The 458,205-nt window shown below is 38.6% G+C and overlaps 27 protein-coding genes and 3 long non-coding RNA genes across 67 annotated transcripts; 16 read left to right on the forward strand and 14 right to left on the reverse strand.

Moving 5' to 3' along the window:
* Window positions 1-3,236: 3,236 nt before the first annotated feature.
* Window positions 3,237-22,387, reverse strand: LOC107223684 (purine nucleoside phosphorylase). 3 transcript variants are annotated; one of them, XM_046738060.1, is made up of 6 exons: window positions 22,369-22,387; window positions 10,411-10,505; window positions 9,068-9,246; window positions 7,629-7,804; window positions 4,874-5,064; window positions 3,919-4,282 (listed from the first exon to the last, which is right to left on the reverse strand). In XM_046738060.1, coding segments are annotated over exons 1-6 (867 nt in total). In that variant the 5' UTR covers window positions 22,371-22,387; the 3' UTR covers window positions 3,919-4,058. The 3 variants fall into 3 exon arrangements, with proteins under 3 accessions (XP_046594015.1, XP_046594016.1, XP_015518934.1); XM_015663448.2 differs by lacking the exon at window positions 22,369-22,387 and adding an exon at window positions 14,947-15,187; XM_046738059.1 differs by lacking the exons at window positions 4,874-5,064; window positions 22,369-22,387 and adding an exon at window positions 14,947-15,190 and having other exon boundaries at window positions 3,237-4,282.
* LOC124294120 lies at window positions 15,505-21,394 on the forward strand. The gene is made up of 3 exons (XR_006903983.1): window positions 15,505-15,598; window positions 18,090-18,464; window positions 18,570-21,394. It is a non-coding gene; the product is annotated as an uncharacterized LOC124294120 (long non-coding RNA).
* A 285-nt stretch (window positions 22,388-22,672) lies between the features above and the next one.
* LOC107223686 (sialin) lies at window positions 22,673-36,472 on the forward strand. Of its 7 annotated transcripts, XM_046738058.1 has the most exons (11): window positions 22,673-22,730; window positions 27,329-27,408; window positions 28,214-28,269; window positions 29,127-29,310; window positions 32,836-33,069; window positions 33,822-34,124; window positions 34,742-34,865; window positions 35,214-35,347; window positions 35,425-35,567; window positions 35,685-35,805; window positions 35,972-36,472. In XM_046738058.1, the coding sequence occupies exons 3-11, from the start codon at window positions 28,220-28,222 to the stop codon at window positions 36,146-36,148; spliced, it is 1,470 nt and encodes a 489-aa protein (XP_046594014.1). In that variant the 5' UTR covers window positions 22,673-22,730; window positions 27,329-27,408; window positions 28,214-28,219; the 3' UTR covers window positions 36,149-36,472. The 7 variants fall into 7 exon arrangements, with proteins under 7 accessions (XP_046594014.1, XP_046594012.1, XP_015518940.1 ...); XM_046738056.1 differs by lacking the exons at window positions 22,673-22,730; window positions 27,329-27,408 and adding an exon at window positions 22,959-23,092; XM_015663454.2 differs by lacking the exons at window positions 22,673-22,730; window positions 27,329-27,408 and adding an exon at window positions 24,847-25,318.
* LOC107223680 (NPC intracellular cholesterol transporter 1 homolog 1b) lies at window positions 36,440-43,464 on the reverse strand. The gene is made up of 24 exons (XM_015663443.2): window positions 43,286-43,464; window positions 42,969-43,186; window positions 42,638-42,861; window positions 42,163-42,293; window positions 41,363-41,501; window positions 41,079-41,271; window positions 40,921-41,010; window positions 40,608-40,825; window positions 40,428-40,526; window positions 40,137-40,339; window positions 39,818-40,018; window positions 39,507-39,708; window positions 39,309-39,425; window positions 39,055-39,235; window positions 38,848-38,975; window positions 38,487-38,741; window positions 38,235-38,398; window positions 37,987-38,102; window positions 37,726-37,874; window positions 37,474-37,670; window positions 37,105-37,336; window positions 36,922-37,035; window positions 36,625-36,787; window positions 36,440-36,550 (listed from the first exon to the last, which is right to left on the reverse strand). The coding sequence occupies exons 2-24, from the start codon at window positions 43,183-43,185 to the stop codon at window positions 36,531-36,533; spliced, it is 3,753 nt and encodes a 1,250-aa protein (XP_015518929.1). The 5' UTR covers window position 43,186; window positions 43,286-43,464; the 3' UTR covers window positions 36,440-36,530.
* A 4,282-nt stretch (window positions 43,465-47,746) lies between these two features.
* On the reverse strand, window positions 47,747-70,976 carry LOC107223685 (protein still life, isoforms C/SIF type 2). Of its 7 annotated transcripts, none has more exons than XM_046738045.1 (30): window positions 70,898-70,976; window positions 67,350-67,965; window positions 65,153-65,337; window positions 64,938-65,056; window positions 64,652-64,859; window positions 64,256-64,512; window positions 63,614-64,181; window positions 62,395-62,751; window positions 62,199-62,255; window positions 61,894-62,065; window positions 61,078-61,302; window positions 59,873-60,005; window positions 56,835-56,980; window positions 56,464-56,731; window positions 56,206-56,349; window positions 55,925-56,107; window positions 55,594-55,848; window positions 55,358-55,528; window positions 55,088-55,274; window positions 54,749-55,015; window positions 54,385-54,665; window positions 54,113-54,307; window positions 53,916-54,024; window positions 53,664-53,843; window positions 53,465-53,583; window positions 53,218-53,394; window positions 52,963-53,150; window positions 52,415-52,791; window positions 52,047-52,295; window positions 47,747-50,707 (listed from the first exon to the last, which is right to left on the reverse strand). In XM_046738045.1, exons 2-30 carry the CDS (start codon window positions 67,514-67,516, stop codon window positions 50,529-50,531), a joined length of 6,123 nt encoding a protein of 2,040 aa, XP_046594001.1. In that variant the 5' UTR covers window positions 67,517-67,965; window positions 70,898-70,976; the 3' UTR covers window positions 47,747-50,528. The 7 variants fall into 7 exon arrangements, with proteins under 7 accessions (XP_046594001.1, XP_046594005.1, XP_015518936.1 ...); XM_046738049.1 differs by lacking the exon at window positions 70,898-70,976 and adding an exon at window positions 70,057-70,868 and having other exon boundaries at window positions 52,047-52,268; window positions 67,377-67,965; XM_015663450.2 differs by lacking the exon at window positions 70,898-70,976 and adding an exon at window positions 70,057-70,868 and having other exon boundaries at window positions 52,047-52,268.
* LOC124294121 lies at window positions 55,188-57,766 on the forward strand. The gene is made up of 4 exons (XR_006903984.1): window positions 55,188-55,314; window positions 56,807-57,040; window positions 57,200-57,423; window positions 57,480-57,766. It is a non-coding gene; the product is annotated as an uncharacterized LOC124294121 (long non-coding RNA).
* LOC124294119 lies at window positions 59,969-61,259 on the forward strand. 2 transcript variants are annotated; one of them, XR_006903982.1, is made up of 4 exons: window positions 59,969-60,051; window positions 60,258-60,384; window positions 60,449-60,869; window positions 61,128-61,259. It is a non-coding gene; the product is annotated as an uncharacterized LOC124294119 (long non-coding RNA). The 2 variants fall into 2 exon arrangements; XR_006903981.1 differs by having other exon boundaries at window positions 59,998-60,384.
* A 4,000-nt stretch (window positions 70,977-74,976) lies between the features above and the next one.
* Window positions 74,977-79,883, forward strand: LOC107223692 (pyridoxal kinase). The gene is made up of 7 exons (XM_015663462.2): window positions 74,977-75,339; window positions 75,860-75,959; window positions 76,253-76,396; window positions 76,484-76,604; window positions 76,715-76,857; window positions 76,955-77,134; window positions 77,226-79,883. The coding sequence occupies exons 1-7, from the start codon at window positions 75,247-75,249 to the stop codon at window positions 77,333-77,335; spliced, it is 891 nt and encodes a 296-aa protein (XP_015518948.1). The 5' UTR covers window positions 74,977-75,246; the 3' UTR covers window positions 77,336-79,883.
* Window positions 79,884-102,986: 23,103 nt separating this feature from the next.
* Window positions 102,987-129,907, forward strand: LOC107223690 (PR domain zinc finger protein 1). 5 transcript variants are annotated; one of them, XM_015663459.2, is made up of 8 exons: window positions 102,987-103,631; window positions 120,823-120,993; window positions 122,931-123,050; window positions 124,131-124,256; window positions 124,460-124,586; window positions 124,711-126,333; window positions 126,625-126,966; window positions 127,529-129,907. In XM_015663459.2, exons 2-8 carry the CDS (start codon window positions 120,829-120,831, stop codon window positions 127,747-127,749), a joined length of 2,724 nt encoding a protein of 907 aa, XP_015518945.1. In that variant the 5' UTR covers window positions 102,987-103,631; window positions 120,823-120,828; the 3' UTR covers window positions 127,750-129,907. The 5 variants fall into 5 exon arrangements, with proteins under 5 accessions (XP_015518945.1, XP_046594723.1, XP_046594722.1 ...); XM_046738767.1 differs by lacking the exon at window positions 102,987-103,631 and adding an exon at window positions 104,317-104,337; XM_046738766.1 differs by lacking the exon at window positions 102,987-103,631 and adding an exon at window positions 118,871-119,045.
* A 2,160-nt stretch (window positions 129,908-132,067) lies between these two features.
* Window positions 132,068-136,254, reverse strand: LOC107223691 (protein FAM76A). 2 transcript variants are annotated; one of them, XM_015663460.2, is made up of 7 exons: window positions 135,783-136,254; window positions 135,293-135,357; window positions 134,929-135,142; window positions 134,604-134,740; window positions 134,250-134,511; window positions 133,412-133,649; window positions 132,068-132,972 (listed from the first exon to the last, which is right to left on the reverse strand). In XM_015663460.2, exons 1-6 carry the CDS (start codon window positions 135,876-135,878, stop codon window positions 133,416-133,418), a joined length of 1,008 nt encoding a protein of 335 aa, XP_015518946.1. In that variant the 5' UTR covers window positions 135,879-136,254; the 3' UTR covers window positions 132,068-132,972; window positions 133,412-133,415. The 2 variants fall into 2 exon arrangements, with proteins under 2 accessions (XP_015518946.1, XP_015518947.1); XM_015663461.2 differs by having other exon boundaries at window positions 134,250-134,496; window positions 135,783-136,245.
* Window positions 136,255-149,802: 13,548 nt separating this feature from the next.
* LOC107223689 (DNA repair endonuclease XPF) lies at window positions 149,803-154,330 on the forward strand. 4 transcript variants are annotated; one of them, XM_015663456.2, is made up of 17 exons: window positions 149,803-149,941; window positions 150,013-150,181; window positions 150,257-150,436; window positions 150,540-150,720; window positions 150,788-150,940; window positions 151,007-151,120; window positions 151,190-151,338; window positions 151,419-151,573; window positions 151,679-151,913; window positions 152,035-152,194; window positions 152,266-152,433; window positions 152,597-152,734; window positions 152,847-153,074; window positions 153,184-153,357; window positions 153,467-153,607; window positions 153,712-153,906; window positions 154,030-154,330. In XM_015663456.2, the coding sequence occupies exons 2-17, from the start codon at window positions 150,114-150,116 to the stop codon at window positions 154,186-154,188; spliced, it is 2,598 nt and encodes an 865-aa protein (XP_015518942.1). In that variant the 5' UTR covers window positions 149,803-149,941; window positions 150,013-150,113; the 3' UTR covers window positions 154,189-154,330. The 4 variants fall into 4 exon arrangements, with proteins under 4 accessions (XP_015518942.1, XP_046594724.1, XP_046594726.1 ...); XM_046738768.1 differs by lacking the exon at window positions 154,030-154,330 and having other exon boundaries at window positions 153,672-153,762; XM_046738770.1 differs by lacking the exon at window positions 154,030-154,330 and having other exon boundaries at window positions 153,484-153,607; window positions 153,672-153,762.
* On the reverse strand, window positions 154,291-156,825 carry LOC107223677. The gene is made up of 10 exons (XM_015663441.2): window positions 156,646-156,825; window positions 156,357-156,545; window positions 156,202-156,264; window positions 155,997-156,144; window positions 155,749-155,941; window positions 155,530-155,680; window positions 155,246-155,447; window positions 154,946-155,157; window positions 154,723-154,877; window positions 154,291-154,638 (listed from the first exon to the last, which is right to left on the reverse strand). Exons 1-10 carry the CDS (start codon window positions 156,688-156,690, stop codon window positions 154,482-154,484), a joined length of 1,515 nt encoding a protein of 504 aa, XP_015518927.2. The 5' UTR covers window positions 156,691-156,825; the 3' UTR covers window positions 154,291-154,481.
* An 896-nt stretch (window positions 156,826-157,721) lies between these two features.
* On the forward strand, window positions 157,722-163,573 carry LOC107223688 (ubiquitin carboxyl-terminal hydrolase 10). Its single transcript, XM_015663455.2, has 9 exons — window positions 157,722-158,308; window positions 158,643-158,829; window positions 159,630-161,204; window positions 161,309-161,510; window positions 161,612-161,861; window positions 161,949-162,038; window positions 162,175-162,339; window positions 162,430-162,658; window positions 162,746-163,573. The coding sequence occupies exons 1-9, from the start codon at window positions 158,291-158,293 to the stop codon at window positions 163,030-163,032; spliced, it is 3,003 nt and encodes a 1,000-aa protein (XP_015518941.1). The 5' UTR covers window positions 157,722-158,290; the 3' UTR covers window positions 163,033-163,573.
* Window positions 163,574-163,604: 31 nt separating this feature from the next.
* On the reverse strand, window positions 163,605-165,214 carry LOC107223682 (anamorsin homolog). Its single transcript, XM_015663446.2, has 5 exons — window positions 164,934-165,214; window positions 164,522-164,853; window positions 164,267-164,411; window positions 163,983-164,095; window positions 163,605-163,895 (listed from the first exon to the last, which is right to left on the reverse strand). Exons 1-5 carry the CDS (start codon window positions 165,085-165,087, stop codon window positions 163,800-163,802), a joined length of 840 nt encoding a protein of 279 aa, XP_015518932.2. The 5' UTR covers window positions 165,088-165,214; the 3' UTR covers window positions 163,605-163,799.
* A 14,761-nt stretch (window positions 165,215-179,975) lies between these two features.
* Window positions 179,976-181,267, forward strand: LOC107219253 (programmed cell death protein 5). Its single transcript, XM_015657420.2, has 4 exons — window positions 179,976-180,206; window positions 180,503-180,611; window positions 180,708-180,871; window positions 181,019-181,267. The coding sequence occupies exons 1-4, from the start codon at window positions 180,141-180,143 to the stop codon at window positions 181,070-181,072; spliced, it is 393 nt and encodes a 130-aa protein (XP_015512906.1). The 5' UTR covers window positions 179,976-180,140; the 3' UTR covers window positions 181,073-181,267.
* A 255-nt stretch (window positions 181,268-181,522) lies between these two features.
* LOC107219252 (protein disulfide-isomerase TMX3) lies at window positions 181,523-184,263 on the reverse strand. Of its 2 annotated transcripts, XM_015657419.2 has the most exons (10): window positions 183,934-184,263; window positions 183,633-183,681; window positions 183,489-183,528; window positions 183,133-183,296; window positions 182,854-183,037; window positions 182,622-182,766; window positions 182,299-182,539; window positions 182,025-182,217; window positions 181,728-181,923; window positions 181,523-181,655 (listed from the first exon to the last, which is right to left on the reverse strand). In XM_015657419.2, the coding sequence occupies exons 1-10, from the start codon at window positions 183,974-183,976 to the stop codon at window positions 181,630-181,632; spliced, it is 1,281 nt and encodes a 426-aa protein (XP_015512905.2). In that variant the 5' UTR covers window positions 183,977-184,263; the 3' UTR covers window positions 181,523-181,629. The 2 variants fall into 2 exon arrangements, with proteins under 2 accessions (XP_015512905.2, XP_046592924.1); XM_046736968.1 differs by lacking the exons at window positions 183,489-183,528; window positions 183,633-183,681.
* A 266-nt stretch (window positions 184,264-184,529) lies between these two features.
* LOC107219255 (chitooligosaccharidolytic beta-N-acetylglucosaminidase) lies at window positions 184,530-189,344 on the reverse strand. The gene is made up of 7 exons (XM_015657423.2): window positions 189,173-189,344; window positions 187,265-187,679; window positions 186,550-186,993; window positions 185,952-186,460; window positions 185,724-185,857; window positions 185,259-185,540; window positions 184,530-184,781 (listed from the first exon to the last, which is right to left on the reverse strand). The coding sequence occupies exons 1-6, from the start codon at window positions 189,265-189,267 to the stop codon at window positions 185,308-185,310; spliced, it is 1,830 nt and encodes a 609-aa protein (XP_015512909.2). The 5' UTR covers window positions 189,268-189,344; the 3' UTR covers window positions 184,530-184,781; window positions 185,259-185,307.
* A 2,864-nt stretch (window positions 189,345-192,208) lies between these two features.
* Window positions 192,209-195,037, forward strand: LOC107219256 (autophagy-related protein 101). Its single transcript, XM_015657424.2, has 2 exons — window positions 192,209-193,241; window positions 193,455-195,037. Exon 2 carries the CDS (start codon window positions 193,468-193,470, stop codon window positions 194,122-194,124), a length of 657 nt encoding a protein of 218 aa, XP_015512910.1. The 5' UTR covers window positions 192,209-193,241; window positions 193,455-193,467; the 3' UTR covers window positions 194,125-195,037.
* Window positions 195,038-196,569: 1,532 nt separating this feature from the next.
* On the forward strand, window positions 196,570-199,273 carry LOC107219257 (60S ribosomal protein L5). Its single transcript, XM_015657425.2, has 6 exons — window positions 196,570-196,694; window positions 197,137-197,322; window positions 197,565-197,699; window positions 197,920-198,122; window positions 198,500-198,677; window positions 198,944-199,273. The coding sequence occupies exons 1-6, from the start codon at window positions 196,692-196,694 to the stop codon at window positions 199,130-199,132; spliced, it is 894 nt and encodes a 297-aa protein (XP_015512911.1). The 5' UTR covers window positions 196,570-196,691; the 3' UTR covers window positions 199,133-199,273.
* Window positions 199,274-199,948: 675 nt separating this feature from the next.
* On the reverse strand, window positions 199,949-204,141 carry LOC107219249 (mitochondrial-processing peptidase subunit alpha). Of its 2 annotated transcripts, none has more exons than XM_015657415.2 (11): window positions 203,963-204,141; window positions 203,545-203,795; window positions 203,392-203,471; window positions 203,126-203,311; window positions 202,930-203,022; window positions 202,486-202,658; window positions 202,277-202,391; window positions 201,996-202,204; window positions 201,736-201,901; window positions 201,526-201,658; window positions 199,949-201,445 (listed from the first exon to the last, which is right to left on the reverse strand). In XM_015657415.2, the coding sequence occupies exons 1-11, from the start codon at window positions 204,010-204,012 to the stop codon at window positions 201,267-201,269; spliced, it is 1,635 nt and encodes a 544-aa protein (XP_015512901.1). In that variant the 5' UTR covers window positions 204,013-204,141; the 3' UTR covers window positions 199,949-201,266. The 2 variants fall into 2 exon arrangements, with proteins under 2 accessions (XP_015512901.1, XP_015512900.1); XM_015657414.2 differs by having other exon boundaries at window positions 203,545-203,804.
* Window positions 204,142-204,232: 91 nt separating this feature from the next.
* Window positions 204,233-214,565, forward strand: LOC107219248 (mediator of RNA polymerase II transcription subunit 14). Of its 3 annotated transcripts, none has more exons than XM_015657413.2 (25): window positions 204,233-204,354; window positions 204,657-204,871; window positions 205,393-205,525; window positions 205,810-205,983; window positions 206,073-206,198; window positions 206,265-206,444; window positions 206,541-206,734; window positions 206,824-206,941; window positions 207,020-207,161; window positions 207,235-207,439; window positions 207,512-207,671; window positions 207,754-207,961; window positions 208,240-208,412; window positions 209,074-209,320; window positions 209,443-209,586; window positions 209,708-209,851; window positions 209,936-210,108; window positions 210,215-210,409; window positions 210,494-210,748; window positions 210,837-211,080; window positions 211,249-211,619; window positions 211,774-211,932; window positions 212,003-212,272; window positions 212,369-212,632; window positions 213,089-214,565. In XM_015657413.2, the coding sequence occupies exons 2-25, from the start codon at window positions 204,723-204,725 to the stop codon at window positions 213,251-213,253; spliced, it is 4,593 nt and encodes a 1,530-aa protein (XP_015512899.1). In that variant the 5' UTR covers window positions 204,233-204,354; window positions 204,657-204,722; the 3' UTR covers window positions 213,254-214,565. The 3 variants fall into 3 exon arrangements, with proteins under 3 accessions (XP_015512899.1, XP_046593215.1, XP_015512898.1); XM_046737259.1 differs by having other exon boundaries at window positions 204,234-204,354; window positions 208,207-208,412; XM_015657412.2 differs by having other exon boundaries at window positions 204,250-204,354; window positions 204,704-204,871; window positions 208,207-208,412.
* LOC107219254 (tetraspanin-1) lies at window positions 213,685-242,275 on the reverse strand. Of its 3 annotated transcripts, none has more exons than XM_046737263.1 (10): window positions 241,863-242,275; window positions 241,258-241,386; window positions 234,919-235,032; window positions 234,302-234,400; window positions 221,083-221,211; window positions 220,424-220,498; window positions 219,311-219,418; window positions 218,879-219,043; window positions 218,546-218,687; window positions 213,685-216,024 (listed from the first exon to the last, which is right to left on the reverse strand). In XM_046737263.1, the coding sequence occupies exons 3-10, from the start codon at window positions 234,976-234,978 to the stop codon at window positions 215,999-216,001; spliced, it is 804 nt and encodes a 267-aa protein (XP_046593219.1). In that variant the 5' UTR covers window positions 234,979-235,032; window positions 241,258-241,386; window positions 241,863-242,275; the 3' UTR covers window positions 213,685-215,998. The 3 variants fall into 3 exon arrangements, with proteins under 3 accessions (XP_046593219.1, XP_046593220.1, XP_046593218.1); XM_046737264.1 differs by having other exon boundaries at window positions 241,258-241,401; XM_046737262.1 differs by lacking the exon at window positions 241,258-241,386.
* Window positions 242,276-243,144: 869 nt separating this feature from the next.
* LOC107219244 (zinc finger protein 800) lies at window positions 243,145-249,686 on the reverse strand. Its single transcript, XM_015657406.2, has 8 exons — window positions 249,565-249,686; window positions 247,856-248,203; window positions 247,416-247,787; window positions 246,772-246,946; window positions 246,514-246,654; window positions 246,257-246,414; window positions 244,347-245,580; window positions 243,145-244,260 (listed from the first exon to the last, which is right to left on the reverse strand). The coding sequence occupies exons 2-8, from the start codon at window positions 248,198-248,200 to the stop codon at window positions 243,536-243,538; spliced, it is 3,150 nt and encodes a 1,049-aa protein (XP_015512892.2). The 5' UTR covers window positions 248,201-248,203; window positions 249,565-249,686; the 3' UTR covers window positions 243,145-243,535.
* A 25-nt stretch (window positions 249,687-249,711) lies between these two features.
* Window positions 249,712-251,516, forward strand: LOC107219250 (ubiquinol-cytochrome-c reductase complex assembly factor 1). Of its 3 annotated transcripts, XM_046737265.1 has the most exons (7): window positions 249,712-249,872; window positions 250,011-250,226; window positions 250,348-250,420; window positions 250,510-250,676; window positions 250,747-250,941; window positions 251,019-251,121; window positions 251,376-251,516. In XM_046737265.1, the coding sequence occupies exons 1-6, from the start codon at window positions 249,837-249,839 to the stop codon at window positions 251,097-251,099; spliced, it is 768 nt and encodes a 255-aa protein (XP_046593221.1). In that variant the 5' UTR covers window positions 249,712-249,836; the 3' UTR covers window positions 251,100-251,121; window positions 251,376-251,516. The 3 variants fall into 3 exon arrangements, with proteins under 3 accessions (XP_046593221.1, XP_015512902.1, XP_046593222.1); XM_015657416.2 differs by lacking the exon at window positions 251,376-251,516 and having other exon boundaries at window positions 251,019-251,249; XM_046737266.1 differs by lacking the exon at window positions 251,376-251,516 and having other exon boundaries at window positions 249,789-249,911; window positions 251,019-251,249.
* Window positions 251,250-254,477, reverse strand: LOC107219251 (sphingomyelin phosphodiesterase). Its single transcript, XM_015657417.2, has 8 exons — window positions 254,265-254,477; window positions 253,839-254,149; window positions 253,345-253,728; window positions 253,104-253,276; window positions 252,813-253,019; window positions 251,889-252,240; window positions 251,620-251,810; window positions 251,250-251,545 (listed from the first exon to the last, which is right to left on the reverse strand). Exons 1-8 carry the CDS (start codon window positions 254,347-254,349, stop codon window positions 251,410-251,412), a joined length of 1,839 nt encoding a protein of 612 aa, XP_015512903.1. The 5' UTR covers window positions 254,350-254,477; the 3' UTR covers window positions 251,250-251,409.
* A 276-nt stretch (window positions 254,478-254,753) lies between these two features.
* On the reverse strand, window positions 254,754-258,973 carry LOC107219246 (60S ribosomal export protein NMD3). Of its 2 annotated transcripts, XM_015657408.2 has the most exons (12): window positions 258,581-258,973; window positions 257,605-257,723; window positions 257,350-257,484; window positions 257,108-257,258; window positions 256,877-257,011; window positions 256,664-256,772; window positions 256,415-256,565; window positions 256,187-256,329; window positions 255,965-256,116; window positions 255,760-255,875; window positions 255,491-255,673; window positions 254,754-255,414 (listed from the first exon to the last, which is right to left on the reverse strand). In XM_015657408.2, exons 2-12 carry the CDS (start codon window positions 257,652-257,654, stop codon window positions 255,219-255,221), a joined length of 1,521 nt encoding a protein of 506 aa, XP_015512894.1. In that variant the 5' UTR covers window positions 257,655-257,723; window positions 258,581-258,973; the 3' UTR covers window positions 254,754-255,218. The 2 variants fall into 2 exon arrangements, with proteins under 2 accessions (XP_015512894.1, XP_046593217.1); XM_046737261.1 differs by lacking the exon at window positions 258,581-258,973 and having other exon boundaries at window positions 257,605-257,854.
* Window positions 258,974-259,059: 86 nt separating this feature from the next.
* LOC107219245 lies at window positions 259,060-284,390 on the forward strand. Its single transcript, XM_046737952.1, has 17 exons — window positions 259,060-259,453; window positions 260,016-260,200; window positions 260,300-260,496; window positions 260,722-268,982; window positions 271,406-271,626; window positions 271,718-272,027; window positions 272,120-272,298; window positions 272,393-272,573; window positions 272,686-272,918; window positions 272,992-273,391; window positions 273,493-273,604; window positions 273,708-274,044; window positions 274,129-274,173; window positions 274,307-274,423; window positions 275,281-276,000; window positions 279,612-279,711; window positions 279,848-284,390. The coding sequence occupies exons 1-17, from the start codon at window positions 259,309-259,311 to the stop codon at window positions 282,043-282,045; spliced, it is 13,941 nt and encodes a 4,646-aa protein (XP_046593908.1). The 5' UTR covers window positions 259,060-259,308; the 3' UTR covers window positions 282,046-284,390.
* Window positions 284,391-285,188: 798 nt separating this feature from the next.
* LOC107219247 (phosphatidylinositide phosphatase SAC2) lies at window positions 285,189-293,969 on the forward strand. Of its 2 annotated transcripts, XM_046736582.1 has the most exons (13): window positions 285,189-285,464; window positions 285,965-286,341; window positions 286,438-286,704; window positions 286,809-286,963; window positions 287,049-287,221; window positions 287,349-287,541; window positions 287,618-287,945; window positions 288,031-288,101; window positions 288,264-288,488; window positions 288,940-289,161; window positions 289,256-289,569; window positions 289,674-289,883; window positions 290,220-293,969. In XM_046736582.1, the coding sequence occupies exons 1-13, from the start codon at window positions 285,368-285,370 to the stop codon at window positions 291,251-291,253; spliced, it is 3,666 nt and encodes a 1,221-aa protein (XP_046592538.1). In that variant the 5' UTR covers window positions 285,189-285,367; the 3' UTR covers window positions 291,254-293,969. The 2 variants fall into 2 exon arrangements, with proteins under 2 accessions (XP_046592538.1, XP_015512896.1); XM_015657410.2 differs by lacking the exon at window positions 288,264-288,488.
* An 11,060-nt stretch (window positions 293,970-305,029) lies between these two features.
* On the forward strand, window positions 305,030-440,764 carry LOC124293868 (netrin-A-like). 3 transcript variants are annotated; one of them, XM_046736583.1, is made up of 7 exons: window positions 305,030-307,295; window positions 371,797-371,985; window positions 410,411-410,560; window positions 411,845-411,949; window positions 430,783-430,851; window positions 434,446-434,644; window positions 435,792-440,764. In XM_046736583.1, the coding sequence occupies exons 1-7, from the start codon at window positions 305,993-305,995 to the stop codon at window positions 435,934-435,936; spliced, it is 2,160 nt and encodes a 719-aa protein (XP_046592539.1). In that variant the 5' UTR covers window positions 305,030-305,992; the 3' UTR covers window positions 435,937-440,764. The 3 variants fall into 3 exon arrangements, with proteins under 3 accessions (XP_046592539.1, XP_046592541.1, XP_046592542.1); XM_046736585.1 differs by having other exon boundaries at window positions 411,854-411,949; XM_046736586.1 differs by lacking the exon at window positions 410,411-410,560 and having other exon boundaries at window positions 411,854-411,949.
* Window positions 440,765-451,101: 10,337 nt separating this feature from the next.
* On the reverse strand, window positions 451,102-456,874 carry LOC107217639 (solute carrier family 12 member 9). 3 transcript variants are annotated; one of them, XM_046736934.1, is made up of 10 exons: window positions 456,771-456,874; window positions 455,793-455,941; window positions 455,570-455,704; window positions 455,125-455,462; window positions 453,779-453,992; window positions 453,384-453,653; window positions 453,104-453,311; window positions 452,236-453,024; window positions 451,707-452,144; window positions 451,102-451,550 (listed from the first exon to the last, which is right to left on the reverse strand). In XM_046736934.1, exons 1-10 carry the CDS (start codon window positions 456,857-456,859, stop codon window positions 451,352-451,354), a joined length of 2,829 nt encoding a protein of 942 aa, XP_046592890.1. In that variant the 5' UTR covers window positions 456,860-456,874; the 3' UTR covers window positions 451,102-451,351. The 3 variants fall into 3 exon arrangements, with proteins under 3 accessions (XP_046592890.1, XP_015510731.1, XP_046592891.1); XM_015655245.2 differs by lacking the exon at window positions 456,771-456,874 and adding an exon at window positions 456,199-456,735 and having other exon boundaries at window positions 455,793-456,075; XM_046736935.1 differs by lacking the exon at window positions 456,771-456,874 and adding an exon at window positions 456,199-456,734.
* Between the last annotated feature and the right edge of the window lie 1,331 nt (window positions 456,875-458,205).

A 458,205-nucleotide genomic window follows, 5' to 3' on the forward strand; every position in this document is an offset into this window, starting at 1 on the left:
ACACTCACAGGCCTTTTTCACAAGAAAAAAAAAAAATAAACACACTCGGCGCTGTTAATCGCCGACTTTCACTCGTCGCCGACTTCGCGTTGTTTACCACTTGCCACTCGGCCGCGCCGATCCGTTCCTAATCCCAGTTTACAACACGCCTCGGACGAGTTCGGGCGATTCTGAGAGGCCGGTTTACTCACTACACGGGAGAATTCCACTCGAGCATCGCTCAACGCGTTTAAAGTAACCGCGACGCAAAATCGCCGCCCAAACGAATGACAACCGAACACGTTTCACCGACGCGATCAGCGCCAGACTGAGCCGGAATCTCGAGGGCGGCACGAGCTACCGGCGTTCGAATCGCTCGTTACCCGCCGGTGAACCCGACGCCGAATACCGGCGACCCTCGACGCCAGCGACCCTCGCGGATCGTATCCGCACTTGTTGCGCCGCGCTGTCTCTCTCGCACCCCCCTCCCTCTCGACACCTTCCACCTTTCGACGTCCCCCCTCCTTTGCCGCTCGCTATCGACTCGACCTAACGGCTTTTTCGAACTTCCCGCCCCCAAAATTCCACACCAGGGTTTTTACACCGGAGGTGATAGGAATGCGACTGCTCACAGTCACGGATTTAATCAAGACGTGTAATTCGTAGTTTACAGTTTTCTAATGCACGGAGAAACGAGATCGTTCCAAACTTAGCGAAATTATATCATTTTCAATTAGTAGTCGGCCAAGGAGTTCGGAAAATTCGATGAAGCGATTGATATACTTACATACATCAGATTCTCGATTACCGATTAGGCAAGATGACGGGTTACGATTTAACAAAATTTTAAATCAATTTATTATTGATCAGAAATAAGAAGAGTTTGTAATACGATTTTCTGATTTGTACGATACGGAAATTTGTCGTGAAGGCAGCTGTCCTGAAAAAAATCCGAAATACGGCTATCGACCTTTTTGCAATGTGTTCGAAAGTGCCACTGAACTAGCGATTACGGCACCTGGGGCTAACTTCAAGCTGCGCAACTCGTATTTTACAGTTTACTTCTCTTTTATAGAGTTACGAAATAATCGTTTCAAACTTCGGGAAAGTGGATTGTTTACAATTGTACTTCAGTGTCGTCGCTGAAAGAAATTCAGAAAATTAATCAAAAGATCGAGTGTACTTATGTCAAATTTTCACTCTATACTTTGAGATTATACGCTATTGATATCTGGGTACCGTGTTTCACTATGCTTTTTTTCTTTTCGCATCAATTTTTTACCACTTTTCTCAAATACTACACAAGCAGAGTGGCAAAGACTATGATTTTCCAAAATTAGAGCGGATTTTGTGAAATTCTAAACCGAACGAATGTATAAAACACGACTTTCTCCCTTCACTGACACTCCGACAAATCTCCCAGGAACGTAATCCTGGAAAAATCCAAAATATAATTCCCAAGTTGTTTTGTGCAGTGTGGCAGCAATACCCTTGAACCGGCGACGCTCCTGTTGATATGCGACAAGATACACTTATGGACAGTCCGTTTGCCTGCGGTGAGGAAAAAACGAGTTAAGAGCGGAGAGCGGAAAAATAAAGTAATAAAAGAAAAAACGCTGTACATGCTCGGCGTAATGAACCGTGAAAGAATAATATTATTATTAGGAGTAACAGGCTGCAGGATAAAATTTTGAGTAATGGCTCGTCAAGTGTGACAGCCAGAAATGATCGATCGTGTACATAAAGCCGGCAGTCTTACGGGTTAAAGTGATGCGGATATAACGTAATTTTTCTTCCTATATACTTTATTCGCCGTTGCCTGCCCATTGTCAGCTGCAATCTAGAAATTTCTCTCTTTTTTTGTTTTTTCCTTTTTTATTCTTTCTCTATTTATTTTTCTCTCTTTGCTCAAGATCGACGCTCCGATCCATTATAAGAAAAAAATGCAAACTTCGCTACTCAGAGCGCGCCCCTGTGTAATTTTATTATGTGTTCTTATAGTCTCTGGAGCCCAAGCTTAATTACTGCTGAATAGACGCTTCGGATTAAGTTTGAACCTGAGAACGGGAATTCGTGATTCATTTCTTCCGGAAACGGAACACAAGCTTGCATATACATGTATAAATTATTTTGGGCTTAATCAATCGCTAGTTCCCCGAATTATAGAGATGTACTATTCAATTCCAGGAAAATTCCAATTAGCAGCACAATATCCCCTCAAGTGTACCCTCAAAGATTTAATTGAAATTCGGCTTTTTAATAATTTACGATCCAATATTCGATCACACGCAGTACAAAAACGCTGTCAAACAAAATTATTCAACTATTTTTACTAACAAAATGCATTTCATTGATAGTAATTTCAATTTTTTAAGTTTTGCGATCAAATTTTTCGTTCAACATTTATAAACAGTTGAAAGTATTTTATAAAAATACTTTCGAACAACGATCATTCGAAATGTAAATTTCTTTGGAAGATGTTCAGGCGTCGTATTAAGATAGAAAAAATTCTTCACGATATTGAAAAATTTGACGGTCAATCGTTTATTGAGTTGGCGCGGAATACCCCATATACGTAATATATAAAAAGATTATAACACGAGAGGGTGGTAAACTGGTCATAAAACGAGCAACGCTCATTTACCGTCAGGCGTAATTAACAAATGAGTCGGCGAGGGAATAATCCGCTTGTGCTCCATCACCTGCGATCCGCATCCTTTAAAATACGGCGGGAAAACGGCAAGCATGTTTTCTATTTTTTTTTTTTCTGTCTAACTCTCACTTTCCCCCTCTATTTTTTTTTTTTTTTTTTTTGGTTTAAGATATGAATTAAAGAAGATTACAAGCGATAAGAGTAACCCACGTGAGTTGTACATGCATGTATAACTGTATATATTTTCGCGCACATACATCATGTATATACGTACTCCTAATGCTGTTACATTTCTATCTGTACAATCAATATCTTTGAACTACTATACCTATACGTATATACAAGAAATTGAAATTAAAAAAAAATATTATCACGACCTGCAAAGCGGATTGGTTTTCATATCAGGGGGTAAAAAATAAGTGTAAAACAATATTGTCGGAAGAAAATATAAGAGGAATAGATGGAAACGAAATAGTGTATTGCACAGGAACTCTAGAATCGTGAGACTTTCTCGGGCTATAATAGCTACAAGTGTTTGGGACGTTGACGATGTTATTATAGTAGGTCGGGAAAACCAGGTCAAGAGGATTAACTTCGAACGGGCTTTCAATTATCTGCGATTTTTCTTTCGCATTGATATTTCGTTCATTTTATTTCTTCTTCCTTCGAGTTGAAGCTTGATACAATATAGCAACACAGTTATTTAAGAACTATATTTTATCGCACAGGTGAATAAAATAACAAACAAGAAGAAGTAAATGTTTTTCGTGTAGTAGAAATCGGAACGACAGTTCGGGGGGATAAAAATTGAAAAATTTCCCCAGATCCAATTGTCGCGGAATTTCATGAACACACCTCTCGACTAAGGAATAAATTAAGCTCCCAAAATGTCGCTAGTGAATTCGTTGATCTCATCCGTCACCTATCCTAATTATTACATCTACTTAATTATATCGATGAATAAATACCTAATAAATAGAAAGAGTGAAAAATACAGTATGCAAAATAAAAACAACGTAAAAATCAAACAACTGCGGGTAAAGTATTTTTCTCGAACTTTAGTATGAAACTGCAACAATGAGAGAAAATACATGATAGACTTTTAAAGATTCTGCAATCGTTGATAAAAACCTTTGAGTATTTTTCCGTTCGGTGTTTTCGAATAACGAAAATCAGGACAAATTTGCAAGCTGCTTCTCGAAACTTGACGACACAACGTGTAAATTCGCCTAGATCAAGTGGCTAAAAACAGTATCCCGGGAGAAGTGTTAAATTTTCCGCCAATATCCATCCCTGCAAAATTTTCCAGATGAGGGTGCTTCCGGCGTCTGAGATGTCACACTCGGAAGAATTAACCCTGGATATCGGCGGTCCCTTGGCACCGAACGGATGAGCATGAGGAAATCGGGAGGATGGCCTGCAGGACTCATTTGCCATCCAAGTCGAACTCCTTCGCCACGTGGACAACCATCCGCGAGACGAACTCCTGGAGGAGCGGTTGACGCGACTTTCCAACGTCTATCACCTCCTCGTGATTCGCCTCGTGGTTCTCCTCGTAGTCCGTTGGCGATTTGTTCGTTATCAGACTGAAGGCGAAGACCGTCATGTCGCAGTGCCGGGCCATTATGACCTCGTGAACCGTCGACATGCCTGAAAGGTACAAAAAAAAAATAAATAAAAATCTGTCATCACGCCAATAATCCAAACACTGATACTGAAAACATTTTCAATAGTTCTTTCGTGATTTCAAACGACAAATTCGTTTCAAGAGACTTTAGGACGTTTTAGATAGTTCGAAAAGGTTCGTGGACTTTGAATGGCTTCGTGATCATCAAAAAAATCAATCGAAACCCAAGCAGAACTTTGGATCAATTCAAACGATTCAAGTGATCGAATAACTAGACTTGATATCTTAGCTTTGCGTGACTCGAACGAACACGGCCCTAAAAATTACTGCAAGTATTTACTCATCCAAAAGAAAGAGCTTTCAAAGATGCTCCGTTAAACGCGAGTTAAACGGGAGATCGAGGATCATCGAGGAACCCGTTCGAGACTCCAAATAAGTTGAAGAAAAACAAACTCTCACGTCACTCGGTGACTTTTAGAGAAGTTCGAGTGAGTTAGAAACGACTTGTTCTCGATTGCTAGCCGAGGTGTAAGCCTGACTTGATAAACGCCTCGGTTAAACGCAGATCGATCAACCATGGCAAGTTCTCGGGGCCGAGAGTGTCGAAAACTCACCGACTGCGTCGACGCCGACCATCCTTAGCATCTTAAGCTCAGCAACGGTCTCAAAGTTCGGTCCACCAAGGCACGTGTAGACTCCCTTATGGACGATGTCGGATATCCCCATCTGCTCGGCGATGTTTTGCCCAGCTTCGAGTAGCTTCAAGTTGTAGGCCCTGTTCATCGGCGGGAAACGAGGGCCGAACCTGAAGCCAACAACATCGGAGGCAACGATTTAGATGGGTCCAAGATTTACAGCCCACTTAACGCGCTTTAGGAGTGAACTCTCCGGCGGCATAGTGCCTCCACCCCTCATTCACGCTACTTATCGATACTCAACCCGGACCCCCGGCACTTAGTCAAGATTATCCTCAATTATTCGATTCCATTTTGGATCGACATTTGTCAAGGCATTCATCCGCCGTAAATAGTTTCGATTAATCAGATCGTAATCACTGTGCAGGAATTAACGTATGCGTTCGAATGATGAAACTAATGACTAGATATTATCATCATTAGTCAAACCGAGAATCAATTAGAGGCGATATTACATTGCAGTAGTACAATGAATTTTCGGTCCATCTCCGTTTCGGGTATTGAAAACACTGGCTCGTCGTCTACGTTGGAATTGGTTCAAGGATCGGATGAATTTTTCAGTACCAGTTATTGCATTATACAGTCAGATTGCCAAGGGGCGAGGACCAATACTAATTGCCCAGAAGAAAGGGTAGCCAGGGTAAAACTGATGCTGGATAGAACAATTCAAGGGTACTTGATGCCCATCCCGGAATGAAATATCAGGGATTCGGTGTATAATGGGTTTTTTGGAAAGGGGGGATTGAAATACGTGATATGGAACCTCGAATTGTGTTTTTACAACGATTTATGTGCTGTGTAATTGAAACGATGCCGAGCAACTTCTAATAACATAAGATAAGATATCGGTAATTTGAGAAAAGGTTTTACGATTACAAGATTCAGAGCGATCAAACTTTGCTGTTGTTTTTGATCCGATTCTAACATTTTTGGGCTCGTTTTGAACGCTGATCGGATCTTCAATAACTATCATCTCCTCAGATTCTCGATACGCGGGTTTGCGTGAGTCGACCCCGCTCACGTTCATTTCTTTTACACGTCGAAGAAGTTGTTTCGTGATATTTTCCTTACTTCAGATCGAGACCGTGGGTCCCATTTACCCTCAAGCAACAGTTTAGCCAATCTGCCTAGGTGAGGTTAGCGGTGGAACTAATTCCCAGCGTTGCGTCGGCGGCACGAAGAGAAGAGGGTGGTCCATTATTATCTCTTGCCGAGTGACAAAAGTGTGGGGTGATATAAAGTGGAGAGACTCCGGGGCGAATTCTTGTTCATCCCGGGTTGAGAAAACTGTGCAAGAAAAGAGGAGAGGAGGGCTAACGAAGGACGGGGAAGGAGGATCCGGGATACCGAGAGAGGCAGAAGTGGGAGCGACCCGGAGAAAAGAGTTTTCTGAGCAAATACGCCAATCAGGTTCTTTATGCCGCTCTGCAAATAGTTCATCAATTCGATTCAGGGGATATTCCAATAAGACAAATTAATTCTTATTTTCCCTAGCCTCTTAGCTGCCTCGGGGCTGCACCAATTCGTCCCTTCTCATACCCCCGAAAACCCCGAGGAATCTCAGACCCGACCGTCTCATAACGCTCGACTGCTTTACCATTTTCAATTTACAGACTCTCCGTAACTTCTTGCGAGAGTTAGGAAGTCGGAAAACGCTGTCTAACTTTCGAGTGCTAAAATTAGGGCTGCGCAATTAACAGTCGTGGACTACTGACGATTGTCTTTCGAATCAATCGATCAACTGACAAATCAATTAGACAGTGCTGATCGATCGATCAGCTAACATCGTCCTCTTCGAAACGGGACAATTATGGTTAGGTTATAGTTTTCAATCGTTTTAAGATCAATAATCACCAAGTTTACCCCGCGTGATATTCGATATGGCGGAGGGAAATTCCGTGAAAGTCTAAATTTTACGGTTTCTAGAGTCACTAGTTGTGACTCTGACATAAAAATTGTGAAATTTTCAATACCGAACTGAGTTTCAACATCGTGTATTTCGAAAAGAAAAAAACCTGAATGCCAAGGACTTCCTGATATTATTAATATCTGAATCCAACGCTTTTTGATTAACAAAACAAAAGAGTGGATAGAGATGAAAATTTATCACGCGAAAAACGTCGCGTAATTTCTGATCGAATCGAGAGATTCGGGGGTTGATTTTGCACCCGGAGGATCAGCCCTACAAAGTTCGCTGACAATTCGACACGAGACAATTCAAAATAGAGACAAAGTGAAAACGCGAAAAGCTTAAGGATAAAAAACCGAAATACACGACCGTCAGAATTCCGACGATCTTACATTTCAATTTGATATAATTTCCAATTCATTCTCATAATTCTATAACTCGGTTTCTCCTGTCGCACACTTTTCGACCCTTCTACCTTCCGACATTCACGTACATACCTACACCTTTGAATTGCCTGTATCCCAAAATTCCACGAATTAAATTTTCAATCCTTCGTTGAACGTACCTTCGTCTCACTTTTTGACCTCCGCTTGAATCTACGGCTTTAAGGGTTCATTCCTCGCGTTTACAACTCACACACGCTAATCTCACAAAAATACCGGGGATTTCGAAACTGCGATATTTTCATCCGCGTCCCATTGCAGCGTTACGTCGAGTTTCCAAAGAAAATCCCCTTCCCCGCAACCCTCCAACCCTTTCACTCACCTGTCGTCGTTCGGTCCCTGCAGGGGGTTGTTTCCCGCGAAACCCATCATGTTTACGTGATCACGCATCATCATGATGTCCCCAATTTTGTAATTCGGATTCAGACCTCCCGCAGCGTTCGTCGCTATCAGATGGCTCGCTCCTACCAGTTTCATCACGCGAACGGGCATCGAGCACTGTGGAAACGCACACAAAATTCATCATCATTACAGGCTATACCTTTTGGTAGTTCTCGTTTCACTACCTCCGTTCATCCGTGCTGTATGTTATATTACACCGTGAGAAAAAGAAAATATAAACAGAATTTCTCCGGTAATGTAAGCTCATTAACGAGGGTAAATTTATTCGATCGATAGAAAAATTTATTTCATCGTTTCTTCTAATCAAGAAACAATTTTTTTCCAATTAGCTTTACGAAGAATATTTGTACAAACGGAACTCTCTTCGAGAAATGAAATAAATTCGATCAAATACTCACTGACTTTATTCTACCTGACTTGCGTTCGAATTTTTTTTTTTTTTTTTTTTTCTTCCCATTCGTAATTGTCGATGGTTAGCTTATTCAACTTTATTCCAATCTATGCAACTATTGATAACCTGGCGTAATTTTCTAACCCTCGGTCTATCTATGAATAATTTGAATTTGATATCGTGAAACATGTATGGGGCATTTTTTGTAAATCAACCGACGCCCATGAATCGCAGAACCGCTGCTTGTTCATGCTAATTTTAAAGGGGAGCCCGAGAATCTTAATCATTTTCATTTACATTCATTACTCTCGTGATCGTTATTATGTCTGAAGGTTTTTGCCTCCGCGGATGGGAGAACAATTATTGCCAAAGGTGAGCGTGGTTTAGGATCGGTGAAAAAGAATCAGAGAAGACGAAAACGGAAATTTAGTGCCCGACTGAGAATGTAGAGAGTAACAATTGAAGCGTGTTTCTTATCGCTTATACAAAGATTCATTCATAAACACTGCATTTTAAAACCAAACGTCGAAGCTAATCGCAGCGAATTGAAATTGCTCTCTTTCTTTCTCCGACTGTGTAAATTTGACGAACGATTTATGTTTTACGATCTCTTAAATTTGTCCAATTTACACTGTTTCATGACACGTGTTCTGAATATTACGTATACTTATATGTATATCCGTGAAAACATCTGACTACAGTAGGTATATCAATAAATCGGAATGGCACTAACTTGTCAGTGAAAAGAAGAAAACTAAAAACAACACCAGTCACTGCGTTCGCGTACTGATTTTTAATTATTTACTCGTTCCGAAATTATTCCCTGAAAGGCGCATTGAATTATTCTGTAAACAAATGCCTGGTTCTGTTGAAATTAATTAACTCATCGTAGTTCTCTGATTTTTTTTTTATGAAGAACGCTTAATCAGAGTTAAAAATTTCATGTTTCAGATGGTTAAGTACTTCACCTTCCAAAGTGGATATCCCTCGTAGTAGTGAAACCTCCCCTGCATGCACATTATCGGAACACCCCTGAGGAATCCGAAGACGAGCTGACCCATGTGACCGGGGACAGTTGACACGGGAAAATGTGGAATCGACTCGTAGGCAAAGCAAACTTTATCGGTGAGTGCATCGGCCAATGAACCTGTCACACAATTCAAAATTCCGAATGTCTTTATTCGTACATCTTTGGGTCGAGTTGTAAATTTTGAGAAAAACGTAATAGCGAAGAAAATCTGAATTTCTCCATACTCGGGACAACTTCTCTCTACTCGTTATCCAATTTTTTTATTACCAAAATAAGGTACGGTATTTTTTATTTTTGAAACTATGCGAATAAAAAATACCAACCTTTCGTTGTCAATGGCTTGAAAACAGTGACAAAATTTGCTCTTAGATTCGTTCGATTTTTGTTTAAGACGGATCATTTTATTCAGCAGATTAGTTTTTGCAATCCAACTAAAACTTTCTTTTTTTTATCATCGTTGAGTAGTTTATTCGCTAAACATTGCACCGATATATACATAGAAAAAGATCAATGTTCAATCGGTTGCTAAAAAAGTGCAAAATCCGATTCATAGAGTGGTTCGAAACAGTGCTTTGAATGAAACGAGCTTTTACTTATAAGCTCCATGGGTACAACGCGTACACGGATGTACAGTACCGAACGCGCGACTATCCATTACTTTACCAATTACAAAATTATCTCCATTCAGTCGATCAACCTCAAAACATTTATTCGTCGTCTCGATTCATCGTCCGTGTAACATCCGGGGTCAATATTACGGCGTAAATAGAAAGCCGCGTATTCAAATGTACATTACGTATTCGTCTGAGATTGATAATGCTTCGTTTCGCTTATTCAGGGTGGGTTAAAACGGTTCATGAACGATTCTGAATGGGGTTTATTTGAATTGGGTGAATTTTGAGCGAGAGTATTCAGATTAGAGCTGCGGCGACGGCGGAAGCTTTCCTCCGAGAGCTGTTTTACGGGTCTCCGAATCGAGCGAGAAATGGGTTCGTCTCTGAATGAGAAAATTCATTGGATTGAAAGTTTAATTATTTAGACGTTGGAAACAGCCGATTAAAGAGGCACCCGAGCCGCAATTAATTACGGACGGATGCCCCGGAGATCGTGTCGTAATGTTGATAATCCAATAACAGTGAAACCCCGAAAGCATCGAATCGGCACGGCGCTCGGGGATTTACAACGGTCGTCAAACCGGCTTCGCAGCCCCCGATTATTCCCGAAAGTTCCCGCGGGCCGAAGACACCGAATTTTGCATCGCGTTTCGAGTCCGTTTCTTACCCATTCCCGAACCGCAGATCACAGCGATTTTCGGCCTTATTGATGTCCGCTCCAAAAGATAATTCGCGGACTCTTCGAGAGCCTCGAAGGTGTACCTGAAACAGAGAAAGGAAGCTTCGTAAGTTTTCATCGCCCAAACAATCTCCCGGCACTTGAGATTTTGGTACTCTCTAAATTTTATTCCCAGTTATAGGCATACCGTTGGAAAAAAAGCAGTGCGTAGACTGAGAGAAATTTTTTTAACTATTTTCATTTTTTACCACAATCGAAAAATTTAGTTCTCGGTACAAAATGAAAATTAGTTTTCTAGCTTGTATTTGTAATTCCGGTATGCCATAATTTCTTATTTACAACGAGATATTCGCAGCTTTCAAATGTATAGTCAATGTATACGACTTTAAAGACCGGTGAAAAGGAAATAAAAATAAGTACAGTTCAACAATCTTGAACGTTCTGATCATGAAACCTTTTCTCATTTCAATCAGACGATAACAATGTTGTTTCGTAACCGTTCACCACTGTTGGCTATAAAATGACACTGCACTACAGATTAAAAAAAAATCTTTTTCTCTTCTTCCAACTTACGTTTCGCCGATTTCGCTCTGAAAATGCATCGCGATTTTACAGACAGTTAAATCAATTACCGACCGATCCGTCATCGATCTTATCAAGATTAGTTTCCAAGAGCGGAAAAAAAATGGCGCTACGATAAGTCATTTCACGACAGCATTGATGGTACCCATGACACTGCAGTGACAACGCGAAGGGTCGTCGAGTCTCGGTTTGGTTAGCCTTGAAAGAGAAGGACGGCATTCGTCCTATCAACGACGAGGGGGCTGGAAGGGGGGGGGTTGAATTCAGCAGATATAACTTGGAGGTAATTTCGTAATAAACCATTAACTTTACTAATTGGGTACTCAAACGAGGTAACGTTGTGTTCCGGGCGCGGGAAAGTTCGAATATTACAAATTAGTTGTACTACGAGGGTGCAGCGCGAATTGGGGGTGAGAGAGAATTCCGTTCAGGCACCCGTTTCTAACGCCGCATGCACACGTCAACTTTTGTTCATCGCGCGTGCACCGCCGTGAACCATAATAATTCACGGGTATGCGCGTAACAACGCGCGGGGCAGGATATGAAGCATGGTTTGTCTAGTTATCCGCGAAATGCAGATATTCGCTGCGCTTTGCTTTGCTCCGCGCTTTGTTTATTAACTGAAAGTTGGGGAAATTGTTGTTTCGAACCAGAATCAAGTCCTGTTGGCATTGCAAGCTCTGTGCTTTCGTATAACCACGGTATACGTAATACAAAGTAGCTAACTTTGACTTCGGGGACTTTTATTCATGCGCTCCGAAAACTCGTTACACACAGTTTCGAAATTTTTCAAAACGGTATCCTGCTGGATTTCGACGTTCACGTACGTATCTCAAAATATCTAAGTCCAAGCATAATAAAAAAAAAAGGCTACACTGGGAGAAATTTTTAGTTACGATTACCGCTCAGTCCTTAACTATTTTCATTTTTTACCACAATTGAAAAATATAGTTCTAGGTAAAAAATGCAAATTAGTTTTGTACCTGTTACCGGAAAGTCTAGTATCCGTTACTATTCTTTCTCATTATCATCACTGTTAGTATATTTTCTTGTAACTGTTGCGAAAATTTAACGCTGGTGCAACAATAAATTGACGTTGAAGCCTTGTTTAACTAAAAGAGTAGGGTAAACCGAACAAACTGATTTTGCGTTGCAATTACCAAAAAAGGATCGACAATAGCGCAAAATGTTTACGCGTGTCTCGTTTTTCGTAATTCCAACAATGTTCAAACAGTTTTTTTAACGATACCTGTTTTACTCAATTTTTCTAGTTACTGTAAGAGGTGAAATTTTTTCAAATGAAAACGTGTTGGGGTATATTTGTTCAGAACTGCATACGTACAATCACGCTTTTGAGTCTACTTTTTTTTTTGCGTTTCCGATATGTGGTATTTAGATATTTCAATACACATACGTCAACGTCCAAATCTAGTAAGGCATCCCTTCAAGCAAGCTAATTTTTACACTAAAAATTGTAGCGTTTTGAACATGTCGGTTTTTATCGACGCACATTTTTCTTTACGAAAAGTGTTAAGAGAACTTCTTTGCGAGGCCGTAGAATCACGACAGTGATAACGTTGAGTGGCAGCTATTTCCATTTCGATGGTCATGATCTGTAACTCTACCAATCTGTACATGCGTCTGAATCTGAATCTGTCACGAAACGTGACCTTCAAACGGGGTTCAAAGCTCAAATAAACTTTGTCGCGGCTCGCCGCAACTTGACCACGTTTCCGCAAGACCGCAAACTCGGAAAAACAAAACCATGGCCTCTTATCGTTTGCAAAGCATGAAGCTTCCGAGTTGCATGCTGATAAATTATAAATAACGTTTGTGTAAATTCAAGCGTTCCGTTTGTAACATCGTTAAAGTTCAAGTTCTTTACCGTTTTCTTTAATTCTCGCTTTTATTTACCGTCAACTTGAACCTTGCGAAGAAATCTCTGCGAGAGTACAGAGCGTTGATAACTATTGTAATCAATAGCGAATTACAAGTGTGATATGTAAGATTTGCGCTTGAATTTATTATATTTCCGCCTTTCAGTTACCTCTGATTAATATCGTAATATGTGCAAATTGGGAAATATCAACGACTCAGCGTCAGCTTCTATCCGCGTTTCTTCCGCAGGGACGAATTTCGGATCCGGAATGATCCGGAATTTTTTCGGACAGAAAACAAGCTGTTGATGATTGTATTTTTATCGCGGTGAATTATTATGATATTTATATCGATTGCGACGTGTTGTTCATATGGATAAAAAATAACGATCGTAATAATAAGGTTGCAAAGAAAATTTTCGTGACCTTCTCGAAGATGGACAAATCGGAGCGCATATTTCTTCATTTCATCAGAAGTCGCGCGATTTTAATCATTACATGCGTCAATGCTCGACGCCTAAAAACATAATATTGCTCATTAGTAATAATTCCGATCAGAGATAAGAATCAGAGATAAAAACATGACGCGAAACTTGTCAACTTTGACCGATTTGCGCAAGATTGAATTATTAGTCACTTTAAATTGATACCCGGTCGGAAAACGGCGCTTGAAATTAAAAACCGGCAAATTACGAATTTAGAAGTATGGTAATAAAAATTACGATTAAGTGATTTCAGTTTTACAACCGTGTACGCGTAGCGAAATTTAGATTTGAAAAATTGACAAGACAATGTATTAAAAAATACATTCCTGAGTGAATTGCTTTTTCTGAGTTTCTTTCACTCTTTGTCGTATCACGTTTCTTCTTTTCATTCCACAATCTTTTCGTTAAAATACGACGTGATTAATCGCTCCCTGTACTTTCCCCAATAAACCTTATCTCGGTCTTACATGCTAACAAAATGAAGAAAAATTATTGAGATACTGCGTAATTACTTGATCGATAGAGTCTTAAACATACTGTGAGTACGATTACAAAGAAACAAAATTTCTCAATAACACGCTGCACGATATCATTGACTTAACGTGCAAATTCAGTAAAGTAAGAACGGTAATCACAACTGATCTTTTTCGTTTGACGCGTAGAAAAAACCTCATTAAACTTTCTCAAAAAAGTTTCAAATTCCGAATGCCAAAAAAGATAAAATCGCACGAGTTGCGCCATTATTTTTCAACGAAACGAATCGATTTTTGGTATGAGCATCAAGAATGTATTAAACAGCATCTACTAATTTTGACAGTGTCAGTGAATTTGGACATATTCAACTACCGCATGAAACAATTCAATGAGTCGATACAAAGCGTGATTGAATCTGATCACGTTGGATTTTATTTTTGAACCAAAGAAAAAAAAGGAACAGGAAAACGGAAAAGGAAGGAAGTAAGTTTGAATCTGGTCTCTGGATTTTATTTTCGAATCAAACGACGTTTCCTCAAGTCAAAATGAAAACAAAAAAAAAGAAAGAAAGAAACACCTCCGACGACTTACCGGATCATCACGTTTATGGCACTGAGAAATATTTCATTTGTTACAGTAACTAGAAAAATTCAGCGAAACAGGTATCGTTAAAAAAAACTGTTTGAATATTGTTGGAATTACGAAAAACGAGGTACGCGTAACCATTTCGCGATATCGTCGATCCTTTTTTGGTAATCGCAACGCAAAATCAGTTTTTTCGGTTTACTCTACTTTTTTAGTTAAACAAAGCTTTAACATCAACTCATTGTTGCACAAGCATTAAATTTCCGCAAAAGTTACAAGAAAATATAGTAACAGCGATCGTAACGAGAAAGAATAGCAACGGATACCAGACTTTCCGGTAACAGCTACATAGCTAATTTTAATTTTTTACCTGGAACTACATTTTTCGATAGTGATAAAAAAATGAAAATAGTTACGGAACTAAAAACTTCCCTCAGCGGGCGAAGAGTCAACGAGTCCGACCGCGTCGTATAAGACGTTTTGAAAAAACATCGATTGCAAAAGTCTTTGGTGAAACTCACACGCTGTTCGCGGCGACGTCGACGAGTTCATTTTCCTGTTTCTTCAGACGTATAGCGTCGGCTGTCGAAGCAGCGGCCGTGGCGGTAGCGTGACCATTGGCGAGATGACGACGGGACATGGCGAGGAGGATGATGATCGACGAATTTTCACAGCTTTTCAAATATTCCCACGAGTCGATACGACGCCGCGAAATCCACAAGTAGAATGTCTAGCGGCCAGCTGCGCCCTTCTCGATTTATACGCGGCTCCGAACCCGGGAGCGTATTATTTTTCACCGAGGCCTGGGGGTTTTGCTTTATTTTCCTAATGCCGACGGTACGGAGCCGACGGCCAATCACCGCCGAGATTAATGCAGGGAACACAGAGGCCACGTGGTGATAACCCGTCCGCGCAAGCAAATGCTCCAATTGCCTTGTTTATACCACTCTTCACAACCGCACACTCTTGCCTACAGATTGTTTTTAACGCAACCGCACCTCCGTTCAACATTCGACATTTCGATCCTTTGATCCAAACACCGACAGTGTTCTCATCATTTTTTTCGACATTTATTAACTACCCGCTCCTTACTTTTTTTTTTTTTTATCCAAGGAAAAAGAGATGAGGGGAAGTTACTATGATCACAACGAAAATTGAGGATTCGATTTTAAGGTTTGAAAAATCACTTCCTACCATTTTCGGATCATCGCGTGCGTGTGTGTGTGTAACCAAATTTTTCTCGACGATATCTCGAGAGCGAATGTACGGATTTGAATGATCGTAGTCATAATTGACGGGGCCTTTTTCCACTTAGAAGTGATTAGATTTTGGGTCCGAACGGTCCAGCAGTTTTCAAGTTATTAGAATAAATACATCGTAAGGTAAATAAGAGTGGTAACAACTTTGAGACGGTTTGATGGAATTTTGTAAATTTGATCTCAGGAAATAATGATCTGGTGATATTTTTTCTTCTTTAATCATTTGGAGCAAAGTTGAAGCGGATAAAACGGTCTGAAACGAGTGGTTAATTTGGGTGAAGCTGATGAATTAAATTCTTTTTTGTACCGAGTTTGTCATTTAAATAACTCGAAAACCGCGCGACTGATGAAATCAAAAGTTCGGTCAATTCTAAGGTACAAAAAGCCCCAGTCGAGGTCCTTTCTCGAGACATGATCGTTTTTATTTATTTTTAGATCCTCTTATTCGAATAACTGGTTGAATTACCTGACCGACCGTATCCAAAATCTAATCAGTTCTAAGTTAAGAAAAGCCTAGACAAGTAGAACCAAAATCCTCCTAATCTGATGTAAAAACTTTACTTCAGACGTCTACGAGCAGCTGGCGTTAGAATCCTAATCGTTAGTCTGAAATTACAGGTATCATTTAGTACTGAAATAGCCTTAATTAGGAACTACCGTTGGTAAAACTTGACCCGCCTTTGATCTATACTACGTAATCACTGAAAAGCACTCATTCTACGAAAATTTTCACGCATTTTGTACAAACATTGTGACATCTACAAAGTTTGTATTCCACTTACTTATATACAAATATTTGAATACATGAATAAATGAATAAAGTATATAAGGCATTCCGCACCAAACCGACCTACTTATGACTCTCATCAGCGATGATTCTTTTTTGTTTTATAAGTATAGTATAGAGTGTAGCAAAAAAAACATCTTTCTCCGGGTTTTAGATTTTTTGCATCACGAGTTGGGTCTTTACTGCTCTGCAGGCGAAACAAGTAATTAAAAAGTGAGAAAAAGCGAATTAAATATTAATTTTAAAAATACAAATTTATATTCTATACGTTTTTCCTCACTTTTCAATCACTCGCTTCGCCTGTAGAGCAGTAAAAATTAAACCCATGGTCCGAAGAATCTAAAACTTGGTGAAAAGTGATTTTTATTTAATTCTTTTTGTACACTCTACACCATACTTAAAAATTAATTTCAATCGCCGATATTGAGAATCAGACGTAGGTCGGTTTGGGGTAGAATGCCTTGTATGTATATACCTATATTAAAAACAGCAAAATTTAATTGCATCTAACTGTTGTAGCTGTCATACGTTAACGGAAATGAGGAAAAATATGACATGATTATTTTTGAAGTCTCTGCTTGGTGGAAATGTGATGAGCAATAATTTTTTTTAACGATATTTTCCTGTCAAAGACAACTGGAAAATTATTTTTCAGCTGACTCGTTTTCGATTCGATAATACGTGAAGTGCACGTCGTAGCAGAAGTACTAAATTTTTCGAAACTCTGTTTTGCACGCATCGAAACGCTGCAGGTATGTAACACAGTGGAGCTTGTGTTCGCCGGAAGTCGACTGATTGTGGGTTGAAAAGGAAATTGGCCACTTTGTGAGTGTCGAGGTTCAGGGCCGTTTCGCTACTGGTTGGATTTTTGCGTGAAAAAAAAATGATGCTTTTGTATCGAGTAGGGAAACCAGAAACAATTATTTCCCACTTTCACTTTTTCAATCAAACGAAAATTGAAAACTCATACGACAACGCAACGTCATTATGCATGCCTGCAAACTTTATCTACAATATAGTTCAAAATCAGTGAAATTCAGCTGCTCGTAAGTTTTTTTTTTTTTTTTTTTTATAAAAAATAAAAATATGATCCGACTGTTTTTTGTCTTTTCCAAGTCCGTAACGTGGAAAAATTCTGCCTCCAAAGAAAGAGTTACGTTAACTCGATGCATGTTGCTGGCAATTTGCACTCGATAGATTTATACTACTCTACATTGTTTCAAGCGACAAGTGAAATGTGCGCGATATTGTGAGAAGATATATTTTCGTTTTCCAGTGAAAGTAAAACGATAAAGCGATAGCCTAAATTGGGTGTTTGCAGAGTGAAAAAATCCAACTTTCGCGATATTAAATCAAAGAAATACGGAATAACGAGGACGTATTTTTTATTTTTCGTTTAAACATTTTACTGCAGATTTTACAAGCGATCGAATCTCACCGATTTTGCGATACATAGAGGTACCTAATTGCTAGGATAAGCGAGATCATATTATTATAATTTTCAGTTTTCTGCGTTTGCTTAAATTTTTGTTCAATTGTTTCATCCCTTTTTGCGCACGTGTACCCATTTTTTCAATCAGATGCCAAATTTGATTCATCACGTTATGTTGTATTACAGCACCTACGAACAGCCTTCGAAAAATCTCCGATCGGCAGAGAATATCGGATTTTCCTGCGTCATTGGCACCAGCAGCTGTGCTATTATCGCCGAACTGCACGGAATATAACATCGTCCGAGCTGTAACAGCGGCATGAAATTAACACCTATTATTTTTTTGCCATTCCGCGACTACCGCATTTGGATCGCAGCTGCGAGCAAGAAACTCGTTGCATATCCTGCAAAAGCGCCTCGAGTGAATCGAACAACATTCTCGTCAGTCGTTTCGCCGTCCGGATGATGACTGGTTGTACAGATTTTTATCCATCGTGGGGTATGAAATACTAGTGGCACCGTTCCGTGTCGTTACCATGCATATATGTGCATTCCACTGTCGTACGTACGCGATACCTTAAAGACACAAGATATTTTCCTGCATGGAAAATGCTACGCTGATATTTCCAAGATCATTCAGCCGCCTTCTACACGTGTTCTTTTCAGCTTTTTCTTCGCCTCTTGACACGCCGTTCGATCATCATCCGACTGACTTCGCTTATAGCGAAATTCTAGGGCCATATGGAACGTGCCCTTCGGAACTACTGGCATAGGGACGAAGGGATGAACAATCGATCACGACGAAAAAGACCAAACGCAAATTTCGATCAAGCTGCGGGAGAGGAAAAAATCTGCAATTATTTTTCTTTAATGAAAAATTCATGGTATATGTGATGCGAATTGTTGCCGGATGAATTAACGCCTGACGATGAAAAATTATTAAATTAATCTGGTTCGATGGTCTAAAAACAAAATTTTCGAATTTTTCACGTGTATTGTAATTTGTTATACGTCTCTAGAGATAACGCAGTCTTGAATGAATATAATTTTTGACGCATTCAACTTATATTGCAGATAAACTTGAAAAATTATACGCAAAAAAGTATTCCGGCATCGAAAAATTGTAATTTGGTAGTACAATGCGAATTTACACCCAACATCTGACAGTTGTGAAAAATCGGACTATTCTCGTTTACTGGTTCGAAAATGAAAATTTTCAAATGAACAAATATAATTTTTACATGTTCAACTTGCATCTAAAGTAGAACTTCAAAAACTAGATACAAATCTTTACTCCGGAGAATATTTAAATACAACGCTTGTTCTGCAATATTGATGAAGTACGGTTGAATGAAATCATTCACTGAGAACATACGAGAATCAGTCTTCTTTTGCTGATCACTGACAAACGTATCGGTAAAAACGTGTATACAATAAATATTTTTCGTGCCATTTGTCTCGGCGGCGCGATTAAAAATATTCTTATCTCCAGTCCCCATGGGGTGACGAAAAAACTTAAAATTTTACAAATTCATTTCACGGCAGTTTCGCGCATGATGAAATTGACGACAGGAGATACGATAATGCTCTGCAGAAAGATTGCACACACGGCCGTTTATCTCTTGCGAAATCGGCGGTCATATCATTCGTGTATCGCAATTAATTGACGCAAGTAGGGAGCCTTGGGGGGTCTCGCGACGTGGGATCGAGACCCTTTGGCCTTTGCTCTAATGATAATTGTCGGTTCACATGTGAGTCGATTATCGGAAACGTAGAAAGAACGCGGCACGGACAAGCCACTCGTAGATTCGAAATTCGTTTTACAAGTTTGAGTCCCGCGCCCGAATCGCTTCTTCTCTAATCGAATTCCTTAAATTTGGAAATCGAGTCTTATCCAGTCCAGCTTTCCACGTTCAATTTTAGAGTCTCTGCGCAGCCGACGGTCTGGAGTGGGGAGCGTCGATTCCCGGCGAATTTTCGGGTTCCTACTATACGTGATTTAGCGCTCGAGATGCTCGCACAGCGTGGAACGTTTCTGCAGAATTTCCATCCTCTTGTTATCGCGAATTTTAATCATTTAAATATTTCGTCAAATATCGTTTTGTACGTGAACGTTTTCGGAGGATTTAAAAAATAATCTAGATACAGTAATTTCATTGAATGTTTGTTTATATAAATTTTGATTTTTAACAGACAAGTATTTCTGGAACGTATTTCTTTTATCATTTTACAAGCACATATTATCTACAGAAATTGAGTAGTTATAGTTTTTTTAACGATTTTTGAAATGTCAGCGAAAAATGACTTCATCTGTTTTTACGCGCACGTAAAAAAAATATTTTTCCATTTTACTGGGTTTTCTTACCAAAATATATCGCAACGGGATTTTGACTCAAACGTTTCTGAATGTAAAAAAATACCAACAAAGAAACAATTTTAAATTTAATTGTTTCGGTGTAATTTGTTATCTAACAATAACGTGAATCTCTGACTCTGATAATGTCAGTGAGTTACAAATGATTAATAGAAAGCTCGAATCAAACGATGCGGAGAAAACAGCGAGATTACAAAACTCGCTCAAGCCGTGATTATCAATTTTCACGAGGGATGTAAGAAAATTAATTTCTGAAGTGATGATTCGCTATTTTTTTTAAAATCGTGACCATTTATGTCAAATCATTCGATCGCGCAAATAACTGCGGCAATACGTGCGTGTAATTGCCTTCGAATTAATGTTTGTTTGGACACATATAGAATTGCGACATAATCAAGGCTTGAAGTATAATGATTAGTAATGAAGAAAATAATAACGCAATAAGTAACATAAATAAGATGATAATATTATTATTGGATCGCTATATATATACGTATCTGCATTTCGCGCATTATAATCAACACGCTTTTGATTCGTGAAAGTTTCTTATTACTCGATTATCGAGTTCTGTTTCCTTTGGGTCTTCTTGTATCAGCATGAAACAATTTCATTCAATTAACATTAAAAATGATAAACATGAATTTAATGACATCGGAATGATATACTGCAATTATAGGATTGCAGTTTAATTATCCTTATCATTCAATTGTCCATTTAGAAAACACCTGTTTCCTTATTCATGCTCATGCAGTGAAAGCTTATCAATTATTTCTTCCAGAAAATATTCAGCTACACTTATCACTACACTACTTCGAATAACAGTGATATTTTGTTTATTGATGTTTGGTAGTTTGAAGTATGTGGAAAAATGTAGGTGAAAACGCCTGCTGACGTACCGATGGGCAATTCGTCCGCGTATCGTGCGCCTGGTGTTTGATTACACGATTTGATTCATGCATTATGTGTTGCTTGTCTGCAAGTGACCAGGCGTTTTTGAAAGCTAATACTAAAAATACTGAACGCTGTTATTTTTAAAAGAAGAATATGCCAAAATTAGTAGTGTCTAATTTTTTCGCGAAAGATTTTCGTTATTCAAATCATTCTTGTTACCAATAAAATTTAAAAATACTATAAATACATTCTTTACGATTCCAAATATTTCCCGTCTTAGACGTTTGACTTCCGCTGACCTCATCACGCTTCGGATTCACTTCAATTTATCACAATACGAAAAAGCTTCCAGCTCTTGTCGGATTATTACAATCAATGAATGCCAAACCGTTTACCACCAACTGTTATCGATTCAAATACGTTTATTGTCACAAGATAAGACGATCTGAATAGCCTGCAATAGCTTAATCGTACAAGTCATTGCTCACAAGATTTTAATGTCAAGCGAATAATCTATCATTTATATTTTCTAATATATTTGTTTTATCTTCGCTGCTAATTCTAATTTCGTATCACCGAAAATCATTGAATCTTTCACACCATACCTAAGCAAAAATTATTAGCCAATCTATTATACGAAAAGAACATGTTTGAGTCCATTCCCTAAATTTCCGTTTCAACCATTAAGCGACATTTTCATAGTTTTAACGATTTATTTCACGATTCATCGCAATTGATCAAGTTATTCGATCTTATAGATCGCTTGCAGTAATTTGGGTGAACTGAACAGTGCCTTCATTGTTCTAAAACCACACCAAAAATTTCACAACACACTGGTAATTACACGGTAATCGATCATCGGAAAATCACGGTGGATCATTAAGGGTGTACAAACATATAGTCGAGTCAAATTAGAGCTCTCAATACAGATATATTATTCAACAAGGATTGGAAAACGCAAATGAAGTTCATCGAGTTGAATTTAGTTGAAGAAGAATAAAATTACGGAACGCTTGAATCGACAGTGCTTGAAAATATGATTTTCAGTGAACAGCGTGAATTCCGGGATTACATTTCAAAGTACGCAGACATCAGTAAAACTCTAGTTTCAGTCACAGCTTCTGAGGTTTAGTTTTCAACAACTTTGAAACGACATTGTACTGAATAGTGTTTATAATTGACAGATATTTTGCTACTTACATAATCGCAATGAGTTCTTAAAGTTTCGATGTTTAATGAGTACCTGTCTCAATTCGATTGGAAATTACGTAGAATATGTATAAAGTACATAATTCGTGACGTATTCGCTGTGGATAACTGATGTTGAACTGATACTAGTTTCGTTCTAAATGACACTAGATTTTTTTAAATAAGCGGCATACAGGCCCCCGGTTACGGACACAAATAGGTAAGAGAGAGGGTAATTTTGACTCCCATTGGTTCGCCTTTTTCCGGCGAAGAGACACTAGCGAGTTTGCTTTACACAAAAGTCTTCAGTTTTCGTTCGTGGAATTTTCTAGCTAGCTTAGCGAGGAATGCAGAGTTCTCTTTCTCCAAACATCGTAAACTGACCATACGTGGTTTTCTGCTCTTTCTCAAGTCACTCGCTGCTTTTGCCACGAAAGCGTCGAGACTTCCAAGGCGCCAGTCGGTCTGAACACGCATAATTACCATAACTGTTCCAATACCTTGTATCTCTTTCTTTTCTCATGATGTTGCACTTGCACTTGAACAAGTTTTACCTATATGACTGTAAACTGCAGTAAACGCACAGTATGCAATCTGCGGTTCATAAATCGACAACGTGCTGCACGAGTTTGTCAGATGCAATATCTCCCGAGATTGAGGATCCATCAGGCTATCCTAACAAAAGGAACGCGGTAAACGCCAACCGAGATTTGGCTCGAGGAAAACTTTAGGGCTGGTATTTAGCCTTGAAATAAACTAACACTTTAAAAAAAATACGCGACGAATCTTGTTTGCTATATTGCAACATGTGACATGACGAAAAAAATTTTGATTTGAAAAGTGATTTTCCGAATAAATTTACAAAATTGTTATGCCGGCTCGTATATTGTAACTAATTTTTTTCACTTACTTTTTATCTACTCGAGTTAATTTTTCACAGGCAAGCGTTATTTAAATAGATTCAAATTTTCTGATCTCAATGTATAACTGTATCAATCATTCGAGAGTCAAATAGATCATTTATAGGTCGATATTTGATGAAAGTACTTGATTTTTGCACCGAATTAACACTTTGCCGTCCGGCGACACCACAGTGGTGACGTGCGCCAACTGTGGGCCAACGGCCGGCGACAACACAGTGGTGTTGTGAACACAGTATCGCTCGGGGTCGGTGACAACACTATAGTGTCTTTAGCTCTCTGCTGGTGTTTGTTTCGGTAACAATAAGTTACAATATAATAAGTAACAATAAGTTACAAGTGATCAAAGAGATTAGTAAAATTTAAAAATTTATAATCTCCCGATAATGTCAAGAACGGCCGGCGACAAGTCAAGTGATCCGAATAAGCGCTGCCGGCGCCAAGCGAATAAATATTTACGAATCGTGCGGACGGCAAAGTGTTAAGACAGTCGAATAATATACGGAATAACTGACTACTCGAGCAGGATTAACTGTTGTGCTCATCAATTTGAAGAAACTTGTTTTGACCGTTGACCGTTTCACAGGTGTATCGTATTGTGTGTAGAATAGGTACGCAGATGAAATTAGTCCGTTTCGAGCTCTCTTCTCGAGCACATCGCGCTGCGCAATTTATACAACCGTGCGATTATACATTCGTGTTACTCTAGTGGTATAGTTATTAATAATCCGAATTCCGATACTACGATTCGTACATAAAATTCATGGAAACAGTTTTGGTGAATATGTAAAATAAAAGAGATTTTCCAAAATCGAGTTCTAACAAATTAACAAATGTGTTATTCCCATCCACATAAATATGTGGATTTTAGTGTTCGAACAGTGATTGTGCTTGTTGATTGGCATTGAATTCCTTAAATACAGTGCGCCTCATTTCGACCATAAAAATTATAAGGCAATATTTGCCATGTACGTTAATTTACTAACAATAAGTCGTTACTTTCAATTACAGTAATGAAATGGGGCCGGTACCTACAAAAAATTTATACAAAATTTATCACTTCGCATTCAAACGTGTTTTATGATTAAACGAAGGTTGATTTCTTGGCACGAAATGTTATTCTTCGACCAAATTTTCCAAACGTGAAACCGAAGACAACCACGATGAACTAGATTGAAAAACGTCTTGCGATATTGAGAAACAAATGGAGAAATTCCAAATTATAATTGAGGAAATCCAGTTATCAACAACTCCTGAGAAATCATATTAGCCTAGTATTTCCAAATACCAAAAGTGTGTTGATAGCCCGGATTCGAAAAATAAATGAGAGAGTGAGCGTTTCATAAATCGTTAAAAATAGATTTTTGGTAACACGAATAACCGTGCTTCAGAAAAAAAAGGCCTAGACTTATCGTTCACCACTTCTAATGTCGCTCTGTGACAAACCGTGCGTCTTTGTAACCAAGCAGCAGAAAAAAATCGTATTGAATGATCTGTCAAGAATTCATTTATATAAGAGAAAAAAAAAAAAAAATAGATACGGTTAATTAAAATTGAACAAATTTACACAAAAATTTGTCATTGAAAATATTATCAATTGTTCGTATCTCGATTTACCTCTGTACAAAACAAAAATTGCACTTTCAACAACCTTCGTTTTAAAATTTTTCGTGTCAATAATTATTTTTAACTATCGAAACTAGATCCTATTTATTACCATAGTGTGTTGTTATCGTCGTGAGCCAAATCAATTACGTTATGTACGTGGATATGCGGTACTCGGGTACCTACTACGTATTTCATTTGCGAAGGCCGCTTCAATACGGAGAATGAATAACCGGGTTATAACCGTTTCCGTACCTGCAATGTCGGTATTGTGCAACGCAGCCGTTACTACAACGCTCTTGAACGTAACTCGTGAAATAAATTCATCACGAAATCACGCAGCGTGTAATAAGAGTGACGTGCTTCCGGCAACCGTTCTCGCAAATTGCATCTCCGACCAACTCGAACGTTTCGAGCTCTCCTGTTGGCTGAGTTAGGTAAGACAGTAAAAAAAAAAATGTTAACTATTAAAAATATAGACTGTATCGTGTCTGAAATCGTTCAATACAATTAGTTATATTAAAATATTACAATCGGCAGATCGACAAACCGATCGCTGTCGAATGGTAAAACAGTACTCTGCAGTCTATACAATGCCAAGAAGATAGATTAGTTATATTCGTTTCTTCGATTCAAAGAATCGAGAAATCGGATGATGAAACAATGATTGAATGTTTCAGTTTCAGTTTTTATTATATTCGTTTCGAATTTAAATTATCTATGACTCGTCAAAATTGGGTGAATTATAGGCTTTAGGGTTTCCCATGATAGTTGTTATTTTTCCTCTGAAAAAAGCATTAATTTTATTTCCGATATGGAATTCTATTCTCGCCTGATACTGTACAAATTGACAATGTAATTCGACTCTGCGAGCTTTTCAAAGACCAGAAAAAAGGTTTTTTTATTTTTATACACGACGAAAGAATGTTTTAAAAACGTGCCATCGTCTGTAGATAGATAAAAATGTTATTTTCTAATTTTCGTAAATTCGAAAAAACACGTTTCATTCATTGCTTTGTAACAAAAAAAAAAAACGACGCATGGTATTTAACGATTAAGACCAGACTAAAATTACCAGACAACTTATGTTCGTACAATCTAACAATGAGTACAACGACGCCACTTCTGAAATCGTTATACCTCTTTACATGACGTACGTGCACAATTATTGTACAAGAAGTAGCACAGAATCGAGTGGATTAACGGTGAATTTTACACACACGCATGCATGTGTAAGCATGTATACATGTGTATTCATACAAACAGTCGCCAGCGTTCCTGAATGGGCAAGGATCGCGTTCGAAAGGCTTCTAACGTTCGATTAAAATGATTAATTTTTTTTCCGCTTGGTCTAGTTTTTCACTCTGTTTCTATAACATTATTCCGCATTGATACTTACCCGTAGATTCTATGTAAGGTTATCGGTCTTTATCACACGCACGAGTCGGATAATTTGTTTACTGCATACCTGCCGACAAAAATATGTCAAACCGAGATCGAAAACAGCTCGTTAACACGTATTGCACACTACCAATGTTACATTTGTACATGGTAAAACAAGGAATTTGGTAACTCATGTGGTGTTCAGGATCAATTCTAACTCGTTAGTTTTTCACACAATATTAACATTACGAAACTCCACCAAGGACATTCGCCGGTGTTTTAATTGAGGTTATTCAATCTAACAATGATCAACTTACTGGAATTGGAGTGTTTGTATTGAAAAAAAAATTAAAATTAATACTGCGTAATCGCAAAAAAAAAAACAAACTAGATCGAAAGAATCGTTGAAATTTTGAGAGATACACAGTAATAAGACATAAGGAAATTCATGCTCCTGTTATTGATAATTCGCACTTTTGTACAAGCTCGTCCATCGTAATCTTTGAAAATCGGTATCAATCGGTATTGCCAAAAAAAAAAAATCCCTACAGATTAGTTACATAGACCGATGAAACTCGGCAATAAATCAGTAAAGATCGTTTGGGAATCGGTAAAAAAATCGATATCGATATTTATGATGTAAAAAGTCTTTCAACGATTTCTCATCAATAATGGTCGAGAAATTTTCGTTGATACTTTTGACGACCAATGCCCTGGGTGAGAGCTAAAATAATTGCACGAGACAATCGCGTGGCAAAAGTGCGTATAGAATTTTTTCGTACGAGTATAAAATTCCGAGTTACATAGATTGTGAAATCTGTTCTCAGGAGCAGTAGCGCGATAATTTTCTACCAAACGATTAAAAAATTGTCGGGCAAGTTCGTGTCTCGTCAATATCTCGAACGATTTCTTACCGATCCCCACCGATTTCTTACCGATTCCAACCGATTTCTTACCGATTCCGCATACCTGACGTCACGTGATCTGTACTGCAATCTTGCAAAACAAGGGCGTCGAATGTAGCCGTCGTGGTTCTTTTTGAAAATAAGTTCCTTGATCGCTAGCGTGGCTGAAACTCGAGGACACGACGCTCGACCTGGAGGGAGGGGAACGCGGAAGGCGGTGCCCACCGCGAAAAGCGAAAGTACGAATAATTTCCTAGTCTTAAATGTCATCGAGCCCTGGGTGCGCAGAGTCCGAGTCTCCGCGCATTCGCCTCCGTATCGTTCACCGCAGCAGCGGCCCCCCAATTGCAATTTGTTCGTGGGAGTGAGCCACGTGTTCCTCGTGCCCCGTGCCATCTGCCAAACTTCATTATCCTGCAATTACACCGCCTCAGTCTGTGCGGTTCGAGCAACAGGTTCCGAAGTGTCGTCACGAAGTTTGCCGCGTGTGCACGGTAATCAGCAGCGTCGCGACGCCGATCAATATCAACGCGGCGGCGGCGGCGGTCATACCGTGGAAAAGTTACAGCCAGTATCGTCGGTGTTCAGTGATTTTCGAAATGCAGCTGGCGATGTGGTGATACTAAATTCCTCTTCTTTACCATCCGCGTATTTCGGGATACTGATCCAACAATTTTTCCGCAGCCTTTATCCAGACGCAAGTGAGTCCGAAATAAAAATCTCTTCGATGTCGGTTCTGCGATTTCGTTTGACAATTGTCGTTTATCGCCAGATCGACAAGCTGTCAACGGGACGCTTTTAATTGGCGGATTTTGATAAACACCTTTCGTGAATTTGTTTAAAGTCTTACGTTTCGTGTATCGATGCCAGTTTTAAATCTGGGTCATTGCTACGCCGTTCACAACTTTCGCATACCTGTGGAGTAGCCTGAAATATTTTCAGGTGTATAATTTATTCGCTGCATTCACGCGACATCTGCGATGCTGGTATCGCCTGCATTTCTTCGAATTGTCGATTAAACAGTTCGCTTATCTCGTTTCTCAGGTGATTATGGACGGGAAAATCGACGGACGAGAACCGCGAGACACCGAGTATGGAACGTGAGTGTTGTTTAATAATTTCTCAAACTTTCCATGTGTCCATTGATCGAGGATTTTTGATGCCGGTAATTTTTCAAAATAGGATTTGCAAAAACTGTAGAATTTGTGAGAAACGCTGATTTTTATCGTTATTACCAAAGACATGATTTTAATAACCCAATTGTAACGTAACTGTATCATTTTTTGACATCATTTGCCAAGCTTGCCAACTTTTCCGATGAATTTTGTGAGGCCACATATTATTCCGTCAGAAAAAAATTTCATTAATATTCATTATTCACATTGGGCAGTGTACAGAAAAAAAATTCAAGGCTGAATGGCCGATAAATGTAACATATTTTGATATGTAACGTCTAAAGCAGACCTATGACTGTACTTTGGAAGGGTTTAATACTCGCAATCAATTATCTTAAGGTTATGCCCTTGTTTTTTTTTTTTTTTTTTACGACAACATCGAATTAACATCATATTTCCTTTTAGTTCTTTCTCAAGTAAAAATTATATTATTACCATTAGTGTCGTCACTGCATTAATGATCGTCATGCGGAATAAAAAACAACAGATGCCTGACCGATTGGTCCCAATTTCCAAATATTACCGCGGTGTATTTTCAGATCAATAATTCAGAAATTGGCATCACTTGCTAAATCTATTGAGAATATGTCAATTATTATACATACATATTACCTAAAAATAAGGCTTAGTTGATGCTGTATTCAGTGCCTTATAGAAAAGTAAATGTCAAATATTTTTGCAAATATCAAATGCCGGGTTATATCCGTTTCTGATAGTTGATACAGGAAAACAGCGGATCAAAAGCAGTCGTGAATAAAACCTCAATAGTGTGAACCTTGCAGGGTGCAATATGAGGAGACCGAGCCACCCAGCTGGATGTTTTGGAAGAAGAGGCGTTACGTCCTGGCAATATTGGCCTTCTTCGGCTTTTTCACGAGCTATATTCTTCGGGTGAATTTGAGCATCGCCATCGTCGCCATGACCGCGAACAACACCAAAATCGACGATGACGGCAATACTTACTACGTAAGTATGCGAATCAGTTACAATACTATACGATGTTGAAGCCAGCGCATTTCGAAACCACTAAATAACACCACAAGAAGAATAAACGTGACGCTTAGCCGGTGAAATACTTTTAATCGTAAGTGCAAAAAGTTCACTCCGCCTTTCACCGATTTTATTCACATTTACTTGCGCTTATAATCTATATTCACATTCTGGTGGTTTTACTTTTCAAATCTGTGTACAAAGATTTCTCTGTAGCAAACTATCTAGTGTGAAGAATTTTTTTTTTCTCGCAAAGAATTTCACGATTTCTCAAACGAATCAGGCAGTTGGTTCCTTTTACAAAGAGTCCTCTCATTTTCTGAGTACCTTCGGCTTGTGCTACACTTTTTTTTTACGATTCTTCGTCGAAATTTAAAGTGATTTAACAATTTTTATGTCCATTCTTTCCCGTTCTTCCGGTTTCTTCGTGCTCTGCGAAATTTTAGATTCCTTTTTTTATAGTGTCTGGCAATTTTTCCAGATATTTATTATCAGAGCTAACGATGCCTGTTCTGTTTGATTTACTTACATGTCAAACGACACAAATAAGTTTTTTTCGGATTGAGTTACGCAATTTGGTCAAGCCAGTGAATTCTCATTGAAGGGACAATTCAACGTTTTGTCCTAAAAAATGAAAGCGCAACAACATTGAAACAAAAAGACCAGATAAAGTCATTCTTCGAATAATTCGGATCCATGGATTAATTACAGCCTAGAAGCGGATAAAATCTCACTTATATATTTGTATAAGGAAATGCCAAACGTAATTTTCTTAGAAAAATGACCCATCTTCACGATTGATATTTGCGGAATATGAACATTCACAAACCTATATCTGAAAATTCGTTATCTCGCAAATAACATAAATTAATATATTCATCGAGCTTTGAAAAATTTCGTAACATGAAAAACTATTGTATAATCCCCAATAATGAGAAGCAAAAAAGTCGCATGTTCTCTTTGAAAGGAATAATATAATTTATGAATTTCTATATAGGTTGAAGATTACTTAAGCGCCGGTCGCTAGTGCAGGATTATTAACTCCGCGAAGTACAAAGCCGTATACGATATTTAATTTTTTCATCACAATAGCGTTATCGCGATCAGTTTTACGGTGCGATTGATAAATTTTCATTATCATGAATATATACACACATGCAAGCACTCAAGCACTCACCGTTTTCTTATTAAGCCAGAGCAAAATATTCCATATTTAAACATTCTTAATGTCTTGAAATACTCACGGTAATTTATAAGTGAAACAATGAATATTGCAAATGCTATCATCTGAAAATAAATAACTGTAGTTGTACATTGCAGAAAAATTCGACAAATCAACTCGATCCATTCCGTTGAATAATCAAAAAAAATGTCTTATCACAATGATATATCATAACAAAAATAGAAACATCTTTTTATACTAAAAGTATTCAACGAATGTTAATTCTGAGGGTCCTTGAAACATATTCAATTGTTAATAATACTCATTTATTTCTACAATAAAACAAACTTATGTTAAATAAACTTATCTTCATCTTGTTAAAAGAATGTTTTTATGACCCGGTAAGGATTATTTAAATTGTAAATATATTTCTTCCCTTCATACGTATTTTTTTATTTCTAATCAACAATACGACTCTTCTACGTCGCTTAAACATCCTTTCCTTGAATGCTGTCAGACCATTCTTCACGTGATTGTTTTTCTCAATACTCTATTCTGCGGTTTCTATTCTCAACTTCTTTTCACGACTTGTTTGCTGAATTTTACGGACTGAATATCCGTGCACGCGATGTCGACTTGAAGACTACGCCGCGTGAGTAAAACTTCAGGCTTACTTGAAGGCCGTTACACATTTATAATAAAGGTGTAATCACTGTTTGGAGCACAATAAGGTAAATGTTGATGAAACAGCGTTCGGTACAGTCTACCAAGTTGATTCCCACACTGTGAAGCTGGATAACATTCGATTGCTGGCACAGAAATTGATGGATAAATTCTGACCCGAATGGTAGTTGTTACTTGTCAATCTTGTCAACGTTAAAAAAAAGAAGAATGTATTAAAAATTAAATTAAAAAAAAGAAATCAACAATAATCACCATCGATCGTAACGTAATTCGAACGATTTCTTCTTCCAACTTTTACAAATAATTTGAACCTGCAAGTCTTCCTTCAAAGTGGTAAATGCAACGGAAAAATTTTACCCTTATTACGCTTTGAAAATATGAATGCGGAGCCATCATTGACGAGATCAGTCGGGTTGGCTGTACGCGAGTATACATTTACGTACGTCTATCTCGTTATCTAGGTACAATAAAGCATTGATGGTAGTTTAGAGCTAATTCCTGCATTAGAATAAGCGGGTATGGTACGAGTTATATTTAAGGCAGTCGGTTCTTCGATGCGAGATAGCGGCACGGTGTAATAAACTTCTTTCTGCTGGAACGTATTCGTTATGTACGTGCATGTACATAAGTACGTACGACAAATTCCTATTGCGGCATATTTGATAAGCTGAATCGGCGTCCTCGTTGAACGTTTTGTAATGTCAGGGTCATTATCCACTTGTTCACGAATAATTCGCGAATGAAGGCACGGTTCGTCGAATGCATAAGTCAAAAACCTGATCCGCAAAATTTCCTGGTATCTCAAAATTTTATTACAGAATAATATGCACAGGAAAAATCACTCAGAAATATTTTTCCGTGAATTTTTGACGTTGGTTGCTTCGCTATGAATATTAATCACTACTAGATCCTTTTAAAAGTCTCGCAAACAGGTTTATGTAAGCGAAAAAGGAATTCGAGCTATGATGCTTCGTCTAATATTCTCATGAAATTAAATCTGACGAAGATGCACACGATAAAAGACCAAATCTTCATGACATTAATTATAGGAACATGGACAATTTAATATCCTTCATTCGCGTATTCATTCACTTCGACTATTCGTTCAACCACTTACCTCTCGGTTTATACATTTTTTTAACCATTTGAACACTTAATTTTTCTTCTGCTTCTACATAATTTTTCATGGACAATTAGATTTCAATGTACTGTAAACGACCTAAAGATAATTACCAGCTGTTAAACGTTCGTAGATTATTGACTACACTCTGCAAATACGAGCGAATGTTGTTTGACGAAATTTAGCGGTACAGTAAGAAATCGTGAAAATAATCTCAAGTTTCCGGTAGGAATGATAAAGAATATAAAACCTTTTTCGGATTTCAGACATCCGAAAATGAAGAAAGCTAATTCGATAGGTTTCAGAAGTTCCTTTTTTTATCTTCTTATTCAATTACAGTCAACACAGACGATCATATGATGTCTTGAAAGACAATTTTTCTTCCGAGACAGACGAAACGACCGTACACGGAAAAGAATACGGGGCCCTGATGTATCAATTTCGTTTTCCAATTTGTAGAAAACCCAACCCTGTATACAGTTTCAATCGAGCATAAATTGCCATCGTGAGGGTACAATCCCGTTTTATTTTTCAGGAGCAAGAATTCAACTGGGACTCAAAACTCCAGGGGTTGGTACTGAGCTCCTTTTTTTACGGCTACATCACGACGCAACTGTTCGGTGGATTGCTGGCATCGAAAATTGGGGGAAAAAGAGTTTTCGGTGGTGGCATAGCCGTGACGGCCCTTCTAACCGTCATCACTCCGCCCCTGGTGCGAGTAAATGTTTACATTCTCGTTGCTCTGCGAATCATCGAAGGTGTCTTCGAGGTAAGTAGAACCACCATTGGACGCTGAGTTGTTCGAAACACGGAAAAAGAATTTTTCCCGTGGTATTTTTGTACACACAAACACATGTACAGTAATGTTCGTTAATGCCTTGGACTTCCGGCTAACTTGTTTGCCGTCCGAAACCAAATGCTCTTCGCTTCTATAAGAATTATGTGACAATGACTGGCGATGCAGCCGACGTGAAAGATTGGGATTCATTGTCACATTGTTTGTATAGAACACTGAGAGAAATTTTTAGTTCCGGTTACCGCTCAGTCCTTGACTATTTTCATTTTTTATCAAATCATTTAACAAATGATTTACTCTGTTTCTCAATTGTTTTGAGGTAACGACGAATTGGAATCGAAAAGTCTTAGTCCTGGAACCCCCGATCTTATTTCGTTCCTAAAAAGTGGTTACTTTGAGCAGCCAGTTTCAATTCGTCCATATAAGACTCTTACACAACAATCTCAATTAAAAATTGAAATTAGCTACCTATAAAACATCAGAAAACTGCTTTTTATGAGAATCGAGGAACTCGTTGAACGCACCTTTCCGAATCTCAAGGATTAAAGACAGTTTTTACTTTGACCTCAAACCATAATTCCAAATTTCTGAACTACTGCGAATGATATATGATAATCTACATGGCATTTATGTGGGAGTAACGGGAAATGTTGACTTTTTCGTAACACAATTACGTGCATTCTTTAAACTTGTTCTTGTTGCTCATTGAAACCTTGAGTTTTCAGGGTGTCACATATCCATGCATTCACGCGATATGGGCGAAGTGGGCACCGCCGTTGGAAAGATCGAAACTGGGCACCCTGGCGTTTTCCGGAAGTTTCATAGGAACCGTCGTCGCGATGCCCGTCAGCGGTATCATGGCTGATCGCCTGGGATGGGCGTCGATTTTCTACTCCTTCGGAGCATTCGGCATCATCTGGTACATCGTGTGGACGATTTTCGTCACCGACGACCCGGAGGACGACCCCTACATTTCGAAAGCGGAGCTCAGACACATAAAGGGGTCGCTTAACCAGGTTGACAACGAGGTCAGTAGATCGATTTAGTTCATATTTGACTTGGTACCAAAGGAAAATGAGGTCAACCAATCGAAGACCGTTGAAACGGGTGTATTCTAAAATAAAAGTATGACTACATGTCGAACAGATGTTCACGAATGCCCGATAGATTGTCAGCTTACAGTCAATGGTGTGAGAACTAACTAGTCATCATCAAGAAACAGTCAAACACAACATCGGAGTTTCCATAATTACCAGATTTTGTTCATCCTGTTACTACATTCCTTGTGGTGAGTTCTAGAAATGATGTCTAGTTTCTGTTTTGACTTCGTTTTGATGCCAACATTTTTCAAGGACAACGAATGAATTGAACATGGGATCGATACAGCTTTGAATTCAGGCTTTTTTTGACAGTCATTATCATGTCTAAGGTGAATATTCACCGTATTATCTGACAATTTCATCAATCAAATTTTTCATCTTTCAAGACAGTGAAATGATAGTTGACATCCCGACATGTATGCTACCTGGGAAAATTTTGGAACCTATGGAGACGGAAACAGAAGAAGCAAATGATCGTTTCTGATTACGAAAACTCGGAACAATGTGTTCACGCTGAATTTATAATTATTCTTAACGTGTTGCAGAAAGTTGTTCATCCTTGGAAAGACATCATAACCTCGATGCCAGTCTGGGCAATAGTTGCAGCTCACTTCAGTGAGAATTGGGGATTTTACACGATGCTGACTCAACTGCCTACATTTTTATCGGGTAAGTGTGGGAGTCGTGAGAAATCAAGTAATTTTTCCCCATCTAAAGAAGTGAGATAGAATTATAAAGTACGTAATTGATACTGATCATCGCTCTGATAGCGGCTCGTTACCTATAACACAGTGACGAATATGGTTGAATTATTCACCGCAGAGATGAATAAAAATGATGCAATGAAATTAGATCGAATGTCTGCTGAAAATGCTTTTTAGGCAGAATGCGGTATTCAGCAGAAAGGGACGCGTTACTTCCGCCGAAAATTTATCGAGATATCTCTCTTTCCTCCGTACTAATGGAGGCCCCGTGGTAGCAATTAAGGGGTAATTAGCGTATAATTTATCGTTGCAGATACACTGGACTACAAACTTGAGAAAAGCGGATTTGTGTCTGCGTTACCCTACCTGGCAATGGCCATAATGCTTCAGGCTGGAGGATACGTTGCAGATTATTTACGAGAGCATAAGATACTGACGACAACTCAGGTAGCCATTATCTTGCGGCTTGCATGGTTATCTGCCGCAGTCTCCTGAAATTTACGACCATTCGTTTTTTCACTCAGGTCCGCAAGACCTTCAATTGTCTGGGCTTCGTCAGCCAAACGATATTCATGATGTGCGCAGCCTTCATAATGACTCCGGTCAGCGTCATCCTCTGCATCACGATCGCCATTGGCTTGGGGGGTTTATCCTGGGTTGGCTTCAGGTGAATTGGATACTTTTTCCTTGCCAAAATTAACCAGTCCAACTCGTTGTTGAAAACGGATGAAAATCCGAACTTAAATCGTTTCTTTTTCTTTATACCCTTCGATATTTCTCGCAGCGTTAATCATCTCGATATTGCACCGCAACATGCGAGCGTTCTCATGGGATTTGGAAACACCATTGCCACCGTACCTGGTATCGTCAGTCCCATCATCACCGGATACATTGTTCAAAATAAGGTGAGTAATGGTAAATCGAACGGGTGGGTACAATCTTCGTGGAATCGTCTTCACGTCAAGGTTCCCTGCTGAAACGAAGCTGAAGTCCCGAACTTCTTTCTCGTCTCGAGTTGAAGAGCTCGACGTTCAATCTTTGCTTTCGTGATAAGTTTACGTTCACTTTCAGTCTGCTGCCGAATGGAGGATAGTCTTCATCATCGCGGCGACGATCTACATAGCAGGTGCCGTAATATATGGAATATTTGCCTCCGGGGAAGTGCAGCCCTGGGCAATGAAGTCGAAGAACAGAAACGAGACGGGGTACGACAATCCGGCCCTCGAAGTGGAGACGTTCACTAAGTGAATAGGTCAGCGGTTTCAGAAACTGCGTAATTACCGCATTCGTCTTCTGTACCAGAGAGACCAGTAAATCGTAATCTTCACTCTGAAGCAGCACATTGGGAAATGTCAACGATGCGTGTCACGCTGAAGTCGAAAGACGGTGTTTTCAATGTGCGGCTGTGCACGAAGTAAACGCAAATTTCCATGATTTTCACGATTACATGTATTACGGTCGTGATTCGGACGATTGTGTAGGTATCAAATTGCAGGTTATAGTGTATACGTGTATAAATGGTGAATTAAACCTCGCAAATGACTTAAAATAAAGCACTTTATTTTTGTTACAGTTTTGAGTTTTCTTATTCCCGACGAAAATATTTACTTGTGCAAAATCTGAGTACGTTTCAACCAGCATTCTCTGGACCTAAAAGTGAGATGAATAAGCATACAATCAGACACAATCAACGAGATTTCTAACGCATTTGTCCATTCAGTTACCTATGAAGCTGAGTAGAACCGGCAAAAATATGAGACCATGCGCTGCGCCGATCAAAACTATGCCGAGGTACATCCGAAAGTAGAACACTTGGAATATTTGAGATTTGGCAAACGCCAATACCACGATACCAGCGAACTTCGTCAGCGTTATGCCGGAGAACACCTGCAAAGGTGTAAAGCACCGTTACGATCATCGCAATTAATCTCCTTCACTGCGTCGACAGGTTTTCCAAATTTATTGTCAACAGAACAAGAACAAAAGATCCGCAGCACGGCTTTAACAAATAAATTACTCACAGAGCTTCCCATTCCAGTCAAAGTCTCGGAGACTCTTTCCATCCTAGTTGAGCCTTTGTGTTTTAAATACGAATGGACGATGTGGCTGCAGAACTCGACGGATATTCCCATTGCCTGATGAGGGATAAAACGAAAGAATCAGACGAGGTCATTGCGAGTTGTTTGAGATTGGAAGAAACTTACCACAACCAGATTGACCAATGATACAGCATTCAGCGATATGCTCCACCAGTACATCACTCCTCCCAGATTTATCACGATCATGACAACGTTCAAGGCAACGACGAAGGCTGAGAAGAGGGAAAGTCCGGTCAGTATGAAGGTGGCGCAAAATATCACAACCACCGACAAACTCAGGGAGGTCAAGGCTTCTGTCCAGATCGTGAGGTACTGCTCGTAAAAGACGTAGAACACGCTGTGAAACATGAGTATTGTGCATCAGTCCATAGATCCGAAGAACATGAAGTACATCAAAACTATGATTTGGTAAAAGCGAAGTGATGCATCGAAGTAGTGTCAGAGCAAAGTAGTTCAGTGACACAAGTATCAGACCTGTAAGGGAAGACCTCGATCTCCGTATCAGTGACGCCAGCGTTGTTGATCATGGTCGTTATGTTAGCAGCAATGGATCTTGCAGCTCTCAACGACTCGTACCAGTCCGCCGAGTCTTTCAATGGCGTGTGGTAAGTGCCGAAGTAGCTGTCGCCGACATCCATTTTCCCATATTGGTCCGTGTAGTAATTTACCGCCTACATTGAAACATGTTTAGTTGCCTGGTAAATTCAATCGGCAATTGCTACTTACGTCTGCATACGAAGCTAAACCACTCTTTGCGCAATCCTCGTCGGGGATATCCGTTAAAAAGTAATCAAGGTACGTCCTGAAGCTTTCGACATCCGGTCTGATTCCCAAATCGTCAGTACCGATAGAGCACGTGCCGCAAATACTTGATACTGTGGATTTGAAATCGATTTCTCATTTGCATTTTTTCTACTTTTCTCTATGTCTGAGTCGATTCGCTTTGCGAACCTTCAGCCCGGTAGCAGTAGAAATCGATTCGCTTACCGATGGAGTGTGGACAGTAGGAACTATTACTGTAGTAATATTTGCAGCATCCGTCAATGGTTGACCAATCAAAGTAATCGTCAAGCCAGGATGACGCTGCATTTTGAATAAACGATCTGGAGAGAAATAATTTTTATGTCACGTTGTACGCACAAAAAAACCTGTCTTTGAAATGATGTTCAGAGATAAAACAGTGATGAACAACTTTAGATTTTCATAGTACAGTTTCAATAAATGTGAAAACTCACTCTGAGGACTGTTTTGACGCCGAGTATAGTTGCGTGCTCAAAGAATCAACGTTGCAGCCCTGCCCACCGCATATTATATCTTGAACACCGTCGAGGGAATAATTAAGTCCTTCTTTTACGACGAAATAAACGGGCGGACCCATCGAAAGCAATTCTTGCATGTACTATGAAACGAAAAGAAAAACCACGGTGATATCGTTATCTGTAAGTGGTTTCTTTCTCCATGCCTGAGAGAGAGAGTAATTATCTCACCTGGAAATACTTGAGGACGTATGAGTCGTCAGGCATAGCCAACTGCTGATCCAAGCCCACTTCAACGTTCGGCCATACAACAATACTGATGACAAGGAAGCAGGTGAATAAAACCAGGACAATGATCCTGACGGGTTTGAGCAAGAGACAAGGAGTGTAGTACCGTTTGAAAACCGAGTACACTAGCCCCTTGCCCGGCACTTGTTTCTCATCCGTATTGAGGGAAAAGCAACAGCAGACATCCCACCGGTTGGACTGAAAGCATGTTTGGTGAGTTAAGGAAAAGAATTTCCACTTGAAACAGTTAGTATGTTTTTCACAACCGGGACGTTCCTCATTCCCATTCGGCTATTACACTCACCTCGATTCGTTCAGCGTCCAAAGCCAGAAGGCTAACGAAGGCGGTGATTTGAAGACAGAAGTTCAACGCGATAGCGACTGAGGCGTACCAGGCGAACGTTTGCACAGCGGGCATGGTAGACAATCCACCTATAATTGACCCGTATGAAAGCCAAGATTGTAATACAGACGGCACTTTTCTGTTGTTTTAAAGCCACCATCAACTCACCGATCAGGAAGCAAAGACATTCCGAAGTGCTCGTCAATAACATGGAGGGCCCAACCGATCCAACAATGCGGCCAATATGCTCGGGCACTGACTCTCCCGGCTGCCTAGGGTTCCTCTGATAATTCTGAACCATGATAAAAATGTTGTCGACTCCGACGGCGAGCACCAAGAACGGAATTACCTGGTGGAAAGAAGCAGTTGAATTGCACGGCCAAACAAGCGAAGAAATTCGATGACGGGACAGTCTGGCTTACCTCAATAACCAACAACGACGTTGAAACTTCCAAGTACCCGAATATTCCGATGGAGCATGCGACAGAGAGCAAAACGATAATGATTCCGCTGACGCTGAGCGTTATTCTACTGTGCACCTGAAAAATCGGAGGAGCTGGATTTTTTTCCATTGGAATGAATAGCTGGAAGGATACGCCTCAAGATTTTCCCCAACTCACAAAGCAATTCATCGAAGCACTGAACTTTCCCAAGGCTAGAACAATGTACACGAACATAACACAATAGCTGATCACCACTGTCGATACTTCCGCTTCTGAGGTTCTAGCTATCTCGTCCTCAATTGACCGTTCGCTCGAATAGGCAATCTCCATCGTGTCCGGTCGTTCGTTAGCATCCCAGTTCTCCATGAAAGCTATGAACCTAGTCATTGACACAGAGTATTATGCGTGACCTCAATTTTCGAGCAACGGAAGTAACCGATGACCAACGCTTTTCGAATAAGAAGTGGAAGAAAATGCTGAATGCTTACTTTGATTCCCAAGCCAGAGCTGGTGCCAGAGATTCTTCGTCCAAATAATTGTTTACCATGTACGTGAGTGCAAGCCCAGTCGCCTTTATGTAGTCTGAGGAATCGTAGCTCTCTTGACCGTCCACAAGGAAACCACCCAAAGCTACTGCAGGAATGATCGGCCCTTTGTACGTAGATATGCAATCGGTATTATAAGCGTTCCTAGGGTCAAAAAACGATCCCGGTTAACTCATCTACAATTTGACTTATTGAACGACAATGATGATTGTCGGTTCACGACAGAGACAATAATCCGTCGAAATGAAGGGGAATATCATACTGTAGGCATTTGTAGAGATGATCGAGATAGTTGGTTTCATATCCACCGGATGTTGACGTCTCGTTGAAAGTATCAAGACTGTACTGAAAGTAACCCCAGATATTCTGGATCGTGCAGAGTGACAGTGTTACTCCACCACTGAACTCGTTTTGGACTGGAGCATAACAGATTTTTTCCAAACCTTCGTCAGTGTCCTGGCCGATCTGTGAATTTTCATCAATTAAACGCAAATGACAGATATGGGAATTTTCATCCGTTCGCCACTGTTACATTTCGTGTAGTGTTACTCACATCTATGATTTGTTGATGAAGGTCGTATATGGTCAACAAGAACTCCCTGTTGAAAACTGGACCAAATTCCAGCTCATCAGTGGTGGTGTTGTGCAATATCTATAAAATCCGATAAACATGCAAACAGTAAAGAACAAATTGGTAATTTTCAGGCCAATCTCTATGGACAAATCGCCGTACCGTGTCGAGTCCTACGGGCTTTATGAAGATCTGCTCAGTTCGGTAGAACGGTTGAAAATGCTCGTCGAAGAAGTCCTTCTCGATTCTCGACTGGCTTGTTGGCGCTGCCCAAATTTCAATGGGATTCGTGGTTATCGACAGATATTTTATGCCGTAGCACATAAGAATTATTAAATAAGTCCAGGCGCAGAGGACAAGTACCGGCTGCCTTGCGAATCCTGTTAGAAAAAGTTTCGATGAATATCTTCAAAGGTCAAGTTCATCAAATAAGTACGTCGAAGAGGGTGCCCCGTTAATGAATGTATTTTCTCACCATATCCTAAGGCCCTGAAGAGCGTTTCCAAATATCTGTTGAACGCTTCACCAGCGTTGTGGTATTTTGATCCAAAAGAAGAAGGTTTACCTAAAACAGATTATTTTGTCAAATGCAAAATCCTGATATCAACAGCGTAAAAAAGAACAAGAGCTCACCGGAAGCGGGGTATTTCCTCCTCATCAACGTCACCGTCGTGGTGGACCCCGCACTCAAGACAATGACGATTATTCCAGCGATGATACCCCATCCGCTGATGCCAAACAACAGAAAAGTGCTCGTGCTCAGATCTAGTTCGGTTACGGGACAACTATCATCGCAATCGACGCAGCTGCAGGCCAGTGAAGAGTTCTGAAAGCAGGAGATTCAAGTCTACAAACTGAGGCAATTCAGGTCAGGAAAGATTTGATAATTGTCAGACCATATGTGGTGAGTTACTCACGTCGTAAGCTTCGTCGCAGGTCTTTGTCTCGGGGTTTAAGGAACTGTTCGACGACAGAGAGTCATCGGCGTCCCATACGTAGGTCATTTGGAAAGGGACGAGACCGTCGTCGCTCGCTGTTCCCATGTACTCGTACCACCTTCGAGAATTTTAGCATCATTAACGTCAACGACATCGTGCAACAAGATAGACGATTTCGTTCAAAGGATGGTAGGAAAACATCGTTTCGATTACACATATTATCAATCACGCAATAATGACTTCTGATGAATCCCGCGAATCATACAAGTTATCAGTCAACATCGCCAGGTGGTTTCGTGATCGTCGATTAATTACTATACATTCAGAGTATCCTATTAAAGTCGAAATAATAAGTGAGAATAGTAATAATAATAATCTCGTAGCTGATTAGCGATTAACTGGAAGATTTGAGCACACGTGCATGCTAAGCTAAGTCTATCGTGGCAATCTTGCTCGGTTCAAGAAGCAGGGCAGATACTCTGTGCATAGATTGTAATAAGGCATCGAGGCATCGGTGTCAATCTCGTAGCTATCTAACCAGGGGAATTTTATGCCGTAACACCCTGTAGCTGACGAACAAATTCAGCAGGTGCCTTGTCAATCAACCCAAAACGCTTTATCGACGACAATAATGAGCTAATTAAACACCGCATGACGCTGCCGTTTACATATGCCTAATCACACGTATACACTCACGATTGTAGAAATTCGTTTTCCAATTTCGGAACAACTCGAATTAAACAGGATTTCTAATGACTCAGTAAATCTGCAAAACTCACAATTTATACGTGCATCTGCTGGCTCCGTAAGGTCCGCATGCCAAATCCATAGCCAAATTTCCACTAGCCGGGTGAAGAACACCTGAACACGAGTTGTAGGTACCTTCGGCATATTCTTCCCCTAAATAGATCTGCGAAGAGAAAGTGACAAAAACTTGAATCGCGTTCTTATTAGTGTGCAGGAACCAGAATTACTCATACAAAAAATATACTGTTCAAATTTATGATGACTCTCTAGGTATCGAGTGACAACTGATGAAAGCTCGGTATGTGCGGTTATAGATCAATGACGATGTTGATGGCAGTTGTACCAGTAATCGCTCGTGATGAAAATGCAACTGATCAATTATACTAATCTTTCTGCGAATTATTATCAATATTAGTGTTCACTGAAATTTGATTCATTCATCGATGGATTGTTATCATTATGAGCAACATTTCTACTGCATTTATAACTTAGGATTTTCTATCGCACCTGAACTTCGTTTATGTACTGGACAACTTCGTCGTCCACAGTGGCGTTCAGGATTTCAACGTTATACATGAATCTGCTCTGATCTGGAGCACAGCTGAAGTCACAAATGGATCTGAACATGTTCTTCGCACATGTAGCACACCTCCCGAAGACACCTTCAGCCATCGACATGCTCGAGTCCATGTCGATGATCTGCTGAGCATCGCAGCACACGAGAGGGGTATCTGAACATTGGTTCACAGACCATGTAATTACACCAGTATTTTTACCTGTCTTGTTTTTAGCCTGATCGATTTTCAAAATACGCTCAAAGTTTATCCCGACGACTAACCAGTTTCATTCTCAAAAAAGTGCGGACATCTGTTGTAGAGGATAGCTTCTGCCGTCGAGTTGTTGATCAGCTGACCAGTCGTCGATGATGGACAGTTGTAGGTCGATGCCCCAGACGTGTAGCACTGGCCGTACCACACGCAGGTATATTCATCGTCGCCGATTGACGAGGCGAGGATAAGTGAAACCAGAAAGACGGTGAGAGAAAAATTCTTCATTCTGAAAATGAACGCCCTTATCGAAGTTCCTGAACTTTGATTTGTAAAGTAAAGGCAGACGGATTGCCGCCGGTTGACTATTTTCAGATTAAATTCTCACCTCGAGTATTTGGTGTTTGCCTTGTCCGTTCTCAGATTAAACGAGATCACCGTTCACCTAACGGTTCGGCAAAATTTTAATGATTTTTGACGGATCTGACACCTTACTGACTCATCATACACACCCGAACTTGTAACGGGATTGAGGTCGGCTGAATCCCGGCGAAGACTGGCCAGCCAAATCGAAGCCGGTGTGAAATCCCGGTAAAAATCTTGATTCTTTATCGTCCAAACCTTTTCATCTTATCGCGCAGCTGAGAGACTTGTTTCTGATCACCAGATAGATTATCTATTTTCTATACACGTACTTACATTGTTGAGCGATTTTTCAATCCAATCCGTTTACTCATGCAGCTGGCCCGTTTAACCACCTATTACAGGTGTTTGTATAGAGAGTAAAGTGTCGATTTTCTTATCAATAACGGTTTGTCTAAAGTACGGTAACTACTTTTTTTTTTTTTTAATTGTTTTTTTCCTCGAACGTTACAACCGAGACACCTGCAAGGTGTGACATTGACATATATAACTCATACACATCTGTGCAGAGTGCAGATAAGCGTCCGATGACAGTTTTAATTGTGAATAATTGTTGCTCTGTATCAGTCACGCTTTCGAAATAGGAAAAGACCTAAAAGTCTCGTTTTCAGTTACGTCGCAATCACTTCTTCAAAGAAACCCATTTTTCATCGAATCAAAGATACGATCAGTTGTATAAGAGAATTAGCTTAACACCTTCTGAAACTAATCACAGTTTCAAAATCAATGAAATCCGTAATTTGATTTTTACCAGAGGTATTCACGAAGAAAATGAAATTGTTTATGAGCTTGGTGAACTGAACTTATTTGAAAAAACCTCGAATATAGGTTCGTACCGTTATTTTATTTTCTTTCCTCCACCTGACAATTTGAGTGTTTCGGAACACATTAACGAGAAGTATCTGTAATGTTATTATATTTTCTAACTTTTCTTACTCGTGGAATTGCTAGGTTCCAGAATTAATTCCGGTTAATTTTTAAACGATTTGTCCTTTAACTTCCGTAAGCACGCGCCGACGCTTCCTCGTTTTATAAATGATAGTGAAAGCAGTGTGATTTCTGAGGTACTGGTGAGAGGAAAGAAATAGGATTGAACACACATCGGATATTTTCGTAATGATTAATCATATTTTAATGACACAATGATCGTACAAATGATTCTTTTACAAATGAACAATTGTCTCGTCGCAGGATGAGAATTAAAATGATAGGATAATATTAATCATAATAATACAAATAATATAAATCATAACAATGATAATGATAATATCGACAGTAAAAACAATAACAACAATAATAATAATAATAACAATAACAGCAACAACAAATAAATATTATTACATCTTCTATGAATAATAATATATGTATAGTATATTATAATATATAATTAGAGTAATAATAGCAACCATACAATGGAAAGGGGCGTCTTAACAACAGAAATTAAAGTTCTTACGATTTGATTACAATGTAAACGGAAGATATTGGAAAGACATTATTTCCTCTTATCATACATTCTTATATATGTCTCTATGTTCGTACGTGTGTGTATTTGAAGACTTGGAAACGTAAAAATTCGTACTGGGTTCATAACATTTATGAGCGAAAACCATTTACGCCCTGACGAATTTTTGCGTGTCAATTAGCCCTGTCAAGTATGTCTTTCGCATGTTTGTAGGCATGTGTTACATACATACATTATATATGTATAGTTCTCAGTTCAGCTGATAATACAAGATAAATAATTAAACTCGTATCATTTCACTCGGAAACGTACCTGTATAGTTATGTACGTGAGATAAAAGTTATATGCAGATGAAATAAGGATTTTAAAAGAAGAACAAGGAAGAATAAATAACCGTGAGACAACCTACTAAAAGAAGGAATGAAAAAACCTGAAATAAATATATATATAATATATATATATATATATGTACGCCCTTATCTCAAATACTTCGTGTGTACGTATTGCATTTATAATGTATGTTCGTATTCGTCGATAATACACATAATTCAACTTTAGCGATAAATTTTCACTATGAAACGGCACAATAATTAATAATAATTCGATAAGGATAATAATAATAAGAATAATAATAATAACAACAATAATAATAGCAATGAAAATTTATGTATATTTATATCTATATATTTTCTATATATTTATATACATTCGAAAAATCTTTATGGTCGAATAGATAATAATACGCAATCGACGGGGGGGATTCAAAAGATGATTGATTTTTAATCGTAACTAGGCCAACTATTTGGACCGTCTTTGCTCGAAAGTCTTTTCCTTCTTTCTTTCTTGATTTGTTGTTTTTCTCTATTTATTAAATAATTTTTATTTTTACTTTATTCTCTTTTTTCGCTCGTATTCTTTGGTCTCTTTTCATAAATTTCGGTTCATCCATCCGTTCATTTCGTCAATATACCCACATGTACAACAATAATTTACACACTAATTATCTATTCAATGTATCTGTGCTGAAGGAGATTGAGGATTTCGTTCTTGATACACGTTAAAGTTTCGTAATAATTATCACGTCATACTAAGGAATTTAATGCTGAATTTATACGCACCTGTATAATTATTATAAACTCTGCGACGACGCGAATCTTGTACACCTCTACTACAATATAATGCACCTGTTCTGGATTTATTTAATCAAAGTATAATCGCTCCGCTTCGTATTTAATCAGATTGTAAATAAGGATTAACGTCAATAATCAAGATACCCGGCTGATTAAGTAATGTCTTTGCCACAAAATTGCTCGATAATATTATAACCTACGTGAAATAGTTGTATCCCCATGTACATATATGTATACGGAACGGGACATTTTTCATATACCTAATAGGTGAATATAATATCGGTTCAAAATTTTAACCAACGTATTGTGGAATAATGAAAAGTCAAGATGAAAGACTCTCGATCAAATACGATCTTGCCGAAAAAAATTTCCCTCTTTTTTTATTCTATATTTTCATTATTTTATCTCTTTCTCTCTCACTCTCTTCTTTGTGACAATAAAATCTATAACAGATAATAATCGTAACAACAACGGTAATAATAATAATAAGAATAATAATAAGAAGAATAAGAATAATAATAATAATAATAATAATAATAAGAATAATGATAATAATAATAACAATAATAATATTAGTCGTGATAATATCTTAATCGTTATAGTTTTCTTCTCTTTTTTTTTTTGTTTTTTTCATCACTTTTAGCAACAAAAAGTTTTCGCAATATTTTTATTTATATTATATCGTGTATATATATATATAATTGTATATTGTATATTTATTGTTTAATGGAGCGTAGGGGGATCGGGTTGAAGATACATATTAGGGTATAATATTATTCTTCGCTGTCAGATCTCAGTAATCGATATATATATATATATATATATATATATATATATATATATATTCATACGTATGTTGTATATTTTCTTCAATATTTTAATCTCGTTATTTTATTTTAATAATTTATTGAATTATTTTTTATCTTTAATCTCCTACTCATCAAGCTTTGCATCGTGAGAATTATGTAGGTGCGTGTGTATGTATACATACAGACATATTGTATACATATATACAGATATACATGTATATGTATACATATGTATGTATTTACTTATTACATATAATTATGTACATATTTAGGTATTCTCGTTCCGAGGTGCTCAATACCCTTGTAATTTAATATCGAGTCGATTACCTGCGAAATATATATGTATATGTATATCGGGTGTAATGTATATACAGACACACACACACACACACGGATGCACGCATGTTCTTTGCCAACGAGTGAAGAAAATACGTATTTCATCGTCGGACTTGGATATTTCGCTATATAACTATCATCGTTTAACTTATTTATGCATGTATAATATATATAGGAAACAGCAATTGATTTATACGGAAAAATCACCTCTTCCGATTTATCGGGATACCTAATATAACGATTTAATTCGTCATTGCGAAAACTGCAGTAATAAATTTCCCGCTACTTTTTGCCACGCACGACTCCCTCGCTGCATACATGCAATATGCAAACCTTGAAATTTATTTTAACCCTCACATTTTTTGTACTTTCACTTCTTACCATGCTCTCAATCGATTAATTATCGTTCCCGGTTCAATAATTTGCATCCCTTGTAAATATAAATTGTAAAATGGAAAACTTACTAATAAAACTGGTCGATTGACGCATGAAGTTTCGAGTTGAGTTGCAAAGTGTATTAATGATTCTTAATTATCATTCAGTGACACGTTCGTTTATCTCCGGCAAGATTCAAAGTATGCACGTTGTTATGGCAATACAGCGTCGTAGACGGTGATCAGCTGATCATTTTGGCTAAATATTATGGTTATAAAATCACCGAACTCTTCACGCAAGCTGTCAGACTTTCATTTCGTTGGATTCTGTTTGCACAGAGCAGAACATACGTCGGAAGAATTAGTTTTTTTTTTTTTTTTTTAATTTAAATACGACCCAGTAGCCACCAAACGCCATCTTTTGTTACTTTGAATCCCAAACGTCGAAGTGCACGAATGCTCGGATTTAATGAAATTGACCATTGCCAGAGAAAAACGATTGAAGATTTAATATTTACAAAAAGCGCATTGTTTTCAAAAAGGGAGCATGGAAATCTCTTTCATACAATTGTCGTAACAACTACCAATGCCAGTCTCATTGTCGTACGTGTCCAAAGAAGACCAATTAATATTTTCAATCCATTTTTCTTATTTTCGTTTTAATTTTTGAGAGTATATATTTTGGTATTTTTCTACATACATATATATATACATACTTATTTATATATTCAATCTGATGGTGTGATTTTACTAATTGTAAATCATCCTTTGAATATTTATGCCATAAATATAAGTATATATATGTATGGCTGTGTATATTTATATATTTGGATACTTTCTGTTTTCTAATTTACACGAATTAATTAATATCCTTCAATATCGATCATATTACATATTACTATATTTAAGTTATCGTATATAATAATCTCATATCAATTGTGTAACGTATTCAATCGAACACACCACGTTTGTTCCTGTGTCGATTCAATATTTAAACTACTTAGCTTATACATACATAATATATCCTTCGTGTGATTCCCATTGATTCTATGTACTTTGTTGTTTTTCTTTTCTAACTTTTTCAGTTCTTAAAGTTTGAACTTGCATCTACGACTAGTTTTTTTTTTTTATCGTTTAGTTACTTTTGATACGAAGAGCACGTTCTCTCTTTCGCTTATCTCCTTTTCCGTCAAATTCTCTTCTCGCGCTTTCACCAATTCCCATACGTCAGATCAGTTTAAACATTTTCGAGGTCGTACATTAAGTAATGTCGAAAATAAAATAGCTATGTTGAAAATGTTCATCTCAGCGCAAGATTTTCGAAATTATTTTTCGTCAACTGTTACAGGTTACGCGGTAGAAAAGACCGAAGGAAGAGAAAACGGATTGATTTAAAAATCGAAAGAAATAACGGGCGGAAAAATAAAGTAATTTAGACTGGGGCTAAGAAAAAAAAAAAAAAACAAGGCGGTTATTCAATAATATTCATATAGTCTAGTGATTACTTAATTTCTTCTTTTTTTTCATTTGAATTTCACTTACGATTCTTAACTAATATTAATCGCTACGTTTATATCATAATCGTTACGATTAAGCTTTCACGTCAATTTCAATTACCTCTTTTCTTGTCATTGTCATTTTTTTACGCATTTTTTTTTTTGCATCATTAGGTTTTTGGTTTTCGTAAATTTTTTTTTTCATTTTGCCCCTCTTCTTCCTTTATCGTAGTAATAAATACGGTCGTGTATTACATCATGTGTATGCACAGAATTGAGATTACTTTTTGCTATCGGCACATATGTATATACCAAATAAATTGCTGACCGAGGAAAATTATCTAATTATAAAACATGACGAATAATCAAACGTTTGAAAGAAATTAACCGAACAAAAGAATGATAAATATTGTGTATTTTACATGACGTATATACACATTGAACATATAATTGTAAAATGAGAAAAGAAGAAACATTGAGTAAAACGGAATAAAAAAAAAATTACGTCATTTTATGAAGAATGGATAATTTGTTTCTAATATACGAACGTCTCTGAGCGAAAAAACGCCATTTTCTTTAATCGCGGCCAATCGTCGTCGAGTATACAGAACTATATTTCTTCGCGAGGAAAAATTCGCCTATACATAATTGTATATAATCATACCTACCAAATATTAGGACCCTGTATTGTAAAAACCCGTAACTCGTTGCACCCTCCGAAAGCGAAGTTTGCATACCTAATTATCTATCATAAGACGCCGTGTACTTTTTCCGGGAGATGATGTGTCAAATCAACTATCACAAACAACAAACAAAATTTTCGAAATCGATGGAATCTAACTGCAAAAAAATGTGCATACTATAGAATAGCAGTTATTGTATCCTGATTATAAATTGCGTTACATCGTTTTTCTATGTCGGCAAGAAATTAATATTCCGAATAAAGTCACGTGGATTAAAATTAAGAACCAGTATAAAAAAACTCGATAAATAAATTATATTAGTATTTTCATCACTCAAATTACCAATCTGCAGCTTTCCTATTCTTTTTCTCTGTTCTTTATTTGTTTGTTTTTTTTTTTTCTTTTCTCTTCTTTATTAAGATTCATGTATTATTTCTCTCTTTTCCTCTCTCTTTCATTTTCTAAATTTATTTACTATTCTTGTTCTTTTTCTCTCGGTCAGCAACGGTATAATAATAACATTGGCTAAAAATTAATCAGTGTATTATGAGTATTTGAATACGGTAATATTATTAATTTTAATGATCTCGATACTAATACCTAATATATCTTATCTTTACTACAGTTTACTAAACGATATATATGTACATATATATATTTATATGCATTCATGTATATATATATACATATGTATATATAATGTATATGTACGTGGTGTATGCGCAGGCATGTATATTATTGTTATTATTGATGTTGTTTTTGTTGTTGTTGTTGTTGTTATCATCATCATCGTTATTATTAAAATTATCATTATTATTATTATTATTATTATTATACGTATGCATCATGTATGTATGTATAATATATAATTTATAATGTATAATATAATATATACGTAATTTTAATTGTGTATATAACTTAAACGTGATTATTAAAGTTAGATTGTTGAGCACAATTATTGATTTCTACTAAAGATTTGCGGGACGCGCTGTGAGCGGAGGAGATTTCCGCGAACTCTCCAGCCGACTTACCCTTCCGTGGCAAAGTGGTGGCTTCGCCCATCGACGGCAGCTCTCTCGGCTTCCATATCGGCGAACCTATTTCAAACTCATTTTAGGTTAATCCCGACTAATTTCACTCGATTCCCAATTAGGTATTAATACCGCGGATATTAGGTCCTATCGGGCCGAACATATACAATTTACCCACCATCTTTACACCCGCGAATCTCTTATACCTACATTCCGCTTCTTCGAGAGCGAACATGTGAACAATTATTTTCAATTCCGAGAGATGAGAAAAAAAAAAAGTTGCACAAAACACCATTTCTCAAAAACATTGTGCACCAGCTGATATTTTTATATGTGTATAATCGTATCGATACACAAAAGTTGGTTGTTTTTTTATTTTTTTCATTGCCAGCCTGCAAATTTTATTTTTTCATCTACTTGACTTAAAATTCTATTCGGTATTCTAGTCTCCATTCAATACATCGGAGAAGAGAGCAGTAAGAAACGGATCATGGAGACTGTGATTTGTCACACGCATTACAAACTGATCGCTTTTCTTGCACAAATCCAATATTAACACCGTACGTATATGATATCGTTATTTATACCGTGTAACGATTCAATGTGCAAATCTTTTTTAGTTTAATTCTATATAATTACATTGCAGTGGTAATGAAGATATTTCTGTGAACTGAGATTCTAGGTTTCTGAAGACTTTCTTCATCTTCCAGCTAAACGGTTTTATTTAGTTTTATTCTATTTTTTTCAACGATATCTAGATTTTGAAAATGGTCTATTTTGTCCAAATACGGTCGTATACAATATGCTCGAGTATGATGTTCCCGAATATTTCCCGAATATTCGAAATAGATCAATGTTCCAGTAACAACAAATATTTAATTTTCCAGGACAACGCGATGAGTCAACAAATTCAAAACTTGGAGCCACAAGATCTCAGAAAAACCTTCATCTTTTTGTTCCTAGTACCGGGCATATTTTTCATTTTACCAAGTGTGAGGAAGACATATTGAAGAATCAAAAACGCAAAACATAATTGAAAACGTGTCAGGATGTTCCGAGGAAAGAAAGTCATGTACGTAACTATTCTTTATCCAATGTTTTTCCTAATAGATAAGAAAATGTTTTTACAAAACTGAAATTTAAACCGTTCGTTCTTTTCCTTGTAAATCAGAATCGGAGGGCCGGTCTTGGAACAGAAAACACGAATCAAACAGGCGCAGAGCGAGACCACAAGAAGAAAGTGTCGAAGATATCGGTAAGAATTAATATGCTTCTCCTTGAAACACCCTGACCCAGGATCCTAGTGAAAAAACCTCGTCCAGAAGGTATGTTTATAGGACATAAGCATTAGAATACTAGAATCTGTTGTCAGTGTGACGAGACTTCGATCGAATACGATTCTTACCGAGTTCCTTGACGGTAATCGGCTGGTAGTTCTCGGGCTGATGAGAGGACTGAATCAGTCTTGCTTGACTGCCGGTGCTACCCGCTGAAATTGTCGACGTTGTGCTCAAAGTCAAGTGGTTCGGGGTTCGACCTAGCGTTGTTTTCTTCTCCCCTATGAAAGCCTGGGAGTCCTCTTCCCCCTCTGACTTTGTTCCCGAATCCATGTCCACCTTAACTTCACCTGCAATCAAGACAATCCCCGCTACTCCTGCATCGACGAATCGACAGGCGCATTACAGACGAGTGAAAGTAGCGACGATGAATGAGTAATGGAGTGAACGACAGAGAAATTCTGTGCCAGTGAGCTTTGTGTAATGATAGACTCACCCGAGCTGTCGCTGATGGTTTTGCTCCTCGATCGGAATGTCGTTGGGTTCGCTGACGGTTCCTCAAACTCCTTGTCCTCCGAGCTTTCGTGGTCAACGGTGTGCTTAGACTGGCTGTACTTCCGCTTGACGTTGTGCTGGTTGGCCAGCATCTGTTGCTTGGCGCTCTTCTTCGATACGGTGCCATTCCCATTTTGAACCTGACCTTGGCTCACTGGCTTCTCGAACTTCTCAACGTGGCCCGTTGACATACGAGGCGATATCGATATCGACGGTTGGGACATGTTCTGCTTCGTCGACGGAATGCTCATGTTTCTCACCGACTCACGGATTATCTGACGTATCGTCTTCAGGAACGCATTGCGGAAGTCGGTCGTGCTGCGCAGGGAAAAGAATAGTTTGAAAAGTGCGTCAATAATTTGCAATCATTTTAGATCGCAACCAAAAGTCGCCTTACGTGAAATCATTTAAAGTTTTTCAGGGTCAAATTCACTCCATTCTTGAATAACTGATACCTGAAGAGATGGAAAACAGATAGAAATGACACACCTGTTCGACAGTACGTAAACTTTCTCAGAGCGTCGCTGAAGTTGGCTTCTTAGGTGGATCAATTCCCACAGGAAGTGTGATTCCATGTCTTTTGCTGAGCTTGCTCGAACCTGGACCTCGGTGACAGGGATGAGCACTTGGTAACGAATGATTTCCACCTCGCTGGAGTTCGCCTTCGTCGATACGCCCTAGACAATGGTGTTTGAAGTGTGTTTGAAGGTATTTTTAAAAGTGTTTTACAACATAACGACTTACCATTAGCTTTTTCTTCTGTCTCAGTCTCTCCTTGCACAGGAAGACCACCGCTGATTTAAACACAAAGCACATCGCGTGCAGCTCTAAGCCTTTTTTTATTTTTCCCAAAAAGTCCGAGATATTGAGCCACTCCACGCCACCATAGTACAGGAGGTCTCCTGGACTCAGGTCGATTGGCTGAAAAGAGGATAATTGCAGCTCGAGGTCTTTTGGACAGTTTCAAGGGTGCTAAAAAGAGTACACTCACTTGTTTGCAAGACTTTTGATGCTGTCTGAATAGGTGATCGAATATTGCTCCGTACTCCTCGTGAATTCGTTGCATTTCGTTAATGTGTTCAGCTACCTTTTCCATTCCCTTGAGAGCCTCTGGAATTAAAAGTGTTTTGATAGTGAAATGTGACTGATACAGAAATGGTTCGAGGAGTCGGATTTAAACTGTTACGAACCGATCAAGTGCTCGTGTTCCTCACTGTGCTCGTCGGTCAAGTTTCTCAACTGCTGAAGCAGGAGAGGATATTTGAGAATTCTCTGGATTGGTTTGATCAGGTAAGACTCAAGGGTCGACGAGTGTTGTTGGCGTGGATTTCTCGCGGATAGAAATTCTTGCAGCGCTTGATTGCCTTCGTCTGCAATTTCGATAAAAGGAACGTGGTCAGAATTGGAATTCAGCCACGTTCATTTCAACACACTTTACTTACTGGGGTGTAAAACCTTCTGAGCCTTTGAATGACTAGCGCAAAATGAACTGTACAATTTGAAGTGGTTTACATAATACAAAAAGGCACTTCCGATGGAAAACAGGACCCCCTAAACAAAGAAGTTGAAATTAGCATTTGTATTCCTATGGAATGACGATTTTTGAGTACAAAATTAAGGGGTTGATGGTGATTCGAACCTTGAATTGACTCGGGTGATCGAAATTGTTGAAATCCGATTCCATTTCGATGGCGTGATCCAAATTTTGCAAAAATTGCCGTTGAAACGTGACGATTTCTTGTATGTTTCCAAACAGCGCGTTTATTTCTGCATTCGATAAAAATGTTTCACGCTTTAGGGGTTCTAGATAGTTTTCCAGCAAATTATTTAAATTCTGTAAAGCAAAACGAACAGATATAATATTCATCATCTGCTGCGTTGCTGTAATATCATTGAAATTAATTCCCACACCTTTACATAAGTCCGTTCAGTTTCTATCAATTCCAATATGACTTTTTTTAGTTTCTCAGCATCGCTGAGTTGCCTGCTAGGCGTGTGTGCCTGAGAATGTGAGCTTATTACGCTTCCGGTGGGACTGGACTTCCTGGTCTCTCCAGGCGATCGGCAAAACCCGGTGACTTGCTCGGCTGTTTTCAACAGATTTTCTATCTCGAATGAATTCGTTCTTGACGTCTGTTTTCCGTTCTCCATGTGAGACATAGAGGAGCATTCCTGTAGCATACCTTCTTTACCTGTGATAGACGAAAATTGCGAATAATCAAATTATTTTCTAGACACACGGAAGTGGGAAACTCTTGCTCATGATTCTACTCACTCCATCCCGGCGCGGGGACAATCAGACCAGTTATCATCTCCTCGCTGATGACTGGTGGATCCGAAGGTGGTGGCGGGCAGACCAAACTCTCGATTATGTCATCGGTCACTCGCATGATCCCCGATAAATCCGGAGGTTCCGTCCTCGATGACCTCATCATCATGCACAAGGCTAATTCCTCTTGCAAAACACTCTCCAGGTACATCATATCCAAGTCACTGACGATCGCCCCATTTATCACCATTATCTCGTCGCTTTTAATTATACCTGAAACCATATTTGTCGAGGTTTTGTTGGAGCTACTGCATTACGATCCTCACAGGACAGCAGGCTAATTACCGTTCTGCATAGCGACACTCTTATCTTCGACCCGGCTGACGTAACAGCAGAGCTCATCCTGCCTGTCCGAATTTTCGATCAGCTCAGCCTCAACGGAGAAGCCCCACATTTGGTCTAAGGTGTTCCGCTGCAGCTCGACTTGGTATAAAATCTTGGCGCACACTTCAACGATCTCGTGCGTGTGGAGCTGCAGAGAAAGGATAATTTTCACCAATTCACTGAACCATGTGAGTATCACCCCAATACCAAAATGGTTTACAGTTTACTCACGTAAGTCTCTATCAGGTCAGTTCTGTGCGGTACGAAGTAGTTGTGATCTTCCATGTCGCGCCGTTTCTTCACTCTAACAAAGTGCTCCATGGGGTTCAAACTCTTGCGGCTGCAAGCGCTGGCCAGAAATTCTTCAACCGACATGGCGTCGCGCAAGAAAACCGAGACCAGCTGTGTAACATTGGGAGTAAATTACGAGTGTCAATGGTTCACCGTTGGAAGACTATTTTAATCACCTGGTTCTCCGGCACCGAAACCTTGACGGTCTTTTCCTCGTCCCTGGAGGATATCTGCAGGGATCGTTTGCTCGAGCCACTATTAGACCTGGACAGTAATGGTGGCCTTCTCTTTGTCGCCCCGCGACCGGCGAGTAAATTGTTCAGGAGCGATGGACTCCGGGCGCAAATGAACGCGTGAAACGAAGAGACGGTGAACACTCCCAGTTTGTTGAGGGTCTGCTTGGTTGCTCGAGATACATGCGTCAGGAGACTCTGCAAAAGAAGCGATTAGTACACATTCCTGAAGTAATTGTGCTGTAACTGTCCAGATTCCAAGCCATTGGTTTACCTTTGGATTTGGCAACTCCCCGCTCTGCAAGCTCGCCATGTAGCACCTCAACCGAAACTGTTCGCAATGAAGACGCTCGAGGTTCTCCTCCCACTGTACGATCTGGTTGTTTATTTGCTGCTTCGTCTCGGCGTCGGAAACCACGGATTGCTGTAAATCCGCCATGTGTTTTAACTTGTGATCCTGCGGTGAAAATGCCCCGTTCAGAAGTCACTTTCCTCACATTTTAGCGCAACGATGTAAGAACAAAATGAGCTTTCGGATTACAAGCTGAAACTCACCGACTCGATCGCCTTCTCCAGCCGGAATATTTCCTCCTGAAGAAGATGAAGTGTTCCAGTCTTTCCGCGATGGCGCGCGAATGCCGCTGCGCATGCCGAGTGAATACTGTTCACCCAGTTTTCCAACTCCACTTGACACGGAGCCTGAAATAGGGATGGCATATTTATAGCTACCTATTCACACGGCCCGCTGATTCGGACCTCACCCGATAGAATACGGTGTTCAAGAGGTTCGAAAGAAACGAAACGAAAAATAACCTGGAATAGATAAGCGTCGCCGAAAGCCGTGCTCAGGCAGAAGATGTAATCCCTCTTCGGATGTTCTGGTATCGGTTGCATTATCGCACCGTCGACGATAATCAGATGCTTCGGTGCCGCCTCGACGGACCTGCTTTCATGGGAGTCACAGGGGTAGAAAAGAAGAGTCGTACCCTTGAGGCAAACCCAGTATCCCTTCCAGCCGCGTTTCCTGGCCAGCTCGATCTGGTGCTTTTTGCGCAGCAGCCATTTTTTTACGCTTAGAAACCTAGTTGTAGATCGTGACAGGTAAAAGCATGACGTGATGAAACTGGTCGGAATTCTAACCCAAAAACTGTTTTAGGGTAGGCTCATCGGCCGGAAATATTTACCCCGCTTTTCGGACAGCACCGGTGCAATTAAACGACGCTGCAGCTGTGCCCGTCTGCTTGCCTCGGTATGGTGAATTTATCACACTCTCACCATCGTCATCGTCGCTCACTGCTGTCGTCAGTGACATCCGGTCGTCGTCGGACATCTGAAATGAAAAACATATCATCACTACGGAAAATAGGGGAGTTTTTGAGAGAAGAGTGTGGTGAGTCAAACTTATAGGAAGATTTATAGAAATTATATATCGACTAAGAAGCTGAGCGACATGTGAGGAACTCGTTACAAAGCCAGGACGAAGTTCTCTTTGTCACAAGTGCCCGAATTTTGTCAAGATGTTAATTGGCGTGGAAACTAAAATCGATAGCTACCCTCGTCGGATTTTTCCTACTTTGTGGAAGAAGTCGCTTTCAACACTGGACGCTCAACTTCCTTCCATTAATCACCCCGCCTCACGATCGACACGACATTCCGTGACAAGCTTCTGAACTCGATCACGCGAGATAGGGAGAAAGGCAACCCACTCAGACAGCTAACTTCAGCGAAGCTTGCGCTAATCAGAGGGACGTTGCTCTTCGTCCCTTTGATCTGGTGAGTACTCAACACTCTGGCAACTTACAACTCGTTTCAAAAATGCCGCATTGCAGGAGTCCGCCGTCGTGTGGGGATGGTAGTGGCAGTAGCAGCCCTCCTTCAGCAGCTTCATGTTCCTTTTGGCCGTACCGTTTATCTTGAACATGATTTCCTCCTTGGCGAATTTCAGCCCGTCGATGTACCTGTGTGCCCACGTGTTTAACGCCCCGTTTATGATCTTAAGAAGCTTGTAATAATACCCCTCGCCGAGACCGGGGTTAATCTTCTCTTCGACGCTCTTGCAGTTGAACCAATACAACTTTTTCGTCTCATTTATGCAGATCACGCTCACCGTGTGACGTTTACACAGGCAAAAATACTTCTTGCAATGCTTTTTGTGCAGGGTGCGCAGGTCCGTGTAACTGCTACTAGGATTCAGTAATTCGAGGGAACTATTGCGTTGCAGCGGTGGCCATGTTGGTTCTACCATTATTTTTATCAGTATGGTACTTCGTTTAAGACATTTGATTAATGCAGCTGCAGAATGCGCGAACGACAAATGTCCCCATGTTGATGACCGTTTTCAGTTAATCACACTTCAGTTCACCACTCAGTGCTTCCAGCACTTATGTTTAAATGGGTGTAATCATCATCCTCTACACTTTTGCTCTCACTTATAACATTCAATGATAGTCATTGATTCCACGTTTGAGGATACTGCCAAATGCTACAATGATCAACAGCAGTTGTTAGTGTTCCGTTTATCTGAATCCAATTGAGGGTTTGAGAAAGCCAGTGTAAACGGGAACAGCGAGTTTAAATATCACTTTCAAGGTGGATATTATTATCGTGCAGGTAAAGTAAAATAAGAACATCTTACCAGCTCTACTCATCTTTCGTAGGAACTGGCATTTAGTTCAGATCGTCTTTGCACATCTTGTTTAAAAAGTTATAATTCCACAGAAAGTGGGTCAGCATGAACTGGAGGAAGCTTGAAGTTTGAAGTTTCCAAGGTCGTGAAACCATCGAGCTTGATCGAGTGATGTTACATCTTTTCTGACTGTGACTCTCGACACTTTCGAGTTTAACCAAATACCACGCAATTTTGAGGACCAGGTGACGTGGTCAAGGCTCTCCATCCATCGCCTTCCATCACTCCTCATTAACCGTCGATTCAGCGTAGCAAACGCGACAGAGGTCAGTGCGTAAGTGGTCATGAACGTATTGGCGTATTTTTCAACCCCCACCACATCGGCCGAGAGATTCGCGGTAAGGGAAACGCATTATCCGAGACGATTACGGTCGTAATAGCCACATCTTATCCCGCACTGTCAACCACGCACGACGGGGGAATGCAGGGGCTTTTAATCGCTTCTGCACCTTGCAGCTCGAGCCGCGCGCGAGCTTTGCTCAAGACTGTTGGCGAGCGGGGAAGAGTCTTCCGCGTTGAATCAATACCTGGTCCCTGTAGGGATCGGGCTTTTGCGGGGGTGCTAGGGGGTGGAAGAGTTACCAACAAGGGTGGGGAAGACCTCTGGGGACAAGGATATGCGTTTGCGCATGCACCTGTTGGTGCCCGCCAACTACTTCCCAGCAAAACAAAACAAAACAAAACAACAACTATCTCTCCCATTCCGCTTTCGTCAAATGATCCCCGGCTAAATGCACCCCCGGGCAATGTAACACTTCCGAATGTTTTCAACATCTCTGTACTGACCTAACCCCCTCTATGAAAATCAACAACAGCAACATTGTTGAGGTGCTTTCATACGCTCCGACATTTTAAGGCAACTTCTAGGCATTACAAACCTACTATTGTTTTCTTGTTCTCAACAATTATGACAAGTGTTCGTGGTAATCCGCCTCATACTCTACAGAGTGTCCATAAAATTCCACGCTTGAAATGAACGTGGAAACGTTTTCAGGTAAACGTTTTTAGAGTCAGAGTGTAGAAGTGCTAAAGTTCAATCGAGACTTTCTGTATTTTTCAGAATCTCAAGAAACTTTACGATTATACATTCCACCACTCAGCTCACCTCAAGCTCACCCTAATGACTTTAGGAATTGATCGCGCACAGCATTTTCCATGCTCAGAAACAATCCCACATGATATGTAAATTTCCAAACAATCAAACCATTCGTTTTCAAATTACATGAGAATAGGTGCCGAACACGGAACACGAGCTTTGTAGGCATTCTCGCGAGCTACGGCGCTGCTAGGAAGTAAAACCATTTACAGTATTCGCACCCCTCGAGGTTCCGCATTGTTCTCCACCCTAGACGAGCCCATTGAACCACCTGCACCAGTGAATAGAGGTTGCACTTGCTTGTACACTCCTTTTCATCGTGAACTCTGCAGTTGTTGAAAACCCGGAGGTACCAAGATGCGAGCTGACGCGTCAGAAGTACTAGCTACACAGGTGTCGAAATCCAGCCAAACGAAGGCGCTAAGCAAGGTTTCACTCACCTCGGAGGACGTGAGGTAGCACAGTCTCGAATCGGTGCTCTCAACGGATGCCTGTTGAACGATGCCTCCGTATCTTCCGTCCCTGTCCGACATGTAGTCCGACCTCACGCTGTCCTGTCTGTCGAAGGTCCCCCTAAAATAGCAACGAAGTCATAGTAGGCGGGTGAAACATTGATCAGGTAACTTGGCCTCCCTTATCCGCGGGCGCGGGGAGGCCTCATGTCAAGAATACAGAGCTGATATCGAGTGTCTGGTATTCTACACATAACAGGTATAGGTCAGAGAGGGTGAAGTAGACGCTTGACTCCCGACCCAAAGGGCGACCCTTGTGTCTGATCCGTATTGACTGATATACTTATTTCATGACTCGATGTACATTTTGCAGGGATTACTTTCCACAAGACCACAGAGAGCAATGGGGTAGACAGTAACTTTTATAAGTTTATCTTACAACACTGTGTAAGACTATTTTTGCGAAAGTAACTGCATCTCTCTTCAATGCATGTCAAACGGTAAATTAAACAAAATATTATGAAATTTGAGTTTCTGCTGTTATTTCATTCAAGCTGTTTTCAGTACCGAGAAAATAATAACGATGAAGTTTCTCAAGATTGTTCGACTGCTGGAGGAAAAAAGGAGTACAGAAAGATGGAGAAGAGACGATGCTGAGAGAGGGAGGTTCGGCGCACAATGGGAGTTGAAAGACAATGAAAACAATGGCCGAGGATGAATGACGAAGGTGGAGTTTTCTCGAAGTTAAAAACGCTGGAAGAAATAACAGCAAGGCTTGAACTCAAGTGTCTATTGTGGACGCAAAAGACAGTGCTAGATCCTGCGACGAAGCCCACAGGAGAGGTACAGGGATTCAGAAGATGTGGAAAAAATCTTGGAAGTTTATTGAATTCTTCAGAAGATTATCAGAGGAATGTTTCAGTATGCGACGAAAGTGAATAAGAGCTTAGAAGGATCCTTAAAAGTTGTCAAAATTCAAAACAAGGTACCTATAAAAACGTCTTACAAGAATTCAAATGCTGTCGAAAAAAAAAACTGCGAAAGCATGGTCTGTGCCAGAGTCTAAAAAAATCTATAGGTTGCCTAAAGTACCTTCAAGTTTCCAATTCCACAATCAAGCATTTTTTCATTGTCGTGAAAGTGTTTTTACTGCCAGGGCGAGGCCTGGATGAGACATTTTCCATCGAACTTACCTCTGTTCCATGGAATCAGTCCTGTTGGATTTGTACCCGCTATCATTTAGGCTTCCCTCATGTCTCAGCGATGGCAATGAATCCCACGGCGACCTTTTGTGCCCTGTGTACGAAGGATTTCCCGAATTCGAAGCTGCGGAACCCAAAGTTGAACTTCCCGATTGCCAACCATCCGAATGACGGAACCAGTGAGCCCGTGCTGACTCATCGATGCAGGTAGAGCATCTGAAACATAGCAGTAATTTCACCAGTTGAGAATTTTGGTGCTGATTGATGTTAAGATATTCTTTGCAAAACAATAATTTGAAATTTCTTTTAACTGGATACGTGAATCGTTTTTGCACAATGATCGTATGACTCAGCTTATAATTTTAAATTTAGACTGTAGCCTGAGAATCTTATTTTGCCTAGTTCCGTTGTCGAAAAAATAAATACTTCGTGCTTGATAGAAATCAATGACCAATTACGGATGATACTTTGATACTTTTTGCAGAGTTGTACAATAATATTCTAGATCTATTTCCAACAGATTCAGAATTGCAGTGCATTTAATTGAATATTGAACGTCACATCAAAGCTTATTAATTAAGTATGGATGCGAGCTGTGAAACATCAAGCCAAATAGTACTTGTCACGAGAAAATAATTGTACTCGGTACTTCGAGGCATGTGAGAGAAGTATTTTCAAAAAACCAACATTCGAATAGTTGGTCACCATTCAAGTGAACATTCAGGTTCCACGATTTCAACTAGAACAAAAACAGGAACAGACAGTACGTGGAGATTCATTAGCTACTGGCCTGAAGCAAAAAATCACCTTGAATTATAATCGCTGAGATTGCCTCGGTCCCTGTCAGCATCCCGTTCTCTTTTTTCTCTTATAATTTCGTTCCTGTCACTGTAATATCCGTCGCGGTCTTTGCTGTTCTGACGCTCGTTGCAGTATCGGTATGACAGAGGGAGGGTAGAAGACTTGTTCGAGTTCGATCCTGGAATTTCGAAAGAAGCTCAATATACTGTCAACAAATAACGTTTCTGTTACAGAAAAGTGGCTTTTTCACTTGGGGGAGTGACCAGCCACCAGCCTTAATAAATAAAAGAGGTGAAAATTCATTTACTTACGTCTCCTGGAAATGTGCGGTGTGCGTTGAACGTTCAGCGGTATATTTTCAGCGAATTCTGAAATTTCGGTAGAAATAACACTAAGGTTAATTGCGACGTCTATGACCAGAAGAACAGAGCATCCTGAGTTATTCATGACCCTCAGCCTAGCCGCTGCGTGAATAGAAAAGCGCCTACTACCGGCAATGATGATTACCTAAATTTTCCATGCTCTGGGTGAGAAGGGCCTCGAAGGTGTGGAGGCTGTAGCTCTCGGCGTCCATGCCCTTGGCGAGAGTGTTCCTCAGGTGCATTTCGTACTCCAAAAGCAATCGGCTGGTCGGACTCCCCGGCGTTGATACGGAAGTCATGTTCTGCTGCTGATATGTTTGACCCCCGTTACACCGCCTCGAGTTGCAGTGGTTCGGCTGCTGTTCCATGTCAGAATTGCCATTTGACGAACTTGGTGTGGTCGCGTAGCACTGGTTGTCAAATATGACATTGTCCGAGGGCGGCGATATGTCACCTGCGCACCGATTATGTTCCAAATCTAAGTACATCCTCTCTCTGCCGCCTATATGGGACAGACAGGATGCGTGCTTTTCAGGTACTAACAGATACTAGTTGTACGCAATGCACGGCAAACAAATTCCATGATGTTTGATCTGCAACGCTGCTGTAATACCGTCCAGTAGTTCACTATGTTTAGTCACAAGTGTGGCACTCCTGGTCGTTTAACGTCACAGAGAATCACACTTTTCAGGTATTCGCATCGTGTCAACAACTGACACCGAGCAACCCTGTATCCGACTTCAAACAGGGTGAACTACAGAAGAATCACTTTTTACCATCTCTGTGAATAAATAAAATGCCACTACTTAAGTGGTGTTCAATTAAACAAAGCATTTTTTTTTTTTGTAGTGAGAGCCTGAAACGATGTCGTGCGCTGAAGTGCAATCCTGAATAATTGCGCTAGTCGCCATTGCATGGGAACTAAGAATCGACTAGCGAAAGTTCAAGTAAAGAAAGAAAACAAAGAATTCTAAATCCTATAGAGGGTATGCATAACACTTCTTATGGACTCCGAACTATCTGCAACTATTGAAAGCACTACGGTATGTGGCCACTGATAAAAATCGTCAAAATGATGCTTGAAGAAATTTTCACGCAGTCTATCTAACGGTAAGTAATGAGCATGTGGTACGTTTTTGACGGAGTAATTTACTCTCTTCGAAATACCGTTCGTGCTGATGAATAACATGTTCGCTAATTGAAATATTTAGTAATGATGCAAAATGTTTTTCAATTTTTGAAATGTGGCACAGGAGATGGAATTCATGAATATTTCACGAGTAATCGTGTAATATGTGAAATCCCATAAAACAGTTGGAATCTTTTCGTAACCATGATCTATGTACCCTTCCTTTCAAACTTACCGGTATACTGTCTGCACATATCGTGAGAACTCCTAGATCCTTGAAACTTGTTATTGTGAGAGCTCCTGTATGGATTCGAGTAGTTTTCATTCTCCGCTTCGGACATTGAGTACTTTTGGTTGTTGTTATTAGGATGATAATGATAACTGTGATGGTTGTGCCTCTTCCTGGTCATCTCGGGTGAGGTTACAGGGCTGTCGATGCTGGACATGGGTTTGAGCATTCTCTTCAGGGTGTTCGAATCAAGACTAATGCCACCGTTGTGAGCATTTTCAATCCGCATGTCGTCGGTGCTTTTGCTCTTAGAGTGTCGGGAGCCATGGTTGTTATTGTTGACATTGTTGAACATGTTACCATTGTGCATCTCGAGCTCCGTATAGTCGGCTGACTTCGTATGGTGGAGCTGCTCCTTGCGCATTGATTTATTCTGAAGAGTACCACCCGCCTGAGTTCCCTCGGACTTGAGAGTTTCTCGCTCAGTCTCATTCGGCTGCGTCGACGTCTCCTGGCTCTGTTTGGACGCCTTTTTCGGCGATACCAAGGAACACTTCTCCTCGGGGCTTCCGATCTGTGAAAGCATAACAAACCCGATCAGCACAGTCCAGGCTGTTAGCGACCCTGAAAACTGGCCTAGCATCTCACCTGAGATCCAACGTTAGCCGTTCCCGTGGCAACGTTCGCTGTCTTCGGTGTCGTTTGACAAGTCTCGTTATGCTGCTGCTTTTCCTTCAGCTTGATCGAGTCCCCGGACTTCGGCGTTTTCCCTGGTGTGCTATTCGTGTTGTTCACGTTGTCGTAGAGCGACGCACTTGACGTCGCCGCCGCTATTTTGTCTCCTCGCCCTTGGATCATTTCCATCTCTGTTGACCTCCCTAAGGTTCTCGGCAACGTGGACGCCCCTGAAATTGGAAGACAGAAATTTTGATAAGCGCCACAAGTGAGGCAATCGGATGAACGAGGTTAAAAACATGTAAAAGCACCACACCCAACTGCAAAGAAGTTTCAAGACGAAGCATGGGCTTGACTTGTATTCCTCACCGCAAATGTTTCTGTATCTCGGATCTTGGGTTCTGAGTCTGGCGAACTGTTCGGGCGTCATGCATGTGCATTGTGGTTCTCGTGACCGGCTTGGCGACGCAGGTGTGGAGAGTGGCTTTCTCCGGGTTTTTATCTTCTGTTTATTCGGTGGTTCTAGTTTCAGCGAATACGAGGATGAAGCTTTTCTCGAGAATTTAAAAGAAGGTGACTGCAAGAACAAACAAGCATTATTGCACACGGTTCACCGAAGTCTAGGAAAGTCGATAAACCAGAAAAATATACTCACGCAGCACTCTCGGAATTGTTTGGCATCTATTGGTGAGGTGAAGTTCAGACCCCAAGTATCGTTGGTCATGGTATCCTTCCAGTAAACGAAGCATTCGGACGCCTGGCCGATCCTCGTACCTTTAAAATTGATCAGGTGTGTCAGTCGTTAAGAGGAGATTGTCCAAGACGTCAAAAATCACCGTGCTAGGTAAGTTCAATCATTCATCTCCATACCTGGCTGAACGAGCCGCACATCGAGGATCTTGTCGACCTGGCTGTTGTAAGCAGTGATATGAAAAATGCACTCGGGAGAGTCCTGGACACAGGTGATGTTAACGGGAACGAGATCCTCGGAGACCTGCTGCCACTTGACAGTGCCGGCACCGCTTGCGCTGACGTGGAAGACCTCTGCCCAGAGCCTGAAACCACTCGTAATTACTTTTAGTGCACCCAGTTGGTTCTCCTGGACCCAAATATAGCCAGCGTGTATTCGTCAGAAGCTGGAGAGCTGCAGCGGAACAAAAGCTATAATCGCGTTCAGTTGAACTGATGTCTCGAGGTACAAGTAGAGTGAATTCCTCGTGATACTTTCGAGGAATTCATCATACTTCCTCGATGGTGTACCAAGCTTGTTGATTTTCAGCCTCGGTTCGCTAGGTATATGTATATTGACACTTTGAAAGCGGCGGAGCGTGTTTTTACCGTTGTATTAATATAGTCTAAGATGCATGCGAAGCATAGATGCCATGATGGAATGAGAGAGAAGAGAGAGGGAGAGCTATAGAGAGAGATAGAAAGAAAACGAGTAATCTGTAAAATTTGTGAGAATGAATCGGGGAGAGGTAATTCAACGAGTGTGCATCGTAACGTTCCGAAATCCCATTTGGATGTGTAAAAAATTACTCTCTGATTTCTGAATATTTATTTTAATATTGACCGTAACGTCGCGTCGAGGAGTGTGAATTTCTTTAGCACTGAGAGGTTGGTTGCATATTTTCTCCGTTGTTAGTCAAGTCTTTTCATATTCATATGCCCGAATCGTTTACAAATAAAACACGACCATGGTATGAATAAACGTCAAGTAGTAACAGACGTGTACAATGTAAACAAATGAAATAATAACGCATTACCACATTTCAAACGTGAGAGTTAAGGAAGGTACAGTAATTAACAGAGTAGGTTGATACGCACACGTTGAAAGGGAGCATTTTTCAAGTACTGGCCTGTGTCTAAAGAAAATTTTACACTTTTTCCTCTATCTTTTTTTTCCCCTTTCTTTTTCATTACCTTACCAGTTTTCCGCTCTTTTGAGGTTTAATCAGGTTACAGTCACACCAGCTTTCATGCCTAGTTTATTAGTCAAAGTAAAAGAGTCTCTTGCAAAAGACATCGTACGATGCCTTGAATTCTTCGTCAAATCAAAGGTTTTTCACACTCGCTGATATTCTTTTAATACAATTTTTAATTTTCGCCTGCTAGTCTTAGAAATTTATTATTCAAAATATCTACTTAGTTCCCGAAGAAGAAATCGATGTCTCTCGGTAGCTTCATTCTTAGTGAGTTAAGATCAAATTCAACTAGACTGACTTGAGGTTTACCTTTTAGAAGTTGATCTCAACTTTGCTATTTTCCTTTGAGGTTTTTTCGACCATACCATATCCATGACTTGACGACGCGCAAAAATGACTCACTCATGAAGACAAATATATGCAGAGTCGAATTAAAATCCCGAACCTACGAAGAAAGTACCCGAGGTGTACTTCACCAATTCAACTTGTTCTGTGATGTGTTTTAGTACATCAAAAAATATCATACCCGTCTTTTTTTAACATGGGAATTCGGCCGTTTATAATGTTAAAACCACTACTAAACTTCATCCCCAAAATTAAATTTTTCAGCCCATTATTCCCTATCATCGGCCAGTAATAAGCACAGTGTGTTTACCTTCAGGAGTTTTATCCTTTATTTTTCAGAAGTAAGCTCCGGGGTTAGTTTTCACCACTTAAACGGCAGAATTAAGGCGTAAACTAATATACGTCAAACATTTTTTTCTTGTGCTACAACATGTCACAGAATGAAGAATATCGGTGACGTTACACCTCGGATACGGTCCTGGTGAGTTCGGAGGAAGTCTGGCACAATGTAACGTTGGCCATAAAGACTGTGGGTAATACAAGCATATTATTAAACCTAATTAGCCAAATTAGAGAACGAGAGTAATGAAAAAATTTCCGACACGCCAATCATCGAAAGACACACCGTCCCAACTAGAGATGTATAATATGCCCCGTAAAAAAAAAAGTGCGAACGAAAAGTATAGTACAGTATATCGTCAAAAAGGCACAACTAAAGAGGGATACAAGATATCGTTAAAGACCATAAATGAGAGAGAGAGTATGGTTGTTATGAAATGGTTTTATGGTATGCGCACCTCTTCCTCTCTCTTAAGCTTCCGCACCTGAGCAAGTGACCAGTGTCCGCCCTTCGTCCTCCCCCGGTGCCAACTCCACCCCTGGCTCCAGCCTGCCACGGGGAGTCCTCGTACCGGTAAGCCTTCCTTATTAAGGGCGCGCAACTGCACGATAGCTTGTTGCCCATTTTATCACCTTATACTTTCCTTTACCCTTTACGTTTACCCCCCTTTTCTATTCGTCTTTCTTGCACCGAATCGGGTCGTTTTGCTCAGGTTGTGTTTATTACTTCCTCTTATCAACGATTATAATTCTCTGTATATTGCAATTTTATTTTTACATACTGTTGTTCCTTCGGTTATCAGTTTTGTTCTCTGTTTCTTCTTATTAATTTGGCACCAGTTTTATCACCACTCTCGGTTTCTCTCTTTCTATGTTATTTTCTTGTTTTTTTTTTTCTCTTCTGTTATTTCCTTTTCTCTAGCTTCGTGTTTCTCTTTGCGTATTTAAGTTATACAGGAAGCACAATACCAGGGATCCAAGAATATCCCCGGATCGAAATGTAGAAGAAGATATATTTTTTATTGTCACATCATTGCTGGTTTCCGGTTTATCAGCTTCTACCTGGCATGATCACTGAAACAATGAAAATTGAACACGTTTTAGTACTTGAACACTATTCTGAAACATTTTTTTCAGTCTATCGTCAAAAAAGTTAGCACAATCTGTATGATCTTCGTTACAGTATAATAAAACCGTATTTATCTGCATCTAAACATGTTGTCGACAGAGAATAATTCAACAACTTTTTCAACCCGCTAAACTTTCTTCTTCGTCGAACAAATTATCGGTCAAATCGATTTAAAAATTAATGGCAATCTGGGAGGACGGAAAGTTAAATTGGATCAAAACTGGAAGATGAGTTACTTATTAAGTATTCTGGATGCGCTAATTATTTCGTTGACTGAACCCAAGATGTAATTGAATTAAATAGGAATTGATCAATCCGAATAAATGAATTAGTCCCAGCCTAACCTTGAACAAACGAATAAACGATATCAGTTCACCTGAATTTACTGCAAGCTGTGTCTAATCGCATGGATATTGTTTGAACTGGAAAGTGAAATCCATCCGAACTGAATTGATTATAAGGAATATAACAAAATGTTGATGAGCAAATTTCTGGCGAGGACATTTAGATTTTGGTAATAAGATAAGATACGTAAGTAAAGCATTATTAAAATTTCTTCCATCCCTGCGACGCAGGAATTTTTTTTCCGAATTGAACAGTACTGCCTAACGTGTTTTTTTTTCTTTTTTTTTTTTGAAAACGCTGAGTTATAAGAAAATGTTAAATATGGTCGACAGCTACATGATGCGAACGTGAATGATTGCGTTGAACATGAACACGTTACTCGCTGCGTTACGTTGCCGTTATAATGACGCTTAATTTGACACATCACGGTCTTCACTGCTGACTGTCCTCTTGTTATAGGGTAGGTATATGTAGGTAGGCCTGGTGTGCGATTGGTATTCGATACACCTTTCCACGTCGGTTTGTGGCTAATTGCATTAACGACATTGCTCGACCCCGGAGGTTGTCACTGGCAGTTTCTTGGCCGCGCACACCGTATTCCCAGGATTAAATCGAGGCCTCTTGGGTTTGTCGCCTTACGAAAAATGTCCCGTTGTAGTATCCCGAAAACTGGGGATGTGCCATGCCCCCGAACCGTCAGCGCTGCACCTCGTATCGTCGCACCCAATCGGCCAGGTCGATGACCCGTGCCAGATTTCAATCCCAGAGTCCCAATAACTCAATTTTCTCCTTAAATTCGACGTTGCGCGTTTCTCGCGGACGGCAATATCAGCTCAGGGTTGAAAACAAACTCCAACCCCCTTACGCCCCGGAATTAACGACGTCAGTTCACCCGTTGCACCGATCGTTGCAGCTCTTCTGCCTCCGGCGACTCTCCGATATTCTCTTCACGGCTCCTCGACCACAGATATCGCAAATTCACTGACGAGCAATTCCGTGCTTCATCCTCCGGATCTATCCCCAATTTAGTCCCGGGGCACGGGAAAGGGCGGCGGCGGGCGGGGATGAATGAAGGCGAACAGCAGGAGGGTGGCTCTGATTACAGGCAGGTATAGATGACGGGTGCGGGGCCAAGTACGCAAAAGGTGATCTTGCGATTTTCCAACGGCATGGGCGTCTGCGGGGTTAAAAATGTGTCACAGCTTCCCTAAACACCATATCGATTTCGGGGGCACGCCGGTTACCTATCACCTTATACACCGCAGCTGAAGCCGAAAATTGCGCCTCTATCGGGTGGCCGACGCGTATTTCAACGGACAAACTACACGGGCAAATAAAAAATAACGCTACTCGATGGTTTGTTCGAATCTTTTTTTTTTTTTAATTTTTATCTACTCCAATTCGTTTTTGATTACTGACTTTCGTATACGGGGCTAATTGCCGTCAATTGTGCAAACGACATTTCGTCTTGTTTCATAAATGACAGAAAACACCGAAGTGACAACAGCGATGATGTTTCCGAAACTGAATCGTTACACCCATTCCATGCAACTGGTAACTGAAATACTGTAGAGGAAAATGCGGACCTGAATTGTTGGAACTATGTACTGTTTCAAGGAGATTTATAACGACGGATTTTGATTAGTGGGGGAAGGGGTGGCTGAAAATTGATCTCGGGGACGAAGACTTACTTTGGATATCCGTAAGTGGACATTTGTGGAAGTACAATCAGCCGTGGTCCATATCACTGACCGAGCGATGCACAATAACAGAACAACACCCTTGGGGGTTCCACCCTTCGCGACAATCACAACATTACCCGGCACCCCTCGAGAGGAAAATGTATACGTATAGAGAGAGAGAGAGAGAGAGAGAGAGAAAGAGAGAGATATAGACTAAGAAAAAAATATGAAAAATGACAGCGATCACTAATTGGCGTACATCTCGAAGGAAGAATAACTGCAGGTGTAGGAACAAACTCGATGAATTCTCCACCCCAGTAGTTGGCACAAGTAAAATAAATACTTCATCACGGTTCACCCCGCGCTGTTTTACACTGCATTTTACTTTAATTATACGTCTACCCGTTTAATTTACAGACTCGGTTTATCGCTAGCTGGCTTGTTGAATTTGGCTTGTTTTCTATTCTTTATTTATTCATTTTATTTTATTTTTTTTCGTTTTTAATCTCGTGTTTATTTATCCTAAATGAAAATCCTTTTGGTGCTCGCGGAGAAAGACGCGGCCTGCACGGATGCTGCAGATCGGTGAAGGATCAGAGAGGGCCTCGCCTGCGGAGTGCGCCGCTCGCCGAAAATGTCGATAAGGGTGCTGCGCCCCGCTGCGCTTATGCAGGCAGCCCAGTCGCGACGGGTGCCGTTCCGGAGTAGCGTTATAACGCGGTGCGAAGAGGCCCGCCTCCTCAGGGTACCGATGCGGTACCCTCTAATTACCCCGCAAACCGAGCCGAGTATTATTTGGAATGGGATTTTTTTAATGCGGGGAAAAAGATATCTACGTCTTTTGACTTACCGTCAGGCAGATGGGGTGGTCTTCCTATATTCCAGCCGTTGCCATGGCGATCATCGGTCGATTCTGGGCTTGCGCTCTCCCGCCTTATACCCGCCACCCGCCCTCCTCAGAGCTTTCACCCCACCGTCTGCTGCATAAGCGCCGACGTCGCTCCTGGCCTGCCGCCCCTGACGCTGCTGCCGATGGTTCCGCTGCCTCCTACGGTTTTCCTACGGTTGCCCCTGATCGTCTCTGGGCAAATCCGCCCATACGACTCCCCTCCCACACACACACACACCCCACACCCCCACGGAACCTCGGCGTACCTAAGAACTTTGACAAATTTTTGAAATTATCTCATTTATTTATAGTGTATAAGATGCGGATTCTACGCTGCAAAACGCACCTCGTAGTGCAGTCTGTTGCGCAAAAATTATGGTCACGTATTCTTTTTCAACTTCAGTATACAAGAACGTAACAAACAAAATTCAAACAAAATTTCGCGTCCATTTAACGCATGCGCATTGGGTTCGAAACTTTATTAAATTAAAATCTGATGAATAACAGACTCTGAATCATGTTTTTCGATCGAATAAACGAAATTATTAAGTCAATTGAACTGTCAGTAATTTAAAGATAACTTCAGTTCAAGGAAATGAAAATTTTATTTGAAAATAATACATTGCTCAACGGTAAAACAAAGCATACTGATTGTGAGTGAAGTTCTGATTAAATTTTAGGAACTGATTCAAAGAATAGAGCAACGCACCTTCTACCTTCTCTTACCGCGAGAATGTACGACGCTCAGTGACATCTAGCGGTTGGTCGTCATACCAATCGCAAATTATGTTGTGTACTAATATATCAGTGGAATGACAGAAGATCGACATTTTTCACTGTAATGGAGTCAAGATCTACAGATTTCCCACGATTTCACTGTTTTACACAACAGCAATTTAATAAATTCACACGCGCACATACAGAGCGTACGAAATCAGCTCCGAATACTTGTCGATTTCTAAACACTAAATCTTTTTACGTCTGCACAAATAGGTTTCAGTAGCGGAACAAGTTTTAAATTTGATGCAACTGCATCTTTATACGTTTCTCGTCGATCCCACGTCTCCCGATGTTCTGAACGCGTCTTTGATTTCTTTCGACCACTCATTTCTCTATTCGCAATTGCGCAAATTCAAGTTCGTAAACACTTTCTATGTTTGTAAACAATGCTCGGACGTTCACAAGAACAATAATATGCCGAAAAATTGGCATCGGGCATTGCGAATTTTAAATTACAACAACAATCGGCCAGTTTAAGAGCAACTGAAAAAATTGCAACAGAAACAACTTTTGAATTATCCTTTTATTTCTTATCTTTTATATTCACTCAATTTTAATACCACTATTTCCACAGTAACGATTTACGGTTGGCTCTGCCAGTGATTAAGATCCTCTGCATCCATCGGGGTTAATATTTTGTAACAGTTTGTTCAATCGTTGATCCATCTAATTTTGAGTTTAGTAATTTCTTTTCTTTTCTTCTTATCACCGATACCATGAAACGTTATTTATTTACTTAATTCTTTTCTAAACAGCTGGGCAAACTGAATTCGCGGTTGATTTGTAGTCGAGAACATGCGGCCTCGTTGATTGGATAGACTCCGACTCTGAGAGCAGCTTGGAGTTGGGCAAGAGTAACTTTGGATCGATTTATTTTTGGCCCCGTGACGAGCCGCTTCTATTTCCACAATCTGAAAATGATCTATCCGGAGAATAGAGCGTCCGAGTGGTTAGACAGATTATCGCGATCATGTGCAGGGCAATGTGGAGAATGGGAATCCGTGAACCATGCCCTTCGTTCTACAGGAAGGCAAGTGCAGCTCAGCAGTTTCTACCGCGTTTCAAATATGCTATTTTTATATTTAACGACCGTTATACGTGCGTGGCGACAATAGAAATGCTTCAAGCTCCATTCATAGTTGATGTTAACCCAATCTCATCCCCCCCTTCGTCCATTAGCCACGGAGAAAAATTTCTTTTCATATTTTCTTCTTTTTTGATGTCGCTGGAGTGAAAGAAGAGTCTTTAAGTGTGACCATCCGATTGTGCGCACACTTACAGTACCCATACTTGAGTAAGCTTGGCGTGTGTAATATACTTGCAATCAACTTATGTACCCTACGAGGAGTATATATATCTTTGATAGTGTGTTTTACGAATCGTTATATACACAGGGTAGAATCAATAAGCTCATACGTAGAGCCGGTTGAGAACCTCTAAGACTCGACTGAATTGAGAACACCTGATACCGTGATATCAGTAATGGAGAATGTGCGACGCGCTAAAAGGTAATCCAGGATCCATTGCTGAGACTGATTTTTTCAAATGCCTTCAATATAGGTATAAGCCACAAAGTTGAGGACAAGAGAAGAGTTCTGTATCGGTCTACAAAAATCGTCTTGCCTGATTGTTGTTCTGAATAGTTTTTTAGTGACTGAATTAACGTGAAATAATAACTGATCAACTCCAACAGCTAAGTTGGTATTGAGAAGGAACTTAATATTATAACAAACAGTCCAATATAAAGGTAAAACTCTGCCTGGTAGTACTGACCATCACAGAAGTTCGCTCGCGTTTTCTACATACGATGTTACGCAGAAAGTACCCGAAAATGGATTACGATGTACAGTAAAAAAAAGCTGTTGTTAATGTCTTTTCTCCGTCCAGAGCAAATCAAAACAGACGGCAAAGCGCCTAAGCGCAAGCAATTTGATACACGTAGAATTGAAGCTTCGACCAACCGAAAGTACATGAATTTGGAGTATAGACTTTTGATCCCAGGTATGAAATAAGTCAAAATGATTTATTTGTTGCGTACTTCTTATTTTGTAACGAGTAATCAAATTCATGCTGCACAATAAGTAGTTCGTGAATCCTATAAACTATGGCTGAAAACATTTAGAGGTTTGCAACTCCTGCGCCTAACACAGTACCTGACGATCCGCATAAGCGTTGACTGAATGTTATGAGTGAACCCGGTTTGAACACCACCTATTAGGACACCAGCATTATTGGACGGCAATATTTATTCGAGGCAGCCCGATTGGATACCAAGAATAGAAACGATTTCAAAAAATTCGGTTGCACACCAGAAATTGAACACCAGCGACTTTGAACGCAGCTCGATTAAACACCAAATACTAAATAAGCACCGACGGACGAAGAAATTAAATAAATTTCGAGCACTGGATTGAAACCAAATTTGTCAGATGTGGAAAAGTAATGCCACTCCACCTGGAATTACACATCCCACCTTCTTCAATTTGACCGCGTACTGCCGTATAAATATACATACTGAATCATCTTCCGTTTGCCGTAATCGTTCTGGAAATGGGACTTCAGCATTACTTTTCCACACTTGACATATTTTGGTTTCAATCACGTGCTCGAATACTTATTTAATTTCTTAATCTGTCCAAGTTTATTTAATGTTCGGTGTCCAATCGGGTTGTGTGCAAAATCGCTGGTGTAGAATCAAGTTTCTTGAAATCGTTTCAAATAAATCTTGGTGTCCAATCGGGCTGTGTCCTATAAATCTCTACGTCGAATGGCTCTGTGTCCAATTTATCTCATGTCTAGTACAGCTTGCGATCTTTTTGGTACCCAATAATCTTGATGTCTTACCAGGTAGTGTCGAAACGGGGCTTTCCGTTACCCATGATCCACCATCGTTACGAAATTTCAGACACAACAAACATACTTTCCCACATCTAACTTGCCAACTGCAACGGCGTTGATATACAAACTTCCGAACTCCAGCTCAATCGGGTATCGATTTACCAATAGTGTTCAAGCTCTTGCACCAATAGCATGTTGTCATAAAAACTTTAACATATTGCAACACACATGTCTGAACGTATCATTCGCCGTAATATGGTACATTCCGGTTGATAAACGAGACGTAGACCGCCTAGTGAGCAGGCAACTGGACATACTTTCGTGTAATCATTTTACTCCTCCGTGGTACCGACAACCTGTGTTGAACATTTGACATTTACAGATAAGCTGCGCATGCGCGAAAGTCGTGCACATGTGCTGACCAGGACAAGATGAGAATTAACCTCATACTGATTAGATAACCTACCGTAACCTGCGTCCTACGCTGAGACCTGAGTCAAAGTGGATCGAATCTCAGCGTATTGGATGCACGGAGTAGATAAGAAGTGGATAAAATAAACGAGGTGCATTTGATAACTGGCTAGTCAATTGCTCCGTACACGAGATAAACAACGCTCGATTCGCGAGTAACCCACGAAGAAAGCATCATTTTCAGTTCGATACGACAGAGCGTTCGGTTAGTTTGTGCAAAAATGAATGTTAAACAACCACCCCACGTTCTATCCGTTCAAAGCCACGTTGTTTCGGGATACGTCGGTAACAAAAGTGCAACTTTTCCACTACAGGTATGTACGAATCTGCACTTTTTTAATTTCTCACATCAGTTTTTACGTCGCGTCAACAATTGTTCCAATGTCGTACCTTCACTGTAAAAGTTTCGCAAACTCTACGAAATATTCGATGGCACAATTTTCTGGTGCATCGTTAACTGATAGTTCTAAATGTCATCGACGCTATCTGTCTAATATTTACTCACCTGAAGTCGGTGCCACTAATAAAACACAGCTCATGACAGCTCCTCGTACGATTAATAAGCATCGGAGAAAAGAATCATCCTTAATAACTACCATGTAATTTGGAAAAAATTACCCCACTTTGTATCTTCGATCGAATCAACGTTATATACATATATTTTTTTCTTTGTTATCGCAGTGCATAACGACCTGACTCAAATTGAAGGAACGAAGGAAAATCAGGCAATTGTTAGGGGAATTGTCAAATAAAAATTCAAGTTGCATGAATCAATTTATGTGTAATGTACAATTGTCTTGAACTATACATATTTGTGTCATTTTTCTGTTACAGTTACTGGGCTTTGAAGTTGATCCGATCAATTCTGTCCAGTTGACCAATCATACCGGATACAAATGTGTCAAGGGTCAAGTATTGGACTCAAACGATTTAGGTTTGTTAATGTCACGTACATTTGGAACGAATAATTTGTACTGTTCGAAGTTTATTTGTCGGCAAGTAAATGAGATTTTTTTAGTTTACATTAAAAAGATTATTTTTGAAAGACTAGCACTGTATAAAAACATTAAACTACCATAAAATTTCTGCCCAAATCATTAAGTCTAAGAATATGTGTATAATTATACATGTAGGAGTCTATAAGATTTACATACTTTGTATTCTCTGTGAATTTTTAATATATTTTCAATCAGTATCGAGCAACTTCCTAATTCAATCAACTTTCAGGTGAGTTGATGGTTGGCCTGAGAGAGAATGACCTAGACCATTACAGTCATTTGCTGACAGGCTATGCAGGCTCTGCATCTTTTCTAAAAACAATAGCAAAACTCGTAACAGATTTGAAAAAGAAGAACCCAAGCCTGATATACGGTGAGAAAAACTAAGAGAAGCACAGTTACTTCAATTATCTTTGAATAATTCCTAACACAACAATTCTTTTCTTATCATTGTCAACAGTTTGCGATCCTGTTATGGGCGACAATGGCAAAATGTATGTGCCTAACGAATTGCTGGAAATTTACAGGGACGACATTATTCCGCTTGCTGATATTGTCACGCCGAATCAGTTTGAATTAGAGTTAGTTGATGAGACTGTAAAAAGGCTCAGTTTTGATCTCACTTAATTCACCCATGTCCCAAGCCTCGCTGTCTTTTGCTGATCTATACCACAATAATTCTCTATTTCAGACTTTTGACAGGAAGAAAAGTTAATAACATAACGAATGTTCAAGAGGCGATAAAAGAATTGCACGCAAAGGGACCTCAAACTGTTGTCATTTCTTCTACAGAAATTGATAAGAATTTAACCACCGTTGCCAGCACACTGAAAGGTGACTAAACTTCTCCAAGGGCTTGATTATACTTATTGAAATAAAAGTGTTCGTTCAATTGGTACTTAATACTAATTGAAATTCTTTGCGATTCCAGATGGAGTCATGATAAAGCTGGAAATTCCACGACTACCGGCAGCTTTTACTGGGTCCGGTGATTTATTCGCTGCGCTTTTCCTGGCCCATTCTCATCTTCAAGGCAGTATCAAGCCAGCCTTAGAAAAGACAGTCAATACTTTGTACGAGGTGTTGAAGAAAACTCACGAATATTCCAAAGGTAGAGAATAATTTGCCATCAGTACTCAGGTGTCGATTATGAATTTTTTTACCTGATTCAACGTTCGATTATTACCGGGATTTTTATTCAGGTCCACACGAGGATTCAGCGCAATCTGCTAAGAAGATTGAACTGCGCTTGATCGAGAGTAAAAAAGTCATTGAAAATCCAGGTACCGAGTTAGTGGCTGAGATTTTATGAGCACCCGAAAATTGAATTAGGTAGAATTATGCAAGCCGTATTACAACTATGGTAAGCGCATCAACGTGTTTGGCATTACTTAATTTCCAGCTACTTTGAATATTTAAATCATGGTCGTTGCAAAGCGTTTTAACGAATTTCATGTCAAATTTTTCCGACTTCTACCCCCTCGAAACAATCCAAGATTTTCAAATCCAATATAATCGTCAATAATAATGTTGATAAAATCGTTGTGTTTGCGCATTGTAATCACCGCGTGTAGGTAGAACCGTAGTAGCCTTTAATGTTTATTATATCTTATCGTGACTGTTTGTCGCTCAAGTCATTATTAGGTGATTTCATTTGCCGTAGGAACGCACGTAATAAAGACTCATTAAAGATAGTAAAAATTGATGTTTAACAAAGAGAAAACGCTGAGTGAACAAACAGATAATTAATTCAGAGTTTATCAGGTTGAAAAAAAAATTAACAAACACGCTGCAGAGATTTACATCTTACGTATTTTATGGAGATAGTAGAACAAGGGTAGGGGTATTATCAGTAGTAGTAGCCTAAGTATTGGTGTTCTTTAAGGTCTTAGAAAAAAATTGTATTTCATTGTTATATACATACGCTATCGATCTGAACAATGACCAACGTACCAGTCTTCCATTCGCGAGAGATAAATCGCTTCTTTGCAACTAGCTACGGGGCACAAAAAAATTATTTTTTATTACTTAATGAAGTACATATTTGTGTGAAGGACAATACATTACAATTTCAGAAGCGTTTCAACTTTCTATAAGGGTCCATAATACCTTAATTAAAATATACATATCTATACATATGTGTATATATATATAGATATAGATTATAAATATATGTATATTCGGGCGGGTTTTTCCCAACTTGTTTCGAATGACGTCATTCGATTCTTGGTATAGGTTCTATTTATTATTGTTAGCAAATGACGTTGATATTGATATTTTTATCTTTATTTTTTTTTTGTCCAGATTATATATATTTATATTTCGTTAAGTTTTAACGACTGATAAATTTTACGGTGTAAAAATCCAATCGGAGGAGACAATGGATCTTTTAAAACAGTCCTTCACTCTATTCACAGGTAGAGTAATTCCCGGTGAGATGGTCCACGGTACAGTCCAATACGGTAAAGTACAAAAGAAACTATACTGTGAACCATATCTTGGCTATGGCCATTTCACCTTGAATTACCCTACCTAAAAGAAGAAAATAAAAATTGAAGAACTTATTTCACAGAACGCATTGTGATGGCAGAAGTATAAAAGATGTAAAACACCGAATAACGATTGTTTATTCGCATTAACTTGCCGAAACCACTCAAAGTGTACACATTTTCCGTGTCTTTAAGAGAATATAGAATGTATAATATATCGTCTCCTAGGAGGAAGGTCACAAATAAATGGATGAAGTGAAAATTTATAGTATAATTCCAAAAATGTTTGTCAATTTTCGGAAATAACGTACATAAATGACAAAATCGAAAGCCGAGGACAGGCAGCTATACGAATACTACTTATATCGTGCGATACGCGTCGTCCGACCTCTCATTCGGAAAACAAAAGTATGTACACGAAACGCTGAAAGGTCGGTCGAGAGTCTAAACGTGATCTGAGTGTAAAATTATGTTGAGAGCAACAGAAAGACAGAGAGAGAGAGAGAGAGAGAGAGAAGTAAATGAATAAAATGATGAAAAAAGGCTTGTGCGCGGTATTACCGTTATATATATATATAAGTACGTATATGTGTATATATATATATATGTACATACCCACCTACCTATGTATCTACTGTATATATCTGTATTATACGCGCGGGGCTCTGTTTTTTCTTTCGAGTAACTGTGAATACTGTAAACCGCATATAGCACAACGCCGCGGTGCGTTTAAAGAGCAATAAACTTCAACCCCGTTCCTCTAATAATTTCTTAGTGACCGCGTGTTCCGGGAAATTCTCAAGGATATTCTAGTATGTCCCGTAAGTTCAGTTAATCGATCGGTTTTTTAATTTCTACGTTCGGGAAGTTTCCGCATAACCACGAAATATGCATTTCTGTCAATGTAATAAACACTTTCAAATTCGATTTTGTTTCAATTTTTTACAAATATTAATTTACAGGGGTCCTTATAGATCGAAATTATATCAAATTTATCTTGATCGAAATTCCCCTTCTTCGATTTTATTTTCTTATTTCTCGATAAGGAAACAATATTCGCAAATCCGTTTTTCGTACAATTTTTGGCGTTGGACCGAAAGAAGGTATTAACAGACCGATTATAAGTACGCAAGGAATTAATCGACAACGCTATAATTAGAAGACATTTTTCTTTATATTTCCAGTCATTCCAGATGTTTTACGGGTCCGAAACGATAAACTTGTTCTTTATCACGAAGATCATTGTTGTTATTGAAAATGCTTTTCCGATCATTAACCCTTTCAGTCATGCATTTTTCATCTGCACCGATTTCGATGAAAATTGATACTCGGGGATTTTCGGAGCCGCTGATTACGAATCCGGCATTAGATTTTCGAAATTCAAAATGGCGGATCCGATATGGTGAACGTCAAGTTTTATATCTTATATCTTTCTGCTCAATATTTTGGCCCGAATTTAGTCATTTGGGGGATTTTGGAACGGCTGATCACGAATCTGAAGTCATAACTTAATAATTTCTAAATCTAAGATGGCAAATGCCATCTTATCTTTCTTTGTCTATATTCGTGCCTCTCTCTTAGCCCTACCCGGAACTAACGATGAGGACGAGGAGAGCATCTAGTTCCACTTTTTTGTTTGTTTTTTTTTTGTGTTTTTTGTGTTTTTTCTTTTATTTTTCGTGTTTTTTTTCTTTTCATTGTTTTTTTCTTCTACTTGTTTTTTTTTTCAATATCCCTATTATGACGCACGCACGCACATATACATATCAATGATAATGATAAGGAACCACGGATTTTAATTATCTCAAATTTCATCTCAAATTAACTGAAATTATTTATTTCTAATGTATATTTGAATGAATATTCCTGATAAAGTAAGATTTTACGTGATTGAAATTTTTATTGTCACATTGCCCAATTGGATCGACTATAGCGAATGCACCATTTTTAATGTTCAAAATCTGACCTCATATTCGTGATCAGCGACTCAAAAAACCCCTAGATACGTATTTTCAGAGGTCTTGGTTCAATACTAGAGCTCTGAGGTGATTTTTTAAAAGGTGGGACCGTAGCGGTCCCACTATGACTGAAAGGGTTAAGTAACGAAACGAGTGGTGTACGTTGTTAGTCATCGAATTCGAATACGATTTTAAGATTTAAAAACCGCTCCAATAATTTGATCCCCCACGAATTGTCAATAATTGGGCATTACTCATTGAACATGATGATTAAAATTTGTTTTTTTAATGAGTTTTGAGAATTTTATTTAATAGAATTCAGCACGTTTGACTACAGATGCACCATAATTATTAATTTAAATTTTCGTTTCATCGTTTATTGTTTCCCTCTTTTTTTTTTATACAAGAGAATAACGGCAACAGTACTTAGTTAGTAGAAGAACTCCGAGTAGTTCTGATTACCACAAATTTATCAAAATTTTGATCTGATTCGGGAACCAAAACGTATTTTCACAAAAAAAAAAAAATATCCGTACCTTATTTTATGAGTGCGCGAAAAGTGGTCGAATCAAATCGAATCGTATCTTCGGTATTACTAACGGAATTTTATTACTTTTCATTACCTTTGCTGATATAAGAAAGTTATTGGTTTCGGTCGAAAATTACTTTTTCTAATTTCTAGAATCTGAAACATGGATTTGTCGAAAATGTCAATCTGTCGGTCTGAACAAACTCCCGCGATGATTTCGGAAACGGCTCGATGAAAAATTTTTAAACTTACTGAATTTTACAATAAAATAATGGGCATAAAAAATTGCCACGTCCAGTTCAATTTGAACTTCCGGTTCGACCGAAAATACATCGATTTTCAATGTTGCACCGATAAACCTATACTTCGTCCTCCTTATTACTTTTTCAAATAAACAATTATGTTTTTCCCAGTTCGTATATTTATTTTACAAAAATTTTATTAGTTTTTTGTTCTTCAGGTTTTTCTTTTTTAAAAACTTTTTCATTTGTCTGCCAAGTCCTATCAGTTTCAAATTTTTCCCTCAGCCATTTTTGAAATCATGGTGGAGGTTTGTCGAACAGACCAAACGACTCTCCCCTTTTCATGGTGATGAAAAATATCGTAAAAAAAGTAAACTGTTTTACGGGCTTTTTTTCTTTTATCATCAAGTCAAAGCTTCTCGCCTCTTATTTTGAATACTGTAGAAAAAATGTTTGCAAATTTTTCCAAGCGGCCTCATTGTCGAGGTTGGTCGGCTAAAATTGATACTTCTTATTAATTTTATTACGAAATAGTACATTTAAGCCCCCACGGTATCCCTGTATCGTTTAAGGCACAACCCAAATTTTATCCTAAAACATCTTTGAATCGCAGGAAGAGCGAAACCTGGCATCCCTCGCTAAAAAAATTTATCGGTAGTGGGGACTCAAAAGCCAAGAAACGACCAAGTCCGGTAATTTGTTGGTAAATAGTAGAGAGTGCAAATTGATTGCGTGCCCTGAAAGACTCAGGAGTTTGGCGGCGTTAGTGTTTTGCAGCAGTAAGTAAATTTTATTCGTTCCATTTTTTGGACTACTTTCAAGTCTGTTGCAATAATATGAAGATTTCTCGACTTACTTATATAAATACGGTGTCATTTATGAACATTTACTTCGAAATGTGAGGTACGGCAGAAAGGAGCGCAAAGGAAGTACGTTATTATTTACGTGAACTAGAGCCTCAAAACTTTGGTAAGGCTTCTAAAAGTGAAGAGGACGGGATGGAAGTTGAAGAGTATATTTCCGAGAGTCAGGATCCCGATAAAGATTACCCCATCTTCAAATTTTCAAATAAATACACATTTTTGAGCCGTAGCAAATAAGACTAGATTTTCCTCGAAGGTGAAACGTCTTTATCTGAAGTTTTAAAACCCTACAGTATTTTTACTTAATATTTATTTACTGCAGACATAAACTTTTTTAACGGATTTCAATTTTTTTGCCAATTATTGTGTAAATTCCGACTATTATTGCAAAAATCTTAATACATTTGATTCTAAAAACGGTTGGAGCATGCAGTAGAGACCCTAGGAATTATCCATGAATTTTTTCAGATTTTAAAAAGTCTATGACAAGAAAAACAAACGGGACATAACAAACCCAGGGATTTCGCGAAAGCAGTAAAAAAACGGGTTCCACGAAGAGTTAAATTATTATATTCCCAAGTTCCAAATATTTCTTTCAAAATAGTAAAATAGAAAATGCCGGATTTATAAACAGAAGCTCAGACATAAATGCTTCATTTCAAGTGTCTTAAAAATGACTAAAACCCCAATAGAATCGTTAGATTTCACTCGACGATGTCTCTTTATCTTCAGAAGCCTATATTTTTGCAAATTTACCGAAGCACATTTTCTTTTTTTTTTTTTCTCAAAGCCAAATTCAATATTGACTGTAATTTTGTTAATCACAATCAGTATCGGTGTAGCGTTATCAAACTGATTATTTAACGATGCCAGCATGATAATAAAAATTATTTCAATGAATTTACAAAAAACAGGGTGTGGAATAAAATGAGCTATCATAGAGAGAAATTGAGCGAATCTATCGTGAGATTCTTAAGAATTTATAAACGATTTGAAACCATTTATCGATATACAAACTTATTTATAATTCCAGTATTTTATATTCTTTTATTTTCAAACAGTTCTTCTGGAAAATATAAGGACTAAACTGATAAAATGTAGGACTATCTCGTGATATAGTTGATAAAAGGCATCGATGTTGTCCGATCCGTCTCCTTGAAAAGCTTCGTCATCCGCGAAGTGTCTTGCTCTTACAATTCATTCGGTTAAAAATGAAAGAAATAAAAATTCAATCTAAGCAGACGAAAAGGTGTCTCCAATCAAGTAGCTTCTTCGAACGTGGCACAATGATTTTAGATTTACACGCAGACTCCTCAAAATCCCTCTTAAAACTAATCAATCAGCATTTTTCATTAAACTTTGTTTCGTATTTTCGAAAACTTCGTCGTCATATCGAGCGAAGCTGTGTGAAATCCTCCTTATACAAAAACTTTTGTGAAAATTCAAACATCGCGATATGTTCGATTCGTTTTAAATTAACTTCCACAGCTCCGTTTCACGTTGCGAATATTTCGCATTTCGCCACTACACTTGCGAGTGCCGTACCGAAATTAGGGGAGGGGGAAGGAGGAGGATTCTCATCGTTACGTCATAAGAACCCGGGGTCGATCCCCTCGCGCGCTACATCGCGGTCATGCCAACGCAGCTTCGTCAAGGGGGACAGACCCGAGTCCACGACCGTGACGTCATTCTCACCCGTGACCGACTTAGGCTTATCGTTCAAGGGCTCGGGAGAATCCAAAGTCGTATAGTATGTACGTGCATGCGTGTATGCATATATACACATGCAGTAGTAGCCGGAAGAGGGAGGGGGGGGGGGGGACTCGTCCGCTCACTTGCACTGCCTCGTATGTCGTCCTCGATACCGGTCGGTTATGCCTGCGTGTTTTGGACGATGAACTTTTGCGCCTATGCACAACGAGAGAATGCGAAACGTGTAGCTGTATTATAGGAGGATTCCCTCCCATTTTGAAGGATTTGAAAAAATTATTGACAATCGCGAACGAGGAGAAGATGGGGGAAATTATACACTGAGAGAAATTTTTAGTTACGGTTACCGCTCGGTCCTTGACTATTTTCATTTCTTACCACAATCGAAAAATGTAGTTCTAGGTAGAAAATGAAAATTAGTTTTTTAACTGTTACCAGAAAGTCTGGTATACGTTACTGTTCTTTCTCATTACGATTCTCATTGCGAAAATTTAATGCTCGTGCAACAATAAATTGATGTTGAAGCCTTGTTTAGCTAAAAAAAGTTGAGTGAACCTAACAAAGTGATTTTTCGTTGCAATTACCAAAAAAGGATCGACAATAGCGCAAAATGGTTAGGCGTACCTCGTTTTTCGTAATTCCAAAAATATTCAAACTGTTTTTTTAACGATATCTCTTGCACTGATTTTTTTCTAGTTACCGTAACAAATGAAATTCTTCTCAGTGTACAGGGGAAATAACACAAGCCTCTCACTCAGATTTGTACGAAAAGCAACTGGTCGACTTTTACGAAATTTATTTAAATGGTTATTCTATAATTACTCGACCAACCGTACGAAACAATTACTGACTAAATTTGATGCGATACACTGGAAGAAAACAAAATAATTGACGCCTTGGAGCCTTCGAAAATAGAGATCAGTGCAATCATCACATTTTGAATAGAATTTTTACTTTGAAATTATCATCGAAAGAGGAGATGAATATATTAGTCTGTAAGACTTGAGATACGCAAAAATTGAAATGTCAATACCAGTTTCTAACTAATTTTTCAATGTTTTTATTTTCATGGAGTGAGTCAGTCACGTTGTAACTTCCTTAAGCGAAATCATTAAATGTCAAGGATTTTTGTTGGATGTCAAAAAGTCACGGAATTTCATGTAGTGAATAAAACGTAATGTCTTATACCTGAAATTTTACATGATTTAATTTTGCATCTCGGATTATTCTTGAGTCAATATCATCAATGTCAGTACCCTTTTTCACTTCGGTCTAAAGAAAAGCGATTATACTTATGACTAGGAAAAGGAAAAAAGTCATGGAATTTCGAAATCATAATTGATGAGGCATTTTCGCTGAACAACTAAAAATTTTGTTGAATCATTAGGTCTTCAATTTTTATATGAGATACATCTAATTTTAGGCGACTATATATCGCTAATTTATTTTCATTCCGAATCCATAGTTTCTTAAATTAATCATCATACCTCGAATCATAAACTTTTTAATGAATCAAACTTATCTTGTATTTAATCAAGCATATTAGGCAAGCTAAAGAATTCGAGGCAAGAAAAAACCAGGCTGATTCAAATCGAAATTACTTCGTGGACTTGAATTGATTGAAATTTTGTTCTAAATTAATTCATCGAGTTAATTTGAGCTTCTCTCGATTTGCATTCGTGTTATTGAATGAAACGTTGATTCAACGGTTATTTCATTGGTTTAAGGTTTTATCTATTTATCAATTTATTTTTGTTTCCTTTCCCTTTTCACAGTATAGTAAAATAGACAAGAACGACCCTACAAATTCTGCGACTGTTAGGCTTCACCTATTACCAGAGAAAAGAACAGCAAGCCCCGGTTTTACCTTTCCTTTCCCTTCCTTTCTTGTCCTATCCAGCGGTTTATGACCAGGTTTGAAAAGCGTATAAATCTTCGGTCCGTTAACCCGAAACCCTCGTGGAAGCTGTTTACTCGAGGTATACCTACAACAAACGGCGAATTACCGGTATCGTAAATTCATAATTTTCACTGGGGATCAGACTTGGTGAACAGGTTTTGACTAAAATAACCACCTGTATAACTTACTGTAAACCGAAATTTCCAGTAAATTCATGACTTTCTGCAGTCATAAATCTCCCTAATTGTTTAAAAGGTTATACTTGAGATTTTCAGTGTCTATAACAATCAAAGAATTTTATGGCTAAGAAAACTTTGCAAACCGAATCCAGCCATGGCCAATTTGACATTTCAGGAATGTAAAATATTATCGATCTTCATGAAAGTATAAATAACGAGAAATATGAAAACCTAAGATCTTAGGAATTGTGAAACATTAAACTCCCCTAATTTATTTTACAATTACCGATCAATTCTTACCGTTATTTCATTCAAAAGATATTGGAATTCCGATTCCTGAAAACAGTTTGCGAGGTCAATAAATTTCAAATTTTTGTTTCGACTTCCAAATACTGGTTGATCGGTTGCCGCCTGGTGCTAAATTCTCTCGTCATAGGGAAACGCTGCAGTCTGGCTAAAAATAACTTGGTCAAAAGGCGGCGGTTCGTCGTTACGGGATTTCTGGAACATATACAGAGGCTTTCGTTCAACTAACGGAATCAATGCGGGCCATAAACCTACGAGTTTGAAGGAACGCAAGTTGCGGTAGAACGGATATTTGCGAAACGAATTTAGGTACGCGGTCGTTTTTTCGACAGAAGGAGAGGGGATGAGAAAAAGAAAAGTATCCGTACAAAAGTAAGCGCACTTTTTTTCCTTTCCTTTTTTTCCCTCCACGCTACAATTACACACTTCGCGTTTCAGTTACGGTATTTGGGGAAAAAAAATTTGGCGTTCAATCGCCGCAGCTAATGAGGCGAATATTGTTAATTTTATATCAATTTCTTCAGCCACCTTGTCCGTACAATCTTGGTAAGAATCGTATCTTTTCAAACCGAACTATCGCGCATTACTTATCAATTGAATGGAAAACGTATATATAAGATTGACTATTTCCAGTGCACTCGTCGATTCGTATGAGAAATAGAATCAATTTAAGAATATTCCCAAAGAAATGTACAGTAAGAAACATTAGAACGAAACGAGTGAAATGATTATTTTTATTAGTTATTTTTATTTATTTATTTTTTTTTTTCTACAAAAAGCTGAAATAATTCCTCCGTTAAGATTTTAATCCGTAACGTGTGCAGGTCAGAATATGTACAGGTATAAGGTGAGCGATGTGAGCCACCTATTTCTAAAATTTCTTCAGTGGATACACCAACACAGAAGCGGATCGCCGATGCGGTGTAACCTGGATGATCTAAAAAGGGGCAACGGTAACTTCCCATTGTATATCGTTTTGTAACAGAGAGCAGCTCGTCGCCGGTTGAGTAAAAGGAGTACATGCATGTATATGTATGCGCACGCATATCGTAACGATGAGACGAGGGCGCCACCGGCGTCAGGAGGCTTCTATACCGCTTCGGTCGCAGCGATGCGCACGCACACTTCGGTGATCAAAGTAACGTAGCGTCGCGACGCGACGACGGACTTCAAGAGTGCCTTGACCCTGAGACACCGCCGGCGAGCAAAGGACGAGCGAGTATCCGTCGGCTATCCGGGTTGCCGCTGGGTAGTCGGTGGAATAATTTCCACAATCTTTCATGCGAAATTAAGGATATCGAAAAAATTGTCGCCCCCTCCCCGGTAGAGAGATTCAGTCGTTGGCAAAAGTTTTGGGAATTTATATCTCGACGAGCAATCGTTCGATTCGATTGGAGTTTTTTTGACTCCAAAGTATGTAGATCGAACTTTGATTACCCATTTTTTTTTTATTATAATGAATACGTAAGAAGTATCGTTATCGATAATAACATCAACCATTTCGCTCGATTACATGTTTTGCCGTACCCACGGTATCTCAAAAACGGCTCAACCGATTTACGTCAAATTTGTAGACAGTATTTTCGGATAGTTTATCCTCCCTGCCACGATTTGAAATATTTTTTTCTTCTCTTACAACTAAGTGCGACCGTTCGATGTTGACAATCGATTTTTTAGTCCCAAATATACGACTTTTTATATTTAACCGACTAATAAATAGGTTAATTTGAAGGAAAATGAGATCGTGTCAAATAAGCTGAAGTATCCAAGAATACTAGCTCCAAATTTTAAGTTAATTGGTTGAACCGTTTTTGTGATGTCCTAGGTACCGTAAAACGCGTCGCCAAGGGAATGGTTGACCTGATTATTAATAACTGTGTTTGCAATAAGTTAATTCCAATTAAATGAATACGTACACAAGGGTCGGTCTACGTAATTCTGAATTGAATGATTGACTGTCGAGATATAAATTCTCAAAAACTTGTCCACTTTTTCAACCCCGTACCCGTACATAGCTCCTCTGGAAAAAATGGAGTCGATTCGCGAACAAACGCTGATCGTGAGGGCGAACTCGTAGGCAATTCGGAGACACCGAGGAACGCGAGACGGTAAAGAGAAGCGAGAAGGATTAAAAAAGTATCGCGGTGTACAGGAACGGGGTGGGGGAGGATTATGGGAGGAAGAACTGAACTCCGAAGCGAGCCAAGTCGAACGAACGAACGAACGAACGAAGATGCGCGACTTCGTGGCGAGTCGGTGAAAGATGTGGGACATTGACCTGAGGTAACCTTCCATCAAGGATGGACTCCATGAGCTCCCAGCAGCAAGCGGCAACTGCCGTCAGAGAACATCGTCCCCAATCACTGTTACAGGCCTGAATTTTCCCGCGACGGGATATCGTGACTCCTGCAAGTCCCATCATAACGCATTTCATCCAGATTTTCCCACTTCCATTCGCTTTACCGTTGTACCGGGTACACCTGATGTACAAATTTCGAGTGGAACGAACCACGAACAAACCTGACGGAATTAATACTCCTAATCCCTAAGCTCTTTCTAGCACACACAATGATCGCGAATCGCTGCGGTCGAGAGTGACACTTTGCAGTTTCCTTATTTCCGGTGAAAGAGAGAGGGGGAAACGGCGGTGCGGCCACTTCTAAAATAACTGAATCGTGACGTCAGAGAGAGCTAATCGCAACTCGGCCCTGTTGCTAGAATTCAAATGCGTAAGAATAATCTAGAGTTCTGACATCCTACGTACGTAGATGTGTTTGCATGTGTGTCCATGTATGTTTCCACCGACTTGTTTACAACCAGCTTTACACTCGGTATATTCGTGCACACTAGCCGCTGGCATGCGTGTGCGTGTTTTTCTGTGTACGTGTAGTTGGCTTACGGTACCCTGGGCTTCACTTAACGCGGTCAACTATGAAAAGTGAATTCCTCCGCGAGGACACTGTATAGTAGCTGAATCGATTTACCCGTGCCGCTTTTTAGAGTGATAAGAAATGTGGATTACGAATATTACCGAATATTATCAAGTATAACTAAACGGAATTTCATCATTTCAGGATCGCTTGTATATATATATACATATATATACTCTTGTAGAACACCGAAGTAGATAAAAACCCAAAGGAAAAACTTATGTAAGGAACCATTGGCTTGAAATCTGGTTTGCAGAGTTGTTGAACTAGAAATGAACAAAGTTTGGACTTCGTTAAACGCCAAATAAGATTTAAGGGTGATTTTTTCATATTTCCGAACGAAATTATGATGTCTGGAAAGTAATTTTCTATTTATGTGATTGAACATAACGTTTGAATTTGAGAAACCTTAGCTACAGTCTAATCTGATATTTCAATTTTGGATGCGCGCTTTTAACCGTGCATCCAATATTTTATTGCGTTTGAAGGAATGCCAAGCGAACTTGCATGACCAAATTGAAAGAGGAGAAAATTTCGCAACAAAACCGAACAGCTACTCCGAATTCTAGATTCCCGTGCAAGATATGGACAGCGTTAATGGATACCGAGAAAAGAGAATCTCGGATGGAGACCTCTTCACTGAATGAGAACGATCGGCTTTTTTCCAACATCCGTTCTGCCACGAGGTCAAAGAACCCACAACTAGACTATGACGTTTCTCAAATCCCAGTGTGCGGCAACTACTATTCTGCAATTGCGACAATGCAAAACGAGACGGTAACGATGCTCAGCTCGTATAGAGGAAGCAAACAAACAAGGAGACCGTTAGGTGTCCGGATTCGATTTTCCTGACCTACTCCCGAGGAGAATCGTTATCAGTTAAATGAACGCGCATAGTATACACTCTCTAGAAGGAGAGTATAAACGTGTTGCCGCTACCCACGGCCACGGAGCGTACGCAACACGGTACGAGACTCAAGACAGACTTTTCTGGTTCCTCTCGCGTCACTTAAGGTTCTAGGCACGTCAAGGTCACGTGTTCACACCCAACTGTCCCGTTTCTCAAATATAGGACAGCGAAGTTGACGCATCCACGATTGGTGGTCCGAAGTCTAGACTATTCCGGAACCTCGAAGGGTATAACAAGGTCCAGCTGCAGTGAAAACTGTCGTGCACTTCTACATCAAGTATATCAAAAATCCACATCATTATCGGAAAGATCAACGATTACAAGGAACTCGGCTACTGGTCCTTGGAATGGTAATTCCTGAACTCATAACCGAACGGCCTCGCGACCCAGAGGATTTATCATCATTCCAAGAAGTGATCCGAGACTAGTTGCTTTGCGGGCGTTCGTCGGGCGGAATGAGGATAGGAGGATAGAAGGACAGAACGGTCCTTACGAGTTACGGACGAGTTTGGACTCTGGAGAGGATCCGGCACCGACACGGGGTGGCAGACTCTCGTGTTGGACCAAGGGCCCTTGCACACAAACGAATAGGCTCGACGACCGAAGTCACGCCACGTAACTCCGGCTTAACCCAGTGTCCAGCAAGCGGTTCGTTCGGGTCTAGGTCTGCCCAGGGCGTTCACCCTGATTGCGTTCTTATAACACACTTACCATACCAGACGTAGTACCCAAGAGGGCATCCTCTCGGGCCTTGTGAAAGAGAGAGAGAGAGAGAGAGAAATACTAGTTGTGGCCTTTCGTCGATGGGCCTGTGTGCACCACGATGCTCCCTTCTCGGTATTTCCGCTCTTTGTCCGGACGAAGGATTTCGAACCCACGGCGGATGGTGGCAAAGAGAAAAGGATAATAAGAGTCAGGTTGAAAAGCGCACACCGCAAAACAGTGCGTCACTGCATCAACTGCTGCCGATTGACTTGCTACCTGCCGCAACGTCACGGCTTTACAAGAAAGTATCACGGTAAACAGTTTTGTTGTTCTCTTCAACCCGGGTTCAACGATCGCCGACACGCGGAAATATTATTCACAGCCACGATGCAGCTAGGTCATGGGCTTCGAAGTGTGCTCGCTGCCATCCCCGTGGGTGTGTACTACGAGCGGTCCCAAACTCGCTTCGGTTATTCAGCTTCCGAGACTACTCGCCCTTTCTTTCTTTCTTTCTTTCTTTCTCTCGTTCTTCCATTCTCCGCGGTGACGTCTCGAACCTTCTTCCCTGTAGCCCTCGTTTCGGATCCGTATATAGATAAACGAACGTCGAGTATACGGCTCGAGAAGTGGAAACCGGCGTCCTGGTTAGTTAGTACAAGGAGTAATTAAGTCTAGGCGTGTATTACATACAGCATAGTTTCTCACGGCGAGCAATTACAGGCATAAGACTCGGATGTGTCGATGAATCGCAAACATAACTGTTCTCAATCGAACCGCGGCGTTCTCTGTATACTCTTACTCGCGTTTCATCGTCGAGAAGAAGTTTCAGTGCTGCGGCTGAAGAATCCTGGATCCTAGAAGCTCGTACCTCACGTATGAAGCTCGTCAATATACTCGTATATACAGAAGAGGTAGAAAGAAACCGTAACTAGGTGTTCTCAACTTGCGATCGTCGGAACCGTCCGCCGAAGTGAAACCGAAAAACTTTACGGAAACTCGGGGGCCTTCGGACCCCCGGTAAAATAGGATTCCGATTATTCGGCGGGTCCGCCATTGTGATGGTAACGGTCAACGTAAGAAGAACCAGCGAGGCCACGTGTGCACCAGCATAAGTTGCGTATGCGCGTTGCATGCAGGAACCGCGTGACCTAGTCCCGCGTTACACGGTGTACGTCTCGAGTTGAAACTAGGCTAAGTCCGCGCATCGCTGGAATAGAAGACCCATCGTGCACCGATGACTATGGCGACTCCTCCCGCGAGCCGTTCGCCGTCGACGAAATTACACCTCGGATTTTGCTCCCGCGGGAGGGGAAAATCGAACCAATATCGTATCGTCGTGGACCGATTCCCTTCGTTCAACCAATCGCTCCGTCATTCCGGAACTCGGTTGAGGACCAGGAACGCCGTCGACGTCGGAGTACCGATAAGCAGAGCGGTCGATGCCCCCTGAAAATACTCTCACACTCTTACACTTCGTGCCACTTCGGACGTCGCAGAGGCTGTCCCGAGGTCTTCTTAGGCTCTTGCTGGTGACTGACTCGCCGAGTGAGAGGGGCAGCGTTTCATTTCCCCCTCGGGGGCACCGGCCCACCAACGAGGGCGAGCGAGGGCCCTGAGTACCCGAGTCCAAACCCGTAACCATGGCCCCCAGTAATAAGCACTGAAGTGTCTGTCACGGGGGATAGAACCGCGCTCTGCGCCTACTTTTCGACCGGCTAACAGTACCTACTCGACACTATGAGCGCCTTCCGCCTGCCGACAAAACTCAGACGCCGAGCCTGGACCAGCCCGAATTTCGTCCAACTAGCCGGCACTGAACACTCGTGATTCAAATTCGATTTTCAGTGTCACTTTTTCACGGTCGCACTGACACCTCACGACGACGTGAGATCGGTGATGGGCTGGAAGAGAATGCAAACGAATACACCGTTGAAATGAGTCAAAATTTACCGAAATGAACCGCTGTGGAAGTATTTTTGTGATCGATTCAGAAATTCAACATTGAATAGTTTTTGATTGATTCCAAATTATAATCGATAAAAGTACGTGACGCATTTTTCTTACAGTCTGGCGAAACGATACGTTCAAACCGCAAGTGATACGATTCGCTTGATATTTTGCAGTTCCCAAATATGACCATATAGGTAATACAGAATATTGTCGGGACACTTGATAGGAAAGTTGTATAAAATGGTACGAGTTCCTAGATCGGATTGAACACCGAGTTTCATTTTGAAATGCTTATAAAATCGTAAAAAGATTGTCACTGTTTCTACTGAGGCAAAGAAAACTAAAGTGCACTTTGAATCTAATGTTGTTGAAATTTGAAAAGCTTTGCGACAGAAGTGATCCGAATAACTCGATAGAACATTTCAGAAATTGATGACGACTTTGAAACAAGAATTTTGTGTGACTGTGGAATCGAATCGTTAGAATTCACAAACGTCCTTTACTTTCAACTCGGCCATTTGAAACGTTTTCAAGAATACAAAGTACCCAATACTCTTCCAAGTTTTGGATGAAATTTGGGAAAGGCGGAGAAATTTTGATAACGAAAGTTGGTAACAATCTCGATGTTACGCGCGCATACCGTTAAAAATGTAACGTGTAAGACCGAGGAAGGCCGGTGGACGCGTTGCACCTACCAGATCAAGCACCTCATCTCACACTCCTCGGGTCCCCCGTTTTTCTTACCTACTTTTCTCCTCAGACTCTACACGCCCGACTACTTGCCTGAATAAACTCTAATGACCTTAAGCTAAGCGAGGTATTAAACTTTACGACGTGGGTATAGGTATACGATCAGCCGTTCTCAGTTTCTGTGGTGGATCAAAAACGATCCAAGGAGACGTAACGATCCTCGCGTCCACGATCATTTTCAAATCAGCATTTAAATATTGTAAAAAAGCGACGAGCGGATGTTCGGAATTTTTCTTTCCCGAACAAGTCTTACGTTCAATTTTTTCTGCATTTTCGAATTCAACTTTTAAGTCTCCGGCAAGTCTCGAAAAACTTTTGAGATCTCTGAAATCTTTATGGAAATCCGGAGAGTACCAAAAATTGACGAGTACAGTGAAAAGTGGTTAGTAAAATACAGTACGATTAAAAAGTTTACCCGACACTTTCGATGCGTGTTAGAAAATTGATTTCTCATCCTGCTACCGTCAAGCACCGCGCAAGTTTTAACCATTATCATGGTATCGCGAATCGTATCGACGCAGGACGATTCCAATAATTCAAGGGAAGGTGCTGGAGTCCAGATCTGGGAGGTGGACAAGAGCTGGTTCCACATAGACAAGTTGATAATTGCACACACTTATTGGCGGTGCTTTCCCATCACTGTCTCGCGATTTCCCGCCCGGTTTTGCTTGGCTATAGCCAACTGGGTACAACTCGCGTGAGTTTATACCACGTGACGTACACCTAGCTAAGCGTCGGGGGCCGATTAGCAGGTAAGTAAACTAGTGCAGGCAAGAGTTTGCGTTTTCAGAGGTGAACGTACTTCGCAGGATATGCGAGCTACCACGCGCATAAACCAGCCGTGTATATACACGTGTACGTAACCGCTTCGGGTTCATCATGGAAGACGAGGAGCTCCTTTTGCTACTTCGCTGTCACATCTCATCCGGCAATAGTTCAGCCACTTCTGAAAACCATGGACTCAAGCTACAAGCGTCGATGTGCTTTCTTACGGATGAATCGTGGTGACTGCCGAAATTAGAGTATGAATTTGATTAAATTACCGAGCATCTTGTTTATTCATTCATTTATTTGTTCAATTGTTTTTAATCCTTATCCTAATTGTGCAAACAGAATAATGAAATTATTAAAAAATCAAAACAGCACAAGGAAAATACATTTTCATAAATATTGTCTAATTTTCATCATTTATCGATGTAGTTTCTCAGAAGTATAGGTATGGAATCATTTCTGCAATATGTCTGGGCAGAATCCAACAACTTGAAATATTTTGAGAAAAGTTCTGTTCTGTCCAACGACTTTCATACTCGTCCCTAAATTTAGTGGGTTTTCGATTTTTTTATTCTTCGACTCTGAAACTATTCGATTTGCCAAAAATTTATGTAACAGAAAGCATTTTTCTTTTTTATTTTCCAGGCAGGCTGTTCCAGATTATCAGCCATGTCTTTTTTACCTATTAAAATTACCACAGTTTGAAATCTAGGCTTTGAAAGCCTATCAGGAAAGTTTCTTCATAGTTACGAATTTTATTTTACGAATTGAATTGCGCACTGCAACCTAGAATGCCTTACGCTGATGGAACTCTTTCTGTGGTAGAAATTGGCCAAAATACATATCCGAAATGGTGATCTGGAAAAAGAGGAAAAAACTGAAAACTGTAAACTTCTGCATAAAGTCTTCAGTGAGTACAATATTTTTCAAGAAATTTAAAAACATTCTCAAGTGCAAACTGATTAAATCGCTTGTACTTTCTGACAATTTATGGACTTGCTTTTATTCTCGATCATTCTTCGTAAACGTATACGCGAAAAGAAATCATAAGATTAGAATAAAAATCGACCCAACTTAGTCAAGATTAATTTTATGTTATCTATCTCTTTCCGACTTTGTATCTCGATGAGGAATGATAATCTAGTTAAAAATCGTGTCGTATTACTATAATTATTGTTCCTTTCTTGGAACGTAGCGCGAAGAAGAGACTCGTAAAATTCCGCGAAGCAAATTCAAACCCACAAAGCGACAGCTAAATAAGCGGCAAAAGAATGATCTAGTGGGAAATGACATCTTTCCATTACCGTCGTGCTCCTTAACTCTCTGCGCACAGTTCCGTTCAACGGGTGCTATTTTATTCTCATATAGCACAAACGCACCGATCTGCATGAGGATCCGGGTGTCGCGGACCATTCCTCGTCATCTCGCAGCACTGCCTGCGAGACTAACGATAAGGGGTTGAGAGGTTGTCTCCGCAACATCGTCAGTCACCGCTTTTCATTTACCCATCGCGAAGGCTAAGGTCGTCTAGCAGCGGCGGCCCGCTCTCGCTCGTAATTTAATCACAATATGCATAAATGTGCAACGCGACAGATGGCTCGAACGGTGCCTGCACGATAGATAAAATATCCGACTTGACAGCGTCACGCAGCAACGATGCAAGCGAATTTACACTCGCTCCCATCAAGCGAACACGTGTTTCGAATTATACTCGTACTTCCTTACAGGCGAAATATCTTTTATACAAGCTCCCCTAATTGATGTGAAAATTTTGTCAAATAAGGAGCATTTCCAATTGTCAACGGTGAAGCGGAGCCGCTGAGGCTCCAATTTACACCATGAAAGACATTCCAGATGGCGCAGATTATTGCATAGTTGAATAACTGGCGAGAGGCTATAAACTAACCGGAGGTTTGAGAGTGTGTGGGAATAGCTGTTGCGGTAAGTAGTGCGAATGGATGAGGCGCCTTAGTGGAGAGTGCGAGCCGGCTTCTGGAGGTCAGTAACCACGGTTGGCCAATCGTTCGCTCGTTTCTCTACGTTCCTCTTTATTCGTCTTCCTAGTTTGCACGCGCGTCATCCCCCTCCGTTCCGTTTCGTTCCGTTCCGTTCCGTTCCGCTTCTCTTCGCAGCCAATCGCGAATCCTCGTGCCATGCTCTTGCCTCTGTGATCGCAACTGCAGCCTGCAGCGGTTGTACGGTAATCGAAGAGCGGGAAAACTACCAGCGATAGTTCGAAACTCTACGTTTCAGTAGCTCCGGTGCCTACTGCTCATAAATTTATATCGGCGACGAATTATGTGCCAAGAATGATCATTGTTTTACCGGTCCTCGACGACCCGATCAGTCGTCTGGAACCGAATACAGTTGGTTGACGATAACCAGGGTCGATGATTTTCCATCGCTCTGCAAGGCGGGAAATATAGGAGGAACGCATCGTAACTGCACATGGTAATATTTTCACCGAGTAGTATGATCTGCACTCCGCGTTTCGCTCAAAGACTTCCAAAGCACATATTCCGTTAATATCCGCTTAGAATATGTAACGGTAGTCCTTTGCTATTCATCCGTTGTACACCTAACTTCTATTATATTATATGTTTCTGCGTGCGTGTGCAGATTATTATATGCAGTGTAGCACGGTATATAATAATCGTTATACCCGCGTGCCTCGTGTAAATGTACAACGACTATCTTCGCCTTATCTATAAAGTACATGAGCACAAGCAGCACACCGCTGAACGATTCAATATACCATAAATTATACGCTCGATTGGAAATGGAAAGGGAAATATTCCTGATACACGCACGCGTTATTCAGATAGATCTATAGTAATGTAATAAAGAGAAGGTTAGCGAGCTACCTATAATAGTGTTACTTTTCGCCCACGCAAAATACGCCTGTATCTACATCTAGATAAGCATTGTATACGACATGTGTGTACGCGTTACATGTAACGGATAGTGTAACTCCGCTGATCGCGGATATATTTGCGGAAATTTCAACGCCGGCATAAGTGGGATGTCGCATAGTTGCGCAGAATTAGGTCCGAGCGGTTCCGCGTATCATGTACCCAATACCTACAATGCAATTTTTCCACTCTGTACGGTAGAAATGTGACAGTCGTTTTCTAGACTTTTGTTTAACCCCAAACCAATCCAATTTTCACAGAACTTCATCCGTTACAAAAGGTCCGAACCTTTTTGAAGCTTGTCTCGTACTTTATGTATTTCAGAATGATACATACACAATCGATTGGTACACCTTCTTCTATAATTTACAAATAAATAAATTCGTGAACGTAAAATACATTTGTACGTAGATATAATGTAACACATTGTTCGCATCCCTTATAAAATTACCATCGTGCATTATATTATACTTCCATACAATTGTACGTTACATGTAACATCGAATAGAATTAAGTCAGTCCCGCAATGGATGATGTATCACATCGTTATACAAGCTACGTTACATGTGTGTATTGCATGTAGATACTTGACCCGCGGTTAAAAGTTCACGTGTGTGGTGCGGGCACGTAGCGAGGAAAAAGAGTGAAACCCAAGCCTCCGGTGAAGAATGAAAAAAGAGTCTAGGATATATTCCACACAGTTCTATGAACGCCTTCACTTTGAATAACCCATCCCCCTGAAAAAAAAAACAATACAATAATAAATAGAGAAGAACGTAATACACTGTGTGTACCTGTACCACAAAGTGACTCTCTTCCACTGCAGTTTTCGTGTTCCGTTACACTTTTCAGGGTTGTGCAAAAAAAAAAAAAAAAAAAAAGGATGAATAGGTACGTAACAGATCAGTTGGGTGTATACATATATATACGTACATATTTACTGAGGAGAATCGCAACCCCGTGGTGCTGCCGAACCACCGTTAAAAAGTGTCGTATATTTTCCCCGAACCCGTTGTAAATAACTACGTTTTTTCATCTTCCTCTGCGAAAAACACCTTACCGGAAAAACACTCGGCGGGTAATACAAGAACGGAAAAACCAGTTTACTTGATCCGGCTCGCAAGTTATACCAAATTATATCCACTCAAGTTCTCAAAATTATTACAATTCGCTGTTCAAATTGAATATAATTTTATGAGAAATTTATTTCAATCGATCATAATTAGAAATTTTTTTTAATCGACATAAATTACAAACATTATTATGCACTCAAATGCAGGTATAGGGGGTATTTTGCCGATACGTACACCGAACAGGAAAACGAAATAGAAAACGAACAATTATGTAAAATCGATTAATCGATGACTCGAGAAATTGGTAATATCGCTGATTAAGACTGACCCAGACCCGAAACAGCGTCATAATGTTATCGCGAATCATGCCGATCACCTCAGTCCTAGTTTTGCACGGAAATTTCTGGTGCTATGACGCACTGGATTCGCGGAGTCCGTGCAGCGAAAGCTGATTCTGGCGTCTAGGAAGTCGGAGTAACAAAATATCCGCACATTTCGCATATATGCGTATATTGCATCCATATAATACACCGGAAGAGAAAGAGGAAGAGCGACTCGACAGTCTCGAAGAAAATATGAGTCAGAGTGTTTCCGAAAAATTGCACATATTCATCCGTGTCCGACACAATCCGTGCCATGAGCATAACTCGTGTGTGTAATATTCCTCGCACGACGTCTTCTACGCATGACTCGCGCTTACCCTAAATTTCTTTCGCGCGCATTGGATACGTATTGGTAGGCTCTCTATACGTTCCACCTATACATACCTATACGAGCAGTTCTTTCAACCCAAACACTACGCGTCGCGCTGGCGCGGGAAGCCCGTAACGAGCGTATGAGCGCACAGCTCGCGCCTAGGCTTCGATCGTATTTCTATTCGGAGATTTGAACGCGTGGCTGCTGCTGCAGGACAGCACCAGAGAACGCTGACGATAAGACAAGATGGCCGGGTCTGGATATTACGGCGTTTATTTTGTCTATTTACGCGTGATACAAAAGCTGGTGATGCTACGGCGATGACCAAGATGAGCAAATTCGATCGTTTTATTTATACATTCAAATCTGACGTGATTTAAGTCGCATAAATGGTAACTTGCAGCCGGGACTCGCGCGGCGGGTATAAATTAGAATGATAATTTGACGGCAAACAATGCCAATTTCGTACGTCAAACGCGAGCCCACGTATGATGTAGATGTCATAACAATATATATGTGACTACGACGAATGTGATTTTCGGTATCGGAATAATTGGTTGGTAACCTGCAATGAATCCTTTTGTGCTGGCTAGATGTGAGCATCGAACGGCGAATCGAAGCGTCGAAATAAAACCAATATGGCCGCCGACCGTGACACGCTTGCAATTTCGTTTCGGTCCTGGAATAATTTTCACAGCTCGCCGATCGTCGAAAGCCCTTTCTCAGCGCGAATAAGAATGGCAAGAATCGTCCAGACATGATCTCATCGTCGACGAAAGCCCGAAAGCTACGAATTCGACGAAACCAATGCAATGACACAATCGAAACGATCGCATCCGCGCAGCAGACGACTACACCTGTACTTATGCCCAAGAAGAAAAGAGAATCGCCGAATTAACTGCAACGGTTACGCTTCTCAGCTCGGCTTACGCCGATGCAAATCGTGTGTGAGAAAAGCCGCGCCGGGGTTCGACGAGCAGCTTATAGTTCTCATCGTCAGCGAGAAATTATCGGCAGGCATCCATGTATACCATAATAGTTAGTATCAGCTGCGAGCTGTCGGACAACCGGACGGTTGGCGGTGCCTCTGCGGTGTTGGCGAACCTTGTAAAAGTATTTTCGAAGGTGACTGACCGTCGCGGCTTGTGTATACATGTATACGTATAACCAATGCTAGACGAATGGGAATGCAGATTATTTTCCACCACGACTAATCTCAGCCACGAATCTCAATATTCATTTCTCTATTTTTCTTCTTTTTTTCTTTCAGTACACACGTTTACAATTTTTTTTTTTTTTTTTTTCTCCTTGCCATCTCTGCACGGGTTTTGTTTTCTGCCTCGTACCGTCATTTTCGTTTCTTTTTTTTTTTTTTTTCTTTCCTTACCTTTTGCGCTTTTTTTTCGAGAGTCCGCCCGAAGAGCGAGCTGCGTCTGTACATTTTGCACACCTACGATCATACTCGCGGCGTATATTACGTTATTATAGGTGTAGGTATAATCTACGCGAGGACCTTAATAAGAGGAGGCAGACTGCGGACCTTGAGATTTCGGTTCACGTTTGGCGAACCCGGAAGCCCAACTTCCATGGCCATATAATCGCAGCTCCAGCTGCCAGTCGGCGTGGTGTAACAGCCGGATTATTACTCTCTGTGTCTGCGCATAAGTCTCAAAAAGTCGCCTTGATCTTGACTGTTGGCGATTATGACTTCATCGGTAGGTATAATCCCGACACGAGGTGCTAAACTTTGACGATATTTATAGAGGAATCATCAAAACACACCTCTGCCTCTGCGGAGGTTATTTTTACGTATATGTATACACATTTTTGTATACATCTATATACCTACGTGCGGATACATTGGTATAAATGACACAAATGTCAAGTTCAAGGTTCCATTCTTTCAACCGTCAGATTATACGACTCTGTTTTGCCCATTTTAAACACACACCGTACGTTCGTGACTTCTGGGTTTTCTATCTCTTAATTTTTTTCACATAGATTCAAATTTCTTCAAGTCTTTTTTTTTTTGTCACTTTTACTTTTCTGAGATTCACGCAAGGGTATATGCAAATTATGTATGTGTATAATGGACAGGTTTTCGACCATTGCTTATTTTTTTATTTTTTTCATTCTCCTATAACATCATCCACGCCGCCTTTTCGACCTTCCAAATCCATCGTCTTCGCAGGATTAAACGCAGCGAACAATCTATTCGGAGATATTTTGCTTGTCCATTCGGTATTATGTCTGAATCAATTGATATTTTATTCGTTAATAAATAAAACGCATTGTCGTATAGAATTATAAAAGTATATAAGTAGGTATACAATTTCATTACATCCATTTATTCCGTCCGACAGTTTTATTATTTTCACATACAGTATACCCAAAAATCAAATGGCAACCGTGACGTAATCTAAATACAGATCATTCGGCTAATATCTTTCCGAAAATCAATGTTACCCTGCTATCATATTATTCTAGTTCCTCGATCAGGACGCATATGATTAAAATTAATAGAATTGATACCCGCATAGTAACAAACCACGACATTCCACTCAGCGTGCGATGTAGTATTAGATAAACGCAAGTCATGACCTATGCTCATTTCGTTGAGATTAGTTTGTGATTGATTTGACACACGTTATATCCCACAGCTGAAGCTAAAGCTAACCTAGGTATGCACTAATCAAATTCTATCGTAGATCCGACTATCCTCAGTCGTAAAATCGACCAAATAAAAATCGCTCCAGAAAATTATTCATACAAAACATTCAAGATCAAGAGTACTTGACAGTTATAGTTCTAGAAATAAGATATCGGTCTTTAGGTATTATTATTACGTTTCTCATTCGTTCCGTATTTTCGTTGTTCCTGAGACTCCTTCATTTCCGTTTCTCTTCTTTATTCCGGATTTCCGAACGACCTAGCCTACCGAAGCAGATCGTCGCTTCCTTGAAGCTCAAGGTTGACCATTACTTTGCCACGGCATGGTACCGTTGCAGCAACGCGCCATGCAAGGTTCGTCCAACTCTCTTTGCACTTCACTTATCCTCATTCTTCCCTCTTTACGCAAGCTTGTAACCGTGAATTGACGATCGCCAATATCAAATGATGGAGGATTAATCCGACTGGTCGACAAATCCAGACAAAAAGTTAAAGAGAGAAGAAACATCAAACAGAGTGAAATGGAAAAAGCAAAGAACATCGAGAATTATGGATAATTATCAGGTGTAAAAAACAAAATCCGTATCTTCGGTGTATAAATTACACCGTATTCTCATCCTTCGATCTGAAACCAAGAACAACAAACAAGAAAAGTTACCGATCATGTCAAATTATCGTACACGATCCTACAGTTGTAATTTCTCGAGGAAATTTCTACGCGTCTACCTTGTACAAGCATTATATTATAACATGGCCATAGTGTATAAGGTACAGGATGTTATAAATTCGGTTGAATTTCGATTGAAACAGATTTCATCCATTCCCCTCCAAGGATTCGAGATCTAACATCTCTCTGTACGTATTCTCCCCCAAAATCCTAGCCCCCTTTGAAAATGCAGCCCCACTCCGAACGAACATGACTCTTTGAAGGTCGAAGAGGCTGGAGGAAAGGGCGGAGGGGGAGGCGAGAAGGAAACGAGGAGAGAAGGAAGCAAAGAGGGAGGTGGAGGGGGGGGTGGTGGTGGACGTGGGAAGGGTGAAGCATTACACGTATTTTCGGAGGTCAGTAACCAGAGAGGCTAGAGAGAGACGGAGTGTACGGAGTACCGTTGCTTTTGTCGATGCAGGAGAATGTTGAACCGAACCGAGGAACCGAACCGACCGCCACGCGAGAAGAGAACAGAAAAGAAGAGAGGAGAAGAAGAGCGAAGAGGAGCGCAGAGGAGAGGAGAGGAGAGGAGAGGACGAGAAGAAGAGCGGAGAGGAGAGAGGCTGCTGGAACCAGCCGACGTGCCGCTGGGACTCTGCGTCGACGACTGTTGCTGGTCTCGAGACTCGACCGAGACTGTAAGGCTAAGGCTAAGGCTAAGGTTGCCACTCGCGCTGGCTCGCGCTGATCGCTCTGCCTCGCCGCCGCTGCTCCCCGCTCGCTGGCTCTGCCCATCTACCCACCGCCCGTGCTTACCCACCTTCGCTACCATCCGAAGCGTCAGTTTGAACACCGCGGCTTGCTCGCAACAACCATCGGTCAACGGTTCTTCGATAGTTGTCGCCGGTCGCGTTTTACTCCGCGACGCCATCAATCCGATCAACCCAGTTATAGCTGCGCCGGCAACCTTGCACTTCTGACAATCGGCTCCGATCGGTTTCATTGAGTGTCACGACGGCTCTTCTTCGCCATTCCCGAGAGATCCTGAAGAGGTACTCATGTTCGACGCGACAAGTGTGACTGACCAACGGTATTAGAGAAAGACTGTCACTCCCGGGTGACACATTCCGACAGTTTGTCCTCTGACCATCGTAATCTCCCGCAGGCTGTGCTTTCGTTACTTTGTGTTTTACGCACCGCAATTTACTGGTCCGGGACTTTGCGGACCGGAGGAGCAGAGATGTAAGTGATTCCGAGTGCGGGTTTCGACGCTTCTAACGTTATTCATGCAGGTTCTGGTTGAATACTCAGTGTTGTGGAAAACGATATCGGTATTACACACAGTGCAGTGCGTCCTGACAGGGCTCTTCAAGTTCGCCACACGGACTCAAGCTGCGGTCTTTCGACGAGCCTCAGGTGAGCAACATCGTCGTTAAATACCATGCAAACACGCTCGTCGAGATGCACAAAGTGCACACACGGAGTTTCGTTATTTTATCCGCGTGTGCGCCGCCGCTCGTTGGTTATGCAACCGGTCAGTCGACGACTTGGTTAAAGGAGCCGGGAGGCAGGCAAGGTCATGGCGATCATCAGCCGGCTTCTTCCTCGGTCCGCAGTTCCTACAACGAGCAACGAGAGTCTCTAATTAGTTTCGACATTGCGCAACGGTCGCGGAACGCTTTTGGCGCGATGCTCGCGCAGCTCGCTAGTCGGGTTCGAATTTCTTTTCCCGCGCATTTTCGTACACCCTGCGCTATCGTCGTCGTCGCCAGGGGCTGTTTCGAAATCGAATCAATCTGCGGATATTTCGCCGATCGGTTAAATCGGCTCGAAAGAATTTAGAATGACGCTTGTTTAATTGATCGGCAATCTCGTTGTAAGATCGTTACACCGCTGATTGGGCAATTGTCGCCAAGTTTTCTGCACGCGCTCAAAGCTGAGTGACGACAATCGCACGATTTCGTGCACTGCTCGGCCAGAACCTGTTACTCCCGTCGTTCTCGTCGTCTACTGCTGCAACGCGAAAGCGCCGACATGTTGCGTCGCGTTGCATTGCGCTCATGTAACGCCCGCCGAAAGACGACCTCCTCCCCCGACGCTATACCTGCATATCACGGTCTTGGTAACTACGGATACACCGTTAAACACACTCGTATTTCCTAATATGTCATAACGGTGTAACTCCGCCATTGCCCCCTCCCCGTGATGCATTCGATGAGAGAGAGAGAGACAGAGAGAGAGAGAGAGAGAGAGAGAGAGAGAGAGAGAGAGAGAGAGGGAGGTGGGGGCGGCTTGATGGCGGAGACAGAGGGTTATTCCCCTCGGCAACGGTATTTACTAGTTTTCCTTTTTTAATATATATATATATATATATATATATATCATTGCTATCCTCGTTCAGACACTTTACTTTTTATATCACCGATCATACCTACCCCCAGATGTGCCTGGATCTCGTTGAAAACTTGGGCGAAAATGCAAGTTTTCGGTTTCCTTCAACCGGTTTTCGACTTGCTACACTTTCTTACTTTAAGGTATTTAACACCGTGTTATGTGCGCAGAGATTGGTGTACTGCAGTTCCATTTTTAATTGATTTTCACGATTTTATCTCAGGACACAGTTTTAAAAGTGTAACCTAACAAAAATATGTCATAGGTATTCCATATCTCCGCAATGGAATTCGATTATTCTCTTTCGAACGCAGTCAATAGTTCGAAAATACAAATGTCTGCCATATTTATTTACAGTAACCTCACGATTTTACTGTTACATCATTAACCTATGCAGATCGGAATGCAGATGTAGTAAAAACGTTGAGCTTTCTAATTGTAAAAACGAAAATTCTTATCACTTGACGTGGTAACACTTTAAACGGAAATTACATTCACAGAGAAATTACTTAAGCTGATTCCTACACATATAATAGCAACGAATTACAAGACATAAATTCTCAACGGTAAATTGCAATTATAATTGAGGCCGTTACTGTGAATTACTGTATACGTAATTCGGTAGACATAATTCTTCCGTCGTTGTGACTCAATTGCCTCATATATACATATATATATATGTATATATATATATGTATATAATTTTTTTCATCAATCCCAAGAAACAATTACCTTATCGATCCGTAAAAAAATATTCGATGAATATGTGTAATTATTGAATGAATCAAGTTTAATTCACCGATTGTCTAGTTGAGTTTGGAGTTTTGAACGAAGAATAGTGCATTTGGTAGCATTAACGGTGCGAAAAAAACCTTCAACTAATCAAGTCTAATCAAGGCTTGTTCGTCGCAATTTCAACACAATTCGTACAATTTCTTATTCACTTCAAACATAAGTTGGACCGCATTCTGCAATTTAAGTGTATGTAACATCGGTCTCGTTAACCAAAAGGATGGTAACTAAATGGAAATGATTGTTTGCCCGCAAATTTCATGGATTCGACTTTGCTATTCGTATATTCATCGTGTTTCGGGACCTTCGAGTCGATGCCTGTTATCGAAGAACGGCGAAGCCGCTCGCGCGTTACAGTTTCTATACGGAATGCAGTTTCGAAAAGGGTTTTCGGAATTTGCACGTCGAAGGTATACAACATAATATAGTAATGAATGGTTGCAGGTGCCTACTAATGTGACGTAACGGTACATTCACATTCACCACCGCAATATTGGCACAGCTACGAATTGCTTGCTCATAGCTCAATCACGCGATGATACGTGTGCATCCACCCCACGTATGGATTACGAGCACAAGTATAAAGTCGGGTGTATGAAGAATGAATGCAACAATTTTCTAGAAATTAATCAAACTGTCTAAACCAAATGCACTCGTGGACAAGCAAAATTCATTTTCTGTATAGTTTGGAAGGGGAAAACTGTGATTGTTATAAATTTATCGTCGTTTTGCGAGTTGCTGCGAAAAAGCTCAACGATATTGTTGTTCACAGATTTTTTATTCAAGTTCCGATTTCGGCCCTGCGCTGTTTTAGAGTTGGATAAATTTTTCTATCGTGACTGACTTACCAGCAAAATGCTAAAACGACCTTTAGAGAAGAGAGTCGTATTTATTTGGCAGATGATTACTTAGTGTACAACATAGAAAAAGACTTTACTGAAAAGAAAATATTGATTTTTACAGTCATTGGATATCGTTCTGAATTTTGATCAGACGATATTTCGTGCAATACGAATGAAACTAAAGGATTATGAGAAAAGATTCACTGAATTTCGAGACCTGAAATTCACCGATACTTGAAAACAAAAATCATTCTTATCAAATCTGAAAATCGGGAAATCGACATTCAAACCCGACGATTTCAATTCCAGCCTCCTGTATTTCACTGATCCTGAGATTTAGCCTGAAAGATTATTCCGACCGTGTTGGAATTTGAACTGTCGGCATCAGTTAAACCGCGAATATATCTGCAAGCAGTAAAGCCAAAATCTACGGCATGAGGCTGCTTCGGAAAACATGAAATTCGCGAACATATAGAGCGGTATGAAAAATTGAACAACGTATTTCATAAATATTTACCCTCCTACACATTAATGCCACTATAAACTGATCATGAACCACATCAAAGCTGGACATTTCGCATTTTCTGCCTCAGGCAAGAGTCGCAAGTCTTATACAGGCATACCTCAGACACAGAGCATCGCAATTAGATCCTGATGCAATAATTAATAAATACGAAAACCGACCTTGTACGAATTCGGAATGTCCTGCACCCAGAGCGTAACGTAACGAACCATTAAGAGAAAAATAAACAGAATTAAATATTATTCTGAAACTCAAGAATAGACTTGATAAAACATGAATTCAAGTTTGCAATTATTGATTATTATAATTTACTGGATTTTCATTCCATTACGGGAAGGAATTACTGTTACATTTACTACTACTTTGTAGTAAAGTATTACACTCGGACTGTCGATCTAGTAACTTTCAGTATTACTGTAAAAATCACTTCAACATCAAACTACGCGAGTCTCTCTGCATTTTTCCGGATATTACAGTAAGACCGTTGGCAATTTCATTTCCACGTATACAGATCCCAAACTAAATTGCAAATTAGCGTCAATTCTTCATCAAAGTGCAGAACCTCACTGTACATCGACGTCACGAAGTTTAACTTAGTAAAAAACCATGAAACTCCCTCCCTCCGCCCCCAAACCTGGCTTTGCACGCGTGTTCACCGTAGCCAGCCATAGCCAGCCATAGCCAGCCACGGTCTAGGCATAACCCCCAACGCTTCTATAACTTCATAGATAATACAAAGATACAGATACAGATACACGCGCGTGTATATGGGTCCTCGCCTGTGTGTACCAGGCGTATATCCACCACCGTGGCTTCAGCGGCCACGGTGTCATTGACCGTTCTACATTGACGCGCTGTGGCTGCCGTCTAACTGAAGTCACGGCCAACCATCAGCCGTGAGAGATTCCCTTCACTTTAGCCTTGCCTCTTCGCAAGGACTGTACGTTAACTTCTGCCTATCGACGGCTGCGAGCCATTCTCGAGTGCGAGCAAAGTCTCCATTTTTTCTTCGTTTTTCACGAGGTTTCAACTTTGCCTCACCTTGTATTTTTTCTAATAAGAAAAATTCGTTCTGAGTTTTGCAAAATGGGGCTTTCAACGATATCAGTAAAGAATTAATTTTTATAAACTTTACATTTATAACTGTTGTATCTGTTGTGTTGCTGAAATTAAGTAAACTTTGCTGAACAGAATAACTGAACTACACCAGAATTTTTGCAGATTTTACCGTAATTGCCATACAGATTCATACGCAAAGTACTGCTCGCAGAATATCGTTACCAATCTTTTTTCCCTCTATTAATTTCAACCTCGTCATTTTTTATCATCTGCAGATAAACATGTCGAGCGATTCGGGTCGTCTAATTTGACAGGAAAAAGGAAGACCTATTCGTACAACTTTCATTTTTGGATCAATATACTCGATGACGAAATTTTACATTAACTACTTTACATAATCTTAGAATTTAAAACAGCCGAATGAATCTGGCAAATTTTGTGATTCACGTTTTTTAATTGGTACTTTATTTTTCTTCGATTCATACCGTGCACTTTTAATTCCTTGATTTTTTGTTACTATTCTTCCCCCGTTCCTACCTCATACTGACAACTGTTAACATCCGAAGGAACATGAAGTTCGAACATCAAACGCTGAATAATTGCATTTGAATGAAAACGGTATCGTGCCTCTACACTATAACCAAACAGCTGCAGTACGATATTCTAACCGTTCGTTATGTAAGGTGAAAGGGCAATGACTGATTGTAAGAGTTGACATTGGCATTGGGGCTTCGGTTCCACAAGGCACTTAATTCGACCGGTATAATACGATGATTGAGAATAAAGGGTGCGAGTGAATTCAATTACGCATCGCGGTGCGCCTGCATCCATGATCTATAATCAACCAGATGGACGGCCGTTCTCGATTATTTCTATCGTATTCTGCAGTCCGGTCAGTCGGCGAGTTGGTGACACGCAACTAGCATTGTACGTACAACAAGCAAGGAAGGCTTATGTGATACACCTACTACCTACGATGGGTGAAAATAATAAGTCGGTCAAGGGAAATTCCGCGCTCATTTTATAATACCGCGACAAAAGAACGACGGAGTTCTCGACGATCGCTGCAACTCGGCTCGATGCAGAGAAAAAAATTGAGATGCGAATGAAAAATTTTTTTGGTCAAAGAAACAATTTTTAAAAGTCAATTCTCAGGCCGTAAAAGAGACGCTCCTTGGTTCGGCGATCGGCAATGTAACAGTTAAATTGTATGTCCATAATTATTACGCGCGATTATATCTGCAGTGCAGAAAATTTGAAGCATTGTAGATAAAGTTCGAAAGGTTTTTAAATTACGAAAATTTATATACAGTAAAAAAATCAAATTCAACCGCAGATCCAATTAACCAACACCAAAGGAACCGCTATCTTCACGTTATACGCACGTCACCATTGAAATTGAAGATTACAGATAGTAATTAACATTACCATCGCAATGACAATGATCGAGGAATTTTTCATTCTTTTGTTTCTACCAAGTTTTATTGAGGCAAAACACACAATAATAATTACTAGAGTAATAGCGGAAAATTAATGAATAGCAAAGATAATAATATTAATAGTAATCAAGTTTACGATAGCTATCATCGATGAGACAAATTTCTTGTTGAAATTTGAGAAAGTTTAAACGAGAACGCATCGACCTGAAAATGAATTCAAAGTCTAGTTAGTTCAAACAGAAAAGAAACGTAATAAAATAAGGTCGAGGAGACTGATACTCTTTTTCTTTCTACTTCGGATAAATACAGGGTTAAAAAAAAAAAAACAATATAAGTATGAACGTGTATATACGTATAATAATAAAACAGGAACAGCAGTGCAGTACAGACATTGGCAATGATCGTTGTTTTCGACGGAAGAAAGAATTATTTATAATACGTAGTGAATATTCGTGATGAAAAAAAGCACGTAAAACGCAAGTTAATAAACGATGTAAACATATTAAATATAACAGCGGTGAAGCGAAACAGTAAAAATTTGAAGAACCAATTGAAATCTTGCCGCAAAAGAAAAAACCGGAAATCTTGGCCAGTGAAGATATAAAAAATGATTAAAAAATCCTCTTAAAAAGGATTATGCACAAGTCAGATAGGAAGAGAGGAGCAAAGTTTCCCCCTCTTTCAGAGTAAATAAAAAATTTTAAATTCGGAAAAAAATGCAGAAGAAACTGGAAACGAAAGAAGGCGCAAAACCGGCGGTCTAAGAGTCCGGCGTGCCGGTTGATCAAAGTGTGCTATTACAAAATGGGTTACGCGGCGCAAGAGAGTAGCGAGGTTCAACGACCGCCACTCGCGGAGCCAGGCCGACCAGGTAGCGAAATCATTATAGCGGTCACCTAACTCACTTGGCTGACTCGAGTCGGTGCTCTACTACTCGCCGCTCCGACGCGACGGCGAGCTGCGTGGGGAGGCTTACGGTGTTTGCGGCTCATCGTCAACCCTTCGCGGCGCCTCCGTGCCATTGAAAGCTGCGCAGCGGCCGTGCCTGACCCTCGCTTGTTCCACTGCCCGGCTGTCTGACGAGCCGCTGACCGCCGCCACTTCCACTTTTGCCTTGCGTAAAGTCTGCGCGAAAATACTATGGAACGGTAGAACGCAACGCGGATAAGGCAGGTTTACAGGTTGCGAAAATTCTCACTCAAGCTACTTAACAGAATTTTAAAGGCACTCCGTCGCGTAGAATGGAATTTTGATGCGATCAATTTTAACCTTTTATTAACCGGATCGGGGAATACGTGTTCTATTTTGATGTTTATTCCACGGGGGTGGAAATGTGGAGGCGAAAATATTATTCATTGAATTTTAATGATTAAGAAGTTGCGATATGGAAGAGTCAAAATTTAAAACGGTAAAAAAATAAAATACCTGATTGACAAATCATCGGAATTATAAATATTTTCAACATTGTATTTTCTGCTATTTTTACATTCTTATCCTCACCCTTCGCGGATTTACTGCTTGTTACATTTGCATTAAAAATAAATCGTTTTATTCGCAAAATTAATCCTCTACGAGTGATGGGAATTTAATTTTTCGTAATGTTAGTAACGTATTGTTTCTTAAATCATAAGTTCCACGATTTTACAGATTGGAATTTTTTCCAGCAACATGACAAGTTCAAGGGAAACGAATCAGTCTCATACGTTCGTCTGTGAATGAAATGAGTTACTTTTCATTTGAATCGGTCAAATTATATGCATTTTGACATTATTAACAAGGTGTTTACAGTTGAATTTCAATGTTGAACCGTTTTTCTTTTTTTCTGAATCACAGAGAATTTTCAATTCTATTTAACTTAATGGGTTTTTGTTACACTTTTTACACCTTTGATTTGTCATGTTTTTAACCTGACTGTACTCCCATGCATCCTCAACTCTTTGGATGTAGTGCAACGTTATAAAATGGAAGAAAATATTGATACCGCGCTCTAATATCGCCACTGAATTAGGTAGGACACGGATTTCTGCTCTTCACATTGTTTCTGTCTTCGAAACAAAATGAAAACCCTCAAAAAGACGAAGTAGCTTCATCTCCTTTTTAATACTTAATCTTTGGCGATAAACGACCTGCAAGGAATGACAAAAAGGTAAATCAATGAATCATATTGATGCACGCAATGATTTAGAGTCGCTGCTGTATTTGTTTCTTCCGTTTTTTTTCAATTTCAACCTCGTCTTACCTTTAACGATAATGATGTCAACTGCGGTTAACCGGTACTGACGATTAATCACTATCTATCGTGTGACGTCTATCAATCGCACGGTGAATAGACGTGCGGATTAGATAAATTCGCGTTCCACGGCAAGTTTTTATCTCAAACGATAAAGAGCGGAATTTTCTTTCTCTTCGTCCGATCTCTTTCTTTTGTCCAAGATTATTGGTAATTGACCAGGCTATCGGAAGATTTCAGGTTAATCGTTAGTCCCATTTCCATGACTGATCGTGACGACACGTATAACATTAATATTTTCGTATAGAAAATAATCCTCTCCATGCCTATACTTTAAACCTATTACCTGCACATGACGAAAAGAAACGGTATTAGGAAACAAAGAACGTTATTTCGAGTTTTATATTACAATATTCCGACTTTTTACAAATACTGCGTACGAAAAAGAGGTTACAATTACTGACATTAAAACTAACATATGACCTGGTAATATTCTACATTAATCAACAACAAACCTGACAAAAGCGCGATAAAATTTGCAAAATTTTTTGCAATTGATGGTGTGAGTAAAAAATTCGCATCAACGTTGCTAGAGTGGTTATTTTTACCAAACGGTAAGTCATCGTGGAATTTGGTGTGACGTCAAGGGTTGATCTTTATAGTCAGTTTAAGAACGGAGGGAGAATATCAGGGGAATTATTATACGGGCATGATGAAGGCTGATGTAAAAATGAATCAGGTCAGAGAGGCACCAGAAGTAACTGCGGCCGCAGCCTTCGGCGGAAACATATTCCATCGTCGTGCCCTCGATATCTGCCATCCATCTCGTAGTTGTCTAACCTTCTTAACCGGCGAGGGAACGTCCGCCATATTTCTTTTCGATATCGCGCGTGTATTCGCCGATGTAATTACGGTAGCAAATGAAATTCGAAAAAGCTATTTAGGTGTGACTTTGTCCGCCTTGCGTTGGAACCTCAACACTCGCGATGCATATACGTAACATAGATATCGAAGAATACAATAGCGATTAACTTCTTGGGTAATGTGGATTTAATCGATCTAACCCAGTTTCGGAAGTACATATTATGGTATAGGCGGGAATAAAACATCCGATTGATACTACGTCCGAGATTTCGGAATTTTATGGGTTAAATTCTCAGTTTTCAGACCATCCTCGAAGGCGAAATCTTGCTATAAACAATTCTTGCCATCGTTGGGTTTGAATTAAGCTGTTTCCGGGCGGTCTTTGAGCGCTAAAAACGATCGTACGATCGAAATGAAATCACAAGCGGGGTCACCGGCGGCCATGTTGATCTCTTCGATTCACCCGTAGTGAAAAATTTCTTTGTTATCCAATTTGTGTCGGGCTTGCAGTTACAGTCTGTAAAAATGACGAAACATCATCTCGAGCGAAAGAGAAGAAGGTATAATTTCTTCCCGTTATATTCATCCGTGATGAATGCGGATTCATCCAGTGTGTAACCTACGCTCGGATGCGAGGTTAGTCACACCAGATGCGAAAGAGAATTCGGTTTAGAACGACAGTGGAGCAAGAGTGCGTTGGCCGCGGTCAGCCGGGCGTCGGGACGCACGCGTCCTAGCGTCGTCGCGACGCGTCAGGACGGCCGTGAATTCGTACTACCTGCACAGCCTACGCGATACGAACGAACGAACCTGATCGCGCGACGCAGCGTTGTGCGTCCCCTTCACCGCGGACTCGCAACCTGCCACCTATATAGGTACTGTTATAATCATTTCGCCACATTCGGGTCAACGAACTCGTTTGGCTTCTCACGTCGTTCTCTCGTAGGTATACACACGCACATGCACACCTGTGCCTCGTCTGTGTAACCGCGCTGGTGATATTCCTAGCTAATTTTCAGCGCCCTGTTGGAAGCCACTCGCGACTGGTGAACGAAAACCGAGGAACCAAGGATGACGGTTTGAGATAACCGTAATAATCAGCTATGCAATCATATTTATGATTTTGACCAGTGAGAGACACATAGCAACTAGATGTGAGAAAATAAAATGAGATTGATAAAAAAAAAAAAAAAAAAACGAGAAGTCAAGTTAAATACACCGTTCGGATTAGTGCACAGCAAGTTTATTCTCATCTTCGAAGAAATTAATCAGGTCGTTCTGATAAATTTTGACACAATTTTATGCGGCCTATGCTCACCCTCTGTATAACCCGTACAAATATATATCACAAACGAGATATATGCACTGACAGTTTTCTCAACTGCTACGCGGTAATTTGTGAGCAAAATTCTTCCACCAGGATATGATACCGACAAAGAATACATTTTTATTTGGTCCAAGTGTGTTTGGTTAGCCGAACTAACGGTATTATATTCATTGTACCAAACGTACAGTCAATTGAACTATAAAAAGATAAATCTACTATAACGGTCCCTGTGAGAACATTGATTACGATATTCAACTGTATCCAATCTACCAAGTATAATAATAATTTTTCTGACGTCATTTGCAAATACGGCTGATTTCTACGTCCCTGATGTTTTCTTTTCTTATTATTTTTTTTTTTTTTTTCTTCACTTCATTTGAAATAAATTATTCAACTTCATTCGCACCTTGTCAACTGCATGCAATAGCAGAGTATTAAGTCTTTGGTAAACTTTTCAACCTGTGCTGTCAAAGTTCGGTTACAAATTCTTTCCTGGAATAAATTATGGCAATCGAAAATTATCGCGGATCAAGATCCTTAATAGGCTTATTTTCAGCCCTCCCGCCAGCTTCGTCGCATGTGGAACGGTACACCGTTACTTTCCTCATGCCCTGTGTTTAGCTGCCAAAAGTGATACCATTCCTGAGCCGAAAGTACGACAATTACAGTAGACAGCGCTCAGCGTCGAGCGAATTCCGGAGTGATTTAAAGCTTGTTCTGTTGGCAAACTCCTTTTACCACAGGAGAGCTGAGCGCCATCAACATCTAGTAGGGCTCCATTGCAACTTGTATTTATCACCTCGCGGAACGTCGATCTGAAAGAATAATTGCGACGATGTAAACGTGTTCCTTGTAAATATCACGTCAAATTCATGCCGGTGATCGCAGGTGTTGCAGATTGCAGAAAATCCAGTTTCGAATTCGACCGTTATCCAAGCGCGGGAAATTCAAACCTTAAATCTGATAACGAAGCGCAATTGCGTAACCGAGGAGCATGGTGGGCCGAATTTTGTCACCTCGAGGTCGGCGGAGCGCGCGCGTCGGTGGAACCGTGAACGGGATTTCGGTTTCAATTTTACTTTTGACGAAGGGGCGAAGCTCTCCGGATGTCAGGAGCCGCGAGTAGAGGACCCACTCGAAGTGATGACCGACATAGGGGAAAGGCGGGGGGGGTTCGCGTGAAGAGGTACAGTTAGCCGCGTGACGTCACGGCGTCCGAGGAACGGCGGTTTTGTCCGGCTTGGAGCGCGGGGCGCGATTTGTACGGCCGTAAGAGCGGCGCACTGCAGAAGGTATTGAAACCTCTTTTACTCAACCGGGCAAGTATAGCCGAACCCAAGTAGGACAATGACCGAGTGAGACCTCCTTCAGCGTGCAACCTCCTTGTTGACTACCGCCTATCCTCCTTCTCCAGCTCTGCTACCGCCTTCCGCAGGCTCAGCGCTCCGCGCGCCCGGGATTTTTCCGGTTTACATTCTGCGATACCCCGAATCGCGGGGTTCCCGCCACGCGGAAAATCCTGCGGACCTCCGTCGAACCGGTTGCCGTTACGCAAGGCGCGATGCTGATTTTCGACAGAAGACGATTACTTTTCGGTCGTTTGAGAAATTTTGAATTGCTTGCAATCCTCGATCATCGACAATAACTGTTACACGCCACTATATACGTATATAAATTATTATTCTGTAAATTTATTAACGATGAGTCAACTTGCCGCGTCGATCGGTTTGCCGAAAAGTGAAATTTCGAGACTCTAAATTCCCCCGTGATGTACTTGGCGGTTCTTTCCATTCATGAATTCGCATCTACACACAGGTATACATGGTGTACACTCATTCAGCGCCTCGATGTTACACCGCGAACAGTCGGCTAGTTCGTCAACGATGCTAACCGAAACACTTCATTCCGTTTTTGTTCGTCCTCGTTTTATCGCGTTGCGAATTATGCAGCTTGACCCGAATATGCGATGAAAATGTCGGGATTTCAGTGTTTCAAATTAATTTGGTGAACTAATCGGATCGGTAGACTATAAGCAAATTGAGTACATTTTTATAAATATGAAATTCGCTTCGATCGTAACTTTCCGGTTCTTGAATTTTGTTCGTTTACTTATTTTCGATGTCGAGAATCAACGCTTCGTTATTTTGCAGTAAAGAATTTTTGTCCCGAAATTGACATGTCTTGAACAAAAACTTGCTCACGAAAAAAATCTTCTTTTCATTGATTAAGAAACAAAATTGGATATGTAGGCTTTTCCCCGGAGAAGTCCAAAAGCTCTTAAAAACTGACGTCAAATCAACGACTGACGTAACGAACGAGTAAAATAGGTCACTCGCTTAGTTGAAGATTTTTCGAAAAAGAAATCGAGCAGGATAACAAGAATGAGTAAAAGTGTTTTCAAGATCGAAGAGCGATAAAGCCGAATCTATACCGCTACACAAATTATCGTTACGTTGAGCAGTGGGCCGATAATTAGTCAGTGATAATTAACCGCACCTTTTGTATTTCTGTACAAACATCGTCGTTAATACTAGATCTTGATGCCAATGAGTTCACGACAGATTAAGTGAAACGGTTTGCCGTTTCATGGACGAGGAATTTCGTCGGGTTTACAAAGCCGGCTTTTGTGAGACTAGCGATTGGTGGATAGCAACGCCTAATGGTCGTCCAATTTGCCTTATATTCTTCTGACCAAGACTAATCGCCTTACGATAGCCGCGTTCAATCGCCGCGTGAATTTTACTGCACGTCTCCGCAGTCGCTGCGAATTCCACCGGACGTGATCAACGCGTTTAGAAATTTTCTAGCCAGGTCAAAATCGGGCCGCTGTCGCGCGCGTTTCGCAGAGCGCCACGTATATTACATGCCGCACAAGTCTGTCGAGCGATCCGAATTACGAAATTGGATCGTGCATGTGCAAATAGTTTTGCAGAAATCAGTGTGCCAATTTTTTCGCGTTCGAATAAATCCAAAGAGATTTATTTGTAAAATTGTTTATTGAAATTAGGGGGGCATGGAGAGAATAGGTAAAATTACAACGATCCATTTATTGTTCTCCTAAAGAAAATTTTCTAACACTCTAACACCTCAATCAGCGTATCGTGTTTCTCCATTTAAACTCGACACGTGAATGCTTTAAACGATGTTCCGTTTTCCTGTGTCCATTTCACCTTGCGGCAAACTTTCCGCGATAGAAAAATTCTAAGTACGCGATAGTAAGATGAGAATTCTCTGTCTTGTTCTTGCTGCAAATTTGCGAGAGTCAGAGAAATAGGAGAAAAACAGTAGCATTATTATTAACTCGAAAATGAGAGTTCTCTATTCACGCTCATCCTCACTGACTAATTAAGTGATATTTTTCCGCAACAATCGTGATCTTCATTTCTAAACGATCAACTCGATTAATGGACACATTACTTTAAACATGCAAGCCGGCCTTAGGTTTTTGCGAAACATTCTGGATTTTGACTAAGCGAATCCTAAAAAATTAGAACATTTCGCCCTCATAATCCTTAGAAAATGTATACTGAACATGATACTTACTATAGTTAAAAATGCTCTCACCTTTTTCTGTACCGTATATTTCAAACGCGTTGTGTTGAGTAATAATTCTTGTATTTCCTTCTTCCAAGTTTTCTCTCTTAATTCTTACGCCAGTGTGTCGATGTTGGAGAAAATATTCTGACAAAATTGTATCTACGCTCCTGTCATCTGACGTCAGTGCACGTGTATTTAACCTTGCAATCCATCCGTCCACCTCACACCCACGCCACTACTACGAGCATAGATATGCACGTTTGAAGGTCACCTTCGTTGGTCCGGCGAACGCGCAACCACCCTGGCATAAGGTCACGCCTCTCCCCCTCCGGATCAATTCTTCTTATTATCACAGAGATTGACGTAGGAGACGATTGATTTTTTACCCACGGATTGGCTCGGTGCGGACAAAACGACGTACGGATAAAATTTTAATTTTTTACAGTTATTTCTATTCGGTCTTCAATTATTTATTCATTCAATTTTCAACTTAATTTTTTAGTTATTTAATATTTAGTAGAATGAACTTTAATTCGGAAAAAGTTGATTGAATTACAGTTTTTGAGACTATAAGCTTCTGGTATTAGCGTGTCTCACTTTTCCACCCCGTGCTTTGAATACTTGTATAATATATGGTTTCTGGTTTTTGCCTCGCTAATTTCGCATGGAAATGAATAACAAAAATTAGAGAACATTTTTCAAAATAATTAACGCTTCTGAATTGCGGTTTAACAAGGTCCGAATGTTTATTTACAAAGATTCTAAAAATCTTTATAATTTTTTAGGGGGTGAAAATGAGACGGTTCAAAAATTGCTGTAGGTAACTGTCGAAAGGTTGACATTCTGGAATTCAATTCTTCATGAACTCAAAGGATTTCGAGTAAATTCAAATAACTTCAGTTAGCACGAAGTGAATTTGAACGTCTGCGTGACTTTGACTACCCTAAACCGGCTCGAATTGAAATGACTTCGCGTGTCTCGACATAACATCAATTTACTTAAAGTGATTCGACCCGACATCACGTGACTTCAAGTCAATTCGAATGACGTCATACAATGCGATACGACTTCATGTATTTTCACAAAGTCACATCCTCAAGTGAAACCGAATTTCTCAAAGTGACCGAATGTTGAACCCCAAACGTAACCGCGTTACGCAATCGAGCAACCCCGGCATGATTACAAGAAATAATAGGTCAAAAAAAAAAATCATTCGCGCTCGTCCATTGCAACGAAACACCATCGGAAGGATCGCACACCGACCATCATGCAGCAGGAGCGAATGAAAGCGCATGCGCGACCGACGTTCGGAACCGTGCACGCGGAGTTGCCGGGGGGTTTCGCGAAGGGGGTTCGCGGAAGTCGGAGAGAGAGAGGGAGTTTCGGGAAATGCATAAAAGAGGAGGACCGACTCTGCCGGCGCAACGCGGGTCGATGGGAAGCGCATCAGAGAGAAATGCACCTCGTCGTTGTGTTGGTGCAGGCGCAAGCCGCGTCTATGCGCCTGCATCGGTGTTCACCCGATCACACCCGCGAGTTGCGCCTGCATAGACGTTTACCAACACACACGGCACCTCCGCGTTATCGGTGTTCGCCACCGAGCGATGCACACAGAAAGCTCTTCGCCTGCAGCCGTCAGCCCGACCAGCCAAGCTGAGCCGAGTTGGGCTAGGTCAGGCCTCCCAGAGTTTCACACTGTGCCAATCGCGCGACGCGGTACCCGGAATTGTTGCGAAAATTTTCACTAGAAACATATATTATTAACGGGACAGATTTTTTCATCAATCGTTCGCTCAACAGCGATATATCGCCATCGCCGCTATCCGGTAACCGAAATTCGAGTTCTCGATTATCGTGATTTTTTTTTGATTTTTTTTTTTGTTCTTTTTATTTGTCGCAATGTTCGCTCGATCATCGAAAGTCCGTTATTGACCCTTTTATTTGTCCCCTCGGAATAAACCACCGAGTAAAAGTGTCGGCGCGATTCTTTTTTTTTTTTATTTTTTTATTTTTTCGTTGATGTTTTTGGTTTTGTTTCTTATTCTTGGCTCCCTATCTTTCGCTTTCTTTTTTTTTATCCAATCCTCCGCAACCTCTTTCACTATCTAATGGTTGACTTCGGTGTAACGCGTTACGAACAACTCCAAGTATAAAGTCATCAGAGAATATACACAACGACCGAATTGGCTTTCGTTGAGTATCGATAATTCTGGAATTTTAGTGTTTCGCGAAATAAAAAAAAAAATAAAAATGACAATGTCGAATAAGACTGATTTGTGATGTTTATAGTGAAACTTGATGATGACTTTCGAAGTAAAACGAAGAAAGTTAAATGTTAAATAAAATCGAACTGGAATTATTGACGATTGTGAATGAAAATCCTGTTTCTGTGCTATCGAAAACTTCTAAACCTAACACAGACGTTGAAACTAAGGAATAAAATTTCTGAACAAACTGATCGAATCCGACATCATTCGATAAGAAGATAAGAAACGATTGTTAAAAAAAAATAGATTACGCATTCAACAAACGTAATAGTTACAACAACACTGTAGTAGCAAGCATTAATTTTGCTGTGTAAGATTAAAAAAGAAGTGCGGTGATCGGGTAGTATCGACGAATAAAATCAATACAGCTTGGAAATATAAATGTTGAAAACAGTGAAGCGGACGTTGAATGGCTGGAAAAAAAAAATTTTCCGAAAAAATATATTACGTCACAACCGTGTGAAAATAGGGAAAGTTGTTATTATAATAACCCAGTTACCGATAATTCCTTCGGTTTCGCTGAAAAATTACCGAATCACGTAAAGCCGCCCCTCCTCGAGTTCTGAAGTGTTAAAAATTAATTCAGCGCTGTAAATTCCGGATCTCGGATTAAATATATAAGAATACAATCAAGCTTAAAGAATATGCACAAAATCAGGCGATAATCTTCTCAGCCGTAATATAAAATTAAGTGAATATAAGAAGAAAAAATTAATGCAGTCGAGGACGAATGCGGATTAGGAACTCGTGGTACGTTAGAAAATTTCGGCGTTATTTTAAGCCCGAGGTGTTGCGGAAGGACCGCGTATGGAATGCGGGGTGGGAAAAGATCACAGGAGAACGGTAATGGCAGGGGATGTGAACCAACTCCGAGCAAAGAACTCCATCACTCTGCAGCGAACCGATCAATGCACAGGCCAGTTTCACTTTCGTAGCGTTAAAGGGTGCACTCAGTCACTGCACAACGTTATACCTATAACGTAACTCGCGATGCGGTCTTACCGAGCGGAGGCTAATTTTCGTTGAAGTAAATTCCGCGCTGACGAGAAAGGTAAAAGCTCTTACGAGGCTTTGGGAATTTTCTCCAAACGGAAAAAGACGCCGCGCGGCGTTCTCCAGCGTTTGTTTAACCCCGTTCTCCATCTTGAAGCAAGCCGAATTCCGATCCTAACAATCTTGGAAAAAGGAATCTGAAAACGCGGCTGCTTTTACTCTTTAGTAAAGATTTTACCGGGGGAGTTAATACCAGCCCGTTCCTCCGCCGCGTGATTGGATTCTCCATTTTGGATTCACGCGCCCCGAAAACCAGACTCAATTTTCGAATTTGTTGTTACAGTAAAACATGGAGGGCAGCGAGTGGGATCATGGCACCCTCAGGGAAGAGGAATTCGAACAGCATGCAGTCTATTTGGTGCCCGACGTCACTCCCAGTCCCAATGACGCCAACCACGCCGAAGCCTCTCTGCCAAGGAACCTGGTCCTCAAGCCTTCCCAAGCCCTGAACGATGTAAGATTGAGCTGAATTTCTGAATTTTTTGGACCGCAAAAATTGATCGGAGACTCGAATTTTTTACATAATCATCATTCTACCACTGAGAAATATTTTATTTTTTATGCATATATTATCGATTTATCGCTGCACCAACATCAAATTGTCACAATAGTTTCGAGAAAATACTCTACGGATGACCGTGATGAAAAACAAAAAAAAAAAAAACAGCAACATCATACTTTATTTTCTGATTGTGACTGCAAAACTTATTTTCATTTCTTTCGGTGTGTGACGATGTTAATTTCGGTGCGATATCAGATCCCCGCAGAAGTGATTTCTTGTCAAAACCAAATTTCTCTCAAAGTGCGTGAATAAAACAACGATTCACAAGCCTGAAGTGGAGATTAATGCTTTGATCGATTCTGAGAATTTGGTTACTTTTGTTTCGATCCATGCGTCATGGAGTTATTTTCTTGTGAGTAGTTATCCTAACGACCAAAATCAGATCGTGGATTAACTCCGAGCCTTACTACCAACAACCGAGTCTTAGTGCTGAATAATGATCATTCATTATTCATTTCTATATTTATAAAAAAATATCAACTGCTGCTTTATAAGATCAGAGAATGAAAATAAGTTTGCTCGTAAGTTTCTGACGCAAGCTTTAGGGGAAAAATGAACCGATTATACATATGTACCTACAACGTAAACAAAATGACGTTCATTGCAACATATGTTGTTATCAATGTTCAACCACATAACTATCGTCACTATGAAATGTTTACGAGGCTAAAATTAGTAACATTAATGTATCGAAACCTTGAAACGAAAACTACTATTTTGCTCCTTTGGAATACCTGACGAAGTTGAATTTACAAAATCTGAGTTTGTTGATACTGTATTAACAATTTACTAAATTTCAAGTAATCCTAAAGTTGCAAAGTAACGACTTTTTCCAAAGATGCATCATTGCATTAACGTTACAAAGATCAACATGATAAATGTTTCTTGTTTTTATGAAATAGACGTTTTTAAAATACGCTATTCACGCGTATCATTTCGTCATGTGTGACAGTAAGTATTGAGAAAATCATAGTCACGATGACGATACATCGTATCCGACTATTTCTGTCAATCGATTCGTTGGCATGGGTGGGAAAAATCGGATTATATTTAGGATGAAATACTTCTTACCTGACATTTGTGTCGGTGCAGCAAATACCTTTTGTAACTAAAACAAGTTTCCTCAAAACAGTTTATGTATTGCGACGGATATATTGTCGAATTTTATTGTGTATTGCACGAGCGGAAAAATAGCAACAGACTAGAACGTTCCAACTGACATAAAGCTGAATTTTTATTACTGTTTTACTTTGAATTTTTTTAAACTAATAATCCGTACCGTTGATACTAGATGATTACTCGAACTTGGCAACAGTATTTGGACGGATGTTTAAATTTTGTATATCAAAACAACCGAATACTAAAATAAGGTAAACAACAACTGAACGATTCAAGAGATTTAATGTGTGGTATTTAAAAGTCAATTTATGTTTCGTCAACTGAAAGAACTGAATACTAAAAAATAAAATACCGAAACTAGCGAAACTAATTCCTCTTAAAATTCGATACCCGACAACGTGAAAATCCTAACTACAATACGGAAATATGTAGTCTATTTATTAATCAGACATGCAGGCTGCTACATTGATCTAAACTGAATTTTCCGAAACTCTTGAATACCGTACAGAATTGTTGAAACTCTACTTCCAGAGGCATTTAAACTTCATGGAGTAAAAAAAAATTGAATAAATTACTGAGCCCAGTCATCAAAATCGTCATTTGACTGGAACAAAATTTGTAAAAATTACTTATTTCCCGCACTGATTTTGTGACCAGCATCGAAGCTCTTCTAAGAATTCTGAAAATATCATCGGCAACTGCTCTTTCAGGTCCTTGGAGTTTGGAGTACAAGTTACATCCCGAAGGGAACTAGGTTCGGCCCTTTAGTGGGACAAGTATACACGAAGGACTCGGTGCCGGCAGACGCTAACCGGAAGTACTTCTGGAGGGTGAGTAGTACACGGTATAACATATCAGCCATAGTGCAGAGCCAACAAGATAGCCGTTACCCGCTTGCAGTCGTTACCCGTTGCATTAAACACGAAGCAAAGTTATGAGTAAGTTGATAAACCGCGTTGATAGTACGGTACATTACGCCTCATACATCTTCGTGCTTTTCCGCGGCGTTTCGCCCGCACGAGGTTCACGCCAGTTGCGGGTACCGTTAAACCCCGGAACGCCTTTTGGTTTCAATAGAAGATAGCGATCGGCGAACGATTTACATGATCCACGTGTGTAACTCGAGCAGGTTGCGTAACAATTTTGAACGGGCGATCATGCAGTCCAATCGAATTTTCTCCTGTCGTTTTCCGTCCAATGGCCCCGAGGAACGTGGAATCGGACGGAGCCCTGTCCCTTCTCTGTAATGTTATTTACCCACTCGTTTACCGTTGCTCGAAACACTTTTGAGCCTCTAACCCGCCGAGCGAAAGGTCGCTCCTTACACCGGTCGGGAACTCCGCTATGACATGCTACTTCACTGTTTTCTTCAGCTCGCTCGCCTTGCTGCCAAGAAGAACGGTTCTACTCAAGGCCGATACTCTTTCTGTTCTCTCAAGGAAACTGCAGTCAATAGCAATTATTCCCAGTCGCTTTGAACTCGTACAAATCAAAGACCGTTCGAAAGTGTTGACCGACGGAAATGAAAATGGCCGGTTCTGGCAACGGTGAGACTGATCGCAGGCCGAGTGTATGATCAGTAAAATATAATGGACTGATAATCAATGACTAAAATCGGAAACAATTAACACGCTTAATGACATCATCGAGGCATTAGACTGCGGCCATCAGCTATTGTGAGATAATGATGATAGCTGTCTTTCTAACAGTATTCTTTGTCTTCTCTGATGTTCCGTTCTTATTGTTTTCTTTTCTTTTACGCGCGGGCTTTAGAGTCCCTAATTCTTTGTTACGCGATGAGGATTTGACGGCTCTGCGCGTCACATGGGACTTACAGTTTATTTAACGATTGTAAAGCCGTTCTTCTATTATTGCTTATACGTTTGTTTCTTTTTCTTTATGGTGTGCAGGTATACAAGAACAACGAATTGTTCTACTACATCGACGGATATGACGTACAGAAATCAAATTGGATGCGGTACGTCAATCCTGCTTACTCCTCAGAGTCCCAGAACCTCATCGCTTGTCAATACAAGGTAAGCATCATCGGCGATGTTGGATTTATTCACATAACTCAGGACGATATTAGTCGATTCTTAATTCCGAAGTCGCTGATTAATTTAAAATACTTTCCGAAAGACTTCCAACAGTTGATGGTACAGTTACACGGAGAAATAGAGTCTAAGGAATCAAATCACTTGGAGAGTAACTAAGTTTGTTTTCATCTTACATGTTTCAGACGAATATTTATTTCTACACCATCAAGCCAATCCTACCGAACCAAGAACTCCTTGTGTGGTATTGCAGGGAATTCGCGGAAAGGCTCAACTACCCTTTAACCGGAGAGCTGATGCTGCAAAGAATAAGTAATTATAAGTTGCTAAATGACTGCGATATGATATAATTGAATTTTCAACTTTGCGGAATACTTGTATGTTGAAGAAATTGGTGTATTATTTCTGACGAAGGAATGCGACGATTGTGTTACAGGACAACAGGTTCAACAGTCGGCAATAACGACTGAAATACCAACGTCCGTTGAAACGACCCCAATGAAGGAGGGTGTGATATACGAGAGGCGTTCTCAGATGACGCCAACTGACGGCTCCGTGAGGTCGGACGAGGGTTACCACTCGAATGGCTACCACGACGAGATACTGACACCGCCCGAGGAGAGCAGTGAGTCGGATTCGGAGAACAACTACGTGTTAGACTTCAGTAAGAACGCGAAGGGTCCGAGCAGCGAGATACTGAAACAGGATAGCAGCGTGGCGAAAAACGAGTATCGGAAGGTGAAGATAAAAATCAGCAAGACGTATAACAACAATAACAACAACAACGGCTTCAACAAGAGCATGGAAAACATACAAGAGAGGGACGAGATGTTGAGCGGTGCGACATCGCCGGACGTCCATCAGCTCCAAAAGTCAATCTCCCCGACGCTGGTCATCCAGAAGAACACGGTCTTGTCATCGTCGAACGAGGAGCCGGTCGAGAAGATGCCGAAGCAGTTCTACGAGCCGGAAGTGAAGTCCTCGGGTCTTCCGGTGCCCGGAAACCGACCCCAGTACCTGACGAGCTCCAGCAGCATACTGGAGAACATCCTCCTGCGAAGCAACACCGACAGTAACAATAACACCAGCGGGAACGGAGCAAACGGCGGCGAAAACTGCACCCCGAATTCCGTGACCCCGCCACCGTCGAGCCCGACGGAAATGGCCTATTCCTACAAGAAGTCTCACAGGTACGGTAACATCATGCCATGCAGTCCGGACTCGAGTTCGAACCTCCCGATGCAGACCGAGCTACCCGGAAACGGGGTCAACTCGACGACCGGTCTGCTGCAGAGCAACGCTGCGCTGCATTCCAGCACCGGAAGCCTGCACTCCAGCAGCTCAGGCAGCGTTGTTCTCCACTCCGGGAAGCCCCAGCGGAAGTCGAAGAGCCCATCGCCCGCCGCCACTATTCTCTACTCCACCTCATCCATCACCCAGATTCCCAGCGAGTCCAGCTCCGTCTACCTTAACACCAGTCCCAGCCTTGCCCCCATGTCGCCGGTACAGTCCCCCTATCCCTACGGCCTCTACCATCAGGGTAATCACCTCCATCACAACGTCGCCCCGCTTTCGATAAACACCGCCTACTCGCCGACCCCGACCAGCATGTACGGGGACCGGAACGAGCGCAGAATCGAGTCTCACCACCAGCTTCCCACCTCGTCGACGATGCAGATGGACGGGAATCAGGCCCTGATAACCGGCACGCACAACCTTCATCTGGGCCATCATCCCGGACTTACCATATCGAATTCGATGAACAGGTACTCCCCGGCCAGCTCGCTATCCCCCGATGATCACGGATGCTCGCAGAGCGGAGCGCTCAGTCCCAACTCCCAGGGGTCCAGGGGTTATCGGTCCCTACCCTACCCCCTCAAGAAGAAGGACGGGAAGATGCACTACGAGTGCAATGTATGCTGCAAGACATTCGGTCAGCTATCGAACCTAAAGGTTCATCTCAGGACCCACTCAGGGGAGAGACCATTCAAGTGCAACGTTTGCACGAAGAGCTTCACTCAGCTCGCTCACCTGCAGAAGCATCATCTGGTTCATACCGGTAATTTTTTTGTCCATTTTCTTTCGAATGCGGCTCAAAGTTCCGAATTCGCAAATTTCGGACACTAGACCGTTACATCGAATGGTTGAAACTCCCAACGTTACCAATTTTTACATTTTATGCTTCACGGCATATGTGAAGATCATTAGTGACGTTTGGAGTTATGACCATTCGAAACTCTGATCTATGAGGAACCTTGACTCGCACCCTTTCCTTCTTCTTTGATATTTCTTTATAGTGCCGTCGATCTTATCTTTAATTATTTTGTTCGATCGCGTTCTTGTTTTCCAGGCGAGAAACCGCACCAGTGTGAAATCTGCAAAAAGAGGTTCAGCTCTACGTCGAACCTCAAAACCCACCTGCGCCTCCATTCGGGGCAAAAACCCTACGCCTGCGATCTCTGTCCCGCCAAATTCACCCAGTTCGTTCATCTCAAGCTTCACAAGAGGCTTCATACCAACGAACGTCCCTATACTTGCCAGGGTTGTGACAAAAAGTACATCAGCGCTAGCGGCCTAAGGACACACTGGAAAACCACCAGCTGTCGGCCAAACAACATCGAGGATGAACTCGCTCTTGCCGCTGCCGTTGGATCACCAAACTATTATGAATATGGGCCCGATATGAGCGTGGGTAAGTTACTCCTCCGTCAAGACTGGAGAACAATGCGTGGAGGAAATGAAATCACAGAGTTAGTCTGATCAAATTGTTCTGGGTAACCGAAACCACCGTTCCACTATCTCTTCACTCTTTCGTGTCACAATATCTGATAAAAACATTTGCAAATCCGGCTTACTTCTCTGTATTTAGAAAATTTTCTCCGCTAATTGCCTGTACAGTTAATCAATTTGCAAGTATTCTTAGCTTATGTCAAATTCTTATATCGTGTTGAATATCCAATATTTATTTTCGATGTGACGTCACTTTCTGTTACGTAGGGTCCGACCAAACCGAGGCGTTTTTAGTTCATCAAGTTCTGCTTTTCGAAATTAAATTACTCTTTCTACTTGTCTCAGGACTCTAGGTATAATCGAGCCTTCTTGATTAGTTTGAAAAGTGTCAATTCGGATGAAATCATTCCTGAAACTTGAAAATCTCACAAGAATCTTGCAAATATTGAATTCAAATCAGTCGGTTGAAAATATCTTCACTTTTTTCAACACATTTATATAACTTGAACGATTGTTGTTTTCAGGAAACATGTCGTCAAAAGAGTGTGAGCTCGAACACATCGAGAATTACGAAAGACGCAGCAACAGCGTCGGGAACAACGTAGTTGGTTCAGGAAATTCGGTAGGTGTCGGAAACGGTCACGGACACGGACCGCATTCGACGTCGTTGCACAATTTGGAAAACTCGGTGGGCAGGCCGAGCGTTATAGAGTCATCCCAACCGCACATCATCGAATGCACTTAAAAGAAGAGAAATAGGCAGAGAAGCTAAAGATCGTTGAGAAAAGAGTATTAAATTAAGCTAGTTTCAGAGCGTATATATTGTAATAATAAGCGCGCAAAATCCACCCACGGACTCGGTGAATCATATAAGGTGTATGTGATATTCGGATCGAAACGGGTTTCGCGATAATTTGTGACACGGTGATTATCGGCCCTGGAATCAGGGCGAAAGCGGGCTGAAAACCCAAATTCGAAAACGATGAAGCAAAAAAGCTAAAACAAATTTGGGCTCCTCGGGGCGCCTTTTCAAATTCCAGAAACTTCCGACTGAGTTCTTCCCCTTCTTTTATCGACTCATTACAGATTCTGGAATAATTGATATCGATTTTCGAATGGTATGATCGAAAACGCGCCCCATTAATCCGGCTTTGTAAAAGGTGCTAATTACGTTAAACTGCAATGTGAGAACCAAGAGATGAGAAAATTTCGAGGGAGTGGGAAAATCGCGATCGAAGAATCGCTCTAAAACAGGGTACCGTGTTGTTTATGGTTACGCATGCCTTGATTGTGACCCCCGCACACAAGCCAAAAACTGTGCGATTTTAAGAACGCAGCGCCACGCGTTCCGAAGAACAGATTCCACTCTTTTTCTACCATTATTTTTCCACTTTTATTTATATCTTATATCGTAACTGTTGAAATGTCTGAAGGGTTACTTGAGGGTTCGGTTTTGTGGATCGGAAAGTACTTCTATTTATTTATATTACATATTGTAAGATATTAGACGTAATATTGTTTCAGAACTTTGGCGCGTGGCGCTCTCTTAGTCGGTCACCGTTATAATGCATTGTGCAAGGTGCAGTGCTATGCAATATTGTATAGGCGAATTGCGTGCGACGTGGTAAAGCGTACAGAAGTATAAAGAGGAGGAGGAGGAGGAGGAGAAGAAAAAGATTAAAAAACCGAGGAGATATGAAAGAAACAAACAAACAAATAAACAAAATGGCGGATTTTGTCGGCACCCGCCACAACTTAAAAACCAGTGACGACACGACTGCAACTATACGAGACCTGTACCTGTATATACTAACATTATTGATTAATTATTCGGTATTAGAAAAGTAATTTAAAGGTAAAAGAAGTGAAAACAATTTAGAAAAAAAGAAAATACGTAGAAGAAGAAGAAGAGGGAGAAAGAGTAATTGATATGTAGAAAAGTGAAGCAGAACAAAAAAAGAGAAAAGTAATTAAAGAGATACACACTTAATTTAAAACACTCTAAGATTCATTCAGATATTATATATATATATAAAATATATATATATATATATACGGTAAGAAACTGTGAGTGAGTGCAGGGTGATAGGCTAAATCCACGGTAACTTGATGTTTAATATTCCTCTGATTCGTTAATCTGCAAAGAGGTATTTTATGCATTCTCACAGATCCCCGGTTAACTTAATTTATTCCCAATGCGACGGAAATCCTCTTGTTTCCTGTAGTTTTTACCTTAATTCGAGTTACTTTGGATCCAGTGTTATCACATACAAAATACGAGAATGAAAAAATAATAACGAAACACAAGATATTTATGTTAATCATAGGCTAGTAATTTATTAATCGACCAATTATTTGTCTCCTATAAACATATACACACAAACTGGCGCGCGCGCGCCCGCATATTACCTATATTATTTACAAATCATTAGTCGCGATTCAATTCATAAACTACTGTTCTATGGTTTCAATTACATACAGTTTCTATATAGTAATATTAAAAAAAAAAAAAAGAAAAGAAATTAAAAAAGTACAGATCAAGCGAATACGTAAAAACGATATGATGCAGATCGCTCCAGCTGCTAATTATTACTATATGAATTATTGTATACCGTACGTATATAATACACATAGAGTTACACACCTGTTACATACACACAAACGCGCGCGCAAACACAAACACACACGCATTATCGAAATAAATTTCACTCGAAAGAAAATCTTTCAAAATACTCGCATAGTAAAAAAATGCCAACGATAAAACGAAGCTCAAAAGAACTTGAAAAAAAAAATGTAAATTTAAACACATAAATGATATTTACTCGTGGCTATAAAGTCCTTTGCAACATTTGAAGCAAGGAAGGAGAAAAAAAAAAAAAAACTGTTTAGAGATAGCCCGAGGGCCTAACTATTGATACTTGCAAATAACGAAAAAAATTTATCTACGACCTTCCTTCATGCAAACGCATAGCCAGAGCTTTCTGCATTTCCACACCAAACGCGAGTTATCGCATGCAACGTAGAAATCATTCCAGGCGGTTAATCGCAAGCGCTTGTATTTACGATAGATTGTGAAACAACAATAGTGGTAATAATGATAATGATAACAACCATAAGGTATAAAAACCAGAAAAACAAAAGTATGAATTTACACAGAGCGATGATGAGTCAAGGAACAATATTAATCTAAGCATTGTAATAATTAATGTACATACCATAGGGCAATTAACACAGAACAACAAAATTGAACGCTGTTGAAATACTTGCACAAATAGGAAATCGAAACACCGCGTGAATATCCAGACGATGTATATAAACTATAATTAAATTTCGTTAGCATTATTGTTTTGAGCTTTTCGTCATTGGATAAAGAAATTATTCACATTTATTATCCCACATTGATGATACATTCGTTTCTTGTAATCATCACCGTCATCACAGTATCACGCGATCGTCTTTGTATGACAAAAAATTATCTGCGATTAATGATGGGTTACCTGTTTTCTGAGAAAAAAAGTAAATAAAATGCAACCAGACACAAGGAGAGAGCGTGAGAGTGAGAAAGAGGGAGAGAAAAATTTTATTCCATAATATATTAATCGCGTTGCCGGGATCTTCTACTTTGTGTGCGTAACGAGCGTCGCCCACTATACATAATATACATATTATAATTATATAACCCACGTACACATTCACGCATGTACATGCAAACGTGATAAGAAAAATTACACATGTAAATAGGCACGCGTCTATTCACCGTAGAACTACCGACTGTTGAAACGAACAACAGCTTTTGAGGGAGGGAAAAAAAGTAAGGACATTAAAAGTTTTGAGGGTGTTCTACTGTGCTTAATCGCAAAAAATAAACTATTAGAGTAACTTGTTATGTCTAAATTTGTGACAAAAAAGAAAAAAAACGAACACACACACACAGACACGTGTTAAAACAGAAATGATAAAGAAAACAAAAAAACACTTGAATTAAATGAGATTTAAAAAATAAAATAAAACTGTACATATATGTATACGTATATAAGCTGATAGTAGTGGATCATTGGAAATTGGATAATTCTAACCGCCTCAGCAACTAAAAAGCAATATTTAGTTCTTACCGTTATCCTGTAACGAATAACTCCAAATGTACTGTACACATTCGTATTTAATAATAATTATTATAAATGAAGGAAGGAAAAACGAAACTAAAATTAAAACAAAAAAAACAAAAAAAAAAACAAATCATATGCGTCAATTGCCACAATAATCTTTCCGTAAATATAGCAGCGGTGAAAATAGTTTCTTGAACTGAACGGCTGCGCGCATTTGTTATCATTTTTATTTCATTTTGTCATGATCATTTTTTTTATTATTAATTATTATTTTATTATTAATGTTATTATTATTATTATTATTATTATCATTATTAATGGTTAAGTAAGTGCTCAATTAGCATTTGTTTCTTAAAAATAAATTATGAATATGTGGCTGTTGGATATTTACAATACGAGTCTTTTTTTTTTCACATCTTTTATAAATGTACTGTAATTGTTTATATACAGCAATATATTATTGTGAATAGTTGTTTGAGGGTCGAGTACGAGTTATCGTATTTTTTTAAAAGAGCTAATCATTTATATTATCATCATCATCATCATCATCATCATCATCATCATTATTATTATTATTATTATTATTATTATTAATTATTACTATTATTGTAAGAATCATTTTAAACCTTACCTATTATCTGTTCTGTTGTTTATTTATTATTTAAAAAAAGTCAAATTGAAAAAACAACAAATTTTCATTATTTTCGAAATGTCACTCACTACTGGCCATTTGGTTGTTTTTCTTTTTAATATATTTATTTATTTATTTTTTGTATTTATTCAATACTTGTTTTCTATTATTTTTAGTTCTTTAATTCATCGAATTACACAGCGATAATTAAAAAGTGAATCTAAAGCACAGAGCGTGGTATCGATAGACATATAAGAATATAAATTTAGTAGATTGTGATTGAGAAGCGTTATTGAGATATTTGATAAACTCTGACAGTAATGGGATGTGTTCTTATTTCATATTTTATTGTAAAATTTTCGTCTACAATCAGAGTGTGATTCAGGAATTCCGAATCACCAATCATTACATTCGTTATATAAATATTAAAACATCATAGCTCATACATGCAACTTTCAAAAACGGCGCTTCTCCATATTCTTTCTCTCACGGTATCCAACGACGATTCATTCTTTAAAGACGCACCAGTCCGCTCTCGTGATCCATAAATAATTTATTCTAAATCTCTTACAATCATTTATCCATCTATTTCCTCCATTGTCGTCTAATTTTTTCTCTTTCTTTCTTCGTTATATTTCTATTCTTGCATGTTTTCTTTTTTTATTTATTTTATGTTTTTTTGTTAAAATTTTTTTCTCCTACGCCAGTTTTCCAACATTTCTCAATACTAAACCGAATAAGGGTAAGAATACAAAGGCAAGGGGAGAGAGATAGAGAGGAGACAAAAAAAAGTAACAATAAAAAAATTGTATATTGCTCTTCTCAACGAGTGTTATATGATAATTATTAATAACGGAAAACTCAGAGAAGTTGAAATATTGTTCCTATCTAAAATTATATTCATTTTCCTTAATAAAATGCCTGTTTGGCATCATTTCATGTTTCAATTATACACATCATGTGTACATATAATGTACAATTTTTGTCACCGAATTAGAATTACGAATAAGAGACATCCAAGGCGAGACGGAAATAATAAGATCCTTATTTAATAGTCATCATTATAGAAAAATAATACGAATCTGTGTGATTTAATATTGGGAATAATTTGCTAATCATCATTTTCTCACATAATATATACCACGCGATTCTAGTTTACATGGTATAATTGGATATTTTGAGTATGCTTATACTTGTTTACTCTTTTTTCTTGACTTGGCTATCAAAATCTCTGAAAATCATTGAAAAAATAATCATTAATCGTTACTCATATAATTCAATACTATAAATATACGTGGATACCTACAAACATAAAATTAACCAGAGTTGCCAATTTATAGTATTACCTGACAACGTGAGGCGTGATTTGTTTACCTATTTTTCACTATGTAAATCTTAAATTCTACGTCCCTGTATTTTTTTAAACTTCATTGCAAACTTTTTTCTCCACCAGTATTTCTTTCATATTCTTTTTCTCACAATCGTAAATTTGGGCCAATTTGATTAGTCATTTTGTTACTTCATGGTAACATTTCCAACACTCAACAAGCGTTCAATATTCGGTACATCGAAAGTTTATAAATGGGGAAACTTGGTATTTTTTTGTTTGCCGAGCCTGTGCTGCACGAATACTTTTTGCAACCGTATTATGTAAAATAGATAAATCCTACCTTATCAAGGTACTGGGCTATCAGTTCCACTGCCACTGTTCGTCCCAGCCTCACTTTTTGTGGCCGCTATGCGATCGCCGCGTCTCGTGCTCTTCGAAAGAGACGCGACTTCTTTGAGAAGACTGGAAATTTTGTGCTGAAGTGTGCTGACCTTATTTTCATACTCTTTTTCCGTCGCTTTCATTTTAGTGCGCAACTCCGTCTCGCTGGTAAAATGTTTTGCTTTCAACTCGGTGATCTGTGGAATGGAGTATTAAAATCAATCAAGACGATCCTCCTTACTTACAAGGAAACCCGTTTAAGTTTTCATCTGTTATCATAAAGATGCGCAAACCATCTTCAAATTTTCAAATAAAACACGAAGGAAAGAAATTGAATACACTATTATACAAATATTTTAGATTCTAGTGAAATTTCAACCTTATTGTTATATATAAAAAGAGAACGTTCAATGATGGTTATATTCTAAAGTTAAGTTTCGGAAATAGGACCAATATATGGCAGGAGGAGAATTAAATTAGAGGACAATTACTCGACTATCGTTTTGGTAGAGCAATCTTTGAACTGCAATAACGTAGTTCTCTTACGTTTCTTTCCGTCAAAGTCGCGATAGTTCAACTTCAGTGTCTTTTCAGACACATTAATCTGATATTTTTGCATGTCCAAGAATAATTGCGTTGCAAAAATTTGTGATCTTTTCAGTGTTCGAAAATGGTCTTGCGTCTCGTGACGATATCAGGTAAAGACATAAATATGTTCCCTTGTTAACAGGGTGAAAGAACCTGTTCCTTAGCGGCGTGTACTTCAGATCATTTCAATGTTTCGTCCGAGTTTTTACCATTTTATCCTTCGTCAATAGTTGGCCATCCTTTTGCATAATTTGCTTTTGTAACAGCGCTATTTTCTCCTTCAACTGAGTCACCGCCACTACGTGATCCGAGCTATTTGGATCATGAGAGTCGTGAACGCCTCCCATTCGCGCCGCCTTCACAGGTGTTGGCCCATTCGTTCCTTCTACAGGATCGGATTGTGTGGGCAACTGCGTTACGTCAACCCTGTTGGGCCGCTTGTTGTGACCTTTCATTCTGCAATGAGATAAACTTGAAAGATTTCTTAAGCCTGATGGAAACTGTAATACATATAAAAGTGAAACTGGTATTCTAATTCGTATATATATTTATCATCTACTCACTTTTGCTCTTTGTGTTTCGCAGCCCGTTGTTGTGCTAATTTTAAATGTGCCCTTCTATCCGCATCCGACTGCTTCGTCTTTGCCAAGGCTCGCTTGTAGGATAGTGTGCACAACCAACATAACAGTTTACCATCAACCTAAAAAAAATTTGGAGAATTTATTTTCTGTGGATAAGCTACGTTTCAAGGTGGTTCATTGATTTTTCGTTTATTAATTTAACCCAGCTCCTAGTAGTCAAAAATGATATTCAAGTCATTTCGTTCTTCTTCTAAAGCAACTAGAATTCTATTGCCTCATTGATTGCCTATTATTACGTTGCTTGTACCTTTTTATCTTCATCCTGCCTGTCGAAAGCACACTTTTGTTTACACTGTTCACAGGTAACAGGTGGGCCGTAACGTTTCTCAGAATTGGTGCACCGCTGGCATTTACTGCCAATGAAAGCAGCTATCGTATTGCAATACTCACACGCTGAAGGTTTCCCATACGCTTTAACATTCTGCTCACATTTTTTGCATATCGTACTGGTGCTGCCTTTGCTGCGAACAGTTGAATGTATATTAGAATTCTCATATGTGATCGCAAAGAAATAATCTACTTTGAAACGGTTATTCAGTTTTTAGTTAAACTCATATTCTCATTTTTCTTTCAGATTTGAAGGATGAAATTCTCTTTCCGAATCGACTTACATGGTCTGTTGAAACTCAGATCGACAATAAGTGCATTTGACGACGGGAAATGCTCCTCGGCATTCCTGTAAGGTAAATACATTGCTCTTATTACACCATTGTTGTCAACACTTGCGCAGCGCATGCCAGCGTATATTGTAACAGTGTCGATTGTCAAGAAGATAAGACGTAACCAGAGAATCTTTGTTTACAAGTATTCGTTTGTAAAATATAGCAAAAAAGGATCACTGCGAATGGAAATAACCTCCATACCCAAAAACTGAAACGCCCGTCACATTGGAAAGAAAAATGTGTAAATGAACAAGGCAGATTTTTAGTGCGTAATTTTGTAGCATTCTGTCAAATGACGCGAACATATCGGCGTGCGCATGCAGCAATGGCTAGTGAAAATTTAGTATTTCAAAACAAATATAATAAGTCATATTTGCGCTGATAGAAATTCTATGCATACGATAAAAGAGATGAAAGGTGGGGACGCGGGTAGACATACCTTGCATAACTGTTGACCAGGTGATAATTCCTCGAAAGGATGCCTGGAGAAGCATCTTGAGCAAGCAAAAAGCGCCTGGCTGTTGTTACCGCTCATGTTCGTGGAGACTGGTTATGTCGAAAAAGCTGACGAAGAAAGTTTTGTCAGATGCCGCTGGTGCAATCGCGCACACGTCACAGTTGTGTGTTGAATGCCGTTGTAAACGCGAGCGTGGAAAAGTGTTCCTTTTTTTCTCAACTTATGTCAAATGCAATGTTATTGTATAAATATTTCTAACATCACTATCATCGTGCGCCCAAGTTTGCTGATATACTGGAAGCGGCAGATACGTTGCGATCACTGATATTATTTTTCTTGCGAAAATTGGACGTGCTGTAGGTTTTGTTTGCTCTCTGACTCACGACAACTTCAATTTCTCGCCACCGGTTGTCGTACAGCAGAGGCCATACTGCATTCTAAGAGTCTCAATACTCCGTGACTCTAGTCATTCTGAAAAACGCTTGCAGCGCCTCCACTAAGGACACACAACAAACTTATACTGATCCTTGTACCAGTTCGCGTTTTTTGTCCTCTGCCAATGTTTGTTGTAAACTAGCCGGTACCATTAGGCCAAGAGTGGCCCCCTGACACTCACCACTGCTCGTATACTAAAAAATTGTACGCGTCTTGTCCCCGTTTTTTAGTTCCCCTACGTGTCGCTAGTAGACTTCTGACACGTTCGCTGCCCTCGCTGACCGCGCGAAAGCTCGTCAGGTAACTACTAGTAATGTAAAATAAAATAATATAATAAAAATATAATGTAATAATAACATTAATTATTATTTATAATAGTAGTATTAATAATTTCTGAACATCTTATGCCGTTTTATCCGATACTTACGAAATGTTTTCCGCTCGTAGTAACGAGCAACATTTCCACTGATAATTTACGAGGTGCAAGTTTTATATAGCTCTTAAAGTAGACATTTAACGGAAAAAAGTATCAGATAAAATTGATAGGAAATTTTATGCTCTACAAATTTGGTTATTGCCATTTTTCATGTATCATCAACCGTTAACTATATATTTAGCAAGAAACAAATTAAAAAAAGTTTGGAGCGCTATAAATAAAAATTTATGCATTGTACAGAAGAACGTTATAAGTAAAAGTTGTAGAGAATGTTATTATCTACGAAAATAATCTCTACTATTTTTGTCGTACGATGCACGGTTCACGAGATATTTGATAAAACGTGTTTTCCAAGATGGCGGCTAACGTGGGCACCGCTCCCCCCCCCCCCCCCCCCCCGTGACAACAACTTGCATTTATATTCAGTGGACACCCCTGAACATGTTCCAACAATAAAATTTGGTGTGTAGAAAATTGCAGAAAAAAAATACGTGGGTCTTGGCCTACATGGGGTTGACAAAAGATCTAAATAGCCTAATGGGGCTTTCCATAACTAAAAGTGGACGAGATAAATTCATTGTCAAGCACCGCCCTTTGTGTGGAGTCACTCAGTGTCAAATCGGTATACCGTTGGTACGTAAAGACGACGAGAACTAATGTTACAATTAACTGGGTACAAACAAATTCACCCAGGTGGACAATGCAGTGTCAGATATTATTATGACTATGAAATAACATAACAAAATTAACTATTTTATGTAGCATTTTTCGTATTTTGCTTGAAGAAACGTATACAGCATTTCTTAATCCTATTATCTGATCAACTACGTCTTTCACTTTAATACCGTTTCTAAGCTTGCTGAAGTACTATCATTGACACCCGAACACTTGCACTAGTTTTAAAGCATATTGAATAGACTAGAACTGAATTCGAACATAAACTTTGTGGCTATGAATTTGTCATTTTCCTTCCCCGTGAATCTATGAACACCATACAAATTTGATGTTTCTGGGAAAAAACTAATAGGGCAAATTTACGCCGTCCACAGAAACCTTTGGAGCTTGTTGGGACTCATCTCCCAATGCCCGCACATGTGGATTATCCATCACCACATTGTCTGCCCCGCGGCGAATTTATCAAAATCGTGTCAATGACGTATTATTATAAGGTACCAGCATTGCAATTGTTACAATTTTCTTGAATCAAAATGTTTCAATAATATTTTACATGGTATTTTTAAAAGTCTGCAGTAACATAACCATGAAACATTGAAATTGTGATGAGAGGCGCTAAATAACCAAAAGGGAATTGATCAATTAATGGAGTATTTATTCTGAACACATGGTACAATGTAGAGATTTCTTATACGATTAGTTCAATGCGTGTTTATCTTTCGACGCGTGAACTTCAGCTCTTATTCGAGTCCGTTATAGCCGCTGATCTCTATATCGTTATAGCTCAATATCTTCGGAACCTTAACAAATTGAAACTGAGATTTGACTTAAAAATTTAATTTCACCATATTTTCGCATTTACCGCCACAACCACAGCATTTTTCTGTTCCTCGGCATCGGCACCACCTTTTGTAGATACATCTTTTGCTCGGTGGTGGATCCTGCACACTGTAATTAAATTCAAACATTGCAAGCAGTTAATAATAATAGTAGCAAATAGGGCAAATAATAAACGAATTAAAGTAACCAAGATAGATTGAAATTTAAACTAGGATTGTACTTAAAAATTTAACTTCACCTTATTCTGACGTTTGTCTGGATCGCAGCCGCACCACTTCCCCAAATATGTAATGTCCTTTTTTAGGAATTGGCCCTGACACCGGGGGTCCTGTGTGCTGTAATTCAATTAAAATATTGTAAGCAATCAATGATAATCGTTAAATAACATACCGACCCGCTATCGATTTTTTTTCCTTTAATTATTACTATACATAGTTCTTGATTACAACGCCTAACTGCGGTGAGAGAATCTTGCTACAAACTTGAAAGTTACTGACAACTTAACTGGATACCACGCAAGTAATGTAACAAATGGCACCAGACTGATAAAAGTTTGAAATAACAATTTTTCGATAGAAATTAGTATGTCGATTTTCCAAGAGAAAAAATATGATTACCGATCTGAATTTTTGCGTGACTTGAAAAATTATTTTACACTTAAGTTTGTACCAGATGATGAATTGTTTTTTGATACGTCTTTCTGGTATAATGATTCTCTATTAATCGTTATCGTATACACTTGATTTAAAAAGGAGAAACTCGAAGGCGACAAATAGGGAGACTTAGACGCACTGTGAACTGCTCGAAAATAAATACTTTCTTAGAATAGAAATACATATAAATTATTAAAACGACAATGTACTTTTCAGTATTGAAAAACCATTAGGTACTACCGTCGAAGTTCAATATAACGATCGTCAAAATTTTTTTTTAGATTTCAAAACACGATATTTGATGTGACGTTTCTGTTCACGCGTCCGCGCCACAATGATTTAAATTGCATGCGTCCCGCACTGCGTGAACTTTTACAATTCTAATTAAAGGATTATGGGTACGTTGCGGGATAGATATTGTCTAACTCAAAGAATATTCTTATTTACAATTTACAATTTACAAATATATTCTAAGATTAATCAACTTGTTGTAGAGTTACAGTTTTGATTTCAAGTTAGTTTTGTTAAGTTGTTTGATGTTTAGATAGATAGATCGATATTAACGAGAATATAAGTTTATATTCCCGGAGCTGGAGATATTTAGCTTTAATTTTCATGCCGATGGCACTAGTGTGTATCAACGAGAATATCGCGTTAGACTGACGTTAGATTTTCTAATTTCAGTTGTGGATGATAGTAGGAGTGAGAGCAAACTTGATTTCAGAGTATGAAATGGAAGCGAGTAAAATGCGTTATTTTGCGATTTCTGATTGGTATGTGTGTTACAAAGTTTAGAGTTGGTGCGAAAGTGGCGAGAATCGGCATGAAAGGTGGGAACAGGATCAGCTAAATTTGAAAACTTAAGCGGGAAAAGCCCCTGTTGAGGAATTTTAAATTTTTTCTCATTGATTTGCTGTAGAAAAAGGTATTTTTTGTTTAATTGAAGAGGCATATTTTGAAAAAATAATCGGCACTGTTCGTATACGTTTGGAGGATAGGATTCACGCAACTAGTACCAAGTACACACAACCGCAATAACACAAAATAACGCGCGTCGTCGATGGGAAATATTTGGCCGTTTTTCCTATAAAGTTTAGTATATTGCTTACAACTTCTGCTACTTCGAATACTTATATTCAGAATAATTTTTTCCAAAAACTCTTATTTATTTTCATCACTTTTCAACACTTTCTTCTAACAGTAGATAGTACTGTTGCTAAACGTACTATACCAATTGTAGCTCGTAAATATTGGGATAAGGCGTAGGGATGATATCATCGTTTTAACTTATTCTAGGAAGAATTATAACAGTGCCTCGATTATCTATATTCGCCAGAATGATGCTCATCTTGTAAAAGATCGAGGCAGCGTCGACCTTATAATCTCTTCTACTTAAATTGTAAGTCTTGATAACCACACGTTCCTGGCCAAACGTCTCGGTACATTTTCTCTGGTAGTTACATGATACAATTCAACGGATAGTATACCTTGTTTCACACGTTTTTTTACTTCACCTTCCCATTGGAAAAGAAGCGAGGCTGGGCACACCACCAAAGTACCATCCTTTGGTTCTGCACAAGAACAATTAGCAATTGATTAATCATAGCGAAATTAATAAAAAGATTCCGGTGGGTTTTAAAAAAATATTAAGTAGTTAGGAATGGTCCTTTTACGTCGGAGCCACACGTCATCATCGTCATCTGAATCTAAATCCTTTAAAGTTGACATAGTTAGAGAATTTATTGTCAAGGCTTTATCCACACCCATTTCATCAGCTGAAATAAAATATTTCACAAGTATGCCGTATTACTGTATTGTAGTATTCCCTTTTAATAGCTCAAAGAAATCCTAATAAAGTTGCAAACTTCAAATCTCAAGCCTCGCATAGATCATTTGGAAAACCTTTTTCACACGATGTTACTTAATGTTTTAGGGAGTAAAGCTTTCTTTGATAATTCAATGTAAATATTGGCGACTCGTGAAATTAATATCTACCTAAAATTTCACCACGGGGTCTTTGCCCTTCAAATTATGTGAAACGATTGCACAAGTAGTTCAATTATCATCATTTCATAGGTTTCAAATGGTTTAAAACATTACCAAGATTTCAAACAATTTTACAAGTTTACCAATGATTTAAAACATTCATAGAAATTTCATTTCAACTACAGAAGATATCAGTAGATTCTAAACGATTCAACAAGATTTTACAGGTTTCAAACGATTTAAAAAATTCCATCAGATTTCTTATCATTTGAAGCATTTTACTGTTTATTTATTTGGTTTACTCTTGCAATAAAAGCTACTGATCCTAATTGGTGTACATATCTCCGAATATCGAAGTCCATGTATCTCAAACGCGAAAAGAAGCTCAACAGCCTCATTCTATACGCAATTCTGAACAAAACCACCCAAATGTATTTTCATTTGACGCAGAAACAAAGAAATGGCACGAATTGTACGAATTTACTATTCGCAATGCAACTACCCAAAGTTCGTGGCGGCTTGAATTTTCATAATTTATATTTTAAATTCTACGGGCTGCAATTACACTTATTTGAACTATCATACATCATGCATCATACATCATACATCATACATCCAACATCATTCATCATACATCATACATCGTACATTATACATCATAACATACATAGTATTAAAGTTCGGAACCAAATTTTGGATATTCGGATGTTCAGAAAGTGACGTCACCCAAATTTGTTTTCTCTTGACGTCATCGGTCTATTGTAACCGTCACGACCAAAATCAGCCAGCCGAATCTCTCAGTCTGGAAACAACCGCGCAGTAGAGCGGACGGATGAGAATCGCGCTCCGCAGATTTCGAGTACCGGGTTCTCTACCTCCTGGATCCTACGCTCCGGGTCCGCTTCCTGGTGCAACTTGAGTTCCAGGAGAAGGGCTCTGTAGCTTCTGCGCTCCAGGTCCACTATCTGGTGACTTCTGACCTTTACGAGTAATTTTCTGTGGTTTCTGCGCTCCAGGTCCGGTTTCTGGTGCAACTCGACGTCCAGGACGAGCGCTCCGTAGTTTCTGCGCTCCATGTCCGCTACCTGGTGAAACTCGACTTCAGAGACAAGCACTCCGTAGTTCTGGCTGTCCAGGTCCTCCATCTGGTGGATCTGGTGGAATTTTGGAACCCTTATCTGCAGTGACCATCTGATTGTCGTTCGTGTCTGTGGTCGATGCCAGAAGTTGAGCGTTGTTGGAGGCCCATGTTCGTAGTTCCAGTCCCGCGGATCCCAAAATTTTGACTAATTGCTTCTTCGGCTTCTGTGCTTCGCCTAGGGAGCTGGTGCCAGTAGGTAAGTCATTGACGTAGAAATCGTTGATGATGATCCGACTAGCTTTCGCGTATTGTGCTTCGTGATCTTCTCTCAAATTCCGGAGACATCGTGTCGCCAAGTTCGGTGCCGATGTGGTTGCATATTTCACAGTGTTCAGTTCGTTGATTCGAATCGGCTCTGATGAGTTTTATCTTCACAGTATTCTCTGCACTTACGTTAATCTCGTGCTGAATGCTTTGTTAAATCTGTTGAATTAAACGAGGGCAGAAGTCCGGTGTTAAAAAATGCGATTGTGAGCCGCAGTCGAAAAGTGCTCGGCATTCGTATTTGTTTTCCTGATGGTCTTGCGGGTAAACAAGCGCGGTGGACAGAAGACATTCGCTTATGTTAATATCGGCATTATTCAAACAAATTATAAAAAAATTTTACGAAATGCGATAGTAAAATTGTAAACAGTCCTTTGATTTTATTTCCTCGATACCAAATTGTATATTCATTAATTCATCCATTTAATCAATCACTCGTACAGTTCATAAATTATCGATCAAAAGGTGTATAATGTTAAAATTGTAAATGTAAATCGTCTTGCTTTCGTTAAAATTGTCGCCCTGATTTCTCTTTATGCATTATTAAATAATTTTGTTCAGTGTTTCAAATGGTTTTCATAATAGTAACATGACTTCTAGTTGCCAGTAGCGAATATCTGTCAATGTTATTAATGGTAACGCGTTCGTTGAAAGCGTAGATTATGTTATTTCATTCTCGAAGATGTTGCAGAAGGTTCAATGTATAACTTCACACTGATATATATATAAAATGTATATGAATAATTGTTAAAATTGATTCAGGATGCTAGGAATTTTGATACTTTCGTAAATTTAATCTATGGTATGTACCTTTGATATCATTTAAATTTTCTGGATCTCATAACACGAATGCATTATTTTCAATTACCTTTGTAATTTTATATGGTCCCTGATGTAGGTAAGTGAGAAAACTTATGAGATGCTTTATCAGCTGCATTAGATGGTAGCGGTACCGTTCATAAAACTAAATCGTTTACATCAAGAATGACCTTTTTTTTTTGTTTTTGTTTTTGTCAATCACGAGAATTTTTTAACAATCTATCCTTAGCTAGCATTATTTTAGTTTCGAGATTTACTTCAATATTGTTTGGAAATTAGATGAGTTTTTGGATTTTGTCAACAGGTTTTTCTACCAAAATGAAGTTCCAAAAGGGTCTATTCGGTACTTGAATGTGTCGTTGTGTTTAACAAATCCCTAATTTTCGAGATATCGAAGTATTGTAATTCTGAATATAAAGTTCTAAAAACCCTTATACTTGAAAAACGTGTTTGTATATACCTGCGTAATTTAAAGTTCTTTTCTAAATCTAAAAGAATTCTCACAGGTTTTGCCATTTTTGGTACGTGCGATTTAAAAATTTTCCTTAAACTAATACGAGTCATAGCTTCTTTTACTGCATATAAATAAACATATTTAGAAAAATTATCCAATATGACAAAAATATACTGCACGCCACCTACAGATTGTAGTAATGGTCCACAATAATGGATCGTTACTAATATCCCTGATCTTTCGGATTTTATCATTTCATGTTCTCGTTCCATGGTTTTCGATAAAACTTTAACTCTCACACAAATCGCATGTATATACATATTTCTTGACATCTTTTGACATCCCTTTCCAATAGTAATTTTGTTTTAAATATTGTCAAGTTTGATATTGACCAGGATGACCTAATTTCGCGTGATTAGGTATTGAATGAATCTTGTAATTAAAGAAGATGCTACTACTATTCACCATTGCTGTTTCCGATGTTATATCGTGATAATATTTCATTATGAAGTTTAAATTGTAATTCAGGCACATTTTTCGATATATTATTTAGTTTTTAGATATCCATGTGTATTTTTCTTGTACTTTCTTTATATTTTTGCAATCATCAATTAAATTTTGATCTAATGACAATTCATAAATTCACCCTGTGTACTCCGTATCATGGAGTTTAGTAATATTTCAAAGATTCTACATAACTGTGACGACCCGCGGAAACTGGGGTGAATAATTCTACTAATTTACTATTGCGATTTCGTAGAACCAGTGCAATTTCTTTGTTTTTGCGACAAATGAAAATGTATCGAAGTACTTTTGTTTCGAATTGAGTATAGAATGCGACTGTTAAGTTACCCTTTTTCGCGTTTGAGATACTTGCGTCGACTTCGATATTTGGACACATATACGGCAACATCGAAATTGACCAGAGCACTCCCTTAAGCCCCTCGAATTATCTCAGGAAGTCAAGATATTATTAAAAACCGAATTATTATGACGGCGGATACGATTGTAAAAATCTCTTGATTTCGCATCGCTGTAGCACCATGGAAACGATTTGAACTTGACTGGTGCTATGTTGAGAGTTTGCTGTTAAATTTTCGGCAAAAAATAATAAAAATTGAACGTTTTATAAATATTATGGGCTGGCATCGACCCTGTGTGTATTTTATGTTCTTTATTTGGTCGTGTGTCCACAACGGGTTAAATAAAAATTAACAAATAACAGATAGTGAAATCGGTGGTTCGCCACTCCCACCGTATTTACGAACGCCAAACCATTATACTATTTCTTATTATACAAAAATAACCTTCACTTCAGTGTCCTCAACGGGTTGAACAGAAATCAGTAAATAATAAATAGTGCCGAATGTAAAGTGTGAGACACTAAAGTAGTGTGGCACATAATAATACGCGCTTAAATTGGTTGCTACACAATCAACATTTTCATTTCCACACCAATTTCTGTTACGTTGACGACAGCGAAACCATGATAAATACGCAAGGAGAACCATTTTCAAAGTTTGAAAATTTGGAACGCAGTAACTTTAAAATCATTTAAAATCACACGAAAAATCGATTGATATCATTCCAATCGCTTATCACCCAATCTGGGATTGAATACCCCCTTTCAATTAGCATTAAAAGGTAAGGATTTATTTTAATATCTAATAAGTTTCAAAATATCATGGGGGCTTGAGATGTTCAATAGTAAATAATTCTTTCATTTCACGAGGAGGACTTGCTAAAATTTTAAAATATACTTCTCTATGAGCACGGTAGTCTCCCAATGATAGTTTGTCGGACACTTTTTCTCCTTTGAAGTGTTCAGCACCATATTTGATGCATGAAAAATCCATTAACCCTGCATAATATTGACCAGTATTATTAAAATTCATCTTGTTTTTCTCTATAATTTAATAGTTCATTTTCGAATTTCTCATAAGCTTATCTGCAAATATAATTAATTTTTATAAATTTGTATCTAGAACAGGCTTAACACTATCCAATTGAATCAGTATGGCAGTGGGGGAAGCGCCTGAGCACGGATCAGGGAAACCGATACTATTGAGAGGTTGTACCGTATATGGGGAAAAAAATACAACACAACACACGTGAAATATTTAGAATAATCGGTAACGTACGAAGAGCCAGCGAGTAGCAATGTAAGCGATGTATACAAGCAAATATGAATACCATTCTTTAAATAAAATATACGCGGATAATGACAATGATATATGTACACATTTTGATAAAGAATTGTGTGGCACTAGCAGTTTGAAAGCAGCAATATGTATTCGGGTTCAAAAGATATTGCGACTACATTTTTGGAAAAGATATTATTTTACGTACTCTCTGAATTTGAATCGGTGAAATTTCACTAATTCCCAGTTATAAGTATATCAATGGAAAAAAACAGTGCATATACACTGAAGTTGGAGTGAATTTTCACTAATATCCTACTGATTTCCAGTGCATATACACTGATTTTTTCCAGTGGTATACTTATAACTGATTCACATTGAGAGAGTACAGATCATGAAGCGCTAAAGCGTATTGTCGGGTCAATTACAGGTATTCCGATTACAGCGGAGAGTAGCTTTAAATATAAAATTGAACACATTAATTCTGCAGAATACGGTAATTTCGATGCGCTGTTCTTGTCTTCCCATTGAAGGTGATACCGACATTTTTTACACTGATTTCACACGAATAAATTATATTAAAAGTTGGAACTTTGGATAGTAATATTGTAGCTGAAGAGACAAAAGAATGTCAAGTTTTAAAAGATGTAATAAAATATACAACCAACGGGCGGCCTTCCATTGATAAATTGTCAGAAGCAAAGTATCATCATTAAAAAATAATTGAACTCTGTATAAGCGTGAATTACCCATGTTATTTGAAAAGTTGCATATGATGCTCATAAAATACTGTATATGTGAAACAGCAATTTGAAAGTGGAAGCACTCGAGAATCCCGCAATACTGTATTCGTAGAACGAGATACCGTTCATACTAATAATTACATGGTCAAGGTGACAAAAGAAATAGAAGGCACAAACCATACACAGGTACAATGACAAATTCCACTTTGCTGAATATATGGTAGTCATTTATACAAACAATGCGCGTTACTTTGATTCTTATTCAAATGTTCTTCGCACTGGTTTCGTGGTTACAGAAGAGGACAATCCTCTTTCATACAAACAACAACAAAGAAAGGTCGAAATGAAACTAAGTTGTCGTCAACGTTCAGGATTCGAATGAAACAAAGCGATCGTTAAACATTGCAGCGTACCTTGAGTCTTGGAGATCGTTTTTGTCGTCGTCGTCGCTAAATTCAATAACACTGTATCCTTGTGCGTTGCTTTGCGATTGCATCTGTCGTGTGAATATTGCTAATTATGATTCTAAGGTATCGTTATGTGCGGTTTATATAAGGACACTGTGCATCCCGCGTCGTGACTTGGTACTTTGCTTCTAGATCCTAAGAACGGGCGACGTCGACAGGACATCACCGAACATCGACACAGCCTCGCTGAAGTTCGAACGAAGTTGACGACGGTTGGGCAGGGGGGGGGAGCAGGTTACGGATAGCTGCGAGTCCTGTGAAATCTGGAATGGGTAAAGTGGGCGGCGCATTGGGCGGGACTTGGGACCAACTTGGACGCGTGTGAATTCGTAAGGCCGAATCACAATATGCGTTTCCGCCGCTGCGGTCCGCAACTGCGGTTTGTGACAATCCGTAGAGCTGCCAGAGCCGTGCGACGTTATCACATTTGCCGGACGTCGGCGCAGCAACTTGCGGTAACTTGAAATACGCGCCAAATTTGTAGGTGTATGTTATAGGTTATGTAATGTAGTATATCGTAGACTGTATTGTTATCTACTGAATTTTTTGACATTCGATAATATTGAAGAAATTTGTCCTCAAAATTGGGAATGTTTACAAAAAAAAAAAAACTTTTGAAATAGCTGATTAGATTCTCGCTTCGAAAAATATGGATCAACCTCATGGTTATGCACTGTCGGATCGTGTAATTACCCTTCTGCTTCTATTACGCAAATAATTTTGAAAAATATCTTCGCGCTCATGTTAATTCACTTTGGCTGTTCAAGCGTAAATTACTGCATTGAAACAGCAACACAGACATTTTCTGTCGAGCACTGGTATAGCAACCAGAGTACCAAATGCTTTTTCGCGATGACAAAATCATTATACATATTAGAGTGCTACGTAATATTCAAAATATAGAAAAGGTCTTTCGTGCGATTCTCTTGTACCATTGCAGACAATTGATATTTTTTAAAATTATTTCCACGATTTCACAGTGTAATTAACCCTTACCCTATCACATGGGGCCTTTGGCGTCTTACCCTTTTTTGATTATTTTAAGTGCTTCAAAAATGTTGAAAAAATTTATACATATTCTTCGAAACGTCATGTTGAAGATGCAATAGTTGGTTCACTTAATTATTTATTTACAAAAAATTTCAGTAACAAAGTGTCCATGGAAAATGAAATTTTTCACATTTTATTTAAAAAAAAATCCCATTCGTCAACCAAGTAATAAAATTGAACGCGGTCAACGGCAAACTCAAGTGGAATAATTATATTTTTATGAAAAAAATATGCGGAGTTGCGAAAAGTACATTACATGCTTAATTTCTTACCCTCAAAACAGGCTATTTAACAATGGGGAAAATATGGGTATTTTGTCATACAAATTCAAAAACCGACTTTATTTATCAAGCTATGAGTCGAAGAAATTGTTAAACAATGATAAAACGTTAGAATTCTTCTCTATGCTAAAGTCTCCGTTTTCTCAGTCGACATTTCGCGCCCATAATCGCGAACGGAACGAAACAGAGCACTTTTTAGCGTGACATCATTTTATACCTAATCAGAGCTAAGCCCCGCCCATTTATACCGCTGTGTTCACTAAAAAAATGTGTCCTACGGTTAAAACGAATCCGTCACAACCGCAGCGCCGAAAACAGTGGTAGTGTGGTCCCAGCCGAAACGTGTCGTTCTCTCGCTGAACTGTGTGTAGTATACTCAACGCTCAAGTTGAGCACTTAACGTATATGAACGTTATAATCTGTCTCTCTCGCTCTACACCTGATTGGTCGAATCGTTTCCTCTTGGCCAATCAAATGCAAAGTGAGAGAGACGGAATGTCTAAAGTATATATCTCACTCTCTCATCACTTCGGCTGCAGTTTTCGCGAGGTTGACGCAACGGTACGATGAGCGGCCTCCAGTAGTATGTGCTCTAAGGTTTGCTCTAAAGTTGACTCGTAAACACGGTCGTTGTTAGTCGAAAGATCCGAGGTATACCTGTAAGAATGACGCTATAACTGCTTCTCTAAAATACTATGAAGAAAAAATTTGCCATATTAGTTTTGGTGAGTGGTCGAAATATTTTTTCATCTGCTGTTTATAATTCGATACTAAATTGTTGTTCCTCGAAGCTTTTTCGTTCCCTTTCTAGTTTGAGGTTAGTTCGATATACAGATCTTCATCCGGCCGTAGTATTTTATTTCAGTGACCTTAGTTGGAAGCTGAATGTTCTTCCTTGCCGAAATTCCCTGTGTAAAGAATTTTTAATGTTATTAATAAATCTATACCTTGTGCTTTTTGTTATCGTAGGTTGTTTACTTCCAGACCAGTTTAGCCTGTGTCTCAGGAACAGATGAACACCTCCTACACTTTGTCACCGACGACGTGCCTTCCGGATCTTATAAATATTACAGCCTCATGTATGACGGGCTCATCAAGATACAGTTGACTTCTCAGTGCGTAAATTACTTTTATACCTGTGCAGAAAAAAATAATTTCTCTTTAAAACCCTTTCCCTACAACAACGAGTGAGATTCGTAGTAAGAAATTTGGGCCAAAAACAATAAGCACGAGTCTGACCCGTGGTACTTCCACACTTGATCAACCTTCTTAGTTAATTGTGGCCCGAGCAATCGGAAGTTAGCAGGTAGGAAAAGGGGTGAAAACATATTTCGATTTTTCTAGGAGCGGAGACGCTGATATTTACGTTTCGCAAACAACCACCAAACCCACCTACGAGCCAGAGTATTTCTGTCTTCGTTCAGCCACTTGTGGTGAAGATATCATTTTTATACCAAAAAGGTTCGATGCTACCGAAAATGAAGATTGATTAAATTTTTGAATAATTGATCATCCCCACACTTAGTCAAATTAATGAGTTCAGTCAACTGGCATAATATGAGTATCTATAGGGTTTTATTCTAATATCTTTACCAGCTTCAAGAGGCCTGTGGGGATCGGTGTATATGGTCATCCCTCTCACGATATTAGCAAATATTCCCTCTCAGTCTATCAGCTCCCTGTTCCCGCTGACGAAGGTGAAATCGAGAGTACATACGGAGCAGAAGCTACTTTGCACAAGGACCACACGCTTAAGGTGTGTAACTCTCATTGGTGTGATTTCTGTTATTTTATCAATCTCAATAATTGTAAACCTCATTGTTTCAGAAAGAAAGACCTTCATTTGCCGTGGCGCTGCTGTGGTCGTTAATTGATATTCTTTTTCAAGTTTTCTTTTTGTGAGCTGAATTAGATAGCACATATACGCTATGTTGGAATACGAGAATCAAATGTTCTTGGACATACTCCATGATGATGGTCTAGTTGTTTGTGCCAAGTAAGCAGTAATTGATACAAACATTTTGAATTGTGTGAGAAATTGGCTAGGAAATTTATATTATTTTATTTGCAGGGGGCTCGGAATTGAGACTGTTTTCATAAACATACTGAAAGTCTACTTGGATCCCGGTAATTTGGTTATTGTGCTCGGCACAAGTGACCATGAAGAATGCTACTTCATCAACAGACTAGAAAACATGGGTGTGAAATTTTTGCCTCGTGTCATCACAGCTCAGTTCCCGGCTAACGAGAGGTAATAGCAATGTGATTTTGGCTCTAGTTTAGTTTCCATAAACTACAACACAACATAATATTGGCTTATGCACTAACAAATAACTTCTGATTCTGTAACGCAGGGAGTTGATGTATCTAGATGGCGGTGTTCTCTTTATTTCGGGTAGAATATTCGTGGTTGACCTGTTGAAAAATCGTGTGCCATTGAAGTTGGTGACCGGAATACTGGTTTACAGAGCCCACAATATACTAAATTCGTTTCAGGAAGCCTTCGCCCTTCGCTTGTACAGGCAAAACAATAAGGTAGCGATCGCTAAAGCATGCAAGTAATTCAATTCCAAGTGCTCTAATATAAAATTACACTTTATAGACTGGATTTATCAAGGCATTCACCAATTCTGCGTTGGCATTCACTGTAGGATTTGCTCAAGTTGAAAGAGTGATGAAAAGTTTGTTCGTCAAACAGCTGTACCTTTGGCCTCGTTTTCACGCGCTCGTTAGCAACAGTCTATCAAAATCAAAGGTGGGTCATAGAATTGTCGGATAGCTCTTTATTTCTATATTAAGCTTCTTTTATCTGTTATTGCAGCCAGAAGTAATTGAAATTCATGCAAAACTCACACCAAAGATGTTAAATATACAAATTGCGCTTTTGGATGTCATGAACTACACTGTTAACGAATTGAAGAGGATTAACAAATATGTAAGCTTTACTTTTTTCATGGAGTGACAAAGTTTTCCGATTTTTTCAACTAACATCAACTCATTGCAGTTAGAACTGGAGGAGCTCACGGTTGAAAATGTAATCGCAAAAAAATTTCACAAGCTCCTACAGCATCAGCTGGACCCGATATGGCATCAACTTAGCTTTAAAACCAAACAACTTGTTGCCGATCTCAAAACCTTACGATCGCTTCTTGTGTAAGTGATTTGAAAAATTCGTAAATAATAGTATCGTTTACTATCACTACTTTAAAATTGTAAAGTATATCCTATCGCAGGTCCTTGAATCATGAGGATTCCGTTTCTTTTTACGCGACTTTGAATCGCCTACGCACTGCAGAATATGCAATGAATAGTAGCGGTTGGTTGCTACTAGATTGCGTTGAAAATCTGTTCATATCAGGAAAGCGGAGGGTTTACAATGAAAAAGATGGTAATTTGTGTGACAGAGATTTTTAGCAATTTGCTAATGCCTACCGTACAAATACCTAGTAATTATCGTAACTGTTGAAAAGTAAGGCTTCTTAATTTCTTTTAGAATTGAAACCGGAAGCGAGTCCTAAGTGGATCGCACTGTCAGAAATTCTACGCGAAATTCAAGACGATATTGACACGAATAAAACTGATCCGGATGAGCTGCGAAAGGTCCTAGTTTTGGTTCAGGACAAAATCACGTGCAACCAACTGAAAGGATACCTGACGATGGGCGCAGGGGAATATTTACTCTACAGAGCGATGTCAAAACTACAACCGAGCAAAATATCAAAACCAAAGTGAGAGCAACGTACCTAAATTGAACAATGGGTTGACAATTTTTATCATCGCTCTTAGTAACTACAATTTATTAAACACTGATTAACTTTCATCAAGTTTTGCATTTTTTTATCATCGCAGTGATCAAAATACAGATGCTTTCCCTGCATCCAATCTTCCACCCTCGTCCGAAGCGAACGAATCCACTGAGGATACTGTGGAAAAAGATAGTTACGTACTAACTCTCTCACAGAAGCCATCAAGCGCTGATTGCGCTGAGCAGTTTGAAGAGTGTTCACAGGTACAGTTGCTTCCTTTTAAATGACACTCGGTGCTTGACGTTCGTTTTAGTTGAATGTGCTTTCCCGATAGCTCGACGAATTGGATCTGTCTACAATATCGAAAGTTGCACCGCTGGTCGTTATACAATCATTGAAAAAAAATGGCGATCCAATGGCACTGCTTCAAACACTGTCCGAAATGATGCCAAGCTATGTGATTCTGTATTCTGCTGATATATCTGCCGTCAGACAGCTAGAGGTGAGTCATTAGGCACTGAATTATCTTGTTCATCGATCAAGTGGATAGATATTTTCTCATTTCGAACAACAGAACGTCTAAGCCTCATGTTTTCACAATCATCATTGTACAACAATTGAAATGAATGTAAAATGTTGCTATCCGTCTATTTCCTCTTTTTCAGGTATACCAAAGTAATAATCCTTCCATTAAGCTAAAAGTTTTTTTCTTGATTTACGGCGGTTCAGCGGAGGAACAAGCATATCTAACGTCATTGCGCAGGGAAAAGGAGTCCTTCAATATGCTCATCAATACAAAAGCTGTATGTTAGTCTCCAAACTGAGGCAGAGTTAATTTTACTCTATAATTTTTATCTATTTTTCCACTCTTAAGCATAAGAAAAATACAACACTTAACTTCTTTTTTCATTTCAGACAATGGTTGTGCCTGAGGATCAAGACGGCAAGACTGACGACTGCCAGACGTTGGTGAGAGGCACCAGTGGCCCGGTACCAGATGCCGAGAATACACGCAAAGGCGGTGTTCAAGAAGATGTTCCTAGAATGGTGGAGAAAATAATTGTAGACATGAGAGAATTCAGGAGCGAATTACCCGCGCTCATACACAAAAGGGGAATAGAGATTGAGCCAGTCACTCTTTTGGTGAGCTCCTTATTTAACGTTTACTATTTCTTTGCATAGTACAATCGACGATGAAAATTTGAGAAGCAAATAAAGTACAACTGGGACACATTTTTCACGTTTGTTACAGATCGGCGACTACATTTTATCACCAGAAATTTGCATTGAAAGAAAGAGTATATCAGATTTAATTGGTTCACTAAACTCTGGAAGGCTATATAATCAAGCAGTCGCTATGACTCGTCACTATGCCAAGCCCATGCTACTTATAGAGTTTGATCCGAACAAGCCATTTTGCTTCCAGGTTCGTTGCGTGTTATTAATTCTTATTAAAAAATGTAATAATTAATTTGTAGAGAAACTTTGTGTACAAATTCGATCATGAATATTGTACAATTTGTGCAATTTTACAGAACAACTATTTTCTCAGCGCGGATACAAAAAGCAGCGAAGTTACAGCGAAACTTCAATTGCTCACTCTGCATTTTCCAAAGTTAAAACTGATTTGGTCCCCCAGTCCAAGCGCCACGTCACAATTATTCGAAGAGCTTAAGGTGATTGAAAATACTTGCTATTCAGATTGTTCTGTATTCACAACTATTTTTTCATATTAAACAGAATTTCATTTCCTCAAATCATGGATGATATACATTCACAGAAGGACAGAGCACAGCCGGACGCGTTAAAGGCGGCACAAATTGGAGTAGAAGAAAACGTAGACGAAGAATTCATTGTTGATAAATATAACAAGATTCAAGATCTTGTGTCGAAACTCCCAGGGGTCAACTCGAAGAACATGAGAGCATTGCTGAATAAAGGAGAATCGCTGGATCATCTTATCACACTGTCTCAGGTGATTTATTTGCAAATTATATATCTTGACATTGGGTCCAATTCAAACGATGCTCTGTCCTTTATATATTGGTTTGTCAGACCAAGCTTTCACGTTTTCATTGTATTTTTATTTTCATTGCAGGCTGAGTTGGCTGAAATACTAGGTAATAGCGGAGATGCTCAACTTTTGTACGATGCATTACACAAGAGGAACGCATTGAAGGAAGAACAGTCCGCCAGTCGAAGTGGTCGAGGCGGATCAAAAGTTCGAGGGAGGGGATTATTTCGTAAAAAGAAATAGACCGATATCTAATTAAAACGAGTTTTTATTTTATATTTATTTATTTTATTAGTAAATTTCAATGTTTTATCGATTATAAGTTGTATCTTCGATCGGCGATACATGTAAATATATTTCTCAACTAATACATAAATTTAAATTACGTCATGTTCAGAATGTTTATTCACTTTTTACTTTTGTAAAATTAGTAATCCGCGTTTAACTTGGTAACAAGTTGTCTAAACACGTAATAATTCAATCTATTAGGATATTTTAATTTTTTTTTTTCTTGTTCGTAAAAAAGTAAACAAAGATCACTCATCACCTACTACAGCTTCTGAGGCTATTTCCGAATCCTCTGGATCCTTTCCCAATTCAACCGCGTGTAACAAGGCTTCCTTCAGTACTTCTTCCACGAGTGACATACCGTCCGGTGTCACTAATCCTTCAGTAATCTTTTTCACTTCCTCACTACACCAAATTAAACAATTTTCAATCATATTTCACTTTTTTTTTCTCAGTAGCATTATCCACATTATTTTTCGCCTTAAATACCTCAAAAACACTTTTTGGCAATCTTCTTGTTCGCGTAACTCCCGGCTTTCGATACGATTAACTCTGGCAAGAGCCGTAGATGCAACTTCGCAAGCTAGTTCAAGAATCCATTGTGCTGTACCCACACTATCCATCGACATTCGTTCCAAATTTGCCTGGGATATGAATTTCAAACCGACATTGTACCCCATAGCCCTACAGGTTCCATATCATTTCAGCTTACCTCATCATCACAGGCATTCAAAGCTTGGGCAACAATTTCTTTACCAACTCCACGTATGAGAGCTAGTTTTTCCTCGTCACTTGATGTGACAAAGTCGAATGAAAATTCTGCACCCTCTCCTGATTCGCGACCAGGGCAAACCTGGTTCATATCTATATTCAACTCCATAGCTGGACTCGCCTTCTGCCTCTCCGGCAAAAGCATATCAGTTCCTGTGAATCAAACAAGTCATATATCACAATAAATAATTTCATGGTGATTACAGGTTTTTCAGTTAGAATAATTATTTTTTGAAATCACCTGGCAGATAGTCGGTCGCAAGAGTGTAAAGACCGGACAAATACCGTTCCGCCATAAGAAGAGAGATTGTGTCACGATCATCCAATTTGTCAGCGACATTATCAAGCCACGGATCGATGCCTGGATATCCGGGATAAATGTAAGGACAGGGACCCGGACACTCCCCTTGTGGCATCGGAGCAGATAATTCAATAGCATGTTTCTAAACAACAGTGCAACATAAATGGGCTAAAAGTTACTCCAATTTTTCTAACTCTTGAAAGCCTGCATAATATTTTACTAACGACAAAGGCATCGGGTCCAGCCTCCATGTCTGGTTTTTCTCCAAAGAAGTATTGTCCACAGCGAGAGATAACTATTCGCCTTAATGGTTTCTCGAATAAAGTTGGAACCTGCTCAATCTTTTTCAACGTTTCTACCCCATCGACCAATTGCCTGTGAAAAGAAATGACTGGTTGAAACGGATAATCGCAACCAATTTAGCCAGACATTATCCATCTCACCCGAAGGCAACATAATAGTAGTCCATCCATGGATTGGCTTTCAAGGAAACAACGAATTGAGACCCATTGCTGTCCTTCCCGTTGTTTGCCATTGAAAGAACTCCGCGCCGATTGTGGGGTACGCAGTACGTTTCGTCAGGAATCACAGCACCATTTGTTGCTGTTCCACCACCTCCACGGATTAGTTCTACATCTGTTAAAAAATTTAAGTGTACATGCGGTCGTTGAACATATAAAATCTCTGTTACCTCCGCACTGCAGCCATCCATTTTCGACAATACGATGGACGATCGTATTTTTGTAATGTAAGCGGGTACCGTCCTTCGTGTGGCCTTGATCTCCAATACATAGATCTAAGAAATTCTTGCAAGTACGAGGCAGCAGATCTGAGAACAGCTGGATAAAATTTGCTTCTTAATTTAACTTCCTTTCAAGAAGATAATATGTTCTCACCACGAAAAGGAAAGAGCCTATCGTTTGATTGTTGATAGTGAATGTGAAGTAGACAAAATCCCTCTGAAATATTATATATACAACAGTTATTGCGTAAGTTCTGTGTGTGTTATTAGTTCAACGTATCAATGGAATTTAAAAACTTAAAAGCTTACTCCGGAGTTTTCTATATATTCTTGAAATTGTTGCGTTATGAGGTCTTGATAGTAACCCCCTGTTGTCGGTAAGCAAAATACGTAGCTTTCGCTTATGTAATCTGCAAAGTCTTTGTCGTTACCGATGTACTCGTTGTTTAAAAAAACCATTACCTGTCTGTTGGATAACCATACGCGATTTCCAATTCGCTGCGAATATTGAAAACATTATAGAACTAACTCTAATCTGTATTTAAAGAGTAAAACAAAAAAAAAAAAATACGTAATTCAGTAAGTTCAGCATCAATACCGGTTTCATTTTCTTCATGTATTCGTGCCAGTCAACCTGCAGCATCGCTCTTATTTCGGGTGTAGAAAATCGGAAGGGTAAATGATCGTGTAATTTATTAGCTATTAATCGGGCCTTTTGAAAATCTATCGTAGTCAAGAGGCCTGCGAGTTTTATCTCTATCTGTGGAACTTCCGCACGATTTAGAAACCGATCTCTGACAAACGGCTCATCGCCGAGACTGCTCGCTACGCGCTCCGTCCTCGGACATCGTCCGGAAATCGTGAAACCAGCCATAAATCAACTTTGATACTAATATTATATCATTCCAGCTAATCTGATTCAATGAAATAGCGCTAAAATGATATTTCAATCAGTGTCAGTCATTTTGTGCCGTTTGAACTATCCAAGATGGCCCCGCCGTTGTGCCAGGCCATTCACTATTGGGATATCTGGCAGAGGCGTGGCTTAAAAAATTGCACCTAGCGGTGAAAATATGCATTAGAGTGAATAAGTCACACTGTACATAAAAAAAATGTAAACAACTGTATTTTTATAAAATTGAATTTTGTTTTTGTAATTTTAAAATATAAAATGAAACTTTCATTGCAAGAAATTTGTAAATTTGAACATAAACAAGTACATAGTCCAAGTCAGCTGATGCGATTCAACCTACTCGCTTACAATTAGATGTCAGTCATTTTGTGCCATTTAAAACTATCCAAAATCACCCCACCAACGTGTCGGGCCATTCATTATTGGGCTATCTGGCAGAGGCGTGGCTTAAAAAATGGCATCTAGCGGTGAAAATATGTATTAGAGTAAGAACGTTACACTGTACATAAAAAAATGTTGACAAGTGTATTTTTATAAAAATGAATTTTGTTTTTGTAATTTTAAAATATAAAATGAAACTTTCATTACAAGAAATTTGTAAATTTGCACATAAACAAGTTCATAGTCCAAGTCAGCTGATGCGATTCGACCTACTCACTCACATGTTGAATATCGCCACCAGATAGCGTATCCAAGCGCTAGCGGTCCCATCGAGAAAAGAGGTGGTAAGGGTTGCACGTTCAGTGGGCTGCACACTGGAGTTTCGACACGACGCTTCACTTCGCGTAGAGCTCTGATGGAGTGAGGTGGATCGTCGAGTGTGTGGAGGTGAAGTGCATTCCAAACTTGTAGTCAAAGAGAATACAACTCAAACATTAATCACGTACATTTTTTTATTACATCACTATTTTGGCCACTCCTGATTTTAAAATATTTTTATAAGTTCCACTCTTAGACTAGTCCCACTAACGCATCCGAAATATTGAACGCCACCTATGAGAATTTCGTATTGTTAGTGACGGAAGATATTCGTATCAACTTGTGGCACTGGTTTGTGGCGAAACTGTTCTAGTCTCACACGGTGTAGTTCGTGGCGAGTAAATTTCATACAAATTTTCCACTTCGGATGAGAAAAACGGGTGGATTTTTCGCAGTGACTTTCAACAAACTTGTTGAGATAACGGAAAGCCTGCCGAAAGTTCAGTGAAATATTAGTGAAAGGTGCATAAATTTAAAGACACAGAGTTCTATTTGTTCTCCGGGACCGGTACAGTGGCCGTACGATTTAATTAAAATTAAATCGGGCACGTTTAAAGAATTACCAAATGAAATGGATATAAAATATAAGGTAAGCGAGATAAGTTTGTAACAATCTTTATTAGTCCACGTTTGTCTTCTGGCTTGTTAGTTATTATTGAAACTAACTGGGCCGTAATATCTAACCGGCAATATACGAGGCAAAATAATCGACATCGTCTTATGCCATACAAATAATTCAACAAGCATGCGAATTTATCACAATTCCGAAGCGTTGAGGTTAGCGGAATGCGCATCGCATGCAGCGCATTCTAACATTTCTAACCTCACTAATTTCGGTGCATACGTGAGGCAGGTTTCGCCACTTTAATTGTTCCCCGATTTCGAAAAACGTAAATATTCACAAACTCGTAATTCTGTTTCAGAGCGAGTATGAGTTTTTGGATATGTCGGGTTTAGACGACAGAACTAAATGCGAAATAATTATCGTTCTTAACTCCGGTACCGCCACGGAAGTATTACAGTTACCGTGGGATACTGGAGAGACAGAATACTACGGTGCAGAGGTCATATCGGAAGCTTTAGACACTAATCGAAGCTGGCAAACCTACGGTAAGAAGAAATTTGAGTTTTCGTTAAGGGGTACAGTGTACGCTAGATATATGACCCTGCCGCGGGGCCCGAGGAGAGAAAAATTCTCCGTAATGGCTAGTTGCTAAACGCTCCTACTGCACGGTAGGGGGCACTAGGGGGTGACAGTGCAGCGCAGTGGATGATGGGCACGCTGAGGTGGGGGATGAGCGCGTTGAGGTGGCCGACGAGCTCGCCGAGGTGGGGGATGAGCGCGTTTAGGTGGCCGATGAGCGCGCTGAGGTGGGGGATGCCGCATTTGAATTGCGACCGTGCGTGTGGAGGGGGGTACCCGCTCGCATTCGAATAACTTATACTCACTGGCCATTTATCTAGCGCCCACTGTATATACAAATAGACATTTGAAAAAGCAGGTGAATTCAGGAGACTCGAGAACCAACAGTCCAATTAGATTCGGGTTTGTTTTACTTGAAAGTATTTCGATTAAGTTTAATTTCCAGTATTCATTTTGTTAAAATTATCAAACAAGAAGCACTGTTATTTATAATAACGTAAAACATTTTGCTTGGCAATATGTTTAGCAATGCTTGCAACATCTCAAATAATTTCAATCAAATCACCCAAATCGATTCACTAAAAAAATAAAAACATAACTGAAGCCTAATCTACATACTTTTAAACGAAACAAACCCCAATAGAATTGGATAAAATGGTTCTCATGCTATAAATCTCCAAAATTTATCCACTTTTTCAACCCTGTAATTGAATAAACCACCTTCTTCTAATTACCTCTTTAAAATCCTTTATCTTGTATCTTCCAGACCCGGAACAGAGCCAAATGTCTTATGAAGGCGAGATGGTAACGTCAGGAGCGGCAGTCATGGCGCGGATGCCACAAATGGATATGCCTTATGCTCACACTCATCGTCAAATGATGACTCCAGTTTACACCGGAATGGTTCTCACGCAACCTAACATGTACGAAATGGGTCCAGAATTTAGCACACAGACTTACATGCAGGGTATGGGTTTCCCACATCCGTTATACCTCCAAGAAACTGAGATTCACGAGGTGCCGCTGGGCAGGGAGAACAGAAGACGAGGCCATCACCGCGGCCGAGGCAGCAAACGGGATGCCAGCAGCCGCTACATGGACTCGGGCAACGAAATAGGACCCGCTTACCACTCTGCTCAGGCTCAGTACCACAGAATGCAGAGAAACATGTGTTCCCCGACGATTTACTACCAGACGGAACACTCGAATCCTCAGCGACAGCGTTCTTACTACCCATCGACGACCCTCTATTCCCCGTCCTCACAGCACCCCGTTTATAACCAGGTTAGTCAGCACCCGGGAGCCGGTGCTCAGTACACGCAACACAGTTCTACGACTCCAGCATCTCGCTCGCGTCCGGAGTTGGCAAAGAGTTCGGTGCAAAAAGAGGATCCCGTCCCTCGCCCAAATGCCAGTAACTATGGTCCGCCACCTCTAAGTATTCAGAAAAAGCCAGAGCCGATAAACCCCCCTCAAACAAATATAGACTGTGTCACAACCGTGATCGTTAATAACAGTGCGAGCAAGCAGAAGCTTGATAACAGCGTCGCTACTGACTCTGTCTCCAGTAGCAATAACAGTTTTAATAATAGTAATAATAATAATTGTTCTAGTAGTACTATTAGTAGTATCAATAGTAGGTACAGTAACAATAATAAGACTATCAATAATAATAACAACAACAACAAAGTGCCTCCTGTGAACATGACGATAGAGCACAATATCGTCGCTACGGTTAATAAGAGTTGCGAACTTTCAGAGAAAACTGATGTACCGTATGTCAATATTAACAGCAGTATTCAAGTCAAACAAAAGACGGAGAATAACGTCGAGTTCAGGAAGGATACAGTCTCCCTTAATCAGACAAATGTTCCCAAAACTACGGTCAAACCAGAACCAGTTGCAAAAATTGATGAACCACAAGAGGAGAGTGTAAAAATTAGTGTTCAGGCAGTTGAAAAACAAAAGGAAAGTGTTCCAACACCACAGTTGCTGATAACTCCTGTTACTCGCGCAGCACCGGAATCCAGTCCATCTTGGGCTAGTATTTTGAAAAAAACAAATAACGAACCCTTTCCTTCTGGCATAACAAACGGCAAACCTACAGCACGCATTTGTCCAATGTGCGTTGATGTTGCATCAGATTGTGAAGCTACGCTAAAAACGAATTTTTCGCCCAACGAAGCACCTGGAACTCGACAATTACATGGAAAGCCTAGAGCCTTTCCGGCACTCGAACCTGTCAACCATGCAACGACAGCCTCAAATCGAACTGAGGTGCAGAAAGAGTGTAATAATTCTTCAAACAAGTTTAATGACCTTGATGCATTCAAAACAGGAGGTAAGATTCTATCTTGTCTCAAATGTTGCTAGATTTCACTGTAATGGAAAAAATTTTCCTAGAGATCTGAGCAAATCAAATACTAGTTTTTTTTTTCTTTTCAGAGTTCTTATCAAAATATCAAATGAGGAAACAAACTGTCAGTCTTTTACCTCGAGGGCTGATCAATCGAAACAATTACTGTTACATCAACAGCATACTGCAGGCACTCCTTGCTTGCCCACCGTTCTATAATCTCCTCATGGCTATGCCTTATTCCAAGAATACTGCACGTAATAGTACCTCCAACAATTTGATAACCAATATGTGCGTATATTATTTTATTCTTCACACTGTAGTAATTCATAATTTGAATAGATGTTTAAACCATTTACGAATGTATACTCAATCGAAAATTCTTTTCGCAGGATTCGATTTGTACATGAATTCTCTCCGCTAGCAGCTGGGGCTCGATTGCCAAGGAAAGACAAAACACATAAATGTGCCGATGAAACTGTCGTTAATGTACAATCTGGCATTGCCTTTGAGCCTACTTATGTCTACACTATGTTAAAGAATACGTCGTGTGCTAGTGTGTTTTCTGTCGAAGGCAGGCAGGAAGATGCCGAAGAATTTCTCTCTTGTCTGCTTAATGGCATTAGTGATGAAATGCTTGAAGTATGTAATTTATATTTTTTTTATACAAAGCAAAACAGTTCTTTTCTTTATGAATATTTACTGAACCAGTGTCTTTCATTTTTTCAGATGATGAAATTGGGAAGCAATGAAACTACTCCCACTACCACTGAGAACGAATTTCTTCAAACAAATCAGGGCGATCAGGAAGAGTGGAAAGTATGTATGATGATAATCATTTATTTTTAGTTCCGTTTCAAACGTTGCGTGCATTTTATTTCCTTAACACGTGGGATTTATTATAACTAATTGGTCAATTGAAATTTATCTCATTGCTGCATTGATATTGTTCTAGATCATGGGACCAAAGAATAAAGGATCCATCACACGATGTACAGAATTCGGACGAACACCTTTATCAGATATATTCCGCGGGCAATTGAGATACAGGGTATCCCGGGCAGGAGAACAGCCGACGGATAATGTTCAGCCTTTCTTCACTTTGCAGTTGGACATTGAGGTATTTTCAGAAACAATGAAACGCCTTTTTTTAACCGATCAAAAGTTTGGGCGCAATATTTGGTATAATAATTGTTTTTGAATCTTTCAGAAAGCTGAATCTGTAAAAGGAGCTCTGGAAATATTAGTCGGCCGAGATCAGCTCGAGGGAATGACGTGTAGCAAAACAAAACGGGAGATCGAAGCATGGAAGCAAGTCACCCTCGAGGAGCTTCCGGTGATTTTAATTCTCCATCTCAAGTGGTTTGACTACAAACTAGATGGATGTTCGAAGATTTTAAAGAGCGTAGAGTTTCCGATTGACCTCAAAATAGACAGCAGTAAGTCAGAGAGTGTAATTTTGTGATGTTTACTTGTTTTCAGAAAATTCAAAACAACTGATCAATCATTTCTCTTCAATGTTTCAGAAATTCTGTCGTCAAATGCATCTAAAAAACTTTCGCCTAAACAAAAACAATACAAATTATTTGCCGTGACATATCACGATGGAAAAGAAGCCACTAAAGGGCATTACGTCACGGATGCTTTTCACGTTGGTTACGGAGGCTGGGTGAGGTACGACGATAGCTCACTTAGGGGAGTCTCAGAACGTAATGTGTTGAACCCGCTGCCGCCCAGAGTACCGTATCTTTTATATTACAGAAGATTGGATACCATCGGTAATAACCAGCTTAACAACGACAGGATTCGTTAAGTAGTTGATAAGAAATTTAGTAGATAAAACTGCATCTTTTTCTATAGTTTCTATATACATATATAAATTTCAACATTTTTTCACCATACAATTTATATTTAGCTATGAAAATTTATCAAATGACTCGTTACTAGATATTATAAAAATTGCCTTAATTTTTCTCTACAATGATAGTAATAATCATGATGATAATAATATTTGATGTATAATTTATCAGATTCTTAAATGAAATATTAAGAAAATTAATGGAAATAATTTTGATTACTTTTGCGACGTCTTCAATAATTTTATAATGAAAAATCGCAGTTTTCAGAATGTAAAAATTTTATGAGGAAAGTTAATAAACAATGCGGGAATCTGATATGACATTGGAGCGATACTTTACCTCTGAATTTTTCACTGAATTAATGCCAATTATTCCCTCTGGTTTTCTCATTTTTTATTTTGAGTTCAAATTGTTTGTATTTGTGTTTTACATCTCTTAACATGTTTGATAGATCAGCAAACAAAAAAACAATAATAATAATAATAATAGTAGTAATATTGGAACAACTCCATTGTACAGTCGTTTATTTTAAGGGGGGGGGGGTTCTTTTCATTTCAACCCTTCTATTTTATTAATAATTTAATTATATCTGATCTCTAAGATATCGTCTATATGTCTATTTTAATCAAACAGGGAATGAAAATCTTGTTTGTAATTCGACCGTAAAATGTGGCTTCCATCATTAAGAATCAACTAATAGGTGTTTAACACAAGATCCGCATTAATTGTTAGGCAGCAAGATTTTTTCTCCTGGCTTAAAAGCTGGCATTCCTAAATACGGGCAGCTCGCACAACGGAAAGCATCTCCCAAATAACACTGAAATAATGTAATGAAATAAAATTTGACCTATGAAAGAACAAGCAAAAATACTTTTACTGTAATTAGATGTACAAATACACATACGCTTCCACAGGAAGATTTTTCCACTTTCTGCGTGACAGTTTCTCCCGATAATTCCTCGGCTAATCCACAACTGCAATCTTTACATGCCTTCCGCTTCCCAGTTGTAGCGCAAACTAAAATTTAAAAAAAACGCAATGAATTCAGCAGTTTATAAAATTATACAAATTAATTTAGCTTTTAATAATACGAATATTTTCTTTATGATCTAATCCTTAGGTTGTTAATTCTTGATGATTCTTTGTGGTTCAAGCCAACCCGGGTGAATCAATATGCAATTCAATTACCCTTAAGGGAAGCTACTTGTGGTTTTTGAATATCACTTTCATCCAAAAGAGTATCCTCATCTATTAAATCTTCCTCTACCGCATCATCCAGTTTCCATACATTTACAGCGGATTTAGCCAATGGAAGGGCCATCGAGGAACCTACCTGCCAATAGAAAATATGCAATAACTTTGTTAGATTATAAATCATACATTTCCAAAATTTTATAACGCAATCGATATCTATGGAAGAAATCTGTCATGTCACAAACTTGCCTCGAATTGTGGTTTCTTGCCTATAATTTGGCATACTTTGACCTCATCTACGTTATATTGTTCAGAGAGAGTTTTTCGAAGTTCGAATGAGACTGCGGAAGCTTTGCAGTCTGGAGATTGTAGGAGGAATCCATTTAGTTTGAATCTTAAAATCAGTTCCGCACATGTCCCGAGATTTTGATGACCGGATTGCGTTACGACCGGCTCCTGAATAACAATCTTTCCACCAGGTGATAAAATGCGGAGTGCCTCAGCGAGGAGGATATTATTATGGATAATTGGATGCAGAAATCCTGATAAAATTGTGTCGACGGAAGAGGCGTCGTGATTTGCTGCAATAAGGTTATAACGACAATAATTCATGATCATGAGACTGGAGAACTTCATCACTGCAATAGTTGTTCAAACTTACATTTTATGATCTGATTCGAATTCTCCAGTGAAACGCTACCAGAGTTTCCAACCTTAGATTTGGTCTGTGAAACAAACTCCTGCAATTCTTCAAGCGGTGTTCCAGGACACCATATTATTAAAACCTTGTTACCTTCGGTTACAAAATTTTCCATCTTCCTCCGTATACCTGGTCGAGAGTGAATGACAACGTGATTTATGTATTTAAATATGGATTGGAACAACACTCACTGTACTCAATGACTGACAGAAGCACACGTTTATCGTCTGACTTCGAGCTTCGACTCGATTGCGTGTTAAGCCTAGATTTCATGGGCAGCAAAACGCAGAGTGTGGACACTTTATTGTTTCATGGACGTCGTCGGTTTGACGTAAAGTTGGCCAAGCAACTTAAACTTTTTTCAATTTCGACTATACCAATCGTTTGGTAGTCGATTGGTGGTGATTGGTAGCCTAATCAAATCATTTGGTAGTCAATTTATATCAAATAAACAAATCGAGGCGCTCGGTTAGCCGGATTTTTTTAATTTTCACTTCAGTTAAACTCGACAGGAGCTTTAATCGACGCGCAATCATTTGACGATCACGATAAACTTGATAAGAACGATTAGTGGTCCACCATTTGGCTGGAAAGCCCAAAAAACTGAATGGGAAAATAAACTGCGCGCTTTTTCCTCAGATCTGGTGAATTTCTCCTGGAGCTGTGGGAGCTTTCCAAACAAACGCGGTGGTTTCCACGATCGTGTATCCGTCCGTTGACAGCGTCTCCGTACCGCGATGTGATGCCGCATTTCAAAACTCCTTCCCGGTTTTGAACGAAATTTTCATCGTTTTTTGGCGATTGTAAGTTTGTGATATCGAATTTCCGACATTAGATAGTAATTACTTGATCAATAATCAATTGTCAGGTTAGGATTTACTTAGCCTGTGTGTATTTACCGACTTGCAGCGTTACCGACTTGTCGGCGATACAAGAAATTAACAATGAGAATAAATTTCTTCCAAAATTCGTAGCGGAACAGTGATTTAATCGAAGTACAGGTACCCGAGAAACGAACATATACATAGATCAGAAATAATAATAGATCTGATGTAATAATGATGCAGAGACCAAAAAGTATATATGTATATGCGGTCCATGTACGTTATTAATATATATGATCCATTTGCAATTGATACGTGATGCATACTGTAAATTTTATAATTTTCCAGGAGACAAACTGTGTTACCTACAACAATACGTCTATAATATGAACACATTATATATTTATTCGACACGTACTCGATGTATTCCGTAACATTAATATTGATAAATATTCCAACAACTTTTCATTTGCTCTCTCGATCTTAAATTTTCGTAGGCATAGAATCGAAACGCTGTTTTAGCTAGTCGCAAGTGAAGTATCTACGTTGGTAAGAGAAGCAGAATGTTTTTTCGAAAAGTTTTCTTATGGAAAAAAATTCAGAGTAACTGTAATACATCACGGATGCGCTAATTTTGATCGAGATGAAATGGATGCTCCGTATATGAGACAGTATTCAACGCGGTGTCCAGATTTGAAGGCCTCAAAAGGTGACTGTTATTGATTTTTTTATTTTTTTTTGAGAGGGAGAGAAAGAACGAAGCTTCTTAAAACTTCGAGCTTATTTTGAAAGGTACGAGCAAAAATTTTTATCATCCAACTGTCGCATAACGGCAGCGTTATTATTAGCTGACCCGTTAACTGAAGAATATATCGTGGATAAACGGCTGATCATCGAAGAGCCTAGCCGCTTGAGTCTGGAATCGGCAGGAAAGACAAAGTGCGTATTTCTTGTATGAAATGTGAAAACTAAACTCATAGTACATCATATCATACCATCATACATCATACATCATACATCGTACATCATACATCATACATCGTACATCATACATCATCATACCTAGTATTACAGTTCGAAACCAAAGTTTGAATTTTCGGATGTTCGGAAAGTGACGTCACCAATCTAAAATCGGCTAGCCGAGTTCCTCAGTCCGGTACCAACCGCGCAGTAGAGCGGACGGATGAGAGTCGCGCTCCGCAAATTTCGAGTACCGGGTTCTCAACCTCCCGGATCCCGCGCTTCGGCTCCGCTACGTATTTCGAGTACCGGGTTCTCAACCTCCCGGATCCCGCGCTTCGGTTCCGCTACGCGGTGAAACTCGACTTCCAGGATAAGCGCTCCGTGGTTCCTCGTTCATGTTTATAATAAATTATTTCAATTCGTTTTTCGCGCAAGCCCAAATTCGGTAGCTGTCAGTCCGCTAATAAAATTTCTCGACTTCTAGGATAAGCGCTCCGTGGTTCTTGGTTCATGTTTACAATAAATTATTTCAATTCGTTTTACGCGCAAGCCCAAATTCGGTAGCTGTCAGTCCGCTAATAAAATTTCCGACTTCCAGGATAAGCGCTCCGTGGTTCCTGGTTCATGTTTACAATAAATTATTTCAATTCGTTTTTCGCGCAAACCCAAATTCGGTAGCTGTCAGTCCGCTAACAAAATTTCTTGACTTCCAGGATGAGCGCTCCGTGGTTCCTGGTTCATGTTTACAATAAATTATTTCAATTCGTTTTTCGCGCTAGCCCAAATTCGGTAGCTGTCAGTCCGCTAATATAATTTCTCGACTTCCAGGATAAGCGCTCCGTGGTTCTTGGTTCATGTTTACAATAAATTATTTCAATTCGTTTTTCGCGCAAGCCCAAATTCGGTAGCTGTCAGTCCGCTAATAAAATTTCTCGACTTCCAGGATAAGCGCTCCGTGGTTCCTGGTTCATGTTTACGATAAATTATTTCAATTCGTTTTTCGCGCAACCCCAAATTCGGTGGCTGTCAGTCCGCTAATAAAATTTCTCGACTTCCAGGATAAGCGCTCCGTGGTTCCTGGTTCATGTTTACAATAAATTATTTCAATTCGTTTTTCGCGCAACCCCAAATTCGGTAGCTGTCAGTCCGCTAATATAATTTCTCGACTTCCAGGATAAGCGCTCCGTGGTTCCTGGTTCATGTTTACAATAAATTATTTCAATTCGTTTTTCGCGCAAGCCCAAATTCGGTAGCTGTCAGTCCGCTAATAAAATTTCTCGACTTCTAGGATAAGCGCTCCGTGGTTCTTGGTTCATGTTTACAATAAATTATTTCAATTCGTTTTTCGCGCAAGCCCAAATTCGGTAGCTGTCAGTCCGCTAATAAAATTTCTCGACTTCTAGGATAAGCGCTCCGTGGTTCTTGGTTCATGTTTACAATAAATTATTTCAATTCGTTTTTCGCGCAACCCCAAATTCGGTAGCTGTCAGTCCGCTAATAAAATTTCTCGACTTCCAGGATAAGCGCTCCGTGGTTCCTGGTTCATGTTTACAATAAATTATTTCAATTCGTTTTTCGCGCAACCCCAAATTCGGTAGCTGTCAGTCCGCTAATAAAATTTCTCGACTTCCAGGATAAGCGCTCCGTGGTTCCTGGTTCATGTTTACAATAAATTATTTCAATTCGTTTTTCGCGCAAGCCCAAATACGGTAGCTGTCAGTCCGCTAATAAAATTTCTCGACTTCCAGGATAAGCGCTCCGTGGTTCCTGGTTCATGTTTACAATAAATTATTTCAATTCGTTTTTCGCGCAACCCCAAATTCGGTAGCGGTCAGTCCGCTAATATAATTTCTCGACTTCCAGGATAAGCGCTCCGTGGTTCCTGGTTCATGTTTACGATAAATTATTTCAATTCGTTTTTCGAGCAAGCCCAAATTCGGTAGCTGTCAGTCCGTTAATAAAATTTCTCGACTTCTAGGATAAGCGCTCCGTGGTTCTTGGTTCATGTTTACGATAAATTATTTCAATTCGTTTTTCGCGCAACCCCAAATTCGGTAGCTGTCAGTCCGCTAATAAAATTTCTCGACTTCCAGGATAAGCGCTCCGTGGTTCCTGGTTCATGTTTACGATAAATTATTTCAATTCGTTTTTCGCGCAACCCCAAATTCGGTGGCTGTCAGTCCGCTAATGAAATTTCTCGACTTCCAGGATAAGCGCTCCGTGGTTCCTGGTTCATGTTTACAATAAATTATTTCAATTCGTTTTTCGCGCAACCCCAAATTCGGTAGCTGTCAGTCCGCTAATATAATTTCTCGACTTCCAGGATAAGCGCTCCGTGGTTCCTGGTTCATGTTTACAATAAATTATTTCAATTCGTTTTTCGCGCAAGCCCAAATTCGGTAGCTGTCAGTCCGCTAATAAAATTTCTCGACTTCTAGGATAAGCGCTCCGTGGTTCTTGGTTCATGTTTACAATAAATTATTTCAATTCGTTTTTCGCGCAAGCCCAAATTCGGTAGCTGTCAGTCCGCTAATAAAATTTCTCGACTTCTAGGATAAGCGCTCCGTGGTTCTTGGTTCATGTTTACAATAAATTATTTCAATTCGTTTTTCGCGCAACCCCAAATTCGGTAGCTGTCAGTCCGCTAATAAAATTTCTCGACTTCCAGGATAAGCGCTCCGTGGTTCCTGGTTCATGTTTACAATAAATTATTTCAATTCGTTTTTCGCGCAACCCCAAATTCGGTAGCTGTCAGTCCGCTAATAAAATTTCTCGACTTCCAGGATAAGCGCTCCGTGGTTCCTGGTTCATGTTTACAATAAATTATTTCAATTCGTTTTTCGCGCAACCCCAAATTCGGTAGCGGTCAGTCCGCTAATATAATTTCTCGACTTCCAGGATAAGCGCTCCGTGGTTCCTGGTTCATGTTTACAATAAATTATTTCAATTCGTTTTTCGCGCAAGCCCAAATTCGGTAGCTGTCAGTACGCTAATAAAATTTCTATAACTTTATATTCTTCTCATAATCTTTTTGGTCAAATATGTCGATAAAAAATTATATTAAACCTTACACATTATTTTTGATTTGTTCTCATGCTGAAAATATTTATTAGTATTCGAGGTATGACTCGAGGTGGTTGGCGGTGGTCGTTGGGGGTGGTTGAAGATGGTCGGCGGTGGACGAGGAGGACAAGGAGGACGAGGATTTGTGCTCGGTGAGTAAAACACTTTTATAATATTTCATGGCAATTGTAATTATATTTTATTTGAAATATTTCAAACTAGTAATGTTTACAATAAATTATTTCAATTCATTTTTCGTGCAAGCACATATTCAGTAGCTATGAATAATCTTATACAATTTATTTTATTATTAATTAATTAATTAATATTCTTATAATATTTGATGGCAATTGTAATTACATTTCATCTGAAATATTACAAACTTGTCACGTTTGCAATAAATTATTTCAATTCATTTTTCGTGCAAGCACATATTCAGTAGCTATGAATAATCTTATACAATTTCTTATATTATTAATTAATTAATTAATATTCCTATAATATTTGATGGCAATTGTAATTACATTTCATCTGAAATATTACAAACTTGTCACGTTTACAATAAATTATTTCAATTCATTTTTCGTGCAAGCACATATTCAGTAGCTATGAATAATCTTGTACAATTTATTATATTATTAATTAATTGATTAATTACATTAATCCTTACACAATATTTTTAATGTGTTCCTATACTAAAAATATTCATTACTATTCCAGGTATTACCCGAGGTGGTCGGAGGTGGACGAGGAGGAGGACGAGCTGGACGAGGAGGAGGACCAGGAGGACGAGGTGGACGAGGAGGAGACGGGGTGGGTCGTGGGAGAGGACCTCTCCTCTCCTCGGAGGAGGGGAGGGGGAGGGGCAGGGAAGGGGGAGAGGTGGGTGGGGAGGGGGAAGGGATGGGAAGGGGTGGGGAGGGGAGGGTGGCGGGGAGGGGAGGGTGGCGGGGAGGGGAGGGTGGCGGGGAGGGGAGGGGGGAGGGAGGGAGGGAGGGAGGGAGGGAGGGAGGGAGGGAGGGAGGGCGGGCGGGAGGGAGGGAGGGCGGGAGGGAGGGAGGGCGCAAGAGGGGGGGGGTGTACTGCTCTATTAACTCTAACAGGCTCGCATCGACATCCGTCCTCCACTCTCTCCCTCCCTCCCTCCCTCCGCCCCCGCCCGCCCGCCCTCCCTCCCTCCCTCCCTCCCTCCCGCCCTCCCTCCCTCCCTCCCTCCCTCCCTCCCGCCCCCTCCCCCCTCCCCTCCCCTCCCGCCACCCTCCCCGCCACCCTCCCCACCCCTTCCCATCCCTTCCCCCTCCCCGCCCACCTCTACCCCTTCCCTGCCCCTCCCCCTCCCCTCCTCTGAGGAGAGGAGAGGTCCTCTCCCACGACCCACCCCGTCTCCTCCTCGTCCACCTCGTCCTCCTGGTCCTCCTCCTCGTCCAGCTCGTCCTCCTCCTCGTCCACCTCCGACCACCTCGGGTAATACCTGGAATAGTAATGAATATTTTTAGTATAGGAACACATTAAAAATATTGTGTAAGGATTATTGTAATTAATCAATTAATTAATAATATAATAAATTGTACAAGATTATTCATAGCTACTGAATATGTGCTTGCACGAAAAATGAATTGAAATAATTTATTGTAAACGTGACAAGTTTGTAATATTTCAGATAAAATATAATTACAATTGCCATTAAATATTATAAGAATATTAATTAATTAATTAATAATATAATAAATTGTATAAGATTATTTATAGCTACTGAATATGTGCTTGCACGAAAAATGAATTGAAATAATTTATTGTAAACGTGACAAGTTTGTAATATTTCAGATGAAATATAATTACAATTGCCATTAAATGTTATAAGAATATTAATTATTTAATTAATAACATAATAAATTGTATAAGATTATTCATAGCTACTGAATATGTGCTTGCACGAAAAATGAATTGAAATAATTTATTGTAAACATTACTAGTTTGAAATATTTCAAATAAAATATAATTACCATTGCCATGAAATATTATAAAAGTGTTTTACTCACCGAGCACAAATCCTCGTCCTCCTTGTCCTCCTCGTCCACCGCCGACCATCTTCAACCACCCCCAACGACCACCGCCAACCACCTCGAGTTATACCTCGAATACTAATAAATATTTTCAGCATGAGAACAAATCAAAAATAATGTGTCAGGTTTAATATAATTTTTTTACCGACATATTTGACCAAAAAGATTACGAGAAGAATATAAAGTTACAGAAATTTTATTAGCGTGCTGACAGCTACCGAATTTGGGCTTGCGCGAAAAACGAATTGAAATAATTTATTGTAAACATGAACCAGGAACCACGGAGCGCTTATCCTGGAAGTCGAGAAATTTTATTAGCGGACTGACAGCTACCGAATTTGGGGTTGCGCGAAAAACGAATTGAAATAATTTATTGTAAACATGAACCAGGAACCACGGAGCGCTTATCCTGGAAGTCGAGAAATTTTATTAGCGGACTGACAGCCACCGAATTTGGGGTTGCGCGAAAAACGAATTGAAATAATTTATCGTAAACATGAACCAGGAACCACGGAGCGCTTATCCTGGAAGTCGAGAAATTTTATTAGCGGACCGACAGCTACCGAATTTGGGCTTGCGCGAAAAACGAATTGAGATAATTTATTGTAAACATGAACCAAGAACCACGGAGCGCTTATCCTAGAAGTCGAGAAATTTTATTAGCGGACTGACAGCTACCGAATTTGGGCTTACGCGAAAAACGAATTGAAATAATTTATTGTAAACATGAACCAGGAACCACGGAGCGCTTATCCTGGAAGTCGAGAAATTTTATTAGCGGACTGACAGCTACCGAATTTGGGCTTGCGCGAAAAACGAATTGAAATAATTTATTGTAAACATGAACCAAGAACCACGGAGCGCTTATCCTAGAAGTCGAGAAATTTTATAAGCGGACTGACAGCTACCGAATTTGAGGTTGCGCGAAAAACGAATTGAAATAATTTATTGTAAACATGAACCAGGAACCACGGAGCGCTTATCCTGGAAGTCAAGAAATTTTGTTAGCGGACTGACAGCTACCGAATTTGGGTTTGCGCGAAAAACGAATTGAAATAATTTATTGTAAACATGAACCAGGAACCACGGAGCGCTTATCCTGGAAGTCGAGAAATTATATTAGCGGACTGACAGCTACCGAATTTGGGCTTGCGCGAAAAACGAATTGAAATAATTTATTGTAAACATGAACCAGGAACCACGGAGCGCTTATCCTGGAAGTCGAGAAATTTTATTAGCGGACTGACAGCTACCGAATTTGGGGTTGCGCGAAAAACGAATTGAAATAATTTATTGTAAACATGAACCAAGAACCACGGAGCGCTTATCCTAGAAGTCGAGAAATTTTATTAGCGGACTGACAGCTACCGAATTTGGGGTTGCGCGAAAAACGAATTGAAATAATTTATTGTAAACATGAACCAGGAACCACGGAGCGCTTATCCTGGAAGTCAAGAAATTTTGTTAGCGGACTGACAGCTACCGAATTTGGGTTTGCGCGAAAAACGAATTGAAATAATTTATTGTAAACATGAACCAGGAACCACGGAGCGCTTATCCTGGAAGTCGAGAAATTTTATTAGCGGACTGACAGCTACCGAATTTGGGCTTGCGCGAAAAACGAATTGAAATAATTTATTGTAAACATGAACCAAGAACCACGGAGCGCTTATCCTAGAAGTCGAGAAATTTTATTAGCGGACTGACAGCTACCGAATTTGGGCTTGCGCGAAAAACGAATTGAAATAATTTATTATAAACATGAACGAGGAACCACGGAGCGCTTATCCTGGAAGTCGAGTTTCACCGCGTAGCGGAACCGAAGCGCGGGATCCGGGAGGTTGAGAACCCGGTACTCGAAATACGTAGCGGAGCCGAAGCGCGGGATCCGGGAGGTTGAGAACCCGGTACTCGAAATTTGCGGAGCGCGACTCTCATCCGTCCGCTCTACTGCGCGGTTGGTACCGGACTGAGGAACTCGGCTAGCCGATTTTAGATTGGTGACGTCACTTTCCGAACATCCGAAAATTCAAACTTTGGTTTCGAACTGTAATACTAGGTATGATGATGTATGATGTACGATGTATGATGTATGATGTATGATGATATGATATGATGTACTATGAGTTTAGTTCTCACTTTTCATACAAGAAATACGCACTTTGTTTTTCCTGCCGATTCCAGACTCAAGCGGCTAGGCTCTTCGATGGTCAGCCGTTTATCCAAGATATATTCTTCAGTTAACGGGTCAGCTAATAATAACGCTGCCGTTCTGCGACAGTTGGACGATGAAAAATTTTGCTCGTACCTTTCAAATGTGTGTTGAAATACACTCGAAGTGTTAAGAAGCTTCGTTCTTTCTCTCCCTATCACCTTTTTAGGTCTTTAAATCACTACGCAGCGTTAAATACCGTCTCATATACGAAGCATCCCTTTTATCTCGTTCAAAATTAGCGCATCCGTGATGTATTACAGTTACTCTGAATTTTTTTCCGTCCGAATACTTTTCGAAAAACAATTCTGCTCCTCCACCCAACGCAGATACTTCACTTGCGACCAGCTAAAACAGCGTTTCGATTCTATGTCTATGAAAATTTAAGATCGAGAGAGCAAATGAAAATTTGTTGGAATAATTATGAATACTAATGTTGTGGAATACATCGAGCGCGCGTCGAATAGAATCCCATTTCGAAATGAATAATTCTTCTCTTTTCATATCATAGCTAATCTAGTAATATAGGTAAATAGGATGGTTGGAGGTGTGAGAAGGTGATAGGGGGTGCTCGAAAGTGGCCATTGATGGTCGGAGGTGGCAGGGGGAGGTAGGAGGTGTTCGAAAATGGTAGGACATTTCATAAGTTAAAGTCGACGATGATCCGGTGCATCAATTTTATCGTTACAGATTTTCGTTTCCCATGAGGCATAGAGTATTCAACAACGATAATGCAGTCCTTAAAATTCATCATTCATCTCTATCTGGAAAGCTAATTCGCAAGGCGTAGTATTCTAGATATGTCAAAACTAAGCTAGCGGCACGTGTTTGCATTATTAGAAAAATACCCGTACTCTACGTACACTGTTTCTAATCTTTGCTGCATTTGGTTTAATCCCCATGCTTCCACAGCACGAATAGTCGGAAATGTTTTTGATTATCCATAATAAAATAAAAGAAGTAACAAAGCTTAAATTTATTGTTAAAGCTCTAATGAATACATCAAACTGCGGTCGAATTCATTTATTATTTGCACATGACCTCTGTATATTTGATAAATTATTTCTAAATACATTGAAACATATGTATTTATAATGAAATATCATGCAATGGGCTGTGTAAACTATAAACTATAATTTCTATCAAATAGCTGCTTTTATGTCAACGGGGCTTTGAGACTCAGTTAAGTTGGATCTAGATTTTTGCCATCGTATGTAGGACATTGGGTTACAAGAACAAATGCGAAATACGAAGAACTCCGTATTAGAGATAAGGATATTTTAGTTCAAGTATACCTATACACAGAAATCCGTATGTGAATATACTAAAATCTCTGTGTATACCCTCTGTATATATGTATATACACATGCATAAGTATACATATCCATATATACACATACATGTACATAAATAATTGCCAAGAAATTAGAAACACTCACAACTTGTCGCAAATAGAGTAAAACGTAAGGTTAATAATATAAAAATTACACAAGCGCACCATAAAACGTGGCAAGGGTAATCCTAGTGCAGTGATTGTATAAACTGAAGAAATATACATTTACATATACATGATATAAATTAATAGACTAGAAAAAAGTATTTAGAGAGCTTATCTAATTCCGATCTTGTCACAATAGATCATTAACATAATCAATATACGGTTAAAGCTGTATTAGCTACATTCACAATTAGAGATAATATTTTTTATCCATTTTTATAGTTATTTAATTTCTTGTACAACAATTTTTCAAACTTCACCGCAAAATGCCCAACGAGTTCTCGTAGTGCAAATACGAGTCCAATTACCTTACAGATGGCATTACATTGATTTTTGCCTTCTCGCGTCGAGTTATAAATACAGAGAAATCTCAATGAGAGCTCATTTCTATAAGATTTATTGTAGTGCTATATTTGTAGCTGTACCTGTTATTCTATATTATATACTGTCCTTAATTTTAAACACACAGTACAACAATGGCTGAAAGCACAATGGCAAGAAGAGAGGAGCAATCTGCATCTTAATAAATCTTTTCTTCTTCATACGTAGCACAGCGATGTCACGTCGGAGGATATGTACTAGTGGATCACTAGGTGGGACACAGAACTGAAACATAATTAGGTTGAAAATCTTCAACATCTCTTACAGAAAGTAGGTACGTTGCCAGAACTTATATACCTAGATGAATATTCATAGAGGCTATATTCATAAATACTTACAAAAGTAAGCTAATATTTTACCCGCAATTGCTTATTACTGATAACTTGATATGATAATATCCCCTTCCCGCCCCTCCCCACCTCTCTCACGACCCACCCCGCCCTACCTACTTCTGCTCCTACTCCTACTCCTACTCCTACTACTCCGACTACTTCTACTCCTAATCCCACTCTAACTCCTACCATTCCTACTTCTACTCATATTCCTACTCCAAGTCCTATTCCTACCACTACTCCTACTTCTACTCCTATTTCTACATCTTCCCCTGATCCTACTCCTGATGCTGATTCTACTTCGTCAAATATTGTAAAAATGTTAAACTCACCGAGCACGAATCCCCGTCCTCCACCTCGTCCAGCTCGACCACCTCCAACCACCTCGGGTTATACCTGGAATAGTAATAAATATTCTCAGTAAAGGAACACATTAAAAATATTGTGTAAGGATTAATATAATTAATTGATTAATTAATTAATTAATAATATGATAAATTTTATTAGCGCATTTATATCTACCGAATTTGTGCTTGCGCGAAAAATGAATTTAACTAATTTAATGTAAACATGACTAGTTTGAAATATTTTAGATGAAATATAATTACAATTGCCATGAAATATTATAAAAGTGTTTTACTCACCGAGCACAAATCCTCGTCCCCCTCCTCCTGAATCACCTGGATTACCCGCAACCACCCCTAACCACCCCCAACGACCACCGCCAACCACCTCGAGTTATACCTCGAATACTAATAAATATTTTCAGGTTGAGAACAAATCAAAAATACCGTGTAAGGTTTAATATAATTTCTTTATCGACATATTTTACCAAACAGATTATGAGAAGATTATAAAGTTATAGAAATTGTATGAGCCCACTGACAGCTACTGAATTTGGGCTTGCGCGAAAAACGAATCGAAATAATTTATTGTAAACATGAACCAGGAACCACGGAGCGCTTATCCTGGAAGTCGAGTTTCACCGCGTAGCGGACCCGAAGCGCGGGATCCGGGAGGTTGAGAACCCGGTACTCGAAATTTGCGGAGTGCGACTCTCATCCGTCCGCTCTACTGCGCGGTTGTTTCCAGACTGAGGAATTCGGCTAGCTGATTTTAGATTGGTGACGTAACTTTCTGAACATCCGACATCCAAACTTTGGTTTCGACCTTTAATACTATGTATGATGATGTATAATGTACGATGTATGATGTATGATGTATGATGATATAATATGATGTATAATGATTTTAGTTTTCACATTTCAGACAAGAAATACGCACTTTGTCTTTCCTGCCGATTCCAGACTCAAGCGGCTAGGCCTTTCGATGGTCAGCCGTTTATCCAAGATATATTCTTCAGTTAACGGGTCAGCTAATAATAACGCTGCCGTTCTGCGACAGTTGGATGATAAAAATTTTCGCTCGTACCTTTCAAAATAAGCTCGAAGTTTTAAGAAGCTTTGTTCTTTCTCTCCCTTTCAAAAAAAAATTAAAAAATCGATAACAGTCACCTTTTGAGGCCTTTAAATCCGGACACCGCGTTGAATACTGTCTCACATACGGAGCATCCATTTCATCTAGATCAAAATTAGCGCATCCGTGATGTATTACAGTTACTCTGAATTTTTTTCCATAAGAAAACTATTCGAAAAAACATTCTGCTTCTCTACCCAACGTAGATACTTCACTTGCGACTAGCTAAAACAGCGTTTCGATTCTATGCCTACGAAAATTCAAGATCGAGAGAGCAAATGAAAAGTTGTTTGAATATTTATCAATATTAATGTTATGGAATACATGGCGGAGCAGGGGAACGAAGAGGACGAAGGAGGTCGGAGGTAGTAAGAGGTGTTAGGTGGTGGTCGGAGGTGTTCGGAAATGGTAGGAGGTGGTTGGAGCTGGTTTGAGGTGGTAGGAGGTGGCAGGAGGTGGTAAAAGGTGGACGGAGATGGTAGGAGGTGGCAGGAGGTGGCAGGAGGTGTTTGGCGGTGGTCGGAGGGGGCAGGAGGGGGTAGAAAATATTTGGTGATGGTTGGAAGTGATCGGCGGTGGTCGAGGAGGACAAGGACGACAAGGACGAAGGTGGTCGGAGGTGGCAGGAGGTGGTTGACGGTGGTTGGTGATGCTCGGAGGTTGTTGCTGTGGTTGGTGGTGGACGCGTCGGTCGTCGGAGGCGGATGGCGGTGGACGCGGATATGCATCATCTCATGGGGATGATCGAGCTGATCGACATTTCTAAATCGTAGTCGACAAGTAATCTTACGTACTCACTTTGTACCGACTCAATCTCAAGCTTCCATACCGACACTACTTTGGTTGCTACGAGTATCGGTATGAGCCCGTTAGTTTTAGAGTCGCTAGAGCAAAACCCTCCCACGCTCCCAGGCCCACCCGGGCCCACTTTCCCGCCGAAAACTGGTCACAAAAATTTCCCCAGGTGTATCCGTCTTTATATTCTTCAGTCAACACTCTTTCGGTGACAATCGGAAACGAGTATCTGTGAAAGATAGAATCCTTCCAATTTTCTATCTTTCTGGGCGACACTCTCTCGTGCAACGCTACGTTACGGCAAACGTTCCAGTATTACTCACTGAAATATACTAATAAAGTTCTCCGTCAAGTCGTCAATAATAAGCTGGTTTCCAATTGTTTTATCAACTGATGATTATCACTTATCACAGTGACAAGCTGTTAATAAGGCTTCGAGGTTCTGAGTTAATTTGTTCTATGATTTTATTCTATGATTTCTGTAATGTATCGATCCGCATGTCGTCTAGATTTCTTCTGTAATTATTCTGTTCAACGTTACAATCTCTTCTGCTGTTATTTTGAATCAGGGTCGATTTGGTGAAAAAGTAGGAAGAGTCCAAAAAGAATCGCGTTTTTTCGCCGGTCTGCAAAGATTGGTTCAATTAAGGCTTCTGGTTAGTAACTTCGTGGGGTTTTAACACGAGACAATTGGTTCAAAGAAGCAACCGGTGAAGCACTTATTGGTTCCATCCGACATTAAAACAAGAGCGCTATCCCTATTTCCGAGAATAAGGGATTCTCTGTTTCCGAAAATTATATATATACCTATATGTTAGTGCTTCGTAGGTACAGAGGTAGGTATGAGAACGGTATGAGTATCGATACACCTATAGTATGGACTACGCTTAGGCCAGTAGAATACGGCCAGCTGGTAGAAAGAGATAGACACTGGTGGCGGTCAATCTCCGTCTCCTTCTATTCAGCAGCGTAGCGATATGATGGAGAGTGAAGCAATTGACCACCAGCTCGTTCCCTCTGTCTAACAATAAATCTAACGGACACTTTTCGAAGGCCTTCATGTTGGGATTGTACAGGTATGTCGATGGATATGAGCTATGTATGAACTTTTCAGAAAAGCATTTTCAGAAAATTGAAATCATTAGTGAATAATGCTTAAATAGAAAAACAGTACATTTCAAGGTGACAGGAAAACATCGCGTTAATTTTGTACGCAGCATCGGTTAAAAAATATACACATTGACATCTTTGGCCGCTTCCCTTTTACGTCAATTTTCTGATACAACACGATACAGTGTTTTGTTAACGTATTCCGTTAGATCCAACCAATGAGATCACTTGGTGTCGAGTTGTGTCAGAAAATTGACGTAAAAGGAAAGCGGCGTTTTCAATAACTTATTTTTGATATGACGTCATATTCTGTGACGTAGTTACGACTGAACCGAATAGACAAGCTGCGGTTATACGTCAACTCGTTTGCCTTACTTCAGTCAACGTCGTTTGAAATATTTGTCCGGTTCGGAACCTTTGCATAGCTTCATTGCCAGACAGGCCAGACACAATGGCTGATCCGGAGTTAGAGGCGATCCGTCAGCAGCGATTAGCCCAATTACAATCGCAATATAAGGTATCAAGAATTCTTTTCCACCCGGCCTTCAGCGTTGCAATTTTGCATGGTTGTCTTTCGTGAAAATGTCACTCGGTAATTTATCTAACCGATTCAACTTGCTGATCGATATTACAACTTACACGCTATTTTCTAATAACACTGATTTAATCGTATCTTTCCACAGGTCACTTAACATTAAACAAATGTCGATGAAGTTTTTGCAGTTTCAATTAGCTCATAGGTTATGTCACAACAATCATTTCGTTGCTACAAGCATAAATTCTTGTATTTAGTTTTTAAAATTTAATACGTAGGGTGGCGATGCTTCCAACAAGCAGGCAGCAGAAGAGAAACGACAGCAGGTAGAGGAGATGAGACATTCGATTCTGACGCAAGTACTAGATCAATCAGCCCGAGCAAGACGTAAGAACAGAAAATATAGGAGTTCATTCCATTTCAAATTTGAGTTCGGAACAAGTACTGAAATTAATGACTAAAATTATTGCATTGTTTGCATAGTGAACACGCTCGCTCTGGGAAAACCAGAGAAAGGTAAAATGGTAGAAGAAATGCTTCTTAACATGGCACAACGTGGTCAGTTACCCGGAAAACTTGGAGAAAAGGAACTCATTGGACTTTTGGAAAGTGTAAATCAGCAAACACAGAGAACAACAACTGTCAAAGTACAAACTTTTTCAAAATACTTATAATCTTAATTTTCTCACGCAATTCCGATTCATTTACAATTGGTGAATGGAATGAATTCTTTAAAGCATTCATATTACGAGGTTTTTTACATTTTCGATTCTAACAAGTTATTCTCTCTTTAGTTTGATCGGCGCAGAGCAGCGCTAGATTCGGACGACGACATTGATGACATGTAGCAAGCTGAACAACAGTTTGTTTAAAAAATTGTTATCGCACATAGTGCTACTGTCAGATGGTGTTGACTGGTAATGAGAGCTAAAACTAATTTGCTAATCAAATTGCGGCGATTGCCTCTCGCTATTTATACTAATAAATGAACCACAACTTTTTATTTGTTATACAAATAAAACATGAAGAAACTATTGTACTGATACAGACATCATTTCTCTTTGATTCCTATCATCAAGTGAAATTTCAGTCATCATTCTCACCCATAGTTATACATGAAGTTGAAGATAGCTGCCGATTCACAGAAAGTATGCATACACATTGTTTTTCATGATCAAACTATTTGAAGCACTGGATGAACATTAAAAAGCCATTTATTCGAATGGTTTTTTCATGAACATTATTTAAACGCGTTTATATAACATTCTGAGAGGTAAATATAAGAGGTAGACATTTCATTGATAAGAATTGGAGAGTATCTCTTTACTTATTGTACAGTTATTAAATTTCAATTTCAATTTTTCACTTACACCTATTACATTGTCACTTGTAACTATGCAATTTTCTAATCTTTCTTCATATGACTCGATTCTGAAAAAAATTATAAAGAGCAGGTTAAGATCTTTGCTAACGTGGATTTCAGATTTCGAAGCCATTTCTTACCTTCTTCTTCATCGTCATCAGCGTCAAGAATGTCAGCACAACAAATACTATAGCAGATTAGTAAAAGGAAACCGAACGGAAGTCCAAACAAAACCATTGTCAGAATTGGATTTCCCTTCCACATTTCAGAGAGTGTTGTTCTGAATTCGAACCATGATCTGTACATACGCACCAGCCAACCGTTCCCTCCATAAGTCTGGAATTTTCGAAAAATACTAGTATACATGCGCTTACTGATTTTGAGATGTGTCGTTGTTGTAAAGCAACTTTGTCATAAATTAAATGGACATTTCTAACCGGTGCACTTTCGTTGTAGATCTGTTCTAAAAACAATTCAATTGCATGAGGAGTCAATTTTCGTGGCTCATCTTCCGGGATGTAATGATGACTAGTTGTCGTGTTGATTACAATCAAACTCGGCAAAGGTACGATCATCATAGCTATACTGTTTGCCAAGTCGGGGTTTGCTATCCAGCCAAACTGAAAATGGCTATAACAATTTATGGCAATTATTTTTTTTTTCAGTGTGCTGATGTAGGGATTAAAATTTTTCTCATCCCCAATAACTTACTCATGATATTTGTCACGTTTCTTCATTATCACCGCTTGTACCATGTCCCTGAATTCGATCATGTCAGGCTGAATTTCTTCAAGCTGATTCTCCTCCACCACTGCCAAAACCAAATTCTTATTCGTTAAAAATAACTGATTTATATTTCCTCGCGTCACTTTCGGAAATGTTGGAAAACGCTCGGCATTCACCCATTTGTACATGGAATCGTTTAAGGCTTCGCGGTCATTCCTGTCCTCTCCTAAAATGCAAAAAAAAAATATGCATTTCTCTACTAATATCCTATGAGTACTATTATTGAGAGGCTAGAAAATAATGTTCACCTGTAAAATGATAATGGGAATTTTCCTTGTAAACAAATACCGCAGGAGTATTTTCCGACGGTGCGTGTTTTCCAGCTACGTTAGTGTACGATTGATAGAAAAATGCGTGCGGTTGAAATGTGTCCGCTACTTTATTGTACGTTTCCTATATAAAAACACGGAACTTATCAATATATTGGTAATTTGACAAGCATCTATTTATTTTCTGAAAACAAATAATAAAACACTTTACCCAGAGATGTCCGGTCCTTTCTCCGATATATAGAAAATATACATCCTGAGCTTTTTTTATTGCTTCAAAGCTCTGAGTCCTAGTTATTTCCTGGACTGGTGGTCCACTCAGTCTCAATGCAAATCTGACTATTTCGTCTTTAGTTCTATCCCCGTTGTATACAAATTCTTGATCTCCCTTAAAGCTGTCATTTAAAAGATATTTCTGGATAAGATTGTTCTTTGGGATTCAGAGTTGTCTTTACTCTGACGATCAAAAGGAGAATATAAACACACTTACAATAAAATTGTAGGGAACCCATTGATTTTGAAGGCACGAGCGACATTCGTAAATCTTGTACAATCAATGCGGCCAACCCGAATTGATGTTGCATGTAAATGCTGAGCTACGTGACCCCATATTGGTTCTAATCTCTTGCAGTGTGCGCACCATGGCGCATACATCTGAAACAATAAATCATGGACATAAAGAAAATAGTTCAAGAAATACTGCAGGATTTCATTTCTCTGGAGCTTCGCACTGAGCTGCTCACTGAGCTTCTCAATTTACTACCGCATAAGTCTGCTCGAAGGTATCCGAGTGTATTGATACTTCCCGTTATCTTACACCCCAACGTTACCTTCTGTCTTACTAACCATAACCAGCCACTGGCCTTCCTTGTGGATATCCATAAATCTGTAAAACAGGAGATGCCGCGGGTATATTATCAGCTACGTTTCATTCTTCAAATGCTCTTATACAAATTTGGTAGCGACGGAAAAAACAAAAAAGCTACACACCTATCACTGAGCTCCAGTACTCGAGACGCGGCAGTGCTAGCAAATATTGCTGTAAATAAAAACGAGTTATCATTGCGGTAAAGTTTTTTTTCACAAATCATCAATTCCTGCTCATGTATTCTGTAAATCGAATAAGATCTTAATGAGATTAATTGCCGCCGTAGCTTCTACTCAATGGCTAGCTGGCCTGCAGGGAGTATTGATTAAATTTGAATTTAGGGTTATGTGTATGGAAGGGGAGCGGGAAGTTAGCCGCGCGAGTCGAGGGCTCAACCAATAACATTCGGTGATTAATACTCACCACAAAAGGCGCCGAAAAACGTTATTTTGGGCAAGGAAACCATCCTGCTAAGCTCTGGTAACTCTTGAGGGTTACTCGACCTGAGTAACGTTCTCGCTTTTTCACTCTACGGCCGCTTCGTTCGTCAGAAAAAATCACTCCCTATCTTCCATCCCGTTTCATTTCAAAACCGTCTTCGAATTAGTTGAATACTTTTGACAATTTATCCGTACAATTCCTTGCGTGTTTGGATATTATCACATTTCGTATCATCGTTAACCCCGCTCTTACCTTACTTCGACAATCGAATGTCAAAACGTCACGCAGGAGTGAATAGGTTGTGAGGATGAGATTCGGCCATTGAATAAAAAATTTTGAGAAATGCTTCGCGGGATTCGATTTTCGATTTTCCCATCAACCGCGCTTCGGATCTCTGCAGCTTTACAGCGTCAGGCGGTTCGATTCGAATCAGCACCAGAGACATTCAAATTTTTGGAAAATTGAAAGGCACATACGCTATATCTATGTAGTATGTATGTATTGATTGGTTAGTTATTTATTTGTCATTAAGTCAACGTAACAATTAATGAAAATATGTGTAACAATACTTTAAAACGTTTAATATATCACGTTGAGTTATTTATTTTGTTCAACATACAGGTGTGTGAAGTCGGTAGTCACTAAATCGATTGCAGGACTGAGCTGCAGTTGCTCTACACGGCATTTTCGATATCTGAGATAAATTTAAATGAAGGTGTTACATCGATATCATAGTATATTCCTCTCACGCTATGAGGCTCATCACGGTATTGTAGACATGTTGGATTCCAAGAAATGAGAATCGTACATGTTCTTCGTGTTCGGCGCTCCTGTAATAGAAACCCTTGGTGAAACTGCAATCGAATTTCGAAAACGACATTCCCCATTCGATTTCGACGTTATCGTATATACCTCCACGTATCGAAGTTCAAAAAAAAGCGTAAAAGGGCTTAACAGCCCCATTCTATGCGCAATTCTGAACAAAAACATTCCAATACATTTTCATCATTTTCTGGCATGAATTCTATGAATTAACTATTACGATTTCGTAGAATCCGTGCTATTTTTTTATTTCTGCGTCAAATGAAAATACATTCGAGTGATTTTGTTCAAAATTATGTAAACGATGGGATTCTTAAGCCCTTTTTAGCGTTTGAGATACGTGGAATTCGATATTTGGAGATATATGCAACAACGTCGAAATCGACCAAGGCATCCCCTTAAATACACATCAGTGACTATGTACGAAAAAAAACGATTTCTTCCAACTTCTATCAAATAGAAAGGAGGATTTCTTCGATTCTTACATTTGATTCATTCCAAAAATCCTTTCCGTCGCTCGTGGACTGCTTTGTCTTAGAGATAACAGTGTCCCTGATTTTGAGCGCACCACTGAGGCTGTAAGCTATCAGCATTGATTCCTTTTGCCACCATCCTCTCGCGTTGCATGAGCATTCGGTGTTCAGCATGAATCCACGACGACTTCGGCTCAGACCATAGCCGTTCGGCAACTGCAGCCGTACGTGGCCAAAGTCTGCTGTCTATCGTGGTGCTGTCCGTTTGCTCAGACCAGAGTGTAGCCTCACCGCCTGTCGGCATGATCATACAATTGTCATATAAACATTCTTTCAAATTGGTTTTTTTTAAATAATTTTTTGAATTTCATCCACTTATAAACACGTTTTGTATTTATTTGGGACGGGAAAAAAACGAATGCAGCCGGTGCATACTATAGTTTTTTCACTTGATTGAACATGACTCAGAAGACACACCGAGTATCTGATTTTTTTTATCTGGGCTGAATCCCTGCGATGTAAGAATGGCCAGAGGTGAATTGTCGTAGACCTTTTGCCAGCCTTTGTAAGGCGAGCACCAGTTGTTTCCCTCTCCTACCCACGCTCCGAAACTAAAATATGACCAATAACAAAGGAATGTGCAGGTGATTGTCGCAAAATATTCTGAATACAGAACCAAGAAAGGTTTAGAGAGACGTTACTCACCCACAATCGAGGTACCAAGCGTCGTAGTTTGAAAAAATGACTTTAAAGTTATTTCTGATCAATCTAGCTATGGTTTCGTCTTCGCCGGTGGTCCATATCTGGATGATATATTTAGAAGGATTGAGTATTTTGATATTTTCTTCGTTGGTCAATCCGCTAGTCCACATTATAATGGGAACTTGTTTCCCGGCGTTGGCTTCGACATACTTTTCAAGAGCCCTAGATTGGAAGTGATCCCAGACTTTGTAAAAGTCATTTTCCTTGTGTCCCCATCCCTTTGAGGTCATCCATTCTTTCAGATTGTCCGAGGTGTTCCAGCAATTGATGTTCACCTCGTCACCACCCATATGGAATATGTCAGGTTGAAAATCAGTTATCATGTCTTTGTATATGCCGCCTAAAATTTCATAGACACGATCGCTCGCCGGATTCAATTGACCGCATGGTGGCTCGACGCAGTATTTTAACCAGGGCTCCTTTTTGAAACATACCGTCGTATTGTCTCCAACCTGAATAGCGGGACCAAAAAATTAGCATCCAATCGCTAACTGCTGTGGAAATGAAAAAATTGATCACAAATTTCAACTCATCGGCTCACCCATTGCCAACCCTCGCCGACGTGAGCGGGAGCATCAAACTCAGGCATAACTCTGACTCCTTGTAGGAGAGCGTATTCGAGGATTTCCTTGATGTCGTCATTGGAATAGACATTCTGCGGTGTGTAAGCACCATAATTTGAGAACTCGGGGTATGTACTACTTTCGTACGGAAAACTGTGAGAATCCGTAATGTGCCAATGGAATGTGTTCATCTTGTTCATCCCCATGGCTCGGATCGTTCTCAGTATAGTCGGCTTGTCTACGAAGTTTCGGGACGTGTCCAAAAGAACTCCGCGGTAAGGATAAACCGGCCCATCAACTATGTACGCGTCTCGGACTATCTGAATCTTATTGTAAAGACCATTGTATACTATCAGCTGCGACAGGGTTTCCAAACCATGTCTTGCCCCGAAATAACTTTTGGCATCTATCGAAGCGTTCAACTATAACAGAAGTCACATGGGTATATTTTTTTAGGAAACTTGTGCTAAAGTTATGAAACTTTCAAGACATTGCATATATTTTTATAGGGGTGGAACTTCTTTTACTGCGGCACAATAACAGTTTTGAATTGGATTTGCTGGCAAACGAACTTCTAAGTTTCATCAAACTTTTAAATGAATTTGTTATTATTGAAAATAATAAAGTAGTTTTGTTTTCAGAATTTCTTCATTATTTTCGGCAAAAGTACGGATTCTCTGCAAGGCAGCTTACCCTACCATCACCAAGCTCGGATATTTGTAGAATGTAGCTTTCGTCCGTTTCCAGGGTCAGCTTGACATTCCCAGATGAAATTCTTGGACCCAGATGAACGATCAGCCCTCTTCCGCCGCTTTTTAGTCGATCGCCACCCATAGTCCGTAAATCGTTTTTCAAGATTTCGATATTCTTAGCAATCAGTGAAGAACTCTCAGTTCTCGCTGACGATGAGTCGTGCAAATGAATTTCATTCGGATTTAACTGAAGAACGAAATTTCCTAGGGATAAATGCCCCGTTGGCCGCGGCCACAGGGCACCAGCTTCTCCGCAAAATAATTGGCATACTCCTAGAGATAATGGTGTTGTTATTTTTGGTGTTGTTTTTATCTTCTGGCAATTACCCGCCTTGCACTCGTACGACCATGGTGAGCTGGAAGTTAATGAGTAATTGCTTTGTTTAGCGGAGATGCCGATTAACGTTGGAGGAAAATTTTACCATTCACATTCAAAGACTCTTTGCTTCACGAAATGTCTATACATTTGGTACTTTGTTGATATTTCAGGTAAATTAAGTTTCATGCATTTATCTATACCGCCTTAGAAATTCTAAGACCTCATTAGGCATATTTAAATGGAAGACTCTAATCGTTACAACTCGATTCGTACTAAATGAAAATTTATCACATGTTGTGCAGCGAAATTTTCCGTCATTAATTCTCAAATTGTCCATCGGGTTATTATTGTCTGACTAAGTTAGTTTATGAAATCGAATGTCTGAAGGTATACAGTCGATGTATCATGCACAGTTTGCTTGAAAATAATCGGCGGACGTTCATCTCCGACCTTGACTGGACATTGGGGTCAAGAAACAGCTTAAAGAAACTCACGGTACACGGAGGATAGAAAAAGAGCAGATTTTACTCAAAACTGCAGGGAAAGAGGAATACTTCAAGGTTTTTGGTAAAACATAGCCGTGTAAACTATATTTTTTACTGTAAATGTAGCAGATTTTACTCTACACACAATGGTTTTCACTGCGTTTAAAGTAAATTCTACATTACACGAAGTATATTGTACCAAAAAACCTGATGTGTAAGCCTGACCATTTCCACAGTTTTGAATAAAACCTGCTTTTTTATTCTCTCCGTGTGAGTATATCTCGACGGCACATTGTCTCCATCCTGATAAAACGACAAGTTACCCATGCCTGTGTCACCTCTCGAAATAATCTCGGGGACAAAGTTGTCATATTTTTATTTTAGCGAAAGTTTTGCTTCCCATATACATATATTTGCGTTGTATGTTTTATTTCAATCACAACAGCTACTGCGATAACGATTATAGACTGGAAACTTTCACGCACACGTATATGCTCAACATATCGCCTATCTAATTCGTTATAAGCAAGTTATCTTTATCCTAACAAGTTGGCATGATTAATCTTAAAAACAATACTACATATCTGGCTATCGCAGTCATTTCTCATGAGTAACATACTGTATTGAAAATGAGAGTGGTCAGCTCAGGGGGAGGGGCAGCATGCTAGGACAATGCCACATTATTATCATAGGCATGTAATGTATGACGAACTCTTCTAAATATTTGTTTAAGAAGAAAAACATAGGTTCGGCTTTAGGTGAAGGGTTATATAGACTTTAATAAATATAAGAGATAACGCAAATCGCGCGAAAACTAAGATTATCGCTAAGGATTTTAACTATCAAACGCGAAACTGATTACGCCAGATTACACATTGGTCTAAATATATTTGTAAATTTGTCCCATTAAGGTTGCTACGAAAATATTATAAGCAAATTATGCAGCGTACTTTCTCCACCGCGAGTGAAGGTAGCTTGACAGCATTGGTACGTATAATAAAATAACGGTTTGAATTGTGGGTAAGTTTTAGGCGCGATTACTCACCTAAGGTCATCTTCGACAGCCGCGTTTGCGCAGTTGTACAATAAAAATATGCTAATAGCCAGCACGGTAATCATCCCAACAGATCCGGTCCCCATGACGCTGATAATTCAACTGATCAAGAACTCAAGATCGTTTTCTATGCTTATTCGCCGCGAATCGTTTACGCGCGAGGTTTCAATATCCACTGCACAGATTCGGCGCAGAGGGGGAAAAAGGACTCTCCCTCCCACTTCTCACGTATTCGGAATCGTTGTGTTTCAAATGAGTATCGATATTACTTATCTGCTATATGTTTCTTATGTCTAGTCACGCATGACATATATTTTTCAACTCTGCAGAAAATAGTGCTTTTGTGTATTCGCATGAGCTCAAGTTTTTATGAACTTATCCTGTGTCTGTGTTCAGATAACACAGCAATACAGGTAAAATTAAAACACCGTTTATGATACAGTATTTAGATCTGTATACTATACCTAATTCACTTCAAGTAATTGCTTTCTTCCAATAACTTATATATAAGTATACCCAATAACAATAAAATATAAATACATCCAATATTATTTCCTAATCCTTGGGATAACGACTAGACCGTCTTTGCTTTTCTCTTTATTCGCGAACAGAATACAGCAGTAACGGTAAATGATTAACGGTTCCCGGCAGGCCGGGTATAGAGGACATCTATAGAAGCCAGGTATAGAAGACAGCTATAAAAGCCAGGTATATTCCAGATACCATAAGCTAGGTACATTATACAATGGATGTTATTGCCCTGAAAACAGGAATTTTAAGTTTCGAGCTGAGCAATATCAGCACTCACAATTATAAAGACTCTAAGCTTGGGCGTTGAATATATATGGTCAGTCAATGACTTGGGTGAAAATTCGTACCGCTAACTCATAGGTAATGTTAAATTTCCGTAAGAAAAAAGTTGAAGGTACGAATCTACACCCAAGTTGAAGGATTTTCCGTGAAGGTAGATCTGTTGCAAGGTCTATAATCGCCAAATTTCTTCATATTTCTCCTAAACTTCATATCGAACTGTTCAAATGATCCCACATTTTGCTGCCGCGAGAGGTCCATTTGTTTTTCAAACATCCTGCAATCATTGAACGGCATGATGATGCATAAAAAAAACCATGGTTAACTGTTCAGGAAGCTAATAATCCAGATAACTAGGGTTCGGTATTATTCCCTAGCTAGATGTTGGGATCGCGTCATAGGATAGACTGTATAATGAAACATCGATTCTTCGATTTACTTCATTCAAGTTACTCGGTTTTTTCTTCTTTTTTTTTACTCGGTAAGATGTTTTAATCGTGCAAATAGTTTTCGTACTGCACTTCGAATTTTGGGGTATTCAAATTTTCCAACACAGCTCTCCGGTACAACGAAATTCATAATTCCTTGGTAAAAATTATATATCCGAAAATGCCACATACGTAATTTTTCTTATGACATTATTACACACGAATCTTGTAACTCTGCAACATCTTTTGCATAAGAAAGTAGTATTTTCTCTTACGATCAATAACTTGAATAAAACACTAATTCATTCGAACTTGGTTATCGAGGAAAAAGCATGTCGGCTTATTATTAATTATTCAACATTTTCGGCTTGAAGAAAAATGATTGTACCTAGTATTTGCTCTCTTTTTTGTGATTCTCACAGCAGAAAAGTAGCAATGTTTTTTTATTAGTTTTATTAGTCATTCATCAATAACTTATTGCCCAAGAGAAGCAGTAGTAGTAACATTAAGTATTCGTTTATTAGTAATTCTAGACTAAAATGGCATGTACAATACTAAGTTATGACACATTTATCCGAACTGCTTGTTCGTATCTATTTTACAAACCGAGTTTAGAATAAACGGATAACTTCCGATTCATAATTATTGTACATCGTTGATGATGCAGTATTCCTCAATTGAAGAATCTGATATTTTTCATGACGCAAAGTTTGAAATGATTATACCCTGTATGTTGCGATTTTCCTCATACACATATATTATAAATTTTTACTTGTAAATATTTTGGCGAGTATTTTGAACTTAATATAGCAAAGCTTCTTTCCAACTGAACTTGTGAATCTTTTATGAACTTTTTTGCATCTATTTGAACTATCACGATTGATTTATCATTATCACGAGATTAAGATTGTATATATTGCGAGGCTCTCACATATGGACAAAGAATACACTTTGATCCACAAATTCATTTGTGGATACGAAAATTGTAGAATAATTTTACATTTTAAAGGAATTACACTTTCTGTAACAAAAAGCTTCACAATAAGTGTGTAAGTTTCTCTTATATGATTTCGTAACACGGAAATTGTTATCTGGGTCTTAAGAAGACTTTTGGCGGCAAATTCGAGTTTTGAATACAATAAGTATTCACCCGAATCAAGCATAATCATTCTAGCGTATTGGGTATCACATTGACATTTACTTCTACGAAAAAATTCATTCGAACGGCGCGGTGAAAATAATGTGACGTCACAATAACCATTAGTTTGTCTCATGTTTATCTCGGTAGAGATACTTAGGTTAGGTTCACGTAGGCGCGGAGCGCGATCGAGCGGCAACCAATCAAAATGCTTCATATCTAATGAACAACATATTTCATGCATTTTGATTGGTTATCGCTGAACGGCGCTCCGCGTTATCGTGCTATGTGAACCTAGCCTTAGATTGATTCCTAAAAAATGAAGAACCGTAATAAGCTCCCGTGGGTCGTATTTCTAGGGTTATCGATCGTATCAGAATCAATCTAGTTTCTGTACGCTTCACACTTGAGGTCAGATACAATTTTGATGTCAACAGTTGAAATTGGATTTAAAAAATTACCGATGTTGAATACAAAAATATTTATGCTAAAATAAATGATAAATTAAATGAAAACGTAAATCAATCGAAATAAAATAACAATAACAAGAGAAAGGATAATAATTGGTTGGTAGCACTGACAATCGGCCCCTCCGCATCTGTTCAGGGGTATCAGGTCTGGCCTGTGACTTATTCATCTTGTTTCTACTCGTTTCACAGGCTTAGATAGAGCGAGACTAACGAGATCAGTAAATGGGTTTTTGTACGATCAAGAATAGAGCAATGACTAATAACAAGAGACAAAATAAAAAACCAAACCGAAAGTAAAGAGTTCAAGAAGCGTGTTCCGAATGTTTGCTCCAAAAGGAGTAAATATAGAATGTGATGTATTGTCATCTGCATCTACATCATCATCGTCGACATCAATGACTGAAAGACTCAACAGTAACAAATGGTGTAATAAGTTCATAGCCACAATGAACTAGCACGTGATTAGTAAATAACTGTCGATTTATCTCTACTCTGCTATTGTTTTTACACTTATATACATTATAGATAATTGTCGCGAGTGATTGTCGATCGTGTCACCCTCAGTAAAACGAAAATAGCGCGGACGAGTACGCGTCACCTCCATCTGTGAGTTGAAAGCACAGTTGAAAGACGGGATTGTTTACAGCTCGTGCTTCATTTCCCCCTCCCCTTTTAACAACATCACCGTCGACCTCTTCCGCCTTCACCACCACCGCCACAAACACCGCGTTCAGTCCAGTCTGTTGCAGTCTGTTATTGAAGAGTTGCCGTGTTCAAGTGGGTCTACCGATGTAGCATCGAGTTACCGTTCCGTGAAACGAAACTTTTCTACGTACAGCTTCACGTTGGGCTATGGCTACGTCTTGAAGAAAATTCCCACGATGTAAATGCCACACGTAATGGACGATAGTGGTCGCTGCTCTTTTGATAATGACAAAAATCGTGTCCTAATGACACGCGGGTGCTATTTTTTACGTCTGTGAATACAATTGTAAATAACACCAACCGTCTGATACCCTACATATTGATGAGATACACACGCATACGTACATAACCCGCATTGTACTTGTGATACGAAAAAAAGCAACTGGGCGCTATTGATAACCGAGGTTCAACTCTCCATTGATGGACGATCAGGCTACCGCAACGTGGTCGAATGGGTCAACGCCGACGGAAGTCCCGAATTAACCTAACGATACCAACGAACCGGAGAGGTAAACATTCACGCTCATCATGCACCCGCGATCATCATTAATTCGATTATCACGCCATTTTTAACCTCAATTTTGATTGCTTCTGTACCATTCATATCTAACCAAAGTTTTATTTGTGCGGATACAAACAATGAAACAGCTTTCGTCAACACTCATTGTAAAACCAGAGTCCACTTGCATGTATACACGATAACTACTTTCTTCGCTTTGCAGGAGTCTATCGATTATGAACGCGAGGACGCAGCTTTTTGAGCTCAGCATGGAGGGGCGTCAGGTGGACGAGGCAGTGGCCGGAATATTCCACAGTGTCCTGTTCCACAGGACCTTAGGAAAATTTAAATATAAACAAGAAGGAAGCTACTCGGTTGGGACGGTTGGCTACCAGGACGTTGATTGTGATTTTATAGACTTTACGTACGTCTGTTGTTCGTCAGTGCATCTCGACGAAATTCTGAAACGAGAAATATCTGGCTTCTCAGAGGCGCTCAGGTCTAACGACGGACCTGGGTCAGGACAGATATCTCTAGAATTTTTTCAGAAGAAAAAAAATCGCTGGCCTTTTCAGCCCGAGTGTATACCCTGGGAAGTATGGACAGTCAGACTGGAGCTGATAAAGTTAGTTACCGAACACGAGAGGCAGATATGTAGGGAGAAAGTTGGCGACCTACTTACAGATAAAATATTGTACATAACTGAAGTTATGAATCGACATGATTACGTACCAAAAATGCCTAATCAGGCTGAGCTAGACCTCATATTCGATACCTCATATCCGGACATTCAACCATACTTATTTAAGTTATCGTTTACCACATCTGGTCCTTCTAGTACGACAATGGGTAACACTATGAAAAAATTGATCAAAGAGACGCTGTCCATGTAATAATAGTTCACGATTTTATGCAACGTTTTTTCTATTCGATTTTGGCAGTGGATTGGGGAAATAAATTCGTAGATATAAAACTGATGTGATTGTTATGCCTCAGTCTTCCTCATAACAATCGTCGACTGGCCAAACCGAGCAGATAAACTGTATGAATTTGAGGTTTAACCTGTTTATTCTAAGTACGTATTAACGAACTCTAGTTATGGTTATACTGGAAATAGATATAGGTTGTTTCTTTTGTGTTCTTTTGTTTACTAATATTTAAGATTAAATGAGAAAATGTGGCAGGTGGCATAATGCAGCTGATCGTGATACAGCTTGTACCTACGTATGACTTTGTATTTTATCACACAATACGAGCCGAAGAATTGGATGGAAACAGCAATTTATAATTTATGTAATATAAAGTAAAATTATTATTACTATACCGTCTAATAGATTATATTAGAAATGATATATTAAAATTATGAATAAGATTTTTAATAAGCATTTTAAGTACAGTCGGAATATCATTTTTTACGTAATTTTTCCATTTGCCGTTCTCGCCGCAAAAAGAAAATCTCCCCGGCCTCTGCTCTCTTTTTTTTCTTAAATTAACAGTCGTTATCAAAGATTGTTATAACAGTTTGTGAAACCAGCGAAGCAGGGGGTTTTTTTTAAATATCGCAATTGCTTGTGGAAATACTATTATTTATAAATACAGTAGATTATAAAAAAACAAAAAATTAAACTGCAAGTCAAGTGTTTCAACCCTATGTAGGAAGAAAAGAAGATGCACTAATATTCTCATGGTTGATATTGCTATTATATTAATTTAATTTCCTTGTTTGTGAATCAATCATGCGTGCAATATATTAAAACTGTATGAATGGAAAACTATTATCATAGACGAGCGAAGATATATTATTTATTTCGTGTTGTCTCATTTATGGCCTGCTCTTGTTGCTCGAAAAAGTCTGGTGATAGTTTTAAATGTTTTTATTAATGTAGCCACTCAATACTAGATTGATAACAGAATAGATGCTAGCAAGTAACTGATTTAGGTAATATACTAATTTTTTTCTCTCCAATAGTGATCCATTCGTAATTTAAGCGCCCCTTGCAACCTGTATGTATATAAAAGTATTCTATTTTTCATTTTCAACTTTGTTCCTTCTTAACTTGGGGAGGAAACAATTAAGACCATAAAATTTACACTTGACAATGATTTTAAAACTTGTTAAACAATAGCAGTTTTAATTTGAGAGAAAACGGCTCGTTTTTAGGCTGTCTCTCTTCTCTTTCTAGTTTCCTTAATTTACAATGGGTACATGTGAGAGTATGTTTGAAACGAAGAAAGGAAAAAACATGTATTCTTGTAAAAGATATCATTTGGAATATGAAAAAAACTAATGTAATAAATTGAGGACAGATTATTCTTACCAAAAGTGCATACCTTCTTTTGTGCCCGTAATTTTTCCTCTATCCCACATCATCTATCCGAACTTAATCGTCTACCATTTGAGAGTGAGATCTTCAGAGTCTGAGATACCCAATTATACATGCACTTAGCCATTCAGAATCATGACATTTACAATATGAAGGCTATGCATGTAAAGCCTACTAAGAAGTAACGCATTTTTTAATCCTTACATGCCTGTCCGGTTTTTCAACATTATTTTATATTTTCTTGCTCCCATTAGTTCATTATTATTTATCTGTTAGTAGAAAATCTCTCGTATTAATATAAGCTATTGTATTTTGTAACGTATAAAAACAAAAAAGCAAAGTTTTTAAATTTGAAAATATAAATGTCAGAAATTGATTCCATCCAGAAAGATTGACTCATGCCTCTGTACAACCTTGATATTTTACACTCCTACTATTAGCCATAATTAGCTAATTTCTGACCCAGTAATTATACATTGTATATATCGGCGGTTTTATTGCAAATTAGCAAACATCTGGAGATCTATCATTTTAATAATGTCATCATACGTATTTCAATGGTCGCAAATATAGTTCTAAACAAGGTCAGCTTGTCTAGCATAGCCCTGATCTATTGGCAAAAAAAATGTGACACTGAATACCTATGCCTATAGATTTTAAAGTAGTATTTATTGCCATATGTATAGGAACGTGATAGACAACTATGAAATGTATAGAGTTTTCCTTTTTGATTGCAAACCAAGATAATCCGGTGATTCAAACGTGACCTAAATCTCCAATTTCGTTCACTCACGACGAGGTGTTTCAGCAGTATCTCGAATTTTTCATAAAATGTGGTAAAAAGGAAAATTTGCTGCTGTAAGATTATTGGAAAAGTCATTTCTCGATACACAATTTTGTTTATGATTATCTTTTTTTTTTGTTCCGAAAATTTACCGAATAATAGAATTTGAACCCATAAACTTTCGGTCGTGCCGTTAGGTAGGGTAAGTGTTGCCTCCGGAGTTCACCGGAAGCTGTAGAAATAACCGCATACCCGCCATGCGCGATATAGACGCATCTCTTTTCTACGTGGGACGTGCACCTCACGGTTGTTGCGGAACACCGTCGGTGCGTCTTCCTGATCGTGAATCAAAATGGTGAGTCATAAAACTGTGCAATATTATGAAAAATAGTAAATCGAAAATATATCCGAACGCAATAAACATGCATGAACTTTGTTGCTGCTAGGATGCAGAAAGTATTATCGGATGCAAGCCAGCACCGAGCACACGAACATGCTTTGCGACAATGGCGGCATCGAACGTTTGCAAACGTCTACCCTTGCCGAATTCATATTGCCATATTGTTGATCGTTTCAGTATCTCTGACTATGCTAATTTCAATTGAATATTCCATAGAATTTTCAACTTTTTGTTTTGTGCCAGCAAAACATGAATGCCCGAAGTAATAAAGATCCGTTTTGGTTAGGTGAAGCTGATGTATGCTGCTCCCAAACGCTTCTCCAAGTTTTATTGGATTTTATTTACTTACACATTGCGCCAATTTCTAAATTATCGTTTCGTTAATATTCTTTTGCAGGGGTTCGTTAAGGTGGTCAAGAACAAGCAATACTTCAAGCGGTATCAAGTTAAGTTCAAGAGGCGTCGCGAGGGTAAGACCGATTACTATGCTCGCAAACGGCTTACCGTTCAGGACAAGAACAAATACAACACTCCCAAGTATAGGTTGATTGTCCGTCTTTCAAACAAAGACATCACTTGTCAAGTAAGCATTGCATCAGTTTAATGCTGTTTACTTATTGCTTCAAATTTTACATTTAAACCAAGCAGAATTAAACTTTGCTTCTATTTCTATTCACATGATGAACCACTCAGCTCGCTATGATACAGAACTGAAGAAAACACAATTGTTCCCTAATTATCAATGGTCTGACTTAGCCCTGAGATTGCTAATGAATTTCACACCAATAAAGGATCATATTAATGCTTATCTTTCATACATTCCAGGTAGCTTACTCCCGCATCGAAGGAGACAAGATTGTCTGTGCGGCTTACAGTCATGAGCTTCCCAAGTACGGAGTAAAGGTTGGTTTGACCAACTATGCGTCTGCGTACTGCACAGGACTTCTTCTGGCTAGGAGGGTAAGCAATGTTATCCATAGCCAATCACTTCCAAACTTTTAATTACTTCGATGTGTGATATACTCACCATATGATGATCCACTCAGCTCGCTTTGATACATAACTGAAGAAAAATCATTTGTTCCCTAAAACTATATTATCTGAATGGTGTATTGTAAATCACACAATGCTGTTCGTAGTCTTACAAAATGTATTGAATAATCTATCCCTGTTGTCACAGCTTCTGAAAAAGTTGGGCCTGGATACTCTGTACGCTGGTACAACTGACGTCAATGGTGACGAATACAACGTCGAAGAATTAGACGATGGTCCAGGTGCTTTTCGGTGCTACTTGGATACAGGGCTCATGCGCACGACAACTGGCGCTCGAGTTTTCGGAGCCATGAAGGGAGCTGTAGATGGAGGCTTGAATATCCCCCACAGGTATAAACTATGTATTGTACGAGGGAATTTTCAAACCTGTAAACTTGATAGTAATGCTGTTTTACTATAAATAAGAGTTCACGGGAAAGAGACAATCTATGTAATATTGAAATCCAGTTGGCGTATTTTATCATTACATAATGTTATATACAGTGCAACCAGTTTTGAAATTATTTTCTAGTGATGATTCTTCGACACATGCGCGTCATCTGAACCACCACGAAGCGTAAGCCTTTTAACGTGTTTTACGTTGATTGGACGAAACTTTGTACCGGTATCAAAAGATTATAAAGTGTCTCTGATTCTCTAGAAATTTATAGCTGAATTTTCCTTGCGTTTGGAATGTGTGTTGATACGGTATTTCATGCTGTTTATAGCACAAAACGGTTCCCTGGTTACGATAATGAAGCCAAATCCTTCAATGCTGATGTCCACCGGCAGCATATATTCGCGCAGCACGTAGCAAACTACATGCGCACGCTAGAAGGCGAGGACGAGGAAGCATTTAATCGCCAATTTTCCCAGTACATCAAAAACGGCATTACTGCCGACAGCGTAAGTTGTCAATTTGATCAAGACCAAATGTTTGGTTTTTCACGCCGTCTTACCTTACGGAGCGACGTCCAACTTGAATTACCGCTTGAAGCTTATTAAATTTCTGTGGTGTCGCAGTTGGACAACAGCAAATCGCTGGTTAATTCCTTTGAATGCGTTCAGTTTGAACCATTTGTTAAATAACCTTTGTAACACGATCACTATCGTCGGCAATACGTGCATTTTTATATACGATCGCGTTTAATAATTTCGTTTTCTTCCAATAGATCGAAACCATCTACAAAAAGGCCCATGAAGCTATCAGAGCCAATCCTGTGCACACGGTAGTGAAGAAGGACAAACAACCAGTTAAGAAACGCTGGAACCGCCTGCGTCTCACGCGTTCGGAACGGAAGAATCGTATCGCCCAGAAGAAGGCTTCTTTCCTTAAGAAATTGGAAGAAACTGAGGCTTAACTTCGTTCCGTTACTCGGCACCGACTTGCTGTTCCTTTCAATCTTTATCGATGCAGACTTCTGTAAACTCAAGTTCTCAGAATGTATTTTATATCTGCCACTGGCGGTAATTCGGCAATGTAATAAACGGATTGGATTCAACCTCGATCTTTTTTTTACTGTAATTGTATGTATAAATTAAGTGGTATTATATTTAGGTAAATATTTTTTATTGTAATATTATACCTTTCGATTGATAATTGTTTTTAGTCAACGTGTGTAGCCACTGGTAGACGCCGCTGATGACATTAAAAATAATCAAATTGAACTTTGCATCATATTTATTCTTAATTATATATACGTATTTAAAGATTAGATTATACTTACTCTGAATCCTTGGAACAAAAAACCATCCGGTAGCTTGCGCAAATCTTGTTTTGTCATATGGCTGTCAGTGTAAGTTTAATTCCGAACCTTTGAGTTGTTGACAATGTCGACATACAATAGAAAAGGTTTAGCACACAGTCGAAAAGTTATCACCAGTTCTATAGGTTCCACAAGACCAGGTTACAGTGTCGATGCGCTTCTTCAGTCTTCGGTCAATGAAACTGTATGTCGATAAATCTGGCAAAAATTCATGCGACGTCATAACATAGTAATTATAAGTATGTTAAATAAAATATGTCTAGAGGCGATGGGTGAACGAAAATGGAAACATTGGCCATGCATCTTCGATGTTGATGAATCGCGAAAATCCTCGGTATAATAGTCTCCGAACGAAAGACGAATATTTAAAAAATTGGTACGACATTAGGGACGTCAAACAGATTCCCACGGTTTTTGGTAAACGAATTTTACTTACATATATTTGTTGACATTAGGATGTTATTTCTATAGTACAAATGAAACAATCCTCTAGTCGGTATTTCTAAGCCATCAGCCGCTATTGATAGACTTCTCAGAAAAAGAAAATCTGATCACAACAACGCGGTGAAGAGTATGGGTGATGAATTGGCAAAAAGCTACGCCGCTTGCGGTGAGGAATTGAAAGATCTCAGCATTAGCATAAAAATTGAGATCAACGGAATCCACGAGAAAATTAACGAAACAAGAGATAAACTGCGACAAATAAATGTACTTCTTGACATATTTTTTCATTAGCGGTAATTTTTTAATTTGAAATTCAAATATCTGTATCTAATTAGCTTTCAGATTTGTGCTCAGAGGATTTCGATTTAGCCTGGGAGAAAGTTAGTACGCTTATAAGCGACGAAAAGCAACTCGTTAGTAACTTTTATGATAACCTCCTCAATATTGAAAAGAAACGGCTGGAATATGTTAAGCCAATACTGCAGAAGTATTATAAAATTTTTCACAAGATATCCCACTTGATGCCATACGAAATACAAGTCTATTTGGAAAATGAAATACTGGTATAAATTATTACGAATACGATGTCCTGAACGATTATCTTACCCTTAAGATTGCGTTACGTTGTAATATCAAAGAATTTTTTATTTTAGAATTACAACCAAGCCATTTTGGGAAATCACAGAATATACGCGGATTTGCGATTACAAATGTGCTTGCTGACGGATACTAAGAGACTTGGATTCAAATACTTGCTGGAAGAAATGAAATTGGATAACCGTGAAACAATTGGAAAAAACCATAGTTAAAAAAGCCCTGCAAGTTTTGCCCTAAACATTTCACTAACGTGCATGGAATTCCGCGTTGTATTTTTTAGTACGTCTGGTCCTGTATTTGTTTTCTTTAACTCACATCGCAGTACCGATGAACTTGAAAAATTATTTTATTCCTTCAAATACGCAAGTTCGGCCGATGACTTGAAACTACAACAATTTCAATAGTATCTTCCAAATGGGTGATAATGAAATCGGAGTCATTTTTAGGCGAGACTTTGGAAGCTAGATGAAAAAAATTACAAGGTGTTATCACAATTAACTAAAAACTACAATTGTTGTATAATAATGTACAGGTGGTTTTTTTGTAAACTATAAGTATACTAAAACAGTAATTTTCTCGCTATCTTTTCAATATCGGAAACAGGCGAAAGTTGTTTCGTTTTATAGATTCTTAACTTCATCTCTTCGTTCAATGGCGAAATGGTTGAAAATTCTTATTTATCAAGTTCTTAACGAAAAAGAGATAACCGGTTTCGGGAACCAGGTAAGCGTCCCTGACTGTCTAGTAGGCCAGCTTGAATATCGGAGATAGATGGGACATTGCTTACTTCGCCACGTGCCACAACACTAGGTGGTGACCTCAGTAATCGACGTGCGACTCTGTTTATGTCTTCTTTATTAATTTCTTCTAGAAAAACAGAAAGGCCAAGTTTTATTAAAAGTTGTAGCGATTTTTCACAAAGAATACGAGAAGGAAAAACCACTTACCAATTGCTTGAATGAAATACTCTGGTCGTTTTCTAGATCCTGTAGCTAAGACTTGTCGACCGATGTCTTCAAAAACAACGGGACGCTGCTCCAAGTTCATTAGCAGCATAGACTGAAGCTGTTTTTTGGCTCTCTGTGAAAAGAAAAATCTCTCAATAAACCTTCTCCAGTTTCTGACGAAAATTATATCAGTTACAAGAATTGTCGTACAGCTAGTTCACTTTCGCTAATTGGACCAGCCATGGCCACAAATTCGTGCACGACCACTTCGACCATTTCCCTGACATGCGTCGGTGTTGAAGATGCGTGTATGCAAAATAATCCTGTATCGGAATAAGCATGATTGTATGCCGTTGCACTGTAGAGCCAATGGTACCTGGAACAAGCGAAATAATGTCAAAAATATAATCAATCAATTCCAAATCGAGTGTTTGTCAAATTTATTTTTAGTTGAAGTAGGAAACAAAAACCTGTTGAGAACGTTGGTGTACAATCTGGTGTACATTCCTTTTCCGGGACCACCAGCACTGAAACTTCCACCGCCACCCATCATCATATTCAAAACACACATTGCTATGAAATCCGGATCTTGATGAGAGCAGCCTTCTAGAGCAACAACAATATGAGATAATTCCGGTAATCCACTGGGACCTGCATAGACGGGAACATTGCATTCTTCCTGTTTTAAGATGAAAAGAAAATATTAGCAAAACATCTGTTCACGTTATGTGCTGATAATTCCAGACATTACCAGAATAAATCCTCCCGTGTATTGGGCAATGGATTTGTCCACAAAGTTTGAACCCCTCTCAGGCAAAACTAAATCGGTATTTTGCTTCCAAATGGGCTTCTCCGTGACAAAGAATCTGTAAGTTTAACATTTATTATCCTTGATTAAGAGTGAAAAAAAAAATCGGAATTTCTCGTCTCAGGTTTTGATCAATGAAACTAGATAGTTACTCTTGAACCGCATCGACTAGAGCTTTGTGTTCAATACCAACACCGGCAACCACCATTCTACTTGGTGTATAATGATTCTTCAAATATGTGAATAGAATATTTCGGTCAATTTTACTTATGTTCCCCTCTGGACAGATCTTTGGTAATCCAAGAGTATTGTCTCTATACGCCGCCTGGCAACAAACGTGATTTATTAAAACAACAATATGGTAATAATTTATCGAACGCAGGGCTGGCAATGTCTTTCAGACTTGAAAGTTCTGTAAAAAATAGTTTCATGACCTCAAGAAACGTGTTGAATGCAATGATACAAGATGAATGTTACAATTTTTTTGTTTTTGGCTCAAATTTTATCACTAGAATTACTTTAAGGTATGAAATCACACCGCCGCATTAAATAAAATGACCTAATACCAGCCCTGAAAAGCAGTTCAAAGCACTTACAGCATGGATCAAATCCATCAGGAGTGGTTCTTGCTCCGGCCTATTAGAGAGTGATTCCAATTCAAACTCGATCGTCTGTCTGGCTAAGCCTAACTGCAATAACAAGTGGGATTTGTATTTTATCTTCTATTTACGATGCGTTTGCAAAACAATACCTCGTGTAGGAATCAATTTAGGTTAAAAAGCTGCTAATTACCTCTTCCTCTGTGATTTGTGGCCTGAGAACAATTTCCCCAAGAATCTGTGTGACTGTTCGAAGACCGTTTCGTTCAGCCGAAGCTGCATACACAAAGGTGTCTCTCGACGCTTGGCAGTCGCAAATACCTCCGTGTTTCTCTAATTTCAGCATTATCTTGTCCTTGCTTTCAAATGTTCTGGTCGACTGGAAAATGTAGATTATTAATTAAACCATGCTCTGTAAAATAGGGAGTTTTTCACATGTAACTCGATTCTTCAGCTTACATTGAATGCTAGTTTTTCCAAAAAATGAGAAATCCCACTGGGGTAGGCAACCTCATATCTTGGCCCTGAGTCGATGAGGACTGAAAACCAGATTGCATTGTTATATAGGACAAACATTGTGTCAGGAAAAACACTTCATCTTAGACAATATACCTCCAACTGTGCAAAATTGACCAAAACGATTTTCTGATGCAACTTTCAGGCCATTTGGCAGCACGGTGATCTGCGTCATTTGATGCTCCTCTTTAGCTGTCGAGTATATAGGTGTGGGAAGATCAGGTACTGGGTCGGTCAGGGGTGGAAATGGGGTGACAACGGCAGTAGACGGAACATTGACCATTGATTTCAAATCCGAGAAGGACTTGCATCTTTGCCAGAAGTTCAGATTTTTCACGTGGACAGAACTGCAACAACTTGAGATTGCTTAATTCTCAGAATAACATTCAGATTCTTTACGTGAGGTAATCTCACTGTTTGTAAATATAGTTGTGTGTACAATATATTTTCAATTATGAATTTCGAGGTTATTACTGTCACCCAACTACCGCTTGTAGAGTTTTTGATAAATTACCTATTTTTAATGACTGTCGTCATTTGGGTTTGTGGTATTCTTGTCATCATTTTCTTTGCTATATATGTGATACAAATTCTTCAATATTTATTCATTTCGTCTCAGCCGTTTCAGGTACTAGTAAATCCTTTTCAATTTGGGACTGCGGAACGAAATTTCATCCATACGATTCGTCAGCTACTAACCAACAATTGCGCCGCGACATGGCTATTTCAAACACTAAAAACCACGGACAGCAAGAGAACTACACCGCTCTGTAGAAAATTGGCTTCGTTGCCAGACCTGTATGTAAGACCGTGATCAAGATCACTTGCCGCGAAAATGGCAGCGTATGTAAACGTTAGTCAGTTTGGTTGTCTGGTGAATGTAAAATAATAATAAACAGTACACAGGTAAGTCTCGAGTTTATACAATTCGCGCAAACTTTATCACATCAATTTCAGCCACGCTTTACCTATCGAGTGAATACTCCACCCACTAAAATTATACGATTATTTTTTTTCCACTTACTATGGCAACACGATTCTTTGGAGTCTTGTTTCCCGTTATGATTGTCAAACCAAAGCGTAAATGTTTTTTGAGCCTGAATCCAAAACTGACCCAGAAATATGGAAATTGGTTTGACTGACTAGACGCATTGCGCAGTGGTTGCATTGCATCTTGTTTTGTTAATGTAACCTAACCTCTTGCATAGGTTTTCAAATTGCTTCAAAGCTCTTGGCGAAATTTTTTACTCACTAGAGGATAAATATCTGCAAAAATGGCGCCAGTTCCTTTGGAAGGGCACCAGACTCCGGTAGCCAATAATATACCTCAGGAAGGAAATCGCGGTGGATCGATTTCGCTCGGAATGCTCATCGACTTCATTATCCAAAGAACATACCATGAGCTAACCGTCCTTGCTGAATTGTATGTACCAACAAGAGAATAATACTTATACATTGTTGTTTAATAGAATTAATCGTATAATATAATAAACATTTATATCATAGCTACTTAAAAACAAAATAACAAACACGAACACAAATTATAGGCTGAAATTTCTCATTTGGTTGGGAAAGATCTTGAAACGCTAATAAATTATTTATTTATTTGTTTATTTCTTTTTCAACGAGCCATGCCCTGACAAAAACAAAAAATTATTAATAAAATAAACAGATGAGCGTGTTTAGCAAATATAATAACTATAACGCGAATTTGATAAAAAAGCGAAACAAAATTAGATGTTTGTGTTACACAATGCAACTTATACTAACAAATAATAAAATCTATCAAAATTCAAATTTAGCTTCAATTAAGCTAGAAAACATTAAACATTCTACGTCCCATCAGATAAATGAATTTCATATCAGATGAGTAATTAGCAATACAGAGGAACTTTTATACCCGGTTTCGACTTTTCTCAGCTTCACAATGATTTGCAATTTCAGACTGCCGCGCAAAACTGACATGGAAAGAAAAATTGAGATCTATAACTTTTCGGCGAGAACTCGTCAGTTATTTGTTCGTTTGTTAGCTCTGGTAAAATGGGCAAACAGCGCTTCAAAAGTAGATAAGTCGGCGGTAAGTGGAAACATTAATTTGATTCATTATTCCATAATCTAATTATATTTTAAATTCCTTCATACGGTAGTTATAAATTCATTGAAACATCTATATTGCTATTTGATTAAACATTTCAAGTAAAGACTAAAAATTAATACGTAAAAATTAAAAATACGGAAATTATCATAGACACGGTTCCATAAATACATTACTTATGTTCATAAATATTAATATTGTTTAATAAGAATCAGGCAAATAATATATGATCAGTATTCATTTATTACTCATTCATTTGTTCTCAGCATATAATGGCCTTTCTAGACAAACAATCTCTCCTCTTTGTCGACACTGCCGATATGCTGGCTAGAATGGCACGTGAAACTCTGGTCCATGCCAGACTACCAAATTTTCACATACCGGCAGCCGTTGAAGTTCTGACCACAGGAACATACAGTCGGTTACCTGCTTGCATCAGAGTATGTATTGATGAAAAAAAAATGTACACATTTGTTAGTGATCATGGATATCTAATAAACATGTAAAACTGATACTAAATCGTACTTAGGAAAGAATAGTACCTCCTGACCCAATTACACCATCGGAAAAAAGGAGCACATTACAGCGCTTGAACCAAGTGATTCAGCATCGATTAGTAACTGGAAATTTATTGCCGCAAATGCGTAACTTGAAGGTAACTAAATCACAAACTAATAACATTGATGTTAATTTCAATTGCTGAATGTTATTATCATTACAGATCGAGGCAGGCCGCGTAACATTTTTAGTCGAACAAGAATTTTCGGTTTCATTAACCGTGATGGGAGATGGAGCGACAGTACCGTGGCGGCTGTTAGAATTGGAAATATTAGTTTCTGACAGGGAAACTGGTGATGGAAAAGCTTTGGTTCATCCGCTTCAAACCCGCTACGTTCATCAGGTACAAACTACGGGTTACAAAAATATGCATGATTTTGTAAAACTGAACCTTGTTCCAAAAATAGCCTCGATAAAACCAAAGAATGACTATTTCCAGGTCGTACAATCGAGATTAGCTGAAGCCACAATGCCTTTATCAGAAGTTTATCACATTCTCCACCACTTTTGCCAATCTCTGCAACTGGAAGTACTATATTCGCAAACGCTACGACTAATTCGTGACAGACTGGACGACCATATTCACGTCGACGAATACACCGCGGGCAAATGCTTGTCTATATCTTATTGGAGGTGGGAGACCAAATTTGAGCAAAATTTTTCTCACGATATATACCCGAAACTTATGCTTAATATTGTTTTACATTAAATTTAAATCACAGGGAGCTAACCAGCAAAGACCCGAGGTCAGAATTAGGCTATCGTCTCACTGTTCAGGTCGATCAACACGACCCTGCTAGACCTTTAGCAGTAGTGCATGTTCCTTCTCTGGGAAGCAAAGTGAGTATTTTGAACACAATTTAAACTGTGAACTAGTTCTTTATAAATGTAAATTTATTTTTTTTCAATTTGTCACAGGAAAGTGAAATAGCAGACCGAGCTATAAGATCTGACTTGTTATCGATGGAATGTCTCCTAGTGCACACGATTTACGTTCGAACGCGTAGCAGGCTTTCGGAATTGAAGCAAGAGTTGCAGTCCATGCTAAAGGATGTTGAATGTGAGTGTTACTTTCTCAATTATTTTTGAATAGTTTACAAAGTGTGTTTACTTTGAAATTAAAAATTGTCTAGGCACACTCGCTGGGTCTCCGGCCATCCTATCGGTGCCGATTCTACAACCGTGTTTACGTGCTGAATTGCTATTGGTAACAGTTGACACTCACACTGGAATGCTTCAGTGTCATGTACCGCAATACGAAGCTCCACTGGTTCCGGAACTCACAGCTGCATTGAACGGTGATCATTCTAGGCTCCCGACACTGATATCAGAGCTCAGGTACGAAATAAAAATGGCCAAGTGTTTCACCAGTCAGCCATTTCACATTTACTAATGTGATTTGTGAAACAGGTACTGGATTACGCAAAGACGTTGTGAAAAAACTTTGCAACATCTGCCCGCAACGCCCCATGAGCGATTGCCTCTGCTTCATCACCCTGATCATCCCATGTCTAAAATCAGCAGACATAGAATGTTCATTCAACTGCACAGACATCCTAATGTAATATTGGTAAGTGAGGATTGGGATCAAATGCACCTGTAATTTGATGATCTGATTATATTGATCCGTTGTTCGTATACGATTGTTCCAGATAGTAGCATTCAAAGAAAAGGATACGACGCAGTGTGAAATTGACTGTTCGTTTTATCTTGCGGTTGTGAAACACAGTTCGATAGAAGACGATCCACACGATGATAGTATAGAAACAGAAATACCAAAGATGTATCTAAAGCTTTTGACTCTCATTGAATTTGACACATTTGTCATAACTCACGGGCCATTCACAAGCGTCGACAGTGGTAAGAGAAATGTGGGAGAAATGAATTTTAAAAATATTAGTGTAACTGCAAGGTGTTATTGGTGAACGAATATTCGAAGTAAATCTACTAACAATTAACGAAATTTATCTTACATACTGTAATTGATGATAAGACGCTCATACACGCTATATTTACTAAAAATTAACATCTGGCACCACCAACTGTGTGGTACTGGTGTTCGGTTTTCAATCATTTTACGGGGGATTAACAGATGGATTTTTTAGGGAATAATGATCAAGATGGGGGGTGCATTACAGAAGTGGAGAAAGGAGGTGGCAAGCGTAAAGGTGGTGGACCTGGTGGCCGGACAGACGCAAGCGGAACCAATCAAGCGAGACGGCCTAAACATCCGGCATACTTCATTCCCGAATTGGCACATGTTGTGGCTCTGTGCGATGAAAGGATTCCCTTCGTTACCCTTGCTCAAGAGGTTTGCCCCGTCTGTTTACTTGATTAGAGGGGTTCCAATCTAAGTGCAGTAGAAAATCTTTGACGTGCTTAGAAAAGACAGGAAATAATTGAAAAAATATGATTTGAAAGCTGACAGATTTCCACTTTATAACAAAAATTCTTCTGTCTGTTTAAACAATGCATGACTTGCGAAACTGTGACTCCCTTTACAGGCAACTGACATGTGTGAAACACAAAAACCAAGACTTTTTCGATTGGTCGATGTACTGTTTAAGCTTCTGTGAAACAAATTTTTCATTCGATTTTTCGTTTTCAATGAATTGATGAAACCAATATGGGGAGCCCCAAAAAACGTAAACTAGCACAAAAAATCCCTAACTAAACTACATTTCTGTTTATTAAAAATCCCTTTCACAGAAGTTTAACAGGTACATTGGAAATTCAATTTTTGTTTCGTGGACAAGGTTACACAATTTGTGCTCCAGTCAAACGAATACAGAGAAGTCAATTTTTGTGGTATACGAATTTGTTTCTTGTTCAAGTTCTCTTCTTTCAAATATTTACCGTTCCTTCTTCTTGACGCAATGAAGATTTTCTACCATGTTCAGGTTCGCAGCTTCCTTAAAAGCTACAGTTTGAGCACTCCGGTAAGCAACTAATTGATTTCTTTATTATCACAGTTCACTAAACGAGACATAGCTCATCAAGGTCTTCAAGTGGAGGCAAATGCGACTGCATTGGTTCTCAAACTTGTACAATTGCCTGCTCCCTTGCCAAGTATAGCATCAAGCGTTGCATGGCAAGCACTGCTCAAGAGACTGTTGAGCGTTTCGATAAGGGTACAGGGTAAAGGAATGGCAAAAACATGGATGGCAGAATTTGTTTTCTACAGTAGTCCACTGAGCAGCAGTCACCCCAAAGAACAAGGTATTGTACAGCTGGTAGTCAGCTATTTGTATGAATTTTTTGCAAATTTAAGCTTTCCTGAGACAGTTTCAGACTACCATCGTGTCCAGAACGTTACACAACTTACTTATATTACCTTTCAGGGCTTCGTCGACCCGTCTACTTTCAGTACGAAATGGGAACCGCAGATGCCGTGTCTCGTACTGTCGATTCCTTGCTTAATGACTGGGCACAGATTGTCCACCTCTATTCCATTGTTCACGATCTGGCTGAATATTTCAAAATTGGTAATTTACAACTTTGCAAATGATTTATTTGGTTCATGGTTAATCGTGACTCGAGAAGAAACATAGCGTAGACTGTGCATTCTTAGATTTTTTTTCTCCTAAACTGTGTGTCCTATTTCAGAAAAATACAATGTGCGAAATATGGTCAGTATTAAATCGTACAGCTATAGTAAATTGGTCTTAGCTTATGGACCCACCAGAAGAGCTACAGTTACCCTGCAATGGAGTACAAACGACAAAGCGTTCAAATTTGTATTTGGAAAGAGTGAGTTCTAGATTGCATTATCTGATTGTAATTTTCTCTATTCTATCACAAGTAAAGGAATTAATTTCAAATCCATTATTGCAGGTCCAACAAATAACACAACAAACGCGCATTCGCTTATGAAGGAACAGCTTGAAGCGCATTTAAACCGTTACAGAAATTTGGCTCAAATAGTTCACATATTGAGTGAAACTCTTCAACCGTTGTCATCCATAAGTAAGCTACCAACGATTCCTCAACTAGGCGTTCATAATTCCGTAAGTATAATCGACGCATGGTTCGAATTAACGATCTTGTGTATTAAATCGTACTAAATTAAAATCGTAAAATTACACTGCTTGTAACTTTTTTAAATTATTTTAGAGACCCCAAGTTCCGGTACAAACATTTACCGTCATACCGCAATGTGTGACATTGGTTAGGTTAGCTTACCAGGGAATGTATTGTCTGGAATTGCGACTCAGAGGTAGTGGTTTGGTCAGTTTACGAGATGGAGCATACAGCCGATTTGATCGGAGTAATGTCGTCGAGGAGTTCACACCTACTCCAGGTTTGAAGGTACGATTCAATCAATTATGTTTTCCACCTTGTATTGATAAATAAAAATAACCTCGGGATTTTTTCCATTTCCCGACTTTGCAGACTTTCCTGTCCAAGTATGTTGACGAGAGCGCCGTATTCCGGAGACGTTCTCAGTCGGAGGACGATAATCCACCATCTCCAGTCACCATGGACAGTGAAGGCGGTAGCGGAGTCGGATTCCTGAGTCATCACAGGGGAGGGCCTCAATCCCCAGCGCAACAGAGGGACGGGCTAAGATTTCACCCCCCATTGACTCCGCCCTCGGGAAGCAATCCTCACACACCTGCCAGTCCTCATACGGCTAATATATCACAAGTAAGTGTTGCATAATTTAATGATTGCAGGTAGTGCTCAAATAATTTAAGCCATTCACTCATTGCCACGAGCATTCTACTCTATACAGACTGGACAGCATCAGAGTTTTGGAAGCAGTCCGGCCACTTCTTTCAATTTGGCTTCACCGCCGTCTCTTCCGCCCAACACTCCAAATATGCTGCCGCATCCTTCTCCGGGAGGACTCGTAGCCAACAGTCCATTGAACGCAATGCATGTTCCTAGTCCCGTTGGACTTATGCCAACTTCTTCGCCTGGACCCTGCAGTAATGTTCAAGTCGGGCATTCTCCAGCCAGTTCTTACATGCAAACAGGTAATGCGGCCTCGTTTTGAATAAATTAATTAAAGAAGAAAAGAAGAGTGGACGAAACAGTGGTTTTTTGAACTGAAAATATGATCACTGCCAAAATATCAATTACAATTACAATGGATTTATAATTACAGTTTAGTTAATGTAATAATATTTAACGCACCATTTCAGGGCACATTGATGGAAGTCCGTTTCCCTCTTCACAAAGTATGGCGTCTCCTGCTGCATCAAACTGGCCTGGATCCCCAAGCGTTCCACGTCCCTCCCCCGCGAGACCGGGTCAAAGCCCAGGTCACGCAGCGCTTCACAGCCCTCAGGCATCCGACCACAAATCTGGAAGTCATATGTCCAGGGTTTTACCTCAAAGGTCTTGGGCCGGTGCAGTTCCAACTCTTCTCACAAACGAGGCGCTGGAACTTTTGTGCTGTCCGTCACCCCATCCATCTGGCTTAATTGTGCCTGATCTTTCACCTCTGGAAAGATTTCTCGGCTGTGTTTATATGCGCAGGCAATTACAGCGGTTCATTCAGACTGAAGAGGGGGTAAGTCAACAATATTCTGGAGAAATTTATTTTCAAGCGTTTGAATTAGTAGATTGACAAATGGTCCAATATTGGGGATTATTCAGCAAACTTAACCTTCGTTGTAAAAGTTAACAATACTAATTAACAAATATTTTCTCATTCATGATCGTAGTTCACGGCAATAAACAGCACAGAACCAGGAGTCGTACACTTCAAGGTGGAAACTCTGCAGTGCAGAGTTGGATTAAATCCGCAGCATCTCCAGTCGTTGCATATAAAAGTCCAGCCGTTACCTGATCAAAAGGATCAGTGGACATTAGAAGAGTTACAGGTAATTACGAAATGAAAATGCTGGATATTATGCATTCAGATATATTATTATCATCCACATATCATTTCAGATTATTGAAAAATTCTTCGACACAAGAGCAGCTGCACCGCCGTATAAGCCCAACACCCTGTGTGGCTTTGGAAAAATGCTCAACGTTCCATTGAACGTCCTGAAGGACTTTGTTCAAATAACGAAACTTGAACTAGTCCCAGGCCTCGTGCAGCAGCAACAACTCAAATGGTCGGTGCAGTGGTGCCTCCGGATCCCACCTTCGGCTGAACGGATCGTTCCAACTGGAATGGCAGGAGTCCTTGTCTGCAGAAACAAAATCTTATTCTTCGTGAGTTTTCTGTTCATCAATTAAACTAGTGTTAAAAATGCGTTGAATCAGGAATGTGTAATATTATTCGGTGTTCTTGTTTTTTTTCTCAAAAAGCTCCAGATCACGAGGATAGGCGTGCCTTACCAGGGCGAAACGCCTTCCCTTGTTCTGCCATTGGTATACGATTTGGCCAACAATTTGACACAACTCGCTGAGAAGCGGGATCCAGGTCCGGCTTCTGCGACAGCCGCAGCTTCTTTACAACTAAAAAGATTCGCCGAATATGGCGCAAATCCAACGGAATGTTCGCTGTTTCCGGCTGTTAGAGACCTTCTTGCTAATCTCACACTACCATCGGAGACTCCTGTTATGCCTCAGGTATCAAATTGAGTAATTGATGTTGAACATTTGAGCACGAGGACACGTAACCGTTTCAAAAGTATTTTCGCGAACCAGGATAATCTTTCATCAACATTTTGTATCGATTTGAAAATTTTCGTAAAATGATCATGTTATTGTCAGAAATTGCGTTTTGGTCAGCTAGAACTTCAATACATATCGTACAAATTTTTCATTCATTAATTTGAGATAACTTTCAACTTTGAGATTATATTTTGCAAATTATTCGGTTATCAATTCATATGATAATTTATCCGTCCTAGCTAACCAAAGCGCAATTCCCAGCATCAGAATGATAATATTCCACAAAATTCAAATTGAATCGGTTTTTTTCCTAAAAAAGATTGGATGGATGCTGGTAACGCCATGCTCAAAGCACTTGGGAAAAAAGAAGTGAATACGATCATTGAATATGCATTTTACCTTTTGTTTTAGGTCGTGGCGTCGCCTGCCGCAGGTCAAATCACTCCTACTCAGCAAATACAGAGTCCTGCAATGCAGATGCATTCTCCAATGGCGGGAGGTCAAGGTCCTCCTCAAGGACCTTACGGAATTCAAGGCATGCCACCAGTCAGTATGATGGGTGGACCACCGCAATAGGATTTGCTGTATTCCCCTCCGATTTCACAATGTTTATCCAATAATTATCCGGCCTGGTTGAATTGATGTTTTCATATCACTGGTCGATTCATCTTCGTTGTTATTATTGATGTATACATCGAACAATCAGAGGTTACAGTGTATAAGACATAAATTTCAAACATCAGGTCGCAATGTTCATTATTATTTTTATACTCAGTCAATTAATAACGGAATTTTACAAAAGCACTTGAATGAGTAATCTTGAATATTAGAGAGCAAACAGTGTGAGTATTAGCAGCATGTGGACCAAATTTTACCGTTGCTGAAATTTTACTCATGATTTTTGTATGGGGAGAAAAAACAGAGACGAGTGTACAGATAATTAATGAACATATGCAAGCTCATTGTGATTTTGACTCTGATACAAACATCGAAATGATACATAAAAATTCTTTGAAAAGTGGACATTTTTTATTGTGATAATGTTGTTTGTATCAAATATAAGTAGGAAGTGTAATGATTTTGAATTTTATGATTTACAAGACATTTTCAACTGAAAAACTTTTCAATAATATGATAAAGATTTTTTTTTTTTGATAGAAAATAATGTAATGAGAATTCAATTTTTTAAGTTAGCTTAAGTGTTAATTTTTTTTTCACACTGTATCAAAATCATTACACGTATGAAAATATTGTACATATTAAATACAAAATATGTGTAAAATACAGCTGTATAGTTGTTGTTACCCACATGTATACAACTAGTTGCGTAAGGCCTAATGATAATACAAAATTTTTATTTTACCTTGTCTCTGTATGTCGTGTCTGTATACAGTTTTTACAAAAACATTTAATAATCTTAACAAATTAATAAAGATACCTCAATATATAATATCATCACCATAGCATATAATTATATAATTTATGTAATATTAATATCCAATAGCTATGCTTTATAATATCTATAAATCAAGAGTATATTGTATATCGAACGTCAAATATATACACTTTTAGGTCAGGTATCAGTCTCTGTATACAAATGTGATCGTATTTTGCGACGTTAATTATTAAATTATATAACAAAATGCCGTGGGTTGTAATGGAAAAGAAAAAAAAAATTAAAAAAAAGAAAATAAAAAATAAAACAAAAAACGCGACTAAAGATAATAATAATTTCATACTTGAGACGGTTAACCCCAGAACGTTCTAATTTGTCGTTAACTTAATTTATAAATATATACCGTTGTTTTCGTCCGAAAGCACAGACTAAATTCAATGGGGGAACAGGCAATCGCGATGAAATGATACACCGTCACTGGATTGACACAAAGATTTACGAAAAAGTAGTTTTTGAAAGTCAGTAGAGGCTCTGCTATTCGTTAATACAGGGTTAATTTAAAACCTACGAATTGCTTTGTTACACATACAAAACTGAATTTAATATTAAACTATAACATAATATGGGTCAACAGGAATGCGTTGGTACGGAGATAAGATTCGTCTTGTTCTTCGATTGCCTGCTATTGATCTATTCATCGCCTTATTTCAAAACTTCGATTTCCTGACGTACAAATCAAATTTTAGCAATTAGAAAAAATTTCAACATTTTATTCATTATTTTTCATACTTGGTACGAAAATATTGCAGGAAATAACAGATTGTCACGTTCAGATACTCTTTAGTAAGGTAGATATAAAAGCAAGATGAATATCAACGATATACGATGAAAAAAATTTACGCTTATGCTTTCATGAAACATATTTATGGAAATTTTTAGACTGACATAACGATATTTCAATACTGCAAAGGGAATCCTTGTTTACTGCCCCCCGCAAAGATGAAAGAAATAGAAAAAAGAAATGAAACAAAATGAACAACAAGAAATCGCTCTTGGCTTTGTCGGACATCCAAATGAACGCAGATTCGTTGCCCTACCTAGTATAGTTCCTATTGCGAGGATCTTAATAATATGGGAAAAATACTGTCTTAATTACTAAAAATGAAATAAATACAGTAATATTTATAGTGATGATAATAATAGTAGTAATAATAATAATAATAATGCATTATATGCATATAATAAATTGTACGTTTATAAAAACAGTATCAACATTTAACATTAACAAATGTATACTAGAGAAACCTATTATACATTGCAAAAAGAAAGAAATGATACACATAGTATATGTATAGCTACGTGCGTACATACATAGGTATGTGTATCTATATAAGAAACAGAAAGAGCAGAAGAAAAGCTTTTTTCAGATCTACAGCGGTGCTTAGAATATTATAATCGTTGTCTTCTTGATATAATTCGTGTATCTGCACGAGGATGAAAAGTAATACATATACTAATAATAATAGCAATAACAACAATAATAATAATAATAATAATAGACAGTAATTATTACTATTGTCAAACAATCATAAAATGATGAGATATTTATAAAACAAGAGAACGAAACAATACAGAAAAAAATCATAAAAAAAGAGAAGAACAAACGAATGCTAACAACTATGTACGCAATCTACACTCGTAGCTAACCTGAGGTTTGACCCAACATTGTCAGTCGGTAGTGCATATTACAGATGATTGCAGCTACTAGCTCGGCGGGTTTATACTAAGGGCTACGAGATTTTGCATCAAAGCAAGCAAGGCGTCCGAACTCTCTACGGGCTCTGTGTCAGTGTATACTAGAAGGCACTATTTTCGTAAGTCAGAGTGTTTTTTCGTGTTCCATGTGAAATGTTCAGCCTGCCTCGTCAACAGCAGCACCAACAAGTTAACACTGTAACGAAAACGTCTAATGGGTATACATATGCGGCAGCGGTGTGTGGATTGTGCGCTGATAAAGAAAATAGATACCCTATTCGTCTGAATACAAGTCGACCCTCAATTCTTCGACTTTAGTTCAGGAATTTTTGTTGAAAAACGGAATTTAACTCCAATTTTATGAGAAAATTAATGATTTTTCCAATATTATATTATTGTGTTAACGAAGCTTTTCTACTTCATTTTTAATTTGTTGATGAACGAGTTTTCAAGGATTATGATTTGTTAAATTTCATGACCATTGGTCAGTAAAGAAGCTTTTTGAGTCGATAAAAAAAGACTTCCTGAACAAAATTTAAGTCGATAAAGTAACAAAAAAAGTCCCAAATACAAGTCGACCCTGGGAATAATTCGAGTATTCGAATTCTGTGAAGGAATTCATTTACGAAAAACTTCGACCTATATTCCGACCAATATGGTGGTGGTTAGAAACACAGTTTACCAGAAATTACACACAACCATTACAATCGTTGCCATCGTCTAGAGCGCGTAAGAAATAACAGTTACGTAAATGAATCTCGGAATTTGGTAATATTTTCTTTTCTTATCTACTCTTACATCGTTAACCAGGGCTGTATGTTTACAGCAATAAGAAGCAATAAAGGAAGAAAAAAGAATTGGTACACCCAAAAAAGTGACAAGTTTTTTTTCTTCTTTTGCTTTTATCGGGTTTGAATCTAGTCGATAGCAATGAAGAAAAAAAGGAACATAAAAAAAACTATAATGCAAATTCATAGCAAATTCTGGCAGCACTGAATTCGTCAAGTGAAGGAGAGACAAACTGTGAAGAATTTTTTTTTACGTTTCTCGACTCACAGCCTGCGTCTTAAAAGACTTGTGTATTATTCAAATATTCAGTCTTATACAGATTGGCACGGTCATAAATATACTGTCGTAAAATTTTTATATCCCTACTAGGGTTTTCGTTTTTCGGTTAGTGTTTTGGTTTTCTTTGTAGAAAATGCTTCTATTGCTGTTATCGTAAAATAGCAAAAGCCAATTAATGGAGTTTGTTATTTCCATGATAAAAATTAATTCGGAATACGTTACGTTGTGTCTAAATGTACAACAGAAAATGTAATAATCAAAAATATATGCGCATATGCATGATGCAGTGGTGTATGCATTGGATGAATAATATATGTAATGCATAGGTATGTGAGGTTTAAAAATGTGTCATGCGTAAGAGTGGGTACAAGGTGAATATGTATACACTATATGATAATAATATTAAATGCTCCTGGTAATAAAGGGACCGTGTTAACTGCGGGCTGGCCAGTGAAGAGAGGTCAACTACCAGTTGACACCTTCGCATCATTCTTACTTGAAACCAAACTCTAGAGACTATATTCCCATTATCTCCCACTCTGCTTTCGGATGGATCACTCTCCAAACCCACATTTCACCAGGCCAACTGCCTTGGCGTTACGTCTACACAAGCTAAAACATTACTGTTATTTTATTAACAATATCAATCGAATATTACGGAATACAATTAGAGCAAAAAAAGATAGAAAAAAAATCGTTACAAGTTTTACTCTGCAATATGTTAATATAACTCTCAACGTTCGCTGAGTAATTGTATTGATTGAATTTCTGTCTCAAAAACTTCGATCCGTAAATTCACTATTTATTGTGTATATTATATGAATTTCTAGAATCTTTGTTACAAGCTCCGCGGAAAGAGAAACAAAACTTTGTGTGATTCTTTTGCATTTATGGCAAAATAATTGTTGTGCTTTTAGAATCTAGTATTTGAAGAGAAAGATTTCGAGGAGTTAAATTATAGCTGTAATTCGGATAATAAAGAGAAAGCAAAATTAGCGATTAAAGTACACAATGACCATGGATTAATTTACGAGAAAATGAGGGGTGAAATGCTGTACACTTGACCAGAAGAAAAATCATTCTTCCAATGTTCACCAGTTTTTTTTTTTTTGTTCAAACCAGGTTAGCGCCTCACCATAAAAAAATGTACTTATAATTATACGCCCAACTTATCAAACCAAACCGAGCCCGTATCCATTATTATCATTATTATTATGTTACGTAAAATATCATTTAAATAGAGCAATGAAGACTAGCGTATAATATATGAGAAAAATGAAAGCAAAGCGTCTTTTTATACATTTTTTTTTGTTGTTTTTCTATTTCTTTTCAAGCATTAATAATAACATTATTTGTTACGTATACCTTTGTAATTGCGAAGATGAAAAGAACATATACGAAAGACGATTTGAAAATGGTTTATCTTATACATACCTAGTATAGTTCTCATCAGCTCTTTGGACCATTGTTTTTTTTTTTCTATCTTTTCACCCCCTCCCCCCTGCCACCACTCCGAAATTTTGTGATATATACACCGTAATACCTGATAAATCGTGCCAATCGTATCGTTTTTCTTTCAACATTGTAATTCTTTTTGACAGCGCATTTTTTTTTTCTCCCTTAATAACTGACTTTGATCCCAAGCCTACCATGTTGTGGGCGCCAATAACAGCATGCGAGATACAAAGCCAGGGTGATGACCAACAATTCGACGAATGCCAGTGTAGCTGCAACGCCGATTACTATCGCTGCACTATCTTCGATAACTTTGACCATCGCCTCGTAGCATCCCTTTATAGATTTGCAAAACAAAAAAAGAAATACACATGGTTAGATGTATGTTGGCAATTACAAAGGTACAAAAAAAGAAAGAAAAAAATCAAACAATGAGAGCGTTTGAATCATACCGTTATTGATTATTTCTTTCTTGTTTCGTAAGTTATTGTAAGTAAAAAATTCCACTCGTCACATAGACAACATACCGTCTGATAGTATGAGTTAGTTGACGACGGTGAAACGGGGCAATTGCTATCCTTTAGTCGTCCATCCTCCTTCATGCAGCATGATTCAGGTACCATTTTACCAGATGAGGTCCAATTTTTACTTGTGCGAAAATCGTTGTAATTCTCAACGCCGCAACAATGAAGCTGTTTAAAGGATGGAAATATACGTAACATACATATGCATATTTATATAAGTAAATTTTAACAATGATGAAATTTGTTTCGTCCAAAAATCGAATTGATGTAAAAATGAATGATTTGTATATTATAAATTTCTCCTCGGATATAACTTGTGTACTGCACAGACACAATGTATCTCATAAGAGAAATTCAAAATCCAAACAATCGTTTCTATTCATCTTTATGACTCCAGTTTTAGGATATCTCAGGACATGTAATTAATTCCTATACCTGTGTCATTATTCCATCCCAAATAACGGTGACTGTTTCTGCCTTATCGGATGGCGCGTAATATTCTGAAATCGTAGACTTGAGGATCTTCAAAGTTTCGCTCTCAGCCTAGAAATAAAGAAAAAACATACATGCACATATACATATATTTATATATATAGACTAGGGTGGTCCTTAAAAAGGTCATTTTTGAATTTCGACCGGTGCGCCCGATAATTATAACTTGAATAACTCCCTAATTTTTCAGATTTTATCTTAACTCTAACCCGTTCCCCAAAGAGGGTGGATTCCATTCAACCCTTTCAGAGGCACATCAACTCTACCGAACGGATTTAGGTGAAATTTGGTATAAAAGATTTTCTTGTGTTGCTGATTATGAATCTGAAATAATTCAAAATGGCGGATCCAATATGGAGGTGCGAAATCTAAAAAGTCATTTGATTTCGATATGGCAATGTAAAGTGATTTTCGGCGTTGAATGGGGAAACCCACTTCTTTGGAGCACGGGTTGGAATTGAGATGAAAATCTGAAATAATCAGGGAATTATTTTTGAATTATGTGAAGCAGATTTGGGGGACGCGCTGGTCGAAATTCAAAAGTGAGCTTTTTAAGGACCACCTTAATATACGTACGTATCACACAAATTATAGCGATACTCTGTAAACAGTATATGATCTACATTATTCAGACCGACCGAGAAAAACCATTCATCGAGTTCAATTGTTATTATAAAATAAATTTTCATTGCGCCAATTCTTATACGAATCTATTGAATTTTAAAATATTATGTTTAACAATGTGTCATTTGTTAAGTTTGGTATTTCAATAGTGTTATTCAAATTTCCATTTAATTAGAAAATAAAATTCTACATTTTTAACCAGCACAGTACGATAAAACGACCAAAAGTTTTTAACGTAATCGTACATATATTATGTTACAATTATACATTTAATCAGTTTTTCTTTACTTTCAACACGATGCTTGCGTATCATCGTGTAATTAATTATTTAGCAGTTGGTCTAGTATCGACCGAGCATACATGTAGTTACATTCCAGTATATAACGTTTAGTACATAAGAGATTACACTAACGTGTTGCAGTACTCGCTTACCTCTTGTCTAAATCCGAAGGCAAGTCCCACGGCGATGCACTGAAGTACTAAAATCAATACCAAAAGTACGCCGTACTGAAATATGCAACAAGAGAGAAATATTATTCGTTTTAATCAATGTCAATATCAACATCCAAATTTACATATGCACATGTGTCACGCACATAAACATACGCAAAATGTGTACTGTACATAATATCTCGTCCAAGGAGGATATGTAATACAATATCCTCGTAAGTTATACACATGTATAAATAGGTATATTCTATGAACCTACGTAATACGAGAATCACACATTATATATATCGCGTATATGTATACAACGGTGTACATAAAGCAGGACACATATGTACGTAAACTGTACGAGGAGGTAAAGTTGCGTTGAAAATATTTCAACAACGGCATAAATAATAAAAATCCTTATTTACTCATTGTGGACCTCGTGGTTTATTTTTATTTTTATTATTATTATTTTTGTTATTGTAACAATTGGTCTGTATAATCTTTAAGTGAGCACCTATTTCCATTAAAAATCATTCGCTCAGTCTCTCTGTAAAAATTTTGTTCGTTGATCTTCGTCGACCGTGTAATTGAGCTCTGCCCGTATTTGAAATAAATGAAATGAGATAATTATCGTTATTGTTATTAATTATACTTACGAGAAACAGAAGACAACGAGATTCGAACATCGCTCCGCAGTAGCCGAGAAAACTTACGAGGAAAGTAAGTGCTCCTGCTGCTATTAAGATGTACGCGATCATCTGAATCACCTGGGCGTCAGTTTTGTGCTGAAATAATCGACCATCTGATTTATCGTTGGAAGCATTTATTCATTTACTTGTTAACTTTTTATATCAAATTTATATAGGTATATACGATATCAAATTCTCAAGCTTTTTCAAAGTGTACGATGAAATTACGAGAACAAGTATAAAATTGATCGCAGTCGTTATTACGTAATAACGAAACGTTGAATCGAAAAAATCGAAGTGTATTGTATAAACAAAAAAAAAGTTATTCACAAAAGAAAACAACAAATCCTTCAGTTCGTTATAGATTATATATATCTGCGTGCATATACTAGTTATAAATAAAATATAATTTAAACGATATAAAAAAAAAAAGTAACGAAACGTACGAGAAAAAAATCATCGTTTTACAATTTTATAATGACTGAAAAATTGAATTTTCACATTTAAAATATATGAGTGTATTTTGAATCATGTATTGCGGATTTACTTAATATTAGACTATCCTTAAGTTACAAGTTAATGATTTTTTCCTAAAAACAGCTCGTGACATTAACGTTATTATATGTAAAAAAATTTAACCTAATCAAAGAGAAAAAACAAGAAAAAAAATAGTAAAGAAAGCCCATTTTTTATACATAGTGTTTATATGTTTGAGAAAATTACGGATCATCGACCTCCGCAGGATGATAATCATCTTAACAGTAACAAACACGGAAGCTGATCTCTCAAGTGACGGAATATTATCAGCACTTACAAATTTTTATCTCCTATACGTATATATAAATTAATTCTGCATCGGCAGCAACAAAAGACATTAGACACAATGAGAGTGGCGAGAACTGATAATCGTGACAATCTTGAGAGGAAATTAATGACACGTCTTGATTATACGGGGTCGTAGGAAGCCGATGACTTCTTCCTCGACGTTCAATCATGTGTACGTATTGCACATACATGCAAGTATGTATGCTGGATATACGATATTATTATTATTATTGCTGTTGTTGTTGTTATTATTATTATTAATAAACGTCAATCACGGACACGATTATAATGATTACCGATAATAGTTGATCAATTATATACGCGAAAACTTTATAAATTGTACGAAAGTGTACAATTCGAAAGAAAAAGTCATTACGTCTTATTAGCATTAAGGATAATAATATAAATATAATATATACATTATATGTCTATATAACGCGGATTTTTTTTCTGCAGGCATACGAAAAGTAAAAGTTTAAACGTTACACACAAACGGTATTATCATCATCATCGTCATCATTATTATTATTGTTAATATTATTACTATAGATCTTAATATACTAGTTGAAGAGCTATAGATATGAAAATATACTACACGTATGCTAGGCCGTGTGTGGGAAGGTGTACGTATTAGGTGCGTGTAGCTATGCCCGTGCATTAAGAATTTATAATTTTCGAAGACACGCGAGTAACGGAAACACGTCGCAGTTAACCTCGATTAATTCTAAGCAACTATACAACGAGTAACAACCGTCAAAGAACTCATCGTACATACAAATTACTATTTAAACAAAATCACCAAGGATTTATAATCCGACGATTAGAATTACTAATCGACGTGTTCCTGTTTTTCAATATTGCTTGCAACAAGCGGTCATTTTTATCATCATTGTGTGCATATACATTTTATTATATATAATAAAGGTTGGCTGGTGCGAAATAAAGGTTTTCTTTTTTGTCTTCCTTCAATTTGTCAAACTTGCAATTGTTAAATTATTATTATTATTATTGTATCCGTGTATAAACAAGAAATACTAAAATTACAAACAATTGCTCATTATTGCTTTCAAATCGCTCTGAAATGCAGGTTAAATTATAAGTTATCTAGTTATACACTCGTTCGATTTCACTTTTTGGGATTATAATAGTTTCGTCCTTTTTTCAATTCCTTTCTTCTTTTGTATCACGTTGATATAGTTTAATAATTAATTTTTCAATTTTTCACCACGATATGCTTCAATTTTTTTTTTGTTTTCTAAAACTATCAACATCGAATCAATTAAATTCAGGGGGTGAAAGGAAATATCTGTAGAAATGTAGTTTTCTCAACGAAATAATCAATTTTAAAATGTAAAAAAACCGAATCTACCAAATTTTCTCAACCATTCTAAATCGATTTTATATGAAAATTCGTTATCTAATATCTCGTTTATAATATTAGTACTTAAACACCCCCTCCCTTCAATTTTAAAATAATCATCGTATATTTGTAGATTTTGCAAATACTCAATTAATTTCATAAATAGCGCTTTATATTTTCCAACAAATTATTATAATCATATTCCACCATATTATTAATAATGCGATACTTGATAAATCATTGCTAAAAGGCAAGCGAATTCCTTCCTTCGTTCTACCTACAGATTTTATTTACTAAATTGAATACAATTTGTCACGACACCTGTTGATCAGTAATATAATTTACACAGCCCAAGATATACGGTTAAAATCAGCCACGATATTTTCGCGTCATAGCACGCATTATCGCGAATTGTTATATACATGTAGTTCATACACGAAAGATTTTATGTATACATTATACATATATTTATACCCTAATCGAATGTTATGTCATTATTAATTAAATATACATGCATAAGTTTTGAACGAATACAATCAGTTTTAAAATTTATATGAATGATTTCCAAGTATGTTTATATATTTTTAATTTATAAAAAAAAAGTCAAAATAAAAATAAAAACTGATTATATCTGTGTAGTTATCTATATATAAGTGTTTTTTTTCTCTCTTTTAATTTTAAGTGATATATTTTTTTTTTATTATTTAGTTAATAATCACATGAAATTTGATTGCATATGCCTGTATAATACTTGCAATATTAAGAATCTTTAATGGATATAATAAAATTGATGAAAATACAGGTGATCAGAAGAAATGTGCCAAGTATTTGCAGCGTATATAATAAAAAATTCGATTCTGAATTTTTGAATGAGAAACGTGAATGGATTAAAAAACTGGCACATTTAGTATTTCTCTTACACATTTTATTTTCTTGAATCCCCCCCCACCAGGTTTCCCGTTAGCTTGTCTGTATGTAACAATTTGCGCACACATAACACGTAAATCAAAATTACAATATTGACATAGAACAGCGGATGTCAAAAAGTAACTGCAACGGACAATTTCTGGTTACGTTTTTTCATTCAATTTTCAACATTACGTATGCATACAAAGTTATTGTGTGTGTATATATATATATCACACATGTCGGCCAAAACATCTTACACGTATACGTATACCTGCCACGTGCATTTCACGTAGGTTGTAGGTATACATAGTCAGGTATGTGTACATAACGTGTATACCCGTTATATCCCCCGAGGTGAAAAGGAGAAAGAGCTTATAAGATGATCACGTGTCTTTATTTCTCTCTCTGTGTATGATGTATGTACATATGTGTATACGTATGTATTTACGTATGCACGCGATACGAGGCATGCGTGAAAAAAAGGTGCAGCGTTACTCAATTTTCTCAGCTTTTCGTTTCTCCCCATATTTTATCCTCCGTATAAGATTGATGAAAAGAAATGAAAAATAGAGAAATGAGAAATCAACGTTATATAATTTTCTGTAAAATGGAATTTTTTGTACAATTGGTTTCATTTAATTTTGATTAACAGAATTTTCTTAATTTTTTTTCTACGCTACCCTGCGTAAATCAAAATTTAACGTATCATGACAATTGTACAAAATATTGTGAGTCGAAGAGAGAGAGAGAGAAAAAAAAGTCTAGATTTTCACGCTGACTTTCCTAGATCATTTTGCCGAGAAATAGCAATATCGTTGTTTTCTCGTTTTTCCTTCACATTGTTACGGACATGTATTACGTAGATAAGGTAAATAATAAAATAAAAGGAATAATTATTTTGAGCAATATGTATTATACATATGTATGTATTAGGGTGATCCTTATTTACGGCGTTGACAATTTTTTTTTCACACCATCCCCCAAATCATCTTCAAATAATTCAAAAACCAACTCTCAAATTTTTTCGTATTTCTATCTCAACTCTAACCCGTGTCTTTAAGAGGGAGAATTTCCCCCTTTAAAACAACACGTGTCTCGGATATACTTTTAACATAACGTCGTGAATTTTTTTCTCCCACAGTACAACCAATGCCCGGTAAAACCTCGCGGTTATAGATTTATTTTCAACATTATTACTCTTGCAATAAAATGTATACTGAGAATGTGTCCAAAACACGTGTATTTTAAATGGGGAAATCCTCCCTCTTACAGGCACGGGTTTAGAGTTGAGATAAAAATCTGAAAAAAATTAGGAATTGTTTTTGATTTACTTAATATTTTTTTTTTTTTTTTTATTATTATTATTAATAAAAAAATGTGAGTGGTCAAGTTTTCTTCTTCTTCTACAATTCCTTTTCTTCTTCGGGAGAATTTATACCTATCACATCGCCGCATCGGCTTAACGATCACGCTTTCGAAACAGGTGTGCCAACTGCCTCCGCAGCCTGTCCCTTAAATTATACGCCTCTGTAACTGCTGTATAATGTGCACACGTACACATATATACCTTGTACATACATAGATTATACGTACGCACCTTCAACGTCGTTTTATCCTATATAACGATACTTTACGCATACCTGTATTATCTACGTATGTATACATACGTACGGTACCCAAATACCTATATACGTTCGCATTATATACATTGTACCACCCCGTTCGATTAGCGATCCGCTAATTGAATTGACGGAGAAATGTGAGACGGACCCTGTTGTAGTAACGTGATTATAATGATTTTTTTCTCTCCCCCCCCCCCCCCCCCCCCCCGCTAAGCTGTGTGCCAATTTTACAAATTACAAAAATATTTTTAACCGAGAAGTTATTGATATATAGTGAAGCAGCGCGCAATAACAAATCGATAAAAAATAAAAAAAAAACAACACCAATTAAAAAGTAAAGTATCATTGAAAACTTAAAATAATGATTATTGTTATTCAGATTACATATTGTGTATGTATGCATGTATATTACAATAGTTGTATTGTATTTGGTTGATTTATTCATCGCTGCATCAGGCTTTCAAATTGTGTTTCATGAACATAGCGTTATTTCCATATGATATTGTTTCAGTGTTTTTTTATCTATTTATTTTTTTAAAAATTTTGTTTACAATTTTCCCAACTGTCGAGATTCAAGTTATTTCCGTCGATAATTAATCCGTCGGGTTGACTCTTGATACGTAAGTTTTGTTTTTCCGTCACAGTTGCAATTTCCTCCGTCTACGAATTCGGCATTGACAACAATTATTAATAAATGCCTCGGCAATTTATTGCCACGCTGATTCGGATCACTGCTCGTCATATTGCCGATGCAAATTTAGGAAAAAAAAAAAAAAAAAGAGAAGAGAAGAAACACAAAAAAAAAAAACCCAGAAAAAAATCGTCTAATCGATTAATGCTAGGAAATATTTTTTACGTATTTTCCAAAAGTGGAAGAAAACTTACGAACAATCGCACAAGTTATAAGCGTATATTTTTGCAGAGTATGTTGATAATTATAATTCTTTCGCGTTACGTTGAAATAATTTCGTTGAATTAATTAACACATTATTGTACGATGGATACGTATGCGGCGATTGAAATTCCGTATGACAACAATTGCAGCAATAAACATTAATCTGTCGTGAATAATATATTGGAAAAAAAAGGGGGGGGGGGGGGGGGGAAGTACAGAACGTAACAAGTGAAAGACATATAGAGACCGTCTGATTGTTGCTGCCTGAATGCAGTAGTCAGTCGCACGATATGCGGAAACAGGGCAATGACCATAGATTATAGCCATAGGATATAGATATGTATGTATGTATGTATATATGTAATACCTACCTACCCCAGAATGAAATGAAGGGTTGCGCAAAGAGTGAGACTGAGAATGTGTGAGTGAGAAGCGTGAAGGAAGGGTGACGACTGATGGATAAAAAAAATGCGAGGAAAAAAAAAATGTAAAAATAATAATAACAACAACAGCAACGACAATGATAATAATGTCCGAGCCCGTTGTTAGGAAGATATTGATTGTTCATTCGGGCTTGACAAATGCGAACGCATGTATGTACGTATGTATGTATGTATGTATGTGCGCATATGTGCATACATTATAAATAAGGAAAAAAGGGCTGCAGTGCTCTGCTACCCATTTCCAGAGAAACAAAAAAAAAAACAAAAAACAATAATTTGCCAGGATCGTTATCAAGGTATAGCATATTGTATGTACTACATTATACATATAGGTATGTATAAGAAGAATGTATAAAAAGGTAAATTCAATTATTTCCGATTCTCTGATAATAACAACAATGTAATAATAATTGTATCCGACTTATACCTATGTATTAAACATATAAGTGAGTAACTAATTTGTGTAGAAAATTTCTTCATTGCACAACTGTACAAGTAACTAACAGCTGATTCGCACATGTATATATATATATATATATATATACGTATACATACATGATACATATAATATATCAGAGCAAAGTTTCACGTCACACTTTCCCCTGTGTATACATATACATATACATATATATATATATATATAACATATGTATAAATTACACATGTGCATATATGTTTGTAATTGAGAATCTGAAAGCATAATATATTACAGCTCTGCAGTGTGTGTTTTTCACGTAAATATTGCAGTGCAGATTGTGTATGTATAAAAGTATTTTTTATATTGTTTTCTTTTTGTCTTTTTAATTTAATTTTTTTTTCACATTCATCGTTATGGTTTATACTTTCTACATGACGCGCAACGTTACGCGTCACGCTGTCTTACCTGCCCGTAAGATGAAACATTTCATACGATTAAAGAGTTCTCAGATATGAATGTACATACGCATAGAAAGTATACGTGTGCGGCAATGTTAAATGTATACCGAAAATACATCTATTTACAGACATAAATTAACATATTATACGCACATGATGACTTGCGTGGTGTTTAATCACTCGCAGAGAAACTTATTTACTCTATACGTATCAACGGTATACCAACATATATACGTTTGGTGTAATATACGAAAAGAAAAAACGTAACCGATAAATTCACAATTATTGATGGTGAAAATGTTTCTTTTTTTTTCTTTCTTTCAGCGAATGGTATTCAATTATGTATAATTATTAAGGATTCGTAAATGCGTAATACAAATATACAATTTTTATAGAAGAAACGGATATAAATTGGAAACCTGGCTGTCCATTTACTGTTTTCCATTTATTACAAATATATATTTATAATCATCGTTAACATCGAGTTGATTCTCCTTTTCACCTCGTTGTAATATTTCTTTTTGCTCAGAGTTTATAGTTGTAATATATAGGGGAAAGGCGGGAAAAATGAGCCCCTTAAGGAAGGAGTAAAGTCAGACCAATTTCCGCTTTGCAATTTTTTTTTTGTCCTTGGTCTAAAAATGTATTCCAAACGTTACAGACATTTTTTGAAAATCCGATTTGATTGTACAGAGGGCCCATTATTTTCGGTAGGGCCTATTTACAATTTTCTCTCGCCTCTCCCTTCTGCCCAATAATCGCATTGCAGTTGGCGTGATACGAACAATATAAATTACACGACAAGGAGAAAACCGGAAGTAAACACAAGTCATCACGGTTAGCTGTTAGGTTAGGTTTTCTCGTCGGATAAAAAGAATCGCGGCTACGCGTGCAGGTGTGGCTCGATCCGAATGAAGGAATGAGAGGAAAGGAGAGAGGAAAGGAAAGGAAAGGAAAGGAAAGGAAAGGGAAGGAAAGGTTTGCGATTCAAGAACTCGTCTCGACGCGACTTTACTTGACTTGACTCGACGACACCGATCACCTGCAGCGAGCATGTCGTCGCTCTCAAAACCCAGATGCAGATACATGAACGTACACGCATACATGTGTATATTATGTATTGACCATGCGATACGACACGTATTTACTACCTTATATACACCTAAAATATGGTCAGGTATTACAGGCAGGTTATAAAATACAGGAATATCCGGATACCGCGTCGATAAAGAAGATAAAGAAGAGAAGAAAAACGTTTCTGCGCAACTCAATTCCTCTTCATTCTTGCACAACACGTCATAAAAAATAATAATAAAAAAAAAACTGTCTATTTTCGAAAGATGTTTCCGGGGGATCTTGATCATATCTATATGTACGGTAAAATGCATAAATGCCTTCAACCTTTTGGCTAACTTGTTTTCGGTCCAAAACGAAATGCGAGTTCAACTCTATACGAATCGTGCGACGATGGCTGGCGATACAGCTGATATCAGAAAATGAGGTACATTGTCACGAGTCGAAGTCGCACTTTGTTTCGGATCGAAAACAAGCTAGCCGGAGGGTTGACGCATTTACGCATTTTACTATACGTACCGAGAATTCTTCTTGAAAGGACCTGTAATTTTGATTGGCTGACATCCATTCTTAAGATTCTCGCAGCCTAAACCGCAAACCTTCGCCAACAGTAAGAAATTCCCTAGAATCGACCGGTTGACAAGTGACAGTCAACCGTAACCTCTTGCCTATTAAGAAAGAGTGACCCGCACTCTGCCTGTTGAGCTGTGGTAATATTTTTACGAAATTGGTTACACTTATGAACAAGACGAGCTGCAATTGTCGAGCAGGTCGTTTCGAGAGAACCTCTTAGCATATGTATGGAACACATACGGATAAATTCAGAATTTTGGCAACATTCTGTAGTAGCTTCAGCCGCCATCTTGAATTTATAGGGGAATTTGTTTTTATCCAATAACTCGAAAAATGGTAATAACTAAGCTTGCAGGAAATTTAATTCTTTGCAACTTTGGCCATGACAATTTTTTGTCTATACGATCTATACTTTCCGACTTGAAACACAAGTTAAAGATGGCGCCCGATGCTACTGCAAAATCTGTTCGAAATTATGGGTTTAGACTATCAATGACACCCCCTAATGATTAGGAAAAGAAAATTGTGATGTCGAAAAATTTCAAACTCCAATTTACATTTCGAATGGACTATTTATTGATATACATTTTACTTTTCATCGCGTTGGGCAATGTAAAAAAAATATTAGTTTCGGTCGATATAGACTTTTTTTTTAATTTCAACGAATCTTTACGGTTTCGAATCTCTAGAATCCAAAAAACAGGTTTTCACAAAAATGTCGGTCTGTCCGACAAACTGCCGCGATGATCTCGGAAATGGCGTGATAAAAGATTGCCATGTCCCGTTTAATTTAAACTTCCGGCTCTACCGGAAATGAATCGAATTTCAATGTTTTACCGACAAACATGTACGTTTTCTTCCTTATTACCTTTTCTCAATAACCGATTGTGTTTTTCTCAGGTTATGTACATATTAATAAAAAAAAAAAAAAATTTCTTTCAAAACTTTTTCACTCGGTTGCCAAGTCGTATCAGTTTCAGATTTTTCACCCAGTCGTTGTCAAGATCATCGCTTTCATGATGATGAAAAGTATCGCAAAAAAACTGTTTTTCCGGCTTGATTATTTCAGAATCATTGTGTTACACATTATGTAATGTACGTTCAAATTTTTGGGAACCGATTACATAACACTCATATCTTATTCTCTGAAACTTATATCTTAATTATGCACAGGCAAAACACGATGACGATGACGATAATGATAATGGCAGGAATGAGAAGAAGACGAGCAACTACTAGAACCAACGTTATATAGTCTAAATTCTGAGCACGTATTTCGTTGGGGTCATGCGACTTGTTGTTTCAGCGGAGGGGAGGATGTCAAGATAGTACCTAATGTCTATAATACGTATAGCATATGATGTGTAAGTTAAGTGCAGAAATTGTACCAGCCAGCCAGCTATAAAGGTAATCATGTATATAAAAAGAAATAAATTATATTGGATGAGGAACGAATGAATGAACATTGAACGAATGAAATACGAAAAAGACACAGCGACGATGAATTTTGCGCAACTCAGCTACCGCAAATTAAATATATATATACTGTGTGCGCGACCGTGTATAAGTTGTTAAAATTGGATAAATTAGTACAGAGATAAAACGAAAGAGGAGGGGAAAAAAGGAAGAAGAAGAAAAAAAAAAAAAATACTAGGAATGCCGTCCCAAATAACTACGTCGGAATTTTCAGAAAAAATAGAGATAGATATAATTTCCAAGTGTAGCAATTCGAATAAAAGCGCACATGACTGCACATTTACAGGAGAATGTTAAAACTTGAAACGGTATTAAAAAACGAAATAATATACATTATACAAAATTTCGTCGCGAGAACTGAATGTATAGAATAATATGCGTGCATACAAAGAAATTCTGACCACGATTCTTATATATTTCAGCTTTTTATATGTTTTAGTTTTTTTTTTTTTTTTTCCCATCCAAACCTCTAGGTATTCCAACTTTTCGACGTTACGTGTTTTCAAATTCTTGCACATGGTATACCTATGTAATAAAATCAGATTTTTCCAACTTCGAAAATTCCAAATTATTCCGACTCTTGAATTCTGGACTTCGTCGGTTGCGATCTACTTTTTCTCACCGTTGTTTTTTGTCGAAATCAAATTTGCAAAAAAGAAGAAAAAAAAAAAATGGCTAAATCGAGCACGTGTAATGTAAAAGGCATTGCCATGTATACCTATACGTACATGGTGAAGAGACAGGCGAGATTCAAGAAGCAGGTATAATCTGGGTCGTCTTCCGGTAATCGACGGGTAAAACGTGCCCATACATAAGCAAGTGAGCTAAATAATGTATACCTAACTGGACAAATTGACTCGTCCTCCGCCTATAAAATGGTCGAACGAGAAGAGAAAGAGAAAAAGAGAGAGAGAAAAAGTAAGAAGGAAATGGAAATATTGTATAATACCGTATAAGTATAAAAAAGTTGCATTTTTACCATTTTTTTTTAATATCCTTTTCAACCAATCGAATTGTGTCATGGAATTTAGAAGGATAAAAAATTCTTCTCCGTAAAAAGTTTACATTACAATTTTTCACTCAGCGATGTTTTTATAATTATTGAACATGTACAATTTCACTTTATTATATTAGTTTACTATTACCAGAAGGGAGAAAAAGTTTGAAAAATTTGACGGCCACATTTTTCTTTGTAAAACTTACAAATGTAGGTATACGACGTATACGTGTACGATTGAAAAAATCATTCGTAAAAGAAACAAACATAGAGAAAGAAAAATAAATGGAAAGGTAAATTTAAAGCCTACATAATATGCGGTTATGTATTTAAATGATAAGGATTAGACTCTATACGCCCCACAACGCGGGAATCTTCTTTCATTGCGCAACAACGTTTTAGCATTTAATTGAATAATTTATGTTGTTTCTCGTTTCGCCGTGTATGATTACCGATGTTGGTAGTAGTAGTTTACTACGTCTACGTACAATATACACATGTACTACATATCCAAGAGGCGGTAATGTCAGTATAATTTAAAACGGGGGCTTGATTAATTGTCTCGATTTCGGCTCCTTATCTTTCGCATATTTTTTTCATACAAAATATACATTATATGTTAGAAAAATTGCTTTACCTCTGTATTATGATTGTATACTACATAAATTGTTTTGCTTGTACGACACGGCGTGATTAAGTTGGCACAGAATGCTCCAATCTCTCACATACATACCACACAGATCTATAACAACAACTTGATGCTGACTGATCGTAAGTTCACTAGACCGCGAATATTGACCGCGATATTCTCTATCATTTGGTCTTCTCCATTGGTGCGTATCGATATTTTATACAGTTTTTATTTATTTTTTCCTTCGCATCTCATTGACATTTTCTATAATAATAACGATGTTAATAATAATAATAATGATAATAACAATGACGGTGGTAATATTGACAGATTTTGCTTCTCGGTTTATAGAAACAAATACATTGTATCGCATGTATATAGGTATATTTGCAATTTTACGTATTTCAATTCATTTTTGAAATTTTTACCACAATGCGATACAGTGTACGAATCATGCAATACTTAATTTTGTCAATTTTACTCTGCAGAAAACAGCAAAACAATTTCAATTATATGTATACGATCAATTGTATCACTCGGCTTCATAAATTTCGATTTTCAATAACAAGAGTTTGAAAAATCTAGATTAATAAAAAAATAAATGAAAACAAGTTGTTTCCTGGATAATGATTAAGCGTAACGACGAATTGTATATACGTAAAATCGAAGTGATGGTCAGTCACCTCGCAGAGTTAATTTCATAATGTAATAAACTTTTCCTTGAATAATGCCTATTATATAGATAATTACTTTTTTCCATCTCTCTCCGCGCGTTTCTCGATGAGAGACGTGAAAGTTCGACGACGATTTCGTCTCATTGTTAATTATAAAGAGAAAGAGAAAGGGAGAGAAAGAGAAAGAGAGCAAAAAAGGAAGAACAAAAAAAAAAAAAAAAGAAAAGAAATCAACCTGGGAGACAAATAGAATGCCTTATAAGATAACGACGCCAATAAGGAAATTATACGCCTTTGTCGTCAACTTTTTCGGTAGTAATCGATCGGCGCTTTCTAACGATATTCGAACCTGCACGAGGTTTGCAAGTATCGATTATATATTTTTACATGATAGCGGGAAGAAAGGTGGTTGGCGAGGGAAAATAAATAAATAAATAAAAGAAAGAAAAAAAAAAAGGTAGAAAGAGAGAGAATGAAAGTAAATGGATAGAAATCGATGCTACAATGGCAAATCGATCGAATCACGCGTTTTCGAATATTCTATATTACAATTACATGTCGCGTAATTTATTCTGCATAATTTGATTTTTTCCACTTTTAAACGAGATTTTAGTCTGTTAATTAAAAAAAGAAAAAAAAAAAAAAACAAAAATCGTTTAAACACTGCCATGTTATACGTAAAAAGATTTCATTGAATTGTTCGCTTTAAAACTGCAACGATGCAGAAGAACCTTGACGAATGGAATTTCGATTGATTGTGTGTTAAATAAATGTATGCAAATATGCGGAACAATAATAGAAGGTCACAGCTATATATGTATAGAGACTTACCACAATGTCAGCCTGATCGACCTTGGCTATGAGATTAGTGAAGGAATTTCTATCGGCTATTAACCAGATGCCAACAGCCAACGCTGCGCCTCCAGCGACCTAAAGTTACAAATATATATACATATATATTATAATCCATTTGCGACGTATAATGATAATAATTAAAAAAACACCATTCCTTTTATTTTCAATCTTCTTATCGTTCAATTAAATTATCATCGATCGAGCAAAACTTAGAAAAAAAAGAGAGAAAAAAAAAGGGGATAATCTCAACAACGATGAAATAATTTCGCGAGATTTACAAATAACTGACATGTAAATGACAGACTTCTTTTTTTTAAAAAGTCATATAAACATACAAGCTCGATATTTATCATGTACTTCGATTCTTTTTTTTTTTTGTGTCATCAACAGTATTACAAACATTTTCTTCACGTCAGTATTATAAAGGAAAAAAAAAACAACATTTTTTTCAGTTATACTCTTGCTTCGGTGTAAAAAGACATGCGTACATGTATATATTTTATAACGTTTATTATAATATTTGTCTAATGCGAACCAATTGTTTGATAAAGCATAACCTACGCGCCCAATCTAAGATATGTAACTATACTTACGAAGAAGATGAAATTGAAGAAGCACAAAAAATACTTGGCACATCGCGAACCACACCCCATTTTTAACGATATTTTCAAACTCTTGTTGAAAATGTATTATGTGTATATTTGAACCTGCAACAGAAAACGGATAACATAAATAATAAAAAAAAATCATAACAACGACGGAGAAGGATGTATAATAACTATTGTATGATGCATATGTGTTATAACGCACAATGTAAGGTGATGCGTATTATTGTTTTTGCCATTTTTTGAATTTTGAAAATTCTGGAGACGAAGAAAAAAAGAAAATTTACATAAAATATAAAATCCAGCGTCGTATGATTTTAATACGCGTATGTTTCATAACGTCAATTATAAATACACTCGGTATACCTATATTACAAAATGACGATACAACTCGATTGTTATAATAATTACATTATTACAGCGCACAACTAAATTACGACGACGAATTATGCATGTATTGTCATCGGCACGATTGGCATTATTTATAATGTAACGCCAACCGTATTAATATATTGCACTGATAATGATAACAACGACAATGATCATGATCGTCATTATCATCATCATCATCATCATCATCATATTATAACAGAGAGTTGACCGAATTACACGCGGGATTAACGTTAATTACAAAATTCACTAACTTCCGGTTGTAATTCTTTGCAGTGTTCTCAATGATATAAGTAGTAGGTATACGTGCAAGGTACATGCTTGTATAACGTATACAACAAAACTAGGTTTACGCGACAAGAATTTATTATTACTCTACATATGTATAATTTTTTACGTTTTTTTTTTTTTTTTTCAATCAATGTCACAGAGAAATTTCTCCCACAGGTTTTTTCAAAACGCTGACCAACGTTGTACTATGTACGGGAAAAGAAGGAAAAAAAATAAATGAAAGAAAAAAAAAAATCTGCTGTTACATACAGACACACACACACACACGAATTGTTTTCTTCTTGTATGCTGCATTCCTGCCGTTAGATGCACCGAAAATATATGGCCTGGCATACCAAAGCCGGGAGAGGGGTCAGGATTACGTGCTGCATGCCGGCAGGTGCAGCAGAATAAGGAGAATATCAGGAGATGAAGGAGAGGAGAGAACAGCGGCGTAAAACTGTCGACGTACAACATAAGCCGCCTCATAATAGATACAATGAGAAAAAAGTTTGTAGGAAAAAAGATAAATAAATTCTCGAGAGAAAATTGACACAAGTTTTCTTCAGACAATTGTACTTCGTAATTTTCTTTTTAATTAACGAGAAAGTATATCTCGTTCGGTAAATTAAAAAAAAATAAATAAATAAAAAAATTGTTTAACACAACGAAATGTTTCTTTTCTTCAAATACCTTCGTTTGGTAAAAATAATTTTCGTTTGGAGTAAGAATAAACTGAAATAAACATCAAAGAATCTTTTTCAAGGAATGTCTTTACAGAAAATCAAGCATTTTTTTTTTTTTTTTGTTTCATTCAACAAAGAAAATTATCCACCGAAAACCACATACTTTGTTGGAATGCATTACGAGGGTCGCATTGTTCGCACAAAAAAAAAAAAAAAAAAAAAAACCGTTTTGCTTATAACATAACGATAGACAAAATGTTACGTCGCAGATCCAATGTGGGAATGAAAAATTTGGTTGGTTTTGAAGAAGAAAATTTTCTCTTCACATTGAGTTTTCAAATAACGCCTATAATAATACTCTTTGAATTAGATGTTTTTTAACGTTGGTTGCTTTCTTTTACGAACTAAAATGGTCTGGTTTCGTTTCCCATTGATGGGAGAAAAAAAATTTCCTCACTTCTGAAAAGAAGCATCACCAGAGAAGAGATATCCGAATTTTTCAACAAGAAAGAATGTAAGAAATGAAAATAAAATTTCAAATTCTTCCAGGTATACAACGGACGCTCCGAATTCAGTAACAAGAGACGAAGCTCTGCTTTGTGGGAGGAGTGGAGGGGGAAAAAAAATGTATACAGAGCATAACTTAACCGAGTTAAGGTAAGGATGCATCCGGCGGCGTACAGTCCAGTCGAAAAAGTGTAGAAGCAGAAAGATTGTGAAAAACAGCGATTTTCGCTACGTATCCGAAACGAGTTCTGATAACTTTTGATGAAAAAATTCACAGCATTTTGGTAGGGGAAAAAAAATTAAATACCATAAATTTTTTTTTAAAAACAAGATTACATCACGTTACGAATTAATAATTTGATAGACGAGTGACGTTGCAGAAAGTAATTTTTTATGATCCGTAAACTTCGATGAATTTAATCGCTCATTTTTTTCGGTAGTCCAATTCCACCGAAATCAAACCTGAAACGCGATTATTATTCGATATCGTGAACGTATCTTGGAGAAAATATGGGGGAAAAAAAATTGAGCTGTATGATTTATCAAAATTGGATATACGGTACAGTTTTTTTCATTCGCAAACGGATAAAAGTCGACGTGGTGAAAAAAAAATATTTAAAAAAATTATCACAACTGTGCATAATTATTGTGTTCTTTCAAGAAACAACTCCGGTGCTTTTTAGTTTGTTTGTTTCTTTGTTTTATAATATTGAGGTGACATTGCTTTAACCTTCTGAGTCAACTTGATCAACCTGTAACTTTATTATTCGATGAATATGTTTTGTTTGAACATTGTTTTTACTGTACTGTACCCCGATATAACGTTAACAGACCCATCGGAATGCAATTGGATCTCGAATCGTATCGCTTGTTCTTTAAATTGGATTATTACTGTTGTTGTTATGATTATTATTATTACTATCATTCGTGATACGTCTGAAGAAAATTTATTTCAAAAATCTCAAGGATAAAAAAAAAAGGACAATTATGACGAAAGCGAAAAGATTATTGAGAGAAGATTAAGAGTTTCCCTTATCATTGAAAATTTGGTTTTTTTTTCTCTTTCTCTCTTATCCTGCAATATGTAGACAAAAGAGAAACTATTCACAAATAATAAAATGATGTTAAATGTGTGATTAACGCATTAATTAAAACTTTTCTTTTTTCTACGTTTTTGTTATACGTATTTAAATTACTCCACACTGCAAATGTTTTGATGCACACAATTTTAGAAATATTATTAATGGCGTTGTTGGATTGCTTTTATTTAATGAATGTTTCAACAGCAGAAAATTTTCTTTATTATTCTTAAATCATCGCTTTTAAAACTGTGTCTTTCGCTTTTTTTTCCTCTCTAATAATCAGTGTCTCCAATAATTATCGCAATTCGCAACATATTACACATATTATACATGAATGTTGTTTTCAACTATCTATAAGATACATTGTATTTTTAAATTCATTATACTCGTGTTTATTTTTATACATATAATGTTGTTACTACTGCATCGATAAATGGATAGCAAAAACTGGATAAACTGATCAGCAGATTATATTTTTATTCAGCAAAAATTTTTACCGACAAACAAGAAAGTTTACAATTTGATTTCGCGTAGAAAAAGAAGAAAATAAAAAACTGTCACTCGACGCTAAGAAATTTCTCACTATATGCAAGACACTTATAATACGAAGACAATATGAACAAATAATTCCTTGGATATCGATCTCTTCAGATAATTTTACTTATATAATGATTTTACATCAAATTATTACTTAAAATCTATCATCATTACCGTTTTATTATAAAATATTTAAATGTTCAAATTGAATACGTAATAATTTCGCATAAAGTCGGCATCTAAAAACTCTCTCTATCGCTGCAATTTAAAGTGTATGTAATACGTTGTTTATTAATATAATATGATTTTGTGGAATGTATAATAATAGTGAATAATTTTATTTCTTTTCCTTTGCCACTCAAGTTATAAAAAATGTTCTTAAATTCAAATTAATGAGAAAAAAAAAATGATTTCGTTTACACGGTTTAAAAGATACAAAAGTTATTTACTTAAAACAAAAAAAAAATTTGCTCAAACAATTAATACGTATACAGTGGAAAATATTATAGGTAGAAGAGAAAATTACAATATACACTGTAATATGAAACGATTGAAGTAATAACATAATACAATATAATATAATACGCGACAATGAATGAATGAATGAAAATAGAAATGAAAATAACGGTGCTGCCATTATTGCTGCTGGTACAGAGCAGTTTATCTCATCTTGCCTGCAGACGATGAGAGAAGAGAAGAGAGCATAGGGCAAAAGATTCTTCTCTCCTTTCTCGTTGCCACGGAGATGCGAATCAGAGACCGAACCCCTCGCATCCGCACAATTTAATACATACAGCTGCTACACGCATATAACTTAGCATGTATTATAAGAGTATTGCCGAGGAATGAGACAATTTTTATAAATAATACTGCGTAGTTTTTCAAATGATAATTCTCGTGTATCACCCAGGGGAAAAAAAAAATATACAACAATAGAATTATGTAACGATCTATATAAAAAAAAGCACCACTAGTTGCAGGAAAAAAAAGAACAAAATGTCGTCATCCGTCGTGGTGGCAACAAATTTTATTATATGTATAATATATATATATTAAGGTGGTCCTTATTTAGGGCATTTACGAAATTCCGTGCGGACAAAGCGGAAAAAGTGTTCGAAAAAAAAGTACGCGCAAGTTGGAGCCTGTATTTTTCTTGTTGGTATTATTGGTCTTTTGGTTCGCGTGTGATATTAAAAATAAAATTGTCTAACGACCAATTATGAAAACATCAGGCAACGCGGCCGCGACTTGACACAAAGTTATTAAATAAATAATATCACGTCAAAGTCTCTGCTACGTATGCGAAACTCAACAAAATTGCAGGCTCAGGCGAGGAACACTCGTGAAATGAATGTTGGGTGCATTTTAACCATTTTCTCTGTTATCGATATTACGATCATACGAGATAAAGATATAATTGTTTGAAACTTGACTAAAGAATTAAATTAAATCATCAATTGAGTATTTATCCATTTATTTTGTTAAATTGTGATTTTCAAATTTCAAACACAACTTTGACGTGCTGGGATTTCAAAACTTTTGTCGCTGAAAATCGCCCAATTTTTTTTTTTACGACTATAGGAGAGACATATACTAAATTTCAGATTTTTCGAAGCATTAATAAGGTGAGGCGAAAAATAATAATGCAGTGAGTCCGAGTTCGCTTTTAAATTACATTGGAAAATTCACTGCCTTAAAGGCGGTACTTTTATTTAACCTACAGGCTCCAGGTTGCGCATATTTTTTTTTGAAAACTGTTTCCTCCTTGTTCACACGAAATTTCGAAAAACACCCTAAATAAGGACCACGCTAATATATATAGTGCACGGCAACTGGGATTTTATTCTAATACACGCGTCTATCATCTATGAATTGATAATAGAATAAAAGCTATTGTATAATGTAACTATTTATTAAGAACGAAACGCAGAGGGAGTCATTAAGAAAGGCTAGAATTACAAGACGAATAAAGACTGAACACAACTTGAAAAAGAAAACCGGATTTATACTATTTTTGGAAACGCTTGATATATTCATGAAATACTTGAACGGTAAACTTCGAATTAATAAAGATTAAAAACGGATGAATACGAAATTCGGTTATTTCCTGAGTATAATAATTTATCAAACTGTTATATCCGTAAACTGGAAAGATTTCTTGAAAAAAAGAATACAATAATCGAAAGTACTGGATAAGTGTTTAAATATCGATGCTTCGTATCAATTTTTTTTTATACAATTCCAGTACTTTCTATTTTTTTGGACTTTCAAAAAGAGATCTTCGCAGCTGCTTAGGAATAAAATAATTCGATGATTACTGGTAACTTACCACGATATATATTATGATAGGATTACTAGGTTTAGAAAAGTCGTTTTAATTTATTGCCGATGATTTAGGGGATATGGCGGAAGGAAAACAGAAAAAAAACAAGAGGAACATATCAGAGAAAAAGTGTATCACTTATCCTACGAACAGTGAAAAGATTTGTGTTCGCCCTTTTTTTTTGTTAACATTTCAACCCCCAATCGAGATAACAGATAAAGGACTGATGCATAAACCTGCATATCGCCTCTAGACTTTACAACTGTAATCATAAAGCACTACGCCCGTGTTTATCTTGTAGGTATCATGTAAACGAAGTCCTAAGTTTATGCATGTAATACTGCATCAGGAATGATGCGTCAGAGACGGTAATTAAGCCGATTATCTAAACGGCGCGCGCTGCTTCGCGGAATTCTTCCTCGCCTTACCAATTCTTGACACATGCGGCTTTACCGACAATTCGACCCGCGCTTATTATAATTACGTCAATTTAAAATGCAATGATTCATTTTGACCACATTTCTCTACTTACATTCGTTATATTTGTTTATTGACGGAACTCGGAGTAAGGAGAAGCCCGAGAACAGACGCGAAAGATCTCTGAAGCCATCGTCGCATGGTATTGTGGCCAGAAATCAAGTTCCAACAATTGATTAGGCTTCTGAAGTGAACGTGTCTAATTAAAAACAGTGGATTTAAATGCTGGCAGCGTGGAAGCAGGATCGACCTTCGTTCCTCTCCGCCGGTCAAATTACATACATACACCAGCAACAAGTGGTGCCGTCTGAGCCTCCGGCCAGCTTCTCCTTCTTCGCTTTTATTACGCTGCCGTAGCCGCCACGAAGGAAAAAAAAAAGAGACCCGGTTGTTCGCGCTTGGCTCGACGGGTTATTGTTAGAATATCGAGTAGTTAGAGTGAGAGACTCGCTACAGACCGGCAAATAACCGTGCAGAAAAAATACAAGACAGTATAAAAATTTCCAGCAATAAACAAACGAACATCGGTAAAGCTGCAACGCTGTGTTGATTTTTCTATCAATGGAATATAAAGACAAAACACAACCAAAACGAAACTTCGAAACGATGTTTATCACTGAACTTTATACTTTGCTTTTGAAAGATAAAGGAGTTACGTACCCTTGTATGACGCTTGTTTTTCTTCGTTTGGTTGGGACGAATGGAGGGATGAATCGTCTCTCAGACGCACCAATCCACTAAATGTAAATCTCAAGTTTTACCGCAACGACACTTCACAGAATTATTACTGATCTCAACGATACTTGGATATTCTTGGGTAAAATAATAAAGGAAACACTCTTCGTTCAGTGTTGTTATTTGCATTACAACCACGCCGTGACTTCTGCTATTACTTTTCTTTTTTTGTTTTGAACACTAGAGTCAAACGTTTCTCCCTTTTTTTTTTTAATCAACAGGTATCGGTCTACGATCACGTAAAGAACACTCAAAGCGTCGCACGTATCTTCAAGCCTTCACTGCGCACTTAGAAAAGACCGTCAACGTTCTGCCGCTGCTCCGGCTCGACTGAATTTCTCGAGTCGAGTCGACGCCGCTTCGAACCAGAAAAACAACGGTGTAGGAAAGGTGGGGGGGGATTCGGGAATTATACGCACTCCGTACGCATTATACACCATGTAATGTGTGTTACAGTTGTGCCATTGATGCAGCGATGTAGATGGATATTATCTCAGCTATAAGAATCGGAAGAATACTTACGGAGAATTAGTCGCAGGACTTGCTGACGAAGAGCCGACGACGACGATGATGAGATCGAGGGAATTCAATGCTCCATAAATCGCCCGCAGAGGAAAAGATGCTGTAGCCTTGTTCTTGGCAATCGAAACGAGAGTTAAAATTACCGTAAAAATGACGTACCCTGTACGCTGCATGGACTAGTTTGAGTTTTAACGTACGTACGTAAGTTGTACCTACCATGCGTGGTCGGGTGAAGACGTGCTGCTGGCCTGCGGATCCTCTGTATTATATTATAACATGCTAGCTTTGAACAGAGAGAATGTTTTGACGTTTGCGATTTATAGGTTGTGATGAAACAAAGTGATCTTGTAGAAAAGCGAGTTGCTTTGAATCAATTGTTTTATGTTAAATCAATAATTTCTTAGTTGTTTGTAATATCCTCTCTAAGAAAGTTGCGATAATAAAACCTTATTTTATTCCTTTATAACCGTGAGTTCTTTTAACCACTATAAATTGATGAAATATCGTATATTTACGTTTACACGTACGGGAAACCTTATGATGATAAAGCAATAACGCTCGTTTTGGAATAAATAAAATACTTCAGACGATATTTTGATCAACGGGAAAACGTGATATTTAGAATAATAGCTTGTGGAATTCCATGATCAGGCTGTTATACTTGCAATAAGTTTTAAAGTACAACTTTATATTTTTGTTTTTCTTTAATGAATATTTATATATGTATTTATGTATGTATTTACAACTACGTGGTTTTTGAAATCTTCCTTTTCCCAAGTAGATTCAGAAATTGTTACAGATCTCGTATAATCTGTATCTGCATCTCGCCCTCTAAGTACAGCACTAAATCTATGCAACATGTTATCTTTAAAAAATTTAAGATAAATTTTGAAGTTCTCAATATTATTTGTAACAGCTGTAACGCTATAGATTTGAAAGATTATTACTGGACTTTCCACAATTGTCAAGTAACGTAAATCATACTTGAATATATTTTTTTTTCAAAACAAATGATAAGATATTATGCACCGGAATGGACATGCATCAATTAATCCCAAAGCATGAGAAAATAAATTTTACTTTGGTGTCACAACCGGTGTATTCGTCACTCCAACACTGTTCAATACTGCCAGTCCATCTGTGGGATGTAATCTGACTTCAGCTTGCCTCAGCGAAAATTTGCTCATGTAATTATTCATTTCGGCCTTTTTATGCTGCATTATAGGCAACGGTTTACACGCTGATGATAATTTTTGCACAACGGAAGCTCGTGCTGCTGCTTCCGATTTATTCTCCAGGTCGCTTTCGGTTTCTCCGGAAGATTGCTGCTGGTTCGATTGCTTTTTCTTTAGCGTTTTCTGGGCTCCGGTTACTCCAGTAGCTTTGTGGATCGCCGAATCCTTGCGGATCACCTCAGTCAAGTCGTAGATAAAATCATCATTTACCGGCTTCACGCGAATTCGCGTCGGCCGCTTTTTCGGCTCCTTTGTACTCGAATTATTGCCGCTCTTCTTCCAATTGTCCTCTGTGCTGCTCCTAGTATCCTCATCACCGTTAATTTCCATTGATGAATCTGTAGCTTTGCAACTCTTGGTTTCTAATATTAGCCGATGGATTTCCGGGTCGGGTCGCGGCTCCGGTTCGCCCTCTGCTGTACCGAATATCACTTCCATTACCATCTTCCGAAGATCCGGATCCTTGTCAAGTCTACTTCGCGTTTGCTGGGGCGTTTCTTCTGGGTTTGAATCACTGCTTTCACCTTCGTGTTCGCTCGGATTTGGTTCTCGTGGATGTTCTTTAGCTAAAAATGGAAGAAAATTTAGATGGTTATTAACCGTAAGCGATTGAAATCAATCATATGAAATATGACAAAGTGAATAATCAAACCTGTTGCAGTTATGTCCTCATCGACTGATTTTTCAATGGGCAATTTGATGTCCTTTTCGCCAGTTTTATCTCGCAGATACTCGACGCTGTTGGAATTGCTCGTAACTTCAACCACATCGACTTCTTTGGTCGGTGGTGACGTGACTTCAATAATATCTGGATCAGGATTATTTTCACAAGGATTGGATAGATCCATCATAATTTGTTGGGCAAGAGCACTTTGATCAGGTGGGATCTGAATGACCATATCCGCAATAACGGCTCTGTTGTTCTTGGCATCGTGTACTTTGTTGCAATGCGCTACGCAATCACATTTAACAAAACATTTGAAGTCGCAAAGTCTGCAGCGGTATCGATTCCAACCTATATGGATAGCCATGTGTCTCCTTAAGTTTGTCATCGACGTGAATTTTCTATGACACGGTAAGCACTGAAGCTTTCGAACATTTGCAATCATCGCTATTCGATTCTCCATTATTTTCATATGATCCGTGCTAAATGTTTGCTTTTCACTGCTCGGTGGCACTGACTTCATGACATTTTCAGATTTATTAGAAAAATTTGTGGATTCTGAGCTATTCGATAAATCTTTTGAGGAATTTTTCAAGAGGGCGATTTTTCTCTTTTTGGGGCCGAAACTTATGGCGACTGTCCTGGAGTCGTCCATGCTTGTAAATATAATTTCGGGGGAATCTGGTACCTTGTTGGCAAGTGCTTGTTCTTCATCGGTTTCGATCGCCTGACCTTTATCAAATACAGAATTGGCAGATAGGAATGAATCGCTGTTCATTGAAATCTTGCCAAAATTATTCCCCATCATTTCCCAGTCAGCGTTGCTGATTCTGGAAACATTCTCTACTCGTATCGAGGTCTCGTTATTGCTGATCAATTCCAAAGGCGATTCCTCTGAGCCCAAACTCGAGGTGTCGACCAAACTCTGGATGCGTGGCGATTCGATTTTTTGTGAAACCTGTTTCTCGTTACTTTGAGAACTTCTCACAGCATGCTCAGGTGTGTTTTTACGCGATGGCTTACTATCGCTCGGTTGGTCAATTGGCGAAGGCGTTTTTTCTGATCTCGTAGCCTTGCTCGCTGTTGCTGCTTCGTTACAGGCAGCTATTCGCTTCTGGCACGACTGTGAGTGAGAGACCAACGCTGCTCTTCTGTCGAACCGTCGTCCACAACCGCCGCAGCGTTGAAGTTCTAGATCGGACTCAAAATGATCCATCCATTCCTGTAAACCAGAAATGAAAGTTATTGAATAAAAAGTGATGTGTGAACTTTTGTCAATTACTAAAGTCAGGGTAGCTATATAATTTAGTTTTGAAAATCCCATAACTTTTCCCTGTTTGCCCGACCTGATAATGACACTTTTTGTCATTTCTTACTTCAACATATCATATTTTGTAATGTTCCTCTGTATTTTCAAAAACGTTAGAGAGTTAAAGATAGTTAATAAAAGACAGAAGGTTGTGAATTCTGGTGTATATGAAGTTCAGGCCTTCAATATACATTGTTCACATTGTTATAAATAAACATTGGTAATCGAGGGATTGCGATGAGTGACATAAGAATGCTCGGACCAATAAAAATTACGAACAGCTGATTAAGACTGGTACTAGTCGAAAAATTAGAGATTACATTGAACGCCATATTTAACAAAATTTCCCAAAACAACTGAAAGGATTTGCTAAAATAATCTAAAATTTGAGTGACTTAATTACTTTGAAAAAATACGTATAGACTAAATATCGAAACTGGAGCTTGAAGCGAAGATTTTCAGCCTTGGTATAGTTTTTGATTCAACTTCCTACTTGCAATCGACACAAAGTTACAGGGTTTCAAAGTTGGAGCTTTTTTCGGTCAAAAACGGCAGCGCCCGTTGATTGTTTCCACGAGTGTATATTTACTTGAGTAGTGTTGCTTGTCTCCTGCAGTGACACGCTCAAAGATTTCGTCATGGCATTTTCCTTCTCTATATCTTCAGCTCCAGTGGTTTCCTTGCGGAAGGCCTTTTCCTGTATTTGAGCGCGGAGTTTTCTCACCTGCTCATTTGATTTTCTGTGAACTGCAATTAAGGCTTTACATGATGCTCCAATGCCGTATAATAAAATCTCTTGCAAATCAATGACCAAAAAACGAACCAGAGTGAAACTTCGGTTTTTACCTTTGAAAAGGTGCCGATAAACGCTCCAAGTATTTGCAAATGTACTATTACAGCAAGGACACGGATAACATTTCCGATATGAGACGTGCAAAGACTTCATGTGGTAGGTCAACGTCTTCCTGGTAGCAAACTTTGCGTTACCTTAAATGAATGAAAAATATTTCAAGGGTTATAAAAACGAGTTATATTCATCTCTAGTAGGTAGTGAGTAACTCAACGATTAGTACTACTATGCAAAATTTTAATCGCAACACTTACACACTGAGCACACTAAGCTCTGAGATTTTGATTCCGCGCTTTCCGCTTGCTCATCGTCGCTGCCGTATATCTGCAATGGACTGTCGCTCTTTTCCAGCAGATTCGTGTCCATGGCTTCATCTTTAGAATAAACGACTGCAGTATTGCGTCCAATCATGTTTTGCAGCTCTATTATCTGCGAAAATCGAAAATACGCCCATTATCCAGATTATTGCTGCTGCCTTATTAATTTTTTTATTTATTTGTTAATTAACCAAGTTACATAGTAATGCATACAATACATTTTAAGAAATCTATCATATGCTGCAGAATTGTGAGCATCAATAAAAAAAAATAGCTCCAAAAATATAAAAAAAAAAAATAAAAAGTTACATAATCATAATCAACAGACTAATACTATATCAACTAAAAGTTACAGAATACGACATGTCTGATATTATACATTACAATTTTATACCTTTTATGGCCTGTAATAGTGTTTTCCTAAAATTTTTTTAATTGAGTTTTATATTGCGGTAGTTTATTATAATAAAAATTGATTAAATATTGAATACCTTGTTCTGCATATTTTATTATCAATCTCTACATCTCAACGCAAATTTTTATCCATTGTAATACAAGTCGTCCGAATTTTCATTTCTTACCTGAGCTTTCATAAGATCGGCAGCTTGCAACGCTGACGACTGAGGAACAACGTTTGCAGTCTGATAAACAGCTGTTTTGCTTGTGTCTATCGGCTCAAGGACGATTTCCTGGTTCAACTTATTCATTTCAGGTTTGAGCTTTACTCTGCGATTTGGTAGCTTGGACCTCTTTGGTTCGCTGTTGAACTGCGATAGATCTTCGTCCTCCTCATTGTATTGTTTTTTCTGAAGCATGTCGACAACAGATGTGAGATCTTTCTTCAAGGTATTTCTGACAACTTGACTGCGAAGTATTCGAATGTTGTCATCTTCTTCCTTGCATTCAGCATCCTCTGCCAATTCGGGATCGAACATGAAAGCACCGTTCGATATCTGTAAATGATTTGCTTTCAACTTTTAAGGCTCGATGTCTGTGAAATGGGAAAGATTGATTTACTCACGATGTGGTCATTGTGACTACGTCTGAAAAGAGCGATGTTAAATTTTTCCCTGCAGTAAACCCGCTTGTGCGATATGAAGTTGGCCAGACTTCTGAACAGACTGCGGCAAACTCTGCACTCGTATACAACGTCGCATTCGTACGCTAGCATGCTTTTCACCTCCTCGCCACCAACTTCCAGCAATTTTGTGACTTGCAACAAACTCGAAACGCTAATGTCGATCGGTTTGCGCAATTGGGATAAGTCGGGATTGGAAATATCCGCAGATTCTTTATCTCCAAATTTAACCCTCCCAAATTTCCCGTTGTTCTTCCTCGTTTTGGTTCTCGGTTTTACAGACTTCATTTTCTTAAAGCATACAAACAACAGACAATGTAGAAAAAGGCTGATATTTGAATTTGTGTCAAATACTATATGCCGATCAGCACACTGTGTAAAAGTTTTTTTTTTTTATCAATTGGAAACTAGTCAAAGTTCGGTAAAGGGAATAAATTATAGCCGTTGTTTATTTCTGATCCAGCATTTCTACTCATAATCATGTAATAATCCAATCTTAACTCTCATGAATTTCTCGACTTGACGGTTACGTTCAACTGTTTCTCAAATCTGGGTAATCAATTTCAATCCCAATATTTGTAAAGGTTATATTTGCTGATAGTAATGATCACAGGCTTAGAAATAAAGGTAACAGAGCAGCCAGAGGTGGGTGGAACGACTGACCATTCACGAATGTAATTTAAAGTGGGGTGTACAGACCGATATCAAAACTTAACAACGTCATTGCAGAATCTGCAGGTTTCTAATAAGTAAATTTGACTCTCCCAAACCTTGCACTGATTCTCTAGATCTTATATCTCTATTTCTTAGCCCTTGTTTGCTGAAAACAGTAGTAATCAAAACTTATTGTAAAAAATGGCCGATGTGTGAAAACATAAGGGAACAAAAATGCGGCTAAACATGTGACAACTGATGTCTAGAGTAATTTTAAGTCAGATAAAGTTTGCTGAAGAGGAATAAACGAGTTTCCTTGATTCCTACCCTAAATTCTCTATGCGAGTTACGATTATCTTAGAAATTTGATGTCTTGACGGTTACGATGACTTGTTTCTGACCTTAGAAAAATTATTATTTTTTAACATTTGAAACGTTACATCAATCATCTATAGGATTGATCAACTTTCTGGAATATATGGAGAGTTGAAATCAAGAAGAAATTTGCCGACACAGAATGCAAATTGCAACAAATGTTTGTACACGTCTTTATCGAAGCAGGACAAGGTCGACGTGATTCTAGATGGTGGGTGGAAAGATTGAGGCGGAGAATCGACGCGTTTATCCTACACTCTTCTAGAGTGCTCAAAAACTAAATTAAAAACATTCTGTGGAAAATGATAGAGTGGATTTGATGCCATGGATAAATGGGGTACGCCGATGAAAGAATAGCCAAAGTGCGGTGCGCTTGGAACTGCAACCAGATTGATCAAGGGGTTAAAACTTATGTAAGATTTAGAATTTAGCGAAGAATCAAAGTGTTGTTGTTACCGGGGATGTAATTTAATCCGAATCGAGTCTAGTTGATAAAAATCAAGAATCACCCCCTGATTAAGGGGGCTAAAAACATGGTACGTCTCTCCTTCGTTTTAGACCATGAAAATCGATATTACGGTACGAAAAAGAAGCGTATATCAATTAACGGGGATTATATTTACCGTCGTAAAACCGTCGCAGGTCACTCCGTGAATAAATGCCTTATATATCGATGATATATTTTATTGTAACGTGCGGTTTCACTCTTCGATAGCCTCCATTTTTAGACGAAGGTTCGGATGTTGCCCGTTTGCCGGAAATAAATAGGCAGCACTTTGGCCAAACGATCTTCATTACGTGCAGAAGTGTTACGGTACCTCTGTACGAATATTTGTATCCCTGATTCGCACCGCCTAAATTCTTGGATATTGCAGATTTAAACACATGACATACGATGAATACCCTTTCTCGAGGAACTTTGCTAACGCGGGTATGAATGACGGCTTGTTTTGTCACGATTAACCTACAAGTATTTATATATCGCTTTGCTGTTTTAGATCGCTCATTGCTCTTTTGCTGACCATTATTTGCCCTTGTTTCACATAATTTATGAATTTCATTTTTCAAGGTCACGTCGTCACTTCTCGCTCCGAGGTCGAATCTGAGACAAATTACCCCGACGGTTTGTCTCCTCGAATTTGATCACCAAACAGCCTCGATATCCACAGCGAACAAACAAAGTCAGAGCGTATCGCAAGCCTCTGATATTCAAAGTGTTGATGCTAAGGATGGTTTTGTTAGGAGAATCTTCAAGAAGTACAATTTATTTAATCTGGCTGAGAGTGTAAGAATGCACGACATTTTCTAAATGTACTTATATCGGACTAACCGTGCAGTAATCGAACGGAACTTTTACCTTTTATTAAATGTTATTCCGATGAAATGCAGTGTTAATTATTTTACAGAAAGTCAAATACTGCAGTTACCTACTGTACGAATCTATAGCAGACAATATCAATTACGCCCAATTTTTCAAAGGTAAACGGGAAAATCCATAATGTTTAAAAATAATATTTCACATATATGATGTACTACTGATGTTTGCAATGATATTCTTTTATTTGCAGAATTCAATATGAAAGATACATATTATTCGTGGTTCTTAATAACAGAGCTGCATGTATGGATGTTGATGACGAGAGCGATGGCTGAAAACGAACATGGCAGAATAGCTAGAAATTCTGTAGTTGAAGCGATGTGGGGAGATGCCAATTGCAGAGCTAAGGAATTATGGGTGAGTTAAGTAAAAGCAAGAGAAAATGAAGATTGTTCATTTGTTGAAATAAAACAAAATTTCTTTATAGAGTGAAAATCCATCCGGCGTTAGGATGCACCTGCACGAATTGTCCGAACAATTCAATTGCGCTATAATCGGATATGACGAAGGTGTCAATGGGGACGACAAAGTATTGGCTGGAGCAATATGGCGAAGAATATTCCAATTAGAATGTAACGATCCTGTGCTTTTAGAGAAATTATTAGTCTATATCAGAAAGCAGGTATTTATAAATCATTAAATTTTTGTAGCTAAATTGTTGTCCTTTCATTAATGTTAATGATTAACGTATTGTTTCAGATCACACATCTCGACAATACACCGAGAAAGGATTTATTTGATAAACCTAAGCTCAAGTGGCTGCCCCTCGTGGATCCTTAAATATGATTGAAAATAGCGCAAGGTATTTTCTTTTCATTATTACAGAGATTTTATAATACTTGTACAAAGTCATAATATGATTTTCTTCTTTCAATTGACAACTGTCAATTAGCGTGTGTATATATAGGTATAATAAATAATTACAAGGAATAACGGTGTCAAGTGTATTTGCAATGATGAATATATTCGTATGTATACAGAAACTGTGAATGCCGAAATATTTGATATACAATCACAGAAGTTACTCATTTCATCGATACCATGTTACCATTGCAGACCGATTATATACTGTGAATGAGCACTTTGCTTGTTACGCCAAACTGGTGAAGTAATTACATTGAGTACTGTCGTCAGCAACCGCAGTAACAATCTTGCAGAGTTGATTGGTGAGACAACTATCGCTGCAGCCGCTTTCCAATCCTGGGTCTGATTGTTTCACGTAATGACTGTAGAATAATAAGTAAGATAAATAACGAAAACACACTTATAATTGATCACATCACTGTATGAACACCGTTACCCGTAGTAAGTTGAGATAATAGAAGAATTGTACGCCATTCGAAGCACTAAGTCATTCAATGAACTCAGCGAGAGGTCTTCAAGCCCATACTGGTCTTTGAAAGAGTAAGACTTGAACCAGGTTGGATTTTTATCGGGTGATTCATTGGCCAAAGTTAAATTGTAGATCCAAGTGTCGACATCTTCGATTGCCTGCATATTCACATGAAAAATGGTATTTGATGAATTTTTGTCCACTTGCACAATGAATACGACAAACAATAGACTCACATAGTTGTTGGCATTAACTGAGTAAACTTTGTAATTTGGATTAACGTCGCTATATGTCGAGATACTGCCGCCGTTCCAAGCCACTCTGATAGCTTCGGTTGTGTCTTCCAAGTCGTAGATAACGCGGATCTCATCGTTGTGGCTGTGCCCGTTAAACTCAGCCGGTATAATGTGAGCAAACCGGTTGATGATCTTTCGATACTCCCTTCCCCACGTGTATTGGCAAGAGCCGGTACCAGGGGGCACATGCGCCAGAATGTGAACAAACTCTCCATCTATCTCTGCTTGGAGAAGGGTATCGGCCAGCCATTTCAACTGACCACTCGGATCTTGCGGCTCATATAAAAGCCACCTAAACTCATACAATTTCTTACGTATTATTTCGTATTCACCCAGAAATTGTTTAGGGAAGCATTCTTTATATTAATAATAATTTTGGGCTGTGTCATCTAGTGGTAAAATACTGCGTTACTCTAAGTGGATCATATTTAGTTTTAAAAGACCTTTTTCATCGTACTTTTCATAGTACATCGATTTCTTGTGAAGTAACTAAAGTTTCACAGCTTGCACTGCGTTTCCTATATTCCTATATTCCCGTAAGTGACACAAAACAATTTGTTCTCATTTGTTCCCAATTAGACTTGATACGAAATTTTCATTTCGAATGTCGATAAGTGCATTTGCTATTTTTGTTAAAAGTCACAATTGCTAATGCAGGCAATTGAATTTCAATGTGTTTCGTGCTATATATATATATATAGATATCTTGGCATGAAAAACGTCACAAGTGTGTTATTTTCAATCCGTTGTATAAGTTAAATTTTTTGTGCAAATAGAAAAAAAGAATACAATTTTTTTTTGTGAACTAGTTAAATACATAATAATAAAAAAAAATTTCAAATAGGCTTTGGCCTAATCACTTACCAGTTGTAAACGTAACAGATATTGTTGTTCAGAGCTATGATTCTAAATCCCGTTTTCGGCGATAGTGTGTAGTAACCGCCCTCCAGAATTGTAGAACGCGTTGACTCTGGCAACCATCCGTATTGAATCCAAATATCCGCTGACAGCTCATAAAGCCATGTGGTGGACACCTCGTACTCATCATCAGTTACATCGGAAGGTGCAAACCTGAAGACAGTGACAAGTTAGTTCCGCCAAAGCCTGAACGAAAAGTCGTAAAACTTAATTAGAAAGAAGTTTTTTAAATCTTACACATTGGTCGGATTTGGCTCATGGTTTCCAAAAATAGGATAAACCGGCACACTTCCGAAGGTTTCGTATAATTGCTTGAATGTTTTGTTTATGGCCTTGATGTTACCTTCTCTGGTAGTCTCCCAAACTCCATGATCTATGATGTCTCCAGTAAAGTAAACATACTCTATCTCCTGAAGGAGATTAGATGAGTTGGCAACAATCTTATCATGCGTATTAGATAAATCTGTTCAATTCTTACTTGTTCCTGGCTCTTAATCTGGTCTAGTGCATCTGTGATAGCGTACCAAGGTGAATCACAATCGTTATAATCTCCCCAATAGCCGGCGACAGCTCCGCTCGTATTTGTATCATTCTGACCTACACGGCAACACGTCGGTTCGTCACAGTATGCGTTACCATAAGCTTCGTAGACCGGATCGTAATGAGGGTCAGATATTTGGACAATCCTGAATGTCTCTTTAGTTTCTTCCGATGATATGTGCACCGGTTCTCCGTCGTCCACTTCGACTGTCCATTCAAATTCCTCATCTGTCAATGGGCAAGAACTACTTTGAAGCACTATGCCACAAACAGATGCAGCGGCAAGATTTGGCTTATGATCGACAATGTAGAACGCAATAGGCTGTAAATAAAAATAATCATAGTTTAATCTTCAATCGTTTATGGTTATACAAAAATTTTATCGACAACAAGTTTGATCATGAACTCATCATTGAATGTACAACAACTCACCGCATTTAATTCTATAACTCCACGGCAAACGTCTTCCCCTTCAATGTTTAGATTGACACAAAGAGTGGTGATTGTACTTATGATCGTCTCTTCAGCCAATCCTATTTTACGGTAACCCATAATAACGTTCACTAGAGATGTGCATAACGTGCACGTAAGGGATGATCGTTGTTCGATATAACTGGTCAAATCAGTGTTTCGTGTAAGAGTTGGAAAAGCCAATTCGGCTAAGTACGCCTTAAGCTCCTCTGTGACTACTCCGGTCTTTGCTAATACATCAACTTCTGCGGTGATTGCTGCTACAAGCCTCTCTAGAACATTCAAAATTAGTTTCAAAGGAAAAGGATGAAAGATTACTTAAATTGCTACTGATCGTTATTTTGTTGCAGTATTAATTATTATGAGAAAAAAAATAAAATTACTCACCTTCGGCAGTAGAAATGGTATTCGACACCACATTCTGTACGAAAAGGGTTGTTGCAATAGCAACGAAAAGCCATGAAAGCTTCATGTTGCCACAGAAATGAGACACTCCTCAGATACAACTATCAATATATATTAAACGGAGTTCAACAATAATAATAACAATGATTACCAACACTTCAAGTGGATTAGCGCATAATAGGTTCCACACCCTCATCTGCTGATTTTACACAACATATCATGCTACATTCACATGGAATTGTCATTCATTCTTGATAATACCGCCAGATATTATGACGACTCGTTCGTCCACGTTGATGATTATTTATTGATAATATACACCTGTTTCTGCAACAGCCTGATAGAGATTGATTATCAGAGCAAAAAATCTGTTATTGTCACTCCGACACTTGAATTTTTGATTGGAAATATTGATCACGTTTAAATCACTGATACTTGATTGTATCACTTGTTATACAAGTAAACGTGAATTTAGAAGCTCGTATCAGATGCCTTTCATTCAACAGGATAGGTAAAACTTGTTCATAAGTAGGATTACAAATTGACTCGATTAAATCGCTTATACATTAAACCCGTTTTTTAAACCGGTAAATTTAAGTAGGGGTTTAAAATTAGCAGATTCCACTTTCGCACAGCCAAGTATTATATTTGTAACCCACTTTCCATCAACATTCATAAATATATTTCCGTACTTTTGCAATATATGAAAAAAGTAAGTTCCGTGCAATATAGGAATCTTGTCTTCACATTTTATTTTAGCTACAAGAAAATTATAAATTTGTCAACGTAAGTAATGCTTAAATTTATAGCTTATCTTGAAGTGAATTTATCAGCAAATATGAAAACAATATTCAATGTTTTTTTTCAACCTATTTTAAAGTTGTGTGTACATCTGTAATATACATAAGTAGGTAATAATATCTGTATTGTTACGTTTTATTGATAGACCTCAGCCATGTCGGTATCATCTATCACAAGATCGTCGAGCATTTCTTCAAGAGTAATTTGTGGAATGCTTGGATCTATTTCGTCTGTGTCTACAGGCATCTGCTTGCTGGTATCTCGGAATATATTTATATTCTGTCTCATTTCTGGGTCTTCTTCTAATTCATCCAAAAACTCGTTGTACTCACTGGAAGTATGGTTCAATTGAATGCTCAAAAAACAGTATACTGTAATCTAAGTAATGATAATAAAGAGGTTCATACTTGTTCTCCGTACTCATGCTGACCACCTCTTCAGCCAAGTGTTTCAGTTTCCATACTCTGGCTCGACGGCGTGCCAATTTATCATGACCATAGAACTTTTTCACTAGAATTACATCAGGGATCAAATCTCCATCTAGTTTTTCAAAATTCGTATCATTTATGTTGCTGTCTCCTACTGCATATCTGAAATTCAAATATCATAGCGCAATAGTTGCAACAATTTGTTCAATGTCTCAGATGTAAGAATAATTGAGCTTAGATCAACATACCCAAGAGCAGAATCACCCGGTTTAAGGATGTATCCCAAATGCGTTCGCGTGTGAATAGTGTTCTCGCTTATTCCAAGCTCTGAAGCTTTGACAAGCCAAACGTCTGATACAACGTGCTGAATAGTGAATAAGGAAAACGATAACTCAGAAACTAAATATTTAACGAGTCTAATGAGGATTTGATTCATTGATTCAATTTATTTACCTTATTAGATACTGCGCCTTGCCCAGGAAATATTTTTTTATCTTTCTCTTTTATCGGCTCAATATCAATTACCACATACTCTGTAAGCTGCTTTGGATTGCAGATACTGTTGAACGGATATCGCCAATACGTTGTGGCATTAATTTCTGCGACTGTTAAAATTTGCTGAATTAATGGAACCGAATTATTTCCATTGAATGTTTTTTACTCAGTGTCACTTACTTTGTCCTGATGAAACGTCCATGAGATGAATAACGTTAGTTGTTCTGTAAACAAGACAGATCGGACTGATGTTTCCCAAGTGATGTGTTAATTTCTTAGGTAGACACACCAGGCTGTCTTTAGATATGGGTACAATTTCTACGCTGCAATGATAAGAAGTTTACTTTTTTTTTAAATTCCACTTCAGAGAAGTAGTGGAATTCAGGTTGATAAAAACAATTGCTCTACCTGAATGTGAACTTGTAGTTATAAACATTACTATGAATATCGTGTGAAATTAATTTCTTTGAGTGATGAGAGCGACAAGGCAATACTGCACCAAGGAAATCGATCATCTTTCGCGCTGCACTTTCATTGGCATAGTAAAAATCCAGACCATCTAAATAAAACCACATATTTTTTAATCAGCTTATTTAGTTCACATGGAATCAGCAAAACGTACAAAGGAAGAACATCACTAAAGTTCTCGATTTTTACCGTGAATCGGCTTGATGCCCAATGTCTGATCATGAGCTTTGTGCTTCAAAATGAGCTGCTCTAAGTAGAAAAATGTTTTCTTATTTATCGCTTTTTGTCGTACTTGTACCTGGAATGAAAAACCTCTTTCCTTACTATTCATACTTGCATCTGTGATTTTTTAAAATTAAATATTCAATGTCTGAGTATATGTATATTAATTAATAAACCTACAGAGGCACGCCAGTAATCTTGGGCCTCACTGCGATGGCAATCATCACACATCTGATGATTGACTACATATTCGACAACAAACACTTGTTGCAGAACGGTACCACCCATCACCTCAGCGTGAACAGTTAGTTTGACCTAATTTGAAAACATCATCAAAGTGTATCACATATGTTTTTTCAAACGAAATTGGCATTTAACATAATTGGTGCGTTAATTATTAACTATTCATACTTTCAGTCTCTTTGAGTGGGGTTCTGTCCAGATAAATCCGGCATCTATGAGTTTAACACGATTCAAACCCTTCAATTTCTTGAGACACAAAGATAGGAGCTCACGAGATTCTAACGCTGCGTGTATCCATTCAGCAGGAGGCTGCAAGTACCTGTTTATCATTTTTGTTTAATATTGTCCGATCTCATTGACTATACATGTGAATAATTCTGCAGTCTCTTGCACTATGGTTGTTCTCTTACCTTTCGCATCCCTTGCAGAAATGCAATGTCGCCTGTTTGGGGATACCGTCGGTTATGTCAACTCTTGTTCGCAAACAGGCGACACACATGTTGGCTGGGTTTGGTGAGATCGGTACTCCGCATTCACAGCATAAGCTACGAAGGAACACAGTAATATTATAAGTTGAGCAAGTCATTTGTCATGGTAAGAATTCAAAGCAACGGAAATACAAAGAATGCTCATAACATTATTGGTTAAGAAACCCTTTCACTCACATGTGTGCCGCGGATTCTTTCGGCATAGCCGATTCATCGATGTATTCCATTTTCGATCAAAGAACTGGATTCGATCGCAACCTTTTAGAAAAGAGAACTCCAATACCCTTTTTATTTAACTGAAAGCGGTAAGTTGGAACAATCAAAACTTCACCAGCACGTGCTCGGTCATCGGAGTGCATCGGACCACAATAGGCAGGTAACGTTTCGTTAGTACGCAGCGATGCTGCTAATTAGCACGAAAATCGTAACGTGACCAAAAGATGATCAGAGTCGCTCATCTACAAGCAGCATACTCTTAAGCCATATCTCCTATACACCAATGCTGACCACGGTCTTACACATATATATATATATCAGTGCTCTTATCTGTCCATAGACTTTGAAAATTGTAAGGCTATCTCACTCTGACCAATAATTTGGTTCGAATGGCGTGTTCCGAAATATACTATCAGTAGTGTGAAATTACCGCAAGAGAGAAAGCGCTAGTAAAAATCTGAAAAGAACAAGGAAGCGAGATAACTATCGGTGCCGGCATTACATTTTGGAACACGCCTGTGAAAAGTGAAGAGAGACTTCTTGGAGGAATGCCGCGCAAGAACGCGAGCGCGACTGAGGCGTTCGTGTGGACCCGTGGTCCGTAAGTAATTGTGAAAATATTCCCGGTTTCAAGAGACTGAACCAAAGTTAGAAAAAAAGAAAAAGAAGAGTTAAAAATTAGTCGTTTAAGAAGTTCATTGAAAGGAAAAGGTGTAGAAGTGTTGTAAAATGCTGGGGGACATTTGTGTGCGTAGCGTATTGTTTGACAGTGAGTATAATACGCGTGTGCGACGAGCTTGTGATAAAAAGTAAATACGTAGAGTCAGTGATTAAGCGGGGCGCTATAATATTAGTGTGTCGTAATGATTACTGTACACTCAGCTCGCGGTACTTCTTTTAAAATGATCGGTGCCCAGTTGGAAATGGTTGGGAATACCTATGCTGGATTGTCGGCGAACCGCGGCGAGGATGATGCAGTCTAGTTATACCGCTCTGCTTGGATGCTCTGACTTGCGATGCCCACGGTTGTGATAGTTTTTCTGGCATAGTCGTTGGTTTGCACTCTGCACACGCAGACGCGGCATCAACATAACACTATCACCACTACTACCAACAGCACACCACCTTTAATCATCAGGGAGAATAATCGCGGGTGTTATATCAAACTCTGCACTATAAGAAAATAACTAAATAAACAAGTTATCGAAACATTGACGTATATAAATAAGTACGCAACATACGTAGGAAGTTACGGATCGTGTTGTATGCGTAAATATGAAGTGGTGTCAAGTGTTATTTGATTAGTGCGCGTCGGTGTTTTGACCCTCCCCGCTCCTCACATCCCCTCCTCGGTAACCCCTCCCCGCCCGCACCGTGACGCTCAACAAACACCTTCGCACATCTCAGTGCGTGTGTAAGTGGTGTTATATCCATCCGTGAATCGCGGACGTGCGTTGGTGAGATTTTCGGTTAGTTTTTATTACCGCGCGGAGGTGTTGAAGGTGCGTAGCCACCTAAAATCAAAACTCATGGTAAAATTGTAACGACGTTCGGTCCGTGCGAGCGTCCGAACAACACCGAAGGTCCCGATGTTGAGTCGACAGGCCGCCTAGCGTAGTACTCGAAGTACTCGACAGCTCGCGATCAAAGCAAGCGGCAGGAAAAATGGCGTCGGATAACGAAGCCTCCTGCGTTAGTGACCCAAATTTCGCGGTAATTTGCTCGTTCCTCGAGTGTTTTGGTAAATCATGCGGCATTGAGTACCCGGACATAGCCTTACTTCAGGATATGGTAGAAAACGCCCAGGAAGGTGAGTACGCTCCGATTTCAGTGTCAAACTTTGTTTTTCGAGGCCCTAAGGGACTCGCGATTTGACAAAAGTCGCTTAACGTTTATTTGCTTTGCCCTATTCGCTGTACCGCCTCTGCGTGCGCATTTTCATCCCACTTCCACGATCTTTACCTCAATGAAATTTTTTCTTCGCCTACTACGATTCATCGTTATCGCTTAGCGTGTATTTTTCAATCTGATAATGTTGACCGCGAAAATTGCCGCCTGTATTGACAGATGGATATTATTTTTTTTCTATTGTTTATTATTTTCTCATGTGCTGCCACCTCTCACTTATTTATGATGAACATGTGACAGAAATCAGAACTAAAGCACACCACTTATAATTTCAATTGATAATTGTTATAATTGCTACTCAATCACGAATTATAAAACCCCTTAGCATCGCTGGATGTAAATATTTCCTTTCATATTCATTACCAAGGTCACAAACAATACAAACAAATTAGGATTACTTGCGTACAGCCGTTGAATTAAAACTTATAAAAAGAAATGATTTTAATCTGTGTGGGTTTTTACAGTACCACAACAGTTGATAGACCTGCACATAAAGCTGTTAAGAAAAACGCGCAAGACTGTATCCGCAGAAAAATGGGAACGAGCTCTAGTGAAATTTTGTCATACATATTCAAACCAAGATGGATGGGAGCTCGAGCGTTTCGGCTACAAGAAAGCTCGGATTGCCGTCAAATTGCGGCTTCTGAAGGTAATTGATATCAACATGTTGTCTAAGTTTGACAATCTTTTTTTCTTTCAAATCACACTCCTTGCCCTACTAAACAATTTTTATTAAATCAATATATAGGTTCTTCTTGAGGCGCAGTTTGACTTGAATCAAAGGTTCAAAAACGAAGTAAACAAGTTGGCTGCGAGTGAGTTGCGAGTCGAACCTCTTGGTCGAGATAAGTCTGGCTTAGCTTACTGGTGTCAGCTGGATGAAGAATGTAACATAAGAGTTTACCGCGAAGACTTGGACGAGGAGAGCTGGCAGCTTGTTGCGAAGTAAGTAAAGTTTTTGCCAAGTTTAATTGATTATGAGACAGATCTTCAAAGTCTGTGTTACGCGCTTATTGTTTTTAGCAAAACTTTGAGAATTTTAAATTAGGCCTGTTGAACAAAGGCGTACTTATATACTGGGAGTTAGTTTACCAATCTTCTGCACAGTTGTAAATCGTATTTCTATAGCACCTGTAAAGAGGAAAATCTGTTTTTCTTTTTCTAAACCAGGGATCGCGACGGGGTGGTCAGTCTGATTAGCACATTGACAAATGGTGAGGCTGGAGATATACTAGAAACAGAGGATAGCAATAGCCTTGAAATATCAGAGAAGCCGATAATTGATACAGGTCAAGTGACAACCTCGCCAAGCGTAGAGGAGGAAAATAGAGATAATATAGAAGTGGCTGTTGTCGAGGGAAATGGCAAAGAAGATGCAGAAAGTTTGGAGGAAGACCTAGATGAGGAAGAAGATGAAGAGGAGGATGAAGAGGATAAGGAGGATGACCAAGGTGAAGAAAAAGAGGAAAACGGAAAGGTGGACGAAGAGGAAGAAGGCGATGAAGAGGGTGATGAGGAAGACGTCACAAATGAAGAAAGTTCACAACAAAATACAGAAGATGATTCTCAAGACATCGGCATCCTTTGCACAGAGTCTGAACTGAAGAGAACAGCGGACTTCGAAAATCTCTCTAATCAACCCCAAAATCAGGCTATAGTGCCACCCTGTAAATTAAATCTCTCTGAAACTGTTCATTCGAGTAAAATCAGATATTCCGAAGTCTCCGATATTCCTAGTCCCACAGAGCCTCGGGGGAAAATTTATGTGAGTCAAGAAACCTCAGAACAAGAAGCGAAGAGTGTAGAATTGAAGCATATTGAAACACCAGTGATAAAAACTTCACCCATCAAAGTTGTGAACATCGCAAATCTGACCAAACCCGCAGAGGAGAGAAAATTAGATCTCAAAGTACTGACGGGAATAACATTGACACCTGTGATGAAGCCAATTCCACGCGACAATGTTAATGAACCGATAAAATCTCGTGAAAATGTACCAGCAAAAAGTAGCAACATGTTTTTTTCATCTGGTGAACCGATACTGACACAGAACAAAATATCGGTAACACCAATAAACAAGTTGACCGCTAATCTTTCCAAGCTGCAATCGGAAAAACTAGAAAAATTAAGCGGGTCCAAGTCGCTGGAGAAAATAGCTGAAAATTTGGCCAGATCGAGTGGGATTCATGGAATGGTGACTAGTCCAGAAGAAGATCGTCAAATACCAGAATTCTTCTCCAGGTCTCAGACTGACAAGTCCAGAGCATCTAGGAGTCAGGGAGGAATGGATTTATCCACATCGCCCAGGGGATGGGAGAGCATCACTGAACGCAACAGACCTGTGGATTTCTCGGGAATTGATCTTTCTAGTCGTAAGTCAGTCGGTAGCAAGGGTGCAGAGCTCCCTTCACCTGGTTACAGACCTCAAGATTTTCAACACAGAGAAATAGATTTGAGCACAAAAAAACCGGGTCGACCAGACTTGTCCAGCATACGTTTTGACGCCAGAACAGCGTCGAGAAATCACCCTATTGTCACGGACTTTAGCAAGAGACAAACGCTGCCGCCTCAATTGCCATTCACAAACTACGATCTACCACCGGCCTATCGTTCCTCGGTAAGGATGGGAGGCGCGGACGATCACCGCCTGCCCAACTACAGCATGGTTCCAGACCTGAGTAAACTCAATGCAGTTCGGATGGGTGGTAAACGTCCGTTAGAAGAGGACGACGTACCACAGGACATAATAAAAAGGATTCACGCAGATGTGATACCGATTAGAAGTACCATCGACAAGCGACAAATGATCGGCAACAATTGGCGAGATGAAGTAGGCGAAGCGATCGAGGAACCGGTCATGATGGTGCAGGGACAAGGTTCAGGCAGCGAGTGCGACGCAGTGAATCCTGGGATTGGAGAAGCTATCAATGAGCCTGTGATGTATTTTTATGGGGAAGGCTTAGGATCGGAGTCGGAAACTGGCAATCCCGGTGATGAAACATCGACGGACAATGAAGTCAGTAAAGAATCAAAAAATGAGCAAAGCAGCTCTTCTTTGTCGAATTTAAATTTACCCGAGAGCCAAGTTTTGCCGGAAATTAGTCCGACGAACGAAGCTTCCATAGAAACGGCAACCGATGATGCGACCAATTTACAAGAGAGTCAAATCGATGCCCAAACCAACAAGAGTACAACAGAACGTCCCGAGGCTTCAGTTGGGAAATCTAAATTCAAACCGACGCTTGGTGTTCAGGTATTCGTTAAATCGACTGCTGTTAGTCCCGTGAAAAGGTTGTCAAGATGGGACGTTGGCAGACCAGTTGAGAAAACCAACACCGATCATGATGTACCCGATTTACCTGCCGAACAACAAACTTCGATTAGTGATACGTTTACCGGTGCTTCACACAATTCTAAGGAAGACTCGAGTTCTGATCAAAATAGAATGAAAGAGAACACACCGGAAACCAGTATTAAGTCGGAGACTGTAATGGGCATTTCTGATTACAACAGTGACGCAGTTAAGGACGTGAAACATTCAACGTTATCCAAAAATGAAACTGAAAGCTGTGATATAACTAAGACCGATGTTTTGGAATTGGGAAAACCAGAAAAAGCTACTTCGCAAGAATCGGCGGCAGTCCTTGAGGAATCGTGCAGGCATGAATCATCAATATCAATAGGTGCTGGACTCATAAAAGCTATATTACCTGGTCTGCTAGCTGTGCCAGGTGCCGAAACATTGGCTGAAAAGGATCATTCGCACGACACGAATGGTTCAACGATACAGACATTTGAGCAAAAATCTTCCAACAATGCAGATCTTCCAAGCGAGACGGACAATCCTGCCTCGTCTGAGGCGTCACCGCCGAGATTTTTTTTTGGCCCCAATTGTGTATCGTATAATTTGAAAAACGATGATAAAAAAGGTAATCCAGTTAGTGATGCAGCCTGTAAAATGAGTGTATCGCAATGTGAACAGTTAGAATTGGTGAGTCATGTCACACCTTCCGTCTCTGACGTTGCGGAACATACGGAGAAAGACAGCTTCGACAAATTGGCCGAAAATCTAGATCGAACTGTTAGCATCGAAAAGACTGTGGATTCTATATGTGGGAGTGAAAGTCTCGACCAATTAATTGATCCACAGGCTGTTTCCGCAGGGGAAAATAAAAATCTGGATGAAAAAATTAATGTCGAATCAGAAATTGTAGACAGTGAAGAAAAACTTGAGGAGGATCCTGATGAAGAGAGTCTTAACAAAGAAAGTTTCTCTGGAGATGGAACCACGTGTGCCAGTAAATCGGTAGATTCTGTATCAATGAATGAGGGGCTTCAACAATCTGTTGTTTCCGAAGATGAAACTTCGTCGTCTAGTGCAGTATCTGGGAATAAAAGTTTTGGCAAATTGAATGTAGCTAAAACTGGAATTTCGCCCACCGAAGAATTCACAGATTCTATACCAGTTAGTGAAAATTTTGCAAAATTAGTTATTGCGAATACTGAAACCGATTGTGTACCTGTCGTTAAAAGTCTGGAAGAGTCGAATGATTCGAAAAATGAATCTGAGTATATCGAAGATTCGAATGATCATTTAACCGAGCCTGAAAATGTAGAAACAACTGATGTTCTAACACTAAAGAGTGATAACCCTGATGAATTGATTCATTCTCCAGCTAAGGGTAAAATCTCTGACAGAAACGTTGATGATTCTACAAGGGACAAGCAAAGTGTTGAACAGTCGACCGATTCTGTAGACAGTGCTGAAAATTTGAATGAATTGATTGGCTCTGCACTTGGTACTGAAGGTCTTGGAGTATCGATTGATCTTGTAATGGAGAAATCTGAAACCCTTCAAGAGTCATCTCACTCTCCCGATGGTAGCGATAGTATTGTGGTCCCTGATTCTCGAACAGTCAATGAAAAAGTTGAAGATTCAACTGATCCTGTACCTGATAATCAAAGTATTACAACAGTAGCTGATTCTCAGATGAAAGTAACTGCTATTGACGAGTTAATTGAACAACCACAAGATGAAGCGTCTGATCAACAGAAATCGGAAGACGTGCAACGGCTGGAAAATGAACCACATGAACAGTTAGATGCTGAAATTTCTGATCTTCAGGATTCTGATCAACAGAAATCAGAAGATGTACGATGCTTGGAAAATGAACCATATGAACAGTTAGGCGCTAAAGTTTCTGATCTTCAAGATTCAAAAAACGCGCAACACCCAGAAAATGAACCTTCCGAAGTAATAGCAACTAAAGTTTCTGATCACCAGGAATCTGAGGATTTGCTGGAGCGGGAAACTGAATCTCACCAGCTTGAAAAAAGAAATGCAATTCCACAAAGTGGTTTAGAACCTGTTGAATCAGCTGTCATATTGCCAACAGATTCTAAAGACCATTTGGAAGAGAAATCAGTTCAAGAAGGAGAAGAGCAGAAATCCAAAGAACCCCAAACAGAAGAGCCATCAGCAGAGCAGATAGACGAAAAACAATCCTTTGAAGAGCTTCCAGTGTCCCAAGGTAACAACGAATTTGTTAGTTCTAGTAATGAAGATGAACTACTGAAGTCCAGTTCGGATTCGGAGCAGGATCAGAATGTTCCGAGGAAAAAAAGGAATGTGGAAGAAGAACTGCTATCGAAGTCTCAGTCTGTTACAATTGACAATGTTGTTGATGAAAGCACAGAGATCGAACATGAAGATGTTTTAGATGAAGATGAAGATTCTGGTAGCGCAAGGTCGTCTAAACCAACAGAAAATCAAACAGAATTTACTGCATTTCAACCGAGAGAAATTTCTACAGAAAAACTTGATGCTTCATCGACAAAACTGGCTCTCAGTTTTTGTACAGGAACCGTAGATATGGAAACTTATTCTTCACATCAGAAAGATGAGAGACTTGTATCTCAAACTACAGATGCAATTGTCAGAGAACAGGACACAATATCGGAATCTGGTACAGATGATGATCGATGTCAAGATGTTGAATACGATGCAATAAACGACGAATCGAAAGAAGAGAGTAAAAGTGCAGCTAATGAAATTTTATATTCGGAACCACAGCAAACAATCAGAACTGCGGATGTGCCACCTGTTGAAAAGGTTGCTGTGTATCCTTTGGTGGAGTTACCTAATGCTATAGATGAGATTCAGCTTTCTAAAGATTGCAACGCTGAAGAAGCAGTCGAGAAACATTCTGCAAGTGGATTGGATGAGAGCAGTGCATCTAAAAACGACGACTTGTACTTCAAAGAAATAACGCCAGCAGCTATCGTTGACTTAAACATATCAAAATCTCCCGAAAGAATAACTGTTGAAAGTAAGAATGATAATAGAACAGATATATCGATCCGAACAGGCATCGTAGATGATTATTGCAACGCGGTAGCGGAAAATCCGAGTCCTTCCACAGATCAAGATTCGAATGAAGCAATGGTAATTGACGACAGAGTGTTTGATTCTAACGAATCATCAAAAGATGTGTCTAACGAAGATTCTACTTTAGACAAAGGAAAAGCGATGGATGATAAAAAGAGGTCTTTTGAACATATCGCTGCTTCTAACGAACCTAGAAGTACCTCAGATTCAAACCTAATAGGAGATCATGAAACTTCTAGCAAAAATAACACCGATGAGACTCTTGAGCAGTTGAATGAAATATCTCCATTTAATGTGGGGGTTGTGTGTAGCGATTCTAAACAGGAATCTGCTGTGTCTCCATCTGTTGAATTTCGAAATGAAAATACATCCCAAACTGAGAGTGATGTGATTTCAAATCAGTTGGAAGATCGAAATAACGAGGCGAGTAAGTTAGCATCAACCGAACTGGAACACGAAATTGAATCGGAATCAACAATAGAAAATTTAGGTGGAGAATTGAAGTGCGAAAGTAATCCGCTTGGGAAATATACGGTAGAGTCAGAATATGGAGAAACTGAGGACAACGCCGAGAACTTGACACAGGATGCAAGCACAGATGATCAAAAGTCTCTTGTAGCAAATTATGACAGCAGCGATCGTGAAAGTGATGATGTTTTTGAAAACGATCTCATCGAAAGTAAATCCAACATAGATGAGTCTGAAAGTATGGAAAGCCAGGAATTGTTACTAGACAGAGAAAAGCAGCAAGATTCCTCTCCGCAGATTGATAGTTTCCATGAAAAAGTTGGAGCAACTTCTGGATTACCACCACAATTGCGTGAAGAAGTGTCGGATCACGCTAAAAGAGATATTTCCAGGTTACAAACTGAAATTGCTGAAGAAATGATAACTGAAAGAACAGATAAAGATTGTTTAACAGATGCGAATGCATACAATGATAACACAAATTTCTCAGGTTCTAATTTAGATGAAACTGAAGAAGCGAAAACATCATGGGTAAATAAGAATTTACCGAAACAAGGTGCAGAAGAAATAGCAGCAAATGACAATAAGGAGAGCATGGACAGCATGGCTGAATCAAAGACTGATGATCTAATTGAGCAAGCTAATGATACAGAAAACATGACAGAATCGATAACAGAACACACAGAAGGAGCCAGAGAAAGTTTGGTATCTCTGGAAAGAGCGTTTGATACGAAACCCCCCGAAGAAACTGAATCAAAATTTGCTGGCAAAACGAAAGACGAAGACAGTAAGAAAGAATCTGAAATGAAATCAGTGGAAATAATAGACAATACGAGCCAAGAGAAGAGTATGAACGAATCTGTTCTGTCCTTGACACAGGATCAAATTCCAGGAACAGAAAAAGTTGGGGAAGAAAGTATTTCAGAATCATTACGTGATTCTGTTGAAGTCAATGCAAAAGATGAAAGGGAAACAAACACTTTGGAACATAATGAAATTTTGAGTGTGAGTACGATATCAGATTTACACGTAGTACAAGGACCCGTTGGTAAAAATTTAGAAAAGGAAATATCGGAAAAGGGAAAACCTATTGTTACAAATAGTCTCGATGACAGCAGCTCCGTGTTGTCCTCATCCATAGCGGCAAAACATTTTTCAGAACCAGACACGGTAGACTTGAATGACAGCGATGAGGAGGAAGATGAACAATTCGAGGAAGATTCTGGTATTGTTCATCATCCGAAGAGGTTGAAACAAGATTCGAGCATATCTATGCTGGCCAACGATGAAAGAGATTTAAATATTATATCGTTACTGGCAAAGGATTTGAAAAACAGAGATGAGACTGCTGGATCAGACTTGCTGAACCACAACATCAGCTATGCTGAATCAAAAAAATTGGAGGGTTCCGAATATGCTGAGAGTTTAGAATCTTCTTTACTCGACGATAAGAGGATCGCGATATTGAAGTCCAATGAAATCACTCTGCCACACGATGCAGCAAAGGATACACCCGCCTTCATAGCCGAAAAAATGGAAGCAAACAGATGCAGTTCTGACTTTGTTGCGGAAATTGTTGAGGAGAAGATTTTAGACCTCGGAAAGGTCGAGTCTGAGAAAGAAACGAACGACAAATTGGGAGATTTTTCGAAGGAGAAACAATTCAATACCGAATTGGTAACAAAGTTGAATTCTTCCGTGAACGAAATCGCCGACGACTCGGCGAAACTGATTACCTCGCAAAAGAAAAGCCTGAACGAAAACATGACGTCGTTGGCAGATGAGACTAGTAAACCTGAAGCTGATACAACTACGGATAATTTATTGACGAACAAGATTCGCGACACGGGTAAAGAAACCAAAGGAGACTCGGAAATCCAAAGTGTCAATCTCAAAGTCATAACTATAGAATCGGACGATTCGATGGGCGCTGATAACGAGGATCCGTTCAGCAATTCTCAGATCGAACTGGACCCCCTAGCTTGTATGGACGAAGACACGCAATCAAAATCCGAGGACACTAATGTCGCGTCGTTGGGAATTCGTGTCAAGCCTGTGTCGGAGCTGGTATACGAAGGGTGGAAATTGGACGGTGCTGAGACGCCCAAGATTTCTAGAAAACGACGCAACAGTCACCACGAATCAAACTCCGAGGATATAGCAGTAAAAGACGACGACGATGAGAGCGAAGGGACTGGCGGCAAAAGGATGAGATTACGCGGAAAGCGTCTTCCTAATATGAATCTGCGCAGGACCGTCGAAGAGAAACGTGAGGAAGCTGATAGTTCAGACGACGAAAATCACAAAAAGCTCAGTAGTATTGAAAAGGATGACTCTAAAACAGGCGACGACGTTATCGTCGTAGAAAACTCTTCTAATGACAAGAAAACCCGTGGCAGACCCAGAGGGAAGAGGAAGTTGCGACGGGCAATTTGCCGTTCTGGGCGAGCGGCTCCTGCTTCAGATACCAATCAGTCGGCAGCTCCCGAATTGTCTGCGACTACGGATCCACAAACCCCGGTTCTTAGCAGCCCGGCAGTCAGCAGCGACACACCACAGAAAAAAAGAAAGAAAAGTACGTTTTTAATCGGGATTTTAGCCACGTAAAATAATCACATGTACGTCATTGAGCCAGCACTATTCGAAAGGCATAATTATAAAAAGTTTACCGAATCGTGCTGAATGTGTACTAATTAAACTTGTGCCGTTGGCGCCTTTCTCCTAACTTCAACGGTTTTCTACAAATTCGCTAATCTGATCACTTAGAGATATCTGAAAAAAAAAACATTTTGCCAGATTGTGCTAGACTTGTGTTAACTTGTACCGTAATTCGTTTTTTGAAAAAAGTCATTATATTGCAAACAAAAAAACGTGTGTAAAATAAAAATGTACGAGAAAATGTGAGTTGCAATAGGCTTACCGAAAATTCAGAAAACAGTAGAAAACTACCGAAAAATTTATGAGAAAATGTAAAAAATCAACTCTCACCCGAAGACTTCCAAGATTTCGACATTTTTTCGATTTTGCCGGATTGTTTTAATTTGTGCTGTACCATAGTTTTCCAACTTTGATAACGAACTTGCAAAATACCGAGAAAATAGGAAAACATATGAGATAATACAAAAAATCGACACCCAGCCGTACACTTCCAGGATTTCGCAATTTTTTCAACTGTGCTGCTAGGTTGTGCCAAGTTTGTGACTACTTGTGCCGTACTTTTGTACAGTCCGGGGCTAATAAGCATTTACCCCCCCAAAAAAAGGAACCGTCTGATCTCTTCTCTACCCTTCGAATATTAGTTTTTAGCCTCAAACGAAGCCTTGTGAAACCGGAACTCGGTAGCAACATTGTAAAAGGTGACTCATCCGGTTTGAATTTTTCGAACACTAACCGAAATATCTCAAAAACTATACAAGTTGGGAAGCTGTTATTGTTTTCATTTTTGTAGATAGTCAAATTTTCTTTAAAAATGGTTCAGACTACTACACACCTAAATGTACATCTTGTATTCGATACAAACGTTTATCAGTCGCAGAATAAGAATTTAATTAGTACACGAAATAAAAATATGTAATTAATTGAAAGCGATTTTTTCATGCAACTAAACTCGTAATTAATATTACTTGCACGTATTGCCAACTAAAATCTATGAAAAAAAAATCACTCGTAAAGGTTCACCTTTTTCAAATCGAAGCTGACGATATTACGTGCGACGGAACTGATTACTTATTTCATTATAGTTTTTCGTGAAATACAGTACTTTGTTGTAGATTATCGTTGTATTTTATAGATAATTGTAGAATGGCTGGCATTTACGCGATCGTTCTTCTTATATCAAATGTGGAAATGGATATAATTTATTGTAGATTATCGTGAAATTCCTGTTTTAGAGAAATAATAAATGTTAGTTTTTTTTTATAAGACTCATCTATTGAGACAAAGTGAGTTCAAAAATATATTACAGATTCTCTAAATACATCTAGATCATACTCAAAAGATGAAAAATAAGTCTTCGAATTTAGACCTAAATTCTGCTAGGTACTTGACTTGTCTGCCAGAAGTTTACTTTGTGAGAGAGCGGTGGTTCAAAAATTCGTGGATTTTATAAAATGTTGTACTTTTCATAGAAATTTTAAGAATACTAAGAGAAAAAAATGTATGTTGTCTGGGTCCGAAATTGTAATTATTTTTCATGTATAATTGTGAATTTTTATCATTTTTTTTTTTTATTGCAATTAGTAATTTTCTATACGAAATACTACGATGTTCGACGATTTCCCACGATGTTCCACGTTTTTGTACAATTTCCTACAATTTTCGAATATTTTGTACAATTTTCAACAAACTGCATTTTATTGTGGTTTGGCGTGGAAATTGGTTCCACCAGGTTTTCTTCAAGTTTTTGGAAAGACAGGGTATGACAGAAGTTGGCCCAAACCCAGCACAATTAAAAAAACTTGTGAATTCTTCGAAGTGGTTGGCTGGGTGTTGATTTTTTTGTGTTGTCTCATATGTTTTCGGGATATTTGGTACTTTTCCAGAGTTTTCTGAGTATTTGAAAAAATAAGGTATGGTACAAGTTAGCACAAGTTGAGCACAATCTATTTTAGTTCTAGTGTTTTTTTTTTTTTTTTTAAAATTCTTATCTTACATGTTTTTGTTAATGGTGATGTACGCACTTGTTCAAAAAAACGATGTAAGGCACAAGTTAGTACAATCTAGCACCATATTTTTTTTCAGACATCTCATAAGTGCTGGCCTTATTAGATTTTCGATTTTTGCGATTTTTTGGAAAACTGTTGAAGTTAGGAGTGGTGGGTCAATGGAACAAGTTAACACGTATTCACTACAACTCACCACAATTTTATAATTATTATTTTCAAAAAGTGCCAGGTCAACTTCACACATACAAAATCGTTTCGAAGTAATTATATGGATTGTTAGAAAAAAGTTGTTAATTTGGAAATTATTAATTTGGAAATGGTAATTCTTTTTCAGGAAAAATGGTGCTAGGTTTGGAGATTGGAAGAGACATAATAGACACCTCGCAGTCTGGGGCCTTGCTGAATGAAAATCCCGTCAGACAATCGAGGCGAATAGCGCAGCTTAAAATTAAGGAGGAGGCTGACAGAAGGCGAATAGAAGAAGAAACGTTGTGCGAACTGAAAGAGAAGAAGGATCGAGACTCGGTTAACCAGAAAAAAAGAAAGAAGCAAAAGGTATGAGAATAACTTTAGTTGGTTTGTTTATTTTCAGTCTCTTGATTTCTAGTTTAATGTTTACTAAGTTTTAATTTATGAAATTCCTTAGCCTGAGAGTGAGGAAGAAGTTTCGTTTAAAGAGATCGTCGAGAGAGAAACAAAGCCTAAGAAAAAGCATAAGACGAAAATAAAGAAGAAGAAAACCGAGTCAAAATTTGATGAAACGAATCCTTGGCGGAGTTCGTCTGGTTCTAGCACCGAAGACGAAGACGATCACGATGAGGACGACGATGAGGAGGAAGAAGCAGAAAGCGAGGGCTCTGTACTTTTTAAAAGTGATCACGAATTTTCACCCGAAAGCGATCTCGAAAAAGACGAAGAATCGGAACCATTGAGAAGAGCTAGAACGGCCCAGAAAGGTGAAAATAACATCCAAAGCTTATTTCAAAACTTTTCTGTTATATTCATCGAATCAATTCACGAAGATAAAAATTGTAATCGACGTTTTCAGCCCAAAGCGACGACGAAGAAGCAGACGATGAATATGCGTGTCAAAAATGTGGCAAAGCTGATCACCCTGAGTGGATTTTATTGTGCGATACATGTGACAAGGGCTGGCACTGTTCCTGTCTGAGACCAGCTCTTATGCTCATACCAGAGGGCGATTGGTTCTGTCCTCCGTGTCAACACGTAAGTTGAACATTGAGTCTAGTTTCTTTTACAGTCTTCGTAAACATGTTTCACTCCATGAATACTTACATTGGAAAACATTTTTAATTGATAGAATCTACTGGTGCTTAAACTGCAAGAGAACTTGAAGAAATATGATAAGTATACGAAGAGACACGAGAACGAGTTGTTGCGAAAGAAGAGACTGGCCTATGTTGGCATCAGTTTGGACAATGTTCTGCACAGAAACGAGACCCAGAAATCATCCAGAGCATCAAGCCAAGAGTCTGATAATGGTAAGAGCGATAAAAATCTGTGTGATTACTTGGGAATTTGAAACTTCAAAGCGTCGTTCAGATTAACATGAGTTAGATCGTAAGGATAATAATTTGAACTGTCACATTTCAGAATCCTCATCCTCAGCTTCGTCGTCGAGCTCCGGGAGCTCGAGTAGTGAAGACAGCCAACCTGTTTACCAACTCCGAGAACGACGTTGTGCAAATACTTACAAGTTTAATGAGTACGATGAGATGATAAATGCTGCAATTCAAGATGAGGTAGAAGCTGTTCGAGGAGCTGGAAATCAGGGTAGAGGAAAAGATATAGCTACTATTGTAAATGCTGAAAAAGAAGAGGCTCAAGTAAGTTTGCATTTTTTAGATTATTCTCCGCGTAATAGAAGTAGAAATAAATAATTTGTCTGATATTCCTTAGGCTGAGGCTCTTAAGAAGAATCAACTAGAAGGAGATGAGGATGAGACGGACGACAGAAAGCTTGAAAAAGAAAGTGATGAGGATTACAAAGCCGAAAGAGATGAAGATTTAGATGATGACGACGATGAGGACGATAAGCCAAAAGTATCGGCGAGGAAGATATTTTCTAGAAAAAAGCATCGTAAGCTGAACAGCTTGGACACCAGCAGTGAGGATGATCCGGAAAGTGACGAGGACTTCAAAGGTTCAGTTTCAGACGAGGAAGATGATCTTGATGATCAGGGATCGTCTTCTGATGAAAGTACCTTCGCTGATACTAGGAGACAACGGGGTCGAAGAGGTGGAGCTCCTGTTAGGCGGTCGACAAGAGCTAGAATGACTCGATACGACGAAGATTTCAGTATGTATTAATAAAAAAAAAAGAAACTGCATCTTGAAATGGGCTATCAAATTTTTGCCGCTCCTTCGTGAAACTATAATTTATATAATTTATGTTTTTAGTAAACGACGATAGCGAAGATAGTGATAAACCTAAAAAAAAGAAGTCACGGTCTATCTGGGAGGAGTCGGAAAGTGAAGAAAGCGATAATTCTTGGAGACAAAGAAAGAAACGGTAAGTTTTAATTTGTGTTTAAAAATTAGAATGTGATTGTCTCTGGTGATCAGAATAGAACAAGTTTTTTAATGGGAAATCAATTGGGAAATGAATTATCCAGCAGGAGTAAAACGACGCCAATACCGAAATCGAGGTCGTCAAACAAATCGAAACCTAAAAAAAAGAGTAAGAAGAAGCGCATCATCGAATCTGACAACCAAAGTGAAAATGATGAAGAAAACAAACCTGGCACACATATTAATGAGTCGGACGGAGCAGAGGAGATCCAGTCGGTTCTAGATCAAGAACAAGTAAGTGAAAACGAGGAGAAGAGGATTTTGTGCGATCAGGATGGCGTTAAAACTGAACAAAAAATCGAGGGAAATCAGGAGAATGAACAAAAAGATGGTATTCCTATGGTTTCGATGGATGCTGAGAAACTTGCCAAGAAAAAAAAGGTTTGTCGAGTGCATGAATTGTATTTTTTTGAAAACGAAATATCTTACTATTGGCGTTACAGAAGACTATTATAAATTTTTCAGGAAAGTATACCTAAACGGAAGAAGACTCCACCCATAAGACGAAAGGTAAAAACTTGTCACTTGAAATTACTATTTTTCATCGAAAAACTGATATATACCTATAATTGAAATTTGATTTTCACAAAGCGTTTCATGCTTCAATGAAACTTCGTGGGTAAAATTGTTTCATTTTTCGCAGATCATTTATGGTGGACTTTCGGATAGTTATCCAAAACAGGAAGAAGAAACACTAGGCAGACGAACACGGGGCAAGAAAATTAATTACCAAGAAGATATGGCATCTGATAGTGAAGAGGTAATATATCATATGTTTAATAAGTGAATATTCAGGTCCACAGTTGTAAAAAGAGTTAAAGTATTGGCGTTCGAGTTGAAAAGTATTTGAAAATGTTGTAATATACAGGATTTAAACGAGGTATTATGCTGACTAGTCCGTGGGAGGCAATTTAGGGACACCCTGTATAGACAAATTCATAATCTTGATTAATGGCCAGAATGAAACTTGACGAGCCATCTATTGGCCAGCGATAGTTTTGCGTAGCGAGACGAGCTCGCGCGGGACCGTTTGCGCCAAGATTCAATCTAACCCTCTCTACTCCTGGACTCCTTGTTAATAGGACATGCCCCACTGTTCATTATGTAAATAGACATTATACTCTAATAAACTACTTTAATATTAATTGCATAAAACCACACTCTCTCTTTTATATCCACATGGTAGCAGAGCGTGGTTTTCCGTGGTATCTCCGTGGTTTGTGGTTTAAATATAAAGTAAAAGAATATACGCGCAACCAAGAAGATGAAATGTTAATTTAACTAAAAATGGAAAGAACTGTGAAATAAGTGATGAAGCGCGAGTATAGATCAAATTCATTTTGAAGTAAAACACATGTTTTCGTGGATAAAACAGATAGTGAATCAAGAACACGAATTAAAAGTCAAAGATATTAAGTTAGAAAATCAAACAAGAAATCAAATTCGTCAAGTGTATTTGGAAAAAGCCAAGAAAGTTGTTATTCTGAAAATTTAATATACGAAAATATAAGTATGAGTGAATCGAAAATGGCTAAGCAAGTTAAGATGGAAGATATTATGATACCCATTTTTGATGGGGCAAATTATTTAAGTTGGAAAATAAGAATAATGTTATAACTGGAATACAAAAGGTGTAAAGATCCAGCAGTTAGTAATATCACCAATAAGTTTAAAAATAAAGAAGAAGATTGGATAGAAATGGATTTAAAAGCAAGAACGCTCATAGTCAGCTCAATCTCTGATAAACAATTAGAATACGTTGGTGAATGCAAAACAGCATTAGAAATGATGACAAGATTTGATAAAATGTATACGACACAATCAACAGCACTGCAAATAATGTGCAGAGGAAAAATCGATGATATTAGATTGACAAATTACCAGTCAATAGAAGAATTTTTTGTAGAGTTTGAAAAATTAACAAATGAATTTAAAGCAGCTGGAGGAAAGATAGACGAATCAGAAAAAATGAGATATTTGATCAAAGCTTTGCCAGAAGAGCAAAGAACCGTTGATTACTTGAAGTCCAAAATAAAGGAGAAGAATTTGAATTCGAACGACAAAAACAATAAAAGCAATGTCAGCACATTTGGTGCAAAAACACAAGATAAGTGCTACAACTGTGGTATACCAGGTCATCACAAGAAAGACTGTAAAAAGGGACAACACAACAACAGAGGCAGGGGTACTCAAGTCAATCAAGGACAGCGAAGTCATCAGCGAGGCTATTACAGAGGTGGAAATCACCGAGGTCGAGGCAGAGGACAAAGTCAATCCAGAGAAGACTATTCCAGCAATCAACAAGGCAACTACTCATCGGAGACTTGGTCAACAGAGGTATGCAAACCAAAAGTAGCGGACTATAACGTCAACAGAGAAAAACTTAGATATTATAAAATGAGACACGTAAATCATGTAACAAGTTTCAACGAAAATTATACCGAAATAAGTTGGTTACTAGATAGTGGTTGTACAGACCATATTATAAAAAATTATAAATTCTTTTATGATTATGTGGATTTGAAAATTCCAATTGATGTTAAAATGCCAGATGGAAAAAATTTGAAAGCTACAAAAATTGGAAATATTAAAATTTTTCTAAAAAATTATTATAATCAGGTAGAAATTGATTTAAAGAATGTATATTACGTTGAAGGCATAAGACAAAATTTATTAAGTTTTTCTAAGATAACAACAAATTATACAATACTAGCTAAAAATGAAAGTGCCAAAATTTATAATGAATCAAGACAGTTAGTAGCTGTTGCAAACAAAGTAGATAATTTATACACTTTGAAAAGTTTTATTTCAAAAGGAAAAAATAATACAACGTATGTAAATTCCATAAAAATTACTGATAAAGAGAAATGGCATAGAGCATTAGGTCATGTAAATTTTCAATATTTAAACAAATTAGTGAAGGAAAAATTAGTTGATGGATTACCGAATAAAATCGACAGCACTGATATGAAATGTGCAAATTGTATAGAGAGCAAAATGCCTAATGTACGATTTGAAAATAATAGAACAAAAACTAGTGAAATCCTAGAACTAATTCATACAGATCTAAATGGTCCACATAGCACGATTGGCTACGGTGGAGGAAAATATTTTTTAACATTTGTAGATGATTATAGTAAATGCACAAGAATCTTTTGTATTAAAAATAAATCAGAAACAGCGAGTTGTCTAAAAGAATTCGTAAATTTGGTAGAAAATAAATTTAATAAAAAAATAAAGAAATTACGCTGTGATAATGCCAAAGAATACTTAAATCGCGAAATTTATGATTTTGTTAAATCCAAAGGAATTGAATTGTTACCATGTCCACCCTACGTCTATGAATTAAATGAAGTAGCGGAAAGATATAATAGATCTGCAATGGACATAGGTAGATGTCTAATGCGAGAAGCCAAAATACATAGAAGGTATTGGCCAGAAATTATGAAAACAGTAGCATATTTAAAAAATCGTACAATTGCAAATACGGAGGAGAATAAAACTCCCTATGAAATATTTAAAAAAAAAAAAACCAAATGTAAAAAATTTGAAAATTTATGCAAGTCGAGTTTTTGTTAGAATTCCGGAAGCTTTAAGAAAAAGTAAATGGGACGGCAAAGCACAATTAGGCGTACTAGTAGGATATATTGAAAATGGATATAGAGTTCTAGTAAATAATAGAGTAATCAATGCTAGACATGTACAAATTGTTGAAGAAAATACTAAAATAATATGTTTGGAAAAACTTGATGAAGAAAGCGATAACGATTCGGAAAGTAACGAATCTAAAACCTCAGATCAGGAAGCGTTTGGAATCAATGAAAATGATTCAAATGAAAACAATCCCTTACTTTCTACTCATCCTCTCGAGGAAAGTAGAAGTAATAGAACTAGAATTAATTCAAATGAAAATGATATTGAAAGTGAAAGTGATGAAAATGCAACAGTAAAAAGAACATCACACAGAAATAAAAGTCCTATAAACAGATACGGAAATCCCGTATCACATTTTATTTATGTTCATTATGTTGATGCAAATGTACCAAATACTTTCGAGGAGGCGTTAAACTCCAGTGATAGTAAAAAATGGAAAATAGCAATGGATTCTGAAATAGATAGTTTAAAGAAAAATAATACATGGAAAATTGTTGAAAGACCAAAAGATAAAAAAGTAATTGATGTCAAATGGGTCTATAAAAGGAAAGATAATAATGTTTATAAAGCAAGATTAGTTGCAAGAGGATTCCAACAAAGGGAATACGCTGAAAATGTTTATTCACCAGTGGGTCGAATGCAAACATTGAAAATTTTATTGTCATACAGCTGCAAAAATAATCTATTTATTGAACAAATGGATGTTGAAACAGCCTTTTTAAATGGCGATGTAAAATCAGAAGTGTATATAAACGAACCAAAAGGTTACGAAACAGGGGACAATAAAGTTTGTAAATTGCAAAAGGCACTCTATGGTCTAAAAGAAAGTTCAAGAGCTTGGTATGACTGTTTCAATAAGTTTATCGAAAAATTAAATTTTGTAAGAAGTAATTATGATTACTGTTTATATGTGAAAAATACAAGCAAAGATCCAATATATATATTAGTATTTGTAGATGATCTTTTGATCTGTTGCAAAGATAAAAAAGAAATAAACAAAGTTAAAGCTAGTCTAATGGAAAAATTTGTAATGAAAGATTTAGGAAAGATTAAAAATTATATCGGAATAAATATTGATTATAACAAAGATAAGGGTAAAATGACTTTAAGTCAAGGAACATATATTGAATCATTGGCTGTAAAATACAATTTAGAAAATTCTAAGTTATACGATACTCCAATGGAGACAAATCTTAAATTAGAACAAGCAAATGAAATCAATGAAAATATAAAATATAGAAATTTAATCGGCGAATTATTGTATATCAGCACAGGCACAAGGCCAGATATAGCTTTCAGTGTAAACTATTTGAGTCGATATCAAAGTTGTTTCGACCAAACACATTTCAAATATGCAATGAGAATTCTAAAGTATTTGTATAAGACCAAAGGTTTAAAACTAACATATTACAATAATATAAATTGTGAAATATTAGATTGCATGGTAGATTCTGATTACGCAGGAGATAATGTAGATAGAAAATCTACAACGGGTTTTGTAATAAGATTATATGGAAACTTGTTTTTCTGGAAAACTCATAACAGAGTACAGTAACAAAATGTTCAACTTTTGCAGAATATACTGCTATGTCAGAAGCAACAACAGAAATATTGTTCGTTAGAAATTTGTTAAGCGAAATGTTTAATGTAAAGTTTGATAAACCGATAAAAATATATGAAGATAGTTCAGGCGCAATTGCGATAGCAAAGTTTGGAAATTTTACAAAAAACTCAAAGCACATCGAGGTGCAATATCATTATATAAATGAAAATTATGAAAATGGAGTAATTGACATTGTAAAAATAGAGTCAAATTCAAATATAGCGGATATGCTAACTAAAAGTCTAGATAAGATAAAATTTATAAAGAATCGAGAAGAACTCAGAGTGATTTAAAAGTTCCAAAGTAATGCTAATTATGTTAGAATCAAGATTATAAATTTAAGGAGGCGTGTTGTAATATATAGACAAATTCATAATCTTGATTAATGGCCAGAATGAAACTTGACGAGCCATCTATTGGCCAGCGATAGTTTTGCGTAGCGAGACGAGCTCGCGCGGGACCGTACGCGCCAAGATTCAATCTAACCCTCTCTACTCCTGGACTCCTTGTTAATAGGACATGCCCCACTGTTCATTATGTAAATAGACATTATACTCTAATAAACTACTTTAATATTAATTGCATCAAACCACACTCCCTCTTTTATATCCACAGAAAAAACTTGAAAAAAAATTTCGACGAGTGATTGGTAAACCTTTGATTAATTCTGTTTCTGATTAAATTGTTTTAGGAATTAAAAAAGGCTTTGAAAAAAACTGAAGAGAGCGAGGATGAGTTTGTCAATGAAGTCGAGGAGTTGAACGAGGAAGCTGAGAAGGATTCAGACTCAGGTGCGATACTTATTCATAGTAAACCTTCCCATGGTAAAGAATAAATAGTTATCGGTGCTTGAACTGAAGAGAAAAAATAAGAAAAAGAATGAATTTAATGGTATTACCAAGGACCATGTATTGATCATTTTTACAGGTGATATATACTCTCCGAAAAAAGAAGCTCCAAAGATAAAGGGAAAATCACCGAAGGGTAAGAAACCGAGAAAAAGTAAAAGTCCCGCGGCAACGAAAATGAACCCAGCAAACGAGCATGATGCCACTCCAAAGGCCAAAAGAAAGCCAGGTCCAAAACCCGGGAGTAAAAACAAGCCGAAGTCACAGAAAATGATGACCCTGCCGTTCAACAATCCAAGAAGCGGAGGCGAGGAGGGCGACGTGACCGAGGAAGGCTCGCTGGCAGGTCTTGGTACCGAGGAATTCGCTGAGCTGGACGAGGAGCAGCTAGATCAAATGATGATGATGGAAGACGAGGAATACGGTAAACGGCAGCTGGAGCTGGCTGCGATAGAGATCGCGAAGAAGAAGAAGGAGGAGCGGGAGGCGAAGAAGCTGGAAAAAGCCCGTTTAAAGGCCTTGGAGATACTGGCGGCTGAAAGACAGAGGGATCCGAATGCCCCAGAAGGCACAGACGGCGAAGCGCCGAAAAAGAAGAAACGTGGACGACGCAGTAAGGCTGAGATTCTCGCCGAACAAATGAGGAGAGACGGGGCGCCAAACTTGTCCATTGAATCAACGTCTCCAAACGTGACTGCTATTCTTTCACCTAGCGTGGCGCTGACCCCAACGACCAGCGTGACTCCGATCTCGTCTCCTAGTGTCACGACTCCAAATCTGGCTCCGAATATGTCGTCTTTTTTGAGCCCTAATCCCGGCATGAATTTGGCCCCTAATCTAACCCCGACATTGGTCGCTAATATGAGTCCCATCGCAACACCGGAGGCGCAAAAGATTCCCGAAAATCTTTGTCCTGTAGTCATCGGACCGGATACTCATGCTTTCAGTCCCGAAGGTATGCTCGTAAAGCCGAAACGTCGGGGCCGCGGAAAGGGGAAAAAAACTCTTGCTCTGGAGGCCGCGAGAGCGGCAGAAGCTGCGGCGAAGGGCATCGATCACATATCGGGTTTCGGGACGGATTCCAACCCCGAAATGAAGTCCGACGATCCCAATATCCTGCCGACTCCTGGTAGCAGCACGTCCGGTTCCGCGCCCTCGACACCGCCGGCGAGCATCACGGTTGTTCAGCAAGGGACGCCTTCGAGTCAAAATCAGGCGCCGCCGCCAAACGTCAGTATTCAATCCAGCCAGAGTTACCCATCGATGTCACCCGTTCAGCAGCAGCAATCACAGCAGCCGCAGTCCTCGGTGATAACTAGGATGCTTCAGTCGCAGCCGGTATCGGCTAGTCCCCAGTCATTTGCAGCGGCGGCCGCTGCTATGGGTCACAAGTACTTTGGTACCTCGAACACAGCTGGAAATATAATGGGCGTTCCCCGAGCTGGTTTCGACATCCAACCACGTGGCAGGATCACACTGCCTTACGGGCAACCTGGCCAGTCTCCGATGCCTCCACACTTTGCCGCTGTCAGGTCAGGCACGCCGCCGATGAGGATGCGAGTTCCCGGTCCACAGATGTACCACACACCTCATCACCCAATGGACCCTTCGCCTTCTGGCGGAGGGCCGATTTCCATCAGCAGCAGCAGGGACCGAAGTTCGCCACTGGGATCAGGATCAGGTTCGGCGATGATTCCTCCAGCAGCTGGGAGTCCATTGACCAAGGGCGGACCTACGCCTCCACCTCCGCCGCCCTACGCTAGGGGCGTACCGCCGATGGGAAGATTCCCTGAGGGTTCCCCAATGGGCGGACCGAGGCACCAGATGCCGCCGTTCGCCAATGCAACTGCAACTAATCACGGTATGCAGCAACCTTCACCACCGCCCAATCGCGCGACAGGGAATTTCTCACCCTATCATCCACCGCCTCCTCCAACTTATCATTACGGTGCTTATCCTCCGCCACCACCCATGACTACGGCTGACGACGCGGCAGCTTATCAGGGCTCCCCGTATCCTACAGAACATTTTTCTACGCCTGCTGAAAATCCTGCACCTATACAACCACCCCCTCCTCCTCAAGCACAGGCACCGCCGCACACTCATACGCATCCACCTCATACGACACATCCTCATACTCACTCTCATCCTCACCCTCATGCTGGCGAAACCGGCGGACCTGGTGGTAATAAACAGTTTGACGAAGAGGGTAGCGGGGAATTTGGAGGTTTGGTGTCTTACTTTAGTAGCCAGAGAGAGGATGATCTCGACTCGTAGCACGAGTGAATACTTGGCCGATCCTGAATCGTTATCAGCGGTAACGTTATTGGTTTTCGCACGCTTTGCCGATGACGATGAGCGTTCGATATAAGTAACAGGGTGACAGGGCATGGGTCACGCGTTGTTTCAGTAATTATTTACATTTGAAGAATAAAATATTCTTTTGCTACGTTGCCTCAAAAGGCAAAAGTGCTTTGTTCCTTGTTTTGTTTTTATCTGATTATTTTCCTGGTTAATTCTATACAGAGTGTAGCCATGCGTAGAAAGATAATAACTGAAAATAAAAACCAATGATCAACATTGAAGTAAAAACGTATTTTAAGAACTTATGTAATTCTGAGGCAACAATGTTATTAATATTTGAAACTCGTGCGTAACGCATGTATCGATTGAAGTGCTTGATGAAAGAGAAACGAATACAATCCTATGGGTGAGGCTAAGGTTTAAGAAGTTATTCGAATTCTAGGGAAAAGCAAACAAACGGTGCTTGTTAATAGCTTAATGAATCCATTCGCGAATTCTCGGATAAAGCGAAAAAGAGAAAAAGGGGGAGAAAAAGAGGGAGAAATAAAAGTTAAATTTATTAAACAGGGAAAGTGCAGATTTTTTTTATAGATGACGTGATTTAGCAGCTGACGATGGGAAATAGATCTGACGTGAAGAACTTTCTATCTGTATTAAACGCTTAGAGGAGAAAAAAATAAATAAAAATGAAATGTTAATGAAAGGAATTTAATAAAGAAAAGAGAAAAAGAAAAAAAATCAAGAATTTAAATACATATAGAGTTTGCCCTCTACCCCCGTTGTAGAAGGATGATATATATCTTTTACAGATGAAACACAATTTATTTATAAAAAAAGACGAAGAAGAGAAAGAAATGAAAATAATTTTATTGTCGCGAGAACCAGTTTATTATTATTAAAAAAATGATATGATATAAAAATAAATAAATAAATAAAATGAAATAAATAAATATAACCGGCTAATAGGTCCGTTATTTATCCGTTATAATGTATATATGTAAATACGGCGAGTCTTTAGATTATTATATTATATGTACATGTACTATAGTACATAGTCAGGCAAAGGAACGAAAAAGAAAATCATAAACCATAAGTGCAGAGGGGCACAAATGTAATATTTAAACTGAAAAATCGAAATGAGAGATAAAAATTTGAGAAGAAATTAAATAGAACATTACGAAAACAAAAAGAGGATACATGAAAAACCCGGACAATTTGAACGAAATAATATCCGATTGATAATAAATTAACAAATGGTGTGAAGACTACTATTATTATAATTATTTATAAACGAATTAAGATTCTATGATAGGGCAGTATATTGTATTTTACAAGATTTTACTTGATAATTATTATGAGAGGATGAAAAAAAGAAATAATAATAATATTAACTATAATTATAATAATTAATTATGTCATTAGTGGGATTTATGCAGCAGAAATCATGTATCTGTTTAGTTATCACAAGTACACGCATACCTACCTAACTATGAATAGAAGTTATATATATAAAGATAAATGAAAGATATTACATTATTATACATTATAGAGTTAGCTGCTTGGAATAGTTTTCCTTTACTTCTAACGTTAATAATTCACAAAAAAGGATTTAAACAAAGCACGGAAAAATAAAAAAAACAGAAAAATTTGGCGATGTGACGATATAATCAAATGTACGATTGCCAATAATTTTATTATTTTTACACGCATCAGACGATACCTTCATCTTAGTTCATTATTACAAACATATAATCTGTTTTTCTTTAACGCCAATAGCAAATCTTCAATTCGTCACCATACATAAATACATACATAGAGGTAACAGGCAGTTCACCTCTGGAATACATTTCAAGGATAATTTTAACATATTTTTTTTCTTTTCCAGTGTCTCGAAGTTGAAATTAGTTTCGTAACGTTGACTTTTCATCTTACACAAATTGATATTTCAATTGAGAAGCGCGCATTGAATTGACACAGGTCAAGAAGCATCCTTTTAATGAACCGTATCAACAATTTTAATCCTTCGTTGATCAGATGCTCCATTCTTTAAATTCACTTCAATGTTAACCCGCTTCTTTCGGATTTAGGTTACAATAACGTAAAATACAACCATAAAATTTATATCAAATGCGAAGAGAAAAATATCTTCTTGAAGTGTATTCTGTAAGGACAAAAGGCTAATTAAGAGACTTGCTAAGATGTTTTTGTTTTGGTATGGGTCTAAACCAAACATCATTATATTACATGTGTAGACTAAATACAAAACATTTTGTAATAAAACTCAATATATTAAAATAAAGTATATAATGTTCACTTTCCATGACCTACTTGGTTGATGTGTGGTTGATGTGTGTGAGTGTGATAATGTGGGTGAAATGAAGACAATGTTACACTTTTAACAAAATTTCTGTATTTGATATAATCATAACAAGTTGTTGTTTACATTTTCTGGATTTTAGAAAGCTCGTTTGCAAGCAAATATAATTTAATACTTTTGTTGTTCACGGCTGATATCATATGTACGCAGAAGAATATTATTTGCAGTAAATTACATGCAGTATTTCAAAAGATTTCAAAGTAGAAAACAGGCTTCATACAATTTTTGAAATTTTTTCTATTCATTATTGCACCGATTTTGTGAACTAAAAAATGTTGACACTTTTTTGGACGGAAACATTTTTATATTGACTCCTATTTGCTGGGCAATTTGCATCATTGTGTTGTGTAAAATTTGGATATAATCAGATGGAACTCTGTTTGTAATCAAGATCAGCTCACCACTACAATATATGGGTGTGAAATTTTTGTATATTATCAAGTATTTTTTAATAAATTAAATTTTTCGTTTTGAAATATTAAAAAAAAATGGAACTGCTGGAGTTATACAACGACTGCTACATTGGAGATTGAGGGGTGTTATTTTTCAGGATGAAAATTACCGCGAGAAAGTTGAACGAACCCCATTTAAAAATGCGATGTTTGATTGGTTTTGATAGTTTGAGAAACATTGCTCAACCAATGAAAAGTCTCTGACTCGATAGCGTCGCAGCGACAGTGGCACCATCTGTGTTTTTGTGATTACCAATATCTATAGCACCGAAGTTAGCTGACAGCACGAAGTAATACTATTACTTCGTGGCTGACAGCTCGGGAGGTAGGTTGGTGACGTTTGTGTGTTTGTGTGTGAGAATAATAATGTGTGCGCTGCCAGACGCGAATTGAACGTTTGAAAATACTGATGTAGATCGATGTGTAACTTACGGTAATGAATTGTTGAAGATAAGTCATTGTTGAAATGGAGCTGTTCCGTACTGATACGCATTTCATATTCGTCAAAGAGCAGCACAGCCTGTGGTGTGACAAGTTGACTGGTGAATTTACTGCTAGATCAGGTAAGTGAAATGATATGCTTCTCATTTTTCTTTGTTCTATTTTCATGTATTGCTGATGACAATTATGCGGTGGGCTAGTTTCAAGTCCATCTCATAATTTCGTTATCAAGTTATTCCGGTATATGCTTTTGTTAGTGGGCGTCGTATGTCATTTTTTTTCAAATCAAAACAGTGACATACTGATAATCGACCATCGTCATTTTTTTTTTTTTTTTTACAATTATTATCTATTATTCTACTTGACGAAAGTCTTTCATATTATTTGGTGACTGTTATTAACGAATAAATTGATCGACCGCAAGATAATTCGGATGGGCGGAAATTAAATTATGAATACTAAGACTGAAAGTAACATGACAAGACCAAAAATATGAGCATTCTCATCTATTCTTATATATTCATTTTTGACACGAATTTGCATACGTTTTGTTACTTCAAAATATCCTGAAGCTTCTGGAACATGTGATGAATCCTTAACAAATGTGATTCGCTTTATTCAGACTGGGAATGGGCGACAGCCGTTGATCCGGAATGTCTTGGTACATTCTACGGAGTAATGGGAAAAATCGAACAGGCTTCTGTTTTGGACTCTCGTATAATGTTGATAAAGGAGGTTGAACCTGTTGGCGAGCTTCACGGCGGGCACGTCGTTTTCAAGATCAAGTCAGTTGCGTTTTTGCCACTAGGAATTGACAGTACAGACATCGGCCTACTGCCTTGCAAGAAGCATCAAAATTTACCGCGAAAAAAAGGCCAGGGAGGACTGTTCGACATACCGCAAAAAGCCAGCTTCGCAAAGACCTGGGGCTCCATCAAGAGCGCAACAAACACGATAAAAAACACAACACAGCAAGCTGCCGCCTTGGCTACGTCACAGGTGAAAGTTTTTTAGTGACACACACTTGATTGCACCTCTTCGATTCCTTAAAATTTAGCAATGTATTGTTTATTTACTGTATGTATATGAATTCAGGTGAAAAGTACCGTGATTAAGAGAAGTAGCAGCAAAGAGAGGGAAAAATTTGAAAAACGTATACTCGATGAGCTCAGCAAAATATTTATGGAAACAGATTCTTTCTTCTTTTGTCGAACTGGCGACATCACCAATACTCTTCAGAGACAGTCTGCACAAAGGGAGCTAGGCAAGGGTAGCTGTGACAGGAGCAAACCGCTCTGGCAAAGAGTTGATGACAGATTTTTTTGGAACAAGCACATGCTTCAGGACATCATCAACTTAAACGTAAGCCAAAATTTTAAGAATAACGATAACGTTAAACTAAATTTTTTTCACCTATAAATCACAGATTCAGATTCCTGAAGATTCTTACGTTGAGAAATTTTCAGAGTGAAAAGGCAGACTGTTGGATATTGCCCATTATCCAAGGCTATGTGCAAATCGAGCAGTGCAAGGTCGAGATCGGTTATGACTGTCAGCAACAGTTCGAGATTTTCAATCTTGCAATTATATCCAGAAGAAGCAGATTCAGAGCTGGAACCAGGTGGGTGCATTGAAACTTATCTTCGTGCGGAAAAAATTGCTACTAAGAAAATTGTAACCACATAAGTTTTTTTAATTTTATAAAGATATAAACGTCGCGGCGTAGACGATGAGGGAAAGTGTGCTAATTACGTTGAAACGGAACAAATGGTTTGGTATCACGATCATCAAGTATCCTTTGTACAGGTGCGTGGAAGTGTTCCTGTATTCTGGTCGCAACCAGGATACAAGTACAGGCCGCCACCCAGAATAGATAAAGGTACGTTTGAAGGACAGTTTTCAGAGTTCTATTTGAAGCGTTTCCAGAAGAAAAATGCACATGGTATAGCAAATACCGCTTTAAAACTGTTAAAATTTCAGCTGACCATTGATTTTCTGTTTCAAAGGAGAGGCTGAGACACAAGTTGCGTTTGAGAAACATTTCAAAGACGAGCTTTCTCTCTATGGGCCAATTTGTGTAATAAATCTGGTCGAACAAACTGGAAAAGAAAAAATTATATGGGAGGCTTACAGCAATCATCTTTTGATGTTTGATCATCCTGATTTGACCTACGCTACATTTGACTTTCACGAATACTGGTGAGGCAAATTTCTGAGCTAAATTTGAACTTTGGAAAACACAAGAAGGACATCAATTATTAATATTTGATTGCAGTCGAGGGATGCATTTCGAAAACGTATCAATACTCATCGGTTCATTGGCTAATATCATATCGGAAATGGGATACTGCTGGCGAGACAAGCAGGGCACAATTTGCACCCAGACAGGCACGTTTCGCGTTAACTGCATAGACTGCCTGGACAGGACAAACGTTGTTCAAACCGCCTTGGGAAAGGCGGTCATGGAAATGCAATTTACAAAGCTGGGATTAATACCACCGGAAGGAACACTACCCGCCAATATTCGCCAGACCTTTCAGCTACTCTGGGCGAACAACGGTGACATTATAAGTAAACAGTACGCCGGCACCAACGCTCTCAAGGTTTGTTCCAAGTCTTGAAATCGTTCAAAACTTTTCTACAAAAATGCCAAAACCGTGAATTGAAACCTAACTTTTTATCCTGTAGGGTGATTACACCAGGACTGGGGAAAGAAAGTTCACTGGACTGATGAAGGATGGAATGAACTCTGCGAACAGGTAATTCGGTATGGTGAAGCAAACTATTCGATTCACCCAACTTGATAGCTGAGATCAGTTCTCATTTTGATTAACACGATTATTGCACGCTCAATCTCTGTTTTGTCTCCTTTGTTTCCTTACCTGTCGACGAAATCACCTGTTACCGAAATTTTCCCGTAGATATTTTCAACAACACTTTAAGGATGACCTGCGTCAGGCAGCTATTGACATCCTCCTAGGCTATCCAATCCTCATTGACGAACTCAAGAGAGATTGGTCTGACTACTTAGACATCATTGACAATTGCAGTCGCGAATTAATACCCATACAACCGCCACCCATAGAGTTAATCATCGCCAATTGGCCAGAATTTTTATACGCTAACGCCATGTACCACTTAGGCAGGTGCGTTCATTACACATTTTGAATAATTCTCACGAAAAAGCATTTATCGTATTCCTCTTTCTCTCTCACTCGCTCTCTGTCTCTCTCTTTCTCTCTTTCACACTCAGTCTTTCTCCCTTTGAAAAGTTTTTACCTATTCAGTACCTCGCTATTTACTTATCAATTATGACGATCTTAAGTAAAGTCTTTTGTCCAATGCATGTTTCCAACTAAGCTTAATGTCACAAATTAAACACGAAAAGTCAATTTACTATTACAAAAACATACGCAAGAACATCATATAAATTACCATCAGATTTCACACTTGAATTAAATTTTTCCTTCAACCAACATTTACGTTCCATTTGTTGTGTTACTGTCGTAAAAATATCAGTTGATGATTTGTTTCAATGTGCGAGGATTCACGTTCCTTTCCTGTTGAATAATTTCAACTGTAAAAATGCTGTTTCAGATACTATTTGAATCGATTCAAAGATGTCTACAGGCAGGCGACAATTGACATGATGTTAGGAAATGCAGTTTCCGAAGAAATATTCCAGGAACGAAATGACGAAGAAGATAATGCAGCAACCGCCGATCATGTTAAGTTGCTTATTGAGGACTGCAAAAAACTTCTTATTCCAGATCCAGAATTTATTCTTGGAAGTTGGGGACTCATCGACGCAGACCCGGTGTAAGTTTCACATCGACTTATATTCAAACTTCGACTTCTAGCTGTGCGATTTTTTTTCTATGATAAATATTTGCGAAAATTGATGTACTTGTAGAACTGGCGACCCTACAGAAACTGACATGGATACAATACTTATCCTTACGCGGGACAGCTACTACGTTGCTGACTACGACGATCAGATTGATAAGGTGACGAACTACCAGAGGGTATCATTGGCTGACATTACACAAGTCGAGTTTGGCCAGCCTGAGAACACTGTTTCGCTGTTTAAGAATAAACAACACCACTGTGTACGAATTAGTTACAAGGTGAATGGCGAAGTGGGCTTTTTTCACATGTTTCGATCAACAAATCTGAGGTTCTTCAACAACATGGCTGTAGTGATAAAAACCGAAGAGGAAACTGTAGGTGAGATTTACGTACCTTTTACTGTTTGGTTTTTTTTTCTGACTAATTTATCAGTATTTTGTTATCTTCGAACAAGATTGAACCATCATTCACTAATTTTACAGAATCTCTAAGGGCCATCTGCGAGGCGATATCTGTTGCAATGGAGATCGCCGAGTTACCCAATATTCCTGTTGCTATGAACGTCATGCTGGACAGACGACGAAGCAAATTAGTACACTCAAAGGGCTCTACTGGACTTTTGGACATCTCATCGCTTCCGGAATTAACGAGGAACGTGTCCGAGACGCAATTGTTAGCTCTAAAAAGTGCAGGTAAGAAGCGGTGTTTGTAAAATTACATGCTTGCAGTTTCCTGCCAATACCCTTTATTTCATGGTAAAAATATCGAGACTTAGTAAGGAGATTCTCCTCGATAACTGGAGTACTCAATGGATTGGCGATGCCTGAAAACGATGAAGATCTAATAGAAACACTTAAGGAGACACTGAGTTCCTCTCTTTGTGACTATCTTTTGAATCGCTGACAAAGTATTAAAAAATTGATCACAAGTTTTTTTCGCAATCTCCGTATCAAATATATATTCTAACATAGTATTATAAGCTGATGTACACGTCATTTCATCATGTGCCTGTTCGTTGAAAAATTCAGGGACAAAAGCTCTGAGCAACATGACTGAGCAATTCAGTAAACTGAATAAACTGAGTCACAGTTTCAACGCGAAGAGGCCGATAGATATAGCGAAAAGCTTGGAACGAAAACTGGACGGATCCTCATCTAAGCCCATTTTCACTGTGGGAAATCGTGATATAGAGGGAAATTCGAACAGCAAATCGATCAATAGTAACAGCAGCAGTGAGGATGACGCGAATGCTGAAGTTTCTCCCGATCAGATTCAGTCGAAGAATCGGGACCAGAGTTTTGTGCGGGATCAGAGACTTCCGGAAGCCTACATGCCGACGGTGGGAATTGTAATGGGAGTGAAGAACGAAGAAAAAAGCGGACACGGAAAAAAACAGGCCAACGAATCGTTGGGTAGAAATGTTCACAGCGCTTCGTATCTGGAGGAAAATCCTGACGTGGAGCCAATCGTAGACAGACTTAACCTTATATCGACGTCAAAGTCCGGAGCGAGTACGCTGAGTCCTTCGCCACAGAAAACTGCCGCCAATACACCCGAGATTACGATTCAGGGTGTCGGCGAAGGTTGCATTGAAGACAAGGAGAAAGTCACACCTCCCAACACTTTGAATCTTTCTAAAAACATCAGTCATTCGTCGGGTGAAGTCGACCACAACGCGATGCGCCAAAATTCCCCGGCTAACACTCTGTTCAATGATGAAACTCACAGTAGAATGCAGGATAAGAAGAGAGCGAACTCCGAGCAGGATTTGACCCTTAATATCACTTCGTCTCAGAGCGAATCGGCTCTCAAATCAATTCGAAGCAATATCGTAAATATCGCAAACGTTACCAGTCCTGTCGCAGTTTCGGCTAAAGATATTCTATCACCGTTCTCGAAGTTCGCTAAAGGCGTGCAAAACTTGGGAGCCAATCTGGACCCCAGAAAATTGAAACAGGGTCAGGCTGGTATGCCCAGAAATTTGTCCGACCATCACCTTGAGCAGCAACAGAGGCTGCGGGAGAGATGGGGGAAATGTAAGTCGAGGTTGATAGCTTTGTAAATTCTGAATTGAGATATGGAGCTGATTCGGCAATGCGGAGAGTTCAGAAATACATCGTGGGTATATTGCAAATATCGCATAGATCCGAGTTTTATCTAGAACAGCCTTACATTTCACGAGTGACGGAAAACCCAGGGAGGTAGAAAAATTCATATTTAACGCTGCTGATGAACTTTAAAGTTTGATTCTCGTTTTGAGAGAAAACTTATCATCGAAAAATTGGTGCAATCGTCGGTAATAAATTTTACGCTGTAATGTAATTTGTAGTATCGTGAAAAAAAAAAAATGGACAGAACGATGTAAAGAAATGAAGTTAAGTGTTAGAGATGATTATTGACCACTAGTTAGGGTAGTTCGGTTATTACTATTTATTGATACGTAACGTAACGGCCTTATTGACAGTAAGATCATTTGCGCTTTCCAATTAATCGTCCATAACGTTTTAGTGGTTTACTAATGCATATGGATTAGGTGTAAACTGATTAACATAAAAATTGTTCAATTTTCGTGCGAATTGATGTCCGTATCCAAAGTCGTATTTGTAGTTCTTTAAAAAAAAGAAAAACAGGTTACACAAGTGCTCGCATGAAATGAACTTGCGTATGTCATAATAAGGCATTTCCTGTCTATTTAGCAATAAAAAAAGCATGACAACGAAGTTTTAATGAAAAAAAAAGAACCAAAAAAATTTACTATTTCAAGACGACAGTAAGACGCGTCGATTACTTGTTAGGCTGAAATTTTACTCTCAAACTATTTATTTATCCCTTATCATATGCGATATTTTATTTATTTAATTCCACATTAAACCGCGTTGCTGAATTGGCTTGGTTATCAAATGTAAGGAGGTGAAGTAATCTTTTGATGTATACAATAGTTTTAGAAAATAGCCTGTAGATACACATATTTACAAGCGAAATACAAAGAGTCAATTCTTTCCTACGTGTGAATATTTTAGGGGGAACACAAAAAAAAAAAATGATTTCATATTTATTTTAAACGCACTTGGAGATTTTCTATAATTATATACGATGATATTTACCATGACTGTAGTAATTATACGTGTAACATTCCATTTACATTGGCTGTGGGCATTTTTCACGTCAAATCAACAATTCATTATGCAATTGTCAGCTCAGTCTCTGCAATTCTAAGAACAGACTTCTGACAATATTCGATAATTTGACTCGGAATATGCCTACTTCTAACTTCCATAGGACAGATTCAATCCAAATATAGATTTATAATCGAGTAATATCCATTGCAGAAATCTCAAACAATTAGATATTTACGATGAAAGTGCAAGAGAAATTGAATCAAGTTTACAATACTAGGTAGGAAGTATCTTAAAAACTAGTACAGTGGCCAAATGAGATTACATTTAGCAGATATCCAATGATTGCAAAGACACGGAGATATTATTATGGATAATTTTTTTTCTTTTTAACATATACACGTATTTGAATCTACTTATATTATAATTGACGATTGAATTATGAATTAGTTTTGGCAAACGCTTTACATATTTATTAGTAAATATAATTATAAAATATTGTTTGTCGACTAGGAACAAATACATTCTTTGACATAACGTCAATGTCAGGTTATCTTTTTAACTTGATGCATCATTGAGGCTTGCAATTGATATTTTTACTAGATTGCAATTAGAATTGAGAGGGGGAGGAAATTACAGAAACCTTGTAGTCAATTATGTACATAACATATTATTACGCGCTCATATCGTTGCAGACAAAGTATTTGTATAGTCAAATTGCAAATTAACATACGATTGAGTAATTGAATTATGTAGCAAAGTATACATATAGTGATTTAGCAAAAGAGAACAATCACACGAGTCACACTCTGCAGTGAAATCTTTAAAACCCTGTGTCGTTAAGTTTTAATAGAATCTTATAAGAAAAAATCTTGAACCAAATACTAAATCGCTTCATTAAATTTTTAACAGAGCTTTGATAGATGATTCACAGCAATTCCTTTTCATTTCTCTATCCGTTTTTCATATCATCTAATTCGTAATCACACGTCGTGCAATTTGCCAGATCCATATTTATCATATTGAATTATAGATATTTATAATAGTTTGCTTTGATATATGTATATTATTTTAACACGATTATTTTTCGAGAACTTTAAGTCGCCGGGCAAGTTTTATATCACTGACGTACAAATAATTTTGCTTATTAAGAAAACAAAACGGAAAGACAAGAAAGAATTGATATTATAGTTTTGTCCCAATCACCGTAAATGTAATAATAGATAATCGAAGCTCTGGGTTTGGCATTATTAGGTATAGATTTATTCCATGTAAGCTGGCTTCCTGCATCATAACCAAGTATTATTATTGAGTTTAATTTAACTTAATTTAGATTGTAAAATAATGTAAAATCGTGCACTAATATGTAGCAGATCAGTATTAAAAATCTGTATCAATGTCGGTGTATTACAAGATTACAAATTCTATTATGCATATAGTGGAAAACGAAAAATGAAATTAAAACCGGTTCCTGAAAACCTACCAAAAAATTTTCTCTTCCATTCTTAACGATAATGGAAGATTGATTCTCTGTTTTTCTCAATTTCTTAAACCCACGAAGGGGAAAATTTTTGGTAATGTACCTCTCGAAATCGATTTTATTCACGTAAACTTTGTGCAAATATACGGCTACAAAATACAGAAACACACAGTATCTATGGATGTTGGACTGTTTTACCTTGCCTTTTTTTCGTATCTTACGTCGCTGAATTTTGTGTAGTCAAAAACGTTTTGAATTTTTACCGTGCCGCCGATATTACGGTAGATTTTACGACTGACATGCTGTTGCGATAAGTGGCTTATGAGAGGGAATTTTATGAAATATCCCTTCTATAAGAATGTAAAAAAAAAAAAAATATATGGAATAGTAGCTCGTAAAACGTCTGTCAAACTAACAGTTTTTGCCTCTAATCGAATTGGCTTCTTTGCACTGTATTTTCAATTCAATCTAAGAAAATCCAATCTAAAAAATGTGTGCAAAAATCACTGTAGGATATCGTTAATTTGGTATCAGAAGTTTAACGAAGCCCACAATACTTTGGATACGGAGTATCAGCCCGAGAAATGGTCATTTTCCAACGGGATTACACAATAATGAATCTTGCTCTTGATAAAATTAGGTTCTTAGACCATTTTATTCAAGAAATCAACACTGAAAGTAAACACGCTCTGCAAAATAAACCATTGTATTATGAAATGCCATTTGAAGATGACCATTCATCAGGGCAATATGCTGTCATCAGCGTATTGTTGGCTTTATCAGACTTTTGACATGAAATTGTCAGTTTGAGAACGTCATTTTTGCAGAACTTTTTCAGATTAATTTCGATCAATCGTTAATCCATGCAATTGACCTCTGCGATCTTATAAGTGGGCAAAACCCTTCCGGTAATTGACAATGTTTTTGACAATGAAAGATTCTTCTTTTTGGTTTTGGTCGAAATTTAATCGAACCTAATTTATTTGAAAACCAACATTATTAGACGTGGAAAAGTAATGCTAAAGTTCCGTTTTCAAACAGTTAACGGAAAACGAAAGATTTTTCTTTTTGGTGCTATTCGAACATTTAATTATATATTCAAAACAATCTTTGGAGCCCGATTGGGCCGTGTCCGCAACACCGCTGATGTCCAATAATTCTCGATGTTCAATCGTAGTGCGTGCAACACGGCCTTCGATTAGTTTTGGTGTCCAGTAACGCTGGTGCCCAATCAGCTCGTATCCAAACGGAGTTTACTCGAGATTTTCATCGCTATACAGAGGTGAAATCGCCTGTGTGTAAACAACCATAGATACACTAGTGAAACATTAACTATACTCAGGCGGAATTCGGTTTTCCTCACGCTGCCAAGTATCTTGTTTATTGACAGAACAATTCAACTGATAAAAATCATATATTTCGTTCTAAATCGTAAAGAAGTTATTGGCAGATTTGCTTGTAGTGTATTCAGAAAAATTTAAGTGAAGATGACTCTAGATTTCCAACGACTATTGTCCGAAAAATGAAATGTATCCGACACGATCTTCGCATTTATACCTGCGTACTCTTTCCTCAAACTTGTAGCAGCTGATTTGTATGATTGGAAAATCTGACAATTCTTATCCAGAGATTAAAATCTTGGCGATCGAGTGGGTCGGTAATTGAAACCATCATAATGTCTCAAACCCATTCCGAGCTGAAGATTCTATTGTACGTAAAACGAGTTCTAGACGCGAACGAGCTGCGTGAGGTAATTACGTAATGACACGGTGCGATCGGATCTGTGTTAAATGTTTTTTTTCTCCCCGTATAATATTGCGTTACCATTGAGATGGGATTGGGAATTCGATAAACAGTGTCGGCATTGATACAGTCGAATCAGGAGTCGAAGTAATAAGTGGAAGAGAAAAAGGAGGGTGAGGAAGTTGCGTTACAAGAATTATACTTATACTTCGACGTTTATTTATATACCCAGAGATCAAGGCTGGTTCAGGCTATCTATCAACGCCGCGATCTCCGCAGACTCTATAGCTCTATATAACGACTCAAAAAATAGAGTAAAGCAAAAAAGTAAATAAGAAAGAAAAAAAAAAAAGAAAAACATACTCGTACAGTTTGGAGTAGCGTTTATTTCGTAACAGCTCGATATGTTAATATTAACACATCATGGAGTTATTATTTCTTATTCGTCTCTTGGAGCCAGTAACCTCTTCCAATATTCAAATCAGGATGCGAATTTCTCGCAACTTGTTGCACGTGAGAAAGAAAAACAATATCTCGTATATCCGTACGATATGAGATATTGTTATTATTATTATTAATCTCGTTGTTCACGAAAATCAGGTAATCGAGAAAGCGAGTTTCTTTTATGCATCGGAGAAGGAATAACAGTCCTCGACTGCTTCTCTCAGATAGCGTCAAATTCATCCTGACTAACTACTGTGGGCGAAAATTGTTATTGCAACGACTTTGGCAGGGCTATCTTACCCGCCACGCGACCCTTCGACTCACATCTTTCGGTATTTAAGTCAGGTTTACCGTTTTAGTAATGCTTTCTGTGCAACCCAAATACGCCAATCGGCCTCTCCACGTTCATCGATTTTTCCGATAAGATGCTGAATGGGCAGCGTTGGCTCGGCTTACCGAATAACGATATATTCGGTTTTGGGACGCTTTTTTGTTGCCATGAATCTTCATTAAGGATCAGGTCAAAGTACCGGATTTTTGCTTTTTTTTTATCACGATATTTGCCTTCGAAAAAAATGAGCAACCGTTCTCTTTCGATAATTTTTGGGATTCAAGATGTATTTCAAATCCGGTACAAACTGTTTTGCTCAATTAAGCTAATCAAATCTTCTTGATTTCTCGTCGAAAAAAATTCGATTTATTATTATTTATTCTGCGTCGCAAAGATTCGAACTTCGATGATTGCAATCTGTTTTTTCCTTTCTCTTTATCGGCATATGAGAAAAAAAATTTGTATTTACCGTGCTAGCTTGTAATAAAACACGTTCTAAACTCCGCTGTGAGGATCTTGAAAATATTTCAGAACGACAAGTAATCAATTTTTTATCATACGCGCCAAGTTCTGCGTATAATTCAATTAACGAGATAATATTTAAGCTTCGTAACACAATTAATTATTTCCTATACGAATGAATCTTACCCCAGTGAAAATTTTGGCAAAATCTCAGCTACAATTTTGGAAATATATCAGGTGGAAAAAGTGTCAATTGTATTTTCTGTCCTGAAAACTGCACTCTCATCTCGAATCCGCGATTTTATCGAGAAAAATGAAATATATTCCAACCCAATAAATTTTTATATCGAAAAAGGAAATCCGCTACAGATTTTTTTTTTTTTTTCTTTTTTTCTCCCATTCAAATAGAACTTTTTTCTATGCAACATGATCTTTTGGCGTTTAACAGAGTTCCGGGGATTTTCGATCGGACGTTGCCGAGGGAAAACGTGGATGTGGGGGCGAAATGGGGGGCAAAAGGGGCCAAAAGCATAAAATTAATCTCCCGATCCCGGCTGTTGGCACGCTCGCACAGCTCGGATCGCATTTGTCAACAAGGAACGGGGGGCGACCGCTCACCGGATTAACAACATCAAACACCTTCCTCCTGGACCAGAGCCGAGACCCCCCGTAATTATAGAGACGTCAAAACACCGCGTTTCGGTTTTAAACGCACCTAAGTACACATTGGCCATTCGGTGTATCGGCGCCGATGTAACGTATTTTCATTTTTCCCCGAAGCCGCACGATTTAACGCTGGTCGGTCGTTCCAACGCATTCCTCGAGCTTTTCTTTTGCTCGCTTTTCACCCTTTCCTTCTTCTTCGGCCGCTATTCCGCAGAGACGCTAGACGGTGAGATCGCTCTGGTCAATCAAACATGGCTCTCGATCAGGGCAGAGCGATTGATCGATCAATTGTTTTTAGAGTCGATCGATTAGTTGACAAAAACTATTCATCCGAAGGGCAGAATAATCGGTTCGTCCACAGGAGACTAATTGAAAAAATAATGAATCAAAAGGGCCGATTCATTGGAAAAATAATTAATTGAACGGATCGATTAATCGATTCATATTTTCAATTTTTTTTTTTTACCGTCAGTTCATTGATTAGGTCGATTAGTCTATTGATCTGAAAAACGACTAGTCGATTAGACAGATAGTCGTACTCTTAGAATAAATATAACTACATTTAGTGATTCGCTCCAAAACGTTAACGCGTGGCATAGAATTACTATTTCTTTTCCCCTTTGGCATATCCATGATTTCAGTGATAGAAAATATCAATTTCCATTTCTTCCAGCGTTCGCTAAATTCCTTGTGATATGTATTAGAAATTTTTCATTTCACACGGCGAGTCCTCATTGTCATCGTCGATGATAAAAACGATCAAGCCTTTCCAAAAAACAAATATTTCAATTTTTTCGAGTCCTTGTGTTGATCGGAAAACGTTACGTGATATGAGAAATTAAAATCATCTTGAAAATTGCGTCCAAAATACTGCTCCATTTTCTCAATCATTAAAATAGAAATTGGCTGTCGGTGATTGCAGATAATAGATCGATTTTTCGAGTTAATTTTTTAAGTTTTTATTCCAGGCATCGTTGTATTGCGTCAATTTTTTCACTTTCGCTTACTTTTGCCAGTTGTATAAAATGATTCGATTCGATTCAATTGATATGAAAAAAGCAACTCTTCATTGAACTCAATATTGAGTTCAAATCTCGCCAAACATTATTTTCCTTTTCTACTATCTCGTCACTACTTGATGATTGAACAGACAGACAATCGAATAAGTCGATCCTTTCGTTTGGTCTAAATTAAACAGGTGTCATCACTATATAAAAAATCCAGAAAAAACGAGAGAACAAGAAAAAAAAAAAAATTGCACCGAATTTCTGCGCGGTCTGTGAAGCAATTCCTTCTTGTCGAGAGTTATAATCCTCGAAGCGGCTTGTATCTGGAGATCGTTCCCCGTGCGAATGCCGGGAATGCCGTTCCTCCTCCGAGAGATGATAATAATTATTGGTTTTCTGTCAGAGTTCGCATATAATACGTCCTGCATATCTTCATTGAAACAGGGCTCCTGCCCTTATAATAGCTGACAGGGTACATAACGCACAGTCATGAGAGATCACACACATAGATTCGCGTTTACAGAGTGTGGAGGATTAATTTTCTTTGTCCTCTGAACTCGTAGGCGGAACCGTTTACTCGGTTCGATAACTTCCCACCGTTTAAAATTAGCACGTTAACGGGGTTGGCTGGCCAAAAATCTATACGTTTTGTTTACTCTTCATTAACAGAAAAGATTGGCATTCAAAAGAAAAAGCTTTGGTGTCGATGCTTCACTCCGAATCGCTTCAAAATTGTCAAAAATTTGGCCGATTCGTTATATTTCAACTCTACGATGTTTGATTTTATTCGGGAGACTATTTTTTACAAAATCACACTGCAAGGGTTTTTCTTATTTTTTAGCAGTCGATACAATATTGCCATTTGTTGATCGTAATTGAAGATCCAACAATGCCGATATGAGAAAATAAAGTGTTGCATCAAATATTTGGAAAATAGTTTTGTTTAGTATTTCTGTACTTTTATCGAAATCGTCACTATGAATTTTTCATCATCCGTCAGGTATTTTCTTTATTAATTTATAAAAAAAACTGCGCAACGCAACGGCTTTTTGTTTCAATCAATTTCTGACTCCCTCGTTGAATGAGAAAAATCCAAGTGAGGTTCTTTTTCTAGCTTTGTATTATTTCCCCCGTCGTAATATACAAAAACAAAAGTGAACGGGAGAAAGATAACATCGTCGAGCTTAACACCCGGCGCTCTCTTTTTAAAAAAGCTGCGAAGCTGTTAATTTCTGTATCGCCGTTAACTTGTCATCGTGGTTCTAATTTCTTTTAGGATCCTCTAAGCGCATGGTTTATGGAATTGTGTGTATATACTAGAGTGTTTAAAAAAAAACGACTATTTTTTTTTTTTCGAAGAACATTGAAAAATCTTCCGAGTGTCCCTCAAAAATGACCTCGGTAAAATATGAGCTCTTAATATTGATATTTAGAGGTGGCGATTCTCAATTTTCTATTTCCCATTTAAATAACATGGGAAGAAATTTTTATAAAATTTAGAATTTTATTGCTCGAAAACGAATCAGTATGAAGATATAAAAAAAACATATTCTTGTAGGAAATTTTACGTTCTACAAAAAAGATCTGAATAAAAATTTGCGTAAGGTAAGTCGTTTCGGAGTTATCAGGCCTCAAACATGGAACCGTTTGAAATAATGATGTTATTAATTTATAAATGCTACAAAACTGTACAATACTATTTGTAACTAACTAACTACTACAATAGTATTTAAGTGATATGAGTCAGTTTTGTAGCATTTATAAATTAATAACATCATTATTTAATACTATTTAAGAGATATGAGTCAGTTTTGTAGCATTTATAAATTAATAACATCATTATTTAATACTATTTAAGAGATATGAGTCAGTTTTGTAGCATTTATAAATTAATAGCATCATTATTTCAAACGGTTCGATGTTTGAGGCCTGATAACTCCGAAACGACTTACCTTACGCAAATCTTTATTCAGATCTTTTTTGTAGAGCGTAAAATTTCCTACAAGAATATGTTTTTTTTATATCTTCCCACTGGTTCGTTTTCGAGCAATAAAATTCTAAATTTAACAAAAATTTTTTCCCATGTTATTTAAATGGGAAATAGAAAATCGAGAATCGCCACCGCTAAAAATCAATATTAAGGGCTCATATTTTACCGAGGTCATTTTTGAGGGACACTCGGAAGATTTTTCAATGTTCTTCGAAAAAAAAGAAAATAGTCGGTTTTTTTGAAACACTCTAGTATATACACACAATGCGGTTCAACGTATACATACATAAATATCATGTGTCTAATTTTCTTTCTTTTTTGCTCTCTCTCTCTCTGCATCCAGGGTTCAAATCCGAGAGATTATTTGTGTTTCTAGGAGGGGTAAATTTACCACTTTCGTGGGTTTTTTCTATCTCTCTGCCCTTGTTATTTATACTTTCGCATAAAACCTTAAGTAGCTGTTGTTAGTTCAATACGTGCGCTGGTAGAAAATTTTCTACCATATCTTCTAGCACTGTATAATTATTATTTTATAGTTTCACTTACGTCTCTGATTTGAGTTCAAGTAAAATTTTTTGTGACGAGGCAGGTAAAATTCACACGTATTTCATTCACGTAACAAGCTGCAAAATTGTTTCGCAATTAGAGTCGACCCATATTTATTTATTTCTTTCAATTAACGATTAACGAAAATCTGTGAAGAAAATATCACCACTTTACGAAAGCCTCGAAAAGTTTCACAGCTCCAATACGTAAGCTCCTTAAACTTTTCGTAATTACGGAACCCCTGATGAATTTTTTTTTTCTCTTCCATGAAACTGTTCCTCGCGTGGCACTGATTATAATAATTAATTATGCATGATCAACCCGTAAGTTGAATCGATTTTCCCGATTTTCAAAACGTTTCAACATAACGAGAAGACTTGAACAAAACTTCCTGCGTTGTATAGTTACTATAAATTTCTTGTGGAATGGGTATCGTTACAATGACGCTTTAAATATTGTTGGAATTACAAGAAAATTTCGCACAGGTAAATACTTAGTATGATTAACGACACTTTTTGAATGTAGCAACAAAAAATCTGTTGTTTGTTTAATTGACGATATTTTTTCAATGAAGTACTAGGCCTTGGCATTAATATATTCTTTCACAAATATCAAATTATCATAATGGTTAGAAGAAAATTTCGTACGAGTGACAATAACCAAAAAGAATAGTAACACATAAGTATCGGATTTTTCGTTTACGGCTAAACGAAACTAATTTTCACTTCTTACAATTAGCCAAAACCACATTTTTCGGTTATGGTAAAAAATGGAGGTAAAATTAAGGGAGTACTCCGATAAAATTTTGAAAATATTAAGTTTTCCGTTCCGGAAGTAACTGAATAAGGTGTAATCAAAAATTTCTTTCACAACATTTAAATTGTGGTAGAATGTGGTCGAAAAAATTTTAATTTCATATTCTGCTACGCAAGTGTACGGAAAAGAAATTATTAGCAGCGAAAGAGAGGACAATTTTTTCCACGGCATGTGCTACAATGTAACTTAAATCTTGCTGGAAGGAATTTTTGGCCACATATCTTCTAGTCATTTAAAAAATGAAAACCTTGGTGCTATTTTCTCGTCGCGCGTCGGGATCGGTCGAGAGATCGACAAGGAATGAATTCGTAAAGGGTGGATGGGGGGCAGCTGCGCCCGTTTTAATCCGGGGAGAAGCCTGTGTCAGGGTCCGGTCGAGATTTCTGTCGGCATGGACGGTAATCGCACACAAAGACGAGAAGTGAACGCGTACGTAGCGCTCAAATTCAAACAAGCATTTAAACCGAAATGTTTAATAATCCTAAAGTCAGGCCGGACGTCACGCGTCACGTGCTTCGCGAAGTCCGACCGAGATTAACTCGATTCAATTAATAACCGACCCATGCATCACGGGGCGATGTCTTCGGGACAACTTTCGACATGCTTCGTACGCGTATTACTTATTATTATACAATTATATCCTGGGGATGATGCGATGCAATTTTATTCATTGTATTGTAACGCCGTTCCTTCGCCTCCTTGGACGAATTACTCAGAGCTGTGAGATTATATTATATTATATACTTTTCTCTTTTTTTTTTTTTGTGGTCTCTCATTTGATCTAGAGATTTGTTTCATATCCGTGAGATTTTTTCGCGTACAAAAATTAAAAATTTTAATTCACTTTCCCAGCTTCGAAAAGTCGGTTTAACGTAAAATGAATTTTGCGGAATTCAAGACATTGCGATATCAATTGTATCAAAAATTTGGAACAGAAATTTTATAAATGTTTGAATAACGTTTTTATACTCCGGGGTTGAAAAATCGAAATAACGAAACGACTATAATCTGATTGATTTGTTTATTTTTTTATTTTTTTCCCTTAATAAGGAAAAAAAAATATATATGTACAAAGCTTGAAAATATTTTTAACGCATATCTTTCGAATAGTTGTATACAATTAATAATTCAATCATCATCGGAAAATCGTGAAACGATCAAAGATCGTAAACATCCAAATCGGCATGTATGAAAAAACGACCAACATAAATATACAACTTCTCTACATACCGTGGATAAAATGGAGAAAATAGAATTTTCAACACGTTGACTTTGGAAAATTTTCAAAGAATAATTTTCCCGAGGTCAAGTATCGTTAATTAATCGTTAATTATATGTACTGGGATCCGAAGTCTGAAGTTCGGCATGTTTTCCTTTGAGAAAACTGGGGTGTTCACCTTAAATCCTTGAAAATTATCGGGCAATTAAACCGAGGCAGCTCGCAGAAGAAAAGAACGAGCAGCGGTAGCAGTGACCTTAGAAAGGTGAGACTTGTTGGCGGCGTTATCGATCAGCATCCTTAGGTGAGAGAGGGTCGAGGTTGAAAAATAAGAACCGGAGAACGAGAGCGGAGCGGTGAGAAAGAAAGATAGATAGATAAAGAGAGAGAAAGAGAGAGAGAGAAAGAGAGAGAGAGAGAGAGAGAGAGAAGGCAAAGCCGTGGGGGCAGAAAACTTGAGGAATCATCGTACGTGATCAAAACTGTTTTCACAATCAAGATCTCGCCTGAGTCGGGGGGCCCAGGACTTCGATCTTAAACAAATAAATTCTACCGTCGCGGGATAAGGACCTCCGTTTAATAACAATAACAACACACGCGTTGCTGGCAACTTCAGCCTGCTTCAGTCAAGCTCAAAGCCACAGTTAACGAACTAACCAAATAAGACGTGAACTTAAATAGCGCGTAATAATCGGACAGCTTCGTAAATTTGGTTCGAGAAAAAAAAAATGAAAAAAAAAAAACCTATTGATTGGTGTGTTTTGAGGGGTCGGAAGATGGAAGCGTCACAAAGACGAATTTTTTAAGGCGCAAAAATGAGATTCACAGATTTTATAAATACGGTATGTTCAAGTATGGAAAAGTCAAAGTATAGAAGGGTCAAAGTATAGAAAGCCGAAATATATTACCTTGAGAACGAATAAGAATATACGTAGTAAGACGAACAAATTGAAAGCGTTACAATTCTAACTATCATTTATATATTCTATCTATCATTTTTAGTTTCTACAATGTGAAATACTATAAAATACATTTTTGCGTTTCTGAAAATTCTATATGAAACCCTTCTATCTTCTGCCATCAAAATAATTAAATTTTTTGGTATTCCATTCTTCAATTTCTAGTCTCTTATTTTTTTGAGTATGTATGGCGAAGACCTATGGAAATTTTTTACACCCCTTTGACCGGATAAACTTTCGTCTTTCGATATTTATTTTCACTTCTTACGCTTATTCCAGCTCACTTTATGTCTTCCATTTTATTACTCTTGCTTCATCTGATTTTCCTCATATTCGCTTATCTTGTTTATCCTCAGTATTCGTTCTATTCCATCTCCTGTTCTCGACGTTATCGTTCTTGCTGTGAGTTCTGGATTCTTCGGATTCTTTCTGCGTTCCATTTCCATTATTTGTTGCGGTTTCTCTTATTTATCATTAAATTTAATCTCCATTTTCCATACTCTTCTCTTCCCAGTATCAGTTTCCTCTTCATTCATTGCAGCATCTGAATTTTACTACAACTTTCGTCTTTACACCTTTACCCATTTTTTTCACAATACACTTTGCTCTTTGCTTAGTTTTTCATCAATTTAATATTACTCCATCTTACCTTCTTTCTCACGTGTTTCCGCAATAACTCTTTAACTGCCACCAATTTCAAGTCCAGAAATCATACCCCTTAGTAAACGAAAACTATACGCTTTCCATGAAGTTCAAAAATCGAACCTCCCTCTTTCCGTACAAATAAAATTCCTCTCAACCCTCCTCTTCAGAGTTTTTCCCGTGCACCCTGTATCGGATTGCACGGAGAAAAAAAATTACGAATGGCAGGCATAATTTTTTGTAATCCAGCTATATTGTATGGTTAAAATAGCAAATAGCATACTATATAGATTTTTCATCTCAAGAATATGATATTGTGAGGGTTATCAAATTTGGTATTGTAAAATTAGCAATACCCACAGTAAATAATCTGATCTACCGAGATCAGCAATACGATTTGATCATGTCATGGATGTTATTAGTTTAGTTAACGATATCGGCTTAGCAATATTTGCATAGTCGCATCTGGTATAACGCGTTTTAGATATGACAAATGACGTTTCTGGGGTAAAGTGAAAATCTGCTGCGACTAATTATATTTTTCCAACCAGAACGATACGGTCGATAGTTTCATATGATTTCTCTCCGTGTGTATACGCGTAAAAGTTATCAAAAGGTCAGTTGATAGGGCTGAGATTTCGGGGCGAATTCTCTCGGGTACCGGATCTCCGCAGCATCCCTTCGCCTCCCCCCCCCCCCCCCCCCCGCCCCTCCCTCTCCGCCCTTCCGCCCCTCCGATCCTCCATCCCTTAGCCGTAAGCGGGGGCGGGTGCCCCGCTTGACGATCGAGTGTGCGAGCGCCTTGGCGCTCAGTAAGCGGCCAGCCGCCACAGAGTACGGTTCGTTCGTTCGTTCGTACGCAGGCACGGTAATCTCAGGTGCAGCTCGCGCGTTGGAGAATCACCCGAGTGATATCCACCACCACCGAAAGTGTTATAAGTAAGTGCAACTGGCTCGAGGTTGATGTTAAGGTATAACAAAGGTTACTACGAGGAGTGCATCGTCACCTGTAACAATCGAGTCGGAACACCCTGATCATATCCGAAAGCTTCGGATCCTCTTCGAGGGACTTCCGTCGTTGATATATCGCGAGTGAATGGTGAACAGTGATTCAATGTCGCGTTCATCGCATTAGTTGGGTGCAGGTTCGATCAGCGGCCAAGAGTGCAGGGGTGTCCGTAAGGAAGCGCGATTGTTAACCGCGGGAATTAATAAAGTCACATGGGATAAGGGTGGACCGAAACCTAGAGGCCTGGACCGATAACCAACACCGTTGTTGTAACCGGAGTCATTACACTATTTGAGGGTACTGCCATGCAGGCAGAGCCGCGGTGCTAGTTGGAAGATCGTAGTCTCTTCCGGGTCCGAAACCCAGCGATAATGGCGCGGGTCCAGACCCTTTCAAACTGCCTTGCACTGTTGCTGGTGGTCGGCATTCGACTGGCCGAGGCTGGGGGCGAGGGTTACATGAAGATGTTCGCGGCCCAGCAGAATCCCGTTGATCCTTGTTTCGACGAGGACAGACCGCGGCGGTGCATCCCTGACTTCGTTAACGCGGCCTTCGGGACAGCCGTCGAGGCATCTTCGACGTGCGGAAGTGGTGGACCGACGCGTTACTGCGACGTCTCCGATGTTCCAGGGGGCAGTCCGGGCCCCTGTCACGTTTGCGACGACTCAACGCCGCGGCGGCGGTTCCCCGCGAGTTACTTGACCGACCTCAACAACCCTAACAACATCACCTGCTGGAGGAGCGAGCCTCTGGTATCGTCGCAGAGCTTTTCGGCGCCCCCGGATAACGTAACGCTGACCTTGTCGTTGGGGAAGAAGTACGAGCTGACGTACGTCAGCCTCCAGTTTTGTCCCCGGGCCGCGAAGCCGGACTCCATCGCCATATACAAGTCCATGGACTACGGGAAGACCTGGCAGGCCTTCCAATTCTACTCGTCCCAGTGCCGCCGCGTCTATGGGAGGCCGAATCGTGCCACCATAACCAAAGCCAACGAGCAGGAGGCACGCTGCACGGACAGTCATCGGTACACCGGAGGCGACGGACTCGCACCCGTCGGACGCATAGCCTTCAGCACCCTCGAGGGACGCCCGTCGGCTTCGGACTTCGACAACTCGCCGGTGCTCCAGGACTGGGTTACCGCGACGGACATCAAGGTTGTTTTCAACCGGCTTCACCTCCCCCATGGTCAGGAAGAGTTCGCGCCTCAGGAGGAGATCCAGACGGCCGAGGAGACCGGCGTTGTCAAGGAGCTTAGGAAGGACCTCCAGGAGCGTGCCAAGGCCAAGGGCCATTCCAAAGCCCAGTTCGCCAAGGCTGATGGGCTCGAGTCTGCTGGACCCACCGTACTTCCGTCCGTTCAGGTGATCGGACCACAGGAAATGCAGTCCAACGACGCTCTGGACATCGACGTTAGGGATATGAGCCTCGTCACCACCACCGTCATCACGACCACATCGACCACCCTCGCTCACCACTACGCTGTTTCCGACTTCACCGTTGGCGGTCGGTGCAAGTGCAACGGGCACGCGGCGAGGTGCGTTCCTGACAAGGAGGGCGAGCTCTTGTGCGATTGCAGACACAACACGGCCGGCAGAGACTGCGAACGGTGCAGGCCTTTCCACTTCGATCGACCATGGGCAAGGGCCACTGCCAAGGAGGCGAACGAGTGCAAGGGTGAGTTGTTTTTATTCGCAGACTTTGTAGCAGTAAAATGTGCGTTGGCGAAAGTTTTCGTCATTTCCTGTACCTACTTCAGGAGGGAATGTTGCTTCGTTTCTGTTTCTTTGGCTTTTTATCACTCCCGTATAGGCATTTGTTGCTTTTTGGTCAGTTAAGCTTATTTTTAGAGTCTGGTAACGACCGATCGTTACATGCGTAAGGAGGAGAATGATGGAAATCCTCATCAAATCCGATACCATGGTCAAAGCTAACGACAGCTGATCAGATTGATAAAGTTACTTCATAGTGGATGCGATGGTACGATTTGGCCGATTCCGTGGCCTCAAAGTTTTGCGCGACTCGGATAGAAGGGTATAAACATTTGTACATTGCACCCTTCAATATCTAGACATTACCACACGACTCTAAACCGTTTTGAACACTGTTCCAATAATGTTCGAGATATTCGCAATTTGCGTAGGCGTAAACCACGTTCTATCATCCTTCTGTATATTCTCAATCGTTCAAGAGCCACGCAATTAGAGAAATTGAATTCCTCGAAGATCTATTTGCTGAATACTATCCGAAGTGACGGAATTCTCTGAAGTCCTTAAGATCAAGATTATACTCCACCTCTTTCATCCGAAAGGAGTTTCTGCGTGTCTTCGAATAATTGATACTGGTTCAACCTTGAGTAAATTTGCTCGTTTGCGGAATTGCCCTTCCAAACGAGGCGGCGCGAGTTCACATGCCGTATATAATGACTCTTCGCGCAGAAACGCGTGAAAGTCCAAGTTGCACTCCGTGTCCCTCCGGAGTCGCGAGCACGCAGTCTCGAAAGTGGAGGACATACCTAGTAAGTAATGCGGTTCGATTTGAAGAAGCGAGAATTTACGACCAATTTGTATCTGGAATTTTTGCGCAGCGGTTGCGAAGGTTTGTCTCGCGGGTCGAGTTCAGAGACGCGATTCTTTTTTGGCACCGCCGCGGTTTCGCAGCCGCTTCTGCGGAGTCAGGAGTCAACCGAGCTCGCGTCGTATCCTCGTCTCCATCCTGCTCGGTCTCGTCACACCTACAAGACGAACACCATGCCCATGTCAGTTCACGGCGACTGGCCGCCAGCCAGAGCAGATATTCTCTTCATTGTTACAGAAGTCATGGGCCTTCCTCCTAGTCCTCGAGGTTCGGTGGCCTTGGCTGGAACTGCTCGTTTCGACACTTGTTATATGCGTGTTAAAAGAGCTCGCGACACAGACGCTTTCCGCAGGTATAACACACTCGCGTCGATTGTCCTCTCGCGTTTCTATACCCAGTCAGTCGCATTGCGAGTATGTGTCCGATGTACGGTGATTTGACAAAACGCTCCCGACGTGTTTACTTGACGCCTATCCGCGTTCTCTCGATTGTCTTACTACCCATATTCATCCATCCAACGTGCGAGAGACACGGTCGTTCCGCAATACTCCTATTGTTCGATTGTGAATAGATCAAAGCCACGCGTGTAACACTTCGTGTCCTCATCACGTGAATAGGTTCCCCGATTCCCGTACTCGTGACCCCTTACGGTTTCGACTTATTTTCGTTTAACAAGTACTGCTCACGAACAGGTAACCACTCTGTCCGCTCGATTCGGTTCACTCCATCATCCTCAATTTTTTCTCCTCCCCAACGTATGGCTGCAGGCCCCTATTCTTTACGCCAACTGTCGACGTTCTAGCGTGGTTCTTCGAGTCGATCATCTTGCCTCCCTGAAATTCTTCACTAGTCTTACAAAATTCTGATGATCGAGTAGACGGCTCTAAATGTTAGTGTAGGTAGATTCCAGATATTCGCACTGTAAGAAATGGTAGTGTCGAAGTGGAACATTTTTTTTTCAGTCAATTTCGTAATTCGACATCCGATAGTGTCAGATTGGCACCAAATTCTGATCCATAAAAGTCCACTCTGCATATTTCTTACAGTGTAGTAGCAGTAGTGGTACAGACACCATTGGATCAAGTTAACGGACTAATTTGCCAAGTCGCTCGCCCAATACGCACCTAAACCAATCGTGTTTGCAACGATTATTCACCAACTTGGACATGTTACGAATGCATCCGAAGGCCGACATCCGGGGTATAAGTAACAATCGATGGTTATCGACTGGTCTCCGTGGAACACCGGGCGACGAAGGCAGATCCACGGAGCGGTGAGCGCGACAAAGAAACTCGGAAGTAATAACCGGTGTTACGGGGAATCGTGGAGGACTGGTACATGCACCCGAATCACAAAGGAGCGTAACATACGCAGGAATTAAAGGCGGGGAGCCAAAATGGTTCATTGAATCCCCACATAGTGGCTCTTTATGCCCCCCTTAGGTAGGTACGGTACATGACGCAGTAATAACCCGGCCGACACACGCATACCGAATCTCTTCGATCCCGTTTGTGAACACACGGGGTGCATTAGGAGAACCGATACCATCTTCGCCCGCGGCACTTTTGACTCTATACCTACCTACACTCTATACGCGGTTCATCGGCATGGTGGTCATAACTGGCCGCGTGTGCCGTCACCCGATGCTGCATGGATCACGTGCACATGGCCCGGTCTCCGGCATTCTTTCATCTCCGTTTCATCTCGCGGGAAATTCGACGATCTCTCTCCCTCTATGTATCGCATGCCGCAAGCTGCTTTCGGAACAGCGTTTATAACCACTGTTTGCCAATCGCTGCGGAGCTGTTTGCTATTCGTCTGTCTTACTGTCCGCATTCCAGGCTAGTCTAACTTGGGGAAAATATGCAGCCTCGTCTCGTACGCCGGATGTTGTCGTTGTGGAACGTCCGTTCGGTGCCTTGACGCTGTTGTTCTTTATTCTATATTTCTACACATTCGAACTAGTCTGCTACTTGGCAAGCGGATCGATCCTGTGCTTCTCTTTGCTCTTTGCTCTTTCGACGACGACGACGACGACGCTCGCTTCGTTCTTACTTCGCTTTTATGCTCCTGTGATATAATAATCCACCGCGTGAGGTAATCGTTACTGTCTCGTTGACCATTTACATATTCTTTTCTCCGTCGTTTCGTCGGTCGATTTCTGCTACGTGTTTATCCTTTTTCTTATGTATTTGTAGGAACTCGCACACTGTGTGAAAAATGACAGTTTTAAAATAAACCAAAATTAATCGGCGAACAATTCTCGTGACCAATTTGGAAATTCGAAATCAAATAGTGTCAAATTGGTACTAGTTTACAGTGTGTAGAAAATTCACACCGTACTTTCTTCTTACAAACTGCAAGTTGAACTAACAATCTGCGAATGATTCAATCCCTGCACTTTAAATTCCGAATTTCTTGCATCACCTGTAATCAAGGCTCGTAATGAAATTTGGTTGTCTTTTTTTCTTTCCTAGTATCTCTGCGACACAGTGTGAGTATGTAAACAACGGTTATTATACCAAGACGTGTGGCAAAAGCGCGATGTCTCTTTCAAATAATAAAAACACTTACGAAGGATGTACGAAGAGCGTGAGGTTTGATGCTTGAATGGGTCACATTGATGTTGAAAATCCGTTTGAATAATATTTTCGTTAACTGTATGTCGGTCGATAAACAGTGCGCGCAGTAGGGCATCGTGCAGGAATTATTCAAACTCGACTTTTCATACCTTTTATAGGTACGTATAGCCTCAGAAGCCGCAACTCTTCGATAACCTCAACCCCGGATTATTATATACATTTTTATCATTCCGAATTCGATTTTTTCCCCCTTCTATTTCCCAACGTACAAATACGACGTCGGAAATATACTCCAATCACCGATTGATTACCACCTGACGTCCAGGTATTCATTTTCGTCAAATTATCACCATCATCATCGTCGTCATCGTCATCATCGTCATCATCATTATTATTATTATCATCATCATCATCGTTGCAGTCGTCACTGAAATCTGTACGAAAATATCCTAAACGAAACGTCTCCGGTTAAGGAGCAATTCTGACAAGGATGGGGATGAAAATCGAGTTAAAAAACGGCGAGACCCTCGGGGGGAAACGCCGATTGAATTACAGTTTAATTTCGCTGGCGTTATATATGTATATGTAAATATATATATATATGTATACATTGTGCACACTCTGCATACACATATATACAGTTAATATAATATTATACATGTGAGCATCGCACTCGCAACCTGAGTGATCTGAGGAGTTGATGAGATAAATAAATATACAAATAAATAAATAAACCGATGAGAGGAGGATGAAAGAAGGAAAGAGAGAGAGAAAAAAAAAGAAAAAATTTAAAGAGAAATAGAAGAAGAGAGAGAATTTCTTGCGCAATAATTTACATTTCAAATTGAATTTTTATTCTCATTTCTCGGCGAGAGTCAACTCGACTGACAGGCCTCCTCTTGCAGCGTGCTCGGGTTCTCGGTTAGCCTCTGGATTTTCTCTTACTCTGTCTCTCTTTCATTCGTTATTATTATTTTACGTATGTTTCTTTTTTTTCCGCTCATCGTGCGGTTGTACTACAGCGAAACGACATAACCGCATAAAAAGAGAGGTGGTAGAAAAATGTAAGTATACAAAATGTCCGAGCGGTATTGTAGAAACCGCGTGTTTAATACAAAATTAGAAATACGGTGTATTCGGTATAATTTAAGTGGATGGTTTACGGTGGTAAAAAAATAACCGTTTAAAGTGAAAATTTTTCACCTTGTTTCGTCGTTTTTTTTCCAGTTTCAGTTCAAGTACGGTTGATTCGAAAGCTCGCCTCGAGGCGAAAATTAACACAAGGGGATATATCGTGTGGGTTGAACGGTCGTTCTCGCTTTTCTTGGTTCAGGATAAAGATTTCATGTCCGTGCATATAAACTCTAAGAAAGTTTTATATAAGTACGGGTATATGCGTGCAGGCTGAAAGGGAGCGGAGGTTTATCTTTAACGGGGAACAAATTAAGCTGCCTGATTGTTTAACGGCGTGTTTGTCTTGGTTGTACGACTCCGTGTATTCTCGTCTTGATAAACCACTTGTGGCACATATTAATTTAAAACGCATCCCATGCACTTTAGGGTGAGCCCAAAAAAACTAACCTATCGAATTTATGGTCTTAAAAGGACCTATTTACAAAGACAAAAATTATCTCGTTTGTAAAAATTTTTAGCTCAATTTGAAAAGGTGTCGCTGGTAATTTGAAATTTCCTATTTAAATAACACGCAAAAATTTTTGTTTTTTTTTCATTAAAAATGCTATAACTTTTGCTAAAACTGCATATTTCCGCTTTTTTCGACTTTCACGGCCCGTAAATATGCGAATTTTTCAGTCTAGAAAATCAACTCAGTAGCCTTTTTTAGAGAATTTAATGCCCTGCAAGAATATGCTTAGAAAAATTTTGTAATTCCAGCGATTAAATGTTTACAGCATATTTAATGAAAAAAATTTTTTTTGCGTGTTATTTAAATGTGAAATTTTAAATGGCCAGCGACACCTTTTAAAGTTGAGCTAAAAATTTTTCTAAACAGGAGAATTTTTTCTCAGTAAACAGGTCCTTTTCAGACCATAGATGCGATAGGTTAGTTTCTTTGGCTCACCCTAATTCACCTGTATATAAATAAAAGCGAGAAAATTTACCACGAAACGGAATTTATTATACGAGATAATTGCGCGATAAATTGTTTCAAACTGTCGGATCGAAAAGCGAAATTTTCTTTCCTCGAAGAAACGATCTTTGTTCGTTTTTTCTTTTCTTAGCCCCCTTGAAGCGACGAAAGAAGAGGGTATAAACGTATCATGGAATTTTTACTCCAATCGCAGGAAACTTTTATCAACGGCTCGCTGATATCGCCGGATGATTTAGGTATGCGGCGGTGAAGGAATTTGAGGAGAAGGGAAATTAGCATCGTGACTCGACCGAATGCCGGAAGCAAACTGCCCGAAAGTGCTTTGTTTAAATTTGTCTGCTCTTCCGGTCACCCCACATTTAATTTTTTTTTTTTTTAATTTTCTTCTATTATTTCTATTTCCACGCTAGCTTTGATTTTTCTCGTGCGTTCGTTACTTTCACCGGGTTTTACGACACGTATAACGATCCGTTATTCGGTTGGAGTTTATAACGCGATACGTCTTTGAAGCCCGTTTCATACATCTCATGGGAATCAATGAACCGGCTGTATTTTGATCTCCCATCGAGAATCCTTGGAAGGCTCGATTTCTAACAGATATCGGAACCAGCCTACACGGAGTCAGTACCTGACTATTTTTAATTTTTATCGTAACCAAAAAAATACTATTCTAGGTATAAAATTTAACTGAGTTTTGTAGCTGTAACACGAAAATGTAGTACGTGCTAATATCCTTTTTTATATATTTTAACGTCATTATTTAAACAAATTAAAGTCAACGATTCGTTTATTGACTGCAAAAAAAGTAGTTGGCTAAACAAGCTGATTCAATGTTGAGTGTACTATAATGGCAGTAAACAATTACTGGTAAAAAATATTGTTGTAATTACAATAGCGTTAAAATTGTAACCGTAACGATGCTTATTTGGCTAAAATTTCACTACCAATTATGGCAAATGAATCAATTCCGAGTCATGCGGATATCCGAAAACGCTGACGATCTGTAAATTACCGCCGACTGTAGGAATTCGAATATTACTATCGCAGGTATACAAAATTCCGGGTTCTACGCGTCTGCGGGAGGAATTTCGAATGTATCGACGTTTGATGGTTTTTTCGTACGGGGGACATAATGAAGTCCGTACGACGAAGCATCGCAACCTTAACCCATAGAATTACCCCGAGTGATTTTTATCTCCGCATTATAGATGCTTATTATCATGCCCTCGGACGCTACGAGAGATTTAATTCGGCTGGAAACTTGATCCTTAAGGCGAAGACACGGCGCAGCGATGTCAGATGCTGTCATCGCTTTAACGAAATTCAATCAGTGCGCGTTATACGTTTACACAGATATTACACGCGTATAAAAATAATACAACTTGACGCAATGACGGAAAGTAAATCAGATGTAAGGCCGAAGGGTGTACGGAATTTTCTCAACATTTTTACGTGAAACTCTTAAATTCCGTTACTCGCGCTTTGTATCGTTATTTGTATATATATATATGTTACATGCACATGCATACTCACCCTTGCGCAGGAATGCGGCACTTCGATTATCGGTATTTCCTTATCTCGACCTTTCTATTGCGTTTGCGTTCCTCGAGCGTTTTTCCTGTTCACAGTTCAGCCAAGGAATGCGAAATGATCCGATGTCTTAATCGCTCGCCTCGCAACTCGACCGAGAGTTAAGGATTTATCAGGTGTACAGTTCGGTCGGAAAAGCGTTAAAATGGAATAATTGTAAGAAACAGAGGTTCAGAATAGACGCGGTTGAATTTCGAGTTCTGATAGGCGAGCAAAAAGGAAAAAAAAAAGTAAATAATAAATTCAACACTCGTACAAGTAAAAATTCAAGCTTTTATTGTTAGGCGATTAGTTACACGGAACGGTTTATTAAAAAATAAAATACACTTACACATCTGTATAATTTGTCGATATTGTATAGACGGTGCAGTTTCTTCTTCTTCTCTCTGATTGTCAATAAAAAATGCAGAATAGTTATACCGATGTCGACACAGTTTCATTTTTTCTCTCTCCGTTTTTCCGTACCCAGGAGACACTCGTTTATACCAAATTTCGAGCCTATTTTTTTTTCAATCATCATATCGCAATCCATTCGTTGTTTGTGTAGACAGTTTTAAGCGGACTGTACACTTCCACGACATGCAATTCAATTACGTGAAAATGCACACTGCAGTCTGAATATACGTTTCATTATCTCGTCGGGTATATATGCGGTTTTAATTAGAGACACCCTTTCTCGGCGACGATGACGGCGATGACGATGATACACGGGGCGAGAATAATATCGGGTATACGTACACAACTGCACACCATGTGCGCCGATATAATTATTACCGACATTTTCGCTAAGCGATGCACAGTGCGATACAACGGCTAAATGTCAGAAATAAACGCCGTCCGCGGCACCTCGGCTTTTAATATCTACGTTGAGACGCTGGATGGAGAGAGAAAGAGAGAGAAAGAGAGAGAGCGAGAGAGGACTGCACTTGAACCGTAATTGATGACCCAGTATAAACTAATAAGTAAACCCTTTACGCGCCGCCTTCGGTTCGGTTACACCGCTATAAGTATTTCCGTCAGTATATCACAATCGTATCTTTTATCAATTTCAAAACGATTTTATCTTGTATGTTATATACAGCGTGGTCGGTTTTGATCGAACCAAACGAATGTTTGATAAACGCTAACTGAAAGGTTAGAAACAATAGTTTATGGAAAAGTTTTGGATAGTTTTAGACATTTTTTCAAGTAATGTCTGATTTTATGTAGAGAGAATACGTTGTATTTTGGATATGAAGAGATGATAGCGGGATCGAAGTCGAATTCAAAAATTTTAAAAGAACAAAAAAATTAATTTTTCAAAGCTTGCTCTTTGATTATTTTTTCATTGGCCCTTTTTTGCGAAATTGCCAATTTCGCGTCCGCGTGAAAAATTTTCAGTGATCTGGAAGGACGGTGAAAAAACTTTCCTGATGTTTTTTTTTCCACATGTCTTTGAATTTGTCTTTGATTTCGCTATCAGTTCTCGCTATCGTGTCTAAAATATAACATGTTCTCTTTCTAAAATATGCCAACGTTACTTACAAGATCTCAAAAATCTTTTCTCCTGAAAACTCGCATCTCTTTTCGTTTGCACCGTTTTTTGCAATAGGTTTGCCGTTTTGTCGGTCGGGATTCGGTTGCCAAAAGCTTTCAGACATTTGCTGAAAATATCTTTCCATATCCCGCTTTCCGATAATTTTCACCCCTCAAGACGTCTTTTGGCACGCTGGGTTTACATTTAAAAATTACCGAATAAGACAAATAAATATGGTTTCACTTGATAACACGAATTATTGTTCTGACCTTTTTTTTTCTTGGATCAAATAACATTTCTTCGCCCTATTTGAGAAATTAATAAATTCAACAAATCTTTTCTCTGTGTGTATTCACCTCGATTATCATTATTTGGGATTTCCAATGTTAGTATTTTGAAATTCCCAACCACAGGCACAATTGGACATTATTTAGAAGTGTTTTTTTTTTTCAGTAGAAAACGAACGTTCCAATTTATTAACATTGATTTCGAGTGATTTCTATATTAATTTCTAACATATCGTGTGATTTTAATGATTTCAATGTTACTATCCTCGATTTTCGATTATTTTCAGAGGTTATCGACGATTTTCAATGATTTCCGGATTGCTAGCAAACACTGAAAAATTTATCGCAAGACTCGAAACAATTTTCATGACTTTCAACGCCTGCCGCGCGATTTCTCAACCGCTATAACGTAATTAACAATGATTTCTTACAATGATTACAGTCGTCTCGATTGATTCCCCTTTATTTCAAAGTAACATTTTATATACACAGTCGCACTAAAGTTCCTTCGATTTACTATTATTGATTTTCAATCTTGATCTAACGAGCCCCTTGCGTCTACGACTGGTCTTGTATGCGTAAACTCCAATTGTCTTTCGACACCATGATTCTTCTTCGGTTTCCCTTCTTTACACTAGTTTTTTTCTTCTCGCGTATTTCCAAAAATTCGCAGCTTCCTACGAAGCTGGTTGACAGGTTGAGAACACCTGTTCTTTGTCCGAACGGGTGCTGCACAGTGTGTATAAGCAAGCCTCGTGCTGCTGCACAGAGCCGTGGTCCATGATCGCGGCATGTGGCTGCGGGGAGGATTTTTTTTTCCACTTCCCTCTCTTTCTCCCATTTTTTTTTCTCCTCCTCTCCTGCTCTCCTCGCTCCTTTAGCTTCTTTTAAAGGCGCGTAGCGGTTAAGCAGCGACGCAAAGGTGAGGTACGCGAGGAGAAGGATAAGGAGGTGGACGATGAGGGGGAGGGGGAGGATATATATCCTCGGTTCATTCAAAGATTCAGAGATTCCTCGGTCGGTGCGCACATAACAGCTTATACGAGCCGCAGGTATACGTATAATATGGTGTGAAACGTTAACTCAAGTATTTGTAAAAATTTTATTATACACACTGAGAAAAATTTAGTAAAACGGGCATAGTTTGCTAAAACGGATGCTAGATTTTTCTGTAAAACGATGCTGTAAAACTAATTTTCATTTTCTACCTAGAACTACATTTTTCGATTGTGGTAAAAAATGAAAATAGTTAAGGACCGAGCGGTAACCGGAAATATAAATTTCTTTCATTGCACCTCTCCCTTTTCTGCAAATCTTTTTTTCCCTTCTATTTTTAGAAAAGTTTCGCTACACCCTGCGAGTATAAAAATTCGATAGATACCGACGATGCGACTATCGCCTAATAAAATTTACAAACAGTATCGGATTTTCACGCCGCCAAGTTTCCTAATTCTTCACATGCTTACAATGATAATCTAATCATTCGATCGTTCGATAGATTGATGCGCGAATAATTGTCTTAGCTTAGAAATTTTATAAATCATTGAGAGCAAAAACATCAAAATATACCTGAAAAAAAAGAAAAGAAATAAATAAATAACTAATCTAAAAAACGTGGAATCAAATCCAAAAAACAATCAACAGAAACAACATCTCCCCTGCGTATTTTCAAAGTGATTGATCACTCTGCTCCTGTCACAACAGTCGTGTTATATATACGCAACTGTAGTAACATCGCTGCAGCAGCAGCATGCGTCGCTTACAACTGTGTAATGCGTTTCTAATTATCACCCCTTGCAGCACCCGCGAGTTCAACCAGCTGGTGCAGCTTCTTGCTGCGCTTGCTGCAGCCGCGTGTTCAGCGTTCCGTTTGCAGTCCTCTCTCCCTCTTTCTCTCTTTCACTCTCTCTCTCTCTCTCTCTCTCGCCTTATTACTAAAAATTGTACTTTTTTCCAATCGCTCCGTGCGCTGGCTCGTCGGGGCCTTAAGAGGGGCCCCGGCTTATTAGCGCAGATCCATTACACCTGAAACTCTGGAGAATGTCTTAATTTATATGGCTCTGCTGCACGACTGCGATTCGCTCTACGGTGGAGTGCAATTACGAGAGAAAAAAAAAAAAATATAACAATGATGTGCCTAATTGCGGTAAATATCAAGTGCGTAAAGAAAAAAAAAAAAAAATGGGAAATACGATTTATGCGCTGTTTGAGTTGCACGGAATTTTTAGAAACGCGGTAGCTTTTGCGATTTCCATGATTTTTATCGGACAGATTTTTTGTAACCGAGTTCATACAATACAACTGTATCTACGTGCCAATTAAAAGGCAAATTTCTTTTTTTTTTTTTTTCTTCTTTTCACATAATTTCGAAGATTAATATTCATTTTTTGTACGCAACGAATTACAACAAATTTTTTACCTTGTTCTTATAACAACGCTGAAGAGATTTTACTTTATTCTATGTAAGAAGTTACCGCGGCTTTAGGTATGACCAAAATTAAACGTAGGTATTCCAATTTCTTTTTCTTTATTTTATTTAATTTTTTTTTTTTTTTCTTTCCTCTTTACAACAATAGTCAGGTGAATTTTCAATAAAATTACACAACGAAACATAGAGTATAATCTTTATTCTTGATACGAAGATGAGAAAAAAAAAATTCGTGCGGTACGGAACGTTTTTACGTAGCGGTGTTTGCAAATTTAAAAAACAAAAGAAAAAAAAAATTATCTCGGAGGGTGTCTGCCGAGAACGAAATGATTTTCTCTTCGTACTGAAAAAAAATCACCAATCAACGAATTATTTCGCATAATTGTGAACGAATAAACTTTTCACCAAAAAATATGAAACGAAGTTTTATACCTAAGCTAAATGCATCCAATATAGAACACGCATTTAACAATGCAACATAGTATATGGTGCAGAACTATATCGTCGAAAATCGAATTTCTCCCATGGCTTCGTGTCGATTAAAATTCCGTTATTCGATTTAACCAGCTGCACTGCACTTGTCTATATATTATATACAGTACATGTTACACATGTCTACACTTGGAGACACCATATACCTTTATTGGGTAAATAGCCTTAAACACACACACACACATATATGTATATATATATACATGCATGCATTTACAACGTGTTACCCGAAGTATATACCTTACACGTACTGCAGAGCTCGCATTATCAACACGTGCCATTGAGGAGCAGGTTACGCTCACCTAGTTAGGATCGATTTCCTACTTACAATTAGAAAGAGAGGCGGGAATGCGACGAAGGGAGAATGAGAGAGGAAGAGGGAGAGCTCCCAGCATTCGTTTGAAAGGGTGTCGCTGTAAGACCGTCGGCAGCACACGTATTAGCGTTAATTGCTCAATAATCATCTGATACTTACTCGGCGAGCTCTCAGCCCCCATTAGTCCTCCCTCCTCCTCCTCCTCCTCCTCCTCCTCCTCCTCCTCCTCCTCCTCCTCCTCCTCCTCCTCCTCCTCCTCCTCCTCCTCGCCCGCTATCACGATCACGTCACTCCCGCATCTCTTAAGTATCTTCTGCATAGACCCTTTGTGCTCCTGCACGGACGAAACGATTTCAAATGAAATTAAACGGTGTTAGAAAAATCGATTGGGCACTTCGTACGCATTAGGTAAGATGTACAGTCATCTCAATCAAGATTCCATGTCGATGTCTCGGATTGGCTTTATAATTTTTCGTATGGAACTATGCGAAAAAAAAACGCAATCGTAACTTTTTTCAGAATTTTTCGACCCCGCGTATCTCAAGTATGATTTAAAAACTTGAAAAAAAAAAACACTTTTTAAAGTCTGAAAAAATTCAGAAAAAACTTATAAGATGTAACAAATTTTTTGACACCTGTTAGAAGATGGACATTTCGTAACTACTTCGAAAGATAAAATAAGAGAAATAATTAACAAATATTATCATTATTATTATTGGTTTGCATTTTTGACGTAAGAATGAACATTAAAAGCTCATTACAATATCTCTCTAAATAGAAATTTTTTAGGTCGTATTACAATCAGCTTTTATTTTCATTCTCATGTCAAAAAAATATGACCAAATTTTCACGCATTTTGCATTTTGCGGAACACTTGCAGTACTTCGAATAGTATGGTTTGTGCGTTTATTTGTTATTTGATCAGTTGTTGTTTGTGCATCTTTTTTTTTCTACGTTTCAAGGGGCAGTCAAAATTTATTGCTCATGGAAAAAAGTTATTAGCTAGACTTTTACATAGATGTTTAAATAAATAACATGATTAAATTGAAAATTGAATATTGTAATTGATTTGGCAGAATTCTTTTAAAATTACCTAAACAGATGCAATTAGATTTAAGAGGAAGAAAAAATTCAGTCTTTCAACTCTCACATTTAAAAATCTTCATATTTAAAATTCTGAATCGTAAAACTACAATATTATAAAATGATCTGGAAAATCGTTTAAAATTTTAAACATACTCATGCATAAAAATCGTTTTGTCACAGGTTTTTTTTTCACTCTTTCTACCAAGTTCGCTGAATATTACGAATATACATGCGATCTCAAATCGATATTGCAAAGTGTAAAATATACTGAATCAAAGAATATTGTGTGCCTATAAGAATTTGGAACGTATAAAAAAAATCACTGACACAAGTTTATACAATAAATTATATTTCATCTGAAAATCGACCAACTATTATTTTCTCGAGCCACTGATTGTAAATACGTGTTGTTAATAGAAATTGTGCAATTTGAGAATTCACAACACGTCCAGTCCATCCATCTCGAATTTCCGCCAATAAGTATCTTTCCTGGAGCATAAAAATTCCCGAAACTATATTAAAAAACCTGTCGATCCAATATCCATGAGGCTTAAAAATAATAAACTCCGTAGTAAAAATTTTCATCTCACAACAAAAACGATCTGCAACTGGTATATACATAAAAAAAAAAAAAAAAAAGAAGTGGAACGTCGTATCAACTTGATGATAGATAATAACTGTAAAAAATCGAAAAGGCAATTAAAATCTAAATTATGGAAGAGATGAAAGGGCCTCTGAGAGCATCTCTCATCGTCAGTCACCCGTTAGGACATCGAGATGCATCGTCAGCATGCGCGAGGCATGGGACGCGGTGTACATATATATATATATATATATATATAATGTAAGTGTGCGTTACGGAAACGCGACGCGCGGTTTCGACGGGACAGACTCGATGTCTCCGGTTCTCCTCTCCCGCAAGTGGAGTAAAAGGCAACCACCCATACCTGCAAGCCGTACGGAAAGTGGCCTGAGGCTGCTGTGCGCCGTGCACGCAGCGAGCGCGGTGAAACACCGGCTGCAGAGTGCGGACCGGGAACCTAACGGAGAAAAAATAAGCAGAAAAGGAGCGCGACGCACGCGACTTACGACCTGCGACGCGCCCCCCTTTTGCCCCCTGTTTCACCACCCGAAAGCCCGGGCAGCCGCAGCTTGCAGGGTATGATACTCCATAGGCGCGCCGCGCGACCAGCTTATAAATAAGTTGGTACGCCTATACGCGTATCTCTTCCTCTTCTTCTGCTTCTATTGGGATTATCACTTTGCAATGCGGCGTGTCCGGTGGTTAAAAATCGACCTAACGTAACCAGACTCGCAGTCGATCGTTGGCTGTGATTTTTTTACGTATGGTTGGTCGAAGGTACGTGTTGTCGATTGCGCGTCATTGATACGTGGGTAGACATTGGCAATTTGTAACCGGCAAAGTAACGATTTTCGTCTGTGAGAAACTAAAAATTTTAGGTTACGCGGAAATTAAACCGCTTGTGGTTGGATGAACGAGCCCATTGCTGATTTAAAAGAAGAAAAAAAAAAATAATGATTTTAGTTAATCGGAAATTCCAAATTTAGGTTATGTGGTAACAAAATGGCGCCGAAAATCGGGCTCTGACGTCATGAGGGCATTTTTAAATACCTATGTAATTGTTATTCGTGACTTCGAAGCTGGTAGGTAGGCTGGTAGTTGGTGTAACAAGCGTGAAAACGAGGAGGAAAATACCTGCCTTGCAGAGAGCGGTGCTGCACGCATTTTCAGCTTGCATTCAGCGTCAGAAATTCCGACGCCGTCGCCGCTGCCACGCGGTCTGCGGTGCTGTCTCAACTCTCAGGACACCTTTCGCAGATATCCGTCTGGCCTGACGATGAGAGCGAATTTGTGCGGATCACTCGCTGCGTCTGCGTACTGCTTAGGAGATTTATTTGAGGTGTTTTGAGCACCGGGTCACGTGACTGATTTGAGAGTATCCCAACGAGATTTGATCCCATTTTTTCCTTGATATCGTTTCGATTTGAAAGTTTTGCCGTTATATAAACAGATTGTTTTGACGTTCGGAAGCGCGGATTGGTCAATTGAGACATATATGTACAATATCATATGAATTAATAATCGAGTCATTTGTAATACATAACCTCAAAGTCCACCTCACGACGAAATGTATTGATGAAAAATCTGTACGACATTTAATCAGCCCTGGCGAACCAGAGCGCACCTTCTGAGAATAGCACGATCATTTGACGAAAAATTCGAAATCGAGGAACAGTTTTCAGAAAAAAATTATCCCAATTCTCGTAAATATTACATTCTTGTATTGGCCACGTGATACCGTGCTCAGAACATCTTAAGGGCTGGGAAGGAAGGGATGGTTCATCAAAAATTGATTAAGGTAATCGTAGTGTGGGTATTTATTAAATTGGTTTCTTAAGTTGTATGAATAGAAAATACTGGAATTAAAAACGAAAGTTCAGATGTTGAGATGATGATATTATGTGTATTATGCTTGGGAATTTGTTTTTTTAATCATTCTTCTCTGGTCAATTTTTGACGTAACATAATCAGTGGAATATAATCCAGAAATATCGCAGTCAGAAAATTTGCTCTTCTCTTTTTTCAATATTTTTCTATATTATGTCAGAAAATCAAAGTTATGTACAAGCAGTGAAAAAATGTGGCATTGAAGAAAATTTTTACACAATTTAAAAAAATTTTCTCTTCAATTCTGTGAAACTTCAAATAATTTATTATATTTTCTTATTTTCTTAGCTTTCGATAAAATTGATATACCTGTTTGTCATTGCATAATAACAGTCGATTAGTCGATTATAAAGCACTTTGCAAATGCAAAGCGTTGTTAAGGCGAAAAAAAGACTTGCAGAAGTTTTCCAGGTTCTGGAAAATGCAGAAATCGGTTTTCTTTCAGTTGTGTCGAATTAACGTTGGAGCTTTGTTTTTTTGTGCATAATTCTTGTCCCGATTAATTATTAATTTTATTTTTCACAGTCGCATTGCATCTAGTGAACTATGATCTAACAGGGGTTAATAAAATCTTTACGAAAAGTGCTGAAATCGATAGAATCTATAGAACAATTACATAGACGTCCAGTTTACAAGTCATCCAACAGATGTACGTATCTGTAGTAGTGATACATTATAACGTGCAAGGAAACCTTGATACCAACGACGAATTATAGGATGCCAGGAAAATGCAATTAAGTTTCCTGCAGCACGGCTACGACTGGCAATGAACGAACGAACGAACGAACGAGACTGAAGCTATTAAATTAAATTCCAGCCCGGTACTAGCGTAGGTTTAATACCCATACATACCGTACATGTATGTACCTATGTACGCAACCGTGTACCTAGAATGCGTAAAACGCATCTATAACACGCGAAACCGCAGCCCGACCGTAATGAATGTATATATACACACGATGCTGCAGCGTGAATTTAAGGATGCATCGGGCGCACAGTCAAATAAAAAACGTGTCGGAACGAGAGAATTGAGAAAAATAGAGGCTTGCAGGAATAAATCAGTCATTTAATTGAGTTCTGATGAGTTTCAAGGGAAAATTGACTCTGAATGTATGCAGAAATAAAAAATTTGAAACGTGATGTTCACCTGCGTAAATTAGAAACAGAAGTTTTCGTAGGTAAATTTTGTTTGAAAAATCCTCAATTTATTGACGTGGAATCATATTTCAGCTGAGAATGAGACACGAAAAAACCGATCATTCCCCCCCCCCCCCCCCCCCCCTAAATCTGTTGTCAGCTCTCTTCGTTACCGACAGAGATGGTACTATTTTTCAATCTGGATCTTTGGAAATTATATGTCGGGTACAGAAATTGAATTTTCACGATCGTGGGCACAACGTCTCGACTTATCTAACGCATACATGTTGGCATATAATAGCCATGCACGGGGCGTCGTAGGGCGTTATTTCTGGCGTGAAAATATTTTCATTTCGAGTATAACCGTCCGGTGCTGCTCCAGCCTGTAGAAGCAAAGTACACATCGAGACGCGGCTCTCTCTGTTGTTGTTGGCCGACGCGGCATCGGCAGACAGACGTGCGTCTCACAAAGAGATCAGTAAGCCTCGAAAGAGGGTCGAGTCGGGATCGAAACTCATATCCGCCGATGATGGATACGCTGAAAGGGAATTCCGCACCCCGAGAATTAATCGACGCCCTTTTAGGGAGCTGCCAATCGGCCGGACGATTCGAGATCATTTTGTCACGAGATTTCGGGTAAGAGGGATTTGTTCTAAACCTACTTAATGCGAGCCCCGAATTGATGGGGATCAAATTTCTCCTTATATTCGTTTTCCATTTTTGTCTGAAATCAAAAAGTGCGCTAACTTTAATTGACTCAGTCTCTCACAACAAGGAGAGCAACGAAGTATTCTAATCTTAAACCTCGCTGAAGTTAGTTGTTGGTTCACATTTTTGAGGTTAGGAATTGCGAATCTCGTTTCACATTGTAAATTATGCATTCGGGCATCCTGATTGGTTCGGGTTTAATTATGTAACGACATCGTATTTTGCCGCTACGTTTTTCTGGCCAATGCGAAATATAACTGCGAGTTCGACAGCTAATTGTGCGCGGAGTTTTAAGCTGCGGAAACGATCGGCTGTTAGCTAAGTGCGACGCTATATCGCCTGTTGTTTATAGTCTGTACGCACTTGTCAATTTGGATCTTGACTCGAGAAAATGGCAGAAAATTCAAACGAATTGATTACGCAAACGATGGTTATGCGAAAAATCATGTTAATCGAAAAAAACTGTCACCGGATGAAGAAATTATACAGTGACGGTATTGAACGCGGTTTAATAGCCCGAAAGATTCTCCAATTTTCAAAATCGCCTTTGCTTTTAGAAGAATGATCGATTTCCGAACCTCGAAATGTCAGGAAACTGGCAAGTCCAGACTTTATACCGCAGCAAGGAAAACTCCACCATTGAACGTTATCTGACAAATTGAAGGTCGTTAATTATTCTACGAGCGTATACTCGAAAGTTTATACGTCGAGTTTAATTGTCGTTTCGCCAAGTTTTCCCAAGCTACCTGCCAAAACTTTACAGTTGCGAAGTAAAACACGGCGACAAAGTTTCCACCAATTAGTGTAACGTATATAATGTAATATAATACATATACATACATACGCGTGTAGGTATTACATGATTGTACGGAACTTTGGTAAAAAACAAAAATTGTCCAAGTAAAGACAAAGAAAAGAAAACAAAAGAAATCAATGCACTCAAACTTCACCGCCAAATGATTTTCCTCCAGAATCGGCAACACGGCGATCGCAAAACAGACGCGATTCTCAGATCTGTTGATCTATTCTGATCCACGAGCAGTTTGGTAAGCTGCAGGTACATACAAGAAATACTTACAAGAAAAATCTAACCATCAAGTACCGAGCTAAGAATAGGCTTCAGACTGCAGAGTTTCACCCGTCTTTCTTGTACCGCGCTGCATGAAGAGCTCGTTGAACAAATTGGTACGAATGCACCGTCCAATAATGCATCTTGTATTTGCCTGATTATGTTTCTTGAAAGAAAAAAAAGAAACTCATTAGTGCATAATATGTCAATCTATTCAATCGCGATCGTAAAACAAACTGTTTGTGTGCTCTTCACTCGCGTGATGGTGAACATATTTGCAATTTTATTTTCATATCGATGCTCGTATGCAAATTGCGTTGTTGTTTACATTATTTATTCATTTTAGTTCTTTCTTCATTCAAATTCGAATGTTTAATCGACGGACTTTGCAACAAGCTCTTTTTATCGTAAAAATATATATTCGCATAAGTTTCGCAGCGAATGTTGAGAAGGTTCAATTACTTTTCGTTTCTGAAGATATGCTTGTACAAATTTTGTACCAACTAAAATACTGCGAAGAAAAAAAAAACAACTGTTGCACTGAACTAGGAAAAAAATGGTATATATTCAACAATTTCATGAAAATTTATCCAACCGTTAAATTCGATCAAAAAAAAAAAAAAAAGGAAAAAAGGTCCGTCAACACTCCTGACAACAATTTATTTGTTCTTGCTTACCATTTTCTTTGCACGGACAACTAATCACTGGTAATTGTCAAATTCAATGTCAAAGTTTATTATATCGCGGGGGGGGGGGGGGGGGGGGGGGAGAATCTCGACACATTTCCGACAGCCGATTTCTTATATACAACATATCGTATACAATATAAGAGAGGATATTATGTATTATAAGCAAAGTTGTTAGGCGGTAGCCGGGCGTCGAGGAAAGACGTTGTGAGATTTGAAACCAGTTTCAGAGAGAATTGCTCGAGTGCCGCGTGGTTCCCTGCCAGCCTTACATGGTTCTCGTATCAGAAGGCATACCTTTTAGATCTTACCAAACTGACCATATCCAGCTGCTCAACTCCTTACCTTCTATACATCATGTACATACGCATACACGTGTATACGTATATACACCCTATCCCTTTTACAAACACAAATGTATACCTGATGCTGCACAACACCGCGTGCAGTTTATCCAGGTAATCGGTCGAGTGTCTCGCCGCACGCTCTCGGTACTCGAACATCGCGTGAAATTCTGTTTTTTTTTTTTTTTTTTTTCATTTATTGCTCTGCTTCATTTTTCTAACAATTTTTCTTTGCCCCTGTCGCTCCTTGGTTTTATTTATTTCATTTTTTCTTTCGGATTGCATTTACTCGCGTATAAGGTTTCTGGCAGTTTTTGGATTTCGTTAAAAAAAAAAAAAAAAAAATACAGTAATTTGATTTGCTTTTATCGAAACACTTTTTTCGTTTGACTTGTTGCTGAACCAGTTCCTTGAGTTTTATTTATTTATTTCTTTCTTTCATTCTGTCACATTTTATCGTTTGTTCCTGTCGGACCAGATTTTTGATTTTACTATTTTTAAAAATTAAAGCGTTTGGTTGTTACTGTGAAATCACATCGACGATATTACGTTTTTTATAAATTTTTCGTTCGTTTCTGTCGTTCCAATTCCTTATTCATATTGATCATTTTTATTTTTCTCATTCTACACGTTTTTATACACCAGTGTTATACTGTATGTAAGATGTGTATCTAATGCGTACGAGCTTCCGTAACGTATATTTATATAAATATCTCGTGCTTGTATCAAATTTTGCAATCGAATAATAATAATATTCTTACTCACTCGGGGTGATTTCGCTTCTGGCTTTTGCAAGATCTTCAAATTTCATGACCTTAGTATTTCAACTTTAATTGAAATTTACTATTCTTATGCGTTTGAAGGTTTAAAAGCACAAAGGTGTAAAAAAAAAAAAAAAAAACGAAAAGAAATCGATACAACTTGGTGAAAACTTGGTGAAAATACTTTCTCTATCGCGTGTGATAATCATTACCGAGAAACCGCCTGCATGTATATTTGTGTACAGGTATACAATAAACGAATGCTAAAAAAGCAGTTAAATTCGAACCAGCCAATAAAATGTAAAAAAATAAATAAATAAAATAAATGTAGTATAAATAGATAAATTTTAAGAACAACCGTATTATTCTCAGACCGCGTAGCTATTCTGACCGTAAAATCACAACCGTATAACGCGTCGCGTGGGTACAAATAAATAAAGAAAGGGGGGCGTGATGAGGGGGGTGAGAAGGTGATAGGAAGACTCCGGATGAAGACCAGAGACCCCCGCGTTGAAAATATTCAAGATTTCTGGGCGTGTAGAATCGAAAGGTAAACAAATTCCGTAATACATATATACATATATATATATATATATATATATACACACACCCCTGTGTTTATCGTGTAGATAATCTTGATAAGATAGCTGCACAAGTTCCTGGTGTATATTTGTGTGTATCTGTGTATATTTATACATAAAGATGTATAAATGAATGAAAGGGGGGGGGGGCGGATAATAAAATCGGAGAAAAGGTTGTTTCTCGCCGCGGTTCGGTTGTACGGGAAGAATGTCAACGAATTTGTTACTCCTACGCGCGATTCTTCACATCTCCTTTAAAGTCACAGAATTTCTGTTGTATATCTTTTTTTTTTTTTTTTCTTTTTTTTTATACCCTCCGCGGCGTACGAAAGTTCGAAGTTGTCACCGATTGAATCACTTTTATCGATCTTTTCAATTTTTACGATAATTTTTCTTTCCGCCTTTACGAACGGCTTCTTCTTTTTTTTCTAATTTCCGTCAATTTTTGAAAATAATATTTTGTCTACCGGTTTTGTTGAACGGTTATCTTCAGATTGTTTAGTTCAATGAAGTTATATATTATTCATTCTTATCTGTTTTGAAAAAAGAAATTCTCAAAAACTTTAGTTTCTTTTCCAAAGATTTCAAGACCGGGCTCGCAATGGGCCCCTTTTATTTAAAATTTTTTTTTTTTTTTTGCTCCACTACTTTCGCTTTTTCTGATCAACTAAAACATTGTTTAATTAGTCTTACAATTCCTTGAGAATTCTCAAAAATACTCATTTTTCACTTAGAAGACTTCTAGATCGGTTCCATTTTGAAGTTCATGAAAAAAGTTGACCGTGCCGATAAAAATAGACCAAAAAAATCGCTCCATAGTGAAACCGGTCTAGAAATGGTTGGAATAGAAAATACAGTTTCTGAGACTTTCTGTATGAGAAGTTTAAAAAAAGCTCTTGTCACAATCACATTATAAATGATTGAGAAGTTGAATAAAAAATTTGAAAAAAATCATGTTGCTGTTTCAGAATTGGGACAATTTGAGAAAAAATTTTAAACAAAATCAGAAATGGTGAGGGTCAGATGTTGGTCGGGTTCGCACGGAATTACCCATATATTATTTTTAAGTTTGATACGAAGTATTTTTTTTTTCTTCTCTACCCGTTTATTCAAATCGTTGAAATAACTAGCGCAGAAAATTATACGCGTACGTCTCTTATGGAATCGTAGCTGGAGTATCGATTTCGAACATGATTTTCTTCAATTAAATTTCAGTGATTTCTAACGATTCCCAAATGATTTCTGTACGTTGATATTGCAACGAATATACGTAGCCCCTCGAACCTTTTTTATTCTTCATCCTCGACTTCTCTCCTATTTTTCTACCCCTGCGGAATCCCGAGGGTGATTTCCCCGCGGAAAATCTCCTCAGTTCAGGATCATTCGGGTGGAAATCTAATCCTTCGAAATGGAGTTCCTTCGCGACACTGCGCATGCCACGCCACTCGTCGTCTGCAGTGTAGTTCGACTTGCAGGACGTTTCGGTATGTGTTCGGTAGAATTTTTTCAGGCCATATAAACCATACAACGAAACCTCGCCGTCATAACCCAGGAAAATACTATACATATATATATGTATAATATATAACTGAAAGTAATCTATCGCTTCATTGCACATCGCTCGAGACTTCGATAATATAGATACCTATAAAATATTCTCACCACGAGTGAAAGAAGGAAAGAAGATATAATAAGGGGAAAATGGAATTCCTTTTTTTTATTTCACAAGAACGGTAAGAATTCCAAAAATTTGTGTCTTTCTTTCTTATTCACTGCGTTATTATCATTATGATTTTTTTTTTTTTACGGCTCATTCGTCGATCCTTCTTTCTGATCATTTACTACAATTATGCCGTTCTTTTTTTTTCTTATTTCTCTCTCTTTCTCGATCGCAAATCTGTAAAAATATAAACTCATTCGCCGTTTCTTTTTATCGTTACAATCATTTTTCGTCTGGTATAATTACATCTTCTTATTTCTTTTCAACGCGGATATCGTCTCTCTGCAGCCTCCGAACAAGAAATAAACGATTTTCTGACCAAATTGGCAAATGGATATAACTTTTTTCTAAACAACAAAATGCTCTTGCCAGTCGATTTTCGCGAAACGATTTTTTTTCCCCTAACTTTATTTCACGATCAATATTTTTTTCTCGTGGATCGTTGATGAATTCGCAGCAAAAGAAAAAAAAAAAAGAAAAGAAATACGAAACAATATGGGAGACAAAATTAAAGACCAACATTATATGATATACGGGGGGGGCGGGTATATTTCAAATTGATAAGAACAAAAGGGCCGAGCAAAAAATAGAAGAAAAAGTAAACCAATGAAAAGAAAATACCGCATTTCAGGAATATGGCAAACAGAAAGAATGGATGAAAGAAATAAAAAATAGAGGCAAAAACCCGAAACCGCGTGTCTCCGGACGTTCTTCACACAATTTTTTTTTTTTTGTTTTTTTGTTTTTGTTCATCTTTATCGTTTCTCCTGTTTTATTTTGACACCCACGAACGACCCTTTCGTAGTTTGAAGTGCTAGCTCTCAGGCAGAGTATGTCTCTTCTTCGTTTCTCTTACAATTTCTCGTCTAAGTTCATCTCCCTGAAATCCGTGAGGTGGTTTCTTGGTGGGCCACGTGTGGTCCACGTGCGCGTTGATGCTCTTCTTCTTCTTCTTCTTCTTCTTCTTCTTAACGGTGGCTTGTGTTTGTATATGTATAGTTAGACAAAAAAGCTGTTTGGGGAAAAAAAGTTTGAAAACCGAGCGAACCTGCGTGCATGATTTATAGTAAGAGGTGTGGATGCGTTGTTTGACGAATAACGTCACATTTTTTTAATTATTTTTTCTTTTGATTACTTTTTCTTTTTTATTTTATTATTTATTTTTTTTTTTTCACCGAAGCTCAAACGGTTCGAAAGTTACACGAGCCTCGAGCTCGAGAATTAATTTATTGTACGTGAAAATTTAGCTTTGAACGTTTTTAACGAATCAATTATTGATTTTACAGCAAAAATTCAAATGGCAATTTTACAAGCGATTTCATCATCGCTAAAAAATATCCGCGGAGCAAAATTTTGTAGATCGAACGCTTTACAAAATGAATTTTTTTATTTTTTCAACGAAACATTTGGCCTTTCAATAATCTCTAGTGGTTAAATTATTTTAACCTCACGGCAACGATTAACGTGAGCAATTTCGTAGAGAATTTGCTAATAATTATTTTAAAAAAATGCACTCAAGATCAAGTTTGTATCGTTAAATGCTGCCGAGTAGTAAAGACTTGAGAAAGAGAAACGTGATCAAGGAATAATGATATAATAAGGAATAAGTGACGAAGGCGTCGTGTTATTTAAATGAAAAAACTTGGAGTTTCTAAAGAGTGATTTTTTAATTTTCTGTTTAAAAAATATCCTCCCGCGAGGGTTCCTTTCTGTTCATCCAAAAAGAGTCTTGCGTCAGACGGGAGTGAAAAAATGGAAAACGAACTGCTTTCAAACGAAACACCTCAACAGGCATTGTGCGTTATGTAAGGGTTGGAGTTGGAGTAAAAAGGAAAAAAAAGAACCCGGAGACATAAGCAAACTGAAACATTTCACGACACTTGAACCAGCTTACTTCTGTTTATTTTCTCACTTCAACGCCTAGCGGCGGTGAAACGGGTCGATTTCTCCCCGACTAATTTTTTTCTTTCCCTAAGTGAGAACTGCACGGGGTTGAGGAAGTTTAACGAGAGAGCCTCGGAGACAGGCGTACCCCGCTATCTTCCTATTTTTCCTTCACTTTGCCTTGGTTCGAGTTTTAAGGGCGTCTCGGCAATTCGACTGAGATAAGATAAAAGAGCCCTTCGGAGAGTCCAAGGCGCGCGTTACTCTCGTACCGACGTCGTAAAGCGTCACCGAAGCCGATAAGCTTTTTCGTCACTCGCCAGAAAGAGAAAGAGAGAGAGAGAGAGTGAAAAAGAAAAAGAGAAATTCGGTCTTATTCATTTCTCAATGTCTCAACTAGACATCGACTTTCTTTGCTGCTGTTCAGGTTCAGTTTCCGTATCCATTTCAAGTTACACCGACGTCACGTCGTTCAGACGTCAAATAAAAAACGTCACACCGATGTTTCATTATCAAGTATAACTTGTACTTTCTTACCCTTCGTATCAACGAATGGCATCCACTCAAATCTCGTTACGTAAATCATTCGTTTAGAAATTTATTAGCCGTTGAGTTGACGTGCGGAACTTTTCAATTATACTTTTCGAAAACAAAAACCTCAAAATTCTTTTATCATCTCGGCAATTTAAGTACAGTGATTATAACTGCAATAAGTCGATTGAAACGAAGCAGGGAGTTTTTGTTCACTGATTCGTTACACCAGCTAAGAAATTTTTATTTCACTTCTAAAAAGTCATCACTGAAAAAGGTAGAAAAAAAAACAAAAACAATCGAAACAACAATGTACCAAGAACCTCAATTTTTTAACGAATCCGAAATACTTCGAGAGGGTTGAATTCACCCTGAGTTGATGCAGACAGAAGCTATAAGACTCGAAGGAAATAAGAATGAGAAATCGTGTCACCGTCGAATGACCATTCAATAGAATCGGAGAATAAGGGTTGCTGGCTTAAGGATCCTTTGGGTAGGGGGGAAAGTAAGGCGCAAGAATAACAAGCGGCTCGCCGGATATCCCTTTGCGAAATTTCTGCCCGAGGTTTGCAAAGCGGAAATCGAAGACGTCCCGAATTCGTCTAGACCCTCCATTCTCATTTTCCATTTGTTAGGAACGGACACTCTAGGTATATACTTACGTACCCAGGTTCGCGTACAGTATCCTCCAAAAGTTTGAGCCCGATATCGCTTTTCGAATTTTTCACGGGGACTCAAAAGTTAAAAGTATCTTGGCCAAAAAAAGGTAAGAGCAAATGATTGAAGTCACATTTCTGAGTAGAAAGAACCAATTACGTCGATAAGATTTTTGTTCTAAATCTTCTGGTGGGGTTGAATAGGGTCGTTTTGTTTTTGAGATTTTTATTATGCTTCGCAAAGTCGCGTGTAATTTTTTTCAAAATATTTTTAACCCCTTTTCGGGTCGAGATTAACCTTTAATTTTGTTTTTGACATTTCTTATGTGACTTTCTTTCGCTAAGTTATGTAAATTTTTGTACAGTTGTCCAGTTTTCAGAAAATTTTGCGCCTAAACTCGAGAATTAATATACGAGTTTCAAATGAACATACCGTGAGTAAAAAAAGTTGACTTCTACTTTGACCAGGTCATAGATTTTTTATAATTGTATTTCACAATTTTTTTATCGGTAATTTTTGGTCCAAAATTTGTGAGTTGTTTCATCAATCTTACTACTTACTTTGTTCAAACAGATTTTCGACAAGGAACGGTTTTTTTAAATGGAGTTTAAAAAAATTGTATTTTTTTGAAAAAAAGTTTTCTTCTTCCTACGCGATTCAATTAAAACCCCATATATTTTTCGAGCTACGACCCATTCTACAAAAACTGATCTACTGTAGAGAAATTTGAATAACTTTGTGAGATAAAAAAATCGGTAATAAATATTGGAACACTAAATGGAAGTTTTTAATCTGGCCCCTTGCGATTTTCTCCGTAAAGAAGTTCTTGCTGCTGTTTTCCCAAAAATTTACACGCAACTGTACGAAGGGGTACAAAAATCGCAAAAATAAAAACCACATTCAAAACCATCTAATGAGTGCAAAAGAAACTTTAGAGAATTTGAAAAAAAGCATGTACAAAGCTGGTTCCTTCTACTTTCAAAGGACACTCGGATGGTTCGGTTAAGCTTCTTTTACGCCGAGATATCTGTAACTTTTCGTCTCAAAGTCAGTCGTAAATTCGAAAAGTGAATCGAAACTTTTGGACGGTACTGTATACATATACGTGTATGTGTAAAGCTGCGAATATTTGCGCGGGTTTATAACGTTCCCTCCTCGATTTTCCCTCTTCTCTTGGCCATTTCTCGGGACTCAGGCTACATACCGTCTCGTTGCCGATTTTATGCCGATATGCATGCATGCATCCCGTAGCCTTGCATGCATAGGTACTTTCCTCTCTGTGCAGTTGCACCCGGAATAAGATATTCGGAGAGATACGATTCTCCCGCTGTATCCCCGATGCACATATTCTGGGCACAAAGTAGCCTTCGGCAATTCCTCCTCTCCCTCTCTCTCTCTCTCTCTCTCTCTCTCTCTCTCTCTCTCTCTCTATCTCTCGAACACTCCACATTAATAGAAATTGCGACATGTTTGAACATTGTTGGAAAATTCTGAAAATCTAAATATTTCAGCAGTGAAGAGGTGACTTGAAGGTATTAAAACCAGATTTCAAAAAGTCAAAATGGCGGATTCAATATAGCGGACGAATATGTCAAATTTAATCAAGTCCGGTCGAAAATCTCTATACAGAAGTTTCGGGGTCGCTGATTGGATTCGCCATACTGAATTTTCAAAATCTGATTTCAGATTTGTAACCAGCGACTCCGAAACTCGTTGGACGGGGTTTTTCCTCCAGATTCGATCGAATTTGAAATATTCGTACGTCAAATGGATTCGTTGTCTTTAATTTTTTTTAATACAATTTCAGATTCGTAATCAGCGACCCCAAACACTTCTAATTTCTGTAAAACATTTACGTGCGTAGAGGGATAAACTTCTTGGAAATTAACCATTCCTTCAATTTGCACGATTTTTTCCAATCAATTTGTTTCTAGCAATGAAAATTTCAATAATTTGCATTATATGAAATATTGAAATATTCAACGACACTATCGGGATGGAAAAAAGTGTCTTATGATTAGTGAAATTGTAGAGAAAATAGTTATCTGATCGTGAAATTTAACCGTTTCAAATCGGTTGAAATTAAAAAAATCAACATCCATACTCTTTTTCATAATTTTAGTATCAGTCGTTTCCTTAACCCTTCGGAAAATCATACCTAACTCAGAGATACATACGTGAATTTGGTAAACACTGAAGGAGTGATCGTCTTGTAAGAAAATGATGTATTTGAAGTTTTGATCGATATCGAGCCTAATCGAAAAGAACTCGAATTACAGTAGACGAATAGATCAGTGCATCGTCGATCCACAATAAGACAATTTTATTACACCCACTCTCGAATACAGTAACGCTCAAAAGTATTGTGACAATACGAAACCATCATTTTTCTCATTCATCTTTATTTTAACTTGATGTTCTAGCGAACGGGAGTTAATTTTCTACAATCATGTCGAACATTAAATTTCGCTTCATACAAAATATTATTGACTATCATGTTTTACATTCGTTTGTAAACAACCCAATTACTATCTTTGCTAAAATACTGTCTAACAGCACCAACTTTACATTGCGTCTTAAGAAACGAACGATCGAAATCCCGTTATCGTGTATCTGATCAGCGGAAAATTAGCTCTAAAAAAATGTTTGAAACATTTCAGGTACCGTGTACGTAAAATCACTGAAAAAAAAAAATTAAGAAACAAGTTACTCGAAAAGTAATTTATTATCGTACGAAGTTGTAAAAGAAATTTCGTTTTCCTCGTACAGCGCACACAACGTATTAAATCATGGTCGTTATCGTCGTTCCGGAAAGAAATTATCCACTCGCGCATTGAGCATGGAAATGAAATCTCGTTGGCTGTTGTGTAGGCCGCGATGTTACAGGTACGTTAATTATGAACTCCTCATCTGGCTGTGCAGTGTCGGGTGGCGAAGAGAGGAGCGCCGAGGAGCGGAGAGAAGAGGCGACCCGGTTCAATCGGGGGCCTCTGATTAAGCGCTCAATCTAACCGAGACAATGCCCCGCGTCCCACCTAACCAATTTATATCGAACACCCACGCCTCGTGCACCGGGTGCCTGCTTACCCACCTTCGAGATACCTGGAGAGCGGTGATGGTCATGCTTCGCTTACCTACCCGAAGCCTCTCGTCTCATCTCCTCTCCTCTCCTCTCCTCTCCTCTCTTCTATTCACTTCTCGTACCACTGCCGATCCCATGCCCGCCAACATGGAACGAAAAACCGAAGAAGAGTCGTGAATGAACATTTTTGCCCCCCCCCCCCCCCCCCCCCAACCCCACCCCCGTCCTCTCCTCCATCTTCGTCATTATCCTTCTCAGAGACTTTTTTTTAAGTATTTTACATTGTCATGATTCGGTTCAAGGGTTAATCGGAAATTTAGCGTGCGGTGATTTTTTTTGGTTTTTTTTTTTTTTTCTTGCTTGGTCGCCGATAGGGAGGAAAAATCAAAAACTTCAGGAAATATATGGTCGCCAAATTTTTGTAGTTCTTGTTAAAAGTTAGAAGTGCGAACGGTCTTTTTATTCATTTTACTGTTAATTATTAGTTCGCGAATTGTACAGATGCATGATTAGAAAAAACGGGGTGTGGCAGATTTTTATCGGGGTGTAATTTGACGAGAAAGAATAAAGGTTATACCATGATCAACAAATGAATCGTGAACGTGGTTTTGAAATACCGATTGATTTAAAGCTTCACTTATTAGACACTCGAATTGGCTTTATTGGTTCCAATTTAGGTTACGAAAAAATTTTTTCAGGGAATTTTCAAAACGTCGGAAAAGTTTTTGAAGGTATGCAGGAAAGAGAAAAGAGTCATTGTAATAATTTTTTTTTAAACACCCGTGCTTGGTTCCATGACCATTGAATAAATCATAAACATGTTTTTAAATAGTACAGATAGATTAGTAGCTTTATTCATTAAATACTGTAATTGTAACAATGAATATAGACTTTTAACTGTCGATCGCGTGGACTGATTCTTCTTTTTTAAATTGATTTTGAAAAATTTTGATTACGGTTCTCAGAAAATAGGTGTGAAATAGATAAAACTTGTTTGATTGAGACACAATAATAACATTGTAATTTTCACCTGTCTTTGACATTTTCCATTCAGGCTCGATATGAAGTTGCGAAAAATTTCATGTACACAAATTATCGGTTAATTAAAGAGGTTAATAAATTCGTTGTTGAATTATTCATACGATACAAATGACTAAGGATTCTAAAATAGCAAAGTGACAGGCTGCATGATTTAGAATAATCCATAAATTGATCAATCTTAATGAGTTTTTTTTTCTCTTAATAATTGCTTCAATGAATAATTAAGGAAATAAACCGTACAATTCATGTTTTTACGCTGCACACATCCTGTGTATGTGTTTGAGACCCCATGTCAAATTCCGAATTCTTAGGTTGTAAAATTTAAAGCGAAGAAATCAATCTTTGACGAAACATCTCGACGCTCAAAGTTCAAAAAGTGCAAAATGCCGAAAAAGCACAACTCCGACAAGGCAAAGTCCCAAAAGTGCGGAAATGTGAAAATTTAAAAATCTAAAACATTGAAATTCTGAACGATCGATGCTTTTCAGTTCTGTGAATTTCTGGCCTGGTGAAATTTCATCGCCTTGATCTTTCTGTGTTTTTGAATTTCTATATTTTTACGTGCGGAATTCCGGTTATTCCGATTTTCGGTTTTTCTCATTTTTTACTAAACCCACTCGTGGCGTAAACTACGCCGTGTGAGTATATTTTTAATTTTCGGAATTTTGCTCTATCGTAACTTGAATTTTCGTCGTCTTGCACTTCGAAAATTTGAATCGTCAGGTTTCCGACCATTCGGAACTTTGTTGTTTCGTAAAAGTTCGATTCCTTGACTTCAAGTTTCGTCACCAAGTAATTCGAAATTGGGCACTTTCGGAACTTTTCAAGTCTGGAACTTCAACTTCGCCCTCTTTTTTGCATTTCTGCACACTTTTTGCACAGCTTCGACAATGTTCCGTATTTGTCGAGCATCGAGTTCGTACGTGCAAGGATTAAATCGGCGAATACCGTACCTGACCCGAGGAAAATACTATAGCGGCAAAATGCATCGCGTCTCGGCTAACTATCGGCTTCTTTGCGTCTAGGTTCCTCAGGTAGTACTGGCGCTATTTTCTCGTCTACAACAGACCTCTATTTACAACCTCTCCTCTGATGCGTCGTGGATCCTTTCAGCTTTAGAGTCGGATCGTTGATCCGCCCGATCGATCTTTTCAGTGAAACTCATCGTCAGGCTCGTTAATTCGTTACTTCGACGGTATGCAAAAGTCGTCATTCCGACACTGTTACATTGGTACAATTGCAATCAACTGAATTTTGGAAGGGATTAGAAAATTTTTTCATTCTTGTATTATTCTTACAGTAATAAGAATGAAATGAAGTAAGTAAATTTTCCATTTCGAATACCGCGAATTTATCAAATATTTCGTCAGATGAACGTTGAATTTTTCTTTTCTTTTAGATCGTCGAGATTCGGAACGAAAACAATAATCGACGCGAATAAAAACGAGGAAAAATCGACGATCTTCTAAATTTCTGCATGTATTTGGAAAAATGGAATTCAGTAATTCAAATGATCTTGCAAAAAATTATGATGAAAATGCAAAGACGTTGATGTAGCGTAATTTTTATTTTTTATTTTTTTCTTCGATTCGATTGAATCTAATTGTGGTATATATTTATACACATAAATTTGTTTCTTGATACTGTCACCAAAAAATCGAATGAGGAAAATCAAACAACCGCTTACTAAATTCGATCATTTTTGCAAATACAACTGACATCTTGATATTATAAGATGATGAAAAAATTTACCCTTTTTGGTTAAAACGATATTGAATGTAGATTGAAAAAGTTACGTGCTCGGATGCCTTTATAAATAATGAATTAATTTCCTTATCCAGAAGCCTGATGAATTTCAAACAACCGTGTTTGAGGCGCAATTTCGTTACATTACAGGTATAAGGGTACATAATATAAATTCACCCGGCGTGTAAAAACCCCGAAAGCGTAAATTTACGAGCGTTTTTTACAACCTGTAAACGCTGCAGCAGCATATTGCCAAGAAAAACTTTATTCGCAATTTCTCTTATTTTTTTTCCCTTTCTTTTGCTTTTGGATTTTCCATCGCGACGTTGAAGCTAAAACCTTATTACGTTATTACACATGCACAATATTTTCTCTCTATTTCATCTAGTTGGCAAAAACTTTATTATCCCTTGGGACAAAAATGATATGACCGTTTTGTACAACTAAAAAAAAAAAAAACATAAAATTTCAAACCTCTGCCTGTTTTGTATATCCTCGTTTATTTTACGTTTATACGCATGTATAGTATAAGTATAGTGTATAACAATGCAGTATAAAATATCCACGACGTAATAACGACCCTTTAAAAAGTTTTAGGATAAAATCTCGGACGGTTATTCGTCCTGTTGATCTTGCTGCACGGTAATACGATCGTAAAACCCTCACTTTTGTCCTTCTTTTTCACCCTGATATGCTCCTATGAAGAAAGAATTTCTCGGCTGTAAATCTCGCCTTTTTCTTCTTTTTCTTTTTTTTTTTTTTTTTCTTTCCTACCCCAAGTAAATTTATCATCCGTTTGCCAATTTCAAACTGATGAAATTTTGTTGCTCAATTCTTTAGATTGAAACTTTGTCTGTGTTATTTGAACGAAAACGAAATGATTTATCGTCGTTTTGTGTCCGTCATGTGGTGAAAAATTAATCGCTTAGTTAGGAAAAATCAGTTTCTAAAGGAACAAAAAGACTTGGGTCAATTAATTTTTGAGGTAGAGAAACTTTGAGATTCTCTTCGAAATAATCTGTTTAACGAAATATAAAATCATTATGTTTTCGTAAATCAGAGAATTTCTCTGTGACTCTAAGAAATATTCCAGATCACAATCTTGACTTTTTTTTTACCACAATTTTGTGTTATTAAAATGGCGAACATTCCGACCATTTGTCGTATCTTGATCGAAAGATTTCACCTTTGTAAAAATACAAAAATACAACAAAGCGAAGGGAAGAGAAAAAAAAATTTTTTAAAATAAATAAATAAATAAAATTAAAAAAAAAAAAAAAAGAAAACGAACGAATAAGCCATCAAATTTGATCGCGAGAATTATTTCCCGGAATCAAGATTCTGTTTTCAATCCCACGCGTGATGCAGGCTCTAATTGGCACGCTGCAGAATCCCTCGTATGATGAATTGTAACAAGGACGCGGTAAGCTGCTTGCCAATTAGCGAGGAATTTCGTTTGATGTTGAGATCCCTGATGAAACGGAAAGCGTGCCAGAGGAATTATCCACTCTGCATACTCCAATGCGAACTTGGCGATCTGAAAACCTGCGCATTCAAATCTCTGCCGAGATCGTTCCAGAGATCCTGCGGCGTGCTTTTGGACGTCAGAAACTTTGACGCTTAGAGTCAACTTATTATCTTTTGTACAGATCGATTCGTTGCCCGAGTGATAAATCGACCGACTCAAAGAAAGAGAGAGAGAGAGAGAGAGAGAAAAGCATTCTCGGTTTTGAAGATACGAGATTCCGTCACGATATCGATGGGAGGTCCTCGATGTAATAAAACTATGATATCCGTGTGACAAATGCTGTCCACTACCTGTCGTTCATTTCGATCTTGGTGGTCCTGCTGTCCGATCGTAATACCAGGACTTTGATTTATTTCGAACCTAAACACCGTTTTTTGTCAGTCAATTTCGAATCGAATGGTAAACGGAGGAAAAATATCGATATCTCATTCGAATAGTCGTAATAAAGTGATTTGTCAAAGTTGAAAGAATTGTACACGCACAACAGAGATCATTTGCGACAACATTGATGCGTAAAATTATATTTATTCAAGTGTCGTGAAAAATAATTAAGATACAGAGGTTCGAGACCTTTCCGTTTTGTTTAGAGAGAAAAAAATTTTAAACCCTGAACTCCCATCGTAAATTGTTCAGTTATCGATAATACCCGAGTTAGCCTATATTATCGAGCACAAATTTTGTTTACTCCAAATTTATACACTCTGCCCAAATTCAAACTTCATTAAAAAGAAATCGTTCAAAAATTTTTCAAATACGTCTCAAAAGTTTTTGATAACGTAATTCATTTGTCTGTCGATTTTACTGGACTGTACACCCGATGAACTTTTCAAACGTAACTCGTGCCAGTTTTAAAAAACACTTTTTGCCGTAAACTCAATGATCAAAAGTTTCATAATAATAATGACAATAACAGCTGTAGACTAAATGTGTACAACCAACATAAGCCGCAGCCTGTTAATTTTTTTTTTTTTTTTGCTTTCTCTTTCAAACATCGTATACATATACCTATATACCGGGGTGAAAAATTGGGTAATAATTTTCCGGGACGAAAAAAATTGCGAGAAGATTAACTTCAATTTTCCCAGCCTCCGTCCCTCACCTATGTAAAACGTTCGGTATAATCTAGAAGTACATATGTACGCGTGTGTAATATACGCACCTACATTGTACATACTTCGCACCTCGTTTAACTCGCGTAAAACGTATGGTCGTTTTCGGCTCTTAAGATTACACGTAAGACGCTGTTATAATTTTTCATCTTTCCTCGAATGTCAGAAACAATTAAGCCGCGTCTCTCTTTAGGCGAACGGCTCTGGTTATTTTATTGCATGCATAAACACTTGCACGTATCTATACATATATATATATATATATATATATATATATATATATATATATATATATATATATATATATATATATATGTAATAATTATGTACGTATATATGTACATATAATATGGGTATATACACACGAACATAATAATGCTGCAATTTAACTCGATGAAGTACAGGGAGCCGCCTCTCATAATATTTCGCGAGAATATATTACAATCATGCAGGCTGCGTTATTAATTATCGGAACGTGTATAATAAACGGTGAATAAGGCTTATAATATAAATACATACCTGAGATACACGATTTTTTTTTTTTCTTCTTTTCTTTTCCTTTACTTTTACTCTTTTTTTTTTCTTCTCCAACCGCTACATACATTCAAGATATTATGGGTTCGTAAGAGATGGCTAGCGCTTTTTCTCCTTTTTTCCTACCCCCCCTTCTCGCTCTCTCTCTCGCTCTCTCTCTCTCTCTCTCTTCTTTTATCTTTTTGCTGTTTTTTTCCCAGCCCCTGTTCTCCTGCCTCTTTCGACGTGATCCTTATAAATAATTCCCGATCCATGCTGCATATACATACACGATGAACCCGTTTTAACGCACATATAGGTATATAACATGTCTATTACATACACCTATGCATACATACGAACATATAGTTATATTAAAGCCCTACTCGTATGAATCTGTATCCTTGAGAATGTATGGCTTTATTCGATCTGCATATCATCACGATTACAACGCACCTCGCGAATTAGGTGAATCAATTATTATAGTTGTGTAGGTAATTGATATTTAACGCTTAACAAACACGAATTTCGATACAGTTCTTGAAGTTATCGATTGTTATATAGAGTTTTTAAAATTCGATTTAAATTTTGCAGAGCGACAAAATTTAAAGTGCCGAGTCGTAGCGTTTTTTCTCTTTTTTTATTCTTCGATTTTACGACCAAAGGAATCGTTGAAAAGAATCTTGAAACTGATTTGTGTAAGAGCCTTTTTCGATTATTTATTCGCACCTTCGAAATCGAACCAGACGTTTAAAATATCGTATGGTTAACCGTTGAGAAGATACGACGATTATTTTCTTTTTTCTTTTGGTTTACTGGGTGGGACATTTCGCGGTCTTTTTATAAAGTAAAAGAAAAAAAAAAACTAACAAAAAACCGTCCAAACATAACATGACACAAATGATCTCCTAGGGTTTTGAAATATGAAGATTCGGTAGGTTTTTTTTTGGTTCGAAGGCAATTTCCAAAATTATTTCTTTCCCTTATGATTTGAGATCGAATTAGGCTTACAAATTATCTCTCCAGTATTTGTATACAATATCTTTTTTTTTTGGACTTCGAGATTGAAATCGACGAATAAAATCGAAATCTTTTCGAGATTTCAATCTAAATTTTTAATTTTTGTTTCAAAATCAAATCAGAGTTATGCTAATATTAACACGAATTCTTTCTTCGTTTTCAATCCTGCTCCGTCATTTTTCGTTTGCAAAATTTGAAAGAACTACTAAAATAACATGTTTTATTAATGTACCGCGCAATTCCTCGCTTTTCAATCATCGCCGATTATCATCGTCATTATTATTATTATTATTATCATTATTATTATCATTATTATTATTATCATTACTATACACGTTTCTCGACAGGCTGAAACTCTGCGACGAGAATGATCTCTCCAACAAATGGAGAGGAGAATTAAAAGAGGCTGTTGGTTCCATTATTGTATTCAAATTTTTTTTTTTCAAGACTGTACGCATGCGTCAAGTATTGTTTGAAAAGAAATTGAACTTTCAGCCTTTATTAATTACCCTCTTCAAATATGTCTGGTAAAAAAAAAAAAAAACACACACACACACACACACACATATACCGATATATATTTGAAAATGAGGGGGATCAGCCGGTAATTCCGAAAGCACCAAACGCAACGAGAATCTTACAGTCAGGTAGTTTCCGAGGTGTGAATCTAAGGTGGTTGTCCATTGTTGTGTGCGGTATTGTTGCCCCGTTACAGCTGCAAGGAAAAGGGCACCCAGCTCTTGTCCATACCAAGTTTATTCCTTGCCACCCACAGCGCGCGATCAAGAAAACCTCGAAAAACTCAACTCATACGACGAAGTGGTAGAAGAAGAAGAAGAAGAAGAAGAAGAAGAAGAAGAAGAAGAAGAAGAAAAAGTAGTAGTAGTAAACGGAGCGAGGAAGAGGAAGGGAAGAGGAAAAAGCTCGGCGTGGGCGTATCGGTCCCATTGACCACTGGTGCCATCAGCAGCGACTCTCATTTTCGAAATGTGCGGGAAATATAACGAGAGGATTTGAATTTTTTTTCGAGTCGGCAAAACTGAACGAAAAAAAAAAAAAACACACACACACACAAACAAACAGCACTGTTATGCAAATTTAGATCATTGGATCTGAAGACATTGAGTTTAGAGGATATGAGAAAAATCGGAGAATGGAAGTGAACCTAATTTTGAAAATCCAGATACAGTTGGAATATGCAAAGATCGTAATGCAGAATTGAAAAGCCAGAATATGGAATCGTCAGAGTGAATAAGAACATAGCGAGCGAAAAAATGAGAGTAGAAATTGTGTTTAATTAAGTATGAAGGGAAAAAACTAGCAACAAGTGTCTTACGATCAGTGGGATTGTAGCGAAAGATGTCTTGCGTAAAATGAATAATCACAGATTGAAGTCGAACGAATTTGTGGAAAATTATTTGGATCATTTGAAAACAATTGGCATAATATGAAAAATCGATATGTTCACAATTTTAGTATTTCTATTTTATTTCTTTTTGCATTTTTATTAAGAAATTATCATAGATTACGATAATATTATACATGCGGATTATAAATTTCACAAATACTCAGATATTCGTGAAATCATCTCGTAATCGAGTGAAATATGAGACAGCGTTAATTTTCAATTCATCATTAAACGGTTCTGAGATTGATTTCGATGAAACCATGCTAAAAATAAGACAGAAAGCAATTTCAATCAGTGATCTTCGATAACTGTGATTAAATAATTAAACGGCTTTGTTAACGAAGATGGTACAAGATGCTTGTACGCGTAATAATTGTCTGCGGAAAATGTCCAATCAGTCGGTTTTGAATATAATATTGAAGGATAAATCACATTATGAAATACGAGTCGCTCGGTCGCTTCGCTGTCGGATCGCTTTCAAGGTTATTATGCAATTAAACGAAACGATCTAATTAACATTCGTCAATTAATCTCTCTGCAATTATATATACATATACATATATATATATATATATGTATACAAAATTTGTCTCGTTTTACTGTATGCCAGGCAAAATTAAGTGAAAAGAAAACGGAAATAAAGTGCGTATAAAATATGTAAAAGAGGATCGAAACTAATAACCTCTATTACAGACAACTCACTCACGATTCGTGATAGTGGATGAATTTTAAAAATATCCCCTGATAGAAAAATAAAGAAATTTGACTATCTAAAAATCATAAGTAAGGATCTAGCCTCGAAAATTTTTTTCCCGTGCTCGCGGCGTGGTTTGAGTCTCTATCAGTCTTCGCGGAGTGACTGATGCTCCTGTAATACCAGATTTATTCGGTTAATTAAGTCGGCGCAATTAGCCTCCGACGTTTAGCCTTTCTAATCGTTTAATTACCCTGAGTGAGCTGTCTCGCTGCGCCACGTCGGGTCCTCTTACTTGTCGGACGACTTTTTTTTCATCTTTTTAGTGCACGCATTACCTCAGTTCGCATCGTGTCTTTGTGAATATGTACATATTGAGAAATTCCATTTTGTTATGTATAGTAACTGGGAAATTGTATAGTAAAATTGATATTAATTAATTATTTATTATTTATTATTATTATTATTATTATTATTTATTTATTTATTTATTTATTTGTTTAGTCGATGACATTTAATTCAGCTGAATAATAAGTTGACGTCTTTTCAATTTACGACATGACTCTTCTAAATCGTTTGCAAAAATTTTTATCCCTTTTATTTTTTTACTCAAGAATTTCAACCGTGGCAGAATAATGAGTTTCAGTTACTGATCTTGTACCTTTCATTCGGAATTTTCACAAACCATGCGTTTTCACAATCCCAAAACTGTCGATTCATCGAAACATATTAATCGATTCCGGAGCGATTTTGGTTACTTCGAACTGGTAATGAAAAATATTTGCATAGTTCTCACAACCTGTTTCACAATCTTTCTTTAAATTTTAATCTTCCAGAACTGCATAACACGTTTTTCGCATCGGTTAACTTGACTGACGCAATTTTTTTTTTCCAACTTTCGTTCTTCTACACTAATTGGAAAACATAGTTCCGGTTACAAAGTGAAAATGATTTTTCTTGCTTCAACTATTCCTTTCTCTCGATTACGATCAGGCCTAATATATTTTCGTCCAACTATTGCGATAATTTGCCGTTGACGGAACGATAAATTGATTCTACGGTTTTCTTCAACTGAAAAAGTTTGGCAAATAATAATAATAATAATAATAATAATAACAACAACAATGATGATAATAATAATTAAAAAAACACATTCAACGTTACCACAAGCATAAAATGTAGTATGGAGAACTGTAATGTAATGGGATTAAACAGTTACTTGTAAAAAATTTCTTGGAAATTTCAAAACGTATTCCAATCGTTATTCTAACGACACGAAGTAATTCTGAAACACGAAATTTTTCCTGAATGTATTGTAAACGAAGGTTCGCCGTCTCTCGGCGAGCGATCGATCAATCATTGCAGCCGGCGGGCAGACACGGCACATTTTCCATCGCAAGCCTGTCACATTTGTCGAGCTTATATACGTATATATATATGTGTGTGTGTGTGTGTGTGTGTGTGTGTGTGTATTGCAGCCAACCTGAAATGAAATTGGAAAATATATCGACGGATTCCGAGGGGCGCACCTGAAGCAACAATGCGGCATTGCTTCGCAGCACCTGGGCCGGTAGAAAGGTCCTTTTTCGAGGCTCCGCGCCGCAGGATCAGAATAAACACGGCCGCATATTGCAGGGGAATCGTGAAACGTATAAACATACGTATAATACGCGGGTATATTCAGAGGGTGCTCCGCTCCGCCTAGAAAACTTTCCCAAATCATTCCCCATTCATGAGTAGATCTCCCCCTTCGAAAAACGCGATATTTCAAACGTTTAATTATCGAGTGGCGGCAGCTTGCTACCGATTTTTTCTTTAACTTCGGTGTCGTAATTTTTTTTTTTTTACTTGATTTTCATTTCCACCTCTTCTTTCTTATTGAATTTGAAACGAGGGATGCGGAATTTTTACGAGGCTGAAGTTAGTAACGTTATCGGAACGAAATTTTTGGGAAAGAATTACTATTTTCTTGATTTTACAACGATTTTTAACGAACTAAGACTTCGAAATATCAGTGTGTTTTGTTTTATCACGGTTTACTGAATTTACAATTGTTTTAAAATCGCGAAATAATGGTTTTTCCTGTGCACGAATCGTTGCGATAACGTTACTAACTTCAATGTGAATGAATTTTTAGCAACAAATTGCAAACAAAGCTACGCATTTACGCTTAATTATAGCACGCATTGAGTAATTAGCGGGACGTACAGTTGGGTCAGAAATTTTTATCGAAATGTGATTCAAAAATTTTAATCGAACAGAGGTATTATAATATTATTATATTTTTTTTTTCTACCGAAAATCCATACGTAGTTTAGCTGAGGTAGATTTTTTTGAGTTTCTTTCATTTCATCCGTTGGCAAGTAAAAATTCAATGTATTCAATCTTTATTATAATTTACAGAGGATAAACTCTTTATTTACTCAGTAGACGTACATCATTTTCAATTAAAATCTAACTTATTTAATTAGAGGATTTGATGAGACTTTATTTACCAGTAAAAAAGGCTATTATTTATTACAATCAAACAAGCATTAAAAATTTTTGGGTTAAAAAAATGTCAGAAAAATTACAAAAGATGTTTACAGTTGAAATTCAGTGTTTTAATATTTTTTCCAGTATCATGTGGACTCGTTTAGAGACGTGTATATGTATAATTTGGAACTTTTTATTCTTTACAATACGGTCAGAAATTTCTTTTACGATCGAATAATCATTCTTCCTGCCATCAACGAAATTAATTCTTTGTCGATTTGCGTTGAAATGTATAATTTTTACTGTACAGAAGTCGATCGTGATATTTAAAAAATTATAAATGGCTTCAAAGAAACGTGTGTTGAAAATATTAAACTAATATACGGTGTTCTGGAAATTTTTGGTAATCAAAGTTTCGAAGACCCGGATTCAGTTTCGCAGAAATCTTGACCCTAGAACCCGAGATCGAGATCGAAACGACTTTTACACATGTGCAAAGTGGTAAAAAACGTTGGAGAAATAAATACATGCATATATATATATATATATATATATATATATACAATGTTGAGCCTTGATACTTTGCATGCACGTTTATTATATACAAACTGCCCATAATCACATACAGGTATGTAAACGCAAACTCTGATCGTGTTGCAGCGGTGCAAAACGATCGAGATGTACGATTTTTTTCACCAGATCGCATTATACATAGGAATTTATTCTCGGAAGAGATAAGCAATAGCCCGTGTTAACTTATACGCCTCCTGTTATTCCGTTCTCTGTCTATTTTCACTCGTCCAAATAAATACCCACCTACGCTTATATTAATCAGAGGGGCTCACTCTAAAGCTCTGTTAACACGATTCCGCCTCGCGAATTTATTATTACTATTATTATTATACACCTGTGTGCGCGAGTGGAGGCTGAAAAAACATTACCAGCCTCTTTGAGGAACCGGGTATGGAATATGGAAACTCGTCGTCAACTCGTGAAAATAAACCTTGAGATTAAGCAATTTTATTTTACAAACTGTGTTCGATCCATCAACGATAAAAAAATTGGTTGGATAAAATGCCATTCGAAATATTGACCCTTCCAAGTTTTGACCCCCACCCAAGCAATGAATATTCGACGCTAGTTTTTTATATTTTTTTTCTGTGGTATTTATTTTGAACAAATTGAAATTCTGGAGAGTTTGGACATTTTTTGGGGGATTTAAATCTCCAATATAAATGTAGTTGAAATCATGAGACATTTTGATTCGGTTAAACTCAGTGTCCCTATGATTAATAAATTTGATCCAATTTTGAATAACTCGAAAGAGAAAGGAAATATTTTCCAGTCTGCTCTTCTCGCAAAAATCTACTAAAAAAAAAAATAAGATTTTCACTGTAAAATCGTGGTAAGTAAAGTAGTAGAATTAAAATTTACCGAGGTTGAAGTAATCCGGCAAACTGAAATTTGGATTTCTACATCCCCGAGAGTGTTAAATATTTGCTTATAATTCCCTCTCTCCGCCGGTAGAGAAAATAAAGCAAGAATCCGTGTAATCACATCTGGACCCCCGGGTGAAATCCAATCCCTTGCATTGCCGAAGCGTAGAGCTCATAATTCGAAAATATCTGTTTGCCGATGTTACACAGGCGGTATCTCCCCCCTCGATTTATTTCTCCCTACATTATATTACGTTTCTCGGCGCAACACGTGCGCGGGGGGCTTGTTTGCAGCCTCTTCCGTCGAAAAACGGGGCTGAGCTTTGCAGCAGGGGCTAATTAACTCATTTGGCGAATCAGCCTCCTCCCGGTAGTTCCACGGACGCTCCGTCGACGCCGCGTGTCGCCCTCGGCGAAGCGCTGCCGGACGGCGAAACGCCGAAGCTCCGCTTCTGCCATGCCATTTATGCTGCCGCCCTCCCCCCCGTCAATGGCACACTCGTCCCTCAGGGCGAATTTAGATTAACTCTATACGCGGTGCCGGGTATTACGGATAAACACACATGCGGATTTTGTATTCACCCGGAGGAAAGGGGCGCCGAAGCTCGATTCGCCGGCTTATGTCTTCTCCGGGATTCTGTATGCCTTCCCTGTAATGCTCTCTCTCTCTCTCTTTCTCTCTCGCTCTCGACTCTGTACGAAGGATTATTATAATTCAAATGATTTCTCCATTGTTTTTGTTTTCAAGCTTTTTCTTGGTACAATTTTCACCATTTTCCGAAACATTTTTCATTCGCTGATCTGATTTTGTAACGATTTTTCTCATCATTACTTTAGATTTATTTTAGATACCGATCTTTGGTAGATTTTATAATCGTTTCGTGTTGTATTTTTATTTACTTTTTATGGATACCGATTTCCAGATCATGTTTTTTATTCCAAGTAATTTCGAATATCTTGTGCAATTTTATAAACAGCTGCTTTTGTATATAAATACCATTACGCTGAATTTAAAATGATTTTCATTTTTAACTGCCGATTGTTACTTTGATCCAGTTTTGCTGATTTTGGTTTATAAAAACGTTTAAATACCGATTTCCAGCGATTTTTTCGTCTGTGACGACTTCTACTTCGGACTATAATTCTGTTTTATTGAAATTTCAATTTATTAATCACAATTTTACTAACGATTTTGATTCTTTCCTTCCAATTTTGACTGACAAACTTCGACGACTACCGATTTCAAGTGATTTTTCTACTTTATCCAGTTTTAAGTGTGATCCTGGTTCACTTCATCGATATTTCGGTCAAGATTTCACGATTTTCGTTCTTCTCTGGTGATACAAGATCACAAATTTTGTTCGATTTCGATTGTTCGAAGTCGATATTCTAATCAATTTCGTACAATTTTACGGCCAAGTTCGATTTTATTCAACCGATTTCAATTTACAAAACTCGATACCAATTGAATACGATATATTAAATATAATTCCGAATCCAATTTAGATTTCTCCCTCTTGAATCCAAACAATATTCTATAATCTCGAGTCAAGTTTTTGTCATTTTGATTTCAAATCAGTTACCGATTTTCGAAGTGCACAGATGATTTTAGATTTCGTAATTCCAGACCGTCGCGTCGGCGAGAAAATATGTAAAAACTCGATTTTGCGCGTTGGTTCGAATATCAAGATATATCCAGGATTCTTTTGCCGATTTCTAAGACTTTGCGTCTCTCGTTGTACGACATCTTGTGCTTATTATACGTAGCGGAGTCTCGTGGGCGGTAAATACGCCATCGCACCGGGCATTACGGTCGCTTAAACGACGCCCACTTGCGATGGAAAATATAATCGTCTAAAACTCGACGCTCCTCGATGCGGTACGAGGTGTAAGTATTTCATACACGTGTATTTAAGAGGCATGTCCCCGATGCTCGGAAACCGTCCCGCGTCGTTGCGAATTAATGCCCCTTTCGACACCCGTGACATCGCGGTAATCTACAAGGTATACGACTCGGCCCAGAGACATCGTGGAGGATGTTACGGGACAAGGATGCGGAAAATTGGCGAGCTTGTGGATGTTGAAAAAATCGATACAACCCCTCGAGCTTTCTCCGCGTGATAAGATATCGCGAATAGCCATATAATTTTCCGTCATTCGGTCGGGATGCGAGAAAGAGAGACAATTATCTTAGCGGTCCGTTGAGGTTGGAATAAGAAATCGCAATCTTGAATGGGACATCGTAAATTAAACGGTTAGAAATCAATTTCTTCAAATTGAAAGAACTCAAATGATTGTAACATTTTTTGAAAAAAAAAAACTGAAATCATTGCGACCCACTTGAAATCACGCCTAATTGCGGAAGTCGTGGAAACCGTTGTTAAGTCTTGCGGTAAACCCCGAATTCTTTAGATTCATCAACATTCTATTGACTTCTAACGGATCGAGTGCAATTTCGTTTATTTAGTTCACCAAGTGATTTTTACTTATTAAAATCGATGTCTTGACAGCGTTCTTAGTGATTTGTCGCTATTTCCTGTGATTCAAGCCAATCAGGAAATCAACGAGAATCACGCAACAAGGTAGCAATCACGATGTCAAATAATGGAAATCGTTCGTTTGATTACCAAGTGAATACTGGCACCTCCATTTTTCTAAAAATACGTAAACAAATCCGATGATACGTCTTTGAGTTTCACACATGAAGATAAAACGATCGCGAGGAGTCGCCGCAAAATTCGCACAACTTTTGATTTACGAAACCATCGGTTTCACCTGTATTTCCGATGCTGTAAATTCGCATCTACCGAGAGAAAAAGAAATCTGGAAAATCCATCCGTCCGGTTGAAAGTGAGGTCACCGTGTATGTTGCGCAGTCTTGGTTCCGATGGTTACGTTATGAGATGCAGCTGGGGTTATTACATCGAGGCAGCAGAGGCCACACCTTGTGGTTATGCGTCAGGATCTTGGCGCATCTGATGACCGGAACATACGATTCATTAAATACGACGAGCGATCCAAACGACGCGAGATTCGGTGTGTCGAACTTTAATTTCGTTGCGCAGGAATATATGCTGGTATTATATCTTGTCGTTAAGTATGTACGAGTTATGCATACATTATATTATTATATACATGTGTACATAGGTGTAATACCTGCATTCAATGCCCAGGTATAAATATACTTCTATATTATAATATATTTCGACGTATACATATGTACGTTGATGTAGAAAATATTCCGACTCGCTGTACGTGACGAAACGCCAAATTATACGCGGACGTTTCGTTCATTTATTTTTCTCTTTTTTTTTTCTCTTCGACAAGCTTATCTCGCTTCTTTCTCCTCCGTTTTCCAAATTTTTTTTTCAGTCTTGAATCACGCTTTTATTCTCGGTGTTGCTCAGTTCCACGATCCGTATACAGTAATATTACAGCTATACAATTTCAACAAGAAACGTAATTTTTTTGAAGTCCTTGGTTTCTGTATTCAAGCAGAAGAAGTAGCTGTTCTGTTTACCGTATTCATAAATTAGAACAAAAGTGATCGTGTGTCTTTTCTCTTCTAAACTGGGAACTTTTGTTAATCAAACCGATCGTATCAACTGTCATTTGTTTGAAAATAATCGAACATTTGTTGCAGCTTTGTAAATTATTCGAAGAAAATTGCACTCAACTTTCTGCAAATTGGACTGTAATTTTTTTTCCCTTGAAATGACATCAGTGTAAAATGTCATTCAATTAACGCCAAGAAAACTTAGTTCTTTGTTCTTCGTTTAGCTTCTGTGAAAAATATGGATATTATCGTAAAACTCTTACACTTAGCGTGGAAAAAGAGAATTGCACGAGCACAGTGATTCGAAAAGTGACGGAAATTTACAATATTTACTCAACTGTTTTATTGGTAGCCCTCTACTTCTTCTGTACAAATTCAAGCGTACCTTTATTATTCAGAGCTTAAGCTTTGAAACTGTACAAGGATTTTTTGCGGGCGAGCTGCGCAACCTAATACGGTGAAATTGCCCGTTTAAAGAAATATCTCGATCTTCGGTTGCACTTCGTCATGCCGACATTGAACGATCGGACGCATGAAGACGGAAGTGAATTTGGAGAACCGTCAGGGCGCGTGTCGAAACGTGTCGCAGGACTTAGCGGGTGAACAAAATAAACGTACTCTTATAACCTACCGTAAGCTCATGCGATTTTCTGGACGAATAATCGCGGGCAGAATGGGACCAGCGTTTCTTCGAGTTTAGCCTGTTATTCACAATAGCCAGTAATGGGGTGGTTCTATTCGTTCCTGACCTACCCGAGGGACTCGGGATATTCGGGTTTTGTTACCGTGTCCCGCTGCCTCACTGAACATTCAAACCGAACGCTTCGATAATTGGGTTTACCAGAAGAGAATAACGTTTATTTTTCGCTTTTTTAGGCTTCCCCGTATGCATTATGTGTCTAAAATCCAGTTAACACTGTGCAAATAACGTTACGAATATTCGAATTCGATGACAAAAGTTATTAGAAGTAGTCGGAAAATTAGGAAACATGAAACGCGATGTAAAAGCTCCGAGGTTGGGTTTGGTTTAGTTGAGAGTAACGTCATGAAGAGAATGTCGTGAAAAATAGATTGTTTCAAACGCTTCTGAATTTTAAATCGACGGTGGATTTTGAAAATCTGCTGGGAAATTTTATTCTAAAACGAGAAACAAAATTTAAGAAATTCAGGTAATTATTTCAGAAAAAAATATCATCGATCAGTATGCGAAATAATTGAGAATAAAAATGTTGCCGATGCCTCATTTTCAACGAGTAAAAGAAAAGAAACGGTTTCCAAATAACTGTGAAACAGCTCGTGGAAAAAATTGAACCTGGATAACGCGACAAATGTTTACATTCTGAAAAATTAAATTTTGTATCGTAAAAATTGTGAATCATGTTACAAACGATTAAGAGAGTGTGACATCCAGTTAGCATTATGGATACGGAGACACTCGAAAGAAGCAAAGAAACAATGCGATCCTTAAACTTTATTAACAATTTTAAACTTCATCGTCAGGAAAACAGATTAAAAAACGATAGAATTTACATTTCCGATGTGTAGAAAATCTTGTTAAGAATTTAATTTTATAGTTCAACTTCAAGGAAGTTTCGTAATTTTACATTACGCCTAAAAATACGAACAGAAAGAGAAGAAAACTGCACATATTTTACGCTCTAGTCTTCAGTTATGCGAGAAACGGGAAAATCAGGGATTTTCGGAGTATTTGAAATATTTCTACAGGATTTCTTGACCGTTCCCGAGTTCCGAACGTTCCGCGCATAATCTGTATAAATTTGTCTCAAATCTCACTCCACTTCCATTGAGTCTCGAGTGAGGAATTTTTACGTAAAATGGCGAGGAATTGGTTTTCTTTATCAGGTATAAATTTGGATCTTTGGGAAGGAAACTCCCTTCGGGGAAAAACCGTAAGTGAAGTATATTAATATAAGTCTCAGTTCCGAAGGTGAAAATTGGCCACAATTTAATGGTGACAGCGCTCCGATCAGCGTTAGGATACTTGGGAGTGAAGGATGAAAAAGGGACGGTGGAAAATCGGCCACTTCTTCGTTTCTTCTCAAGTTCCTTCGTGCCTCGTGGAGGGAAAAAACGAGAGAGCTTTAGCTCAATCCTTGCGAAATGGGTTTGTCCGAATTATTAAGAGAATTTTTATCTTTTCATCACCTATAACAAGATACGTCAGATTTTTGATCAATTTTATAATATTCAATGAGGTGACCTCGTAAACTTCTTTTTAATTAATACCTTGCAACTTGTCTTTTTTCAACACCGGTTTTGAGGATTTAACGGGTGTACAGTTCGGTTAAAAATTGTGGAAACGTAAAAATCGAGGAATAAAGTTCAGAATTAAAAACTGAATTATGTTCTGATAAATTTTATGAGAAAAACGTTACCTTGGTGCAGAAAATAATTTTGTCCCGTGAACTTTTGTCAACATCGTTGAATAATTAATAATCTGAAACGCGTTTCACTGTCGAACAGCTTCTGATGACTTCAAATTTGGATAGTTTATCCAATTCTAATAAATAGTAGCTCATCTCGTGCTTCAATTCATGAATATATTTTCTAACAAATTATTCGTAAATTACGTAGAATTATTTTCTATTTGAATTTTCAGTTGGTTAAAGAAACGTGATCAGTGAAGTGGAATCGTTATAAATGACGAGTAGTAAACCAATCCCTTAGTAAAACAAACTCAACAGTTATTCAAGATGTGTTTTCGTAGTTTTGTAAAGATTTAATTTACGAACAAAATGAGCTCCGGGTCATTAAAATCGGTCAAAAAATGCGATTTTTTTTTTGTTGTCGAAATGATTCGAGAATGGGATCTCTTCAAAGTCATCAATAACTGTGCTACGGTCGTTGAAATTGCTGGTATTTCAATTTTATCTGTGTTGAGGGAATATCGTTTCAGCTAAGTCAAACTCGCTTAACTTCAATGGCACTTTCAAATCTTCGACATATCATATTTCTCTTCTCACAACTTTTTGACCGGACTGTACGTTGGACACATCCTTAATCAATCATTCAATTAGATAGTTAAACAGCTTGTCATTAACTTAGATTTTCGTCCCTTTTTTCCGACAATCTCAACCCCGCTCCTCGTTAAAAAATGAAGTATCAAACTAAAAAATCGTGAAAACTGCTCAAAGAGGAAGAAATTTTTCGTAATTTTTTTTTCGAGTCTCCGACATACAGCCCTTGGGTCATTCTAATCGGCACTTCGACACTCCATCGGGTACCGCACACGGAGTTCGACGTCGGATTCCCGTCGCCACAGGCTTCGTTTTTCGTGACACATGGCCATGGCCTGGAACAACAACCCGGAGCTTTGGCATAGGCGCGCGTGTTTCTCGCCTCATATTATGGCACATGGAGTAGATTTTCCCACAAGGTACGCGGGCCCACAAATCCATAAATCTCTCGGACTAGGTTTTCTTAGGGTCTCCTTTATTGTCTTCGGAATTACTGCATTCGACGCTTCTCTACAAGCGACCTTACCGCCAATTCTTCGAGCCCGGGAAGTCATGTGTCATGGGTAAAAAGGGGGGGGACCAGTTTACCCGAAATCTCGTACCGGTGCAGCAATGTGCTTTTCGGTGATGCTAACGGAACATTTATGACCATTTTACTTTTGTACTTTTGTACTCTTGCATCCATTTATTCAAAATATGGATTCGAGAAGACTTGAATTGTTTTTTTTTTTTTTTTTAAACTGCAATCACTCGTCGGTGAAATTTATTAATGTTGTTTAAAAAAAAAAAAAAAAAATCAAGTGATACTGAATTTGAAATTGCGACGTCTAAGAGACAAGAAAGAAAAGTTTGGAAATTGCGAAGCGGGAGAAAACGGAACTTTCTTTTATTGTTTGATAATCGTACATTCGGTGTTGAGAACATTTTTATATATACGTACGCAAGCTGCGAAGATCTCTTTAAAACTAGAAAAATAGAAGATAATTGATGTGTGAAAAAAAGTTTAGATGTGTGAATTCTTTGTTTCAAATCTGAGTCACGCGTCTTATAAATTTGGTAAATTACTGAGAAAACTTAAACAAGAAAAGAGATAATTTGTTCGAATGACTTTGTGAAAAATCGGTAAATGTAAATTTTCACAAATATAACTAGATTTGAACGAAATTTGAAGTGATTTGAAACAAAGTATCGTTTTCCAAGGCTTTACTTGGTAATTTCTGTATTTTATACTCTCCCAGTTTCAAACAAATCTTCGCAGCTTTGGAATACAACAATTTGACGAACAGTCAACGTGCTACTATCTTGAAATAAAACAAGGTGAAACTTATCGATATTTGGCCAATCGATCTCCTTGAATTAAAAAATTAAAACAATTACCGGTACGAAGGAGCTGCGCAGCGGGGGCAAATGATGTTACGCATCGATCATCAGTGTCGCCAATTAAAAGGCCCTGTTACGCCGCCGCTGCATTGCCGGGCTCTCCAGCCTTCTTGTACGCACATGCCGTGAGGTAACTGTAATATATGTGTACGTACCATGAGTTACATATGATACCTTATAACGCACCCACGTATACCGCGTGATCACTCGATTCAAGGGTTGCGATTTTGAAAATTGTGGATGGAAATTGTCGTCTACGTTGCAAGACTCCGAAAATTTTCCTCCTCGAATAAAAATTTCTGATTTTATTGTACTTGTGGAAATCCAGTATCGTCAATTTCTATTCACGAAAAACAGTTTTTCAATCTTATGATTGTGCAGAATTTTCGTGAAATTTTTATACTAGTGACAGAAAGAATTTTTCGCCAATGAAATTCTACGTCGGATTGTAATTTTGTAATTTTAAGCTCATTAACGCCATTGGATAATTTTCATTTTTTTTCTTCGATTATTCGTCTTCTTACAAGAAGAAACAGCAGAAAGATGAAGTCGGAAAATGAATAAAGGGGAATAATTGAACAGATTGAATTATTGCGTACATTTTCTGTTCAATTTTTGACAAATTTTTTATAGAACGTTAGGGCAAATTGAAATACTTTATAATTAAAATTTTCAGGACATTACTGTGCACAGATTTTTTCTTTTTCATTGCCAATGTTTTCAACTATGAAATTAAAGTAACAGAATTATGCGAAAGAAAATCTCTGGATCGTTTACAAATTCGGTACAATTATGAATCTTAACACGAGACTGTAATAATACATCAATGAAAATTTTTCTATAAAATCCTATAAATCTTGACGTGCAATTTCTTTATCAAATTTTCTAACCGTCGAGAATTTCTTTACCATTGTGAATAAGTTTTGAAACACTGCGAGTGTTTATATATCGAACTGTCAATGCATACGTGTAATAATATAGTTCCGTGTTTTATTACAAGCCATAAACGCTGCCACTGTAGCCAAAGTTTTCTTTAGCCCCGTTCACAAGCAAAGTGTAGCCGACGCAAGTTCATGGCGAGGTTTAATTAAATCCCTAAATACAGGAGCCACCCTATACATTTGAGTTTCATAAAATAAAGCGCCTTGCTTGCAAAATTTACTGCCTCGCGGTGATGATTTATATGACGTTTACTCGCTGATTTTAGCTCTCATTAAAATACTCGCACCTATGTAATGTTGCGACTTCTCTTCTTCTTTTTTCCATATCTCCGTCTTTATATACATATTATATATATGTTTATTTTAACCACTTTTTATGCCAGTTATGTTTACACCTTGTTACAAGCATGAAATTCGCTGACGGTATTATAAATTATTTTACATGAATTAATACGGGAGAATTAAATAGCGACTATTTTTTACATTATAATTCGAGATCGGTTCTTCAAAAACTGGCCAAATTTTATTCTGCGTTGTACATAGTTTTTTTTTTTTTTGTTGTTTCTCAAAAAGTAATGTGAAAATTTCAGACAGCAAAAAAATAAATATAAATAAATTCGATCGTTATGAGGTAGTTCTGTTACACTAAAGTTAAAACACAGATTTCGTTACAGTATAGTAGTTGTATTACATTTTCGAAAAAGCTGTCTAACGAAAATCATTTTCACTGACAATATTTCAGGCTTTTCGAACCTGCAGTTTCAATAATATTCTATACGTATACAACAATCCCTCAGTAAAATGGTTGTTGATTGCCGATGATCGAGGCTCTGAAACATGTTTCTTGATCTTGCTTTAAAATTGTTTCTCTTATCGGTAAAATCGAACGTAGCAATTTTGTTAGGCCTTCTTTCACGGCCAGACGTACTCATATAATTGAATATCCATTTGAACTTCTTCCAACTTAATTTCATCCAGAGGAAGATTAAATTGCCATTAGTAACTCAGCCTGAAAGTTTCGTCTGCATGACGGAGGATTAAGCTCGCTATACATACTATAACTGCAAGCTGCGTAGCCCCCAATGATTACCGGCACTCAAATCAGCAGTGACACCTACCCCCTGCAACAGTGTGTATAACAGTGCGCGCATACACGTGTGTTACACACACTCATATTATACACCCAGGAGCTAATTTCCTAATGAAATTCTCCGAAACGAGATTAGTTTCGATTCCCGTCGCCACGCGTATCATCCGCATCATCCTTCGGAGCTTTCAACCTCGGTGTCTCTCTCCTCCACCCTCCACTCCCCACTCGGCTCTCCTCAATCCTCTATTCCTCCTGAGTGCCAACTGACAGGCCCACGTGATGCAGCGATAAATCAAACCCCGCGGATTGACAGATCGAACGGAGTATCGTCGCTGAGGGATCCAGAGAGCGAGATATATATATATATATATGTATATATGTATGTACGTATGTATATGTATATATGTATACATAGAGAGATAGAGAGAGAGAGAGAGGGAGGCCCACCCACCCATAAGTGGGCCGAGCCGAGTACATATCGTGGACTGGAATCTTACTCCCTCGTCTTGTTTCCTTTTTATTACACCCGGTAAACGGAGTGCTCATATTGCGCCGGCCGCTCCGACTACTCGCTTCAATTTAAAACATATTTAACGCTCGATTTAGCACGCTAGTCGGACCTCCGCAGGTATTCTCGCTCTGTTTTTATTCTTCGTCATATAGTTCGGTGCCTGAAAGCCACCGCGAGTGTCAATTTTGACACGTCGGAATCTCGTCGGCGCCGGTTCACTTTGCGGGAAATTGAAATTCCCGCGTGAGCGCGCGCGCAACTCGGCGACGCGGGAATTTTGACCTGGTTTAATAATTGAAGAGCCTTGTAGTCGATTTGAAAATCAAGCAAATAAAGATACGATCGAATCGAGGTTTGAAAAGTGAAACTGAGGTTTGGTTGACTTGAATTTTATCAACGGTATCTATTATAAATTTCGAAATATATTTATAGCCGCAAAGTCAAGCTCATGAAATTCAGTTATTGGATCATTTTATAAACAAGGTTAAATTATATCTCAGTTTTTTTAAACAAGCCAAAATCGCTATTTCTCTAATTCGATCCTCATTTTGTTCGTGAACCGATTATACACTAAAATTGTTTGAAATATTTACGTTGTTCAGAATCATTTAAACAATTTTCATAGAATGTTTATTTATTTATTGAGCCATCGTGTTGAAACATATGTGACTTCCTACGAAGCGAAGCGAAGTTTTTTTTTTTTTTTCACCTGGATTCCTGTACTCGTAGTTTAAATTTCTATATTTTCTTCTCGGCTCGAACGAATTCCGATATAAAAATGAAAGACAGATCTCTTAGCCCGGCTGGTTGCGGCATTATCAACGTAAGGGCTTGCAGTTCTTCCGTGCTTGTTTGACTATCCCTACAAAACTGACAGAAAAAATATATCCACCAGCGGTGTATATGATGTTATATGCATGTTAATGTATATGTATATATGCTTGAAGAGCGTCCTTCCCTTGCGACGCTCCTGGGTCTCTGTATCATTGTGTTTAATGAATGGAGAGTCATGTGTTTACTCTGGGCAAACGAATGCGCAAGACTCTCTCTCCAGTCGCGCCGCACCGCGCCACGTCTATTACACGCGGTATCGCATGCGTGTGTGTATATGCGTTGAAAAATAAGGAGGAAAAAGAGAATGAGAGAAAGAAAAAAAAGATACGTTAGAAATACGCTCACGAATTTACCTTTTGTCTGCGTTAGAACGTCGACTCGAATCGTATCCCTGTCTAAATTTTAAGGCGTCCACGTATTACAGTTTCAAACTGCTTCCTGAAAGTCAATTTTCGAAATACGCCACGCGCTATTCTTCGTTTGTTGACTTGTATTTTTTTTGTTTTTCTTCGCTCATACATCTTGATTTTATCTTTCAGAACTTTTTAAACTCTCAACTTTGATTCGGATATTGTATAAACAATAAGAAATTTGGAAACCGGTATTTCTCATGTATCGATTCGATGTAAAAAATTTTCGCACACGTTTCGGAGATCGAAGACGTTCCAGTAAATTTCAATCAGTCACATATCTCAGTTTTCAATCTGTAAAATTGTCACACTTTTCCTTAAACAAAATTGAAATTAACCGCGACGTTTAAATGTAGAAATTATTTTCAAAATTACGTTACAATCGTCGAAATTCTTTAGAACAAGTGGCAAAAAAAAAAAAAAATTCTCATGGCTTGTATTTTCCATGCAAAATTTTTCACAATATTTATTGATAAGAGTCTGAAAAATATTCGCACCGAATTCTATTCCGTAGGGGGTGGATCAAATTCTGTTGTTTATTCAAATCCAAAATCATATTAAAATGCAGCTGAGAATGCGGCAATGGCGGAACTCTTTCCCTGTATTTTCCTTTCGTTTTCTCGCCTCGATTTCGACTCAGCTGTAAAAAATCGGGCACAGGGCGGGTCCGAGCTGAATTATAACAGGCCCAATTTGGGTTGCGCGGTCGCCTTTTTCTATCCCCTCGACTCTGATCTATTCGGTGCAGGGAAGAGAAGAGAGAATAAAAAATAAAAATCAGAAAAAAGCAATAAAAGAGCACGAACCAATTCCAACTTCCCGGGCAATTTGACTCAACTTCTCTCTTTCTCTCTCTCTCTCTCTTTCTCTCTCTCTCTCTCTCGATCTCTCTCTTTGTTCCTTTATTTTCCGCGCAGTAGGCGAACCTTCTTAAAGTCAAACCGTTTGAGATGATGTCCTAAGATAGTCGATGCCGGGACGACGAGCATATTTCTCCTCTCCTCCCGGGATCTTTTTTCTCCTTGTTATTTTTTATTGCGAATTCCTTATTCCTACCCGTCGCATTATATACCCTCGACCCTAAACCACTGCCGCGTCTATCTATAGCATCGCCGATGTTTTCTTTCCTCCAAAACAATTTCCTCTGCAACGTCCGCTGCGTAAGCCATACCTATACATATGTATAATACATGTTATACGTACGTACATGTGTGCTAAAATTTTTGGCTGATAGAAAACTGCACGCACTTAATCAGCTTCTTTTCTCACTGCGTCGATAATGGAAAGACATATTTACTTTCTTACACGGTTTTATAATGATTGAAAGTTATCTGTTTTGTAATCGTTTGATCGTTTCTGAAATAAACGAACGTTGAAGCGTAACTGATTAAGTGAGAATAAATTAGACAGGTGAAATTATTGATCAAGTCAAAAATTTATAGAATCAATATTTGCAGAGTAAAACTGAAATTGGGATTAAACTGAATTCATTTTTTTTTCTTCATCTCCTTAACAAGGTGAAAATTTTTACACCTTAAATTATAATAAACGAATTTGAATTTTTTTTCAAACTGTAGAAAGATCAGATCAATGTGTCGTTTTTTCAATTCCGAAATCTAATTGTTGAAGTTTAAAATTCCAGTGGAACAGGTTTTTTTTTTTTGTAAATACATCCAATAGAAATCGAAATGTTAAAAAACTTTGCATAAATCTAAGTATTTAAAAATTATCGACCATTATGCTTTTATCGTTGGAATTTATGAGTTTCAAAATTTAGTTTACTCTATGCTAACAATAAGAGATGTCTTGCTTCTCAATATTTCATTTATAATTTTTATCTCACCTAATATATTTCTCAATAAAGGGTGTATCCCGAATTATGCCTAATTTTTTAGATGAAAGTAGGCGAAACAGTGGCTCCGCATTTCTCGCAACACCTACGTTCTTTCGTTGTAGTAAATAAATTCAAGATGGGTCGAATTTCACCCGAGCGTCCCTTTTAATTTAATTGATTTTTCCTCTTCGTTTAAAAGCTACGTAGGTACCGCTAATCACGACTCTCGGCCGGATTTCGTTGACACATAAAAATGGTAGAGCTAAAAGCCCGAGAGCTTCTGCTGGATTTTTTTTCCGGATGCTCGATCGTCTCCGGTGAGAAATATCAGCGCTTTTGAAACATCTTTGATATAATAATTTTACGATCGATGCACACGCCCGTTCGGGAAAGATATTACGGGACCGGAGTTATAAATCCGTAATATTTCCCATGACGATAATCATCACTCACGTGTAGCAGATCAATTTCCGGCCACCTGATTGGACGCTGGTTATAAAATTGGTCCATGCCAACGTCTGTTTGGAATAATCTCACTTTCGTACAAGGAGCCACGGTTTTTTTTCTTCATTTCTTACAGCCCGGAAGCACCTGGGTTGCAATTCACTCGTAATTAACGCTCGGCCCTTTCGACTCCGAGTCGATTACACCGGGCAGTAAAAAAAAAAATGTGTGTCAAGTACGTGCGCGGGAATCTATCAGGCCACCACTCGAGCCGCCTTCAGGCCCCTCAAAAATATGTGGCTGTATAATTTGATCGATGCAGACTCGTTGACAGGCTTAATGGACGCAAAGTTGATCGAGTCCAGCACAACTCTCTGCAGCGTTCAAGAACGCGACTCGAATCATTTCGTCGAGCACTGCGCAGTTCGAATTTCGTTCCGATTGTCACCATGCGTGAACCTGCGCCGCGTACCCCTGTCAATCACACTACGTACCTACTACAATAGATTCGTCACACCATCTCGTCAATTTCGCGCATTTCGTTCCAGTCCTTGGCCTCCAGGGTCACTTCAAACCACTTCGCATGCTGAGCTAAGGCTCTTCTGTTCCCTTTACTCTTGCAGTGCCGGATCATCGGTCCAAATGGTCAAAACTGTAAGTAGTTCACGTCTGGTTAATGGCGAAAAATTTGTGTAGGGTGTCGAGAAGGGTTACTCTAAAAATTTTCTCGAATATCAAGTCATAGTTTCGATCTTGACCGTTCGGAATTCGACCTACAGCGTCTCTTCAAACCACTTCGCATGCTAAGAACAGTCCAAATGGTCAAAGTTCAAAGTGTCGTTGGTCTGGTCAGTGGCCGAAAATTTGTGGAGAATATCCAGAAGATTCACCCCAGAAGTCTTCTGTGTGAACAAGCGTTGGTTGTATTATTGACCATTTGGAGCCCGACCTGTACGATCACTCCAAACCACTTCGCATGCCGAGTCCAGTTTCTCTGTTCCTTTTCCTCTCGCAGCACCGGATTATCAATCCGAATAGTCGAATCTCAAGGTCTGGCCAATGGCGAAAGCTTTGTGTCACGTGTCGAGAAGCTTCGCTCCAAAAGCTTCGACGATGATGGAGCGACAGTTTTGATCTTGACCATTCGGAGTTTGACCCGCGGCACTGAGCCAATCGTCGATAGTTCGACGAAACCTGGGTTATAATTGAGCAGAGGTGGAAAAAAAGATGCGGACAATGCGAGAGGTGTTGGCGATTGGACCTCGGTCTGGAAGACTGATGGGTGACCCGAGGTTAATTACACACTCAACGGGGAGCCGAGAGACCCGCTCTCTTCATCCCTCCTTCAACACCACCGAAACGGTGATGGGATGAAAATTCTCGTATATATGATTTTAAAAACGCGGCGGTTCTCCTCTCGCTTCCTCTTCTTTCTCAGTACTCCTTCCGGCTCATTGATCCCCTTGTCTTGCTCTCTCTGAAGCTTTCATCGAAAGTCATCCGAAGGCGATCTAACCGCGGGGGCGTTCTGTAATTAATTACACGTATCGATGCGATCGTTATCGGTCGTCGATCTGGATCCTCGTATAGCTGGGCCTTGCGATATCGATCGGCTGATTTATTATTCGCGTAATTATAGGAGATTAATTGAAACTATTGTCCAGCGTGTGTTACACGCCCGGCTGCAGACCCGAACGTAACACACTCGTACGCCGAATTACCCTTAAGGCCACAGAGATAAACGCTGGATTATAATTTCAAAGTCGATACCATCTGCGCTTCTACCAGCATGTGTGTAACGCATGACTCGACCGCTGTTTGTTCTATCAATCGTTACTTGCTCCTGACCCGCAGCGTTATTGTCATTTTCTACTGTCAAGTACCACACGAAAGAAGCATTCACTTTTTCACACATATATACATGATCGTTGACCGGAAATGCAGTGTGGAAAGAAACCCTGAATCCTTTGAGGGTCCTTACGTTCTTAACCATAGAATATTTCTCTCCGTCTCATGACCGTGAAAATAAAGAGGGATGCCGTCGTCGTAATCAGTTTACGACATCACGCAAGGTTCGCCATGTGACTAATGGCGTGTGCTCTCGTCTGCCTCTGATATGAGTGAACGTCGGTAACTTGGAGCACTTGAACACAGCCTCACCCTGGTTATTAGATCAAAATCTAACGCTCGTTTTATCGCGCTGCTTTCACTTGAGCATTGTCAAATACGGCTAGGCCTTGGACTGCGGTATGATAATGGCTTATGGCGATGTCGGTGGTTACAGTTCGAAATGGTTTGGTCCATGACTCGGATATGCCGGTCACAGCAGAGACGAAAAAAGGGAAAAAGGACCGAGATCCGAACGTATTTCATACACGCGAGGTGAGGTGAGGCAACTTGTACCGATAGTACCTCACGATCCAAGGTCTATTAATCACCGTTACGAGATTTCAGTACGGTGTACCGCAGCTGCACGCGTCCCTCTATCCGAGTAATTTATATTTATGTACACTCGATTTTCTTCCCCCTTCATTATGCCGTATTTTCCATTCGTTTTAATTTCATTCTCGAACCGCTTACCTTCCACGATTTGGATGATACGGTATTTGCGTATCGAATGAATCTGAACATTCTGGAGTGGAAATTTGAAACAGTGTCCAAGCAACTCTCGAGAATAATAAACATGTCGGGAATTCGGTAGAACCTTTTCCACCCGGCTATTATAATACATAATAACTCTGATAAAAATTCTGACATCCTCGAAGTCAGGTGGAAATATGATTGGGAACTAGTGATTGGAAAAAGTCACTTTAAGTTACCTGAAACCACGTGAAGTTATCTGAATTCATGAACTCTCCAACCCACTGGGTTTTCTTTTCACTACTGAAGCTGTCGATATGTTCAAGGATCGATTTACCGATAATATTGAATCTCGGATGCAGTCTGATGCGGCCTCAAGTTCTTCCAATATTCGTTCAAAGTTTCCAATACGACAGTTAAGATCTGTCCGAGCTGATAGCTGGTTAATTTCGCATCAAGGACGGTTCGATTAAACCGTTTTATATTGTCGGAAATAAACGAGGCATGCATCTCGCGACGAGATAGTAAATCTGTAAAAAGTGTAAAAAGGATGGATGAAGAAAAGTGGTTAGAGTTAGCTAGAGAAAGAGGCAAAACTTATCAGGCGTACAGTTCGGTAAAAAAGTGCTCAATTGAAAATAACCCAAGAAATAGAGGTTCAGAATTGACAACTGAATTCAGTTTTGATAACTTTTACCAGAAAATTAATGCCTTCGGTTACTTCGTTTATAAAAAAGCAGAACAACGCGTTGTCAGTAAAGTTATCGGTAATTGAGCTGTTTTTGTGTCTTCGCGTTGATGGGAGATCGTTTGACCAAAATGAACTTGATCAACTTCACGTGCGTTTGTTCAGTACTTATTTTGTAATCCCTTCGTTTGGATATTGATACTTGCTACGCTCTCAATATCATCGGCACAAGCTACGTCTGAAATCAACGGTGAATTTATTTTCTGTAGCTAGTGAAGCAGCGGCGACACAAAAAAAGCAACGCTGTAGCCTGTTTCGGGCGAATTACTGAGTCAGATATAATTAACGGGTTCTTTCGCACAAAACGGATCACCGATGAGTATCTGCAACGCAGTAATAGAGTGTGTTCGAGGATTCTCAGTGCAGGTGCATCCCTGATCACCGTCGGACAGTATCCCGAGATAAGTTATTTACAAGGGTTGTACTGGGCCCGGAATCCAGGTAGTCGCAACAGTAATGTTCGAAATTTTTGGCTCGAGCGATGTTTGGTTGAAATTTATCCGGACGAGCGCAGCGGTATCTGGATGTGTGTCCCTGCATACGTGGGACGCGTTACAAAGCAAACTCTTCAGGGATACGCCCCATTAGAAGCTGGGACCTCGTAGATACCAAATTAAGGAAAAATTCCACGTAGCACCGGTTAATGAACTGATTTTAATTTTAAACGGCCCGCACGATGTGTCCGGAATAATTAATCGAACCTGCATAGCCTCTTCCTCTCTTCTCCGGGCTTCCGAGACGTTCACCACCGAACGCTCAGGGGACTCTCTGGTCCCTTCTCTCCCCTCCTTTCCCTCACTCCCTCTTCTTCGCATCGAAACGAAGAATTTTATCTCGACTGTGGGAAATCTCGTACAAATTACTCGTTTAAGATCGGCTTAATTACCGGGTCAGGCGTTTTTTTTTCCCACTCGCGCATGGTTCCTCTCTGCACGTGGGCCGTGGTCCCCTCTCCCTCCGCCATCTTGTCATAATAATCTCTCCACAAATTAGCGCCAATTATTTATACCGAGATAAGGTTGAAATTAATTAATTTCACCGATACAACCGCTAGAGAGAACGAGAGGCAACGGAGAGTGAAGAGACAGTTCGCTTTGCACCTGGGTCCAGAAGGGGTACCACGGATTCTGATATCTCCAGAGCTTCGTTGGTGGCCCGTCTCTTTCCCTCCACCTCTTCTCCTCCGTATCTTCTTCTTCTTCTTCTGCTACTCGAGGTCTGGTATAGGCATTCACGTTAAACCTGGTGCTGTTCGGTGTCTCCGGCGATAAAAAAGTCCGAAGGGTCATTGTGATCGGAGCCGAAACTGTCCGCGAAGATCAAATCCGTTCGTAGAAAAGTGCACCGCAACCCTTGACGAACTCTGCAGCTGTGTAATCAATTAAATGGATTGGGCCTCGATTCGCCCTTCGAGAGTTGGATTACAGGGTCGTGACCTTGGTCCAATGTCTCATCCAGTACCAGGTTTCCGGAGAAATCTACCGACGGCAGCGTTCAAGACGCCTCGGGTAATTTATTAATGCACGTACGTGTGGGTCGAGAGTGCGTGGGTTGACCGTAAGAGAAGAGAACAGGGGAAGAGAACACCTGTGCCGTTAATAGCTTATTTACGCTTCAGTCCTCCGGTGCATCTCTTCTACACCATTTTCTCCATCATCTTCTTCTCACGCGTTCCGGGCTACACGGCATTTCTAATTCGCGACAAAGTTTCGAACGGTTAAATTTTTGGTCACGATTCGACGTCGAATACAACACAAAAATCCTGTTCGATTCCTGCTACGTCGACGCTTCTTCCTTCCAGAAATCCCACCGCCACCGCGGTATTGTTCATCTCCTGAGTTGTGAATCGGATCCTCTGTCTTCAGAGAGTTGTTACCCTGTCCTTCATAATTTATCCACGTTATTTGTCGGGCTCTGAAAATAGTCCCGAAAGTTAGCTCTAAACTGAGTAGAAGCCAGAAAAGGTGTTCTTTTCTCTTTCGACGTGAAGTCACTCTAGTGTCACCCAAGATTTCTCAGTTACGGCGCATACGCTTCGTGAACCGAGTTGAGTTCCGACTCCCCGGGACTTCTTACCGTAGTATCCAACTGTTATAAGATTCCACGAGGGTATTTCTCGGTTAATTTTTGAGGGTAGACTGTAGAGGCGTGTAGACGCGAGGTGCGGAGGCTTGGTGGCAGGTTTGTTTTATGGTTAGGGAGACCTCCCTCGGAGATCCCGACACCCTCGGCACCTTATCTAAGGGGCGTTTTGTCTTAACGAGCCAACAGGATTCCAACGTGACCAGAAACTCAAGCCGTGTGATGTAAAGGTTGTTTCGATCCACGAATCACCAGAAGCTCGCCGGATTTTACCGGGGCAAATGAAAAGCGAAAGTGTCGCGCCCTTTTCCCTCCCCCCGACCATTGCGAAACTTTATACCAGTAGCCGAAAACACTCGAGAGTATTGTAGTGTACTGTATATAATACCAAGGCCGAAAACATTCCGGGGTGCGACGTCCACCGCATGTTGTTGGAACACAGAGGAATTAAACCCGGGCAAAGCCTGCTCGAGTGACGTGTAATTAGAGGATAGTTCCAGTTCAGGTCTCAATTTGCAAATGTAATCCCACACCGCGTTGACGCTGAGCCCTGCAACGAAGCGGCTGTGTTACGCTGATTGTTCCCCTGGGAATCTTCGGGAGAGAGAGAGAGAATCCACTCGGTCTTCTCTCCTCGTCGCTTTTACATCCAGTCTCTCTCCGGCTGGACTATGCCGGGCAATCTACTTCAGGAATTAGGTATCACCTATATACGACGAAAAGCTCATTCGGACACCTCACACTTTACCGTTTACCCGTTTCCTTCCCGCCCTTAACCGTCGAGTTAACCCATTTCCGACCTCTCGACCCTTGCAGGTAGTTCGGTAAATTCATTTCAAGGGGTTCGACACACTCGACGGATTTAGAATGATGATCTTCAAGATTTCTCAAGTTCCGGAAACAAACTTTGACAAATCTAATCTTCGGAACCATCATCCTGACGGCAAAATTGTGCTGGACTCTGTTATTTCCCATTGAATTATCTAGTGACAGTATTTTTTTTATCCCTGTTTCTAATATTCTTGTTGATACATACTTGACGACGGAACGATCGAAGAAGAAAAAGTTCCAATACAGTTTTGCTCTTAGAATAATCGCATGAAACATTTAACTGTCAATGGTTAAAGTTTAGTTTTTTCAAAAGAAACTGCCACCACTACTAAACCTGATACTACCAACGAACATCCGTTTCAGATCAATACTGCCAACACACGTGATCAGTTAAAAGATTGTCGAATTATCGTAAAGTTTATTGCACAACGTTTTTAAACTTCGTGCTGAACAATTATTTTGACGTGAAGCCGTGATAATTGTTCGGATCGATTCTTCGGTGGAATCATTTGGTAATCGGTATTCGATAGGCTAGAATTAGACGCATTACGGCATGTTGAATAGGTGCTTGAAATTGGTGGGTATCGATCCTTCGAATATGTATTCCGGTGTTGATACACGGACTGACTGGTTTGCGCGAGAGTTCCGACTCCTTTTAGTCACGCCGCGTCTCTTTGCTGGACCGAAAGTGATCGGAGAAAGAGCGGAGCGGCATCGATTTTTATAGTTTGTAACAAGCCGTGATAAATCACTAATTACGGTGATTGATCGAGATGTTCCGTCTGGTCCGCTTCTACTGTCTTCCAGCTCTCAGGTTGGACCCTGCCGGTATAATCAGAAAAATACATCCTCTAGGAATTTGAAACGGATGATCCGTTATTAGTGGCAGAAAAAAATGACCTATTAATAACTCGAGGGAGCCGTTTACCGTCGGGTTGTTGTTATAATTTCATAGATCGAAGTCGGGAGAGTCGAGGAGCTGTCGACTGGCACAGTCTCCGATTGATCGAGGCCTGTACAGATATCGCAACTAATCCAGCAAATATTGACTTTTCGTTAGAGGAGCACCCTCTCGACCGTCGTAAATCAAACATGATAATGAACCGGCCCGCGTAGGCAGCTTCTTCTTCTTCTTCTTCTTCTTCTTCTTCTTCTTCTTCTTCTTCTTCGCTGGGCTGTGATGACAGAGAGCCAAGAACCGGATGGGTGTAGCTCGCACTGTTTGCACTTTGCTCGAGGAAAGACAGTGTCTCGGAGAAGAACGATTGAGGAACGCGCGCTTTACAAAGCGAACAGTCCGACGCTCCGTATACTAACGAGCTTCCTATACGCCTCGGATGATTGTTTTTAACCACAAATTTGAACACTGGTTAGTGTAACGATACTCACGAGTCGGTCAGTGTCGAGATTAAAGAAATGCTGAGAGCTTCGAGGGTGGCTCGACTTCTCGGCTTTCAAGTTTATCGGACAGCTAAACGGTCTCGTAAAGATTTACTGATAAACTTGTTTCGCAGAGTTTAGACTCTCAGTGAATGAATAATGTTATTTGTCTCGTGTTAATAACGAGGTGTTAATCATTGTGCAAAAATGACGAGACACTGATCACAATCACAAAGATGACAAATCGATTATAACGATTACAGAGATTGCAAAAAATTACAAAATTTTCAACGATTACAAAAGATTTCAGGAGTTACAAAGCTTACCAACGACTACAGAAATTATAAGGATTACAAAAATTCACAAAAATTCACAAAAATTGCAGAGATTAAAAAAATTACAGGGATTACGGGAAGATTACATAAATTACAGAGAATACATAGAGATAGCAAAGAGATAACAGAGAAAACACGATACAATAAATACGAAAGATTATAAAAAATATGTGATTAATACAAGCGATTTGGAACAAATTCGAATAATACGAACAAAGATATCAACAATTTGAGTAAAAGTTCTTTGATCAGTGTTCCCTTTGTTCAAACTTTGGTGTCGTGTATATGATTACTTCTAATAATTCTAGTAATTCGATTAATTTCCAATTAAAAAAAGTTTTCTGGAATTGTTGATATCACAGCTTGTGCTTTTCGAATCTGCTCAGTCACCTCTATCATTTTGTAAAGACGTTGTTTCACTCGCGGCCGCTGTGTTTGGAGCATGTAACATTGCCAGAGATATTTTAAACGGCTGTTTCTCTTTTCCCAACTTTTGAATCAAACAATTCAACGGGTCGATCCTCAAGAATTACCGTTTCCAACTGTCGTACGGAAGGTTTTTATCCAGTAAATTGGTTTGAAAGCATTTCGGGAAGTTTGGGATGAACTCGACCAAGATTTCACGTCGTATCGAACTGACGAACCTCCTTTCCGTTTCAGCCTGCAACTGCAACCTCCACGCGCGAAAGTGCCGATTCAACATGGAACTCTACAAGCTGTCGGGTCGCGTCAGCGGCGGCGTTTGTCTTCAGTGCCGACACTTCACGGCCGGCAGACACTGTCACTATTGCAGAGAAGGCTACTACAGAGACCCGGCAAGACCGATCACCCATCGGAAGGCCTGCAAACGTGAGTAACCCTCCTATTTCCGGTATAATTCACTCCGCCCAGCTCGCCGTCAGACTCGTTAGACGACGGAATTCGTCGCTTCCAATATCTCAGTTCTCCTCGCTTTTCGTCCGACTTACTCCTTCATCTTCCCGCCTCGATGCCGCGCTCTTCGGTTTCCGTGCCTTTCAAACAGGTACGTATATGCGATTAGCGAAAAGCGGCGGAACGACACGCTTTTCGCCTGCAAGCACGCCGTGTATTCTCGCTTTTCTGTGCGATGTAATATCCTCTTCACTCCTTCCAGACTCCCATAAGCTTTTCACGTAATAACTTAAATAAACGGTATAGTTTACGGACACAGAAGCGCAAATATTCTCTCATGGTTAGCGGGGCGTCGTTAATTCTCGACACAACTACAATAACGACTATGCTAAGAGAGCACGGATTTTGTAACTCGTCTGTTGATGTACGGTTCTCTACTTCGGGGCCATATGTACACTATGGAACATCGGTCCTGTATGCCTTGATACGTGAGAACACGCCACTTCGTCACGTTCGTCCCGTCCTTTCATAACCGTACAAATTGCAGATTCATCGCCTCATTTTCATACAGCGTTTTTCGCTAAACTTGGGTTCTCTTTGCCGGACTTTAGATCTATTCCTTGCTCATTTCATTCACAGATGGAATTGATATTTGAGTACCAAATTTATTTCATAACTTTGAATTGAGATTGTAGAAAATTACTTGAAATATTTTTTTTTTTAAACATCTCAAAAAAGACGAAATTCACGCATTTTAACTTGCAGATAATATCGTTTCCAATTTTTGTAATAAACATTGAAGGTTTTCTTGATATCCGGTAAAATACTGCCGCGAAATCACTGAAAATTGTATTGAGAGTTGTTAAATTGTTTTCAACATTCTTGAACGTGGTTTAAAATTTATTGGATTGTATCCTCGAGGCATTCACGAGCTCGGTAAAAATTTTCGAAATTACGCGGGGGTTATATCCGATTTCTTTTGAGATCTATGTTTATTTCAACCTTCCGTAAGGGAATTTATTTACGGCCTTATATGTAAGGCTTTTAAGAGAACTATATGCGTGCTTATAATATGCGGGAATGACATCGCCCACGCGAAGCGTCTACACGTCGACGGGACCATGAGTTTATACCTATGAAAGATCCCATTGCACGTGTTGCATAATACGCGTATTCAGGCATGTCAGGACGTCGGTGAGTGGATATCAATAAATACATTTGGGTAATTTAGTTACGAAATGGTCGCAGATTTGGTTTGAGTAATCACATTTGTGAGGATGAAAAAAAAAATTGTTTATTTCACCAAATATGTCGATCAAATATGGCGAGATGCCAAATTGATGTGGTGTCATTTAATAACACATATTATTGTTCTGACTACTTGTTTTTTTACTGAAATATCATTAATTTCAATTCATAAAGCATTTTTTTCGACGTATTCGTAAAATACGATGATTTACCCAACAATACAAGAAAAATAAGCACTCAATTTATGAATGAGACGTTTGGTATTGATTCTTTTTTAATGTAAAATCGATTTGAAGTACATAGTTGAAAGTTTTGTAAATTCGGTCAGTTTCAACTCCGTGATAGCCATAAAAATCGTCATTTATAAGTTTTCAATTTCAATATTTTTTTTTTTAAATAGCCGACATAATATCGATATATGCCGATAAAAATCGATGTCACGAGTAGTTGTGAAAAATAAAATATTTGAAGATTCTAATGTGGCGAATATAAAGTCTTTCATTGGAGTTGTAGACAACTCCAGTCTTCTGAATAAAATGACTAATTGCAGACTGTAATCGAACAAAGATTCTCGATTTTTAACCATTTTAAAACGATTCGAAATGAAAATCGATATCTTAGCTCGTGTATGTAGAAAGAAAGAAAGAAAGAGAGATCAACAAAAAGGCCATGAGAAACAGAAGCAAGAATACCTCAAGGTAGTACCCACGAAGATGGGCGTCTGTAGATCCTTCTTTTTTCCTTTCCGTTAGTTTTTTTTTTTTTTTTTTTATCAACTTGTTTCATTTTTTACTCACCTGTGCGAACGAAACACCCGTGCGGCTTGGAACTTAACCGCAAAACGTCTCGGCGTCTACAGAGTGTTCGATAAAAATTATTCAGGCTTCGATTCGAACCAAAGTCTCGGTCACGAATGCAGATAAGATCTTTCTTTTCATCGCGCCCTGTAGATGAGTGTACAATGTGTAGATAACTGATATAGATATTATACAATAGTACAAAATTCTCGTGCGAACTTCTGTGCTGCCAACTTACTCAGAAAACGACGCGTCGCATCGTAACGAGGTTGTCTCGATTACTGGTATGCAATCCCCCCCTTTTTTTTTAATTCTTATTCTTATTCCTTGCTGTTCGTTTCTTATCTCAACGAAATAAAAAAAGGGAAAGGTAAATAATTAGAGATACTATGTGCTGATTTTCGAAATCTTTCGTCGTTTTGAACATAGAATTTTAACAAGTTGAAATTTAACAAGTTTTGATAATGTTAAGGGAAAATTTTCAGCGGTTTGGTTATAGAAGAAGCAAAAAAAAAATAATAGAACAATCTGAGAAATCTGTAGGCATACATTAACTCTTTTTTTGTTTTTTGGAGGGAATTGTGAGTTCAATTTAACAATATTTGTTCAATTTAACACATGATAATAGAATTTGAATTTGAAGTACGAAGTTTTTGAAACAAATTCTGTAGTACGGTATTTTTCAATCAAATTCCGAGATATGATGTTTTTGAATGAAATTCTGAGGTGACGATATTTTTTTCATTGAAATATCGAGTTGCTATGTTCTTGAAATAAATTCTGACATGTTAGTGACTTTGGAATCAAATCAGGAAATTAACGTTTTTAATCAACTTCCGAGGTACGCCATTTTTTAATTAGGTAAATTTCGCGGTATGACATTCTTCAAATAACACTATACATAAATTTTAAAATGCGATGTCTTTGGATAAAACCACGAAATGCGATGTTTTTCAATCAACTTCCGAGGTACGATGTGTTTTTCAGTCAAATTTCGAAGTGCGACATTCTTGACATAATTCTACAACCGAATTTTACGATGCGATGTCTTTGGATCAAATCACGAAATACGATGTTTTTCAATAAAATTCCGAGGTACGATATTCTTCAAATAATTTTATACCTAAATTCTAAGATGTGATATCTTTGGATCAAACCACGAAATGCGATGTTTTTCAAGCAACTTCCGAGGTACGATATTTTTCAACGCAACACCGAAACACGTTATCGTTCTGCTCATTCCACTTGAAATTTATCTTCGAGCAGAAGTTTCGCCCCGGTCAGCCCGCGCACCCCGTGTTGCAAGGGTGTAAGGCACACCGATGATTCAACTTTACTCCACACAGTCGCAAGATTGGCGGAGAGAACGCGATGCACACGGGGTGCCCGGTAATATTGGAAGCTTTCTTCCCCCTCCGCATGTTTGCGGAGTGCGCGTGAGTTTACTAAAACGATACCGGGAGCAATCCTCTCTCTCTCTCTCTCTCTCTCTCTCTCTCTCTCTCTCCTTCTGTTTCTCTATCTCTCTCTCGGCTCTCCGCGCGGCCATAAATACGGGGTCAACCCTCTATATTTATTTTAGCCCCTCCTCGCCCTCGGGCAAGGGTTGCTTCTCAAACATCAGATTTTTCTACTCTGTTATACATACTCCGTGTTACGTATGTGCGAAACTCGTCTACAGGACGCTTCATAATAGTCATGCAGCTGTTATATTCTTTTTCGAAAAATAAAACACTTGGAACACCATTTTAATGTAAACAAAGTTGAATTTGGATGATTCATTATTCGCAATATAATGCAACTATGACTTCGTACAGAAATTGGGAAATTTTTATTGTGCTTTTCTTTTTTCTCTCGGAAGAGTTATTCACTCGGTTATTTTCGAGTCGGAAAATTACACTCAATTCGATATATTTTGTAACGTGTGATATATTTTCATAGGTAAAACTCGACGGAAATAATTGTATATACGAATTTGTACCATGAGAATGAGAAAGATATTTCTCAAACTACCTGTAAATTTAATTTTTTATTTCTACTAAATCGTTTATCCTTAGTTCTATCGGATCCGAAGGAAAAATTCATTTTACTCAAGCTTGTCAATTTTTACGAAGTATAGTCGAATAAATTCTTCAAACATCGAAGTGAGTTTCACTGACTTCATATTATAGATATTTTTTCGATAATTGCAAGAAAAATTCATAATTTACTGCTTAACTTAACACTAATGATATGAAATTTATTCGAGTTATAAACAAAGTAACGTTATTCCGTAGAATTAAAATAATTTTTGATTTCTGAAAAATTAAACCTGCAGGCTTATGTGTATCCTAGAAATTTAATTGCATTTTCTGGTTCGTTTATTGAATCATTTGATACGTATAAATTCCATTTATTGGTGCATTAGGAGATGTTTGACTTTGACTCGACATTCTTACCCCCGGTTTCGACATCCGTTTGGAATGACCTGTATAGCGATCCGTACGGATGCTGCAGACGAAAGAAGGGCGCACGGTTGGTTAGGTTAAAATCCCGTGGCTGGTTTCAGCCTTTCAAATATCTCCTGTCGAGGCTGCAAGATCCCGTAGAGGTGGTTTTATACTGGAAAACAAATCACGTAACAGAGAACATCAGCCGCAGCTCGGGATCTCGGGAATGGGACGTCATTTGTTACGTGGCGAATTTGCCCTCTTTCCCTCTTTCTCTTCTTCTTTCCCCTTATCTTTTCACCGGTATTGGATAATCGATTTTAGTCAACCCTCCGGAAGAATCATCTCGTGGTGACAGATATTCGTTTATTTGTCGGTAAAGAGAGTTTTATAATTACTGTACGTGCGCTACGTTGTGAGAAGCTATAAAAATCATTGAAACGAAATAAAAAAGGAGGCACTTGAAGAAGAAACCGAGTTTTATACATCGGGAGAAATTTATAGCCGTAATTCTTGTAACACTTTTCATTTTTCTTCTCCTCGCGGTAACTGCAAAAAATATAGTTTTGTGCCCGTGACAAGAGAATCTGTAAGCTACATGTTATTGCTATTCTTTTAATTGAGATTATAAGAAGGAAAAAACCAAAAAACGCAATAGCCAGAAAAATTAGCATTGACAATTGTGATTTCACCGCATAGTTACTTTTTTTATTATACAATTCGTAAAATTTACTTCTCACCCGAAAAATATCTTTGTATCAACGACGCCGATATTACATCGAATGTTTTCGGTAACAATCGGTATAACAGAAATGAAATTTTTTCTCAATGTCGTCGGTGAGGGTAAAATTCTTTTTGAAATTCCTCGGTGGAACTGCTGCTGTGCGAACGGGGGAAAATACCGACGGAATTTCGCTACCCTCTTGAGCCCTGCACTTGCAGACAACCCCCTCCCTTTATTTCATCCCCCAACAACGGAAAGTTACCCCGGCTTCGATCAATCGATGTCGAATGATGAAGACGCGTCTCCCGTTTCCCACCATACACCGTCAAATATTGTATACCTTATACCCATGGGTCCCCATATCGCTTCGAGGGGGAAACTCGCTGGGCGAATATTACATATGTTTACAGTTCTCGATGAAATTACGCCTGAAATTGTTTTTCAATCTCGCGAACAGTCGGACTTGGGAAATATTTTTTGTGCCGTTTTTCACAGTTTTTTTTCCCTCTCGTTTCTCTTTGTTCGATCAGTTTTACAGCGAAATAAAAGTGGCTTATTTTTGATCGAATTCTTTATTGTTATTATTATTATTGTCAGGTTTTTACAAAACTGATCAAATTTTTCGCGCATTTGTGACTTTTTTATTTAACGTATATAGATATTTTATCCCATTCTTCGTGTATTATCTTCAACATATTATTAGCATTACAAAAAGTATCATAAATGATAATACAACATTAACGTGCAAAACTGAAATTTTGAAACTGTTCAAATGATTACTAAACGTTTGAAATTATGTCGAATCTTGTCTTGCAGTCGTTTTAGACAAAATCGTTTCAAATCGAAATCCAAAAATAAATCGTATGGAATGGTTTATAGAATCGCTGAAATATTGTAATCGTTTGAACCGTGACTGATGATGCATGAAATTATCACGCTGAATTAGCGCGATATATTGTAGTTAATGTCAGTCGTGGCGGTTGAAATTTTCCAGTTCTTTTCTCAGCGTTATTTAGAATTTTTTAATCAACAGATCACAAGAAATCATCAGCGAATCGTTTGAAATTATTGATAAACACTATTTCCAAATTATTTGAAATTCAATCAATATCTTTCAATTGTCGTTGGTTTTTTAAATGGCAAATCATATGTACAACATCGCACTGTAATATCAACGATAGTAGCGAATGTAAATGAATTTAAAAAAAAAATAAACAGATAATAATAAGTCGAGAAATACCAGAGAAAAATAATATTTGATAACGAACGTTGTCGCGTATTGATGAAATCTATGGTACCAAGAGATGATCAAGTGCAATGCAGCAGGCTCTGTCCGAGACGGGAATGGGGAACAATTAGGTTCATTCATCGAGTGAATGACGAGACTCCTCGATCCTCTTAGCATTCAGACAACGTCGCTCGCCGTCTCCGCGATCATCAACAAAGCTCAATTCGTCCCGTTTATTGTCATAGCTTCATCCCTTAATTAAGCCACCACATTCAAACTTTTCTCCTCTCTCTTTCTCTCTCTCTCTCTCTCTCACTTACGCTCGATGTTTCCCCCTCTTTTACTAATCGCAATTATGGTCAGAATCATGGATTGCCTGAAAAAAGTGAATGTAAAATCGATTCACATTGCGATAGAAATTTGTTTTTTTTTTTTATTCCGCAGACGACATTCAAATTTACCTTCAATTTTGCACAGAAGTCACAAGATTTGTAAGATAAAAAATACTGTACTCACTCGGCGTTTTTACAGATTCCGATAAACTTGTTTTTGTTGTATGTATATTTAAAAAATTTCTTCCGAAACTGAAAATTTTTACTGAAATTTTTATCAAATAATGATGTCCAAAGTTTTTAACAGTCAAATTTTGATCGCTGGCTGCCGAGTTGATCTGTTAAATCACGTTTATATTATTATATCAACTTCCCAGAAACAAGAATGACGAGCTTTTTGTTCCTCTGTTTAATTTCTGTCGTTTTTGCTTCCCCTTGATCTTGATAGTAATAATTTTCGGTGTGAATTTACGGTGAAAATGTTCACGTCAAGAATTATATTCAAATCGCGAAAGGGTTGATTCGAGTAGATGAAAGTGCGGAGGAAACTCGGTGGCGTGAATCGTAACAGAGCAAATTTCTCTTTCTGGCGCTAAATAATGTGTCGCCGAGAAAAGCTCCTTACACTGATTCTGCAGAGCAGATTCATTGTTACAGGAAAATATGGCCGCTGTGCCAAATTCTCTTTTCTCTTCATCCAACGAGCGAATGCGTCTCATTCCTGTATTTCGTTTCGACCTGTCACGTGATAATTGGTTTAATCGGATCATGCTCTATACACAATATAGGTATAATACAGTAATCTTTGGAAAATTCAAAAGCCTTGTCTGCATGCCGCTATTAAAAATGATGATGAGATGTAAATCAAGACGTTTCGTTAATTCTGATACTCAACAGTCGTACATTGAGTAGGTATATTTGATGAATTATTATTCGTAAGATGAGGTCAAGATCAATTTTATCAAAACGCAAAAGGTTATAGATTAGCTGAAATTGTAGACAAGAGCTTATGTTTTGAGTTTTCACTTCAACCTGATTTGATACGTTTATAAAAATCTGTTATATTCGTTAGATTTCAACGTAACCGTTACTCATTTTATTCGGGTAACTATTCTCTGTAATGTAACTGGGACATTTTTTTACTCGTACATCAGCATCGTTGCATTTAAAATTTCTCAAGCTTCCACTGAAAATAATTTTTATCAGTAAACAGCGATATCCGATTTATTATTGAAGAAAAAAAAAACCTGTTGGCGAAGTTGCAGGTAATGATTGTTTTTTTTCTTTTCTTTTCTTTCTCTTCTCAATAAGCAATACTCAAGTGAAGTTGAACGAATCCATCAGACTTTTTATCATTTGAAGGCGATTTGGAATTTAAAAAAAAAAAAAACTCAACTATTGTTCAAAATTTTTTGTATTTCTCTATTTTTACTTTGAAGAAGATCTGTGCCTTATAAGTATATTATATTTTCGTAAATACGCAACCTGCAAATGTCAAAGAATAAAACTAACAACAACAAAAACTGATCATAACATCAGTGGTAGGTTGAAGAAGTTAAATTTTACCCCAATAAATCTAAATTCAATATTTCAAAAGAATTTTGAAATTGCATATTAAAATGACAAAAGTTGAATTGCTTTAATCAACTTTGTAAAACATCAGGATATTATTATTTTATTTATTCTTACAATATAGAATCGTGAGTCGAATTTTTGTGAATCCCGTGTCCATTCACGACTTTCGAGCTTTCGTTCTATACTTTCGCTTTTCATTTTTCATTTCACTACTTTTTGCCAGACTGTACGCCCGATATGTCCGAACATTTTGCGTCTTCGCATCTTCAGCTTCCAGTCTCTAAATCGTGTTATATCGAGATGGGAATAAATAATGGCAAATGCGCAAACAGCCAGCTGTAACCGGACACTCTCACCGGCTATTCTTCTGCTTCTACCTCTTTTCTTTTTTATTCCTCGAGGAGAGAAAAATCCGCGCGTGTTTCAACCAACGAAATAACAGAAATAAATACAGAGTAAATAAGAAGAATAAGAAAAAATACCAGCAAATTCAAATAAAACACGCCTCTCGATTGCTCAGCTCGCAGCTCGCTTCTGAAGATTCGCCAACGCTAAGGAAGGAAGCTCTTTCAATGTGGGCGGAAACAGGTCATATATTTATCGGCTTGGCTTATCTAAATTATCTGGAAAGGATGAACCGCGCAGCCTGCGGCAACGACGTCTCTAATTTGATCGTTATCTTTTTTCTTTTACCCTTTTTCTTTCTTTGTTTTCGCACCATTTTATGGTCGCAAATTTTTCCCCTGTCGTTTTAACGTAGCTTGAGATGTTAAATAGCAAGGAAAGCGTTAAAAAAATTATGAGATTCCGCTTCTTGGTTTTTTTTTTTTTTTTGTTTGTTGGATTTTACGCAGATATCGATCCTGAAATTATCACATTTAACCTTAGAATCCGGAAGAGTTTCCAAATTTTTCATAGTTTAGCATATTTGACAGTTCGTACGATTCCGAATTTTGAAGTTGGACGGATTTTAAATTGAAAATTGAGGGAATAGATTCGACCAGAAATCGTAACGACTCGCAAGTAATCGAATACGCAAGACTAGTCTTTTAAATAATTTGAAAGTTGAACACATTTTTAATTCGAATTAAACTCAACGATTTTGAAATATTGAAATTACGTTTATCTAACGACTTTGAACTAGTTAAAAGTCTCATCCATAACATTATCTACAAAATCTCAGTACACACAAGCCAAACACTGCATAATTTGTGAAGTTTATTAGAATGCTCACTACGAAAATTGCAAAGATTTTGAAAAGAAGAAGAAAAAAAAAAAGAATCAATTCCAAGACACTCAACACATTCGTTTTGAATTCTGCCCGGAAAAATAAATATACTAAAAATAAACTGAAATTTTTGTTACAATTAGATCTTTACATGAAATAGTTTTAACAGCGTATAAAGCAGAGATATCAGAAAAAGTTTGAGTCCAGTTTTTTCTTCACTCGATTAAACAAGAAATAACATCAAATACAGCAGATCAAAAATATTACAATATCAGTGAAATTCAATTACTTGTAATACATAATATTAAGAATTCATTTTTTTTTTCTATATTTTCATCAGCTTTGGTTACAGAAGAAAAGTATTGTTTTCGCTCGAAAATCACTTTTTCTAATTTCAACGAATCTACGTTTTCGACCCTCGAGAGTACAAGAAACAGATTTTTAGAAAAATGTCAGTCTGGATGTCGGTCTGTCTGACAAACGTCCGCGATGATCTCGGAAACGGTTCGATGAAAAAATCTAAAACTTACAGAATTTTACAATAAAGCGATTAGTATGACAAACTGACATGTCTCGTTTAATTTCAACCTCTGGTTCTACTGGAAATAAATCGATTCTCAATGTTTAAACGACAAACGTATACTTTTTACGCCTTATTACTTTTTCTAAATAAAAGATTATGTTTTTCCCAGTCCATATATATTTATAAAAAAAAATATATATATATAAATTCTTTGTTGTGCAGACAATTTTTTTTTCCAATTTTTCTTTCTAACCTTTTTCATTTGGCTGCTAAATCCTGTCAGTTTCAGACTTTTCACTTAGCCATGTTTGAGAGAGTATCGAACAGACACACCGACCTGTTCCTTTTCATGGCGATGAAAAGTATCGTGAAAAAACTGATTTTCCGGTTCGTTTTCTTCTACGATAAAGACAAAAAAAAAAAAATAAACACGACATCTTATTATTTTGTATTTCTCTGGTTAAGACACGTGTGTAAAAAATTGTAAAATTTTTGTTTCATTGCAAAATCCGTATAACAGAACAGCAGAGAACGCGTGAAAAATCCTCTCTTCTCCCAGCCTCACCTTTCGTTCAAATTGCGTTTCGCCGCGTTTTACTCTTTCGAAAAAATTTTCACACGTTTAATTTCGTATGACTTTTGAAAAGCGAAGCGCTGCGGACGAGAGCGATTAGAGATTAGCGAGCGGCGACCCTCGGCATGGAGTGCCACTCGATTTGGAAGTGATGCTAGCGGCGGTGCGGCTCGGATCATAACTGCTGATCCGGTGATCCTCTCCTCTCCTCTCTTCTCCTCTCATCTCGTCTCGTCTCGTCTCGTCTCGTCTCGTCTCGTCTCCTGCACATCGGCTGAGAGTGCCGAGTAATGAATATGCTAACGTATGCCGAGAGAGTGAGAGCTAGCGAAACCCTTTTGTGTTCGATATCGAGTTCAAGTGGTTTCCTCGAGTGCGCCGCTTCCAGCTTCCGAGTTTCGAGTCGGCGGCGTCTTTTCCTGCCGCGAGGAGACGACGACGATGACGATGACGGTGATGGTGATAATGATGATGAAGAAGAAGAAAGACACCACGTCGCACTGTCGCAAAAAGAAAACTCGCCGAGTCGTTGACCCGGCTCATTTTATTCACCCACTTTTATCGAAGGGTGCAATGGTTTCTTAAATTAATAGTTCAATTCGATCATTCGTAACTATTTTATTGTTAGTACGATTCAAGTGGTTCAAATTATGTCGGCTACTGAAACAGTTCGAATATTTCGTATCATGCAGTTCGGATCTCAAATTACCACGGATTCGTTTTTTCTTGGTCTAATTGTAAAAGTACTCGCGTGACCGTCGAATTTCTCTTGCGTGTACTAGAAAATTTGAAGAAATTTCTTAAGATTTCTGAGTTCACCTTGAGTGAAAGGATTGGTAGAAAATTCAGACGCTTAACGAATTTTGGAAATTTTATTAGGGTATCTGTTAAACCAAAGTCAACTCGGAACGAAAATATGTGAAAAATCACTGGTTTCAGACTTCGACCAAATCATTCGGTTATTTTGTCACTTTAGGTGTGTAAAATGATTAGGATCGAAGATTCCCGGTTCCGACTAAATGATTCGAGAAATTCGAATAATCCGAATTCGATTCATTACAAGTCTCATATGTTATTGTGAAAAAATTGAAAATCCCTGAATTTCTTCCTCTGGGATATTTTTTTTTATACATATCGATAATGGAAATGCCGAAAGTGCAAGCAATCGATCGCTCCTCGTTTTCTTATTGCAATAATCCCGTCTCTCCCGGATTGATTGATTGGACCGTTCTTCTTTCCCGTCGTTCCGATAAGAAAATGCCCTTCGGTTTTTCCCGAGGGAGTGGAAAACCCTGGACTAGTCTCCATCAAACTAAATTTGACGCATGATGCTCACTCTGTTTCAAGTCGTTTCAGCGATAAGAAACTTGACGGCTATATTGACACACCAAAAATTGCTGGTCACGTGTGTCATTTTTTTTCCAATCGGGTAGTGAAATCAACGGTCGGTTACGCTCGTCGTTGTAATTGATGTTTGCGATTTTCTTTTCTGCTGCTTCGATAAATTTTCTTACATTTTTTTTCCACGACTAAAAATTGTCGTCATGTTGCGTTATGGGATTCATGTTAAACATCGCACATGTGGATAAGTGTAAAAATGTGATTTATACCGAGGATTTTGAAAGTTAAATAGTTTCGAAGTTGAAAATTGTGGAGATTGATTTATTTCAAATTCTGAAGGCTTAGGAATGAACTCTTTGTCAAGCTGATAGCTTGCTTGGAACAGTGAAATATCAAATTGTTAAAAATTTCGGAAATACAAAACAGTCAGAAATTCTGAAATTACACAACTGCAAATTGAAAGACTTGAAATTCTCCGCTGATTGTGAAATTTTGAGATACTCGAGAAAAAGCGAATATTCGAAAATTATCAAACTGAGGAATTAATTCGACAAGCTGACAAATTTTAACCTGAATATCGTAATTTGACGCTCAGTTTTTCAATTTATCAGATAACGCAAAGTCAAAACAATGTAAATAAATAAATAAATAAAAGCAAAACTTTCGACTTGTTGACAAAACTCTTTGAACAGTTTGGAAAACCACGGGGTGAGATTATTCTCTATAGAAATTGGCTTTGAATCCGATAGTTACGATTATCTTTCTCCAAGTTCGCGAATCGTAGAAAAACTCCGTCTTTCCACGTGAAACTGTTCATTTCTCTCGCCATTCGCGCAACGGTGAAAGATCTTGACCCGAAGGCTGTTTCGCACGCTATCTTCCAGCTATTACGCCTGTCTGCTTGTAATATAAATTATATAGACACTAACTCGCGTTACCTGACGACAAGCAGGCGGACAGGTTAATAGCCGCCGAATTTCCGAGAGCGACGGAGAAATAGGGAGTCGAGTGCCGCACGCGATCCTCGAGGTATTAGAAGGACGAGGAAAAGGAAGAGCAAGAGGGACGAACTGAGGTTTAGAACGGGGCTTACAAAGTAGACGTGTCTTTATTTCGCACCCTTTCTCAACTTGGCTGCGTCATTGAGGATGATTTTTTTTTTTTTTCAATAATTTTTCATTATCAAAATATTGTAGTGAAAAATTGAGGCAACGTTACAACATGACGGTTTAAATACTGTCAAAATTACACCGAAGTCTCGTACAACGACTAATTATTCAGTGTTTTTGTTAGTGGAATATATTTATTTAGTAAAGAAAATATGGTTAGGTTATTAAAACTGATTTTCATTTTGCAGTAGCTCGGAACTGTATTTTTTTATTGATTGGGGTGAAAAATGAAAATAGTCTTCCTTCGTCATAAAAAAAAAAAGAAGGAAATCATAAGTAGAGGGCTTAAATCGTATGGAATAGTTATGAGATCTAATCGATAACGGTCGATGGAAATTATTTTACTTCAAAGTTATCCGATTCGATTCGTGTAATAGATCCGAGTTGAAATTGAAATTGAAACCCAACTTGAAGTGGTTTTAAAGTGAAGAAAATGCTCTGAAATCATCATTGAAACAGTATAAAATCGAATTGAAGTCCGCTAACGGATTGGAAAATTACTCGGAACCACAATTTGAAATGCTGACAATGCTTTAAAATTACATTTACCCTGTTAAAATGTGTGTAAAAATCATGCCAAATTGTCGAAATATTGCGCCAAGAGTTTTTCACCCCTTAATTTTTTCCATTGTCTCGTTTATCGGAAGATTCCGGTAAAACGAGCCCCCGGACAAGCGAAAAAAGAATTTCGCACACCATCTGGAGAGCCGCTACCGACGGTGCGACGATGGAAAGATGATACATCGGCTCGTTTATCGGCGTAAAAAATGATGGCAGAACTCGCGAGCAGGTGCAGCAGAAGAGGAAAACGAAAAGACTCGGCTATATTCAAGCGTCGGATGATTACTTCGAGCCTGAGAGGTTTTGCGTTTATACGTCGCTGAGGATATAATTCCGATCGCGTAGGTGTAATTTTCCCGGCATAATTCGAGGGTCCTTAACGCTTGGCAAGGATCGATCGGACTTGCGCCTTGACTCGAAAACCCACAACCGAGAATCGCGCTTCGGTCTTGATCATTATTTATCGACAGATGGAGTTGTCCGTGAACTTTTGCAACGCGGCCAGAAACGAGAATCGAATCACGGCTCGTGCACAGGGAATTAAGGATACGTATGAGCCGTACAGCCGAGTCGAAAAATCGTCGAAACAGTTGAATTAAGGAAAAAGGATTTGAAATCAATTCCTGAGTTGAGTTTTAATGGGTTTTACGAAAAAAACTCTCTCTTTGATTTATAGAACAATGAAGATCATGAATTTCGATTCCAATCGTTCACTTGTTAATTATCTAACTCGGTTTATATTACTGAGGAAATTTTTTCAGTGCTGTAATCGTATATTTTGACCAATTTCAATAACTAATAATAGCTCATATTTTGTTCAGTAATGAATTTGAAACAAATCACCTGATATAGATTACTGAGAGCATGAATATATTTTGAAATAAAGTATATGTGAGTTTGTTACATCCGGTTATCCGGTTTAATTTCACATACATTTTTTCTTTTCGCCCAATCGAAGACCTGAAATAAAAGTGAAATTATATAAATCTCACAACGTTTTCATTTACAAAAATAGTCAGAGAGTATTATACTTAAAAAGTTTTTGACAGCCGAAATCTTTCCGTCAAGATGCGTTGGCTTCTTATATTGCTGCATATTGAGGGGCATTATTTTTTACCAAATTCAGCTAATCTACCTCAGCTGCACAATTGTTCAATCTTTATTCCGTGACACCTTCGCTTCTAGACTGTTTTGAGCAGACTGTACACCCGATACATCCTTAACCCGCGTGAGACGCGAGCTTCGTCGAGGATCACACGATTGCAATGAGGAAGAAAAAGAAAATGATTAAAAAAAGTATACGAAAATGTGCCTGAGTCAAGTAAAAAATGGTATACCAAATGAGCCTCTAATCGCTTTTTTCAACCCAAAATAATTATTTTGTTAACGATGAATTTCACTGTAATATTTTAGAATCTGAATTCAGCTGTGTACAGACACTTTTGGAAATTGAGCTATTATTTGTTTAAACTGCGATAAAATAATTTTAAAAAACTATGAGGAATGCATAATTAAAATTGCCGAATACAAACTTCTGTCGAAATTCCCTTTCGTTGCATTCGAGCACGCCAAGAACTGCCGCGTGTATAAACGATTCTGATTCCTACGGGCTTCGTCGGCTCGGATTTCAGCTTATTAGACTCGCGCGTTTTCGAGATTTATCTAGCGGGCTGAAATGGACCCAACTAGAGGCCTAGACGCGCCTTGAGGGGTCCGGATTCTATTCGTTTAGAATTTTTCGGGTGCCTCGAGCTTGTCTGGACGTGATATCGGTTATTTGGGAAGTTTTATTACCCGGAAAATTTCACCCTGTGATGAGAGAAGCGTTTCTTTTTTCTCTCACGCATCGCCTTCCAAATATAATAGCCTGGATTATCTTCTTCTCAAATTGCCACTGATTGTAATTAAACATAATGAATTTTCGGCCGAGCTGCTCGACTACTATAAAAATTCCATGAAGATAAAAAAAAACAAGAACATCGATTAACGCTAATTCCGTAATCTATATCAAACAATTGAGTACGTTTGCAGCAGAAACCAGCACCAGAAACGATTGAAATGCAAACCTGATAGCTTTATACGACTGATTGAAATTTTTTTCACCACTGCGAACAATTGAATAGACTATAATATAAGAAATGTGTCGATTATTTAATTCTATAAATTTAGCCAACTGTAAAAGAAAAATACTGGCTGATAAGCATTTGTGTGTTCGTCGATTGAACATTTCGGTTCGTGTTCTAATTCACCGTTCAATTAACTCAATTGGGAGTTTGATCAGTCGAAATAAATTTATCGAGTTCCGGAACACGGCGGTTCGATCGAGTGCACACATAAATAACCGGATTCAAACGCTCCCTCTCACGATGCCGATAATTTTCTTCTCGTCGATTTCTTCAGGCAATCGAAACGAAACTCGCGGGACGTCCACGTTTGCAAGCGACACAGGACAGAACGAAGGATGCGGGATAAAGAGATTCGTAGAGATAGTCGAGGGCTGGCCAAGTTCGGTATTAGGTTTCAATTAAATATGATTTATAATTGGAGATACGGCCGAGACTGCTGCTGCTGCTGCTGCTGCTGCATGCATCCCGTTGTTATATACGGGAACAATTTATTAACGAGCGTCTCTCGAACCTGTTGAACCGCGGAGCTGAAGGTATGTTAATCCTCGACCGAATGCAACATATCCAACTGCACCGGTAATCGGCGTTACTTTTCATCGCGAAATGTCGTTGGAGTGAGAAACCAGCCAAAAATAAATTTTCTGGCCCACTTTACGGACCCCCGTTATAACAGCAGAAATTCATTCGATTTAAGCATCACATATACCGAGAGGAAAGGGTGAAACTTAGCAGACTGTGCAACACACTGCACATGCGCAAAATGGTTCAACTCCATTGGCCGGCAATGTTTTTCTCCGCAAGGCAGGGATGCCAACTTAACGCGAAACGGGTCGTGAGATGTCAAACTTCCCGCGTGAAGTGGAGAATCATATCATATCATACATCATCGTACATCATACATCATACATCATCGTACATCATATCATACATAGTATTAAAGTTCGAAACCAAATTTGGGATATTCGAATGTTCGGATCTTCAGAAAGTGACGTCACCCAAATTTTTTTTTCTCCTGACGTCGTCGATCTATAGTAATCGTCGACGACGAAAATCAGTTAGCTGAATTCCTCAGTCCGGAAACAACCGCGCAGTAGAGCGGACGGATGAGAATCGCGCTCTGCAGATTTCGAGTACCAGATTCTCTACCTCCTGGATCCTGCGCTCCAGGTACGCTACCTGGTGAAATTCAACTTCCAGGAGAAGCGCTGCGTAGTTTCTGCCCTCCAGGTACGCTACCTAGTGAAACTCGACTTCCAAGAGAAGCGCTGCGTAGTTTCTGCTCTCCAGATACGCTACCTCGTGAAACTCGACTTCCAGGAGAAGCGCTGCGTAGTTTCTGCCCTCCAGGTACGCTACCTGGTGAAACTCGACTTCCAGGAGAAGCGCTGCGTAGTTTCTGCCCTCCAGGTACGCTACCTGGTGAAACTCGACTTCCAGGAGAAGCGCTGCGTAGTTTCTGCCCTCCAGGTACGCTACCTCGTGAAACTCGACTTCCAGGAGAAGCGTTGCGTAGTTTCTGCCCTCCAGGTACGCTACCTGGTGAAACTCGACTTCCAGGAGAAGCGCTGCGTAGTTTCTGCCCTCCAGGTACGCTACCTGGTGAAACTCGACTTCCAGGAGAAGCGCTGCGTAGTTTCTGCCCTCCAGGTACGCTTCCTCGTGAAACTCGACTTCCAAGAGAAGCGCTGCGTAGTTTCTGCCCTCCAGATACGCTACCTCGTGAAACTCGATTTCCAGGAGAAGCGCTGCGTAGTTTCTGCCCTCCAGATACGCTACCTCGTGAAACTCGACTTCCAGAAGAAGCGCTGCGTAGTTTCTGCCCTCCAGGTACGCTACCTCGTGAAACTCGACTTCCAGGAGAAGCGCTGCGTAGTTTCTGCCCTCCAGGTACGCTATCTCGTGAAACTCGACTTCCAGGAGAAGCGCTGCGTAGTTTCTGCCCTCCAGATACGCTACCTCGTGAAACTCGACTTCCAGGAGAAGCGCTGCGTAGTTTCTGCCCTCCAGGTACGCGATCAGTTAAATTTCACTTTTTCCAGCTGTGGACTACAAGTGGAATTAGACCTAGTGAGTGGATTTATAGCAAGATTCGGCGATAGAGGATGAAGTTATCACATCGATGCGTTCTTCGGAAAACTAGGAATTTTGCGACCTTCGAATTATCAGAAATTGGGTAAACAGCAACGAACAGGGTTAAAATAATCGTATTTTAGAAATTGTACTCCAGGAGGAGAATGTCCTCAACTTACAAAATGATAATTTTTCTTCCGGTAATCATTCGTTGCGGTAACGCATCTGACTTTAACTTCGTTTGGACACCCGGTACCAAACAACGGGCAATAAAGATGGAGAAAAGCAGGTCGCCGCTAGTCGTCGACACGCCTCGGTAATGTCGATTACGTAGCGATCCAGATGGTCAAGGGTCAAGCGGTGCCCCTGCGAACGCGCCGGGCGTAGATTGGAGGCAATTAACCGTCCCGCAGGCGTTGATCAAAGCTTGATAAATATTGCGTCGCCCGTGGGTGCAGTGTTTAGATCTGCAGTCCTCCTCCTCCTCCTTTGCCCCCTGATCATCGCCAATACTCCCTCTAATTGCATTTACACATTGCCAATTCGCTTTGCCAGTGTACCAAACATGTCCCGCGGTATTTGCGCGCGTGTAATGCACACAGGAATTGCCATGCAAACTCGCAATCAGCTCGCTGATGATCTCACGAAAATACAGTGTCTCGAGTAAAAATCTATCTCTAATCTACGACACCTCGGATCATGGAAAGGTAATGTTCAAGGATGTGTCAGGTGTACATTTGATAAGTACACTCCCGATGGATTGTTAAAAGTCTTTGGTTTATGTTTTATGGTAACCAGTAGTGTATACGTAGTCAGAGAATTCGGAACATGAGTGTAGCTAGTTCCTGATACATCGGACATAGTTGTCTAGATAGTTCAATCATTAGAATCCGCACAAATGTTTGCCGAATCGTTCTTCTCTAATGTAGCAAAAGATCGGACGATTGCGCTTGTGTGGAACACTTTTATCGTATGACACATCCACGGATCTCTTCCAGATCGACGTGTAATTGCATAATTTGTAATGACCTCCGAATCGAAACAGAGGCAAAAGGCGAGGACTCGACGATTCAATTCTGGAATTATTCTGACTTGAAGAAGTCGTGAATAGAAATTAAATTCTGAATACTCGAAACTTGACTCAAAGCGAATTCACACGAGGTCAAGTTACATTGCCGGACTTGAAAGTAATTCCAGTAAATTTGAAGATGATTATCAACCGACTTCCTCTTCTTTGCCAGGACAAGTTGCCCGCTTCCTTTTGTTCTTCTCGTTCAAATTACGTTTTAAATTCGATCTGAAGTTTCATAACACACGCGCCGTGATTCTCGGATCCGTGATAATTTCCCCACATCCTGGGGTCGAAAATCGGTGGAATATCTTCGCAGACCACAAAAAACCGGCGATCGAAGTGACGAAACTGATTGCGGGGACGGGTACCAGACGGAGGAAGAGCCGTTTCAGCGTTTTCACATCTTGTATTCCGTTACTCAACACGCAGCCCTGCATGGTCGATGGGTGAACACGCAATGATATTAATCGGTGTAACTCGATCGGGCGGGTGACAAGGAGAGAGAGAGAGAGAGAGAGAGAGATATAGTGAGAGTTACATGGCGTACATCCAGGCAGTCGCAGCACCTAAAACACAAAGTATCCTCGTGGGTACACCTACAATATGGCTAACACACAAATCCGGCGTTTGCTCCATACGCGTAGAAGATCGCTTTCCTGTCACTAAAATTTAGTGTATACGCAAGCTCCCAGGCAAGTCGGGCTTCGATTCCGAGTCGAGATTACCATCTTGAATGGCATCTATATATACGTACACCCAGTTTCGACAGAGTCGCGTGTCTCCTGTATAGGAATTACTCGTGAATTAGATACACCGGGAAGACTTACAATCTGCTTTAAGAGCAGTGTGGCTAGCTCCGTTTTTCCATTTCTCTTCCTTCTTTGCCGTTATAAATGAGGTCCATAGATTTGGGTTCGGATTATTCTTCAATTTTGATCACCTAAGGAGGCCAAGTGACTTTCGATATAAAAATTTTCGTGAATCAGGAATCTCGGAAATGGACTTGTATTTTTTCAGGAAAAATTGTACGCTGTAAGACAAATGTTAGTCCAGATTTCTTTGGATTATAATTTAGTGGGATTTTAATAATGTCTGATGCTTGATTTTAGTATTGATGAACAGTTTTGGAATAGTCGACACTGGCCAATTTTGGTCAGGTTTAACACCGGTATTTCCTACAGTGTAATTTCATTTGAAATCACGTGGCAAACGAACTTGTGATCTAGTATTTTTCATCAGCTGGTTGCTAAAACTTTTTTCTATTTTCAAAATAAGTAACTGGAAATCGGGTTCGGGGGAAAATTTGAGGCTCTCATCTTGGACATTACCCAAACACACCATAAAAATCCCAAACTTCAATCGAATATCGTTTCAGAAATAACCGCGTCCACATTTGCATGAAGATAACAGAGACCGATGTATTGTAAAAATTTTATTGTTTCGTTCTAGAAAATACAAAACGAAAATTAACAGAAGTTACTTCTCACCCAAAACCACACGTGGAATTTTCGGTAAAAATTTACGAGTCAGTCTGTTTTCATGTGACCAGAAATGTGTTTAAGGCGTCAAATGATGCGTAGTAGCTCGAGCTGCTCAGTTGCAGATCTCGGGAAGAAGTAATCGGGTCTTCAGGAAGTCGATACTCGGTGTAGCCAGGAGCGTGGCCTGCGTCCCGAAGCTCGGTGGCAATTCGGTATACCACTAGAGGATCGTTCCCAAGCGACAACGGGGTGCCAAAATTGGTTCGGAATCGTAACGCCTCCCTTGGGAACGATCCTCCCTCTCCCCCTTGCCGGTTTTTATCTCGTTCTATCCACGTTCGTCGACGATGATACCCCAGGGATGCCACTTCCGTGGCGAAGCAAAGTGTCCGACCCTATTATAAGTGTCCCGGAGTTATTGCCACCGCGGATTACGCTCTCTCCATTCCGGTCTCGAAACATCCTAGAAGAGTGTTCAGGGAACGTTTCCTAACAGAGCGCAACGACTTTGCACTTTTCGAGTAGTTTCGACCATTCGTTCCACTGGTATTTTTAGAGCCGTCTCCGTGATCGATCGGTCGTATTTGCTTCTTTTTTTTAGTGAGGTCAAAGTTCAGAAGATTCTCTTGTTTGTTTTCCTTTCCAGTTGTATCAACATTTATATCAAGTGGTAGTGCAGTAGTGGCGGAGTGACTGAAACTGTGTGTCAAGTTATATGATAAGATTATGTTTGTGAATGTTTTACGTAATGGTTGATCGCTTTCAAATTGTGCCCCAATCACATCGAGTGATGTGCGATTGTGTTCAGATCACGCGAATGCATTCAGTGTTATTTTCATGTTACTTTAGCCATACAAAGTCACGTAAATTTTCTTTTTTATCGCATCGGTAAGGTTCCGTGCCATTCGAAAAATGTCACATGATCCCGTGGGGTTCATATTAAGCGGTTCAAAGTTACGTCTAGTGATTTAAAACTACATTGCGACCGTGTGAAAGTTGCAGAAATTCATGGAAGGTCAGGTCGGTAATTATTCTGGATTCATAATTTCCTGAAATTATTAATGTAACAGGATGTCGTAATCTTAGTCGAAATTTATACGCTGGTGTAAGTTGAACCTCGGGGTCTTTGCCCGCGTTTATTTTCCTCTCCACCTCTCCGCCCCATCACTCGGCGTTTCGGTGTTTTCCTTTTTGCCACTTCCGAAAAATACGGCACGTGGAAATTCGCAAGCCGGAGAAGAGAACGATCGCGAAAGTTGGAATCGGAACTACAGCCATACCGCGACTAACCTACCTCGAGTATAAGTCCAGGGGTTAAAACTTTCACCGACTGAATTCGAGGGGGGGAAATTTACTTCTTGGCTAGAGTCCCTGATATATACTCACCCGCAACGTCTGCTCTATCGTCTGTCCTGTAGCTTCCATTCCACCGAATTGATGAGCTTCTTGTCCAAGTTTCTTTCACTTCTTTTCTCGCTCTTTTCCCATCCACGATGCACTCTCGGTTTTCTCTGGTGAAACAAGATATTTATTGACAGGGGTTGAAAAATTTTCGATTTTTTTTTCGCTTTGTGAACTTTGTTCCTTCTTTTTAACCTTCTTCCGAGTGACTCCCGCAGCACAATAAGTATTCGAACATCTTACTCTAGCTGCTTCGGCAATTGCCCGAACTCTTCGATAACGGGAAAATAAGGTTCTAATTATCCGACCAAGCGTCTGTCCAGGCGCCGATTGCCTATGGAGTATCGTTTTCCGGGGGTAGAATTCGTGCCTAATTAATTGCCGCTTAAATGCCAGCTGTTAAAGTCCCGGGTGTAATTGACTGGGACCGAAACGGTAGGAAAGAGAGAGGAAAGGTAGGCTCGTACAATTTCTAGCCTCCTCTCTAATTCTCCCCGTTAGCGTTATAACGAAACGAGAAAACAAGGAAAAATAAACCGTCGGCCTGACGACTATATGTGGAATATTAATTTTTTTCTTTCACTCGACTTCTCGAAAATCCATAAACGAGCTGCTCACACTCGACTACTGCAGCAAGTGTGACCGGTAACGTTACGGGGCGTCAGAAAAGTTTATTTACTCACTGCAGAGATACTGAAGTGCTCCTTACTTCACTTCGCCGCTAACGTGACATTTTAAGGACGAGCTTCAACTTTGGGAATACTCCTGACAGCCTACTTATATACCGATTGCGATATCAAAATGCCTTCGAAGTCGGATTATCTATTCAAAAAGGCACATCCGGGAAGACGGGAAAAAAAAATCAAGGTTTTCGTGATCGGTAACTGCTCCGCCATATTGCACTTCACTATTTTAGCGTCAGGTTTTGAAATAGCGACTTCGAAAACCGACGAGTACGAAGTGTCGAGTCGATCGAAGAACTTTTACCTTTGGCTAGTGAGTCTCTCATCATCTCTTTACCTTCAGCCGTGGCAAACCTTAAAATTACAATAATAAAGCGTAACTTGATCCGAATTTCAACGCGGGTATGTTCGTGGATTAGACAAGTCCCCAAACTCAGGAACCCAAACAGGTTTTGTCACGCAGGGGCGAGCCACCTGTGGCAGAATATTGTAATTCAAATGGTGGTCGGTGGAGGGCGAAGCCTTCGACGCTGCGTCGCGTTTGTCAAATTGATTTTTGGCGGTTTGCATCGATCGCGTCTTTTCAATACGTACCTGCAACCCAAACCGTTTCCACGATATTTCGCGGGTTATCGGCTGGGCTTCCATCCCCCCGCACAGCGTCGTGTCCGGGTAATTGGCCGGTTCCACCCTTCGGATCCGTATCCTCCAGAAATGATTATTAATGTTTTCCTGCGCACCCGCGGAGCTCAGATCGCCTTTGACCGATGTCCACGCTCCGCTGAGCCGAGGTCAAACAGGGCCATTAATCGGTTAATGTCGTGTTCCTATGGGTACGTACATGGCCTAAGTGTCGCTGTGTTTCACCTCTTATTCCCGTTTCAAATGGTGTTTCAATGTTGTAACCGTTTTCTTCTATTCAATTGTACGACACGCGCGGAAACGAAGGTTGTTGAATACCTGTGAATCCGATTGACGCAGCTAGACAGTGAATCATCAAATCGTCATTCGTAATGCATCGTAGATTCCTATGCTTGGCTTATTCCGTCTATCCTCTCTCTCTCTCTCTCTCTCTCTCTCTCTTTCTTTCGTGTAGGACTATTGCCACGGCAATTTCGGGGTGGAGCAGTTCATGGCCCAGAGGAGAACTACGCCCTGAACCGACTCCTCGTACCGATACATGCTTGGTGAGCTTCGCACGGTTGGAACAATTACGTGACCTTTGAACCTGGGGAACGTTTCTACGCGTCTGTGGCAGTGACGGGGCTGTTTTTATCTCCCATAACTCTCCCGTTCACGTCGCTACTATATAACTCGGTATATTGGGTACACCGAAGTGCCGGTCTCTGAATAGACCATTCCAGTTGAACCGAGCCAGCTGCAGTCACGTGCATCTTTTCACCCTTTTGTCACAAACTTCAGTCATGGAAATTCGGAGTAATGTAACATAATGATTTGGAAGTGTTTCAAAACCTTATTACGGTGCGAAAAGCACTGCAGCAGCGGATGGTAAGACCAAGATCTGATGGCTTGGCGGTGATATACATGACTCGGGAAAATGGGTGCTGAGAACCGGAAGAAAGGTCACGAAACTCGAGCATTTGGTCGGACTACAGGGTGTTATCGCAAGGTAACGGCGTCGTAAACCCGAGTGACTGTAATGCCCGTTGGATGAAGGAGAGGTGGTGACCCTCGGTTCACAACTGCTTATCTCAGTCCGCGGTGCATTCATGTATAATATGACGACACGCCGCGTCGGGCCGCTTATTTCCGCGCAAACGATGAGCTGGCTGGTTGGCACGGTTGTTAAACTTTCCGCGAATTCACACAGAGTTTAATTTACCGGGCGTTATCTCGAATTGTTCGTTAATCTTGGGTCCCGGATCTCTCTCGCCACTGTGTAACGCACCGTCGTCTCCTCTCCTCTTCGTCTCCTTCTATAACCACCTTCCTTATTATACGTACCCTCCGTATGTTGGTACACATTCCGTGCCTTTGACCGTGTAATTTCAGCCGTTGTACAGACGGTAGATTGCCCTCCCAGATTTATAAGCAGATACGTATACGTCTCTGTTTGCACAAAGCCTACCAGCCGGCACAACTTTCTCAAGGCTTGAATGCCCGGGAATTCATTCAAAATCCTTTGAAACTCTTGCCAAGTGACCTATGATCATTTTATACTCGTGTCAAGGATGTGGAATCACTTTAAAGTCTCGTTGTCAATGATACGCGGTCGATTCACAGTAATGTTAACTTGTCTCGAATGATGCTGAACTATTTCAAAGTCTTCTCTATTGTTTTTCTATAATGTTGAGATGATGCAACGTCATAATTATCGGTGTAAGATGATTTTAAAGTCATTCAAAACCATGTCGCATCATAATTGATCATCCAGAAGCTACGTAGAATCTACATAAGTCAAGCGCTGTGGAACCTTATCCAAGTAGCGAATAGTCGTGTCAAATGTTTGCTGAGCAAGTTGGAAACATGTCAAGTGATGTAAAGTGATTCGAACACCCGTGAATTGATCTCAACTGATTGCTACACCGTATAATACAAAACTAGCAGAACCGAATGAACCAATCTCTGTTTTCCCTGGAGCAAAAGTTTTGATAGTTTCCTTCGTTTCTCGAGCAGAACTGCGACCATGATCAAATGATAGACTGGCTGCCATTTGCTCCACAATCGGTGAATCGGTAACGCGTAACCTGCCTGTATAACTAAGGAAAAACAATTTGCTGACGTGGAGTTGAAGTTATGAATACAAATTTGTCGCTACGGGGGCTTCTTCCTTCCGTGTGCTTTTCTTCTTCTTCTTTTTCTTTTTCGTCTTCTTCTTTTTCTCTAACACGGTGCGAAAAGCGCGAGAAACGCCATAAGCCGTTTCTCTGGGTTCGCGAAGGGACTGAACGGGCTGATTACCAAAAGCCGCGTGCCGTCTTTCTCCGTGATTGGAATATATCAGCGCTCTCCTACGTGTCCGGAATCCAACTCCGCGTCTTTCCCACCCCCGGGTTTCCCAGAAATTTCGAAGAATTCGCTGCACGGTTTACGAACCCAGAATTTGCCCGCCCCGATATCTTCTACAAAGTTTCAACCCCCTCTGAACAAATCTTCTCCAATCAACGAGATCGCAGGCTCGTTCCATAACCGATCATAATCGATGCAACGAATAAACTGCATTGCATTTGGCAAGGAAACAGACTCATAGAAAGTTCGCCCAACGAGCTGAGACCATCGACCTTGTGACCCCGGGATAATAAAAGAGTTTCTAAGACGAGGGTGAGATTGGACGAATTCTATCAGCGGGAAATGGCTGAGAGGAAAATCATATTGCGGAGACTCTCCGTTACTGCACACCCTGGGCTTTTCTACACTTGCAGCAGAAACTCAAGCATCGGTTGACACTTGCGCAATTCGCAGAAAGAGAGAGAAAAGAAAGGGGTCAGAGTGGTTCTTTTCCCTGATTCAACTGCACCCTTATTGGCTCTGATAATCACGCTGGGATGCGGAAAAGCCACATTCGATCCGCGGGCTTGCATCGAAAAGCTGCAGGGGGAACTGTTCCGGCTTCATTGGATATACCTGGAAGCGTTGGCTGCGGGGCCGGAGCCCGAGGGAAATCAGCCGGCTGATAATCTGATAAATAAATTACCCGCCGCTGGCTAAATCCCGGAGATAATAATAATTATTCCCGATTTAATTGGTAATTTCCATGAAATAAGAGAAGCTCTCAAGGGCGGATAGCCGCCCTTCGCATTGTTCGGCCTTCCACTTCTCCCATCTCTCTCTCGCTGTTATTGTGTGCGTGGAGAAGAGAAGCTGGCCGAATAAGAGTTAGAACAAGAAGAAGCAAGAAGGAGGAGGAGCCGGTAAATTCCGCACGCGCGAAACGTTAATTAACTGCTGTGCCTGCCACCCGCCGAGGCTTTTGTTACTCCTAATTCAGTTAACATGCCGAGGAAAGGAACGACGAGGATTTCGAGTTGCGTTTCGATCAGCCATCCGCTTCTTATCTCTGGGACTTTTTTCGATTAGAGTAAATCGCCCGAAAGGAACGTGGACTCTCGGGTTTGAACTCTTTTTGGACAGTCTCGACTAGTTGGATCAGGATACCCATCTAACAGTGTCCTTCAGATTTCTTATCAAGGAAAACCCGACCGTTTTCGGGGGAAATTCGTTGATCCAACATTTTTTCCTGGGATCAATTTTTTCAGCCTGGCGTAAAATTCAAATGGTTTGTTCGCTGGGAAATCAATGCTTGTTGGTATTTTGATTATGGGATACTCTTACATCCAGTATTCATTAAATTATTGTATCCATAAGCTATAATTATTTCTCTAAAAATATATGGAACCACAATCATAAAATTACAATAGTTTGGATAACGATTTTTTTATTTAAAGTCGATTTGATACTATTAAATATATCTAGTAGGTTCGTTCGATCTCACTTCACAACAGCCTAATTTGTGAAAAAATTGTTCTTTACGAAGTCAGTGAAACAGATTTTTTTCTAATAGTCAATTCGACATTGTTGTTTGATGATCAAAATCATCATCGATATCAGTGGAATCCCACAGTATGAAATATTCGACGCTACGAACACGTTGGAAAAACGATAGAATCGCCAGTGAAATTGTTAATGATATTCTTTCAAATGGAACAAATAATCGTAGAGTGAAATAGAACTAACGTAACAGATTTTTTTCTTCAACTAATTCAAGAACGAAAAATCGATTTTCAAATTTGATCAAATCACTAGACAACACAAAGTATTGTTCCGTCCACACTTCTATTGCATGAAATCATATTTCTCAATACCATATTTGGTAACTTTAATAAATCCTTTCACAGTGCGTCGATAAATACTCTATGTGTAATTATCTCGCGGTGAAATTAACAAAAGATAATTAATCAGCGACTTGGCAAATTCTTTAACTAGGATTTGAAACCATCCTGGCAAACTTTGAGATAGACGTTCGGTGTTCGTTCGGCTGGTTTTACTGCTTGAGCAGAGCTGCTGCCGTCGCTGCTGGTTGTGCTTCTGCTTCTGCAGCACAATCTGGAAATTGGACGTACATACGAGGGCAGGAATTATAGCCTTGGCATGTACACGTCGCGCAGCGTGAGCACTTTGGTTAACTTTGTGCCTAGCCTGCGGTTGTCCAAGGCAAGGAAGGGAGCATCGCATCGCGTCGCGGCGCCACGCCGTAACGGGGATAGTAATTCGCCCCCGCAAACCGTTCTCTCTTGGTTCAAATTTGTTCACCCTGTTGAGAAACTATTCCATTAGAACAGACCGCGATGTGTTCAACTCAACATAACAGCCAGACGCGAGCTACGTGCTCCTGTAATTTTACCCCCTCGCAGTTTCCCCGGGTCAAATCGAAACGCAGGCACTCAACAGCCTCGCCGTCATCACATTCTTCCAAGATTTACCAAAGAATTTTGAAAACTCAGAGAGAGAGAGAGAGAGAGAGAGAGAGAGAGAGAGAGAGAGAGAGAGAGAGAGAGAGAGAGAGAGTCGAGAATCGTAGCGCCGAGAATTCGAAGGTTTGTTGAGCTTTGGGGAATTGGCACGGGTTAAGTGGTTTCTTTTTCATTCCTCGACACTAAATTTGTGACAGTTAATTTTACGAGCACTCAAATCGGTGACCATTATTCTACTCGCTATTAAAAATTTTCCGAGTGAATAGACGTAAATTTAGACAATGTTTTTAAAGGTTCTATGATCGTAGTTTTGTGACTAGAAGTGATCAAAGTTCTCACAATTTTGGTAAAATTTTTCCTATACCGGTTCACGAGCTTCATTGCGGATTGAAAATTTTAATACAATTCATGGTTTTTCGGAATCTTTTGTTCTTACTGAATTTACGTTATACAGCAAACGAGTTTGATTCTGTCGTCTAACTTAAGAAATCAGTAAAAATTAGAGCTTTGCGGCCCAACGATTTATCACAAGTTTAGAATGATCGATTGCTCTGTACTTTCATCGACATTTTTTTTGATCATTCAAGTGATTATCTCACCGGAAAACCGATTTACAATCGCTTACTTCCAGATTCGATCGGATCGCTGCTTTCTAATGATCGGTATTTTGATGCAAGCAGCTTCCAATCAATCAATCCAATATCCTACACAACGCTCGTCGATCGCTTTCAAGTGAGGATAGCTTAGGTTAGATTTTAACGATCAATTGATCAGTCGATAACCGTGCCACGAAAGTTGAGCGATAAAGACGAAGTTTATCAATTCTTAGAACAAATCGAACGCGTCGCTGGCTACAAATGCGTTAACAAAGCACAAAAAATAGACTCCTGGAGAAAAATGCAGCGCTGGAACTAAAAGCGATACTCCGATCAATCGTGCCTGGTGTAAAAATTGGTCGAAATTACAGCTATTCTGTAAATTGATCTATCAGAAATTTCAAATGGTCCATCACTCTGTCTTTCGTAAATAATTTTTTCCAATGATGCGAATAATCTACCGATCGAAAAATCATTTCGCTATCGATTCCAGATTCTAGATTTGGTCAGATCTTTTTTTTTTCATGTAAATTGGTGTTTGCAGTCTTTCAAGCGGTTGTTTTCTACAACTCTTGTCGATCGTGTTCCAACGGTCAATTAATCAACCGATTGATCACTCTACCACGAAAATCGCATCAAAGACGAAGTTTGCGCGTCCATTGATAGTAAAAAATAATCCTCCAGGGTGAAACGTAAGACTGGAACGAAGAGCAACGTGCCGATCTCTATTACCGGACATTCGATATGGAGATCGACGATACGGACTCGTCGATTTTCCGTTATCTGTTGAACGGGTTGGTGCCTGGGCGGACAGCCGCTTAGAAGTTAAAGATATCGGCGACGGGACGGTGAACGTGGGCGAATATCGCTTCTGCGAGTGGAATACAAATCGCGATTTTATTTCACCTGTGGTTCGGAGTGAATTTGCAGCCGTGAATTAACCGGGGACAGAACAAGAAGTCATGCCGGCCTGTTTCGGCTGCTGCTCAATTCGAACTCTTGGACCAATTGAAGAGAGATTTCTCAGTTTTAATCAGCTTAAGGCGACTGCCGGTCTGCGTCCGGCAATCCGACGTTTACGATTTCGTACCTTGTGCTTTAAAAGGGACAGAGAGAAAGAGAAAGAGAGAGAGGAGAGTTTTGGTGAGCCTCCGATTTATGGCCTACGCCCCGATCCCAGCCGGCTCCTCTTCGAGATTATCTCAGACCCATGAAAACACTCGAGGACACTGCAGTTACTCCGTTCTCCGTTTCTTTCTCGCCTTTTTATTCACCTCCTCAGTGCTTCTTTGACTCTTGGTCCCGGCGCCAGTAAGCTTGATCGGTCGTTCAAAAAACCAGGGTCAACGATCCTCTTACATATATTCCTTGCTTAAAACGTTAAACCTATAGTTCGCTGAAACAATTTTTTCTCGACGTAAAAAATATTTTCAAATTCACGAACCTCAACGCAGAACGATCGATTATTATTAATCTTCTATCATTGCTGTATCGTTTTCTTAAATGCCATAAATCAGCGAGCATCAAAGCTTAATTAACTGTATAATTGAGGCGGGATTCCTTTGCCCAAAGTCAACCCGTCAATTTCATCTCATATTTTTGGATTCATTAGGTAATGTGAAACATAAAATTGAATCTTCCAGTTTCCAGTTTCGGTCGTTCATATTAAATTCGCAGTTTCCGGAATTTGGACGAAAATTTGGGTTGTTTAAAATATATAATTGTATATAAAATGACTGTACAGATTGTCACTACAAAGAGTATCGACATTATAATTCAGGCATGAAGCCAGAAAATGGTGCGAAGACAGTAATTTTGTTTTCACTATATCATAGGAAATGAAAGTCTCTTGCAAAATCTGTAAATCAATCGGCAAAGGTTGATTTTCGATCGCGGGCTGCTCGTCCGGAAAGGCAAGGCAGCAACACTCGATAATCTGAGGAGAGTGGCACTAAGTCTCAAGTCTCATGCAAAGTCTTGCCTATAGATCATCGCGTCCTGACGCGTTTAAAACTGGGCAGCACGTGCCTTCGCTTAAACCGATGAGATTAATCAGAGACCACATACGTTGGTCTCTTTGGACAGGAAGTTGACTGGCTTCTAATGCGAGGAGTTATGTCCTTTATCGCGAGGACCTGCAAACACGCTTCAGCCAGACCATTCAAAGGCGAAAGGTCAAAGGCAGCCGGACGCTCTTACGGATTCAATCGCGATTCAGGTTCTCAGATCGTGAAAATGAGAAATGATCTACTCTTGTACCACTTTTCGATGTTTCACCTGAGTAAAAATCTCGTAAAATTTATCATCTACGATTTATAGGATACGAAATTCAATTCAACATCCGTTGGCCATTATTTATGATACCTCATTCTCCCATTTTCGCAATTATTTTCATACAAACATGAGATTCAAAGGTATTTGATATCGGTGGCCTAGCCTTTGCGACAGGAAGAAAACTGGTGTAAAGATCGTTTCAATGGCAGGAAGCAGAATTAACTTTTATTTGCCCGAAAATAAAATTAAAAAAATTTTTTTTGCATTCACGGAGAGCTTTCGAAACAAAACTTTCAAGTATAATAAGAGACGTTTTTCCATTCTAACGACACATTTCACTGCTCTGTGTTGTGATTAAGGAACAATACCGAGTACTTGAATACATAATTGGAATCTTAGTACTTGACTGAAAAATTGTGAAAATTTGAAGGGACTTGCTATTGTTTGCAACTAAAGGGAGGATGGTGGTGTAAGATTTTGCAAAATTTCGAACCTTAATTCCAGTGATTTTAGAGGATCTTAAAGATTCACAACACACGCATTGAAAAATTCCACGTTTCATTGGATTAATTTTGAATAATTCTGATGGATTTCTCGATATTGTAATGCAAATTAAAAAAAAAAAAAAAAAAAGTTCAAAGATTGCATGTAATATAACTTTGATCAGTTTGACATGTGGGTAAAAAAAAAAATTCGAGTTACTATTAATCGTAGGATTTCGAATGGTTTCGAAATACTTTGTACGATTTCAAATGTTTTTAAAAGATTTCGATAAAATTTCATCCAATTTCAAAGGCTTCGGTGATTTCAAAAGATTCCAGAGATCTTATATAAACCTACTAACCGTTTGGAGTGCCGTGAAATGAAAAAGAAAGTAAACACAAAGACGATTGAAAGAATTCCTTATCGTTAAGCAAGAGCTGGTCGAAAGGCTGGCGTGTCGCGAGTCGAAGCTGAATGGCGATTGTGATCTTGGCAATACAGCGCAGCGCTGCATGAAAGGCCGGGGATTTGCTGGCTGATATCCGCCGCGAGTAATACAGCTGGCTAGAATCCGACTTCAAAAAGGAGCCGAAGAGGAGTAGCGGAAATTTTTACGGTTGTTGGAGGGTTGTCCTCGATGCATAGTAAAAAAACGTGGGGTGGGAAAAAAGAAGAAAACAAAAAAGGAGAAGAGGAAAAAATGGCCGAAAAGCAGAAAGCAAAATGCTGTGTAATTGGCGGGATTCGCAGAGGGGATGATTTCTTCTTCCGTGAAAAAATTTACATCCCTCTTTACGCGTCGAAGGAAACATCCCTCTAGAGATATTATACCTAGTTATATTCTCGGATTCTCGGTTCTCGCTCTCTTGCCACTGCGCGGATAAAAAGACCTTTGCCAGGTTCTTCTAATCCTCCAGGCGTCTACGTCGTTAAGCAGACCTCATATTCTCTTTCGCTACGGTTTTTGCCATCTTGCGATAAACCCAGAGTGCAGTAGCTGAGGCTGCAGATCGAATACAGGTGATCAAAATTATTCGGCTAACAACGGAGGCATCCTTATTTTATTACGAGAGGTGTGAACCACTTTCGTGATTTTCCTAATTTTTGGAAATCCTGTGAAATTAATCATTTATCTTTCAACTTGGAAATAAAGTAATCGTAATGCTTTAGAAATTTATTAGAGCCGTGATGCGAAGTGCTTCGTTTTCAGAAATTCTTCCAACATTGTAATACTTATTTTTAGAACCGGTCTATAATATGCTCGTTGAAATTATATACAAGAAATTTTGGCAAACCTGCAGGAGGATTTGAATATCTACCGGTATTTGAATTCTTCTAAACTCTGCGAAAACGAGATAAAAATAATCCGAATTCTTTTTAAACCTGTTACAATCTTTGAAATAGACTTGAGGATATTTAAAGTCGTTCGAAATCCTGTTGCAAAGTATCTACATCCGAAATAATGTGATTTTGACATTGTTCAAAGGCTGAAAATTTGATGCTTATTTCTATATAGCTATAAAAATCTGTACACATACACATATACGATTGCTGAAATCTGAATATCCTTGAAATTTGCTAATATTCAGCAGACAAACCAGAAGTGAAGAATTCTCGAAAAATCATCTTCGAATACGTAAAGAACCGATGAAACCGTTTGAAAATTATTTTGATTTTTCTAAAGTCTTGTAAAATCCGTGTTACAAATTTTGCAAACCTGTTCTGGTATCGCAAAGACGCACCAATTTTCCGAGCAAAAACGATTTTTAGAGGTTTGAGCGACGTCGAGAAAATTGACAACAGATCAACACGTAACCGTCTGGAAGACGTCGTTAGCCGATGTCGGGGCAAAGAGGACACCGCGAGGTTAACGATACAAGAAGAACTCATATTCGCTGATCGTAAATCAGGTTTATTATGTCCATGAATAACTAATTACCTCACCGGCGATAACGAGCATGCCAGCGACGCGTTCCGTTCAACTGTTTTACGATCGTTGATGCCGATGCGAAGACGCCAGCCATCAGATTACCGGAAGAAGCCAAAAATTACAGTGCCGATTTTCAGAACCAAGCCTAAGAGGGTTTAATTTTGTCGAGAAGTGACGCCGGTCATTCGTATTCCGAATGTCTCTGCATTGAGAAAAATCTTGAGTTCCGGTTACCGCTTGGTCCTTGACTATTTTCATTTTTTGCCACAATCGCAAAAATATAGTTTTTTAAAATTTAATGCTTGTGCGACAATAAATTGACGTTAAAGCCTTGTTTAACTAAAAAAGTAGAGTAAACCTCACAAACTGATTTTACGTTGCAATTATCAAAAAAGGATCGATAATAGCGCAAAATAGTTACGTGTACCTCGTTTTTCGTAATTCCAACGATATTTAAACAGTTTCTTTTTTTTAACTATATCTGTTTTACTCAATTTTTTTTTTACTTACTGTAACAAATGAAATTTTTCTCAGTGTGGTCCGTGTGAAATCACGGCTCTCGAGTTGTGATAAACGGCCAAAATGGCACGCCGGCGATCGCGAATCGCTACTCGGGCAGTCTTTTCCTCTCGGTGCGGAACGTTAAAGAGGAATGGTAAAATACCATTGATTTACGATCCGGTGTGTAGGTCGGACTCTCGTGGGCGTCTCAGTCATGTTTATATTAGTTAGCAATAAGTGACACGCTCCGGCTGTTCATTTTACCCAGCGTAAATATGAGTTATGGGAGTTTTCGGTCGTAGGCTTCAGCTGCACGTCTTCTATCCCCATCAAAGTTCTCAAAATCGGTAATTAAAGTCATCCGTGTTCTTTTTCTCATCGGTTCCAATATCACGTTACGATTCGATTCGAAACACAGATCTTTTATCGTACGATTTTATAACCACTTACCGATTTTTTCATCACTGTTTTTAGAATTCATACCAATTCTCGATTCCAACATCATATGACTCGATTCTAAATCCAGATATTTTACCGGATATTTTTATAACTACGTAACGATTTTTTTGATCGGTAGTTTTGAAATTGATGCCTATTTTGCGATCGGTGCTTTTAAAATTCGTACCGATTTTCGATGGTACTTCCGGAAAACTGAAAACTTAGAATACCTATGAAAACTACGTTACCGAAAAAACTGTGAAAATAGATAGAAACAGACGACTGTGACCGGTAAAAGTAGAAACCAATAAAACCGGGATACCGAACAACGATTAATTTTCACAAGTCGTTACCATGCTTCGTGTTTTTTTTCATTTCACCCTGATACATAATCTTCCGCGTTATTAATTCTCTTTCTCCTCCTCTTCCTTTCTTTCTATTTCTTGCTTCTTTGTCTCTCTTAAGAAGATCAAACGCGGGGCGGAGATTAGAGCCCGGTTGGTCCGTACGTGACTCGATCCGGGACGCGTGACAACCTGATTTCCGTCCGGGATCAAGTCGGTCTTAATTTTTTTCTTTTCTTTTCACCTCTCTTTCGTCTCTTGCGTCGATCCGGTCCACCGCAAGAGCCGCGACATCTCGCTTGGGGATTAAACCGATCTTACGAAGCTGTGTCATCGCCCCATGCAAAACACGCTCGCTTATCGTTCCTCGATTTAAACGTCGACTCATCTCGCGTCGCTGCGCAAATCCGTCGTCTCTGTTAATTTTTTATAACTATATTTTTTTAGAGTCGTTTCGTTCTTTGAACTCTTTTCGCGCGACATCCGTAAGACCGTGTTAAAGAAAACCAAATCTTTCGTATTCCACTGAAAAAAAAAAAAAAAAAACAAACAACGCATAATTCCGGTTACAGAGTGAATTTTGAAACGATCATTAATTCTGCCTCGAATTCGCCTCGGGATAAAAATTTGGCGAATAATATAGTATACAGAATTTCTAGTTTTCAAATTGTAGATCTACAAACGTTCGAAGAATTAACAGTTTTGACGATATTTTAAATGACTTTTCACCGAAAATACGGCACGATTAAAATTTTTCTAAATTTATTTCAAGACGTTGTTTCAGATATGTCAGGTTTAAAAATCAAACGAAGAACTTTGACGAATCGTAATTCCCCTGCAATGTGGCCTTGCTATTTCTTTTAAACAGTGCCTGCAGTTTTGGCGCGAGATTTATGAGAAAATCGAGTCGGCGCCGGCTTCATACCGTTCATCCGCTTACTCCGGCCTCGCGGTAGAAAGTAATTCATCACACCCCAAACGGGTGGGTGGACGTAAACTACAAGGTAGTCCATACTAATTTCATTGATACACCAAGAGCCAATCAAGACTGAAAACCCACGCACCTCCTCGCCTCTTATTATATACATTATATATTCCGGCGAGGCAACGCTCCGTGGCCCAACATTTCGGTGAAGCATTTATGTATAACATTATACGATATACTGAGTTTATTTTTCCTCCCCTTAGCTTTCTTTACACAGGATGTTTCTTTTTCTTTTATTGTTGCGTGTGTGTGTGTGTGTGTCATTTTTCGTTTGTCGTTGATTTTGTTTCGATTTCTCGCGCCAGTCCAAAAAATGAATTATTGTACACCTCCAGCTAAATCCACATAATTTCACGAGAAGTCTACTTTTTTTTTCATAATTTCTGATTTCTTCGCTTTTTCATAGTTTTGATGAAATTGTACATCGAGACCTTTTCCTTTGTATTCAAATTGTAAGTTATTCACTCCGGATCGAAGATACGACTGAATTTTTTACAAAAACTCATGCTTTCGCCTTGTTTCTTTTTTTTTTGTAATTCTGTTTTTACTCTTCTTCTACTCTTTTCTTTCATAAACACTCTCGCTTCTGATGCACGAAAGGTCGTGTGAACGCCGCCTTAAGCTATAATACTTTTACCAACGAGGCCGTTTCTTAGGTGCATAGAATTAGGATAAGATTGGAATGCAACGCTTCGTGATACGCTCGACTTTATGCTCAGGTTCTTACCGCGTTCAGAGTGAAACATGTGTATTGAAACTTGAATACCTTGAAATAAATTGGCAGAAAAATTTATCAATTATATTCTCACAAAGCTGGAGAAACGTAAAGAAAAACTGGTCTACGAATACTCAATTTCCCAAGAAAATCTGTTCTCTATTTTTTACCCTTCCTCAAATCTTCGCGAAAAATCAATAATCGCGTTGGTTTTGTTTTTTTTTATTCTTTCTATTTTTCGATTTAAATGCCAAGCAAAAAGACTCGAATCATCTAAATCAAACGTTTGGAGCGAATTAATTTCCAGACGATGAAATAATTTTCGTTTCTATAATGTTGTAAGTAATTTTTGAAAAGAAAAATCTCCATCTTTTTCGGTTTAGAAAATTCGTCGGTTGGTGTTGAAACGGCAACTTATTTTCATTTGAAGTCGAGTTCCTCGTCGAGGCTGCCTTGTTGAATTTTTAAGGCCCTCGATCCGAGGAGCATCCGGTTTTTATCTGAAATTCTGGTAGCTGCAGTACCTTAGCTCGGATCAACGCCGCGTCCCACGGCCCGTCAAAAAATTATACCACGAACAATTTTCTTCGCTACGGAGAAACCGGTAACCAAACTAAACGTGCACGAAAGTTCGTCTCGATCCTGCCAGTCTCTTAGGCAACGAGTCTTTATCACGATTTTATTTCCCCCGCCTTTTCTTAGCCGTAATCTCAAAAAGAGAAAATTTGAACAATTTTAGCGCTATATACGGTATAAAACTGGATATTTTTAGCGATTTGCGTTACCCCGCTCTGGCTAATTAATGTTTAATCAACTTTGACACTATTTCAACTCGTGGCGTGAAATTCCCTGCGCCGCACCTCGAATTACTCTGCAGCTGGGACGAACGTGTAATTAAATACATACCAGCTCATTGCTGCCTCGTAATTTTAATCAAACCCTGTTACAATATCGCTATGTGATGCACAATGCAGTTTACAGTGCGGTTAATGAACTGGATGCGTCGCCGAAAATGTATTACTGCACATTTATTTACACAATGTGCTTAGGACGTTTTACGATTGAGAAATTGAAAATGAAACTTTTCCATTAAAGTATGTTCAAGTAATTGAAACTTTTGTTTGCAATGTACCGGTTCATTTATTGTTTTTCAAAGGTTGGAAAAAAAAATTGAGAAAACCTCATCCACGTGATTTAGTAAAAAGATTGATAATTAAACCATACAAAAAAATTAAAAAAGAACGATGGATGCGCATAGTTCAGAAAGTGAACTACAAGTTCACATTCGTGGCTTTCAAATGTTTATCAAAATTCAACTGGATTCCAACGTTGAACACTTTTCTTGTTTAAACTTTGTATAGACATACAATAGCATTATTCTAACTTTACGCAGTTCTGCATTCGGAAAATAAGATGTCGAAAAATAACGAATTAAAACTAATAACTCTAAATTAATTGCTGGTTTAATAAATAATCATCTCTGATCAGTTTTTCTTTTACAATATTCCGATAATGAATCAAGGAATTCCGATAAATCTCAATTTTAGTGGTTCTTACTACCTCGTTACTGACTAGGTGAGAGTGAGAAAAGTGAATTATGTATAACAACAATAACCAGAGAAATAGATGAATTACCAGATTCGGACAAAAATTGTTTCATTGATTTTAGCTCTGTTTAACTAATTTAGTACAAAATAGCGGCCTAGCCTGCAACTCCGATTAATTATGTATTTTGAAAAATAGAAATCGTTGTACCCGAAATTTGCTATATTTTTGCAAATTAAGAAACTGTCCATAAATTATAACGCGAAATTATTCTCCAAGATTTAGTAAATTTTCTCCTCCATCCCCATGTGAAACTCGATGAGATTCAGAATCAGTCAAATTATGCACCAGCCTCAAAGGAAAAAGAAAAAGAAACAAGTTTGGTGATTTCCAATGAGAATGGCGGGGAGTTTTTCGTGTTCCATTCGAATTCACCCTTTCTCTCGCTTTCCCTTTCAGTTTTCGTGTCTCGGAGTGGTTTTTCACCCCGCCATAAACAATTCCCCCCTATCTTCGTACGCATTTAAAACCCTTTATGCGAAATAACGTTAATCCGAGAAATACTAACCCCGTTGTTTGCGCATGGTGTGTTTCAGCGTGCGACTGCCACCCCATAGGTGCCTCGGGCAAGACGTGCAACCAGAGCACCGGCCAGTGCCCCTGCAAAGACGGAGTAACTGGAATAACGTGCAACAGATGCGCCAGGGGCTACCAGCAGAGCAGATCCCACATTGCGCCGTGCATAAGTAAGTTCAGACCGAGAGATGAGAGAGAGAGAGGAGAGAGAGGAGAGAGAGGATCGTCCGGCAAAGCCATCCTTATCCTGACCTCATGCAACTTTGCGGCGCCGGTTTCCGCGGCGCGATAATAAAACCGGCAGTTCGCTGCAGCTGATGCATTACCACCCTGAAGACACCCGGGAACAAAGTATTATTGCCTCGACATTCGCCCTCGGCAACGTCTCAGCGATATCCTAGATTTCATCCGAGAGGATCGTGCATATCGTTCTCGTCCAGTTGCTGGATGTATTCCTCTCCCTTCGCGATTCCTAGCCGCTGTCGAGTCTAACTTTATTTATTTCTTTCTTTTTTTTTTCTTGTTTTCTTTAGTGGAGGGTTCAAGAAAATTACAACTGTTCGTATGGAACCCTGGAACTTTAGAATTTGATGAAACAAATTTTGAACTTTATAATGTTCAAGCGATTTAAAAGTTAGGAATATTTTTCGAAGATTTATTTGGGACGTTTCTCATCGTGCGTAAGCTTTAATCGCAAATGACTGCAATTTTTTTTTGGCGATATATTTATACGGAGAAGTCAAATTCGCTGCAAAGATTGGTTTAGTCGAGTTTTCTGAGTTGTTTAGTTTATTAACTGAACTTGAAAAAAATTTTAACGATATCTTGGTTTAAAGGAGGTTCGTTAACTTGTTTTTATTACAACCGATCAACGATAGTTTTTTATTTCAAAATCCGCCGAGAAAAGTTTGTACGATACGAAGAAGATTTATCGCTAATTTTGGAATGTACCTATGTATAATAGTTCAAAATTTTACAGAAAATAGAATTCGCGAAAGATTTTTTTAAATTTATCTTATCGGGAAAAATAATTTTTTTTTAAAACTATTTCGCGTAGAAAGTTTTATAGGCGTGAATTTTCAAGAATGGCACACTCGACGAACTCGGTTTCTTAACTGTTGCACTTTGTGTAAAGTGAACAAGTTTTTTTTTTTACATTTTTTAAAAGCTTGTCAAACTGTGTGCATGAAAAATTTATTAATCTAACTTTACAAATATACATCAATTGTTTAGAAAAATATTGTGCACGCATGCTTGGGTAGATCCTGAACCTAATAGGCTCGCCCAAGTGTGGCAATTTGTTCAATTCTTATAATCCTGTTATCATTTTTGAGTGTTCAAATCCGTTGGTAAAAAACAATTCGTCACACCTTAAGCACGATCCATGATTGTGTTTCGCTAATCTCGATACCTCGAAGGACTTCACGACTAATTTTTTCCTCTTCTATGTTCTGTATTTTCAGAAATCCCGAAGGTAGTGCAGACCCAGGGGATGGCCGGCGAGGATAGCGGGGAACACGAGGAAACCGAACACGAATACGGCTACGATGGACGCGCCGGTAAGTAAGTGATGCCATTAGCAGCGTTCACGTTTCCATTATAACGCATCGCGCGATCGATCCTCGTATCGTGTTTACATCCTGCTTTTATTTTAAGGGTGGAAGAACGTTCAACTTCTCTGATATTATCGCGCAAGATCGAAAATTCCCTCTTTTTTTTTTTTAAACGCTTATCCGAATTCCACGGCAAATCGCAATCTTCTATAATTATGCTCAAGGTATGCGTAGAAAATTGTCGTCTATGCACGGTTTGGAAAAAGTACGAATCAGAGTTGTAATATCAGGAGTTTCATCGCGTTTGTATAAGCATAACATCGACAATTTATCTAATTACACTCAAATCTGGTAAAAACAAAATGAAATGTTGTAAATACTACATTTTCAATTTTACCATCAAGATTCTATCCGAAACTTAGTTATTCTTACTTCGGGTAAATTGCATGGGCTCCGTGCATTTGTCAAGAAAATCATTTCTCGACGTATTGATAGATTGGAATTGAATTCGAAAAATATTTTTTCAGTACACATCAATCGAAATTACCGATTAAAACCCCGGAAAAGTAAACGTTTCACATTTTTAACTCACGGATAAACAATGGGTTTGCTTAAAGTATAAGCTGTAAAGTAGCGAGAAGTAAAACACGTTTCGAACGCGCGCTATTTTTGTGACGTCATTGCTCAGAGGTTAGGTTTACAATTGTACCGAATAACGACGCGATCGAAACAATGGCGCGGAAGTTCGAATCGCATCTGACTTTTCATTCGATAGGTACCACATTTTCCATAATACAACAACGTTGTCGCCGTAGCAGATTTTCAACTCTTCGTGAAAAATGTTTGAAATCTCTTTGGTAGCTCGTCGCCCAATTTCGAGTAACGTTTCGTACTTTCGTCCACAAAGCGTCTGCAGCTGTCTAAGGTATGTTATACCTGTGTATAATAATGCGCAATATTTGAGTGTCGAAATTAAAGCGAAATATACATTAATTTCGAGAGTCGCGGCGCAGACGGAGAACGGCGTGGAGGCTGGTTGTCTGGCCTCTCAGCCTCCCCTAATGGTTTAATTAAAACTACCCTTACCTTCGCTCCGGCCCGCGGCTTACGACCCCAAACCTTCGTCCTCCTGCAGGCGGTGCTCGCCTTCCTGCCGTTTTTATTACCGTCACTTGTGCGTTACTTGTACGTGTACGTTTACGTGTGTAAATGCGAACGGGGCTGCGCTAGAGACACAAGCTTACGCGTTTTTACCAACGTGCAGGGTGTTTGGACACAAACAAACCCCGTGCCAGCCGCCCTTCTTCCACTTCGAAATTCAATAACTCGAACGCCTTTTGTCTCCGAATCTCGATACTCGGGCCGCCGAGTCGTTGCTTTTGGAGATTATTGCCCCCGATGGTCGATAAAATCGGTCCGGATTAACGGGAATCCTTGTTCGAGGGTGCGAAATCTGTTATTTTTATTGGTGTTGAGAGCGATATAATTAGACTGATATCTTTGTAACGGGAACGACTAAACGTCGGATTCGCTAATTTTGAGTTGAAAGGCTTCTGCGGTTTCTTCGCAATTTTATGAGAGCGATATTTTTTGATTTTGGCATCAGTTTTTTACATTTTTGAGGAAATTTATTGAGGATATTCTTAAATAAGCCAAGATGGTATTTTCCTAAAAATGATACAATAGGATAGCACTGAAATTATAACCAACAAAAGCTTAGTAGATGCCACGTATTCATTTCAAATCTCTTTAAACTGTTTGAAAAACTAGTCGATTCGTTTTCGATTACAATCTGTGATTACTGATTTTACTCAGAAAAATATTCTTCACAATTTCGCCATATGGCACTTTTTTTTTATCACTATGGTATCGTTGAATTTACAATTTTTCAATATTCCAGTGATATGTATACTGATCAAAAAATAGCAATATCGATTCGACTATATTGGAAAAAAAACTTCTACCTCGGTGTACAAAATTACACGATATTATGAATTGAAATTCAACGAATCAACTAAATTTTTTAGCGACTTCAAACCGATGTGAAATCAAAAATCAACACCCCAGCTCTTCTTTATGATTTTCGCATTTATTTATTTTTTTTCACATTCTTAAGGAAATCAAGTACAGTAACTAATAATCAATACACCATGACAAATCAGACGGCAAAACAGTGAGTTGATTTTCAACTGTCCAAGATTCTAACTATAGTTCGAAATTCGAAATTATAGTTGAAAAAAAAAAATCGTGCAAAGTGGAAAGTAATGGAAAAATATATGAAAAAAATGCTCAAGAGTTAAAATTAAAAGGCAACCGGCTGTTCTATCATACGTAGCTCGGCTGAATCGAGGTTGGTTAGTCTAAGAGGCAGGCATGAGGCGATATCGCATCCGTGGCTCGAGAGTATGCCACGTCACGGATCGCATCTATATGTTAATGCGAGCCAACCGCAGATAGGTACCTATGTACGTTGTGTGCTTCGACTTCTTGAGTGTCGGTCGTATGTACCTACATTATACATACATTGTATGTAGTACATACCTAGGCTCTGACGATATAAGAATAACAATAATAATAATGACAACAGTCACGACAGTGACAATAATAACTAGATGTTGATACAAGAAAGAAGCTGCAGGTGAAGGAAAATCTACCGACAAAATGATAAGCAAATACGTTACATTTTGCATAATTGTTCAAAATAATACACTGTAAGTATCGTATTTGTACACTGATGAAAATTTCATTTGTTATAATAAGTAGAAAAGTCGAGTAATACAGGTACAGTTAAAACAAACTCTTTGAATATCGTTGGAATTACGAAAAACGAGGTACACGTAACCATTTCGTGCTATCGTCGTTCCTTTTTTGGTAATTGCAACGTAAAATCAGTTTGTGAGGTTTACTCTACTTTTTTAGTTAAACAAGGCTTTAACATCAATTTATCGTTGCACGAGCATTAAATTTTCGCAACAGTTAGAAGAAAACATAGTACGAGTGATCGTAATGAGAAAGAATAGTAACGGATACTAGACTGTCCGGTAACAGCTACAAAACTGATTTTCATTTTCTACCTAGAACTATATTTTTCGATTTTGATAAAAAATGAAAGTAGTTAAGAACTGAGCGGTGACCGGAGCTAAAATTTTCTCTCAGTGTGCGACAAGGCGAAAAAAAAGATGGAGCATAAATTTGGGTCGGGAATTGATGATCAACTTTATTGTTTTTGATAACGTACGGTTGAAATTAAAGAAGAAAAATTCTTGTAATTTAACCATCCCTCTCTTTTCTCTTTCAAAAATCATATTACAAAAACGAGGCGATGAGTATAAATAACAGTAACGTAAATAAATAAAATATTCAAACAAGGATGACAATCAATATAGGGAAGTGTAAAAGTACGCTTTTGTCTCGTTTAAAGTATAAATAAGTGATTAAACGATACGGAAACCATTTGATTCAATATTGCCGTGGTAAGCGAAAATTCGGCGCTGTTTATCCGCGCAATTAGGTTTTCTCGGTTGGGAACTGCAGGAGAGGAACCGCGCCTACGTCGTTATAACGCCGCCCCCGAGGGTTGGTTTGCCCGTTTCCCCGACCCCAGAGAGGAACTTCAAAAAGGTGGCAAGGGAGCTGGAATGCATTCTCGGTTGAGTTGTTATGTACAACGAACAGTTTGTCGACGAGACCCACAAACTCGAGCAATCTGTGTACTTTCGAAGAGCTGAGAGAGCGGGCCTGAGTGCCGGAGCTTATGAAAGGGTCGAGGTTTTTCCAAAACGTAAAATGTAATACGCGAAACTTTAATCTGCGTCCTAATTTTCGTTGCCAAATATTGTCTATGTTTTCTTACCTTGACTTACGGCTCGTTTTTTATTTTACTTTTCTTACTTCACGATTAAAATCAATGTATTTTTACGACTCGATTACGACATATAGTCGAACATTAAGTATTAATTATACAATTTATAAATTTGTAGGGCACGATGATTTTCTTGAAGCTGCCGGAACGAGAAATTATAAAATTGTAAACAATTAGAGTTTGCTTATCGGATTTTATATGCAGATTGCTTAAGAACAACTGTTAGATAATTGGTTCGACTTCATTCTAAATTTATTCATTTTTTTTTTTTAAACAAATTATTTTCACAATTTGACTGAGGCAGATTTTTTTATCCTACCGTCGATTTGATATGGCTCTTCGCTGATAAAAATCAATATCGTAGCGCCATTTCGAAATCACAAATAATTAACGATGCAAAGCATAATAAATAAAAAGTTCTTTGATTAAAATGAGTCCAATAATTTTAGACTGAAATCGACAAATCTACTAGGTTCATCACCATATTGCAGAGATTAAAGATCGAAAATTACAGCTGAATTCATCATTTTACTGTTTTTTTTTTCTTTTGCAACTTTAAAAAAAATAAAAAAAAAAAAAATCATTCCAGCTCGCGAATATTTAAATGCGTGTAATATACTCAGTGTGCGGTTATCTCGCTATTAGATTTACTAAAAGTATGAATTCCCGGCTCGCGAACGTCAGCCTGAAATAACAAAAATTTTTATTATCAATTTTTCAACATTGCAGATCAATGAATATCTTTTTCATTTTTCACAAGAGTGACGAGGAAATCCATTATAATGTAATTTCAAACAAGCTTGTTATTTGTTTATCGCGACGAACGCGTGCGTGCAGCGTGTGTGATATAAACGGTGAAATAAAGGCCTCCAATCAGGTTCTAATTGCGGTTCGAGCCGCGTCGTAAACGCGAAAAAGAGATACGCCACGCTTTGGGCCCACAGGCGAACGTAAATCAATGATCGACCCCTGCTTCTCGAACCATTAATACACCGAAGGCTCTCAACACTTTCTCATTTATCGTACACGTTCACGTGCAGTCAGCGACTCGCTCCTTTTCCTTTCTTTTTTTTTTATACTAATTTCTTTTCTCACCTACAATCTTAGACGAAATTCCATTTCTGAGTGTAATTTGCCAATTATAGAACAAGAAACATAAATATATTCTGTTTAACAAGATTTACGCTACATAGAAAAAACAAAAAAAAAAAAAAACAAAAACTTTTGTTTCAAACAAACAAGATTTGTTTCACACCGTTTAGTAAAATATTTCATCGATTTATTTTAATTAAACACAGTTTTGTTCCAAGTTGATGAATTTTCAATTTCTGTCTTTTCTTTTTGTTCTTGTTTCACTTTTTTTAACTCTGGGATATGCAAATAAGCCTATAAGATTGTTTAGGTATGTTATAAGTGTATTTGACAGACGTTTTCAATTTCTTTTTCAATTAATTTTTATGATTTTGCGAACAATCGTACAGCATAATCAACTCAATATAACCAAACGTACGTATGGAGAAAAGTTCATGAAACGTATTTTGACGTTGATACAAAATTGACGCCGTAGATTTTCACTGAACGTGCTCGTATAAATCGGACCGAGCAAATCCGTACACCAATAATCTTGTCTAATTGGTATCCCTTTGTTGAGTAATCGACCCCAAAAGCGATGCAGCAACGGGCCGTTGTCAGTGGAAACAGGCGTGCTAACCCCCATCCATGGGGGTAACATGTGGGATCGTGATGGAGTAGATCGGATGAAGTGTAATGTGAATGTATTTGTCGAAAAACGGATGACTCAGGTGATATCGGGGCGGAGGAAGAAGAGGAGGAAGAAGAAGAATCGGTCGGACATCGAGGCGGCAAAGTGCAAGCGCCAAATCCAATAACCTGCAAGCTTGAGGGCATTTGTAGTATGCCTACGGGGGGAATAATTTTTCAACCTTATCCCTGCGCCGCGGGGGAATAAAGCCAGGAGCTCGTTCTCGCTCTGACATCAATTTTGGGTAGCTTAGATCCAATAAGGTATCGGAAAGTGGTTTTTGTGCAGAAGCGGCGAGGGCTAACTAGGGCTTACTCCGGAAAGCCGCCCTTAAATAAGGTCTGTCGGCTCGGTGAGCCGAGATAAGTCTCCGAAGAGCAAGGCTCGGAAATATTGATATTCTTACTCGGCCTGTGCAGCTTTGCATTCGCCGTCGCGACGCTGCAATGGCGCGATTCATCCCTTCAGAACTAATGGATTTCCTCTCGGTTCGTATGTCATTCACTGGTATACGCGAATTCAAAACAAGGCTTATAGAGTCCAAAAACGCGCGATTATTCCGAGCACGATATCAACTGAGTGAGTAAGGAAAATTTTCCTATTTAGATGCGGTCTTGGTGCAGGATATCTCAAGGCTTTTTTTCATAGTTTTATATACGTGTGTGAGACAAACGCTGGCTTAGTCGTGGCTTTATTCACTTCTCATTCACTCGGCGAAGACATAAACTGTAGTTAATTACAACGGAGCTAATTTAAATCAAGACTAATTGATCCTCTCGCTTGTTTGATTACGAAAGTTTTACTCGAGTTGCGGGCCAACCCACCGCGCCAACTTCAATTAAAATTCATCAAAATTACGATTCAGTAACTCTGAGCTGTGCGCGTACCGTCAGTTTCCCTTCTCCATAAAGACGTCCCACGTATCTACCTCCCAGTTTTTCTCTTCTGCATTTCTCTCACGCTTCACGAAAGAAATCTAACAAAAAAAAAAAAAAAAAAACGACGAAGTACGGACGTGGAAGAAAAATTTCAGAAGTTTCACCCATATATATATATATATATATATATATATATACACATATATATTACATATATATCTACCAGTAAATAATTCACGCGTCGTAATTTCAACCAAGGTCTTTTTTCTCCTCGAGCTATTTACCAGCGGCGTCTTATCGCGAGGGAATTCCTCAGTCTGAATCGGAATTCCTACATTCTCGAATTTCATCCTGCTACGCCGGAGGTTTAAAAAAAGTCTGTCCGATCACGCCTCGGTTTATGGCCTACAAGCGAATTCAATGCGGCCAGGTGTCGTTATCGTGAAACTCGCATTTCACCTTTAATCGGGATCGCTATTACCGATCGAATTACGGCGCTCAGGTTTTCAGCTCGGCGGTCCAACATGGCAACCGACGCGATTCTCACCTCGAACTTTCGTACTTCCGTCGTATTTTCTATAGTCAACTTTTCCAAGCCTGTACCGAACCGATCTTCTCCGCTCGTGTGAGCGTTTCCGGAATTCCGGGCCACGTTAAAAACCCCGCATTGGTAGCCGAGATTTGAGCCCGTTTATCTCACCGCGTTAATAACACTTCCCGTCACGCCTCTGTGTGTCTCGTTGAGTTTATTTCCCGGTCTAGAACTTGGACGGGTCGACAGACGGACGGGACTTGAACGAATTGATTAATGTCCCTCGCGGCGGTGCAGGTCTTACTTCCATTCGTTAATGTATTCTCATCGCTGACGGTAATTAAGGGGCTCACGGTATACGGTTAATATTCTCGCACCTGGCCGAGAGCGTGGCTGTCCTGCAACTCTATGACTCGATTCTCTCGCAGCCGGTTCTATGATTTACTGTATCATTGCTCGACGCACGGCTTCGACTGTATGAACGTCACGTGCTCAACGACATCGGAATCATTGAAAAGTGGCTCCGTGCTTAAACAGGTGCTAAAAGAACAAATGAAAATTCGACTTTTCTGCAGTTTCGGAGCGATTGAAACAACAACTTTCCATTTGAAAATGTGAACGAGGTACATACTCAGTTCCTACAGGGTGGAGAGACTTTCGTTAATTTATACCACTGGTACATAAGCTTTATAGGTGTATAAGTATGTACCGTATAACGATCATTGAAAGGAGGAGAAGAGCTGGTCTTTAGTCAGACGCAAGCCGGTATTTGCATCTGAATCCTTGGTCCAAACTATTTATCAGGATCGCCCGACGGGAACCTGCCTGGCTTAAATCTCCCCATCTAATCCCCCGGGAATCTGTGCGAAGAAACTCCTGCACCGTACACTTTACATGAACTTCGAACAAGTAATTTACTCGGCTAATTTCGGAATTTTGGTCTTGCGCTTACGTAAAAAAAAAAAAAAAAAAAAAAAAAATTAGGAAAAAATACCAGAGGATGGATGAAGGAAAATTCAGTCAGTTGAGTAACACTAACAAATCATATCTGACCGAATTTCGAAGAAGTCGGATGAAATGAATTCCAATCCCTTTAGCAGCGGCATTCGTAACACTCGAGATAAAATCCGTCTCTTTCTCCCTTTCTCTCGTTGTGTTCTCTGGCCGCGTGAGCTCTTCGTGAAAGTCATAAAGTAACGTCTTAATTATAAAGACGTCGGTCTATAATATGTATGCATGTATGTATGTATGTATGTATGCGTGCATGCATGCATGGATGCAACTATACGCGTTTCGAGACCCCGCGCCAACTTAAGTGCAGCAAGAGAGACCTTTAGAGTGAATATTCAGCGTTTCTTCAACTGCATAAGTATAAAGCCGAGTCTTTTAACACCGCACGCGTGTGTCCATGAATGCCGGCTGTGCATATTTATGTTATTCATATAATGTTACACCGGCACCGCAATCTTAATATGTATGTTCTACATCGAGCGAAGCTCTACAGGCGAAGAGAGCGCAGCGTAGCTTTCCACATGCGCAACGACACGTGAATATGTGCGTATAAGTATGTATATTGACATATTCATAAAAGTACCAACTTTGCAGGACGGCATGTAGTGGTTTGTTCATTTATTTTATTTTTATTCAAAAACGCAATTCTTCGCACTGTAACGTGAAAAAAACAAAATTTTTTCCTCATGCGACGTAATTACGTCAAGATCTTCCGGTTCTGAGACGCTCACTTCCGGATCCTTGGTTAACAGGAATTATCTTGTACATTTAAGTACTATTTTCTCATAGGAACAAAAATCCCCGTTTTGAAAATTTTTAAGAACAAATTTTGTGGAACGATGATAAATTGCTTGTGATTTTTGCAAGCTCAATCTAATTTTTCATCTTTCATTTGTGCAACCTATCTCGAACAATGCTCATACAGTGATGATATTTTTGACGATTTATCGATTCTTCACGAATACAAGGTTTTTTCGTTAGAATCGATCTAACGAATCCTATTGACAAAAGAAAACGTCTTTTCTAACTCTTCGACGTTAATTTATTTTTTCCTTTAACTATTCTTGTTGACAATAATGTTACTCAACTATTCTCAGCTTACGAAATAAATTTCCTAAAGATCGTAGAATAGAGTTAATAAGATAGGAATTTATGTAATATCTTGATATTCTCATTTCTTGAATGATTCTGAAGAATCGAGTTTTTCAAAAACTTTGAAAGGCAACATACTTATGTTATAAAATAATTTTCTAAATTTCGATACTCCAATAATTTTGGCACTGTTCGTAAGGGAATTTGCCTTGCAAATTTCACAATAAATTAGATTAACTGATGTTTCAGTGAATCAGAAAATTTATCGATCGAGAAACTGCCGAAGAATCATCGCGAAATAGAGCCGTTTTTTTATTTGTTTTTTTTTTTTTTTTTTGCATTATACACGTGTTCTGCTTGCACAAATCCGCATGAATTGCAGCTTACAATTCGGTACAGTCCGCTGCTACTGCGCGCTGTGCAGACGTATAAACGATGCGAAAATAAACAAGAATGAAAGTGAGATAGGCCAGAGTACATAACTTCAGATTTAAAGCAGCCATATGCGAATCGGAATGCAAAGAGAAGAGAAGAGAGAGGGAGCACGGGGTTTCTAGATCCTTTGGAAAGATGGGGGAAATAAATAAATAAAACACCACGCTTCTGCTTCTTAATTGACGTACTTAAGTCTCGAGTAATCATCATTACGTCGGATTATTACACCATCGTCTTCGTTGTCATTCTGCAAGTTAGGGCGAATTTATCTCCTGCTGTTTTTTCATCAATAATTGATTGATTTTTCAATCCTTTATCCCATTTTTACCACCGACTTTGACCGCAGTTGCAATTTTTCTCTAAAAAAACTCGAATCACCCGCCCTCCAGCGAATCTCCGGATCATTAGCGTTTCGCTCGTGTCAGCCTCGGGCTATAATCGGGTTTACGGTTACTTACCTACAACAGTTTCTACGGATAACTCTCCCGCGGTTTATCCCATGTACACTTGGCCTCGGTGTTTCCAAATTAGCTGATTTTATCGACGATTCGATTATGTTGGCAATGCAGAATCAGCCGCTGGTCGCGGCGTAGGCTTTTTATTTTGCTGAAAATGATTGTTGATTTGTCGGTTTTTTTCTTCTTATTTTACGAATATGTAGATTCTACGGTCATTATAGGTTACGTTACGTTGGGCTTACAAAGATTGAACCGGTAGCCCTGCGGGCCGATTCTACGTTGCCAACGTAATCGACTCATCGAAAAAATAATCCGTTTCAGAATCACTGCGGCCAAGTGTACGTTATACCTTTGGCTATGTGCACATAGCGGCTACAGCAGCACAGCTCAGAAAAGTTTATATGCATATTCGATGCCCATCTCGCCTTCCGGCATTTTGGTGGCGTGTTATCCGTAGTGAAAGATGGAGAAAGAGAGAGGCAGAAATCTAAGGAAATCACAGGAAACCCTCGTTGTATTTTACTAGTTTCGTAAATTATAACCCAGGTGGATGAATATATTGGAACTCGGTGGATATACGCGACCTATATTTTTCGTCGTTTTAGATTTGGCAAATTTCAACTGAACACGTGAAATTTGTTACCTCGAAAATTCGATTCATCGTGTTTTTGCACTGTTGATAATTAAAAGAAATATCTGGGCTTTTCGATTTTTTAGTTTTTCATTCAGAATACTTGATTTGATCTGAATATACATATATATACTTGATTTAGATCTGAACTGATTTCGAGGGTAAGAATTAAAACGCCAAGAATCTTACGAGCATTAATTATTGGAAGATATATTTATCGAATTCGAAGATCGTAAGATTGTAGGTTTTCGCTATTGAAAGATTGAACGGGTATTAAAAGTATTTAAATTTAAAATAATGAATAAATTTTCGAGATCCAACAAGAAACACTAGTTTGTTCAGTTGAAATTCATGTACGTTTCAGACATTGCAAACTAAAAGACACGTAGTTTTCTCGACTTTTGCCTCAATATTTGATTGTTTCATAGCAATTGCGTTATTGCATCACTTTTGTCGTATTCGTGATCACGGAAAAAGCTGAAATCATCGCTTTTTGAACTGATTGTGAGAATTGAAACAATTTATCGGTTTCTGTACATCGAATGAAATCAATGACCTAAATAACCAAACCTGAATTGTATATTGAAGATATTTACAATTTAGTTGAATGTTCAGAATTCATGCGCAAAATAAGGTTAACACTGTTAACAATTTGAATATTTAAGGGTTGTGAAAACTGCACAGGAGAATAAAAAAAAACTAAAAACTAAAAACCTAACTCTGGTTATACGAAAATAACAAGAATAAGTCAAAAATAGGTATCGCCTCTATTTACGCAATATGAAAACATTACTCAGGGAAAATTGCACGTCTAAGGTCCTGATGAATGTATAAAAGTGGGATAATTTATCGTTTTCGTTATAAATCAACACGGTAATAATAAATACCTGCATAAATTTTACCAACGAGCAAAAAATATATACATACCTATACCTACATCACGTTCTGTACCTAAAAACAAATGATAGGATTCGGTTTCGCTTAGCGTGTCAATTTCGCGGCTTGCGGGGTAACGAAGGTAAGACAAAAGAAAGAGAGAGAGAGAGAATGTATATTGCAATTGCAAATTTTATACCGTTTTAATCAAGTTGCAGAAGAGGTTTCCGCCGTTCAGGTCTTTGCGGTAATCGAATCTATGTAACGACGCCGCATGCCGGGTCCCGATAGCTAACGAAATTAAATGTAATTTGAATTTTATTTGCAATTCAATCGATTCCGAACCGCGACGAGTCGCGACCCCCAATCTGAGGGAAATTAGGAGGAGAGAAACCCGTTCGGCGAATCGTTGAATATTAACGGAAATATCCTGCCTGTAGCCTCTAGGTATACGAGTATAAAAATCTGTATATTATACACACGCGTCGGCTTGTTTTCAGCTTCGCGAAATATGCGCGCGTGCCAATTCGCTTTTTTCATATCTCGGTTATTAGTTTCATATCCGCACAGCGATCCTTTGATAAAAAATTTTTACCCCCTCAGGCGGTTCTGGTTTTTGTTGTTCAATATCACTGGCTAACTACTGAAAATGGATTGTTTGCTTTTATTCACTCTTATTCGTACGCTACAAATGTATAATTATTTTCACTGGAATTCGATATCCAGCGAGGAATTTTAGCTACGCTGCTGAGTTAATCATAACGACGGAATTTGAAAAAGCGTGAAAATCGGTTTTCCGAAAGACGAGACTTTTTTTTTTTTAGTCAGAGAACTGACAGCGAGAGTGCAAAAGAAATTCAGGATTGTGTGTTGGTAAAAGCGGGCGGAAACGTTGACGTAGCGAAAAAAATTTTTTGTTGAAACGTGAAATTTTTCCTTTCTCCGAATTAGTAAAATTTCGTGAAAATCAAGGCAATTAAGTAAAACGCATAGAGTAAATGATAAAAAATTCGGAGGAATCTCATATTTCACCGATTCAACATTCTCGAAAAACAGAAAAACACGAAAACTTCGTATTTACAAAAATCGATTGCACAGTAAATGAAATTGATAATCGAGAGGAGATGAAAAGATTGTAACAATAAGTTTTGAAAATAGAATTTTAAAATACGCAAGCGATCCTCCGTGTAAAATTAATTCCAAACAGGCGTAAAATCTCTCCGGAAATCTCTTGTAATTTTTTTCTTGTCGCCTTGAGACACGAGATTCAACGACTACGATACGCCCACCTTGAATCGCCAGGATTTCAGTCACGTGGCCGATCGGAGGGATCGATGCATTTAATTCCGGATAACGAGGCGTCGTTTGCGCCGATTAACCCGCGCCGCTATCCTCTCGATTATTCGCGTTTCATGCCGACTCGAGACGGTGGAAACCGGTCCGAGAATCGCTAATCAGCCCCTAATTGCCCAGAACTTAACGCTCAAACTTATCGTTAGTTTCGAAATTCTCTCAGCTGTCGTCCTCTGACTCAAACTTTCGCCACAGACGAAATTAGGAGGCTCTTTACGAGGAACAAACCTCTTCGCTCTTGAAACTTTGCCAGGAGTGTCTCCTCGAAGGAGACTAATTTCCCACGCCTGAGGAAATAAATTTTCAATTCTTCGGGTCCTTGACTATTCTCACTTAATACCAAAGGCGAAAAATATGGTTCGAGGTATGGAATAAAAAATACTAAATATTCTTCTCGATTACGGTCACTCGTATTATATTCATATTCTCGCAACTGTTGCGACAATTTGATGTTGGTGAAGCGACAGATTGACGAAAATTCTTTATTGAAATGAAAAGTACGTAGGATACTGTCTAACGAAGTGATCAAATGTCGCGATAACCAAAAAATGGAAAATTTATTCATACTTGTTCCAAATTTTCCGGTGCGGAACCCGCAGAATTCTTATGGAAATTAGCTGGATTTTCAGTATGTTATAGTTCATATCTTCCCGATCAAAAGTTATCTCAGACACAAGTTCCAAAAATCAGTAGTTTGCGAGATACGGGCTTCGGAAGGAAGGTATACGGATTTTTCGATATTCATTCGAATCATAACGCGATTTTTAGGAATTACAAAGCTTCGATAAGGGGAACTTGAAATCAAATGGATCACTCAAAAACTGCACATTCGATTCGCAGAGACTCGCGTGCTTATTGCCAGAGTCGGGGAGTCTCGTTCTTCTCGCGGAATCTGACGTTGAACCTCTTTCCAGTAAACTGGCGAGTTCATGAATGCAGGAATTAATCACACCTTCCTGCTTATCTTTGAGAATGAAACGCGCAGTTTTTTGAGCGACTTGTTTGATTTCAAGTCCCCTTGAAGCTTTGTAATTCATGAAAATGACGAAATCCACATAAATATGCAAAAATCCATACAGCCCCTTTCCGAAGCTTATATCTCAGAAGCTACTGATTTTTGGGACTTCTGTCAATGAGAACTTTTCGTATAACGTAATGAAAATCCAGCCAATTCGACCGAGAGCTAATTTCCATAAGGATTCCGCGTGGTCCTTTGTACAATATTAAAACCGTTGTTATACCGAGGCTCATTTCATTAGAATATCAACTAGCGACTGTAAGATATGAAAATTTTATCTCAGTGCGTTTAATTTCCCCCAGTGAATGCCTCTGAAACGAATCCCCGTTTACCCTATGCAAAATTAATTCGACATCACCTCGCCGCGGTAGTTGGGAAAATTCTGATCACCTATCCCCGCGAGGATGCGGAGCCAATGTTGCATTTAAGTTTCGCGCTTAGGGAAGAGAAGAGGGTGAAACGGGAAACGGTCGAAGAATGGGGCTGCGTTAAACGTAAACGGGTGTGGCAACTTAAGAGGGGCGGCTTCCTCTTCTACTTCTTCTTCTTCTTCTTCTTAATCTTCCCCTCCTCGGTAGCTGCAAGATAAATTATTAAGTAAAGTAATTCTGAAGCAATCTCCTCTTCTCTTCCGCTTGTCGGATGCTCCGCGACTGAATACACGTGACGCGGCTACGTGCATCGTTTTGAAAATCCGCAACGCTCGATGGAGATGTTTGCATTTCTTGCTGAGCAGAAATTACCGTCGATATCAGACGTCCTTTGCCCAAATGTCAAATACATTTCCTTTCCGTAGCGTGAAGAACGATTCCATCGGGTTTATTGGAATGAAAATTCTTGCAAAACTGTAGAATCTCAAGTTTGACTTACAATTAATCGAACTTTTCTGATTTACATTCGAATTAACTTTCGCTAAGCAAATATTTTACTACAACCTGATTGTTCGGGTTGATTAATTTCGCTCAGTATGTTTCGGTCGGATATTATTTCACATAGCGTAAAAAATTTGTACTTCCGTTCGAAAAGCTCTGTCTGTTTCAATTTTTCTTATACAACCATTCCGAAATATTGACTTGCGAATGAAAACTTTCCGAACCATCAACACTTTCGTAAATTGAAAATATGTGTGAATAACGTCGATCGTAAATTGCGAGTAACTCAATTTAATAACTATAATCGTCAAATTATAAATTGAACGTATACATGTTAAATTATTTGATATTTTCGCGATAAAAAGTGTGACACGAAGAGGATTTCCAAGAAAAACGATTTTCGATGCTACTCGAACTTTAGTATCAAGAAAAATTTTGAACCCTGCAATCGATCCAAATCGACTTCGGGAGAATCCTTAATTCCTTTATCGATGAAACCTTATCTATAGTTGAAGGTACGTGCGTCAGGTTGCCTCAAAAAAAAAACTTGATAAAAAATGTCGATGCGCCACGTCTAAAAAAAACTCGCACGGCGTTTCCCTTCCAGGAGGTTCAATATCACGTTATTAACTATGGTTTAATGAAGTGGCCGATCGAATTTAGGCACCCTAATGTACGTGAGTCGAAAGAGCTTACAGTTTCACCGACGCGTCTCCTGAATTGGTTCAGTTACGAGAACAACGCAAACTCGAGTACAAGTCACTAAATATAATCATAAAGCTGCGGTAGGCAGAAGGCGAGGGTTGAACCAAGGTAAAAATCATGATTATTTAAATATCCGGGAGTAGCCGACCGCAGGAAGGATAACAGTTTTTCAGTCTTAAGTATAAAAGGCCTGGAGAACAAAGGGCGAGTGGGTACCGAGGCATCGCCAATACCCTGCACCACGTTTTTTGGCGCCTTGGAACTACACGCGGGAGATTTTCTCGGAGAATTTACTTTCAGCAAGATTAATTGCGCTTTACGGTGGCCTCTTTGTTTACGTCTACGTTCGCCTGCCAAAACTAACCGGCCATGTTGGTAACCGGCAGATTATATGGACCCGGGTATATATACTCGGTTTTATAGGATCCACCTTAGCCGTTAACGAGACTTGACAGCCTGCAGGGGTTATTCACTCTGCTCGAGATTCGCTCCGAGGACGCTGGAATCTCGCGTTTATCATCTCAGGGGATGGATAAAACCCACGAAGATCAAACGGTGCCGTGCAGTTTTTGTGTTCTTTGAAATCGTTTGAAATCGTCGCTGGAGTTGTCCAGCTTATATTGACGACAGCTCAGACTTGGACGAGATCAAGTTATATTCCAATCATGAATTCTTCGTAGAAAAGAACATTCAAAGTCCGAATCAAAGGTATCGAAACTGTTCGAGATCAATTCAAAAAAATTTCCAGCTCGACCCTGGTTGAAAGTCCCGTGATAATATTATTAAAAACATGAATCACCCTCTAAGGGATATTTGCATGATGATAGAAACCGTTATAATCGTTCAATTCTGCAAAGAATTCAATGAACACGATTTCCCGGTGAAAGCGAAGTGAAAACTCGATGAAAACTGACGTGAAATGATTCTGATGACTCGAGGAAATCAGTCAAGTCGCGTGATCCGGAATAAGATCTAGGTAAAAAGGTTAATCGAGTCGTGAATCTCTTCTTAAGGAACAAGTTGAACGATGATAGAAACCATTGAAAATATTCAGTTTTTCAACGAATTTAACGAGCATGATTCCCCGGTAATAAAAAGAGGTGAAATGATTTCGAAAATTCAGGCAACAGACTTGAGTTGATACGAAGTTGAATCGCTGCTCGGGGGTGGGTTGAAGTTCTGAAAGCGTCCAATGCCGAATTATTTGGTGGTGAAGCTTGAAGTAGAGAGATCAAACTTTTACGAAACAACAAAATTTCGAATGACCGGAAACCCGACGGTTCAAAGTTCTAAAATGCGAGATTCGGAAAATTCAAGTTACGATAGGGCAATATTCCGAAAAATAAGGTTTCGATAGAGTAAAATTCCGGAAATCAAAATATACTCACACAGCATGGTTTACTCAACGAGTGGGTGTAAAAAATCAGAATTCGAAAATTTGAATGACCAGGTTTCCGAATGTAAAAATATCGAGAATCCAAAACAAAAAAAAAGTCAAAGTGGTGAATTTCATCAAGCCAGAAATTCAGGAAACTGAAAAACTTCGATCACTCAGAATCTCGATGTTTCAGACTTAAAAATTTTCTCATTTTCGCACTTTCGGAACTTTGACTTGTCGGAGTTACGCCCTTTCGTCATTTTGTCATTTCGGAACTTTGAGCTTCGGGTTTCGGACCATTCGAAAATTCGATGTTTCGTCAAAGTTTAATTTCTTTACTTTAAGTTTCGCCACCAAAAAATTCGGAATTCGGAACTTTACACTTTCGGAATTTTAACCCCGCCCCGCTGCTCGAAGAATGGTTTAGTGACTGATCAATGACCGAAATGTAGCCCCGGGTCAAAGACCTGGCGGAAAATTGAGGAAATCGGTTTTGGCTAAAATTGTAGAAGACTAAGGCCAATAAGACAAAAAAAAAAAGAACAAAAAAAAGAAAAGAAAAAGAGGAAGAAGAAGAAGGAAGCGATTAACGCACCAACGGTTTTCTCCAACGAGTGATTAACGTGGGTAAGAGAAGCGGGCGGAGTTTGGGAGACGCGAGTGAAGTTTCACGGTTTCACGAGGTGTCTGCTTCAGCCGTTCCTAAATCTTCGCTCTTCTCGAATTACCCACTTAACTAGATAAAGTAGACACCAAGTCCTAAATCACTGTTTATCCGTGTTCCATCCATCCATCCATTCGTCATCTGGCGTTTAAAGTAAAAGACAAAGACTCGCCACCGACTGTCTATCAGTTTCGCCTTTCGGCCGCAGAAGGAGAGCAGCGTGCAATGTCGCGAGTTGTCGGCCAATCAACGGAGAGACACGCGTGTGAATAAATTAAAATTAAAATTTATGCGCATATAAATTACAATCGGAGCTGGACTGCACTCGCACTTTTGACCTGAAGCGATGACCGACCACGCAACGGAGATTGATTCCCAGATTTATCTCTTCATTAATTTATACCGTAAATCAATTTTTTAACCGTCTCAAATCTCAATCGCGAAACAAGTTTTTAACTGTCATTCACGTCGACCCGCTGGTAAAGAGTTCAATAAGTGTAGTGGTAGAAAATGAAGAACGTGTTGTTATGATTGATTGGAAAATTTTTAAAATCATTGTGTCAATGTCTTTTAAAACCACTTTAGAGTTGGTCAAGAATATTTGACCCAGTCCAGTTTCCTTAGCACCGAATCAAACGATTGCTCTAATCCAGAATTTCCTGTTTGAAAAACTGTCGAGAACCGAGTCAGAGATTCAAACCGTTCAATCTCTTTTTGAAATCTGTTGAAACCCATTTTTTCGCAACATTATTTGAATTACCTACCATTGCGAAATCAGTATTAGGTACAGTTTCAATCGTGAATCCGTTCGAAAACACAGCGTAACATCGAATTGGCAACTCGACAGCCCTTTAAAATTCAAAATTGCGGCAATCCTATCAGATTAAGTAACAGCTGCTCAAAATTAGGTTCAACGTTCATTTTCGTGATGAATTCCCTGATAAAAAAAAACTGTAGAAAATTTAACAAAAATCCAACTTGCTGGAATTAATCTAAAGAACGAAGACATTCGAGATGGGTTTTGGTCCCAGAATATTGATCAGTCGCCACTTTGCTGAGCAGTAGTTAAAAGCTCGTCGTTCTGCTGACTGACCACAACCCATTCGGCGGACTATTAAAGTCCACTAAACGCGATAAGTTTGGGAATTTGTGAGTAATAACTCGACGGCTAAGGCGATGTAATTGACGCCCATAAAGCGGCGGAATGGTGACGATCTCGAAAAATTCAAAGGTCGTGACTTTCCGTAGGTGCCCTGCGGTCGAAATCGAAGTGACCAGCTTACTGACCCTCGTTTTTATTACTCTGTTTCAGACCAATGCGGAAAGTGTCGCGCAGGCACAAGAAGACTAAACCTAAACAAGTACTGCAAAAGAGACTTCGGTGAGTTAGCAATTAAATCATCATGAATCTTTGTTAAAGATGTCATATTTAAAGTCCCGTCGTAAAACGCTTCAGAGATTAGAACAAATGCGACAATTGACCTACGAGGGTGCTTATTTATTACTCTGAAGACCACACGCGTGTCCAACGATCTGCGAATGGCGCGCATTTTCTAGCTTGATATTCATTTGCGGTTATGCAAGTGAAATGGAATCAGTTTCGTCGAAGCCGACGCAACTTTTGGTAGTATCGCCAGTTGCTCTGATGAATTCGTCAACTTTTTTGAAGTTTATAATTTTACGGCGATCATTAAACCACTTAAATCCATGGCTTACGATTAGTAATGACCTGTACTTTTCTCATTTTTTGAAAAAAAATTTGGGCTTGATATCGTGATCAGAGAATAATTCATATTTTCAACATACGCGTTCATGAATCTTTAAAAAAACGTAACATTTTACGCGATTGCGATTTTTATGTGTTTAGCTGTAATCTGGAAGCTTTTAAGGTCACTGAATTCGAATCTGATAGCAAAATTTGAAAATTCAATACCGTGAAAAACAAAAAAATAGATCCCAGAAAATTGTTAGATGTGTGCGAAAATTATGTTTTCTAAATCAGAAAATTCTAAATAGTTCAAATCCAATATGGTGGACTAATTCTAGTAAATACGTAGATTTTTATAAAAGCTTAGACCCAAACGCTTCCGATGTCAGAATAGAAAAACTTTGAGACGGTGAAATTTAGTATAATGAATCTGAAATTAGAAAAAAAATTTTAAGGAAAAAAATCGTGGTATAATTCGAATAATTTCGAAGATTGTGAATCGGAATATGAATGCAAGTTAAAATTTATTGAATAATCGAAAACAATCATGTTTAATATCCATCAAATTCTTTATTCCTAATTTATTTGATAAAAATTCGAGTCTCGTCTGTAAAAAATTGTCAATATTGAACAAAATTCATGTAACAATATTTTAACTGTAAATTCCGACATATCGAATCCCCACTTTGATTCTCTCGCGAGTTTTCTTAACTTACCCACAACGACTTGTATCAAAATTGTGAAATTGTGGTGAAAACTTGCGAACTTTTTTGTTTTCAATAGCACGAAACTCTTGACCGTGATCGTAATTTTTTCGAAGGGCGGCAACTTTGGGGCTGAGCTTTTTCAAATTTCGATCTCGGTGATCAGCGACGAAGCCTCACAGCTGTAAGGACGGGAAAAAGAAATCTCGACGTTATTTCGGGAGCTTTTTTTTACTGTCCGCCGGGTGTTCCGGGAGCAGCTCTGATCCTCGTTCAGGCAAAGACTTCAATAATAGACCTGCATACCGTCGGAGCTTTTGCACGCTTTTGAGTTTGACGCGGCACGCGCGGAATGGCCTTCTGCCTGTCCGGCGGCTTGATTCAGCGTAGATAAATCTTCCCGAGGTCCGAACGGCTCAAACGCGTCTCTCGCCCCGGAATAGCAAACCGGCACCGTGAAATTTTAGCCCCGGATTTCGCAGACCGTCTTTCGCCGCGAATCGTGCGCTCCTCGAAATATTTCCAATTCAAATGAAGGAAGTAAAAAAAATTTCGATCTCTGCTTTGGTAGTTAGGAAATTTTCACCACAGCTGGTTTCGCGATGGTGATTTTTATTTAATTTTTTCCACGATTCAAATATTATTTCTAACACCGGGAAAAAATGTCAATTTGTAAAAGAGCAGAAAAACTTTTGAACCACTTGATTATACTTATGATTTTAAATATTGTCCAGCTGTATACCCGACGTGTAGAAATTTATAATCAAGTTTTGAAGAACTTGACAAAATTTCTATCATTTTAACAGATTGAATATTTGTTTCGTTGTAACTCTTACGATATACAATTTCACTGAAATTTTGCGGTAGATCAAATTCCAGTGTGGTTATTAATTCGAACCAATGACGTCAAAAACCTTCGAAAGGATGATCCGGTATTATTTTAACGACGCGACAAGCGCGTATCGTCGGAATATACGATGCTTGCGAGGCTGTATCAGCATCGATAAATTGGAATCATGTGTATAAATTAATCCGTGGTGATGGTGATGATGACGATCATCATCATAATCATCCCACTAGGCGAGCTGGCCAATTGCTCTCCTCTAGAATTTATTGTGTAACGTAGGAATGACGAATGAATTAACGAGATTATCGCTGACGCGATGCGGTTACATTCGCCAATATATCCTGCAACGCCCACGCATTGCGATCCATAGATCATCGGCGCAACCCGGCGTCGGTTAATGTCCACTAATTTCTACCCTGCATATACGTATATATATACATTTGAATCGGATTCAGTTGCTCTGCAGGGATTGGAAATTCCATCATTAGTCTATTTATCGAATCGCGCAAGCTTCTTCTAGGTATGGATTATATATACGTTTATAGACGCACAGAAAAAGGGATCGTTCACAGAGATGCGTAATTTATTACAATAACGATCGTTAGTTCATCTCTGACGCAATCAAAACCATCGAGGAAAAACAGACTCGATGTCATACGGAATTTCAGGTTCGTTTGTAATGAGGATATCTTTTTTATGCCGAGCTAGAAGAAAAAAAGTAACCACAAACGAACAGAAAAGAAAACAAAACAATATGGGGTATAGTTGTAATTGGAAACAATTCTATCTACATCACATTTTATTTGTTCCACAATACTTGGTTTGTTTCTAATCTACGTCAGACGATTGGATTAAATTTAATTGTAAATTTATTCGAATCGAGGAAATTTTGGTTTGATTTGAAGTAATCCGAATTGATTGTAAGTATAAAATAATTATTTCTATACCTCTAATTGTATCTACACTGTGAACCGAACATCCAGTATATAATTAATTTGCAAAGTATCGAATACCATTTATAATCAACGAAATCCTTTTATGGAACAAGCGTTTGAAGATACACTCGATCCGGATTTCAGATTCAGATTTATTCATGAATATTATAAAACCTTTGATTTCCCGTATATCATTGGTGTGTCCGTGGGCATGAATACGGGTGTGGTTATAAAAACATTCATATTTCGCACAATCTCCGTATCTTAACCCTCCGCCGGCCATGTGTTTCTTTGCTGACGCTGCCTGCCAACATCGACGATTTCGTCCTGGCCTCTTTTTCCCCCACTTAGGGCTTTTCAAAAGTTTCCAAAAAATTCAGGTAATCAGTTTCAGTGCCTACTTGATGTTCCAATAGCATACATTAAAAAATTTTGAATTAGTTAATCAGTAGAAATTGTTAAACGGTGAAAAATTTCCGAGATACCGATAAGTGAGAAAGTCAAAGTGGACGATATCGTCCATGTTGGCCGGCGGAGGTTTAAGAACCTAAATAAATCTGATCGTCATCTTGTAAAGAAAAATCGATTCGATCAAAAAATATATAATCTGTAAATGATCCTGCTGCAGTATTCTCTTCTTTCCAAATTCCTATGGGAATCGTGAAATTTTATTGCGATAATGACTAATTTCACTTGTATATATATTATAGGCATAATGAACATGATGATGATAGTGATAAAGGATGATGGACGAGGAGTTACAATTACCGTACGTTTTCAGCCATCATGGGTAAAGTGACGGACAGACACGTGGAGAATGGTGCTGGAGGTTCTGGGTCGGCGGAATGGGTCCGGTTCACCATTCAGGTCCAGAGCGTCTACAAACGGGCCCGAGAATCTCGCCTCCGTCGGGGCCCTATGGCCCTCTACGTCCACGCCGCCGATCTCGCCTGCAAGTGTCCGAAGGTCAAGGCCAACAAGTGAGCATTCCCATTCCATTCTCATTCTCATTCTTATTCTCATTCCCGTTCTGCATGCTCGAGTGTTACTCGGAATCGATTTCCGGCCCCGATACGCTTTTCGCGATGCTTCGGAACCTGATTTTAGATCAACACTCTGAAGGATTTCAAATCCTTTACGCATTTACTTTTTACACACTGTTGTTCGGAATTTCGGTTTTCAGTTCTTTCGCGGGGTGAATTTAAATGTTTTCTCAAATCATCCTTGATCGGTTTTTACAGACATTCTCGTGCTACATATTTGCACGAGAAAAAGTAGCGGTATGGATAAATTTGGAAACGGAAGCTTGTTGTTTGGTTCAGCAACCGAAATAAGTTTTTCAAAAGTTTAGAAACACTGAGATAAATTTTATTCCGTATAGTTACTGAAAAATTCTACAGCGAAACGAGTATCGTTACAATATTAACGGTTAGGTCGTTGAAGTAACAAGAAAATGCGGTATAAGTAACTGTAATTTATTGTTAATGTGATTTCGGTTGTTCACACCGCATTAACCAGTTTTACAAAATATCACCAAACAAACAGGATGTAACATTGCTGTTATAACCAGACAATTTCACACGAGTTACAGTATCGAGCGCCATTTGATAATACAAAGTTGGTATGGTTCGTCAAATTTCAATGAATGGCAATGAATACTACACAAATTACGTGACATAAATTTTCAATAACATGAATATGTATATCGAAAAAAAATCAGTTCTTTATGTGCAAACTGTATAGATTTTACAAAAGTTGTTTTTCCAGTCAATCAAAAATCTTACTTAAACAATAATTAATCTTCAGACGATTCGTAAATTACACATTTACAGATAAAAATTTTATATCATATAACGACAGTTTTTCCGGATTATCTCGAAGGTCAAAATATTTGTATGGTGTTTTAAAATTTGACGCTTAATGAGCTTATTCCATAAAAATTCGCTGCATTTTTGTTACTTTCTACATAATGTGATATTACATGAAATATTGATTCAACCTGATTGAACTCGATTTATAATCTCGGCTTTGCTGCAAGACCGTTCTAATTATTTCGTACGTCTATAATTCATAGCTTAGAGCTTAAGTGTTTCAACGCATGTTTATTCAATATCCCTAAAATTTCAGATCCTATTTGATACTGGGTCGAGAGAACGACGGTGGACGTCAGGGAGCTTTGACGGCAACGCAACGGTCAATTGTAATAGAATGGCGCGACGAGTGGCACCGTCGAATGCGTCGTTTTCAACGACGAGCGAGATCTTGTCATTGAATATCCTTCCAGAGTCATATTCTCGGGACGAAGAATGAAAATTACGTTAATCCTATTTATATGTAATTTAAAATCGCGCCATATATTATATATGTACACATAGGCTACACACACACACACACGCACACACACACACACACACACACGCATACACCTACAAATATATAATATAATATGAATGTCAACGGTCAACGTGAACTCTAAAAATAATACGCAAAACGCAGCATCACTCAGCCCCGTATTTTCCCTGCATACGCGTTTCCAAATAATAATAATAACAACAATCATATGATAATAATGATAATAGTAATAATAAAGATAACGACAATTGCAGTGCAATAATAAATAAACATGTCGACGTTTCGCCCATTTTTTCCCCCAACACTTGGTGTCTGCATAAGTGCAACTACATTGACACGTTAAATACATCTATACGGCGTGAATTCCTAACGACTGCATGGTCGGTCATCTGCTAAAATTCAGTGCGCACGCACTCCAATGCAAGAATGGCTGTTTGCCAGGGTGACCAACCGTCATAACCGTAACCTCAAAATTTTAAACAGTTTTCGCTGGCAGTTGTACTCAATAACGACAACTATCAACATTTTCGAGGTTACATAAATCGCCACCAAGTGTCGTTTAAATTTATGACGGCTGGTCACCGTGGGAAACAGCTGCTCTCGGATTGTAGCGCGTGCGCATTAAATTTTAGCAGACGATGGACCATTCAGTCGTTCAGAATTCACTTCGTATATATTATTCGATTTAACGTTTTTTATGCATATTATTATTGTTATTGTTTTTCTTCTTATTCTTTTTCTTTTTCTTCTTCTTATTTTTATTCTTATTATTATTATTATTACTATTATTATTATTATTATATAGCTTTGTGTATTATATGTTTTTCCCTTGCATCTCAGCGCGCGTGCAGCGTATAATGTAGGTACTTATATGTATAATGTAATATGTAATGTAATATCGTAAAATAATATCATGTTATATTAAGATCTGATATTATAGTTATTTATCGAATTTTCTATGTTTCTATTACGTATACGTACATGTATGTGTATATATATATATATATATATATATGTGATGTATATGTGTGTGTATATATATATATATATCATACGTTTATTGAGATAATAATCTACCCTTATTATTAATCGCAATTCAAACTTTATAATAACGGAAGTATATATGAGAAGATATTAATTCGGAACAAATCTGTTCAGTCGATGTATGTATGTATGCATGTGTGTGTGCGCGTGTATATATATTTTTTTTTCATTTATTCGCCGAATGTGAAGTATATAATAATAATGATAATAATAACAATTCTCGAAATTTTTCCATTTTTCTCTTAACAGCCGGTGGTTTGACTCATATTCTTAATATATGTCGAAAATCTAACATCGAAACGCAAAGTACAGAAAACAATAAACAGATAAAAAGATTTGATTGCGACGAACTGCAAGTTATATTGGAATATTATAAAAGCAACGTAATACGGTTTTACGCAACGACGTGGGAAAGCAAAAATGCCGAGCTGCGAAAAAGGGAAGCAGAAAATATGCATAAATTAGGACTATGCGATCGTTTTCTTCATAGACGTAGCCTGGTTAATTTGTTATTTCGTGATTTACTTTGCCAAGTTTTCGCGCCTTGCGCTGTCGATATTCGCGGTGTAAACGCGGCATTATGCGCATAATTCACCGAAGGATAGATCCGAACCTCTGGAATCACAAACTTCCTCTTTGCATCCCTGGAACCCCTCTTTATCGCTCCCACCCTCTCTCTCTCTCTCTCTCTCTCTCTCTCTCTCTCTCTCTTTCTCTCTTTCTCTGCATTACAAGCTCCTAAATTAAACACTCGTATATGACCGTAAAAATTATCGAGTCTACCCAATTTTCTTATGAGCCATTGAAAAGTTGCATGTTCTTTTTTTCATTCGTCTTGGAAAATATGAATTCCCTGCAATTTTTATTTCCGGATATTGAATTACACCCTTAGGGTTTATACGTAATATACATCCAGCCTTTTCTCCTCGTTTGCGTTTACTTTTTCTACTGCATGGTTTCCAATATTATAATTTTTGATAATATATCATTCATTATTCCGACATTACGTGTTTGAAACGGCATTGTATTTATCACACCGTTATAATGAATTATATTTGTCCTAATTTGCACCACGCCATTGATTATACATTATATTATACTGCACAAATTTTGCCGAATCTATACGTAGAATAATACATGCATATTATTCGTATGTAATAATCCCGCGACTGTATTATCATCTAAAGTAAAAGGCACAAGGTTTTTTTTAATGCAATTTTCTCTGTTCTGTCCAAATAGCATTTCAATTTATTTATTTGTTCTTATTATACATGTAAGTAGGTATACATATTATATATATATATATATATATATCACACTATCACACTGTTGTGTGTATTAACTATAAATATAATTATATCACACGCTTGAACCGAGCGTACGAACATTTTATCACATTATACATAGATTTTTGATTCCCCTGTAAAATATTCTCTACATACCTGTTTAATATTACACATAATCGTATTACAAAAATAATAATACTTAATCATCAGCAACATAATACTGACGGTAGTTGTTATTAATATTATCATTATAATTATTATCATTATGGTTAGCGGCATAGTAACAATATACTAATATGAAAAAATGTAGCTAATAGAACAGTTCAATTTTATAGACACTAAGAAGAATTATTTATATGCGAAATATCGTATATATTTATACATCAATATACAATATTATATCCGTATAGAGTGATTTTCATAATTTCCAAAAAAAAAGAAGTTCTACGATAAGTGGTTTAGGTATATAAATGTATAAACCTCAACCTATGTAATAGTTATTACTCTTGTGGTTACAATATGTCTATAAAGCACGCGTACGTTTATAATATACTGTGAGTACCTACTTGCGTTTAAAATTAATTTTATACACGTACTATATTATATATTGTACCGTAATAATATGACAGTTAATTTAATGTAATTTAATTCAATACATTAAGGCGTGATTTACTCACGCGTATATAAGTATATTACTAATTTACATTGTTTCTTGTGTACAGTTGTAAACGCAGTATTATACTATAATGAAAAAAAAATGAATTTATCTACTACACTCACTTAAGTTTTGGATCTATTACCATTATTATTATTGTTATGATTAATTATATATTTCTGGTATACGAAATACGGGCTACAGTCAGCAAAGTCTATCCCCTTAATTGAAGTTTCAAGTGGCGCGTATTTTCTTAGTTTCAAATCGATTCGGAATAATTAACTTATGCTTGAAAGAGTAGTTGCAATACGTCCTGTCCATTCAATGATCGGAAATCATGAATAATAACGGAAAGGTACGTAAAAAATCGTTAGAGGTAGGGAAGGACAGAAAAAACAAAATGGACAGATAATAGAGAAAACGGTATTCCGCTTCGTATATGAAATAGAGCGAATTAAGAAATGAAACAGAAAGAAAAATTGTCAGCATTGATTTTCTTGATATCAAAAAAACAAGGAAAAGCATATATACAATTCATCTAAAATCAGTCACCGAGTAATCCAAGTTCCTAAGCACAGTAAAACCGTTGGTGTATGCAATATCTGAACTATTGAGCTATCGCCAATTGTGCAACACTTTAGCGACACATCTCTTAAAACAGCCGCATGATGCCAAACACACGTATAATAATAATAATGATAAAGTCTGGATAATATTATGTACTCAGTAATTATGCATACAATATACGTATGGTTCTATGTAGCGAAATATAATAGAAATGAAAGAAAAAAACGACGCGGTTTTTTATTCAACGTGCCAAAATTACCTACGCGACGATTTCAGTTATTATAGAGAAACGAAAAAGTATGTCATAGGTGTGGAAATTCTTCGATAATTACCAGATATTGCGTACATCTGATGTATGTTGGTCGGTAAAAAAAACCCTTAATTTTCCAATAAATGTATTTTGCCTAAGCGTACAATATGGCGGATCCTTGTATGTATGGGAATAAAATTAGAAAATATGAAAATGTACTTATGTTAATATATATATTCGATGTAATTTAGTATAGCATAGCCGTTTTACAGCCTAACTTGCGACTAGATAATAATGCGTATATATGAAAGATGTATTATCGAACAGCGGGTAAATGAGAAGAGAATAATGCGAGTTGCACGATACATGCGAGTTATGGCATGTGCGTTGCAGGCCGCTAAACCAGATAAATATGTATGTATAGAATTTATTTAAATGATGTAACGATAATAATAGGTTTGGTAAGAGAATAAAAATGTATGTATCATGCATTTGGTAATGAAGAACTCGATAGATCTACGATAGAGTAACAAAAGTTACATACGTATACACATGTAATATGGGGTAGATGAATAATACAATTGATCTAGAATTATATGCAATGCTTGTGACTATATATTTTCACTAATTATTCTTGCCAATTCAACAGTAGAGAATATAATTGCATGTGACACGCGTACATTGTATACGTAAAAGATAAACGAGAAGAAAATGTCGGCTATCCAATGAGAACAATTGTATCACAATGGGTGTTAATCTTAACGTGCAAATATTTGCACGTTAAGATTATAATATGGGATATTTCGCGAAATAATGCAGTGTATTAATAATAATGAATATTCTTATTAATATTGAAAATATTATGATTACAATGATTCGAAAATATTAAATTATTAAGTGTAATGTTGTGTAATGTGGTATAATAAATGTCATTAGATAAGAGAAAGGGTTGGGAACAAAATCCCACGATAGAGTATTTGATCATCAATGTAGCGGTGAAAAAATGTTTCGCGTTCCTCTGTTAGGCAATGCTTGCAGTAATTGTTATTTGAATTATGATTTTGAAACTCACATCCAGGATCAGGGTCTGCGAGGCAATGTTATTTTTCCGCTTTTTCTTTCCAACTTACGAAATCTTTTCCGCTCCGCGTCAACTTGACGGACCGTTTCTTGAATTATTGAACCCTCGAATACGCGACAAGGGTATATAGAGGAAACTTTTCATCTCAAATTTTATTTGCAAGAACCTTTCCTGACTAATCGAACCTCAAAAATCTCGGAAAACGGACCGCAAAGAGCGCGTGACCAACAGCAGAGTAATGAGAAAGAAAATCTTATGTCTTATGCTGTATCTTCTGATCCGTTGGTCGCAGTCGATTGGGATTACGCTGAATCGATTTCTCTCTCAAAATTACGTCGAAATAGTGCATGGAAGAATTTATTCCAGCACTTTTCAAAATCGCCAAATTTTTCACCAAAAATACAAAGGGGTTAGCCTTGCTGCTTTTTTGAGCGAAAAACTTTTAGTCTCCGATTCGATTTGTATGACGCTTTCCTGACCATTTGGATCCCCAGGAACTCGGAAAACGTAGCGAGAAGAGCGTGGGACCAACAGCAGAGACAGTACGAAGGGCAGAGCACCAGCTGGAAAATGTCAAAAAAACAGGTTCTGGTTTTTTGGCTCTAACTACTGATATGTTGCTCGCAGCGCATTGGGACTGCGCCCAATCGATTTCTCTCGCAAAATTACGTCGGAATAGTGCATGAGAGAATTTATTCCAGCACTTTTCAAAATCGCGAAAATTTTAACCAAAAATACAAAGGGGTAAGCCTTGCTGTTTTTGTGAGCGAAAAACTTTTAGTCTCCGATTCGATTTGTATGACTCTTTCCTGACCAATTGGATCCCCAGGAACTCAGAAAACGCAGCGAAAACGGCGTGGGATCAACAGGAGAGAAATTACGGAGGAAAAAGCACCAGCTGAAAAACATCAAAAACTCACGTTCTGGTTTTTTGGCTCTAACTTCTGATATGTTGCTCGCAGCGCATTGGGACTGCGCCCAATCGATTTCTCTCGCAAAATTACGTCGGAATAGTGCATGAAAGAATATATTCCGGCATTTTTCAAAATCGCGAAAATTTTCGCCAAAAATACAAAGGGGTTAGCCTTCCTTTTTTTTTGGGCAAAAAACTTTTGGTCTCAGATTCGATTTAAATGACCCTTATCTGAGCAATTGGACCCCCAGGAACTCAGAAAACGCAGCGAAAACAGCGAGGGATCAACAGGATAGAAATCACGAAGGAAAAAGCACCTGCTGAAAAATGTCGAAAATGCAGGTTCTGGTTTTTTGGCTGTAACTTTTGACCCACCGCTCGCAGCGTATTCTGACTGCGCCCAATCGATTTCTCTCGCAAAATTACGTCGGAATAGTGCATGAAAGAATATATTCCGGCATTTTTCAAAATCGCGAAAATTTTCGCCAAAAATACAAAGGGGTTAGCCTTACTTTTTTTTTGGACAGAAAACTTTTGGTCTCAGATTCGATTTAAATGACCCTTATCTGACCAATTGGACCCTCAGGAACTCAGAAATCGCAGCGAAAGGAGCGTAGGACCAACAGGAGAGAAATGGCGAGCGAAAAAGCACTTGCTGAAAAATGTCGAAAATTCAGGTTCTGGTTTTTAGGCTGTAACTTTTGATGCGTTGATCGCAGCGTATTGGGACTGCGCCCAATCGATTTCTCTCGCAAAATTACGTCGACATAGTGCATGCAAGAATCTATTCAGTCAACGGCTGACCATCGAAGGGCCTGGCCGCTTGAGTCTGGAATCGGCAGGAGAGATGAAGTGTGTATTTCTTGTATGAAACGTGAAAACTAAAAGCATTATACATCATATCATATCATCATACATCGTACACCATACATCATACACCACACATCATACATCATACATCATACATCATCATACCTAGTATTACAGTTCGAAACCAAAGTTTGAATTTTCGGATGTTCGGAAAGTGACGTCACCAATCTAAAATCGGCTAGCCGAGTTCCTCAGTCCGGTACCAACCGCGCAGTAGAGCGGACGGATGAGAGTCGCGCTCCGCAAATTTCGAGTACGGGTTCTCAACCTCCCGGATCCCGCGCTTCGGGTCCGCTGCGTATTTCAAGTACGGGGTTCTCAACCTCCCGGATCCCGCGCTTCGGGTCCGCTACGCGGTGAAACTCGACTTCCAGGATAAGCGCTCCGTGGTTCCTGGTTCATGTTTACAATAAATTATTTCAATTCGTTTTTCGCGCAACCCCAAATTCGGTAGCTGTCAGTCCGCTAATAAAATTTCTCGACTTCCAGGATAAGCGCTCCGTGGTTCCTCGTTCATGTTTACAATAAATTATTTCAATTCGTTTTTCGCGCAAGCCCAAATTCGGTAGCTGTCAGTCCGCTAATAAAATTTCTCGACTTCCAGGATATGCGCTCCGTGGTTCCTCGTTCATGTTTACAATAAATTATTTCAATTCGTTTTTCGCGCAAGCCCAAATTCGGTAGCTGTCAGTCCGCTAATAAAATTTCTCGACTTCCAGGATAAGCGCTCCGTGGTTCCTGGTTCATGTTTACAATAAATTATTTCAATTCGTTTTTCGCGCAACCCCAAATTCGGTAGCTGACAGTCCGCTAATAAAATTTCTCGACTTCCAGGATATGCGCTCCGTGGTTCCTCGTTCATGTTTACAATAAATTATTTCAATTCGTTTTTCGCGCAACCCCAAATTCGGTAGCTGACAGTCCGCTAATAAAATTTCTCGACTTCCAGGATATGCGCTCCGTGGTTCCTCGTTCATGTTTACAATAAATTATTTCAATTCGTTTTTCGCGCAAGCCCAAATTCGGTAGCTGTCAGTCCGCTAATAAAATTTCTCGACTTCCAGGATATGCGCTCCGTGGTTCCTGGTTCATGTTTACAATAAATTATTTCAATTCGTTTTTCGCGCAACCCCAAATTCGGTAGCTGACAGTCCGCTAATAAAATTTCTCGACTTCCAGGATATGCGCTCCGTGGTTCCTGGTTCATGTTTACAATAAATTATTTCAATTCGTTTTTCGCGCAAGCCCAAATTCGGTAGCTGTCAATCCGCTAATAAAATTTCTCGACTTCCAGGATAAGCGCTCCGTGGTTCCTGGTTCATGTTTACAATAAATTATTTCAATTCGTTTTTCGCGCAAGCCCAAATTCGGTAGCTGTCAGTACGCTAATAAAATTTCTATAACTTTATATTCTTCTCGTAATCTTTTTGGTCAAATATGTCGATAAAAAAATTATATTAAACCTTACACATTATTTTTGATTTGTTCTCATGCTGAAAATATTTATTAGTATTCGAGGTATAACTCGAGGTGGTTGGCGGTGGTCGTTGGGGGTGGTTGAAGATGGTCGGCGGTGGACGAGGAGGAGGACAAGGAGGACGAGGATTTGTGCTCGGTGAGTAAAACACTTTTATAATATTTCATGGCAATTGTAATTATATTTTATTTGAAATATTTCAAACTAGTCATGTTTACAATAAATTATTTCAATTCATTTTTCGTGCAAGCACATATTCAGTAGCTATGAATAATCTTATACAATTTGTTATATTATTAATTAATTAATTAATATTCTTATAATATTTGATGGCAATTGTAATTATATTTCATCTGAAATATTACAAACTTGTCACGTTTACAATAAATTATTTCAATTCATTTTTCGTGCAAGCACATATTCAGTAGCTATGAATAATCTTATACAATTTATTATATTATTAATTAATTAATTAATATTCTTATAACATTTAATGGCAATTGTAATTATATTTCATCTGAAATATTACAAACTTGTCACGTTTACAATAAATTATTTCAATTCATTTTTCGTGCAAGCACATATTCAGTAGCTATGAATAATCTTATACAATTTGTTATATTATTAATTAATTAATTAATATTCTTATAATATTTGATGGCAATTGTAATTATATTTCATCTGAAATATTACAAACTTGTCACGTTTACAATAAATTATTTCAATTCATTTTTCGTGCAAGCACATATTCAGTAGCTATGAATAATCTTGTACAATTTATTATATTATTAATTAATTGATTAATTACATTAATCCTTACACAATATTTTTAATGTGTTCCTATACTAAAAATATTCATTACTATTCCAGGTATTACCCGAGGTGGTCGGAGGTGGACGAGGAGGAGGACGAGCTGGACGAGGAGGAGGACCAGGAGGACGAGGTGGACGAGGAGGAGACGGGGTGGGTCGTGGGAGAGGACCTCTCCTCTCCTCAGAGGAGGGGAGGGGGAGGGGCAGGGAAGGGGGAGAGGTGGGTGGGGAGGGGGAAGGGATGGGAAGGGGTGGGGAGGGGAGGGTGGCGGGGAGGGGAGGGTGGCGGGGAGGGGAGGGTGGCGGGGAGGGGAGGGGGGAGGGAGGGAGGGAGGGAGGGAGGGAGGGAGGGCGGGCGGGAGGGAGGGAGGGCGGGAGGGAGGGAGGGCGGGAGGGAGGGAGGGAGGGAGGGAGGGCGGGCGGGGGGGGGAGGGAGGGAGGGAGGGAGAGAGTGGAGGACGGATGTCGATGCGAGCCTGTTAGAGTTAATAGAGCAGTACACCCCCCCCTCGTGCGCCCTCCCTCCCTCCCGCCCTCCCTCCCTCCCGCCCTCCCTCCCTCCCTCCCTCCCTCCCTCCCTCCCTCCCTTCCTCCCTCCCGCCCCCCTCCCCCCTCCCCTCCCCGCCACCCTCCCCTCCCCGCCACCCTCCCCTCCCCGCCACCCTCCCCACCCCTTCCCTTCCCTTCCCCCTCCCCACCCACCTCTCCCCCTTCCCTGCCCCTCCCCCTCCCCTCCTCTGAGGAGAGGAGAGGTCCTCTCCCACGACCCACCCCGTCTCCTCCTCGTCCACCTCGTCCTCCTGGTCCTCCTCCTCGTCCAGCTCGTCCTCCTCCTCGTCCACCTCCGACCACCTCGGGTAATACCTGGAATAGTAATGAATATTTTTAGTATAGGAACACATTAAAAATATTGTGTAAGGATTAATGTAATTAATCAATTAATTAATAATATAATAAATTGTACAAGATTATTCATAGCTACTGAATATGTGCTTGCACGAAAAATGAATTGAAATAATTTATTGTAAACGTGACAAGTTTGTAATATTTCAGATGAAATATAATTACAATTGCCATCAAATATTATAAGAATATTAATTAATTAATTAATAATATAACAAATTGTATAAGATTATTCATAGCTACTGAATATGTGCTTGCACGAAAAATGAATTGAAATAATTTATTGTAAACGTGACAAGTTTGTAATATTTCAGATGAAATATAATTACAATTGCCATTAAATGTTATAAGAATATTAATTAATTAATTAATAATATAATAAATTGTATAAGATTATTCATAGCTACTGAATATGTGCTTGCACGAAAAATGAATTGAAATAATTTATTGTAAACGTGACAAGTTTGTAATATTTCAGATGAAATATAATTACAATTGCCATCAAATATTATAAGAATATTAATTAATTAATTAATAATATAACAAATTGTATAAGATTATTCATAGCTACTGAATATGTGCTTGCACGAAAAATGAATTGAAATAATTTATTGTAAACATGACTAGTTTGAAATATTTCAAATAAAATATAATTACAATTGCCATGAAATATTATAAAAGTGTTTTACTCACCGAGCACAAATCCTCGTCCTCCTTGTCCTCCTCCTCGTCCACCGCCGACCATCTTCAACCACCCCCAACGACCACCGCCAACCACCTCGAGTTATACCTCGAATACTAATAAATATTTTCAGCATGAGAACAAATCAAAAATAATGTGTAAGGTTTAATATAATTTTTTTATCGACATATTTGACCAAAAAGATTACGAGAAGAATATAAAGTTATAGAAATTTTATTAGCGTACTGACAGCTACCGAATTTGGGCTTGCGCGAAAAACGAATTGAAATAATTTATTGTAAACATGAACCAGGAACCACGGAGCGCATATCCTGGAAGTCGAGAAATTTTATTAGCGGACTGTCAGCTACCGAATTTGGGGTTGCGCGAAAAACGAATTGAAATAATTTATTGTAAACATGAACCAGGAACCACGGAGCGCATATCCTGGAAGTCGAGAAATTTTATTAGCGGACTGACAGCTACCGAATTTGGGCTTGCGCGAAAAACGAATTGAAATAATTTATTGTAAACATGAACGAGGAACCACGGAGCGCATATCCTGGAAGTCGAGAAATTTTATTAGCGGACTGACAGCTACCGAATTTGGGCTTGCGCGAAAAACGAATTGGAATAATTTATTGTAAACATGAACGAGGAACCACGGAGCGCATATCCTGGAAGTCGAGAAATTTTATTAGCGGACTGTCAGCTACCGAATTTGGGGTTGCGCGAAAAACGAATTGAAATAATTTATTGTAAACATGAACCAGGAACCACGGAGCGCTTATCCTGGAAGTCGAGAAATTTTATTAGCGGACTGACAGCTACCGAATTTGGGCTTGCGCGAAAAACGAATTGAAATAATTTATTGTAAACATGAACGAGGAACCACGGAGCGCATATCCTGGAAGTCGAGAAATTTTATTAGCGGATTGACAGCTACCGAATTTGGGCTTGCGCGAAAAACGAATTGAAATAATTTATTGTAAACATGAACGAGGAACCACGGAGCGCATATCCTGGAAGTCGAGAAATTTTATTAGCGGACTGACAGCTACCGAATTTGGGCTTGCGCGAAAAACGAATTGAAATAATTTATTGTAAACATGAACGAGGAACCACGGAGCGCATATCCTGGAAGTCGAGAAATTTTATTAGCGGACTGACAGCTACCGAATTTGGGGTTGCGCGAGAAACGAATTGAAATAATTTATTGTAAACATGAACCAGGAACCACGGAGCGCTTATCCTGGAAGTCGAGAAATTTTATTACCGGACTGACAGCTACCGAATTTGGGGTTGCGCGAAAAACGAATTGAAATAATTTATTGTAAACATGAACCAGGAACCACGGAGCGCTTATCCTGGAAGTCGAGAAATTTTATTACCGGACTGACAGCTACCGAATTTGGGGTTGCGCGAAAAACGAATTGAAATAATTTATTGTAAACATGAACGAGGAACCACGGAGCGCATATCCTGGAAGTCGAGAAATTTTATTAGCGGACTGACAGCTACCGAATTTGGGGTTGCGCGAGAAACGAATTGAAATAATTTATTGTAAACATGAACCAGGAACCACGGAGCGCTTATCCTGGAAGTCGAGTTTCACCGCGTAGCGGACCCGAAGCGCGGGATCCGGGAGGTTGAGAACCCGGTACTCGAAATACGTAGCGGAGCCGAAGCGCGGAATCCGGGAGGTTGAGAACCCGATACTCGAAATTTGCGGAGCGCGACTCTCATACGTCCGCTCTACTGCGCGGTTGTTTCCCGACTGAGAAATTCGGCTAGCTGATTTTGAATTGGTGACGTCACTTTCTGAACGTCCGACATCCAAACTATGGTTTCGAACTTTGATACTATGTATGATGATGTATGATGTACGATGTATGATGTACGATGTATGATGATATGATATGATGTATAATGCTTTTAGTTTTCACGTTTCATACAAGAGATACACACTTCATTTCTCCTACCGATTCCAGACTCAAGCGGCCAGGCCCTTCGATGGTCAGCCGTTGACTGAAGATATATTCTTCAGTGAACGGCTCGGCTAATAACGCTGCCGTTCTGCGACAGTTGGATGATGAAAAATTTCGCTCGTATCTTTCAAATGTGTGTTAAAATACACTCGAAATGTTAAGAAGCGTCGTTCTTTCTCTTCCTATCACCTTTCTAGGTCTTTAAATCACTACGCAGCGTTAAATACTGTCTCATATACGAAGCATCCGTTTCATCTCGTTCAAAATTAACGCATCCGTGATGTATTACAGTTACTCTGAATTTTTTTCCATCCGAATACTTTTCGAAAAACAATTCTGCTCCTCCACCCAACGCGGATACTTCACTTGCGACCAGCTAAAACAACGTTTCGATTCTATGCCTATGAAAATTCAAGATCGAGAGAGCAAATGAAAAGTTGTTGGAATAATTATGAATACTAATGTCATGGAATACGTCGAGCGCGCGTCGAATAGAATCCCATTTCGAAATGAATAATTCTTCTCTTTTCATATCATAGCTAATCTGGTAATATAGGTAAATAGGATGGTTGGAGGTGTTCGGAAATGGTAGGAGGTAATCGGCGCTGGCAGAAGGTGATAGGGGGTGCTCGAAAGTGGCCATTGATGGTCGGAAGTGGCAGGGGGAGGTAGGAGGCGTTCGAAAATGGTAGGACATTTCAAAAGTTAAAGTCGACGATGATCCGGTGCATCAAGTTTGTCGTTACAGATTTTCTTTTCCCATGAGGCATAGAGTATTCAACAACGATAATGCAGTCCTTAAAATTCATGATTCATCTCTGACTGGAAAGCTAATTCGCAAGGCGTGGTATTCTATTCTATTTGCATTATTAGAAAAATACCCGTACTCTACATACACTGTTTCTAATCTTTTGCTACATTTGGTTTAATCCCCATGCTTCCACAGCACGATTAGACGGAAATGTTTTTGATTATCCATAATAAAATAAAAGAAGTAACAAAGCTTAAATTTATTGTTAAAGCTCTAATTAATACATCAAACTGCGGTCGAATCGATTCATTTATTATTTGCACATGACTTCTGTATATTTGATAAATTATTCCTAAATACATTGAAACATATGCATTTATGATGAAATATCATGCAATGGGCTGTGTAAACTATAAACTATAATTTCTATCGAATAGCTGCGTTTATGTCAACAGGGCTTTGAGACTCAGTTCAGTTCGTCCTCCTCCTCGTCCACCTCCGACCACCTCCAACAATCGTCAACCACCTCGAACAACCACCGATAATCACCTCGGGTTGTACCTGGAATAGCAATAAATATTTTCAGTATCAGAACACATCAAAAATCTGACGTGAGGATTAATATTTGAAAAGTGCTGGAATAAATTTTTGCTGGCACTATTCGGACGCAATTTTGCGAGACAAATCGATTAAGCGCAGTCCTGATACGCTGCGAGCAGCGGATAAAAAGTTACAGCCAAAAAACCAGAACCTTAGATTTCGACATTTTTCAGCAGGTGCTTTTTTCCTCGTATCTTCTCTCCCGTTGATCTCTCCCGTATAAGAACACATCAAAAACATTACGTAAGGATTCATATAATCACAGGTTTTGTTTTTTGGCTGTAACTTTTGATTCGCTGCTCGCAGCGTATCGGGACTGCGCTTAATCGATTTGTCTCACAAAATTACGTCGGAATAGTGCATGAGAGAATTTATTCCAGCACTTTTCAAAATCGCGAAAATTTTCGCCAAAAATACAAAGGGGTTAGCCTTGCTGTTTTTTTGAGCGAAAAACTTTCAGTCTCCGATTCGATTTGTATGACCCTGTCCAGACCATTTGGATCCCCAGGAAGTCGGAAAACGTAGCGAAAATAGCGTGGTACCAACAGCAGAGACAGGACGAAGGAAAGAGCACCAGCTGGAAAATGTCAAAAACACAGGTTCTGGTTTTTTGGCTCTAACTTCTGATATGTTGCTTGCAGCGCATTGGGACTGCGCCCAATCGATTTCTCTCGCAAAATTACGTCGGAATAGTGCATGAAAGAATTCATTCCAGCACTTATAAAAATCACGGTAAATTTTATGTAAAACTTTAAAAGGGTTAGCTTCAGCTTATTGTTGAAAAAAACCTTCATGTCCTGAATTTGATTAGTATGACCCTTCCCTGACCAATTAGACGCTGTTTTCTCTTTTCAGTGTTCGATCTGTATTTTTTGTGATTTTAGACTACGCGCAACGAATTTTTTGAGACCGTTACCCCGGTGTTTGGATTGAATGAACCAAGCCTAGCATTTTTTGTTTGACGAAAATTCATCGATGAGGTACAAGAGGAATCTGTTCTCTCCTTGAAAATAAAGCCGCAAGGGCCTCCATGTGTGGTAAACGAAAAAGAACGTAGCTTATTGGAATAGATTCATCTTGATGCTGAACAAAATTGTTGTTCCAGAGACCCTGATATTATTCCACTCATTGGGATACAGGAAGTCCATAACGTGTTTAGTTCAAATGTAGGTAATTGGTGCTCATTATAAAAAACTCGGCCAGGAATGGTTCTCAAATTACATGTATTAAAATATTACAAGCTTCTTATGTTCTAGAAATACAATATCTGAAAATTGGGGTATAAAATTATTATTACCATTAGTTAATGCAATAATATATATTTGTCGTTTTTCCTCGAATACTTCTTTCATGTCATTATCCAATGTTCAATTTTGCTATCTATAATACTATATCCAATTACCCCTATCAAGGTATCTTAGTTACCAAATCACATATATTCACTTGAAACTTGTGCTTATAACGTTGTTGATGTTACAGCATTGAGTCCATGGATCAAAACTGTTGGTGGCAAGTTCGCCGTCAATGAAGACAGTGAATGAAGGTAACGCGAGTAAATTTCTTGCTCGTCTCTGGTGCTGGAGTCAGGTGGTGGCGGAAGGTAAATGAAAACTACAGCCGTGTTTGCTGAATTTTGGCGTATCAGCTCGTTGACACTGGAAAGCGATTAAATTTTGGTACTAACATTTCTGTATTATGAATAGAAGTTGCAATGATTTTTTAAAATAATAAAACAAATAATAAATAATCAACACTCTACAGAAAATATCATTACGCTATTGTATTATGATTCGTTTTGCTATAGTTCGAACCTGGATAAATAAGATTCGGGTATATTGTTGGCGGTGCCTTCCCTTTGATCCATGGTAGATGGATAGTCGCTGTCGGATGATTGAAATCCTGTTGAACCGTTGCTCTGCAACTTGTTAAGTAGCCTTGACCATTCCAAAACTTGGTTTATAGATGCTGAAATACGTAGCATGTTCAAAAGTTCTCTTAATTTATGCTCGTTCAGTGACTTTGGAAAGTCGTTAGACGTTGATCCAAATGATTCAGCCATGTTCAAAATCGAATCAGACTGCATTGTTTCACAGTGAAACACTCTGAGGTGCAAGTTTTTCCACACAGGCACCATGTTGATTATGCAGGCCAGCTGCAGCATGAACAAAGACGACGTGTCGAAAGGATCTTGGTCGGATGGTCGCAAGAAGTTCACTGGCCAGACATCGATGTATTTCAAATTCGAATTTCTGTATGAAGGTAAAATAATTGTAAACGCTGATCGACATATGCCAGATAATAAAACAAATTTCACAGTGAAAATGCCCTATGCCTACTTACTTGTTAATGCTTGATTTGTCTAGCAAATGGAAGCTTCTGCAGAGACATAAGTTTTTCTTCATTTTGAGAACATCGAGACACATTTTAACATATTGTACTTGATCAACAGTTCTCTCGGTGCCTGTGTCTCTAAGTGGAAATACTTTAACGGTAGTCGAAGCGATAGAGCTGTCAAACATGGATGTGGCATATTGTGAGTTTTGAAAAAAATCCTGGGGCTCTTCCTGGTCGTAAAATCCGAGTATAATTGTGTTCGGTTTCATGGCTCCCATACCTGAGAGGCGGATAAGCTGATGCAATCCTTCACGAACACTCGGCGCAATGGTCAATTCTATAAATGCCTTAACTTTCATGTGATCGACTAGGCTCAACCAGTGCGGGTATTCCTCTATCGTCGGGTCGGTCCTCTGTGCCAAGAATTGTCCAACTTTAACATGCCCAATGACATATAAGCCTCCCTTTTTTAAATCGTTTACAAAATCGATCAGCGGACAGGCCGACCTTGGCGAGGCGATCATCAAGAGCATTTGAGGACGCCAAAACTTGACGTGATCCTTGCGCGAGTCTAACATCAACAAGTACTTTCTCACTTGGTGAAATATGAGAGCCTGCGATATGCTGCCCCACGGTGCGTTTTTACTGGGAGAGAACAGGTGCAGTACTATGACTAAAATTAAACAGAGTATTATGCTGCTTGATGCATAGATGCTATTTATCACAAACATCATTATCAACGTTCCCAAGAGTCCTATGGTAGCGGTATACCAGGTAAAATAGTTGAAAGTTGGTCTGAAAGCGAAATATAGGGATTGAAAGTAAAATTCAGCTAAGCAAGAAAAATAGAAAAGAACATTTCATCAGATTTTACCTAAAGTTTGGAGCACTGGCCAGCTCAAGGCCCAAGCACGCCAAGTTAGTTGCCAAATAGCTAAGTAAGAAGAGGACTGAATTAATCTGGGCAATTGTATTCAGCGATCCAACGAGTAGAATAATCTGGACCAAAATCCAGGAGGTGAGAACCGCGCTAATCGGATTACCGCGCCATGTCCCTTGCAAAATATAATTCAATCCCGAACCTGGAAAGAGTTTTTAAATTGGTGAATGAGGTATTCTTTCTTCAACAATGTGAATATAATCTTATATCTCACCAAAAACATTGTCCTTTGCCAGTGCTTCCAGCACTCTACTCGAACCAATCAAGTTACTCAGTCCAGCGCTGAATGTGGCGGTTAAAATACCGATGGCTACAAACGGTGGCCAAACATTGATGGGCATCAGGTAAATAAAATTGTTTTGTAACAAAAATCTACTACTCGTCGCGGCAGTAAGTATTGACAGCAAGATGTAGCATATAAACGTGAACAACACTGCAGATAAGGTTCCCCTTGGTATATTTTTCGCCGGATTTTTGAGTTCACCTTTAAGACAGGTAATCTGGTATTAGAAGTATTTTTAGTGTCAAAAAACAATACATTTTTCACTTGGCATTCAATAATTTTGTTCTTATTGTACATAATCATAACGTCTAAAACTATTTTATTACCACTCATGTTCGCTCCAGCCATTATTCCCGTTACTCCACTAAATAACACACCAAAAACACTAGCAAAGTCAACGACTTTACCATTACTGGTGTAATCAGCTGTGTAATTGGTATAGAGATTTTCTATCAAGGTGGTAGAAAGCAGACCTGTGTATATTCCACTTACGTGATATGTAGCATTTTGAACCAGAGCATTTGCAGCTGGTATTGGCACCTGAAAACCGGAGAAATCAATCACTGTGTAATGATGAAATATAATTAATGACAGAAACCAAAATAAATTTTTTTTTTCTCAGATAGAATTTAGAAAACAAAATCTATTCCATAGAAATGTTTTACTAAACTTTGTGCAATTAAGGAATATCAAGCAATACATCAAAAAACTAATCAGCATTCAAAGCAAGCCTGTTTGAAATATTTACATTGTCAATCAATTGCATGCAGTATATGGAAAAAAAAATTAATGAATATAATAAATCCAATTCTATGCTCTATATTATACTGACGAATAAGTAATGAAATTATATTTTTCTAATTAAATCGATAGTCTGACACATTCAACTTCTTTTTCCTCTCAGCCAAACTACTGATATTAAACTAAAATTAAATGAGCTATATCAATGTAAATTATTTGGGTTATCCCACATTTTGTTCTACAGTTCTTGTTGGCATACATGACAAATGTCAGGATGGCCATTGACTCATGCACTGAGCGAGTAGATATCAATCTCTGATACCAAGATCACAGTTGTAGCGCCATCAAATTTACTCGTATATTTTTGAGCCATGATTGAGATGAAGCGTCATTTGAACGACAACTCACCTTTTACATTGAACTCGTATGTCTGTAAGAGCTTGTCGAATCTCAGGCTTATTGTAGCCTTTTTCCATGTCGGAATTTATGACCATAATACATGCAGTCTCCAATGCTATTCCCAACGCGAACTGTGAACGAAATAGAAAACATTGTACGCTACGCCAATGTTTTCCTAGATTCTGGAACTGTATGTTTCTTTTAAATTTGAATTTTATAAATAACGTTTTTAGTTCAAAACAATCTCCCGATGTCGATACCCACTGATTTACAGTTAATAAATAACAACTGACAATATTGCTTGCTTATTTTTTGAGCTAAGCTGATCATTGATTACATAAGAAACATGGATTATCCAAGACTGTAAACAATATAGGATGGCAATAAAGAGTATGTAAAGCACGAAGAAGCTTGTGGATCAGCAGGCTTGCTTTAAAGCGTGTCAAAAAATTGGAAACAGATTTAATGAAATGAATATTCCAATGGGAAAAACAAACTTGTAACATATTGCTAAATCAATTGAAAAATGTACCTCAATGTGATCTTGTGCGAAGAAACTGATGAATACACTGCCCAGACAAATGCAGACAATGGCCAATATGACCGCACTTGTTTTCGCAAACATAGTTGCACCGATCAAACAAACAAATAAGTTTGCAGTATTCACGACAGAACAATAGAGAAATCTCCACCACCTGCCATCTGGCAAAATAGGATTCTGGCTAATCAGGTAACCCGAGGGTCCAAAATTTTCCACCAAACCTTCGGCGAACCCAGATATACAAAGTGCGCTGGAAACAATGTTTGCCATGAAAAACAGCGTCCCGATTGAACCGCCAAACTCCGGACCCAGTGTTCTGCTGATCATGACTGATCAAGAGAATTGGAAAAGTAATGGCTGGCAAATTGTATTTCACTAACATTGATCGGCAATGCTTTGATCTTGAAGACATAAATTATTCTACAAGCAAGGATACAATACGCTCCGCCTCCCTCGACGGCGCCATTTGTTGAAATTGCACAAACAGAGGCGACTGTGAAGACTAAAATTCCATACGCAATGACAAATTGAGTAAGCGTAACGAGTAGACCAGCATTTCCAACAATGTACCCTGAAAATTGAAGGAAAACAATTGAAACCAGATAGCTGCATTTGGAAATCATTTGACAAGTATGTCGATATGATGTGGAAAATTTTACCTATTCGGATAAATACCAAGGCACTGAACATGGAGAGGGTAACAGGGCTAAAAACACCGGCAAAGGTACCCAGGGTCCGACCTGGCTGCGGACCCAATGTTCCAAACTCCACGTACCCATCGCTCATAGTTTGAGATGATCTTGCAAAACTGAAAAGTCCACCGAGTCTCTGTAAAATTCCTCTACCCCTAATAAGGGGAAGTTTCTCATTTTTCCCATGAATATTTATCGATTCTGAGTTTGTTGAGCCTATTTCCGGAGCCAGCATCTTTCATATGCTTACCTTCAGCAAAAAACATTTCCATCATTCGTTTATTGCTTGTATACCACAAAGAGTCACAACATATAAATGTGAGCTAATCTGTCAGATATTTGAACAAAGAACAATAAACAAACTATAACATACCTGAGGAATCACAATAATCGTTAATCGTACGTAAATTCTAAAGATTTTCTTTTGTTCTTTTCGTAGGATAAAACGAATGCATCAGTCAAGATTCAAGTTTCGTAATCGCCATCGAGAAACGGTCGTAATTGTGTTTAGAATTTATACTGTCATACCGCCCTATACCAATCCTCGAGATAACATGGGAATTCAATTGATCGCGGATGGGTGGTAACAAAGTACATAAAAGAATAAAACACTCTTCTTAAATATCATCAAAATAAAATATGTATCGTATAACAGATTTATCTATTCACACATGGAAAGCTGCTCAATTAAATACGGATACTTTTTTCATAAGGCTGACATTTGACACATCGGCAAATCGCCAAAGCAGAAACGTGACAACCAACAAACTGGTCACAGTTTCCTAGGTACTGCCACGGTTTTGCCATGTACCGTTGACTTTACTTTCCACACGTATGACTCATTAAGAGAATGGTATAGTCAGTTTTTACCGACAGCGTTGAATGTTACTTGTTTTGACGATCATCAACGCCATTGACTGAAGAATATAAAGACATTTGCCTTACTGAGCTTTGGTGTGACAACCGAAAATCGTTATGCGCTTGCGTCCCCTGAGATGTTCCAACGGTAGAGTTGAGAACTTATTGCAGAACATCTGAGAGTTACCGATTTCGACGTGATGCTGGCTGTATTCACCTTTCGAGTAACACGATCTTCGCAATGGTAAACCGGGTGAATCCAAGCCAGTACTTAGCCTGTGTGTACTAACCGTCTTGTCGGCGATACAAGGAATTAATAATGAGAATAAATTTCTTCCAAAATTCGTTGCAAAACAGTGATTTCATTAAAGTATAGGTACCCGAAAAAAGACTATATACATAGATCATCAATAATAATAAATCAGATGTGATAATGATGCAGAGACCAAAAAGTATATATGTATATGCGATCCATGTACGATATTAATATATATGATCCATTTACGATTAATACGTGATGCATACTGTAAATTTTATACTTTTCCAGGAGACAAACTAGATTATATACAATAATACGGCTATGATATGAAAATAAAAAATTTATTCATTTCGAAATGTGATTTATACGATCGTATACGGAGCATCCATTTCATCTCGATCAAAATTAGCGCATCCGTCATGTATTACAGTTACTCTGAATTTTTTTCGATACGAACACTTCGAAAAACAATTCTGCTTCTCTACCCAACGTAGATACTTCACTTGTGACTTAAACCAAAACAGCGTTTCGATTCTATGCCTACAAAAATTCAAGATCGTGAGAGCAAATGAAAAGTTGTGGGAATAATTAAGAATATTCATGTTATGGAATACATCGAGCGCGTGTCGAATAAAATATAATTACGGGTCGGAGGTGGTAGGAGGTGTTCGGAGGTGTTCGGAGGTGGTTGGAGGTGTTTGGAATTGGTAGGAGGTGTTTGGAGGTAGTTGGAGATGATCGGAGGTAGTCGAGGAGGACAAGGACGATGAGGAGGTTAAGGGGGACGAGGTGGACGAGGAGGACGAAGGTGATCGGAGGTAGTTGGCGGTGTTTGGAGGTGCTCGGAGGTGGTAGGACAAGTAGTCTTACGTACTCACTTTGTACAGACCACGGTCTTACATACAGATCTGACAACGAAGGTAGTGGGGGTTGTTCATTTCACGGCCGGCTATTATATCTCACTTTGTGGCCGCCAGGTCGGCGTTGTCATCAAAGGATGGATAATCAATGCGTGCGCAATGCAGCGCCGACCTAATAATAGTGCATCTCTAGATAGCAGCGCCGCGACATGGCTATTTCAAACACTAAGAACCACGGACAGCAAGAGAACCACGCCGCTCTGTAGAAAATTGGCTTCGTTGCCAGACCTGTATGTAAGTAAGACCGTGGTACAGACTCAATCCCAAGCTTCCATACTGACACTACTTGGGCTGCTACGAATGTAGGTGCGAGCCCGTTAGGTAGAATTGATAAAACAGAAAC

Source organism: Neodiprion lecontei, chromosome 4 (genome assembly GCF_021901455.1).
Source record: "Neodiprion lecontei isolate iyNeoLeco1 chromosome 4, iyNeoLeco1.1, whole genome shotgun sequence".
NCBI classification, from domain to species: Eukaryota; Metazoa; Arthropoda; class Insecta; order Hymenoptera; family Diprionidae; genus Neodiprion; species Neodiprion lecontei.

Bases quoted from the DNA above. Each gene is read 5' to 3' on its own strand.
- LOC107223684 (XM_015663448.2), bottom strand. From the start codon at position 15,065: ATGTCCCGTCGTCATCTCGCCAATGGTCACGCTACCGCCACGGCCGCT. The intron at 10,506-14,946 runs GTGAGTTTCACC...TCTCTGTTTCAG, and splicing joins GACGTCGCCGCGAACAGCGT to GTACACCTTCGAGGCTCTCG. The intron at 5,065-7,628 runs GTGAGTGAAAGG...TGTTGGCTTCAG, and splicing joins CAGGGACCGAACGACGACAG to GTTCGGCCCTCGTTTCCCGC.
- LOC107223686 (XM_046738058.1), top strand. From the start codon at position 28,220: ATGGACGGGAAAATCGACGGACGAGAACCGCGAGACACCGAGTATGGA. The intron at 35,348-35,424 runs GTAGCCATTATC...TTTTTCACTCAG, and splicing joins AGATACTGACGACAACTCAG to GTCCGCAAGACCTTCAATTG. The intron at 35,806-35,971 runs GTGAGTAATGGT...GTTCACTTTCAG, and splicing joins GATACATTGTTCAAAATAAG to TCTGCTGCCGAATGGAGGAT.
- LOC107223680 (XM_015663443.2), bottom strand. From the start codon at position 43,185: ATGAAGAATTTTTCTCTCACCGTCTTTCTGGTTTCACTTATCCTCGCC. The intron at 41,502-42,162 runs GTGAGTTTTGCA...AAATTCTCGAAG, and splicing joins AGCAGATGCACGTATAAATT to GTGGTACGAGTACATGGGAA. The intron at 38,103-38,234 runs GTGAGTTTTCAC...ATTTCTCTCCAG, and splicing joins GCGTCAAAACAGTCCTCAGA to ATCGTTTATTCAAAATGCAG.
- LOC107223685 (XM_046738045.1), bottom strand. From the start codon at position 67,516: ATGGGCAACAAGCTATCGTGCAGTTGCGCGCCCTTAATAAGGAAGGCT. The intron at 60,006-61,077 runs GTAAGTTCGATG...TTGCTATTTTAG, and splicing joins ACTGATTCCATGGAACAGAG to GGGGACCTTCGACAGACAGG. The intron at 56,981-59,872 runs GTGAGTGAAACC...TTTTCATTTCAG, and splicing joins GCTACCTCACGTCCTCCGAG to ATGTCCGACGACGACCGGAT.
- LOC107223692 (XM_015663462.2), top strand. From the start codon at position 75,247: ATGAATGTTAAACAACCACCCCACGTTCTATCCGTTCAAAGCCACGTT. The intron at 75,340-75,859 runs GTATGTACGAAT...TTTCTGTTACAG, and splicing joins GTGCAACTTTTCCACTACAG to TTACTGGGCTTTGAAGTTGA. The intron at 76,397-76,483 runs GTGAGAAAAACT...CATTGTCAACAG, and splicing joins GAACCCAAGCCTGATATACG to TTTGCGATCCTGTTATGGGC.
- LOC107223690 (XM_015663459.2), top strand. From the start codon at position 120,829: ATGGAGGGCAGCGAGTGGGATCATGGCACCCTCAGGGAAGAGGAATTC. The intron at 124,587-124,710 runs GTAATTATAAGT...ATTGTGTTACAG, and splicing joins GCTGATGCTGCAAAGAATAA to GACAACAGGTTCAACAGTCG. The intron at 126,967-127,528 runs GTAAGTTACTCC...TGTTGTTTTCAG, and splicing joins TGGGCCCGATATGAGCGTGG to GAAACATGTCGTCAAAAGAG.
- LOC107223691 (XM_015663460.2), bottom strand. From the start codon at position 135,878: ATGAGCGGTAACAACAGCCAGGCGCTTTTTGCTTGCTCAAGATGCTTC. The intron at 135,358-135,782 runs GTATGTCTACCC...TTTACCTTACAG, and splicing joins CTGGTCAACAGTTATGCAAG to GAATGCCGAGGAGCATTTCC. The intron at 134,512-134,603 runs GTGAGTAGATGA...AAATCTTTCAAG, and splicing joins GCGAAACACAAAGAGCAAAA to TTTATCTCATTGCAGAATGA.
- LOC107223689 (XM_015663456.2), top strand. From the start codon at position 150,114: ATGTTGGAATACGAGAATCAAATGTTCTTGGACATACTCCATGATGAT. The intron at 150,721-150,787 runs GTAGCGATCGCT...TACACTTTATAG, and splicing joins TGTACAGGCAAAACAATAAG to ACTGGATTTATCAAGGCATT. The intron at 153,358-153,466 runs GTTCGTTGCGTG...GCAATTTTACAG, and splicing joins ACAAGCCATTTTGCTTCCAG to AACAACTATTTTCTCAGCGC.
- LOC107223677 (XM_015663441.2), bottom strand. From the start codon at position 156,690: ATGCTGCAGGTTGACTGGCACGAATACATGAAGAAAATGAAACCG. The intron at 155,681-155,748 runs GTGAGATGGATA...TTCTTTTCACAG, and splicing joins TACTATTATGTTGCCTTCGG to GCAATTGGTCGATGGGGTAG. The intron at 155,448-155,529 runs GTTAGTAAAATA...ACTGTTGTTTAG, and splicing joins CTGGACCCGATGCCTTTGTC to AAACATGCTATTGAATTATC.
- LOC107223688 (XM_015663455.2), top strand. The intron at 161,511-161,611 runs GTGCGTATATTA...TTCTTTTCGCAG, and splicing joins AACAATTTGATAACCAATAT to GATTCGATTTGTACATGAAT. The intron at 162,340-162,429 runs GTATTTTCAGAA...TGAATCTTTCAG, and splicing joins CTTTGCAGTTGGACATTGAG to AAAGCTGAATCTGTAAAAGG.
- LOC107223682 (XM_015663446.2), bottom strand. From the start codon at position 165,087: ATGGAAAATTTTGTAACCGAAGGTAACAAGGTTTTAATAATATGGTGT. The intron at 164,854-164,933 runs GTAAGTTTGAAC...ACCTTATTGCAG, and splicing joins TTCGAATCAGATCATAAAAT to CAAATCACGACGCCTCTTCC. The intron at 164,096-164,266 runs GTAATTGAATTG...TTTAAATTTTAG, and splicing joins ACAAGTAGCTTCCCTTAAGG to TTTGCGCTACAACTGGGAAG.
- LOC107219253 (XM_015657420.2), top strand. From the start codon at position 180,141: ATGGCTGATCCGGAGTTAGAGGCGATCCGTCAGCAGCGATTAGCCCAA. The intron at 180,207-180,502 runs GTATCAAGAATT...TTTAATACGTAG, and splicing joins AATTACAATCGCAATATAAG to GGTGGCGATGCTTCCAACAA. The intron at 180,612-180,707 runs GTAAGAACAGAA...TTGTTTGCATAG, and splicing joins TCAATCAGCCCGAGCAAGAC to TGAACACGCTCGCTCTGGGA.
- LOC107219252 (XM_015657419.2), bottom strand. From the start codon at position 183,976: ATGGTTTCCTTGCCCAAAATAACGTTTTTCGGCGCCTTTTGTG. The intron at 183,682-183,933 runs GTGAGTATTAAT...TTTTATTTACAG, and splicing joins GTTTTTCGGCGCCTTTTGTG to CAATATTTGCTAGCACTGCC. The intron at 181,924-182,024 runs GTTAGAAATGTC...CGAAAATTCCAG, and splicing joins TCTACAACGAAAGTGCACCG to ACTTATGGAGGGAACGGTTG.
- LOC107219255 (XM_015657423.2), bottom strand. From the start codon at position 189,267: ATGGGGACCGGATCTGTTGGGATGATTACCGTGCTGGCTATTAGCATA. The intron at 187,680-189,172 runs GTGAGTAATCGC...ATTAACTTCCAG, and splicing joins GCTGTCGAAGATGACCTTAG to CTCACCATGGTCGTACGAGT. The intron at 186,994-187,264 runs GTAAGCTGCCTT...CTTCTGTTATAG, and splicing joins CCGAGCTTGGTGATGGTAGG to TTGAACGCTTCGATAGATGC.
- LOC107219256 (XM_015657424.2), top strand. From the start codon at position 193,468: ATGAACGCGAGGACGCAGCTTTTTGAGCTCAGCATGGAGGGGCGTCAG.
- LOC107219257 (XM_015657425.2), top strand. The intron at 197,323-197,564 runs GTAAGCATTGCA...CATACATTCCAG, and splicing joins ACAAAGACATCACTTGTCAA to GTAGCTTACTCCCGCATCGA. The intron at 197,700-197,919 runs GTAAGCAATGTT...CTGTTGTCACAG, and splicing joins GACTTCTTCTGGCTAGGAGG to CTTCTGAAAAAGTTGGGCCT.
- LOC107219249 (XM_015657414.2), bottom strand. From the start codon at position 204,012: ATGATGACAAGAATACCACAAACCCAAATGACGACAGTCATTAAAAAT. The intron at 201,902-201,995 runs GTTTTTGTTTCC...CGCTTGTTCCAG, and splicing joins TACACCAACGTTCTCAACAG to GTACCATTGGCTCTACAGTG. The intron at 201,446-201,525 runs GTAAGTGGTTTT...CTGTTTTTCTAG, and splicing joins GTATTTCATTCAAGCAATTG to AAGAAATTAATAAAGAAGAC.
- LOC107219248 (XM_046737259.1), top strand. From the start codon at position 204,723: ATGGCGCCAGTTCCTTTGGAAGGGCACCAGACTCCGGTAGCCAATAAT. The intron at 209,587-209,707 runs GTAATTTACAAC...GTCCTATTTCAG, and splicing joins GGCTGAATATTTCAAAATTG to AAAAATACAATGTGCGAAAT. The intron at 211,081-211,248 runs GTAATGCGGCCT...GCACCATTTCAG, and splicing joins CAGTTCTTACATGCAAACAG to GGCACATTGATGGAAGTCCG.
- LOC107219254 (XM_046737262.1), bottom strand. From the start codon at position 234,978: ATGGGGTGTGGTTCGCGATGTGCCAAGTATTTTTTGTGCTTCTTCAAT. The intron at 221,212-234,301 runs GTAAGTCTCTAT...CGATTATTTCAG, and splicing joins TCGATCAGGCTGACATTGTG to CACAAAACTGACGCCCAGGT. The intron at 219,044-219,310 runs GTATAGGAATTA...TCCTTTAAACAG, and splicing joins GGGATGGAATAATGACACAG to CTTCATTGTTGCGGCGTTGA.
- LOC107219244 (XM_015657406.2), bottom strand. From the start codon at position 248,200: ATGAAGTCTGTAAAACCGAGAACCAAAACGAGGAAGAACAACGGGAAA. The intron at 246,947-247,415 runs GTAAGAAATGAA...CGATTTTCGCAG, and splicing joins CCGATCTTATGAAAGCTCAG to ATAATAGAGCTGCAAAACAT. The intron at 246,655-246,771 runs GTAAGTGTTGCG...CATTCATTTAAG, and splicing joins GAGCTTAGTGTGCTCAGTGT to GTAACGCAAAGTTTGCTACC.
- LOC107219250 (XM_046737265.1), top strand. From the start codon at position 249,837: ATGAATACCCTTTCTCGAGGAACTTTGCTAACGCGG. The intron at 250,227-250,347 runs GTAAGAATGCAC...ATTATTTTACAG, and splicing joins TATTTAATCTGGCTGAGAGT to AAAGTCAAATACTGCAGTTA. The intron at 250,421-250,509 runs GTAAACGGGAAA...TTTTATTTGCAG, and splicing joins TTACGCCCAATTTTTCAAAG to AATTCAATATGAAAGATACA.
- LOC107219251 (XM_015657417.2), bottom strand. From the start codon at position 254,349: ATGAAGCTTTCATGGCTTTTCGTTGCTATTGCAACAACCCTTTTCGTA. The intron at 252,241-252,812 runs GTAAGTGATTAG...GTATGAGTTTAG, and splicing joins ATCTGTTACGTTTACAACTG to GTGGCTTTTATATGAGCCGC. The intron at 251,811-251,888 runs GTGAGTCTATTG...GTGAATATGCAG, and splicing joins CAGTTAATGCCAACAACTAT to GCAATCGAAGATGTCGACAC.
- LOC107219246 (XM_015657408.2), bottom strand. From the start codon at position 257,654: ATGGAATACATCGATGAATCGGCTATGCCGAAAGAATCCGCGGCACAC. The intron at 256,773-256,876 runs GTAGGTTTATTA...TTTTCATTCCAG, and splicing joins AAGATTACTGGCGTGCCTCT to GTACAAGTACGACAAAAAGC. The intron at 255,876-255,964 runs GTAAATAAATTG...TTCACTATTCAG, and splicing joins AAGGCGCAGTATCTAATAAG to CACGTTGTATCAGACGTTTG.
- LOC107219245 (XM_046737952.1), top strand. From the start codon at position 259,309: ATGGCGTCGGATAACGAAGCCTCCTGCGTTAGTGACCCAAATTTCGCG. The intron at 272,919-272,991 runs GTAAGTTTGCAT...GATATTCCTTAG, and splicing joins CTGAAAAAGAAGAGGCTCAA to GCTGAGGCTCTTAAGAAGAA. The intron at 274,424-275,280 runs GTAATATATCAT...ATAATGTTATAA, and splicing joins TGGCATCTGATAGTGAAGAG to CTGGAATACAAAAGGTGTAA.
- LOC107219247 (XM_046736582.1), top strand. From the start codon at position 285,368: ATGGAGCTGTTCCGTACTGATACGCATTTCATATTCGTCAAAGAGCAG. The intron at 287,542-287,617 runs GTGAGGCAAATT...ATTTGATTGCAG, and splicing joins TTTGACTTTCACGAATACTG to TCGAGGGATGCATTTCGAAA. The intron at 288,489-288,939 runs GTGCGTTCATTA...ATGCTGTTTCAG, and splicing joins GCCATGTACCACTTAGGCAG to ATACTATTTGAATCGATTCA.
- LOC124293868 (XM_046736583.1), top strand. From the start codon at position 305,993: ATGGCGCGGGTCCAGACCCTTTCAAACTGCCTTGCACTGTTGCTGGTG. The intron at 371,986-410,410 runs GTGAGTAACCCT...GGTGTGTTTCAG, and splicing joins CCATCGGAAGGCCTGCAAAC to CGTGCGACTGCCACCCCATA. The intron at 411,950-430,782 runs GTAAGTAAGTGA...ACTCTGTTTCAG, and splicing joins CGGCTACGATGGACGCGCCG to ACCAATGCGGAAAGTGTCGC.
- LOC107217639 (XM_015655245.2), bottom strand. From the start codon at position 456,060: ATGCTGGCTCCGGAAATAGGCTCAACAAACTCAGAATCGATAAATATT. The intron at 455,463-455,569 runs GTATCCTTGCTT...TCTCTTGATCAG, and splicing joins CGAGGGAGGCGGAGCGTATT to TCATGATCAGCAGAACACTG. The intron at 451,551-451,706 runs GTTCGAACTATA...ATCGCTTTCCAG, and splicing joins CCCGAATCTTATTTATCCAG to TGTCAACGAGCTGATACGCC.